This window comes from Anolis carolinensis, chromosome 4, assembly GCF_035594765.1.
Source record: "Anolis carolinensis isolate JA03-04 chromosome 4, rAnoCar3.1.pri, whole genome shotgun sequence".
In the NCBI taxonomy this organism is placed as follows: Eukaryota; Metazoa; Chordata; class Lepidosauria; order Squamata; family Dactyloidae; genus Anolis; species Anolis carolinensis.
In genome coordinates, this window is record NC_085844.1 from 45,004,866 (window position 1) to 45,529,044 (window position 524,179).

General features: G+C 39.2%; 1 protein-coding gene and 1 long non-coding RNA gene across 5 annotated transcripts; one reads left to right on the top strand and one right to left on the bottom strand.

Annotated features, from left to right (window-relative positions):
* Positions 1 to 183,403: 183,403 nt before the first annotated feature.
* Positions 183,404 to 187,454, bottom strand: LOC134298869 (uncharacterized). Its single transcript, XR_010005982.1, has 2 exons — positions 186,969 to 187,454; positions 183,404 to 183,608 (listed from the first exon to the last, which is right to left on the bottom strand). It is a non-coding gene; the product is annotated as an uncharacterized LOC134298869 (long non-coding RNA).
* Positions 187,455 to 205,314: 17,860 nt separating this feature from the next.
* tox (thymocyte selection associated high mobility group box) lies at positions 205,315 to 481,269 on the top strand. Of its 4 annotated transcripts, none has more exons than XM_008108489.3 (10): positions 205,315 to 206,056; positions 348,658 to 348,723; positions 367,376 to 367,618; positions 416,530 to 416,568; positions 421,052 to 421,330; positions 436,889 to 437,119; positions 453,360 to 453,440; positions 468,991 to 469,377; positions 475,503 to 475,654; positions 478,375 to 481,269. In XM_008108489.3, the coding sequence occupies exons 1-10, from the start codon at positions 205,904 to 205,906 to the stop codon at positions 478,409 to 478,411; spliced, it is 1,668 nt and encodes a 555-aa protein (XP_008106696.1). In that variant the 5' UTR covers positions 205,315 to 205,903; the 3' UTR covers positions 478,412 to 481,269. The 4 variants fall into 4 exon arrangements, with proteins under 4 accessions (XP_008106696.1, XP_008106697.1, XP_062836415.1 ...); XM_062980345.1 differs by lacking the exon at positions 205,315 to 206,056 and adding an exon at positions 206,203 to 206,397; XM_062980344.1 differs by lacking the exon at positions 205,315 to 206,056 and adding an exon at positions 238,125 to 239,105.
* Positions 481,270 to 524,179: the final 42,910 nt, after the last annotated feature.

Consider the following 524,179-nt stretch of genomic DNA (forward strand, 5'->3'; position numbering starts at 1 on the left):
ATCTTAGCATGATGCATTCTCATTGCCACTGAACTAGTTAAAGCCACTGAGGCATGACTAAATTGTTGTGACATTTTCCCAGCCCTACTATTACCTGTCAGATGGGGGGAAAAATCAAGGCGTCAGGACAAGCTTCCATATTGATGTGCTTGCTGTTGATATTAATTGATGTAAAAGTATAAGCTTGTCCATCAGCAATAATAAGCACATCTGCTTGTGATAAAAAAAAACTTCTTAACCTTCTGTTCCTTTTAGGCTTCTTTTTTAAAAAATAAAGTAAAATAAATTAAGTCGATTCTTGCCTTTGTCTGCCCCCTTCCAAATTTGCTGACAAAGTGAAATATGAAGGATTCTGTTATTCGTTCTTTCTGCTCACAATGGATGGAGTTATATAAAGTAGGGCATAGTATTATAGCAGCAAGAAAACGCAGAGTCTTTAATAGTATTATATAACTACAAACAGCATGCATCTACTCTAATCTGTCAAATTCTTTGCTGATCTTATTTTTAAAAAAACTGTTATTTTGCTCTTCTTATCTTCAGATTTTAATTATTTTTAAACAAAGTTTTCAGTAGCAACAAAGTCAAAATTGTTTACTGAAACTACAAGAAAGCATTTTATAGACAGAATGCAAAGAGGTATATTCCTGAGGTATATTCCAAGCTGTAATAAAATCAAATCTACCCCAGACCTCATCTTGTCTGCAAATGTGACAAAACTGCCTGAATATAAAAAGAAGCACCTTTTCAGAAATGTCACACCACATCCTCTCTATGCTCTTTTTCCCTTGTCTGCTGTAAGGAGGCTAAAGTGCAGTATAAATGCTCTTGCTAAGCTTGAATTTGTACAATTGGGATTTTGCTTTAATTAGGAATGTCATCTTTTAGACTGGCTATAGGGTACAATGAACTAAGCTTCATGTTTGCTCTTTTGTGTAATCATATTAATGAAGGGAACTCCTTTACAGCCTATAGTTAGCCTTTCTGCTGATGGAAACAGAGAAATAATTGGAAGATGTCATATTGTGTCTGAACATTCACTGCAAAACAAAACCTTTGTATATGGAAAGCTAGATGGATATATTTTCGTCACAAATAGCAGAGCCCATGTAACATATTACATGAGAAAAAACCTCCTTAAATGTCTAATTAGAAGTGTCATCTATTCAGACAAGTATTTTTTATGTATGGATGTGTCTGTTTTCAAACCTAATAGTCCCTTGATGTTGGCTGACAAGCCATAAAGAGGGCTGAAACAAGCATGAGTGGTGAGAAATGGTCCAGTGATGCTAAATTAAAACTTGACAGAAAACACATTTGTTCATATCCATGTCTCTATTAAGGGTAGATATCTGCCATGACCCTTAAATATATTTGAATCTTCTTCTTAAGAATCCTGTGATAGAAAGAGACTGCAGGTTTTATGAAAATGGGAAACAAAGAAGAGCTGATAAAATCTTCCAAACCAGTTTTGATTATATACTTGCACTTCTACAGATTCTGAAACTTCAGCCCCATGACATTATCTTACTGGATTGGTGGTGATAGGGGAACAGCTGCAAAAGAATGAAAATGCTATTCAGATGGATTATATATATTTAAAAATTCCTTGATAAGGCTAATGCAATTTAGTATTACATTTATTCTTTCCAGTACACACTGCACATGGACAGGTAATTAGTGATATGAAAAATCTTTTAGGTCTTTCAAAGTCTTTTAGAAAACATTGAACATGAAGTTGTTAACACACAAATCAAGATCTTAGATCTGTGTTAATGGGCTCAGGTCCCCCTCAAGGACACATTAATCAATGAAGGCAAAGTTCTGTGTTTGAAATAAATTCATTTCCACATTGTTTCCCCCAAGATACAACATGTGTGTTTATTTAACAAAGCATGTTGTTCCACAAACCAAGTAAGTAGAAATCACCAGAGGTGAGTCCAATCATACACATAAAAATTTGGTCTGCAGTCTTCTGGTTATTTTTTATTACTTATATGAAACAATAATACAAAACATAGTATGAAAGGGAAAAGTACTGTATATACTCGAGTATAAGCCTAGTTTTTCAGCCCTTTTTTAGGATCCAGGTGAGCAGGGCATGGGGCGCTGGATTCCACATGCCCCTATACAACCGGAGCACCGCCAACACCAGCCACTGGCCATTGGATGAAGTCATAAGTGAATGGAATAGTTTCCTCTCAATTTTCACCCTGGATAATTTTGCAGAGTAAAGGAGCAGTAGTGACAGTATGAACAAGGATATCTAGAAATGCATGGAAACAGGATTCCTTTACTTTTAATGATTGTGTTGTGTAAAAGAGGGGATTTCAGCAAACAGACTGAAAATATAACTTCATGTTCTGAAACCCCATCTTCTCACACAAGTTTCCTTTTGAATTTGGCCATCCTATTGATGAAACTCACCCTGCAAACCCCAGATTTTTGGCAGCTTGTATACTTTCAGGTAGGCATCAATTGCATCGTTTGTGTACACTGCCATGTAAAGATAATACCAAGATTTATTTTCATCCCTAGATTATTTTCAGATACTTGGAGGACTGGATCATATTGGACTGAGTTCTGAACCTCACATATCAACAAATAAAACTCAGACAATTCTACATTTTGATTGAATCTTTCAATAAATACCTTATACATGTTGTGATATGGGCAGACCCATCTGGGGTATCATTTTGAGTTTTGGAAAAGAACTCTAGGAAAACAGGGTTCAAAGCTCCCCCAGCCATAGAAACCCATGAAGGCAAGTCTCACTTTCAGAGGAGGACAACAATGGCAAACTGAATAAATCATGCCAAGAAAACTTGGAGTTGACCTAAAGGTACATAGTAAGATGGTGGTGATTTTGATCTGTTATGTATTTTCCCACAGGCCTATGGTTAGCAAGCTTTCCCTCTCCCATCTACAATAAAATTTGAGAATCACCCAGATTAAAAGAGTATATGAGTTCAACATTCTGCACAAGTATCTTGATGTTCCATCTTCCACAAAGTTACCTTCTAATTAATAATACTAACCAATTTGACCTTTATGTTCATACCAAATTTACTTTATGGAGGGATCCACATTAATTGGCAAGGACGCATGTTTATGGAAGGTGTGGGCTAATAATGAGGTTCCTACTTTAAATCTGATATTCAGTGTTGGTGATGAGTTTTTGCCTTTTCCAATTTTTGAATGAGCACTTTGAACTCCCTTTATCAGCTACATGGCAATATCTACAACCAAAACATTTGTTATAGTCCAGATTTGGTCCTGCAGTTTTAAATGCATCCTCAGCTCCTTGATTTTAGAGACATTGAGACCAATCAATGATCTAATCCAAAAATGTATATATGCATAAATTTCCATTGTCTGTGAATATGACAGAAATATATCAATCAAAGTTGTCTGAAAAACAATAGAGCTGTTTTCTTTTAGAGGAAAGGGTAAGCACAAAACTCCCTTAATTTCAAATTGAGGCATGCACTTTCATTGTTTATTATCTGCAGACTTGAAGATATTGAGCTGCCCAACACTCAGTCAGATGAGTAGTTTATCCAACCCAGCACTGTCCTCTCTGATTGACAACAGCTCTACAGAGTAACACAGTACAATCTTAAACATTTTTGCTCTCTTATGAAGTGTATTTAGGCTTCCAGCCTCTCTACCCAATATTATTCTGTAAGAGGTGCCAAAAATAGGTCTCAGACTTTGCAGCATTCAAAACATATGGCTCCTCCCCAACTGTGAAACCTCAAAAATATATTAGAAGACGCCAGTAGTCTCTGCTGCACTGGATAATGTTTTAATAGAGAAGCACTGGAAAGAGAAGCCAACAAAATTCATGAAGTCTTGTGAGCAGTGCAATCCAACCTGTTCTCTTGACAGAAATGAGATAACCTGCTGTGCTGACCTGGTCTTTGACTTTTCTCACGGAGAAACGCTATTCAGCAACTGTGTGTTTTAAAGCTAGACTTGATCTGAACTTCAAAAAAAGAGAGAGTTATCACAATCAGATCCCTGAAGATACATTGGTAAGCAAGAAAAATGGTGAATGGAATGTCAACTAGTTTCAAATTCTGAAGAAACACTGCCATTATATTCATTTTCTAATGATATATATGCTTATTTGTTTCTATGGTGGTGGTGAAGATGAGAAAGAGATCTTGGGGTTTTGGTGGATTTCTTAATGGGAATATCAATCCAAGATATGGATGCTGAGACAAAAGCAAATTTCATGTTGGGAGCACTAGGAAAGGAATTGAAACTCTGGGCCTATCCACACAGGCCCAAAAACCAGAACCTGTCTGTTTTAACTGGAGGCTTGGTTTGTTCTATATTAATTTGATAACTCATTAGATCTGGGCCTTCTTGAAAGGCCTGGGTCTAATGGGGTATTGGGCCTGTGGGAACACAGCCATCTCACTTCTTCAGGCTTCCAAAAGTCCAGAGGAGTGGGATGGTGGCCCCCTTCCAGTCCCCAATTCCCTCCCCAAACCATACCCCATGGGATTACCAGGCATGGAGGACCTCTCTGGAGAGCTGTGGAGTCACTTCAGAATGACGCTCTTCTCCAGTGTCATTCTGAAGTGACTCCACACAGCGCTCTGGAGAGGCCCTGTGGGATGAGTTTTTTTTGGGGGGGTGGGGGGGCTGGAGGGTGGCTGAATGCCAGTTTTCGCCTGCATTGTAGTCCCCACCCCCTCCCACAACCCCGGGATTTCCCTCCTGGGATGGCTATATGCCATCCCAGGTCAACCAAAGGTTTAACCACCCTCTAGGTACAAATACATGACAGTAGTCCCTCCACATTTGCATTTTTTACTTTTCACTTCACTTCACTTCACTTTATTTCTTAATTAGTCGCTCTCCACCAGAGTGCTCCGAGCGACTTACAATTTAAAATATCATTCCACAATATAAAAACATTCAACATAAAAACATTCAACCTAAAACATTCAACAGTGACTATTTGGCAAATTAGATCTGATTTACTTAAATGCACAATGGATTTGATTTAAATTGTTCTTTCTAGGAATCTCTAGGTTCTCTAATAGGCTTATGATCAACTTCCTCCAGTCATATTGGAGGACATGGGACCTATTCACATGCTCCGCCGGAATTCTCGAGTACACCGCGAATCGAAGTGATGGCAACACTGCCCACTCAGGGGCCATGGGGACTTGTCTCCCTGCACCCCGTATCATTCAGGCTTCCCCCTCATCCCCCTCATCACAGGGGGGGAAGCCTAAGCCTCAGTAAACTGACTGGATTCAGTTGGTTTTTTTTTAAAAGGAGAACCAGCTATTTCTCCCTTCTTTCCTCAACTGCTTCAAGCCTCAAGCCAGCTGGGTTCAGGTTTTCTCCCTTCACTCTCCCTTCTTTCCTAAGCTGCTTCAAGCCTCAAGTAGGCTGGGTTCAAGTTTGAAGGGAGACATGCCTATTTTTCCCTTCACTCTCCCTTCTTTTGTCAACCTGGGTTTCATATTGCCAGAGGTGAACAGCACCCTCCCAGCTTCCCCCTCATCACATGGGTGGAAGCCTGTTTAAGCCAGCTCAACCCATCTTTCCTTATGAAAAGATGAGAAGCCTCCTGTTGTGTGCTGCTGGTAATTTTTTTTGGCAGTAACGAAGAGTTTTTTGCACTTCCACTATGGAGCTGTCCCAGAAATACTTTTACTGTGTGTGATGAGAGCAGGTGGGCTCCATGAAGAAAGTGCAAAAAAACCATGGCTGCCACAGAATTTCAGCTCATGTGAAGATGTCCCTTAAGATTCCCCAAAATAGGAATACAATTCTATGGTCAGCTTCCAGCACAAGTTGATTATAGAGTTGTTCAGAAAGACTCTGAAATAGAGAAGTGTTTTTAAGGTAATTTTTTTTAACAATTTCTTTATTTGTGGTTTTTCACTCTCATGGGGGTCTTGTGCCCCCATGAGAGTGGGCAGACTGTAAAACCTTCATACAAATATATGGCACAAACACACTTGGGATACTTTGAACAGTGGTGGTCATCACACTTGGCAAAGTGCTACAAAAAGTACAGAAAGAACCAATCAAACCATGAAGTACCTAAAACAACATCCTTATCTGGAAAATTTATAGTATTTGGGTGCTTTCCTTTGGAAAGAAAAAGAAATGGATATTTGATGGATATGCATGAAAATTATACATAATGTAGAAAAACAAATAAAGTGATTAATCAAAGTTACCCTAAATTTGCTTCTAGAAGCTGGAGTCAAGCAATGAACCTGATTGGTGCAAAAGGGGTCAGATAAACGGGGGTACTTCTTCATAGAGTACATAATTGACAACCATTTGATGTGATGACATGCTGGTTAGTTCAGTATATATTTGGTTCATGCTACTGCCATAGTTAATTGTGCTAGAAGTTGTAGTTCAAAATCACAGAAAGGTGAGGCTGGATCTATGCTGCCATATAATCCAGTTTCTGAATCCAGATTATCTGCTTTGAACTGAATTATATAAATCTACACTAATCCAGTTCAAAGCAGATAATCTGGATTAGGAAACTAGATTATATGGCAATGTAGATGGGGCCTAAGACTGATCTACACTGCCATTTAACCCAGTTTAAAACAGTTAATCTGAATTCTGAAACTGGGTTATATGACAGTACAGATCCAGCCTAAGTCACTATCTCTTAACCAATCCTATCTCACTTGGTTGATGTGAGAATGAAATGATTCTTTGAAATGGATGGAAGAAATCTAAATAAATAAAGCTCATTCAGGATTGAAAAACAAGTCAAAAAAATCCCAAGTTATACATGTCAGTTTGGACACAGTACAGGCTCCAAAGATTGCACAAGCAGCCATTATGATGACATTTGCAAACCCCTCTTGATACACTGCTTTTTTGTTTTCACAATAATCCCCACCCACCCACAGCACATGCCAGAAGATATTAATCAGCTGAAAGGAATGAACAAGATTGTCTTTGCATAGTAATTTGACACAGGACATGCTGGGAAAAGCAAAAGTAAAAGTGAAACAGAACCTCATTGGTTTAAATCAGGGGTCCCCAAACTAAGGCCCGGGGGCCGGATGCGGCCCATCGAAGCCATTTATCCGGCCCCCACAGCACAAGGGCACAAGGGGGTTGGGATAAATGACCCAAGGGGTCTCTTCTTCTCTTACAACCATTATTATTATTATTATTATTATTATTATTATTATTATTATTATTATTATTATTATTATTATTATTAACAACATTGAGGCTGGGTGGCCATCTGACAGGGGTGCTTTGCTTGTGCTTTTGGTGCACAAAGGCAGAAGGGGATTGGACTAAATGGCCCAAGGGGTCTCTTCCAACCCTCTTTATTATTATTATTATTATTATTATTATTATTATTATTATTATTAGTATTAACATTGAGGCTGGGTGGCCATCTGTCAGGGGTGCTTTGCTTGTGCTTTTGGTGCACAAAGGCAGAAGGAGGTTGGACTCAATGGCCCAAAGGGTCTCTTCCAACCCTCTTTTTATTATTATTATTATTGTTATTGTTATTATTAATGATTATTGCTCGGTGGCCACCTATAGTCCGGCCCTCCAACGATCTGAAGGATCGTGAACTGGCCCCCTGTTTAAAAAGTTTGGGGACCTCTGGTTTAAATGAATGAAAGGCTAGTACTAACCTTCCCCTCAGTCCAAATACAAGGGAATGTTTCAAAGGACAAGTGGGGGCATACTCTGCATCAGTATGGCTGTTTGATCAATTTATCAAGGGCACAGCATTTATTCACCATGTGGACTGTGCCTGCTGAAAGAACATTCATTCTCTTAAACATATGGCTTAAGGCTATACAATCATCCATGTTTCCAGACACAGTTTTTCTCATCCTTTTATTCCCCGAGTGTCCACATCTCATGAAGGACATTATCCTAGAAAATTATGTGGAATAGCATCAGTCAGAGTGCCAAGAAGAGCTGTGAAAATGCATATAAATGCATTAGTCCCCTAGAAATAGAAAGTACTTTCTTTGATACTAATGGCCTTCTCTTGCCAGATATAATAGCTTTACTTGTTTAAGAAAATTTTAGCCAGATATATATGTCATGTTAAAAAAAAAATAAAAGCATCTATAGTTGTTTATATAGATCAAGCACTCAGCGACATTTACTTACTATATATTGGTTACGATGAAATGTTAAATAGTAAATTTGGACAGAATTTTATCACTATATGTTGCAGAATGTATTTTTGTAGCATATATTGTCAATTCTCCAAAAAGCATGTTCTGTGGAAACAAGGAACTACTAGGTAATTATGATTTGAACTTGAGATGTATGGTTTTAACAATTCCTGTTAGAGATATCCCAGCCTGCAGAGTTAATGTACAATAGTTTTTCTGGGTTTATGCTATCTTAAACAACTGACAGAATGTAGGATAGGAACCAACCTATTTCTCTAACAAATTCAACCCAATTATCTACTTGTATGCTAGTCACACTTGTGATACAGGAGTCACAAAGCTATTATGTATCCAGTATTATTCCATTTCTTTTTATTTAGTTTATTTTAATTTCCCTCATTATTCTTTTCTGCTGTTCTTTTTCTTTGCTGAATATTGAAAAGGCATATGGCAAAGATAGATAACAATATCGATAATGAAACAAACAACACTATAACTGCAAACCTAAACATTTTGCCAGAGGTAATGCTAGGCTTTAGATTTTCTTTCTCTCTCTCTCTTCTTTTGTTAGTTAGCTCAAATATCTTCATTTTAAAAGATAAGTTGGGAAGGGAGAAATGAAATGCTCTCATTGCCTTGAATAAATATAATTATTGACAGAAAGCAATTTACTCTAAAGTAACCAAATGCATGACCCTACAATCGAACCTTGCAGTTTTGTGGAGATTTTTTTACTATCTTTAGCTCATTTCATACCGATTTCATACAAGTGAAACACAATAAAGGAGAAAGCAATTTCTTCTTGGTGAAGGAGGAGAAATACGTTTTTTTTTTACCTTCCTGACATGATATCTGGTTACTTTATCCAAATTTTTCAAAATACTGTTAACACAAGTGCATGTTTCGCCCAAATTTTTGCACTGCAGCATCCAAACACTGATAAGTTGCAGTACATTTTATCACTGCTTTTAGACTTTCTCTTGACTTTTAAAAACACATGTTTTTTATGTGTATATGCATTGCAGCACATTAGGGATCTGCATTTTCTATCCATACCCTTCTGGATTTTACATGTGTAGATGGGGCCTAGATCATCTTTTTCTCCAGCCTGGACGCTGCAACTTAAATAATTTCTGGCCACTGTGTCCATTATATCTAGGAGCCCTTTCACACACCCATATAAACCAGAATATCTAGGCAGAAAATTTCACAATATCTGCTCTGATCTGAGTTATCTGAGTCCACACTGCCATATATTCCAATTCAAAGCAGATAATGTTTATTCAGCTGTGTGGAAGGGGCTCAGGGCAATGAGGTTGTAGTCACAACAGACTACAATGGAAAAGGATAGCCTAGAGTAAATAAAGGTAAACTTATAATTCTAATTATATTGCTTATAATTAAGCAGCAACTTACCATAGTGTGTACATAATAACTTGATGTGCTAATTAGCTAAAATGTGCTACTGCTGAATGATTAGGAAACCTTTATTTTTCCCTTGCACTTAGAAGGATATTACAGAAGAGCAGTTTACCTCCTGATTATCTCCACCATGATAACTCACTACTCTGTAAATAATTATCTTAACTGAGCACCGAAGAACTAGACTTCATCACTGACTCACATAGCTGGTGGACATATGTTAATTGTTTTTTTAATAATAATAATAATAATAATAATAATAATAATAATAATAATAATAATAATAATAATAATAATAATAAAACCCTCCCTTGCCTGGCGAAGCTACTACCACATGTTAGGCAATGTGGCACTCTCCTCCTTTCGTAGGATTTGAAAACCTGGATGTTTCAGCTAGCATTTGAGACAGCCTAGTCCTGAGTTATAAATGCTCAGTGTCTAGGTTTCCTGATAATATTTTGTTCTCCGAACATTACCTAATACCCCAGCACTATGGTACGCTGCTTGCACTATTCCATACCCGGCCCTTTTATAGCCTGATCACACCTATTGTATTACTGGCTATTGGTTTCGTTGAGTATTGTTTTGATTGCGTTCCAACACTGTTGTTTTATATTCATATGTTTAATTTAATTGTGCTTTGATCTGGATTGCTATATTTTACTATGCTCTTATTTTGGTTGTTTGTGTTTTAATGGATTGTTTTGTACTTATGCCTTTTGGGCACTTTGTCCCATATGTAAGCCGCCCGAGTCCCTTCAGGGAGATAGTGGCGGGTTATAAGAATGAAGTCATTATTATTATTATTTTATTATGACACAGCAAACAAGATAGATATGCTGGATTTCGTATCACAAAATCACAAGTCGAACACTTCCCAAGTGTCTAGGACTGTGTGATGTATTTTCAGATGATGCGTGCAGATCCCAGTAGGGTGGCCTTTTGCAGTTGACAGATCGTAATTTTGTCAATGCCTATTGTTTCCAAATGCCAGCTGAGATCTTTTGGCACGCCACCCAGTGTGCCCATCAACCTGCACTGGTTTTTGCCAGAGTCTATTATTATTATTTTATCAAACTCTGCTAGTTGGGCAAAGGCAGGCAAATATCTCTTAACACTTATAGAAGTTTTTGGAACCTGCTATACATAGAACAGTCCAATGAAGCAACTTCTTTTAGTCCTTATACAAATACTTGGGGAATAAAATAGAGAGGTAAAGAGTATCCCACATGTTATCACCAAATAAAAGTACTGTGATCTGAAGAGTAACAAATTGCTGTGATTGCTTTCAATATCAGATAGCTGCAAAGTCATGCCATAGGGGGTCTAAGTTATTCTAAAGCTGGATACTTCATCTATTTTATTTTTATAACAGATGGAAGCAGGTTTTCTCCTAATGTGCTAGGAGGTGTCTTGGGGTGTTTCAAGCAGATAAGGCCCTGCCTGTGGCTGAATTGTTATTTTGTTTGCCTGAGTATACAGTGGTCACCATTTTGCCGGAAGGATATACCAGGTGTTTTCTTTAAATAGAGTAAATATCTGTATGCCCATTTATTATTCATGCAGCTGTATAGCTGGACCAAATAGAACATTTTAATGTTGATTTTTTTATATTAGAGGGGAAATAAATAATATAGAAAATCCATCTGGTCCATGATATGTTCTTCTGCACAAACAAGAGTCTTACATAGCTTCTATACTGGGAACAGTGCATGGGGTTATTTGAGTGGGATGTTCTCATAATTTTCTCACTATTTCTACAGTTCATTTATTTTTAGTACCTTTTTAAAGAGGCAGCATTTTTAGAACTCTGTAACATCTTTTTGCTGACTTGAGCATTTCCATCAATATGCTCCAATTGAATATATTGATATTTCCCCCATTCTTTGATTAATGCAGAAATAAGCAAGTGCACATTTATTCTTCAGCTACAAGGGGTTTTTGCGGGTGGGTGGGTTAAAATGAGAATATGATAGAGAATAAGATAACTCAAGAATGCTTGTTTGTGCAAACTTTCTTGGTTATTCCTATTTGGATAGAAGCATTATGAAACAACTTTATGGTTTCTGAAACTTTTCTGGGGAGCTGGGCATACATATTTTGCAAATATAATTGGAGAATGGATGGGATCAAAGTGTACATACATACTAGAGGTGGAGACATTTGTGACATTTTCTTTCTTTTTACATTTCGTTTTTAAAACGTTCTTCATTATGTATGTAGAAAATGTTAGTTTGCTAAATTCAACAAATAATTATTCCCATCATAAGTGCCACTTATTATAAGGTATGTGCAATATTCAGATACTGAAGCTTTTCCTTTTAAATCAAATGCTCCTCACCAATTTCGACATTTTGAGCCATGGGCTCTTATTTGCTATTTTGAAAACAGAAATGAGTGTATCAGAACCTAAACTTGGAATCACTTCAGCAGCACATATACTAAAATTGGAATGATATAGAACCAGCTATTTCCTGTTTGTCAACTCTGCATGTCAAATATTTTGACTGTCTCTTATTGCTATTTTGAAAACCTGGCAACACTACCTGAAGCTAAGCTTAGCTGGACTAGCTTTGCAACTAGACATGTGTAATGGATAACAGCACTTGACTATAGAATTAAAAAAAATCAATGAACAGAATTTTGTTGGTCAATTACAACAGTGCAAACCAGACCCAGGGCACTGAATTCACTTTTTTGGTTGTTGTGGAGATTAGTATTATATACTGATCATGTAATGATCAAAATACCTCCTAGAACCTAGCTATCAAGTGATGCAGCCCCGTAGGCCACAGGCATTTCCACATTGGGTTGCTGTGAGTTTTCCGAGCCATATTCCAAAAGCATTCTCTCCTAACGTTTCACACACATCTATGGCAGGCATCCTCAGAAGTTGTGAGGTCTGTTGGAAATTAGGCAAGTGGGGTTTATATATCTGTGGAAAGTCCAGGTTGGGAGAAAGAACTCTTGTCTGTTTGAGGCAAATGTGAATGTTGCAATTGGCCAGCTTAATTAGCATTGAATGGCCTTGCAGATTCAAAGCCTGGTTGCTTCTTGCCTGAGAGAATCCTTTGTTGGGAGGTGTTAGCTGGCCCTGATTGTTCGGAAAACAGGGGAATTCCAGACAAGAAACAAGCATGGCCAGCTAACACCTTTGAATCTGCCAGGCCATTAAATGCTAATCAAGCTGGCCAATTGCAACATTCACACTTGCCTCAAACAGACAATAATTCTTTCTCCCAACCTGGACATTCCATAGATATATGAATCCCACTTGCCTAGTTTCCAGCAGTCATCACAACCTCTGAGGATGCCTGCCATAGATGTGGGCAAAACATCAGGAGAGAATGCTTCTGGAACATGGCATACAGCCTGGAAAACACAGAGCAACCCAGGGATTCTGGCCATGAAAGACTTTGACAACACATTACCTTATTGTTAGCAAGTGTGAGTGGCTCAATGTAGACATGTCCAACTATTTTGCTGTTTCTGGATGCACTCCAAGGACATCAACAGTGGAGACCTCCTGTTCCCCCCTCCCCATTATTGCAGATACCTGTTGCAGACTATCCAGTTACAGACAAATAGCTGGATATGTACATTTACCACACCATAAAGCCATGGAGGCGGGGTAAAGCAATTTTCTGGCATTCAAAAATGGCAGGAAACCATTTCTGTTGGTAACTATGGCGTAAGGGGGCATGGCTTGCGTAGGTTATTTAAGTCACACATACACCCTCACCCTCCTCTTGACGGAACATGTAAGCCGCTCCCATATCTAATTTCTCCCGTCTCTCCAAATATTTTTGATTTGCTATCCGCAAGAAACAGCAAAACGGTAACCAGTTAATTAAGTTGCCCTTATTTTATGTCTTTTGAAAATTAATTCATGCACTCCGTTTACGTTTATATATTGCTGCACAATTTGGAGCATTTTCAATCCAAAGAAAGGACCTTATGATAGTATTATCTTTCCTTTTTAAGATAACTAGAAATTAATTGACTAGCTTCCTTCCTGCATCCTAAAGTTGCCAAGCTGTCTGCCAAAGGAAAAGGGAGACAGGTTTAAGATCTACCTTACAGAGCTACATCAGAGATCCTTTAAGACCCCTCCACCTAATCCGTAATCCTTGTCAGTTGGAACAATCTATGCAATCAGTAAAGAGTTGGTAGCTGGCAAGATGGGTGTAGTTGTGAGTAAAGAAGACACTAAGGAGAATCTGACACTTGAAACGCCTCTGACAGCCAGTGTATCTGATTGCTGATAATGTCTGTTCTGCACACCAGTTTATTTTTTTCTTGTACTGATGTGAACAGAACATTTATTAAATTAGTGAAAAATAGAGAAAATAGACCTAGAAATCATGTTTAAAACCTGGCATGTTTTCTTTCTATGTTCTGTGCAAAATTCCACTGCTGTTAGTATTGGGTTGCAGATATTCTTTAAACCAAAGCTAATAAAAATCTGATTGAATGTTTGGGGTATGCGTCTGGGTATGCACACACACACACACACACACACACACAAACATATATATTTATGTGTGTGTATGTGTGTGTATATATATATTAAAAGGAGGAGGTTTATAAACGGAAGGAGAAAATACAAACATCTTTTTTTAAGCCTTCCTTTGTTTGCTCCTTTGCTAATATCTTGCTCTGCTAGGTTTACAAATCCTAAATAAATAGAAATTAGTGCTTCTTACTTTGCAGTCCATTTGCTTTAGATGTTTGCCTTGAGGGACATTTGTGTATTCTACTAATGGCTGCAGCAGAGTGCTGTCTCATTTTCATTCTGGCAAAAAAAGCCTGTTTCCATGGTTACAGTTTCATTTGCTAGGGAGAAACTGATGGTTGCTAGTGATCCCGTCATAAGCAACTTCTGTCAGATTTCTTATCAAGTAGACATATTTTGACAAAGTGAACGATAACACCATAATAAGAGAAGTAAGTTGCTTCTCAGTGTAATGAACCATTTAGCATTAAATGAAATGTGAAACCACTGTAAAGACAAAATGTGTGGAGAGGAAAAAAGTAATATTTATACATGTTTCTTTCCCCAACACACACACAATCAATATTGTAATGATGATAGTCTTGCTTACTTTCTGTTGTCAAGGTAGATCTACCACTACAAAATTGGTTTACATTTTAGGGTGCATATAAACCCACAGCTAGCATTCATGTTACAGAGAGCTTGGATAAAGCTATAATGATATCTCAGTTTCTCAGTGTTAACCCATTTAACTTGGTTTGGCCTAGGGCTAGCCTAAGGGCTAAGTGAGAGTATAAGGGGGGCATGATAAAAGGCTGGTCACAGTATTTTGCCCCGCACAGATTATATATTACTCTCGTTGTTGACAAAAAATGCTCCAGTCTTAGACCTGACAAGGAGGATTGGGTGAGTTCTTTGTTCCCATGATTGCTGCAATTGGTTTCTGTGATTAATCTGGACCATTGTCAATATGGAAAGGCAAGAGGAAGAAATACTTGAAAATGTTCTATATGGGTTATGGAGAGGCAAAATTAATCTGGTAGATGGATGTTGTATTGTTAAGTGGCTGGAAGCAATGGTTGTGAGGGGACTGTCTCAGGAAATGTTGAAATTGACTGGCAAAACGATGCATTCTGGACTGAGATATCTGACAGGACCTGTTATCAGGATGACACCTGATACCCGCCAGAAAAAAATGTCAAAAAGAGCAGAAAAAGAGGCAGAAAGATGACATTCCAAGAACAACAATGAGACCTCTGAATGCCATAATAAAAAATCAAAGAGACCATAGTAAAGGCAGGAGGCCAGACAACCACTACCACAACCACACATACAGAAATAAACATTACTGATACTATACTTCAGATTGGATTGATGTAGACTGGTGGTTCTCAACCTGTGGGTCCCCAGGTGTTTTGATCTATAACTCCCAGAAATCCCTACCAGCTGTTAGGATTTCTGGGAGTTGAAGGCCAAAACATCTGGGGATCCACAGGTTGAGAACCACTGATGTAGACCCTTCCATGAATAGATGGGCTCTGGGCTGTCTTAACAGCATTATAGGTACCCAGGGAAAGCAGTGCACTGGGCCCTGCCTACACAGCCACTCAAACAAGTAAAAATGTAAATGATTAATAACATTAACTTATATTTCTTGGCACCTCTAACAAAATCAGTGTTTTGACATTTAAAAATGCTGTGCAGCAAAGATTAATCAATACAAATGTTTGGACAATGTAACATGAGCCTTGAGCAATCTTTGCCCTACCTATTAATTGCCTCCCATGAATCCTTGACAATATTCTGCTTCCAAAATATTGCAATCAAATGCAGACATGTCAACTTCCTGTTTCAAGTTATAATTTTTCTTCCTCTGCAAAGATAGCAGGAGAATTGAATGTTAAGGTAGATGATCGAAAAACTCATGTTTACTTGTGGTTTGTGCATAGATAAGCATGGGGCCCCTGTGTTCATGGGGCCCGAGGGTAATTGCCCAGTGTGGCCATACATTCAGACCGCACTAGATGAGCTCCTCCTCTTTGCAAAGCTCATCCATTCAGAAGCCAGTGAGATTTTCTGAATGGATGAATACAAATTTCAGAGGTTCCCTTTTCAAACTTCATCAAATTCTTTATGAAAATATCAGAAGCCCCTGAAGCTTCCCATATCAGGTTTTCAGTAATTAGAAGAAGATCATGCAGATGGTATCATTACTCTTTTCCAATAGCATGTGCTAGAATGCCTTATTTAAACCTTAGTTGGTGTGGTTTTTAAACAAGAATCTGTGATTTTTATGTTCTTGGCAAGAAATCTTGAATTGTGTCCATCCACTGAGGAAACTTCTAAAGAGAAGAAACCTATCCCTAACAGTAAAATCAGCAACAAATTGTTTTAGTTTTTTCTTCTATTTTATTGCTCCATCTGCATCAGTTTCATTCAGAAAACCTTTCCATGTCTGATGTCTTACATTAGCTGTGCTACCTAACTGTACACATTTCAGTGAAAAAAAGGGAATATGCAGATGGTAGACTGAAATGCTACCAGAGATAACTTCAGAGAGAGAGAGAAAATGAGAGCAGAATTCCAAAACCCCTGAGAGACCATAGTATCGAGTAGCAGACAGTCCTGTTTCTGCAATGTTCATGACCACACTTGGCCAGCTCATATTTTAAAAGTGAGACAAATTTATTTTACGTTTTTTAGGTTCCCAAATATTCCATATTGGTTTGGCTTCTCACACCAGGATCAATACAAGATAATTAGACCAAATACCTCAATGCAGCACTACCTGAATCTCTGTAATTCACGAAGAACTGAATAGTTTTGTACTAAAAATCTAATTCTGTATCTGAAATTAATAGATGATAGATAGATTGTGACATGTCTGATATTGTTGGAATCACAGACGCCTTAAAGGGCCAGACTTAAAAGTGTCTTCAAAACAGAGTTTATTGAAACAAAAGGAAAAGGATGCAGGGATACTTAAATGCAGTTCCACTGGTCAAAAACCCAAACCAGACCTGGTTCAAAAGGGTAAACAGAAATGTAATCCAGATCAATTGCATGCAAAAAGCAACAAGTCAACCAAAGTGCTTTAAGGCAAAACAAAAAGGCACAGTACACAAATGGTTAACAGAGGGAGTTGCAAGAAGAGAAGCGTCATCAGCCGACATCCAAGGTCGAAGCACGAAGAATCCAAAGCAGCATTGCGTCAATGTCTGCAGAAGTAGCGTCTCCAGCCAAACCGATTCAGGTCCAAACTGCAGATCCGAACATGAAACAGGCAGCAGCAAGACTACAAGAAACGTTCCCAATACCCAGCACACGAACACACATCAACACCTTGCCTTCTGCAAAGATCCCTCCAGATAGATATGCTGGATCTCGTATCACAAAATCACAAGTCGAACACTTCCCAAGTGTCCAGGTTTGTGTGATGTATTTTCGGATGATGCGCGCAGATCCCAATAGGGTGGCCTTTTGCAGTTGGCAGATTGTAATTTCCAAATGCTAGCTAAGATCTTTTGGCATGGCACCCAATGTGCCCATCACCACTGGGACCACCTGCACTGGTTTCTGCCAGAGTCTTTGAAGTTCAATCTTGAGGTCCTGATAGCGGCTGAGTTTTTCCTGTTGTTTTTCATCAATGCAACTGTCACCTGAGATTGCAACATCAATGATCCAAACCTTTTTCTTTTCCACAACTGTGATGTCTGGTGTGTTGTGTTCCAGAACTTTGTCAGTCTAGATTCGGAAGTCCCACAGTATCTTTGCATGTTCATTTTCCAATACTTTTGCAGGTTTGTGATCCCACCAGTTCTTTACTGCTGGGAGGTGGTACCTGAGGCATAAGTTCCAATGAATCATTTGGGCCACATAGGTGTGCCTCTGTTTTTTTATTATTGGTGTTTAATAATTTAATATTATTATTATTATTATTATTATTATTATTATTGAATGTAGATAACAATATAGTATGCCCACATGTAGCATGCAAACATTCTGTACGTATCTCCCAGAAAAGTCAATAAAATTGTGGCTATGGAATTTTGATTTTATTGGACCTTGGGTAATAGCAATCTTTGCAAGAAATAACGGGAAATAAACATGGAGGTGGAATTGAATTCAAACACAGTGGGCACTACAGATTTGTATTCCATTAGCAAATATTCTCACCCCATGAAATTTATCCAAGTTTGTAGAGGTTTATCCACAAGACTTTGTACAATTACTCAGTGAACTTTACTCATGAGCCAGTAAAGGCAGTAAGTTTCCAAATACACTCATCTTTGTCCTCAGTGCTGTTATTAAATAAGACGTGCACTACATTTTTGTCATCTTTTTCTGTTTTATAGGCTTTTGAGGAGGATATACTATTTTTTTCACTCTCTTTGTACATACACAATTTTTGGGCTCTGTTCCAGGATCTTTTCATTTAACGCCATGATTGTGTGGCTTTTCATTTAATGCCATCGTTGTGTGCATTTCCATTTTAAATTTACTGATTATTAAGATAATTCTTAAATCGTGCCACACTACTACTCAGGGTGAAATGAAAGCCAGGCTTCCAAACTATTGTTCATCACTGTGATATTAAATGAAACCATATCAACCTACAAAATTATATCACCTCCTTTTCTGGAAAAAGTACAATTCATAAAGTGCAATGCTAATGATCACTGCATACCAGTTCAAAATTAAACACTGCTAACGTCATTGGAGAAGAAATGACTCAGATTTTGATTACACACACACATACACACATTATCCATCTATGCCTACTAATCAAGCCATGATTACAACTAAAAAAATAAAAAAATAAAGCCATATAGAGCAATTATATGGCAGTGCCTAATTTGTCCAAAAGAAGAAAAAGAAACCAAGACTGAATTTTTTTGTGAACAAAACCACCCATAATATACATGGTCTTGCTGCTAATCAGTATGGATATATATATATATATATATATATATATATATATATATATATATATTGCACATACTCAGGGGCACTTTCTAGTATTTTACAAGATCATGTTCTACAACTGAAGGTAGGTTGTAGAATATGCTGTGACACAAATGAATCTTTTGTGTAGACTAGACACCACACACAGTGAACATGTATTATTGAAATGAAAGCTTTTGGCATTGATTCATGCTTAATTCACTAATCCTGGAACATTACAGAATTATTCTAATAATGTTAACCATTAGAAATCAAGAAAATAATTCATTGCTATTAACACTAATAACAAAATGAATTTAATTAATTGGACTGTCAGTGGGTTACATGCTGTGAGAGCACTCACCTCCCATCAGACCATGAGATTGCAAAAGAATGGCTACAGAGATTGTCTCTGGGAACATCTACACTGATCCACTATCTCAAAGGCCGAGGGGGGGGGGGGGAGATTAGCTCCATGGTGGCTAAAATGATGTCAGCTGGGGTGCAAGGGCTATGGGAGAAAGGAGGGGATAAAGAGGGTGTGATTCCTCTTCTCCTGCTTCCCCTCTCCCATGAAAGTCCAGTGCCCCCGCCAACATGACTTCAGATGAGAAATGATGGACACTAACCATGTCACACCCACTACCACCACTGCAACGAGAATGGGAAGGGTATGGTAAGGGTGGGTATCTGGATAGTCAGGCATCTTTTCTATCACAACAGCTGGGAGATTGGCAGTCAAAATTATCACAAGCCTGATCTGGAATTTGAAACTCCATATTGGCCAAAGGATAAGGTGTCCATTTAGAGCTGTCCACTGTTGACCTCTGGGGGCACCTAGCAACTTTAAAAGTCTTCATTAAAAGGAAGGTGTGTTATTTTGTGACTGGACTTTCAACTGCACTTCTGCAGCTGGAATGAAGAAGAACTATTCTCCCTCCCTGGTGTCCTGAGAAAATACTGGAAATCTGTGAGGGAAATCATAAGGCCAGAAGCGGCACCATGGCAGAGAGTGTGTCTTTTAAATTCTTCTAAGTTGGGCTAAACTATCACTTTTGCCACTTTACTCAGAGAAGGAGATGGGTCCTTTTAGAGTTAAATATCATACTTATATTGACCCGTGGATATGTCAACCGAGTTTTTTGGGGTAGATTTTTGGACTAAAGTTCTAGACTTATGAGTATATAGTGTAGTACCTCTCTTCAGTAGTGCAATTGCACCAATTCACCAATCTGTGGCCCCACAATAATTCTTATGCACCGCCTCATAACCATGCCTTCCTGCCAATAGCCATGGACAGGAGATTCACAGGAGGAGGAGAGGCAAATCAGTAGTGAGATGCACACCATGCCATGTGATTGGGACTCTCTTTTCTCTCTTTTCTGTCTCATTTTGCTGTTCTTTCCAATTCTCCTTTGCTTTCTCTCTTTCTCTTCATAGGATCGTGTATTCCTGTCCCTTCATCCCCATCTTCCTGCTAGGCTCTCCTTGGTTCTACATCCTGTACTTTCTTCAACAATAACTGTAGTCCTTGTTGAATAGCAGAGTTGAAAGGAGCTCTTCACACAGGTCTCTGCTATCTCCAATACCCTTCCTACCACTTTAAGATTTCCATGAAACTGATATTGCCCATTCTTTATTGTTGTAGCAATAACAGGTATTCCATAGAAGTAGTGGAAGAAACACACCTCATCTTTACATACTTCCCAAAGACACATGTACCACCCGAAGATGACAAAGGCAAGTTGAGTCTTACCGTACTAATAAATGTTACAGCAGCCCCCAGATGGCGTAGTGGACTAAGTGACTTGAAGGTTGGGTTGCTGACCTGAAAGCTGCCAGGTTCGAATCCCACCCGGGGAGAGTGTGGATGAGCTCCCTCTATCAGCTCCAGCTCCATGCGGGGACATGAGAGAAACCTCCCACAAGGATGGTAAAAAAAAAAAACATCAAAACATCCGGGCGTCCCCTGGGCAACGTCCTTGCAGATGGCCAATTCTCTCACTCCAGAAGCAACTCCGGTTGCTCCTGACACGAAAAAAAAAAAAATTACATTCCCAACTGTAGGTATATATCACATTTCTTGCATTATTTTCCAATTACCCAGATAAATATACACTTTTTAAATATCTAACACAAATTATTTATTTTTATCTTTCAACATCTGGATGATATTATGCATTTGCTGCATCATGTGAATGTAACATGATCCTTGATCATATAGACCAGTGGCTCTCAACCTTGGGTCTCTAGATGTTTGTGGCCCACAACTCCCAGAAATCCCAGCCAGTTTACCAGCTGTTGGGATTTCTGGGAGCTGAAGGCCAAAAACATCTGGGGACTCCAGGTTGAAAACCATTGAAAAAGTTGGTGCCTACTCACTTTCTTTATTCATATGCATCCTTATGTTCAAATAGATTTCACCAATGTAGAAGAGCAGAGTTCAAAGACATGTTAAAGAGGAACGGGCACTACTCTTAAGCTAAATATCCTTCCTCGAGTAAAGCAATTTGCCAGTCATGTTGTGACGAAGAGTTTCCTGCCTTTTTGAATTGCTTTGCAAATAAATTTTTGGAAGTTTCTTAGTTTCCTCTTGTGACCTGGATTTTTATCACTTAATTGGACCCATTAATAAGAATTATTTTTCTGAGAAAACATCTCATTATTCCTGGCCCTGGCAATAAGATGCAATATCTGGTAAAAGCTGTCCTGTCTATGAGAAAAATGGATTTATTTCATAAAATGTCTCTTTTTAAGAATCTAAAACTTAATTTCACATGTTGGTTGGCAGTGATCAAACCACATTGAACTGGATTATATGTTTCTACACTGCCATATAATCCAGTCCAATGCAGTTAATCTGCATTCTGAAACTGGATTGTATGGAAGTGTAGATGGAGCCTCAGTGAAATGGTAGATAATTCCCATGACAACAGGGTAGAGTGAAAAGGTTACAGATGAAAAAATTAGGAAAGTGATGGTATAGTGAACTGTTGGGATTTAACCCAGTTCCTACTGTAGCTTCCCTGTAATGTCCCATTCTCCATTGTGTGTCTCCCCACTGATTGAGCTTTTTGGTCACTGAAGGAGAGTTTTTATAAAGCTACTTCTAGCTATCATCTCTATATTAGTGTGCGTGTGATTTGGGATATCCTACATTTTCTGGGTTGATTACACTACCGTACAATTTATGATTTGCCTTTGAGTAAGTTCTCACTTGGAGTTTGATCCATATGCCCACAATCTGTACCCCATTAGACATTGCTTAGGTGCAAGCAGGCCATTCGGTGTGAAAGGTGGCATAGCATTTCTTCAGAATGATGAACAATCTTGAAATAGAAGAAAACCAACAAAGAATTGATGATGGTTTATAACATCCCCAGTACAAAATGGTCCATAGTTCATGGGACAAGGCTTTGTGCATTACGTAGATACAGTCAAGTCCAGGTCTGTAGCGAGGGGGGGGGGGGGTTTAGGGGTTCAACCCCCCCCCCCCCCGAAATTTTTCAAGTTATAAAAAAAATCTCGTTTACTCATGAATTTTAACTGGTTAACCAAATCCCCATGCTAAATCTATGAGATGCAAAACATTAAGAGTCCCTCCAGGCACTATCTCAAGCAGATATTGACAGGTTTGTAGCGGGGAGGGGTATGTTCAAGCCCCCCCCCCCCGAAATTTTCAAAACCCCTCCCGAAATTTTTTTCTGGCTACGGCCCTGGTCAAGTCCATTTATCCCCGCTCTGCCTCATTTGGCTTGTGTAGATGGGCTTTCAGTTTCCCTGACAGTCAAAGCATTTGTACTATTTAAATAAGGTTTAAAGAGTTACAGTAACAACCACTTAATTTATTTGAATATGTAGTCATCTTCACCAATCAATAATATACATAATTCAGAGTGGTGTTTTCTTGATGTTGAAATGTCAGAGGCCTGTGTGAGCAACACTATTAAGTGCGTGCAATGGCAAATACTGGGTAAGCAAACTTTTGATAATAAATGATGTGATTGGGAGGGGCAGAATATCCTTGTTTTCAATGCAAATCCAGTGAGTCTACAGATATCTACACCAGATCTGGCCCTTTAAAACTCAGATCCCGTAGCTGCTTTTGAAGCAAGGTTAAAATATATATAACAGATAAGACTAGAGCTACAGCCAAAAGAGCACAGTATGCTTTATTTTCCAGATTGACCTTTACAGGTTTTTGAGCCCTGAGCCCTGCAGACTTCCCATCAGAATTGTTTTTCATAGCACTGCTCTGTTTCTGAGACCCATGGAAACTTTAGATAAATGTATACCATCATCTCTTCTGACACAGTATTTTCTTTCAGTCCCAAGGCTGAGAGAAATGTTCAAATGCTAAAGAAATGTGTAGACAAGAAGACACAAAACAAGGATTCTTTACTGACTGATGTGAGTGTTTCATTTCTTAAAGCAATGAACATTAAATACCAGGATCTAAATGCAATGTGGGTGCAATCAGATATTTTGGTAGAGAGAGGGATATCATTAAAACTTGTTATATGGCTTTTTGAGTTTTCAATTTAATTTCTATTGATGATCTCAGTATTTTTTTTACTGAGTAAAAATATTTGTTGTCCACGAAACAAAAGTTTAGTTATGTGAGAAGTGGTTGTAATACAAAAAGATGAGTCACTGAAAAGCTGTTGTTTAATGTTTACTCTGTCCTCTTCTTTTTGTCACTCACTAGTACTACTCTTTACCCTGAAGTAACAGTAAAGTGAAACATATTTTTTGCTTAGGACTCCTCCAGGGGCTTGTATACACATACTAAAAAAATCCTACTCACCCTCCTAGCTACTATGATCCAGACACACAACATTCTTTATGATTTGCTTTGAATGTGGTTCTTTGGGTTTTAATCTGGTTCAAAAACATTGCCTTTTACCACACAAATTTCCTTCCTCTGAAATATGGCCTACAGCATCTGGTATTCACTAACACTCTCCCCTTCAATCCTGCTTAGCTTTCAAGATCAAATGGGATGTAGTGCCTTTAGATTATTTATCCCTCTCTAAAACCCTTTTACAAAATAAATTTAAAAAATGGAAATAAAAAAGTTCAATTAATGTTACATAGATACACCCCAGTTATATGAAATAATGTGCAAGAATGTTGATACTAGGGGAGGAGGATATGGAGGAGTCCATTGGAAATCAGCCCCATAACTCAATTTAACCAGCACTCAAGCACGGAAGGAATGAGTAATGTGCAGATCATGTGTAGGACTAAAATCTGTTGCAACCAGTGAAAAACATGGGCCAAAAACCCAGTATATTTAGGGCACAAGGGCTTGCGGGAACAGGAACAATGTTACAGGGCATTAAATGTGTGAAATCCCATAACGGAATGCATTGAGATTTTCTGGACCTATTGGGCAATCTGTAGAAGCCCTTAGATTGCACTTTCCTATTCAAATTATTGGCAGCTTGTTTCAGATGAATATAAGTTCTTTTTGACAGTTTCCTGTGTTTTATAATAAGACTTCCATAAAACTCTGTTCAGACAAAAAACTGTGGTGTTGCCTGTCAAATGCTTTTAATCTTATTTTTGCTTTGGGTTAGTGCTATCGAAATGTAGACTTCATTTAACTGCTGGCTATAGGCTGCTAAAAGAAAACTGTGCACAAGAACTCAGAAATTCACCTAGCAAAGTTTCATCCGTTTGAGAGTAAGGGTCAAATAAGAGATTTCTCACATTTATATCCAATTGTACTATAGCAATTTATCATTAGAATAGCAGCGCAATTCCTTACTAGCCATGTAAAATGACACACTACCATTTTAAAAAACGACAGATCTAACTTGAGAAATGTTTATTTTATGACCTTGTTGATATCAGAGTATCTACAGATTATACATTTCCTCCATCAGAGGGAATGTCATCTCACTAAAGCATCATAACAATCCTTTTCTACATCAGATCTGTACATCTTTAGCAATTCATTTTGTCTGGTTCTAGATTCAGTTTGTTTGTCCCCATCCATCTCATGACAACTTCCAGAGTAAAACAGAATGGTTGGATGTGTGAAGGAAAAACAAAATTTGGTGTCATCTGCTTGGTGAACATCATCTGTCATCAGATCATGTGTGGTTGTTCTATGAAGACACTTTCCTCTGTATGATTCAAAATCTTACTATTTCACAAGACAATAAAACAGAGAGTAAAAAATAGCTGTGTCTTTCTGTGAAACAGTAATTCAGAGCTTTCCAAACTGTGTGTCATAACACACTGATATGTTGGCTTCAGTAAGTAGGTGTTTCATACAAATGTAATGACAAACATCTGAATCTATGTGAAATAAACAATAAATCATATATTTTAAAAAATATAAATGAAGGATTTTCATAGTATATGCTGAGCCGCCATACATTTCATTATTGGAATGTGTGTGTGTCTGTATCTTTTCTCAGGGGTTGATTTAACCTCCAACTTGCTAGTAAAAATGAATTACTGTGTTGCGAAATCATTCATATCTAAAGGATGTGTCATCAACATGAAATGTTTGAAAAACTCTGCAACAATTTAATTGTCTATCACTGCATGGTGAGTCTTATATGCAAAACAACAAGAATAAAACTTTATTTCTATTTCTATTCTTTATTTGTTTTTTATTGTATTGTTTAATGCGTTATGATTTGTTGTTTTATTTATATTTTGTTATATTGTATTGTTCTAGGCATGGCCCCATGTAAGCCGCCCCGAGTCCCCGTTAGGGAGATGGTGGCGGGGTATAAATAAAGTTTATTATATTATTATTATTATTCTATCCTGCCCTATCTCCTCTTGGTGACTCAGGGTGGTTGAGATGTCTTTTTAAAGATGCCTTTTTAAAATCATGTTTTATATGTTTAAGGAGAATGACTATTATTACTCTATAACAGTACTGCAATGAATAGTATTGTCTGTGAGTACATTGCTTGCTGAAGTATGGCAACCATGGATTTAAATGGGTTTTCCAGTTTTTTCTTCTGAAATATAGAGTATAGCCCCTGGTATTGGTTGGTGATCTCCCATCCAAATACTAATCAGGACTGACTCTGCTTAACTTTCAAGATCAGGCAGGCTCTGGTGCTATTAGTGTACTTAGGCTCTTGCTGAATAATATTATTCCTTTACAAATAATAGACTCCCTGAGTTCAAATACAGTACAGCCTTTTTGAAAAAAAAAAACACTGGAGAAATATATTGCTAGCAATAGGTTTATATTTCTCAATAGGGTTGTAATCTCTGATAACTCTTATAGAATGATATTTACTAAACACATTTTCATAGCGATCAGTAGCGTAGCTGTCATGACACCCCTTCCTCCCCTCCTTTTTGGCTATACAGTAGGTGCTATTCTTTTCTTTTTACAAAATTGTTATCCCCAAATGTCTTGAATAAGATAGCAACATTTCTCACTATCTGGTTTCTAGTCATGAATACTTCTCCTGGTATATTCAGAGAAACAGTAAATGTATCTGTAATGTTCTGGGGTAGCCTAACAGGAGAAATGAAGAAATTCAGACAATTTAACCTTGACAGAAACAAAAATTGAAGATATCACTGCTTAAAATGAGCAGTTTAAAGGAATTCAGACAGCCACACTACAGCTGAAGATTAAAGTACACCAGAAATAGCACTGGAGCAATTCCAGGCTAGCAAAAGTCTGGCTATATAAATGTTGTCATATTCTGAAATATATAAACTATTTTAGAAATTGATCTAAGAAACATGAAATGCTATGGTTGAATATATATTTTCTTCAGTCTTCAAGATACAATCCATCTTGAGAATTTGTGTTTGCTTTTACAAAGTATATGCCTTTCTTGCGCAAAATGTTTAATTTTTCTTAATTACAAATATTATTTTTTATAATCCCCTCAAGCGACAACATGTTCTAGGACAACTCTGCATATTTATTTACTCTGGATGCAATTGCTCATTATATTTCTGTGCAGGAAGCAGCACTTTGTTTACATAAACAGCATTTTCTTTACACAAAAATGTTGTCTCCTACTGTAAAAGATACTGTTTTGTGCCCAAAAATGCCACATGCAAATAAGTTCCAAACTGTAAATATAGTCAATCAAAAACTGAGCAATTTCTTGCAGCAGGAATAAAATGCTACCACTTGCAATCCAAACAGCAAAATAAACTATGGAGTAAGTTCTGGCTGGTGTGTAATGTTGTACTTTGACTTTCCTGGTTTGTTTTTCTCATAACAAGCTAGACAGAGAAAAAATCCATAGGGTATTTTAGAATTGATTCTCCTGGTTTTGGGGGGGGGGGGGGAGAGAGCAAAGGGCTCATGTTTAGATGATCACATAAATGAACTATAGAGTTATGTGTGGTTTGCTTGGCTATTTCAATTTGAAGTGCATGGAAACAGGCAGTATGTTCAACAGTCTACAGCTCATAAATGATAAGTAAGGGTTGTCAAAATCTTCTGGCTTAGCATGTCATGCAACAAGCGCTTTTGTGTTTGCTAACAAATGGACTCCCTGCCTATTGGACCATTACTGAAAAAGCTGAAATTGTGCATAAGCGAAAAAGAGACACACTTGAACCATAATGGAATTTTGGAACCATGCTGCAACTGACATTGAGAAAAAAAGCTGAAAAGAACATCCACTTTGGGATGACTTCTCTGTACTGAATAGTTGTAAAAATATTTTGGTCATCTAATTGGGCTTAGAAAGGAGCATAAGAATGAACATGCAAAAAGAAATGGCAGGCACTTAAAGAGAACAAACAAATTGCACATTCAAAGGACATTTAAAAAGGAAAAGAACAGGAAAATATATCAAAAGCCATGCTGGATCAGACATGAGCCCTATCTAGTCCAATATTCCATTCACATAGTATCTAAACAGATGCATTTCTGTAGCCCACCAGAGGACATGAGTCCAACTGCAACATTCTCCTTGCTTTCTTCAGTGATGGATGATCACCAGTGTTATCCTGGATAACCATCTTCACTAGTAGTCATCAACATAGACATAACCAGAAAACAATTTCGGGGGGGGGGGGGGGATGAAACTTTTTTTAGCGAAACATGAAGACTAGTTCCATAAAGCTAAATAATTTAGAAATCAGGCTCCACTGATAAACTTCAGTAGACACTCAAGGCAGATAAACTTCAGTGGACACTCATGAGGATTTGGTTAATCAGTTAAAATTCATGAGTAAACCAGTTTTTTTAATAAAAAAACTGAAAAAATTTGGAGGGGGGGGTTGAACCCCTAGTTCCCTCCCTTGGCTACAGCCCTGGTCATCAGTGGACCACATATGATGTATGAATCTTTCTAAATGAAGATTTTAAGTAAAAATTATGAATCTGGAAGACTTTGCACTGAAAGAGAACTTTGGCTGAGATTCTGAATTACTGATTATTATTATTATTATTATTATTATTATTATTATTATTATCAACAACAATTTTATTTCTTACCCACCTCTCTTATTGGCTTGAGGCAGGTTACAGCATCATTATAAACACACAATCGTTTAAAAACATTGTACAAATACACACATTAAAATATATTTCTACAAAATACATATTACAATACACAGAACAAAGATGATACATAATTTTAAAATTCGTAACAGAAATCTCTACATACAAAGTTTTTTGTTGCTGGTGTTTTTGTTTTTTTGGGTTTTGTTTTTTTTTTTTGAACAGCCGACTGCAGAACTGAATGGGCAACCAAACTGAATTCTACTACCAATTCCAGAAGGTATATACAGATATACATTGTCAAAAAAAAGTGATTCAGCATATGAAATGGCACCTCTGACCACCTGTTTCCACTAACTGAACATAGAGTTGCACATTGGACAAAAAATGTTCAACTGCTTCCATAAAGAAACTTACACAGGTTTGAGACACTTTAAGTATTCTGATCCTTAAATGTATTATGTGTTTATTTAAAATTATGATTTGAATCCTTTTAAAGTTCTAACTCTCCGGAAGTGGAGTACTTACAAAAACAATTTTTAAAAACTCTGTAAAACAGCAGTTAGAAATTAATTATAGAGTCCCAGACTACAAATTAAGGCCCATCAGGGAATGGACTGTGTGGCAGCCAGACAACACACACGCTCCGTTCACTATAGTGTGAGAAAAGGCATGGCTTTCACATTAAAAAAAGTTGTGGGATACTCTAGAGCTTTCTTGAAGCTCTGGAATTCCTCCACATTTTGGGCTAGTGTAAATAGTAGGGCCACTTCCTATTTGGGAAGTGCCATCCCACTTTCTCCAAGTTTTGTGGAGATAGCCTGGGGACAGGGGATGGTATTTACTCTGTCCCACTGATTTGGGCTTTACAGTGCCCATTGGGCTTGAAAATAATGGTATTTGTTGTTCTGTGTCAGCAGTGATGTTAGCTGGAGCAATGAGGTCACTGGACAAGGGAAAGGGAAAAGGTGGAAGCAATTCTTCCTTCCCACCTCCCTCTCTCTTGTCAGTTCATAATTAAAGACATTGAAGAGTGACCAGGGACATCATCATATTGATGAGCCACTCTCCTCTCTATTGTCCCATTTTGCTGGCAATCACCGGCAAAACGGAAGGTGAGCATGGCCCCTCCCTACTTCCCCATCACAAGGGGGCATTGAGACAAGGCGTGTTGGGGCCCTGTTGCTTCCCCCATCAAACAGGGGCAGCATGGAGAGGCAAACTGGCGCATTGCTGTTTCCCCTATCAGAAGCCTGAAAACCACAGGTAGCTCCATTGGAGCTACCCAAAAGATTAATCACTCACCATGGTGGCGAGAAAGCTAGAATGCAACACTTCCTCACCGCTTCATCCCCAGTTTGGGATGGAACATCGGCCTGCGTCATCTGATGGGGTGCATCTAGCTCTGTCACCAAAGAGGAGCTCCGGCATTTTAAGGGGACCCACCCCCCACCTGTGTGATGAGGTGGCAGCATCACTTTCATGCCTGGTGGGTATTATAAACATCAAAAGAACAGGGGCAAGGTAAGGGCAGTGGGCTGACAGGCTGAACTGATTTCAGTGCTGCTATGCCATACAGATGCCAATCCAGCCACGGGTCAGTTCAGGGCATGCAGTGCAGAAACCCACTAGTCCCCCAGCCAGCTCTGCAACTGGCCATGCAGACCAAAGCAATACTGGACTGGAGTACCTTGTTCCATAACAGCATTCCTGTTTGTAGCCTGTACAGTTGTACCCTTAGAATGGTAAAAGAGAATAAGTGGCTCTTTCAAGTTTTCTGGTACAGAATTGTGGGAAAAAAAAGGGCCCCACTGAAAGCCATTTTTCATATACTTATCAACTGTAACTGCCCTTGGGGAGTAGCCAAGGAAGAAGAGGCACAGTTGATGACATCATGGTGCAAGAAGAGTAGATGCTGGTCTTTCAAATCACTCATAGAATCATAGAATAGTAGAGTTGGAGGAGACTTCATGGGCCATCTAGTCCAACCCCCTGCTAAGAAGCAGGAAATCGCATTCAAAGCACCCCTGACATATGGCCATCCAGCCTCTGCTTAAAAGCCTCCAAAGAAGGAGCCTCCACCACAGCCCGGGGGAGAGAGTTCCACTGTCGAACAGCTCTCACAGTGAGGAAGTTCTTCCTGATGTTCAGGTGGAATCTCCTTTCCTGTAGTTTGAAGAAATTGTTCCGTGTCCTAGTCAGCAGGGCAGCAGAAAACAAGCTTGCTCCCTCCTCCCTATGACTACCCCTCACATATTTATACATGGCTATCATGTCTCCTCTCAGCCTTCTCTTTTGCAGGCTCAGACTCCAATTGTTCAAAATGATAAAGGTAGAATTTTAAAGTAGTGTTTCTAATTAGTCTTGGAAATAGAGCACACCTGGCACAATATTGGTATCACTTGATTCAGGCTCCTACCAATATCCAAGACTAGCTGAACTTCCATCTTTGAAAGCAGTGCCTGAAGTAGTCCAGCATGGATTTATTGAGTATGAATCAATGAAGCAAGATTCACCTCCAGACAGCTTCACAGCTGGTATACAAGCTTAAACTTGTAAAAATTACTGCTGATAACTGTTATCATACAGACCCTTCCTGTGTGCCATGGATATGCTATGAGAACACTAGGATAGCTCCTTTAAAATATAGAGTAAAACTCAGAATGGATTAATGACCCCATAGACATGAAAGTCATTGCCACCTAGATTAAGTCTTTATTTATTCATTGATTCCCAAATGGCTTTTGAATAGTAGTTTCTGAGTTCTACTGAGATCAGCCTTCCCAATGGGGCAGCGGGGAAACATCTAGCTTTAGCTGGACTACAGTAAATGAGAACCAGAGGTGTGTCCTGTAAATAAGCAGTAGAGAGATGGAGTTGCATCAGCTAAAAGGTGGGTTTACTCTACCTGGCTGAATATTATGGTATGTCTTCCCAGTGGAGGATCTGCTAACTATTAAAGACACACGAGTCCTGTATTCTCATATTCAACCTGGCAACACTACTCTCAGCCCACCTGGTCTCTCAAGGCAATGTGCAAAAGAAACCAAAATTTAAAATATTAAAAACAGTAAAAAAAAATTTAAAACAAATTTTAATAAATTACTTCTTAAAAATAATTTAATACCATGATACAAATGTTCACAAAAGTCCTTTAAAGGGCATTTTGCTCCGGCCTGTTCTTTTTCTCTTTTTGGAGGTGCGTGTGTAAAATGGAGAGAACAAAATGTGTAACCAAGAACACATGTTCCATAATGCTATAAAATATCTCTGAATAAAGAATCCTTTGGGGGATGTCACATGTGTTTAGATGACAGCTGTAGGCCCATGGCCATCAAATTTCATTATTTTTGCCTCAATATAGCAAAGATAAACGTTTTGCATAGAAACAGTATTCACGAGACGCTGGCCCAAAGTGACTGTGTCGGTACAATAGCTGAAGGCAATTCACACATCCCTTTGGAAAAGTGGAGAACTGAGTGGGGCATTCACACTCTACAACTATTCCACTTCAGCTGCCATGATTGCCTCCTGTGGAATCCAGGGATTTGTAGTTTGCTGAAGCACTACAGATTTCTGTCAAAGAATTCGAAATGCTTCTCCCCACACCAGAATTGCAAGAGTCCAGGAAGGCTGAAGGAAGGAAGATAGATGCTTTTGAACTGTGGTGTTGGAGGAACATTCAGAGAGTGCCTTGGACTGCAAGAAGATCAAACCAGTCCATACTCCAGGAAATAATGCCTGACAGCTCACTGGAGGGAAATATTAGAGGCAAAGATTAAATACTTTGGCCACATAATGAGAAGACAGGAAAACCTGGAGAAGATAATGATGCTGGGGAAAATGGTAGGAAAGAGGAAGAAAAGTTGCCCAAGGGCAAGATGGATGGATGTTATCCTTAAAGTGACTGGCTTGACCTTGAAGGAGCTGGGGGTGGTGACGGCTGAGAGGGAGCTCTGGCGTGGGCTGGTCCATGAAATCATGAAGAGTCGGAAGTGACTGAATGAATAAACAGCAACATGGGATCCTACCAGGACTGTTAAAATAGAATATAACACTATAATTGTGCAGTGTGAATGGGCCCTTGATCCCAGGTCTTTCTAGCTACTCTTCCCTGCATGAGGAGTTCTGTCAGAACAGTTCTGTCACTTGGACTTCATGTGGAGCACCATGCAGGAAACCCACAGTTATTCTCCCAAATGGCTGTATTAGGGCCATACTATCCAAATGCAGGAACAACCTAATGCAATGGATATTGAACTTACATCATGAAATCATAATTTAAGGCTCCTCACTATTGTAATTTGCCCCTCAGTGGCTGAGTTTCCAAATAATATAGAATATTACAATATATCTCACACAAAATAATGATACTTTTGAATTAATGAGCATTGATCACTTACTCTAATGAGCCATTGTTTACAACTGCAGACCATTAATTCAACTTAGGGTCTTCAGCCCGAAAGCACAGTTTTTGCAAAACACTTAAAACGATTGTAAGACCATAGAAGCCTTCTGTATAACCTATTTAACTGACAAACAATTACATTTTGGATTGAAGAGGTGAAATGATTAAGAATATTTGACTTAGTTGCCATGACAGCATGCATTTTTCATCAGGCAGAGTGTAATTACTACAATTTCAATGATGTAAAATCAAGAAAGATGATAACAAACAGCAGAACCATGGAGATATTGCTATTGCAACCAGGTTGCCATGGCAACAGTGATAATAATCTCAGTGATAGATGTTTTCTCTTGCTCTTTCCATTTTGTACGGTTATAACATTCAGAGCTAGTTTTTACCACAGCTTTTTATAGTTTATTAGACTGTCAAAATAGTTTATGAGATGTTGTTGCAAAGGAAATGACTGAGTTCCGCACCCTAATAAAAATGCCAAATACTCTGTTTACATACTGCTTGGGCATTTAACAAACATTAAAAAATGGTATGAAAAATGGTTGGATATTGTATCTATATTAATCAATTTGCAAGGCATAAGCTTTGCTACTGAAGGTCAAAGGAACACTGTCAAAGCATTACTTTTAAAAAGCCTTTTCAAGTTTGGTGTTATGACTTAAAACAGGCAAGGCTTTTTTTAAAACCTAAATATTAGCAAAGAAGCAAACTGCCTCCGGGAAAAAGACTTTATAGAAGTCTATGATCAACATTCCCAGTGATGGCTTACATTTGCAAGCATTTAAAAATATCATATCAGGGCATTTGTCAATGAATGTTGATGAAATATTCATTTATCCAATGAAATCCTGCCTCATCTGAAATCAGTAATAGCTGTGCTATTGATTTTGTATTTGTAAGACATGGATTCTGCCAAATATAATTATTACATGTATAAAAGAAAGATGTATTCACGAAGGCGTACACCACAATATTTAAATCATGTACCTATTACACTGTTTCCCCCAAAATAGGACCTACTCCAAAAATAAGACTGATCATGATTTTTCAGCATTTCTGAGGATGCTCAGAATATAAGCCCTGTTTCAAAAATAAGCCCTAGATATAGTTCATTTTAAAAAAAATCAATTTGGAAAAATAAGACTGCCCCTGAAAACAAGCTCTAAATCATCTTTTGGAGCAAAAATTAATATAAGACCCTGTCTTATTTTGGGAGAAACAAAGTATGATCTGTGTATCATTTTAAAATACAGTGTGTTCTGAGTCCTCCCCTTGTCGTTCACTAGACAACATACAAAATTACAGTTTACTCAGACCTTCAGAGACTTTCCTATGAACATACCCCATGTGTTTGTATTGGGTTTAAAAACTAAATATGGTTTTGGATTGTAATGACACTATTCTCTGTAATTGCGCAAAATGTAAAATATTTGCTATGAGAAATGCTAGGAATGCATAAATATATATCTCTTCTTGGAACATCAATAGTTTATCAAAGATTTCTCTTATATGATACAGGGATTTTCCTTCTCACTTTTCCTAAACAAAGTTCGTAAGTGATGTCACTCGTACACAGATTCCAATAACCTTAACTGAGTTTCCTAAATACTAAACAGATTTGAACTTTTAAAAATTTAGTTCAAGATTGCGTGAACTGAAATCTACTCCATGCATCATGCAGCCACCATGGAGCTCATCCTCCCCCCTTTTCAGGATAGAGGGTTAATTTAGATGTGCCTTTAGTTGTCATCTTTTGCCACTCTGCTCAGAGCAGAGATGGTTCCTGTTCTGATAAGAGTTAATAGTATACCTTAACTTATCAAAAAAAAGTTTTGAATCCTTGGGTAGGTAAATTTCTGTCAAGAAATTAGGGCTACATTAAACTAGGCTGAGGGTCCCTCACACACACCTCTTCTGCTATTGCTTACAAGCGGTTATGCTACTAACTTTGTTCTCTCAGTTAATCTCTAAGGACCCTTCTACACAGGACAAAAACCTGAGAAGAATTGGGTTTTTAAATCCCACTTCCTCTCAGGATGGAAGCCACACATCTGGCCAAACCCCAGGATTTTGCAGGAGAGAGTGGCTCCTTTACTGGTCTGAGATGAGCATGGGTGAGCAAGGGCACTGCCAGCCTCCCCCTCCCCGCCATTTCCTTCTCAACTTATCAGAGAGAGGCTCTATTTGAGGCCTGCAGTCTTCTTCCCTTGCTCCTCCTCCCTTGGAAGAGCCAAAAGAGGGCTTTGTTAGAGGAAAGGGGATTTCTCCTCCATGTCTCTTGTTGGCTGGCTGACAGAGAAGAAAAGGGGAAGAAGGCTCCAGGCTCACATCAGAACCTTCTTCCAGTAAGTTGAGAGGGAAATCAGGGCCATAGAGGGAGTCTATGGGGGTGGAGAGTAAAGCATGTGTTTTCCATGCTTGCAGGGATACACAGGCATGGAAGGTTTTCTCAGCAGGAATCAGGTTTAAAGGGCCTTTTTAAACATGTGTTTTCTAGTCCTTAATACAATTTTGCCTATTCTTCCAACATTTGGCTAAACGTCGTTTAACCACCCCTTTTTCAGCCGATTTAACCTGGGTGCATGTGTAGAAAAGCCTTAAGGTGCTGCAAGATCCCCTTGCATCCTGATATTTTAGACTAACACTGTTATGTTTTTAGGGAGGTCATTGGTGAGACACTTCAATCTGTCATAGCAAAACCAATGATTAACCCAAGCAAATGTGGTTACTTCTAGTATTGTAACCCATCGTAATGGTTTCTAGGGAAGAGATGGAGATTTCTAAAATAATTATAAGGCAAGAGAGTTATGCAGGATATGTAAGATACTCTAGAGGGCCAACACTCCCTGGGGGAGTGTTTTTAAGCTGTTTTTAAAGATGTTTTTAATATGTTTTTAAATTGTTAGATTTTAGCCTGTTCTTGTAAGCCGCCCCGAGCCCTAGGGGAGTGGCGGCATATAAGTTTGAATAATAAATAAATAAATAAATAAATATACTGACCATTTATGTCTATGTATAGATGCAGCAACTGTACACCCATGGGCCTGCTCTGGCTTAACCATGTTTGGCAAGGTGACTCAGGGAATCCCAACTGGGCCAACAATCAGAGCTGTTGCAGTGCTCAGGAAGTTGGATCAGCCCTGTTTCAGGAGCCAACATATAACCACCTTATGGCAGAACCTATTCTAGAGTCAATGCCTGCTTTCAGTCCAATCTAATTTTAGGTGTATTCTTGTTTAAACTCATCCTCAACAGCATGTGACTGACAATGCAATGTAAACTTGCATGACTCTCAATGAATCATCATTTAGTAAATGAGTAATGATCACTTGTTTCCCCCTTAGTAAGAGTTAGCAATGCTGTCTTAATGTCAGAATTTGGAAACAATCTGTTAAAATAAACTGATATTATTCATAACATGTCAATTTTTGTGATAACAAGGGGTAAATAACTTGTCTGTTATGCCTTGATCAATATATAAATATAGCAAAATATTGGCATAAGGACACTGTTAGTTACTCCAAAATATTAATTTCGGGAATATGATATGCTCTTTTTTCTTACATTTTTTTCCAAATTGATGATGGAAATAAGGATTTTCCTTATATTGCTTTATATGTGGAAAATAAGACTCAAAAATTAACATTCAAGATTTGTTAAGTGTTTTGATATGTTGGCCCCTGTGGACTTGTGGATTCCATATCAGTGTGATAGTGATTCTGGTCCAGTTTTTAGGCTGAACTTTAAAACCCTTAATCATGGTCCTTAATGATATCTCCAAAATGTTTCCACATCATCAATAGCTCCTTGAAAGTTCAGAGCAAAACTTAGAAGAGATTCACTGATGAACTTTCATGGACACCAGCAGCAGCCATTGCGGTTCATCCCATAGTTACATTTTCTGCTGTCAGTGTTGAGTAGAGTGCTGACTAAAAGTAACAACCACTGAAAAACTGCCATTGAATAAAAATACTGTTTCTTAAGTGTTTATTATGGAAATTTTCATCTTTCAAGAGAGAGTTCATCAATAATTAAAGTTACCACCTGTTCTTAATTTTAGAAGATTGTCCCTTTTTTAATTATACCTGATGCCTTCTGTCCCACTAAATGTTGATGCATGGAAGCTACACTTCTGCCTTAATTTGAAGATTAATTGCAGGTTCAGTTATTGTTATCATGAAGATTCTCATTAACAACATAATGGGAAATGCACATTTGAATTATGCATAGTTCGAACTCTGAACCATCATGGGCCAAATTCATTACTGATGTGTGCTTCATATCTGTTGCAACAGTATTTACTATGGGCTACAATCCACCCTGTCAGGAATCATACAATAAATCACCTTCTGAGACTTTCTTGTGTCTTTTATAACTGGCTATATTGATTTACAGACATTTAAAATCTTGGTTTGGTCAAATATATTTAAGGTCTCATTAGACACAGAATGTTGTGATAGTTTCTATATTTTCCCATTACATGTGTTACCAGCTCTCCCCATGAGTACTCATGTAGAAAAGCTTAAAAGAAAACTTTCTGCCTTCCCTTTGCTATGGCTATGGCTATCCAGTTCGCGCACACACATGCACAAGCAATTCCCTCTTAGGTCCCTTCCACACAGCTGTATAAAACTCCACATTATCTGCCTTAGGGCCTTTCCACACAGCCATATAACCCAGAATACCAAGGCAGATAATCCACAATAACTACTTTGAACTTGGTTATCTGAGTCCTCATTGCCATATAATCCAGTTCAATGTGGATTTTATACAGCTGTATGGAAGGAGCCTTAGAAAGGGAGACATGTGCAACCATGTTTGGACAATTAGCTATCTGCCTTGAGAGAGCAGAAAATATAGAGGCAGCTAATTGTGGTATGGTTCTTCACCTCCTGACCATACTATTGTATCCTTGACTGTAGACTGATATTCTCAGTTCCGGCTGACTTCTGCTAGTCCCTCTTCGTCAGCAGGTGCTCTTAGTCATGCAGCTGCAGTGAGAAGACTCCATCTATCAGGCATGTAATTTCCTTAATAAATACTTTCTCTTCGCTTAAGATGATTTTTGATACTGATTCCAAGCAGGCAGCTTCCAAACACAGCTAACATCCCCCTATTAGGTGATGCATCTTGCCAGCTGGTTGGAAAGAATACAACTGATTGGCCTTGCCTACATGGTTGTTACATTCAGACACTTTCCACAGAGATGTCATGCATAAATGGATTCTAAACTTTCATATATGTGCATACATCTTTATAATGTTCCAAACAGAATGATAAGAAGATGGTTTATAATACTAGTCCTCTGCATCTGGCGGAAAGCCGTGCGTGGTCAAGACTGTCCTAAATCTTTAGAGGAGGCCTTTCTCTTAGGTCCCCTCTACACTAACATATAAAATCCACATTATCTGCTTTGAAATGGATTATATCACAGTGTATATAATGTGGACTATCTGCTTTGATAATATGGCACTGGAGAAGGGGCCTTGGTCCACAACCATCATAGGTCCTTCTAGATTGCAGACATTCTGTTCTCCTTGCACTAGCATTTCCTCCTAAATACAGTAGAGTCTCACTTATCCAAGCCTCGCTTATCCAAGCTTCTGGATTATCCAAGCCATTTTTGTAGTCAATGTTTTCAATATATCGTAATATTTTGGTGCTAAATTCGTAAATACAATAATTACTACATAGCATTACTGCGTATGAAACTACTTTTTCTGTCAAATTTGTTGTCTAACATGATGTTTAGGTGCTTAATTTGTAAAATCATTTGATGTTTAATTGATTAAATTTGATGTTTAATTGGCTTTTCCTTAATCCCTCCTTATTATCCAAGATATTCGCTTATCCAAGCTTCCGCCAGCCCGTTTAGCTTGGATAAGTGAGACTCTACTGTAGACATTTTCTGAATAATTGTTTTCAGAAAAGTCTTTTTACTTGTTATGCTGTATTTTAATATTTATGTTAACATTTTGAAATTATTTTAATTTTTAAATACTTTTTAAAGTGTTCTTGTCAACAGCTCTTATCTTAACTCTATTGTAAGCGACCTTGGGTCCCAAGCTGGGAGAAAGGTGGAATATAAATCAAATCAAATCAATTCATTAAGAGAGAGAGAGATCCAAATAGATTTTAGTTAGTTTTAGCTAAATGAGCAACAACAGCCTGACACACGGAATAAATTAGTTAAACATTAGTTTAAATTAGTCAGATGCCATTGAAATTTACAGCTGTTTTCCTGGGGACTGCTCTGATTTTCTCTCTTATGTTCTTTATCCTGCAATTGTCTCTGTTACTATTATTTGTTTTGTTCTCATGTGAGTGGGCTACATTCTATCTGCTGCGTTCAGTTCCCTTCCTCGCTGCCATCCTCTTTTCCTTTTGTGTCACATTTTAATTAGATTGTAACCCTGAGGGCAGGGAGCTGTTCTTTTACTTGTTAAGTGCCATGTACAATGATGGTGCTGTAAAAATAAATTATAAAAATAACAATAATAATCCTATATAATCTTAATGCTAGGGAACCACTGACATTCCTTTTAGTACTTATTCCTGTTCATATTTTACATAGCTATTGGATTTTATAGGAATGTGGCTCAAATTTCTCTCTAACCTATATAGTCCACATTTGCTTTCCATCTAGTAGCCTCTTTAGAATTCAATTACCAAGCATCGTTTTCCAGATACTGTTTCATTTCAGTATTGCTTTTTCAGAACATTTATTCATGACAATATGTGTTTGTATTTGTGATTCATCCAACAGAAAGCTCCCAAGTTCAAGATTAAACATCTTTGTTTCCTCTCATATTCTTAAACCCATATGAGTATAATTATATCATTTCATAATCTACCAATTTTTGTACAGTGTAGGAAAAATGCTCTTAAAACTATGTCAAGCTTTTCAAAAATATAACAGAGGAATGTATAGATTCTATATCCATGAATTCCACCATCCATGGATTGAAAATATTTTTTTAAAATTCCCAAATGCAATTTCTGATATTGTAATCTCTCCCACCTTTTTGATCATCGCAATCCAAAATTTAGGATGCTTCTTCTGCCTATTCTCCTTAATTTTGTGTATGACTTTTTGTCTGTATTTTTATTCCCAAATCTTTCTGCTTAGTTGGTCTATTGTTCCTTCTCTATTTCTTCCTGTTTTTTTTATCAACTATTGAAATTTTTGTACTAATTGAGAAACTGGGGGGAGGTCATTGTAAAATCGTTCAGCATTAAAACCATAAAATATGGTAAATTTGTACCTAATACTTCACAATGTAGGGGTTTATTAAAAAACTGAGATATTTAACAGATAATGATTTAATTCGACATTAAACATTTCAGGGGTTGATAATTATGAAGAATTGCCATGTTCCATGTTTTTAGTAACATCCTTTATTTTCCTCTGTCCCCGTACCCCTACACACACTATTTCTGCCCAAAGTATAATAACAAATTAGAGATCAGGTAGGTTAATGTAAAATTTACAGTGTTTCTTTCAACAAATATACATTATAAATCAGTGCAGATTAGAGCTTGTCACATATGTTCTACCTAAAGTCTTGATTAAACAAACAGAAAAATCAAGGCAACATCTAGAACAGAAGTGTGAGTTGTTCAGTTCATATGGTGAATGTGTCTTACTAAGACTCCAGTAAGACTGCCCATGGCCCCTTTTATCACATATCACTTAAAATTTGGCCTGGTGAATCACTCTCCAGAAATCTCCATGAGGTGTACCACATCCCCCAGAAACTACTACAGTAGAGTCTCACTTATCCAACACTCGCTTATCCAACGTTCTGGATTATCCAATGCATTTTTGTAGTCAATGTTTTCAATACATCATGATATTTTGGTGCTAAATTCGTAAATACAGTAATTACTACATATCATTACTGTGTATTGAACTACTTTTCTGTCAAATTTGTTGTATAACATGATGTTTTGGTGCTTAATTTGTAAAATCATAACCTAATTTAATGTTTAATAGCATTTTCCTTAATCTCTCCTTATTATCCAACATATTCGCTTATCCAACATTCTGCCGGCCTGTTTACATTGGATAAGTGAGACTCTACTGTATTAAGATCTTTTGGGGCAAAGTATAGAAACCTCAACAACAACTTTTAGTAAAAAGTATATTCCTGTCTTGTTTGGAATTGAGAACAATCATAGTGGTCAGCAATTTCTTGACAGGTTGTCTCAGCTTGTCAAGACTGTCTTGTTGAAAATGAGAATTCCTCATATAGGGAAGAAGCCACCTCTGTCAGTATAGGGGAAGCTGCTGACAGGTTTCTGGTGTCAGTGGCTATCTCTGCCTGCTCTTGTATATCCTAGCTCCTGTGTGTTTCTCCTGCATAGATAAATCTTGAAAACATGAAAATGAAAACAGTGAATTTTGAAAATGGGGTGGGGTAGAGTGGGCTTTCTTTTATCCGAGATCTATTGAGTGATTTCCTTGCTTATCAAATCTCTCAAGCATCTAGGGCCCTTTCAGACTGTCAAGTCTTTTACACCTGAATGATGGGAACAGCTATGGACCTCTCTTCTTTGGAGGAGTGTTGGTGATGCTTCATCCCTTGATATGCATCTGCTTCGAGATTCTCAAAATCACAGCTTAAGAACTCTCCACTATTGTTTCTTTGACCAGTTTTTCTAGGTATCCCTTTATTGCTATACTTGTGATGGGTGAGTGCAATGTAACTTAAACAAATGGCTCCATATTATCCTTAAACAAATAAGGCATTGAAAAGTGAGTAACATATACAAGAGGAGTGGAAGTGGAAAGAAAGAGATGCAAGTGATAAGTTTTGAAGATGAGATCCTATACCTTCGGACAGCCTTTCCAGATATGTTGAACTTCTAACATTCACATGCAGCAATCATATAACACAATTTGTAATCCATTGAGAGAGAGAGAGAGAGAGAGAGAGAGAGAGAGAGAGAGAGAGAGAGAGAGAGAGAGAGAGAGAAACTAAGTTGGAGGAAGTCAACTTTAAAAAAAAATCAAAGAGAGATCTTTTAAATGAGCCAATAACAAAATATGCTCCTCTTAGGTGACAAACAGTAACAAGCTCCATCCCATTATCTGTATACCTCATGTTTTGGCCCAACACTAATAGCCAATTAAAAAGTTAATTAATAATAATATTACTCAGTAAAACATTTTGATTATTAGTGTTTGTGACTGAATCAATTTTTAATATCTAATAGTCTTATTAATCTAATTTTCAAACTTAACTTTCCCTGTTCTACATAGAACAAAAAGGGATTCACATTGATCATGCCTCACTGAAACCTGCCTGGGAGATGATAGTACTCCAACTTGGGCCCAGACCCTCCCAGCTGGGTAGTGCCAGTGAGCAGGTGAGGGAAAGTGGGTGGGTGGGAGGGGGTGGGGGTGTGGCTACGATCTATAAAGACCATCTTAACCTGACCAGGGAGCCCCGGTGGCAAAGTGTCTTAAAGCGCTGAGCTGCTGAATTTGCAGACCGAAAGGTCACAGGTTCAAATCCCAGGAGCGGCGGGAGTGGCCGCTGTTAGCTCCAGTTTCTGCCAACCTAGCAGTTCGAAAACATGCCAATGTGAGTAGATCTATAGGTACCACTCTGGCAGAAAGGTAACGGCGCTCCATGCAGTCATGCTGGCCACATGACTTTGAAGATGTCTACGGATAACGCCGGCTCTTCGGCTTAGAAATGGAGATGAGCACCAACCCCCAGAGTCGGTCACGACTGAACTTAACATCAGGGGAAACCTTTACCTTAACCTGACCAGATTATCTATTAGGAAGCTGAATCACACTGAGTGTGTGTACTCGAGTCTGAAAACCAGGGATAGACTGAGTATTCTGTCAGTGTACCATCGACCCCACTGCTTAACAGACTCCCTGGCTGGGCTTACGGAACTGGTATCGGAGGCATTGTTAGGAGTTGCCAGAACTTTTGCTTCTGGGTGACTTCCACATACTACTGAAGGCCAGTTTGTCAGGTGCATCTTGGAAGTTCATGATATCCTTGACAAACATAGACCTATCCCAATTGGTTTCTGAACCTACGCATTCAGCAGATCATACCCTTTATGTGATTTTCTGCTTGGAGAACACGGATTGGTGGGCAGAGGTGATTAATATCTCTGAGTTGTCATGCAAAGATCACTTTCTGGTCAGGGCTAGTATCACAGCTAAAATCCTGTTGAATCTCTAGTCAATAAGTGGAATCAAAATCTAACCAGGTCTATTGACACAATTGCTCCCAAATGTCTTCTCTGACCCGTGACAGAACAGGCTACATAGTATACTGAGACACTCAGGGAAATGAAGCAGGAAGCATGACACCTAGAGTGCAGATGGCGGAAAACAACTTTTATGTAACAAGACATGGTATAAAGGGCACCTTTGCTCCTATAAGATGGCAATACAGTAGAGTCTCGCTTATCCAACACTCACTTATCCAATGTTCTGGATTATCCAACACATTTTTGTAGTCAATGTTTTCAATGCATTGTGATATTTTGGTGCTAAATTCGTAAATACAGTAATTACTACATAGCATTAATGTGTAATGAACTACTTTTTCTGTCAAATTTGTTGTCTAACATGATGTTTTGGTGCTTAATTTGTAAAATCATAACCTATTTTGATGTTTAATAGGCTTTTTCTTAATCTCTCCTTATTATTCAACATATTCACTTATCCAACATTCTACCGGCCCATTTATGTTGGATAAGTGAGACTCTACTGTAAGTGCAGTGAAGAAAGTTTTCCTCTCTGCACACATTGCGTCTGTAGATTCACATTTAGCTGAGCTGTTCAGAGTGGTGAGAGGCTTAAGCCAGGTGCCCTCTCCTCAGAACCTATTGCTAGAACCTTCAATAGCTCACTGTGATGCTTTTAACAACAATTTTGCAGATAAAATCTCTCACATAAGAGCCAACTTAGATGTTGTTATTGGAGCAGAAGCCAACAATGAAATGTCCAGTAACTCTGTGAGTGAGATTATAAAGGAGTGCTCCTGGATCCATCCCTCCAAATGTCAGTCTAGGTAGATGCGACAATCAGGACAGCTTACTACCAGCTTCAGCTGATACGCCAGCTGCACCTCTTCCTAGATTTGGAAGACCTAAAGACTGTGAGATCTAGTGCATGCACTAGTAACCTTAAGATTGGACTTCCACAATGCACTTTATTTATTTATTTAGAATATTTGTACTCTGCCTTTCTCTGTGTGTATGTTTTTATGCTGTAAGCCGCCATGGCTTAAAACATAAAACATAAAAACATACAAATAAAACATAAAACAAAAAAACATACAAATTCCAACAGTTAAAATTTGTAAACAACAATAAAACATGGCAGAAACATACATCAATTAGAACAATAGCATTTTAATCTATCACTATCTCCACTGGAGACACATTGGGCTATCTTTGTACCAAGTTGGAAAACTTCAGTTGGTTCAAAATATGGCAGCCAGATTGGTTACAGGAACATCTAGGAGTGAGCAAATTGCACTTAATGTCACTCCACTGTCTGCCAATTAGTTTCCGCACAAAGCACAAGGTGTTGATTTTTACCTTTAAAGCCCTACATGACTTAGGTCCACCTTCCTGTACAATCCACCCCAAACACTTAGGCCCTCTTGGGGGCATCTGCTCCAGCCTCCTAGAATCCGACTGGCAGCCACCATCCAGAGGACTTTCTCATCGACCACCCCAAGACTCTACTGACCTGCCAGTAGAGCTCCGACAGATAGACACATCTCTCCCGGCAGGCGTACCCAGCCAGTTTTTAACTATGTATCTTAAACTCATGTCCTTTGTTTAATGCCTGTTTGATGTACTTTAATACATATTTTATAGAAATGCAGTTTTAATGTGGATCTTTTATAGAAATATGTATATTTGTTGAATTTTTACAGTGTTCGTGTTTTCAATTTTGTTGTAATCCGCCTCGAGCTACAGTCTATTTATTATTTTTGTTGTCCACCATTACATTACAGTATTTGTCTTTCACTGTATATGGACACTTTGTTTGCTTCTCTTGTTTTCTTTGCTTATTCCCCATGCTCAGCTAGGAGGAGCATCCACTGGACAGGTGGACCATTCTACCAGCATATCTGTCTATGGTCAAATCCCACTAGGCCAGTGGTTGCATTTTGTCTCAAGGTTTGCTCTGGGGATAACAAAAGGCAGAAAAAAATATGAAGTCTCTGAGGACCCCATTTCTCAAATGTCTTCCATCCTTCCTTGGCAACAGCTGTGCCCACAACCTTTTTCTTTCTGATTCCACCACCTACAATATAGTGGTTTAGGTATTTTTAACCATGGTTTCTTACAGAACCAGCCCACATCTCAAGTCACAGCATAGTATAGGTTTGTTGTATTAAGATGCAATCCTAAACACACTTAACAAGACATAATGCATAATTTAACACAGTGAGATCTGCTTCTTGGGAAACACTATGCAGTTACTAGATATCCTTAAACACATAGGCAGTTTAAATCCCACCAGTGGCATTCATGGAATCTCACTGTGAGCAGGATTGCCTTTATAGATACTAAGTAAATATATGACATGGAAGTTCTATTTATTTTAGGGTAATATTGTTAGAATTTGGATGGTAATGTATTTTTCTAAGCCAGGTTTTGTTTGTATGCTTTTTATTTGAATCAACATTCAATTATCCCTGAGAAGCTCTCACAGAGGAAGCTAATTAGAAGAAAGCTAAATAAACCAAGATATTTCTGTATAAGGAGTAGGAATTCACATGTGAAGTGACTTCAAAGCTGAGACTGAAAAGAACACTACATTAATGGATTTTACTAGGAAGAACAAACAAGAATTAGCTTTCGAGGACAAATGAAAGATTTTTTTGGAGTGCAAATAAGCCTTAAAAGCTTAATGTTGGTAGTAGCATCAAGTTATTTTGATCTTCTCAGACCTCAGAATTGCTATTTTGTTCCACATGTCATCCTTGCCTTCAATGATAAACTCACATGTTGAAGAACCTTTTTAATAATCTCTACAGAAAATAAATGCATACATCAAGTGTAATTCTGAAAGATACTTTGTAATCCTAAACCATGCCAAAAATAGAACTGCTTTTACCCCTGCATTCCAAACACACCATTTGTATAAATATGGAAAAAAAATAGCTAGATACACATTTGGAGTGGGATGTAATAACTGGTTTGTTGTCTATGATTTGCATGAAGACTATCATGACAGCACAATAGCAGAAGGCCTGTAATTATGATGCTCCGAGTCAAACCGGTGAAGATTATTTGATTGCATTTCATCCAACTATTTTAAGAAAGTGCCTTTTTTAACAAGGAAAGCTGCCAATTTCTTGTCAGCTAACAATAACTTGAGGTTTTCCATGTCTGAAGATTTCTTTCTTTTTTTACAAATGCTTCAGTAATTATGTCTGCCATTAGTCCTCTGCTATAAGCAATCAGATTTCATGTAAGCAATCAATGATATTGATTGCTTACATGAAAATATTGCTCTAGAAAGGGATTCTGCAGGTAAATGTTATAATCCTCTTTATGATCCTGTGGCAAGAGGTCTGCAAAAATTGAAAAATATATGTTTGCCTGAGCAGATGAGCAATTACTTCTTAGATCTAGGAATAAACATATTTGCAAATTGAGTCATTCCATTTTGTTGTGGTGGTGTGGCTTCAGGTTGCTTCTTATTAATATTAATAATCACAACTTTTCCAAAGGGTTTCCTAGCAAGTTTTATTCAGAGAAAGTTTGTCATCATTCTTCCTCTTTAGCTTAGATGAAATGGCTTACCAAAAGTCACCTAGTGGGTTTCTGTGGCTGATCAGGGACTTGACCCCTTGTCTTCTAGAATCCTATTTCACCAGTGCAATTAATACACCACACTGGGTTCATTCTGCAGGCTTTAAAATAAAATGTATTCAGTTACAATAAATATACAAATATGAAAATATACCTTTGTCCTATTTTTTAGGCATAGCAAGAGCAATAAACAAAGGGCAAGGTGCATTACAGTCATAGCTAAAGAAATACAGTGTTCCCTCACTTATCACAGGGGTTACGTTCCAGGACCACCCGCAATAAGTGAAAATCCGTGAAGTAGCACACTATATTTATTTTAATATTTATACATTATTTTAGTAGTTATACACTATTTTAAGTCTTTATCAATCAATCGTGTGTTGATAAATCACCTCCTTCTTCTCCTGTCGCCGCTTGGGCTCCTTTTCTCTCCCTTCAGCTTCTCCTTCCTCCCTTCCTTAGACTGTAAATTGTAATTTTTTATGATTTATAATATTCTTTTCGAGTTTATTGAAAAACTACAAAACAGCGAATCCGCGAAAAGTGAACCGCCAAGTAGTAAGGGAACAATCACTGCAGAAGCTGACTGCAGCCAGGAAATCAGAAGACGTTTACTTCTTGGGAGGAGAGCAATGGCCAACCTTGACAAAATAGTGAAGAGCAGAGACATCACACTGGCAACGAAGGTCCGCATAGTCAAAGCAATGGTATTCCCCATAGTAACCTATGGATGCGAGAGCTGGACCATAAGGAAGGCTGAGTGAAGGAAGATAGACACTTTTGAACTCTGGTGCTGGAGGAAAATTCTGAGAGTGCCTTAAAACAGCAAGAAGATCCAACCAGTCCATCCTCCAGGAAATAATGCCCGGCTACTCACTGAAGGGAAGGATATTAGAGGCAAAGCTGAAGTATTTTGACCACATCATGAGGAGACAGGAAAGCTTGGAAAAGATTGCGATGCTGGGGAAAATTGAAGGAAAAAGGAAGAGAGGCCGACCAAGGGCAAGATGGATGGACGGTCTCCTTGAAGTGACTGGGTTGACCTTGAAGGAACTGGAGGCAGTGACGGCCAACAGGGAGCTCTGGTGTGGACTAGTCCATGAGGTCATGAAGAGTCGGAGACAACTAAATGACTGAACAGCAGCAGTATAGCTACTGTTATCAACGACAAAAGCCATTGATGCCTGACACCCATCTGCAGCTCTAAGAACCTCCTCCAAGCGTTAGAGGTCTATGACATGGTTGAGTGGAATGCTTCAAGATGAGAGATTGCTAGCCTTCTCTCACTCCCCAAACTACAGTGCAACTAGTAAAATTGTTCTACAGATTACAGAAGGCTTTTATAGTCAATGTAATAATGCCACATTTATGAACATGTAACAAGGACAAATATGGAGCAGTTATGGGTCCCTAACTCTATGTTATGCAAAGCTGGATACCAACCAAAGATTTTAGGGACTATTTAATATTATAATTTGAGATATAAATTGTATGTCTTTTTTCCTTAAGTTACTCAAATGCTAGAAATTTTCTAGGAAAAACTCATTTAGAAGCCAATGCCTTTATCCCCTGCCCCCCATAGTTACACATATGGAATAGCCCCTTTGTGTGTGCATTCCCCAACTTTGTTTCTAGCTTCTGTATTCTTCATGTTGCTTGTGTAAAAAGAAATGTCTGCCAAATGGCTAGTTCTGGCAGTTTCTCTTCAGCATGCCAGGATCAGCTTAAACTAACACAGTCCCTAATCTATTAACTCCTTGAACAAAGACTTGTGTGGGACCTTGAAGACTAACAAGTTTGATTTGGCATAAGCTTACATGGGCTCCAACTCACTTCATCAGGTGCCAGTTCGCTGGCGCACATGCAACGATGTTTATTGGTGCACTAGACTTATTCCAAATAAAATTTGTTGGCCTTTACATGACACAACACTTTGTTATTTTTGTTTTTTCAGAGACGAAACACAATTATACACATTGCAGTCCTTACCATTGGTACCAAAGCAACCACTTCATGAAATAGTTGCCGTGAAGCATAGTTGCAGCACCTCAATTTCTCCTGAACCTCAATCTACCTTGGCCATTTCCCTTTTTTGTGTCACATGGAATGTCTTGCATCCCCTAAACCAGTCTCTTTCCTAGGGGATAATGCCACTAGGGAATGCTCTCTTGTCATCCCTTTTGAGGTGAGAATCAGTGGTCAGTCCAATAGTGTCACATGTGTAAGACATAAAGGGGAAATGTGCAAACACTTTATTAGCTTTAGAAAACAAGACCAGATTCCAGCTGGTGACATAAGAATATGTTGTGCTGCATACATAGGGTGATTTTCTTTGGATCATATGGAATGAATGTATTAAAGTGATGGTGGCAAGAGGAAAGTTCTGCATATGGAACCATTACAAAAGTGCAACAATTCACCAAAAATAGTATGCCAATGTGCATTGTGCAGTTTTTCACTTTTTAACATGTTGTGCACATTCAGTACAAGGTGATTCATTATAGATCCAGGAACAAGTACAATAAATATCTACACACATTCGGGGATCAGGATTTACATAATTTGCAGGAGATAAACCACAACTTCCTAGTTCTCTGCTTTAGAAAATAAAAGTATAAAAGTCTATTTTTTGGTATTTGTAAGGACAGGGTGTTTTTTCCTAGTTATTTTTTTTCTCATCCATATATTTGTTTATATCTATGCAATGCAAAGTGACAGGGTGACTAGTATTTGAGGGAAAATATGCTATTTTCAGATCAGATACCAGCTGTCAAGTTAGATAAAGAGTATGGCATCAGAAATTTTACAGCCCAGTTCACAAAATTTTTATGTGTCTGCAACTCACTATTTCGTGTGAAATAGTTGCTTGTATAGGCTGCATATGGTGGACTTGATAAGCCCTTGCATAAAGAGTAACCAAAGGTGGCCCTGGTTCAGACTGTTGTCAGTGCATTTCAACACAGAGATATGCAGAATTACTGACTGCCTTTTCATGCAGGAGAGACATTTAATTCAATCTTATCAATATTTATTCAATATTAATTCCCCATGTCCAATTGGACTTATTCCCCAATAGGTCCAGGTAGGAATATAGCCTAAAATTCCCACTGTGCTGAATTAAACACCACTAATAAATCAAATGGAAAGGTAGGGCATGGATTCCAGCTCTCTTTTCTTTAACTTTCCAGGCCAAGATAAATTACTCTTGGATATTTATTTCATGTCTGTCCTGTTGTAATTGCTAGTGACATGAAAGGAAATGTCCATGCTGCCTCCTATTCAAAAATAGCCCTAGAGCCTAAACTAGTAATTTTTGTAGTCTATATTTTATATCCAACACTTTATTTTGCAAGATTTTCTATAACAGGCAATATGCCAATAAGCTGTATGCATTATCTGTGTGGCCGGACGCCGGGCAAGAGATGCTTCCCATCTCTAATTCCGCTTCTGCACATGAATCTGCCTTAACAGAAACATTAATTGCCCAAAAGCTCAGCAGTGTCTCTGCTGATTTGCAAAATGTCTCCAAAGTGTTATGAAGTGAGTTTTTTTTTCCAGCCCTCCTCCTAGGATGTTTTAACTCATGGATGTGAACCCCTGGCCTTTGGGTTCACTTGGACACTATCAACACCTCCTTGTTGACACAGGAGACCTCAGTCTCCTCCCCATTGCTCCATGCCAAAGATTTTGGGAAAGACCCAACACAAGCTCGGCTGCACTTTCACCTTTCCTATGGAGAAACATAAACTACAAATGAAGCCTTCAGGAACTTCTGCTTCAGGGTGACTAGAGACTTTGAAGCTAGGAGAACTTTGAAGCAGCAATAATGAAGTATTATATTAATTGAAAAAAGGAATTCTCAGATGAAAGTCTTCTTACACACAGCATCTTGAGCTTGGCAATTCTAATAGTGTATTCAGCTTTAAAATCTTTTACACACACACGGTATATGTTTCCATTTTAATATTTTTTATGTAGGAAAAATATATTTCATATAAAGTATTCTGTATTTTTATATAAAATATTTTAAAATGGCTACTGGAATTGTTAAACACATGTTTGGTTTGGAGGTTTGTGAGCATAAATATCATATAGCTACATATAGAGTTATTTGGCATTCTGCAAGAACATAATAGTTTCATTGCAAGGATTTATACATTGCCATCCAACTACTGTTTTGTAATGGGTGCCACTGAGGTAATTAATTATTACCACTATCTGCATTTTCAGTGTTTTATTTCCGTCTAACTCCACTCACAGTGAAACTTGTCCCAAAGTGTTTTTTTGTATGTATACATATATCCTTGGCAACCAAAAAACATTTTGTGCATCTGATAAGTAAACTGGTTCAATGAAGATGTATGCTGTAATAAAGTAGATGGGATTTACCATTATGGAAACAAACTGCTATATAGATAGGCCTGCAGTTTGTTGCAGAAGGATTTTTATTCTGAAGTTTTCACATGGTGATTTTGAAAGTCATTAAAGAAACAAATCAGTAATGTTGGCTGAGCTTTGGATTTTGATTCATTCTTTTTCTTCAGATAGAAAACCCATGATGTCGACAAAAGGTTAGAGAAACAGGGCATCTCATTATGGTAACATAGAAATACCAGACTATGAGGAATCGTGTGTGTGTGTGTGTGTGTATGTGTGTGCCACACTTAAAACATGGTGGGATTCACTATTATGTACATCTTGTTCATAGTGGTGAATTCCATCTATGTACAAGATTTTATTTCTTTAGAAATACTCACAAGTCATGTAGACTTTTTGAAAATTAAATTACACTCTATATTATTCATTTACAACCATGTCCAATGCATGTGGTAATTTAAGGCTTGTCAAGGCTTAAGGCTTCTGAATCAGACATTATCATCATAGAAAAATATGTACAGAAGCAAAGTAACTTAGAACACAAAACTAAATTCTGAGTGAATAGTCTTTTCCCATCCAACTGTACATAAATCAACACCGATCTATTGAGACTCACTGGATTATCTTGCTTCATTGTTAAATCCAAGGCATCTAAAAAAAAACTGGATTAATTGCATGGAGCATCTTTTCTAACTCCTCCTTGGGTCCAAAGCTTCTTTTTATTCTGTTTCTTAATGTGAATAAGTATAATAAAGAGGGCAAGCAGAATGTAATAGAAATTGAGAGTCTAGTTGTGTATCTCTCATTTAGTCCATTAAAATCTTTCATGTAATTTACCTGATGCCACTCAGAGCAACAATGGGAAAACTGTACTTCTTTGTGGCATTGTCATTCAACCTATTTCAATGTAAGTCTTTTATTTGTCTGGAGAGGGCAGAGGGAAACAATGGTAACACAGGGATAGCAATTATTGCAGCTCCATTGTATGAGACATACAAAAAAGGTGAGCTCTATAATACTTAGCAACTAGCCAGTCTCACTATATTAAACAAAGTGTGAAGTCATTCCTTTCCTAACAATACTCATTCAATATTGCCTATACGTTTAACTGTATTATTCCAAAATATCTCCAGTGGTTTTTTGTGTGTGTAGATGAGTATGTAAAATTAGATATTCAAAGTTTCACAGAATGTGCTCAGTGAACTTATTAGGAAATGAACTCAATGGGATATGTGAAGTGATGTGCTGGAAGCCACTAAGCTTTCTAAGCACACTTCTAATGAGTTTATGATAGCCTTGCCCTACAACTGTTTTTTCTCCAGCCCTAGTAAATTACAGTATGGACAAATTAAAACAGTGAGATCTGATAGCAAGGTGTTCCTCACCAGATCTGCAGTTTCTTTGAAGACAAACTGAACAATTATAACTTATGTAGCAGCACCATATTTAATTCATGATCTGGGCTCCAAGTGCAGGGTACTTAGTTTGAGCCTATTGTTATTTGTGCAGCAGCTCATATTACAGACTCTTCAAGTTACTGCTACAGGGAGAACTTGAGCAAACTGTAAGCTTTAAAGAACTGTTCCATTTTCTGTGCCTCCCCTATTCAATAAATGAACAACAGTTACATTTATCCCTGATCTAGAATCTGCCCTATAGTCAGAATAACTGCTAGGGATGCATTACTTCTTTGAAATCCAAGTCTTCATTGCTGTAACAAAATCAAAATTCTCTAAAGTGTTCTTTATGGGAAATGGAGTAGTGAAGGTTGCTATTGTGGCAGAACACCTCTGGTTAATCTGACCAACGCTTGTGTTAATGTGAGATAATGTGCTCTTATAATGAGAAATAGACAAATGCTTCTTTTCCTTGCAGAAAAAAAGCCATTTCCTTCTGATATTCTGCTGTTAGACAAGGGTACTGTCCCTCTTTGACCCTCTCCTATGCGCGGCACTAATTGATGCTACAAAAATCCTCTTTATATACATCTTCAACATGATGATATGCAGTCTTCTTTTGTTCTTTCTCTCTCTCTTTCATTTAAAGCATGGAGTAAAGAGCTCTTTCTAAAAGCCAGCCTCATTTACTGTGCATACGTGAAACATCAGTGATGATTAGTAGAGACAGGAGATCGGAAAACCATGAAGCACTTTTGAAACCATGATAGGAAGTGACTCTCTCTGGCTGCTGATTTATTGATACTGACAACATTGTTTTTTCTTCATTTTTAAACAACGAAAAAGTACTTTCTATTTGAGAAAAATGCTGAAGCCAAATGAAGAACAAATAATCCCTTCCACTCAGGAGCAGTGGGTACCCTTGTGTCTTGAAGAAGCTGCATTAGGGAAGTGCTTTTACCAAACAAATAACCCCCCACCCTGCCCCCAAAAAGGAATGGTTAAAAATGAAAGACTTTCAGATAGGCTTTTTATAATTATTGAATACTTTTTGTAGCTAACTGCAAGGATACAAACCAAGGACATGTTTATTTCCAAAAAAGCAAGGACAAATTTCCTAATATCAATCAACCTCTTGCAATCCAAGAGTAATGGGACTAGAGTACCTCTTCAAATCATGCCTCCTAACAGATACACTGCAATACAATAGCTAATGAGGGCATTTGATTTTAAATCATCCCAGAAATTCTTGAGACATGATTTCAAAACTGAACATTTCCTAAGCATTTTTAAAGGGGGAAATGACAAAAGGATGCTTTTACTAGCCCTCAGACAAGAATAAATAGCTACCCGATAAAAGAGCCCTAAAACCAGCATGGGAATAACTTGTTCTGGTAGATTGCATCAAGGCAGATGTCTTTGCACCCACAGACTTGAGCACCATTGTATCCCTATAATGTTTTTACTGGCAAGGGCTCTCAAAGATGTTTAAGACATGAATCAAAACATAACTGAGAACCATTAACTAAGTTTTGTAGCAGTCCTTAGAGGAGGACCTGCAAGGTTGCTGAAAACTTCATTGGAGCAATCTTCGCTCCTGGATTTAAGAACTAAAATGGAAAGTATGAGCAAATAAAAAACCTGGTATTTTCATTAGCTAAAAGTATTGCAAGTTGAAGAAACCAGAATAACTCTAACGTCTTTTCAAAGAATTAGAAAACTGAATAATGACTAATGTGGATGTGTTTACCGATATATACCCCAGAAGCCAGCAGGTCAAGTTTTAGGTCAATCTATGAACCAAAAGCTGACTCAAACGGCTGAGGTGAGGCACAAGTGCATAGATGTGTGGACACACACAAACATTAGGAATTCCACATTAGGTAAGCCTGGTATAGACTTATTTCCCCCTTCATTTTCTATGCAGGACTATTTGCACTGCCTCTAAAACCACAAAACCAAATCTGTGATAAGAACCATTTCTCTGAAATTCACTGGAACCCACTCAGGAACAAGGTTAACATCCCTGTGCCTGCCTAGTTTTTGCCTCATAAAGCAAATATATTTCCTTGGGCCTCTGCAGTTTCTTGCTAGGATTATACTTGGTTTTACACTTTTTATTTATTTATTTACATTTATTTACAGCATTTATATTCCGCCCTTCTCACCCCGAAGGGGACTCAGGGCGGCTCACATTGCACACATAAAGGCAAACATTCAATGCCATGACATAGAACAGAGACAGAGACAAGACGCAGGCTGGCCTCGAACTCATGACCTCTTGGTCAGAGTGATTTGTTGATTTGTTGCAGCTGGCTTACTTTCTAGCCTGCACCACAGCCCAGTCCCATGTGAAAGGTTATTATCCTGAATATGAGTTGCACAAACACTGGAATAACCATAGTCTGAGTGTCTGCAGTGTAGAAGGGGCCTATGTTGCCCCAGACCTGAATGCCTTGTGGGCCACATAAAAAGACATGGGGGGCCGGATTCAGGCTGCAGGCCTTACATTTGTCACATGTGCTTTACTGTGTACACCCCATTTTTATCTTGGCCTTTTCTCAGACTCATATACCTCTGAACAACATGGCACTGAGCATTCTGTTCTCAGTGATTTTGACTTCTGAGGATCTTCCATCTCATCAAGTCCTCAAGCCACTATCTTCCAACTATCCTGATTTGGCAGGAACTGTGCCGATTCATCCTTGGTCATTCCTCCTTTTCAGCTGCTTTTAAAATGTTTCAGTTTCTCCTTCCTTCTCTCACTTTCTTTCTTTGTTCTCAGCTTCACTTGCTTCAAACCGAGTTTAAAGAGCAAAACTACTTTCAAAGTAGGGGAGGATGGGATTGAATTGTGTTCTTTCCAGTAGACTCATACGAAGCCAACTGCTGCTTCTCAATACCCATTGCAGTCTTGACCACACTATAATGTTGCTTTGTTGCATATTCCTTAGTTTGAATTTTTGAAATGTTGCAAGTTATGCTGTTTTAGAATTTGAAATTAAAACCAGCTCTGTAAATTGAAAATTACAATTCCTCCTTTACTGTCCATTCAATCTGGATCAGAGAAAATCCAGACCTGATCCACATAACCATAAGACTCAAATAGGCCAGAGGCTAAGCCAATATAACCTGGCTTTAGGCAAGCCAACCTTAAATGATAACAGCAGCCAATATGCAAAGGCAGGTTTCGGTATTAAAGGCAATTAGAGGAGATCAGTATATGATACAGGCAAACAAATTAAGGAGGCACATTTAATTAGAAAGGACAGGAAAGAAGGGATACTAATATACAGTATAAGCAAAATAACTCTTTGGAAAATGCAACACCATAGGGCAAAGTAATGAAGAATTGTCAAGCTAATTGTATTTACTAAAGATAACTCAATAGACAAGACTGAGGACTACAAGAACAAAAGCATGAAACATAAAGGCAAAGCTCATAAGAAAGATGCAAGACAAATGAGCAAAGGATGAAAAACTACGTTGACACCTAGAGTTCATGGCATTTTAGATGGTTTCCATTGACCAATTACAAGACTAAAGCCCCCAATAGTCCAGCAATGTGTAGACATGAAGTCTGCCAACAAATATTACCCCAACTTTTAGGCCCAGCTTTGACCAAAAAGATATTCCATGTATAAACAATAATGAAATCTGAATCCTCTGACAACCAGAAAATCATAAACTTCCAGACATTTGTAGAAATTTGTACTCACGATATTCTCATTCAGCTTTCCATTTCATTGTTATTCTACGCAACTTCTCCTCATATAAGACCTATGTGAATGTCATCTCCACAACTGGCCAAACTGAATAATATTCCTTCTCACATAAGATTATGTGAATATTCAATTGCTATCAACTTTATTTCTTGTGAAAAAGAAGCATTTTGAGAGTTCTATAACATCACCACAATTGGTATGAGATGACTAACTGCTACAAGCACAATACAATTTAGACAGATGGATGGATAGATAGACAGAGAGATAATTTGATGTAGACTTTTTATGTCTCAGTAACATAAGACATATTTAAGAAATATTTAACTCACTGGGATATGTTAGTTATAACTAATTTAAGCTCCACCAATTTCAGTGTGACATAAATGTGATTTGTGGCATTTAAAATGCATTGGAGACATAATGGAGTGCAGTACTCAAAATATATTTAGTGCTGTATAAAATGGTAAAAAAAATGCATCCAGCAATTCTAATTCTACATAAAGTAAAACTAGATACTGCAGAAAAAAGAGCAGAGGCTGTTAAGAGGGACCACAGAGAGGACATGATTTTCTTGCAGAAAAACTCAAATCCAATCCCAACCATTTCAAATAAAAAGATCACAGCCCCCATCTGCACTGCCAAACAATGCAGTTTCAGAATTCAGTTTAACTGCACCAAAATTGATTACATGGCAGTGTAGACTCATATACTCCAGTTCAATGCATTAACATTGTCACTTTTGTAACAATGTGAGCCGTTCCGAGTCCCCGCGGGGAGATGATGGCGGGGTATAAATAAAGTTTTATTTTTATTTTATTTTATTATTATTTAAAACTGCATTTTGAAACTGCATTATTTGGCAGTGCAGATTCAGACTCATATAGCAGAACTGACCAACTTATCACATTGAGAAATTTCCTACTCATAGGACTCTTTTCAAGCATGGCGAGGCATTGAGCTCATCACACAAGTTAAACTATTTATGGCTGTCATGCATAGTCCTCCGTGGCTGAAAAGCAGCAGAAGTGTCCTGAGAGGAGGGAACTCTGGCAATCGCCCTCATCACATTGAGAAATTTCCCCTTCATAGGAGACTTCAGCAAGGAGAGGCATGAAGCTCATCACTTGTTCCAGGGTTGAAAAGAGGCAGAAATGTCCTGAAAGGTGGGAACTCTGGACATGGGCCAGCAATTGTGTTCAGAGCTCCTACCCCTTATCACACTTTACTTACATGTTCAAAATTGAAAAACGGGTGGGATGGGAGCCATCAAAATTTTCTCATCCTGTTTCATTGCCCAAGCATCAGCAGTCTCCTGTATCCTATGGGGTTTGATGCAGACCCATATGATCCCATAGAAAGAAATGGTTTTAGCCTGGATCACTGTCTCTTGTATCGTATGAGTAATTCTGTCTAAAACAAGTATATTCAAGTTTTTCTTTGTTTGAATCCTGATTATAAGAAAGCAAATGATCCACAAATAAAGAAACTAAACAACATCAAGCCACCTGATTCAGCCAGTTTTCGTTAATGAGTGAGCTATGGCTCACAGTTACCCATCAGGCAGGTTGTTCTCAATAAAAGGTTTCTATGGCTTCAGGCCATTCTAAATATTTAGATATTTGAAAACACAGAATTCTACTCAGTGTAGCACAAAGCATGAACTCAGTAGTTAGACATTTATTCTAACTCTCTTGAACTTAAATTACACTAGTTTCTAACTTTGGCTGGTTCTGCCCTTGTTTTCATTGTCTCCTTGTTTTATTTTGTAATGGATATTATTTACTGTATTGCTTATTGTTTTGTGCTGTGCTGTTTTTTTATATGCTGTTTACATTGTATTGTTTTGGGCATGGCCCCATGTAAGCCGCCCCGAGTCCCCGTTGGGGAGATGGTGGCGGGATATAAATAAAGTATTATTATTATTATTATTATTATTATTATTATTATTATTATTATTATATTGCCTGTATGAAAATACCAGTTTGGAGATGCATTATGGCTATACAGGGTTGCTGTCACCTGCCTCAGAGGCAGGTTTCAGCAAAACTAGGAATGGGACAGGAACCCAACACCCTAGCACTCCAACTGCACCCCCCCCCAAAAAAAACCCCCAGAAAATAAACATTTACCAGTGATCTGTGCTATTTGTTTCCTGGTTTACTCCACATGCCTGAACAAAACAGCTTGGGAGGAGTGAGCTGCCAGGTTCAGTCACATGGTGAAAAATCAGGAGGAAGAGAGCACAGAGCTCTTGTAAGTGGTGGTTTCCTTTGGGGGGGGCTAAATTGGGGCACTGTTGGAGGGACACTATCCTACCACATTTCTATAACACTATTTAAAATGCAAATATAAAAAAGAGGAAGCAAAGGAAATACTTCCTGTTCTTTTTCCTAAATCATATTTCATTTAGTTTCATTGGGTGACCTTAGGGTTTTATTTTTATGAACTATAGAAAAAACATCTCCCTGTCCACTTTCTCAATATCATTAGCACATTTTCAAATAGTAGATTTGCTAAGGAAATAGAGGACATGGTTCCTCTACCTTTAATAACTGTGTAGAAGAGTTATTGGTTTTCAGCAGGTGTTATGCATGTGATAAGCAGCAAATGTTGAAATTTTCCCTTCTACACAACTTTTCTGCACAACTTTTCAAGTTGTTCCTCATTTCACTCGGCAACCCTAATAGTCATCAGCATAGAATTTGCCTTTTACAAAAGGCTAAGGTTTTCATTGACCTATCTACTATGATGTCAAGATAACTTTTCTTGCACTGTGTTTTCCCAATGATTTAAACATTGCCCTTTTGTGAGTAGAAAGCTCACATATTTTATATCACAGGAAATAATTTTTTCCCCAAAGTTTGTTCAGGTTTGTGTAGGCTATATATATAATTTTCAACTATGGGCCTATCAATTATAAATGCCTGGGGCATTGTAGTAGTGAATGTAAGTGGCATTTGAGTTTATAAACTATATTGCCTAAGCAGTAAGCACCAAAGTCAAACAACAACAGCAATGGCAATAATAAAACATTTTATTCAGAGTAAATAGTTTTAAAATGTTTAGTGGAGACATAATCTAAAAATGTCCTGCTTGTTGGGATTTGTTATGTAGGATATCAAGCTTTGGTTTTCTGGGCCATTATTTCAGATGTCATTATGCTTCTTTAGAAATAATATTGTTTTTCTCCTCAGCCACTTGTAATTAAATAATTGCTTGGCAGAAAACCTGTCCTTTTGTTATGGAACAGTATTTAAAAGCTATGCTCTCATATATCTTGCTTTTTGTACAACACATTTTAAAAAGAAACAATACAGAATTACAACACACATTTTCTGACCCTTAACATGTTTACAGAAGGATATGATTTCTTGGAAGCAATTCCACACTTTAATGGTGCTCACACGATTATATCCAGAGTATCTGGAAGACCATATATCCTGATATGAGCCTGCCCAAATTTTAAGATCCTCAGGGAAGGGCTTTTTTGGTCCTACCACCATCACAGGTCAATGAGGACACAAGGTACAGCCTTTTCATTAGCTGCCCTCAGGCTATGAATTACCCCCCACAAGAAGCCAGATTGTTCTCTTTTGGTTGCCAGCTGAAAACCTTCTAATTTACATTAGCCTTTGACTGTTTACTGGCCATGGCAGAACTTTTAATCAGAAGGCTTTATTGCACAGAGATTGAAACTATCACAGTAGCAGGACAGTCATCTTTGGTGATGATCCCTGTCTGCTACCTCCATGCAATGAAGCTTTGTCCATCAATAGCCCCGGATCATGCCATAGACTTACCTCACAGAGCGAGTCCAAGCACTTCTGCGATGACTTCTGCTCTCCTCTCACTGGAATTTTTATACTTTTTTTTAACCCAACACTTTGTAGTTGTAATCAGAGCCACGAATTGTGAAGTGCCTTTAAAAATAAAATGAAAAGAAATGAAAACAAAGAGGGAGGGAGCAGCACAGTAGGATGGAAGAGTTATGTCACCAATCTAAAAATGTGGCTTCAAAAGAGATTTTTGTCAGAGCTGACATAATGCCGCCCATGTCGCCTGAATGTCCGATCACTGTCTCCAAAAGCAGTTACTTTATTCTCAATTTAAGAATGGGAAATGGAATGTTGGTGGACAATAAAAAGGGATTTAAAGATGGCCTTAGGGCTAACCTTAAAAATGTGGTTGTTACCAATGGTGCTATGGATTTTGAGGAGGCAAGAACACAGGATGATAGGAAGAAACATGCCAAGAGGAAGGCGCATCAAACAAATCTTTGTCATGACCACCTTCTGCTTGGAAACCTATGTCCTTAATGTGTAAAACTGTGTGGATCCAGAATAGGTCTTCAGAGTCATTTACGGATCCACCGCCAAGACGCTCCCTGTAGAAAACAATTATACCTGGCCACGAGTGATTGCCCATGACATGAATGCTGGTAAGCAGCCATTGCGGAAATGCCACAGGATAGCAGCTTGCATGCAATGATGACCAGAGTGTGCTGTACTTTTATCATTATGTTATTAACTGCCTTTTGACCTTTTGATATAATCTTTTCCACATGGCTCTCTATTTCATTGCTTTGTAACTTTTGCATTATCCATGGTTTAAACTAATTAGTTTTCACTTATATTGTGAAACCCCACTGCAACAGTCTCACAGTGTAAAAAAATCATAAAGAGGAGACAAAGAATTCAAAGAAAGCAAGAAAAAATTGTTGAAAGAAAGGGTAAGACTACAACCTGATAAGCAAATTGACTCAAAAAGAAGTCTATTTAACTAAATTGAGATTCGTTGTCAAAACTGCTCAATCTAGTACATTTTTACTCTGCAATAAGCTTCCTATTGTCCTGTCATTTGTGTTTCACATGTCAGAAGAGAGTGAATATTACTACTTTCAAGGATATTTTTGTAGTGTCCAAACTTGGCTTTTTAACCTGTTTGAAATGTGGTTAGTAAGAACAACCTAGGATTAAACTATAATTTTGGATCTTGGATTGTTTTCAACAGATATAATTCTCGCATGAGAAGATATCACAGAAAACTGTAGTTTGTTTAAAACAGAATGTTCTTCCTCTTGTATGTAAAAAGATGAAGGGGAGCGTACAAACCCAAAATTCATATAGAGTTGTTAATAGAATAGATTGCGGTGAGATGCTTCTATACTATAGAATTATTGCAGTTTGACACCACTTTAACTGCCATGGCTCAATTGTATGGACTCCCTGGAGCTTTCGTTTGGTGAGGGATCAGTATTTTTTTGGCAGAGAAAGCTAAATACCATATTAAATTACAATTCTCATGGTTCTATAGCATTGAGCCATGTCATTTCAAGTGGTGTCAAACTGCATTAATTCTACAGTGTAGATGGTGCACCCATAGTTTCTTATTATATACAAATTGGTGTTGGTTGTCATGTTCTGTTTTTACATTCAATAATGGGATTGTTTGTTATCTTCTCTCAGGGACTTAGACAAGCCGTTGTGACCATTTATGAAACAAAATAAGCCAGTAGTCCAGAGCTTTCCAAACCGTGTGTCGTGACTTTAGTGTTTTGGCTGCAATAGTGTGTTATATGAACACAATGGAAAACCTCTGTATCTAAGTGAAATAAGCAATTAATCATATATTTCAGAAATATAAGTGAAAGGTTTTCATGAGGTATTTTGCATTGTTATACATCTTGTAATCTATTAAACAAAGCCTGTGGGACATTGCATTCTGTGAGTTGTGTTCTCGCTCATATGTTTCTTCATCCCCAAGCGCCCTGAGTGTACACCAGGCTGGGCCTCTCCATGAAGCAAATTATCTTAAGAACTTGACTGTGGTCTACTCTCCAAGGCAAGGTGCAATATGTTCCCATCTGAGGTGCTTCATGGTAGATTTGCAGGAGTCTCATACAATGCAAGACTTTGCCCATGTAATAACCAGGATGCTGAATGTATGTATCACATCTTATTGTCCTGCAATTTTTATAAGCAGACTCAGCTACATATTATTAATCCACTACCAAGAAACCTACCTGGTAGAGCAGCCTTATTCCATGTAGACGTTTTACTAGGTGATAATTTCCCCCATGTGACCTTGGCTGTTGCCACGTTTCTCTATGAAGTAGTCAGGACAAGACAAATTACTGTATTTGACCCAGACTGAAACTTGCCTTGTATCTATTTGCATTGTTCTTACGCTTATTCATATGCATCTTGCATTGCACATTGGCCTGTGTTTAATTGTTCTCATCAGTTTATTAATCTGTTTGCAGTTGTGCACCTTTTACCCCTAAGCAAATTGGATCTTTGGACTATAATAAAATTTCGACAAACCTCCAGTTTGCTAGTAAAACTGAATTACTGTGTTGTAAAAATGAGACATGTCTACAAAGCATGTCATCAACATGAAATGTTTGGAAAGCTCAGTCAGGCCCGGCCCAACACGGCACGCTGGCCACGCCCCCGCGTTGGGCGCCACCTTCCCAGGGGCGCTATTGAACCCCTGGGAGGCGGGGCCACACCCGGCAGAGGCGGGGCCATGTGACGTGGAGGCGTGGCCAGCTCTGGCCCCGCCTCCCGTGGGGTGCGCCATGGCGCAGCCAGGCAAGGGCGCACCCCGTGGGAGGCGGGACCGGCCACGCCTCCCATGGCGCGTGCCCGCTGCAGCGGGAGTCCTTTCAGGCTGCGGCCTGGAAGAAATCCTGCTGCAGCTTGGCTACGCCAGGGCGCACCCCGCGGGAGGCAGGACCAGCCACGCCTCCCACGGCGCGCGCCCACTGCAGCAGGAGTCCTTTCAGGCTGCGGCCTGGAAGAACTCCTGCCGCAGCTTGGCTGCGCCAGGGTGCACCCTGCAGGAGGCGGGGCCACATTTGGCCCTGCCTCCCGCGCCACGCACCCTGGCCCCGCCTCCCATGCCGCCCGCGCCGCGGGAGGCATGGCCGCCCGGCGTTGGAGGCGGGGTTAGGGCGCGAGGGGCGGGGTGAGTCCTGGCCACGCCTCCTGCGGCGCAGGGGAGGGGGCGCAAAAAAAAATTGCGTACCCCTTCGAATTTCCTCGGGCCGGTCCTGAGCTCAGTAGTAGTCAAAGCACCTCAGATAGCTTCAAGTCAGCAACTTGCTCCAACAAGGATTAGAATTGGTTTTAGGCTTCTTAGATTCCTTCTCCAGACCACTTATCATAAGCTCCAACACTTGCTCAACAGATTAAAAATCTGGAAGATTCAAAAGTCCCGTCTGCATACAATATTTCTTGTTGCTTGGTGGCTGGTATGTAATCTGTATTGACAGACAGGTACAGCAAGGTAGAACCTTTTACTTTTGCCAGTTTGGATTATGGCAGACATTGGTTTGGCATTGGAAGACATTCATTTTATCCAGCAATTCAGTATCTTGCTTTTTTCCTCCTTCTTTTCCTCCTCCTCTATACAGACTTATCTTTACTAATAATTCTCTTTCCTTCTCCCTATATTATATGCCTTCAGTTGGCTTGACTCCTACTAGTATTTGAAATTACTTGAACCACAATACAACTGCTATCAAAACTCTTGATTCTACAGAGTTGATGCTTATTCAGCTTCTAGGGTTAGAATTTAGGCCAAAAAAATGAAAACATGGGAATCGTAATATTCCAGTGGTTTAAAACAAAAAGGGTTAGAATAGGTTTTGTTTCACTTCTCATACTAAAGAGTGACCTTCAAACACTGGAATCAGCAGATTTATAAACAAACTGGGTGTCAGCATCTGAAATATTTTTAGTACTGGTGCTTGCTTTGACAACGAATCCAAACAAAATAGAAGAGGATTAACAGTGTCAGTTCTAGCTAAACAATTTGATTTTTTTTAAAGAAATTATTTATTTATTTACTCATTCATTTAAAAGTTTTATATGGTGTCATTCATTTTCCAGAGAGATTTACAAAAACAAGATAAGGTGCAAGAATATGAATAAATCAAAGGTAATAGAGTAAATATTAAACATACATTACAAACTCTGGGGGGAAAAAGTCTTTGCTTGCTGCTGAAAAATGATGGCAGGTAAACTTCATGTTGGAGTTAATTTCAAAAGTCGGCACAGCAACTTAGATATCTTCTTGATAGTCGTTTCATCATTCACCATACTTCAGGTGGCAGGTTTTATCAGGTTTCGATATATGAGGCAGGTTATGATACAGTATAGTCGTCTCTCCTCATTTGAAGTTTTGACTTTTGCAGATTTGATTATTCATAGATTTGATTAAAATGTTCTCTCTAGGACTCTCTATGCCGTCCAATGAGATTCTATAATCAGCTTCTAGTTGAAGTTGACCATAGAGTCATGCTGGAAGACCAAGACATTCCAGAATAGTTGTTTCTGAGGTAAAAAATATCAGTTTCTTTGTTTGCTTTTACGGGGGGTGCTGTGCCCCAAACTTCAGTGAATGTGCAGGGCTGACTATACAAGTAAGTGTGTGAACTTTCAAAGGATTCAAAATAATTGCACTTGGAAACAAACTCACAGCAAGTAAAGGATGTGGAAACAATCAATTTTTCATATTATCATTTTGAGAAGTATTTTTGGACGTGGAGTAAGCATTTCCTAATTTGGCGCACAAAATACGTATATATTATACAAACAAATGCACATACACTGAACTGCCCAACTGTCCTCTGTTTTCCACTTTTCAGCTGTTTTATAACCTCCCAGATTCTCCCTCTTCCATTTTCACTCTTTCTCCTCATCTTACTTCAACTGCTGAAAAGTGGTTCCCCTGAAGTTAAGCCAGCAAAGGGGAGAGGATAGCAAGGGAGGAAATCTTGCCCTTCCCAATAGGTTCAAACAAAAGCCAACTGCTGCAAACTCCTAGCTTGTCTGTTCTCTTTTATTACTGATAATATTTTTTTTCATATTTGACTACACTCTGATGTTGCTTATCCCAAGTCTCCCAGTTTTCATTGTGAAATGTTAGAAGATATATTATACACATATATGACTTGATATACCTAAATGCACACATGAACTGATGAAGCTGGGAAAATGTATTACAAAGAAAGACAGCAAATTTCAAACTGCAGTGTTTGCATTTTCCGATTACATGAAAGAGGGCTCTTTGTTATCTTAGTGCTTTATTTTAAGAATAATGCTCTTTGTGTGGTTTCACTGGGCAAATATTATTGTTCTTGACATTACACAGCAGCAAATTAGCTTTCTAATTTCAATTTATACCAATCAATATGGAATCATTTAGACAAGCCTATTGGAGTATTTTACATGCTGTCAGTAATGAGGTCATTTTCAACAGGATTACTTATGACCACAAAATTAGGAACAATTTTCTGACATTTATGTCTGCAGTAATTGTATGAGGTTAACAGATTAGACCCAGATTTGATGACAATATACATGTTCATCCATGCAGAGACAAATAGTTTGATGGGAAAGCAGAATTGTTCTTTCTGGGCAACTCCCCACCTTGTTATGCTCACAAATTACTGTGTTCAGATCATGTATGACAGGGGTATTGTAAGTTTGCCTCTCCATAGTAATGTTTCCTTAAAAGCAAAAAAATAAATAAAAATTGACGAAATGGTTTGCAGACACAGCATAGTATAGTGGTTTCAGTTTGGCCTTGGACTCCAGGAGCACAGGATTAAATTTATGCTTAGGCATGGAAAGCCACTTGGTGACCATGGGCATGCATTGTCTCTCAGCTACAGAGGAAGACAATGGCAGTCCCCTCTGAGCAAATCTTGCCCGTAAAACCCTCAAATAGGTTCATCTTCAAGTTGCTGTGAGTCAGAGACAACTTGAAGGCACTCCTCTTATTTTTTAAAAAATATTTTCTTCTTGGACTAAAATAGCTAGGGAGCTGAAAGTATGGCAAAACTGCCCCCCCCCCGCATCCATTAATCCATCTAAAGGGGGCATTTGGATCAGCCAATGCTGTCCACAGACTTGATAGTTGTCCATTCCTGCTATATGTACACAGATTTGGATAAGAGGATGGAAAACATAGTGAGCAGATACAATAATGGAAAACATAGTGAGTGAGCACAATCACATCTCACCCCCACGTGTTCATCTGAACAGCAATAAATATATGTAAATTCACCTACCTATAGAAAGAGTGTAAAGGGGTATTGCCGAAGGCTTTCATGACAGGAATCACTGAGTTGCTATGAGTCTTTCGGGCTGTACGGCAATGTTCTAGAAGCTTTTTCTCCTGATGTTTCACCCACATCTTTGGTAGACATCCTCACAACCTCTGAGGATGCCTGCCACAGATGTGGGCTAAAAGTCAGGAAAGAAAGCTTCTGGAACATGGCCGTACATCCTGAAAGTCTCACAGCAATCCAGTATAAAGCGGCTCAGAAATCCAGACACCATTCATGTCAATGAAATCAAATAAGAGCTTGTCTGTCCCATGATCTTTTGAGTAGTGGAAGCAAACCAAGTAGACTCTGTTTTCTTCATTTGGAAAAAAAGGTATTATAAAAAAAGGCAAATGTATGTTCCTACTTGGAACCCTGGTGGCGAAGTGGGTTAAAGCACTGAGCTGCTGAACTTGCAGACCAAAAGGTCCCAGGTTCAAACCCCGGGAGCGGCGTGAGCGGCCGCTGTTAGCTCCAGCTTCTGCCAACCTAGCAGTTCGAAAACATGCCAATGCGAATAGATAAATAGGTACCGCTCCGGCGGGAAGGTAACGGCGCTCCATGCAGTCATGCTGGCTACATGACCTTGGAAGTGTCTACGGACAACACCAGCTCTTCGGCTTAGAAATGGAGATGAGCACCAACCCCCAGAGTCAGACATGACTGGACTTAATATCAGGGGAAAACTTTACCTTTTTATGTTCCTACTAGAGATGAGAAGGCCTGGAAAAATCTGTTTTTTTTCCTCCATTTTGCTGTTTTTTTTCAGGTCTTCCCATTTCTAGTTCCTACCAACCTTCACTTTAATTTTTTGAGGATCTGAATAGCTGCTATAATCACTATATTCAACTTGCTTTGTCTCATTTATTACATATAGCCCATGCTGGATCAAATACTTAATTGGAGAGTGTTTATTTTTTAAAAAAATACATAGATCTACATGGCAGCCAAAACACTAAAATATGGCAGCAATGATTTCTCATCTGCTCATAGTTTATATGGTCAGGGAATGGAAACAACAAAACCCCAAGACCTAGGGATGGCCCCTTGTGGTTGTGTCATGGGAGCGGGCTGCAGTGACCATGATAAACATTAAGTATTAACCATAGTTCCATGAGGCATTCAAGGAAAACACCAAGGTCTTCATCACACGAGGCAAGCAAACTACCTTGGAGTAACGGGTCCCTTTTCACTTCTATGCCAGTGTCAAGACCCAGGCTATGGAGCACCAATAACCATGCGCAGAGGCCAGATTCTATCTAATATCTTTATTAAAGGAATGTATAAAGTCAATAAAAACAAGTGAAGAATAAAGTTCAGAAGTAGACCTTTCAGGAAAGGTCAAATATAGTCCAGGAAAACAATGTCCAATATGAGATATTAGAGTCCAAAGTTATAATCCAATAACTGAAACACACACTTTGCCAAGCAAAGTGTGGGGAAATGACAAGGTCCTTTAGTCCAATGGAGCTTGACAACAAGGCTGAGAAACAAACTAGATTCTTGGCAAACAAGGCTTGATACGAGGCAGCAAGAAGCAAGAAGCAAGAACGTGGTCCGTGACGAGGTCCGGGGAACAAGGCTGGCTTGGAACTGGTACAAGATCCGTGGCAAGGTCCTGGAAACAAAGGAACTGGAGTAGCGTAGTCTACACACGAACTCACTCCAGAAGCTGACGAATTGACTCCGCAAGGATCCCCCTTGCGGGAAATAGCTATATAGGATCTTGTTTTCCCGCCAAGGAACACTTTCCCTGGGGAACAAGAAGTGAAACCCAAACTGTGTCCAGATGCATGACTCCTTAAGATTTCCCAAGGGAAACAGGCTTAATCAGCTAATTGTCTGGCAGCGATCCTGGCGCTTCGGCGACTCGCCTCCCGAGCTCCTCTATCTCGATTATAATCATCCCGGCGAGAGAACGGGGGAGAATTCTGCCCAAGGCTTGTTTGGCTGACTTCTTGAGGGCAAACATCCTGCAGGTGCAGGGCCTCCGATTCTGGCTGAATCGGTGGGAAACCAAAGTTTTCCTCTTCATCTGTCACCATAGTACTAGGAACAGGACTACATGGCCCATGAGACATCACACTATCCCCCTCCTCAAGGCCCCTCTCAAAAATGGGCCCTTTTCCCGGGGTGCGGGGCCGCGGCTTGGCAGGGTAGGCCTGATGGAAGCGGCGGACTAAGTCGGGGGCATGGACTGTGGAAGCGTCTTCCCAAGAGCGTTCTTCGGGGCCAAAACCCACCCAGTCAATGAGATACTGAAGGCGGCGGCGATGAAAGCGAGAATCCAAAATGTCCTGAACCTCAAATTCCTCCTCCCCGTCCACCAAAACAGGGGCGGGGGCCGGCCGATCCCCATCGGGACATACCCCATCCGCCGGAAGGAGCAGGGAACGATGAAACACTGGATGAATGCGCATGGAGCGCGGAAGTTGAAGTTTGAAAGTCACGGGGTTAAGTTGCGCCACCACTGGGTAGGGACCAATGAAACGGGCATCTAGCTTCCGGCAGGGACGGTGGGAGGGCAAAAAGCGAGTGGACAATAGAACCCGATCTCCTACCTTGATCTCGGGGCCGGGCTGGCGATGGCCGTCAGCGTGGCGTTTATAGTCCTCCTTGGCTTGATCCAGTTGCTGGTGCAAGAGTTGCTGTACCGCTGTGAGTTCTTGCAGCCAGTCCTCCGCTGCAGGGACTTCTGAGGTTTCAATGACAGAAGGGAAGAAACGTGGATGAAAACCATAGTTTGCAAAGAACGGGGTTTCCTTAGTTGAAGCCTGGACACCATTGTTGTAAGCAAATTCTGATAGAGATAACAGGGAAGCCCAATTGTCCTGCTGGTAGTTTACATAACAGCGAAGGTATTGTTCCAAAGTGGCATTGGTACGCTCGGTTTGCCCATCCGTTTGGGGATGATGAGCTGAAGATAAACGAGAGTCTATGCCCAATAGTTTCTGTAGTGCCTTTCAAAAACGAGAGGTGAATTGGGATCCACGGTCCGTGACCAAACTCTTGGGCAATCCATGTAGTCTGAAAACATGCTGAAGGAATAAATCTGCAGTCTCTTTGGCCGTGGGGAGACCCTTGCAGGGAATGAAATGGGCCAACTTGGTAAAAAGGTCCACCACCACTAAGATCGTGGTGTATCCAAGGGAAGGTGGTAGGTCAGTGATAAAATCTGCAGAAATTATCTCCCATGGGCGAGATGGAGTAGGAAGGGGATGCAGTAGCCCTGAGGGCTTCTCCCTTCTTATCTTGGAGCGCTGGCATACCGGGCAGGTATTGACATATTTTTCTACATCCTTGCAGATTTTGGGCCACCAGAAATCTCGTAGGATCAAATGCATGGTTTTGAAAAGTCCAAAGTGCCCTGCTGGTTTGCTGTCATGGCACAGACGAAGTGCCTTTTCTCTGCCTGCTCCTGGAGGGATGTAGACATGATTTCTGTAGCATAATAGCCCATCTTTAAGTGAGAAAGGGAAACGTAGTCCTTGGCGAATTTGATCTTGAGCCCAGGCATCCGCCTGTTGACTGGCTCTAATCTCTTGAGCGCAAAGGGGTTCTGGGTTAGAAGGAGTTGGTTCAACTGGAGTGGATTTGGTGTTTCCCACTGTGAGCGTGGCAAAGTTCTCGGGTTGCAGCAATCGGGATTCAAAGGTCTCTCTGCGTCCTGCAGCATACTCTGGTTTTCGTGATAGAGCATCTGCTTGCTTGGTCTGAGCTGGGGTTACATAATGGATCTGGAAATCAAAACGCTCAAAGAATAAAGCCCAGCGCTGCTGACTCTGATTTAGTTTGCGGGCAGTTCTTAGATGTTCCAAATTACGATGATCAGTATGAACCTCAATGGGAAATTTGGCCCCTTCTAACCAATGTCTCCAATTTTCAAAGGCTGCCTTTATGGCCAAAAGTTCCTTCTCCCAAATGGTATAATTTCTCTCTGGGGCTGTTAGTTGACGGGAGTAAAAGGCACAAGGATAAAGATGTTCTCCAACAGGCTGCATGAGTACAGCCCCAATTGCCACATCGGAGGCGTCAGCTTGCACAACGAAAGGGGTTTTAGGATCAGGGTGCTGTAGAATTGGCTGGGACGTGAACAACCTCTTTAATTGTTGAAACACTTTCTCTGCTTGCTCCGTCCAGCGGAAAGGCTGTTTCCCACGGATGCAGCTGGTGATTGGGTCAGACCATCGGGCAAAGTCTGGGATGAATTTGCGGTAGTAGTTCGCGAACCCCAAGAAACGTTGTACTTCTTTCTTGTTGGTTGGCGCCCGCCATTCCAATACTGCTGAAACCTTTGCCGGATCCATGGAGAGCCCTTGTGGCGAGACACGGTATCCCAGGAAGTCTACCTCTTGTAGGTCAAAAGCGCATTTTTCCAACTTGGCATATAGTCCATGATCCCGCAATCGTTGTAGCACCATCCTGACGTGCTTCTCATGCTCCGATTGTGATCTAGAAAACACCAAAAAATCGTCCAAGTAGATGATCAAGAACCGATCTAGATAATCCTGGAAGATATCGTTGACAAAATGCTGGAACGTTGCGGGAGCTCTGGATAATCCGTAATTCATGACTAGGGACTCTAATAATCCGAATTTGGTCTGGAAGGCGGTTTTCCATTCGTCCCCCTCCCTGATGCGAACTAGGTTGTAAGCCCCCCGGAGGTCCAGCTTGGTGTAAACTTTGGCCCCTCGAAGTCGGTCTAATAGGTCCGAGATCAAAGGCAGGGGGTAGCGGTTCCGCTTCGTGATATTGTTCAATGCTCTATAGTTCACAACCAAGCGTAAATCCCCTGACTTCTTTTTCACAAACATCACTGGGGAGGCAGCTGGGGATTGAGAGGGTCTGATGAATCCCTTGCGAAGATTTGACTCTATGAACTCCCTGAGAGCTTCTTGCTCTGGTTCAGTCAGGGAGTAGAGATGTCCTCGCGGGATCGGGGCCCCCTCCTCCAGGTCAATGGCACAATCGTAGGGTCTATGCGGGGGTAGTTTCTCGGCTTCCTTTTCATTGAAAACATCCCAAAAGTCTGAGTATTTCTTGGGCAAGGTGATGATGGGTTCAGCGTCTGTGGCATGGCAGACCTTGGCTACAAGACAATGGTTTTGGCAATATTTAGAAGCAAAGTGCAGTTCTCTGTTGGTCCAGGAGATGTTTGGGTCGTGGAGTGTCAGCCATGGAATTCCCAAAATCACGAGGAAGTGGGGAACCTCGGTAACAAAGAAGGAAATCTCTTCCATGTGTTCCCTTATCCACATTCTGGTGGGCTCAGTCCATTGGCTTACTGGACCCGTCTTTAGGGGACGGCCATCTATAGCCTGCACCACCCGGGCGTTCTTGAAATCGTGATATTGTAATCCCAGAGAGTCGGCATACTCTCTGTCGATGAAATTGTTTGTTGCTCCTGAGTCTATCATGGCATGGATCATGACGGGTCCTTTTTTCGCTGACCACAATGTGACCACTAGGAGAAATAGGACTCCGGTTTGCGGCTCTTGAGAGGGGTTTTTGACCGGGTTGGCGAGCCTCTCTACGCCCGGTCGCTGGCTTCCCCCGCCGGCTTGGCTCCAGCCGCCTCGGCCGTCTCCGTCTCCGCGGAGGACGCCGCCGCCAGACGAGCGGCGGGCTTCCTCTTGGCTGGACATTCTCTGGCGAAGTGGCCCCCGTTCCCGCAGTACCAACAGAGGTTTAAACGTTGGCGGCGGGCCTTTTCGGCTACATCTATTCTGGGGCGCACATTGCCCAACTGCATCGGCTCATCCTCGCTTCCTCTGGGGTATGGGGCTGGTGGTGGGGGCCTCCATACTGGACGTGGCTGGATACTGGCGGAAACAGGGGGTTTCACTCCTGCTCTTCCACTCTGGCCACGGATCCACTGTTTTTTGTTGGCAAGCAGGACTTCAGCTCGCAGGCAATGATTGATAAGTCTCTCAAGAGAATTTGGAGGATTCACCTTGGAGATTTCTTCCTGCATCTCGATATTGAGACCCTCACGAAACTGTCCTCTGAGGGCTATATCGTTCCAGCCGGTGTTTTGGGCCAGCACCCGGAACTCGGCTATGTACTGGGACAACAGCCTGTCCCCTTGGAAGAGGCACCGGAGTTTATGGCCGGCCGCCTCCTCGTTGTCCTCGATCCCCCAGGTCGCCTTAAGGTGATTCAGGAAGTTTTGCGCGGAACTTAGGTGCGGGGAGCCCGCATCAAATAGCGCCGTCGCCCAATTGGCCGCTGGCCCTTCTAGAAGACTGTAAATCCATGCCACCTTGACATTTTCGTGGGGAAACTCGGCTTGACGGGCTTCTATGTACGCCTGGCATTGGCGACGGAAAACATGAACCTTGGAGGCTTCTCCAGAAAACTTGGTTGGAAGCGCCAGGCCAGGGAGCCAGATACCTCGTTCCTTCAAGCCCCGTATTTCTCCCTCCTGCGTATGGAGTGTATCATGGATTCTGTCTAATTCATCCTTGGAAATGGTGTAGCTGAGTGGTTGGGCTGAGTGGTAAGATTTCCCAAGGGAAACAGGCTTAATCAGCTAATTGTCTGGCAGCGATCCTGGCGCTTCGGCGACTCGCCTCCCGAGCGCCTCTATCTCGATTATAATCATCCCGGCAAGAGAACGGGGGAGAATTCTGCCCAAGGCTTGTTTGGCTGACTTCTTGAGGGCAAACATCCTGCAGGTGCAGGGCCTCCGATTCTGGCTGAATCAGTGGGAAACCAAAGTTTTCCTCTTCATCTGTCACCATAGTACTAGGAACAGGACTACATGGCCCATGAGACATCACAGCCAGTATGTTAGCATTAAAGTAAAATCAGGTGGCAGGATTCTCATCTTCTCCCTCTCAACCCCTTCCCTTAACTATTCCCAAGCTGGCTGTTTTCCATAGATTTTATATTTATATTTGTCTTTTTTGTTGTTTCTTTTTAATGCGGGAATTATACAATTGGGCTAAAAATAAAAATAATTTTAAAACAAAGGGATTGCATAGTGCAGGAAGGTGTGTTTATGACATATGACAGTGAGACTACAGATTGGCAAATCAGTGAAACTAATGAAGAGAGGTGCAACATCAAAGAAGCTCAGCACAATATGTATTAACTATATATGTTAATGAAACTATAGTGATATAGCGGGTTGGTATGATAAAATCCCAAGTCTAACACATGAGGAATATATTGTGCACACACACTTTTTACATTGCTGTCACCCTGAGATCTCTTCCATTTACCCTAAGGACAGGTTATGAGGGTCCTATGAATCTTAAAATGTATTTCTGCTGAAGTAAATGAGCAACTCTTGTGGGGAAGGCTATAGAGGTGCTGAATGCACAGAAGGCAAGGCACTGAGTTTTGAACTAATTGGATTTTAAATTTGGCTCAAGATTCTGCCTTAATCAGCCTGTATGAATGTTTTAGCTTTATAAAGCATTATAAGCTTCTTTTTATTTTACATAGCTTTACAGTGAATCTGTATCGGAGACTGTCTTGTGCCAAAAAGCATATAATTGAGGCCAACTAAAAGAAAGATTAGATATTTTGAGCAAATCTGAAGGGACAAACTTTTTTTCTCTTTTAAATTAATCTTTGGAAAGTTGAGAAAGAGTGAGAAAATAATACCAGCCAATATAAGTAGAAATAATTGAAATGTTTTAAGCATCTGATTTTGTTGAAAAAAGAGGAAAAGAATTAGAAATAGAACTGACTACAGTTATCTTATGGTAATTGTACAATCTGGGTAAGGAAAAAAGATGCTGAAGTCATCTTTTCAGGGAGCTTCAAACACATTATCATGAACGTCAGTTCTCCATCATGATTTGAGCCAAGAGAAAATTTAATAATTGAGTGTAAGACTCAATAATAAGACCAGTAATGGTGGTAGTAATAATTCCGAAGTATTTGCATCACATTGACAACTAATTGTTAGGTTTACCCTAAGGAGTTGAACACCAGAACCAAGTCTCTCCATGAATGGCAATCTGTGTCAAGAAAAAGTGGGCCCCTTCAGAATTACAGTGGAGTCTCACTTATCCAACATAAACGGGCTGGCAGAACGTTGGGTAAGCGAATATGTTGGATAATAAGGAGAGATTAAAGATAAGCCTATTAAACATCAAATTAAGTTATGATTTTACAAATTAAGCACCAAAACATCATGTTATACAACAAATCTGGTAGAAAAAGTAGTTCAATACGCAGTAATGCTATGTAATAATTACTGTATTTACGAATTTTGCACCAAAATATCATGATATATGATTGACTACAAAAATGCGTTGGATAATCCAGAACGTTGGATAAGCGAATATGTTGGATAATAAGGAGAGATTAAAGATAAGCCTATTAAACATCAAATTAAGTTATGATTTTACAAATTAAGCACCAAAACATCATGTTATACAACAAATCTGGTAGAAAAAGTAGTTCAATACGCAGTAATGCTATGTAATAATTACTGTATTTACGAATTTTGCACCAAAATATCATGATATATGCTTGACTACAAAAATGCGTTGGATAATCCAGAACATTGGATAAGCGAGTGTTGGATAAGTGAGACTTTACTGTATATGGATAGGCTCTCTTGTTCCCAGCCACCCCACAAACTATCCATGTCATTCTGAAATAACCAATTTGTTGGTGCTGCAGGTCTCAATTTCATGTTGTGGCTTCCTTGTGTTTCTCGGGAGCATACAATCATGGCAATAGTGCCATAATCCTAAATACATAGCACAAGTGAATATGGAGCAGGTATGAAACTCCAGTAATAGGTTGTGAATCTGTGACAGAAGTGCAGAATAACAGCCAATAACAACTACAACTAGAAATGAACAAATTCTATCTGGTCAATGAAATGTGTGCAAACTATTCTTTTGCATCCCACCATTCAATAGAATATATGCATAGATCACAGAGATGCCTGCAGAAAATCTAGGAAAAGGTGTATGTTACAACTGCGCTACTCAGTTCCAGTGAAATTTAAAGGAAAGATATGTTGGGTTTTTTTCTGATGGCAAGGATATATAGTTGTTATATTTTACCATATGTTCTTTCTGCAGAACATACTTTTTTGCTCTTCAGATATAGCAACATATAAATAGCAGCCATCTTGTCAGTAACCATCTACAGCAGCCACACCTTTAGAAGCCTACAACAGAAGAGATGGTATAGCTATTCTACTGTCATTACTGACCTGCATGAACATTATGGGACATTTTCAATAGGTTGCTGTAGAAACTGAGATTAACATATTTATCTGACTTAAATTCAAACATTTTTCCATGAACCAATACCATATAAAATGAATATAGCTAAAAACAAGCAAAATGTTATAGTACTGAAACACAACAAAACATTTTTTTTAAATTAAACCATACAAAATAAAAAAAATTAAATGTACAATGTATACAAAGTTCTCCCTGTCAACAGCTACCCTGTTCCCCAGAAATAAGACAGTGTCTTATATTAATTTTTGCTCCCAAAGATGTGCTAGGTCTTATTTTCAGGGGATGTCTTATTATCCATGAAGAAGAATTCACTTTTATTGTCGAACAAAAAAATGAACATTTATTATATACTGTACAGTAGTTGTCATCACAAACCAGCACAACCAGACAAACTGTGAATTCTATCAAGAATTTCTTATTACTACCATTATTTCCATGTATATGGTACGTACATTTACCCATCCTGCATGCTCTGGTGTTCTGTTCGATGGGCATGCTTCCAAACAAAAATTTTGCTAGGTCTTATTTTTGGGGGAGGCCTTATATTTAGCAATTCGGCAAAACCTCTACTAGGTCTTATTTTCTGGGGATGTCTTATTTTAGGGGAAACAGGGTACATAGTCAATTGTCCAAAGCCAGTCTGAGTATAAAGGGGGGCATTTCACACTACACAATTATGACTACACTTTAGCTGCCATGACTGCATCCTAAGGACTTTCAGGGTTTGTACTTGGGTGACACACTAAAGATCACTGGCTTAATATTCTGAATATAATCCCAAACTGCAAATTCTACAATTCCATGGAATGTTGCCCTCCAGTCTCACATATCCAAGCTAAACGGGCCAGCAGAAGCTTGGATAAGCGAATATCTTGGATAAAAATGAGAGATTAAGGAAAAGCCTATTAAACATCAAATTAGGTTATGATTTTACAAATTAAGCACCAAAACATCATGTTATACAACAAATTTGACAGAAAAAGCAGTTCAATACACAATAATGTTATGTTGTAATTACTGTATTTATGAATTTAGCACCAAAATATCATGATATATTGAAAACATTGACTACAAAAATGGCTTGGATAATCCAGAAGCTTGGATAAGCGAGGCATGGATAAGTGAGACTCTACTGTATGTAGATTTCAAGGGCTCTAAGTTTTTGCCCATTGGCAAAAGGATAGCAAAACTGATGTTCTGCCTTGGCAGGCAATTCAAAAACCTTAGTAGCCTTCCCTCCTGTTTCAGCTAAATGTGCCTGTGAAGGTAGTGGGACCAAGAGACAAAGTGCAAAACAGTTAGTTTGAAACTTAATTGAGCAATGATAAATGTTAGAAAATGGAAAGTTCATTCATTATTATTAACGCTAATAAGTGATATCATTTAATTAGTTTTTTTTATCAATAGCTATTTTGTTAGGTCAGGGAACTCAGTGGGGTTTATACAGAATGACACATAATGGAACCTAGAAGCACAATTTGTTGTGACTGGCTTTGAAGGAGCTCTTTTAATGTTGTCTTTTTAGATTTTTTTTAAAAATTGCATGGACTACAAAGTCTATTACATGATTGTTATTTCGAATGGTGTGAGTTCAACACTTCTGGGGACTGTCAGGTTGGTACGGCTGTTCCAAAGCCTGATGTCTCAGATACTTCACTCACTCTTCAAATGCCTTGTTTGTTAAAACTTAATATAGAAATATTTATTTCAGTTAGATGGCACCAATTCACCACAAATATAGCAATAAGTGGATAGCTTCAAAGATTGAATCAAGGGTGAAAAACTACATCCTACTACATCCTTTCTGTTTCTCCACTTCCAATCAAGAAATGTGCTTTACAAAGATCAATGGTAGATCATAAGTATAGCATGCCGATTTCAAGTTCAGTCCGTAGAATTTCCAGTGTCGTGACCAGGTACCTAAAAATCCTACTCTTCACTGAATTCATTCTATATGTATTGTATAATTAAAATGGTAGGATGAAAAGAAGAAAAGTTAAAAACATAGGTGGAGTGGAAAGAAAGAGAGAGGGAGAGGAAAAGGCTAAGAGATAAGGAAATTGGTGTCTATTTAGCACTTAATTCACTAAGTGCAATGTACTACACAAGCAATAAAAATACTTCATAGTGAAGTGAATATACAGCATGACTCCTGTACCCATAGGATCCGATGCAAGTGGTTTCACCTACTTGCACCTGACAAAATAGGTCCTATCTGGGAATTTTATAGGCCCTCCAGGTAATTGTATTGTTTCTCTCAGAGGTTACCATAGTATTGCCCTGGAGAATCTAGAAAATTCTTAGAGAGGTATCATCTCTAGGAATATTTCTAGGGCCCCCATAGTAACTTTACGGTAACATCTGACAAAAGTCATTCATTTCAATAGGATTTGCTCTTATCCATGGTTTTTTGTTTCCATGGAAGGTTCAGGAACATATCCCTATTCAGTGGGCCTTGGGGGGGAGGGGGTCAAATAAGCCTTGGCCATCTGATAAATCATATATAATCACTTTGATTGACCTAATCACATTACTATTTTGGCCCTCTGAAATATAGGTGCTGCTTGAAGCATCATGTCCCAAAATCTAATTCATAAATATAAGTGTAGAGCAGAGCCACTTAAGCAATGAAACTTGCTTAAGTGTTTATTTTCCAAGTATTAATTGAATCAAGAGGTTTACTTTCTTTGGGACTAACAATTCAACTTAACAGTTAGCAAATATTTTTCAAAGCAAGCAGATCTCATAAGGAAGCTGCTGCTAGAGAGAGAATAGGAAGAGCGAAAAAATAAATTCCAGGTTTATCTACACTACTGATTGTTATAGTTTCCATTCCATGAAATCTTGGGAAATGTAACTCAGGTCCCTTCTATACTGCCATATAAAATCCAGATTATCTGCTTTGATAACCTGGATTATATGGCCGTGTAGAAGAGTCCTCAGTGAGTCAATTAAAATTTTCTGCTAAAAGTTTTAGTCCTTTCCACCTGAACTACTACAACAACAACAATAATAATAATAATAATAATAATTATTATTATTATTATTTATACCCCGCCCCCTCTCCCCAAAGGAACTTGAGGTGCCTTACAACAAGCAATAATACAAAAAATATAAACCATACAAGATAAACAACAATAACAATAAACAGCTATTATTTAGTACAATTTAAAATGCCACATGTATTAATAAATAGCAATTTAAAAACTACATAACTAGGGCACCCTAAAAGAAAATTCTAAGTACCTAACCATATCAGAAATGCCACAATTCTGTAGAATGAAGCTACTAAAATGGCATAATCTCGATATTTGCCATTCCCTACCAAAGAAATGTATTGTTTTTGTCATATTATTGATAAAGACCAAATATATCTCTGTATATGAATGACAGAATGAATGAATAAATAAAATAATAAATAAATGGTCCTCTCTTTCTTGTATGCATGTGTGATATGAAGAGTAGAAAAAATTGGAAAAGCTTGTATATTAATGTAGATTTGGCCACTGATCAAATTATTATTTTCTGTTTGTTAATAAAATGAATGTGACTAATTTTTCATCCCACTGACAAATGAGGTAATAAACAAAAAAAAGTGAAACATGTAGAAGGAAAAGGGGTGAGGGATCTCTAGAATGTCTAAAAGTGCTCCTTCTGTGACTTTTTAATGTACAAGTAAGCCAAAATTAGCAAATCTACTAAGACAAGGTTTCCATGCTTGTCAAAACAAGATAGCAATTAAAGTGGCATGTATTCTGCACCTCAATTTTTGCAAATATATTTTTCATGGCTCTGACAGTCAAAAGCTATTTAGATTATTTATGACATTTCCAATGAGTTAGTAATGCTTTTTTATTGCATTGTATTTTGCATAATATAATTTGTCACTATTTCTTTATTAAGCTTGTTTTATATTCATAGTTGTCCCACCACACTATATTTTCCTCTTTGTCAGCTCAGAACTTCATTATGAAGGATGAGGTTTTATCGTTTCCTAGTGATGCAAATGTCTACAGTGAATAAGTGTCATTATGCAGGAACAGGAATTTAGTTTTCCTCCATTAAGCAAGCAGGCTAATGACTCAACAAGTTTATAGCCCACCACAAAATTTGATGGCTGACTGTGAGTTAAAACAAATGACTGTCGCACATACATGAGAATAAGGACTGCTCTTTTGGGATGGGTATTTCACTTCTGTCTTTTAAAGCCAGCTTTCTCTTGTAAATTGGAAGTAGATCCTGAGGAATTATCCTGATGGTGGCATCCTTTCTATATATCCCTTTGAGCTGTTTCATACTAGGGCTAAAGAGGAGCCCACAGCTGAGGTCTGAATTCAATCTAATTGCATTTTAAATCCACATTAGTGCAGTTACCCTAGATTGCATACATAGAAAAAATATACAATAATTTGTACAATATATTGTGTAGTCACTTATAAAACCAATTTGATGGCCTTCTGTGCAAAGAAGTGATGCCACTGGTTGCACAGCCTTGAACAACAAACATTGTATAGGATGTTATCTATGGACAAACTCTAAAATATACAGCCATTAGTACATTGAGACTTGTATTTGCAGAATTACATTTTTGGAATGAGTAGTATATTACACGTGCCATTTCTCTAAGATCCCAGGAATACCTCTAGTTTCTCTGGATTAAAAAGAAATGATAAAGGCTAAACCCTTAAATGACTGCAACAACTTTGTTTATAGCCACTAGAAAAGTTCATCGGAGCATGGAACCTGGAATTGCAGCGTGACTCAGACCACACAAAATAATCAGGCAAAATTGCTCAGCAAGGGTATATCCATAATGCAGAACTATAGTAGTTTCACACCACTACTTTTATCATGACTGGGTGGTATGAAATTCTGAGATTTGTAGTTTTGAGGGCTTTGGTGCCACATCAAATATGGCAGCAGACAATGTGGCAGGATTGCCACTCTATAAAGTCTCCTGAGTAGTTAATAAAACCTCCTAGAGCCACACAATTGCCCGTTCTGTCTTAGACCAATGGGACTATTTAGGAGTGAGGAATCCATTTTTCTTGGTCCCTAAGATGCCACTGATGAGACCTGTACAAGAACTGCTGTCATATGTTGGAACTCCCTACCACCTCTGCAGTGGCTGGGAGAGTCCATGTGTGACCCATACTGGGGTTGCGCCAGCATACAATACACCAAATCGGACGTGGATTATCTGTCAGTATAGGTCTGCCATCAACTCAATGCTATGGCATCATGGGCATTGTAGTTTTACAAAGTCTCTTCCAGAGTTCTGTTGCCTCATCAAACAGCAATTCTCTTGATTCAATAGCATTGAGCCATGGCAGTTAAAGTGGTTTCAAACTCCTTTAATTCTACAATGTAGGTGCACCCTACGACAGCAACCTGGCTTTTAATGGACCATCCACAATAGTTCTGGAATTGGGCAACAGCAGAAGTAGAAAGAGATGTGTGGGAGAATATCTCATTTTTTGCCTCTTATAAGTGTTGTTCCTGTTTTGGTGTAATAGGTTATGGCGATACTTTGGGATTGACAAGAGTATCAAAGCTTTCTAATCTAACACATTTGTTTGCCCCCAACATGCTTACATGGCTAAGTTTCTGGAAACTCTTTAACATTATATTTTACTATGGAGGCAGCTATAATCTATAGAGAGGAGTGGCAGAACACTTAAACAACATGCCAATTATCTGTAGCACAACAATGGACTGTGAAGTAAAATTTCAAAATATTACTACTATTTTCCCCAATGTGAGCCTTTCTTCCCTTGATTGTGTGATACACTGTAGGTTTCAATTGGCAGCTTTTCACTTTCTGCCACAAAAGAAAACAAGTTTCTCAAGTAGAATGTGTAATGCTAGGTTTTATAGGAAAAAAATAATACCTGTAGCAGTTCACAATCTGGCTTTCAGTAAGTTCTACATATTAACAGTCACCAAAAATGAGGTTTGTGCCCTCAGGCATTGAACTCAATCACTTCGTCTCTCCAAGAAGAAACCCTATTTTAGCTTCCCCACAGGCACACAGTCACAGGACAGTCATTTTGAATTTTAAATCCAAGAATGAATTGAGTGGTTAGCTGAGACTGGTGGTTAGCTCTAAACTGTCCCCTTGCAGATAATCCAGACCCCAGGTTTGCCATTCCTTCTCCTCCCTTAGACAAGAGAATATATGCTGGAGGCCTGAGCTAGGAGCTCTGCAGTGAACTATAAATAAATCAGTTACATTGATACACCTCTGTGGAAAGTGAATTTAATAGCTGATGTTTGATCAGACAGAGGATATGGTAAGCCTCCAAGCTTTCTATATTTACTGCTTGTTAGAACTCAAAATCAAATAAATGCACAGTAGATTCCTAATGGAATGAATTTAGCTTTATGAATCTAAAATTGTGCAAGCGTAGTTCAACTTGAATGTGCACTTCCAGTGTTGGATCTACTAAAGACTCTGCTAAGTCCAGTTCAATTTACTCATAAATGTTCCCATATATATACAAGAGGAGGCAGGTCTGTCAGAATGGGCCTTTTCTCAACGTTATATAGATTGCTTAATTTTGTCCTAAATTGTACATGCAGAGCAGATGACAAAATAAGGACCCCCATGCACATGCAGATGCTCATCACCTTTACAAGTCATCACTCAGTTTTTGGATCCCAATAGTGACAGATAGCCCAGGCACAATTTTTCTTTTGTATGTCAATGCCCTATATTGGGGCCTAGAACTTGGGTAGAACATCTAACCGCAGCATGTATAACAATGTCAACCCAGAACCGTGGTGGAAGTGGAGACTAAACATTTTTCAGCGACTGGTGAACAGCAGCAGCCACTGCCAACATTTCTCGTTTGCATCCTACCCGACCTTACCTACAGCACACGTGATATGTGGGGAGTTTGTCAACACCTCCATTCTGTGATGTTTGTTTTGTTTTGAGACTTCAGTTGTATAGTTATTTGAATTGTTTCTGTTGTTTTCTTCCTCTCTTTCCTTTTCTTAATCATTGTTGGCATCATAATGCTATTACCCTCCTCTCCGAGACAGGGTACAACACATAATCATCAGTATATATATATATATATATATATATATATATATATATATATATGTATGTATAAGCATTTTTATTTCATTTTCAAAATATCATACCAGCACTTTTGGTGGATGTAATGTTTTTGAAAAGACACTATACATTACAGATATAGCTTATATTTATAACATATATAAAAACAACTGGTAATCAGATATTAAATAAAATCCATGTTAGTTACATGGAGAGCCTTCATTGTGTAGGATTCATTGTGCAACATTGTGCAACATGTACATGGAAAAGCAACTGCCACCCAGGACTTGACTCTGGATGAGCATGCTGATTTGGTTTGCCTCACAGAGACCTGCCTGGATGAGATAGGTTAATCATTCTCAGTTCAGGCCACCTAGTTTTCCTGTACAGCAGCAGGCATAGCCTGGGGTAACATGGAATTGCAATTGCATTGGTCTATAGTGATTCCATCCTTCTGACTAGGTTCCCCAACCCACTGTCAATGGCATTCAAGTGTATTTACCTAATGATGGGTAGCTGGGACAGAATAGGGATTCTGTTGGTGTATCGCCCACCCCGCTGCTCAATAGTTTCCTTTCCTAAGCTAGTCAGGGTGGTGTTGGGCTTGGCATTGGAGTCTCAGTGGGTCATAGTGCTGGGAAACTTCAAAATCCATGCTCAGACTGTCCTCCATGACAATCAGGATCTATTCCTAGTGGTTTCTGGTCTTACTCATGCTGCTGGGCACACTTTGGGTCTTGTTTTCTGTGCAGGATGAGATGATAACGATTGTGGTGTGGAGGAACTTGTCACAGTTCTGTTGACATGGAGTAATCACTATCTGGTCAGGTTTAGGGTTGTTGGGATTTCAAACCTCCGCAGGGGTGGGGGGGATTGATTAAGATGGTTTGCCCCAAGAGGCTGATGGATCCAGATGGATGCCTGGGGGTTCTTGGGGTTTTTCCTGTCATCTTGGTAGGCAATTCTGTCGAAACTCTATATGACCTCTGGAATGGGGAAATGGCTATGGTGGTGGACACAATCACTCCTGAATGTCCCCTCTAATGGAACAGAGCCAAACCAGCCCCTTGGTTTTCAAAGATTTGGTGGTGATGAAGCAAGTGAGATTGAGACTAGATCAACGTTGGTGGAAATTTTATTTATTTATTTATTTATTTATTTATTTATTTTATGGCACTTCTACTCCACCTTTCTCAGCTCTGAAGGGGACTTAAGGCAGCTTTACACATCGGCAACTATTCAATGCCTTTAAAATCAGTGTACAATAAAATAACAGTTGAATAGAAAAATATGAGATGATTGAAAACCATTAAAAACATTTAAAAACAATACCATTACAATTAATCGCATGATCCACAAATAAAGAGAGAGATAGAAGAACAAATAGGACAAAAAGTAGAGCTGAATAAAAGGGATTTTTTTATTCAGAAAATTGATGGCAAGGGCAGCATTAACAAATGGGCAGATATTATAAAACATATGATAGCTTTGGACTGGAAAGAGGAGAAAAATTGGATTTTAAAAAATGGTTTGAATATTTAGCAGATTGTATGCTCCAGGATTATATTTTTGAAAGGAGGATGAAATACACAACAGTGTGCTGTAAGACGAAATGGGGCTCAAAACAGGGAACTTTGATAGGTAGAGTTAAAGGAAAAATTATTTATTTATTTACAGTATTTATATTCCACCCTTCTCACCCCGAAGGGGACTCAGGGCGGATCACATTGCACATATAAGGCAAACATTCAATGCCATAACATAGAACAGAGACAGAGACAGATGCAGGCACGGGCAGGCCTCAAACTCATGACCTCTTGGGCAGAGTGATTTGTTGCAACTGGCTGCTAACCAGCCTGCACCACTGCCCAGCCTATAAAGAACTGAATCATACTCTTTTCTCAATTGATCAAGTCAAATAATATTCGAATTAAAGATAAAACTGCTCCAAGCGGGTGGCAGGTGAAGGGGGATGGAGGGGAGGGAAAATAATTGCTGGACACAAGTGGCTGATAAGTGTGGAATTGGAACTGGCAAGGGGTAAGAAAATAAGACTATTATATTGAATGAAAATGTAAATTGGAATTTAGTTATTGAGATTTGTATTACTCTACTTGTGCTAACAATTAATCCATTAATAAAAAACATTTTAAAAGGGCTGCTGTGTATTTTAGTTTTTAATGTTTTTATGGATTTTAACTGACTTTTTAATACTAATAATATTTAATTCTGTTTTAATGTTTGTAGAGTTGTAGATTTTAAAATGTATTGAAATGCTTTTAATGTAAGATGCTTTGAGTCTCCTTGTGGAGAGAAAAAGTGGGATATAAAGGATAACAACAACAACAACAACAACAAGAAAGAGACAGCGGGGCTGGTGTGCTCCTCTCTTTGTGTGTTGATACAGCAGGTTTAAGTAATGAATGAATTGGGCTAATGTACATTCAGAAACCCTTATATGGCCATGGGCATGTTCCTTTACATATGAACAACATCACCAGTGTACAGATTAACAGGGAACACATGTCGAATATGAAAAAATGCCCCTGAAGTATTTATACAGCCAAAAATTATTCTGCTTGTGGTATTTTTTGTATAATATATGTGGATTTCCATTGGAAATTTTAATTTATTGGAACAGTAGTTGTGATTACAATAAAGGGCCGAATTGTCATTTGTTGAACAAAATTGTCATTTAGCAATTGTATTGGATAATGTGCAAATGAACCACATCACCCTCTTCAGGGTGTGAAGGCATTTTGACCATGCTTTTGGACTACCTAGGATCACTTTTAAGTTCACCACCTTTTTTAAAAAAATGTCTCCCTGGTCTGGAAAAACAAAATATAACCAAAACACTTCCATGCCTCCCAGAGACTGCTAGTATTTGGCAGCAAAATGTTTTTTAACCTGGGGGGGAGGGGATGATATGCAGCCAAATAGACCATTCTTTGTCTGCTAATTTTAAAAACATTCAAAAATTAAGAAAAATCTAGAGTAATTCTTAGACTTAGTGGGAGATTTTTCAACTCAGTTCCTATCCAAGGTTTACAATCTAGAAAGATATGACATGAAAGGAAAAATTGGGACTGGGAGGAAACTGGCAAGGAAAGGAAGTAGCATTTCAGCAGGATTGGTGGAATGGCTCTGCTCCTCTCCTCATTTTCCCATTTCTACAGTCTCCTGTTGAAACTACTGCCATTGGTGACATTTGAGCGGGGAGCCTCAGGGAGCTAGCCTTTCCTGAATTTTAGTGCTACTGATTTCACATTCTAATTGTTAGTGGAAAATAATCCCCTTATATTAATTAACAAAAGTATTATAAAGGATCAGGTGGAGAGAAATCAATCCATATATCTGTCACATATGTGGAAACATCATTTGAAAGGGAACATGTAGTTCATGTTCATTTAAATCATAAGACAAATGATTTAGGTCCGGAGTGGACTACAGGATCATTTTCAGTTTTGCCACTGTTGTACAGAATATACCCTTGTGCGTAACACAGCGTAGTAGCACTGTGTCTCTTTAAATCTCTGGAAAATGATAGAGTTGGGCTATGAAAAGGTCCTTAACTATGATTCTGTGACAAGGACTAGCACAGCCTGGAGCAGAAAGTCTCTTGGTAATAACAAGTGAACATGCAGCGTTTCTCACTGCAACAAAGGGATGTTTAAGGGATTGTATTACACATTTGTTTAAGAAAGAACATGTTAACTTCCATATGGATTGTCAAACAATGTGTTCGCTAGAACGGCACAAACAGGGGAAAGCATGTTTATCTTTTAAAAGAGCGCATTAAAGGTCAGGGATTTGAAGGGGCAAATATTTGTATTTTGAGTAATATGATCAGATCTGCAATCTCAAGTAGAAACATTTATGTCAGAGGAACAATGTAGACAAAGCGAGCTCATAGAGCAGTGCGGCCTGTATCAACTCCAAATAAGGGAGGCACATTTTCAGCTCAGAAAGGTTACCAGCCATCAGTCATAGGAACATTTTAAAAGTTTTAGTACATTCCTACTTGTTTCTCTTAAGGGCTTAGAGATGTGTAAACCTCAACCATGACGATAGAGGATGAAAATCAATTTAATATCATTGTGTTATTGTTGTTTTTTTTAAAATTGAAACAGAAGATGGGGACCATTCTGAATCTGGATAGCTGAAATAGGAGTGTTTCATTTGAAAATTTACTTGGTTGCACTATAACTTACAGAATTTCTCAGCCGGAATGGGCAAAAATGACTGGTCTCTGGTCTCATGGAATCAAAAAGAATTGCATGAAATTACTGTCCTCTTTGAATTGGGGCAGACAGTAGAATTCATCTCAAGCAAGTCTGCCAACTCAGTCATGTTTGGCCTCTTCTGCTCATACACTTTGCCATGGACAACTTTGCTTTCTGCCATTTTATGGAAGATAATAGAAACTGCCCAGAAAAGACCTCCCTTTGACTTACAGAGATACTTACTTTGTGCTACTTCAACATGGAGGAGCATTCTTCCATATGGAGCATCAGTAAATAAATTGAACACACAGTATTTCTGTCCTGTCATGAAGGGATGGGTTCATTAAAAAAAAAACAATGGTCTCTATAAGACATAATAGTGTATCTGTGACTCTGCTGACCAACTAATAATTGAATACTGTTAAAATATGCTTGCTGAACTGTTTTTGAGATTCAGACAGAATATTTGATGAAACGCAATTCACTTTCAGATGAAGATATGTGATGACAGTTTGTCCCTAGTCTAAATAGTTAATCCAGTATTGCTGCAGTAAATACAACTACAGTCACTGATGGATTCCACAGTCTGCACTGTATCTGATTTTTCTAAACACTCTTGGAACATAATTATTTTTAATTTAGCTGACAAAACTGTTACTCATCTGGACGTTTTTGGTGACCTTCTCTGTTCAAAATTGTGGATTTCAGTGATACCTTCAGCTACTGGGAAAGACTACAAAATCAAACATTGTTTTAGTGTGCCTGTATAACAATGCCAATAAGTATTACACCTAGCAATATAACAAAGCAGCCATTTGACTAATTCCCCACGTATTCAGCACACAAATGGAGAAAAATGACTCAGGCTCTCACTTAGAGAACAGCAATCAGAGCAGGTAACAGCCTAAGATCAGGGGTGAAGCCTTTCACATGACCTGCCAATGATATCTACCAGTTTTTGTCATCAGCGTATGCCAATGATAATTTCCAACAGCTCATAAACTCTGATAAAGAAGAAAATCCCAGCAAGTTCTTTCAAGTTTAGTAAATAACTACAAGGAGCCCCTAGTGGCGCAGCGGATTAAACTGCTGAGCTGCTGAACTTGCTGGCTGAAAGGTCAGCAGTTTGAATCCAGGGAGCAGGGTGAGCTCCTGCTGTTAGCCCCAGTTTCAGCCAACCTAGCAGTTCAAAAACATGTGAGTAGATCAATAGGTACCACTTCAGTGAAAAGGTAACAGTGCTCCATGCAGTCATGCCGGCCACATGACCTAGAAGGCATCTACGGACAACGCTGGCTTTTCGACTTAGAAGTGAAGATGAGCACCAACCCCCAGAGTCAGACTCGACTAGACTTAATGTCAAGAGGAAACCTTTAACTTTACCTTACAGTGTCTGAAGAACTAACTCTTTTACTAAGAGCTTTCAATAAGTACAAAGATACCAATCAAAATAATCAAATCACTAACATTAAAAATAATGCATAAAAGCCCAACACACTTTTGATATCATGATCAATAATGATAGAATGGAGCTGTGTGCATGTAGTTCTTTTCCCTCTAGCAAATAAAGAAAACTTTCCAACAGGACGCAAAATAAATGATGAATCATTGAATAAAACAATAGTTTTTTCTTCTTCTTTTGTTTCACGTATTAATTTCTTTCAACAACAGATTAAACTATTTTTGTTATAATCCCTTGTTATGAGGCCATTATCATACCATATCATCTTTTTGATGCAGTTTACCTGGGCATTTCTAAGTTTGAAAGTATTCTTTTCTAGTCCCAAATGACAGCATTTTTCATTAAATGGAAAGGCTTTCTGTGTGCGTCAGATTGGATTATCTAGTTTGTAGCATGATATATTTTGTACTCGTAGGGTTGGAACATGAGCATAATTGCTTTTAACATATCTTTTTTTAAAAGCCATATATATTTGTCAGTGTATCTAGAATTTATCTTTCATATATAGGAATATGGAGCCTACCCTTTTTCTTTTATTATGCTAGGCTAGATTTTGTAAGTTAACAGATGGACTCCATGAACACATTCTTTCGTTTGTCTATTTTCATTCACATGTACAGTTACACAAAGAGGAATGTCTGTATAAGAACTTTAATTATGAGTTTTGTTAATAATATTCCTTGGCATTTCTAAATAAAAGGGCTACTGACTTTACACACTTACATTTCACCCAAGAAATAGGCTTTGGATTGTACTACCATAACTAATAAATAAAACTTCACAACTTCAAAAACTGTTCTAAAGAAAGATTCTCCACTATTATTTCTTGATCATATATATAAGAGCCCTGTTGACTATGGAGAATTGTATAATGAAAACCAAAAATTACTAAATTAGATAAATGAAATTGAAATCACTAGCTTGCCAATTGGCCTCCCTGAAAATCTGCTTTGATCACAGCAAACTAATGCAGAGTATTATTGGCATTTGAACTTGGTCAGTTCATTGTCTGAACCACAAATGCTGTGCTGATTTCTTACCATATCTGTCAGAAAGTCCATCAATTTAATATATACTTGGTTTTCCTAGCCTGAAAGCACAAGCATTTCATCTGGCAATAACATAACAAAAACAATTCTTGTAATCAGTTTGACAGCTGAACCTAAGCAAACCATGGCCAAGCAAACAAAATGCTTTCTATTAACTAAAAGAAAAAAAAGATCAAGTTAACACATATACAGTGCAAATCTATGCACATTTACTCAAACATATTGTCTATTATTTGTAATAGGGATTCATGCCCATGTAAATGTTGGATCTATATTGGACTATTGAAAGAACTGAAAAAGTAACTATATTGAAAACAGCTATATGAGACATATATGTCTAGAAGTGTTGTTTTTATATTCCCTTCAGAGTTATCAAGATGTAGGGACTGGCTTATCTACATAATTTGCTCCTCACCATTGTTACTTTGTTTTTTTAAGTGATTCCAAAATTGCCACTTTTCTGTGATCTTTAGCTGTCTTATTTTATTTAAAGAATAAACTTTTCCAAGACTTTTCACAGATTATAGGTATATATTCACAGCTACCTTTGGCAGTTTATTCAATGATTTAATAGTGGTTGAAGTGGTTAGCCTCAAGCGAAAAAGTCTCTCGCTCAAATTAGATTTCAGCGATTCATTTGGTGGCCTTAGGCAAATAACTTACCCTCAGTGTCACCTCCCATTTCCCATGTTAATAGTACAAATTTACCTGACATAGTTTTAAAAATATTGTACAGTAAAGTTTCCTGTATGGATTTGCACAGAACACTGAACACCTAAAATTGAGAAAGGTTTAATCATACATTAAGAGACCAAAAGTGAGCATTTCCTTTCATGGAATTTCCCAATCTAAAATCCATTCGTAGTTGGAGGGAGGAATGTGTGTATCTGTGTGGAAGAAAAGTTGAAAGATAATTCTGAAAATTCAAAGAGAATTTTCTCAGTTTAAGACTTAACAGGGATCTTCTAAGCGACACCTCAGGTAAAAGCAAATTAATTTAGCACAGAGCAGGAAAACCCTGCTTTGTACTGAATTAATTAGGTACTAGATTATACTCAGATCTTCCTGAAAGACCTGGGTCTAATCCAGTACAACCACTATCTGGACTGCCCCCTCAGAAGTCCTGGGACTTCTGGAGGAGCAGTTTGCACAGCCCTCTCACATTCTCCATGAGCCCAGAAAACCCAGAGAGCTATAACCCCCTCCCCTAAACCCCCAGAAAAGCCTTAAAAACTACAAATTACTTACCCAGCCACCATTACCCTGCTTCCGGCCCTTTCCTGGTGAGTAGAAACTTCCTTCCTCAGGTGGGGGGACTGCCTGTTTGACCCATTTCTGTGGCCAATCCAGGCTCCAGTTTTGTGTAGATCCACCCTGAGACATTATATACAAAGCTTTTTAGCTTTGATCATAACTTGGACCTCATTCCAAGGTTGAAGATGTACTTTTGTGCTATGGGACTGAAAACTTACTAAGGCATTCTCCCTTGGATTATTATTAAATGGGAATATGCCCTTTCTCTGACATAAACAGATGGCAAATGAATTAAATACTATTAAATTACATTTGAGCAAATGATTTCATCTTACTATGATCATCCTCAAATATGTTTTGATATTGTATTCAGTGTGGTGAGAAAACAGGAAGGAAGCCATATTTTGAATTCACATTATTTTAAGACTAGTAATGGCTGAGTGCATCTTTCCATGTGTTCAACCTACACATCTGTAAGTTATTATACATGACACCATAATTCTCCACTGCTCTCTTTAACAAGAAAACTGACCCAGTAAAAGCCTCTTGTGAACTTCATACTACTCATAGATATGGGAGGGAAATAGTAGTGTTTTTATACATCTAATAAGTGGATTAATGGAGTACAGTGGCTTTAGGGGAAAATGAAGTCTTTCAGTGATTTTTTGCTCTCGATCTCATTTTTTTTATCTTGGCTGAGTAGGGTTTTAAAATGGTATCTCCTGCCAAAAGCAATCTGTGCCATTACAACGAGTTATGAAACTGCCTATTAGTTAATGACAAAAAACAACTTACCCATAAAAATTGTTCTATTTTTGCCTTCAAGGTCACTAGTATTCATATAGAGTGAAAAGCGTACAAATCAAATGTCTATGCAAGTTATGGTCCACACTGCTGAAATTCAGCCAATCAGAAATTCAGCTTCCTAGTTGTGCATTACTGAATGTGTTTTCTCCATATAAAAGGATGCTAGAGACACAGACATACAGTAAAGGGATTAAGGAGAGAAGGGTATTCAGAGCCCCAGCTGTTCAAAGATGCAAGAAATATTTAACTAAATAGACAACACTAAACACTAAAGCACATAATCAGTGCCCAAGGTGACAAGCAGTGGGTTCCCACTCTTTGGCAAAATAATACATTTCATACAGCCTGTACTAAAGTACTACACTCTGTACTACAGCAAGTTAAGGAAGATGGGAAAACCTATCCTTCATTGCCTCCCTATCCATGGAGAAAAATAGCACTTTAGTGGTTCGGCTAATCTTATGCTGAGTATATGTTAAATCAAACATACAGATTAGAAAACAATTTCTTTTTTCTTTTTCTTTTTAAAGGAAAATATTTGAAAATTCAACAATAAAAAGAAGGAGAAAATATTGAACAAAGTCACTACTGATAGCATGTATTATACATGCATGTTTGTATCTTTCTTTATACAAATGATGGATTAATTATATTTTCACCATCACACCCACCCACACAATGTTAATTTATTAGGAGGATGTTCGTAACTAAGGATTTTCCTCTATAACTGCTGTAAGCTCTAGTTTACAACCTGTGAGCAACATATTTACAATCAGTTTAGTTCATAAATTATGAAATGAGATTTATGAAATCTAAAAGGTCTCACCAGAACTTCTGTCCTTGTGATCTCCACCCACCCTTTGTTCAGCTGCAATTTTCCTTGTGTCATAAGTTCGCTCCAGAATCTAATAAGTCACAGTTAAACTTCTGTTGTTAACTAATTGCATCCCATGCTGGGTTTTTTTTTTGTTAGTAATATCTGTGTGTATGTGACTTAACGGTGTCATCAAATGTAAATTTTATATCTTGAGTAGTGTGGCTACTTATGCAATTCTAAAAAAAGATGATGAAAGAGGACACTCATTTGCATAAAAAGGAATATGTTAACATGTGAAGAGATGCAAAAATAGAAATGATGGTAATTTTTCCAGTGGAATGATAATATATTTCACAATGGATATACAGCTTCATAGTCTCTGATCTCTCTCCTGATACCTCTTTATCGTTAAATCAGATTTTAGTGGTGCTTCTTTATCTTTTAATCAGTACTTCAAAGAGAAGTCCTTCAAGCAAAAGAGTCTAAGGGCCCTTTTACACAAGCCCTAAATCCATGATAGGCAACATGTTTACCTGAGGCATCCAAACAACTCCTCAGGTAAACCCAGAGTAATCCAAAATAAATCCAAGAGTAATCCCTGTTTAATTCAGATTAATTAAACATCTCAACAGATCCAGACCTTACTGAAAGGTCCAGGTCTGTTGAAGTGCTTGGCCTGTGGGGCTTGACTTCCAGGCCACGTTCCATGATCCCAGGGGTCAATCCCTACTGCTCCTGGAGCCTGAATTGGGCTCCTGGAGCCTGAAGGAGCGAGAGGGCACCAACCACTCCTCCCAGTCCCTCATTCCTCCTTCAAAACCTACCAGAGGAGCCTGCAGGCAACGTAGACCTCTCTTGATGCTTGGAAATGATATGTCAGGAGATGGGAGGAGGGATTTCTCTCCTTGGATGAATTTTTAGGGAGGAATGGGTGGCTGGGAGGTGGCTAGATGCCATCCCGGGTCAACCTTTGTTTGACCAGAGATGGCATCTAACCACCCACCAAGGAAAAACCCAGGGTTGTGGGAGGAGATAGGGACTCAAACCCAGGAGGAAGCTAGTTATTTTAATCCACTTCCTTCTGGGTATTAGGTAAGTATAGAATCGCCCTAAGACCCCTTCTACACTGCCATAGTGATAGTACCAGTTAGATCAACCAAGAGTCTAAAAGTACATCAGATATATATGCTAAATGCTACTAGGAAAACAATAGAAGGGATTTTGCTATATATCTCATCAGATGAAACTGACACCCATCTACACCACCAGATAAAATCCAGATTGTCTGCACTGAACAGGATTATATGGCAGTGTAGACTCAGATAATCCAGTTCAAAACGGATAATGTGGATTATCTGTTTTGATAATCTGGATTTTATGGTAGTGTAGATCCAGCCTGAGGCCCCTTCTACACTGCTCTATAATCCAGATTATCAAATCAGATAATCCACATTATCTGCTTTGAACTGGATTATATAAGTCTACATTGCCATACAATCAACTTCAAAGCAGACAATCTAGATTTTATATGGCAGTGTAGAAGGGGCCCTAAACAATCATATATGGCCACCTTAATTCTAATTAACCTTTGACTAATACATGGGCTTTTTCTCTTTGGGGGCCCTTAGACCAAAATAGGGAGAGTGATTTAAGTTTGGAAAAGTTCATGATTATTTTCTCTTCCTTGCATAGCCCCTTACACCAGAACCAGAGGTTCCTCACTCCTCCACACCAGATTTTCAGGGCACACATGAAAGGGAAAGTGGGGAATCATGAAGATTATCTCCCCCCATTCATTTCAACAGTAGGAGTATCCCATGAATCAAATTGTGCTCACACGATTTCAGGATCCAGGCCATAATATTTATTTTGCTTGTCCTTTATGGAGCTTGATACAAGATATCCAATGTTTTTCTGACCAAGGCATTCCCATTGAAAATGAATGGGAATTAAGTTAGTTGTGTTCCTTTCATATTATTGGTCTATCATAGAAAGTGTTGAATGACTAATTTAGCCTACTGTTTCCTAATACAACTTTGAGCAACTCTGAATTTAATTAATGCAGATGGTTTCTATTTAGTCAATAGTGTGCCTGCATGGTAGAACACAACTTCTAAAGGCCCTTCTTCAATGTTTTAACATGGAGTACAACAACCAGTATTTACAAAAATCCACTAATTTTCAGATGTAAATTCCTATGGATTTACAGATTTGGACCTTCAAACTGTTTTTGCTGTTTCAATCTGTCTTTCATGTGCTCATATACAATTAAATATAACATAATATCTCAACAGTTTATATACAGGACACTATAAAAATAGCTAAATTACAAATATAAATACAACATAAAGCAAAATGAAAATAATAAAGCAATACATTTTACAAGACAGAAAAAGCTTGTAGAAACTGATTCCTTTTCAGAAGGCTTTTAATACTGACCATATTTTGGCTTCATGAACTTCATGTGGGTGTTATTCCATTGTGTTTGGTGCCACTATTTTCAGCACTCAGCAACCCAGGCAATGTTTTCTGAGTCATCCCCCGCCCCTTGATATAAAGCTTATGATAACTTTATTTTCATTTATCTACATGTTTACAGACTGCCTTTTAAAGCACAGCCCCCCAAAGGTAGCTAACAATATCGTCGTCGTCGTCATCACCAAGTGCATAAACTGGAATTAGGAGCAGTGATCTGACAGCAGCACAAAGTTATTTAACAAGACAGACATCAAACCCTAGTTGGGCCATCTTCAAAGGCAGCTCCACATAGAACACATCGCAGTCATCTAAACTTGATGTGAGTGATACATGTATAATTATGAAAAGTTTGTACCACTACTAATCTATTACCACCTATTGCTTGAAGTGCTTATCACCTGCAAGGAATGTTGACTTGCAGCAACTGTGGGCAAATATACATTTTCTTTTCTTTCTTTTTTATCATTTAAATTCTGTATCCATATATTCATAATGTGTCATCAATAAACTCATGATATCTCATCATAAATGTGCTTGGTTTCACTCTGGTCATCCTAAAATCTTGGATGAGACTTGAATAGATGAGGCTTTGAGAAAGCCTCTTCAAGGGAGCTGCTTGTGGCAAGCGACACATCCATGGGTCTGTTGGACATGTGGACAATGGAACAGGTTTGATCCAGCCCAATCCAGCTGTCCATACCTACAAGCACCTAGAAGCTCTGGAGTAAACCCCGTTTCCCCTGCACTGGATTAATGGCCAGATGCAGCACTTTTGCTACAAGACCAGCTGTACGACCTGTGGACTTCCTGTAGCAGTTGAAAGTTGAGTCCACTTTATTTGGCCTGTGATTTGGTACAGCATAAAATGTCTTTTTCCTAAGGAGATATTAGGTACCTCATCACGAAAAAATTAATAAGAAAGAATGGGTTACAAATTGGAGATGGTTGTTTTATGGCAATCTTTTTTATTTTGAACAGTTTTAAATGAAGAGAGATTATTCTTAAGGAAAGCAAAGACCTTAATTGGTTTGATTATATGCAACTTAAGGACAGATTTAATGAAGACAAGAAAATGCAGCCATAAAAGTTAGAGGAAAATATGTTTCGTTTAGAGTCGTATAAAGTTGACAACTAGATAATTTAAAAAGTATATAAATAGTTTTTGAAACCACAGTCTGTAAAAAAAACTAAATGATAACTTGTACCCAGGAGTTTGAACATAATGTCTACAAGGATGAAAATCATCTTCCACTTAAAGCTCCTCTGTCAGTTGCTTAGGCATCCATCAAGCACACACTTTACTGAACTTAAGGCTATCGTGGATCAGAGCATAGTCAGATGCAACACTCACATGCAGTTTTCCTGCAACCTCTTTGGCTGTAATTCTTCTGTTTTCATGAACCAGTTCCAGGGTTCTTCCTTCATTTCTTATGGTGGGGGTTCTAGTTAGACGTCCAGATCACTATGCATCCATCAGAGTAGTATGGCCATTTCAAATATTTCAATTCACTCATAGAATCCTCTATGAGAAAGAACTCTATCCTCATACTGAATTCACATGTGGAGATGAATTTGTGCTCCTTCTGCCCACAAAAAGTTTATGACAGGACACTGTTCCTCCTTGATGAAATTTATAACTTTTGCAGCCATCTTCAGCAAAAGGTCCTACATTGAACTGCAAAACTCCTATATTGAACTGCAAGGTCAGCCATCTTGCCAGACAGACTAGTCACATGACAGGACCAAATGCTATTACTCCTGCCCTCACCATTTCCAACAAAACTATAAAGTGCAGAAACATTTTGAAGACCCCTTGTATGTAGTGGACTCCTTAAATGACAAATACATGTTTTCTCCTCCAATAGTTTTAACAACTATGTGATCATATGTGTGTTTATTCAGAATTAAGTCCCATTAAATGTCTGTAATGTTATCTAAAGGAGACGTTTTCCGTACCTTTCAAGTTGAGCCCATTGAGTCCAACCATGTAATCGTTTTTTAAATGAACTTAACCTCCTATGGATACAATTGTGGCTCTTTTACCTTTGATTTCTTTGATCACCATTAATTTGGAACCAGAGAACAAAGCTTTATTTTCTATGCTACCTTCAAACTAATCCCACTCAACCAGTCTCATAGAAAAGATTAGCCTGAAATTCTGAGAAGCTGTATAGCCTTTGTGTGAGCTGTTAGTATGAGTCGGTTTTGATACAAAATTTTGGAGAATCATACTCACTTAGAGAATAAGGAGAAATTGCATATCCTTCTACAGGGTTCAGATAAAAACTCTATTTTAAAACTGGCCCTTTTTACACAAAAAGCGCTGGCCATTCGTGAGAAGATGGAAGCTGAGAGCTGATATATTATTGCCACTAACAAAATCCAAACTTAAAATTTACTACTGACAAGACACTTGTTTTACTTACCCCTGTCCTTGTTCAAACCTTTCCTTAGGAAATTACTAATTTTAACCTTTTTACTCTGTATTTGTCTAGGAGCGGGTTATTAGGCCGCAGGTTGGGATGTTTTGTATTTTTACATGGTTTTATTGTATGTATGCATAAGTGTGTACGTATTGTATGTTTTACATGTTTTGATATGGTCAAAAGTGACTAATCAATAAAGAATTGTTGTTGTTGTTGTTGATACAAAATTTGAAAACAACACATATTTGAAAAGTGTGTATATTCACTTTAATGATGAAATAGATTTTATGTGTGAGATACTGCTCTCAGATTTGTTTTTCCAGATCTGTATTATTGTTGTTCATACATGGGAATGGAGTAGCAGTACTGAGGAATCAGAGCTAGTTCTGTGTGTCCCTCCCCCCTTCCCTTCCTGCTATTTCCTAACCAAACTTTTTCCTCCAGACCCCTTTCAAACTGCAGTGAATGAAATATTTCTATACCAAACCACCACTTCCAATGTGCATGTTACATTTTTCATGGAATCTTTGCAACGTATGTGATAATTGATTTTTTTTGTAGGGCTGCTTTTCCCATGGAATTATTCATTTTGCATCTCCCAAGACAAGGGGGGGGGGGTGTCTTGACTCAGAAAGTCAAGCATTTCTGATGCTTCTAATTTCTTTTGGGAGGGAAGAAATACATATTTTCCTACTATCCTGATTTGGCAGGGACGGTCCCAATTAATTCTCTGTTGTAGTGTCAGACAGGATAATGGGAGTTGTAGCTCACCCACATATAAAGAGCTGAAGATTGGGTGGGAAGGTCCTAGCTGTACCTCAAAGAGGCCACTAGAGGGTTAACATGGAGATCTATATCTATAGCCTGGTGTGGTCAGTCCCTGAGAGGCAAAAGAAATCCTGCTTTGTGTTTCTGCAGCATTCCTATAATTGTAAAATTAACTATTACTTTTACTTATAAATACAATTACAAAATGCAAACCCAGGTACATATAACAATGACATGTACATGAATTTCATATTTAGACTTGGGTCCTGTCATCTCATTATGTATATTAAATAGAATTTTTCAAAAATGTGAAAAGGTCCAAAATACAGAACAATTCTAGTTCCAAGCATTTCAGATAAGTGAAGCTCAAACTGAACTGATATCTAAATAATACATCAATAGAAATGAAAATCTAAGGAAGAATAGGTATCTTCTAGTAGGTCATAAAGGTCTATGGAAAAAAACACACATGTAAACTTATAAGTTCATTAAATAACCCAGTGATTGATATTCCTACTTTAAATATCTTAACTAAACATTAAACAAATTGTGTTTTTCTTTCTGCTGATATCAGAAAGTTCAAGCTAGAAAAACATGCAAAAGCAAGATTATTTTAAATAGCTATTGCACAATAAAAGAATTAAATAGTTACGAATTTCTTCTGAATGAAATATACATCTCTTCATATCCATATTACAGAAATTCTATCTTTTCTTATTTTATTTATTATTCTGATTCAGCAAAGATGTCTTTGACATCATCTCTAGTTTTATCCGTAGTTTCTTCCTCTATACCCTTCCTCAATTTGGTAGTATTCATATGGGCACAGATAAATCTCAGTTGCAAAAGATTCAAATAAAGTGAACAGATGTCCAAGGGGCAGATTCAAGGTATCCATTCCCCCTTGACTTCTTCATATTATTCTACTTGACGCACAATGGCGGAAGAAAAATAATAGGCAATTTACATTAGGGTAAATCATTGACTAACCCTGCAATCAATCACTTAGATAAGAAAACTTTTACAACTGTTTGTGGAGATTAAGTCAATAATGAAAGAAACTTTGTTCCTTCTTTGTTGTTATGCCAGCAGGTTGTCTAAAACATCTGCTGTGGTAATATGTCACAAGCAATAGTCTGTGCAGGTTAGGCCAGTCTATAATAGAAGTAAATGCATTTTTAAATGCCAGGCCCTAAAAGAAGACAGATCTACTTGGTATCTCATTATAAAGGAAATAGCTTTTCATGACATCCTCATCACTGGCTGTGCAGCTTTGAGGAGAGCTTGAAAGGTCACGATCCATACCTTTTAACTCTTAACTAATTTACCTTTTTTCCCAAGAGAGGAAGATGGGACAAGAGGATGGGGAAACAGATAGAAAAAACCTAGGAAGATTTTAATTCTCTATAAGGAGAAAATGTACAACATTCTGCATTCTGAAAAATGAAAAATTCTGGTTCTATGACAGCAGGAGTTGGAACATCTGAGGCATCTGAAGGCAAGACTGTTAACTCATGGTGCCAGGGATTGCTTCTATGAACCTGCCAGAGAATTTCACCATATGTATCTAAACCCCTTCTTCCCATTCTGACTCAGACACATCCTCAGGCAAAAAAAAGAAAGAAAGAAATGAAATGCAAAGATACAGGATGGGTGATGCCTGGCTTGACAACAGTTCATGTGAGAAAGATTTTGGAGTCTTCATGGACAAGTTGAAAATGGTCTGGAGACCATGCCCTATGAGGACCATTTTAAAGAACTGGGTATGTTTAGCCTGCAGAAGAGAAGGTTGAGAGGAGACATGATAAATATGTGAAAGGGTGTCATAAGGAAAAGGGAACAGACTTGTTTTCTGCTGCCCTTGAAACTAGGACTTGGATAATGGGTTCAAATTACAGGAAAGGAGATTCCACCTTTCAGGAAATTTCAGGAAATTACAGGAAAGAAGAACTTCCTGTTCGTATGCGCTGTTCAACAGTGGAACTCTCTGCCCAGAGTGTGGTGGAAGCTCCTTCCTTGGAACAGAGGCTGGATGGCCATCTGTCAGGGATACCTTGATTGTGCTTTTCCTGCATGTCAAAGGGTTGGACTAGATGGCCTATGTGGCCTCTTCCAACTCTATTATTCTATTATTCTATGATTCTGTCCCTTTTCAGATAATCAAGTTCTGTACCAGACATTGCTCGGCAACTGACAGGACACTATCACTATAGCAAAGCCTACAGTATTGATGCTTGATCTGAATGTCTGCTTTAAAAAAACTTGTTTTTGGATAAAGGACTGCCAGAATCCTTGGCTGGAAGCTATGTACTCTAGAATTCTAGCACTTCAGGTGAAATCCAACTTGAAAAAATAATTAATCTGTATTTCAATTACAGCCAAGTTTGGACACACTACCATTTCAAAGTGAAAGTACTTATCTCAGACTTTAATGCAATTTAAAACAAAACAACAAAATATTTCACTCTGCTATTTCTTGGGAAAACTGCCTTTTAAAATATGTGTCCCACCATCTGAATTGGGATCAGGGTGGAATTGAGAGGGAACACAGTTTGGAATGGAACAATTTCTTATCATTCCTGCCAAAGATGACTATTCTCCTTGTTTGCTTCCATAGCTGAAAAGTGGAGTCTTTTTCTTTTAAGTTGAGTGTTTATGTAAATATTTGCATATTAAACTTAGCATGCGATCCCAAGCAAGGATTTAAAGCTGCTATATAGCTTTCCTTTGTAGAACACAGGTCTCCTTTTGAACTGAGGAATTATCCAAATGTTGGTAAATGAGTAAGCAGCATAGGGGAAAGGGGGAAGGGAAAAACAAATTTAAGTCTATTGAGTATGTTTCTCAGAGAAAAGGGGAAGAAGTGCACAGAGAAAAAGAGGGAAATAAAAGAACAATGCTATTTTAGGAATTTATAGAAATCTTGCAATTACAGTGCACACCTCTCAGCATTTCCCATAAAAATGGTGCACCAAATCCATATCCAAGCACACTTACTTAAAAACATTCTGCAGTTGTACAACTGACACCAAACTGGTGATTTGCAAGCCAATAAACACAATAGTTTGTGAGCATCTAAACAGTGAAAGTGATTTTTTTCCAAGGAGATAGTCTTCCTCATGATCGGGTCCTACTTCTGTATGATTGGAAGACATGCATCCAAGGTTGCAAAAAAGGTGTGTTGAGGCATACAGAAATTATCAACCCATTTCTCATTTGACTAGACCAAGACTAGATCTGGGGTCCCCAGATGTTTTTGGCCTACAACTCCCAGAAATCCCAGTCAGTTTACCAGCTGTTAGGATTTCTGGGAGTTGAAGGACCCCAGGTTGACAACCACTGGACTAGACCAATTTGACAAAAACCTGCCACCATTTTACACTGCATGAAAATATTGGGATCCCAAGGAATTGTCCCAATCTAGGTTATTGCTCGTCCCAAAACATATGTGAAGGTGTAGCATGTGATGATGTCTCTCATGCACTAGTTGCTTGCTAGTCACAAAAGTCTTTTGGAGTAAGCCAAGCAATACCAGTAACAATTCCAGTGTGACTTCCCTTTCAATTCCTCGTAAGTTGTGCGAAGGTAATCGAGATGAACACATCCACCATTAGAGGGGCTGCAGATAACATGTATGAGGGCTACGGTAATGGCCAGGGTAAGTATATACCTTCCCAGGTATATACACCACCCAATGGGAGTGCAGGTGGGTGGTACAAAAAAGCTATTGGTCTATAATTTTATGAAGGTATAAATTTGAAGACCAATTTAAAAAGTGGTTGTGATGTTAACATGGTCAAACTGGAACTGGATGTTGTGCTCTGGAGCTGGGATATAGCCCTTGTGTGGATTCAGTTCATCTTACACTGGGTGATTTTTTTTATCACAGTAATAGCTTTATAATATTCTAAAAATGAAGCATTTTTCAAATTGTCCATTTTCAAAATGGCCAATGTGCTGGCATCAAGATCATTACATCTGGGAGGCGGGAAAGGTGGATTTCATCCCTTCACAACACAGTATGGTCTCCATGTTTACTGCTTGATCTTCTATATATTTGGGGATAAGGCTTCTAGTTTGATTGGAAGATGCAACTGAAGAAATCCTAAAGTGATATGGAAGCATTTAGGACACCTTAGAGAAAGGAACACTCAACACACTGACTTTGTAATCCCGCCAAGCAAATAGGCATGAATGTTACTTTTAAACTGAAGAGACACTTATCACATCTCAGTTGTTTAAATTAAGAAGGAATTTGACTTATGGAAGACATAAATGGGGAAAGCAGCTGGCTGTTGGCTGGTAATTTAAAGGGTAATTTGGTTAAAACATTGAAAGATGTTTAGGCCAAGACGTTATTGTATGATCTCCATGCAAAGCAGATCTGTGCCCAGATAATCAGCTCTCATTTTTCTGAGACATATTTACACTGATAATCATTTATTTCCCCTTTCCTCACACTACTCTCTTGTAGATTTAAAATATTAAACATGTGTCTAATTTCTTTATGTCACAACAGTAGGCCAAATAGAAGTGATGGAGTCTGTGTGAGATAAACATTGTTTTAATTTACAAAGAGCCAGGATCTATAACAGTTCTGGAAAGAATGATGATGCTAAGCTTGATTCTTTTTCCTTTTCAAATCCTGTCTGGTATTAATCAAGCACTCCAATAATAAGGGCCTGCTATAATTCTTAGCATAGAACAAGCAATGAATTCCTCCTTTAGCAAGTAAAAGAATAGTTTAGAAAGGACACTCACTTAAGCAGTCCATTTCCCTTATTCTCCATTGTCCTGCCTTTGAGGATCATAAAACCTGTAAAACTTCCTTGAACATGTTGGGTGGGATCCTGCATCCTTACAACAACGATGTAGCAACATCTCCCAATGGTACCCTTTCTGCCAAAACCCTATACATCCAAATGCTTTTCAATGAAGTAGCATTACTAGAGTTATAGTGCTCAGACCTCTTTCCAAAGAGAGCTTATACAGCCCTTATGGTTGTTTCCCTCCTGCAAAGCCAACCTCTTCCTAATTTAGCCTCTACCCTCACCTAGCTGAGTTTGTGTCATAGTTGCTGCTTAGGTCTTGCAGTCTTTTCATTCTCCACTTCTATCCTTTCCACTGGTTCCTGTTGATCAGCAGAACTAAATCCAGTCTTCCTCGGCTGCTGCTATCTCTATTGACAATCCATGAAGACTCATCTAATGTATTCACCTTGTTTCTCATATTGCAATGTAACATGTAGTACAGTGACATTGCACTTCAAGAAGCCACTTCCTGACACAGTATGTACAACAGCTCACATTAATTTATTTTCCCACTATTTTAGGGTTCTTTGGATCTATGCCATTTAAGAGAAGTAACTGATAGATCCCTTATATTCAGTTCTGAAAATCCAAAAACCAATATACAGTCAGTCTCCGAGTTGCAAACATCTGACTTACATCTGACTCATAGTTAAGAATGGGTGTGGGTAGTGCTTGGCTTACTCCATCAGGAAGTGAAAGAAATCTGTCCCATGGAAAGGAAATTTAAAAAGTTATCCTTGTTTCCACAACAAGACACATTTTTCAAAAGGGACAAAAGGTGAGGCCAAATCTGAACAGGGGCACAGTCAGCAAAGGAAACGTCACAGGAATGTTTACCCTTCCTTATGCTATCCAAAGCTTGTGTCCAACACAAGGGGGGGGGGGGGGCTAAAGTTACACTTTAAAAATGTACCTGCTCCAACTTACATACAAATTCAATTTAAGAACCAACCTACATACAAATTCAGTTTAAGAACTAACTTGGGGACTGCCTATATATAGATCTTCTATATATGTATAAATAAACCTTAGGACTAAAATATGCTGTCAATCAGCTCTACAGAAAATAGAAAATACATTTGTAAAGAACATTGAGGGCCCAAAATGTGCGAACTCTCGCATTCAAACACACCTCCAGTAAAAGAAAAATTATTTGTGAGAAAGCAGGAAAATTTGTCACAAATTATTTAGATACATCATTAGAACCAAGTCTTCCTGAAAGACCCAGTTCTAATGGAGTATGGGCTCTGTGGGGACTGACCCCCGAGTTGTCCTGGGACTACAGAGGGGTCAGCCCACACGGCCTAATTTGTTTCTTTGGGCCCCGTGGGCCAGAAGAAGCGAAGAGGGAACCCACCCCTCCCCAAATCCTCCCTAAAATCCTTAAAATAAAATAAAAACTTAAAATAAAATCATAACTTCCGGGCACATACCAAAATTGCTCTAGGAGGTGGGGGGCAACATTGGTATGTGCTAAGAAGCCTCCAGAGAGGCATAATGAGAAAGTTTTTATTTAATTTTAAAGGTTTTAAGGGAGGATTTGGGTTGTCCCTATTCTATTACAGTAGTTACCACACTGCAATTGGGGACAAGCGATGGGAAAACCCACTTCTTTTGGGCGCCTGTGCAGACAGCAACGCAGATAAAAATGGTCTACTTTAACCCATTTTCACCCACAATAAATTGCTGTCTGGAAGTGCCCTGAGAGAAGGGGACAGAAATCAGGTTTTTAAAAAATATATTTTTAATTGAAGTTTTACATTATAAGATAGACTAAATTAACATCGAAGAGTGAGAACATTTGATTGTATAGAAAGTAGGAAAACTGAGATTTAAAAAGGATCAAAAAGGGAGAGAGAGAGAAAAAAAACCCCAAAAACCAAAAACAAAGCTAAAGTGTCCATATTTATATAAAAAAGAGAAAAAAAATCTGAACAAATGGCGATATAAAAATGCAAAAGTACTTGGCAAAGAAACACACCAAAAAGCAAAAGCAAAAAGCATTAGCACTTGCATTAAACACTTCGAATAAAATCGCTAGGTTAGAAGCAGCTGACATTGGTAATGTTCTAACAAAGAACTGCCAAAAACTGTTAAAGTTAAACTAAAACTAAACTAAACATGCTGCTTGGAAATCCTGACTATTATTATTATTATTATTATTATTATTATTATTATTATTATTATTATTATTATTATTTTCCAACTGTCATACTGGAACAACAATGATTGTTTAGAAATCAGGATTTTAAAACATTCTTTTATTAGCTACCAAAATATTTATTACAACATATGATCCAGTGGAGACCACATTATAAATGCAACCAAAACGTAGAAGAAGTACACTTTGCTTCACCATTCTGAAAATCTTCTTTGAACATGCTGACAATTATACTTTAGAAAAATACATAATTCTTCCAACTTCTAAATAGTATCCAAAATGTAATATGGTATCTATCACAAGCTATGTTATTGCAAATGTTTGTAATCAAGCTTTCATGTATACTTTCATGAAGTCAGTCTTCTCAAGTTTCTTTACATCTTCTGTTAATTTCCATTATTTAAAAACTAATGAGCTAGAGTGACCTGTGGATTCCCGAAGTTGTTATAACTGTGTGGGTTCTCCCCTTTGTGTTCCCCATCCATGAAATGTTTAATTTTACATGGACTACAGTACTTATAGAAAGTTGTATTGCACCCATGGAATGGTATATTTGTAAATTAACATGTTACCTGATTCTGTTTTACAGTTTATGACTATTTAAGAATAAGTTCTATACATATAACAAATTTGCAAATTACATACTACATTGTAGTTACAAGAATGGTTAATACAGTGTGTGTGCATTTATGTATAGCTTTTGTACTCTGTCTAGCAGTTCTAGTAATAGTAGATGATGATGATAATGATGATGATGATGATGATGATGATATAAAGTGTAATTCAGTATCACTAGGTTCAAATGAAAATACTAAGTAGCAGCTTTCAACAATGCATCTTAATCACAGAGAAATGAAAGTCATTATCTGTTATAGTCTTCTGCACATTATCATAAGTAGCAATAAATGATAATTTAATAGCAGATAGTACTTCACCCCACCAGAAGAGTAGCCAACGTGTGATGTAAAAATACTAACAAGTCAATGCATCTCTGACTTCTAGAGCCTGAATTATCTTAATTAGCTTTATTCCAAGATTTCTAGGTAAGAATTAAAATATATGTCTTAAAATGGAAACGCAATTATGATTCTATGATCTTTACATTTGCTCCCCCCTCCCCATTTCTACATCTACTACGTACTAAGAATATGTAATAAGTGCATTATTGGTGATCTGAAATTTTCCCCTTTGTTGACTTGTTTTTCTTTTCTTTTCTTTCTTTTCTTTCTTTCTTGTTTTGCACTACTGTTCTTTTGGGAATTTAGGGAAGGGGAAGGCTACGGGGTCATCAGAATGGCAACTATGCACACTTGCTGCTAGGTGCCATTTGTGATGTGGTTTTCAAGCCCTAGACACCAGAGTGAGGGAAGCAACCACTGAACATAACTTTGATATTCCTTCAGACATTATCACATAGTCAAGCCTCCCTGGCACCTTTTCATTGCCATGAAACCAAGTTAAAAAGGATTTCCTAATTCATGGTCATGAAGGACAACCAATGAAATTTGATTCCATGGAGACTTTTAAAGCTAAGTCTCATTAAGGGACTTGCCTTCTGTATCATATTGTGCATGGAAGGTCTCACAAAAGTGTTATGGTCCTGGAATCAAACGATACTCTGGTGGAGGTAGGGAAGGCAGTGTGACAGGTGAGAGAAGAGGCCGCATGCTGAAAAAAAGTCTGGGCAACAAGCCCTCCCCAGGAACACTAGCACATGAAGAGTCCATTCTGGGCCTTTTTGGGTAGGAGGATGTTGTTGCATTTGCTAGATAAACAAAAGAAATAACCAACATAAAATACTTAAAAGGGAGGAATTGATAGAGGATTATAGGGATTGTAACTCTCCAGTAGTACAGCAGGTAAATCCACTGAGCTGCTGAATTTGCTGACCGAAAGGTTGGCAGTTCAAATCCGGGGAGCGGGGTGAGCTCCTGCTGTCAACCCCAACTTCTGCCAACCTAGCAGTTCGAAAACATGCAAGTGTGAATAGATCAATAGGCACTGCTCTGGCAGGAAGGTAATGGTGCTCCATGCAGTCATGCTGGCCACATGACCTTAGAGGCGTCTAAGGACAATGCTGGTTCTTCGGCTTAGAAATAGAGATGAGCACCAACCCCCAGAGTTGGACACAACTAGACTTAATGTCAGGAGAAAACCTTTACATTTTTACTAGCTCACCCACAAACCAGAGAGCTGTACATATCACTTCCACAATGGATTTGCACGAAATTTCATACCCATACCCTTCATGATCCAACTTAAAATACTGATGGGGTTTGCTTACAGTATTTTCCAAAAACAGGATGATAGGCGTTGAAGTTAAGCCATATCTGGAGAACTGTGTCACTTCCACTAATGACTGAGGGATGAGTCATTCCAAAAGCAAAGTATAATGACTGCAACCATGTGAGGCAACTTAGAAATACCCAGTTTGTGTACCCAGGAAGCCACTAGAGAGTTGTCACGGAGACCTATATCAGCCAGGTGTAGTCAGTACCTGGGGGCAAAGAAAGTACTGTTGATAGAACTATCTCTAGAATCTTAAATTACTTTTACTAATAAATATTTAAAAAAATGCAAATCTGGGCAACACATGAAATGAAATGATAGCCTTATAGTTGTGGGTGGGCACCCTTTTCTCCTGGCAACCAAGAGTTTTAGACCCAGTCCACCACTGAGCAAAGGCTTACAATAAGCAAAAGAATGACAACGACCAGGTAAAACAAATTAAAGCAAGCAAGATATATATTTGGAAAAGGTTCTTATTTATTTTTATGTGTATCTTTCTTTTCCTAATCTTAGTTCATAGTGGCTAACAGGCTCACTACTGAAAATTAAATTTCAAACCCTAAAGCAAATAAGATAAAACATTATCCATAGAAGTAGCAATGACAAAACAGTAATTGCAACTGAGACCTCATGTCATAAATACAGAATCAAATCAATTAGTTATCAAATCCAGGTATTATAGGTTAAGATCTGTTCTAAAAAGAAAGAAATAGCATCTTACAATGTACCAAAAAGTTGAAATGGTTCTTGTGCCATTGGAGAATCCCATGGCTTTCAGCAACCTTGAGCATGAATATGCTCAGAGAAAGGTAAAAATCTCTGTTATCAACAAAATTCCACCTTCTGGGCCAAATATATGAAACATTCATCAGGTATTTAAGTAAACATACTTAACTGTTAAGTAGTCTTAACAGCTACTTTGAGGGGGGAAGCAGTCTCAACCCCCTGAAAATTTATCCTTTCTGTTTGCTACAAACAGCATATTCAGTAATTGCTAGGGAAAAGTAATCCCCTCCCTTTTAAAAAAAAGCCTTCCATGGAACATTAATCCAAATTGAGAGCATATTCTGGTATGGAGCCTTTGTGGGATCTCTCTAAAATAAGAGTGTCCAGATTTAGTGCACTAGTTTTAAAGCCCTATGTAGATGCCCCATGGAAGTAATTCTATATCCCAGGTTTTATTCTGCAGTTATTACAGAAATATATTTATCCTGTAACTGTTTATAGCCTTACAATCATTTTGGATGCTTTCGATTCTATGCTACTCATTATTTTGAGTTTATAAGTGCATTAATGCATCCTTAGAGCCAAACACCTCTATGCTAACTAAAGCAACATATATGGCCTTACAGAGTTTTAGGGAAATGGCAGACAGCAATATTGGGGGTAGTCATCAAGGAAAGTACTATTTTTCAGAAATATGGCGCAGTTCATTTGAGGCCTAACATACTAATTGGTACACAGTTGAACTTGTAGGAAAGAACAAGAAAATACATAGAATATTTGTCTTCAGAGGAGCAGTCACAAATACATAATGTAAGGAACCACATTAAAAATCTGATCTGTGTAAGATTGCAGCTGCTCCAATGATTGTTGCTAGTGATCTGCTTGCTGTATATGGCAAGTTAGAAATAGTGACACCCAGACCACAGAAATGTTTTCAAGTAAAATGGAAATGGAAACACAACTCCTTCCTGCTTGAAAAAAAAAACTGGCTTCATGGGAGAGGTAGAAGTATGATGCTAAGTATCTCTTCAAAACTTTATTTTGAAAAGGTAAAAATACCACACATTTCCATATGTTTTCTATGCAGGACGTATGTATCAATATGCTGATGATAATGTAGCCTGTGCTCACTCAGAAGACCTACAAGCCACTCTAAACACCTTTTCAGAAGCTTAGCCTCTCACTGAACACTGAGAAAACCAAAGTGCGCTTCCAGCAGGCACCAGCCAACCCCTCTGCATTGTCAGAAATACAACTTAATGGTGTGACATTAGAAAATGGTGACCATTTCTGCTACCTTGGCAGCCACCTCTCCACAAAAGTCAACATTGACACTGAAATACAACAACGTCTGAGCTCTATGAGTGACCCAGAGAATGTTAAAGCATTGGGACATTCATAGGTGTACCAAGGTGCTTGTTTATAAAGCTATTGCCCTCCCAGCCCTGTTAGCCTACGAAGTGTGGACCATCTACAGACATCACACTCAACTTCTTGAATGATTCCATCAGTGTTGCATCCGAAAAATCCTATAAATCTCTTGGGAGACAAAAGCCAATGTGCTGGAAGAAGCAAAGACCACCAGCATTGATCTTTCACCATCAACTTTGCTGAACAGGCCACGTTGTCCAAATGCCTGATCCATTTTCCAAAGCAGTTACTCTACTCCCAACTGAAGAATGGAAAATGGAATATTGGTGGACAGGAAAAGAGATTTAAAGATAGGCTTAAAGCTCACCTTAAAAACTGACACGGAGAACTGGGAAGCCCTGGCCCTTGAGCTTTCTGATTGGAGATCAGCTGTTGCCAACAGTGCTGTGGAATTCGAAGAGGAATTGAGGGCAAAAGAGAGAAATGTATCAAGAGGAAGGCACATCAAGCCAACTCTCATTGGAACTACCTTCCATCTGGAAATCAATGTCCTCACTGTGAAAGAACAGGGAGATCAAGAACAGATCTCTCTCTACAGTCACCTACGGACCCACCACCAAGACTCTATACTTGGAAGTCAATCATACCCGGCTACGAGGCAGAGTCTGTTTAATGCAGCTCTAATCCACATGAGCCACTAACCTGTTTTTTTCAGGCCAAATTAAATATCCAAATGTCATCAGTGGCAATTGTAAATTCAGGGTGTAACCTAACTTTCTTATGCATGGATCAAGGAGCTTGGGTATATAGTATACAGTGAATATTCTTCAATTTCTATTTCTCAAATCTGATAACAGAACAGCAAACAAGATGTTCAGTTGGTAGGAGTGTGTGTTAGAACTGGGCCACAATTTTTTATAAAGTGTATGTGATGCTGAATTTTAAGTGGGGCTAAGACAGGAAGGAGAAGCTAAGTCCATTCCCATTCTCTTTCTTTGTCATTGAAATTGCTTCTTACTGGCTAGTTTTAGCTCCAGAGATGCTCTGAGGCTAGAGGTAATCTTAGCAAGAGAAAAATGCCTGGGGCAAAAAGAAAAGTGGCAAGAGTTTACCACTTCCTTCTCAATCACTCATGTTGTGCTTTAATATGATTTTTATACCTAGAATGGGATGAGAGTAGTCTGAAAAGAAGGTACCAAAAAGAAAGAAAAAGCACTGACAAGGCTGACAGTTTTTTCCACACTAAAAAACAAAACTAGACAAAGGTGACAGCATTTTTGTGTGGACAACAAGAAGAGATCCACTGTGGAGTCATGACATCTTTCCTGGCTTGTTCTAGTTCACTGAGCAGCAGGACGCTTAGGTCTTACTCAGTGCTAGACTAACAGGAAAAGAGATCATGTTTAAAATATGAGTTCAAATTTCACAGGAGGAGAAAAAACTTATTAGCTTTACAAACAAAACCTGTAGCATTTTCTCTTTCTCCTGTTATATTTCCTCCCTCCCTCCAAGCTATTCTCAATAGGGAGTGAGAGGCACAATGGTCTAAAGAAAACTAAGAAACAGGTTTCTGGAACGGTATGTTCAATTTTGTTTACTTTTTTCTCCATATACCAAATACCAACTTTTGTGAGAAATTTTAATTGAAATTACAAGCTGTAGAAAAGAATTAACTTGTAACCTATCCATGTGCAATAAGAAAATTAATCTGATTAGTCTTCAGATCTGCTACTTATTTTTTATTTTGGAAAAGTTTTAAGTGACACTTTTGCATGATGTGTTTAACTATTTATTGTTGTTGGGTCTCTTCAAGTCGTAATTGATCTATAGTGAGCTTTTTGATGGACTTGCGACTGAGTGCTCTTGCCAAAATCTGTTCAAAAGAGATCAATGTGCCTTCTTCACCCAATGGGATTTATGGCTGAGTGAGGATTCGAGCTCTATATGTCTTTAGAGACATATTCATACAGTCAAACCATAACACCATAATGGCTCTAGTATGATGTGTGTGTGATGGAGCTAATTTGTGACCTCAGAAAACCTCTTAGTTTGAACTAGACTGTTATGTCATGATGTGTGCTTAAGGTATACTCATCTAGCTCAGTGGTTCTCAAAATGTGCTCTATGGAGCCCTTGGGGCTCTGTGAAGCATTCTGAGGGGCTCCACAGTGTCCTCCTGCATAGCAGAAGGGAGTTGAACTGGATGGCCCCTGGGGTTTCTGCTATTATTATTATTATTATTATTATTATTATTATTATTATTATTATTATTATTACAAAGGATGAGTGTCCATCTGTTGGGGGTGCTTTGATTGTGCTTTTCCTGCATGGTAGAAGGGAGTTGGACTGATTGGCCCCTGAGGTCTTCTTCTGAAATACTGTTAAGTTTATATTAGTTCAAATTGTTCTTCATTTTAAATATTGTATTGTTCTTTCTTTCCCTTTTTCGCACTACAAATGAGATATGTAACTGTGCTTTGGAATTTGTTCATGTTTCTTTCTATTAATTCTCGTGAGCCCTCTCCATCCATCTGCCATTGACCAGGTCCTTCTGTCAAAACACAATGCATCAATGCCCATGCCTTCTATACATACATTATATATAATACTAGCTGTGCCCAGCCACGCGTTGCTGTGGCGTTGTCTGGTGGTGTTGGTGAGAACTTGTTGAGGTAGTGGTGGTATTGAATGTCTGTTGTATGGTTGTCTTTATATTTAGTATGCATTTGGTTGTTTGTGTACTGTGAAAGTGGTGAGGGTAGAGGGGGTCTATGTCACAGGTAAGGGTCACAGTCCAGCCAGGCCAAATCAAGTTCGGCCCACTGGACAGTGAGAACTCTGCTCCCACCACTAAACCGATTGTCACGACCCAGGCTGCAGAGCACCAATAACCATACACAGAGGCCAGAATCTATCTAATATCTTTATTAAGGAAATATGTAAAGTTAATAAAAGCAAGTGTATGAAATAGTCCAGAAGTAGACCTTTCAGGAAAGGTCAAAATTAGTCCAAAGAAGCAATGTCCAATATGAAATATTAAGGTCCAAAGTTGTAATCCAATACCGAAACACTCACTTTGCCAGGCAAAGTGAGGGGAGATGACAATGTCCTTTAGTCCATGAAACTTGAGCGAGGCTAGGGAGTAACTTGAAACAAGGCTTGATACAAGGCAACAAGGAACGAGGAGCAAGAACAAGATCCGTGGAATTACTTGGCAAAATCCGGAAAACAAGGCAAGGCTGAGTCCTGGAAAACAAGGCAAGGTCCGTGGAGGTAACAAGGCTGGAAACGGGAACAAAGGCTTGGAAACGGAGCGAAGGCTTGGAATCAGGAACAAGGCTTGAAACAGGAACGAGGCTTGGAAACGGAGCGCGCTGTCCACACACAACTTACTCCAGTAGCTGACGAATTGACTCCGCAAGATCCCTTTGTGGGCAAAACACCTAAATAGGGTCTAGTTTTCCCACCAAAGAGCAGTTCTCTGGGGAACCAGAAACGAAAGCTAAACTCTGAGTCCAGATGCATGACTCCTTAAAGTTTCCCATGGAAAGCAGGCTTAATCAGCTGAATTCTTAGCAGCTATCCTAGCACTCCTGCGAGACGCTGCTGAAACTCCCCTCTGTTGTTTACAAAACTCGTGGCGAGAAAACACAGGAGATTTAGGCTCAGGGCTTGTTTGACAGACTTCTGGAAGACAAATCTCTTGCAGGTGCAAGGTTCCCAAATCTGGCTGGGAAGGTTCCAATTCTGACTGAGACGGTGAAAAACCCAAGTTCTCCTCTTCATCAGGTACTATAGTACCAGAAACGGGACTACATGGCCCATGACTCATCACACTATCCCCCTCCTCAAGCCCCCTCTCAAACTGGGACTCTCTCCCCGAGGCGCGAGGCCGCGGCTTGGCGGGATAGGTCTGATGGTAGCGGCGGGTTAGATCAGGAGCATGGACTGTGGAAGCGTCTTCCCAAGAGCGTTCCTCGGGGCCAAAACCCACCCAGTCAATGAGATATTGTAGGCGGCGGCGGTAAAAGCGAGAATCCAAAATGTCCTGAACCTCAAACTCCTCCTCCCCATTCATCAAAACAGGAGGGGGGGCCGGCCGGTCTGTATCAGGGCGCACACCATCCGCCGGAAGGAGCAGGGAGCGGTGGAACACTGGATGAATGCGCATTGAGCGCGGAAGTTGGAGTTTGAAAGTCACGGGGTTAAGTTGCGCCACCACTGGATAGGGGCCAATGAAACGGGCATCTAACTTCCGGCAAGGGCGATGGGAGGGCAAAAAGCGAGTGGACAGAAGAACCCGGTCTCCTACCTTGATTTCGGGGCCCGGCTGGCGATGTTTGTCCGCGTGACGTTTATAGTCCTCCTTGGCTTGGTCTAGTTGCTGGAGCAAGAGTTGTTGCACCGCTGTGAGTTCCTGCAGCCAGTCCTCTGCTGCGGGAACTTCTGAGGTTTCAATGACAGGGGGAAAGAAACGTGGATGGAAGCTGTAGTTTGCAAAGAACGGGGTTTCTTTAGTAGAAGCCTGGACCCCATTGTTGTAGGCAAACTCTGACAGCGATAACAGGGAAGCCCAATTGTCTTGCTGGTAGTTTACATAACAGCGAAGGTATTGTTCTAAAGTGGCATTGGTGCGCTCAGTTTGCCCATCCGTTTGGGGATGATGAGCCGAAGATAAACGAGAGTCTATGCCCAATAGTTTTTGTAGTGCTTTCCAGAAACGAGAGGTGAATTGGGACCCACGGTCTGTGACCAAACTCTTGGGCAATCCATGTAATCTGAAAACATGTTGGAGGAATAGATCTGCAGTCTCTTTGGCCGTGGGAAGGCCATCACAGGGAATGAAATGGGCTAACTTGGTGAAAAGGTCCACCACCACTAGAATCGTGGTGAATCCACAGGAAGGTGGTAGATCAGTGATAAAATCCGCAGAGATTATTTCCCATGGGTGGGATGGTGTAGGGAGGGGATGCAGAAGCCCTGAGGGCTTTTCTCTTCTTGTCTTGGAGCGCTGGCATACTGGGCAGGTGTTGACATATTTTTCCACATCCTTGCGGATCTTGGGCCACCAGAAATCTCTTAGGATCAAATGCATGGTTTTAAATAGCCCGAAATGCCCTGCTGGCTTGCAGTCATGACACAGACGAAGTGCTTTTTCCCTGCCCGGTCCTGGGGGGATGTAAACATGATTTCTATAGCAAAGTAGCCCATCCTTAAGTGAAAAGGGAAAATGTAATCCTTGGCGAAGTTGGTCCTGTGCCCAGGCATCTGCTTGCTGACTAGCCCTGATTTCCTGAGCAGAAAGGGGTCCTGGAGTAGGGGAAGTTGATTCAATGGGAGTGGATTTGGTGTTTCCCACTGTGAGCGTGGCAAAGTTCTCGGGTTGTAGCAGCTGGGACTCAAAGGTCTCCTTGCGCCCTGCAGCGTATTCCGGTTTCCGTGACAGAGCATCTGCTTGCTTGGTCTGGGCTGGGGTTACATAGTGAATTTGGAAGTTGAAACGTTCAAAGAATAAAGCCCAGCGTTGTTGCCTCTGATTTAGCTTGCGGGCAGTTCTTAGATGCTCTAGATTCCGATGATCAGTATGGACTTCAATGGGAAATTTGGCCCCTTCTAACCAATGTCTCCAAGTTTCAAAGGCTGCCTTTATGGCCAATAGTTCCTTTTCCCAAATGGTGTAATTTCTCTCTGGTGCGGTCAATTGACGGGAATAAAAGGCACAAGGATGAAGATGATCTCCCACTGGTTGTAGGAGTACAGCCCCAATTGCCACATCGGAGGCATCCGCCTGCACGATAAAAGGGGTTTCAGGGTCTGGATGCTGAAGGATTGGCTGGGACGTGAATAATTTCTTTAGTTGTTGGAACCCTTTCTCTGCTTGATCTGTCCAGCGGAAAGGCTGTTTCCCACGGATGCAGCTGGTCATTGGGTCAGACCAGCGGGCAAAGTCTGGAATGAACTTGCGGTAGTAGTTCGCGAACCCCAAGAATCGTTGCACCTCTTTCTTGTTGGTTGGCGCCCGCCATTCCAATACTGCTGAAACCTTTGCCGGGTCCATGGAGAGCCCTAGTGGTGAGACGCGGTACCCCAGAAAATCTACCTCTTGTAGATCAAAAGCGCATTTTTCCAGCTTGGCATAAAGTCCATGATCCCGCAATCGTTGTAACACCATTCTGACGTGGTTCTCATGTTCTGATTGTGATCTAGAAAACACCAAAAAATCATCCAGGTAGATGATCAAGAACCGATCTAGATAATCCTGAAAGATGTCATTGACAAAATGCTGGAACGTTGCGGGAGCTCCACATAAACCATAATTCATAACTCGGGACTCGAATAATCCGAATTTAGTCTGGAAGGCAGTCTTCCACTCGTCCCCTTCTCTGATGCGAACTAGATTATAAGCCCCCCGAAGATCCAGCTTGGTGTAGACCTTGGCTCCCCGAAGTCGGTCTAGTAGGTCCGAGATCAAGGGCAGGGGATAGCTGTTCCGCTTAGTGATATTGTTCAATGCTCTATAGTCCACCACCAAGCGTAAGTCCCCTGACTTCTTTTTTACAAACATCACTGGGGAAGCGGCTGGGGATTGAGAGGGTCTGATGAATCCCTTGCGAAGGTTTGACTCTATGAACTCCCTGAGAGCTTCTTGCTCCGGTTCAGTCAGGGAGTAGAGATGTCCTCGCGGGATCGGGGCCCCCTCCACCAAGTCAATGGCACAGTCATAAGGTCTATGTGGGGGTAATCTCTCGGCTTCTTTTTCATTGAATACATCCCAATATTCTGAGTACTTCTTGGGCAAGGTGATAATGGGTTCAGTGTCTGTGGCATGGCAGACCTTGGCTACAAGGCAATGGTTTTGGCAATATTTTGAAGCAAACTGCAGTTCTCTGTTGGACCAGGAGATGCTTGGGTCGTGAAGTGTCAGCCATGGAATTCCCAAAATCACAGGGAAATGGGGAACCTCGGTAACAAAGAAGGAAATCTCTTCCATATGTTCCCTTATCCACATTCTGGTGGGTTCCGACCACTGGCTTACGGGACCCGTCTTGAGGGGGCGGCCATCGATGGCTTGCACCACGCGGGCATTCTTGAAGTCATGGTATTGTAATCCCAGAGAGTCGGCATACTCTCTATCAATGAAATTGTTTGTGGCTCCTGAGTCTATCATGGCATGGACCATGACGGGCCCTTTTTTTGCTGACCACAAGGTGACCACTAGAAGAAATAGGACCCCGGTTGGCGGCTCTTGAGTGGGTTTTTTGACCGGGTTGGCGAGCCTCTCTACGCCCGGTCGCTGGCTTCCCCCGCCGGCTGTGCGCCAACCGCCTCAGACGTCTTCGTCTCCGTGGAGGACGCCGCCGCCAGACGGGCGGCGGGCTTCCCTTTGGCTGGGCACTCTCTGGCGAAGTGGCCCCCGTTTCCGCAGTACCAACAGAGATTTAGGCGTTGGTGGCGGGCCTTCTCGGCGGCATCTAGTCTGGGACGCACATTGCCCAACTGCATCGGCACCTCCTCGCTCCCTCTGGGGTATGGGGCTGGTGGCGGGGGTCTCCATACTGGACGCGGCTGGACGCCGGTGGGAGCGGGAGGTTTCACCCCAGCTCTACCGCTCTGGCCTCGGACCCATTGTTTTCTGTTGGCAAGCATGACTTCAGCTCGTAAACATTGATCAATGAGTGCTTCAAGAGAATGGGGAGGATCCACCTTGGAGATTTCTTCCAGCATCTCAATGTTAAGACCCTCCCGAAATTGTCCTCTGAGGGCTACATCATTCCAGCCGGTGTTGTGGGCCAGCACTCGGAACTCGGCTATGTACTGGGACATGGGTCTGTCCCCTTGGGAGAGGCGCCGGAGTTTGTGGCCGGCTGCCTCCAAATTGTCCTCGATTCCCCAGGTCGCCTTAAGGTGGTCCAAGAAATGTTGCGCCAACCTTAGATGTGGGGAGACTTGGTCGAACAGTGCCGTCGCCCAGTTGGCCGCTGGCCCGTCCAAGAGACTGTAAATCCACGCCACCTTGATGTCTTCTTGGGGAAACTCGGCAGCACGGGCCTCTAGATAAGCCTGGCATTGGCGACGGAAAACATGAACCTTAGAAGCTTCTCCAGAAAACTTGGTTGGCAATGCCAGGGCCGGGAGACGGATTCCGCGTTCCTTCAATCCCTTTATTTCTCCCTCCTGCGCATTGAGCTTATCGCGGATGCGGTCCACTTCGTCCTTGTCGATGGTGTAGCTAAGTGGCTGGCCACCCGGCACGGTTCCGGTAGACATTCTGGCCTAGGTTAATTGGTGCTTAGGGTGGCGGAGTCAAACTGTCACGACCCAGGCTGCAGAGCACCAATAACCATACACAGAGGCCAGAATCTATCTAATATCTTTATTAAGGAAATATGTAAAGTTAATAAAAGCAAGTGTATGAAATAGTCCAGAAGTAGACCTTTCAGGAAAGGTCAAAATTAGTCCAAAGAAGCAATGTCCAATATGAAATATTAAGGTCCAAAGTTGTAATCCAATACCGAAACACTCACTTTGCCAGGCAAAGTGAGGGGAGATGACAATGTCCTTTAGTCCATGAAACTTGAGCGAGGCTAGGGAGTAACTTGAAACAAGGCTTGATACAAGGCAACAAGGAACGAGGAGCAAGAACAAGATCCGTGGAATTACTTGGCAAAATCCAGAAAACAAGGCAAGGCTGAGTCCTGGAAAACAAGGCAAGGTCCGTGGAGGTAACAAGGCTGGAAACGGGAACAAAGGCTTGGAAACGGAGCGAAGGCTTGGAATCAGGAACAAGGCTTGAAACAGGAACGAGGCTTGGAAACGGAGCGCGCTGTCCACACACAACTTACTCCAGTAGCTGACGAATTGACTCCGCAAGATCCCTTTGTGGGCAAAACACCTAAATAGGGTCTAGTTTTCCCACCAAAGAGCAGTTCTCTGGGGAACCAGAAACGAAAGCTAAACTCTGAGTCCAGATGCATGACTCCTTAAAGTTTCCCATGGAAAGCAGGCTTAATCAGCTGAATTCTTAGCAGCTATCCTAGCACTCCTGCGAGACGCTGCTGAAACTCCCCTCTGTTGTTTACAAAACTCGTGGCGAGAAAACACAGGAGATTTAGGCTCAGGGCTTGTTTGACAGACTTCTGGAAGACAAATCTCTTGCAGGTGCAAGGTTCCCAAATCTGGCTGGGAAGGTTCCAATTCTGACTGAGACGGTGAAAAACCCAAGTTCTCCTCTTCATCAGGTACTATAGTACCAGAAACGGGACTACATGGCCCATGACTCATCACACCGATTCAGGAGCAGAGTGGTGTAAACACCAAGACAGAATCTGGACCTGGTTTAATGCAGCAATGCTTTGGACCAACCCTGGATTATATTGCTGTATAGATGTCCCTGCTCCACAGATTGCACTAGCAAAATACTGTATTTAAAGAAAGGAGCATGAATCCCTTAGAGATATTTTTAGAAACAAAATAGGGTATAGCTAGATTGAACACTGGATACTATTTGAACTGGCACATCACATGCTTGGGCTTGCACAATAGTAAGTGGCACGATAGAAATAGAATCTTGGTGCTACTTATTTTAGATCTGGAATGGAGTAGATAATGTATGAGTAACTGTGGGGTATCAAATATGCATTTGACTTTACTGCCATTTCTCCCACAACTGAACTGACTGGAATGAGAGCTCCTCAAGAAATAAACTTAGAAAAGAAAAGGAATGCTATGAGAAAAGCTACTGTGGGAGACGTGGGATAAAATGGGGTTTGGGACCATAAAGCCATTGGTGAAAATGACATTCGGTGAGAAATAACCATGCACCCCCTGTTTATCAGTTTTGTTTGACCAAATAGCTGAAATATATTTTATTTTATTGACAAAGTAAAGATAAAGAAAAGATCTGCATTAGTAAGCAAAATTATTTAGATCTAAGGTTCCGGTTACAATGTATTTTCTGCACTTATCATTGAATGTTTACTTTATGAATTTTCATCATTTTTATCATTAACTTTTTAAAGTAACTGTATCTTTGACATGAAATTTAATCTTCCATTTATTAAGTATTTAAGGAATGGAGGACAATGCATTAATTTTCTTTATCTCCATTATCGTTTTTTTCAAACCACACTATTAAAGCTGTGCTTTCTTTATTGCAACTCATCCATATATAATCCTCTGCAGTTTTTAAAAAACACTGCACCTAACATTTTGAGGCCCAACTTTATAAATTGGTTTGATTTATTTCTGTCTCTGAGGCCTAAAACCATTTATTAAAACAACAAAACATTCTCCTATTCTGGTGACGGAAGAACAAAGTCTCCCCATTTACTATGTGGTGAGAATTGACAGATGGCCAAATGGGGTGATAGATTTGATTTTAATGTGTCTTAAGAGAGTAAATGAACCAAAGGCAATCTTCATCTCATGTGAAAAGTTGGATTTTTGTGTGGCTTGTCTGCAACATTGAGGTGCAATTCTCACAGCACTTCATTGATTTTCCAATCAACCATGACCATTCAGATGGCAAAAAGCAGGGTCAAAGAATTTTTATAAAGACTCTCCTCTTTCCACCCATTCCACATTTGTCTAGAACAGCTTGCACAAGCTTTAGAGCAATATGCGTTTGATACCATTTACTCTGGTTTTCTACAACACAATATCCTTATGGCTTTTACCAGATTGTGGAATTTAAGTTTGCATAAAATGAAGCTATTTTGTCAGGAGAACTATTAGCATCCAAAAGACAATGAGAATAAAGCTTCCTTACACCTCAGCGCTTGATGTAATATAGGTGACAAAGTACATTGTGTTATTGTTTGAAGCTTGGCAAGGGAGCATATTGCAATAGTGGGACTTGAGCAACACATAATTATGCATGAATGTGAAATGCAAAAGGACACCATGGTGTGTTCACCATGAGTTCACTCCTCAACTTAATTAAAAGCATCTTTCTCCTCTTCTGGAAGCCCGGAATTTTTCTTCTGCCTTAGGGATAAAGGAACCCCAAAGAATTTGTATAACTCAAACATTGTATGCATGTGCAATCATGTGCACATGCCTGTAAGCTACTCTGCCCCTAGTTAGATGGGTGGACTATATTCCACCATGGTCACTAGCTGTAAACAGCGGCAAACATACTTATCGGAAACCTAAAAGTTGAAGTTGGGCTTATCTCTGGATGGAGTGCCAATTCAGTATTCTGATCATTTGTTCTACACAGAGCTTTCCCCTGTTAGACTTCTTCTGGTATGACTCTCTAGGAGCATCACAAAGAGCAAGCCATTTCCAGCTTATTAACTTGGTAACAAATGAGACCAGAAACAGGACAGAGAGTGAGACTCTCTTTTCTTCTTTACAAAATAAGTTTAGAAAAATTTTGGAGCAGAAAAACCAGGAATACAGTAAAAAGTTTCAAGTATTTAGAAGTGGTCAAATTTCAAAGAAATCTTGAAAATCTCAGTGTACCCAAGAACAATGCACAAAAGCTATGGAAGAAGAGGGGTGAGCTCATTCCAAATTAAGATGGAGATGGTTTGCTCTTTGTGGTGCTTTCATAAACTTTCACAGAGGTCCTAGTACTTCCATGTAATTCCATCACCTTTTGAGACATTCTTGCAATGCCTTCTGAATATGTATAAGATATAGTGGGTAGAGTTTACAAAATAGAGGAAAGGTCTTATAAATGAGGTAAAGGGGGGGGGGGGCTTCTCAATTTCTCTCCAGTTCTGCAAACTTGGCTTTACTTTTGGAGCATTCTTGTATAGGTTCTGATATGTTTATGTTTATATATTATCTGTATCCTGAAGAGTTTGTTAATTCACACTGCAGTCTGTCAAAGTTGCTATAGGGTTATTCCCATTTTTAGTATTCTCTTGCAACTGCAAAGATAGTTATGACAGTAGATCAACATGAAATCCAAATACTCACCAGCTACCATCCCAAAGAACATCTCACATCAAATTGACTCTGAAGGAACTGTCATGCGATCTGTGGATCGCATGAGAAAAATCTCAATACACCTCTAGAAAGGCTAACTTCATTAACAATCTATGGTGTCCACAAAAGAAACTGACACAATAAATCACTTCATGTGCCATACCTCTTCCAGCTCATCCCTGGGATTGTCAGGACCCAGGCTGCAGAGCACCAATAACTATACACAGAGGTCAGAATCTATCTAATATCTTTATTGTGGAAATATATAAAGTTAATAAAAACAAGTGTAGAAAATGGTCCAGAAGTAGACCTTTCAGGAAAGGTCAAAATTAGTCCAAAGAAACAATGTCCAATATGAAATATTAAGGTCCAAAGTTGTAATCCAGTAACCGAAACACTCACTTTGCCAAGCAAAGTGAGGGGAGATGACAAGGTCCTTTAGTCCATGAAACTTAAGCAAGGCTAGGAAGTAAACTTGATTCTTGGAACACTAGGCTTAATTCAAGGCAACAAGAAACGAGGAGCAAGAACAGGATCCGTGGTAAATTCGTGGCGAGGTCCGGGAAGCAAGGCAAGGTCCGTGGAGCAAGGCAAGGTCCTGGGAAGCAAGGCAAGGCTGGAAACGGGAGCAAGGACTTGGACGCGGGAGCAGCGTAGTCCACACACAACCTACTCCCGAAGCTGACGAATTGACTCCGCAAGATTCCTACGTGGGCAAAACACCTAAATAGGGTCTCGTTTTCCCGCCAAAGAACAATTCTCTGGGGAACCAGAACCGAAAGCCATTCTCTGTGTCCAGATGCATGACTCCCTAAAGTTTCCCATGGGAAGCAGGCTTAATCAGCTGAATGCCTGGCAGCAATCCTAGCGCTCCTGCGAGACGCCTCCTGAGCGCCTTTCTGTTGTTTATAATAATCACGGCGAGAAAATGGGGGAGATTTCTGCTCAAGGCTTGTTTGGCAGACTTCTGGAAGGCAAATCTCCTGCAGGTGCAAGGGCTCCAATTCTGGCTGAAAAAGCTCCATTTCTGGCTGAAACGGTGGGAAACCTAAGTTTTCCTCTTCATCTGTCACAACAGTGCTAGGAACGGGACTACATGGCCCATGGGTCATCACACTATCCCCCTCCTCAAGGCCCCTCTCCAAAATGGGCCCTCTTCCCAAGGTGCGGGGCCGTGGCTTGGCGGGGTAGGCCTGGTGGAAGCGGCGGACTAAGTCGGGGGCATGGACCGTGGAAGCGTCTTCCCAAGAGCGTTCTTCAGGGCCAAAACCCACCCAGTCAATGAGATACTGAAGGCGGCGGCGGTGGAAGCGAGAATCCAAAATGTCCTGAACCTCGAATTCCTCCTCCCCGTCCACCAAAACAGGAGTGGGGACCAGCCGGTCTGCATCAGGGCACACACCTTCCGCCGGAAGGAGCAGGGAGCGATGAAACACTGGATGAATGCGCATGGAGCGCGGAAGTTGAAGTTTGAAAGTCACGGGATTAAGTTGCGCCACCACTGGATAAGGACCAATGAAACGGGCATCTAGCTTCCGGCAGGGACGGTGGGAGGGCAAAAAGCGAGTGGACAAAAGAACCTGATCTCCTACCTTGATCTCGGGGCCCGGCTGGCAATGAGTGTCAGCATGGCGTTTATAGTCCTCCTTGGCTTGGTCTAGTTGCTGGAGCAAAAGTTGTTGCACCGCTGTGAGTTCCTGCAGCCAGTCCTCCGCTGCAGGGACTTCTGAGGTTTCAATGACAGGAGGAAAGAAACGTGGATGAAATCCGTAGTTTGCAAAGAACGGGATTTCCTTAGTAGAAGCCTGGACACCATTGTTGTAGGCAAACTCCGACAGCGGCAACAGGGAAGCCCAATTGTCCTGCTGATAGTTTACATAACAGCGAAGGTATTGTTCCAAGGTGGCATTGGTGCGCTCAGTTTGCCCATCCGTTTGGGGATGGTGAGCTGAAGATAAACGAGAGTCTATGCCCAATAGTTCCTGTAGTGCTTTCCAGAAACGAGAGGTGAATTGAGATCCACGGTCTGTGACCAAACTCTTGGGCAATCCATGTAACCGGAAAATATGCTGAAGGAATAAATCTGCAGTCTCTTTGGCCGTGGGGAGGCCATCGCAGGGAATGAAATGGGCCAGTTTGGTAAAAAGGTCCACCACCACTAGGATCGTGGTAAATCCAAGGGAAGGTGGTAGATCAGTGATGAAATCTGCGGAAATTATTTCCCATGGACGAGATGGTGTAGGAAGGGGATGCAGTAGCCCTGAGGGCTTCTCCCTTCTTGTCTTGGAACGCTGGCATACCGGGCAGGAGTTGACATATTTTTCTACATCCTTGCGGATCTTGGGCCACCAAAAATCTCGTAGGATTAAGTGCATGGTTTTAAATAATCCGAAATGCCCTGCTGGCTTGCAGTCATGACACAGACGAAGTGCCTTTTCCCTGCCCGGTCCTGGAGGGATGTAGACGTGATTTCTATAGCAAAGCAACCCATCCTTAAGCGAGAAGGGAAAATGTAGTCCTTGGCGAAGTTGGTCTTGAGCCCAGGCATCCGCCTGTTGACTGGCCCTGATTTCCTGAGCGCAAAGGGGCCCTGGAGTAGAGGGAGTAGATTCAATTGGAGTGGATTTGGTGTTCCCCACTGTGAGCGTGGCAAAGTTCTTGGGCTGCAGCAATTGGGATTCAAAGGTCTCTCTGCGCCCTGCAGCATATTCTGGTTTCCGTGATAGAGCATCTGCTTGCTTGGTCTGAGCTGGGGTTACATAATGGATCTGGAAGTCAAAACGCTCAAAGAATAAAGCCCAGCGCTGCTGCCTCTGATTTAACTTGCGGGCAGTTCTTAGATGTTCTAGATTCCGATGATCAGTATGGACCTCAATGGGAAATTTGGCCCCTTCTAACCAATGTCTCCAAGCTTCAAAGGCTGCCTTTATGGCCAAAAGTTCTTTTTCCCAAATAGTGTAATTTCTCTCTGGGGCTGTTAGTTGACGGGAGTAAAAAGCACAAGGGTGAAGATGATCTCCCACTGGTTGCAAGAGTACAGCCCCAATTGCCACATCGGAGGCGTCAGCCTGCACAACAAAAGGGGTTTTAGGATCTGGGTGCTGAAGGATTGGCTGGGACGTGAATAATTTCTTTAGTTGCTGGAACCCTTTCTCTGCTAGCTCCGTCCAGCGGAAAGGCTGTTTCCCACGGATGCAGCTGGTGATTGGATCAGACCAGCGGGCAAAGTCTGGAATGAACTTGCGGTAATAGTTCGCGAACCCCAAGAAACGCTGCACCTCTTTCTTGTTGGTTGGCGCCCGCCATTCCAATACTGCTGAAACCTTTGCCGGGTCCATGGAGAGCCCTAGTGGCGAGACACGGTATCCCAGGAAATCTACCTCTTGTAGATCAAAAGCGCATTTTTCCAGCTTGGCATAAAGTCCATGATCCCGCAATCGTTGTAACACCATTCTGACGTGGTTCTCATGTTCTGATTGTGATCTAGAAAACACCAAAAAATCATCCAAGTAGATGATCAAGAACCGATCTAGATAATCCTGAAAGATATCATTGACAAAATGCTGGAACGTTGCGGGAGCTCCACATAAACCGAAATTCATGACCAGGGACTCGAATAATCCGAATTTAGTCTGGAAGGCGGTTTTCCACTCGTCCCCCTCCCTGATGCGAACTAGATTGTAAGCCCCCCGAAGATCCAGCTTGGTGTAAACCTTGGCCCCTCGAAGCCGGTCTAATAGGTCCGAGATCAAAGGCAGGGGATAGCGGTTCCGCTTAGTGATATTGTTCAATGCTCTATAGTCCACCACCAAGCGTAGGTCCCCTGACTTCTTTTTCACAAACATCACTGGGGAAGCGGCTGGGGATTGAGAGGGTCTGATGAACCCCTTGCGGAGGTTTGACTCTATGAACTCCCTGAGAGCTTCTTGCTCTGGTTCAGTCAGGGAGTAGAGGTGTCCTCGCGGGATCGGGGCCCCCTCCACCAAGTCAATGGCACAATCACAAGGCCTATGCGGGGGCAGTTTCTCGGCTTCCTTCTCATTGAAAACATCCCAAAAGTCTGAGTATTTCTTGGGCAAGGTGATGATGGATTCAGCGTCTGTGGCATGGCAGACCTTGGCTACAAGACAATGGTTTTGGCAATATTTGGAAGCAAACTGCAGTTCTCTGTTGGTCCAAGAGATGCTGGGGTCGTGGAGTGTCAGCCATGGAATCCCTAGAATCACAGGGAAATGAGGAACCTCGGTAACAAAGAAGGAAATCTCTTCCATATGTTCCCTTATCCACATTCTGCTGGGTTCAGTCCATTGGCTTACTGGACCTGTCTTTAGGGGGCGGCCATCTATGGCTTGCACCACCCGGGCGTTCTTGAAATCGTGATATTGTAATCCCAGAGAGTCGGCATACTCTCTATCAATGAAATTGTTTGTTGCTCCTAAGTCTATCATGGCATGGATCATGACGGGTCCTTTTTTCGCTGACCACAAGGTGACCACTAGGAGAAATAGGACCCCGGTTGGCGGCTCTTGAGTGGGGTTTCTGATAATAATCATGGCGAGAAAATGGGGGAGATTTCTGCTCAAGGCTTGTTTGGCAGACTTCTGGAAGGCAAATCTCCTGCAGGTGCAAGGGCTCCAATTCTGGCTGAAAAAGCTCCAATTCTGGCTGAAATGGTGGGAAACCTAAGTTTTCCTCTTCATCTGTCACAACAGTGCTAGGAACGGGACTACATGGCCCATGGGTCATCACAGGGATGGACAAAATGTAATGCTGGACCTCGGGACTGTTTTTGCAGCCTTCAACCACTCCAGATACCTCAGATTGCTTTTTACTGGCATTAAAATGACCAGTAAAATGCCTTTCTTGGATACTTCCAGGAGTAGCAATTCATCCTTTCAATGGGTTGCGGAGAGGCCACTGTATTGTTTAACACTTTTAAAAAAAAAAAAAGATGTGATTTTGCTTTCCTATTAATTTTCTGCAAGGTAGAAAATTGGCCTCCGGACCTGCCACAATTGCCCCTGGTTTAAACATTGTCCTGACCGTCATGCACATTGCATTATAACAGCAGACGTTACAAATTTCAGAGATAGCTGGTGAGTCATGCAGTTCAATACAAAATGTGCGTAAGAATCATGTCTTCCAAGCTTTTGAAAATAGGCACATGGAGATATGAATTATGGTCAAACAGACATCTGTTCTGTCAGCTTTGCATAGAAAATGGAAATGATTAATTTCACATAATTACATTCTTGCCTTTCCAAATGTAATGTGTATGCACCACATGGAACTTTTCTCTGATGCTTTCAGCATTTGAATGGATTAGGACTTTTGGGACTATTAGTACAGCTCACTGCAACAAAAGTATAGAAGTCATCGATGTGTTAATTTCTTTCATCAATAAGTATATGATGGAACTTGGCATTTATTCCTAAAGGGAACTGAAGATCTATATATATAAAAGAGTGATGGCATCACGGCAGTGGACAAAACAACAAAAGTAAACACCCCACAACCTCGAAAATTGACAGCACAACCCCTCATCCATGCCTCTAGGTTGATACAACAAAAAGAAAAAAAATAAAGTCCTAATTAGAGGGAGAGCAATAATTGTTTTTATCCAATTGCTGCCAGTTAGAAGGCTAAGCTCTGTTCCCTTGGTCTCCTAGCAACCCACTCAGCCCAGGGGACCCTTTACCTTAACTACCACCAATTCCTCAATACTTTATCTCCCATACCACCATACTTCGCCACAGCAACGCGTGGCTGGGCACAGCTAGTATTTTTATATAGTGCTATTCACAGTTTTGGTTAGGACCTATAAAGTCCTATACGGCTTGGGTCAAGGTTATTTGAAGAGGCCACTTTTTGAGGCATATTTGATGGGAACAAAGGAGAGGGCCTTCCTTGGAGAAGCCAGGAGGACTCTACATTCCTTCCGCTAGTAGGTCACAACATTTTTATTCCATCAAGCTTTTAAAAACCCGGGCTGTAGCGCAGGCGGGAGAGCAAGCCAGTGCAATTAACTGCAATGAATCACTCTGACCAGGAGGTCATGAGTTCGAGCCCCGCTCGGAGCCTACGTTTGTTTGTCTTTGTTCTATGTTAAAAGGCATTGAATGTTTGCCTATATGTGTAATGTGATCCGCCCTGAGTCCCCTTCGGGGTGAGAAGGGCGGAATATAAATGCTGTAAATAAAATAAAGAAATAAAAAAACTAATTAGGGCTGGGCTTTTAATGTTGTTCTTTGATTTGTATATGGTTTTTGAATGTATTTTAATATTAATGTTTAATGTTTCAACTTGAAAATTATTTATTTGGTTTTTATTTTATATTTATATTTTTGTTCTGAGTTTTGTATTGTTTTTAATTTGTATTTTTTCAAAAATGTTGTTAGCCATCTTGAATCTCATTACTGGGAGAAAGGTAGGATATAACTGAATAAAATCATTATCATTATTAGATAGATTATACATCAATCATGACCTAAACCAAGCATAAGCCAGGATGAAAACACAGTGAAAATTAATAATAAAAACAAAAAAAGCTAAAAGATTGTAAACCATGAAAAAATGTGTGTTCACTTAAAAAGGAAACAATGTTTATGATTTCCCTTTGTTATCATGGAAGGGATATATAAATTATAACGTAGTCAAAGCCCTCTCTTTATCAGGATTTTTTTAGTAACGTAATAATAAATCTTTGAGGAATATTGCAATAATTCTATTTAAACATGTGGAAAGGGGGAGAAATATCAATATCAACCTGTATATCATCTATTTACCTATATCATATTATGTTTAAAGAACATGTTTACAATACTATACTTCCTTACATGGGAGTGAACTCCACTGAGATCTGCTGTGGTTTCTTTGAACTGATAGTTTAAAAGTGAGCAATGGGAGTCAGCATGGTGTAATGCAGGCACCCCCAAATTGCAGCCCTCCGGCTGTATGGGCCTCTAACTCCCAAAATTTCTGACCATTGAACAAGTTGGCTAGGGCTTCTGGGAGTTGGAGACCCCAACAACTGAAGGGCTGCAGTTTGAGGATGCCTGGTGTAATGGTTTGACCATTGATCTAGGGACCAAAGTTGGAATCACCACTCAGCTATGGAATGTACTGGGTGACCTTGAGCAAGTCATACTCTCTTAGCCTCAAAGGAAAGCAAAGCCAAATTCCCTCTGAAGAAATCTTGCTCAGTGATCAGTTCTGTTTATGGTCACCATACATCAGAATCAACCTGAAGGCCCACTATAAGAACCACTTAAAAATATCTATAGACTTCTAACTGCTTTTGTTTTTTCTTTGGGGCATTTTTGGCAGTCTACTTGCTCTCAATGGGTATCAGGAGCAGAGAATTAGCTCCCTTTTCTGCAGCAGTTGCCCCTCACTGACATCTGTTCACATTGTCAAATACATTGAACTTTAACAAAAGAGCATCAATTAGCTCAAATGCAAAGTTTAACTTTTAATTAGGAATCAAACTATTTGGCAATGAAATGATTTAAACTGCTTACATAGAAGAAAAACTCAATTGAAGGACAGGAAAGAAGTCATTTTTTTATGTTGTCAAAGGCTTTCATGGCCGGGAATACTTCTGGAACATGGCCACACAGCCCGAAAGACATACAACAACCCTCTAATTTTCTTTATTCATTGTTTGCTTCGACACTAAGTTACTAGAAACAACAGTGATATATGAACTCCCAGTTATCACTCAGAGCAAGGACTAAGGACCTTATCACATAGAGGTCCTTAAGCCGGGAGACAGCGGGGGCATCTGTGGGGTAGTGTGGCGAATCCATCGGCCAGTGAGGTAAATCGTCAGACATTGCCCTTTTGCCATCCCACAAAGAAATCTGTCTGTCCTCGGCTTGCTCCTGTACTATCCCTGGCTTGTCCATTGAGAACATGGGTGACAGGACTGGCGTTTAGCACGCTGCTGAGATGCAGCATGCACAGAGCGAGCATGGAGCCCCGCCAGAAGTAGCCCTGTATCATGTGATGGGCTCCGGTGGGCTCCGTCCAGACTGCGTCTCGGTAGCATCCTAGGACGAGGCTGAAAGCCCATATGATAGAGTCATAAGTCCTTTTGGTCTGGCAGATAGCCATCACTCTGGAAAAAAGAAATCCTAAAGCTTCATTCTCCTTTATGTTCCCTCGTAACACCACTGAAAGTTCCATTAATGTATACCATACTCATTGCCAATCCTGAATTTTCTAATTCATTAAAAAACATTTAACCGACTGGCCATTACTGCATCTTGTTGATGATAAAGACTTATATGATAAGACTCTTACTCACTGAACTCCACTGGGAAAATCTCCAACAGTAGAACATTCAGAAGTACATTAACTTTCTACTTATTTTGGCTTGACTCAAGCTGATGATATCCAGATATATACAGTGGGAGTTGTAGTCAACACATCTGGAAGGTAACAGGTTGCGGAAAACTGGCCTACATCATCACCCAGATGTTCCCAGTGCATTAAAGCAGATAAGATTTACATTGTGCATGCTTCAAGTTAGTACTCACATGGCTAAAACAAAGGATTTGTGTGTTGGAAAATCTGCAGGTTGTAATCTAATATGCTTTGTGGTTTTGCATTAATGCTGCTCTTCCAGTAGATGATGCGGAATGTAAAATGCTTGAAGCTGAACTGTATAGGTCAAAAATTTGTGATGCATCCCTCCTATGCCTGCATTTTCCTACGAAAGTGGTTAATGTGTTCATTTGTAAACATCTCTTTAACAAATTCTTTGTCAACTCTGCCTTATTCAACTTTGCCACTCCCAACTTCAAAACATGCAAATCTTATACTCTTCGGATAGCACAGCCAGAGAAAATATGAGATTAACCAATAAAGCAATTCAGATTCTCAAATGAATGTAAATGTATTCATCAATTCAAAGCAATGCATAGCCTGTTATATACACAATGCTCTAATAAATAGTCATGTATTAAAAAATAATGAGGTTTTCTACAAAACAACATCCTGTAGTGTATTTGGTCATAAAAAGATGCTAAAAGAGGGAGAAAAGATTATGGATAAAATCTGATTAAAATATGAAATCCCTGTTATATTTGTGAGATAAAATAAATGTTTTATTAGTTAATTGTAAACAAAAGCACAAGTGCAGTAAAAGGTAATTAAAAATGTAAAAGTGTAGGGAGTGATTTATATAACTACAATAATTTTAATATTACAAGTGGTATGTAAATTGGTACCAGGCCTGTCATACCGAAACCAATGAAACTGTTCTCTTTTTTGAAATGAGTTATAGTCTTTGTTCTCCCTTTTTGACTTTCATTTTAAATATTTCAAAATGGTTTATGAATAATGCTGCTTCTAGGCTTTGCAGATTTTAACAAAGAATCACGCATCTATGCTCCTTTATAAATTAGGATATTTTAAAATAGATCAGAGTTGGAAAGGACCTCATTTTTCATCTCATCCAAGCAGATGTGAGGTCAATAGTCATAAACAGAAATGGGATCTTTTAATAAAATATGTTTCAAAAGTCACTTAGATTTTCTTTGTGTTATTATGACATTTAAGGCCCAGTGGCTACTGTTATACACAATAACCTCTTTGCTGAATCCCATTTCCAAAAGGCATGTACAAAAGTACTTAGTGGTTCAACTAAGGACTGCACTATTTAAAATAAAAAGGGGAAACAGAGGTTTAAATACTCTGCTTCACAGGTATAGTATAACATGCACAGCTTGTTGACATGCATGTATGTTGTACATTTATTCTAAAAGATTCTGGACTTAACTACACTGACCCTTTATCCAAAAAGAGGAGAGGAATCAACTCCGTAGCATGGAGCTGATATGGGTTGATGTGTACCAACACTGTTTAATATGTCCCTAGGCTCATTTGGTCCAGGGACACATAATGGCACTTGCCTCCTGTTCTCATGGTAGTAGTGGCCACCGATTACGACATGTCTAGTTTTGTGTGCACATCACCTGGAGTGTGGTGAGCTGGGGGAAGGGCTATTGGGAAAGGAGGGACGGTTCCTCCTCTCCCCCCTCCAATGTCGCTCTGGCATCCTGGCCAACATCACTCCAGGCAACAAACAATGGACCCTAACCAGATCATGCCTGATGGTTGTCAATATGCTGAGAAGAGGAATGGGATGGTAAGTGTGATTGCCTGGTGGTGCCTAACTGAGTTAGGCGCTGTCAAATGATCAAGACTCCCTCCTGCCTCCACAGCAGGCTGGAAGCAAAAACCACCCCAGTGTTGATCCAAAATTCTACACCTCTCCTCACTGATTGACCCTGAGATAAAGTGCCCATGTATAAAAAGTAAAGGTTTTCCCCTGACATTAAGTCTAGCCATGTTCGACTCTGGGGGTTGATGCTCATCTCCAGTTCTAAGCTAAAGAGCTGGTGTTGTCTGTAGGTGTCTCCAAGATCATGTGGCAGGCATGACTACATCGAGTGCCATTGTATAATCACCCCATATATCCCTATAAGAATCTATCTGTGTCTTAAAATCTTTGGTTTTAATTTGTCATACCACCATCACAGGCACAATTAGTAAACCCCCAGGCTTCTCAGTGGTTGCTCCCAGGCTCTGCAATGCCTTTCCACAAGAGGTTTGGTTGACACCCTGCTCTCGCCTGCTATCCTGTTTCCCCTAAAATAAGACATCCTCAGAAAATAAGACCTAGTAGAAGTTTTGTTGAGTTGCTAAATATAAGGCCTCCCCCAAAAGTAAGACCTAGCAAAGGTTTTGTTTGGAAGCATGCCCGCCGAACAGAACACCAGAGCATACAGGATCAGTAAATGTACATACCATAGAGTGTTGTACATGAAAATAATGGTAGTAACAAGAAATTCTTGATAGGATTCACAGTTTGTCTGGTTATGCTGGTTTGTGATGACAACTACTATACAGTATATAATAAATGTTCTTTTTTTTCAACACTAAATGTGAATTCTTCTTCATGGAAAAATAAGACATCCGCTGAAAATAAGACCTAGAGCATCTTTGGGAGCAAAAATTAATATAAGACACTGTCTTATTTTCAGGAAAACACGGTAGGTATCTTTCCACAGGCAGATAAAGGCTTTTATTTATTTATTTAAAGCAAGGCTTTGTTCTTAAATAATGTCTCAGAAGATTGTTTTCATGTCATGTAGTGTACTTTAAAGCACATTTTAAAATGCTTTGAATTGTTTTAGTTATGTGCTTTTCAAACAGAATTTTTGTTTAAATGTGCTTTTTCTGCAAAATAGTATATTAGTTGATCTTTTTAAAAAAATGTTGTAAATCCCTCTGGCTCTCATATTGGGAGAAACATGGGATATAAATTAAACAAATTACTTGTGTGTGTGGAATGTCCATCACACACCAAACATGACACAGTGAGTTTTCAAGTCACATTGGATAGCTCCATAGGGAGGAGGGAGCAAGCTTGTTTTCTGCTGCCCTGCAGACTAGGACACGGAATAATGGCTTCAAACTACAGGAAAGGAGATTCCACCTGAACATCAGGAAGAACTTCCTCACTGTGAGAGCTGTTCGACAGTGGAACTCTCTCCCCGGGGCCGTGGTGGAGGCTCCTTCTTTGGAGGCTTTTAAGCAGAGGCTGGATGGCCATCTGTCGGGGGTGCTTTGAATGCGATTTCCTGCTTCTTAGCAGGGGGTTGGACTGGATGGCCCATGTGGTCTCTTTCAACTCTACTATTCTATGATTCTATGATTCTATAGGTATGCTATTTTATGACACAGTATGTTTATACAGTCTCTGCAAGTTAACACATGATATTGGTGATATAATAGTTAATCTAGAAGTTGGCTAGCCTTGGAGAATGTAGCATCTTATAGCATCTTGATCCTGAAGAATCTCCCATATTTTCCAGTCACTTATTTCCAACGAGTTTAGTGGCATTTAATTTCAAGTGTTTCAGCATTTACACGGACATGTCTTCCAGTCATCAGCATTTAGTACAAAAGATAAATAAAACTTATAGTAAAAGTTGATAACATTGTATGGCTTTCTTTAAAAAAAAAAACACCCTTCGTACTTGAATAGCTGATAAGCCTTTCTCCTGAACAGTGACAACCAAAAGCCCTGTTCCCATGAGAATGTGAAATTCTCCTTATGGAGTCATTTTGTCATGCTTTTATACACTTAACGTAGCTTGTATGTTGTAGGTCCTAATGTAAATGCTTTCAGTCTGTAAAGGTGTCACATATTACATTCAGGGTTCACATGATTATGGCATTAATGATACAATCCCATCCATGTTCTTTTCAGGATCAAACTAGACTTAATATGTTTTAGAAGATATACTCAAGTGAAAGACATCGATTTTTTTACAGCACCCTATATACCTCAATGATATATTTTGCATTTACAATGCTTCATTCTATGATTGGTGATTAGTTACAGATAAACATGGACTAAATTTTCAAGTGTGATTATTGAGGCATACATTGTAGGACAGGAAATAGTTTAATTGGAAGAAATGCACATTCCCTTTAATATCAAGACTTTTCATACATTCAGAATTAGTTATTCTTCAGTAAGTGAGTTTGGGATTGGAGCTGCTCAGCCTAGAGGGTTGGGGATAAAATGGCCTTAATCTTTGTAACCCATTCCATGTTAATCATGTTCATGATACTTTTCCATACTTAATCATGCTCATGATACTTTTCCATACTTAATCTATACTTTCTTTTCTCAGTGCAACACTTTGCTTCAATGTTCTTATAAGTGCCCCTTATAAGATAACAAACTGAAGGATGTCTTCACATGCTTTGATCAGGCAATGAACCAGTGAACAGCACAGTAGCAAATACTTATGTGCACCAAAATTATACATTCACATTGTCTAACTGAATATTTGGCAGATCAGGAAACCACAATCTAAAATGCCATATATAAAACATATTTCTTATGTTATATTACAGGGATCCGTCTCTGAAAGTAAAAGAGGAGAAAAGAACATTCATTTAAATTGGGCAAGGAAGCAAAACAAATAGAGTTACTCACTTAAAAAAAATCACAATTTATAAATAGAAAGCCAAACTGTCTTTCTGACTTAGTGGGCATATGAGGTTTAATTTAATTCTCAGTATGTCGATGAATTCCAGATGATTTTTGCAGCCATGTATGGGTACAATATATCTAAGTTCTGAGAGTTTTTAGAAGCCAAAATTGTAGATGTTGTATCTTTTATGAAATAGGGTATCTTTTTTAAATTTTGTATAAGCCCCTTTAAAAAAAATAGAATCCAATAGGTAGTGAAATGAAACATGGCAGAGAAAATGATTCTCTCCTCCTGGAAAAGCAAAAAGAATTAGGCAGAGGAAATGAAAACCTTAGATGTTTGCTTTCTTATGTATTGCTTGTATTGGACCTGATTCTGGAATTACTTATAAGTTTGTTTAAACTGAAACACCTGAGCAATCCCTAGGAGGTCTCAATCTACACACACACACACACACACACACACACACATCTGTTAGAGATTATTATTGTGATCAGGTTCATTTAAATGAGTGACAGAGACAACGTTATTTTAGGAACACACAAAATGAGTGTGGGGAGAGAAGTTTTCACGGGGTTATAAAAGAAATGAATCCTTTTGCATGAGAAGTGGGCCAGGATAGAATCAGACTGGAAGAATCAATAGCAGATTGCATCAAAGAAATGAATCATGAAATACCATATATAGAAAACTGAGGTGGTGAAGTAATCATGTTAGTGTTTTACCATAATGGGCAGCCCAACCATTAGACAGGATGACTCACCTCAACCAACCCATGTTGAAGTGCAATTAAGCGGCAGAAAACTATTGATAATTTGGTACACAGCGAGACAGCTGAAGTTTGGCATGGCCTTTAGATTTTATACATCAAGCACACTAAAATAACTTGGACTGTATCTGATGACAACCTCAATCCGTGGTTTACACATATAGCCATTTAAAAATGGTAATACTGTAATTGTTCACAGTAGGTTTCCCAAATATCAGTAATTATGGATAGAAATTACTGCATCATGTGGATCTGTATTGCAATAAATTAGAGCTTATTTAAATCTGATTTTACTCTGACTTATCAATGATAGAAACATACATATTTTTAAAATTGTTAAAGGCATATAATAGATAACACTGAATGTCTAATGTTTAAGCTGCACATTCTCAAAATATTATGATTCTGTTATTTGTCCCCTAATGCTTTTTTTTTAAAAAAAAAACCCAAGATATTGTCTCTAGGAATTTCTGGGCCCTCCAACACAATTGTCTGGAAGCAGACCACAGAATCACTGGAGGGCTTAGAGATTCCCAGTAAGAACATCTGCAAAAGTCAAAACCGTACACGTGGAGGGCCAACTATATTCATTGTATAGTATAGAATATTACTAACAGTGGATGAGGAAAGGGAGGAACAATGAGACTTAATCCAGACAAGACAGAGGTCCTCCTGGTCAGTTGTGAGGCTGATTGGGGTCTAGGGTGGCAACCTGTGCTCGATGGGGTCACACTCCCCAAGGACACTGGTCCGCAGTCTGTGAGTCCTTTTGGATTCGTCACTGTTGCTTGAAGCTCAGGTGTTGGCGGTGACGGGAGGGCCTTTGCACAATTAAAACTTGTGCGCCAGCTGTGATCATACCTCGAAATGCCTGACTTGGCCATGGTGGTCCACACCTTAGATACATCCAGAATGGATTACTGTAATGCACTTTACGTAGGGCTGCCTTTGAAGACGACTTTGAAACTGCAGTTAGTGCAAAGGTCAGCAGCCAGATTACTAACTGGGGCAAGCTTTAGAGAACATACCATGCCCCTCCTAAAGCAGCTCCATTGGCTCCTGACAAGTTTCCGGATCCAATTCAAAGTGCACACAATCTATATATATAAAAGGATAAAGTTGTTTGCACAGTGACTATAACAACAAAACTAAATGCCCCAGAAATACAAAACTTGGCAACACAATGCAAAAGCCTTGCCTCCCGGTTGTAACAACACAACCACACCACAAAACCACAATCTGGACCCACAAAACTCACAACAACGCATCGTGACTATAACAACACAACTAAATGCCCCAGAAATACGAAACTTGGCAACACAATGCAAAAGCCTTCCCTCCCGGTTGTAACAACACAACCACACCACAAAACCACAATCCGGACCCACAAAACTCACAACAACGCATCGTGACTATAACAACACAACTAAACGCCCCAGAAATATGAAACTTGGCATACAACTAAACGCCCCAGAAATACAAAACTTGACAACACAAAGCAAAAGCCTTGCCTCCCAGTTGTAACAACACAACCACACCACAAAACCACAATCCGGACCCACAAAACTCACAACAACGCATTGTGACTATAACAACACAACTAAACTAGATAGCCATCTGTCTGAGGGGTTTGGTGGGGTCTTCCTCCATAACAAAACAAAAGAAAGGGGTTGGACTGGATGCAAACTACAAATCCCAGCACCCCATGGCATGGAGTCCATGCATTTCAATTAGAGGCCTCTTCCTTCTCCCTTTCCCTGCCATCCAACCCACTGACCCAGTTCCATGGCTCCGCAGGCAGGAAAGGAAGGAACGAAGGAAGGACAGAGGGAAGGGAAGCGAAGGAACGCCAATGCTGTGAATGAGTCTTCCGAGGCTGTGAGTGATAATGGAGGGATCAAGGAGAGGAAGGAAGAACCCTAGCGAGGAGGGCTCGCTAGAAGATTTATACAGGAAGAGAATCAGGGAGATTGATGAGGAGTCTTCTGAGGAAGATTCATGTGGGGACTTGGGAGGGGATCTTGAACTGGAAATGGATGCTGAGGAACCAGTGGTGATGGAGGAAGTTGGCATAGATTTGACACGGGCTCCAGAGGATCTTGGGGAGAAATCTGTGTCCATGGATGCTGTAAATGCTGGAGAGGCTTGGGTATGTTCAGAAGCAGATCCCACATGGACTGTGCCTACCTTCAGTTCAGAGTAACATATCATTGAAACCAATCAAGTCCTGTAGGAGCATAGTAGAATGCAATTTGGTATAATTAGCAAATACAAATATGTAACAAAAAGCCCTGTCTGAAGAGGTTTTATCAACAGAAGGATCATTAACGAAATTCTCTTACATGAAAACATTTTTAGATGTTTAGGTATGCACACCTCTCTTCCGTATCACATAAAGTGGCCCTTAGTATTCAAGTGATACTAGAACAATCGCTTTCTGGATGCCCAGATCCTGGAGAACTGCCACCGGGATGTTACTCTCCTGGGTAGTTCTTGTTTCTGCCTTTAGTTATTTGAGTTCACCTTTCTATTCATCTTTAGATTTCATTGGCACTAATGATCTGACTAAATTCTGCTCCAATATCCTTTGATTAAACAGTGATTCTCAACCTGGGGTCCCCAGATGTTTTTGGCCTTCAACTCCCAGAAATCCTAACAGCTGGTAAACTGGCTGGGATTTCTGGGAGTTGTAGGCCAAAAACATCTAGGGACCCCAGCTTGAGAACCACTGGTACAGAAAGAGGCTGACTTACAGTTACAGTAGAGTCTCACTTATCCAAGCTAAACGGGCCAGCAGAAGCTTGGATAAGCGAATATCTTGGATAATAAGGAGGGATTAAGTTAAAGCTTATTAAACATCAAATTAGGTTATGATTTTACAAATTAAGCACCAAAACATCATGTTATACAACAAATTTGACAGAAAAAGTAGTTCAATATGCAGTAATGTTATGTTGTAATTACTGTATTTACTAATTTAGCACCAAAATATCACGGTATATTGAAAACATTGACTACAAAAATGGCTTGGATAATCCAGAAGCTTGGATAAGCGAAGCTTGGATAAGTGAGACTCTACTGTATATGCTCATTGTCCTATAGGTAAATGACCTATCAGATATAGACATGTTGAATCTATCAGTCTAAGAACCAGTATGTTCATAACAGATTCTCTCTACAACTGGTACAAGAGGCTACCCATAGGAAACAGAAAAGACCAAAAAGATTCAAAAAGTTCATACTATTGACAAATTCATATGGCCTTTAAATTTGCAGTTTTATTTTTATATTAACAATACATTTTAACATGTTGTCATATCTTGATTATTTCATGAAGATAGAGATCAAAGCTCTAACCCAAGATATAGAAAGGAAGTTAATCAGGGTGGCCCTGAATTATCACTTCTCACAACTTGGAAATAGGGAAAGCACAAACACACAATCAAATAAATCCAAAAACACATGTAAACGTAATCAATCGCATATTCTCTCTCCAGGTACATCTTCCCCTTCCTAGCACTGTGCCTGGAGAAACCCATAACAAGGAATGTAAAAGCAGCAGCAATATCACTTGTGATAAGTTGTGTGCTCCAGTTTTTGTCTTTCTTGAATTAACTGTAAAGATTGGCAAACATGGAACCTTATCCTTTTGTCTTCTGAACAATAGGATTTTCCTCTCTGTTACTTCTATCAGCAAAATTTAGATACCCACCCAAGTTGTTTCAATAATCTTTGGTGAAATATGATATACTTCCATTGCTGTTTTAATCAGATCTGTTATTTGAATATACAGTATTAACAGCCTTAGTCTAGAAACTGATTAAAAGAGAGGCCTTTGTATTTTTTTAAAAAAAAGGAAAGAAAGAAAAGAAACTTGAGACAACCATGGGGATTATATCACACAGCTGAAAGCTAGTGGCATCTATTGAACAGAGCACGAAAGTCCCATATGGGAGAATAAAAACCTGAGGAACTGTCAAATTGTTTGAACATGATTTTTGAAATGTAAAAGCCGTACCTCACATTCAGCTACCTGCAAGAAGATTCTGATAAAAAAGAGCCTAAAATTAGTACTTTTATCTGTTTTCCCTGGTAGGAATATGAACATTTCATAAAGAAAAGTAGACTTCAAAATTTCAGAATCGCCGTGTTGTTACTCCAAAGTTCTGATCCCATTTAAGTTTGCTTTCTCTTTATTGACGACCATTCATGATCACTGTACAATGTGACAGATGCATCACGATCATATTGCCGAGTACGTCAGATTTCTCTGTAATTTTCATACGGTCTTAATTATGAATCAATGCAATGTTATGAATAGGGGTATTCATTGCTAATGCTTTCAGCATGTAGCAAATAATAATTCTGTTACCGAAACACGTGGTCATATCCACAGGCACTTCATTTTAGATGGCCTTGTCTGTGAGTATCCCAACACATGCATTTTGCTTAATCTAATGGTCAAGGAAATGATATATTTCCCATAGAATTTAACTTTGAAAAGCAGAATGAATTTTCAAAATGGAGAAGTGTAAACCTCATGGGATTGTTTATGACTGACACAATATTTTATCTGCATACTGAAACAACACACTTATCAAATGAAAAGAGAAGAAAAATTACTGGAGATTTGATCTCCCTTACAGCTCTTAATAGTAAAATACGCTGTGTGATTAATCAACCTGTCAACTGTAATGGGAAGAATATGTAACAACTAACTGTGCATTACTTGTTTGTGATTTTTATCTTATATAAGCTCAGCCAAGTGTAATATGATAAGATTAACTCTTTACAGATATTAAGGTAACATTAAAATCATATATCTTTCTCTACTTTCCAGATCGTTTTAAAAACATATTAACTTCAACTGGTTATTATTTAAAATATGTTAAATCAGAACTATATACAATACATTTATACTCACTCTTCTCCAAGTGGTGAGTATTTCCAGGAGCACAGTCCTACCTAAGTTTGGTAAGAAGGTAGTTTGAATTTTTTTTAAAGTTTATTTAATTGTGCCAAACAAGTAGTGTATCACATAACCCCTTTTCCTCATGAGGATGTTTAGAATATAACATAGGTGATGTATACAGTATAAATATTTTTACAATTTATCAAAAAAAGAGAGAGAAATATCATAATTGCCCTTGTTCCCTACTTGTATCCACCTCTTTTCCAATGTTTTCCTACCCCCCTCCCTCTCCCATTCACTTCCTCCCTTTGGAAACAGTCATACATTTCCTTTCATTCTGTTTGTTGGATCCTAAGGATAGTCTGGTTTAGTTTCTTATATTTTCTGTTGCCCTTAGCCTTGGCTATCAGTTTTCCCCATTTCCCTTCCCATTTCCCCCTGGGGTATCCATTGGTATATTTATTTCTCCTATCCATGATGTAATGATGTAAAACATATAGTCTGCTAAATAGTCGTACCATTTTTGTATATCCCAATTTTTTTGTTCTTTCCTCCCAGAGCAACTGTAGCTTGGACCACAGCTAGCATACATTTAGTCATCTTGGCCCAATCATTATTGCCGCTTTTCCCTTTCAGGGTAAAAAACTGTTCCTTATTCCACCTTATTTTTTGCTCTAATAATTCCTCCATTTTTCCCTTTATTTTTCTGTAGAATTCTTGTACCTTAGCACAGTCCCATCACATATGGATAAATGTTCCAGTTTTCCCACCGTCATGCCAACAGCTTTTAGATGTTTTTTTTTTTTTGTAGTATGGGCTATTTGCTGGTGGTCCTATACCATTTCGTCAATATTTTCCATTGCATTTCTTTGATCTTTAAATGTTTAAGTTTTTTGAATGAGTTTATCCACAGTTCTAAGTCTTTCTGATTACAGTTTATTTCCTCCTTCCATACTTCTAACAGGGTGGATTTCAAATTAGATTGATTATCTATTAGTTTGTTATACATGAATCCCATATTTCCTTTCCCTTTCTCCATTTTCCATTGTAATATTTGATCTAAATCTGTCTCGGACCTTCCTTCTTCTTCCGCTCTGTAATCTTTTGTGGCGTTCTGTGCCATAACAACCAATTGCTTGACCTACATTAGTCTCTTAACTCTTCTCAGTCTTTCATTCTTCCATCCAAATTTAAAAGATCCCCTGTCTTTGTTATGCCATATTTATTTAAAGTTATTATCACTTTTCCTTATATCTGTTCTTTTTATTTTTGATACGGCCGATGGGCTAATCAATAAAACATGATTTCACTGTTCTTTTTATTATCTAATATTTCTATTAATAGTCTGTCTATTTTGTTCAGTGGGAGTTTGTTTTGCTATTTTTTCCAGCATTCTAACATTGAAGATAGTGGGCTTCTTTTATTTTCTTTACTTCTTGACACTTCATCCTTTCCTTTAGGCACGAACAGTGGTTCTACTCATTTACTGACTTTTCAGTTCTTACCCATCTTTTTACATTGTCAAATTCTAATTTTAATGGTTTCACTAGGTGGCATGCTTCAAAATAACTTTGCAGGGTTGGGAACTCCCCCTCCTCCATTTTCTTTTAAGGAGTAAAATGACAGATTGGATATTCTACTTTTATCAGCTCCTACCACCCAGATTTTTATGGAGGTATCCCATTTTTTTATTATTTTATTTGGTATATTGAATTGTATCAATTGGAAGAGGAATAAAATTTTGGAAGAATTAACTATTTTAACTATTTTATCTTAACTATTTTGATCCTATTTGTTAGGTCTTAGTTTCATTTATTCCAGGTTTGAATCTTATGAAACATTTTATTTATTACAATTTGCAGATTGATTGTAGGCACTGTGTTTGGCACATATATGTTTGTGCCTTGAAGTTGCAACCCATGGATTTCATAGGATTTTCTTAGCAAGGAATACTCATAAGTGGTTTTGCTAGTGTGATGGCATGCCTGAGCTTTTGGGAAAACTATAGTGTCTGGTTTTACTCGGGGGCTATCTGTATACCTTCTATTAAGATCAAGACCCTTAACATACAGAGGCACTCTAGGCAAGGTGAAAAGATAACCAAAAGGAGTTTACTGAAAACAGGATGAACAAAGGGTTAGCTCCACCCAGGACTATTGTAAAATAGCTTCAACAATAAATCATGAAAGGAGATTTTGCTGGTTGCAGTCATCGCTCTGGAATCTTTGAAAGTCTTTTGCCTCTGATGCAAAGTGATGGATTACAAGCTGGTGCTTATAAGCTGTCTTGATCTTCTAATTTGTGAAACTTTGGCTGACCACAAGCTTCTGTTGTCTCTGGGACTGGTGGTATGTAAATACAGCTAAATGCAGGTGCTTTGGATGCCTATTTTGGATTGCCTGGGCCTAGGGTACCAGACAATGTCCAGGCCTGTAGTCTCTGTAGCTCTGCTGCAGAAAGGAGGGGTCTAGCAAGAAATACAGGCAAATGGAATAGACATACTAAGGCTGGCCTCTAGGGGGATTTTATACTGTACCCAAAAACTAATACAAATGGAGGAATCTACATTATTGGGAAAACCTAAACAGAGGGAACTAAACCAGAGGAGAGAGAAAGGCAGAGTCAAGACTTCACAATTCCCTTCCTCTGAAATATCACCCACAGCACCTGACATTCCTTGGCAGTCTCCCAAACAAGTACAAGCCAAAGTAGGTCCTGCTTAATTTCTCAATTCAGAGGGAGAGGTGTATTGCTATTGTTAACTGCCATCAAGTCGATTTCTAACCCTATGAATGAGAAACCTTCAAGTTACCTTATCATCAACAGTTCCACTCAAGACCTGTAGTGTCAGGTATGTGGCTTTGTTGATTGAGAGCCCTTCCAGACAGGCCCTTTATCCTAGGATCATATCCCAGGTTTTCTATTTATCCCAGATTATCTGGCAGTGCAGACTCACATAAATCAATTTAAAGCAGAAAACCTGGGATCAGATTCTGGGTTATAGGGCCTATCTGGAAGGACCTAGAGTCTATCCATCTGTAGTGCAGTCTAAATCTTTTCCTACTGCCTTCTACCTTAACAAGCATTATTGTCCTCTCTAATGAATCATGATATTGTCAAAGTACAACATTTTCAGTTTAGTCCTCTTGGTTTCAAGAGGGAGTTCATGTTTGATTTGATCTAGAACCCATTAATTTATCTTTTTTAGCAGCCCATGGTATATCTAGAACTCCTCTCCAGCATATTTCAAATTAATTTTTCTTTTCAACTTTCTTCACTGTCCAGTTTTCAAAATCATGATAGAAAGTGGAAATGCAATGCATAGACAATCCTAGAATAATAGAGTTGAAACAGATCACAAGGGCCAGCCAGTCCAACCCCTTCCATGCAGGAACACACAATCAAAGTACAGAATTAAAAATCCAAGAAAGGCCCAAAACTTCACTGATTTTATTGAAATAAACCCAAGGAATCACCCCAACCATTTTTTCCAAACTGTCTCGATTTATTAAGGCACTAGAAAAGAGGCACTAAAGTCTAACAATTTCTAATTTACATTAAAGGCTACATCTTGCCATGGCCAGATTGTTGTTCTTCATCATCTTTCTACTGCTCATTTCTTTTTTAAAATTTAGATGTGGAAAATACTTGAGTATGGGCATTGTTGGTACAGTGCTGCTTCTAAAAATGAGCTGAAAGGTCTTGGTTCTATGGCTTCCTTGTTACATTCCCCTTTGAGCTAATCTCCAGCTCTTTCACCTGCCCTGCAATAGAGTCAAGAGTTGGAATTAGAAATGTTCCACCACTACCATCTAGGCTTCCTCCATCATTATTGTGATTCTGCATTGTTTATTTCAACAGCATGCCAGCAATATTTCATCCACATCCATAGGGTGCAGTCATATAGTGAAAGAACACACAGGATAAAAATGCATCTTAGTTCTGGAATTAGCTGATAGTCTGGAAGTTTTAGCATATGAAGAATGTTGCAGACCATCTCCTCTCAAGCATGGATCAAATTGATTACAGTGCAAAATACTGGAATGTTTTCTACACATCTGGAGTTCATTTCTGTGGTGTGACACATCAACCAACACATCTGAACAGCAAGACTATTCTTAGTGGTTTCTCCAGAACCAAAAAACTCTTTCCTGGGCTTCTATTAAAATTCAGGCGTCAGTATCTTGCAGGTATGGTACAATTTTCATTTCTAAGAGAGCATTAACCAGAGTTTAAGTAACCATGTTGTAATTTAATTATGACACAGCAAAACATGTGTGATGGATTAGAAATTACCCCAAGGTAGAAATTATGCAAAGGTTGTGATTTTCAGAGTGACATACTAAGAAATTTGCAAGCCAGACTGGTATAGATAATTGAATATTGCACTACAACTCTGGAGACAAGGAATTGAATCTCCGCTCAGGCATGAACGTCCACTAGATGACCCTGAGAAAATCACACATTCTCAGCTTCAGATGAAGGCAATCTCCTGATGAATAAAGCTTGTCAAGAAACCCCCTGATACGTTTACCTTAGGGTTATCATGTTGTAAGTGATTTGAAGGCACACAACAACAAGAAATTGGCAATGAGAAAAATACAGTAGGGCAATGCTAGGATTGTCCTTTGTCAGAGGGTAACAAATGGAACGTCCTAGAGAGCAATTTTTTTGTTTTCTCTGGAATCACCATATCAGTTAACCAAAAGTTTGAGGAAAATGTTAAGTAGACCCTTGATGTACCTACTGTATATAAGTATTTTTATTGACAATTCCATCTATCAGTGACTTATAACTTCAATGATAAATTCAGTGGCCCTGGCAGAGAAGCAATCCACTTAAAGATTGTCATTGTAATGCAAAAAGGATTTATCTGGGCAGATATTAAGGACATTATCTGGATTAAACTTTTAGATATTACCTTTTTATTCAAATCTCCCTTCATTATTATCCTCTCTGCCTCAGTCTAGTGTAGTCAGTCAGAATAGAGCATTAAACTAACTGTTTAAAAATATTCATTTATTGATGGTTTATAATAGAAGTAAGCAGAAATAGAAATATATTTTGTCATCATTTTTCTTCTACTTTTGGTCTTGCTCCATATATTAAATAACTATCATCAGCATTTAGAAACCATTAAGCAAATAGAAAGCTGTCACCCAGAGCAGCAACATTTTGAAGATCTAAATCCATCACACACTATTAAATAATGATTGTGAAATTGGTGGGAAATTGCAATCTGAGGGCTTCATAAGCCTCCCCATGATTTTATTTGCACCCCTCTACCCATGGGCAACCCCACCACTACCACCACGAAACCCAAAAAGTAATTTTTCAGCTCATGGAAACCTTCAGTAATAGTGGTTTCACACTCTCCAACTCTTCACAGATGAAAACTGGGACATATAAGGCCAAGGAACCAAAGAGTATATTCAAGATGGCAAAAGGTATTAATTAGAAACACACATTTACGCAGAATGCATGTGTGCAACAATTGGTTACTTTGATTAAGGAGCATTTGCACCAAAGTAATCTTTGAGTACAATAACTCCACCATTAGACATAGGGAAGCTCTCTAACCACCTTATCATACTTGTGGCGTTTGGCCCTTTTCTATTCTTTGGAGACAGAGCCAGCCAAGCACCATCACATGATGCTGGCTTGGCCCCACCCCATTCATGTCTGAAATGGCGAGGAAGCATCGCAAGATGTTTTTTCACCAACAACGGGAAGGTAAGTGGCTTTTGAGTAGTTCCAATTGAGCTACCTGCATTTTTAATTACTTTCATCCATTTGATGAACAATGGGAGACTTGTCCCAATGCCCCCATATCGTGGAGGAAGGAACATAGTGGAGTGGGGGGGGGGGGGGAGTTAATGCGATAAAGCGTAAGAGAGCTAGGCTAAGCTAAGCTAAGACAGGAAAATGACTAGGTTGCATCTACACTATAGAATTCATGATATTTGATACCTATTTAACTCTATGTCTCAATGAACTCATGTGAGTTGTGGTTTTAGTGAGGCACTAACACTCTTTGGCAGAGAAGGCTAAACACCTTGTAAAAGTACAATTCCCATGACTCCATAGTATTGAAATAAGGCAATTACAGTGGTATCAAATTACCTTAATTCTACAGTGTAGATGCAGCCTTGCGACCTCATCAGATGCGCTCTTTTCCCTGTTGTATGCCACTTCCTCTTCTCTTTCCCAGCAGAGCTCATTATATGACATACACCAACTTCCAGCCAGGCTCTGTCCAGAAAGGAGAAGGAGAAGAAGTGCCGTATGTCGCTGTTGCAACAATACAAGAAGTTACCCATGTTGCCTTCAGGACAATGGGGGGTAGCTGGATGATGACACTTCCCCCAATGTGATGGGGTCCTTGGTAAGTCATGTGATGTGAGGCTTGGAGTGACAGGTTCTCCATGCTGCTCCCCTCCCACCAGGACCCCATGGATTTGCCACGATGCATGGCGAATCCATGGACCATTGTGATAAGGTCAATAGTTAGCCTTACTTCTGGAGCAGTGAGTGAGCAAAAAAGAGGCAGAGAGAAAAGATGGAGCAATCCCTCCAAATATCAGTCTAAGAGTGGTTAGGATAGGTGGATAGGACATGAAGAGATTTTAGGACACTGAAACATTTATTAATCCTACTGTTCTCAAGACCAATTTAACTCTTCAAACCCTGAGCATTGTTGAATTTTCAACATGCACAAGCATGGAGGATCTGCAATAGTTTGCTTTTGCCTCATCCTACTGTACCTGTTGTACTTTTGCATTTTAAACAGTTTGCAACAACTGAAATAAAATGAAAAGGGAAATTGGAAGGAGGTATGAGAAACTGGGACATTTTTAAAGCAGCAGAAAGAACACACAAAATTGGGACTGTCTCTGCCAGATTAATTGAAAGGTATGCAGTTTTGACATTAAACAAGCTACAAACATTCCCATGTGGACAGTGGAGAACATTTCAAATCCCCAAGACTAAAATACAGATTTCTAGCCTTCTGAAATCTATGATGGGTTCTGGAGGAAATCTAGCTATTGGACCTTCTGAAATTGCCCAACCCTATTGTAAAAGTTACAAAACAAATGAGACAAAGAGTTAATTTCACAGACTCAAGTTATTTATTTATAGAAGACCACTACCTCAGTTATTTCTGAGTCTAGTAGCTGTTACTTGGAACTGGCAATTTAAAATAACAGAAAATAAACCATTCTTCAATAATAATGTTTGCATTCATACCATGATCAAACAACAATAGTTGAAAGGTCTCTGCATTTATGTGTATTTTAAATAAACTAACAGATGATTAAGCACTTCAGAGAGGGGGGGGGAGGGAGAGATCAAGCAATTTCAAGGCTTGTCTTCAGTGTTGGCAGGAAATGCCTTTTCTGGCTTGCTTTCCTACCACTGCCATATGAGCAGTCAGTTAATATGTTAACACATTAGGCATGCCAAAAGAAAAGTCCTTAAACCGCACCCACTGACATTAATGATAGACTTTGGAAAGGTTATTAATAATCTACATTCATGTTTTACTGCCAGATGCCAAGAAAAACACTCTGGTCCTTGCATTCATATCGTGAGGAGTGAGAAAATTCTGAGGAAGTATATTTTGAGTAACCATAATAATAGCATTCCATTTGTATTCATGTCAGACATTGAGAACTTAATATTTCACGTTTTATTCATTATTTACCATTAGAGTAGTGTTTTGTGATAATAATAGTAAAGGGGATGACAAGAAGTGTATCAGGAGCTTTGCTTCCTTCCTCCCCTTCTTCACTTTACCCGATAACACTATTTCTGGACATGCAGAGATGTACCAACCATAGGTTTAATGCTCCAGGTGCCCTTTGTTGCCTTGATCCAACAACAGCAGACCCTGGTAAGAAGCACACAATAGGAAAACATGGGCAGAAGTTTCCCTTACCTTGTTGTCATGCAACCTCCTCTATATGTTGAAATCATATATAAATCAAAGGCAGGGTTTAGTGCCAAAATTATGGATTTTGATATGAGCTGTGGATAAGTCAAGGATTATTTCACAGAGAAGGGAAAGTGCCAACACCATCTCAGTAGCCATTTGCACCCAACTACCTCCATTTGTTCACCCCGCCATTCAAAAGTGCCTTTTACCACTCTACTTGTTAAAAGTTAAGGTACAGTCTTATCAGAAAATAAGCCATACTCTTCTCTGAGTAGACTGACAAAATGTGAGTGCTTATTCTGTCCATCCCAGGAGTGACAAGCCCCTCTACTTTCTCGGTGCTCCTTTGAGGGAAAGTGCCAAAGAGGTGCCACCTCTGCCCGTTTCACACCAAGGCATTCAAAAAGATAAGAAGTAGGCAACACAGCAGAGAAATTAGAGAAGATCGGTGCTTCTTTTTAGGTTCACATGGGCTGGACTAGATTCTCACAGTTTACCACTGTACTCAAGAAAAGGGGGTAGTTCCTTTTTTGATGAGAGTTATGGTACAGTACTTACGTTGATCTATGGACAAGTTTTTTAAACTAAAATTTCTAGATATATGTATGATTATGTATAGTAATTCTTGAAAGCCAATTTCCACCTTAGAAATCCAAACTTTTCACCTTTGAGAAGTTTATATTTTTTACTATGAGATTCTAGGATTTTAGTCCCCAAAATTAACTTCCTCAAGATATAGAACCAGCTTTGTTTATCTTTATAACCGCCTTCTGAATCCTGACTCTTGATGACAACAGAGTGCAACAGATTATTAAGAATTGGCATATTTGGGCTTTTGGACTTCCAGTGAAGAAAATGGAGCTGTGAGCAGCATCTTAACATGCTGGCTTTAAAAATATTAGGGTGGCTCTAAGCCAAACTATCTTTCTTCTTTCCTTCTTTTCATATTATTTCCTCCTCTCTCTCCTTCGGAAAACACTTTCTAAAAGTTACCAATCAAGGAAACAAAGCCTCTAGGAACCAATCTATTCCCTTCTTCCTTTGACAATTTCGTTAAATTTTCTCAATTTATTATTTAATTTAATCAATAGGACAACTCTCTTTCATTCCTGCTGTAGTTTTTATTAGTCAAGAAAGTTTTTAAAATTCCTATAAAATGTATGATGTATGTGCAACTGTAAACCCTTCACAGTTTGGCACTTGGCAGGAATGGTGCCCTCCTGCTGCTCCTATCTGTAACTAGAGAAATACAGGGCGAGGCTGGTGTCAGATACCACTTTGGTTTTTTAAAATGAGATTTGCTTCTTGGCAGGGGGTTGGACTGGATGGCCCGTGAGGTCTCTTCCAACTCTATGAGTCTATGATTCTAGAATGTTTAAGAATTTCCTATAAATCAGGAGATAACCTTAATGTTATGAAACTTGGTGGGGGGGGCTGACAGTGGTAGATGTGTCCTTTATGCGTGGCCAATTTCATCTCGATAGCCTTCAAAATGACAGAAAAAGCTGGGTTGCCGGATCAAAAAATAGATTTTTTTCCTCAGCCGATTTTGGGAGGCTACCAAAAAACGTATCCAGGGGTCCATCGAAATCCGGACACAGAAAATGGAACAGGGTTTAACCGTTTAAGTGCATGCCTGATCCATTCTGGTTCTGGATTCCACACAGCTGTTCTGACACTTCACCCACGTGACACAAGGCACCAGTAGGAGTAGAGTCCAAAGCAACCAGTCATACCAAAACCAATTTTGTCCCCTGGTCAGGCTCACCTTGTCTGCTATCTCTGTCACTGTGGCAGCTCATTGGAGAGCTTGCTGGGCACCCGCGTGACAATGGAGAATGACAGTCAGCTGTGACTTTGAGCCTATCTCAGGGTTTGGGGCCAGTCTAGACAAGCTCAGAGTCCTTAAAGGAGAAATATGTCTGGATGAACATAACAAATGAGTAACTTGTCTGCATTCAATAACTGAAAAGCTGTTATTTGGAATGGCACTGGTTTAAATGTTTTGCAAAATAAAAGCACCTTGGTTCATATTTCTAGTTATTGGCAGCTCCTTTGCTTAGTTCAAATAAATTTATAAAAGTACTCTGTACTGCTTGCTTAATAAGTTTAAAAGATGGGTCTATGTTCTTTGTAGATTTCAAAGGTGTTTTGTTATGTAATATTATATTTTTTTAAAAATCAAAGCTGTACTACCATGAAAAAACCCTGAAAACATCTCTGTATTTAATTCAATTCCAATTTTCCTGAGGACAGTTTACAAGATGAAATATTTGGATGCTTAGTTCCTTGAATCCTTCCTATTTACAAGAAGAAGAGTAAGCTAGGAAATATTTTCTTCATCAGATATCTGCATTTTTATGTGGAAACTTCTCAAGTCACATAAAATAGGATAAATACATACACCTCTATGCCCACCTATATATAGAATGGGAATTTAGAACCTTTGGTCATCCAGTTGTTATTGAACTCCAGATCACATCACTGCTGATCACTGGCTATGCTGTTTGCAGCTGATGGGACCTGGAGCCCAACAGCATTTGGAGGAGCACTGGTTCCCCATCTGTATAGAAAAGGGATCATTTGGTGAGTATAAGAACAGCTCATTCACATGTTCAAATGTATGCAGAGTTAAAACAGATCTGAAAGGAAGGAATAAAGGTTGTATATTGGGGACAAGAAACAGGAAGGTTTTTGAGCTTGAAAAGGATGAAAAATCATGAGTGTCTGAGTTGAAGCACACAAAAAACATTTTTATGTTGTTGGCCATGACAAAAATGTTAACTTTTGGCAAGTTACCAATGCATGATATTTTTAATGTAATCATTACATGTTTATTTTCTCTGGGACATAAATTCTTATCCAGACGTAGTGACTGAATAGTATTTTAGATTTTAATACCATTCTATGCAATAAACCACCAAGCTGTCTCTGTTTCTTGAAGGGTAAGATTCTCTCAGTATGTTATTCACACTAACGGCATTAATGAAATACAAAGAATATAGTAAGATCTACACTGTTCATAATGTAGATGTTGTCTTTTCAAAGAAGGGCTGATTGTATTCTGAATAGGTCAGTCTGTGGGCCTGACATTTCTCTTCAGTTTTCCTATGACCTTTTAATAAGTGCCTTGTTCTTCCACTGTAGAAAATGGAACTGTCTGTTTTGAATCAGTAAATATGAGAGGCACCGTTTGAACACCAGATTTATAGCATTGCATTATTATAACTACATTAGCCTAATACAGAAAAATGTGTATATGAATGTGTTAAATGATAAACAGTGTATCAGTATTAAAGAAACATATAGAAGGAGTTAAGAAAATAATAGGCTAAGTGCTAATAAGTCTAAATAGTTGCTTAGCTGTATGACTATTTGAGCTGTTAGTGCTAAATACTTGATCAGCTTTACACAGCAGTAACTAATACTGAAATTAGTTATTGAACACTATATGGAATAACTGTTGGATAGTCAATAACATGGGTTTGCAGGTCTAGTTCTAAAGGGAAGGGTGTACAGCAGTGTAGGGAAGAAACAAGCATCAGACACAAGCTGTTTGCTAAAAAGAGCCACAGTCTTATTATTTACTATTGTAATAAGGCTTAGACTTATTACAACAAAATTATTGGTATTTTTAATCTGCATTTTATCTGTGTACATTTGTTAAATGTATTTTAATAAGCGTTCTATCTTACTGTTTTAACCATGTTGCACCCCACCTTGCACCGCGAGGAGAGCTGGGTAATAAATAAATTGTTGTTGTTGACTAGCATGAGGCATGGATCCAAGCAGCAAACAGTCCTCCTTTCCTACCCCTCAGTCATGGAATCCATGTTAGAACATTGGCCCAAAGCTAGGCCTGACCCTATTTTGCCCAGCATGACCAAGGTGTCTCAAAGGACCCACCAACAGTAACATCAACACCATTTTGGTATATTGAATCTGCATTTGTGACAAGAACAGGTATACGACCTTGTCCTCTAAAATGCCAAGACTCAATAGCCAACTCTTTAAAGGTCAGAGAGCCAGTGAGAAGGCAGGTTCCAGTTAAATGCTAGAGGAGTGCCAAGGGACAGAATATGTATCCCTGATGTACCTGAGTGAAGCCTACATCTTTAAAGTTATCCAAGAGATGGACTGGCCTCATTAGCATTTAACTGGTTAAATTGTTTGGATTCTATACAGAATATTATGTATACCCCTGGGAAGTAGTTCTCTTGCTAGACAGGTCATCCCAAGCAGACCACAAATGGGGTTTCTGGTGAATCTGGGAACCTTCCCTTAACATACCAAGTAGGCATTTCATCGCTACTTTAGGGACTAATGATTAGAAAGTATTTGTCAGCTGTGAAACAAAAGTTTTGTGACCTAGGAGAAGCTCAAGATTTACATTTTTTCACTTTACTATGCATAAATTAATGTATTTCACAGCACATATATATTTCCAGTTCAACATCACTGCTTATTCATAGGTACTATCATATATTTTATGGAGAATTTTTTCTTATAGAATAACAAATCACTCACAGCTTTATTTCATACATCTGTTTTTGAAATGGCTCTGTGAGGAATTACCAGTAGTAATATATATGTTACCAACTTATGAAAGAGAATTGAAAAAAAAGGGAAGCTTTGATCTAACTACTGCTATTTCATAATATTTCATAATAATGGGTAATTGTATTATTTTATTAGATTTCTGCAGAAAATGAATATGCATTCATTCAAAGGTGTAATAAGAAAGAGCAGTGTCAGCTGCAATGTATTAAGACAGATAAAGAATGATTACAACTCATATCTTCTTAAGAGATTAAAACAAAAGTATGCTGCTTTATTAGCTTTCCATAACACAGAATGGACTTTAAGTGTGGACTAACATTACTGGCACATTGAAAACCAAACAAACTAAAATGCAATATAATTTCATCCCATCATACATGGAGGTTATACAAACATGTTTTGTGGAACTCCATTTAGATTTGATAGAAACTACACTGTCAACGTATGCTACATATAAGCATGTCAGATCCTTAATAGTTTGTTGTTCGATTGGCAATAAAAAAACACATGAAAGAAAATGGGACTGATATGAATGAGATCTCCTGGTAGAACATACACTTAATTACAGAACTTACATGATTGAGAAGGATTGCTTAGTTGTTCTGAGTGATCTTCCCAAATTTTTTGATAGGAACCGAAGTCAAAACCAAACTATTTTATAAGCTACAGGGTCCTGGAATTTATGTTTAATTTCCAATACTGGGATAGACCCAAAACTAAGAACGCAAATAACCAAAAAAATTATTGCTATCACCAAAATGTATCTTAAACTGATTTAAAAGAATAATGGCTTGGCAAACTCAGGGAGAACAAGAGAAACTAGCATGGTCAAGAAGCTTATTCAATAGCAAACTAGAGGGAATCTGATAGTATAAATGGCTAGGGATGGACTGTGGCCAGTTTCAGATCTGAAAATCTATAATTTCATTTTACAAGGATCCTATGGCTTCAGTGGTCACTTTAGAAACAAGGGAACAGTGTCTACTGGAATGCTAATGACCAAAAGCGTACCTTAAATACTTTGTAAGTAGACCATACACCACTAAAATTCCATAAATCGCTAGTATCTCATTTCAAGAAATCACCACTTGGAGGACAGATGTGTGAGGTTTAGGTTAAGTGAGTTCTAAATGGGGATAGAAATATATGCTCTTATCCTTTGAGAGATGTAAGATGCAGAATGTTAATACAGACCATATAGTACCTAGTGAAGATGAAGAACAGACTGGCTTGTTTTAAATATATCCATTTATGTGGGAGATGAATCTTTAGGAGTGACTTTTAGTTTTATTGCAATAATCAGACAAGAGACATCCTAGCCAGAGAAACCTCTGTACTACGTACAAAATGTAAGTTGGGTGGGAATGATTGTTGGGGTATTGTATTTCTTAATTGTAAGCAAGCATATGCTCACCCCTTTGATTCATTATTCACTTCTGTTTTTCACTGGTAGATCTGAAGTTTCTAGTAGAAAAAAACAATGTAGGTCCTACAAACCTAGCTATTCGTGTCAAATGTGCTTCAATTTTTTTTATTCACAGAACCATTGGGACCAACCACATGATTCAGTTCAGAATTCAATAAGATGATATGAAAATAGGTCCAATTCAATTTGGAGGTATCTGGGGATGTGTAATTCAGCTTGGGGTTCCATCTAAATCTTTACACCCCCATGGACTATCATGGAAACAAATATAATAGGCCATAACCTGCCCAAGAAGGTCGAAGATCCTGCCTTGAGTAGAAGGGTGGACATGATGACTCATGTGCCCCCCCCCACACACACACACATGGGTTTGGTCAGAATTAGAAGACCTTTTCAGGGGAAGTAGTCCTTTTGAAGTGGACTATTATAATAAATTTGGGATATACCGATGCAGGAGTAAATGCATATTTAAATTTAGTTTTTTATTCTATTTAAAAGGAGGGAGATATTCTAATAATAGTTTCCTTTCTTGTTGGAATTGGATGAAATATGTCGAGGCAGTTGATTTTTAAGAGGACTAGATATATAGAAATTGATCAAGCTAAGAAGTCCTTTTCCAGAACCATAACTGCAATGATTGGGGGGAGGGTTATCTTCACACCTGGGGAGAGGGCCATTGATAGCTCTCAAAATTGTTAATGATAATTTTGAAAGCTTATCTCTCATCTGAGACTCTCATTTATACAGTTACCATCATTTGCAGCCAATTTGATGACAAATAGCAAGAAACAACAAATCTTTCTCCATGTGTTGCTGTTTTTGGCAAGGCCAGCTGAGGGCACCAGGCTTTGATCCTCCTGTGAGTATCAAAAAATGAAGGGGGGGGGGGGAATAACAGTATGTTCTTGTACAAATATGATGTATTCTTCTTTGTCAAGTATGCCTAAAAATCCTCTCTGATTAAATTTTAATGATGCATAAGGGTGTAGTGTGGAGAGTGAAAAAGATTATTTTTGAAGCGTAATTGATAGAATCATCAGAATCTGTGTGAACTTATTTTGGGAGAAGTAGGCTAAAAAACAAATACATTCTGCTTTAACATACACTGCAGACATAGGATTATATAATAAGTCAGACCATCTAACTTTGTCTATCTAACTCAAGACTTACTGTTTTGCAGTGGTTGTCCAAAATATTTCAAATTCCCTACTACTTGGTTTTTTAATTGGAGTTGTTCAATATTGAACCTGGGGATTTAGGCATGTAAAATATATTCATATATTTTTAGTCTTTCCTATAATCATTGTGCATAGCACAATTAAACAAGATCGTAATTTATATTTGAATATATTCTTCGAAATATTTGAAGGCTACAATGTTCAAAGAGAAGTACTCTATAGTGACAGAGGACCTCCTCAAACCACTTTACTGTGAGCTTGAAGTTTGTAGCATTTTGCAGACTGACTAAAGATTCAAGCAAAATTGGAAAATGGACACTCAAGCATTCAATATTTACAGTTTTAAGGCTAGCTTAAGATATTTGGAAATACAACCATATTTTGTTGTTGTTGTTGTTGTTGTTGTTCCAGGCAGTGAAGTTGGTAGGGCTTTTTAAAAAAAACAATTCAGATTCTGTGCATTACAAATATTACAACACATATACATATTCAGCATGGATACACATAAAAAGGAAACAAGCAAGGGATGTTGACATGCTAATATGCAAAGGCTAATTTTTAAATTTTTCCCTTGGGACAGTGTTGCACTGTTGCACTATTGTATTATTGTTGTTCAGTGACACAAGCATAAGCCATTCATCAATTTGCACACCCCCCCCCCCCATTTCTCTCTTACTTCTCTCTCTCCCTCTCTCTCTGCCTCGCCTTGTTAATAGTTCCCCAGAAATCCTATCACTTTGCTGGAGGATTGATGTAAGTCTCCAGCAATTAACATAATTACAAGCCTGATTATCTTCTAATTGCATTATGAGTATTTGGTTATTCACTACACAAATTAGGGGAAATTAAAGAGGAACAAGATCCTGTGGTGTGGGCGGCATGATTTTGAAAACTGTTATGAACATCCAAATGCTACAATATAACAAGACACTGAAAATATATGCTGCATTTCTTTCCATTTAATGTTGTTACAGCCATTGAGGAAGATATTGTTTTTCTTCCAACAGTGTTTGATACCATTCTATTTGTCAAATTCATCGAGAATGTACTAGGTACTAGCTGAATTGTAGATTCAAGGCACTCTCTTATTTTTCACATAGGTTATGTAGAAGAAGAAGAGACTAGGGTGGATCTACATTGACCACTTATCCAGAGGGCAATGCAGATTTGCAAATACTGGATCGGCTACAGGATGCTTTAGATTGCCATGCTTCTGGCCATTGCAGAGGTTGGGAGGGAGTTCTGACCATCTAATTGTGCCAACCCAGTTTGATGCCATCCGACAGTCCCCTTCCTGTTCTCATCATAGCAGCAGTCAGTGGGTGCATGGCTCATAGATTAAGTACATCTATATGCACCCTCACCTAGTTGCTAACACCTGTTGGGTCACTGCTATTTGCCATCTCCCTTCCAACTATTTTAGCCAAATTTTAGAGACTTTTTGTCAGACCCGAGGCAGCGGGGCACCAAGAACCATACACGGAGGTCAATTTCTATCTAATATCTTTATTAAGTAAATATGTAAAAGTAATAAAAACAAGTGAAGAATATAGTTCAGAAGCAGACCTTTCTAATGAGGTCAAATATAGTCCAAAAATGTATTGTCCAATAAATGATATTAGAGTTCAAAGTTTTAATCTAATAACCGAAACACACACTATTGCCAAGCAATAGTGTGGGGAAATGCCAGAGTCTTAGGAGTCCAAGGTAGCTTGACAACAAGGCTGGATACAATCTTGATTCTTTAAACAAGGTCCGTGACTAGGAACAAGGCAAACAGTGATTCTTTGAACAAGGTCCGTGGCTAAAAGACAAGGCAAGGCAAATCTTGAATACTCAATCCGGAAAGCAAGGAACTGGGGTTGCGAAGTCCAAACACGATCTTACTCCTGAAGCTGCTCTGTTGACTCCGCAAAGATTCTCCCGTGTCAGGCACCTATATTGGGGTCTCGTTTTCCCGCCAACAACCTCTTTCCCTAGAGAACGGGAAGCGAAACCCAACTTTGTCCAGATGCAAGACTCCTTAGAATTTCCCAAGGGAAGCAGGTCTAATCAGCCTGTTGTTTGGCTGCAATCCGTAAACTCCTGCGATTCTGTTCCCTCACTCCTCTGTCTGCAGAATAGGACTGTCTCCTAGGGAACGGGGGCGAGGAATGCCCAAGGTCTGTTTTACTGAGTTCTTGGGTACAAACATCAACATCCAGCAGGTGAAAAGATTCCGGCTCTTGCTGAACCGGCGAAACCCCATGTTTTCGTCTTCATCCGCCACAATGGCACTAGGAACAGGACTACAAGGCCCATGAGGCATCACACTTTTAAAGAAATTTTAAGAATTGTATATGTTTATAATTATGTAGCTTGTGCTATGTATTTTCTTGCTTATTTAAGTTGTTTATAATTTATTTATTTGTTTTTTATTTGTTTTATGTACTCCTGTTGGCATTGAATGTTTACCGTTGTTCATTTTGTTGTAAGCCATCCTGAGACCCTTTGGGGAGATGGGGAAGGGGCTATGAATAAAGTTTCATTTCACTTCACCATTTTGTGTTAGTCACTTGTCACCTGGAGTGCTGCTAGCCTGAGCAACAAGGTGTTCTGAGAAGGGAGTGGCAAAGGAGTAATCCCTACTCTTTCCCTCCCGTCTCCATCATCACTAAGGTACCCCAGCTGACCTCCAGGTGACAAGTGACCTACACAAGCCATGTTGCACCTGCTAGCAACTGTGACAAAGAGAAGGAGCTGGAGAGATGGTAACTGTCATTCCATGTCCCTGGGCTGCCCAAGCCAGGGGAATATGGGATGGCCATGTAAACAGTTGTAGCCAATTTAATCTCAGAACTAGTCCTACTGTTTACATGGACCCAAAGTTGCTGTTTACTATGGATTCTTGGGGGAAATTCAGAGCAACCTGAGACTTTGGCTAATGTGGTTCAAGGTTGTTTGAAGGTTGCCTTGTCCCGCATTAACCTGGATCAGTTTTGTGTGTTGTTAATTGCCAAGAAGCTGATTCATCTGCATTTTGAGATAACTAGTAATTGTAGATATGCCCTATGAAACAGAATACCAGATTCAAACTACATGAAAAAAGATTCCACCTACACATTAGGAAGAACTTCCTTACTGTAACAGTTGTTCAAGAGTGGAATATGTTACCCTAGTGTGGTGAAATTCTTTGGAAATTTTTAAACAGAGAATGGATAGCCATCTGTGAGAAATGCTTTAATTGTATGTTTCTGAATGGCAGAATAGGGTTGAACTGTATGATCTTTATGGTCTCTTCCAACTCTATGACAGACTGATTGACGAACAGACAGAAAGAGTGAATTGAATGTGCAGCTGTACTATTATGCAGCACTTTGTATCTTATGACTTGATCATACGGCGCTAGATTAAATCTAGCCCTGGTCACCATGGAGCCGGCTGGCTCCCATCAAAAGACATCATGCCAGCTCCATGTGTGGAAGCGGCATGTTGCTTCCCTGGCAACACGGGAGTGGAATCTGCAATCATGGGAGGCTTCCCGTGTTGCCCAATCTATGGGGGAAGCCATGTGCACCATGAGCACTTCATGCTTCCCCCATGTGATTGTCCTCCCGGCGAGGATGGGAATGTGGGCAATGCAAGGTGTGGGATGCTGCGACAAAGCAGAGCGCCACCTCCTTCTGCTGCCAGCCATTTGATGAGGTGGTAAATCTATTAATGTTTGTCCAGAGCTGTCTGTACTGAAGGTATAGCACTATAATGTGACTTAGCCTTTTAAGCATTAGAAGAATCTTCAGCAGAATATCTTCATAATACCTCTTAGTGAAACACAGCTTACTGCTTGGAGATTCCTTTTAATCTTGTCCAAGAATGCTTTAGTACTGTCAAGAGAGTAGGTGAACTATCACAGAAATTCTTGGAAAGGGGATTTTTTTTTCTTCCCGCTCAGACTTACCAATATGACATAGTTATTCTAGTACCATTACTTGAAATTTGTGTGAAGATATAACTTAAAGATTCTGCTTCAAAATTGCTATTGATAATACTTCCAGGTCCTCTACTCCGCCCATTTGCTCATAGAAATCTGGTAGTTATGTATTTAGCAACATACTCTTCAACTGTTCCATTTGGGGGGGGAAAGTCCCTTCTTTGTGAATTCAGTTTTTCAACTGCATTTCAAATATCTTACTTTTTTCTCTTCCTCCTGCTTTCCCTTCAGTCCTTGTAAACTGATTTCAAAGTGCAAAAAATAGTTTGCACTCAATTAACTCAGTGAGGAGGGACTTGCACTGAGGAGAAGAAAAGGCAAGTTCTTGCCAGTTCCTGGTAGACTCAAACAAAAGAAAACTGATGCCACCTCTCTTAGCTGGTGTGCTTTTCCTCATTGATAACTTCTACCATCATGACAATACTCTGATGCTTCTTTGCCCTGTATATCCTAGTATTCATCTATAAAATAGTGGGGGAGCAAATTATTGGTAAGACAAAATACAGAAGAAATGGGGAGGATTACAAGTGGTTAGAGAGGCAGTGTGGTGTAGCAGTATGAACATTGGGCTGGCACTTTGAAGACCAGAGTTCAAATTTATGTTCAATTGTAAAAATACACTGAATGACCTTGGGCAAGTCAATCCCTCTCAACCCTAAAGAAAGAAAAAGGCAACCATTCTCTGAACAAATCTTGCCCAGAAATCCCTATGATAGAATTGTCTTGAAGGCACATAACAACAATAAATGAGTGGTTGATGAAATTTTGTGTAAAAAGGCAAGGAGATGGTGTAACTAAAGCCTTGCTTAGCATTTATTTTACTGTTCTAAGATAGCCTTTTCTAAGAAAGTGAGTTTATTATTTATTAATTATAATGATAATAAGGTTTTCACTAAAACATGTGACATAAATTATCCATTTTATGGCTTCACCACTGTTCACACAGTCCCCGAGTTACAAACACCCCACTTACAAATGACTCATAGTTAAGAACGAGGTGAGACAACAGGAAGTAAGAGAAATCTACTCCTAAGAAGGGTAATGCACTCCTGAAAGAATTATTATCATGGGGGAAAGGTGTCTCCACTGAAGTTATATCACCAATCCTTGTTTCCACAAGCCAAATTTTTCAAAATCCAATTATTACAGGGACAGAAAGTGAGGTGAAATCTTCTGAACAGAGGCACAGACAGCAAAACAAACACCACAAGGATGTTAACCTTTCCGTATGCTATCCAAAGCATGTGTGTGTATGTGCGCGTGTGCACACATGTTTATATATATATATATGGAGTTGCATTCAAATTCAACTTAAGAATAAATCTACAGAATCTATCTTGTTTGTAACGTAGGGACTGCCTGCAGTGCCACCTTTATAATTTCCTACTTCTGCATTCAAATGAATAGCAAGAATCAAGTGTTTTGTCCACTGCTCCATTACTTCCGTAAGATGCTTGATGGCATGCTTAGCTAGAAGGAAGAATAATTTATTTCACCATCGTATTATTTGCTCACCTGCTGCAAGGCAAATAAGAGCTAAGTCACTTTTTATTTGTTTAGCTTCTGAGAGACGCCCAAACCAATAAAATGAACATAATCTATTAAGTGCAGCAACCTTGCTTTACTGACCAGAGGAAAAGTGTGAAAAACCAATAAAAACCCTTCATAACATATATATCTAACTTGTCCATTAGAAGTTAATAGTTTTACAAACAATGTTGTAGCCCCTGCATCTGAAAATATCCACTGAGGCTCTTTTCAGTTTTCTTTTTATATTCAGGATTTCTTTTGGCAACAATATTACAATTACAAAGTTTGGGGTCCCTCTCACTATACAAAACTGTAGTGCTATGATTCCACTGTCATGGCTGAATCCTACTGAATCCTGGGATTTACAGTTTGGTGAGACACTAGATATCCCTTCTTAGTGAGAATCCTGGGCTTTATGGTAGTAAATGTGGAATCATAGTACTATTTCCATGATGTGAAAGGGGATTTGGGATGACTTCTCTCCTTTGAGGGAAGTTAAATGTTGCAATGGAATGTAATGTAATGGTAGCTGTAGAAAAGGAGATGGAAAGACAAAAGAGGGTGTGGAATGGAATAGAATGAAGTGGGTGGTGGGGTTAGCCTTTTGATGACAAACCATAAAATAATGAGCCAGACACAAATATTTTAGTTTAAATTCTACTTTTAATCATATTTATCTTATACCCAGTTGAAATAAGGAGGGAGCAACCTAATGTGGATTTGACTGAAGCCAGGTATCACTCTATAGACAAGACACCTGTCCCTGACCAAAACTATGGTAATTTAGGATAACTCAGGACCCTCCCTTCCAAGCCACTGTACTTTACAAGAGAAAAGGGAGAACTTCCTACACCATCTTCAAAAGCAGGTACTTTCACGATTTCCTATGTCTCTGAACTAAAAGGCCATTCCAGAGAACCACCCTTCGCCAGAGCTCTGATATTCTAAAGGAGTCATATGTATGGACACCACCAGCAGCCAATGATCATGATTTATGGAATCATTCCAATAAAAATATTATAATATTTGCTTATTTATCTCTCCTTTCCACATTTGAAGGCCCCTGATGAGCAACTTTAAATTAATATTTGCTGAATTTTAGGGTTTTAAGTCTTGAATTAAGTCTTGGTGGTCTGTAGCAACAAAAGTTACTGTATTTAAAAATTTCTGGTGAAGGAAAGGCTAGGAAAGCTGAATTGGGCCATATTTCTGAACAGCAACACCTACAGGCATTAGTTCTGCTGATTATGCATTTCTTCTATAGTCGGAGAAGAGTGTGATACCAACCGACATTAAACTGAGCAAAAATTTTCTTTACATACTAGGAAAGCTAGATAGTTTCCCAGAGACATGAAAGTTGTTATAAATTCATTGCCCGGAACGAAACACAAAGGATGACTCATGCAAAAGCTTGCTCACTTTTGCTTCCTGTACTTTGACCTTATGGAATAATTGCAGGATAGAAGTTGCTGTGTAAAGAAAATGGGTGAAGCAAGAAAGGCTACCTTGGTAAGCTGACAAAAAGTCAATCAAGGGCTATACAGACACACACCATTTCAAGTCTCACTTTTATGTTATTAAAAGCAACTTGCATTAAAATTCAAATGAATGGTGAAAATGTATAGACTTCTATTACTTGACAAAAGATGGATTTCTCTAGGAATGTCAAGGCATATCAGTCACAATCTGGCATCCTCAGACACAACTACAGCAGCAAAACCCTGTTGTCTGACAATGCCAGTCCCTCCCAGAAGTTACCTCTTAAATCAGACAACATCCCAGTTGAAGAGTTTTCAAGATGCTACAAATTTGGACATTGGGATGTTATGATACCAGAACTTTCCTGGTTTAGGGCCATTGAGACTGGCAACTGAAAGGATCCCTAGGGGCTCTGTTCCAGCTCTTTCTCTCAATGCACACTGTAACTGGAAAAGCACTGGGACCATAATTTCTCAGCATCCCAATCTGAAGCAGTGCTTCAGAAACCCTTCAAATGGAGCACTGTCTGACTTATGAGATCGTTTTGAGGGTGAGGTTTGGTTATTAATAACCATACAAGTAAATTTCCAAAGTTACAAGATTGTAAGTCAACCCCATAAATATTGAACACGTTAGCAGCCAATATTTTCCTGGGGATAAGATATGGATATTCTCTCCCTCCCTCCCCCTCTCTCTCTCTATATATATATTCATTTTATCTCTTGGAAAATGATATAACACATTGAATCAATTTTGAAGGAAAGCAGGTAGCTTGTCATCAAAAAGGTAATTCCATAACTGTGGCACCACTTCCTAGAAGACTCTGTACTAGAGATTTCAGTTAATACAAGGCACAGAGACCAAACCCCCAAGGTTCAGGTAGATTAATATTGTAGGAAGAAGTCTTTAAGAGATTGTTGTCCCAGGTCATTTCAAGCTTTAATAGTTAATGCCAGATTTTTTTAAAGGAATTGGCTATTCTGGTTTGCTGAGGAAAGGAGTCCCAGTGTCAAAAAGGCTATATCTCACATACCTCTAGTCATGCCTGTAAAAATGATGGACCTGCAAAAGGGGTTTATATAAACAAAAAATCTGGAGCTAAGCTCTCCCACTGGTTTCATATACATGTTAAATAGCATGGGGGACAAAACAAAGCCAGCTGCCAATGAGACAAACTGGACACCTCCCCCCCAACAACACCACCTCTCTTACCTGTCTAGGAAGGAATAAAAGCACTATAAAACAGGGCCTCCTCATCCCCACATGGTGACCCAGCTTGATATCATGGTCAATGATCTTGAAAGTGCCTTACAACGCCAACAGAAAGGGAATACCCTCTCTGTCCACATGATTAGGCTTGTATTCTTTGAAAAGACTCCATTATTACTGAATGAACAAAAACCACAGTTATATCCATTGTGACTCTATCATTTATAACATCCAAGTTAGAACAGATCTGAACAATGTTATCTACAAAGAATCATGCAAATTCTTCAGAACAGATGGCTGAATGGTCTGTGTCATCTTCCCAGGAGCCACAATGTGATGGATCTTTGATCCTTTTAAAACAGTTCCACTGAACAGCTCTTTAGAGATACAGTAGAGTCTCACTTATCCAACATAAACGGGCCAGCAGAATGTTGGATAAGCGAATACGTTGGATAATAAGGAGAGATTAAGAAAAAGCCTATTAAACATCAAAATAGGTTATGATTTTACAAATTAAGCACCAAAATATCATGTTATACAACAAATTTGACAGAAAAAGTAGTTCATTACACATTAATGCTATGTAGTAATTACTGTATTTACGAATTTAGCACCAAAATATCACGTTATATTGAAAACATTGACTACAAAAATGCGTTGGATAATCCAGAACGTTGGATAAGCGAGTGTTGGATAAGTGAGACTCTACTGTACTGTGGTTTAACAAAATAATACTTTCTTTGCTGCTTGCATTGCTCCAGAGTACACCTTCAAATAGGATCTAGCCCATGTTTGGTTAGACTCACGCAGTCTTCTGCCTTCATCTCACTCCATCTCGCTCATTTCATTGCTGCCAACTTCTTGGAAATTTGAACCTAGAAATGTTCCAGTAACCAATACTGTTGGTGTCCAAATAGTATAAAATATTCATGCTGTACTCCTCCAAGCAATGTGGTATTTTAATGTAGTTACGATTGGAGCAATGATACCATGTACACCTCCTCCAACATTTTTCTTCCTGAATGGCATATTTGAATTCATGCAGGTCTTGAATTGCATCAGACTGCATTATCCTGCACAATGGATGAGCTTGACTATCCAAAGGCAGGAATCTTGCCTGCACACTTTTACCACCTTCCTACCACATGCCTTGACTAGGGATGTAAAGAATAGTTACCATTTTTCTCACTCTCAAGAAGAAAAAGTGTCTTGAGACACTCCACTGGAAAAAAAAATGTAATCAATAATATTTTTTCACCCTAATGTTCTTTTAATGTTCCAAGAATTGGGAAGAAGATGGAATAATAATAAGAATAATAAGAATATTTTTGTCAGCAGCAAAAGTGGTATCTATTATATATAAAGGTAAAGGTTTCCCCTGACGTTAAGTCCAGTCGTGACCAACTCTGGGGGTTGGTGCTCATCTCCATTTCTAGGCCAAAGAGCCGGCGTTGTCCGTAGACACCTCCAGGTCATGTGGCCAACATGACTGCATGGAGCGCCAATATCTTCCCGCCGTAGCGGTACTTATTGATCTACGCACATTTGCATGTTTTTGAACTGCTAGGTTGGCAGAAGCTGGAGCTAACAGTGGGTGATCACTCTGCTCCCCGGATTCGAACCTGTGACCTTTCGGTCTGCAAGTTCAGCAGCTCAGCGCTTTAACACACTGTGCCACCGGGGGCTCCATCTATTATATATGTGTGTGTATGTGTGTATATCTATTATATATACATACACACAAACATATTTATATATACTTACATACCCATTTGTAAAATATATATTATAGTGTATTATATTGTGCTCTTATTTATATAATCAATATATATTGTGTCTATATCAGGAGAAAGGTAAGACAAAATAAAGTAAACAAAAATAAATAAATAAATTTTGTGCACAAAAAAAATCCAAGCAAAAAACTTTTATAGAATGTTCACCAAATAAGTGCAGAAATATGAAAAAAAAACTTTCATAATTGCATAAAAACTCTTGTACTCCTGCCTAACAAAGAGAAAAATCTGGGGTTTTTTTTGTTTTGTTCTCATGCGTGGCAACAAAATAAGCAAAGATTTACATCTCTAACACAAGGCAGTTGTATTATAAAGCAACATGCCAACATTTCCCCTTTCCCATTTTGAACGAATCAGAATAGTAAAGGTTACATTCTTATTTCGATGTGTGATTAAAAATGAAATGTTTCTTTTCTTTTATGTGGCAGCTCTTCTCCAAAACAAATAACTTATTTAATTCCATCTTGATAGTGTGCTGTAGCAGAGCAGATAATTATTTTCTGATACATTTTTCCTGATGGGTCTGTCACTTGTGCTGACAAATCAGGATTCATTGTCATGTTTAAACCTAAATGATAATGTAAAGTCCTCACTGCCACGGCTACTGTCCTTGGGCAGCACTTCATAAAACAGATATTTTGTTTTTGCAACAAGACAGTTGCGCCACTGGCTTTCTTTTCTTTTTCTTTTCTTTTTTTGTTACTGTTATATTGCTTGAATTTTCATAAAGTGACAGATGACAATGGTCTGGGTGCCTGGAAAAGAAATATAATCGAGCTAGGTAACACTAAGCTTCCAGTAACGTTGTAACATTCCCATAATACTATTTATTTTTTTACTCATGTAGAAAAAATATATTTATTCTATACATTCATTACAGAAAACAGTACCTGTATTTCTAGATTGGAGAAATTATTTGATCATAGTGCTTATTTCCCTCTTATCACTTGATTAGCATTTTTTTCCACATAAAGTCCACCCTCCATGTATTTAGTACAGACATACACATAGATAATGTTGTTTATATCCCATTTTCCTTTTAAAATGCATATGTGCATTTATTTATATCCCCCAATTTGTTCTCACAACAACACTGCATAATAGGTTAGAATGGAGAATACTCGATGATTTATCTGTAGCAATATTTATAAACAGAATCCTATAACAGATTTCTCAGGGAGTATTAAATAATACAATATGACAGGATAAAAATGAATGGTCCTAAAATATAATAGTGAGTGACCCAGTGTCACCCAATCAACTTTACAGTCGAATACGGATCTTGATATGAGTCTCCTTAGTCCTTTTCTGCCACTCTAAGGGGGAAAATACAGTAGATACTCACTATGGGTGTACATGCCTTCAAGTTGCCTGTCAACTATTGGTGACCCCATGAATTTCATAGGGTTTTGATAGGCAATGAGTATAAGATGTTGGGCATTCTTTCCTCTAAAATAGAACCAACAGAACTTGCTATTTGTTGACAGTCTTCCATCCAAGTACTGATCAAGGCTGACCCTGCTTAGTTTCTAAGATCAGATGAGATCTGGGACTTTAAGAGGATTTAGGCTGTCTGGATACTCAATACAAAACATGTATACAATCATATATTGTTTAATATGTGATTACTGTTCCAAGATAACTTGTTACTGACTGTAATATGTTCATACAATCAAGGATCTATGGCCTGTAGGTGATGGACCTGTAGTCTTCTGTTTATGTACATATGCCAGTTCCTCTTCATTTTTGCCACGGAGCCTCACCAGAAATAGATGTATGATGTGGGATGGAAGTCGGTGGACTCCGTGGCAAAAGTAATGAGGAACCAGTGTATGCCACTGAATTTGGCATGTCTGAGGAGATCATAAGCTTGAATTCATTAAATATAGTAATTTGTCTTATAACTAGTGAGACCATGAATTTATCGAGAAGTGTCAATGTTGACTAGCTTTAATGATCCAGAAGTTCATGTAAACATCTTTCTTAGACCTAACTATGCATACTATGGATTGAATCTGTAAACTTCTTCCTACAAACCAAGTATATTATTATTATTATTATTATTATTATTATTATTATTATTATTATTATTAATAATAATAATAATAATAATATGTTTATTTATATCCCTCTTTTTTTCTTGATACGGAGACTCAATGCAGCTCACAATTAAAAGCATTACAATACAACTTAAAATATAAAAAATACAAATATTAAAACAGCATTAAACATCATTATTAAAAACAGGGCCTGGGCAGGTTCATACAAGGGGATGTAATCAACCAAATAGCCGCCTGGACCTGAACCGCCTAGGGCTTTAAAGGTCATAACCATCCCTTTTAATTTTTCCCAGAAATAGACTGGCAGTTAGTGGAGCTGCTTCAATAGAGAGGTTGTCTGGAATCCATCTATATCCATAAACCTCCAGGGGAAGACCATCTTAATCGGTCCTCCACCCTTGAGGAGGTTTGAAATCCCTGCAAGTCTAAACCTGATCAGGTAGTGATCTGTCCATGACAATGGGACTGTGACCAGTTCCTCCACACCACCACCATCATCCCATCCTGCACAGAAAACAAGATCCAAAGTATGTCCTGCAGCATGGGTAGGGCAAGACACTACCTGGGATGATTGTCATGGAGGCCATAAAGTCCTGAGCCACCCCAGACAGGGCAGTCTCAGCATGGATGTTGAAATCTCCCAGCACTATTAGTTGTTGAGACTCTAACGCCAACCCCGAGATCACCTTGGCTAGCTCAGGAAGGGAGACTGTTGAGCAGTGGGATGGGCGGTACACCAATAGAATCCCTATTCTGTACCGGTTACCCACCTTTAAGTAAATAATCTGAACTGAAACTCTTCTAACCAAATGTCTTTAATTGTATCTTTACTTCTATCTTCAATAGATCAAACAGAATGTTATTTGTTGGTTTGGTAGCAGTCTACATCTTTTGCATATCAACATTTTACTATTGTTAACGTGACTGCCATGTTTCAATGATATATTTAGTGGCTTTAGAATACAATCCTACAACCACTTATGTAGGACTAAGTTCCGCTATACCCATGAGGATATATTTCTGAGCAAACATGAATATGAGAGCACAGTTACCCCAGTTTTAAATTAGTGATGGGCACTTTATCTTCACATCGTCACCTCCCGATTAGCATAATCTGATCTGACTCTTTTTGTCTCCTCCGGACAACATGAATCACTACCAATGTCACACTGCATAACACAAAAGAGGGGGAGGGGAAGAGAAAATAAATTGCACAGGCTACATATGTTTGTTTCAATAAACAATTAGAACATTCTCTTTTGATTGAGCTGGCTTTGTCATTCTCTCTACATTAATTCATTCCCCCTCGCACAGAAAGAGAGCCAGCCCTATTTGATATCTGATTTCATCAGAAGATATCAACATGTATAACCGTCATTTTATCAACCTCCAAAATATCCACCTGTCTCTTTGATGTGAAAAACAATATTACTCTATCATTGTTGCTAGAATGTGATTCTCTGAGGAGCCATTCACAAGCAACCAATTATTGCTTCAGCTGATGAAAGAATGCGTCTTTCATCAGGGAGCTAGTTTTGATACATTCTCAGGACCAGCCTTTCTAATGCTCTTCCTCTATTCACACTCTTTTCATGTGCCTACATGTACGCAGTTTACCCAATTTACTACTTGACCCATAAAATCAAACATTAATTTTTGTTCAGAGCAGTCACCAGGGTTTTGTGTGCTCTTTTTTCTCACTGTTTCCCCTCCTCTTTTGGAATGTGAAATTAGTCATCTATTTCATGTAGGGACATACCACTTCAAATAAATGTTTTATGCAGAAATTGGGTCAGAGAAAAAAATTAAGATTCACTGAAAACATTACACTGTAATAGAATTACAAGGAACACAATACACTTCGGTTCAACACCTGCCAACCACAAGATAGATGCATCAAATCTTCCCAAGTCCCACACATTCAGGTGACAATGTAGGCCAAAAGATGCCTGAAGGGAAGTACTTCTATAGGTGAGAGAAAAAACCCCTCAAAACACAGCAGAAGGCCAATTCTGACCACCTTTAGATCTGTGGCACTACCAAAATTAGTACTGCAATGGAAACTGCTGAAGGATTGACCATATTTTAGTCCTTTCATTGCAAAGAAAAATTCAAGCCCACTCATCTAACCTAATACACACATGAATGTACATTATAATGTCTGTATGAATATAACATTGCAGTTTCACATCAGTGGAAATTTGACAGCACTTACTGGCATTCTTAATAGTGCAGAGGTTCTCCTTTTTATAAAACTAACTTTAACATGTAGAGAGTGATGGAAATGCACAAAAAGGCAAGGGACTAGCACTATGGCAGAGAAGGCTAAAGACCTTGTAGAACTCCCATGATTCCATAACATCGAGCCATGGCAATTAAAGTGGTGTCAAATTAATTCTGTACTGCAAATGCATCTTCAGAAAAGGGAAGTGCCCTGCTTATCGCATGAAATTATTCTGCTCACCTACATATAAAACAGGCCTGCACAAGGTGTTGCTCTCCAGGTGTTTTGGACTTCAGTTCCCAGAATTCCTGACCATTGGACAAGCTGGCTAGGGTTTCTGGGAGTTGGAGTCCCAAACACCTGGAGGACAATGGGTTGTGCAAGCCTGATGTAGAATTTAATTGAAACCACGAACTGTGGCATTGAGAAGTGTGAGCAACAATTGGGGGTAACAGTGAGGAGAGCTCCTCCGTGCCAAAACTGTGAGTAAATTTCCTGTCACCACTGATTAATTTATCCATTTTATATCTGAAACACGGCTCACCTTCTGCTTTGCAAAAGTGTCTAACCTAAAGTATAGTAATCCTTAAGAGTTCTAGTACTTCTTTTTACTGCCAACTCTATTGCGGTAGGGTTCTCATTCCCACAAGGCAATTCTCTCTTTCACAGGGGAGTCTGCAACAGTACTACTTCATTTCAGGAGACTGATGTATAAGCTGTTATTCCTAAATTGCTTATCCTTTCCCACAATCAAATAGACTACAAATTGGATAAAGTAACTGGCCCAACTACGAGGCAGAATTTTCACGCTCACTGAGTTTTGCAACTTTTCAAATCATTCATCCATGAAGACTGAGTATGGCTTTACTAAACTGCATATTCGGAGCTGTGTGTTTTCTACATTGTAAAAACGGCATCTGTGCTGTATTTCATGTACTGTTCCTTCTTGTCTACTAATTCAATCAATCCCTTAGAAACCTAAGCCATATCTTTTGCCATCAAGAATATAATATAATAATTATGCACAGCAAAAGCAAAAGAGGCTTAGATTTCAGTCACACCGCATAACTTAACACTGAAATGTACTTTTGTTTTCTTTTTGCTTTTTCTGCCATAGTATATCAATTTGTAGTTATTTTGGTCTGCAGACAGCATCCCAGGCCCCATCTACACTGCCAGAGAATATAGTTTCAAATGCAGTTTAAGTCATTTGGGGGGGGGGGAAACTTATTTCACAATGCTAAACACTACAAAAGGAAAGGAGTGAGGGAAGAATCTAACAGCACCTTTGAAACCAATTTAACTGAATGTTGGGTGTCTTGGCCCAAAGGCAAGCCCTCCTAAATTCAATGGTGTGCTTTCGTTGGCAGTTCAAAACAGTTTAGCAAATTATTTTTTATTCATTTTTTGAGATGGGCATGCTATGTTTCCCCTTAAAGTCTTGCAGAGTATGAGAAAACAAATTGGCTTCACTTTATGATTCTGAACTTATTGCAAGAATGCAGGAGGCTATAAATAATGTGAGGTAAAGCTGGTCATCAAGGGAATGAAATTACCATGTACATGCAAACATCCAAGCCATGAGACATTTGAGTCTGCTTGTAATGTGAATACTTTGGAAATATAAGAAAACAGCAGTAGATGTTAGTAACTTTTAGTATCTAGGTAGTACATCTTCTTGAAGCTCAATATTGATCTGATGTGGAACCAGATTTGTAACCAATTCTTTCCGCCACACTCAGAGGTAAAGATATGCCAATGAAATGTATAATAAATTTGCTTTAATCTCGTGAAAGAATAGAAAGCTACAATGACAGTGAATGTTCAAATGTATCTTCTCTTTGAACTGAAATGATACCATTCAAAGTTGCTAATTGGGTAGGAGTCATCATAATTCAAAGGAAAAAGCTACCTGAATTTGCAGCAGATGATTAAGTGATTCACTTAAATGGAATGTACAGGTGAAGGAAATCTTGTTTTAAAACTAAGGACTTTATTGTACAAGGGAGACAAACTGGCATTGCAACTGGGCCGTCACCACTGTGCAAAGTAGGGAAACTATATTTATTTTAATATTTATACCTTATTTTAGTAGTTATATACTATTATTTGCTGCCTGGCTGCCTCCCAACATGGAGGGGGCAGGGCCAGTGGTGACGTCCCTCCCGCCCTTCAGAGAAGGAGAAGAAGAAGAAGGTTGTGGGAAGAGGGGGGATTCCTTCCTTCCTTCCTTCTTTGCAGCCCCTCCTTGCCATCTGCTTTGAGGGAGGAGGAGGAGGAGGAGGAGGGGCTTGGGCAGTCTCAGCAGAGCATCTGCCTCCGCCATTTTTATGTAAGGGAGAAGGAGAACAGTGGGAGAAGCGGAAGCACACACACACACACACACAGGTACCGGTATGTGTATCTCCATTTGGGGGGGGGGAAGGGGAGAGGAAAAACTGCAAAACATCGAGGCCGCGAAAAGCAAACCGCAAAGTAGCAAGGGAACACTGTACTGAGAAAAGTGTGATACTGAAGGTGCTCAATGTGGTATATGTATATCATCAATGATAACACGACTTAAGTGGAATAGTGAGTTAATGCAATAAAGTCTTTGGTATTATAAAGGGTGTATAGTGTTATTGATCATATGGAAGAAATGTGACCCCACAGTGTTATATCCAAGAGCTGCCTTTGGTCCAGATTGTATGGAGACTGACAGCTTCTTGGTATGAAACAGCAGAGCTACAAAGGGAACCCTTCTGGATTTGGAAAGTTTGATGACTCTGAATGGAGTTCCAAGGAGCAGCATCTTGAAGTGAAAGATGCCCATCTGGTTCTGGTGCAATGATCAACTGACATACTGCCTAGCCAGGTGGTTTCTAGAACACCGCTGTGCCACCTCAGTAGGATCTGGTCCACCTCTAATATCAGAGAGTACATTATAGCCCCCATGGGACTAGTTTCTAAAATTAATTTAGCTGTTAAAAAAATCTTCCCTTTAGAGCCTGAAGAGAACAAATCTAATTTTAAAAAACTGATCTGATTAAGCAATGTATTCTAGGGTGGTATTTTTCTTTCAAAATAAAGTCCTGATTTCATCACTTTTGGAAAGTGAGGGTGGGTGTGCAACTTGCATTATTTTTTTATTTGTCTCCTGTTGTTGTTTTTTTGTATGTAGCCGGGGGGGGGGGTCTTGAGAGGCTTCAGGCCCCCTCCCCCAAATTTCTCAGGGTGGTCTGCGTTTATTCATATCATGATCTGATCACCATGCTCAATACATCCCAAATGCATGGAGGTATTGGGATAACGATACAAAAGGTTTACTAGGGTAGATCTTCTCTCACTCAGACTCAGCTCTCCCCCCCAAATCAAAATCCTCGCTACGGGCCTGGTTTGTACAAACTACTTAGTCTGAAGAGGGCCATCAGTAAACAACTGCTTCACACATCTGTAGACAAGGAACAAAATGGAGGAAATTTGAGGCAGTGTTATTGGATGATGTCCCTGGATGGAAGGAAATTGAATCAAATTTCAGAACGTAGCATGTTCTCCTGCCCAGGAGCAGTGATGCAAAGGGAGCTGACACTAAAGCACATGGAATTGTATTACTTCTGTTTATTTTATTTTATTTTATATTGAGTTATGTTCTGCCTTTTAGGCTTCCTGGAGTGTGCCTACACTGTAGAATTAATGCAGTTTGACTTTAACTACTATACCTCAATGCTATGGAATAATAACTATGTAGTTGTAGTTTTATGAAGTATTTAGGCTTCTCTGCCAAAGAGTGCAGGTGCCTCAAAAAACTAGAACTCGCAGAATTCCATAGCATTGTGCCATGGAAGTTAAAGTGATGTCAAACTGCATTAATCTTACAATGTATATGCACCCTTGAATCACTTTCCATAGGATAGTCAACTAAGCAGAAAAAAATCCCACTAGAAAAGACAGAGGCATTGAACTTCCCGTGCTCCCTCCTTCCCCAAAGCACTTGAGTTCAGAATTGTTGTGATGATATGTATTTCAAGGTTATGCTATGTAGATCTTTCTTTGTTCTTTAAAGGTGAAACTAAGGACCTTATCACAAAGGCCCATGGATTCAACCTGCATCAGGATGAATCCGTGGGCTCCCGGCGAGGGCCGTGGAGAAGCTGCTGCTCCACATTCCATATCACCCACCTTACCTTATTTTGCGTCCCATGAGGGGTGGGAGCTTCGCCACCTGGATTCCCCCCATTGAAGGCAAGGTAACATAGGAAGGCTCTCATGTTGCCGTGCCAGATGCGTGTGCTGTTTTACCTCCTTTTTCAGCATAGAGTCTGGCTGGAAGTCCCTTCACATCATATGAAGGGCTCCATGCCAACAAGGGAGGGGAAGCAGCATATGATGGGCAAAATGGCCCATCTGGTGAGGTAGCAAAACTGATAAAACACTGAAAATGAAAAGGATTAGATTTTGCATACCTCTAAGTATGATAATCACAAACATAAATGTGTGTGTGTGTGGGGGGGGGGGGGGGAGAGTTCTTAAAGCAATAGATTACAGAGGAAAAATTAACCATCCAGTACTCTATTCCATATTTGCCCATATAGTATGGTATCCCAAGGATTGAAACTTCAAAACTCAAGACATCCTTTTAAAGAGTAAAATGGGCCAGGAAATAAGCTGTATGTGGACCTCAGTATGATGAGCTGGAAAAAATCCAGCTCGCTAACAGATGACCAGTCCAATTATGTTTAAGAGCTTTAAGGAAAATCTAGCATAAAGAAAGTTATTTATGGTATTGCAACTGTCTCTCTAGATTCTTGCCCACATATAATTCTTTTTTCAATCTTCCCATAAGAAAATCAATTATTTCATATTCTGTTTTCAGTTTTGCTCTTCCTTGCCTCAGTTCTTTCACACTCAAGCTGCAAGCTCTCCCTACTGGCCCTGGCATATATTTTTTTGTATCATCTCACAGCTTTCATGGAAAAAGCTGTCTTTCTATATTCTATGTTCTTAGGCTTTAGTAATTTTCCATTTGACTTCTTCCTTGTTATACTTTTTCCATTTAATATTTGGGAGAAAATTTGTTCTGTTGAAAGTGAACGGGATACTGACAGAATGATTCAAGCCAAGAATGTTTAAGTAGATAGTTTATGCCCAGTTTCCTTTTAATTCCCCTCTATGCTTAGTAATTTATTTTAAGAGAAACTTCCAACAGAAGATATACACCTACATTGCAGACTTTTATATGCATGATTTTCTGTTGCCAGGTTTCCAGAATGGCCTCCCAACCCCCCTGGATTGTTACTCAGATGAGATGAATTTGATAGGTTTTCTTCATGCCACCTGAGGCAAATGCCTAACAGATACAGCTTTTTAGCAGACATGCTTGGGATGGGAGATCTGTTTTTTGTTTTGTTTATTTACTTTCTTGGTTGTTTATTTAGCAGCCATTTGGTGTGCCGTAGTAGTCAGTTCTGTCCTTTGCCTCCTCAATTTTCTAAGATAGAGTTTTTCCAAACAACTAAACAAGAATCACGATGAACAACTTCTTATACACCTCTGCACTCGTACTCTTCTATTTTTTTTTACATATCAGCTCAAGTACAGTTGATAATTTGTCCAACCATCAGTGACAACGTTTTTGAACAAATTGATAATTAACTGCTCAGGTTAGTTAATTCTGGTCTGGATCACACATTTCTTCACATCCCTTGTGTCATCTCCCTTAAACTGGGTACAAATACACTTTCAAAAAAGATTGGGTACCTATGATCATCCACTTACACATATAAGCCTTCACCTCATTTTGCAGTTATCAGGTGAACAGCATTCACAGTATATTTCAATACATGGTGTTTCTATATAGAGAGCTACATTTGGAGGCAGTAATGCATGATATATTACTTGATGGAATGCACAGTTTTTTAGACTTAGAGTGGCAGTCCAACCTATATATTCTGCATTTAGGCACAAAGTGCATTCATTAAAAATAGTAGAACAACCACTGGGAACAATCCAACAAGGACAGAATTTGCTGGGCATTTTAGTAGTTTTCAAATGTCTTTGAAATGAAGTCAGAAATTCTGATGACTTACTGTAACTTCTAGTTTGTTTGTTTTAGGTATGCAAACACTTCTGCCAGACAAAAGAAATATTAACAGTTTATATTATTTCACTCAAAATGGAAAAAAGACTGGTCATACCGTAGTACTCGGAATCTGAAGTTATGTCTGGAGGGCAAGATCGTCTGTATTCAGATTCAATTGCCTATTAATTAGAGTGTATAAACATTTCATTTTGGGCTGCTACGCCCAGAATCCGTTAGCAAATATAGCCTTTGCCTGTAGTTCAAAAAGTGACTTTCCAAAGCTTTAATCTGATCTGAAGATTTGTGAAAGTGAAAAGCAAACAAAGCTCTCAGCATGGTTTTGTCCATGGAACTATTCATCATGGCTTGTATTACAGTCATCAAGTGCTATTTTGAAAAATACTAATAAATTGAGCTGATGCTATACTGTAGAATTAATGCAGCTTGGCACTATTTTAACTACTGTGGCTCAAGTGCGCCTGAATCATGAGAGTTGTAGTTTCATGAGAATCTTCTTCGCCTTCTCTGCTAAAGAGTGTTGGTGCTTCAGCAAACCAAAAATCCCAAGATTCTGTAGCATTAATCCATTATTGTTAAAATTTATTATTTAGTATAGGTGCACCCTCTGTAGTGGACGCTTTATGGAAGATTTTCAATCAGGTAATTATTGCAGGCACTGTTTGCATGGTTTTATTTTTTTATATTTGTAGCTATTGAAAATGGAAATGTTGAACACCAAAACAATTCCATGGAGGAAGATTAACAAAAAAAAAATAACATTTTTATTTGTGGTCTTAGAATCATAGAGTTGGAAGAGACCATATGGGCCATCTAGTCCAACCTCTGCCATGCAGGAAAAGCACAATCTAAGTAGCCCTGACACATGGCTATCCAGCCTCTGTTTAAAAACCTCCAAGGAAGGAGCTTCCGCCACACTCTGAGGCAGAGAGTTCCACTGCTGAACAGCTCTTACAGTCAGGAAGTTCTTTCTAATGTTCAGATGGAATCTCCTTTACTGTAATTTGAGCCCATTGTTCCGGGTCCTAGTCTCCAGGGCAGCAGAAAACAAGCTTGTTCTCTCCTCCTTATGACATCCTTTCACATATTTATACATGGCTATCATGTCTCCTCTCAACTTTCTCTTCTGAAGGCTAAGCATTATGCATAGACTTTGCTGCCAGACATAGACCACACACATATAAGCCTTATACTTTTTCTGTCTGATTTTATCATGTTAAGGCTAATGAAGTTACTTTCTAATAGTGTTTTATAGTCTATGTTATGAATTGCAGGAATTCTACTCAAGCTTGCATTTTTGTTATCTACCTTAGTTTACCTGTTATCAGCACAAGACATGAGAATTAATATTGTTTGAAATGCTATACGTTGTTTCTATCATTTGATTGATCCAATATATTTATTTATTATTGTCTTGTTTGGTATGAGGTCTTATGTTTGAAACTCTCTTCTATTGGTTTTTGGTTGAGCAAAGCCATGAGAAGTGGGTGCCTAAAGTGCAAAGTGGGTCTTTAAAGAAAAGAAAAAAACCCTTTCTATTCCATGGTGTTGAACTAATATTGAGCAGTTGAAGCAATTAACATTTTTATAATCTCTTCCCTACACCCTGATATGACATCAGTCCAGAGAAATCCTATCACTGGGGCATGGTGGTAGTTGTGAAAAAATAAAATTATTTGCTGATTTCAGTCCATTGGCATTCTGTCAAGAATCTTCAAGCAACCAATGGCTGTATTTTATCAGCAGCAGCCAATGTCCCTGGCACTCTGATGAGCATCAAGCAGCAAGGGAAGGAAAGATATTGCAAGATCCTGCCTTTCAACATTCTTTCTCCTTGATGCTCAACACAAAGCAGAGCTTCAGGAGAGGTACCAAGGAGTGGAGCCATTTGCAGTAACAATATACCTTCATCCACTAGGGCAATGGTTCTCAATCTGTGGGTACCCAGATGTGTTGGACTTCAAGTCCCAGAATCCTAACAGCTGGTAAACTGGATGGGATTTCTGGGAGAGGTCATCCGGAGTTTTGGAGTACGGTGCCATCTCTACGCGGATGACACCCAACTCTACTACTCTTTTCCACCTAAATCCAAGGAAGCCCCTCGGATTCTGGACCAGTGCCTGGCCGCTATGTTGGCCTGGATGAGGGTGAACAAACTGAGACTTAATCCTGACAAGAAAGAGGTCCTCAAGGTCAGTCGTATGTCTGATCGGGGTATTGGGTGGCAACCTGTGCTTGACGGGGTCGCACTCCCCCTGAAGGCGCAGGTCCGCAGTTTGGGGGTCCTGCTGGATTCGGGTCTGACGCTTGAGGCCCAGGTGTCGACCGTGGCCGGGAGGGCCTTTGCACAATTAAAACTTGTGCGCCAGCTGTGACCATACCTCGAGAAGTCTGATCTGACCATGGTGGTCCATGCCTTAGTTACCTCTAGACTGGACTATTGCAATGCGCTCTACGTGGGGCTGCCTTTGAAGACGGCCCAGAAATTACAACTAGTACAACGTTCGGCAGCCAGGCTTTTAACTGGAGCGAATTACAGGACGCGTTCAACGCCTCTGTTTAAGGAGCTCCACTGGCTGCCATTTATCTTCCGAGCCCAATTCAAGGTGCAGGTTATCACCTACAAAGCCCTAAACGGTTTGGGACCCACCTACCTTAGAGACCGCATCTCCCCCATGAATCCGCACATTCTCTTCGCTCGTCGGGGGAGGCCCTTCTCTCACTCCCACCACCCTCTCAGTCACGGTTGGTGGGGATGAGAGAGAGGGCCTTCTTCGTCATGGCCCCCCGGCTTTGGAACTCGCTTCCTAGAGAGATCAGGCAGGCCCCTACCCTCCTCTCCTTCCGGGGGAGCTTAAAAACCTGGCTCTTCCAAAAGGCCTTTGACATTTAATTGTTGTTGGATCAATCTATCTGCCCATTCCATAATAGCCCCATTGTTGATGTGTTGCCATTATTATACCGCACTTTATTGTCCATTCAACTGTGCCATTACCTTTCCCCATTTTGGAACACTCTGTACCTTGCCCGGGATTTATGAATTAGTCTCCTGTTTTTGTCACTGTATGTTGCATGTTGATTTTAATGATTGTTTTTTATTGATGCTGATGTTTATATTGGGATAATTGTGTTTTGCTCTGTTATTGTTATTTGATTGCTGTATCAGGCAAGGCCCCATGTAAGCCGCCCCGAGTCCCTTCGGGGAGATGGGGCGGGGTATAAAAATAAAGTTATTATTATTATTATTATAATATAATAATAACTGGCTGGGAGTTGTAGGCTAAAACACTTGGGGAACCACAGGTTGAGAACCACTGAACTAGGGCCATCCAATTTAATCCTTACAGGAATACCCAACCAAAACACTCCTGACAGATGGCCATCCAAACACTATTAAAAACCTCCAGAGAAGGAGATTCCATCATACTCCAAGGCAGAATATTCCATCAGGAAGTTATTCCTAATGTTTAGGTAGAATATCTTTTCCTGTAGTTTGAATCTGTTGCTCTGCGTTTCAGGATAAAGCTATGCCAGAGAAATAATGACGTTTGACACCACTTTAAGTGCCATGGCTCAAACTCTAGAATAGTAGTTCTCAACCTGTAGGCCCTTGGGTGTGTTGGCCTACAACTCCCAGCCAGTTTACCAGCTGTTAGAATTTCTGGGAGTGGAAGGCCAAAACGTTTGGACCCACAGGTTGAGAAACACTGCTCTAGAATAATGGGAATTGTAGTTTAGTGAGACATCAGTACTGTTTAGCAGAGAACGCCAAAGACCTTTCAATATTTCCCCTCCCATGATTCTATAGGACTGAGCATTACTTCTACAGAGTAGATGCATCCTTAGTTTGTGGAGCAGTAAAAAAAACAAGCCTGCTCCCCTTTCAATATTACATCCAGTTACCCAGTTTTCTTGTCCTACCCCCTTACCACCACCCCGGTCCGGTATGCTTTATAGTTTTTATCATTTTTAAGATTTTACTTTATTTTTAGCACATTTTTCATGTCACTGTAGTACAAAATAAATAAGAACAAAATAGTAGTCAGCTTGGGAATAGTCAGGGGATGGGGAGAGGGAGAGAATAATGTCCACTTACACTTGATTGCCAGCACATTGGCACGGAAGTGGAAAGAACCCATAGCCCTAAGGTAAGTAATGGGAAGGCAACACCATCAGGAAGATGGGTTTATCCATCAGTAAAAAGGAGAACTACATTCATGGGGGAAAGGCAAATCAGCAGCAGGAGTCACATGATGTAATGTGATAGCTACTAAAACAATTAAGGTTATCCTGTTGCAATTCCAGTTTGCAAGCACCATGCAATAATGTCCTCACTGCTAAGTGCTAAGGGAATAGTGGCGAAGGGTCATCCTAATTGTGTTCTTTCAAAAAGTACTAGCAGGTCATCGAAAACTAGATCTGATGGATAGTTGCTTCAGTAACAGAGGGTTCATCCTGTGTCTAGAAAAGAACTAGGAATAATCTAGAGATTGGAAAAGTTACTCTCGATCTACTTACCAAACACTCTCAGTCAGCATGGCCAAAGCAATCCATTTCCCAAGCTCCTGAGCAATGTATATATGGCTGCATAGGAGGGGATAGTGATTGTCTGCATAACAGAAAATCTAATTTTTCTTGTGTTCAATTTTGCTTTCATATGAATGCTGAACATTACTAGAAGTATTCACACTGAAATTGTGGGAAAGATTGCAAATCTGGGGATGAGATAGAGATGCATTCAAATTTGAATGGTCTGTCTACTCAGCACATTCTAAACTTGCATGTCAGGAGTAAACAGGTATTTTGGGAGTTGATGGCAAGTCTTATTGTTAATCTGAGATGCATTCAAGCATGTGGTTCCCCTTTGCTAAATTCTGAAGCACTTTCACAAAGGCTGAACGTATAGATCAAACTGCACTGTCTCCTTATTTGCCATTCCCTGTAAAACTATTGAGCATAATATCAAGCTTTAACATTTTTTTCTAGTGGAACAGTAAAGGGAAGATGATGCATCACTGACATATCACCTTGTATTGTAAGAATGAAGGCCTGTGTGTCTCTGCCTAATACTTCATACTGTAAATGTTCAAGTATAGCTCAATTCTGTTAAAATTTATTTCCTTGTTGCTATCAAGGTTGTTGATGTACTCTGCAAATGCTGATTCAGGAACTTATGGTTTTCAAGGTCATCGTTTACAAGCTTAAAAATTGTAGATAACCCTCTCAGTTAAATTGGTCAAGTGCAGAACACATGCCAAATGCTAGATAATTATTCTAGATAATTATTGTGGTGGAACTTGACACTCTCCAACAACAGGGAAAGATGAATCCAAAAAGACAACTCTGTTTTGTATTTTGTTTGTACAATAAAAAAAGCCAAATTAGCTTTCGATTTAGGTGAGTTTGGGTAAGTTCAAACATTTTTTCAATAGTTTGTTAAAAATTAACATCAACATATATTGTACACAGAGTATTAGTGTGCAGAGGGATCTTAAAAACTAATTAAGAGAACCAAGCTGGTAGCATAAGCTTTCATAGGGAAAGTGTGCATCTAAACTATAAAATTAATGCTGTTTGATATCACTTTCACTGCCATGACTAAATAGTATGGAATCCTGGGAGCTTTAGTTTGGTGAGGCATGAGAGTTCTTTGGTAGATTAAAGACCATATAAAACTACAACTCCCATGTTTCCATAGCACTGAGTCATGGCTGATAAGGTGTTACCAAACTATATTAATTCTACAGTGTAGGTTCACCTTTGGTCTATTTCCTTTAATGTATTATGTGGTACTGTTCTATTATCCGGGCGGAAGCCATTAGGGGGTACTAGACAGAAAAGGCAAGTCCATTTTATGGGGGTGAAGGGTAAAACCATCTCCCTGTTTTCCTGTTATTCCCTCTACCCATGTCCCCATCATGGAAACAACCTTCGTTTATGATATGGGAAGGGGGGGGGGAGAATAACAGGCAAAAACAGGGAAATGGTTTTCCTCCTTCAACCCTCCCCCCCCCCCCCCCGTAAAATGGACTATCCTTTTCTCTCTAGTGCCCCCTAGTGGCCTCTGCCTGGATAATAGTATAGTTTTAGGTCACTCTTATAGAGTTTTTTGCGCTGAATTCAGATCTGTGTTTATTTTTTCTCTATCACATGTAGTTTTTGTGATGAGGCTAAAATTATATGTGATGAAAAATACTTGTTGGCTTGTGTTACACAAATATGATGCGAAATGTGCAGACTTTATAGTACTCCACTGTAATGTACCATCCATCATTATTTTTAAAAGTTGATGTGATGGAAAAAATTAAGACATATTTAATATCAGTATAAAAATTGATTTAAACTATGCTGCTCTCATTTCTGATGATTACAAAAAGTTTAATTTTGTTGGCTTCTGTTATGCTACCAATGTCAACCACTCAGGCTTTAAAGTGTTACAAGATTCCTTTGCATACTGATATCACATACTAAAACAGCTATGTTTTTGAATACTGATCATTCAAAGTTCATAATCACACATTTTAAAGGTGGGCTGCAAAGATCAATCATTTTTATTAGGTGTAGAGATGAGAGTACATGTTTAGGAAAATTAGGAAAAGAGCTTGTTTCTGCATAACATAGGAAAAGCACCTGCATGAACAGCTGTACTCTTATATCACAGGTCGGGGAGAAGGGGGGAAGCTGTGCTTGCTCTCTGGACCTCAGTTGCCACACCTGTCACTTAATTGAAAATGTGTGCCCTTTGATCAGTAACTTGTGCTCCAAATGCCTGCCAGTTACCTTTTCCCTCCCTCCTTCTGATGACTCAGAGGCAGCTGGCCAACAGTGAGCCACAAAACTTAGCTCCATTCAGCGCATGGAGCTCCCATTTTATGCCTTGCCTCTCTACTAATCACTTTGGCTTCATTGTATTACCTGGCATGGTGATTTTCATTAAGGTGACAAAAGTGGAATGCTGTCTTGTCCCAGGTACCATTCACACTGCAGAATGATAGCTCTTTTATTCCTCTTAAATTCCACCTCACTTTCCATGTCAGAAACAAGTGATGTTTTGACGATGGCTACATGGGTGGGGAGAATAACAGGAAAAGAGGGGGAATTTGTTTTACTCCTTCAACACCCCCCCCCCCCCCCCAATAAAATGGAGTATCCTTCTCTGTCTAGGTCCCATTTTGGCTCCACCAAGATAATGGAACAGTATCATATTTTATATCAATTGTTTTGAGCAACATTTCCCCCCCCACCCTTTTGTTTTGAATGTGTATTTGCAACTTTGGCTATTCTCTTGAAGATATATAGCTCTGTGTGCTATGTGTGTGTGTGCATAAATGAATATACATACAGTAGAGTCTCACTTATCCAACATAAACGGGCCGACAGAATGTTGGATAAGTGAATATGTTGGATAATAAGGAGAGATTAAGAAAAAGCCTATTAAACATCAAAATAGGTTATGATTTTACAAATTAAGCACCAAAACATCATGTTATACAACAAATTTGACAGAAAAAGTAGTTCATTACATATTAATGCTATGTAGTAATTACTGTATTTACGAATTTAGCACCAAACTATCATGATATATTGAAAACATTGACTACAAAAATGTGTTGGATAATCCAGAATGTTGGATAAGTGAGACTCTACTGTACATATTTTATTTATTTATTTATTTACAACATTTATATCCCGCCCTTCTCACCCGAAGGGACTCAGGGCGGCGTACAAATTGGCAACAATTCAATGCCTACACATAATTAAAACAGCAATGAAAATCCAATAAAACAATTAAAACAATATAAAAATATAAAACATATGATTAAAATCCATTCCTCCAAAATCCTCGTGCTGTAGCCGTATATGTATATACGTAACTGAGGTCAAGATTAAGCTACCTGCCATGCTGAGAGTTTGATGCCCAGTGCACCCTACTACCTTGAAGACCAGATCAACACACAGACTAGATTTGATAGCAACAGGACAGAGGGTTATTACTTTCAGGCCTGAAAGGATGTCTGATACAGTCTGCGCTCAAAAGGATCAGACATAAAGCATGCAGTACAGTAGAAGACACTTTATTCTCTTTGACAGCCATTCAAAATACCCTTGCCCTCCTGATTGGTCAGAAAGATGGCCAGGATCTGGGTCTTCATTGGCTGGGGAACCCTCTTGACGTCAAAGGTGGTTGTAGTTTCTTCCATGGCAGGAAAAATGAACTGCTGTCATTTTTTTGTTTGAAGCCAGAGTCGTTTGGAAGGTCTTCCCTGGAAAAGAGGCAGACAGGTGGAATGTGTTGAGGCAATATGTAAAACAGTCTATGATGAAATTATTTCCAAGTCTGATTTGTACAAATGGTGAGCTATGGCTATTATGTAAATATGAGTAGTTCATTGTAAAGCATCGATTTAATCTATACGCTGCTGATGTCTGGGGGTGACGACTCATCTCTGGATTCCTTTGGAAAATGGGAATATTTGATGAAACAAACTTCCCAGGTTGGCACTGTTTCCTCCTGATGGACCTACCTCACAGTAGGTGGGAAGACAGAAAAGCCCCGCAGGGATACACACACAAGCATGTTATATTATTTAAGTTTTCCCCAAGAAGCAAGCACTGGACTGACTGCATAAGTTCAGATATGATTCCCTGCTCCACCACATCTTAGTTATCTTTAACATACAACATATATGTGGGTGTCCAGTGTAAGTTTTAAAAATTACTTTTTAAAATGAAGACAGATATATAGCTTTGAGACAATAAGAGAAACCCTTAAGGGGATTTTAGATCTTCTTTTTCTGGTATTAGTAGGTATTAGCAGGCAGGCATGCATTTGTTCTTCAAGTTCCCCTTTGGTGTTTTGTTTGTGAAAGGTTAGCTAATTGCAGGAAGAGAGAATGCTATTATTTCAATATTGTGAAACTTCATAAAATGTAAAAAATATATAATAAAATTCAGATATGATTTCAGAATTCACATTGAGTCTCTCTTTTGGGAGTGGGAGTCAATTTTTCAATAACATAACCATTCTTTAAGGAAACAAATCATCTCTGGGATTTGAGAGTATAGCAGAGCTATTAGTATTCTTAAGCAGAAGGTGAGCAACATCCAGTCCTACAGCACCACAAGCAACATACAGGTTCCAACAGAGATATAGAGCAGGTGGAGGGCCCTTCCAGACAGACCCTGTCTCAGTTTCACCTGAGGCATCCAAATGACGCCTCAGGTAAAACCAAATTAATCCAGAGAAAACTGGGATTCTCAGGTTGCTCCGGATTAATTAAACACCTGGAAAAATCTGGACCTTATCTTAGCTTTACAAGTGAGGGTCCTGTGGGGATTAGGGTTTTTTTGGGGGGGGGGAATGGGGGCTGGGGGTGGCTGGATGCCCTTCTGGGTCAAGCTCAGGAGGTCATGTAGGCACCCCCCAGGGAAAGCCCAGGGTTTGGGTTGGGGGTAGGGATTAAATTCCTGGAGGAACTGGGATTTAATATTTACCTATATCTGGAAGGGCCCCTAGTCTTCTTAGAAATATATACAAAGTTGATTACTAACATCTGAAAATAATATAACATTTTATGGAGAAGAATTTTGCAGGAAAGAGAGAATTTCAGATTCTTCATTCAACCACTAATTTGTCCCTAGCAACTGGTTATGGAATTCAGAGATATATGGACTCTGATGCAGATGTTCAATTCAGCTCTCTTGCCATACATAGGAGTATCACCCATTAGTGTGTCTGGAGTACAGAAGACAACAAGAACTTAAAAGTGGTACTTCAGGAAGATATGACTTGGTATGGTAAATTGACTTTCTAATATCTCAGATAGTATGAGGTACCAGCTGACCGTATGGATATATCTCACCTAAACTGGTGGAAAAGTCAACTGGGAGGGGGGGAAAGCCAACTCATTATTAGTCAATGTCTTGCCTGTGGCTATCTTTTAAAAACTATGTCTAGTAATATTTCTCTATTGAGTTAACTGTTCTGTTGGTTATTGTCTTGATGTTTTACCAATTATCCACTTAATTTTAAATTCATTGATTTTTTTTGTGCTGGAGTTGCTATTGACAAATAGTAATCATCTTGGTGGGCTGTCAGTAAGGAAACCTTGCTAAGTTCATTTAGGGTTTCCTGATTTCAATTTCAGTATCTCTGTTTGCTCTTGAGAACTTGACCTTGGACTTTCTATTTCAAGAAAGGCATCATGTGCAAAGAGAAAAGTATAGAGCCAGACTTTATCTGGGGAAAGATACTAAATGGGTGAATTGTTTGATTAAGAAGATATAGTACAAGCAGAATAGAATTTACCATTCTCAAACATAACAGGTTCTCCTGTTTTAAAGAAAGCAGTTCACAACCAGCCAATGTAGGCCTTAAGCATAGGCATGGTTCCTTTAAAAATGTTGCTTAATTATAATTTAAATAGGTCTTTCTTCCATGTGAACATGTTTGGGGTCAGAAAGCCACCTCAGATATACATAAACTACAGTGTTTTTCTTCAAACGATTTAGAAAAAAATTGTATTTTTGTTGTAGCTATAACCAATGCTGTACATATTGAAACAGAAAGCAAGACCCATGTATGGTCAATAAAGTTATTGTATTGGATTATGACTCCTATAGTGCACTACGTAGCATGGCGTGAAGCAGAGCCAAGATGAATTAAGATGATGTTGTCTTTATTCTGCATTCACTTTGCCTCACTGAACTAGTAGGATGCAATTTTCTTACAGACCCGGTCCAGAGTCACCACTTGTTGAACACGACCTGTTGTATTCATGTAGTGCTTGGCTGTGGTGAAAATCCAAAAGATCAGATTGTCATAGCTTCTAAAAGAACAAATATACTACCAATGGGATATGTTGATTATCCTGATATCTGTCAAGAATGTAAACTACAAAAACATTTTTCACTTGCTTTGCTGACAAGTTCAACTTTCAGAAGGTTGGAGTGAGAAATTGATCAACTAACCTGGACTTGATTCTCACCAACAAAGAAGAACTAGTGAATGAAGTAGCGAGAACAAGAGCTTTGGATTAAAGTGGCCCTAACTTTTTTACACAGGTTCAATATCTCATATCTGGAAGTAAAAAATGTGCCAAAATTGTCCCTATGGGTGGCTGAGATAGTGACACCTTTGTTTTCTGATGGTCCACTGAAAACAAACATTGTTACATGCACAAAATTATTTATTTATTTATCTTTATAAAATTACCTTCAGGCTATAAAGTGTATAAGGTGCATATGGAAAACAAATGAATTACATGTTTCGGGTTTGGAATATTCCAAAATACTTCTGGTCTCAAGCATTTTGGATAAGGGATATTCAACCTGTAGTGAGAAAAAGGATTTCAGCTGTGTTTTGCAAGAATTGGCTTGGATGCCAAAGTGCTAACAACTTCAGGTCCATAAGCACTGATGGCTTAATTTTGATCACCTGGGCAATGGGCAGGTGTTTTCTCCGCCTGTTTTGATTTTCCATTTTGTCTGTGTAGTCCATACATTATTTAATTTTGCTTTGCCAGGATGTCCAAGCATATGTATCTGATATGCATGACAAGTAGGGAGTTTTACTTTCTTATTTTTTGCTCTGTTTTTCTAATTGCTTTGTTTGCTAGTTTTACCTTCAGATTATTCATTTTGTGCTGCATATTCAAATAGGAAAGGTTGGAGTCCATGTGGTTGTTGATACTGAATTCTGAAAATTGTTTAGGCTTTGCACCCTTCAGAACGGGACAGAATAATATTCCCCTTGTTGTCAGGAAACCTCAATGATGTCCTGTAAGGTCTAAGTTTTCTCTAGCTAAGTCTGGATCTACACTGTCCTATATCCCAGGATCTGATCCCAGATTACCTGCTTTGAACTGGGTTATATGAGTCTACATTGCCATATAAACTGGGATAAGCGGATAATCTGGGATCAGATTCTGGGATACAGGACAGTGTAGAAGGGGCCTAAATTGAACAAGATAGCAACAGGTGCATTGATGCCGATTAATTACAGGCGGGTGGGGTCTTGAATTCATGAGAGAAAGAGTTGAATGTGTTTAGCTTGGAGAAGAGTAAGAAATGATATGATAGCCATGTTTAAATATAAGAAAAGCTGTCACACTGACAATAGAGGAAATGTACTTTCTTCAGCAGGCTTCAGCACCTCATCTGGCTGTCCAAGTGTGGCCTGTTTTTAGGCCTCTACAGGCCTCGTTAATTAGCAGCAGGCCACATGTTCTGGCTATAAGCCTTTTCCAGTATATTTGGAGGTCTCCATTTTGTTTAGGCCTCATGTTAGGCTTTAGGCCATTGCTACATATTTGGAGGCTTCCATGTTGTTTCAGGCCTCACATTAGGTTTTAGGTCTTTTCTAGCATATTTGGAATCTTCAATTTTGTTCAGATTTCGCATTAGGCTTTAGGGCTTTGCTACCATAATTGGAGGCCTCACTTTTGTTTTAGGCCTCATGTTAGGCTTTAGGCCTTTGCTAGCATATTTGGAGGCCTCCATTTTGTTTCAGGCCTCACATTAGATTTTGGGCCTTTGCTTGCATATTTGGAAGCAGCCGTTTTGTTTCAGGTCTCATATTAGGCTTTAGATTTTTGCCAGTTATGTGTAGACAGCCATTTTGTTTCCTATTTCAGCCACTGTTTTGTTTTCTTCCCTTAGATGCCCTTTTCTTCTGTTATCTCAGCCACCATTTTGAATAGCCTGATTCACACGGCTTATTTCAAAACCTGCTGTGGCCTGGTATTGTTTTGAGGCTTACTATTTAACCTCTTTGATTGTTACTGTCTATCACATTGTGTCAGCCTATTTGGCTTGGGCTGTTTTGGCCTGTTAGGCACACTGTCTCAGCCTATTTACAGATGCTTTGGGACAACCCCCCCCCCCAAGCCATGTGTACTGCATGTGAACTGTGACTGGCAGTTAAAGATCAAATTGTTAAATTTATAGTGTCCGGCTCTCTTGGCCTTTGAGATAACAATTTTAAAAATATTCCAAATAACTTTGGGCAATTCTCTATCAATAGCATGGAGAACTGCTGTACTTAATGCCATGCCTTTTGTGCCGTCCGCCGGACAATAAAAAACTATAAAACTGAAACGTGCTGTCCTTTATCCGGGCGAACTGCAAATCCCTATAAGCTGTCCTATAGATATTGAACGACTGAGTCTGGATAACTTCAAAAAAGGATGTTTATTCATACAAGGTTGTAAACCTGGCACAGATCTTAAAGTTGCAGAAAATGAAACAAATTTCCATAGGTTTTAGTTGCAGAATTATCCCTGGTTCCAGAAGGCAAAGGTGATTATAAAACCACTATACCCTAATCACGCTGTCTATATTAGAAGGAGAAACTCTTTCCTTCCCTATCTTTACAGCAAAGATTAGTTCTAGAAGCGATGGAATAACCCTGCTCCTCTAACTAGAATTCCTATTCCAGATCAGTATAATTCAATACTTATCTAATTTGGATAGGCTTAGATTGGCCTGGTTTTGAGGATGATTTGTCCCAGTTAGCCTTGCACAGCTCCAGCACGTTGGAAGACTATAGCCAGAATGAAACTCTAAAATGGAGACTAGACCCTGGTAAAAAGGGCGGTCCTAAGATGTTGTACTCTTTGACCAATCATTGCAAAGAAAACTGCAGCCAGCTCTTGCAGACTTCAAGCCACCTTTCCTGGGCTTTTGCAAAGGAGGGAAAACAAACAAACGACCAATAAGTAAGGCAAACCATCGTCCTGGGGGACGGAACACTCCCCGCTAAATTCCCAGGATGTGGGAATTTACCAATCAAAAACATACAAACACCTTTGTATACACAACAATACAACAGTATAAAACTTTAAACATCTCCAATAAGCAACACGAGGTTGCTGGTTGGTCTGTCCAGGACAGACATTTTGTCCTTACTATGAGTCTTTACCTGAACTTTTGTAACCTTACCGTCAGGGCAAGGAAAGGTCTTTAGTATAATGCCCATAGGCCAGGCATGGCGGGGCAAGTCTTTGTCCTTTAGCAACACAAGGTTTCCCACCTTGAAATTGTCCTTTGGGGTTTGCCAGAGTCTTCTGGTTGGAAGCTGGCTTGAGTATTCGGCCTTCCACCTCTTCCAGAAGTGGTTGGCTAAGGTCTGCACATGCAAAATTGGTGCCACAGTCCGACCAAATTGACTTAATTGGCCCTCTGAGGGCTATGAACCTTTTCAATGCATTTAAAAATGATGAAGTGTCCATTCCCTCTACATCCTCAATATAGACAGCTCGTACTGACAAACAAGTAAACAAACCGCACATCTTTTGTTATTTACAACACCACCCCTGGTTTTCCTAGTGACAACCTCCCAAGGACCAAACACATCGATTCCCACATGGGAAAAGGGGGGGTCTGTCAAAGTCCTTGTTCTAACCTGGCTATTTCTAGACTAAACTCATGCCTCTGAACTGACCTGAGCATTACTCCCTTAGCCTTCAACATGTCCTGAACTTGCAAAGGCTGACTATCTTTGCAGACTAAGCGATGTATAAGCCTAGCAACTGCTCTAAGAAGACTGTGCCACTCCGAAAAACGTTCAAAACGGTGTGGTTCCAGGCAAGATCTTTGGCCCATCTTGATTTCTGTGGTTGATTTGCAGGCTTTCACCTCTGCACTTCGTGAGACTTGAGCATTCATAATGTCCGAAAACCTTTGCTCATCTTTCGAGAGCGCTGTGGCTTCGTCTCTCTCAGAGACTTTGAAGATGGAGGAATACTCTGGAGTTATTGCTTGGCAGTAGACTGAGATGTGACTTAGGCAACTGCGCACAAGTGTAGGACGTCCACCTTTAAGCACCTGTGCTTGATTGGAGTCCAACGACGATGGTGGGTGCATCTTGTTTATGCACACTGGGCCTGTAACTGTCCAGCCTAGTGGTAGCAGCTGAGCAATGGGCGCCCCTGGAGGTCCCTTAACTTGGTCGTTCACATAGAACAAGTTCGGACAGTCCGCACCAAGCAGAAGGGCAATGTCCACATCTGGACGGAAAGCAGGTATGGCATTCTTTAATCGTCGCAAATGTGGATGAGCCTCCACAACTTCTCTAGTTACAATTTGTTTTTTGTTCCGAGGGATGGAGGAACACTCAATCAGGTCTGGCAACTTGAACTGCCTCTTCTGGTCGCAAGAGGAGACAACAAAGCCAGATGCTATGCGACCCTGCAACTTCTTTTTTCCTGCACACGTAGTCATAGTGTAGTCAACCATCTTGGTTTTAAGGTCAAACATGCGGAAGAACTCTGGAGTAGCCAGGGAGGCGTCGCTCTGTGAATCCAGGGCCACATAGAGTCTCTTTCTAAGCCAAGGGCTCTTGGCTGGATATACATCCGCTAGGCAGATAGGATGACAAACTCTGTACTGGTGCGAGTCAGAACACAGCTCTGTACAGGCGACTGCTGAAACCTCCACCTGCATCTCTGGTACGACTGGCTTGTCGGTGTCTTCGACTGCTGACTTTTCTTTTGGTGAAACGTTCCCTTTGGGGTGGGAGATGACACTGGAGTTGTGCATTGCGGTGCAATGCTTGAGGCTGTTGCATTTCTCACACTTGACGTTTTCTTTGCAGTTGGACGCAAAGTGTGGAGTTGCTCCACAGCATCTAAAGCAGATTCCCTGCTTTTGAACTAGCTGTTGCCTTTCTTTGTATGACTTTCTACTAAACTCCCTGCAGTTGGCCAAGCTGTGAGGCTTTTGGTGGATAGGGCAAAGCAACTCTTTTACCTCCGACCTGGGTTCATCAGTCTTGTGTTGAGTTTCGACTGCCTTTACGCTGACAGGTCTATTGGCCTCTCTAGGTGGTTTCTTGTCCACTTCAGATGCCTTCCCTGGATGGGTCCCTTGGTATAAGGTGGGGAGGCCCGTCTGTGGATCATTCCTTTCTCTGGCTGCCCTGGTGATGAACTGGACCAAATGAGAAAATGGAGGGTATGCCTGGGAGTGGGCCTCCTTGTAGTTGAAGACCTCCTGTCCCCAGCGTTCTTGCAAAGTGAAGGGCAGCTTGGTCAAGATCTGCCTCTGGGACAGGTGCTGATCGAGGCACTTCAAACCGGGCAGTTCTGGATTCTCCTTGGCCGACTCTAATTCCGTAAGGAGATCGCTGAGGTCCCACAAGAGTTTGAAGTCTTTGAGTTTCAAAGCTGGGAACCTTTGGAGCTTGTCCATAAGAGATGCTTCAATCTCTGTGCTGGCCCCATACCTCTGCTGCAACCTGGCCCAGGCCTTTTCCAGGGCTTTGTCGGGATCGGCTACGTGGGCTGCGTAGATCTTCTTAACTTGTGAGGATGAGGCTGGGCCCAACCATGCAGCCAGAAGAGTCAGTTCTTCCTCAGGCAATAACTTTAAGTCTCTGATTGCTCTCTGGAAGGTGGCCTTCCAGAGAAGAAATTCCTCAGGCTTGTCCGAAAACTTTTCGACACCCTTGTCCTTAAGATCTCTTCTGGGGCTTCTGATGATGGAGACAAGCTGGGACTCTGGCGTCGAAGGGAACAATTGAGGAGTTTGCTGTTGTGGAGTGGACTCCCACCGTGCACCTTGCGTCAACCTTTGGCCTCTTGGAGGGATGACATCGACCACTGACGAATCGGTGGCTCCCTGTGCAGCTGTCTGTAAGGGCCAACTAGCACTTGGCCTTGAGGCCCTGATTGACTGACCTAGGGATTTAGCAGGAGGCACAGGTAGCTCGGGCAAGGGTGAGCTCCCCGCTATGACGCTCTGCTCTGCAGGAAACTCAAAAGTGACTTTGGGGCCCTGCTCTGGGTAAGGAGAGAAGTCTTCCTGTTCCTCATCCGAAAACTGGCTGTTTAAGCTATTAAGATGCACAAGCACCTTGGAAGAAGGGTCCTGCTTCGGCAACTGACTTACATTTTCTTCTGTGAGTGGCTCAATTAGGGCCTTGGCCAAAGTCTCAGCCCTTACCTTTTTGGCAGTAGCATCCATCCTTATTCTAAGCATTTCTATTTCACCTTGCCTTTGGGCCTGTTCCATTTGCATTTCACTTTGTCTACGGGCCTGTTCTATTTGCATTTCGCTTTGTCTACGGGCCTGTTCTATTTGCAGTTCGCTTTGTCTACGGGCCTGTTCTATTTGCAGTCGTTGCTCTTCTTCTTTAAAGGGAAGGGTGAGATCAGCTGCCTTAGCATCAGCTTCCGCCCCCGCTACCTTGCTCTTTAGCTCCAGACGTGCAGCCTCCTTAATGTGCAAGGCAGCTAGGGAAGAGATGGCACTCCCAGCAGCAGAAGACTTGCTAGAGTGGCTATGTTTAGATGATGCACACTCCCTTAGTTTAGATACCTGGCTAGAGCGGTTGGACTTAAGACTAAGTGCCACAGCAGGTGATTTTAAAAGATTGGTCTCATGGCTGCTTAAGGAAGACTGATTTCCTTTTGGCTCAGACCTTAGATTAACAGATGGAGAACTAAATTCCAAGGCATCTAGAATTGCCCTCACCTTATTTTCTTTCTCATTAGTGTCAGCTAAGACACTCACTATTTCTAACTCTGAATCCTTGGCGTTAATGCGCTCGAGGACCTGGACTATCTTAGACACCAAACCCCTCCAAATACCGAAGGTCTCTTCAAGGTCTGTCTGTAATATGGATGGCACCCTTGTAATACCCAAGCTCTCAATTCTGTCCATTAATGTTGTGATGCGCTCCCATGCCGAACCTAACCTCACATGGAGGAGCTCCTTTTCACCTATTAGATGGGCTAGCATCTTGGCTGAAGGGTGCTTTATCCTTTGGGGCCTTTCATTCCTACTTTCAGCCTCAGAAGGAGGTATACCATCTGTATCATCTTGAAATTGCATAGACATTATGTATTCTTAATAGCAAGTAAATTTACAACAAAGGCAAATGCAATATACCTGCAAGTAAATTTACAATAAAAGCAAATTCAATATATAATACAATTCACAGCACTTAACCATAGCAATATATATCACTAAGTAACTATACTTTACAAAGATTGTGACCTTTGGCGCCAGATTTTAGTGGGCAAGCTGCAAAATGCCAACTGACAGCAACTTGCCACTTGATACCTCCCTTGCCCGAGTGACGTAAACTGCCAAAATGGCGACTTCGCCAAATTTTCAAGCACCTCGTGCTCTGCGGCTCGAGGCCTGCCGCCGAAGGAGCACCGAGGCTGGCTTTGGAAAGGAGGAGAGAAAAGACGCCTCCTCCCCGCTGTGAAGGGAGGTCACCACCGCAGGACGATGAAGCAGGTCACCACCGCAGGACGATGAGGCAGGTCACCACCGCAGGACGATGAGGCAGGTCACCACCGCAGGACGATGAGGCAGGTCACCACCGCAGGACGATGAGGCAGGTCACCACCGCAGGACGATGAGGCAGGTCACCGCCGCAGGTCAATGAGGCAGGTCACCACCGCAGGACGATGAGGCAGGTCACCACCGCCGGACCATGAGGCAGGTCAAAGCCGGCCGAGTGCTCCGGCCGAACTCCTGATGAAGAGGCTGTCAAAGCCGGTTGAGTGCTCCGGCCGAACTCGCAGCAGCGTTGCCAGGCCTGTCCAGGTTCTAGCCTGGTTCTGGTGGGCTTCACGCCTCAGAGCCAGCCAAAGAACTGTCGCTGGTGCTCCGCGGCTCGAGGTCTACCGCCGAGGGAGCCCTGGACGTTGCTGGGAACTGCACAGCCTGTGCAAACCCAGAAAGCCACTGGGCCACGTGCGCACACGCGAGCCAAATAGCAAGGAAATAGAGCCCCACTATTTGACTCCTTCGGGTCTGAGAGCGGGCTCCACTGCCTCAGACGCTGGTAGAGTCTTTAGGTATGCAGACTGAGCTCAGGCGGAAAAGCCGCAGCCTATACTAAAACTTCCTAAACTATAAAAAACTATAAAGCCGTGCAAGCTAGCTCAAGCGGAAAAACCGCTGATCTACCTCAAAACTGTGCCGTCCGCCGGACAATAAAAAACTATAAAACTGAAACGTGCTGTCCTTTATCCGGGCGAACTGCAAATCCCTATAAGCTGTCCTATAGATATTGAACGACTGAGTCTGGATAACTTCAAAAAAGGATGTTTATTCATACAAGGTTGTAAACCTGGCACAGATCTTAAAGTTGCAGAAAATGAAACAAATTTCCATAGGTTTTAGTTGCAGAATTATCCCTGGTTCCAGAAGGCAAAGGTGATTATAAAACCACTATACCCTAATCACGCTGTCTATATTAGAAGGAGAAACTCTTTCCTTCCCTATCTTTACAGCAAAGATTAGTTCTAGAAGCGATGGAATAACCCTGCTCCTCTAACTAGAATTCCTATTCCAGATCAGTATAATTCAATACTTATCTAATTTGGATAGGCTTAGATTGGCCTGGTTTTGAGGATGATTTGTCCCAGTTAGCCTTGCACAGCTCCAGCACGTTGGAAGACTATAGCCAGAATGAAACTCTAAAATGGAGACTAGACCCTGGTAAAAAGGGCGGTCCTAAGATGTTGTACTCTTTGACCAATCATTGCAAAGAAAACTGCAGCCAGCTCTTGCAGACTTCAAGCCACCTTTCCTGGGCTTTTGCAAAGGAGGGAAAACAAACAAACGACCAATAAGTAAGGCAAACCATCGTCCTGGGGGACGGAACACCTTTCATTAGGCCAATGGGAGGGTGCCATTTTGTTTGTTCCTGCTAGGGATGCCATTATATGGTGTAGTTCTGCCTGCTCATGCCAGAGCAATTGATCTTCTTAAGACATGAGTTCTGAAGCTATGGTTTTCCTTAAGTTGTGACTGCCACGAATGCAAATGTTACAATTTTATTCAGTTACAGCAGAGTTTCTCAAACTGTGCTCCTCCAGATGTTTTGGACTTCAGCTCCCACAATTCCTAACAGCTGGTAAACTGGCAGGGATTTCTGGGAGCTGAAGGCCAAAACACCTGGAGGAGCACCGTTTGAGAACCACTGAGTTACATACAGCATTGCTTTTGGCAGGCTCTGGCTTATTTATTCTGTTCTGTCCCCGTTGTAACAGTTTCATTTCAGCGAGGGCATTGTTTTTAGCCTACAGCTATTGGAGTAAACATTTTAGGATTCCCCTTATATAATCAGCCACAGATCGGTTTTTTTCCTAAATGTTCTGGACTATGACCATTTGTCATACATTGAGTGGATGCTACAAATATGCTGGAATGATGATAGGCTTCATGCCAATTTCTCTGTAGTATGAGAAATATATTTAAGATCAGTGCTACCACTTTAGCACTCTTTAAGGTAAGAAGAAATTAAATGACTGCCTCATGTTTAGTTAGTTACCCTAGTTAGCTTTGCCCTAGCAAGTTGTGGCTCCTGTACACCATTACTAGGTGTGACAACCTTCCCGCCACGCTGACTCGTGGGAACAGTTATTAACCATATCCAGTTCCTGTTCTGATAATGATCAAACACCTCTAGTCAGTTTTAATTGACTGTACCTCTAGGTCAGACCCATTTACCTTCTGTGGCCTTGCCACCTGTAGTATTATTGCTACTTTTCCTTTGAGGGTGAATCAAATGCAGCCTGACATTGGAATGTCAGAGGAAGTAGCTTTTATAGCTCACTGCCAATGCTAAATTTCACATTGGTGCTATTTTTTAAAACTATCATTGGTCTATTTATTGTTTCCATTGAATATGCTCAAGTGGTGGGCTGTATTACATATAATTTGTTAGTGCTGAGATAAACAACTTCTTAGTCATTGCAGCTATGCACACTAATCTATCCTAGTTTTGAGACCCAGGCTGCAATTATAAGGAACACATTTCCCTTTTATTTACCAGGTTAGCAATATCATGATCCTGCCACAGATACTACATACAATCCCAAATAATGGTTTAATGAGGGGCTTGGCCACTTGGTCCACCCGAATGGTCTGATACATTGCTTTACTTGCATTTCAATATTTAGTATAGGGCTGCAATTCTATGTTATGGTTGGATTCTTGAAGGCTAAAATCCTGTGGTTTTAGGCAATCACTATACCCAAGTAAGTGTCTGACTGGTCTCTGTAGACATTGAGACAACTTACAGATTCCTTTCACTACTTATTTACAATGTTGTGTATGACAGTTGAAGCCTCAGGTTTTTATGTTGTATTGTTTGTACTCTGTTACCCTACAGCAGTGATGGTGAACTTTTTAGAGACCAAGTGCCCAAACTGGGGTGGGGGGTGGGCAAGTGGAGGGGGTGGCGACATAGGGCTTTGCTGCCTACATATGATGAACATAGCTGAATTATATCATATAAGGTGACACAGGAATACTAGTTGGCTTTCGGGAGCTTAATAAGCCTCTAGCGCTCCCAAGATTTTTACTTGACTGGTGAGTGCCATTGGTTTCTCCCATACACAAACTGGGCCAGGAAGCGTGCTAGCCTCAGCCACATGAACTAGACCAAAGTGGACTGAGAGTGTCATGGGCCTTCACCACATCCAATGATATTATGAATAACTTTTGAATAACTTTAAAGCATAGGTTATTTTCATTGCAATTTTCCAGTATGAGAAAGGGCATCAGAACTTTTACACTTTTACACAAAGTACGACATTAGAGATACAAACATACAGATTCTATATAACTACATTGGATACACAAACCTACAGTTATATTTGCTAACAAACAGAGGGGAATAACATTTTTACTCAACATTGGAACACATATAAACATTCGGTCATCATGCATCCATCCAGATATTACCATATCCTTTCTCCCTCCTTGGAGAAGCACCTGCTTAGGCCAGACCCTGCTTTCTCTGGAGCCTGCCATAGTTCAAAACACCAAAACACATCTTTTTTCTCTAAGAACAATGCCAAGGATCAGATCCCCGTTTTACCTAAAGCTGAAACAGACTCCCTACAAATGAATCATGACTCCAAAATTGCACTCCTTTCTCTTCCCTTGCGAAAAGGATGCAAGTGTCCTGAATCCTGCTTTCCCATAGGAGATCTGGCACTCCCAGGGTACACCATCTTTTTCAATAGAGTTTGGCGGGTGAATAGCACAGTTATCTGTCACACTTGAAACTTATCAGATTGAGTCTTTTATAAGAATATTCTGCTGATGTTGTTCCAAAGTTGTAAATGAATGATAGATGTTTTTCCAGCCTGAAACATCCTGGCTTCTCAGTTCCTGACAGATGTTGAGTCTCTTCAATTGGTGTTGGTAAATATAAGGAGCCTTGTTTGACTTCCTTCTTAGCAGATATTGGTTTCAATCAGTAAATGCTGATGGATGTAAACAGATGTAAACATTTCTCTTATCATTGTCACAGTTCTTATCAGTTTACTAGGGCAGGTCTACCATTTCAGTTCTCATTAGCAGGTTTTAATTACAATTCATCAAGCAGGTAGTTAATGGTTTAGTCATTGCAGGCCTTAAGCTTCAGAATGATATCTCCAAAATTATTAGCTATCATTAATTGATTCCTTTCATTCAGTTCATTCATACCCACACATATTAGATCCACATTTATCAAATCTACACACTATATTTTATGACAATGAATGAGAAGCCCAGTTGGTCTCCACCTGGTACACTTACATTGTGAGCAATCTATGGACATGGATTGCTCTTGAGGTTGGGTGTTTACCCAGGAGTGTGCTGATCACAGGTTAATCCCTGCCCCTCGGCCAATTATCCACATTAGATTGCTCCCTGAATTAATTTTTTGCCTAAAAAATTTCTAAGAAACATTTAAGTCAATAAATGTCCATTTATTTCATCCATATATCCATGTCTGGCTTTGTGATTTCATGGTGGGCATTCAACTAAGAAAAATGCTATCATGCTACAAGAGCAACAAACATACATTAAAGCCCAACAAAGAATCTTTTATTCGTTATCCAGAACATTTGCTAATGAATGATTTCAAATGTCATATTTACTCCCATGGGTTCAGAGATGAGTACCTTGACAATTGTCTGGATTTACTAATTTAGATTACTGCTCTGAGATCAAATACTTGAGTGCTCTGTCACATTTCTTTGTTCACAAAAAGATACTACTTATTTGTTCAGGGTATGGATGTCTTATTTTTCTTTTATCATATTCCTCACAGTAGTGCACAGTCTCCTAAACAGGCATGATTAGATTCAGATGTGCTTAGCTTCAGCAAGGTAGCTAAATGTTAAGTGAAATTTCTGTGAGGAAGAATTTTAAGAGGGATATACTGAAATGTCAAAAACATGGAATATCACATCTGAAATATGAGATGATTTCACTAAGGCAGTCGTTCTCAACCTGTGGGTTCCCCAGGTGTTTTGGCCTACAACTCCCAGAAATCCCAGCCAGTTTACCAGCTGTTAGGATTTCTGGGAGTTGAAGGCCAAAACCTCTGGGGACCCACAGGTAGAGAACCACTGCACGAAGTACCAGTTCTATGCATACATTCAGTGGTAAATTGCATCTGCAGGCCTAATTCTATCTTCTAATCCCAATTACAGTAGTAAATAAATGAGATTTATGTGTTTATTCCATGAATCTGTTCCAGTTAAGACTGACAACTGGATTTAGACATTAGTCATTAAAAGCAAGGAAATGAGATGAAGAACCTTCTAGACCATATAGATACTAAAACAGTAACTCCATGAATCAGAGAAGCAGAATAACAGTATCTCATGACTTTATTTCCATTCAATCATTTACTATGCTAAACTTTGAACTGAACCAACAAAATTTGGCAAATTTGTGTACTGCAGATATATATATATATATATATATAGAGAGAGAGAGAGAGAGAGAGAGAGAGAGAGAGAGAGAGAGGGAGAGAGTAAGATCTTTGTATCCACAGCAGACATAATCTTGGCTAGACTGCAGTTATGTGAAACTGAATCTGACTGAGCACCATTGAATTACTATCACTAGTATATCATAAAGTTGCATTGGAAGACCTAGAGATTCCTAGAGATGCATCTGTTTTTAGGAATTTACTGCATCCTCCAACATAACTTTATGGTAAGTTTATGGCGAAAGTATATTTTAAAATTGCCTGGATTCCTAGTAAATTCCTATGAAGACCATTTCTTGCCTTGATGCAGGTAAGTGAAACTATGTTTATTGGTTCTGCAATTACAGGGTCTTGTTGTACAATAATTTCTGTAAATTTGTACTCAAGCATCACAGTCTAGAATTTTTATCTCTATAATTTGTGGGTATTTTTCCCCAATATGAGGCACGAACATGCAATCCAAATCAAAACTCTCATTTCATTTCATTTTTTTAACTGTAAATGTTAAGAGAGGAATGCAGGTTAGGTTAAATGTTCCCAACTCAAAGCATCTTGGGAGACTTTACAAGAACAGTATTTAAAACTTTCTGAACAGCATGGGTAGCTTTAATTGGTTTTGTCTGGCATTTTCACTCATTTTATCATTATATCTTCCTCTTTTTATTATTATTAAATTATACTCCTATTGGGAAGACACAATATACCTAATATACCTTTGTCAGGAAAGAGGGCTACCAGGAGTTGGACCATAGTGTGTTCAGAGCACACACAAAACTTTAGTTTTTCACTGAACATGCATGGAAAAGTACACTTAATTAGGATTAGGCCTCATTTTCTTTTTGATATGTCCTCATTCAACCTGCTTGTTATCTTTTCCTTTGGTATATTAAACTTCAGTGGAACTTTCAATTAAATTTTCATTACTTTGTCCTGCAGAATTCAGGTAATATAGTTGCATCTTCTTATCCAGAAAGGAAACTGCTGAAATTCATTCACTTTCCAGAGACCTGATCATCAAGGCTGATTTGTCTGGTAAACATATTTATCTCTGTATATTTAAACATTTATTTAACCAGCTTTTAACATATAAGCAGAAGAGCTATCTCTTGGACATGTGTTACTTTTCTTTTAACTTTATGTACATTTTAAAATCAAAACACACAATCAGCTTTCCACTTTTGAAGGTTTAACTTTCATGAATTTGGTTATTTGTGGATTATTTGGGGCTGCCTCTGCTGCTACCCTACGTAGTGACTGGAAAGACTAAGGGCGACCATGAACATATGCTAAGGCCTTTATGCTCTTATTAAAAGTGGGAAGTCAGCAGTGGAGCTGCTCATATACCTTCCTCACCTGCTAACTGGGCTGCGGCGGTCGGCACCCACTGGGGCCTGTTTTGCGGGTGATGCCCAAGTCTGTCCTTTAGAGCTGTAGCTGTCCATCCTCCACTACCCCATTTTCTCCTTCCTCCTGTACACAAGTTGCAGCACCAGGTGGAAGCATCTCCACAAAGGTGGCAGCAGAGGGAGATAACTATAATGCCTTATGAGGACCCAGTAGCCAGAAAGAAGGGGCAAGGATTTCTTAGAATCATAGAATCATAGAATAGTAGAGTTGGAAGAGACCTCATGGGCCATCCAGTCCAACCCCCTGCCAAGAAGCAGGAAATCGCATTCAAAGCACCCCCGACAGATGGCCATCCAGCCTCTGCTTAAAAGCCTCCAAGGAAGGAGCCTCCACCACAGCCCGGGGGAGAGAGTTCCACTGTTGAACAGCCCTCACAGTGAGGAAGTTCTTCCTGATGTTCAGGTGGAATCTCCTTTCCTGTAGTTTGAAGCCATTGTTCCGTGTCCTAGTCTGCAGGGCAGCAGAAAACAAGCTTGCTCCCTCCTCCCTATGACTTCCCTTCACGTATTTGTACATAGCTATCATGTCTCCTCTCAGCCTTCTCTTCTGCAGGCTAAACATGCCCAGCTCTTTAAGCCGCTCCTCATAGGGCTTGTTCTCCAGACCCTTAATCATTTTAGTCGCCCTCCTCTGGACGCTTTCCAGCTTGTCAACATCTCCCTTCAACTGTGGTGCCCAGAATTGGACACAGTATTCCAGGTGTGGTCTGACCAAGGCAGAATAGAGGGGGAGCAGGACTTCCCTGGATCTAGACGCTATACCCCTATTGATGCAGGCCAGAATCCCGTTGGCTTTTTTAGCTGCTGCATCACATTGTTGGCTCATGTTTAACTTGTTGTCCACGAGGACTCCAAGGTCTTTTTCGCACACACTGCTGTCAAGCCAGGTGTCCCCCATTCTGTATCTTTGATTTCCACTTTTTCTGCCGAAATGAAGTATCTTGCATTTGTCCCTGTTGAACTTCATTTTGTTAGTTTCGGCCCATCTCTCTAGTCTGTCAAGATCGTTTTGAATTCTGCTCCTGTCTTCTGGAGTGTTAGCTATCCCTCCCAGTTTTGTGTCATTTGCAAACTTGATGATTGTGCCTTCTAACCCTTCGTCTAAGTCGTTAATAAAGATGTTGAACAGAACCGGGCCCAGGACGGAGCCCTGCGGCACTCCACTTGTCACTTCTTTCCATGATGAAGATGACGCATTAGTGAGCACCCTTTGGGTTCGTTCGCTTAGCCAATTGCAGATCCACCTAACTGTAGTTTTGTCTAGCCCACATTTTGCTAGTTTATTTGCCAGAAGGTCGTGGGGGACTTTGTCGAAGGCCTTACTGAAATCCAGGTAGGCTACATCCAGAGCATTCCCTGTATCGACCCAACTCGTAACTCTATCGAAAAAAGAGATCAGATTAGTCTGGCATGACTTGTTTTTGGTAAATCCGTGTTGACTATTAGCAATGACCGCATTTGTTTCTAAGTGTTCGCAGACCACTTCCTTGATGATCTTTTCCAGAATCTTGCCTGGTATCGATGTGAGGCTGACCGGACGGTAATTGTTTGGGTCGTTCTTTTTTCCCTTCTTGAAGATAGGGACCACATTCGCCCTCCTCCAATCTGCTGGGACTTCTCCCGTTCTCCAAGAACTCTCGAAGACAATTGCCAGCGGTTCTGAAATAACTTCCGCTAATTCCTTCAATACTCTTGGATGTAGCTGATCCGGCCCTGGGGACTTGAATTCGTTTAGAGAGGCCAGGTGTTCCTGGACAACTTGTTTCCCTATTTGGGGTTGGATTTCCCCCAATCCTTCGTCCATTCCATGTTGCTGAGGTAGAAGATGGCTTTCTTTTTGTGAGATGACCGAGGCAAAGAAGGCATTGAGCAGTTCTGCCTTTTCCCTGTCCCCTGTCGCCATCACCCCATCTTCTCCTTGCAGAGGCCCTATCGCCTCCTTTTTCTTCCTTTTTCTACCAACGTAAGCAAAAAAGCCTTTTTTGTTGTTTTTTATGTCCCTGGCAAGCCTGAGCTCATTTTGTGCTTTAGCCTTGCGAACCTTTTCCCTACAGGTGTTGGCTATACGTTTGAATTCTTCTTTGGTGATTTCTCCCCTTTTCCACTTCTTGTGCATGTCACTTTTGAGCTTTAGCTCAGTTAGAAGTTCTTTGGACATCCATTCTGGCTTCTTTGCACTTGTCTTATTTTTCTTCTTTGTTGGCACTGTTTGCATTTGCGCCTTGAGTATTTCACTTTTGAAAAACTCCCATCCATCCTTAACTCCCTTGTTTTTTAATATTGGTGTCCATGGAATGCCGCTCAGTAATTCCTTAATTTTTTGGAAGTCAGCTCTCTTAAAGTCGAGAATGCGTGTTTGACTTGTCTTAGTTTCAGCATTCCTTTGTATTGCAAACTCCAGGAGCACATGGTCACTTGCCCCTAAGGATCCAACCACTTCAACTGTATTGATCAGGTCTTCCACATTTGTTAAGATTAGATCAAGAGTTGCTGATCCTCTTGTTGCCTCTTCTACCTTCTGGACCATAAAATTGTCTGCAAGGCAAGTGAGGAATTTGTTGGACTTTGTACTCTTGGCTGAGTTTGTTTTCCAGCAGATATCGGAATAATTGAAATCGCCCATGACTACTATATCTCTTCTTTGTGCCTGTTTGGTCAGCTGTTGACAGAAGGCTTCATCAAGTCCTTCATCCTGACTCGGAGGTCTGTAGTAGACACCCACGACAAGATCTTTTTGAGTCCCGGTTCCCTTGATTCTTATCCAGATGCTTTCTAGCTGGTTTCCCGGATTACAGTCTTGCATTTCTTCTGCAACGTAACTGTTTTTGACATATAAAGCTACTCCCCCTCCTCTCCCTTTTGTTCTATTTCTGTGAAAGAGGTTATAGCCCTCAATGGCTACATTCCAGTGATGGGAGTCATCCCACCAGGTTTCAGTGATGCCTATGACATCGTATGTGTGGTGCTGTGCTAAGAGTTGGAGTTCCTCTTGCTTATTTCCCATGCTCTGAGCGTTGGTGTAAAGACATGTAAGCCCCTGTGACCTCCCCTTGAGCTTTTTATCAGGGATTATTGTGCTCTCCGTACTTGGTCCTTGCTGTGTTTGTGCAGCCCTCCGTTTAGCCTTTTGGCGGTTCCCTGTGGTCGTGGGTAATATAGTGTTCGCCAGGCTGTTGTTCCCCTCCCCCAGTAGATCTATTTTAAAGTGCGCCTGATGAGGTTTGTGAGTCTGTGTGCAAAAAGATCTTGTACCCTATACCTCTTAACACATTGGTTCTTAATCTGTGGGTCCCCAGATATTTTGGCCTTCAAATCCCAGACATCCTAACATCCTAAACTAGCTGGGATTTCTGGGAGTTGTAGGCCAAAACATCTGGGGACCCACAGGTTGAGAACCACTGCGTTAACGTGTTCAACCAGCCAAAACAATAATCCTTTTTGCCTCATGGAGGGTGAAATATGAAGGAAGGTTCTAGGTGCAGTTTCTGTGTATTCCAATTAATGTATCAGTGGTATTTATTTATTTATTTACAGTATTTATATTCCGTCCTTCTCACCCCGAAGGGGACTCAGGGCGGATCACATTATAACACACATAGGGCAAACATTCAATGCCCATAAACACATCAAACAGAGACTGAGAGACACACGCAGAGGCAAGTTAACCTTCTTCTGAGGGGATGTTCGATTCTGGCCACAGGGGGGAGCAGCTGCTTCATCATCCACACTGACGGCTCTTCCTCATTCCAGGTCGTAAATTAGTTAATCTTGCCTCCCCACTTTATAAGTGGTACCTTATCTCCTACTTGATAGATGCAACTATCTTTCGGGTTGCTAGGTCAGCAACGAGCAGGGGCTATTTTTTATTTTTAATTGACGGGTGCTCACCCCGCCACGGGCTGGCCTCGAACTCATGACCTCATGGTCAGAGTGATTTAAGGCAGCTGCTCAACAGCTGCGCCACAGCCCAGCCCCATGGTAGCATCCATGATGACTTTCAGGGTAGGGGGACAAAGGGAAATAAAGTCAAAATTAACAATAGAGGGATCCAGCTAATTTTAGTTTTTTCCTTCCTTTGCAATGACATTGGGATACAATTCTGTAATGCTTAAAATGTTAGTGACATGAGTATGTTGATTCTGTGTTGAGTGCCATGTCTACTTCTATTACCCTTTCTAGTCAATTGAGTCCTGCAATTAAGCAGGGGTTTTCCTAATTGTTGGGTGGAAAAATTAGTGGCGTCTCTCCTTCAAACCAGATGAATGGAGAACAGAGAACTAGAATATAACACACTGCAGAAAATAGAGGTCCAAACAGAAGTATTTATCCAGCAGGTCTAATCGAGAATTCTGACTTAATGAGGCAGGACTCTGGAGCTGTGTAGGTAGGTGAGAGAACACCTTTTATCTTGGGTGTTCTGCGTTTGTTAATTTTTCCTATGTGAGGAGATTTTTTGGGACGTCCAGTACTTTGCCACGGTTCAATGTAGTTTTCCAAAATCTTAGCCATCCTTGCTCAAGAGTACTGCTGGTGCTTCACCAAAACTACTGCTCCCTGCTTCCATACCTTTGAGCCAGAGAAGTTCAAGTGGTGCCAAACTCCGTTACTTCTGCGAGGAAGTCGTGGGGCCCCTGCAACTGCTTCAGCCCGTCCTCCTCCCTTGCTTCTGAATCCCCCTCCGCTTTCCTTCCCCCTCCGTCCATCCTTATTCTTATGGAAAACGCCGCGTTGAGGCGGTGCCATAGTAACTGGCAGGGGGTCGGGGCGGCTGGGGCGGGGAGGCCCCGGCTGGCGGGTGCCACAGCGCCCCCTGCCTGCGGTGGGCGGGACGGCGCGCTCCGCGGCCAGCAGCAAATGGCTCTGGAGTTCGAGGCTCCTTTGTGTGAAGCAGCGGCGGCACACTCGCGGCGGAGCCTCACGCCGAGTCCTTGCTCTCCACGCTGCCTCGCGGGGAAGCCCCACCGGAGCCGGAGCTTGCCCTCCATCCCCTCCTGGGGAGAGAAAGACGCAGAGAGTGAGAGAGAGAGAAAGAAAGAAAGAACAGACGGGGAAGGAGAAGAAGGAAAGAAGCGAACTCTCCCCAAGAAGTGCGCAAAGGCGTGGAAAAAGGAAGAAAACTCCGGGAAGTTACCTGCCCGGCTGGAGGAGACCTTGCCACCGCTTGGGTCCCTTTTTGGGCGGGGAGAGGGGCAGGTTTCGCTCCCTCTCTCTCTTTTTTACTACCAGGGAAGGGTTTTTTTTTTTGTCTCAAACTCAAATCCTCTGGGGCTATTTTCGGGTCCTTGTTGAGTTTTCTTGCATTGATTCCCCCAACTCCCCGTTTTATTTATTATTTATTTTTTCTGCTTCAAGAAAAATAGAAGAGGGAAGGAAGGCAGGCGAGGAGTTCGGCTTGATGTTCTAGTGTGCAATGGACGTACGGTTTTATTCGCCGCCGCCGCCTCCTCCTCCTCCGCCGCCGCCGCCGCCTCCTCCCGCTGCGCCCCCATCCCAGGCTGCCACCGCTCCCGAGGCGCCCTGCCTGGGACCTTCGCCCTGCCTGGACCCCTACTACTGCAACAAGGTGATCTGCCGGCCCCCTGGGGGCTTCTCCCTTTCTCGGGGCTCGGGGCTTGGCTGCGGGAGGAGACTTTCCAACGGAGCAGGTTGCACAGGGGAGGGGAGGGGAGGGGGTTGTGTGCCTTTGAAATCGCTTTGCCTTGTTGGGTGTTTATATTGTGGGAGCTGCAAGTGTCTGTTGTGTTGTGGGGAAGAGGCGGGTTCGCCACGGGGGAAGGGAGCCTGCCACCGATGTTGTGAGCCCCTTGCCTTCGATCCCTCTTTGGGAGCCTCTGGAAAAGCCAGTTCGGCTCCCCTGGCTGGGCTCCGGGTCCTGACTCGTGAGGAAGCCCCTTGGCAAGCCAGGTAGGCGCCTTTGCAAGAAGTGCTTCTCTATACTTGAGGCCGTCATTTGCGGGAGATTCAAAATCATAATCTCCATCCCCACCCCCTTAAAAAAAACCACCTTCCTTTTGTCGCTTTCGGGGTATGCATCCTGCCAGCACCAGGGTACATTGCTTTCCATGCCAGCTCTTCAGAAAAGCCCGCGCCTGGAATGTTTGGTGGGAGTGGGACTGTGGGAATTTCAAAATCTTATAGCAAGTTTGTATTGAAGAGCCCAAGGACTCAAGCTGGACTGCTTCACTCTGTAAACTCCATTCAGCATTTAGAGACCCTCCACACAGCCATATAAACCAGAATATCAAGGCAGAACAACCCACAATATGTGTTTTGAACTGGGTTATCTGAGTCCACACTGCCCTATATCCCAGTTCAAAGCAGATAAAGTGGGATGTGTTATTTAGCTGTGTGGAAGGGGCCTTAGAAACAGTATTATGGGTCATTTTTTCAAGTTTTCTCCAGACCAAGAGGGAAGGAGGAATGTCTAAAACTGGGTTGGGCGTATTGCCAGAAGAGGAGTAGTGCTCTAACCATGCCATTGCCGGGCCTTGTTGTTGTGCATCTTAAAGTTGTTTCCAACCCTTTCCTGGGTTTTCTTTGGTGATATTTGTTATAGGGGAACTTGCTGTTGCCTTCCTTTGGAGCTGAGAGAGTGTGACTTGCCCATTGTTTCCCAGTTGGGGAATTTGAACCCTGTTCTCAACACCGCTCCCTCACCCTTGCTTTCATTTATGTGTTGCTGTGTCCCTTCAGACGCATGTCCCACTAAACATAGTCAACTCACTAAGTTAAATGGGACCTTTTCCAAGGTGTGCCATAGGATGCCATCCAAAGGAGTCTATGTTTTTGTTTTGTTCCTTGATCCTTTACACTTCATGCTTTACTGTATGTGATGCACATTTTTCCCCATTTCCCTCTATTTGCTGTTGTGAAACAGGCACCATTGATCATGGTAAATGTTCAGGAAGTGCAGGTTTTCCAAAACACTGAAACATATGTACAGGCAATCCATGAGGGAAGCGTAAACAGAGTTGTGAGCCAGCCTTCATAGTAAGATTTGTTTAAACCCAGGTGCCTGCTAGGCTTTTGTTTAAGAGCTTACTCTGGAAGGCTGGCACTTTTTCAGGCAGCACCAGATGGGTTTGTGTATGTGAGTGTATGCCTGGCACAATATAAACTCTATCTTGTACAGACAACACTGTTTTTTTTTTGTGGCTTGGACGTGATTCTGTGCTTGCTTATTGCTTTACAAGGGAGAAGGAGTAATTGATGGCTAGAATGTCCTCTTGCAAAAAGGGGGTAGAAACCTTACTGTTGCATTTTATTCATTGCCATGGGTGTGTGTGTGTGTGTGTTTATGGATTATTTCAAGCACCCTGAAAAAATGCATCCAGATACAGGTGATGCGAGCAGAGAGGTCCGCTTTGCTATTTGCTTCAAGAACACAACTGGTGCACTGTCCGAAAACACCTTCCACTTTTCAGGAATTTTCTAGCACTACTGTATCTTGTTTGTCATTCTTAACATGTAGAACCCATTTCTGTCTGAGATTAATGGCACAAGAAACCCAACTTGTTATTGTAGCTTCATTAGTGTGGATGTTCCATAACTAGATTTGTGGACTGCAATCATGCCTATAAAAGTTTTCTCTAGGTACGCTGTAGTGAAAATAGGAAGAGAAGCTCCAAGTTTAGATGACAGAAATGTGCCCTCCCACTTCATGTGCTAAAGGCTCTTTAAGCACTCAGCAATGATGATTATATGAAACTCTCTTTGTCCTGTGACTTGCCACTATAAAATATAATCTCTGTTATCTTTTATTGTGAGTTGTAAGCCTGCCATGCTCAGAAGTAAAGAAGCACTGGGTAGAATTAATGACATAAGTGCCAAAGTGCCCCAAGAGCCATTTGGCAGTGAAAACTGGACAAACGGTTATTAAATCTATCAGTGATTTAAAGCTTTATAAAGAAGGTAATGACTTGAATATACATTTTGCTCATCACACTCAAGATGGTGGGCCAGATTTAATTTAAAAGTTAAATGCATTGGAAAATCAGGAAGTGCGTTAATATATTAAATCGTTTTCCATTTTAAGTATTCTAAATTATTTTGGGTGGATATCACTCTTGATTGAATAAATTAATTTAGAGGGCTTTCTTCCCACCCCTTGCTCCAGGCACTATTTTTTTAACAAGCTGGTTAAATCCCATCATAAAGAAGAAACAAACTTTTATCTGAGTATGCAAATGTGATACTCTATTTAACTTAGTAAGGATTAACAGTGGATTTTTGAAATGTACCTTTGAATTACTTTTTAAAAAAAAGCCAGCTCAGGAGTGACATACCAGGAATGTTTCTCACATTCTTCAAGCAGTGCATATCTCTGTCAAGCAGCCCTGCCAGTGACCATTGATTATAGTAAATGGACTTAGAGTAGCTTTGCTGGCTGGGTCCCTAGGAGGCGTGTGTTGAATGAATGTCTCATTTTCTTCAACCCCCTTAGCCCCATCCATCCAAACTCATTAAAATCGCTATGAAGCCTTAATTTCATAGCATCCTGCAAAAACACATTTCACTTTGTCTTTTCCATAAACTGATAGTGGGGAACTTTTTCCTTACTGCCTCATTGTTTTTCAGCAGATTTGTTAGGTGCAAATACAAAGGATACCTGATATCCTGGAGGCCTAATAGTAACATACCTATGCCAACCTCCCTCTCCCCCATATGAAATTAGTTTAACTTTTGCCAGTATTATAGTGCATGTGATCTGTTTCCTATGTACTTTCACTTTGATGAAAAATTGGAAGGTAAACTTGCCTGGTATATGTAATTTTCATAGAAACTGGGTAACAGATTGTATCTCCCTGTGAGTAATCCTGTTTAAGTTTTGTGTTGCTCCATAACAAGCTAAGTAAATGCACCATGGCCTTAAAATTTGTTGCACAAGTAAGCATTTCTAAATTTAGTTGATGGATTGCAACCTACATATTTTAATGATCAATGTTTGCATCTTTTCCAGTATGTAATGTCATAGTTTACATGCTGTGTAAGAATTGACAGTATTCAGATAAGAGAATGTACTCCCAGTTGCACTGAATCATTTTTAAATAACATGCAACAGTGTAAGTATTTTTTGTTTCATTGCTTTTTTGCTGAGTGCCTTTGTTTAAAAAAAAACGAGGGAGATTTTTCTTTATAAACTTAAAATAATGTCCTTAAACATTTTAGTTGGCTGTTGCTGTGTTTTCTCTTGCAGCATAGAGTGCTCTGTGTGTATTGCATTGGCTCATGTTTCTTTTTCAGCTAAACCTCAGAGGGAGAAAAGTGAAAGAACAATTCAAACAATGTTGGTTGTGGCAACTGTGTGAGGTATCTCTTATACAAACAGAGAGAATGGATGGTATGCTGCTGTATATAGGTCAGCCTTTGAAATAATATAGTGAAGCTCATGGGCAGGACAGACAGATTTAGACTTGTGGTAATATGGTCCATCTCTGAAATTTGTAAGAGAACTGTATTTCAAGCGATTTTTCGGTTGGCATCTTAGAAGATAAATGTATTTTAATCTTCCTGGAAACAGATCTGGATATACGCATTCTATAACCATGGTAGTAAAATAATATCCTAGTGTTGTCCTCTTTGGAGATATAATAACTTCAGTTTAAACTTGTATCCATATACTTACACTTACCCTCCTCAGGCACTGTTTTCATAAGAACTGTGAGCAGAGAGCTCAATTGCAATTTTTCCCAGTCCCACTGTTGAACTATTAAGTATATGTTTTAACATTATTTTGTTTTGACATTGATAATAATAGGAATGCTGACTTATGCCAAGAATGGGATGGACCATAATGGTCTTTATTGCTTCCAGTAGCCTTACAAAGTGATGTGCAGATACTTTTTCCCTGGGTTTTGCTGGTTGAAAATTGTAGAAGCACCAGTTGATTTGGCATTTACTTCCTTATACTTGTCAGGGCAGTGGAAAAATACAAGCTGCTTGGTGAGAATAAACTAGACTAAACAAATGGATGGAGAAACAAGACGATAGTAGGGGAAAAACTTACAGAGAGCAAATTGCGCTTTGAAACTTCCAAGTGAATTCTGTCAGAACAGAGTATTTACAACAGTCTTGTTAGTCATTAGAAGTTCCCATTGTTTTGTTAATAGATTAAAATGACTCCTTTCTGGAAAAAATAACACTGTGTCTTTATTATGCCAAATCAAAATTTGAATGCTGCATTTTACAAAATGTACCAAGATCATATCTCTTCTACAGAAGACTGCTTTGTTTCTGATGCAACATTATTTTCCCTCTGAAATAACTAAATTCTAGGATTCCATCCAGAAGACTCTAAAATGCTCACGTAGTAGTGTTATATGTGTGTGTGTTTTCTTTCTTTGAGAGTCCTATGGATTTTGGTACCAGTGGTATGTTTTTACACAGACCTTGTGAATTTCTATTTAGGAGAGAGAGTTCTTTGCATTTTTATTTGTTGTGTTAGCATTTTTAATAAGCTGTGACACCTTTTGTGATAAATTACTGAAATTAGAATTTGATTGCCTCTTTTGTTCAGTTTCCAGAATAACCAATGGGATTTCAATTTCCCCCCAAAAAGAGAAGTTACATATAACAACACTATTAAGAGACTTTCAGTTCATCAACTTGAAATCTTTTGATTGAAGACAGTGACAGCCCGCAAATCATCCAACAACACATTTAGAAAATATAGGTTTTTAATATGGCAAATTAACATGATAGGCATCATTTAAAAAACACATTTCCCTTTTGTTGTGTATGGGAAATTGTGAATATTTAGATGGTGTCTGTTGTGATATTATCTAAAAAGGGACTCCCCCCCCCCTCGGAACAGCTGTTTTCTTAATATAATTTGTAAATATACTGATAGATGTATTCACCAGTTAAGCCACACTTAGGATGTCATCCTGTACACATTTATCCTTTGAACATCATTGTAAGAATATATTGGGACTTACATTAGAGTTTATATGCATAGACTTTCTCTGGGGATCATGTGGTCTTCCAGATGTTGTATAATTTCACCTTTTAGTATTCTTTACTATTAGCCGAGATTGCTAGGGATAATAGATGTTACAATCCAAAAACATCTGGAGAATAGAATCATTCTCACTCCTGCCTAGATATTTGAGTGTTGTCTGCTCTTCTAATTGTAAATCCAGACGTGTAGTTCATTCAGGGTGCATCTACACTGTACAATTCATACAGTTTGACACCACACTGACTGCTATGGCATAGTGCTATGAAATCATGGGAGTTGTAGTTTTGCAAAGTTTTTAGCTTTCTCTACCAAGGAGTGCTGGTGCCTTACCAAACTACAACTCTCATGATTTCATGGCACTTAAAGTAGTGTCAAACTTCATTATATCTACAGTTTAGATTGGGCATGGGCAAACTTTGACCCTCAAGGTGTTTTGGAGTTCAACTTCCAGAAATCCCAGCCTGGTTACTGGCTGTTAGGAATTGTGGGAGTTGAAGTCCAAAACACCTGCTGGGCCAAAGTTTGCACATGCCTAGTATAGATGCATCCTTAGTGAGCTCTTATATTTTATTCGCAAATTGGCATTAAGGGATCCAAGTTTACTCAGGTTTAGAGTGATTGCTTGAAATCTTTTTAATGGCTGACATAAGTCCTAGTGGTTGCAGTTGGTTTACTTTTAAATATGATGAACCAGCATAGTATAGTGGTTTGAGCATTAGACTACAACTCTGGAGAACATTGGGCAAGTCACACTCTCCCAGCCATAGAGAAAGGAAATGGCAAACCCCCTCTGAAAGAATTTAGTCAAGAAAAGCCTACGGCAGGATTGCCATAAATCAGAAATGACTTAAAGGTGCACAACAATAACAAAACTGGATACAACCTACAATTTTCATGTTCCTGTTGGTTAAAGATAAGAAAGTTCAGACTTGAAATTCAAACATGAGTAATGCAAGATCACAAACATATGATATTGGTAGTGTTTTAAATAAATATTTAACAAAGCAGAGAGCAAAGCTTTGAATATTTCCCTATGTATAGCGAACTCTGGGGTATTATAGAATGGGGTCTAGTTTGTAGCAATTTAGATACAATTTAGTCCACTTATTTTTGTATAATGAGACCTTTGCTTTCTCTACAAATCATTGCTTTCTGCAGGCATGATAAAAGTGTGTAGTAGCTTGTCCTTATGAGTAGCTTTATCACATCAGTGGATTTCCTTTCACCACAGGTCTTGTGAGGATTCTTGACTCTGCTTGTGTACATAGTAAACTAGTAACTCAGCATAAATTACATGTTGCTCTCAACCAAAACATGACCAGCATGGTGGGAAAGTAGTTGTAAAGGTTGACCTGAAATACTTTGAAGCTTGTAGCCTTCAGAGTCTGGTCCTGAAAGTTTTATGTCAGTAAATATTGAAACATTTGCTGCATGGAAGTACTTCACAAACATCAGAGCATTTTAATCTTGATTATAAAAGAGATATAACATGAACATTGATAATATCCAGAACTTAATAAAATATACTTAGGCTCCTGAATGAAATGTCATTAATTAGAACAGATTTTGCTCAGAGGCATGTCTGTTTAGGATTAGAGTAAGAATACGTACATTAGACAAGAATTGCTGAAACTTTACAACCAAGGCCAACACTTGTGTATCCTAATCATCCTATTAAAAGATTGCTCATTCAGATCATGTTTGAACCACTTTTATCAGAATGTACATAGATCCATCCTTGGAACATTTTTATATTAAAAATATTAAGATGGTGTTTCTTCTGTGTGGATGTTTTGCCCAAGGAATCATTTCTCATCAAGAAGCCTGTTATAAACTGATCAGAAAATCTGACTGTTAATGCAAGTGCCAACAGACAGTTAATTATAGAAAGAGAAGAGACAGATTTTCTTTAACTTGAATGAGATTTTCTGGTCATAATGATTTTCCCCTACAGCATTAGGCTTGAAAATGGCAACCTTTTAATATGAAAACTGCATTCCAGTTTGGCAGTAGATTAAACAAAAAATTATGTTTGCATCTGTTCTTTTGTGGCTGCTGCAGTATCCATTTATATTATGACGCCGTAGTATAGTATTTGTTTGGTAATAAATATTTGGAAATCATTTTTTTCTACTTGTAATTTAAATGTCTGCTTGTTTTTACTACTGCGCTGTTCCTTCACAGTAAGTTTTATAGAGTTTACACCTAGTTTTTCTTTGAGCTCCTCTTGTTCTGTTTAGAGAGAATCTAAGTAGCTGACATGTCCATATGAGGGGATCAAAGTGAATTACTTACTTTTATCTTGAGAGTAGTAACCCAACACATCAAATTAGTTCCAACTAATATATAAATTAGTGTGTCACGTGTGTGGAAGACATATCAGTCTTACATTCTCTTAGTATTCTGGTCTGTTTCTTAACACAATTGGTTTTTGCTTTCAAAAGGAAGACAAAGTAAATCTTCCAGAAGACACTTTATAGGCTTTTGCTGTTGCCTAAAGATGCCTTATTTTTTGGTGGGAATTGTGTGTCCTTTGGAAAAGATGTTGCTGAACTACCACACCCAGCATTCTCTACTATTGTCTGCATTAGTTAAGATTGGTGAGAATTGTAGTTCAACATTATCTAGATGGTTACTCTTTCCCCACTCCTTAAAAGTCCTGAACAGCAATGAATAGTTTTTCCCTACATGAATGTTTCAGCCCTTCTTTGACATAGTACTCTGTTTATGAAAGTGAGGAGGGTGGTGACCAGTGATAAGGACCTTTTTGGTGCCCTCAGCCTGGGACACTTTACTTAAAGTTGAGATTAATACCTCTTCAGCACTGGGTGAAAATAATTTTATTTACTCATTTTTCTTAAATTTGTTTTTATTGTTTTCTACTTAGGCGGTTGTTAACTGCTTTGCACTGATAAATTTTTTAGGGTTTGCTACTCTTTGAAGTAGGTATTCAAATAAATACAGTATATTGAACCTCACCCACTTATTGCCTGGTTTGTCACATTAATGTTAATGATGCTTTTCATAATCTACTTGAAACTGTGGGAGAATTTGGGGGAAATATGCATAGAGGTGTTATCAATGTTTGAATGATGATCAAATCTAACTTTCCTTCTTAGCAAATACATGTGAGGTATCTGATGCTCTGAAACAGTGCTGAAATACTTCTTGGGCATGATAATGAATTGGATGAGGACTTAATCCCATAAAATAGAGATACTTAGTGTAGGTAGCTGAACTGTCCAGGTTAGTGTTCGGCAGCCTCTTTTGGAAGAGGTGCACTTCCTCTAGGATCAGATTTCACAATTTGGATTCATTATTGTTGCCAGGGGCACGTTTGTCTCAGCACTGGACCATAGTATCCAGTTCTCATATCACAGTTTGAAACAGATGTCAAGTTTATATGTGACTAGAGGATGTACAAAAAGTGACCATACTAGGAATTAAAGACACAGCTGTGTTAGTCTGGAATATTGATATGGAGAGATCATGCAGAACCTTAGCAATTAAGTGAGAGACAAAGTTGGTAGCAGAAGCTTTTGTAGATTGAATGAACTTGAGTGAAGTACTCTTAGGCCCCTTATACACTGCCATATAAAATCCAGAATGTGGATTATCTGATGGGAAAATCTGGATTATATGGCAATTTAGAAGGGGTCTTAGAGTGCATTTGCACTGTTGAACTGATGCACTTTGACACCACTTTCCGCTATGGCTCATGTAGTTTTACGATGTATTTTGCCGCCCTTACCAAAGAGCGCTGGTGCTTCACCAAACTACAAATCCCAGGATTGCATAGCATTGAGTCATGACAATTAAAATGGTGTCAAACTATACCAATTGTACAGTGTAGATGCAGCCCAAGTTTCTGAAAGCTTATGCTACCAACTTCATTTTTTCAGTTTCTAACAGTGCTATAAGATTCCTTTGCATAAAGATATAAAGGGTCTGGAAATCAAATAGTTATGAGGAACAGCTGAGGGAGATGAATATGCTTCTTTTTGAAAAAGAAGATTGAAAGGTGATAAGGGTAGCCATCAGCTATCTGAAGTACTGTCATGTGAATGAAGGAGGGAGCTTGTTTTCTTCTGCTCTAGGGGATAGAATCCTAAACAGTGGTTTCAAATTACAGTGAAGACAATTCTGATTAAACATGAAAAGGCCTTTGTTGATTGTAACAGCTGTTTCACAGTGGAATAGGTTATTTTGTGGGATGGTGAATTCTACTTCATTAGAGATTTTTAAACTGAGATTTGATGGGTACTTCTTCTCAAGGATGCTTTAACTGTGGATTCTTCTAGAGTGTAGATGTGTATGTGTGTTTGGGTGTGATATTTTTAAATTCCACATTTCTTGATTCCAGGAACCTTTCTGTAGCCTTGGGTAATATAGCCACAACACTTCTACTTGCATAGAGATAATGTTATGACATTTTTCATACCTGGTAACTTCCTGTTTGGATTGCTGTTAAATGTGGGGCTGACATTGAATGTAGGCAGGTAACCTAATTACATTGAGAACGTAAAGTCTTTTAATTGGGATTGACCAATACAGTAATACATGTCAGAATTTTGCCGTCTACACTGGTGGACAGTCCCATTCCATGCCCAGTCCAAAGTGCTGCTTAAACCTCTAAATGAATTCAGGCTAGGTTAACCAGATGAATATTTTCTTATACCAATATATAGCTTAATGTCGTCATTCAGAGTCTTCCCCCAGCTGCAATCATTTGGGAAAGTTCAGTAGGTGGATTGCCCGAGTGGTCACTCAGTGATTATTTGTGCAAGAGGAGATTTGAACTGTGCCCCCCTAATATTTAGTCTTCTAATTATAAGAATAAATACTTTCTTACTTATGGCTAATGTAAGTTTTGTGATCTTGAATATGCAGCCTACCTGAAAAACTTCAGCAGAAATAGTTTTTCCACCTATGATCTGTTTAGGGCAGGAGTTGATAACCTGTTGCCCTCCAGATTTTGCTACAGCCATTACAGACCTTGCATATTTTCTCCTTTGGGCTACTAAAAAAAATCCAGTGGCATCTAGAAGATTCCATGATCTCCACACTTAATCTGGCACAACATACAATAGAGAAATGCCAGCAGGAAGTATGCACTGGAATAGGGTAGGCAATCTAGCACCTCACAAATGATTTAGCTATAATTTCCATAAATTCCACCAAATATGGCCAGCTGTTGATGAATATGGGATGTTTACAATAAAACATCATATGCATACCAGGTTTCCTACTCCTGCATTAGGTTTTCCACCAAAAAACAGGTCAGTGACTCACTAGTTGGCCACAGTCTAACTTGTATGTGCCTCTCAGACATCGTTTTTGCCTTCTCTCTCCAATAATTTATTTTCCTAAAAGTCTACATCCAAAATAGCCATGTTGAATTTGCACCAATTCTGTGGATTCCCATTATAGCATAATGATTGTTACCACTCTGATATGGCATTTCTTTTGGGTTCTAATGCATTGTAATACTTTTGTTAATTTTGCTTTTATTTCTGAATCAGAAACAGATTGTGTTGTCTACAAGCCTTGCATTCCATGGAAGACATTTCCAGTCTAGCATTACACTTTTGGTAAAGAATAAAATTAAATGGATGCATATCAGTCTCAAATTGTAATGTTAAAATAAAAGAAAGTCCTTCTTAATTGAAAGCCATTTTAAAATAAAAGGTGTATTTTACATATGGCAAATGCAGTAATTACAATTAATAATAGACACCTACAGATAGTAGAGCTTAGTATTATGGTTAATGATTTATTTTATGTTAATGACTTTCTGCTAGGGCATAAAAGACTGCTCATAATGGACTCTCAATGCTGTATTCAGTTACTAAGGATAATGGGATAATCTTCCCCAAAATTAAGCTTTTTTTGAAGTAAATTATGCTGTTATTTTTCAAGTTAACTCTTGAAAATTTATTGCAGCATTAATCTTTCAAGGCCTACTTGTATCTGTAATGGAAACATGTTTTAGAAACATCAGGTTCCGTGCTCATTAACCAGGTCAGTTAATTATGTTGGAAATGTTCCCATTTATAGTTCATTTTATATTCTTGAGATTAATATTAATGACGAAGAAGCCTTAAATATGGTGTTAGACCTATAGATGTTCTAGTGGCTGTTTAAGTGGTGGAAGGGACAAGGCGAAGCAGTGAGTCTTACAGAAATTTCCATCCATAAACTGACCAGCAAGAAAACATTTTTTTAATTATTATTTTAGACTAGGCAGCTTGATTTAAAACAACAACAACAGCATTATGTTGATAATTGGTTATAACTAACATTATATTTTAATAACAGGTAATTTCCCTACTGAAGTTTGCATAATGTGCTAATCATGTCTAGTGGTTAATAAAGGCCTCCTATCTCACTCCCTTGATGGCTATAAAAGGCTATTATGTTTGTGGCAGGAGTTCAGGTACAGCTGCTGTGTGTTAATAATGCATAATTGTCCCGCTAATAAACACAGTAAAGGCCATCACCCCAAGCACCCAAAATACCTATTTTCTTTCCCAAATATTTATTAACACCTTAAAAGGATATCTATTCATTTTAGTTAACTGTGTATGAGTTAATGACACTCATAGCTTGTTGTGTATTAAGACTTTTGACACCTTAGTTGTATTGTGGGTAAATTAATGGATGCTGTGGCTAATCTTTTTGCTACTGTGTCCCTCGCTCCCTGCATTCAAAAGCAAGCTGTGGCATTATGTGAACGTTGGGCTTGCTGTGGTACAATTAACGTGATACGGTACTTAGAGGGAATGCTCAGTTTTGAGTGGGCTGGTTTTGAATCATAGGACAAAAGCTCTTCCTTACAGTACTCAGACTTGATGGTTTACGATAATCATGGTCAAAACATTGAGGTATGCATTTATGTTGGTGGACAAGCCTATATGGACAGTGTGTGGACGAATTGCTTGCATCTGTCTGTCTGCTACATGGCACTTATTTAGTAGGTTTTTTGTTTGTTTTGTTATTGTTTTACTATGCTCTGCTGTATGCCAGTAACCTAATATTGCTCACATATTCCCTTTTGGCAGGGATTGCTGTATTCATAAAGGCTTTATAAAATATATTTCTCCAGACAAAGAGGATTCACATGGGATTTCCATTTTGCCAAGGAAACATGCAAATCAATAGGCCAGCATTTATCTGCATTGAAATTAGGTATACTGTAATTTATGGGCATAGTGATATTCTACCTCCTCCATCCCTTGTTCCATAGCCTAACATTCTTTAAGGTAGCCTGGGTTATGTCTCCTTGGAGAGAAGCAACTGAACAAAATCTCATTTTCATATCATGTGCTATTGTCTTATGTTTTTTGCTTCTCATTTTGATAACCTTGCATTCTCCCCTCTTGTTTTGATTTGGAACCAAATGTTCAGAGAGCACAGAGATTCAGTTTTGTTTCGATCATCAAGAGAAATGAGAAAAGCCTGACTAACTGACAGAGTTTTATTTGTGCTGTACACAGCATACAACAGTTCATTTGTCATGCTTTAAATATATAATACAGATAATAAAATATGTGCAGGCATGGTTGTGATATATGTAGTGCCTTGGCCCCATTGCTATTGTTTGCAGGTCTATGGTTGTCATACATTGTTCTTTGCACATCATCTCCTTACAGCAGAATTTGACACAATTTCGAGCTTTGCCTGCTGCATTTTCATTGCACAATATACATGAGTTTGACAGGGTGTGTTGAGGACAACTCTGGCAAGCAATTGATATTTTGAAGTGGCAAGCGTTTCAGCAGCTGCTTGCTTGTGAAAAAAGAATGATAAGATATATTGTATTGTTAGTTTCAGGCAAAGCATTAGGGTTTAAGCTCTGTAAAAATGTACACATTATTCGTCAGTGGTGAAGCAAGCCTTTTATGTTTTTTAGAGCTTAGCTCCCTGGCTGATGTGAACTAGAATGACATTGGTTTAATGGTCACTAAATGAATAGGAGTACTTTGAATTTGAACTGCTGCCAATTTTGCACCAACAAAGAGACTAACAAAAGAGAGATTTTATGTGAAATGCAAAGCACAATAAATGTTTCAGGGGAAGGGAGAAGGGGGTGAGGGTAGGAAAACTCCAAAAAGGAATATTCTTTAAGGCAATGTTGCCATACAATTGATGTTAAAATAGTTAAAATTGTTATATCCATTCCACTAGTCTCAAAACCTTTGGATGTGAACTGTTATATGTAATGTTCTACAAAACATCTCTCCCTCTCTCTTTCTCTCCTCCACCTCTCTCTATTTGTATATACCCAGTCTTTCAGAATATAGTCATGTGGAACTTACAGTATGTTTTTCTAAATGCCACTCTGTGCCCTGAAGGCCTGTTGGCAGAACATTAGAGTTGTCCACTGCTGGGGTTTCCAGCTATCTCTCTCTCTGATAGTGTGAAATTGTAGTTTAATCAGTTGTGGCACTTTCAGTGTGTAACTTTCATTAGCAAGGCAATTTGTCATGACTGTTAATAGTCAGGATGCATCTGCTCTCCTCAGTCAGTGACCATGATAGGTAAGGAAGAAAATCTTTCCATTTCTCATTGTAAATTGCACAAATGTGTTATCTGTGGTCAACTGACACAAGAAACATGAATTGGCATCGGATTCATGAACAAAGATTTACTGAGTTCTTTTTATAGATTTCTTTCCCTAAAATATCCTAAAGGAATTAAATAACTTTTTTGATTTGCTGTTAAATGGGAAATGTAAATGATGAGTGTGGCATTATCTATATTCTGTGCATAATACTTTCTAGTGGGCATTGTGTTAAAATGTATACCCATCTATTATTTTAAGGTAATAGCAGTGAGTATGTAATCTGCCAACATTTATTCATTTGAATTGTATCGCTTTAGTGATTTTACTTCCAATTAGTGTTGGTACAAAAAAATCTTACTTTCGGAGCTCTTTCTAGCAAGTTTGATCAAAATCTAATTGGAAAATCTTTGTCCTTCCCTTTCTCTGCCCCCAACCAGTAAACTCTGGTAATCATTGTTCCAAAAGTGAAAGGTCAACTTATTTCTGTTAAAAGATTTTCACATATAACCCTTACTCCTGTGAAACAAATTCTTTATGACCCATTTTCTTTTTTAAAAAGTTCCCATTTTTTAAAAAAAGTTTTGTTTTTAGAATTCAACCCCTGGATAAAAATCTTCCTGCTGATAACAAAACTATTACTGTTTAAGTTCTTATTTGGCAGTTGGTACGCATGAGTGGTTGTCAAAAAGGCTTTTCTCTTGAATGACAGCCTTGTAAAAATGTGAATAGAGATTTTAATTGTATATCATGTGTGCATCTCCTTAGAACTCTATTTTTATGGGTCAGCTGTACCATAAATTCATTAAAAATCCCTTTCCTTAAAACCTTTGCTTAAAAACATAGGTGAGTACTAACCAAGTTGTTTAGCACATTTTTCAGCTTATTTACTTTGTCCAGAAGGTCTAAATGCATTAAGGCTGTGGTTATGTACCTTTGTGTTGTACCTTTCTGGCTAATGAATGCCATATTATATTATATTGACAGCATTTGCTCTGAAATCCCTGGCTGGCCATGCTCTACTTACAAAACTGGTTTAAAAATAAAGTGGAAATTTAACTAAAGCCAGTAACATATGTTTTGTACAGTCTACATGCTTTTTTTACAGTTGAATTGGTCAACAAATCAATTCAAGTACGTAGATTTAAGTAAATACCTATCCATCTGTTTGAATGTGCATTGACTAGGCTACCTCTTAAAGCTGAAATCTCATGCATAGTGCTTAGGTTAAACTCTGTTGAACTCAGTGGGGTTTACTTTCAAATAAACATGTCTAGCCTTCTAAAGTGGCTCCAGACATTGGGAGAAAAACTACAAGTAATTTTTATCTTCTGTTTTGTATGTTTTGATCAGAGCCAAGAAAAAATTACAAGAACCCTGCAGCTAAAATTAGAAATTGTACCTCGTTTTAACCCATTGAGTCTGAAACTTGGTGCTTTGAAATACAGACATGCCAAAAGTGTTTCTATAACAATTAAGATACTTTCCCACTGTAATGGGTTTCAGTCCTCCAACTGATTAAAATATTTGATGATATGATTTATTTGGAGGATCTGTCCTGTTTGCTTAAAATTAAATTCATTGAAATGACTCATTCTCAAAGGTTTGTGATCCCAATAACCTGTTTAACAGGATATTCAACTTCTTGTTGGAATTTAATTCCCATTAGCTCTAGCCTGAATAGTCAGTGGCAAGGGATTATGGTTGTAGCAGTGGGAAAAATAGAGGACCATGCACCTGAGACCTCCATAAATCCAACAGCATCCCTAACTTGAATAAAAATCCTTTCAAGTCCCTTAACTGTTCATATTCACAACGTATAGAAAGGTTCTGGATCCTCTTGCACATAACTACAGCAACGTTTTGGATGATTGCCGCCGTATTATACTTTTAAAACTCAAATTATCAACTGTCTCATTATTATGAAAAAAGTCTTAACTGGAAAAATGTATTCTTTGGGGTGATGTACACCTCCATGTCTGTGCTGGCTTCAGCATGGCACTCTATAATGTGTATAATGCACAAATTGAAAGAATCTAAAAATAGTTGGTCTTCAATTTCCAGTGGTTCTTGACAGACTTCTTATTTCACATGAAAATGGATTGTAGACAAATTCCAGAATGCCAGCATCTGATTTTACACTATTTTATGTTTATATTTTCCCTTATCACTAAACTAGCCTTCGGTGGCTCAGTGTGTTAAAGTGCTGAGCTGCTGAAATTGCAGACCAAAAGGTCCCAGGTTCAAACCCGGGGAGCAGAGTGATCGCCCGCTGTTAGCTCCAGCTTCTGCCAACCTAGCAGTTCGAAAACATGCAAATGTGAGATCAATAGGTACCGCTCCGGCGGGAAGGTAACGGCGTTCTACGCAGTCATGCCGGCCACATGACCTTGGAGGTGTCTATGGACAACAACGGCTCTTCGGCTTAAAAACGGAGATGAGCACCAACCCCCAGAGTCGGACACGACTGGACTTAACGTCAGGTGAAACCTTTACCTAAACTAGTATGCTTGATGTGTACATGACTATTAGAGTGGAAAGCCTTTTTTGTAGTATTCTCATTCCTGACTCTTGGCATCTTCCCAAGGATAGAGTTGCTTGTTTTACAATCAGCAAGTGGGCAAATAGCAGAAATGCCTTCATTGCCTAGAAAGCATGCTTCTTCAATATTCTGTGAAGCCTTGTTCTTTGGAGAAGGCAGGAAGATAAAGGAAAACAGTAATGTCTCTGCAGTCCAAGAAAGTAAGAGTTATATGTTTTATTGTATTCCTGTTTGAATGGAAGAGTAAAGCGGGCCTGTAATGTTCTTATGGGTCTTAATGTTAACTTCAGCTCATGATGACTCTGTCATAGATTTATTCACGGGGAAGTTTGCCATTGTTTTCATTTTCTGCTAAGAGAATGTGACCTGCTCACAGTCACCCAGTGGGTTTACATGACTGAGCAGGAATTCAAATCCTGGTTTCCTGGAGTCCTTGTCAACACCATTATATTATTACCTCTTCAAAGCAATTTGTCTGTGTAATTATAATCTAGAAAAAATATGTAGATGCTAAATGTTTTTGAAAACTTGTCTTCTCTGAGTTGTAGCTGGTTTCTGTTCTACATTTGGTGTTCTGAACAATGTGAAAGAACTAAAGAGGGAGGCATGGATGGGACCATGTATGCTGGTTTCTTATGTTTCTGCACATGGTAGACCTTGCCCTATCCCTGATTTTCCTGCATCAAATGATATCCTCGAATTGAGGTTTTTAACTGCTTTATACACGGTCCCTGACCATAAAAGGAGTTCTTTACATCTTCAGTTGAATGCAAAGTACAACATCCATTCAGATTTCCATGCTCATATAAGGGGCTCAAGAAAGAGATGGACAAAACTCAAGAGCACATTGGAGCATTGGAGCATATGTGCCTTCTTCACTGCCATCACTTTTAGTCTTCATGTGTTCTTCAGAAAGCCTGAAGAAGTCTTATATGAGTATTAAGTATGGAGACTGTGAACATGTTGTATGGCCTGGGCGGGGATGAGGGCAACTTTTCCAGATGATTTCATCATTTATCAATATCATACCACCATTATGCTTATTATTCTGTTTCAGCTGATGTCTAAGATGGTCATTGAAAAATACAATTTATTGTCATAGGTGGCCCCAAAATCTGATGTGATGTTGGCACTACATGAGGGAACTTTCCTTCTTCTCTGCACTTCTCTCCAGTCCTCAAAACTCCCAGAACTTGACCTTCTATTTTACCTTTTTAATAGCATGAATAGTCCATCACCTGTATTCACAAGGGATATATTTTCAGACTTTGTGTGGATACATGAATCCATGGAATAGCAAACCCCATTGAAATAAAGCCCTAGAATACTATAGAGTTGCACTGCAGGACATAGAGCGTGCTTAGAAAGGACGTGAGGATTGTACTATTAAAATATATAAATGTGCTTTTACAAATAATATTATGCAAAGTGTTTTGTCATATGTCTATGTGCCAAAACATGTCTGTATGTTGAAATCGCCTGGGTTCTACTTCATTTTTATATAATGCCTGAGTGGTTTTGATACAGCAGTGTGAAACAACCTGTATGTTAATAAGGTCACAGCAAGTTTTAGCAAAAGCACATAGTTTTTTTTGTTTTTAAAAAAGCAAAACAAAGCACAAACTCTTTTGAATTACCACATTTCTTCAGTTGTAAGACACAGCCTAATTTCAGTACCATCACCACCACCAACAAAAATCAACTACAAAAATGCATTGGATAATCCAGAATGTTGGATAAGCGAGTGTTGGATAAGTGAGACTCTACTGTATATCTTTATGCATCCTTTTGGTGGGAGGGGGTATTTTTGTAAAAGCAAATTGCAAGCCATACATTAACTTATTTGAGAATTCTTGTAGTGTGTACCCTTTTAATAACTGCTGTCTTCTTACTTGACCTTTTTCTGAAATTTATAAAAATGAGTTTGTATAAAGCATTGCCCTATGTTTTTACATACAACTACTTCCAGTTTCCTATGTTTCCATGCAATTATACTGTAACATTTTGACTGTGTCCCAGAATACTAAATCCCTAAAATAGCTTAGGACAGGTTGTTTGAAGGGCTGCTCCCACTCAAACAGGCCATTGATATTGGCATTTGGGGTCCTCCTGTAGAGCCTGGCAGCAAGATTTATTACGCTTTTAGGCACAAGAGGCAATACTTCTCAGTGGTGTCCCCACTGCTGTGTAATGTTTTGCCCTAGGAAATTAATTTATTTTCCCTACTGTATGAGTTTAAATTTATTTAAACATCTTGTTATCTACATTTGCTTTTACTGGTTAATTTGAGATTGGCACAAGCTTTTATGATGGATTTCTTTTTTAAAAAAACTTTCTGGTTGTATTAACATGGTTAGTATCAGAGTGTATGTTTTGTGATTGAATTGATACTCATTTGCTTTTATGCTCACATGCTTATTTCTGAATTATGTTACTGCTTCAGTTGCCTTGAGTTGACTGTATATAAATACTGAAAATAAGTAATTTACAACTGGGGGCCCCTGGTGGCACAGTGTATAAAAGCGCTGAGCTGCTGAACTTGCGGACCAAAAGGTCCCAGGTTCAAATCCCTGGAGCAGAATGAGCGCCTGCTGTTAGCCCCAGCTACTGCCAACCTAGCAGTTTGAAAACATGCAAATGTGAGTAGATCAATAGGTACCGCTCCGGCGGGAAGGTAACGGCGCTCCATGCAGTCATGCCGGCCACATGACCTTGGAGGTGTCTATGTACAACGCTGGCTCTTCGGCTTAGAAATGGAGATGAACACCAACCCCCAGAGTCGGTCACAAATGGATTTAACATCAGGGGAAACCTTTACCTTTACCTAATTTACAACTACAGTACTAATAACAATAGGACCAAACACAGTGCTATAAGGGAACAAGGTGAAGTACACAGCTTAGCAAACCATGCCATGTACTTTAGTTCTCTGTATATCACTGGTGGACACGTGCAGACTTGCTGCTGTTTGCCGTCCATTTCCTGCCCACTGCATGTCATTGGGCATAGGTTGCTGAAATTTTGTCCAGTTCTACCCCTTGAAATGAGTGACCTGAAAATTGTGATAGCTTTGCAATGGCAGACTCTGTTGAAGTGTAGACCTATAGGGGCTTATTGGGCTTGTGGAAGAGAGTGTTTTATAGCTGTCAGCCTGAACAATAGTACAGATTAATCTTACAAGTGAAGGTAGTTGACACTCATGGCTGTGGTGCAGAGCACTGCACTAATCTTAAGCACATCTTGATCATGTTTCCCACTGCCTAATGTTCCCTGCCTGTCAGTGAAGCTGAAATGCAATCTCCTCCTAGTTTATTTGCCCATTAGAAATACTTACGCTCCATTCCAGTTGGATCCTCATTTCTTCTTGCCTGTAAAATGGGTGGGCAACATGCTCATGGCTCATATGCGTACCGGCATCTTAGTTTTGTTCTCTCTGTACACTGCAATGCTGATTTTTGGTTTGACTGCTTTTTTCAGAAACCTCCAAGAGTGGTTACTCCTCTATCAAACATGCTGTCGCCATAACTTTTTCTTAGGAAGAAGAAGGATTTTGACAGAAATAGGGTTGTACTTCTGTTGATTTCCAGTTTTCATGAGGAGGATGGGGGTAGTCTAAAAGTTTCCAGGGGCTGCTGATCCCTGGTCCACAAACCCCAAAATAGACATTTTGTTCTGACAGGAAAGAATATTGTAAAACCTGTTACAGATAGATGGCGTTCTTCTCCCATTTACCTTTTTTTAAATTTAGAGAAATATGATGTCCACAGATGATTTGTTCACATTTTCGAATCTTCAGCAAGAACTGTAGCACCAAGATAAACATTTGTACACTACAAATATAAATACATCATCCTTTTCAACATCTGTTTCTCCAACATTCTTAATTTATACATTGTGTTGCTTTTTAATATTTGTTTTTGTGAAATATGCATTAATAGTTATGTTTATTTTTATTGTAGCCCACCCGTCTTGATTTTGCATCAACTGGATGTATTTTTTTAAATTACCTGACAGAACATGTTTGCAAGTAATTATGGGCTACCCTATGTACAATACTTAATCATGGATTCATAGAGTTGGAAAAGACCTCGCGGGCCATCCAGTCCAACTCCCTGCCAAGAAGCAGGAAAACCACATTCAAAGCACCCCCGACAGATGGCCATCCAGCCTCTATTCTAATCCGTTAAGATCATTTTGAATTCTGCTCCTGTCTTCTGGAGCATTAGTTATCCCTTCCAATTTAATGTTGTCTGCAAACTTGATAAGTTTTTAACCTTCATTTAAGTCATTAATAAAGATGTTGAACAGAACCGGGCCCAAAACAGAACCCTGCGGCACTCCACTTGTCATTTCTTTCCAGAATAGTGGGGAAGCATTGGTGAGCACCAGTTTGGTTCATTCCCTTAACCAATTGCAGATCCACCTAACCATAGTTTTGCTTAGGTCACATTTGACTAGTTTGTTTGCCAGGTGGTCATGAGGGACCTTGTCAAAGGCCTTACTGAAATCCAGATATGCTACATTCATGGCGTTTGCTGCATCTACCCAGCTTGTAACTCTATCAAAAAACTTCAGCAAATTCTAAACTTTATTGACATGACATACAATTAGGTTATGATTACAAGTTCACAATGTGTTATTGTGAAAAAGGCAAATGGATTTTGGAAGATCTTACTCTGTTCTAAATGCTTGGTTTGAATGAGCCCATTGATGGCTGTCAGCAGTTCTTAATACAACCTCATCTCTCAGTTTTACTATCATGTATTTTAAATAAATGTAGTGCCAGTGAAAGGTTTTTTCTTTCATAAAAAATTCTAGTTTCCCAGCATGTATTATAACTGAACAACACAATCCGAGCCACAACTTGTTTGTGAGATGTTAGATCAATAAAGAAATGAAACCCCTGATGAGTTCAGTAAAGTATACACCTTTTCCGTGTTTTTAATCTACTTCTCTGAATTAAGTATCACCTCTGTAACATCTTTCTTACTGCACTACTCTGAAATTGCCTTTCAGATTCAGAATAACTTATGAATGAGTCATTTTGAAATGCTGATAATGGTGGTAATGGTGTTTGTTCCTTATAACTACATTTAGCATAAAGCACTGTGTTCTGGTTTATGTCCATCTTGTTCTTTAGGTGGAACATTGTCTGTTGCTGAGATGGATAGAATAAAATAGCACTCACAAGGTGTGTACTTCATGTTTCTATAATAACCATTTTCTTGTTTTCATCATTGCTTTGGGATTTTAGAAAACTTGGCAGTAATAGCATTTTTTCATGTCACAGGTTTTGTGCTGTAGATCTTATTCATGAATGTCAAAAGGAATTACTCCTCTAAGCTCATTTTTTGCTCAGCGTTTTAATTTCAGTATTTTTATTCTGGAGCCAAACACTGTGCTTAGCTCGCATACTTTGTCACAAGACATTTCTAGATATATAAAAATTGGAGAATATAAATCTGCAACTGATGATATGTATATGTATGAGCAAATTTATTTAAATTGTTGTTGATAACTGTCATCACGTCAACTTTGACTTATAGCTTCCCTATGAAATCCCCATGTAACCTATCATCAACAGCCCAGTTCAAGTTTTGCACACTCAGGACCATGGGTCTCTTGATATAGTCAAAGTACAACAGTGTCAGTTTAGTCATCTTAGCTTCTAGGTAGGGCTCAGGTTTAATTGGAACTAGAATCCATTTATTTGTCTTTTTGGCAGTCCAAGGTATCTGCAGTACACTTTGCCTCTTTAAAATTATTGGTATTTATTTATATTGCATGGGAAATCATTTTTCCTCTTGTGCTCCTTCCACTATTCCTGGTATAGTAATTAAAGGAGGGATAAATTTCTATTTGCACCAGTGCAGTCTCTCTCCCAAATATTATTCTGAAAGGACAAGATAGAATTTTTTAAAAGTGGGAACAATTGCAGAAGGGGAATATTAATTCTTAACTTCTCAGCAGTTATCCATCTTTATGACAGATAAGCCTAGGGAAAAAATACTGTTCATTGTCACCAGTGGTCACTCAAGATTGGCCTACAAAACTGTGCCTTGTCAGAATTCAGCAAGTAATCTCATCTCAATTATTTGATATTTTCTTATTGGGAGGGGAGGGAGGATCATGGTAGTAGTTGTGTTTAAAATTTCAAGTCCTGAAAATGCTGGTCATTTTACTGGGCATGTTGTTGGATTTAAGCCATTATTGGACATTTACATTGTATATGATAGGATGTATGTGATCACACTATTTGAGCAGTTTGTTTCCCATTTAAATGTTTGCAGCATCTCTGTTTGTGGTTGGGATTGTTGCTTTTGGGCAAGACAAATCTTTCAGTTCAATCAAGGAAATCACTTCAGTCTGATGTGTGTGTCTCACAAAAAATGAAATGTCTTTCTATCAGGTGATGGTTTGTTCGTATCTGTTTGTAGGCATTTTTCAAGCAGATGACAGAAAAGTTTAAAAGGGGTTTTTCTTGCAATATATTCATAATTGTTTCATAGGGACAACAACAATATAGGCAGTTTCTGAGTTACAAACCTCCGTTCCAACTTATACATTGGAGACCACAGGCAGTCCCCAAGTTATGAACAAGATAGGTTCTGCAGGTTTGTTTTTAAGTCAGAACAGGCACATTTTAAAGTGTAACTCCACCCTATATGTGCCACTGTTCACATTTTCTCTTCATTTTCTGTCTCTGTGATAACTGGATTTTGAAATAATTGGCTTGTTGTAGAAACAAAGATTTGTGAGAAAGCTTCAGTTGAGACACCTTTCCCTCATGATAACTCTTTCAGGAGTGAGTTTCCGTTCCTATGGGTAAATTTCCCTCACTTGTTGTCTCATCCCTATTCTCAACTACAAGTTGTTTGTAAGTCGGGTGTTTGGAACCTGGGGATGGTACTGAGAGACCACAGCAACCTCATCAGCACCAGAAGATCTAGAGATCTTTTCTGTGGGATGCAGTTTGCCTAGCTGAGATTTTTCTCACTTTCTCTGATACTGAGTGGTGCAAATGTAGCTGAAGTATCATGCTCTGAAATAGAAGAAAACTCGTACAAGGATCTTAATTGGCCATACCTCCCCTATGAAATTTATGAAAATGCTTCTGTCAATCTCAGTTGCCAGTACATTAATCAGTGTTTACATTCATTATGAATGGTAATACAATTGTTTAATTGTCCCTGTACATAAGTAGTATCAATATTCATTGCTGCATAAGTTAATGCCAGTTTTAAAAGTATGTATGTGGCACATTTGTACTATTTAATTTGGGGTTAAAAGTGCTTGCCAGACAAATGTGCAGTCATGTAGTTGGGCAATTGCACAAAAATGTCGTTAAGTTGTTTATATCTCTAGGCAGTGATGTATGTGATAATGTGTCTGAATAGTCTTGCTTTGCATACATCAAAAACTTCCTCCTTAGCCAAATATGGTTGTGATTCTTTGTCTGTATTAATTGAAAATGGCATCCTTATTCATCATGTACAAATCCTTGTAACCATTAAAATACCATGCAAAGATGACCCAACTGAAGAAAACTGCAAAATAACGCACACCACTCAGTGCTCTTTTGTTGGAAGCCCTCAGTGAAATGAACAGGAAAAGAACGATAATATTTGAGCTGTTACAGAGCAGGAATTCCTTTTTTAGAATATATCAGTAATGTTTTGCTTAAAGCAATTTCATCAGCAGTGCTGTTTTTGTTGCCTTCTCTGACCTTCTGGGAAAAATCCTGAAAAATATATTAAGATAATTTACATTACTTGTCAGAAACTCTGTTTGTTTCTAGGATAATAAAGGTTTCATTCCCTTGATTAAATTTATGTTTATATTTGACATTTTCCTGGGGTACATAAATCCACATGACAGTTAAAGTCTATACACTCCCAGTACCGAGTGCCAGCTTGAGTTGAATTTGGACACATCACATAAATAAAAGTGGTTTTACATTTCACCTTCATATAGTAGGTAAGCACTCCACCTTTTCTTGTGAAACATAATCGCTTTTGACATGGCAAAATTAGATCCTGGCTATTTATTATCTGCTAAAATCAAAAACCATAACTGGAAAAGCATGTGGCAAGTTCATTGGAGCAGCTTGCATACAGAGAAGAAAAAGGGGAGGCTTTCCAATTTTTTCGCTCAAGGTGATTTTCTTCTAACACCCAAAGCATTTTAATTAATTACCCTGAAAGACTGAGTAAATTATTATTTGAATACTTTATGGCATTACATGTTAACATTTCAAGGACAAGAGTGCTTTACTTGCTGTTCAACAATACTTCACTTGTCAGAATATATCTTCTGAATTTATGCAGTATACTACAGTGTAAAAGATAGTGAAGTCTTAAGTACGATGAATTATTATTAGGTGCCTGAGTCAAATTTGATCTACTGGAGTAGGGATGAATATTTATATGTGTATGGTTTGGGTCTGAAAATTAGTAAAATTGCAGATCTCCCTTATTACTTTCAATTTGCCCTATCTTTGTGTTGTCGAAGGCTTTCATGGCCGGGATCACAGGTACCTCACAACCTCTGAGGATGCCTGCCATAGATTTGGGCGAAACGTCAGGAGAGAATACTTCTAGAACATGGCCATACAGCCCGGAAAACATACAACAACCCTGCCTTATCTTTGTTTCATTTGTTGTTGCCTCCCTTAGGGATTTTTCTGTATGTGGGTGCATACTGTTTCCCAAATGCCTTAAAGGCACCAGATCTTGAATTGGACGTTAAGCAAGGTCCCTTGGATAGAAGACCACCAACAGAATTCAGGTGTTGTAGGTGTGTTGCAGAGAACGGAACTTGTAAAACCATCTCAGACTATTTCCTGCCTAAGAAAGCTCTATGACAGTGGTTCCCAACCATTTTGATTCACTGAGCCCTTTTTAGAATTAGTTTCTGAAGGCACACACACATACATGCATTCTCAGAAGTGTGTTCTATACTGGAGCTTGTGCACCACATCTTTACAAACTCTGCCAAGAAAAGGATACTCAGCATACAGTAGTTGTGAAAGGGCCATATGTGGCTATTTCTACTCTGTTGTTGTGGTTATATTTGTTTAGCAACTTTAATGAGCTTAGTATTTTTTAAAAGAGGGATTCTGTTCTTAGACGCTTATCATGTAAATTCAACAAATAAACTGGAAAATAGAGATAGAGCAAAATTGGGGGGGGGGGGGCGCAACATTCATTTGTTATATTTGCTTAGAGGCAGGAATTTAACTCCGGGGGCAAAATGAAGGCTTTCATCTCTATGGAAGAATTTTGCACCTGACATGAAATTTTCCATTCGTCTTCAAATTTCTAGCATTACAAAGATTAAGACATTGGAAGTCATTCCCATGTAGAACTTGTATATTTGATGTGTACACATTCTTTTGATACTATTCCCTTCCTCTTTCTTTGGTTGTCAACTGAACTTTTAAGTGACTGCACTGCTAGATATTAGGGATTGAAGTAAAATTTTATTTGGGAACAGAATTCTTATTAGGTGATAATGCCTTCATTTTTGTCCCCCTCTGAAAAAACACACTTTGTGTCCTCCAATGAGCGAGAGAGGGCAGAATATAAAACAAAGTAAATAAAAATTGTTATAGGTTCAAAACTCTTTAACAAGTGGTGTTATTTTTGTTTTTGTGTTGCTGTTCCTACAACATTGTTTTAAAGCTCTGAACAGTATTTTCCTAATAGATAGCCTGTTTTCACCAAAATAAGACCTACCCCTAAAATAAGACATATCATGATGATGAGGATGCTTGGAATATAAGCCCTATTTCAAAAATAAGCCCTAGATATAGTTCATTTAAAAAGTCAATTTGGAAAAAATAAGACTTCCCCTGCCCTAACAGATCTTCTGGAGCAAAAATTAATATAAGACCCTATCTTATTTTGGGGAAAACAGGGTATCTTTTAGAATTCCCTCCCTCCTTTCGTGTTTTTGTCCTCTTAATTCTTAGCCTAAATGTGAGTGGGGTTTTTTTTTTGGGGGGGGGGGGGTATTTTGGGTTAGTTGTTTGTGTATGTGAGTGTGCCTCCTCTACTCACCCATGCCCTGTGTTCAGGAGTGAAACTCCTATCTTCAACAGCCACTTACAGTGCTTATATATATTTTTTAAATCCAACAACCTTAAAATATTGCAGGAAGGCTTTACTGAAAGCATCATCTTTACTTCAACTTTCATTTCATCTCAAACCAACCTCATTTTGAAGCCAGTCCTGCGGCTTCCACTACTGTTTAGTGGCTCTCGTGAGCAAGGAGGTCTTTCCCACATGGTAGCAGGGTTGGCTTCAAGAGGGGGCTCAATTCACCCCCCCCCCCCATTTTTTTTACTATTGTTTGAGGGAATGGTAATGAAGGAAAATGAAATATGTTGAAGGTGAAAGAATGTGTGTGTGTGTGCATGGGAGCGGGTTCACAAAAGGCAAGGTTGGTGTGGAGAAAAAAATTAAGTGTATCTACCCTGTATACTCATGTCTACAAATTTTAGTCAAAAAAATTGAATTGACTTATCTATGCATCAGTGTGTGTACTGTACCTGAAGCTTCTCAAAAAAGGGAACCATCCCCCTCTTTGAGAGGCAAAAAGGGAGAGAGTGTTCCATCCCAAGAGAACACAGAAAAGGCACTGACACTCTCTCCTCTCTCTTCCATGGTGCTGCTTCTGGTCTATTTGGATGCCTGGGAGGGGAAATGGCAGCCTCCCGAGTTGGCATTAGTGCTTTCCCCTCTCTGAGGAATGACCTTTGACTTATCTACGGATCACATCAAAATTTGTAATTGTGGTCTGAAAATCTGCCCTTGATTTATACATCATGTCAGCATAGACCCAGTACCATCCAAGAGAGCTAAAGAAGACCTTGCGATTATGATGGGGGTGTGTGTGTGTCTAAATGCTGGTTTAATATCTTAATGATAATGGTTTTAAATTGTATTTATATGTTGATTACTTCTATTGATTTTATGTTATTTTTTATTTGTTTTGTATAATGAGGCATTGAATGTTTGCCTAAATGTATGTTGTACGCTGCTCTGAGTCCCCTGCAGGGTGAGAAGAGTGGGATAGAAATGAAGTCAATAAATAATAATAATAATAATAATAATAATAATAATAATAATAATAAATATACATGAGTATATAACATGGTAATTATGTTGCCACAGCCCACATCACACCCACACTTGTAAATGTCTTAGATAATGTTTGAACTGAGAAATAGCAAGAAGCAAAAAAATTGCTGCCCACTTTGCTCTTGTCTGCTTGATTTTGTTTGCTTTTTATTCCTGGTATGTTTGGCTTCATGAAGAGAGAACGGGAGAGAGGGGGAGGGAGGCTGGAATTAATACAGTATGAAGAAAATGGTGTTCCTGCCTCTTTACTTTGTGCTTCCCTGCCACAACTTTGTGCCTCTACCATTTTAGAGTTGCTTTCTTTTTTATTGTTCCATGTGAATGTACATTTATACATTATTTGTTATTTATATAGTACATTTTCTTATTTAAAAACACGTAACAAAAATGGGGGTTGGTGGGATGTAGGGTGGCCTGAAAAGATTAATAGCATTTCAATGGGAAAATTTGCTTTGAGATAAAAGTGGGTTGAGTTAAGAGCTTGGTCACGGAATGAATTAAACTCTTAACTCAAGGCATCACTCTACCTTGGTAACTAGGACTGTTCCTGGGATCTATGTAGACAGTACCTTTCCATTCTATGCTGCACATTTGCAGTATTATGGAAAAAGTTTTCTGCATATTATTTCATGGGGATTCATGAACTCACTGAGAATAGTGTGTTCCACATACCCTTATATCTTCCAAATTGTTTTAATTCTACAGGCTACATGATATCAGCTGGGATGCATAATTGTAAACACGTTTTTGCAAAGTACCCTATATATTACAGTCAAGTGGTGTAATTATTTACAAAGCTCAGTGATTATTTCTGATTTTTCATCAATGGTTTTAAGCACATTTTACTTAAATTAATTTCTCCATGTTATGTGTTTCTGCATGATTATTAACAAAAAAGTTATCAGAATATAATAAAGCTGATACTTGTTCAATGAGCCTGTGTAGAGGTGGAAAGCACATAAAATATCTAAGCTGTTAACTGAACTTTCTAATCAATAATAACAAGCTGTTCTCAACAGATATAATATGTCTTTCACTGTAAAAGCACAGCAACCTTCTCCTGACCAGCCAACCATCAGTAGATTAGATTAAATTCCCATTTGCTGCATTATATTAATATTTTCAACCCAAGAAATAAATGTGTCAGTTTCTATGACTACACGATAATGGGCACAGCCATAAGAGAATGCCTTAAGGCTGCATCAAAGACTTAATGCACATATTGAATAGGTGCACATTGTTTATTACTAAACCAAGAATTTAGTTATCTTGTTTTTTCAGATTTGTTCTTTGAACCAAACTAATTTGTTTGGCTGATAATACTTAGTTTTTAAATTACAGTGAATTTAAAAAAGAAATAGCAGTGGTAAATTTGATTGAACCCCTTTTCATAATGTTACATCTCTATAAAATTTATCTGCAGTCGGTTTTGTAGGCCAGGTGCAAACTGACAATATATATGGGCTTTGTGTACTGGATGACATTTGTAATTTAGTTGGCAAGATTATACTTCAAACATGTACAGCATTCTTCAATCTCTCATGCATAGTCTTATTATTACGTAGATGTGTTTTCATGTTGTTTTGTACATCTGAAAGAACCCTTGGAGCTGTACCATGTCTGAGGGCTCCACTGTGTCAAAAACTACATCACATAGAAAATTATAAGACTGTGAATGTTGTCTACATTCCAACGTGTGTTTTCACTCAATAGGCATACAAGATAACAACGCTTACCTGTAAAAAAAATCTATGCCTCTCATTCTTTGATCTGTCTTATTAAAACTGTAGTTCCTAACATTGAGGAAAACACACCTTTCTACATGTTGAGATTATTCCCGCCCCCCCCCCCCCCAACCTCTTTTCTTAAACTGCATGGGAATTTAGTGGCATTTTTGAAAATTTGACTTGGGTTCAAGGCAGTTGCCCAGACCCTAGTAAAATCCACTCCTACTATATCTTGGTTTAGAAAATGATACCAGCTTGACATTCTTCATTATCAGTAATTTGAATGGTGCACAGAGGTCCTGCTCTTCAAAACTAGCTGTTCAGGATAGAGCTTACTGACATAGGAGATGGCTTGCATGAACAGTGCCACTCAAAATGGTAGTTCCCTGGACACTGCCAGTTCTGAGAGTAATCAGCTGCAGGTCCACATAAAGCTTCCAGCAAAGAAAGAAGCAGTTTTTCCAATGAGTCCTAGTGTATAGTAGTCACTGTTATAGTGTGGGGGGGGGATGGGAGCCAGTCCCCCACATCAGACAAAGCTATATAACTCATGTATAAGTCTAGCAATTTTAATTAAAAAATCTACCCAAATTATTCTGGGTTGACATATCCACAGGTCAGTGTGAATACTGTATTTTAACTCTTATAAAACAGAGGAGCCATCCCCTTCTCTGAGTAGACTCTGAAAGGCAAATCTTTGTCTGTCTCAGAGTTTCTTTACTCTTTCTGCTGTGGCAACCATGACTTCTGCCATGGCAATCATGACTCAGGGGGACAGTTGGCCCCCTGAGGCATCGCTAGTGCTTTCCCTTCTCTGCAGAATGACCCTCAACTTATCCACAGATCATATTACTTTGGCCCCCAAACCTGCCCTTGATTTATAGATGTGGTCAACTTGTATATTAACATGTGTATGGTATACATTAGAGGGAACTTTGTCGCGAAGCGTTGGAAAAGAACATAGTGGCTGAGAGATTATGGGATTTATAATCCAGTAATACTTCCAAATTCTGTTCTGTTCAGGAGCCCTTCAAACATGGAAGCACCTCTATTGGTTCATGAGTGAGTGTTGATTTTTTAAATGATCAAAATCAAAATTTGTGCAGTTTAAAACCGACCCTCTGAATCACAACCAGTGCCATATCATTTGTGAGTTGATTGTTAACAAGCACAGGTGTTTAGAGTGGAATTCAGTAATCTCCCACAAACTCTAAACTTTTTATGATAAACTACTTTTTGGAAACAGTGTAGATTATTCTGTGAACGTACCCTTTCTTGAAATGATTGGAGCAAGACAGAGCTGTTCTTATAAAACATTATTTTTCACTTCCTATGTGGACTGATACTGTATTTGATCTTGGTCTACTAATATGACAGTGGTAAGCTACAGTACTGCCAAGAGCTGACATTTTCAGAATTTCACATGTCAATAAAACTATTTAAAACATTGCAGAGAGACTGAGTGAAGACAAGAGAGACTTAGCAGAACATATTAGTGGTTTTAACAGAGGCCTCCCAATCTAGTTAAGCCTTAAAATTTATGTTGTGGAAAATCCCATGTCAAGTAAGTAGAAATAACCTTTGTGACAACTTTTATAAATAGAAAATGCTAAGGAAAATTGACAGTTATTTACAGAGTGTAGCTCATGTGGGGTGTGAACATTAAGTTATAACCTCTGGTTTTGTAACAAATAGAATAATATTCCAGTGATGTACTTTTGACTTGGGAAAACACAAAAGTGTAATGTCTTTGTCACCTCATAAGTAACTAACATTTATGGGCCCTTTGTGGGCATTTGCCATTATCAACACTATAGTAATCTTTTCCTTTTAAGTATCCTAGTGGATTAAATGCATCTTATTAAAACAACCAACTGATGATTAGATTGCAGAGAAAAATAATGTAGTTTTCCTGCTGTTGATGTAAATATGGAAGAAAGCATTTGTAGACTGTGCAATTAACTTTCTAATGCAACGAAAAAGAAATGCCTGCAAGTAATAGATTGTGAAATCACTCTGTAGTATTGTGTGAAATGAATATGTTGGCTCGTGGAAGGCAGCCTGTGGTTCTCTTGCATCAGCATGGTACATCCAAATTGGGTTTTACAGGAATTCCTTTAGGTTTTACGAGAGTTTTATAGAAGATATCTAAGGTGCTTAATACTATTGCCAGGTTTAGCATTTTGGATAGCTCTGGTAAAATGCTCCAATAAAACGAGGAGTCTCACCTTTGAAACCCAGTGTGAGTGCATTGCTCATGAAATAGCCAGTGGCTGTCTTTGCTGTTCAGATATGCTCATTTTGATCTTTAGACATAATTGTAGATCAGTAGGAATTGGAAACGTGTTACTTTTGCTGTATGAAATATTTAAAATCTTTGAAGTGGTTAAAAAATTGACCAATATAAAATATCCATCCTTATGTACTACACATGTTCCTTTTTCTTTGTAAAAAAAAATGCAAGGGCTAAATCAGCACCTCCTCAGTAACTTTTTGGTTTCCTGCATGACTACTACCTTTTCGGGTAGAAAAGGACAAACTAAACACAAATGAACCTTTTAGATGTACAGTCAGCCCACCATATTTCTTGGGGTTAGGAACACAGGATCCTCATGAAAGCTATTTTTTTACCTGAACGATCACTTCTCTAGGAATATTTAGGTTCTCCAGCATGATTCTATGGTCAAATTCCATTGGAAGCTGGCCATAGAATCGTGCTGGAGGACCTAAGGAGTCTTAGAATAATGTTCTCTACTAAGCTCTAGGTTCTCCAGTGTGACTTTGGAGGTACAGTAGAGTCTCACTTATTCAACATAAACGGGCCGGCAGAATGTTGGATAAGCAAATATGTTGGATAATAAGGAGGGATTATGAAAAAGCATATTAAACATCAAATTAGGTTATGATTTTACAAATAGAGCACCAAAACATCATGTTATACAACAAATTTGACAGAAAAAGTAGTTCAATACGGAATAATGCTATGTAGTAATTACTGTATTTACGAATTTAGCACCAAAATATCATGATTTATTGAAAAATCAACTACAGAAATGCGTTGGATAATCCAGAATGTTGGATAAGCAAGTGTTGGATAAGTGAGTCTCTACTGTAGTTGGTCATATAGAGCCATACTAGAGGACCTGGAGATTTCTGGAGAGAACAGTTTAATAAAATCTAAAAAATCAAATCTGCAAATATGGAGGGAAACTGTATAAAAACATCAAAGTTACACAGCTACATACTGTCTAATACAACCAAATAGAACTAACTATTTTTAAAAAGCATAAAAACAAACAACAGAACAAAGAAAATACACACAGAAAAAACAAAAAACACTTTCCACTTTCTTTCTTATCGCTTATTGGTCAATTCCATTATAATAATAAAACTTTATTTATAGACTGCTCTATTTCCCCAAAGGGACTCAATGACCACATTTCTATTTAGATAACACTCTTAATTCATGATTCCCACAGTTGATAATGCCCCATCATTGTGAAAAAGTGATGAACAGAATCCAATCTTTCTGAAAGTTAGTCAAAGATTTCTTCTTAATAATCAGCATAGTCAATTTGCCCATCTTGGCTAAATTCACAGATCTTCAGCCAGATTGTCTTCCTCTTTGGGCAGTATGAATATTGAAGATGAAAGCAAGTCTCTCAAAGATGATCAGGTATATGTTTTATAGTTTGTACACTTTTTGGACAAGCTGCCATTCTAAAATGCTTCGATCCATTGTGTATGTGTGCTTTGCAAAGCTGTGAAAGACTTAGTGCTTCTTATCACAATCGTAAGAAGCTGTAATGACTAAAACTCATGAGTAGTCCTTTAAAGTCTTTAATTTATTGCCTCTCAAGAGACATTTTGCTCATCTCTTGATCTCTTGACAGTAGGTATGCCAGTTTGGCAAATGAAGGACTTGATTCAGTGACAGCAGACTTCTTTCATGAGTTTCCCATTGTGACAGAATAGTTTGAAAGTCATCATAATATAAAACAGAATTGTTATTCTGGTATTGTGCTATTTGTCCTCATGCTTATGTGCACCTCATTTAATCATTCTCAATATATCAGCATGTCATGTCAACTTCAAAGTTTATTTTAAAGATAAATGGAATATAAAACTAATTATTAATATATACTTACAATGCTGCTAGGTTTCGTAATGTTAGTACTTATTTATTTATTTATTTATTCATTTATTTATTACAGCATTTCTACCCCGCCATTCTCACCCAATAAGGGGACTCAGGGCAGCTTACAATATAAAACACATATATAAACAATTACAATAACATTTCAATTCAATTAAAAATTGAATTTAATTTGTAGGATAGATTTGTAATATTTACATTTTATATTTCTCCTCCTTTTCTCAAGCAGTTGTAATAAGAAATTACTACAGCCAGGAGACTGCTGTTAGATTATAGTTAATTGCATATAATGCATATATATATTCTGTACTTATTTGCAGCATTTTAGTTTGCTTGTAAATGAAATGAAATCAAATGGGGTCACCAGTAAAAACTAGACTTCTGATTAAATTGTATACTGATGGTTGGCCTAATTTTATCAGGAGAAAAAGTATCCTTTTCAGTCCTTTCCTATCTCTAGGAACTTTACTGTTAATTACAGGTTGGTTGGGATGCTGTCTCTACTGCTTGAACTCTTCTGTTTTCTTTGGTACCAGTCAACTTTGCCATTAATATGAAACTATGAAAATCTGGAGTCCCCCCCCCCCCCCACACACACACACTAGTCCTGTAAAACAACGAATTGCCTTAATTGTTCAACCTTAATTAGAAGGTTTGGTGGCACACACAGGTATGCCAGTGACTGCAGTTCTCAAAAGTGACATTTGAAAGGGGTTACTTAAGCATTAGAGCTTGTGATTTGAAAACTTTTTGTGGCCTGCATAAAGAAGCTTAACACAACATAGAAACTCCGAGACCTAGTTTTCTAACATCAAAACTAATTTCAACTGACACAAAACTCTGTGTGTTCAGGGAATCTTCATATATAACAGCCCTACCTTGTGTTAGTTCTTAAGGAGCTAATTTTGCCCTCATACTCTGTTGGGGGCATTTGAGAACAAAAATTAGTTGGGCCCGAGGGCCATAAAACAATCCCCCAAACATCTGCCTACAGGCACAGGCACAGGCTATACACTTTTAGATTAGCATAAGTAGACACCAAGATAGTTATCCTGAATCTGTAATTGTGAAGTCATTTGCACAACAGAGCCCATGTCCTTAGGCTTATGTATGGGGAACACCACCTTCCCATCCACCAGAAGGGAGAGGACTGTGTTCTTGCAGAACAGGCTGTAGTCATGATTGCACTTGCACAGTCTTTGAGAAAGTGGAGTTGCTTGTAACACTCATTTATGACAGTGTGATATCTCACCAGGGTTTTGACCATTATATTACAGTATAATGGTAGGATGGGAGAGAAATTTGTTCAATGCACATTTTCATACAAAGCTATCTAATTTCATAATTTTGAACTAATTTGAAAATGCAAATGCAGTTATTCATGAAAGTGTGCACTTTTCTGAACTTTGCAGTAGAATTGCGAAATCAAAAACATGTATTTTAGAAAACAGCACACAAAAAGGCAAGTACTATTGGAAATAATAGAAAATGTATTCAAAAAATAATTTTCAAAAATCCTATGTTAGAGAAAAAATGCGTACTGTACATTTCTTGTAAATGTGCACACTTAGTAATGGAAACTTTGAGGCGGATCAAATTAAGGCTAGAAAAACTAGACATGAATAGCCAAAATTGGCTAGATTTGTCAAGATATTAAGGCTATTGAGAACTGTAGGAGGATATCCCACCATTATTGTTTATGTAAGTAAATTAGATTTCAGCTTCTTAAAAAGAACTCATTGTCTCTGTATCTTTCCTATATCTTTGTATCTTGCTTCTGTATACAGATATATACATACTTTTACATACTATATACACATGTGTAACCATTGTTGAATGCTGTAATTCAATGTGACAAACACTGTTCATTTGGCTCTGAAATTTAAACACAAGCCTGCTGTTCTACAAGTATTATGCTTGTTTATGTTCATGATGAGCCAAGAACAAATTGAAGATACATCTATTTTATCCAAATCTCTGCTAAATCCATTTTAATCCCTCCCCTCCAAAATCAGCACAGTCTGCAATGACAAATGTGGGGCAGTTTGTTGTTTTTTCAGGGTATTTGGAGCTGTACCACATGCATGGATTTGGATCATCTTGTAATTTCATTCACTTAAGGCTGGCAGGCAAGCTTATTTATGTTTATGTTATTGAGTTTATAATTGAATTCATTGTGAAATCCCAAGTATAAATAACTATATTTAAAAGTAGATGTAATAGATTCATCTGAAATTCTGTTATGTCAAGCTTCAGGTGAACAGGTATTGTCAATGTAACCAGTGTTAAAGCCCCTGATTCTCTAACCAGTCGAACCCTTAGTTTTGTAAGCACTGGAAATCTTAAAAGAATGCAAGGATGTGGCAAGGAATTGGAGCTATGACCTCTTCCTATTCTCCTTTTTATATGATTCTAATTACAAAAGCGGAGCCCCCAGTGGCACAGTGTGTTAAACTACTGAGCTGCTGAACTTTCTGACCAAATCCGGGGAGCGGATTAGCCCCAGCTTCTGCCAACTTAGCTTCTGCTGTTAGCCCCAGCTTCTGCCAACTTAGCAGTTTGAAAACATGCAAATGTCGGTACATCAATAGGTACTGCTCCAGTTGTAAGGTAATGGTGTTCCATGCAAGTCATGCTGGCCACATGATCTTGGAGCTGTCTACAAACAATGCCGGCTCTTCAGCTTCGGAATGGAGATGAGCACCAACCCCCAGAATCAGACACAACTAGACTTAATGTCAAGGTGAAACCTTTACCTTTACCTTAATTGCAAAATATGGCCATTTTTGAATGAGAACATTGCTCATCTTGTCTATTGTAACTTTGGGAGGGGGAAAAATTGAAGTGGATCAATTTAATTTTTCTTTCTTGGACTAATGTGAGGGTTGATTGCACACTTTCCTGCATTTTGCAGTGTAGTTTTGGCATAGAGACTGCATACTAAAATGTGCATATTAGGGAAAGTTCCACATGAAAATAAGTGTAAAAATTTCATGCATGAAAAAAATAATCTCAGATTGATGTAGAAATTAGACAGAACATCCTTAGGGTTGAATTATTGTGAACTTGACTTGAACCGGATGTAGACTGATCCATCTGTCCTTAATTGTAGTGTATGTAATACTGAGTATAGCATTACAACAAGCAAAAAAGATCTTTAATATGTTCCCTCTGTTTTGTTCTGATAAATAATTTTCCATGCCAAGGTTAAGCATATACTTTTATCCTTTGAGCCATCTTCTTTCCAAAGGCAAGGCATTAATGAAATATGTTTAAATAAGTAAATGTGAATGAGAAATTTTTACAAATTCTTAAGAGTGAGCTATTGCTCTTCTCTGCTATAGTCATTAATAATGACGGATGTATACAGTGCAGAGTTCATCCACATTATTGTCAGTACTAGGGAAAGAGAGAGAATATTTATTACAGGAGGGAGAGAGGGAAAAGACATGAAGACCTGAAAGAAAAGAGCAGAGTTGAATGTGTTCCTCTCAGATGTGTAATGAAGCAGCTTTGTAAGGATGTGGGTTGTAGCAGATATAAGTAAAAATATTTATGTAGCATCCATTTCCTACTTTCTGCTTTGGGTGCTTTACAAAACAATAATGACACACATTCAGTTCTTATCTAAAATAATACCATGCACTTAAAATAGTGAAGATCTCTCCTAAAATGTAAGGAAAGTAAGATAAAAACAGTCATCAGGAGTATTTCAGATTTTAGTGGTCCATGGAGGATATGGGGAGGTTCACAATAAGGGTCAAAGAGTGATGCTTGGATTTATTCAAGATTAAATTAACAAGAGGGTGAATTCTTTTAAAAGCATTTCTTGTGGATACTTTGTATACAACATTTTAATGCTGCTGTAGTTGCAGGGCAAACATTCTCCCTTCTCAATTTGCTAATGTATTTTTTGGTTTTGTCCATCAGTGGTCTGTAAAGGTGAGAATTAATGCGTTTTACACAATGGAAGCTACAATGATGGTGTGGTAGCCCACTGATTTAATATGTCTAAAAGAATTAGTATAGCCATCCACAGTCTCCATGGTACGATTCTGTTGGTAGGTCTTTTTAAAATCACCATCCCCACCACCACATCTTGTGTTTTCATCATACTGAATATCTGATAGCTGTTCACAAGGAGGGACTTGATGGCAGATCTGAATGCTCTGCCAATTTCATATGGGTTTAGGCCAGGAGTGTCCAACCTTTTGGCTTCCCTGGGCCACATTAGAAGAAGAATTATTATTTTGGGCCACACATATAATATGTAAACACTAAGAATAACTGATGAGCAAAGGAAAAAAAAATCCGTATATAATTTTTGTGATATCTGCCATCACAGATATGCAAAAAAGTCCTCACATAATAATCCTAAGTATGCACCACCCCATTTGGAGGTTCTTTTAAAATCATCAAGCAGGTCCTCTGGCTGAACGGTTTGCAATTATGATGTGTAGTATATTTGTATAATACTCCAATATTTCAGATTTTTTGGTGTCAGGAGCAACTTGAGAAACTGCAAGTTGCTTCTGGTGTGAGAGACTTGGCCATCTGCAAGGACATTGCCCATCCATTGACATTGGATGTTTGATGTTTTACCATCCTTGTGGGAGGCTTCTCTCATGTCCCCTCATGAGGAGCTGGAGCTGACAGGCAGTTCATCTGTGCTTTGTCTGGATTTGAACCAGCAACCTTCAGGTCAGCAACCCAATCTTCAAGTCAGCAGTCCTGCCTGCACAAGGGTTTAACCTATTGTGCCACCGGCTGCTCCTAATATTTGAGATGTAACATACTCTGATTATTCCATTCCGTTGTTGTCTTGCGCTCTAGAACCACACAATTGAATTTCCAAAAATAAATAAATAAATCTCATAATGTTTTAAGTAAACATTATGCAGGTTGGACAAGTCTGGTTTAGGCTGTCATTCAAGTAACTATTTAGGGTAGAGGTGTTGTTCATAGGTCTTTTTTGCAGCTTGCAGGCTTTCATAGTCTCTCTCCCCACAAACATACATTAAATTGGGAGGCCTTTTTGATATTAAGGTCTCCAGTGATAGAAAAATTTATCATATGTGTCTGGTGAACAGACGGATCAGATTTTGTTAGTAATGTAGAAGAAGTCATCTATTGATCACCCAAATTATCACATGGAGATACATTGCAGTGTTTGACTATAGGTCCCTTGTACATTTTGTATGCTGTAAATATAACACTATATTAACAGATTGATGTTTGTGAAGTATCTGAGAAAAGTACATTTTTCAAGATTCTAATCATAATGGATTTGCATTTTGTTATAGCAATATGTCCGATTGGCCTTAGGTGTTAACACATAACATCTATGTAGAAGTAGTGCAGTGATACTGAAACTATTTTTGGTGAATAATTAAATGTTAATCTTAAACTTGTTCAGAGTCAACAAAAATATGTAACAGAAATTAAATCATTTGTGGAGACAGTGTAATTTACAATTTAGTTACAGAACCATGTCTTTTTTTTAGTCTGTAGAATTAACACTGTAATTAGATTTTCCTTCTTGTTAGCTGGGAAAGAAACACTGACTTAAATCTAATTGTTAATCCCAACCATAATATACCCATATAATCAATTTATTTAAAGTTATGGCCTCAATGGTTCTCTTCTAATTTGAATAGCAAATGGATGTATGTAGGTGGCACACTGCAAATTTGACTTAATGGGTCCAAAGGTGATTATCCATTTTCCTATTCTTTGTAGATACTTCAAATGGTCTACTCTAATCCAAGTACAGTAGAGTCTCACTTATCCAACATAAATGGGCTGGCAGAACGTTGGATAAGCGAATATGTTGGATAATAAGGAGAGATTAAGAAAAAGCCTATTAAACATCAAAATAGGTTATGATTTTACAAATTAAGCACCAAAACATCATGTTATACAACAAATCTGGCAGAAAAAGTAGTTCAATACGCAGTAATGTTATGTTGTAATTACTGTATTTACGAATTTAGCACCAAAATATCATGATGTTTTGAAAACATTGACTACAAAAATGCGTTGGATAATCCAGAACATTGGATAAGCGAGTGTTGGATAAGTGAGACTCTACTGTATTAAAGAACCTTCTTGATAGGACTGTTTGACTCATTCTTATTTAGTAATAAGAATGATACTAGATTACATTTGTGTGTGTGTTTGTGTGTTCATATGTATGTGCATATGCACACACCTACACATATTAGGACATACAGCTGTGCACCATAGAACTCTGCTAGTGCAATATAGTAACAAAAATAATAATATAATATAATATAATAATAATAATAACTTTATTTTTATACCCTGCCCCATTTCCCCGAAGGGACTCGGGGCGGCTTACATGGGGCATGGCCCGATAAAACAAACAAATAACAGTAACAAAGCAATAAAACAATTATCCCAGTAAAAAACATCAACATCAATAAAAACAATCATTAAAATCAACAAGCAGGATACAGTGTTAAAAACAGGAGACTAATTTGTAGATCCCAGGCAAAGTGCAGAGTGTTACGAAATGGGAAAAGGAAATTTCACAGTTGAATGGACAATAAAGTGCGGTATAAAATGGCAAGACAACAACAATGGGACTATTATGGATAAAAACATTTGATAAAAGCATAATCATGAGAAATTACATCCATATCAATATCTGACTTAGGTTTTGCATGGTCCTAATTTTCAGTCATGTTGACACTGCCTTTGTGCGATTTGAGGAACTCTTGTCTTTCTGTATATGCGAAACATGTACAAAGTCCATATACACAAGTGGCAGAGCTTGGTATTATCTCATAGAATCATAGAATCATAGAATAGTAGAGTTGGAAGAGACCACATGGGCCATCTAGTCCAACCCCCTGCTAAGAAGCAGGAAATCGCATTCAAAGCAGCCCCGACAGATGGCCATCCAGCCTCTGCTTAAAAGCCTCCAAGGAAGGAGCGTCCACCACGGCCCCGGGGAGAGAGTTCCACTGTCGAACAGCTCTCAGTTCCTCTTGCTGCCATTTAGTAATGCTCTATTCCAGGCCTGTCTTGGATCTCAATTCAGACATGCAGTCTTTGCAGAGATACTGGTATAACAATTCAATATGAAATGGTCAATAGGTGAAATCTCAATCTCTCTCTCTCTCTCTCTCTCTCTCTCTCTCTCTCTCTCTGTGTGTGTGTGTGTGTGCATTGGCATTTACTAATCAGACACTTTAAGCTTACATATTTTGTATTTCGGCCTGAAAGTTTTCTAAAACAGTTTACAGATCAACAGAAACTAATTATTCCTGGCTTCCTCATACACTTTAACACCAAAGGAAGATGGGATAGGCAGGGGAGGCAAAATCAAGAACTCAAGACTCCAGTTCTTAATGTTGTATCTTCTTATAATGGTCAGCTTTAACGTTGCTACTAAGAATGGAAAGAATAGTTGAAAATATTTGAAAAATGATTGTAACCAAATTTCTTTAGTATTGTTAAATTATTATTAAATTATCAAACTTTATTTGTATCCTGCTCCCTCTCCCCTCAGGAACTTGGAGCAGCTAAATCCTGATAAGGAGAAATCTTATGAAGGTGTGAATCTTCACAGTTCATGATCTAGTATGCATAAAAATGTGCATGGTTTTCTTTGTGCAGAAAATTAGTTCCGTGTGTTGTTTTGTTGTGGAGGAAACTTGTCTTCTGTGAAGAAATGGCCTTTATGTATGGAAACTATGGTTTTCTCTGCAAGAAATTAAGGGGAGGTTGTGTGTGGGGGGGAAATGCTGTTTTCTGCACCAAAATTTGCATTTTTGGCACAGATTAAGTCACAAGCTATGAATAATTATCAAAAGCTCCAGTTTCCAATAATAGTGTTGGAGGGGGTGAGGAAATGGTAAAATTTACTGTGAAGATTACATTCCTAGCAGCTAGAAGTTGTTGATGTCCTTATCACAGCCAACAAAAATAGAAACCATTCAAAGTATGGAGGGTCAAAAGTCATTACTGTTTTAGCTGAGTTGCTGGAGTACTTCTGCATTCAGTCACTCATTTTTTTTTACAGCCTGAAGGAATGGTTGCTGAATGATGGATAAAAGAGAGGCAGAAGTTATCTGGCTTCTTGGGAGAGCAGGTGTGTTTATTGCATCTCTTCTCCACATAAGTCTGCATATATTTAAAACAAATAATAATATTGTTTTTATTTTGGTGTACAGACTATTAAAGAATGAAGGCATGTAGCAATTGATGGAGTTTCTACCTTTGCAGTATTTGAGGGAGGCCTTTGTATGAGAGCAGAGTGAAACGTGTCTTTATTTCCTCCAGTGCTGTCAATTTAGTATATAGAACTTGAGCTCATTTATTTTTTATTTGAAGCAGCCTATGCATGACGCCTAAAAAGTACAACTTCAAAGTTGTTTGGAACGCGCCCATTCCAAAGCATGGCTTTCTGACCTTTGTTTCTTTACATTGTAGACTACGCCTTTCTTATGCCTGCATTGCTTAATAATCAGGCAGTATTTAGTAGGTAGAACACAGAGAGAAAACTGCCCACTTCCCCTCACTAGTCAAAATTTTGTAGTGATTAATGTTGTCTTGTGTTCGCATGTCTGATACTTCTCTCCTCCCTTTGCACCCATAAAAGTTAATTGCTTAGGTTTCTGTCAACTAAGTGCAGAGACCAATATTCCTTATAACCAAGGTCATATGCTGAGTATTTTAAAATACAAACAGGAAATATATATAACAAATAAGTTAGCTACAGGATTTCCCCCGTTGAATCCTACTGTAAATTTCTTTATGGTACGCTATTCTCTTAGCTTTGTGTGAATGTGAAAAATGGCATTTATTTCCTAACAGATTTTAAAAGTATATTATTCCTAGGAGTATGAAAGGACTTCATATTTGCTGTTAAATTTCCCTACTAATATTTTGCCATGTTGAGTTTGAACCAGAGCTAATGGAAGTTTATTCTTCACCATTGCAGTTTTTGAAGGAAAGAGTTGAAATGAGAGTAGTAGAGCCCCAGGACTCTTTTTTATTCAGCATTTCAAGACCTCCTTCAAGTGGGCTTGAATCATGTATTCGTGACTTGATCCAAATTAACATCAGAATAGTTTCTTTCAACTTGTATATATCAATATCTGCAAATAATGTTGTTTAAAAGTGCTAAACTGACAGGGTTTGAAATCTCTCTGAATAAAGACAGTTAATTTTCCCTTTGGTGCAACAGGATTTTCTGAAATGCCTCTAAAAGTATGTTAAGGTGCTTGCAGAGTATAATAAAGTGTTATTACTGTCAAAGGGAGGGGAAAGGGTACATAATGAAGGTTTCTGCACAAAAGGTTCATATTAATGTCAATCACTTTCTTGTGGCTTCTATTTTTTAAGTGCAATACTTGAAGTTGATAATATTTCATGTTTGGACAATATTTCAGAAACTTCCATTTTTATCAAACATCAATCTGCCTTTATCTCACCATGGCAGAATACTTTTACACATTATAAATTGCTTAGTATTATTATTTGGGGAACTAAGTAATATTATAAGTTCCCCTGTGTCATTTTATGCATGCCTGCTTTTACAGATACAATAATGTTATATGCTTTCTTATTTAAAGACCTCCCCCACAAAAGGCTTTGACTTATATGAAGTTATATTTTGGCTACTACTTTGGAGACTAGAAATGTATTGATTGCTATTCTAAAAGTTTCATTCTTCCAAGAAGGAAGATGTAGGGAGTGTATCTTCTCTAACCAGGCTGTTACTCCAATGCTTTACCTCTTTCATGGCTATCGTGAACTACCTGTATTGGTGTTGTAACTCTGTATAGAGTACGGGCAGGTTTCTGGCTAAGATGGTCTCTGTTCCTTGGTTGGAAAAAGCAAATCCCCATTTTTTATCATCCTGAATGTAAGGTGTAGCTACAAGAATGATGATAAGTGGGGTCCTACTGTAACTATTTATATTACCACGACTTTCTAGCATGAGTTAGCTGGATGTGTCATCCACTAGCTCTATTTAATCCCTTTGGTTAATTTGGCTGCCTGACTTTTAAGGTGGGTTTTAGGGGGGATTTGCAGTCAAGGGGATTTGCGGTCATGGCAATAGTACCGTGATTGTAAAGGTAAATACCAAAATCATAAATACTGAATGCCTTCCAGTGTCAGTTAACTGGAAAGGAAATATGTGGCAAAATGCGATTCTAAAGATTTTGAATGTGAAATGATGGTGATGCATTTTATGTAGAACAATACACTTGGAGATGAGGGACTGGATTATATTAATATAAAATAGTAATGGTGAGAAAAGTGGCCAGAACTATTTGGAAGGAGAAATAAATTTTAGAAAGATGACTTCAGGATTAAGAAGGAAAAGGCCCAGAATCTCTGTCCTGATTTTGGGAGTTCCATCTTACTGTACGAACTTACCCATAAGTGTTCTGGTTCCATGGCTGAACATGAAAGCACTTTCTGAAGTTCAGTGTGGTACAAAGGGGAATGGGTTTTTGATCAAGATAAAGATGCTGGACTGTTGCAGATATCCTAATGAGGACATATTATCTATTAGCCTGGGTTTTTATGTGTCTTGCTTTCAGAGGGAGCTTGTTCAGCTCTGAATATTTAAAAATTCATTGTAGAGGTTGATGCTTCCAAGTGTACATATTAGGTCTGCATGATCAATGAAAAATATGTTTCAGTACTCATTACTAAATTAGGGTGGGGATGGTGAATTGTTTCTAAAGTGTTTCTAAAATATCATAAATGGTCCATATTGTAGCTATAATTTTATAACATTTTTTGTTGTTTTTTTCCATTAAATAATTGTGCCAATGGGGAAACTTCAGGGGCTCTTTCCTCATTGTTAGAGTTATTGGGATGAAACTTGCTACAATTGTAGAACATATTTACCACTGTTACTCCTCCATGTTTCAGAATGTTTCACCCATTCACTAATTTTGGGGGAATTTTAATTTTTTTATGAACAACTTTTTTTAAAAAAAACCTACAAGTACTATCTTCTTGATTTTGTTGCATATCTACTGATTTTGGGGGATTTTTTAAAAACATTTTGACCAAAACATTTTTCAAAAAAAAATGCCACAACAGCTATCCCCATGAATGTCTCTGTATAATACACAACACATACAATAGAACATCAACTTAGAGATTTTCCTCCCAGTCCAGATTTACTTACAGTCTTCTCTGATTCAATAATTTATTGGAATTCTAAACTGCGTGGCTGGCTGCTGTTGCGGATGGACAATAGCTCTCCCCAACCCCATTGAAGCTTTCTGATGTGAGCAGAATTCTGAGAAATGTAGTTTAGGGCAAGGCCTTTTGAATTCTCTGCCACAGGAGTCCTCACCTTCCCAAACTACATTTCCCAGAATTCTCAGGCTCCCTCCCAGCTTGCTTCCCCTCCCGCAATGGCTACAGGCAACCTGGCTCTCCTTAATTTAAAAAGGAATGGCCTTTTTGGCTTCGCATTACTGGTATAATTTGCTGTTTGTGCTGAAAATGAAACTGACTTTGGTAGACTTACGGGGTTTACTGAACTTTAACAAAAATTCATAGGTGAGTGTTTTTTGGGTGGGTACCCCTTGAGTTTCTTAATATTGTGTCATATGTACGAAGCACAGATGATTTTTTTTTTGCACAGCCTTAGTACATATATTATACACTGGCATCTCAATTTTCTCACTTCACACACATTCCTTCCTGTTTTCTGCAACATGCAGGTGAATCTGTTGTTTTGGCGCAGTTATTCTTCAAAACAGCAGTTTGAGATACTTGACACTGAAAGGAAATGACATACATGTACCAATTCAGAGTAAAGGCATGTTATTATTATTCAACAGAATGCAAATAACTAATGGTTTATCTTTTTCTTAGACAGTGTAAAACTAATGTATTTCTCCAGTCAAACCATTTCAAATGGAAAGTAAACTGGTGTGAAAATCTAGTTAGTGTTAAAATACTGAAAGAGAATTTGTATGCACAGCTTTTTGTTCATGTACCATATTGAGAAGTAAGTAGAAACCAGTTTCCCCATATTTCTATGATTGTTATTTATTAAGCTTAAGTTTTTGTAAAGATTGATGTTAACAGGTATGAATTTTAATAGCAGCTGTGGTTTTCCTCTCCCACCATACAAGTATGGTTTTTGAATTCCTTTACAAGCTCCACTACCAATAGTAAAGGTAAAGGTTTCCCCTGACGTTAAGTCCAGTCATGTCTGACTCTGGGGGTTGGTGCTCATCTCCATTTCTAAGCAGAAGAGCCGGCGTTGTCTGTAGACACCTCCAAGGTCATATGGCCAGCATGACTGCATGGAGCTCCATTACCTTCCTGCCGGAGCGGTACCTATTGATCTACTCACATTGGCATGTTTTTGAACTGCTAGGTTGGCAGAAGCTGGAGCTAACAGCGGGCACTCACTCCGCTCCCAGGGTTTGAACCTGGGACCTTTCGGTCTGCAAGTTCAGCAGCTCAGTGCTTTAACACACTGAGCCACCAGGGCTCCACTACCAATAGGTTTCACAAAATTCATAGAGATTTATTCACAGTTCCAAGGAAATACTTTCATTTCTGTCATGACTGTGGCTGCTTGTGGGTTTGGCTGTTCTCCCAACATGGGCAATCGGCTCCTCTTGTCATCTGTAGTTTTGGGAGCAACGAAGAAAATACTGAAATGAATTATTGGACAAAACAACAAACATCATTATAAATTAGGCTGTATCATTGACCATATCTAATGTTTAAATATGTTTGATTACAAGTGACTACATGGGCTGCATTTTCTATATTTATATTCTTTCTTTTTGGGAGAAAAGTTTTCAAAGTCAATTTACTTTAATGAATAACCACACTATATCAGACAGTAGCAAAACCATGAAGCGACATACAGCCATCAATAGAAAACCAAACAGAAAATGAAAATGTGCCAATGAGAGAACCATACACATCTCCTAGAGGAGATACAGAGTTACTATTGAAAAGTTCAGACCTATCAGTCTGGTAGTTGTCAGTGTTGGCCCAGAGAAATATCGACCCAAAAACTCCTGATTCAATTTATGCACAGGTCAGTGCTGGAGTAGGGACCCAGTGCAAAGTCTCCCACCCCATTACCTCTCCTTTAGAGCCCTCAGTGATGCAGCGTGTTAAAGCACTGAGTTGCTGAACTTGCAGACCGAAAGGTCGCAGGTTTGAATCCGGAGAGCGGAGTTAGCTCCAGCTTCTGCCAACCCAGCAGTTCAAAAACATGCAAATGCGAGTAGATCAATAGGTACCGCTCTGGTGGGAAGGTAACAGTGCTCCATGCAGTCATACCAGCCACATGACCTTGGAGGTGTCTACGGACAGTGCCGGCTCTTCGGCTTAGAAATGGAGATGAGCACCAACCGCCAGAGTCAGACATGACTAGACTTAACGTCAGGGGAAATCTTTATCTTTACCTTTTAGATATTTTAAGATCGGCAACCCCTCTCATTTTAACCAGTCAAATAAACAGATCACCTCATTCTCTATAGCTCTTTCTAAGTTGTTCCTCCTACACATTTTTAACTGGAGAAGAACAGATTCATTTGTTACATGCCCCTAAGATTTACTTTCAACTTATCCACGATCATAGCAAAAGTCATATTTCCCCCCCTAAACCTGCCCACAACTTATCCATTAGATCAGTTTATATGAGTGTATGGTGATACCCTGACTTAAGAATTTAATTTGTTCTGTGGCCATGTTGTTAAGTCAAAACATCTCAAAGCTAATTTTCCCATTAAAATGCATTGAAATGCTATGTGCTATGTTCTGCCCACCCCCCAAAAACCACCCCAATTTTTGTTATGTGTTTTTAAATAAGAAAATGTACTTTATAAATAACAAATAATGTATAAAATGTTCGGAGATAGGCAGTGCTTGGTTCCATACAGCCACTTTGTAAGGAAGCTCATCTGTCATACTGTAATCCCAGCCTGGTTCCCTCTCTTACTCTCCCTCTCCCTCTTCTTTAAGCACAATATACAGTACTTACTGTTTAGGATGAGGCTCTGCTGCACCAAAGTGAACTGCAATCTCTGGAGTGGAATTTCCAGATTGGACTCCTCCCAAAACGTTCAGGGGAAGCACTCACATAGAGCTGGAGTTTCTGCCTTATAGGAAGATCCGGAGCTGCTCTGGCTAGGATCCAGTCCAGGTTTTGTTTCTCTCTGCCTTGCTGTTAGAATTGGTTTAGGGGGCAAAGAGGTCTCTTTTGCACTGTTCGTAGGTCAAAACAGCATTTGGATGTCAAAATATCACACTAGGCTGAGTGAGGATTTGTAAGTTAAAACATACTTATGTTGGGACATTCTTATGTCGAGGTTCTACTGTGTGTAGTATAAGGTAAAGGTTTCCCCATGACGTTGAGTCCAGTCGTGACCGACTCTGGGGGTTGGTGTTCATCTCCATTTCTAAGCCGAAGAGCCGGCGTTGTCCGTAGACACCTCCAAGGTCATGTGGCCGGCATGACTGCATGGAGCGCTGTTACCTTTCCGCCGGAGCGGTACCTATTGATCTACTCACATTTGCATGTTTTCGAACTGCTAGGTTGGCAGGAGCTGGGGCTAACAGCGGGCTCTCATTCCGCCCCCTGGGATTTCAACCTGGGACTTTTCAGTCTGCAATTTCAGCAGCTTAGCGCTTTAACACACTTTAATATCCTAATGATATTATTCTGCAAGGTCAGTTTGCCTGTTGACGATTTTGGAAGCATATTTCTTTCCTAGCCATCCAACAAAGAAAACTTATACTGTGTTTTATCATAAAGAAAATCCTCATCTAGTTATAGTTTACTGAGGGAAGTCCAAATATTCAGCACTTTTGTGAAAAGTCTTCCTGTGGGTGTGTGATGTATAGAGAGGGAGTATAACTATGTTTTTTCATCTTTGTAGGAGAATAGAAATAGTGATGTCATTGCAAGTTAATAAAACTCAAATGAAATAATTAAAATGTGAACATTTAATTAAATGGGCCACCAGGGCCTAATTATGTTAGAATGGAGAGAAATCCTAATGCATACAAAAATGAAATATGTAGGACTTTCACATGATAAATTGAAGACTAGATCACATTGAAGTATTTATCTGATCACAGTCCTATCTAGCTCATTGGCATTAGCTCTCCAGATTTTCTGAGAAGAATTCCTCCCTGATCATATCTTGAGATACCAGCAATCTAGGACCTTCTACATGGAAATCATGAACCCTACTATTGAGCTTTAGTTATTAGTTGAAACCCCCAATTTGCTGCTTGATTGTAGCCCTGGGTAAGATCAAAGAAAAGGTACCCAATCAAGGAACAGGAGGGGAAACGAAGTAAAGTTGGAGCAAGTACTGTACTGTCATTTCCAGTGTTTCTTGCTGCTTGGACAGCCTTTGCAAGGAATTTCTGAGTTTTCTAAAGATTGCTATAGTGATATCTGATGACCAAAGCAGTAAAATTAGGCATCAACTGACTTATTTAGATATTTCATTGACATTGTCGTTGTCAGAGCCTAATAATACCGTACTTAAAAGTATATCATACAACAAACATAAGGCTTTCATCACTCCAGGATCCCCTGTGGGTTTTTACAATGTATCTATTTTTTAGGTAAATATAAATGAACTTTAAGAATCAGTGTGGTGTAGTGGTCTGTGTGCTGGTGGACAATGATGCTGAAAGATCAGGGTTCAAATTCCCACTCAGCCATGGAAAGCTACTGGGTGATCTTGGGCATGTCACACTTTCTTAGCCTCAGAGAAAGGATACCCTCTGAACAGATCTTGCCAATAAATCTGTTAAGTTCATGCATAAATCAGAAATGATTTGAAGGGACACAACAAATTAATATTTAGCAAAATGTCCTTCATGATCTTTCCTTTAATCAGAAAGGTATAAGTATATCCATATACAAAAGAACATATAAAGCTAAAGCATATTTGGGAGTTTTTTTCCGTGTCAGGAGTGACTTGAGAAAGTGCAAGTTGCTTCGGGGGTGAGCGAATTGGCCATCTGCAAGGATGTTGCCTAGGGGATGCCTGGATGTTGGATGTTTTACCATCCTTGTGGGAGACTTCTCTCATGTCCCTGCATGGGGAGCTGGAGCTGACAGAGGGAGCTTACCTGTTCTTGGATTCGAACCGCCAGTCCTGCTGGCACAAGGGTTTAACCCATTGCGCCAGTGGGGCTCCATATTTGGGAGTGATTTAAAAACAGCTGAAGTGCATACTAGGAAAATGTGTACAGCAGCCCTCCATAGATACAGATTTGGCACCCATGGATTCAACAATGGATGACAATAATGCCAAAAAGGGGGTAATCAAAAAAGCAAACCTTGATTTTGTCGTGCACTGACCACTATTCTGACACTGAAACAGCATGCTGTACCTCCCACCATTTCACAGATCCCAGCACTTATTTGAGTTGTTCACCATTGTATGTAAGGGACTGTCTTTTACTATGCTATTATATAATAGGACTTGAGCACCATGGGGGGCTACTGTATAAAGAACATATATTTATCATTGAATATTTATTTGTGGCCCTTTGCACCTCAGACACAGAACTATTTAAAGAGTTTCATACTACTTCTGTAACAGTAGAAATTCATGTTATCGGAAGTGATTTGTAGGTTACAGAATGTGATACTTGAATGAGTTCTATTGTGCTGTTATTTGCACTTAGACCTAGAATTGCCTGGCTCTAGATTTGTTCTGTTGGTTATCTTGCCCAGATAAAATATTTTTTCTATATCGAAAGGACACATCTTCAAATGTCCTTTATATATTTCCTAGAAACCTATCTTACGTCATGTGCATTACAAATGTAAAATGCCCTTTAACATATTTACTGTATCTGAAAAAGCAAACAGGTTTTAATCCTCTTTACTTCCAAAGTATAGGATGATTCAAAATGATGGACTCAATTTCAAGACAGAGTATTTCATGATGGCAACATGTCACAATTACATAAAAAGTTACAAACAGTTTGATGACTTATCAAGTTACCAAGTTTTACTAACCATTTTGAGCCACTGAACCAGAGACAAGTCTTAAAAAATAACGCCACAAATGGATTAGGGTCTTACATTAGGTCTTGTATTGATTGTATGACTGCTTTTCATGTTTGATTTTTACAATGTGTAATTTGACACTGTTTTTATTATTGCTGTGAGCCACCCCGAGTCCTCTCGGGGAGATGGGGCGGGATATAAGAATAAATATTATTATTATTATTATTATTATTATTATTATTATTATTATTATTATTATTATTATTATTACATTACGGAGTTGCCATCTTGCGAATGACTAAGGCCAGGGCTGGGAGAGGCATGTACAGTAGAGTCTCACTTATCCAACATAAACGGGCCAGCAGAACATTGGATAAGCAAAAATGTTGGATAATAAGGAGTAATTAAGGAAAAGCCTATTAAACATCAAATTATGTTATGATTTAACAAATTAAGCACCAAAACATCATGCTTTACAACAAATGGATAGAAAAAGCAGTTCAGTACATGATAACATTATGTAATAATTGCTGTATTTATGAATTTAGCACCAAAATTTTGCAATTTATTGAAAAATTGACTACAAAAATATTGACTACTAAAAGGCAAACTGCGTTGGATAATACAGAACCTTGGATAAGCAGAGCTTGAATAAGCAAGACTCTACTGTAACTGCAATCATTTAAAACCCTATGGCTCACCCTTTCAAAGGGTAAGAGTTTCATTCATGGACGGCTTGTGGTTACAGAGATATAGTGATTTCAAATCAGGGCCATCTTTTTGAAACACTATGTACTTAGCTTTAGGAATTAGATTAGCATTTTAATGCATTTACACTTTAACAAGTTGCTTTCATTGATCAGCTGCTTAATTAGCATTGATTCTCCATGTGAGTACATAATCTCACGGCACAGCTAGAGTAACCATTGTTAAGAGCTCAGTAATAATTTAAACATTTCAATACTTTGGAAGTTGATAAGCTAAGAGTAGCTGTCTGCAGAATTTGCATGGGTAGTCAATGGGCATTTTCTTTTAAATTATAAACATTCACTATACTTTAACATTGTGTTTTAAGTATGCAAAATTTATATTGTATATACAAACAATACATTGTCTTTTTATTTTGTCCATTTTGGAAGGCAAATTCATTTTCAGTAGTACAGTAGAGTCTCACTCATCCAAGCCTCGCTTATCCAAGCCTCTGGATAATCCAAGCCATTTTTGTAGTCAATGTTTTCAATATATCGTGTTATTTTGGTGCTAAATTCGTAAATACAGTAATTACTACATAGCATTACTGTGTACTGAACTACTTTTTCTGTCAAATGTGTTGTATAACATGATGTTTTGGTGCCTAATTTTTAAAATCATAACCTAATTTGATGTTTAATAGTCTTTTCCTTAATCCCTCCTTATTATCCAAGATATTCGCTTATCCAAGCTTCTGCCGGCCCGTTTAGCTTGGATAAGTGAGACTCTACTGTATTAAATACCAGTCTGTGGCGACGTTGGAAAATCAGTTCAAGACCATTAATGTTCTGAAATTGTGACAGGGTTTTTTTTTTTTTACATATCCATGGCATATCTAAGTAAGAGGAACATTGTGTTATGTCTAGAAAAAAGAAGACATTTTCATGTTCTAGTTTGACTATGCAAATATGCAAAATATCAAGAACACAATGAAATCATTTTATTACATGTGTTAATGTACATTTGGAGGTTTTAAGTCTTCCAAACTATTTTATCATTAAAAACTTCCAATTATTTTCTCTGGCCACCTTTCTAAGCAAATCTTTTGTCTGAAGATTTAATGTTAATGCCAGAGGGAGGAATATATTTTAGGCACAGAAAACTATATGAAACAGAAAGAAGACTGTTCAATATGGCAGAGTTGTTTTGAGGAATTTCTGCCAGCTTCTGGGAAACAAGAGATTAAAGAAATGGTCTTCCCATAATACAGTATACAACTAATAACAATGATTCTACTTTCTCTGCCATGGTTCCATACAGTTGGATACTAGGGTTTTCTATTTACTGAAGAACATTTAGAATTCTCAGCCAGAGAACCTGTGTTCTTCATCAGCTACAAACCTCAAGATTGTTTTGGGTGGGAGGGGAAAATAATGGAATGGCTGGAGGAAGACATGGAACAGGAACACTCCATATGGTATAATATCTCTATTATATTATTAGTATAATATTAGTATAATATTTATTTATATCCTGCTTCTCTTAAACAAGACTCAAAGTAACTCAGAACACTAAAGTTGTTCAAATTACAATTTAAAACCTACAACATATTAACATTAAGAGAATTAAACATACAAATAGTTAAAATTACTTAAAACCATTAAAAACTGTAAAAATAATTAAGAACTCTACACACCACTCCCTGGCTTGCTCTTAAATGTCTGCCTGAATAGAAAGGTTTTAGCCTGCCACCAGAAGGACAACAAGGAGGTCCATTATAGCCTCCAGAGGCAAGAGGCAGCCACCAAGGCCCTCTCTCGCCTTGCGATTGTGGTGGGACTGAGAGAAGGCCTTCTCCTGGTGACCTCAGAGACTGAGCCGATTCATACTGGGGAATACAATCTGCCAAGTAGCTTGACTTGAGCCATATAGGGCTTTGTAGATCATAACCAGCACTTTGAATTGTGCTGGAAGCAAACTGGCAGCCTGTAGAGCTGTTACAATAAATGAGCAATATTACAATAATCAATAAACTTCAGAATAGTAGAGATTGAGCAAGGAATAGTCTTGAATATACGAAGCATTTTAGCAGTTAAGATGATATTTTGAACCAAGGCTTTTAATATTAATTATTGTCCATTTTGCCAGGGGTGCATCTTGACAGGGCGGTTATCTGAAAGCTGAAAGATACCGAATGGGGGACGCCTGGCTCGACAGCAGTACATGTGAAAAAGATCTTGGAGTCCTTGTGGACAACAAGTTAAACATGAGCCAGCAATGTGATGCGGCTGCTAAGAAAGCCAATGGGATTCTGGCCTGCATCAATAGGGGTATAGTATCTAGATCCAGGGAAGTCATGCTACCCCTCTATTCTGCCTTGGTCAGACCACACCTGGAATACTGTGTCCAATTCTGGGCGCCGCAGTTGAAGGGAGATGTTGACAAGCTGGAAAGCGTCCAGAGGAGGGCAACTAAAATGATCAAGGGTCTGGAGAACAAGCCCTATGAGGAGCGGCTTAAAGAACTGGGCATGTTTAGCCTGCAGAAGAGAAGGCTGAGAGGAGACATGATAGCCATGTACAAATACGCGAAGGGAAGTCATAGGGAGGAGGGAGCAAGCTTGTTTTCTGCTGCCCTGCAGACTAGGACGTGGAACAATGGCTTCAAACTACAGGAAAGGAGATTCCACCTGAACATCAGGAAGAACTGAGAGAGCTGTTCGGCAGTGGAACTCTCTCCCCCAGACTGTGGTGGAGGCTCCTTCTTTGGAGGCTTTTAAGCAGAGGCTGGATGGCCATCTGTCGGGGGTGCTTTGAATGCGATTTCCTGCTTCTTGTCAGGGGGTTGGACTAGGTGGCCCATGGCTCTATTATTCTGCAACAGTTGATTAAGACAGGCCTGACACCTCTGGATAATCCAGATTATACAGTTATGCTGGACCAGCTCCATATGTCATATAATGACAATGGAGCAGATCCAGCTCCCCAGCTGATTTAATAGCATGTCAAGATGTGCCCTAGACACTGTCCACTGCAGTACTATCATTTTGTATCTAAAGCACAACAGCATTGTCTTTCCAATGTAAAACCCATGGGGGCACACTTCCTAAATTCCTAGTTTTAGTTACTGGGCTCATTTCATCAGGTCTCGGTAATTAGCATAGAAATAACACATTACTTGTTCATTCAATCTTAGGGAAGACAAATGCTGGTGGGTTCAGTAATGCTTTCCTGATATATCTGGAAGATAATTTAGTGAAACTGTTGTAAGTATGGATTGCCATATACCTGTCCTGGTTGTAGGTTGAAAGATTTGGAACTGTAGGATGCCAGGTAGGCAGACAGTCTTACATTTGAGTATGAATTTGGACTAGCTGGCTTTTTTATCCCATAGTTGACAAATCACCTTTGTCCTCCGATACAATTAAAGACAGACGAAAGCATTTTATTTGGCATGGGTGGATGGTTTCAATTATCTGAAGCTATAAAGAAAATGAAACTAGGTAATTCTGACCCTGAAGAGGTTTTTTTAAACCCACTTTTCTGTGATTCTTTTTATTAACAATAAAGAATACCGAATCAGAGCTAGCAGCAATATTTCATCCAATATGTGATCGTATTTTTGAAATATCTCGGAATTAAAACATTCAAAGATCCCTCATTTGTATCATGTATATTTCATGGTAAGATTTCTATATTGTATATTGTTATATATATGGTAATATTTCTATATTGTTATTCAGATGTTATTAAAAAGAAAAATACTTTTGAGCAGAGTTCATTTCCACTTCTACTACAACAGCTTCAGATTAAACAAAAGGCTTCTGCACTCTTACGTGGTTTTCTCTTACGTGGTTTTTGGACACGAATATCCTTACTGTGTGTTTGGGAGGTGAATTATCTTTATTGTTGCCCCCCCCCCCCCCCAAATAATAATTTCAGTCCAGAAGAGGGTTTTACTTACCCAGGAAGTGAACTCTAAATTCCTGTTTGCTTCCATGTAATTTAAAGGTCTCTCCCGAGCCTAAAACATCTTTTAACTGGGGCAAAAAAGTAACAAAATAGTGGTATGTAGGTACATTTTGGGAAGGAATTTGGGTGGAACCAAGAGCCACAAAAACAGCCCTGGAGTGTATGTTGCCTGCCAGTTGCAATTCTCCCATTGTGGCTTCATGGAATCAGTGTCATCTGCAGGCTATTGATTCATGCAAGTTTTATAAATGTCTAGTTTAGGTACCCGACAATGTCTGGGTTAGGTCTTTTGTAATGATAAGTTTTAAAAGTAGTCATTGTTTATTTTTAAAAGTCATTGTTTTTAGATTTCTACTTCCACATTTTAGGTCTAGGATGCATTTTTGTTATGCCTTTTGGGTTTGTTCCATAATTCCCTCCAAAACACAACCATATGATCCTTATAGGGAGTGAGGCCGGAGCGGTACCTATTGATCTACTCATATTTGCATGTTTTCGAACTGCTAGGTTGGCAGAAGCTGGAGCTTAACAGCGGGTGCTCACTCCGCTCCCCGGATTTGAACCTGGGACCTTTCAGTCTGCAAGTTCAGCAGCTCAGCGCTTTAACACACTGAGCCATTGGAGGCTCCCGACTTGAATATATCTCCCCCCAAAAAGAAATCCGAAATACAAACATTGATTTTATGATTTTACGTAAGGGACATAATTTTTTGATGTTATTGTATATAATGGGATTTGGTTTTGGTGTCCACCGGGAATCTTAAATCAAATTGCAACAGATATTTGTAGAACAATAACAAAGGCAATACTGCTTGAAATGTGCTACATAATCTGATTATATTTCATATATGTCTAAATTCTTGGCTGGAATCTGAAACATTTACAGTCCAGAGCTAGTAACATGTGGTAGACTGAAGCTAACATAATATTTGCCTGAATTATATCTTAATAATTATATGCTGTGCTTATCACAGGTTTATCTTACAAGTTGTCTATAACCCAACCTTTCCCCTCAATTACTATTTGTAAGACTTTGCCATTTTATCTTGTAGTGAATTAAACCCCCTGATGAGAATCTGTGCTTAGTAGTCACAGATATCAAAGATATAAAAAGGTTCCCATGTTTTGTCATTGTTTTCACTAGTAGACACATTTTTTGACTACAAAAGACTGTTATTTACTTTTAAAATGGTGTTGTGTGCCATCATTTTCTCTTCCTCATACTTATTGAGGTATGCTTGTATGCAGCTTTTCTTTGATCATTCTCACAATCGAAGATGCTATTTTTTGTAGATGCTAGACTATGAATATTACAAGCATTTTCTTAATAATCAATGTTACATATGTCACTGGGACAAGTTTATTGGAAAGGGAATAGCCACTAAACAGAATGTTGTAGATGCTGAACAGAAGGTGCATTTCTTGGCTGCCAAGTGAGAGTGATTGGCATAAATAGCTTATTTCAAATGTTAATTATTCACAGTTTCAGCAGAATTGTTTTGCTTCACACATGAGTGGTGACCATGATGAGTAGCTACTTATAATATTAGAGCATTTGTTGTTATTTATTTTATTCTATTTTATTTTATTTTGATGGGGAAGTGGACTCATCCTTCTAACAAAATGTTTTGACCATTGTTTACAAAGCCAAAAATGAAATAAATATTTACCAGGTCTACTTTGTAACTATAGGTACTCATAAATCTATGTTATAATGGGTAATGCATTGCTATAGTTCAGCCAAATAATATTATGCAAATTAGATTTCTGGACATAAGGAGTTTACAAATTAAACCATAATGGTGCTTTATAATCATCATCCAATATTTGCAATGTAATATACATCATTTATGCTTATGACTAAATAAAGATGATAGCAAAGCACAGGCATTCTATAATGGTTGTTTCTTATATATAGTTTGTCCATCTCTGTAGTGTTGTAATTATGTTCAGAGAGTTGATGTATCAGCTTTGGAAGCTGTACTAGATCTCTTTGTCCCAGGAAAGCTTCTATTTTTATCCACTGTTGTTTTTTTCATTCATTGTTGTGATAACTGGCAAGGCATATACTTTGGTGCATGGAATTAACAGGAGCTGAAGGATCTCTATTTTGTTTTTATAAATAGACAATGTTAATATTTATGGCAGTCAAAATGTAGAATCTGTTATTAAAGGATAACAGGAATTATTTAGATCCATTATTACGCACGGCATCTTTCTGGTCTTTGATAAGCTCTCATTTACGCTTGTATTTGAGAGGCCAGTACATAAGAGTTGCCACTGCTGAATTCACATGTAATATTATTCACAGAAGTGTAGTTCAGTTGAGATATTGTGCTTCTCCTGCTATCTCCTGCCATTGGTTATTCACCAATCCAAAGGGTATCTGTTCTACATTTACATACTATTTGACTTAAATTGACTGAAATTATCCCCTTCGGACCATTTTAGATTAGCAAGATAGTTGGAATATATCCTTTACCAGGTGTGCCATCTGCTGCCCGTAGCCATATATCCCTCTGGCAGAAAGACGAGAAACCAAGAGATCCCTGCAGCCACGTTATTCTTTTATCTGCTTGAAAGTCTGTGCTTCAGGAACTTGCGCAGTACATGATGAAAAAAGTTTTCTTTCTTCCTTTCTTAAAAAAAAACAACACCCTATCATATTGTCCTCTACTAAAAGCATCTTTGGACAGATGTTCTTTCTTTTAAAGTTACACATTCATAATCTAAATACAGGTTGCAGTCAGTAACAGAACATAACAGTAGAATTCTTTTAGAATACATCTATAATTTTATTAAAAGTGCTATCACTACTTTGTAAACCCTTGATCTTACTTTTGATCTTTTAAACAATTATCTTCAAATAGTGTGTAGTATTTCCACCAGACTTTGAGCTGGTGGATGCAGAATAGTTTCCCCCCTTGTTGGCTATATTCTGTTTTGATTTGTGTTTTTAACTATATTGGGGCTGTTACTAAAAAAATATGGGATATAACCACATACATGCTGCTGCTGCTGCTCAGTTGTTTAGTCGTCTCCGACTCTTCGTGACCTCATGGACCAGTCCACACCAGAGCTCCCTGTCAGCCGTCACCGCCCCCAGTTCCTTTAAGGTCAACCCAGTCACTTCAAGGATACTGTCCATCTATCTTGCTCTTGGTCGGCCTCTCTTCCTTTTTCCTTCCATTTTCCCCAGCATCGTGATCTTTTCCAAGCTTTCCTGTCTCCTCATGATGTGGCCAAAATACTTCAGCTTTGCCTCTAATATCCTTCCCTCCAGCGAGCAGCCGGGCATTATTTCCTGGAGGATGGATTGGTTGGATCTTCTTGTGGTCCAAGGCACTCTCAGGATTTTCCTCCAGCACCAGAGTTCAAAAGCGTCTATCTTCCTTCGCTCAGCCTTCCTTACGGTCCAGCTCTTGCATCCATAGGTTACCAAGGGGAATACCATTGCTTTGGCCATGCGGACCTTCGTTGCCAGTGTGATGTCTCCGCTCTTCACTATTTTGTCAAGGTTGGCCATTGCTCTCCTCCCAAGAAGTAAACGTCTTCTGATTTCCTGGCTGCAGTCTGCATCTGCAGTGATCTTCGCACCTAGAAATATAAAGTCTGTCACTGCCTTCACGTTTTCTCTCCCTATTTGCCAGTTATCAATAGTGTACTTGCCATGATCTTGGTTTTCTTGACGTTTAACTGCAACCCAGCTTTTGCACTTTCTTTTTTCACCTTGGTGATAAGGCTCCTCAGCTCTTCCTTGCTTTCGGCCATCAGAGTGGTATCATCTGCATACCTAAGGTTGTTAATGTTTCTTCCAGCAATTTTAACTCCGGCCTTGGATTCCTCAAGCCCCACATGTCGCATGATGTGTTCTGCGTACAAGTTGAATAGGGAGGGTGAAAGTATGAAGCCCTGCCGCACTCCTTTCCCAATCTTGAACCAGTCTGTTGTTCCGTGGTCTGTTCTTACTGTGGCTACTTGGTCTTTATACAGATTTCTCAGGAGACAGACAAGGTGACTTGGTATCCCCATACCACCAAGAACATGCCATAGTTTATTATGATCCACACAGTCGAAGGCTTTAGAATAGTCAATAAAGCAGAAGTAGATGTTTTTCTGAAACTCCCTGGCTTCCTCCATTATCCAGCGGATATTGGCAATTTGGTCTCTGGTTCCTCTGCCTTTTCTGAACCCAGCTTGGACATCTGGCAACTCTCGCTCCATGTATTGCTGGAGTCTGCCTTGCAGGATCTTGAGCATTACTTTATTGGCATGGGAAATAAGTGCCACTGTAAGGAAGTTTGAGCATTCTTTAGCATTTCCCTTTTTGGGTATGGGGATATAAATTGATTTTTTCCAATTTGATGGCCAATCTTGTGTTTTCCATATTTGCTGGCATATGGCATGCATCACCTTGAGAGCATCACCTTCCAAGATTTTAAACAGCTCAGCTGGGATCCCGTCGTCTCCTTCTGCCTTGTTGTTAGCAATGCTTCTTAAGGCCCATTCAACCTCACTCCTCAGGATGTCTGGTTCTAATTCACTCACCACACCATCAAAGCTATCCTCTATATTATTATCCTTCCTATATTCTATATTCCTATATTCTTGCCACCTATTCTTGATTTCTTCAGCTTCTGTTAGGTCCCTGCCATCTTTGTTTTTGATCATGCCCATTTTTGCCTGAAATTTGCCTCTGATGTTTCTGATTTTCTGGAAGTGATCTCTTGTCCTTCCTATCCTATTGTCTTCTTCCACTTCCATGCATTGCTTGTTCAAAAATAGTTCCTTGTCTCTCCTGGCTAACCTCTGGAATTGTGCATTTAATTGGGCGTATCTCCCCCTATCGCTGTTTCCTTTCACCTTCCTTCTTTCTTGGGCTACTTCCAGTGTCTCAACAGACAATCATCTTGCCTTCTTGGTTTCCTTTTTCTTTGGGATGTACTTTGTTGCTGCCTCCTGAACAATGTTGTGGACTTCTGTCCATAGTTCTTTTGGGACTCTATTTATTAAATCTAGTCCCTGAAATCTATTCTTCACCTCCACTGCATATTCACATACATGCATGGTATATAAATACACACACACTTCATCAAAGTTGCTTTGTGCTAAGCAAAACCTGTTACCTTGGTCCTAGATTATCTAGGAACATTAGATTGATTCTTACCACGAGATCACTGAACTTTGCCCTTCTTCATAGCAGATGGATCATTTAGTGAACAACCAGGCATGTGTAATGTTAACTTGTTTGCCTTTCTTACCAACTAACAAAGGGACAGCATATGGCCTGTTCTTTAGCTGTATGCAGGGTTAGTAAATATGTGCTGATAAAATAAGGTCTTCTAAGTATCATGCAGTTGTACTGTGAAATATTATGTTCATTAAAATGTGGCAAAATTTCCTTGTATAGCCTTTGGAGCAACAGCACAGCATGTTCTAAAAATGAACATTAACAGACATTACACAGAGCCACAGTTGTCAGTGTTTAATTAAGGAGGGTCTCTGCAATGTATAATGTCACTGTTTGTAAATGTGTTAGAAAAGGCTCAAATTAAAATCCTGTACAATTAGTTTGCATGACAAAATGACTTTGCAAGACACCTACAATAGACAATTTAGAGAAATAACTATTCTGTGTATAAAATACTAAAGGAGCAACAATTTAAGCAGATGGCAGTAGCTTTCCTCTTGATTATAACTTTGAGGCATGCTTTACTAAATGGAATCAGCGGGGTTCATTAAGGTCCCGTTTGATGTATCAGTATTATAAAAATACCATGTTAATTATCCTCAAACGTTGCAAGTTACCTCCATTTTCCTGCAATCAGAAGATGAGAGAAACCCTGTGAAGCAAATTAGTCCTAATTGAAAGAAGACTGATTAATATTTAAATAAGGCATTGTGTGAGGGATTCCGCCATGAGAAAAATAGACTGAACATCTGAATTAATTGCATAGCAGGTTAAATTAAATTTCATATAACGGGTTGGAAGATGAGTTGGCACAGTGCTTTAGTGAGGAGCACAAAGGCTGAAATACCAGTCTTTTCTTTCACTCTTGGCTGGATTCCATCAAGGTCCTTGTAGCCTTTACCTCTTTGTTGTCTCCCTTTCAGGGCAAACAAAGGTACTAACAGAAAATTGCAACTACATTTTTCTTTAAAAAGTTAATCCCTTTTTGAAAGGGGAGGGACGGGAGGTAACACCTGTCTACATTTTCTCTGTTTCTTTCTGATGTTGGCTGCAAAATAGGGGAGGAAAAAAAACACATCAGTATGTCTTCTCCTGCCCTTGTACATTTAATGAGGATTGATGACATAAAATGCTAATGGCTGGAATATAGTTAGAATTGTGCTATTAGTGGGTTATCACTGTCTGACATTTTCACTGTACAGGAGCATACATGTGGAGCCTGTTTAAAGTGATTGGGTTACTTAAGGGTCCCTGCTAGGGATATTTAATCCAACATAAATTACTTATGCACTTTGTTAGTGTTCAAAGGGAGAGTGTCACGTTGTACATGTTGGCAGTTTTCCAGTCAAGAGCTGTTAATTACTGTACAGTCCGCGAATACATTTTGTGGCAATCGAAGCCAGAGGGGGGAAGGGAGGGGAGGGGGGAGGGAGGGAGAAGAGGAGAAAACCTCTGTATCCATATTCTATCTAACTGAAAATGAATAGGTGAGAGTGCAGGGGGAGAAAATTATACTGAAGTCATTTTCACCCTTAGGAGTTACAGTGTCGTTTGTTTTCATGTTGAAAATAAAAACAAATGACAGTACAATTCCCCAGGGGAGAAAGTACTTTGGCTTGAAAGAATCCCTGCCAAAAACAAGCTATTATCTATTTGTTTAGCGATAAGAAGAAAGGATCGTCTCCAAAGCTTTATTTCAGAAACTCACATCTTTGTAAAGTTCAAGGTTTGCCGTGATACTGTTTGCTTATCAAATTGCACATGAACAGTAACTTGGGAAACTATGCATATAATGCAACTATCTTTTCTTTCAAGCGTGTGAGTCTATATGTATATCCAAGTTTTCTAACATACTGGTATTTACATAAGGAAATTCATTTTAATGCCAGGAACAAGGGGAGGGTTGCTGAAAATGATGGGAGAGAAAGAATAGTCCAGTGTAGATTGGTGTAGTTGCATGGCTTCACTTTGGCAGTTAGCCGAAATATCAGACATCAGTTAAATATATTTTGCATGCATCATGTAGATCAGGTTACTCTAGTAGCAAAATGAAATAAATTGTTATTTTAGTATGCTGTCCGAACAGTACACAGATAAAGGTCCCTTTCTGCCCTCAGTTTTTGTGAAATGGAAATAAAAGTAGCTAGCATTCGTTCTTAACTAGTATCTTTCTTTAGGATTTTACATTGCAGCCTAACTGTTCTCTTGCTTATACAGTTGTCTAGAGAAATTACTTGCCACAAAATCAGTTCTTTTGCTGTCTGTGTTTGTAAAATAGCTTTCGACACAGAATTGTGCATTATTATATTTATATAAAGAAATTAATTTTTGGATGTATTATTTATGAAGCTGGGGAGAATAGAAGTCTTGACTTTCCACCTTGCCCACTTAAACTCAAGACTGGGATATAGCAAATTTAACAGACTGACTAATGAGTTAACCTCCTTGAGTTGTGGGTCAGTTTAACTGTAAAGAGTTATTTTTCCTTTATTGGAATTTGCCACTGTCAGTATGAGGTCATTCTTAGGTTACAAAGTAAAATCCCTGTTGAATCGAACCAAAGGCTGGTTTGATCCAACAAACAGTTTCTAACCAAACATTTCTAAGAAGCCTTACAAGCAGGACATGAAGGCAAAAGCCTTCTAATAAATTTTGGTAATTCATTTGTCCCTACTTTCCTACTTTAGCTTCAGATAAGTTTCAGCTTCAAATAAGATTTTTAAGGTTTTGGAAGAAAGGCAGGAGATTAAGTTTTATAAACCTAATTACCTTACTGCAGAAATATCAAACTCATTTTAATTGAGGACCGCATCAGCTTTATGGTTGCTTTCAAAGGTTGCTTCATTTCGGCAGAAAAAAATGGAATGCAAATATACAGAATGGGGGACGCCTGGCTAGACAGCAGTACATGTGAAAAAGATCTTGGAGTCCTCGTGAACAACAAGTTAAACATGAGCCAGCAATGTGATGCGGCTGCTAAGAAAACCAATGGGATTCTGGCCTGCATCAATAGGGGTATAGCATCTAGATCCAGGGAAGTCATGCTACCCCTCTATTCTGCCTTGGTCAGACCACACCTGGAATACTGTGTCCAATTCTGGGCGCCGCAGTTGAAGGGAGATGTTGACAAGCTGGAATGTGTCCAGAGGAGGGCAACTAAAATGATCAAAGGTCTGGAGAACAAGCCCTATGAGGAGAGGCTTAAAGAACTGGGCATGTTTAGCCTGCAGAAGAGAAGGCTGAGAGGAGACATGATAGCCATGTACAAATATGTGAGGGGAAGTCATAGGGAGGAGGGAGCAAGCTTGTTTTCTGCTGCCCTGCAGACTAGGACGCGGAACAATGGCTTCAAACTACAGGAGAGGAGATTCCACCTGAACATCAGGAAGAACTTCCTCACTGTGAGGGCTGTTCGGCAGTGGAACTCTCTCCCCCAGACTGTGGTGGAGGCTCCTTTGGAAGCTTTTAAACAGAGGCTGGATGGCCATCTGTCAGGGGTGCTTTGAATGCGATTTCCTGCTTCTTGGCAGGGGGTTGGACTGGATGGCCCATGAGGTCTCTTCCAACTCTATTATTCTATGATTCTATGATTCTATAAATGTTATTGTATTATAACTTCCATCAACTCTAGTCATGATGTCTAATACAGGTGCTGTAGTCCAGCATCTGAAGGGCCATTATTTACCTACTCTTGTAATAAAGCTAATTGATGGGCAGTTACACCTTTTCAGATGTTTTTTGATTTCAACTCCTATTAACATGGGGATGTTGTTGTTTATTCGTTCAGCCACTTGTTGTTTATTCGTTCAGTCACTTCCAACTCTTTGTGACCTCATGGACCAGCCCACACCAGAGCTCTCTGTTGGCTGTCACCACCCCAGCTCCTTCAAGATTAAGCCAGTCACTTCAAGAATACCATCCATCCATCTTGCCCTTGGCTGCCCCCTCTTTCTTTTTCCTTCAATTTTTCCCAGCATCATTATCTTCTCTAAGGTTTCCTGTCTTCTCATTATGTGGCCAAAGTACTTCATCTTTGCCTCTAATATCCTTCCCTCCAGTGAGCAGTTGAGCATTATTTCCTGGAGTACAGACTAGTTTGATCTTCTTGTGGTCCAAGGCACTCTCAGAATTTTCCTCCAACACCACAGTTCACAAGTGGCTATCTTCCTTTGCTCAGCCTTCCTTACAGTCCAGCTCTCGCATCCATTACTACAGGGAATACCATTGCTTTAACCATGTGGACCTTCATTGCCAGTGTGATGTCTCTACTCTTCACTATTTTATCGAGATTGGTCATTGCTTTTCTCCCAAGAAGTAAACGTCTTCTGATTTCCTGGCTGCAGTCTGCTTCTGCAATAATCTCAGCGCCTAGAAATTCAAAGCCTGTCACTGCCTCCAAGTTTTCTCCCTCTATTTGCCAGTTATCAATCAGTCTGGTTGCCATAATCTTGTTTTTTTATGTTTAACTGCAAACCAACTTTTGCAGTTTCTTCTTTCACTTTGGTCAGAAGGCTTCACAGCTCTTCCTCGCTTTCAGCCATCAGAGTGGTATCATCTGCATATCTAAGGTTGTTAATGTTTCTTCCAGCAATTTTAACTCCAGCCGTGGATTCATCAAACCCCACACATTGCATGATGTGTTCTGCGTACATGTTGAATAGGTAGGGAGAGAATATACAGCCTGCCATACTCCTTTCCCAATCTTGAACCAGTATGTTGTTCTGTGGTCTGTTCTTACTTTTGCTACTTGGTCGTTATACAGATTTCTCAGGAGACAAACAAGGCGATTTGGTATCCCCATACCACCAAAACTTGCCACAATTTATTATGATCCACACAGTCAAAGGCTTTAGAATAGTCAATAAAACAGAAATGGTAGGGGACATAGGACCTCAAGGAGGGCTGCAATTTGTTTAACATTTGCAAATCCTTTCAGCCTCTGGGGGTCACTGTGGAGCACACAGTCCTTGTGTGCTGTATGTCAGCTGGTGCTAAGCTGCCGAAGTAGAAATTATCTGCAGCAATCAAACATACAGTTGGATAAATGTATCAGGACCTCATTAACCACATAAAATGACGTGGCGCAGCAGATTCGGCCCACAGGATTTGAGTTTGACACATGTTTGTTGCTGCTTGGACACAGTTAAAAACACTATGGGGGACTGAGTTGACTGTTGTGATTGGTTAGTGGACTAGATGTTTGATACTGGTATATTGGATATGTTTATAATTACTTTTCATTTTGGTATAGTGTCTTCTTTTACAAAAAAAATGTGTCCTTTTTGAGTGACTGTTTGAGTTTTCAGTTAGTGACTCCACTGTAAATTTCACTGAGCTCATTTGTGCAATTTTGCTTACCTTTAGAGACTTGACATGAATAATGTCTCTCAATGGAATGATGGCATCATTGTGAGGGAAAAGATACTGAGAGGGATGGCTTTCTATTGATAGATTCATATTATTGATTCTTTCAGGCTTGACTTGAGGAAACCAAAAGACATAGAGGATACATCAGTGAGCTGGTTAATCTGCTCTGGGTTTTAGTTTGAACTTTAAAGGAGCTATCCATGGTCCAAATTTACCTGCAGGTACCTTTTATATACCTGTTTGCTGGACATACTTTCTTCATGTCACTGGCCATGATGGGTAGGATTTGTGGAGTTTAGTAATGGAAAATAATGGCATTAGATATTCAGTGGGATGGAAATATCCACTTCACATCTTCTGAGCGTTGTTACAATACAAAACACATCAGGAATTTGTATATTAACAAAACTGGGGGAATTGTAGTTGAATCCTGAGAAATAAAAGTATGCAACGGAAAGTATGCCTAAACGTGACTTAGTAAGCAGAGAAATATATACACAAATATATAGTTAAAATTGTCTCATATCCATATATGAATTTCTATTAAAATGTAATAAAGCCAAGAATGAGATGTTTTACATCTCTTTTAATGATGGAACATAAGTTTTGGAATAAGAGGGTTAGGAAAGAATGCCTGAGAGGTAAAGAATTCCAAGATGTTTCTTTCAGTTTTGAGGTCAACTATGCAGTTCTACTTGGGTTTTTGCTCTCTGGACTTTGTTGAGAGCTTCAGAATGAAGCTGCAAACCACATGAGCCTTCCTCTTTTCTCTCCCATAGCACAGACTGAGTCAGGACTCACACACCCAGTAATAAATTATCAGATAGCTATTTTCATTTCAATGAAAATGAATTAAGCCATTGCTGTTAACAAACAAAAAACTCACTCTATTTAACCGTAAGGCTTCTAAAGGAGCCTGTTATAATGGCTAGTTACATCTTAACTCTGGTATTGTTGCAAACATTACATTGCAAAACACAGGAAATACACTACAAGGACCTTATAAGATGACATAAAAGGCAGCCTGTGCATCTGTCCAGACAAAGGTGATACTGCATGCAAACCCTAAACCACCTTTTAAAAAAGGTCGACACACTTCAGAACAGCAAAATCCCATTCAAAAACTCAAAAGAAAATTCACTTACAGGACTTTCAAAAGGGTCAGTGGGTGCAGCTTAATAATTCAAACACTACAGTGTTTCAGTTATTCTGCGGTTTTCACTTGAAAGCCATGGGGATTAATTATAATAGTACATATTATATTATAAATAATTAATTTAGATGTTTTCTTTGAGCATGTTGACTGGTGTTGCATGATTATCTTATATCATAGCTAGAATTTATTTTAGCTTTGCTTTTGGAAAGAAAGGGTGTAATATACCTATTCTTATATACTTTTGCAGTTAATTATAGCCTGAATTATTTTTATAAAGCATTTATTTCATAATGTAAGAGCTGAGTCACATAAGGCTATTCATAACTAAGTTACTTAACAGTTGGTGACTTACAGCTGAAAATGGAAGTAGCCTCCATTGGAAACTATTATATTTGAAATGATGTCACTTGATGGGAAAAATCTTTCTATGACACTTACCAGTAATCTCTGATGGCTATTTACACAGGCAAGACATAATTTGATGCTGTACCACTAAGTAATCGTCATGTATATATAAACTCCTCATGAAAAAGCACATTGCATGTTGAGGACGATTCTAAGGTACAGTACATTCAGGACTGTACTAATATTGTACATGGGGACTGCATGTATAGATATTCCCTATGTTAAAAGGATACTGTCACTCAGATCTGGAATATTATTGGACATGCTGACAAAATATACCTTTTTATTCTGGCAGACCTTTAAAGAAGGTTTTAAAGATCATCAGGGCCTGCTGTGATTTTATGTTTTTAATGATGTTTAATACTGTTTTAATACTTGTATATTTGTATATTTTCAGTTGTATTGCAATGCTTTTTGTTGTGAGCCTCTTTGAGTCTCCGTATGGAGAGAAAAAGCGAGATATAAATAAACATAATAATAATAATAATAATAATAATAATAATAATAATAATAGAGCTGACAATCACAATATATTGTTCAATTGTTCCATCTTTGGCTGCTTCTAGAGAAGATGTTTGTTGTGCAACTGGTAGCTTCCAGTCAAAAGGCATTATGCAGTTATTCTGTCTTTCCTTCATTAAATTATTTTGTCTTTCCTTTGAGTTGTAAGGATCACAGAATCATGGAATAATAGAGTTGAAAGAGACCACATGAGCTATCTAGTCCAATCTCCGGCCATGCAGGAAAAGCACAATCCCATGGTCATCCAGCCCCTGTTTAAAAGTTTCAAAGGAAGGAGATTCCACCACACTCCAGAACAGAGAACTCCACTGTTGAACAGCTCATATGGTCAGGAAGTTCTTCCTAATGTTCAGGTAGAATCCCCTTTCCTGTAATTTGAACCCATAGCTTTAAGTCATAGTTTCAAGGGGAGCAAAAGACAAGTCTGTTCCCTATTCCTTATGAGACCCTTTCAGATATTTCTACATGGCTATCATGTCACCTCTCAACCTTCTCTTCTGCAGGCTAAACATACCCAGTTCTTTAAGATGCTCTGCATAGGACATGATCCTAAGACCTTTGATCATTTTAGTCGCCCTCTTCTGGACACATTCCAGCTTGTCAATACAGTAGAACCCCGCTAATTTGAGCCTGCTAATCCAATCATCTGAATTATCCGAGGCAAATGTCCTTCCCCCTTCGCTCTCTCACTCACTCACCCCGCCAGGTCCTGGTTCTGCCAGGACCCGGCCTGGCGAACGAGCCGAGGGATGGAGGGCGGGCGAGTAAAGGAGACCAGCAAAGGCCCTCCCTCACTTGCTTGCTCTCTCACTCCTTCGCCGGGCCCCAGGGCCTCCCTGATCGGGGTGCTGGGCAGAGGAAAGAGTACCTCTTCCCTTCACCCGGCGCCCGTCCAGGGAGGCACCGGTGTGTATTGCTAGGCAGCAAGCACCCACTGGGGCCTCTCTGAACGGGGTGCTGGGTGGAGGAAAGATCGCCCCCACGTTTGCCCAGGCAAGAGCCTTAACCAGAGGGAAAACGCTTCCCTTCGGTAAAGGTGCTTGCCTGGGCAAACACGGGGGCGTTGTTCTGCATTTCCCCAGTCTCGGCCCTTTAATGAAGGGAAGATTTTTTCACTGCTTCATCACACTGTTGGCTCATGTTCAAATTGTCCAAGAATACTCCAAGATCTTTCTCACATCAACTATTGTCAGGCAAGCACCACCCATTTTATATCTTTGCATTTCATTTTTTCTTTCCAAGTGTAGTGTCTTCTATTTGTCCTTGTTGAAATTCATTTTTTTTTAGTTAAGGTCCTTTTGAATTCTGATCCTGTCCTCTGGAATATTAACTATCCATCCTCATTTGGTGTCATCTCTAATCTTGATAAAAACACCCTCTAAACTTTCATTCAAGTCCTTAATAAAGATGTTGAACAGTACTGAGCCTGGGACCAAACCCTGCAGCACTAGTCACTGATTTCCAGGATGAAGAGGAACCTGTCGCACCTCAGCCTTGATTCACTTTGCTCTAGCACACAAACTCCACAGCAGGTTTGAGTCTTTGTAGTTTATTAAAGAAAGATAGTAAAAAGTTCTTCAAAAGCAGAAGTAAAAGCATCAAAAATCAGTTACAAACATAGTCTTGAGATATACGTCCAGAGCTTACCAGGAATAAACAACATCCAAAGGAAACATGGCAAAATCCAAGAAACATAGATACATGGCCTGCAATATAATCCAAAGCATAGCAGGGAAACTAGAGCTTGCTTCTCTGGTCGCGAGGAAGTTGCTTTGACAACAGCTTTTCCCCAAAGCACCCATTTTATCACATCACTCTTTGCAACATAAAAGCATTTCTTTGCCCTCTCACCTCCCCCCCGTATCTGTGATCCTTACACTACTCCGCACTCTCAATTCCAAACGCTTAGCCCTATCTAAGGAGCCCATCCCATCAAGATCAGTTTGCTCATTAACTCACTGAGATTCATTAGGAAGCTGGGAATCTTCCAACCTCTCATCCTCCATTCTCAAGTCAGTGTGCACCTGGCTGGCTTCACTGGGTTCAGGGTCATCCAAACCTGCCTGTGGGAAATTGAACTTGTATTCTCTGTTCCTCATCTTCCAAAGCTACAGGCCTTTGGGGATATTTTGAACCTGAATCTCTCTTTCCTCATCAGAATCGATTCTAGATTCAAGCTGAGTCACAACAGAACCATTGGTAAGTGTGATGACCCATGGGCCTTGTAGTCCTGCTCATGACATTGTGATGCCTGATGAAGAAGAAAACTTGGGTTTTTTACCTTCCCAGTCAGAACTGGATTCTTCCCAGACAGATTCTTCCCAGCCAGATCTGGGAACCTTGCACCTGCAAGAGGGTTATGTTCCAGAAGTATGTCAAACAAACACTGAGGCTACATCTCCTGTGTTTTCTCGCCATGAGTTTTGTAAACAACAGAGAGGTTTGGAAGCGGCCTCGCGCAGGAGTGCTAGAATAATTGCTAAGAATTTAGCCAATTAAGCCTGCTTTCCATGAGAATCTTTAAGGAGTCAAACATCTGGTCTCAGAGATTAGCTTTCGTTTCTGGTTCCCAGAGAACTGCTCTCGGCGGGAAAGTTAGACTCTATATAGGTGTTTTACCCGCGGAGTAACTTTGCGGAGTCAATTCGTCAGCCTCCGGAGCGAGTTGTGTCTGGACAGCGCGCTCCGATCCAAGCCTCGTTCCTGTTCAAGCCTTGTTCTTGTTTTCAAGCCTTCGCTCCTGTTTCCCAGCCTTGTTTACCTACGGACCTTGCCTCGCCTTTCAGGACTAAACCTTGCCTTGTTTCACGGATTTTACCAAGTAATTCCACGGATCTTGTTCTTGTTCCTTGTTACCTTGTGCCACGATTCAAGCCTTGTTTTCAAGTATCAAGTTAATTCCTAGCCTTGCTCAAGTTCATGGACTAAAGGACCTTGTCATCTCCCCTCACTTTGCCTGGCAAAGTGAGTGTTTCGGTTATTGGATTACAACTTTGGACCTTAATATTTCATATTGGACATTGTTTCTTTGGACTAATTTTGACCTTTCCTGAAAGGTCTGCTTCTGGACTAACTTTTACATTTGCTTTTATTAACTTTATATATTTCCTTAATAAAGATATTAGATAGAATCTGGCCTCTGCGTATGGTTATTGGTGCTCTGTAGCCTGGGTCGTGACAGTAAGAACCCTTTGGGTTCTATCACTTAACCAATTACAAATCCACCTAATAGGAGCATTACCTGGTCCACATTTGACTAGTTTGCTTGCAAGAAGGTCATGGGGGACTTTGTCAAAGGCCTTACAGAAATCAAGATATGCTACATCCACAGCATTCCCCACATCTACCAAACTTGTAACTCTATCAAAAAGAGATAAAATTAGTCTGGCATGACTTGTTTTTGAGAAATCCATATTTATTTATTTATTTATTTATTTATTACAGCATTTCTATCCCACCCTTCTATCCCACCCTATTGATGCGACATTGTTTTATTGCCGATCTTGTTTTATTGTTTTATTGCTGTTATTGTATTGTTGTTGGGCATGGCCCCATGTAAGCCGCTCCGAGTCCCTCCGGGGAGACGGGATATAAAAATAAAGTTATTATTATTATTATTATTATTATTATTATTATTATTATTATTATTATTCTCACCCCCCGAGGGGGGATTCAGGGCGGCTTACAACAAGATATAAAACAAAATATATAAAAACAGTTACAATACAACAATAATAAAACATTAAATTAATTAAGTTAAAACATCCATATTAAACATTAAAAGGCGCATTCCAAGTCACAGCCCAAGTCTGTCAGTTCTTTATCATAAGTTCATAAATTATTAGTGCTGCATGTATCTCTCAAAAGCCTGGTCCCATAACCAAGTTTTCAGTTTATTTGTGAAAGGATAAGAGAGAGGAAGCCTGTATGATCTCATTAGGGAGGACGTTCCATAGATGGGGGGCCACCAGTGAAAAGGCCCTGTCTCTCATCCCCACCAATCGTGCCTGCAAAGGTGGTGGGATTGAAAGCCGGGCCTCCCCCGAAGATCTTAAATTGCTGTTGACCTTCTAGTAATCACAGCATTCCTTTCTAAGTGATTGCAGACTGCCTCCTTAATGATCTGCTTCAGAATCTTTCCTGGTATTGATATCAGGCTGACTGGACAGTAATTGATTGTTTAGATCCTCTTTTCCCCCTTCTTGAATATAAGGGACAACATTTGCCCTCCTCCAGTCTGCAGGGACTTCTCCCATTCTCCAAGAAGTAGAAGGGAAATAGGAAGGATAAAAATTGGAGATCGCATTCAACCCTTTCCCAATGCATTGTTTTCAGGCAGTATAATTTAGTAATTAAAGTATCACCTGGAAGTACCCAGGGAAGAAATAGTACAGATTTGGTAAAAAAAAAAAAAAAAAAAAGCTTGCAAAAGCATTATTGATAGATATGAGTGCAAAAATTCAAAAGGCATTTAATTGGCTAAGTATATGTGTGTCTATGCTTTGAACTCTAATAACATTGGATAAGTAAATTAAAATGAACTTCCAAATGTCCAGTGTTTCTCCATTAAAGGACTAAGGTTAGTGTTCCATGCCATGGTTACAACAGCTGTCTGACTGTGAGAATCCAATTTTCCTGTTTTCTTTGGAGTGTAGTGATTTGCTTATCTTCACAGTTGTTGAAAGACATAATTAACACATTTATATCAGACAGCTTAAAATGCACAAATCAATAGTATCTGTAATTATCTTAAAATGAAACACCTACTAAAAAGAGTTTTTTGATAAAATTAGAAGCTACTGATATAAATTGTATTATTTACCTCTTTCTCTCTAATATTCCTTCCCTAAAGAGTGCTGACATTGCAAACTTTTGAGTGCCAGGTTATGATTTTCCTATTTGACCTTCCATTTTAAAGAATTGTGTTGTCTGTTTATAATCTTTTTGCTGCCTTTTAGTTTGAAACTTATATGGATTATATAGCTTTATTTTATGATTATTTTGTTAAACTAGTTTCATATCTGGTATGTATTTTCTGGGAATCCAGTGGTGAAAATCAGTTTAACAGCATTTTAAAATGAACTAAATAAATAGGAGCATTTATTGTATTGGACATGTATTGGATCTCATTATTGGTTCATTTAGCTCAAAATTGCCAACTCTCTGACTAGCAGTGCTTCCAGGTTTGAGGCAAGACTTTCTTATCCCTGCTTGGAGATCTCTACTATACACTGTTGAGCTTCTATCCTAATACAAACCAAGTGTAATTTTACTTTGCTTCCAAAATACTGGATAAGATGTCTTGCTAGTGGTATGATGTTAATCACTCACTAATAATGTGGGACCTTTGTATATGCAAAGTCTGGACTTTTAAAGGCCCATATTTGTAATAGGTCTTTAACGACTCTACTGAATGAAATGTTTCAATACTCCTCACATTTCTCTAGGAAAAACTCTGGACTTGTTTCTAGGATTAATCTAATTATAATATTTAAACAGAATGAATTAAAAACAACTTGACTACACCCATTTTTACATCCTTGTTTCAGCAATCAATAAATTGGCTAAGCTTGCCTGCTGACATAAGGACAACATGATGAGTTTGCAATCCTTTCTTGGAAAGGAGTTTCACAGCATGGGAGCAGCCTCCAAGAAGCCCTTGGATTTAGTCGAACAAGCTTTTCAATGCTCATTCAAAAAATTCCAGGGAATATACTTCTGACCATGTAAGTGATCAAACCATAGGAAAATCTACAGAGGTGCCACAATATCATTATTTAATGTAGTTTGGTTTACTAATCTTTGCCTACGGAAATAATAAAAACCAGTGAGAAACCATTAAAGTTAATAGTGAGATACATTAACATCAGCAAATAAGGTTGCCCCTTGTGACTACAGATTCTCCCTCAGAAGTAATTTCTTTGGTCATCTGTAGCAGCATGATTTCTGTAACCTATTCTTTGTTATTTGGGCTTTTGGTTTAAATTACTGCAGTGCAGTTCACTTACAGCTATCTTGGAAGTACATATGATAAAATAGTCTCTAATCTTGTTAGGAAGTATTAGCCATAGGGAACGGGTTACACCAGTTCTTCAAAAACATCACTGACACTGTTACTTCCAGGTCAAATTCATGTTATTTATACTGATCCTTAAAGACATATGTTGGCCATTACCTATGGGGCCATTTCTTAGTCTTGTTTCCTAACCTCCAAGAAAGGCAGTGATCTCAAACACCCGTTCAGTATTTTTTTGTAATCCTTGCTTTGAATTGGAAGTGACCTTTAACCTTTAAATAAGGTGCAGTGGGGGAATCAGATCTTGGTCTCAGCTTTAAGGGAAATCTCTTGGTTTCTTTTCAAATAGGGAAAAGGAGCTTTGTGTTCATGAACTGGGGATGTGGTATAAATTGCATTTTCTTCTTAGGCTTTGAAAAGAGCCTGTGGGTAAACAAGGAATATAACAGAAGTGCACAAAATAATGAAAGTTCTGCAGAAGCAGTGAGCAACTTGTATTTATTCCTATTCATGACTTTAAATTACTACGTTGATTAACACAAGTACATCTCCAGTCCATTTCTGGAGTAGAAAGTGTTGGTTTCACAACGATTTATACTGACAACTGTTGATGAGATGGAAATAAACCAAGAAATATGTGGTGAGTGTAGTGTAGTGGTCAGACTGCTAGATAAGGGTCTGGATGTTCTTGATCCAAATCACCACTCAGCCATGATGCTTACTGGTTTATATTAAGGCTTATTTACCTCTCCAGTTGATATGAAAATCTAATGCAGTGGGGTGATGAGATGTAAACAGAAGCAAATTTGTCAACCTGGGCTCCTTGGAGGATTACAAAAAATACATAAAATAATGTCATAGAAATGTCACAGAATCTCCGGAAGAGATCAAAGAATGCACCACAAGAAAATAATAGGTGAAAGCCTTTTTATCTCCCCATGACTTGTTTTTTAAAAGAGTGTAGTACTTTCACTGTACAGTGTAGTGTTTTAACCCGGTGATGCAATGGGTTAAATCCTTGTGCCAGCAGGACTCCTGACTGATAGGTCGGTGGTTCGAAGAGCGAGTGAGCTCCTTCTGTCAGCTCCAGCTCCCCTTGCGGGGTCATGAGAGAAGCCTCCCACAAAGATAGATAAAACATCAAAACATCTGGGCGTCTCCTGGGCAATGTCCTTGCAGGTGGCCAATTCACTCACACCAGAAGCAACTTGCAGTTTCTCAAGTCACTCCTGACACACACACACACAAACGTTCAGGGGTTTTATTGGTGATATTTTAAAAACTTTTATTTATTTTCATTTTTAACATATGAAAGTCTTGAGTAGGTATTTTATTTGTTGTGCCAGCAACAATGCTTACGATGACAGTAGTTGCTTCTACTAGCAAGAGTGGATGTGACCTTTCCACACCATCCAGCTCCTCTCTGCAGCTAATCATCTTGCTCCAGAATGTTTTTCTAGTAACTAGATTAGGTTTTTTGTACACCAGAACGTTGTGTTAGGGAAAAATTGCCGAATCAACGGGGCATAATGTTGGATTTAGCCCATATTTCTATTGTGTGGTTTAACATTTTATTTTGTGGATTTCTCAACAAACTATGGTTGTTGGATGACATAGACATATCAAGCATCATTTTCATCATCACCATCATCATGAGATCAGAATTTTTAAACCTTAATATCTGGCCTTTATAATTACTGGAGCAGCGTATGATCCATTTCTGAGTAATTCAGTTGCCTGGCAAACTTTGGACTTGTCTACATGGACTATAACCATCCTCGTCTCATAGACAGCAAGATCTTGACTATTTGCTCTTTGAGCTTTAGTCTGGTTCAAAAAAAAAAACCTTTGCCTTTTACCTCTTAATTTTACAGAAATTCTAGATATTTTTGGTATGTGCCCAGCCTCCTGGCATTGAAGACAGAAGATAGTGGTGGACGGAACTTGTTAGTGGGAAGTGATCATTCCTTTCAAGAAGTGGTTCTTTCCCAGGTTGAATTGAACAAAAATAATACATGGTTTAATTTTTTATTTTGGGAACTTCCCCAAAAGCTTTGGTTGCTGGGTAACACAGAAATATCAAGCCTTTCCATCAGATTTTTTAAAAATCTGATTCCCAGTTATACTAATTCATATAGCATTCTGTACAGTTTTCATCTGTGTATGTTTAGGTTTTTGCACAAAATCACAAATATAAACCAAAGCGCCAAGTTGCTTGAGCATATCTTGCTAAATGTCACATGATCATTTTTAGAATGCCATGAGTTTAGATTGGTGAGAAAGCAGCAGTGTTGTGGCTGGCCTTCTCTCTTCAAGGTACATTTTGAAGTTGGCAGTTTGTTTTTAAGCTTTGGGTTTGATTTGTGTATAGGAATGAGCTACATCAAGGGGTTGGGGGTTGCATTGTCAGGCAGCCTTGGGAGACCTCAGAGGGCTGTAACTATCCTACCCCTTATTTTTTATTTCTTCTTAATTTTTTAAACTCACAATGTCAAACATTCCTCCAGATATTCTATGCAAAACCAGGGGACATGAGAAGCGATTTTGTCAGTTTTTTTGCTTCTATTTTAGGACCTGGGTAAGCCTTTTTAAAACCAGGAAGTAAAATAAAAATAAACTTTAGAAGCCTCTCCTTCATTCAAAACAGGGGGGGGGGGGCAGAGATATAGTAAAATTGCCTTCTTTGAAATCTTGGGACTTAGGGTGATCATTAATAACAAGAGTTTATTTTAAAAAAGGTGTGGGGGAAGTTTGGGAGACTAAAAATATGATCAAGAGTTGCATGCAATTGACATACCCTATGTGCTTTTGAAGATAGTAGTTTGAACCCTGAATGGCAAGACTCAAGTTCTCATATAGAGCGATGGAAAACATATATGATTAAAACAGAACTCTGGAGACCCTTGATTTGTGCCTTCAAAAATATTTGTAATTGTGTGTGAATGTCTATAGCAAGGGTCCTCAAACTTTTGAAGCAGAGGGCCGGTCCACAATCCTTCAGACTGTTGTGGGGCCAAATTATCATTTTTTAAAAAAATACAAATTCTTATGCATACGGCACATGTCTTATTTGTAGTGAAACAACAACAACAACAACGAAAGAACAATACAATATTTAAAAATGAAAACAATTTTAACCAGCATAAAATGATTTCAATGGAAAGTGTGGGCCTGCTGCTGGCCAATGAAATAGTCAAGTTAATTAGGATTGTTGTTGTTGTGTGACTTCAAGTCATTTCAGACTTTGGCCGAGCCTAAGTCTAAAATCAATTATTTATTTACTGCATTTATTTATTACATTTATATCCCACCCTTCTCACCCTGAAGGGGACTCAGAGCAGCTATATGTACATACAATATATTATATTATTAGCATAGCACAATATTAGCACTATATAATTCTATATTGAACTATACCACTATACTATTATATGTTATGTAATATATAACAAATAATTAATATTATTATACGGCATTATTATTAGTATTATATTGTACAACAATATTATTATTATATGTATATACAATATATTATTAAAACTAATACAAAAATATTATATTATAAAACTGAGGGCGGGGGCCAGGTAAATGACCTTGGAGGGCCTCATCTGGCCCCCGGGCCTTAGTTTGGGGACCCCTGGTCTATAGGCTGTAACATTTTTTTCTACAAATGCTTCCTTGCTTGGTGTGAGAATCTATTTGAGTTGCAAATTCTAAGTTTGCATCTATATATTTTTAAGATACTGCGTGATCATGGCCGGCCCTAAGTAAGTTTCAAGTGTAAGCGAACAGAATTTTGGCACCCCCACAACCAGTCACTAAAAAATAAAAGCGTTGGATAAGCAAAAATGTTGGATAATAAGGAGGGATTAAGGAAAAGCCTATTAAACATCAAATTACATTATAATTTTACAAATTAAGCACCAAAACATCATGTTTTACAACAAATTGACAGAAAAAGCAGTTCAATACATGGTAAAGTTATGTAGGAATTACTATATTTGCGAATTTGGCACCAAACATTGAACTTGGATATAGGGCAGTGTGGACTCAGATAATCCAGTTCAAAGCACATATTGTGGGTTATTCTGCTTTGTTATTCTGGGTTATATGGATGTGTTGAAGGGCACTGACAGTAAATAAAGAACAACACTCAGAAAACAGAGAAATTCCAGACAGGAAACAATCAGGGCCAGCTAACACATCCCAACAATGGATTCCCCCAGGCAGGAAGCAGACAGGCTTTGAAGTTGCAAAGCCATTAAATGCTAATCAAGGTGGCCACTTACAACATTCACACTTGCTTCAAGGACATTCCACAGATATATACACCCCAGTTGCCTAGTTTCCAACAGACATCACAACCCCTGGATGTGGGAGAAACAACAAGATGCAATGCTTCTGGAATATGGCCAGACAACCCAGAAAACTCACAGCAACCCAGTGATTCTGGCTATGAAAGCCTTTGACTACAAATAAAAGGACCATTTGGAAATAAAAGTGTTGAAAATCTTGTAACAGCCCTCCATTTTAAGAGAAAAGTACACCATCTTTTGTTTCTCTCTCATACACTCATTGGCCCATTTAAGCCCTGGAATCATTACAGCTTCCCAGCTCAGTCCTGGAGGAAGTATGGCCCATGCAGATCAATGGAAGGGATGCCCTGAACACCACTCAGAAAACAGAGGAATTACAGACAGGAAACAATCAGGGCCAGCTAACACATCCCAACAATGGATTCCCCCAGGCAGGAAGCAGACAGGCTTTGAAGTTCGAAAGCCATTCAATGCTAATCAAGGTGGCCACTTACAACATTCACACTTGCCTCAAGGACATTCCACATATATATAAACCCCACTTACCTAGTTTCCAACAGACCTCGCTGGAAGTGGCGGTGCGTGCATGCTCTCTCTCCAGCCGCTTCACCCAGTGGGAGGCTGCCTTGCCAGAAGCAGCGGCACGTGTGCTCTCTAGCTGCTTCATCCCGCAGGAGGCAGCCTCGCCGGAAGCAGTGGCGCGTGCGCTTGCCAGTCGCTTCACCTGGCAGGAGGCTGCCTCCCACCAGGTGAAGTGGCTGGAGAGCGCGCACACCGCAACTTCCAGTGAGGCTGCCTCCCGCCGGGTGAAGCAGCTAGAGAGCGCACTCACCAGTTGCTTCACCCAGCAGGAGGCAGCCTCGCCGGAAGCAGTGGCGTGCGTGCTCGCCAGCCGCTTCACCCAGCGGGAGGCAGCCTCATGGGGGAGGCCTACTCGCGCATTCACAGCCAGAGTTTTACTCGCGACCAGAGGGAAAACTCCGGCTGTGAGTACGCGAGTAGGCCTCCCCCTCCTACCTTCCTTCCCAGCCGTGAGCGAGTGTGCGCATGCAGGAGAGAGAAGGTGAGGCACGCCCAAAAAAGCTGCTCATTAGCCTTAGAACACTTGGAGGCGCCTCAACTGCGCCCCCAAGAGGATGGCGCCTTCTGCAACCGCGTAGTTCACCTATCGGTTGAACCCCCCCTGCATTTGATAGTGTATATAACAAATCACTTTTCCTGGGAGTTCATTGTAATTATACCTGCTTTTGGGAAGGGCGCAGGAGAGATAAATGCATATTTCTTTGTTGGGACTTTGTGCTAATTGAAGGTGACAAATTGAGACCAACTGAACAGCAGTAATCAACAATTATGGCAAGAATAATTGCTAATATGATATATTACAGTATATGAATAGTCCATATACATATATACAGTATAGATATTCAACATCCTCATAATTAACCCACATGTTTAATTCTGGCTCTGATTTCCATCAGAGTTGAATTTTCATATCATCCCAAAGAGTGCTTTTCACTAACTTCAGCTGATATGCCAGCTGTGCCCCTTCCAAGAATTGGTGGACCTAAAGATAGTGTACATGCTAGTAATCTCAAGGTTGAACTTCTGCAATGTGTTTTACATTAGGCTACTTTTGTACCAAGTTCGGAGACTCCAGCTAATTCAAAATATGGTAGCCAGATTGGTTAAGGGAACATCCAGAAGTTACTTACACCTATCCTAAGGCCACTTCACTGACTGCCAATTACTTTCCGGACAACATATAGGGTGTTAGTTTTGACCTTTAAAGCCCTACATGGTTTGGGTCCAGGTTATCTACAGGATCACCTTCTGTCATATAATCTGCCCCAAACATTTAGGTCCTCTGGGGGCAGCTACTCCAATCAGACAGAACCCAACTGGTGACTGTCACCCAGAGGACCTTTTCATAGGCCGCTCCAAGACTGTGGAATGATCTGCCAGAAGAACTCTGACTTATCTCTTCCAGCAGGCCTAGCCAGCCAGTTTTAAGCATGAATTTTAAACTCGTGTCCTGTGTTTTAAGCTCTGCCCTGTGTAATAATACATATTTTATAAAAATAGATTTTAAAATGTATTCTTTATACGACTACATTTTAATATGTGTCTTTATAGAATTTTTGCAATTTTTGTGTGTTTTGACCATCTTGAGCCACGAGGAGAGCCAGGTAAGAAATGAAATGATGATATCAACCAAATAATTGGTGTTTACAGAAACTACAGTTTGCAAGATTATGGTAAAAGCTAACTATATATAATACTCAATTTCAGTTGCTTTAGTATCCTTAGTTTCACCTGACTGGAAAATAAATGGTTTGGAATAGCCCAGGGATCATCTCCTTCCACATACACTCTTTCTGTTTAAACACATTTTGTTAACTATAGTACATCTAATTGTAAAATGAACACTCTAGAAGATGAATATGATAATTCATACTGAATCTGATGATTGTCTCCAAAGAGATAGGATTTGGGTCAATTCAGATTGAACTGGAAGAACCTGTAGAAAAATAAGAGGTTCAGATAATTCAGAATAATTTAGATGTGAAATTGATTATATAACTTGTATCTTTTATTTTAAATAAAAGGATAAGCCATAAAAGTCATGGGTTAGGATCTATAGTTATGCATGTACAATACTGCTAAGCCTTTTCCCAGCAGCCTTTCCAGTTTCCCCTACACATGGGGTTTTCGGAGGTGGATTGCACCTCTGCCACATGATTCCAGTGCCAATTTAGCCCCTTGGCGTTTTGTATAGCTTTGTCATGGGATCTGAAAGGGAGGAGAAACAAAAAAATGAAACATTTATGAAATCTATGTCCCTCGGTTTATTTTTAAAAAATGATTAACGTACCTTTAAAATATGTATAAGATAATATTACAAAATCTTTTAGTGAACATTGTTTTCCGCTTATGCTCTCACAAACACTCATACATTAAACAAAATGAAAGCGAGAGCTTAAATATTTTTAGCCAAGCAATCATTTTTAAATTTTCATACTTTTGACAGTGGCTTTTATGCACAAAGTAAAAGGTAGCATAAATGGCCTACTTCTGTCTGTTTCCATTACTACATTCTTTCTATGTACTGCTCCATGTTTTTTACTCTCTATGCCTAGTGGGAAGTTAAAGGTTTTGTAATTATTTCAATAGGATCATGGGTTATTGATTTTTGGTTCCATTTATTTGATGCCTAATAAAACCTGACTCTGTGCTGAAGGCCAACAAAGATGAGTGTTCTTAGGCAATGCTTTTTAGTGTGATATAAAATATTTCTCTAAAAAAAATAATTGTAGCATATAATTTTCACCTTTTACTTAAACATCTCATTTGTTCGCAACTTTGTAACATTTTAAATAATGGGTATTAAAGTGTTATGTAGTTAAAGGAAATGGCTCAAGTATTCATTTTATAGTAGTCTTAGAACCTCTTAATACATAACTAGCATTTAGTTTGTGCAACACTAAAAGTTTCTTATGTACTGTGATTACTTATTTATAAATATATTCGTTTGATTCGTTTAGTAAACTGTAAGGGCCAGAGTTTTACAGTGGTTTGAGTAGTGGACTAGCACTCTAAGAGATCAGGTTTTGAATCCCAACTTGGCCATGGAAACCTGCAAGGTGGCCTTGGGCAAGTCATGATTTTTCAGCCTCAGGGGAAGGCAATGGCAACTCCCATCTGAAAAAGCTTATTTAAAAAGTCAGTAATGGCTTGAAGAGACACGGCAACAGGAACAAGAACAACATTATAGTAACATAAAGGAGTGAGATCTCACTTTATGCCCACCAGCCATTGAACGCTTTAATTGGCAGGGTGTGCAAAGGATATTTAAAAATTTACTTGTGAAACAAAACAGTTTTAATTTTAAAAGTTTTGTATCCTAAAGCGTGAGAACAAAACAACTACTTTTTCTTGCTTTTTATTTTGTGGTAGCTTTAATTTAAAAAATGTTACAAATGTAAAGGAAACCAAGTCTTTTTCCATTCAGCTTTAATGTTGTGTTGTGGTTATGTGAACTTCCTTTTTCTGTTATCAAACTCTCTCAGCCAAAATGTCAGTTAAGTATGGTAAATAACCGAACTATCTTAGTGGTCCAGAAAGAAAGAGGAGAGAGAGGAGGAAAAAAACTCTCTAAAGCACCTGTGCTTCATTAGAGGAGGCCAAATGCTACTTTTTATTGTAGGCAGAGTGTTGCATTTGGTAAATGAACTTGACACTGTCCCTTTTCATAATTTAAAAAAGTTGTGGTTTTTTTTGCCAAGGATAAGTGTTTAAAAATGCTTTGTGCTTTAAATTACATTGCCATGTCAAATTGAAGTGTTTTTCGATGTTTCACCATGAAACTTGAATAAACACATCATTTGAAAGTTTTATCAAAAAGGTTTAGTGTGTATAGTTAAACTGCATGGCCATAAAACCTGTATGAATTAAACAAGAAGTTAAGTGTAAGTTTTATCCCATGATTCCCTCATGTCTCAGATGGAGATGGAAGGCAAGTGCCACAGGCTAGATGAACATAGCCAGCCACATAGTGTGATAATTGCCCTGAAATGTATTGCCTTGAGGTGTTTTGCTACAATGGCAGAAAATTTCTTCATAATCGGAAGGAAAGGGGAATTTACTGGGAAATGGAGACATGGATATGACATAATAAACAGATCATTGGAAATTCTGACTCATGCCTACATTTCTGAAGCTACATCAGAATGTCAAAGAACATTTAATTTGGCTGACTAGGCTAAAATCTTGCTCTGCAAGACTGTGCTACGAGTAAGCTTCAAAAGATTTTATTTCTGCTGGTAAATGTCAGGGTGACGCCTCTCCCAGTTAACCTAAATTAATTAAAATAATGCTTTAATGGGTTGACTCACAACATGTAATCTTGTCAAATCATGTTTTTATGTTCATTCCAATGAACAGGATCATTCAGTACAATATAGATTGTGAAGATTTTGCTAGGAAGTCACATTCTATGTGGTAATTTTGTAATTTCCCATATCTAACTAATCAACCTACAGAAGATTTGTAGTAAGTTGCCTATGGGAAAGGAAGTATATTTTAATCTTCCATTACAAGCCACGTTTCCCCCTTTTTTGAAAAATGAAATGAATGGTGGATAAGATAAAGAAGTAGTCTGGTACAGATTGAGAAGACTGCGATCTGTTCCAGAAGATTCACTTGTAAGTTGAAAAGGTGCAGAAAAGTACAACGCAGAATAAGGATTTGGAACAACTCTCCTGTAAGGAAGGGTATTTGGGGAGAAGTGGTTTTTTTCCCTTCATTTCCATAATAGTGGAATCCAGAATCCTCCCATAAGAGGGAATCAGGGTGGAGCAAAGGAAAAATGTGTCAAAACAGCATTAACTGGACCTCACTGCCACAACATATAATAATATCTGCCAATTCATGTAGCTTTAAAAGGTGGCAGGGCACATTCATGGAAAATAATGTTATCAATTGCAACTAGTAATGGTAGCTATATATTATTTCCAGTAAGAGAAGCTATGGAGCATGAACAGGATGTTTCTATAGATATCTTATTAAATAGTTTTGAACAGAATAGTAGACAAGATCCAGCATAGCTCTTTCTGTGTGGCTACACTTTGTATAACCTGTTCTTCTCCCAATATTGCTGGTCCTTTAAAGTAGTCTTTGCATTGGGTCTTTGCATTCACACTGACCTCTCTCACCCTAGACTTTCCACAGATATATATGTACCTCTTTGCTTAGTTTTCTCCATACCTCACAACCTCTAAGGATGCCTGCCATAGATGTGGGCGAAACGTCAGGAGAGAATACTTCTGGAACATGGCCATACAGCCCAAAAAAAAACATACAACAACCCTGTGATCCTGGCCATGAAAGCCGTTGACAACAGTCTTTGTATTTATAAAAATGGTATAATACTTCAGTGAACATTGCATGTAATTTAACTCTTAGATGGAGAATTGATTATTTTGTTTGAGTTTACTAGTTAATGCTACAGTAAACTTTCATATTACTGGGAAGAACAAGGAAAAAGTAGGGCCTCTGCATGGAGATGATGGTCAAATCCTGACAGGTGATAAGGAAAAGGCAGAACTATTCAACACCTTTGCCTCAGTCTTCTGCCAAATGGAAATCAGTATTTAAACCTGAGCAATATAGGGTGGACGAGGCAATAGCGGAAATGAAACCCAAAATAGGTAAAGAAGTAGTCAAGGAACACCTGGCTATTCTAAATGACTTCAAGTCTCCAGGGCCAGATGAACTACGTCCAAGTGTAGTGAAGGAACTAGCAGAAGTAATTTCAGAACCACTGGCAATAATATTTGAGAATTCTTGGAGAATGGGAGAAGTCCTAGCAAACTGGGTAAATCAAATATTGCCCCTATCTTCAAGTAGGGAAAAAAGGAGGACCCAAACAATTACTGTCCAGTCAGCCTGATACCAATACCAGGAAATATTCTGGAGCAGATCATTAAGGAGGTAGTCTGTAATCACTTAGAAAGGAATGCTGTGATTACTAGAAGTCAACATGGATTTCTCAAAAACAAGTTATGCCAGACTAATCTTATCTCTTTTTTCAATAGAGTTACAAGTTTGGTACATACAGGGAATGTTGTAGATGTAGCATATCTTGATTTTTGTAAGGTCTTTGACAAAGTCCCCCATGACCTTCTTGCAAGCAAACTAGTCAAATGTGGACTAGACAATGCTCCTATTAAGTGGACTTGTAATGGGTTAAGTGACTGAACCCAAAGGGTGCTCACCAATTCCTCTTCATCCTAGAAAGAAGTGACTAGTGGAATGCTTCAGGGTTTGGTCCTGGGCCCAGTACTGTTCAATATCTTTATTAATGACTTAGATTAAGTTTTAGAGGGCGTTTTTATCATGTTTAGAAATGACACCAAATTAAGAGGGATGGTTAATACTCCAGAAGACAGGATCAGAATTCAAATTCTAGAGAAGGTACACTGGCACTCCTTGATGTAATTCCAGCAGCAGGCCAATATGTCTTTTCAGTAGGCATTTAGGAAGTGCCTCCACATGGGACATGCTTTAAATTACTGTGTGCAGTTCGCCTGTCCACTTATGGTGACACTATTAATGCAAGAAATGCTTTCTCATGCAAGAAATGTTCAGAGGTGGTTTTGCCAGCGCCTTTCTCTGAAATATAACCCATGGCGCCAGGCATCCCTTGGTAGTCTTCCATTCAAATACTGCCATAATAAGGGCAGAAACTGCTTAGCTTCCAAGATCAAGGAGGATCTGGTCCCTTTAGAGCAGTGACTCTCAACCTGTGGTCCCCAGATGTTTTTGGCCTACAACTCCCAGAAATCCCAGCCAATTTACCAGCTGTTAAGATTTCTGGGAGTTGAAGGCCAAAAACATCAGGAGACCCCAGGTTGAGAGCCACTGCTTTAGAGTATATTTACAGTTTAGTTATATTTTCACTTTAGTATGTTTCTAGCCATAGGAACATATATCCATATATTTGTTCTAATATTTATTAGCTACCTGGAATCCCAGGGTCGGGGAAGAAGTAGGATGTAAACCATAGTAGGTTGTGGTGGTAGCAGTAGCTATCTTTCTAATAATCTCAGAATGAGCAAAAGTAAAATCCATTAAATGATTAGCCATCCACATAAATAACTAGAATGAAGGTAGTGAGAAGGAGCATTCAAATAATTAGAAAATATAGAGTACAACACTTTTGTTTATGGTTGTACACAGGCATTGCCATTCTCCCCTTTGTTACATTTGTTCCAACGGAGATTAACATGGAAATTTTCTAGAATATAGTTTAGTGGATCACCCATGTTTCTACATCTAACTTTTCTGAGCTTTTTAATAAAAAACCAAACATTGTAAACATGCTCCAATTTTATCTTTGAATTACTCTGATATCCCATCAGTATTATAGAGCAAAAATAAAAATCTGGCTCTAGCTTTAAAAAACCAACCACAACCACATGCACTTTCAATTTGATGTAGCTTTTTCTTTCCCTTTCTTCCTTTTTCTTTTTCTTCTTTTAAATCAATGAATTTGTTTTATAATGATGAAATTGCAAATGAAGTCAGGTCCAGAAAGATTAATTTAGTCCTGCTCGCAGCTGTGAAGACTGTGGAAATAAATATCCCCTGCAATAATGTGTTCTTGACAAAGGGCATAACAAAAGAATGATTTCTATTCAGAGACAGAGGGAATATTTATTTTGCATGCTGGGGGAGGGGAAGTGGTCTGTTTCTGCGACCCTGACCTACTTTTGTAGCTGCTTATTATTCAGCTATATGTTCAAGCTATTTCTGTAATTTAATTTGGCAACTTTTCTCAGCATGTCTGCCCATAGCTAATACTAGGAGAACCTAGTACAAGGTCCCATCTAGAATCATGTTTGTATGTCTGGGTTTTCTTTCTTTAAAAAAATCTTACACATTCATTACTCAAAAAAGAAACTCTTTAATTGTAACCAGAGAACTGCCTGATTACAGACTGGATGTCTCGTCCAGGCCCTGCCATAATTAGTAACCACTGTTGACATTTAGATTTAAATTGAATTTTCTTCTAATTAAACCCAGAGGGGGTTGATCCTCTCTGATGTACAGGTTAATAAAATTAGTCAGAAACTGTTAAACAGTAAGCTGAAATCTCAGAGTGCTGTGCCAGTGTATTGTTAGAAAATCTGTAATTAATAATAAAAGGATTCATTAGATTCTAGAATTGCCTTTTTGTTTGAGTTTGCATATGTTTTGTTGCCATTATTTCTTTAATTGGAAGAGGAAATAACTCTTGATAAGTATAGTAATACTAATTTCTGTAATACTTGTGAATATGTAATTGGAAACACTCTAGCACTATTCATTCATGCCTTGCAATATAATGTTTAATAACAGTCTTTTTTCCACAGACATGTAACAAATGTTAATGCAATATTTACAAAGACAAGAGTAGAATGGATTAAAATTTAACCAATATTCGTCTTGTCATTAAACCATGTAGAATAGATAAAGGTTTCATCCCGATTATGTATTTCACCATTTTTGCTCAGTTAATAATTTGAACCAATATTTGTTTGTAATTTGTTTGTTCAAATATGGTCAGTTGAATTGTGATTTTTTTTGTCTGGATGACAATCTGTTCTTCTGTTTTCTAATCCTACTTAGGAGAAGAAAATCTATTAGTAATATGATGATAATTAAAAGCTTAGATGTTGAAATAATACAAAACATAAACAATAGACATGCAGAGCTAGTATGACTTTGCTTTGATAGTTATGATAAAAAGAGACAAAACTAACTTTAACTAAGATAGTTTGAAAAATAGTCCAAATTTAAGGTAGATCTTAATAGATCTTAATTATCTACTATTACAGTTTGATTACATGGAAGATTCCAGTGGGATTATACATAATACACAATAGTGTTTACTTCATTGTGCTTGTTCCAAAAGGCAGAATATCCTTTTATCAAAGTAGAAAATGTTAGGTCTTTATCTAAAGCAAGATATAGTTCATTGAAACAAAAATAAGGTTATTGGGTTGTTGTGTGTTTTCCAGGCTGTAATAAGGTTATTATTCCTATCTTTATTATCCATATTATTGGATAAGAGAGATATGAATGTAAGTTCTACCTCTACTTTGAAGCTACTGTGGCATCTTTGTTCCTTGCAGTTCCATCCTATTTATTTTAATCCCACCAATTTTGGTAGGGTTTCCTTCCAGGCAAATCATATAGGATTGCAGACTTATAGATGCAGTTACCTGGAAGTAAATCTGATTTGAGAACCAGCATGGTGTAGTGGGCTGAGTGTTGTACTATAACTCTGGAAACTGGGGTTTGAATCCTGGGTGGACAAATCCTAGGTGTGCAAATTCTTGAGCAAGTCAAATTCTTTCAGCCTCAGAGGAAGGCAGTGGCAAACCCCCTCTAAACAAATCTTGCCAAGAAAACCTCAGATATCCCTTAGGGTTGTCATAAAAAAAAAACAATGTGAAGGCACACAACGAAAACCACAGCATCTAATTGAACTCATTAAGATTTGGCTTTGAATAGAAACAAGTAAAAAAAAAATGCCGGGCTGTTCTACATCTGTGAAATAGAAGGCGTTTTGTTTTTTTGACTTGTTTCTTGTAATGTAATATTATGGAAGGTGAACACCGTTCAGGTACCAACATCCAGACGTTAGCTGAAAGTGAGGAGAAGTTGCCTTAGATCTTTGTCATGGTATTTCCTCTTTGGTTGTCCCAGATATGGTTAGTTGGTGTTAAGCTTAGAGCATTAGAGTTACATTGATATGTGGTTCGCAAAGTTCTCTTCAAAGCTACATGATTTTGTAATGATTTTATATGTATTATTCTTAGAGGATAGGAAGCAGTCAACACAAGTTTCTCACTCAAATGATGGTGTGACATTCACCTTTATCTCATGTAGCTTCCAGCTACATATTTAAAGATGTCCTTGAGATAAACTGATCTCATGAAGTGACATTTTGTAAAAAGCAACTTCATTTGTATTTTCTTCTATTTCTCATTAGGGGTGAAAGATCAGGAAGAGAAAGGTATGGCTAAGTCCCTAAGGAAAAATGTGCAAACAATTCATAAGTGAAACATTTAGCCTGGTGCTAAATGGTGAGTGTATTTCAGTGGTAGATGTAAGTTTTAAATACCACATTAGGTTAAATTTTAGGTAAATGTACAATTTATAAGCTTAAGCAGCTTGTAAATAGGCTTGATTGTTCTTTCTCCCTTTTTGTACATAAGAAAAAGTTCTTGCACACCAAACTAATTAGCAGTGGATGTAATGTAATATTTCAAGATCTAAATGAAGCAATGGTGTAGTAAAATCTTGTCTTTTATATAAAATGGCAAAATTAAGATTTGTGGGTGGTTGAATCAGAGGATGCAGAATTTGTGGAGATGAAGGCCCAGCTGTAATCTGTTATTATTAGATAGGTAGTTTTCTGTTAAATCATAGCCTGCCTATCTATTGGCACTTTTTGACTATCATGGTGATAAAGACTCTAGAAAATTACTAAATAGCAAGCACAAATAGCAACATCCCATTAACATTAAAATAAGAGAAAGAAATGTCACAGAAATTTAAGGATATTTACCCAACTATTTACCCAACTAGTAGGATAACTTTGTTCACATCTGTGTTGGTACAGTTTAGATCTCTTTCTCTCTCTTACCCTGTATTTTATTTCTTGCTCTTATATTCTTAACTGAAATACTCTATTCATCTATTGATTATTGTACAATATTTTGTTTTTGCCATTAATATAAATTACTGTCACAAAGTTATATATAATGGCAACCCATCTTGCTGCTCCACTGCAGTGTGGAGCTCACAAAAGTTATGCTAGTGGGCTACATACTGTAGCCAGCTCTACCAAGTGTTGAGTGTTCTCATAGTGGTGAACTACATACCGTATTTGCCACCTAAGACTCATCCTAACTAAATAGATAAGATTTGTCAACAGAAGGTTGGTTGTCAGATGATAAATTGACAGGAATATCTATGAACATAATCATGTAGTTTAGAAAGACAGCTGTGTTAGTCTGGAATATCAATATGCAAAGGGGTTTGTAGCACTTTAGAGATTAAAAGAACAATGTTGATAATCTAAGCTTTCATAAACAGCATCTGACAGTCTACAAAAGCTTATGCTACCAACCTTGTTATCTTAGTCTTTAAGATTCTTCAAATCTCTTTGCATACTTAATATGATTTATTTATATTTTGATTTTTTTTTAGAATTTTAACAATAGGGGTTAAGCGATTGAAAGTGTGTATTACAGTGTTTAAATAAATAAAATAATGACACTTAACTGCTGTTTAGGAAAATTGAGATACTAGACAAAACAGTGAGAATAATTGATGCATTTTAATTTATATGACTTGTTCATTATATGTAACACAACACTGTGAGATATTAGAATTTAAATGGAACTTCTTCCATTCAGTTTTTTTTAATTAGTATTATGACTGCAATCTTTTTTTTAACAGACAGAACACCTGATATTCTTGCTGAAGTTGAATACTGTGTGTTGTGCATAGGGATTAAGTGCCATCACATATACTGAAATATAATGGATCTGGTCATGCACTAAGGTTTCAGAAATGTGATTTGATGACTGAGCTTCACAGTTGGCCCTATGTGTTGGGAACACCCATGCTGCCACCTACAGATAGCATGCAATAGTGCTAATACAATGGCCTGCTTTGCTCCTGGAGCATTTAGCCTTGCCAGTAGACTGAGACGGCCCGAAGTGTATCATCCTGTGCTAACAGCAGGATTTATCTTGCCCTGAATACTCCAGATTACGTATCTGGGCATGCACTGCCGCTCATATTGCACAGTTTTATGGGCATATTTCCAGCACTACTCTTGAAGTGAATAATCAATGAATATGTCTCTGTCAGTTCACATCTGTGGTTGTCTGACATGTAAATATTCTGTTTGGCAGTATTTGAATGACTTCCCTGTTCTTGGATAGATGTTGCAAACTCCTGTGTTGTGTTTAAAAGAACAGTGTTTATGTTTGGGAGAATGGGTCTTTGCTGTTGTGCTATAAAACCCGTGACCAAAATGGTAATGGGTATTTTTCAGTCCTTTCCTCTTCTCTCCTCCAGTCTGATGAAAAACAATGATACTTAAGTACTATAGTTGTTTTGGGTCTTTTATAGTCCTGGACATGTTTTTATTCCTTACATTTCCATTAACTACAAAGTTGAATCACGTCAGCAAAACATACAATTCCAAATAAGATCCTTAACATTTAGTAGCCTTTTCTGTTTACTTAAGAATGTAATCTGGGATTTAAAAGGCTGTTGATAATATAAAATGACTTGTATGGTAGTGATTTTTTCCATTTTGCAATTATCAGTTGTTTGTGACATATAAGTTTACCTTTTAATACCATCTAAGTAAAATGTAGAGTATTAGCTAAAGTGGGCTTGATTGGGAGATAACAATATATGATGGTTTGAGACTATGTAAACAAGCTTGGATATACTTTTTTCTCTCCATATGCTGTAATCCTTACATTTTCTTTTTTGTTTACTCGTAGCTTGCCATTAAACAGCAAAATTTGTAAACCAAGTTTGATAAACCAGGTTTGACACTGGTTTACAATTTTAGCTTGAAAAGCAAAAGAAAGTTATTACTTGCCTATTGACATTAATTGGAAACTGTTTTACCACAAACTTTTGAAATTGGAGCAAGAATGGGAGAAAGAAATTTGTTTAATCAATATCATTTATGCAGTGCCAAATGACCATTTATCTCTGTATCTGAAACTGGTTGATAATTGCTTTCAGAGAATATCAGCACAAAAATGGTAACTGCAGTTGATAACCAAGGCTTTTGTAAGTTTCTCATTCGTTAGAGTGCCAAAAGTTAAAGTTGACTTGATAGCAGATACCAAATATTAATGATGTCTCCTGCTATGGTTAGTTCCAGAACACTGTTGGACATAGCACAGATTTATTTGGTCATTTCCGTCTGTATGACTGACTGTAGTCCAACCAAAATTCCATTCCATATTAAAAGAGCATATTTGGCTTGAGTGAAAAATCTTAGTAGAAAATTAACTCAATTGCTTATTATTCTAATAAAAAACTGATTGCAAAAAAATGAGGGTTTTTTGACACCCTGCTGCCCACTGAAGATGATTACTGCTCTGGCTATAGGAAAGCATAGCCAAGGTCTGAACATTAAATATTCTCCCTGGCATAAAATCACTTTGTGTTTGGCATAGAAATACTTGTTTGCTTAGAAGCATTTTCCCTTTAAAATAATGCACTACAAACCATTCCATACAGATTTGTTAATGACTTTCTAAATGGTAATAATACTATTTTTTCCCCAGGATGTTTTTGTAGTTCAGATTTAAAACATTCACATCCCCCACACACCATTTTGGAGATGCTGCACATGCAAGGGTGTGCTCAGAGAGCTGTTAATGTTAGTGTTGTTAAAGAAAAGTGAGAAAACTGGAGAAAATTGCAGTTGTCTGAAATCAAACTTCACTTGTTGCTTGCAATTGATTGCATGTTCTTCAACCACAAAGATAAATTAGAACACAGATATACTGCAATAGGAAAGTGGTCTAGATGTCAGTAAGACTATTTTTATCTTTCTGTTGTAAACTATAGCTTATAGTGGCTGCAATGACATTGAACTGTTTTTCTCTTTTGATGATTTACAGCCTGTAGAGAGTGTTGGAAGGAGCAGGTGTCACATTTTATGTATTTGAAAGTATCAACACTGATGAGTTATATTTGAAGACTTTTTGCTCTTGAGTCAATATTACCTAGTGATTTCAATTTCTTAGAGGACCCTCACTCCAGGAAAGCACACCAGAACCTCTGTCACTACAGTACAGGCGCATGCACAACCACACACACACACACACACACACACACACACGTCTTTTACATCAGAGCATTATTTTGCGGTGTGTAAACCCCCTCACATTTCCATCTCAATGTTAAGAATGTTAAATATATGGTACTTTATCGAGCTGAATTATAAAATGAGAAAAGTGAGCAAAGTTATGCATCAAGTTATACAATTTTAAAAAGACTAAATAATGCACATAAAATTAATTCTTCTAATTCCCTCTTACATTTCAGATTGATTTTATCTGACCATTTTAGGTCAACTTACTGATGGCCCTTTTATTAAAAAATCAAATTTGCATTTAAATGAAAAATGCTTTGAGCTGAAACTTTTTATCCTGTAGATGTGTGCCAGTGAGAGAGCGAGAAAGATTTTCTATTACAATAGTCCATGCACCAGGAAAGGACCATTGGGAGTATAGACCACATATATACCACCTGTGAATGTATTTGGAAAATATTGCCCTACATGCGTAAATATAACAGTTACTACTGAAAGACTTGTCCTGGGGCACAAAATAAATAAACAATATGAAAACATGCATTCCTAAAGTGAGACAATAATGCAAAGTATTGCCATCTTTGTTTTCAGTAGGGAAGAGGGATGTTATTTGTCTCCCCTGCACGACTGAAACACATCTGGAACTATTTTTCTCTTATACAGGCTTAAATCAAATTGTTAGAGTAGACCCTATTGGATCAGTGAAACTTGCATAGTCATTGATTTACCAAGCTTACATCGATTCAGTGGACCTACTTTTCTTTGGGTTCACAGTTGGATTTAGACCACATTCATTTGATACATGATGCACTTTCATCTAGAAATTAAAGTTAGCAACCTACGAGTTAGCTCATCATTCATATGTCTGTTTGTTTTTTATTTTCTCCAGCTTCGTCTTCTGTGTTTCAGTTCCTGTTTGTCAGTTTTGTATCTTTTATTTCCATCTGGCATTTTCAATTGACATTGATTTTCCCACCTTACATCTATAGTTTTGGGCATCAGTAGAATCCCAGAGAAAGTAGGCCAGATCTCCACAAAGTTTCTGAACAGCTTATATGCAGTAGAAAAGGAGAACTTCTGAGCACATGGCATTCATTGTTAGTAATGGGCAAAATGTGACCCTCCAGATATTATTCAACTGCATCTCCCTGCAATCTCTGCTGTACTCTAGCCAGCACAACCAACTGTGAGGGATACTAGTAGGAGTGCCTTATCACATTGTAAAACAGGAGGTCTCGATTCCCTATCATGGGGCTGCCTCCTGCAAAATTCTGGGAAATGTAGTTTAGGGAAGCCGAGGACCTTTCTAGATGAAAATTCCAAAGACCCCACCCTAAACTACATTTCTCAGAATTTTGCAGGAGGCGGCCATATGAAAGGGAAATGGGAGCACCCACTTTATAACACTAATGTGATATAATCTGGTTTAGCCCCTTGACAGACACACATTGCCAATCCTTGCATTCCTTCTATACCCCTGCAAATCCAGAGAATTCAGTGAAGAAACATTGGGAAAAAGCTTGTCATGTTCACAGCTGACCCTTTGCAGTATTTCTGCATAGACCTCTGACTTCTGCAAAACGTACATTGGACTGCTTTGTTTCTTCGCCTTTGAGCTGCATGCACAAGGTTGGAGAATCTAACCACAAGTCTCTGACTGGAAAATACATTAAACAAAAATTACATTTAAGCAGAATAGTTGTTTGTAATCCTGGGCCTTGAGTAGACTACTTTAGCAATCTAGTTTTCTGTTAATTAATGCCGGTCTCCTTCAGTAGCATGCTCAGTTTTAGACTTTGAATGGTAGGACATTTGTTTATTTTCTCCCTTTTGTTTCAGGGGTATAAATGGAATATAATGGTTCAGTCTGTGGCAGTAGTCCACCAGGCTTGCCAAATCAAGATTTCCAAAAATAAAATAAACAGGTATATTGAACTATAGCAGACATATTATCTGGAAGCAAAGAAGTTTTATTTATTGAAGCTTGATTTAAATCATTAATGTCCATTCCTCAGCCAAAAGGGTTACAGGAATAGATTACAGAAAATCTGCAAGAACCAGACAGTCCCTAGCTACATCCCAAAAGACATAAATGCAAAAGAAGAAGAAAAGAGGGTGGGGAGAAAAACGGAGCTGAGATCCTGCTTGTCTTCTCGTCTGCCTGCCACAATCTGCATGAAACCTGTAGGAATGGCAGCGGCTGGTATCCACAGAGAGAAGAGCCTTTGTGGATGTAGTCTGGACAGGAGGAATGGCCCTGTTTTGTATCTCAATAATTTCTGTCTTCTACATTATGCCTTGAAAAATATGGGAGAGGAGTACACTAGGTAATGAAAGCTGTAGATTAAGAGTTGAATATTGAATGGTCAAAGCAAGACTAGTTGGTGTTTATTTAGGACAAATTTAAGTGGACATAAGGCACAAAATGTGGTCATCCAGTATGGAAGCATTGGATTGTTTCTAAACTTTATAACTAGAACTCCATGTCATGGAAATGTGACATTCAGGAGTAGTTTAGGAGAATGTCATATGGGAAAACCATAACTTGGTGACAACACCTGCTTTGCATCCAGAAATTCCTGACATCTCTACTTAAAATTACCACGTAGAAAACGATGGATTGCTGCTTGAGAATCCTGGACAGTCACTGCAAGTGTCAGTAGCCAATATTAAACAAAAAAAATTGAGCTGATGGAAGGCAACATTAAATTATTGCATATCTATAGCTGGAATGCAGCCACAACAGCAAAAACAAACAAACAAAAAAACAAACAAAAAAAAAAACGGTTATTCCCACCATCTCTGATCCAGAATTAATTTCCCAGTTCTGGACAAAAGGAAGTATTAATAGAGCATTGCTATCTGATGACCCCATCTGTTCTTCTGGAATTCTGAAAGTTTAGAAGGTTGATGGCCCATATTATGTAATAGTCACTGGGTAGTCTTGTTTTTCTATTAACTTTGATACAAGTTAGATTGTTTGCCATTATCACATCCCCATCATCTTGCTCTACAGATGAGGTTTGCAGCACATTCATTTCTGAAAAACCAAAAATAGCAACCCTGCATTTGGTGTAGTTAGCCCAAATATGTCATTGACATGTTTTGGATTTAGATGGCTTTTCTTCTGTGCTTATAATGCTGTTGTAACCCAAGCCTATGAAAACGGAAAGATGTGTTATCAAATGCAGAATCCTATAACAGTCTTCTTATCTGTTCAGTGATATAGATAAAAATAAGTGATTTAATACATTTGAAAGGTATGAAAGATCTGTTGTTCTCTTTCTGCATTAAACTGTGACGAGACATAAAATTTTACTGGAACATACCACCAGAAAGAGCAATAACAATGCAGTACTACACTAGATGCTATTTCAGCAGCATTGGTAGTGCTTTTGTATTAGACGTTGTGGTAGTATTTCTGCAGGATTGGGAACAATTATTTCCCTTATTAAATTAAAATGTAATAAATTGAAGTAATTGTAAAGTATAAATTGTACTTTATTTTTATATTTCGAATTCAGAAATTAAATCCACATTGAAGATTTTAGAATAGAGTACAGTCAGTTGAAACAGCAAAATAAAAATAATTAGAATTTTAAAAATGCATTAATAAAACTGGAATTTATTGATCCAGATATGCTTATCTAAAAAGAAACATCTGCAAGAAAGGCTAAAAGTGAAATTAATGAAGGTGCAAATCTATTCTCATTTGCAAGGGTTATGTTTACTTTACCATGCATTTGAAGGTTATACAGAGATAGGATTGCAGTTTTATGGGGAAATTATTCACAGATGCATAATCGATCTGACAGTATTGTGCAATATCTATCTACATGTGTTTTGTTCTTGCATGGGTATTTTGGATGAGGGTGTTGAGCAGATGCGAACTGCAAATAGCTGAATTAAAATCATGCTACTTGTAGGCTGAGACTGAAAAGTGTGTTACAGATTTCTGTTTGTTGTACCAGCTAGTTCAAACACAAGGGAGATTTTATTTTAACACATATAAATCAATTAAACTGGCATACTTAAATTCGAGTACTGTGAGTCAGCTAGCTGTGGATGGGGCTCCATAACCTGAGTTTATGCTTTTAAAATACGTTTTCTTATGTATAGGCATCACTTGGAGTGGGTGGGAATATGGGAAGAGATTGCAACATTAGCTTTCAAATAAAATCAGCATGCAGTGGTTTAATTTCTGTTAGCACCCGTATTCGCTTTAGAGTTGTAAATAAGTAATGGAGTTTTACGCATATTCTTGTCAGGTTTAGTGTTCTGAGTTGTAGTGAGTTTATCTTGTTAATTTATACACTGTGGATCAAAAAGCTGTGGAGAAACTCTGATCAAAGCAGTAATGGTTCCCAGTCCAGTGATGAAGTGTGAAAACCAAACAAATGAAGATTCATGTTCCTGATGATAAAGTGAAATATATAGTCCTCCATGGACACCAACTGTGTAAAACATGAGCCATATGTGAAGATCTAATTACATTAATTATATTAATATCTAAAATCTTAATCCAGAATTAAATGATTAACATGGTCTTTCCCTCCCTGTTTTCTCTCTTCCACCTTTATTTTTCATGTTTCATCTGAATGATCAACCAACTCAGAAACACTTAAGATGATAATTTGCTGAGTGTTTTAATTACTGTTTGATTGTCCATAGAACAAATGAATTCAGCAAGCATATCTGAGATACAATATGTTGACATATATCTTTAAGTTAGCAAATACATTATAATTTGTTTCTGTCTTTTATTTTAACTTTTCAAAATAAAAAATGGACATTATTTTTTAAAAGTATGCTGCAACATTGTTAATGTGATGTGTTAATGACAAATTAGTCTTGAGTTTGCACACTGTATGAATGTAGTGTTATTTTGACCTCCATAAACAGAATTAATTCGTCTCCGTAATTATGGTATTACGCATGTATTCTGGCATTTCTCCAGCAGCATAGTCTCTTACCTTCCAAATAATCCCAATATTTTCAAAGCTGTTTTTCTTGTGCAGCAAAATTGGGTTCTAAATCCAGATATACTGCATCCAGACAAAAGTCTGCATTTGGAGTGTGAAAAGTACAACCTTTGGCTGAAATAGGGACATGGTTGTGGTGCTCATACCCCCCCCCCCCCCGGTAATTCATTTTGGTCTCAGAATGTCCCCAAATGCTCTCTAGGAGCATGGGGGCCATTTCTACTATATTTTGTCCTTTCGATGATACTTTAGGTTCAGAAAAGAACCTAAATGTGAAGTAAACTGGGTTTGGTTTATTTTACACTTTGGAAAAAGGCCTCTTCTGGACCTAACGTAGTCCAGGGGAGCCAAGTATATAGCAGAAATGCCCCCTCCCCCATGGCCCCTCATGGATTTTGGGGGTGTTTTGTGTGTGCATGATGGGACTGATCAAACTTACAATAGAGCCTTCTTTGTGATCATACCATTGTAGAATAGTCTTTCGCTTGAAAGATAGGTTGGTGACAGTCTAGGTCAGCTTTGAGTTTCTGAGGAAAACAATTCTTAAACCGGGTTTTTGACAAAGGACAGGGAAAGTGTGATCCTCTGGAAGTTCTTGGACTGCCAGTTTCAAAGTCCATGCCTCAGTAACATGTCATGAAAAAATGTTATTTTAAGATAACTTTTAGTGAACATATATTTATGACAACATCATTGTGAAACTTTAACACTGAGAATTCTATTGTGTCAATGCATTCTAAAACATACATCATGTTTATTTGCCTCATTTAAAAATATTTAGGCTGTAAAATTTAGTCTGCATCTAAAATGTATACTAGAAAACAGAGTGTTCTAGCATCAATTTTTAAAAGTTGCAATGTTAAGTATAAGTGGAATATATATCTGAAATAACAAAATATTAAATATCACCTTGATATCTTGAGGTTGTTTCCCCATCTTCCAGGTTTCTGGTATCAATTTGTTGTTGTTGTAACTTGTGGCACTTGCATACCTGTCACATTCTGGCTTTTTATATTCTATCAAAAAACAACTCTTTCTAAATGAACCACAAGCTCTTTTCTTGAGTAGTCCGGACAGATTGCCTGAGGAGGTCCTGAGAGTTTTCTTTTTATCATTACACAGACATAGTAATGCCTTCCAGGTATAACTAGTGTAAAAGACTCTCCGGCATGTAATAACTGCTGCTAGTACAAAGATCCAATGCAGTGATAGGCTGGTTAAATTTGGTGAAAGGAATAGATGGTTCAAATCATGTTCCTTCCTTAATTATAATATCAAAGTGCCCTAACCCTCTTTAGACTCTGAGAACTACTTTAGTAAGTGTTAATGAGGGTTTTTTTGAAAATGTATCACAAATGTACAATAAACACACATACCCAAGAGAAAACAGAAAAAAATGAATGCAGATACACATATCTGAATACAAAAATAAATGTATATAAGACCCATTGATTATTTTGTGTGATACATCTTGTGGTTTTTTGTATTTGTATTTACTATGACAGAGATGTTATGGAGGAATTTTGAACCAATTTTGAGATATGCCATATTGAGGTAAGAGACCAAGTTGTCTTATTCTGTATGAAATATCAGGAATATGCTATATAGCATTATGTGAAGTATAGAAAGTGTAGCAAGTTGTCTTAGAATTTTAACACAATTGAACAATTGGAGGTTAATCTTTCAAGCAATTTCAAAAAAATTATATGTAACATTCGGGTTTTCCAGAGTTATTTCTCCCTCCCTCTCTGTGTTTGTGTGTCTGTGTGTGTGTGTAAAGGGTATTTCCTGTTTAGTTTTCATTAATGTACTTTCATGTCAGTCCTTTGGAAACTGGAACATTTGTATGGTTTATTCAGAAAAATTAGACTTTCTTTCTGCATGAGGAACTAAGTGATTTACTCTGTTTTTGAGCTTCAGGGCCAGTGCTTAATTTTCTGAAGCTATTGCCTTTAGGTTCACTGCACAGAAATTCTTTGAATTTCATAATAATTATAAAGTATATGTTATTTATTTTCTGCATTTGTTTCAGAGGATGGATTTTGAAACCTTAGTAGACTGAACAAAATTTTGCTTAGTGATGCACAGAAAATTGTAGAAAGTAGAATGAAGATTATAGAAACTAAGATCACTTCCAAATTATTTTTTAAAATCCAAAATACTACAGAATCCAAAGTGGTCAACATGGGTTACCGAGCTAGTGACTCTTTTGCTTTCTTATGGTTTGATATACACAAATGTTTCATGTACAACTAGAAATGTATTTATGATGTCATAGAAAATTATCTTCAGTCTTTTTATATAAGGTATATATGAAGCCTAACTGAATTTGGTGTCCTATCTCCCAAGATACCTCATTAAATATGTGTATGCGTACACAGGTATTCCGAAGTCTCCCTCCCCCCCCCCCCCAATCCAAAACACTTTTGGTCACAGGCATTTTAGATAAAGAATACTCAGATGGTAATGTAATTTTAAAACAATATGACAATGAGTTAAACATGATTAGTGTGACAAATGATTAGCAGCACAGAATTAAGCAACAGTATTCAAGAGGCAGAACTATAAATTTCCCAGAATAACATTTTTTAAATCAGGCTTTTGGCCTAGCATCCAAAGATCATAAGGGGGAGAGATGAATCTGATCTCTCAGTATACAAGTGGTCTGCTGCTCAATGCAAAACAGAGAAGGTATTCTCCTGCATCTCTGATAACCATACCTCTAAAAGTTTCAGAATATGCTACAGAGAGTGGTCTCCATATGTTACTGAAAATAACACTACTAAACATATTTTCTGTATAGAAGTCAAATAAGCAGAGAGTCCTTGTTTACAGTTTTCAGTGCTGTTATCTTTTTCTCATGTGTGTATCTGAACTTAATTCTACATTTGTTTTGAGGCAGTAGTATATATTTTTAAAAGATCAATGGAAAAGGGAGAAAATTAGAGATGATTTTTTCTGAGTCATTCCAATTTTAAGATGAAGTAATAATATGGTAGTAGAGTCTCACTTATCCAACATAAATGGGCCAGCAGAACATTGGATAAGCGAATATGTTGGATAATAAGAAGAGATTAAGGAAAAGCCTATTGAACGTCAAATTAGGTTATGATTTTACAAATTAAGCACCAAAACATCATGTTATACAACAAATTTGACAGAAAAAGTAGTTCAATACACAGTAATGCTATGTAGTAATTACTATATTTAGGAATTTAGCACCAAAATATCACGATATATTGAAAATATTGACTACAAAAATGTGTTGGATAATCCAGAACGTTGGATAAGCGAGTGTTGGATAAGTGAGACTCTACTGTAATTATTACTGTATTTACGAATTTAGCACCAAAACATCACAATGTATTGAAAACATTAACTATAAAAACATTGGCTACTAACAAATTGACTACAAATAAAGATAGAATTGCATAAAATGAATTCGCAGTAACAACATTGTTGGAAGTTAAATCCGTAAAAAGTTCAGTCCTTGCTCCCTAGAGAAACAACTATGGATCCGGGCAGGAGGCAAATTGCGTTGGATAATCCAAAACATTGGATAAGCAAATGTTGGATAAGCGAGACTCTACTGTACATGCAACAGCTATATGCACATTGTATTCATTGTATTCATTGTATAAACCAGTATAGTTGCGCAACTTTAATCTAAATTGCATATATTATGGCTTGCCATGAAAAGCCTTTCTGTGGTGACACTGAAGACCTCAAACTTGCTATTAGGGATGGGCGAATCTTCGGAAAACTTCGTTTATTATAATAAATTCATTATTCAAAATAGATCCAAAGGGGTTTTTGAGATGGTTTGGCGCTTTGGAATTTACCTTCCAATTCGAAGCGTTGGCGCCCATGCCTCTAAATACCTTCGGGTAACCTTCAGATATATGGGAAAGTGTTTTAATTCAACCAACCTTTGCTATTCAGGAGAGAAATCCCCCATCCTGTTTTGGAGTGGTTGCTCTTAAACCAGTTTCCAGAAGTGGAGAGAGCCTGGATCTTCATCTTAAACCCGGGTTTGCAAAAGTGGAGGGAGGATTTCCCTTGCAAACCACTTCGTCTTCCCGCTCTTAAACCCGGGCTTGCAGAAGGGAGAAAGCCTGATAATTGCAGGGCTTTGCCTCTGCAGGATCTCCCTTGTAAAACCTCTCCTGCCTTTGCAAGAAACTTTAAGTGAGGAAAGGGGGAAAAGAAAGGGGGATCAATCCCAATGTGCTGGCAAAACCCCAAACTAGAACTCTCCACCCAATGGGCAGGGAAAGCAAACTATCACCTTGCTAAGGATTTTCCACAATTCCTCCTTATTATTTTAAATTACCATGTTGTTGTTGTTGTTGTTGTTGTTGTTGTTGTTGGTACCCCACTTTTCTCTCTAGATTTGAGACAGAAAGGGACTCAGGTTGCGTGTGTGTGTATACACACACACACGTGAGTCCCTTTCCGTCTCAAATCGAGAGAGAAAAGTGGGGTGCTAATAATAATAATAATAATAATAATAATAATAATAATAATAATAATAATAATAATATCAGGTTAATTTAAAATAATATAATATATATCTAATAGTATCATTCTGGGAAGGGAAAAGGTTGCATTTTAAATCTAAGTTTTAGTAATGTTCCTGTGTATGTGACACGTGTAAGCCCCATTGTGATGTCCCATAGACCCCCGGGCCGTGAACCTGACTTCATTGTGGACAATAGCAATGAGGAAACAGGTTTAGTGCCAATTCAGCAAGACTCTGCCCCGTTCCAGATGTTCCCTATTGACAATTCCAGTTCAGTGCTCATTAAGAAGGACCTTGGGACGGAGTCTTCTCTTCCCAGCTCTCCCCCCTTTGATCGAAAAATGTTTGTGCAAACGGACAGACAGGAGAGAGCAGGACAAAGACGAAGTGCGAGATTAGCAGCAAGGGAATCTCTTGATTAGCCTATTTCCCCTGAGAACTCTCGGGGAGGATCGCATCTGGTGGAGATGTTTGCTTTAGCTCTTTTCCCTTGGGAAAAGAGTAGTTGGACACCTGCTCTGAGCAAAGATTTGGAGTTCCTTAAAAGTTCTGTGCGCTGGCTAGTCAGCGCGGAGTCAACAAGTCAGTTCGAAGGATTAGCTTCGGTTCCAGCCAAGTGTGGACTGCGTTTTAAGTCCGCTACCTTCCAGTCTCCTCGTGCCTTGCCTTGCCGTGTTTCTTGTCTTGTTTCGCCGTGATTCCAGCCTTGCATCATTGTGTCGAGTATCCAGTCTAGTCTTCAATTCCTTGCCTTGGACTTACTTGGAACTCTAGTAAAATCTTGGACGTTTTCCCCACTCAAACTGCTTGGAAGTTTGAGTGTGTTTCGGTTTGGATTATAACTTTGAACTCTAATATTATATACTGGACAATATTTTACTGGACTATATTTGACCTTCCCTGAAAGGTCTATTGCTGAACTATATATTCTGTTTATTTTTATTCTAATTTACTAATTCCTTAATAAAGATATTAGACTGTTATTGGCCTCTGTGTATTGGTTTCCAGTGCTCCCGCTGCCAGGGCGTGACACCCATCCACTCCTGAGCGCGGGAAGAAGCCCACTCCTAGATCATCTACTTATCCCAGATTATATGGTATTCTCCTCCTCCTCCTCCTCCTCCTCCGCCGCCGCCTCCTCCTCCTCCTCCTCCTCCTCCTCCTCGTTTGCAAGAGAAATCAGGCTGGATCTATACTGACCTATATCCCAGGATCTTATCCCAGGTTATATGGCTGCAGTGGGGACATATATTCTCCTTCTCCTCCTCCCCCTCCCCCTCCTCCTCATTTACAAGATCAGGCTGGATCTACACTGGCCTATATCCAAGTATCCTATCCCAGATAATATGGCTGCAGTGGGGACATATATTCTCCTCCTCCTCTTTCCCCTCCCCCTCCTCCTCATTTGCAAGATCAGGCTGGATCTACACTGGCCTTTATCCCAAGATCTTATCCCAGATTATCTGATTTAAACTGGATTATATGAGTCCCCACTGCCATATAATCCAGGATAAGAAGAAAAGTGACGGACCTTGGCACACAACTGTGAATCCTGGGGGAGATTTGGGAGGGTTGACCCAAGACTTTTGGGGATTGTAATTCACCCATACATTTTCTCATGGGAGCATTCATAAAAAAACAAGACTGAGGTTTTTACCTAAGACATAGTGTAACATCGGAAGAAACTCAGTCCTGACCGCTTCCCTTCTTAGATGTGGGCTAAGACCCATTATCTTCTTATCCCAGATTATCTGACAGTATAGATTTACATAATCCAATTCAAAGCAGATAATCTAGGATTAGATCCTGGGATATAGGGGGCAGTATGGAAGGGGCCTCATGGTCAATCTGTGCTGCCCTATATCCCAGGATCTGATTTCAGATTATCTGATTTAAACGGGATTATATGAGTCCCCACGGCCATATAATTTGGGATAAGAAGAAAAGTGGGATCTGAACCAAGCTTGGCACACAGACCCAATATGGCCAGCTGTGAATCCTGGGGGAGTTTTGGGAGGGTTGACCCAAGACTTTTGGGAATTGTAGTTCACCCATACATTTTCTCATGGGAGCATTAATAAAAAACAAAAGACTGAGGTTTTAAGACTCATGGGAAGAAACAGTGGCCCCTTGTTTGGACAGCATGATGTAGTGTAGTGGTTTGAGAATTGACTAGGATTGTGGCTTCATTCCCCACTCAGCCATGAAAACCCACTGGGTGATCTTGGGCAAGTCACACACTCTCAGCCCCAGAAAACCCAATGAAACAGTTTCAAACCAGGAACAGATTTTCTTATTCTGAGGCAGATGGCCATCTGTCAGGAGTGATTTGATGGTGTACTATGATTTCTGTTCCTGGATGATAAATGTCATTTCCTAATTGGTTCTGTCATAGAAACATGGCAAAAAAATTTATTACACTGCCAAAACTTTGTCTTTGTGCAAGGGACAGGGTGCTATGATAGCACATATGGTTTCCTGGGACATTGTCCACCAATTTAACAAAGTTTCAGCCACAAAATCATAGTTTCTGAAGTAGAACAATGCCTTTCATGAATCGCACATGCCTACTTGCTATGTCTGACAATACAAAGAAATTATGAAAGTGGACATGGTGGCTTGAAGAATGAGTCTTCCTAAATTGACTCACATCCAAGTCACTTTGTTAGGTCTTTCACAAAATATTGTTAATGTTGGCTTTCTTTAGAATACTGCCTGTAATGATAATAAATGCATAACCTTGTGTATCTCTTTCCTGTAGCATTCCTGGCCTTTCATGCCTCGCTTTTTCCTACTCTGTGGCGTGTTTGCTGTTTTATAAGTTAATAAGTTGTCTGACAAGATAGCCACTTTGTACCTAATTGCTCAGTTTATTTATGCATTATTGATGAACTCAAGTCTTGAACTCCACTATCCTTCGAGACTGCTTGATAAATCTGTCAGCTAATCCTGTGTAAGACATAGAATTTTCTACTATAGCATAATGCATGACATTGCTTTAGCTTTGTATTCCTAGAAGGAACCTGGTTGTGCATTTCCAACAGGCTGTGTCTAGCAGCATGAAATAAAATCAGATACATAATTCACACTGCTTTCTGCATTACCAGGAGTTATACTGGGACGCCCTGGGATGTGCTGAATACCTGTTTAGTTTTTAAATCAGTGCTCAGACTTCTGGCTTGTAAAAATTTTCACCCAGGTTAAAAGCTGTTTGAAAGGTCTGGCCTATATCTCATGAAAAAGATGGAGGGGGATGGCCATTTTTGTTTTTAGAAAGAGTTTATAATCATTGCTGACATGGATTGTAATGTTTAATACTGTTTTAAGACTTGTATATTTAAATATTTACAGTTGTATTGCAATGCTTTTAGTTGAGAGCTGCTTTGAGTCTCCGTATGGAGAGAAAAAGTGGGATGTAAATAAAAATAAAAATAATTATTATAATTATAATCTCAATGAATTCAAATTGAAGACGTATCAAGAAATGTGTAAGCATTTAGTCAGTGAGCATACAGAAGTAATATATGTTCTTAGTTTTCTGTAACTGCCCTTCCCACCTACCCCCCCCCCTTCCCATTTGATGGGTGAAATTATGGGAAATACCGTAAATACTTAATTGGTAGTAAACATGGAAGCTTTAGTCTTCTCAATTTTTAATCTTCTCAGTTCTCAAACATCTTGAAGGTATGAGCTGTGGATATTCTCATTAGAGGTTTTTAAGGAACCAGTTATAAGAAGTTCTGTAGTAGTGGATTTCCCTCATGGGCAGAAGTTCCTCTGGAATATCACAGGGAGCATTTGGATGTTGTCAATGTTTTGCAATGTTTAAATTGGCTTGTTGAAACCTTAAAGTGCATGTGTTTATAATGGCTTTAAAAATATGATAGAAATTACACCAAACTGTCAAATTAAGGAGCAGGAGCTAAGACTTTTTAGAGCTTAGTGGTTGACTTCTAAGTCTGATTTTCCTTGTTTTTATATATATCACATACTAATCAATGCATATAGCCAGGTTCCCCTTACACCTGCCCTTCCTTTCATTTAGTTTGCACACTTGCATGAAAACCACAGACAATAAAGTAGCAAGGTGCACTATGCAATGCTTTGTTCACATGAGTGGGGTGAGCACTGAGTGTTAAATTATTGTTGTTATAATATATATATATATATATATATATATATATATATATATATACACACACACACACACACACACACACACACACACACACACTGTATATCCCGCTATCCACTCTTAAACAAGACTTTATACCCTGCTTTCCTCTCTTAAAAATACTTTATATATAGAACTCTGTATATTTTACACAACAGGAGTTGGTCAGACTTCAGGCATGCTGAATTTACTTTATTTTGATCAGAAACTTTTCAAATGGATCCATCAACAAACTGGTGACAGGGAGGAAACATAGACTCAAACACAGGTTTTCCAGCTAAACCTGGAATAAATTGTGCCAGGGAGCTTCTCAGCTTATGCTAAGACCAGGAATTTCTTTTCAGCTGCAAAACTGAATTGAACATTTTGGCATATAGTAATTAATCCCAGCTATCCTCTACCACATCAACTAAGCATAGGCAGGCAGGCACTGAAAAACATTAGTGTTGGCTGGTGTCTCTGATATCAGTTATGTCATGACCACCTTCAGTCTGGAAATCTGTGTCCTCAGTGTGAAAATCCATGCAGATCCAGAATACATCTTCACAATAATTTATAGCCCGGCTGCCAAGACTCTGCTTCTGAAAAACAATCATACTTGGCCACAACTGATCACCCATGATATATATTTTATATTTCATAGCTTTCCTCATCAGAAAAATGATGCCAAGTGAAATCACAAGACAGTTCTTGAGGACATTCTCTTTTTCCTTTTTCCAGAATTGAACTGATACTACTAACTGTCACTAGTGGGCAGCTACATCAGCCACTTCATCACATAACTTAAATTCCACTGAGTTCTACACTTAAAATCTGGTATTCAGTGGGTCCACTACATTCGTTTTGGTTAAAGTGCAGTTTTTGAGTCTTTTAAATACGGAGGGTAGCATTTTTCCCCCAACGTATCAGGAAGAGGTGAGGAAATTGATTTTTCGCAAAACTCCGGATGTTTTGCCAAATTTTGAATAAAATAATAATAATAATAATAATAATAGTAATAATAAAACTTTATTTATACCACGTGGGGACTCGGGGCGGCTCACAATGTTACAAAAGTAGCCCTAGTTGCTCTCAGGTTAGCATCACCCAATTTGTGGGGAAAGAAGTTGTGGGAGGAGTCAAAATAAACTTTTTGGGGCTATTTCCAGCATTTCCTTTTGCTCCCCAAGCAGGAAGATTTGGTTGTAAGCTACCTCATAATGCTTCTACTTTACAAAAAAAATAAAATAGCCTTTTAGGGTACCTTTATTCCATCCTTCCATAATTTGTCTGTGTCCAGCGTTGGGAGGGCCAGTGCTGTTACCGTTGCAAAAGGGATTCCCTCCCACCCCTTTTCTCCCTCTCTCCCGCTCTGCTTTTGGGAATTTTGGGAGTTGTAGTCCAAAACACCAGCTGAGCCTCTGCTTCTGCCGTTCCAAATGGGATTCCCTCCCACTCCTTCTTGCTCTCTCCCTCTTGGCTGTTGGGAATTGTGGGAGTTGAAGTACCAAAAAGTACTGAGAGGGATGGTGGGCAGGGCCAAATGTCTTCAGTGGGGAAACCTCTTCATTGAAATATATATACGACAACTGAGTGCACTAAACAGTATGATCTCAAGGTAAGGAAAAACTCCTTTTTATTACGGAATGAAGCTAGACAGAACTCTCTTGTTGAACACTTCTGAACACTTCCCGGTGTAATCTGATGAAGTCCTTAGTGAAAATAGTGAAGGGCACTGTGTATTATTCTCAGTTTAAGATAAGGTTCAGAAACTTTGGTGGTTCTGGTGGGCAATTTTGGATCTCTAAAATTTGCTGATATCGCACACCATCATCACTTTCAGATATTGAAAATCAGTGGCAAATGCCCTCTGTGTAGCTTTCTACCAAATTCCAATAGTAAGCCTCAAGCTTCTCTTTAAAGCAAGAGTTTTGGAGTTTGTAAACCAAAAGGTAGGATACATGCTCCTCACTTTAAGACTAAAGATAGGATGTATTTTCCAGTAAAATATTATTTTTCTTGCTTCTTAAAGAAACAAAGTACTCTCTGAAGTATCTTTAAATGGAAATATGAGTTTGCTGTCAAAATTCAGTAGTAACCAAATTTCAGTTTTGGAGTTTGTAAACCAAAAGGTAGGATACATGCTCCTCACTTTAAGACTAAAGATAGGATGTATTTTCCAGTAAAATATTATTTTTCTTGCTTCTTAAAGAAACAAAGTACTCTCTGAAGTATCTTGTGCAAGGAAATCTTGTGGTTTGTTCTTGCATGAAACTGGCATGAAAGCAGATTTTATGATCTTGTTTTACTGTCAATTCCATTGAAGCCAGGGATAGGACACATGCACAAGTTGCCGCTTGTTCTATGAACAACCTCTCCTAAAAGCTGTAAAGATGGTTTGTTAAATTCCTTCCTGTTGGCTGAGATGAAAGGGGGGAAAACCTGGGGATGAAATAGGGCTCTGTAGGGTGTTTCCTCCACCAACCCCAGTTTGTAGTGTTGTTTCAGACTACTGCCATTAATTCTGATACACTGTTTTTCAATTTAAATTATATTACCTTCAATATTTTAAATATACATTTTTTTAAAAAAATATTTGAAATATTTATTGCTTTGAAATATTACAAAATTTTAATATTATAAAGAATTATAAGATTCCTTCAGGGCCAACCCAGTTTATGGTGATGCTATTATAGGTTTTGCTTTGGCAAGGCGCTCTGCTCTAAGATCAAAAGCGTGTGATTTGCCCAAGTGGGTTTACATGACTGAGTACGTATTTAAACTCTGGTTTCCAAGAGACTTATTCCAACACTCAAAACCCAAATACAAGAAAAGTTTTTCTATAACAAAGTTATACTGGGAGTCTGTGAAAAAGTGAATAGGCATCATTATAATTTGCACTGATAAGTTGAATTAGGAGGAAAGTGGTGCAAAGGGAGATAGTGTTATTGCTGTACTGTATACACATACACACACAGTTTGAGAAACCAGTCTGACATATAGTTCCATAAAGCATTATCTTCTCTGTATATTATTCTTACACAATTGCTTTATATAGTTTAAAGTTGCATTTAACCGTGTTTGTAATATGATATAAATGTATGATATTGAGTAATGTCTTGTATTAACTGCTAGATGATCTTTTTCACAAGATACCTTTCTTAACTTTTCCTAAGGTGGTATTATTAGACATTCAGTTAAAATTAGACATCAAGTCTGAAATGAGGCATTGACATAAATACCCAGCTGTTAACCATGTGTCTAATTTCTTTCTCCCTATCCGCAGTAGCTACTTAAATTAACCTTTGTCCTGGGCTCACAATGCTGAACATTTTTCTGCCCTTTTTTGCACTGTTGGCTACTGTTTATGGAAAATACAGACCAGGCATATCTAAACCAGTTAATAGCAGATAACCTATCCATGCCTAAGTGTCTGAAAAGCCTCTAACAGTGCAAACATGATTGCAACAAGCAGTGAAAAAACAATCACAGAAGAAGGTTGATGTCTCAAGGAACTTGTATGCAAAGAATACACAAAAATGCACAAAAGAAATAAAAGATCCAAACTAGAACAGTAAATTCAAAATCCCAGAATTGAAAGACTGTTGTCAATATACAGATATTTATGTCTATGGAGTCATGGAATCTATGGTGTGGGGTTATAGGACTGGATTCCTTGCTGACCAATTTAGTTCCTTAAAAAGAGGAGATTTTGAAAGGACACATATGGTAAAAATTTAAAAGAGCAACCATCATTACAAAACCGAGATATCTTAGTACAAAAGTAGGAAAAATCTGGGGTGCAGGCAGCCCCTCAGGCCACAGTCTGACAATGTCTATGGAATCAAAAGGAAAATGAGAACATAACTAAAGTTAAGGGAGGCCAAGACTGAAATTCCAACCATTCCAAATTTCTAAGATAAACAAAATTCAAATGAGTGTTAGAAGAATGAACAGTCAACTTTAATTTAACATTATTAGGTAAATTGTAATGTTCCTGTAATATTATAGCGATCAGAGTTTAAAATAAAGGTGTTTAAAAATAAAAGACCTTACGATTTAAGAGAGATCTAATGAGATGTAACTGTAAATTATACTATCAGTAGGTAAATGAATAATTCAGGTAAAGGGGACTTGAATATAAGTATTCATGTTTATTCAAAGAAAGGTAACTGCATATAGATGAGGGGGGGGGAATAGCTTGAGGCTGTAGCCCTTCAGGTTTTATAGCACAGGATAAAACAAAATAAACCTGTTTTTGATATGGCTAAGGCTTTGCACATGACACCTACATAATTAAAGTTTGAATAAAGGTCTTAAAACCAATATAAGGAAAGAAAAATACAGGCTAGACATAGGCCCCATCTACACTATAACTACCATATAATGCAGTTTCATAATGCATTATTAAATTGTATTATGGAACTGTATTATATGACAGTGTAGATGGGACCATAGAAGTACTAAAATTGTGTTTGAAAATGGCTACCAAGAGAGATATTAATACATTTAATGTTTAGATGAATGGAGGTCCTATTAAATGAAAATTGTTGTTTAAAATTATATAAAAGAATCAAATTCTAAAGTCAGTATGTATCATGAAATAAAACAAAAGATATTTGAAATACAAATATAATGGCCAATACTGTTCAGCATAGATAAACTCTTTTAAGTTTAGCAACAATATTATAAATAGCATTTCCGTTTCCAGAGATTTTGTAGAAGAGCAACATAGGAACAAAATAGTTACATTTGCCTCTGTGCATAAAAAACAACAACATTAATTTTAAAAAATAGTTGAATTGCAATGAAGAAGGGATATAATGTGGGAAATTTGAATTGATTCACATAACCTTTCTATATAAGAAGAGTTCTCTTAGAGAGGGAGAAGTAACATTCCAAAGTTATTAGAAGAATTTGGTTTTATATATGCCTTGAGAGTAAATAATTCACATTATTATTTTTATATATTCACACAAATACAATACTGTACAAATTCTTTATTTTAATGTTAGCTAATCTGTAACGGCGCTCCATGCAGTCATGCCGGCCACATGACCTTGGAGATGTCTACGGATAACACCGGCTCTTTGGCTTAGAAATGGAGATGAGCACCAACCCCCAGAGTCAGACATGACTGGACTTACCGTCAGGGGAAACCTTTACCTTTTTAATCTGTTGCAAAAAAAAATGAAATCAGATATGGGCATTGAAAAAACATCTAATCATGCTCTAGCTTGTGTAAATTTAAATATCCTTGGATAACAACAACCACTTAGACTTAGACTATTTTATTAACTAAACCAAAACCTAGAAAGTACAAGAGTTACAGAAATACTTAAAAGAAAGCATAATGGAAAGAATGCCAGTCGATATAAAATGAGCTGCATTAAAATCTGTTGTGCATAGCTATTGTATCCAAGAGATTGTTTGGCCAAAGACGAGCATTAATTATAAAATACCAAAGCTGTAAGCTGAAATAAAAGAATTTAAAATGAAACCTGTTTAACTCTTACACAGGCATACAATATTTTAAATAAATCATTTGACAGCAAAGAAATAACAATGCAATAAAAGAAAACCAGAGAATTGAAAATCCCCATGAATGGATGGATAGGTATGGTCCAGAACTGTGAAAATTTTGAGAGATTTTTTATTAACACATACAGTATGTTCCAAAAAAATAATCAGATAACAAGTGAAGGTACTGTTATCATGGGAAGAGATATTATAAAAGCAGTTATTATAAAATCAGTTAAGTAGATGGATCATCTAGATTTCTTTCAGCTGATAGCATGATTAAATCAAGATGTAGTGTGTGGACAGAAGTCCTCTCATCTTGACTGTGCATTAATAATAAATGAACATGTCTTCTTAAATCAGTCAGGATTTATATTCTAAAGGTAAGTAACAGATGTGAACAAGAATACGTTATGCCATTCTTATTGTATTGCTAAAATGAAAGCATAACCATTTACAATCCTGCTCATTGACGCACACAAATGGGGCTTTATATTTGCAATACTGTGGAAATCAAATATTGGACAGGATTTTATGAAAGTCAAGTTTTCCAAAATTCAAAAGCTATAATGAGAATAGTGAATTTTATAGATTTAAGAATTAAAGAGAAGATTAGAGCATTACCATAGAATCATAGAATCGTAGAGTTGGAAGAGACCTCACGGGCCATCCAGTCCAACCCCCTGCAAGAAGCAGGAAAATGTCAAAAAAGCCAAATTAGATCTTTTCAAATGCTTTCTCCAACAATTGATCTAAAAGATTTGGCACAATGGCCAAAGATAAAATTTTATCACCCAGAGTAAACAGTTTCAAAGATTCTGAGGCTAAAGAGATTGAATCAAAGGAGATGAGAAGGGCCAAGTAAACATAAATATTAGGGAAGCAGACCAGTTCAGGTCTGCTGTATATTTGGACATACTCTGAGAAATAAGTATGACAATCACAGGAAAACTAACTACAGTCCTATTGGGAAGGAGAAGTAAGAAATTTAAAATAGGTGGATTATCCTTTTCTTGTAGAAATTTCAAACATTGAGGAAAAAATGGGAACACAAATAAAAATATGACTTAATTCTAGATTTGGAAAAAATAAAAGTGATATATTTTAAATAAAAATATGACCTTGCTTACTGTAGCAAAATTAACTTTAAAAAAAACCACTGGTTTTATCAGTTACATTACCTAATAGTTTCATGACTTAGGGCCCATCTACACTGGCCAAATGAGTCAGCTTGGGAGGAATGGACTCCATTATGTCCACCCCATGCATTGCCCTGCAATAAAAAAATTGTGGGATGCTCTTAAGCTCCCCTGAAGTTTCAGAGCATGCTCATGTTTTGGGCCAGTGTAAACTATTAGGCCGCTTCTCATTCAGAAGTAACCATGGTTGTTCGCATTGCCATCTCACCTTTCCTGGGTTTGAGTGGCCTGGGGACAGGGATTGGCACATGCCTGCCCCTGTTGTTCTGGCCTTCCCAGCAACAGCATGAAAACGGCAGTGTTGAACGCTCTGTGCCTGTAGTAGCTGCCCATGCAGACTCCGACAGCATTCATCTGGTGTACCTCACTCCAGATCAGCATTGCGGTGTGTGTTATGTGTAAATGGCCCCAAGTCAAGGAAAAAAATTGTCAATATGTACATAAATTCATTTAAAAATATTACACTGACCACTGTATCTAATGTAGTTAAAAATACAGGTAGTGTAAAACACCTAAGATGTATTTAATTATTTCATTTATAATCTTTAGGCATGCTATTTATACATGATAGCCATGTATAAGTATGTGAAAGGATGTCACAAGGAAGAGGGGAGTTGGTTTGTTTTCTGCTGCTCTTGAAACTAGGACTCGGATACATGGGTTCAAAGTACAGGAAAGGAGATTCCACCTAAACATTAGGAAGAACTTCCTGACCGTACGAGCTGTTCAACCGTGGAACTGTTTGCATCGTAATATAGTGGAAGCTCCATCTTTGGCACAGGAAGCAAGTGACTGCAACCAGATATTCTTGTATTTCTTATATGGTAGCCATAATAGCATATTATATCAGTTTTACAAAAATTTATTTACAAAAACAGCAGATTATGCATCAGACTATTTATGCCACACCAGGATTACCCTTATGAATAACTCAGGAGGAATAGGTTAATAGAAAAATGTTGCAGAACTGCAGGATTTATAACATGAAATGTTTGATATACACAGCTCTGTCTATTAGCCATGGTAGAAAGATTAACACATCAGCTTAGATTTAAAGAAGAAGCTAAAAATCTTATTATATATAATATGGGGTGTCTTCATTATATATACAGATAGGAAACATATTTGGCATCAGTCTGGGTCCTCCTTAAGACTGCGGAAAAGAGATCAAATACAAATTTTGATATGCTGAATTACAAAGGAAATCACTAAGCCATTCTCAAATCAACTACATTCTGTAATTATAAAATGAAAAGGGAAGAAATGTATTAAATAACTACATTTAAGCTTTGTGCATCTTTTAATTTTTGTCTTTATTCACTTTGTTTTTATCCTAAAAAACTAAGATAATTTTTAAAGAAGGAAAATAAATAAAAGTCTAGTATGGGTGCAAGTATTTGACTATAATCCTATATATACTTGCCTGAAAGTAAAACTTCTTGAATACAGTGAGATTTTTTCTGAATAAATCTGTTGGATTGTACTTTTAAAACACATGCACCATCGAAATGGCTCAAGACATTTAGTAGCACACTTTGCTCCCAAAGAGTACGAGATGTGATAAAATCCACATTTTATATTACAGTACTTTAAACAGAATTAGCTATTAGAAGTTCATCATGGAAGATGTACCTATTTATGATTTTACTTAGCTATATATTTTGAGACCTTCTGTGTTTTCCATAAGCAGAAGACATTATAGCCTGAGAGGTTTTTAGTTTTAGTTGAATCTGTCTGTTTAATCAGGTGTGCATTTAAGAGTTGCCTATATCCAAAAGCCTGCAACTAATAGGAGCCTAAGGCAGATCGCAACCTGCACTTTTGTCATAGGTTCATTTCAGTTTTATTCCTCAATACTCAAGAACATTTTTGGGAGCATTTGGCGTGTTTACCTTGGTACTCCAGGTTTATCTATGCCTAATACTGTATACCTAACCCTATGTAAATTAATGTAGTCCTGGAGTCAATTAAGCAGTAGCATTTCAGTAAGCCATAACCATTTCTCTTTCCCCCAGTTGCACTAATCCATATCATCTAGAAGGCTATATACACACTAGTTCCTAGTGTTGTTTATAAATCAGCCACACCTTACCATAAGTGGGGAATATAATTTTCCACAGCAGAAAATAAAAGAGCCATGTTGTGCTGTGGATTCTTTCTACAGATTTTTCCCAAAAGGAAGGGAGAAGGTAGGAAGAAGTGGAGAGTATTACAGATGTTATTATTATTCAGACATCTGGCTTCTGGGGGCAGCTTAGGCCTGTGTCCTTCTCCTTCCATTGCATCTCTACCCAAATAACAAGAAAAATACCACTTACATCCCTGAACATAATGTGAGTAATGATTTTCTGTAGCATCCTAGCCATTATGTGTGAGTAAGAGAAAAGCTGTTAAATTGGCCAGAACATATCCCTGGAGTAGAGTAAATAAGGGCCACTGATAAGTCACACAATGTGAGAGTGTGCCCAGAAACTATATATATTCATTTTATGGGACATAGCAAAGCAGGGAGAGAGTGATAGTGGCCCGAGAAAGACATTTGGTTATTTGCAACATAGCTATCCTTTGGATGGGATCATTTTATCAGCACCATATACATCTCACTAATTCTGTTTGCTTAGAAAGAAATGACTGGCTTCATGTTTTTGACAATCATGAATTATAAGGGTCCTTTCTATTTTTAAACTGTGGGCTCCTAGTGGAAGTTCTGCTGATTCCCCGCCACCATTGCTATTAACATCTTTTTTTATTTGCTGTACTGTTTAGCTTACACTGTTATGGTAGACCGTGGTAGATCAAATGGAAACCAAAGTGCATCTTTACACACAAGCTAATGTTTAAATTTTCTACTCCAATCTGGAGTGCTCTGTGACTGCTTGATATGGATGAAAGCCCCATGGCACCGAAAAGGCCCACATTTGTCCTGTGCATCATGTGAACATCCTAGAGTGAAGACTCGTTCAACCTGTATTATTTGGCCAATGTAGACATGGTCCAGGTTGCAAACCTTCTCCACAGTCTATTCAGAATAGCATCTGCCTATTATCTGGAGTATGACCATGTTAAAATGTATTGATTAATCTTGTCATACTGCTTATATTTAATCCTGTTTTAATGTTCCCATATTTGTATATTTTAAATTGTTAATGCTGATGCTTTTATGTTAACCCACTTTATGTCACCTTTGGGGGAGATAAAGCAGGGAATAATAATAATAATAATAATAATAATAATAATAATAGAAATAAGGAACTAACTGTTGCTTAGGATTAAGAATCAACATACATTAGTAATATATGTGCAACATTTAACTATATATATGTAAATATTTATATAGATAATAGAAATGTGTTTTTGCTTCTCCCCCCAAACATACCAGTATGTGGGAAGTAGTTTGAAAAACAGAGATAACTCTGAAGTTTTTTAATAGGTCAATTTTAAGGTTAAAATAGACACAATAATTAAAATGTAGTTCTCCAAAAATTTCAACATTTAAAAAGGAATGTTTTTATGGCGCATGTTAAAATGAAGGGAAATTATTATTCCATCCCAGAAAAGATTTCTGATTCTGGTGGCATTTGTCCATATTATATTTAGATAGATACTACCTGAAGCACGGCATTGTTCCAGGAGTAAAGGTGGTGGAAGAACTCCTATCTTTTGTTTTCTTCAAATGTATTTTAATTTCTTACTGATAAGAAAAGGGTGATAAATAAAAGGCAGTTTTTTTCTCCCACTAAGGGATAGCTAATTATTGTTTTAAGATATTTACAGCCAGATGCTTGCAATTAAACAAAGTTTATCTATTGTTGAAAGGCTGTCCCTGTCCATCTGAACTCTGAAATAGCAGATGGTCCTCTTCAAATTGTTTGTGTGGATAGATTTTGTCTTTCTATTTAGTAAACATTTTTTCAGAGTTTTGGGCAGTGTTTCGCATTTAACCCTCAGGGTCAAAGGGAAATCAAATCCCACAGAGAGAGTGCATAGTTCACCTTTGCTTCCTCCCAGCCTTAAACAAAACAATATGGTAGCCCACCCTGTGAGGTCTTTGATATATTCACTGTGTCTCTGTCTGGACTCTTCTTCTCCTCCACTTAGTCTGGTCCAGCGTTTGCTAGCCTGCTGTGCTCAGTGTTGCATCTTCTTTCAGCCAGTACACTACACAGAGAGATGATAATAATTTTGAGACTCAGCCAAGCACTGACACACGCAGCTCAAGGCAGAAAGCTAAACAGACTTTACAACCCCTCTAAAGTGTTGCATTAACTTCTGTCAGTGGTACAAGAAATGAGAGAGACATGTGCAGCCATGGAGACTTGACCTCTGTTGTTTGGCTTCAAAATTCATTCTCGTGTTGCACATTTGACCAAATATTCAACTCATGCCAGGTTTCAACAGACAGACCCCCCCCCCCCCCCACACACACAAATAATAATAATAATAGAAACAAACATCTAAAGGACTGGCAATTTTAACTGTATTTATTTACTTACAGATATTAAAATGTTAATAAATTCCAACCCTAACCAGTGATGTACACAAGTAAGCACTTAACACAAAACTAAGATCCAAAGAGATTGGGCTAGATTTGAAAGTAAATCAGCAGGGAACAACTTCTCAAGTTCACAGAGTCCCATAGGCTTCTCATGGGATCGCATGCATTAAAAACATTTTGAGAGCCCAGGAGAGACATCATTCCAAAACAGGACTTTTAGTTTTCAGAGAACTTTCCCTCTCCTCGACCTGAAAACACCCAGCATGCATAGCAGATGACCCACACTCGCCACCCTATGGAGGATGCAAGGGTGATTTGAATTTTGACAAAATTAATAATCCAAAAAATTGGTAAGCCTTTGAGGGATGAAAAAATCCTCATTTTTCTCACTTTCATACTAAAGGGACATGGTGCGTTTGGCGGGGACGAGAGACAGGGCTTTTTCGGTGGGGGCTCCGCGGCTGTGGAACTCCTTGCCAAGAGAGATTAGGGGAGCCCCCTCACTCATGTCTTTTAGGAAGCAGCTGAAGACCTGGATGTGGGCCCAAGCTTTTGGCCCATTCTAGGATACGAGTTGATACAAGCTGATGTATTTGTTGGATTAATGTGAAGTTGAATACAGACTGGCTCTGACTTTTGGCCCAATGCTACTGGCCCTGTTGTAACGGTCACACAGTGTTTTACTGTTTTAATTGGATATGATATTGGTTTTTAAGTGTGTTTTTACGATTGTTGGTTGTTACTATATTTTGTATTATATGTAGCATTAATCTTGCCATTGTGTAAGACCGCTCTGGGTCCCCCTGGGGTAGAAGAGTGGCATATAAATTAAATAAATAAATCATAAGTCATCTTAATCATAAAACCTCAATGGAAGAATTTTTTTTTGTTTCAGTTTAACTTCTTTAACTGTACATTACGCATTTGTAATTTAGAGTATTTCCACAAAATAATCCTGTAATTTTGAGAAATACAAGAGGACCTGTTAGGAATATTATGAAAGTATACAAATGCTTTCAGTTAAAGAGCTGAGCTTTTACGTAATCTGCTGTTAAATCATTCAAAAAGCTCATCATCCTGTTCTTCTGCTCTAGTATGAACATCATGATTGACTGAAGGCATCAGATAAGGTGTCTTCTACGTGTCTGGTAAAGGCTCGCTTCAGGTCCTAGCTTGGATCCACTTTCTGTCTACCTTCCTTTATTGGAGGGGCTCTTTTAATCAAATGTAGTAAATCTGTAAGAAGAAAAAGATGAGAATGAAGAGGCAGTACATTCTTTGAGGAATGTTCTATCAGAGATGCTTCATAGTTCCACCAAAGTAATTTCAGAACTTCGGGCAGTGCATCTTTAGAGTTCAGACTGAAACATGAAGCAAACTCACTCCCCACTGACATCAGAGCCACTAGCTACCACTATAACTCAGAACTCCAAAACCAAAGTCAAGAAAATGTAATAATTATATTTATTGTTTCTTACTGATTGGAATATATGGGAGATTTTAATTATATGAGTACATCAGTGCATTTTGATTATTTTGAAGGATATATAATTTTTCTATTGTAAAAAGCTGTTCTTGCTTAGCTTAGTTTTCTTGTTCACGGAGCAAATTAGGCATCAAACCTGTAGCATTAAACCACAGATATGAATGAAATGACTGAATGTCATTGGATTAAGTTACTTTTGTTCCCAGCATATGATAGAGTTGCACTGGAGGACCTAGGCAACTCCTGGAGGAAGTATACTATAGAATCGCATGCAAAACCTAGCAAATTCCTAGAAACAATTTTCTCCCCACCAGTAGATAAGTGAAACCATGGATATGTGTTCCACAGTTACACAGTTACAGGGACCATATATGTTATGTTGCTGTAGAACAGTTGACCACGGGATTACATCCCTGGGATCATCACCAGATTCATGCAGGCCTACTTGCATTTTTGGACTTCAGGGGAAGAACCACAGAGATTCAGTACTTTGTTGAAGACAGGGCCACTGATACAGTTCTGCTTGCTTTTCTACTCTTGGAGCATTCTTCATGTTTGTAAGTTATAATGGGGACCCTAAAGTTGTGAAGTTTCTAAAAGAGGGGCATATTTTTTATATACAACATCATTTATATTTTGAAATGAAAGCTGTGGTGTTTTTTTTTAGCTCTGCCATTTTGAAGCAAGATCTATGCAGTCTTTCTTTTTCACCCTTGCTTGGAAATTTCATGCTATTGTGTAAATCATGCATAGCAGTTACAAAGTTATAGGATGAGACAGTCAGTTTTATAATGATGTTTTATTTCAGAGCTGTTCTGTTTTTAGCTGTAATGGTTTGTGTAACAAGATCAATTTCCCCCCTTTAGCCTAATCAGTAGATGATTTACTTCTGCAGTGTATCTTTGCTTTATCCATACTTTACCATTTCTGACTTGCATGCGTCACCCTTTGCTTTCATTAAGAATCCTAGATATTGTTCATTCTGCATCTGGATTTCATTTTTTAAGTGATTGCACTTTGAAAGCTTTTTTTCTGGATTAGTGTTTTACAGATAATACAGTCTTAGAACAATAGCTCTCAAAATCCTAGATACAAAAAACAAGTAAATCAGGAGGTTATTATGCACCATTGTTTGTTCTCTCCATGTCTCTTTAATTTTGTAATGTGGTACTTCGTTATAAACTGCACTATAGGTCTTAACCTCTCCCGTTATTTTCTTTTTAAAAAAAATAATGATTTGATGTAATCCATAAACCTTTGGCCTAAATGAATCAGTTGTAATTTTGAATGGAAAACCAACAATTATAGTTGCATATATGAAAGACAGAATGGGGTGTCCACTCTGGGGGTCTGGCTACTTTTACTTAAGTAATTAAAATTGCTCACTAATTAAGCATAATTAGTCTATTGGTGTAATTATATATATCACTGCTCATCACCATGCCAGAATCTCATTTTTTGTATAACTGTATTTCAATTTTAAATGTTACCCAGTTTGAGCAAGCAGAATTACCGTATTTTTCGCTTTATTGGACGCACCGGATGATAAGACGCATCCAGGAACTAAGGGCAAAATGGGGCGATGTGTGCCGTGCGAGCGCGCGCACGGCACACATCGCCCCATTCTCCCTGCCTGGACGCAGATCCAGATCTGCGTCCAGGCAGGGAGAATGGGCACATTCTCCCTTCCTGGATGTGTCGGCAGACGCATCCAGGAAGGGAGAATGGGGCGATGTGTGCCGTGCGCGCGCACCATTCTCTCTGCGCGCCTTATTCTCTCTGCGATGTGTGCGTGCGCGCGCCCCATGCCTTGGCTTCCCTTTTTCTGTGTCCGGGCGAAATGAATGAAGGTCCTTAAGTTCGGGGGAGTTCTTCCTCGCTTTGGGAGGAGCCGGAGAAAGAGAAAGAAGGGAAGGAGAGAGGGCAGCGCGGAGGAGATTGTCTGGCAGCCGAAAAGAAAGGAAGCAAGGAAGAGGGAAAGTTGAGGCGAAGGGAGAGGGAGGCTCAGGCTGGGGTTGTTTCCCTCTCCTCCTTCTTCTTCAAGGGTTAAGTTGAGGCTGAAGGAAAAGGACAGACACAGAGAGGCTTCCCTCTCCTCAGGAAGCGATGTGGGGCGATGTGTGCGTGCGCGCGCCCCATTCTCTCTGCCTGGATGCGTCTGCCGCATCCAGGAATGCGTCTGCCGACGCATCCAGGAAGGGAGAATGGGCACATTGCGTTTATAAGACGCACTGACTTTTCCCCTCTATTTTTTGGGGAAAAAAAGTGCGTCCTATAAAGCGAAAAATACGGTATAATGAGGAAATTTCCAAGAGCTACAACTTGGGAGTAATCACAAAATGTGTATTTTATTTTTAAAAGCATGTTAAAGGTTCTCTCAGAAAAATAAATTAATTTTAAAAATAGAATGTTTGATAAATTGCAACAGTTTGTTGTTCCAAAATCAAACGTACAATGAAATTGTATTATAATTCTACCTTAATGAGAGAGGACCTACTCATTAGGCAGTATAACAGAAATTTAATTACTTTCCTCCTATCAGTATTGATCTAGATCAGGAAAATACACCTATTGTGATGAACCATGGGCCTTGTAGTCCTGCTCAGGACATTGTAATCCCTGATGAAGATGAAAACTTGGGTTTTTTACCTTCCCAGTCTGAACTGGATTCCTCTCAGCCAGATCCTTCCCAGGCAGATCTGGAAACCTTGCACCTGCAAGAAAGTTGTGCCCCAGAAGTATGTCAAACAACCCCAGAGCCTACTTCTCCCGTGTTCTTGCGCCGGGAGTTTTGTAAACAACAGAGAAGTTTGGATTCAGCTTCGCGCAGGAGTGCGAGGATAGCAGCTAAGAATGTTGCCAATTAACATTGGTTCTCGTGAGAATCTTTAAGGAGTTTAACATCTGGTCTCAGAGTTTAGCTTTCGTTTCTGATTCCCAGAGAACCGCTTTGGTGAGAAAGTTGGACTCTATATAGGTGTTTTGCCCGCGTAGCAACTTCGCGGAGTCAATTCGTCAGCCTACGGAGCGAGTTGTGTCTGGACAGCGCGCTCCGATTCAAGCCTCGCTTCAGCTCAAGCCTTGCCTTGCTATCCAGCCTTCGCCTTGCTTCCCAGCCTTTGTTTACCGACGGACTTTGCCTTGTTTCCCAGGACTAATCCTTGCCTTGTTTCACGGATTTTACCAAGTTATTCCACGGACCTTGTTCTTGTTCTTAGTTACCTTGTTCCACGTTCAAGCCTTGTTTCAAGTATCAAGTTATTTCCTAGCCACGCTCAAGTTTTATGGACTAAGGACCTTGTCATCTCCCCTCACTTTGCTTGGCAAAGTGAGTGTTTCGGTTATTGGATTACAACTTTGGACCTTAATATTTCTTATTGGACATTGCTTTTTTGGACTAATTCTGACCTTTCCTGAAGGGTCTAATTCTGGACTATTTTCTATACTTGTTTTTATTAACTTTATATATTCCTTCAATAAAGATATTAGTTAGATTCTGGCCTCTGTGTATGGTTATTGGTGCCTCTGCCGCCTGGGTCGTGACAGTTTGACTCCGCCACCCATAAGCACCAACTAACCGAGGCCAGGATGTCTACCGGAGCCGCGCCGGCTGGACAGCCGCTCAGCTACACCATCAGCAAGGACGAAGTGGACCGCATCCGTGACAGACTCAACGCGCAGGATGGAGAAATAAAAGGGTTGAGGGAGCGCGGAGTTCGCCTCCCGGCCATGGCGTTGCCTACCAAGTTTTCTGGAGAAGCTGCTAAGGTTCATGTTTTCCGCCGCCAATGTCAAGCTTATCTAGAGGCCCGTGATGCCGAGTTTCCCCAAGAAGACATCAAGGTGGCGTGGGTCTACAGTCTTCTAGACGGACCAGCGGCTAGCTGGGCGACGGCCCTGTTTGATCAAGCCTCCCCCCACCTAAGTTCAGCACAACGCTTCTTGGATCACCTTAAGGAGACCTGGGGAATCGAGGACAATTTGGAGGCAGCCGGTCACAAACTCCGGCGCCTCCTTCAAGGAGACAGACCCATGTCTCAGTACATAGCCGAGTTCCGCGTGCTGGCCCACAACACCGGCTGGAACGATGTAGCCCTCAGAGGACAATTTCGGGAGGGTCTCAACATTGAAATGCTGGAAGAAATCTCCAAGGTGGATCCTCCCCAGACCCTCGAGGCACTCATTGATCAATGTTTACGGGCTGAAGTCATGATTGCCAACAGGAAACAATGGGTTCGAGGCCAGGGCGGTAGAGCCGGGGCAAAACCCCCCGCTCCCGCCAGTGTTCAGCCACGTCCGGTGTGGAGACCCCCGCCGCCAACCCCATACCCCAGAGGAGGCGAGGAGGTGCCGATGCAGTTGGGCAATGTGCGTCCCAGACTAGATGCCGCCGAGAAGGCCCGTCGTCAACGCTTGAACCTCTGCTGGTACTGCGGGAACGGGGGCCACTTCGCCAGAGAGTGCCCAGCCAAAGGGAAGCCTGCCGCCCGTCTTGCGGCGGCGTCCTCCACGGAGTCGAAGGCGTCTGAGCCGACTGGCACACAGCCGGCGGGGGAAGCCAACGACCGGGTGTAGAGAGGCTCGCCAACCCGGTCAAAAAATCCATCCAAGAGCCGCCAACCGGGGTCCTGTTCCTTCTCGTGGTCACATTATGGTCAGCAAAAAGGGGACCCGTCATGATCCACGCCATGATAGACTCTGGAGCTACCAACAATTTCATCGATAGAGAGTATGCCGACTCTCTGGGATTACAATATCATGATTTCAAGAATGCCCGTGTGGTGCAAGCCATAGACGGCCGTCCCCTCAAGACGGGCCCCGTAAGCCAGTGGTCGGAACCCACCAGGATGTGGATAAGGGAACATATGGAAGAGATTTCCTTCTTTGTTACCGAGGTTCCCCATTTCCCTGTGATTTTGGGAATTCCATGGCTGACACTCCACGACCCTAACATCTCCTGGTCCAACAGAGAACTGCAGTTTGCTTCACCGTACTGCCAAAACCATTGCCTCGTAGCCAAGGTATGCCATGCCACAGACTCCGAGCCCATCATCACCTTGCCAAAGAAGTACTCCGAGTATTGGGATGTATTCAATGAGAAAGAAGCCGAAAAATTACCCCCACATAGACCTTATGACTGTGCCATTGACTTGGTGGAGGGGGCCCCGATCCCGCGAGGGCATCTCTACTCCCTGACTGAACCAGAGCAAGAAGCTCTCAGGGAATTCTTAGAGACAAACCTTCGCAAGGGGTTCATCAGACCCTCTCAATCCCCAGCCGCCTCCCCAGTGATGTTTGTGAAGAAGAAGTCAGGGGAATTACGCTTGGTGGTGGACTACAGAGCATTGAACAATATCACCAAGCGGAACAGCTATCCCCTGCCCTTAATCTCGGATCTACTGGACCGACTTCGAGGAGCCAAGGTCTACACCAAGCTGGATCTTCGGGGGGCTTATAATCTAGTTCGCATCAGAGAAGGGGACGAGTGGAAGACCGCCTTCCAGACTAAATTCGGATTATTCGAGTCCCGAGTTATGAATTTCGGTTTATGCGGAGCTCCCGCAACGTTCCAGCATTTTGTCAACGATATTTTTCAGGACTATCTAGACAGATTCTTGATAATCTACCTGGACGATTTTTTGGTGTTTTCCAGATCACAATCAGAACATGAGAACCACGTCAAAATGGTGTTGCAACGACTGCGGGATCATGGACTTTATGCCAAGCTAGAAAAATGCGCTTTTGATCTACAAGAGGTAGATTTCCTTGGCTACCGCATCTCGCCTCTAGGGCTTTCCATGGATCCAGCCAAAGTTTCAGCAGTATTGGAATGGCGGGCGCCAACTAACAAGAAAGAGGTGCAGCGTTTCTTGGGGTTCGCGAACTACTACCGCAAGTTCATTCCAGATTTTGCCCGCTGGTCCGACCCCATCACTAGCTGCATCCGTGGAAAGCAGCCTTTCCGCTGGACTGATCAAGCAGAGAAAGGGTTCCAGCAACTGAAGAAACTATTCACCTCCCAGCCAATTCTACAGCACCCAAATCCTGGAACCCCTTTTGTGGTGCAAGCGGACGCCTCTGATGTGGCAATTGGGGCTGTACTCTTACAACCGGTGGGAGATCACCTCCACCCCTGTGCCTTTTATTCTCGTCAACTAACCACACCAGAGAGGAATTACACCATTTGGGAAAAAGAACTACTGGCCATAAAGGCAGCCTTTGAAACTTGGAGACATTGGCTAGAAGGGGCCAAATTCCCCATTGAAGTCCACACTGATCATCGTAATCTAGAACATCTAAGAACTGCCCGCAAACTAAATCAGAGGCAGCAACGTTGGGCTTTATTCTTTGAACGTTTCAACTTCCAGATCCATTATGTGACCCCAGCTCAAACCAAGCAAGCAGACGCCCTGTCACGTAAACCGGAATACGCTGCAGGACGCAAGGAGACCTTTGAATCCCAACTGCTACAACCTGAGAACTTTGCCACGCTCACAGTGGGGAACACCAAATCCAGTCCCATTGGTTCAACTTCCCCTACTCCAGGACCCATCTGTGCTCAAGAAATCAGGGCTAGTCAGCAAGCAGATGCCTGGGCGCAGGACCAACTTCGCCAAGGTCTGCATTTTCCCTTTTCGCTTAAAGATGGGCTGCTCTGCTATAGAAATCATGTTTATATCCCACCCGGACCGGGCAGGGAAAAAGCGCTTCGTCTGTGTCATGACTGCAAACCAGCAGGACACTTCGGACTATTTAAAACCATGCATTTGATCCTAAGAGATTTTTGGTGGCCCAAGATCCGCAAGGATGTGGAAAAATATGTCAACACCTGCCCAGTATGCCAGCGCTCCAAGATACGAAGGGAGAAGCCCTCAGGGCTTTTGCACCCCCTTCCTACCCCATCTCGCCCATGGGAAATAATTTCCGCGGATTTCATCACTGACCTACCACCTTCCTGTGGATTCACCACGATCTTAGTGGTGGTGGACCTATTCACCAAGTTAGCCCATTTCATTCCCTGCGAAGGCCTCCCCACGGCCAAAGAAACTGCGGATCTATTTCTTCAGCATGTTTTCAGACTACATGGATTGCCCAAGAGTTTAGTCACAGACCGTGGATCTCAATTCACCTCTCGTTTTTGGAAGGCACTACAAAAACTACTGGGCATAGACTCTCGCTTATCTTCAGCTCATCATCCCCAAACAGATGGGCAAACGGAGCGCACCAATGCCACTTTGGAGCAGTATCTTCGCTGTTATGTAAACTACCAACAGGACAATTGGGCTTCTCTGTTACCACTGTCTGAGTTTGCCTACAATAATGGAGTTCAAGCTTCTACAAAAGAAACGCCGTTCTTTGCAAACTACGGTTTCCATCCACGTTTCTTTCCCCCTGTCATTGAAACTTCAGAAGTTCCCGCAGCAGAGGATTGGCTGCAGGAACTCACAGCGGTGCAACAACTTTTGCTCCAGCAACTGGACCAAGCCAAGGAGGACTATAAACGCCACGCTGACAAACACCGCCAGCCGGGCCCCGAAATCAAGGTAGGAGATCGGGTTTTTCTGTCCACTCGCTTTCTGCCCTCCCACCGCCCATGCCGGAAGTTAGATGCCCGCTTCATTGGCCCCTATCCAGTGGTGGCGCAATTAAACCCCGTGACTTTCAAACTCCAACTTCCGCGTTCAATGCGCATTCACCCAGTGTTTCACCGTTCCCTGCTCCTTCCGGCGGATGGTGTGCGTCCTGATACAGACCAACCGGCCCCCCCTCCTGTTTTGATGAATGGGGAGGAGGAGTTCGAGGTTGAGGACATTTTGGATTCTCGCTTTCATCGCCGCCGCCTACAATATCTCATTGACTGGGTGGGTTTTGGGCCTGAGGAACGCTCTTGGGAAGACGCCTCCACAGTCCATGCTCCTGATCTAACCCGTCGCTTCCATCTGACCTATCCCACCAAACCGCGACCTCGCGCCTCGGGGAGAGGACCCCAGTTTGGGAGGGGCCCTGAGGAGGGGGATAGTGTGATGAACCATGGGCCTTGTAGTCCTGCTCAGGACATTGTAATCCCTGATGAAGATGAAAACTTGGGTTTTTTACCTTCCCAGTCTGAACTGGATTCCTCTCAGCCAGATCCTTCCCAGGCAGATCTGGAAACCTTGCACCTGCAAGAAAGTTGTGCCCCAGAAGTATGTCAAACAACCCCAGAGCCTACTTCTCCCGTGTTCTTGCGCCGGGAGTTTTGTAAACAACAGAGAAGTTTGGATTCAGCTTCGCGCAGGAGTGCGAGGATAGCAGCTAAGAATGTTGCCAATTAACATTGGTTCTCGTGAGAATCTTTAAGGAGTTTAACATCTGGTCTCAGAGTTTAGCTTTCGTTTCTGATTCCCAGAGAACCGCTTTGGTGAGAAAGTTGGACTCTATATAGGTGTTTTGCCCGCGTAGCAACTTCGCGGAGTCAATTCGTCAGCCTACGGAGCGAGTTGTGTCTGGACAGCGCGCTCCGATTCAAGCCTCGCTTCAGCTCAAGCCTTGCCTTGCTATCCAGCCTTCGCCTTGCTTCCCAGCCTTTGTTTACCGACGGACTTTGCCTTGTTTCCCAGGACTAATCCTTGCCTTGTTTCACGGATTTTACCAAGTTATTCCACGGACCTTGTTCTTGTTCTTAGTTACCTTGTTCCACGTTCAAGCCTTGTTTCAAGTATCAAGTTATTTCCTAGCCACGCTCAAGTTTTATGGACTAAGGACCTTGTCATCTCCCCTCACTTTGCTTGGCAAAGTGAGTGTTTCGGTTATTGGATTACAACTTTGGACCTTAATATTTCTTATTGGACATTGCTTTTTTGGACTAATTCTGACCTTTCCTGAAGGGTCTAATTCTGGACTATTTTCTATACTTGTTTTTATTAACTTTATATATTCCTTCAATAAAGATATTAGTTAGATTCTGGCCTCTGTGTATGGTTATTGGTGCCTCTGCCGCCTGGGTCGTGACACCTATAAGGAGATTAAATTCTATTATTGTGTGGATTGTGTTATAATCAATAAACTAATCATTTATATTGCTACTACTCCTATATGCAGGAAAATGGATTTCAGGTGTTTGCTGTCCATGAGTCCAATCAGTAATCCATTTCTCTTTACTCCTGAGAAAATAAGTATAAACTGGATTTTTGTACTGTACTGTACTGCTTTTTACAGTTTTTTTTTCTGAGCACAACAAAGAGTTCATCCTGGGAATACTTTATTGGTGTACTTTCTCTGAACAATGGCTTGCCTTGGAGTAACATGTATAGGATTTTTCTTGAAAGTGAATCTTAATGACATTTGCTTTGTCCGGGGTTTTTAAAAATTGTTGTTATATGTGTCTGTGTTTCTCAGTTTATTTTAAATGTTGTTTTGGACTAATTTGGTGAATTTTATACCATAGTCCAGTAGTTTGTAGCATCAAAATTAATTTAAAAGCTAGGATTGCCATCATATTTCCCATCTTTATGTATGGATGTGAAAACTGGACAGTGAAGCAAGTTGACAGGAAGAAAATAAACTCATTTGAAATGTGGTGCTGGAGAAGAGATCTCCAAATATCATGAACTGCTAAGAGAAGAGGAAGAGGAAGAGGAAGAAGACGACTAATATGAGACTATTATATCTTAGCTATATCATGAGAAGACATGACTCACTAGCAACGTCAATAATGCTTGGTTAAATAGAAGGCAGTAGGAAAAGAGGAAGGCCGTATCACAGATGGATAGACTTCGTTAGATAAACCACCTCTCTAAATCTTGAATACCTGAGCAGGCAGGTGACAGTCGGTTGTCTTCGAGATATTTTATTCCAAGGCTTCATCTACACTGCCATATAATCCAATTTCTGCTTTGAACTGGATTGTATGGCAGTGTAACCTCAAATAATTCAGTTCAAAGCAGATAATCTGGATTCAGAAACGGGATTAGTGTGGTAGTGTAGATCCAGCCCTAGGATCACTATAAGTCAAAGTCAACAATAATAAAAAGTAGCATTTCAGTCATTTGTAAGAAATATAAAACCAAGAAGTTACTTTTTCAAAATTGGAATTCAGTTCTTTAAGCCGCTCCTCATAGGGCTTGTTCTCCAGACCCTTGATCATTTTAGTTGCCCTCCTCTGGACGCTTTCCAGCTTGTCAACATCTCCCTTCAATTGCGGTACCCAGAATTGGACACAGTATTCCAGGTGTGGTCTGACCAAGGCAGAATAGAGGGGTAGCATGACTTCCCTGGATCTAGATGCTATTCCCCTATTTATACAGGCCAGAATCCAGTTGGCTTTTTTAGCAGCCGCATCACATTGTTGATCATGTTTAACTTGTTGTCCACGAGGAATCCAAGATCTTTTTCACACATACTGCTGTCGAGCCAGGCGTCCCCCATTCTGTATCTTTGCATTCCATTTTTTCTGCCAAAGTGAAGTATCTTGTATTTGTCCCTGTTGAACTTCATTTTGTTAGTTTCAGCCCATCTCTCTAGTCTGTCAAGATAGTTTTGAATTCTGCTCCTGTCTTCTGGAGTATTAGTTATCCCTCCTAGTTTGGTGTCATCTTCAAACTTGATGATTGTGCCTTCTAACCCTTTGTCTGAGTTTTTAATAAAGATGTTGAACAGAACCGGGCCCAGGACGGAACCCTGCGGCACTCCACTTGTGACTTTTTTCCAAGATGAAGATGACACATTGGTGAGCACCCTTTGGGTTCGTTTGCTTAGCCAATTACAGATCCACCTAACCATAGTTTTGCCTAGCCACATTTGACTAGCTTGTTTGCCAGAAGGTCGTGGGGGGCATTGTCGAAGGCCGTACTGAAATCCAGGTATGCTACATCCACAGCGTTCTCTGTATCAACCCACTCGTAACTCTATCGAAAAAAGAGATCAGATTAGTCTGTGTCACGCCCAAGGCAACGGAGCACTAAGAACCGAACACAGAGGCCAATAACTATCTAATATCTTTATTAAGGAAATATATAAGAATAATAAAAACAAGTAGAAAATATAGTCCAGAAGCAGACCTATCAGATGAGGTCAAATATAGTCCAGAAATGTTTTGTCCAATAAATGATATTAGAGTTCAAAGTAGAATCCAACAAACTGAAACACACACTATTGCCAAGCAATAGTGTGGGGAAATGTCCAGAGTCTTTCAAGACCCGAGGTAAATCCACAACAAGGCTGGAAACAAAACTTGATTCTATGAACAAGGTCCGTGGCTAGGAACAAGGCAAGGCAATTCTTGAATACTTGGTTAGGCAAAGCAAGGAGACTGGGGTTGCGGACTTTGCGAAGTCCACACTAGGCTGGAAACACGAAATCACTCCTGAAGCTGCTCTGTTGACTCCGCACGGAACCTACCGTGCCAGGCACATTTAACTGGGTCTCGTTTTCCTGCAAAGCAGGTGTCCAGCGTTTTCTTTCCCTAGAGAACAGGAAACGAAACACAGCTCTCTCCAGATGTGAGACTCCCTAGATTTTCCCAGGGGAACATGGCTAATCAGTGTCTTGTTTAGCTGCAAGTCTCAAACTCCTCCGAACCTGCTCCTTCTCTCCCCTGCCCGCAGTATAGGATTGTCTCCTAACAAAAGGGGGTGAGAACTGCTCAAGGTCTGTTTCAATGGGTTCTTGGGCAAAAACATCAACATCAGGCATCTGGAAAGATTCTGGCTCTTGCTGAGCCGGCGAAAACCCCATCTTTTCATCTTCATCAGCCACGGTGGCACTGGGAGCAGGACTACAAGGCCCATGAGGCATTACAGTCTGGCATGACTTGTTTTTGGTAAATCCGTGTTGGCTATTAGCAATGACCACATTTGTTTCTAAATGTTCGCAGACCACTTCCTTAATGATCTTGCCTGGTATCGACGTGAGACTGACGAGACCAGACGGTAATTGTTTGGGTCATCCTTTTTTCCCTTCTTGAAGATAGGGACCACATTCGCCCTCCTCCAATCTGCTGGGACTTCTCCTGTTCTCCATGAACTCTTGAAGATAATTGCCAGTGGTTCCAAAATAACTTCAGCTAGTTCCTTCAATACTCTTGGATGTAGCTGATCTGGCCCTGGGGACTTGTATTCGTTTAGAGAGGCCAGGTGTTCCTGGACAACTTGTTTCCCTATTTGGGGTTGGATTTCCTCTAATCCTTCATCCATTCCATGTTGCTGAGGTTGTAGATGACTTTCTTTTTGTGAGAAGACTGAGGCAAAGAAGGCATTAAGTAGTTCTGCCTTTTCCCTGTCCCTTGTCACCATCACCCAAAAACAGTGGGCCCAAAAACAGGCAGTATGTGTTCCCTTTATTGTAATTTTAAAAAAATAATGCAAAATGAGGTAGCATAGGTCAACCTTAGTAATATCTTTGCATAGGAAACTGTTGGGGAATTCCCCTGTCAAACTTTAATGCCTATCCACTAAGATATTTCTTCTTTCTGCAACCTGATAATCATCTTAGATCATCATCAAATCCACTTTTCCTATGCTTCCAAGATTCAGTGAGCCGTTACCCACAACTATCAACACTACTGTCTCCTCCCTAATTTTCCAACTTCTAGTTATAATGTCAACATGGGATTAATCTGTTGTATAGGGTTGCAGCTGTGACCCTATAATATAATATGTGTGCAGATATCTAGGCATAATTCTACTCTTCTTCCTCCCAAGAAAAGATTTGGGGCAACGGATAGATTGCCAATCTGAGGTTTAATGTAAAACATTTTCAAGAGTTCATTCTACATAACATATATTTGTTTCCCCAACTATATATATATGAATATGTTTTACAGCTGGGAAAAATGTGTTTTGTGGTGCTTTACTAATTGTTTTCTTTCTTTTTTTTATCTTACCCTCATCTCAGCTGTGTTGTAACAGTTTTATTTATACTGTTTTCCACAGGTAAAGGGTGGCACGCTTTCCCATTTTAATTATTCCTACAAGTAATCTTTTTCTTCATTGTCTTTGCCTTCTTTACCATATTCAGCTGTATGACTTTTTATGGGTTGTTCACACCTTACATTTTAACTTGACATTTGTTTTTATCATATCTCTGAGATGTAACATTCATTCAGTAATCATAAAGCAGACTGTGTGTACATTAAATTGGTCAATAAATATTAACACCATAGCTCAGCTTAGAGTTTATTGCTACAGAATTACTGCTTTTGAAATCAGAGGAGGATTCTTGACATTAGCAATGCTTTCCTCTCTGGTTTTAAACACTGTTTTTAATCTACTGCAGAATGTGTACATATAAATTGTATGCCAGCTGGACATTCTGGCTGTAATACATAGTCTAATCAAGCCACTGACTTGATTTTACTGTCTGTTGTATTTTTCCTAAGTTATTTTTTAGTTGTAAGATGATACCATTTGGAAAAGGAAAGGTTTTGACATTTGAATTCTCTTATCGATTTGGCAGATTTGTTGTTGGTACAGCTTTTTGTTGTTGGTACAGTAGGTTTTCTAGATCTTATCCGAGTCTCAGGGCCTGACTTCTCTTTTACAGATGTCAAGTAAGTAAAAGAGTTCCAGAAGACCCCCCCCCCCCCAAAGTCCCTTAAATTCCCAAAGGTGTTTGAATAAACAAATCTAGTTTTATGTGATTTTTCAACTTCAAATACTAGTTATTTCAAATACTAGTTATTTCAAACTACAGTAGAGTCTCACTTATCCAACATAAACAGGCCGGCAGAATGTTGGATAAGCGAATATGTTGGATAATAAGGAGGCATTAAGGAAAAGCCTATTAAACATCAAATTAGGTTATGATTTTACAAATGAAGCACCAAAAGATCATGTTAGACAACAAATTTGGCAGAAAAAGTAGTTCAATACGCAGTAATGCTATGTAGTAATTACTGTATTATGAATTTAGCACCAAAATATCACGATGTATTGAAAACATTGACTACAAAAATGTGTTGGCTAATCCAGAACATTGGATAAGCGAGTGTTGGATAAGTGAGACTCTACTGTACCTCAAATCTTTCACAAATGTTGTGATTTAGCTCCCCCCCCCAATCCTCTTCAAGGATTCTGAGACTTTTACTGTCAATCTGCAATGGAGACGTGAACTTAAAGGCAGGGGCTTAAGGCACCACTGATTGTAAGAGGTCTTCCTCTCAATCTGCGGAATAGACCTGGGCTTAAAGACAGGGGCTTCTCTCAATCTGTGGAGAAGACCTGAGCTTAAAGGCAGGGACTTACGGCACCACTGATTCTGAGAGGTTTCCCTCTCGATCTGCCTGCGGAGGAGATCTGAGGTTAAAGAATAAACAGGCTGCAAGGCAGGCACTGGGGCAGGCAAGGGGCAAGAAGTGGGGCAGGCCGAGGAACGAACAGCAGTAAAACAAATTATTTTGTGCTGCTTTCACTTTTGTTTCACTGCTTCATCCGTGTGGGGAGCAATCTGCCATACCATGCAATACAAATGAACAGTGTGGTACAAAAGCACAAATGAGACATATAAAACAATGCCAGGCCCTACTCTATTGCTCAGTTCTGTTCTCATCTTGAAACTAAAGTACATTTTCCCTTTGTCTGAGGCACATTTGAGTTCTACTGCTGCTAACAAAAGGAGTAGTAGAAATCCCTGCCTTTTTTCTTTTACCTAGACACTAGATTCTGGTTGTTTCAGTTTCGATTTCACTTCTTCCTCTGTCTTATGTCCTTCACAATTTCTTTTGTGTCATCTCCATCCCCTGAATCTGCATTCCCTTTCAACTTATACTAACATGCAAGCTATTGCTACATTCTCTCCCTTTTATCCCCATTCATTCACCCTAGTCTTTCTCATTTTCTTGTACTCCCCTTTTCCAGTGCTTGGCTGAGCATATTAGTTTTCCTATTTCTCTGTCCATCATCTAGTTGCATTCTCCCTGCTTTCCTATTCCTACTTCCTCCTCATCTTTTCTCTTTTCTTCCCTCGCTATTTCTCTACCTAGCGACATATTTCGCTTTCCCTGTCATACCTCCTAGCAATTGTCATCATTTTCTCTTTTTCTTCTGAATTTTTCCATGCCTTCTTTGCTCCTTTAAAGAAAACCATGTAACCATAAAATCAGAGAATAAAAAAAAAGATTAACTCAGAGTGACCTGGATGGTTTTCTGTCCCAACTCTTTTATTACTAGGATAGATTTTCAGTAGTTTAGTTTTATGTCCCTTTAAAATTCTGAGTAGGTTTGCTATCTTCATCTTTATTACACTACTGTAATACATCAGCAGCAGTTGTAGATATTAGTACATTAGTAGCATTCTGATTATTTGATATATGATTATGATTATTATGGTAATACAGTAGAGTCTCACTTATCCAACATAAACTGGCTGGCAGAACGTTGGATAAGTGAATATATTGGATAATAAGGAGAGATTAAGAAAAAGCCTATTAAACATCAAAATAGGTTATGATTTTACCAATTAAGCACCAAAACATCATGTTATACAACAAATTTGACAGAAAAAGTAGTTCATTACACATTAATGCTATGTAGTAATTACTGTATTTACGAATTTAGCACCAAAATATCATGATATATTGAAAACATTGACTACAAAAATGCCTTGGATCATCCAGAATGTTGGATAAGTAAGACTCTATTGTAACAGAAAATGTCAGTCAGATGCTAAGCAGACTAAGAAATCTTTTTTACTGCCCAAAGTTTATTTGGTTAGACTACATTCCTCATGTGTTGTTAAAAGTAGAGTTTGCAAGAGTGTTAAAAATAGAGTTTGTTTTTCCTTTTCAAAAGCCAGAGCTTGGAAGAATTTGTTTGGTTAGACTCCAACCCTTATGCATTGTTAAAAACATTGCTTAATTCCAGATGGATAAAAATAATCTCATTTGTTAGACTTTTTTAAAAAATTGAATGACATCTTCTGAGCAACTGTAGCTGATGCCAAATAACATCACTGCTAGCTTTGTCCCATAATCTCATCAGGGGGCATCCCTAAATCTCAGTTTTGTCCTTGAAATCTCTAGGTTTAGAACACTTCTGATAAGGCAACCCTAATTTGACTAGAATAATTTCTTTTGTATTCATGAAAAAATAGGTATAAATTTTTTATTCTGAAGTTTTCTGTATTTGATGTACAGTAAAACCCCGCTCGTTCGAGCCCCGCTCGTTCGAGCCTCCGTGCAATCCGAGCAGGTGAATGGGGAGGGCCGTAAAGGCCCTCCCCGTTCACCTGCTCGCTGGCGTGCGTGTTGCTTAGGTAGATAGCAAGCTACCTAGCAACATGCACCGGGCGCTCGCCCCTTGGGAGGCAGCCCCTGCGTGTTGCTAGGTAGATAGTAAGCTACCTAGCAACACGCAGGAGGCACCTCCCAAGGGGTGAGCGCCCTGTGCGTGTTGCTAGGTAGCTTGTTATCTACCTAGCAACACGCAGGTCCGACTCCTTCGCCTCGCCGGGCACCGGTGTTGCCGCCCCGGCGGGACGAAGGAGCCAAGGCACGGGCGGGGTGGGTGGGTGAGTGAACGGGAAGGGCTTTTGCGGCCCTCCCCGTTCACCCACCCACCGAACGAAGGGGCTTTCTTCCTTTGGCGAAGGCTTGGAGGCAGGGAAGCGAGAGTCACTTCCCTGGCTCCAGGCCTCCGCCAAAGGGAGGGAGAGCCCCTTCGTTGCGGGGGTGCTCCCAACCGCGGGGAGGCCTCTCCATGGGGACGAGGGCTGAACCGGGAGGCGCTGCAAACAGCGGCTCCCGATCCAGCCTTCGTCCCCGTGGAGAGGCCTCTCCATGGGGGCGAGGGCTGAACCGGGAGGCGCTGCAAACAGCGGCTCCCGATCCAGCCTTCGTCCCCGTGGAGAGGCCTCTCCATGGGGGCGAGGGCTGAACCGGGAGGCGCTGCAAACAGCGGCTCCCGATCCAGCCTTCCTCCCCGTGGAGAGGCCTCTCCATGGCGACGAGGACTGAACCGGGAGGCGTTTGCAGTGCCTCCCAGTCCAGCCTTCTTCCCGCCTGGTAATCCGAGTTATCCGGTTGACCGAGTTGCGGTCCGCCGGTTTAACTCGGAGTACCGGGGTTCTACTGTACTTACTTCCAGGTGACCATACATATTACCTGAAACTATACCTCTCTACTTGACTAAATGTTTTGTGATTTGATTAAGAAAGATTTACTACTTTCTCTCATTTAAAATTCCAGGTGAGATCTTACCATTATGTTAGGAGACAATGTTAATTATACATGACCTTTTTCCCCATTTACCGAGTATATAAAATTCTTTCATTTGCTTCAAGACACATTAGAAATCATGTCATAGAATTCTGTGACTTTTTTTTCTTTTTGGTTTCATCCTACTGCTCATGCAGTACCAATTTAATGTGAAAAGAAACTTTGTCAGAAGTAATTTATCATGAATGAAATACTTGATTAATTTTCAATAACAACAGTTTTCAGAACTTTGAGCTAGCATTAATACGACACTTGAAAACTCATGTGTATGAGCTAAGACAAAGTGTCATGCTGCTGTAAAGCATCAGTGAGCCAATATGAAATGCAAGCCAGTTAACCCAGAAGTCTTGGAAGTTAAGAAGTCTTGGAGTGACGTAAGTCAAAATGATGGCTCATCTCTAGTGAAATAGGTTCATTTTCCAATCCCTGTCTCTTTAGACTGACAATTTGTCAGCTAATCTGCATATTTTTAGAGATCCTTCTTGCTACATTTTGGTTACCTAATATCCTAATTTATGAAGACTGATATAGTTTAAACAGATAGATTGAATGTAAGTTCACTTGTGTACTCTTAGGTACTGGAATTTCAGGAGATTTTAATGGAAAAAATGAGAGGGCATCTTATAATTTTTACACTATATGATAATAATCACAGTATATATTTAGTAAATTACAGCCCCTGTCTCCTTGGGTGATACATTCCTGATCTTATTGTGGAAGCGGGGAAATAATGGATTATAGCAACGCCTATTGAAATGAACAAATTTCACTGGAAGTTACCATATAGTCACTCTGGAGGACCTAGAACATTCCTAGTGGGGTATCCTCGAGGAATTTGCTTGGTCCTCTAATGTGACGCTATGGTGATTTTGAATAGAAGCATACCATAGAATTGCCTCGAGTTCCAAGAAAATTCCTAGACAGGACATATTGGATGCAGATAGGTGAAACCATGGTACTGGAGCCATGGGTAGGTTTTTTTTTTTTTTTACAGTATAGCCTGTTTAATATTTAGAGCAAATGTTCTCTCTACCTCTCCCTTAACTAAGAATATTTTCCAATCAAAAACAGAATTTGCAGTAAAAGAGCTGTCAGAGAGACAGCTAGGCATAACTTCGTTAAAGATCATGACAGCAGCCTAACTTTAGTCTCTTTAATTTTCCAGACCTTCTTTATTCACATCTTCTGGTTTAGGAGTGATTGTTAACTGACCTTTTGTTCATGACCAGTAAGTAACCAATCACATAAGAGAGTAACTGAACATCTGTACAAGGCTAATAAGCAACCAGTCACCTGAGGATATAAGTAGTCTTTATTATTCTGGTTCTCTATCATCAGATGATTGCATCATGTATTATTCAGTATGATTAAAGACTTATTGTACATAAATCTTTTTTGGTCTTTTTGTTTTGTTTTGTCTATATCGGGACAGCATTTTCTAGCTGTGCAATCTGTTTGTTATTTTCTCCATCAGACATTTCTATCAACTCATTCGGGTTAAGTGACTGAATGCCCCAAACCAAGTAATTTCTGATATGAAAGTATTTGCTTGTAGTCATGTGAAAGCATCAGTCATACTTGCTTATTTTCTTTGCCTTTCCAATGTATAACCTTCAGGGAATTAAAATTTTCAGATGTAAACAAAATATACAAAACATAGAATACAGCCTGTAACGGGCAGATTACCTGTGTAATCTTCTGTGACTATTCAACATAAATTTCATTTAATTCAGTAGGTAGAATGGATGTAGGATTGCAGATTAAGTGGCCTGTTAATGTTAGCTATGTGAGTACTGTACCTTAACGCTTATATACAAAAAAGAAACTAACCCATTATCTGAGAAAAATGATAAAAAGCAAGAGTTAGGAGAAGTTAAAACAGACTCTATCTACTTCCCCATTTTGCTGCTACTTCTGGGTGGGGAAATACTAGCAGCACTGAAAACTTTTGTGGAATGATCTTTGACTTATCCTCAGATCATATCAAAATCAATAAGTACCTGCCCTCGACTTATATGTGAGTCGACTTATACATGAATATATGGTAGGTTCCACAAAATCCAGTAGGGGTTCTTTCTAGGTATATGTTTGTGGGAATTGCACAGTTAATATAGCTAATATTAACTGGATTAAAATAAAGAATGGTTTTTTGAAACCCTATTTTTCAAAGGGTTTTAGAATCAAATCGTGGCTGATCATAATCTGATCTCTAATGTCTTCATAACTTCTTCATTCTTAGTGTTACATTATAGTCACCTATGACGTAACTATTACCAGATGTACAAAAATAAAAAATAGTAATTTAGCAGCAGAGTGTAATTCACAGCATTCCACTTTTATAATACAGCTAACCGTGCTATGAAAAAATAATGAGAATGCTTTGTACTTCTAAAAGCAGATTTGGAGTGGAGCAATTAAGACAAATCAAGCAACTTCAGATAGCAACATCTTTCTTCATGTGACTATCAGTCAATAGTACTTGATCTCTTATTTAAAAGCAAAATATAATGCTAGAGGAAAAATGCTCAATGTCTAACTGGCTTTCAATGTTTTGAGAGCAATTGGCCTGATTAAAATGTCATTTTGGATATGATTTATGCATTCAAAGACTGCCATCTCAGCTGCTTCAAATGAAACCTCATGGAGGGTGCTTGATGAGGTATGGTGAAATGACTCAGCACATCGTCCCAGCTGTCTTTCTCACTGCCACTGTGAAATTTAATTTTTTAATTAAGTTTTTTGTCATATTAACTTTGGAAGGAACACAACTGAACCGAAAGCATAATAGTTTGCAAACTATCTCTTCTGTCCTAACTTGCATATCAAGTAACACCCGGCTTCCAAATCAGGAGCATCCTCAAAATGAAGCAGGTGATAAATATTTTTCCAGATACATTAATTCTCATGGTAATGCTTGTGATAGCAAATAGAAAGATTATTTCTACAGACCTATTTCAAAAATTTGGCATTTTTTGGTTATGTATCAGTTGACACACTTGATGAAATAGCAGGAGAATTGTGGTTACTTAACAAAAATCAAGGAAAAGACCTAGCTTTCGGGATGTGACAACAGAAGTGTTTGTCATTTCAATTTGGCATTTCTCACAGCATAGGCCAAAATAATCTAGATAAAGCCCATTCTCCATTGTTTTTTAAAAAACAAACTAAAAAACTCTATATAAGTCCAGACTTAAGGGCCCTGGTATTTTCTTCTGCTCTTTATGATCTTATCTCTTCTCAAGTGATTATAATGATTCCTGCAAGCAACCAATCTCTTGTGAAGGTTGAGACAGCAATAAAGCAGCAAAGTACTTGGGTGCTTGCTTGTAATATGGAAAGCAACTTTATACTGTCTAGCTAACACTGGCAATGTCCAGGGTTTGGGGCAAGTCATTACTCTCCTAGCCCCAGCTGGTAATCCCTGGTTTTACCTGGTAGTCCTCTATCAAAGTACAGTACTAACCAAACTTGACCTTGTGTCATAAATCGGTCATGATTGGATGAGTTCAGGGTTGTAAAGTAACTTTAATTGTAGCTATATGTTTTAAGCTTGATTATTGTATTTTATGGATAATTGTAAATTATTTTAGATGTGTTGCTGTTTTTTATTGATTGTTTGGCATTGAATTTTGCCAGTTGTTGTAATCCGCCCTGTGTCCCCTAGGGTGAGAAGGGCGGGGTAGAATTGTTGTAAATAAATTAATAAAATAATAAACTAATTACAGTTAAGATAAATTTCAAAGCCACAATTTTAGTATTTAGTCCCCTTCTATTTTATGTTATATTCATGTGAAGAAACAAACATGGCTGCCTGTCTAGTAGAAATCGCATTTAATTTGGCTGTCAGGGTTAGATTATTAGAACACACAGATACGAATTTGAGGAAAGAAGTGTTGTTGTTTTAGCTGAGCCCTCAAAACTAAGAACCAGTACTGGGCAGGGGTAAGGATATGTGTTGCAGGGCACAACTGAGAACAAAGATGGTATGAGCAAAAATTGAATGAACTCAGATGCAAATTTATGAATTTCAGTAGTTTACAGAAACATACAAATCACCTTTGTGCATATCTGCACTGGCATGAATCTCAGTTCCTGGGGAACAAACAAGGTATCCTAGCATTCCTAGCATGCTAAGCATAGGTTAAGGTAAGGTAAAGGTTTCCCCTGACATTAAGTCCAGTCGTGACCGACTCTGGGGGTTGGTGCTCATCTCCATTTCTAAGCCGAAGAGCTGGCGTTGTCCATAGACACTTCCAAGGTCATGTGGCTGGCATGACTGCATGGAGCGCCGTTACCTTCCCGCCGGAGCGGTACCTATTGATCTACCCACATTTGCATGTTTACGAACTGCTAGGTTGGCAGGAGCTGGGGCTAACAGCGGGCGCTCATGCCACTCCCGGGATTTGCATATCTAATCGGAAGTGCAGGCCTTCCTGCACATTATATCTCAGTTGTATGCAACAGGTTCCCAGCTCAGTTCAATGCAAGCTTTAACAGTTACATGCTTTAACTGACTTCCAGTTATTTGATTGGCAACATCTTGGAAATAACAGAGGTTTGCAGTCCTCATGGTGAACACTTGTGAACCACATCTAGATCCCAGGCAGAAATCTTCCCGTCCACAACCTTAAAAATCTCAGCTAATGCCAGAATAGAGTCAGGAAAGTTAGAAGATATAGCAAGGGGATTTTTAAAGTATACTTTACAAAGAATAATATTTAATGACTTCCTTGGTCAGGATCCTGCTAAGTATCATCTAAACCCAAACAATTCATTTAAGCAAGTCTTTTTTATATACAATTTACCATGGTTCTGAACAACAATCTCCAATAGAGATTTTATTGAGAGATAGCCATGGAGCAATCCACATACCCTTGTGAGATACATAATTTATTCAAGTCTTTTGGATCTCTTGGTTGCATTATATGGTTTCAATTTCTTTGCCTATTTGGTATTGATTTCACACTATAGTTATTATTGTTATCTAGCTTTATGCCATTAAGTTATGGTCACCAATTTGTATATAGGAGAGGAAAAGTTATGAATGATATTATTTTGCTGGAATTGTATTTTTAATTATGATAGCAGATTGATTTATTTGACCATCTTGGTTTAGCTACTAATACATTTGCCTTCTCAAACATACAATACTTATATTTTAATAGGGTGTTTAATTAAGGTAGTTCTTGATTTGTTCACCTCAAGGCTAAATAAAGTCACAGTATACACCTAATATATCAATGGACCTACTGAATTAAGAAGTTCTACTATTTCAGCAAGTCTTTTTTGGCTAAGCCAATGTAACCTAAAGGTTTGAATGTTGAAACTGAGGGCACAGCTGTGCTGACCACTTAATGGGAAAAGGCTCCAGATCAGCTCCATGGTGGCCAAATGCCACAAAGAGCTGTCCCGGGATAAAGCAGGGCAAGGCCACCTTAATTGTGTGTTCCCTGAGTTTTGGCCCATGTAAAAGGTTTGGCTGGTTCCAAGACAGAACCAGCTGCAGCTGTTTTTACTGCCATCTCATGTTTCCCAGACTCATGTTCTTCCCCCATTCTCTGCATCTCCAGATACTACATGGGTTTTTCTGGTCAGCTGTCATCTGCAGTGACGTTGGCTGGGGCAGCAACATGATCAAGAAAGGGAGCGAGAGAGGAAAGGGTTATTCATCCCCTCCCCCTCCCTCATAGCCCCATCACCTTGGCTGATATCACAGGAGACCACTGCAAAATAGAATGGAAGGGGATGGTAAGGGTGGTCATCCAGTGCCACTGAACCAGTTTCATCACTGCTGGAGAATTGGGATTTCCTCTCACCTCCAGTGGCCAGGGGGTGGGTGCCTGTGTAACCCAGCCCAGGGCCCATCTGGCATATACCATACCAAATCAGCACTGTGATTGCGAGTCAGTGTAAATCCACCCTAAGATAGGGATCCCACTCATGCATTTTCTTAGTCTAAGAAGGGTGCTGTGGCAAACCTCTGAATAAATCTGTGCAATGAAATCCTGTGATGGGTTCTCTATAAGTTGGAGTTGACTTTGAAGGCACAGAAGTACAACAACTGTGGTTAGAAATGAAAATTAGATTGAGCACACAATCTATATTCCATTAGTCACCTCTTCTTGTCAAAAAAAAAGATCAGTTCACTTACTACATCATTGCGTCTAACAGTGATATGAATATATGCTGCACAAAATGAGTCATTTTGTTTTAAAACAGATTGCAGATGAAAGGAAACCATTCATTGCTTGCTGTAATTACTAGAGCACTAATTACTTCTAATCATTGCCATCTTGGGTCAATAAGGATGACAACAGGAACATGAATGGTGAGATGCATAAGCACAGTCGTCCATCTTCCATTCCAGATTATGTTTTATGGATATTCTTTTGTTACTTGATACTATAAATATTAAAAGTTGCTGCTTTTGTTTAAAAATGACTTTTTTTTTAATTTGCAGTTTGACGGTGAAAACATGTATATGAGTATGACAGAGCCGAGCCAGGAGTATGTGCCAGCCAGCCAGGTGGGTTAATTAATCTTCTCTGCCTTGTTTCAAATTGTAATTAAACAAATTCAGAGAGTTGCATTGCAAATGAGTGGCACTATCAGTAACTGCTGCAATCAGAAATAATCATAATTTATAAACAAAGCATTTAAGCCTTGTTTCCAGCTAATGAGATAGCACTGATAAAACACCAGAGTTGGCAGTTGTTGGAGATACTACCTTGTTTGCTCTCCAGAATGCAAGCAGCTGTTTTGCCAGCATGATCATTCCCAAGCAGTTGTTTTACCTTTAGGAAATAGTCTTTACAGGTGCATACTATTTGTTTATCTGACTCTAGACAAGGTAATCATTAAAACCCACAGGTGCCACCGATTGTTTACTTATCACTTTCAAGCCTGTTTATGCTGAAGAATTGGTTCATTTGGGGCAGGGGAGACTAAGGTGAGGGAGAGAATTGTTATCTGAAAGATAATTTTATTATTTAAATACTTCCCAGCTCACCACAAGCCCTGTTTCAGCCTTCAGGGTTACAATTCAGAACAGATGATAAATTAACAATGAAAAGAAGCAAATACAAAACAGAGAAGTATAAGAAAACCCAAGGAGATTCTTGTTAAATTTTAGGAAGAACTAGTGGGAAGAGCTCTTTGAAGTTGTGGAATTGCGAGGTGGTGGACTTTCTAGGACTTGATGAAATTTGTCTTTTATTATAGATACCTGATTAGATGAAGCTGGAGAAAGAGGGCAGATTTCTCCCTCTATCCCTTGCGTTTTCTGTACAAAGGCATGAGGCAAGAGGATGTTCTTTAATATGAACACAACCCTGTCATTAAGTGTCCCAGCCTGCAGTCTCATGAGTTTGACTAGGGGTGCATCTACACTGTAGAATTAATGTAGTTTGACACCTCTTTAAGTGCAGCGACTAATGCTATGGAACCTTGGGTGTTGCAGTTTTGAGGTTTTTAGCCTTCCTTGCCAAATAGTACTGGTGTCTTACTAAACGACAACTCCCAGGACTCCGTAGCATCAAACCATGGCACTTAAAGTAGTATCACACTGCTTTAATTATGCAGTGTAGATGTCCCCTATGTCTATCTAACAATGGTGCTCTTAAGGATTCTGTTGGTTTACCACCAACCTGACTGTGTTGTTGGCTGGAGTCCTCTGAGTCTTATCAGCAGAGAATGTAAACAACCATATTTAAATGTCATGAGCAGTTTAAGACTTCATGTTGATCCTGACAGCCATGGGTTTTTCCCAAATGCTATAGTTACATTTCAGGTCACGTTCTTGATCTAGTCTTCAGGGTTAGATAGAACAAATGTAAGGGACCTTATCATGGACAGATTACCACCTGCTGCAGTTTGGATTTACTGAAACTTGTAGACGCAGACATGATGATTAAGGTGTTCTACTGCCACATCTATCAATTTAACTTTCAATTTAAAAGTTAATATAAAAAACTACTTAATTAATCTTAATCTTATTCACCAATGTAAATCATTTTTTTAAATAAAAGCCATCTTTGGAGAATGTTCTCTGCAGATTATTTCCTAGCCTTCTACAAATTTCATTTTAAGAATGCCTTTTTGAAGAATAAACCTGTATGATTGAACTAGCTTGGCTAGGTTCTGTAGGTAGCTTTGAGTAACAATGTTTGATTAAAAGTTGTGGGGTGGGAGAGGGCAGGGGAAATATTCTTTTTTAACCTCTGTATCCAAAAAACAGTCTTGACAGGTTTAGCAGTACTTTTAGATTAAAGCAACCAGGCATCATCTTGTTCATGCCTTGAGGGCTTTGAAGCACAAGGGCTAATTGAATTTGCTTGAAACTGTAGAACTACAAACTGTCTGAATGACTGCTGTTACAGAGCAGCTGCTACCTTTCAGAGAATCGTTATGTCTGTCTTAAATAGTTTTGAACAAAGAATCTACCTCTACATTTTCCAACAGAGCCATTTTCCTTATGATGATATGCTATACACAGTGCCATATATTTAAATCATTTCCTTTGGATTTTTAAAATGTAAGTGAAAAAGAAGGTTGCATGTTTAACTCAACTTCTGCACATAAGCACAGCACTGGAGAGATCATTCTTAAAAGCACACTAAAATGGTCCTATTTGCTTTAAAAATATGACAGTGCACATGGTGGTAACCTCAAGGCTTGGCTTCTGCAATGCTCTTTGTATTGGGCTCCCTTTGTATCAAGTTTGGAAACACCAATTAGTTCAAAATATGGCAGCCAGACTGATTAAAGGAACATCTAGGAGTGAGTATATTACACCCATATTAATGTCACTCAACTGGTTGCCATTTAGTTTCCAGGTGTTTTGGCCTACAACTCCCAGAAATCTCAGCCAGTTTACTAGCTCTTAGGATTTCTGGGATTTGAAGGCCAAAACATCTAGGGACCCACAGGTTGAGAACCCCTGACCTATAGAATCACCTTCTTCTGTACAGTCCATGGCCCTTTAGGACACTGTGATCCTCTGTGGGATGCTTACTCCAACCGGCCAGAACCTGACTGGTAGTCGTCATCCAGAGAACCTTTTCATCAGCCACCCTAAGACTTTGGAATTACCTGTCAGAAGATCTCTGACAACAAAATAAACAAATAAGCTGTCAGAATCTAAAACAGAATTGAAGACATATCTGATCCAGCAGACCTACCTGGTCAACTCTGAATCATAAATTTCGAATGTACCTTCTATTACTACTATAGGTTGATTTTGTACCCTGTGTTTGGTGTATGTCTTTATGTGTTTTTATTTATGTTGTACCCCACCTCGAGCTGTGAGGAAAGGTGGGTAAAAATTGTATTATTATTATTATTATTATTATTATTATTATTAGCTGCTAAGGTCAAAGGTCAATATATAGAATAATTATATTTTAGTAGTCAGGTTCTACTATTATCTATTATCTATTCAATATGACAAGAAAGAAAAAGGCCTACAGATGAAAAATATACATATTGCTTCTTGTGAATTTAACTTTCAGAATGAAAAATAAGATGAATGTGCTACAAATGCCAAACTCAAATTCCCTATGTTTGTAAGAATCTGTTTGTATGCAGGGAGGCACTGTTGTCTCTTATTTTAAGGCTTTTAAAATCAATTTATTACCTCTAGGCTAACATAAATAAAAACTCATCTGTCACTCATGAAAAGTAGAACATCAAACATCTGCATAGCTTGGTAATCCAAAACAACTTGCCTCACAGCATCACTTGACAATTATCATTTCTGTTCAATTTTCAAATCGGTACTTGCTTTGGGACTTATGTACTAAGTTGCTAAGTAGCAACATATGGCTCACTACTGTTCTTGTGATGTTGCTGCAAGCAAACAGCATAATTCTAGACTTGAAATGATTTCTACAGAAAGCCATTCTTGGAAATGAGCCAGAAGATAACTATACCATAAAAATTAATGATATTCTTTTAGCATGTCCCCAAAGACTTTCTGATGCTGGTAGGCTTGTGTATATTTTATATATGTAAATATTGTATCCTTGGTGACAAAACGTAGAGTAATCTTCAGTATTCCAGGCACATCTTAAAACATTTTATCCATCCACATTTTCATTATTTCATACCAATATACAACATTTCCATTTATAATTAAAAATTAGGGTGATGATATTTTAAAATAGCATGGACCTTATAGCACACACCAGATACTTTTAAAATCAATGTCTTCCTACCATTATCATATCTAATCTCTTGATAACATCTACTGTCTGAGATGGTGATAGGGCACATCGCAGAACATACCACTTCCAATGTGGAAGTCTATTCACATTCTAGCATCTTCTAGAAAGTAATCTTGATCAAATGTTAATGTTTACAGAATAAGATAACCCATCTAGGAGAACACACCAGTAATAGCGCTCTACTTGTCCATTTTCAAAAGAAATCCCTAAATACCTGGATTTGCTATATGCAAACAGAAAGATATAACTATTGCTAAAGAACTAGTGGTTTGAATGTTAGACTAGGATTTCTGGAGCTCTCCTTTCAGCTGTGGAAAATCACCAGATGACCATGGAAAAGACATATTCTGTCAACCTTAGAAGAAGGCAGTGGCAAAGCCCTTGCTGAAATTTTCTTAGTCTCCCTACAGTCTCTCCTCTAATACAGCTATAGATATTTGCTTATTTATTTATATCTGGCTGGGATCCCTTGATTTCACATATTTAGTCAACCCAGGCTAGTGCTAGTTGCATACATATTTAGTTTCAGATAAAGAAAGTGAGTTGTAACCAGTGGCTCTTGAAACATTAGCTGAGGAAATTGCTTGAACCTTAGGGCCCTTCTACACATGCTATAAATTCCGGAAGTAACCAGGTTAAAAAGGGGGTGCAGTGGCTAAACAATGTTTAGCTAAAGTACGAGAGGGATCAGGTTAAGAGCTAAAAAAACACATGTTAAAAAGGTATGCTTAAAACCCAGTTCTGCCTGAAAAAGTGAAACTTTGCATGACTATATCTCTGCAGTCATATGCATGCTTTTTTTCTCCCCCCCCCCCCCAGCATGCGTGTGCTTTTAAAAAGCCCGAAACAGCTATCAAATGGACACACTGGTGGTTCAAAGGAAGCACAAATGGAGAGCAATTAGAACTCTCTGAAACTTTATTTTATACTTTATAATCTTAAACAGAGGTTGAATCAAGAACTGGGAAAAAGAGAGATCCGATGGAAGTTTTTTTTTTTTTAAAAAAATCCCTGTTATGCACTGGATCACATATGCGCACATGCAAATCTGTTGGTGTTTATATTAAGATATTCACATGTGCGCATATACAGTCCAGTGCAAAAACATCTGCTGGATGTTCCTCGTCTGCCCTCCATCTTGATCTGCTACAGAGGAAGGATATGGGGACAGTGAGGACCATAGCCTGGGATTGACAGGTCTGTTCATGGACCTGCTGCCAGGTTCTGGGATTTTTTGACCCATGACGGGAAGCGCCCTAAAAAGCACCAGTTTAAAACATTAAATACACAAACATTTTAAATCAGATCAAAACAACTTCATAAAAATAGGTTTAAAAACCCATGACAGATAAAACAACCAGAGCAGAAACTTCTAGTTTTTAGGTTTGAAGACCATGAAAAACAACACTAACTGCTGGAAACTGATAAAGGATGGGAGGGAGTTCTACAGAATGCTGAAGCAGCAAAAGCCATGTCACATGTACCTGTCCTATTAGTTTTCTCTTCTAGTAATTTTGTTGATCAGTGGATTTTGTGGCCAAGAGGTACAGCTTTTGTTTCTCTGCGTCTTTCCCATAATTATGTATGGCTTACATTATAGCATATTTCCTACACTCTATAGTTGAATCAAAGCCTCAGAGCACAATCATTCATTGTTTTTGTCGTGAAAGGCTGTACCTCATTATAAAGATATATTAATTTAAAACACTGTATGTTGTCTATATGTTATAACAACTTTTTTCAGCTGCAACAAGAGCTGGTTTTTGTACTAGTCAATAATACAAAAATAACAAAAGCTATTAGTTTTTCACAAGGAAGGCAAACAGAAAATCAATCATCTGACGATAAACTCTCAGTTGCAGTGTAGGAGCTATTTCTCCCTGTTCCTAATGTCCATTCCATCTTTGCTGGAAGTGGAACATCATACCCTTGGATAATTAATGGCTATCTAGTGTAAAATGTCATTTCAAATATAGTATTGCCTCTTTTGTATTCTTGTACAAAATCACTTGTACAAATAGCTTTCAGGTTATAAAATGTAGGTTTCATTCAAGGAAACTTTCCAGAGCAATAGTTGTACGTAGGCAAACAATAACTATGGGAAATACTGAATGAACCCCCATCAGTAAGATGGCTGACTGAGTCTATTTGTGAGCATTACATACTTTTGGACCACTTATTAGGCAATCACTATGAACCTGTTCCCCATGGCAGAGGTTCCTGCTATAAAGACAGCTTGACCTATTGACCTCTCACCCAGTGAAACAATAATGATAGCATGCTATAGATTAATCTGGTTAGTCCCACAATGTCTGGCATCTCAACAAGCCCAAACTAGTTACTCAAGCCCGTCTTCAGCATAGCATTCAAATGAATACTTTGTGCAGTCCCAGAGGTATTCATTACAGACAAAATTGCTCATGCTGCCATGCATACAAGCTGAGTTTTCAATGGGAAATGAAAGGCTGCCTGGAAAAATAGGACACCTAATTAAGTTAAACTACAGTACCATTTGACTTGACATCTTCATTACTCAAAATTAAAAAGATGCTTCACTTGAGCACACAAGTAACTTATTGTTTATGTTGTTGCCTTAAATTGGCAGCTTATATAGCAGTCTGTTTTGCAGAATTATATCTTTTAATAGCTTGCATATTTCTTGCAGTTTATAAAAATGTCTGAAAAGCTACCAGAGGTACTCATAATCTATATATATATAAAAGAGTGGTGGCATCACGGCAATTCACAAAACAACAAAAGTACAGGCCCCCCAACCTCAAAATTTGACAACACAACCCATCATCCACGCCTCAAGGTTGATACAACAAAAAGAAAAGAAAAATAAAGTCCTAATTAGAGGGAGAGCAATAATTTTTTTTATCCAATTGCTGCCAGTTTAGAGGGCTAATCTCTGCCCACTTGGTTGCCTAGCAACCAAGGGACAGCCAGGTTTCAGTTAGGGGAGAGGCAGATTTAGGCCTCACTTAGGCTTCTTCCACAGATTATCAGATTTGCACTGGATTATATGGCAGTGTAGACTCAAGGCCCTTCCACACAGCTATATAACCCATTTATAATCTTATATTATCTGCTTTGCACTGGATTATCTTGACTCCACACTGCCATATAATCCACTTCAGTGTGCATTTTATACAGCTGTGAAGAAGGAGCCTCATATAATCCAGTTCTAAGCAGATAATATAAGATTAGAAATATACAGTAGAGTCTCACTTATCCAATGTAAACAGGCCGGCAGGATAAGTGAATATGTTGGATAATAAGAAGGGATTCAGGAAAAGCCAATTAAACATTAAATTAGGTAATCGTTATACAAATTAAGCACCAAAACATCATATTATACAACAAAGTTGACAGAAAAAGTAGTTCCATGCGCAGTAATGCTATGTAGTAATTACAGTAGAGTCTCTGTCAAAGACAGAACGCCACAAGATCAAAGATAACAGAGTTTATTGGATAACAGAACTCAAAATGCCCGTAAAATACAAGGGCCAGGCAGTATTAGCCTTTAAAAGCAAAAAGGGGCAAGGAAAAAACGTTCAAAAGATAAACCGGATTAAACCGGAGTTTAATCCGGGTAAAAACAAAGCAGCTTGCTTCAGCCTGGGGATAAACAAAACAGAAGCCGGGGAACAAAGTGTTCAAAAGAATGCAATTAATTGGCAGCAGATTCCTCTCTGCTGCCAGCACTGTGCTTTGAGTAACTTGAGTCACTCCTCCACACAGCAGGCAAGATTTCCAATACACACAGATCAGCCGAGGATTGAAGCAGTAGAGTAGACCCAGTTCCTTTCCGTAGTTCAAGCCAGAAGCAGACGTTTGTAGTTTCACCAAGTCCGAGTAGGGGGAAGTCAAGCCGTGGTCAGTTCAGTCCGAAATCCAAAGCAGGAGATGGCGTCCGTCAAGAAGACGACGGAAGGTCAAAGCTAATGAGATTAAGCACAAGTTTGCACAAACAAAAGCCCACACAATTCCTCCCGCCGTCTGACCCCAAATTCCAAAACAACTTACGTATCAGCACACGAAAACACACCAGTCTTCAGGAAAGCGTCCCACACAGATCCCAAGCGTTCGTCCAGATTACCTTGCCCAACGCAATTTGCAATTGCTCCCAAGCCTCATTTTATGCCAGTTACAAATCCTCATCACTATCAGCTGCCCTCCTTAACCCGGGCGTTTCCTCATCACTTTCCTCATCAGAGCTGGAACACCTCTGACTACGCCCCACAGCATCCCCAGCTGTGGATCCCGTCCCATCCCTCCAGCTTGTCCATGGGTCTAATCCTGAAGGTCCCCATTCATCTTCCATCCCATCATTGCCAGTGGCACCCAATTCCTCCCTCACCCGAGTCCAATCCATCTCATCCTCCTCCGAGCTAACCAGCCCCTCCTCCATTCTCTCCGTAAACCCCTCAAAAGACTCTTCGTCAGATGGTGCTGCAAAGATATCTCGCAGTCTCTTTCTTTCTCGCTCCTCGAGAGTATCTGACTCTCGAGGAGTCTTACGCCCACGTCTGCCAGTAACAGAGCCATGAGGCTCAATCATAACAGTCTCACTTATCCAACACTCGCTTATCCAATGTTCTGGATTATCCAACGCATTTTTGTAGTCAATGCTTTCAATATATCGTGATATTTTGGTGCTAAATTCATAAATACAGTAATTACTATATAGCATTACTGTGTACTGAACTACTTTTTCTGACAAATTTGTTGTCTAACATGATGTTTTGGTGTTTAATTTGTAAAATCATAACTTAATTTGATGTTTAATAGGGTTATCCTTAATTCCTCATTATCCAACATATTCGCTTATCCAACGTTCTGCCGGCCCGTTTATGTTGGATAAGTGAGACTCTACTGTACTGTATTTACAAATTTACCACTAAAATATCACAATAAATTTAAAACACTGACTACAAAAACATTGATTATGAAAAGGCAGACTGCGTTGGATAATCCAGAACATTGTATAAGCGAATGTTGGATAAGTGAGATTCTTCTTTAATATGAAATAATTACTGGGATAGAATAATGCAGAACAATATAATCTCTAAAACCAGGACAGTAAATAAACAGGGGAATTCCACACAGGAAACAATCAGGGCCAGCTAAGACCTCCCAACAAAGTATTCCAATCATCAAAGTCTGGAAAATCCTCTGTTTTCTCAGGGCCACAGACAGTAGAAGCACATAAAATATCGCAAACAACACCACTCTGAAAACAAGGGAATTCCAGACAGGAAACAATCAGGGCCAGCTAACACCTCCCAACAAAGTATTCCCATCATCAAAGTCTGGAAAATCCTCTGTTTTCAGGGCCACAGACAGTAGAAGCACATAAAATATCGCAAACAACACCACTCTGAAAACAAGGGAATTCCAGACAGGAAACAATCAGGGCCAGCTAACACCTCCCAACAAAAAATTCACTCAGGGAGGAAACAGCCAGGCTTTAAAGCTGCAAGGCCATTACATCCTAATCATTTTTCCTAATTGCAGCATTCATACTTGCCTCCAACAAACAAAAAAAACCAATCTGAAATATTGTATATTCACAACCTTTAGGAAATAATATCCCCTGATGGCGCAGCATGTTAAAGCGCTGAGCTGCTGAACTTCTGGACTGAAAGGCCACAGGTTTGAATTGGGGGAGCGGAGAGAGCCCCCACTGTTAGCCCCAGCTTCTGCCAACCCAGAAGTTCGAAAACATGCAAATGTGAGTGCATCAATAGGTACTGCTCCGGCGGGAAGGTAATGCCGCTCCATGTAGTCATTCCACATGACCTTGGAGGAGTCTACGGACAACGCCGGCTCTTCGGCTTAGAAATGGAGATGAGCACCAACCCCCAGAGTCAGACACGACTGGACTTAATGTCTGGGGAAAACCTTTACCCTTAACCTTAACTACCACCAATTCCTCAATACTTTATTTCCCAGACCACCAGACTTCGCCACAGCAACGCGTGGCCGGGCACAGCTAGTAGTCTATATAATTTAAGTACAGAAAGTCTCGTATCCAATTAAAACAGAGATGGGAAATATGTGATGTGCTATATGTTGTTGGATTGGTGCTCCCATTATACCTCAACATTGGTTCTGCTGGAATTTGCTAATGGGAGTTGTAGTACAAGAGCACATAGATTGTCCATCCAAACAAAAGACTCTAGCCTAAATTAATTTATTAGATCCATGTAGAATAGATCCATTAAATCAGAGGGAATTTTAAAAGTCAACAGTTACATACATTTCATTAATTCAGTTGTCTATTCTAATTCGGGTTAACAATTTGATTAAGATTTCAGTTTTGCATTAAACTTTGTACTTTTGGTTTAACATTATATTGTAGATTCAGGGCATATTTAAAGATTTAAACTTCAGTTTTGTGGAATTTCTGCAAATTTGCCTCTTACATTTTATTTACTTAAATATGCAAGCCCTGTCCTAAGCCAACATCCCAATAAATAAATAAATAAATAAATAAATAAATAAATAAATAAATAATGATTGTTTGAGGTTTTAGCAAATGTCTTCCAGAATATCTACCATCTCAGGATAGGATGCATTATAAAACAGATGTGTTGTTTTTTGTTATTTTGGTAATGGAAAATGGTTATGTAGCTCAGGCAGTCCCCAAGTTACGTAGGTTTGTTCTTAAGTTGAATTTGTATGTAAGTCGAAACAGGTACTTTTTAAGTACAACTCCAGCCATATATATGTAAGCTTTGGATAGCATAAGGAAAGGTGTTTGTTTTGCTGCCTTTGTCCCTGTTCAAAAGATTTCACCTCACTTTCTGTCCCTGTGATAATTGGGTTTTGAAAAATTTGGCTTGTTATGGAAACAAGGATTGGTGAGAAAGCTTCAGTGGAGGCACATTTTCCTCATGATAACTCTTCCACGAGTGAATTTCCCTTCCGGGGGGGTAGATTTCTCTCATTTACTGTTGTTTCACCCCCCACCCCGTTCTTAACTATGAGCCATTTGTGAATCAGATGTCTGTGACTCTGAGATTGCCAGTACTTAGAGAAAGGAAGTGGTAAAGCCATCTCTGAATTTTCCTTGCTTGAGAAAACACTATGAAATTCATGGGGTTACCATAAGTTAACAGACCGTTAACTTGTGGTGACCCCACAACAAAAACTGAAATGGAAGTGTATTTCTGTCAAAACAAATAATTTCCGCTTGGATGTACCTTTGGAACATAACTTATTAATAGGTTATATGCATATCCTGAAATAAGTAGAATTCTACTCATGAAAATGTTGATGCTGCTTTTCTTATGTTCATGATTTTCCACCTTATTATTTTTCTTATCTTTACAACAGTTCTTAGTATTTTAATTTTACTTTTTTGTCTCTGAAAAAAGCATTTGATCCAGTCTTACTATCTTGCATTTCTTTGGAAACAGTCTTTGGCTCAAGCCTCTCTCCCCCCCCCCCCCCACAAGTCTCAAGTCTAAGCATAAATGTCATAGTTATGATGCTCCTTTTAAAAAGTACCAACAAGGTTTATCCTTCAAACAATCCAAAAAGATAGGCAATTATCTCTAAGCTAACAGGTCACTGAGCTAGGCAAACTGGAATATTTGGGCTTCGATGTTTTTGCATGTAGACATTGTGCCATTCTATTGTGTTTTTAAATCACAGGTTCTTTGAGGAATATATGAGCATGTGGGTATTTACAATTGTGTTGAAAGAGTTCTGGCTATAAGCATCTGTGGGTGTGTAATGAATTTGACTTGGACAGAGAATTCATTTTTGCACTTGCTATTGCCTAGACAGTTCCCAGCTGTGAAATACAACAGGTTGCTTCATTTCAGCAATGAAGCAAGAGGCTAGAATGTATTGGAATTCAAATGAGGAAGCACTAGAAACAGCATATTACCCCAGAAACTAATAATTGTCATAGTATTTTGGAAGAATTGTATAATGGGATTGTATTGAAAGTACAGCCTATTCCCATTCTCAACTAATGTCTGGTTGGTTGCTGTGTATGAACGCAAGAGTGGTTTCTAAAAGTTCTACAGTGCCAAACTAAAATAACACATTACATAAAATATCACATTAAAAAACACTTTGTCATGTGTTGATGCTATTCTCTGTTCGTTTCTGCCTTGGATAAAGTATATAGGTATTTGCACTTCTAAAGTGTAATATTTAAAAATATTGCACTACATACTTATATTCCAATTCTACAATCCTATATATATTTAGTGGAGGTATGCATTAAATATAATTTACGCCAACATGAGTTTAGTATTGGAGTTGAAGAGTGGCTGAATGCTATGAACACAGAAAAATTAGCATTTTTGTTGCCACGTCAGAGTCAAAGATGTTAATGAGGCATCTGACAGGTTAAATGTGGTGCATAATATACATTGTTGTATAGAAGCATTGTTAATATTAACACATTTTAATGCTGTAGTTTGGTTACTACATTGTTTTTAATAGTGTGTCATTGATTAAAGCAGGTTCTGTGCTATGCAACTCAGACTTTTGACATCCTGATCTTTCAAGCAGTATTTGTAAGAAAGAGTCATTGAATCATAGAATCATAGAATAGTAGAGTTGGAAGAGACCACATGGGCCATCTAGTCCAACCCCCTGCTAAGAAGCAGGAAATCGCATTCAAAGCACCCCCGACAGATGGCCATTCAGCCTCTGCTTAAAAGCCTCCAAGGAAGGAGCCTCCACCACAGTCCGGGGGAGAGAGTTCCACTGCCGAACAGCTCTCACAGTGAGGAAGTTCTTCCTGATGTTCAGGTGGAATCTCCTTTCCTGTAGTTTGAAGCCCTTGTTCCGTGTCCTAGTCTGCAGGGCAGCAGAAAACAAGCTTGCTCCCTCTTCCCTATGACTTCCCTTCACGTATTTGTACATGGCTATCATGTCTCCTCTCAGCCTTCTCTTCTGCAGGCTAAACATGCCCAGCTCTTTAAGCCGCTCCTCATAGGGCTTGTTCTCCAGACTCTTAATCATTTTAGTCGCCCTCCTCTGGACGCTTTCCAGCTTGTCAACATCTCCCTTCAACTGTGGTGCCCAAAATTGGACACAGTATTCCAGGTGTGGTCTGACCAAGGCAGAATAGAGGGGGAGCATAACTTCCCTGGATCTAGACGCTATGCCCCTATTGATGCAGGCCAGAATCCCATTGGCTTTTTTAGCAGCCGCATCACATTGTTGGCTCATGTTTAACTTGTTGTCCACGAGGACTCCAAGGTCTTTTTCGCACACACTGCTGTCAAGCCAGGCGTCCCCCATTCTGTATCTTTGATTTCCATTTTTTCTGCCGAAGTGAAGTATCTTGCATTTGTCCCTGTTGAACTTCATTTTGTTAGTTTTGGCCCATCTCTCTAGTCTGTCAAGATCGTTTTGAATTCTGCTCCTGTCTTCTGGAGTGTTAGCTATCCCTCCCAGTTTTGTGTCGTCTGCAAACTTGATGATCACAATACATGGGCTCCCGACTGAAATATGAACATTGTTAGAAAATGTGTATTGATACATAAACTCTATGCTTCACAACTACAAAAATATACAAATAGAAATGACATGGTTAGTAAGTAGAAGGATGAATGGGGATAATTTAAAATATTTTTTCAGCTACTCATGTTTTTTTCCTAGAATATGTGATACAAATTCTAACCAGAAGTCGGAAGAAGGAAATAAATACTCATCTGTGACAAAGGTCATGATGGAACAGAGTGGATTTCTGACTTGCTGAGGACAGTCTTGCTGGTTGCTACAAGGCTTCCTTTTGGGTTTTCTGAATCTTTTTTGACATGGTGCCTGGGTTCAGTTAGAGCAGCAGTTCTCAACCTGTGGGTCCCCAGATGTTTTGGTCTTCAACTCCCAGAAATCCTAACTGGTAAACTAGCTGGGATTTCTGGGAGTTGTAGGCCCCAAACACCTGGGGACCCACAGGTTTAGAACCACTGAGTTTAAAAAAGGAAGATCTTCTCATAAGTAGTTGAGAGTTGTGTCCTTTTTCATTCCAACACGTCATTGTGTTTATTATAGGAACCCCCACTCAACACTGATCCCATAATGGTTATCTTTCATCAGGTGGAATTTTGATGCCTTCTAAATATATTGCAAGACATATGGAAGAAATGCAGTCATAGGAATTTAGAGAAAAAAGTATGCATTGTGTAGCCATTATTCTTGGAGAGTTTTCTAGATCAGTGTTTCTCAAACTGTGCTCCTCCAAGTGTTTTGGACTTCAGCTCCCAGAAATCCCATCCAGCTTACCTGCTGTTAGGAATTTTGGGAGCTGAAGTCCAAAACATCTGGGAGAACACAGTTTAAGAAACTCTGTTCTAGTAATGGCAAGAGTAATATAGTTATGTCCCTATTATGAGGCTGAATTGGATTATCCACATTTTGCCTTTACAAAATGAAATTAGATTGGGATTTGGGGGGGAGGGGGTCAACATTTTTTTAACTGAGCATAACATGATTTATCATGTTTATTTGTTTTATATCTACAAAACTAACCTTTTTCATGTCAAGCAGAACAAAGATATTTGAATGGAGATATCTTTTTAGAATAAAATGAAAGAACAGTCTGTAGATGAAAAATTAACTGCAAATCTAATTATGGAGATTATTTTTATCAGAATGCTAGTTTTTAAATGTTTACAACACACAATTCTCTTGTATCTTTTTTGGGCAAATTTCAAAGAGTGCAATTTTTCCAGCTGCTCATAACATTTGCCAGCAACTATTTTTTTGGTTTCAGGGTTTTGAAAATTGAGGTGCACATTACATTTGATGGCCCACAAAATTTTAGTGAATATGGTAATAATAATGCACATGGAAAAGTTCTTCTTCTTGTAACAATTGACACTTTTTTCTGAGGTATGAGAAAACTTGTTTTACATACCATTGCACTTGCCGTATGGAAATCGTAAAAATACTTAATTAACAAAAAAAACTTGTTTTCTTTTAGAAGGCTTGAAATCACTTCTTTTTTAAAAAATCTGTTATGCAGCAATCAATGTTCTCTTGTTTTTTTAGTGGAAAATTAATGTTTTGCTTCAAGCACTGTCCTTTATCTAAAGTAAATTAAAGAAATTGATGAACATTACAGGCACAAAATGTACCTTCTGCTGCAGTATGTTTTTGATGATTTCTGCTTGATAAATTAATATATTGTGTGTTTTTAAAATGAGTGTGATTTATTGCTGTTGTCTGCTCAATAAAGAAATACAAAACCCTATTTAAAAGAACATTGAATTGAACATAACAATGGGCTTTTTGACCATTCTTGCTGAGTGTTAGATGATTTATATTTTTGATTGAGGAGCTTTATGGACAATTTTAAAAAAAAGCGCCTTGTGAAAAACGCCAAGCAATAACTACACATTGGTATTTAAAATTAAGATCCTAACATCTACATGTTTTCATTTATTCCTGACCCCATAAAAATTAAATCATGCTAATATTCTTACTTCTGGTTGCATGTATTTTAACTCCATCTGAATCACTGTGAGAGTTGCATTTATAATTGACGTTACATTAAAATACTTGACTCTCCCAAGATACTCAGCATTTGAATATTCATTTTAAGGGGGCTTGAGTTATGTTATGTTCTTTCTGATTGTCATTATTTAACTGTAATACAAATAAAATCCTTGCTATCTAATAAAAATATAAGTGGATAACCATCTACAAAATGGAGTCAAATTCTAACAAGGTAGTATCAAGGTAATAACAGCAAAGTAAAAATGGATTATTTGCATGTAACATAGTCAGAAAGGTTGCGGTTGTAAGTCATGTGTTTGTGTTTTATGCACAAAGTGTAAACACTTATTTTATAGGCGAGGTAAAGACCATAGCTCAGACTGTATAAGCTGCCATTTAGTTGTTTAATGTCTGTCAATTCACTCACATTGCTGCAGTTAGATTCATACCGAAATCTGACTTTTATTAGAAACCAAATGGTGGATCTTCCTTAGGATATAATGCCTTGTGATATTTTAAAACTGTAGACAGAGACTGACACAAATGTCTTTTGAAATTATCCCCCCCCCCTAATTATTCTGGTTCGTTTATTTCCATTGGACACTGGACTGTAAAACCTGAGAATATTTTCTACATAGCAGTAAGTGAAGGTAACATGTAGTAATCATCATAACAGAGTATTATCCCACCCTTACGTATTTGGAAATGAAATGCTACCAGTTAAGTATATGCTCATGTAGTGTTTTTATTTTAATAGCTTTTTAATTGGCTTAAAATATTTTTTTTAATGAATCCATGTTTAATTCCATTTTAGTGTTTATGATTTGTAGGTTTTACATTGTGCATTGTATTGTTTTTAGCATTGTTAGCCACTTTGGAAGAAATAGTAAAGCTGGATACTAGTGATTAGGAGGAGGAGGATAATGATAATGCCCAACTAGAGGAAGTACTTGCACTCATGTGAGCTGCCCCACCTATAAATTCCACCAGTTCCTCTTTGCTACCACCCTCAACCAATGCCAGTCAGCTTTCACGTGCAGATTTCTTATTCATAGGTGGGTGCAATAGAGAAGAGAAGGCATCAAATTTTAATTTCATGAAGATAAATGTGCTTGCATGTTTTTGCATTCAGCCTTCTGTTCTGAATTCTCACTGCAGATAGAAGTTGTTCTAATTTGCTGGGGTGCATTAAGAATATACATTTGGTTTGGTTTGTTCCGTACTCCAAAGAACCCTTTTAAGACTCTTGTTCTACTCTATACACACAAGGATTGGCAGCAGAGACACGCATGAAGAGAACAATGGAAAGGCAGAAAGAAAAAGTCCTTCGCCAGTCCCCATAACCAAATAAAAGCAGCAATAAGCAAAATAGCAAGAGAAAGGTAGCCAGATCCCATACTGACGCTGCCCCCTATGCCAGATGCAAAGGTTTCTGGTCCCATTCCCACAAAGATAATCAATGGTGCCCCTCGAACACAGAGCTGGAGTTTGTGTGACCAAGATCTCCCTTATCATTCAGAAGAATTAAGAGTTATCATAGAATATAATTTAATAATTGAAAGAGACCACAAGAGCCATCCAACCCCCTGCCATGCAGGAACACAGAATCAAAGCACCCCCGACAGATGGCCATCCAGTCTCTGGTTAAAAATCTCTAGAGAATGAGACTTCACCATATTCTGAGGCAGTGTATTCTACTAATGAACAGCTTTTATAATCAGGAAGTTACTCCCAATGTTTAGATGGAATCTCTTTTCCTATAGTTTGAATCCATTTATCTACATCCTAATTTCTAGAGCAGCAGAAAATAAGCTTGTCGCCTCCTCAATATGATATCCTTTCAAATCTTTAAACATGGTTTTCATGTCATCTCTTAACCTTCTCTTCTCCAAGCTAAATATACTTTCCTTCCTAAGTCAATCTTTATAAGGCATGGCTTACAAAGCTTTGATTGTTTCTATTTTTAAAAAATCCACATAGTTAATCAGGAATGAATTTTGCATGGAAAAAATCAAGGTGTCCTGTATATTAAGATACTTATTTTTGTTCAAGGATGAGAAAATAGGTGATAATTCTTTGTATTCCCAGCATGTCACTAGATACTTTCAGAGCATAGTTTGGGTACAGTAAAATACTTTACCATTTTTTATTAAAGAACAGAGAACTGAAAGATGAAGAACTCATAGTAAAATGTGAAAATTTGAAGAAAAGAAGGGGATGGTAATGTTGAAAACACAAAATCAATTTTCTGTAGAAATTTCCATAATTTGTTTTGATGACACCCAACATATTTCAGATGGTTCATTGTTATTTAGAAAATCATTACTCTACTTCTGTTGGTCATTTACCATCTGCCTAATTAACATCAGCAGCCAGCAGAAAATGGAAAACAGAACAATCAAATTATCATTTAGAAGAATGACTTTACATTGATTTGTATGTAAAAATAATAATAGTCTATTGTTCGATTGTAATCTGCAAAGTATTTACAAGTTCATAACCTGATGCAGCTGAGCAAAGCCTACATTGAAACAGCACTCTGGAAACCCATCTGTTTTTCAGATTGTGACCTTTGAATGTAAATTCTGTGTGTATTGAATTCAAGCCATATCCATCTAGTGAACCTATATGCATTAGTCCTGCTTTTTGACTACAAAACCACAAAAGCTGCAGGTGCTGTGAAAGCTGTTCACAGGATTGGTTAATACTGTTTACTTTCTTCATTCAAATGGTGATAGCAACCGATTGTTTAACATGATATTAACCATTTGGGTATGTGCAGAACTTGGAAAAGTTCCCTTTTTTTGCCTTAAATTTCTCAGAGTTCCACAGGGGGATTCTTGGAGTTGTAGTACAAAAAAGGGACTTCTTCAAGTGCTGGTGGTACATGCATTTGACATGGCTACAGCTGAATCATGGCTCCCTGTGTATTGCATACAGTTCATTCTTTCTGGGTCAATTTGCTGCTACCAGTCTAGGAGAATGAATGTTTTTTATTCTTCCGTGCACCTTAGAGAAACATGCAAGAACAAGATTTCTTCCCTCTCCTCCATTACTTTTACTGCTGAGTGGCAGAAAGTCTTATGAGGTCTTTCTGATATACTATTAATTTTATAAATTATATTTCTTATTCCTATGGGAAAAAATATGCAATTCAGTGAAGACTCTTAGAAAAGAGTCCTTGAATTTAGTTGCTGTGGTGGAGAATTTCTAATGGAAGCTGTGAAAATATCAAAGTTTTTTTCCTTATTCCATACATCATAGTGCAATTGCATTATTACAGTATATGAGTGTTCAACATGTTCTTTCTTGTGCAAATCAGGAAATACTACTTGATGTTATTTATACCATTTGAAAACGGCATTTTTATTGAGTGCTCTTTGTGCATGTCTGTATTTGTTTGTTCATATCCTACTATCTCTTAAGATTCAAGTACAGGACATTTTGATTAAAGCTCTGCCTTTCATCTTTTCACAGTCTTTTCCTGGTCCAAGTCTTGAGAGTGAAGATTTTAACATACCTCCGATCACCCCACCTTCACTACCTGACCATTCACTTGTGCATTTGAATGACACAGAAACTGGTTATCCTTCACTTTGTCACCCTATCAACCATAATGGCCTACTCCCATTTCATCCACAAAACATGGACCTACCTGAAATCACAGTCTCGAATATGCTCGGCCAAGATGGAGCACTGCTTTCAAACTCACTTTCTGTGGTAAGCCTTTTAAAATGTATGCATATATGTATTTAGTGACTTATGTGCAGTACTTATTCCATATACACTCAGCTTCCATATTTGAGGGTTTGACTATTGCAGATTTCATTATTTGCAGATTTAATTTTAAAAATGTTCTCTCTAGGTCAACTTCTCTCTTCCAGAAGTTGACCATCAAGTTACACTAGAGGACCTAGAAATTCATGGAGAAATGTTATTGCAGGTAAAATACTGGGTTTTATTCACATTCTTTCCAATTTCACAGGGCCCTACACCCTTAATCCCATTGTATGTGGAGAACGGTTTATAATACATATCCTTCTATCACCAAATATGAAAATTTGGTGGGGCTTTGTCATTTTTTAAATAGCTATTTTAAAGGAAAAAAAATACCATAGGCCAGGTCTGATGCTGAATAGTTTAATGTCAGGTGAATGGTCCTTCCCTTAAAGAGGAATTGGTAAAGCAAACCAGACTGTGCTCCCCCTCTCCACAAATGAAAAAGCAGGCATTTTTGTTTTTGATATTGCTTTTGTTAGACCAGGAAATAATCATGGGCTTCATGGTAAGGTCCAAATTTCCCTTTTCCCTTCCTTCAAATGTTGGAAGCATAGTGATGGCAGCAGGAAAGAAATCTCACCTCTTCAAGCCCCCTCTTCCTATCATAAGAATCACAAGAAGAAAGAATTCTGGGATATTTAGTTTGTAGAGCATAGGCTGTATCTGTAGTTGACTTGGAAGCTAAAGAGTTGTTTCCCAGGCTGCTAGGAAAGGGGGATTGGCTAATTACAATCCAAGCTAGAGCAGAATCTTTTAAGGTAAACATCCTTTTATAAATAATAAAACCACAAATTTTGAGTTGAAAATACTTGTATCCTTCCAGATACAGTCTAGTTTGAATTGTGGTGATGAAAACCTATATTCATGTGCAAAGCACATACATTCAGATAGATAGGATGTGGTCCCAAGTGAACTTATCCCCAGTGTTCATAGAAGAAAATGGCAGTTCTCATTTGTATCCACAAGAGAAGAGTTGCCACCAGTACTTCCTTATTATTCTTGAACATGCTGTTCATTTCAGTCAAATTTGCACTGTTGGAAAATGTTTAAGGATCAGATGGTCCATTGAATTTTGTATTTCTCTTTAAGGGTCACATGCTTGACCACAGACATTTATGTTCTACTGGGATTAAAGGTTATTGAATTCTAGAAACTACTTGCTTAGATTTCAGTTTCAGGATGAAATAAATTATCTTAGCTTTACATAAAGGAGAGTGATCCAAAAGATGCAGAGGGTCTTAACAATCATTATAAAAGTACCTGAAGACGGTAATGGTAGCATTTCACACTTGAATAAAGCATTCCAGTGGTGCTTCATTGACTTGACCTCTTCTTGTACTGAGGTTAGAGTCTGGCAGCTGAGTATTCCCTTCAGTACTGAAGTTTCATATCTGCTTCTTAAAAAGAAATAGGGACAATAGAACTTTGAGTGGTTGTAGATTGTCATACTGAGCAGCTGGAGCAAGGTAAAGTAGATGAAGGCCAAGTGGTGTAACTAGTCAAGCTTCTTTGGGATCTTAATGTACATATAATGGGGAGAGAGAAACTCATTACTTCAAGTGAAGGGTGCAATAGCATTGAAAACATATTACTTGATTTTTTTTAAAATGTGAAGCTCGATCATTTTTTTTCTTCCTACAGTTCAGCATTTTTAAAATGGTGGTAACTCCATGTTTTTCATCAGTTTTATTCCAGGGAACTCACATTTCTGCATGTAAATATTTGTTGTCTGGAAGTGTGTCTTTTTTAAATTTTGAAATGGATTTAAAATCTCTGGCTGTGGGTTACTACAAATAAGTTTATTTTTCCCTATACCCACTCACAACATCACCTCTGTTTGTTTCTCCCTGTTTGGGGACAAATAGAGAAACAATGACCAACAGACCTGCAAATAAGAGTTTAGTGCATTCATAGCATGCTACTGCTGTCCTAACCCAAACTAGACTGCTTATAATAACATGGCTTCATTTCTCCTGATGTTTATGATGAGGGTTTATGTGCTACAAGCACAGTGGTGCACACAGATAAAATATATGTAAGCTAGAAATTAGCTTCTTGTTTTCATTAAGAGTAGACTGGTTGTGTCTTTATTACATATCAATTATGTTGTTTTCCCAGCAACTAATGTTCTGTTATTCAGAGAACATGGGGCTTCAGTCTTTAAAGAACAATGTTTCTATTCAATATATGCTGTTGTTCTATAGGCTTGTGTATCTATTGTCAGTGTGGGTTCGGATAAAAAATCACAACAATCCTGCCAGGTAGGCACATAATTTAGAACTTTGAATTACTGCTGCCTTTACGCTGCGCATGGGGGGAATGTTCAAGGCAAGCAGATCAACACAGCCAGACATCCGCAGAGTCCTTTATCAATAATAATAATAATAATAAAACTTTATTTATACCCCGCCACCATCTCCCCAATGGGGACTCGGGGCGGCTTACATGGGGCCACGCCCAAAACAATACAATGTAAACAGCATATAAAAGAACAGCACAACACAATACAATAAACAATACAGTAAATAATATCCATTACAAAATAAAACAAGGAGACAATAAAAACAAGGGCAGACCACATGAACATTAAGTTAAAACTCGGGGTGAGAAAGACATAAAAATAAAAACCACAGCGAACAGGGTCATAAGGGAGTGGGGCATTCTGGAGGATAGATATTAGGGGGAGCAACGGAAAAGAAATATAAAATGGTTACTCTCCAAAAGCGCAGCGAAAGAGCCATGTTTTCAAGTCTTTCTTGAAGGCTGCTAGTGTGGGGGCTTGCCTAATCTCCGTGGGCAGAGAATTCCACAATCGGGGGGCCACAGCAGAAAAGGCCCTCTCCCTTGTTCCCACAAGGCGGGTCTGGGATATCGGGAGTGGGGACAGGAGAGCTTCCCCTGATGAGCGAAGGGATCGTGTAGGCTTGTGGTAGGAGATACGGTCACGAAGGTAGGTGGGTCCCAAACCGTTTAGGGCTTTATATGTGATGGTATACACCTTGAATTGGGACCGGAAAATAAAAGGCAGCCAGTGGAGCTCCTTGAACAGGGGAGTAGATCTCTCCCTGTAACTCGCCCCTGTAATTAACCTGGCAGCCGAGCACTGGACCAATTGTAGTTTCCGGGCCGTCTTCAAGGGAAGCCCCACGTAGAGCGCATTACAGTAGTCCAGTCTAGAGGTAACTAAGGCATGCACCACCGTGGTCAAGTCAGACTTCACGAGGTATGGTCGCAGTTGGCGCACAAGCTTGAGTTGTGCGAAGGCCCTCCCGGCCACCGCCGACACCTGCGCCTCAAGTGTCAGCGCTGAGTCCAGGAGGGCCCCCAAACTGCGGACCTGTTATTTCAGGGGGAGTGCGACCCCGTCCAGCACAGGTTGCCACCCAATACCCCGATCCGACGCGCGACTGACCAGGAGGGCCTCTGTCTTGTCAGGATTGATCCTCAGCTTGTTCCTCCTTTATCAATGACTTAGCAATTAGCAGAGAAAAATATGGTGTAGCTCCTGAACCATATCTCTTAACGAAACACTGGAACTTTCGGTTTCATTCAGAAATACTTTGAAAGCTTTATTTCTGCTTGTTGCATTTTTAGTCTTCCAGGATACTCAGGAACACAGCATGAGCTCGTCCTCCTTAGAGGTCAACATAGCAACAGGTCCACTTACTTAACCCTTTGGTGGATTTCAGTGACCACATGTTCGGAAAGAGGAATTTTTCACACACAAAATAAAACACATGGAGTTGCATACAGAGCATTTCTAACTAATACAACATTATCTGACTGACATCTATACTACACAATACTATTTTATTTGGCTTTGTTCCATTTTACAGAATCATGGAGTATGTAATAGAGTAGAGCCTGATATTTGTTTCATATGTCTCATTCGTGCTTTTGTACCGTACCATTCATTCATATTTCACAGTATGGCAGACCCATTCCCACACACATGAAGCAGTGAAACAAAAGTGAAAGCAGCACAAAACTGTTTGTTTTGCTGCTGTTCATTCCTCTACTTGCTGGGCTTGTTGCCTCTTGCCTGCCTCAGTGCCTGCCTATTCTTCAGCCTCAGGTCTTAGGCCTTTAAGCTCAGGTCTCCTCCGCAGGCAGATTGAGAGGGAGACCTCTCAGAATAACTGGTATCTTAAGCCCCTGCCTTTAAGCTCAGGTCTCAACACCTTTGACTACGCCCCACAGCATCCCCAGCTGTGGATCCCGCTCCATCCCTCCAACCCGTCCATGGGTCTGATCCTGCAACCCGCCAATCGCCTCCCATGCTAACATTGCCGGTGGCACCCAAATCCTCCCTCACACGAGTCCATTCCATGTCATCCTCCTCTGAACTAACCATTTCTTCCTCCATTCCCTCGGTAATACCATCAAATGAGTCTTCGTCAGTTGGTTCTGCAAATAAGTCCCGGAGCCGTTTCCTTTCTCGCTCCTCAAAAGAGTCTGACTCTCGAGGAGTCTTACGACCCCGTCTCCCAGTACCGGAGCCAGAAGGCTCAACCATAACAGGTAGAGGAGGTGTGGAGTACTTCATACTTTATCTACAGTAGGCTAGGGGTAGGATTTTTTATTGCAAGCTACTATAGGCAATCGAGTTGGCTTTAAGGATACAGGAGCAGGTGAATCTACCGAGGAAGTAGAGATATAAAGATTAAGCTGGCAGTTGCTGAGACAGTGTAACAACTGTAGCCCATATTTCTGCTTCTGGTCTCATTTATTCTGCCCAAATTTGCAGTATAAAGGACATTTCAGTGTCTTATACACCACCTGGCTAGCTTGTTCCACAAATGGGTTCTTCATAGTTTCTGCAAATTCTTTCATTCTATCTAAGAGTAGCCCTCATTGCCCCAGCCAGTGCTCAGAATTCATCACCATTCACATCTTTGCTTTCTTCTGCAACAGTCTGAGTACCTTCTGTTTGAGAGACATGGGTAGCTCATCAGTCCAAAGCAATTCAGTACTGTACTTACTAGATTATACTGAGATAAGTCCGCCTTTACTGACAGTGGTTGTTTGGTAAAGTGTTGTTTTTTAAAAAAAGGTAAGAAATGGAAATATGCTCTTTTCCCCCTTTGCTGTAGAAATATTATTTGTGTTACTTTAAAGATCTGTTATCTGTATCACAGTTAAAATAGAGTACATCTTCTTAAACATTACATGATATAATATTTGTAAAATACATAAGAAAAAGATAAGGTGGAGTTCACTTTCTCTGAATGGTTCAAAGTTTTAAATTTGTGAAGCTTAAAATGGAAACAGACTTTAAAAGACAGTAAAAGAGATGGATCTATTCCCCAAGTGGGTTTTTTTAAGTGTCAGCAACAAAAGCTAAGATAATATGAGTTTATTATCTAACTTAGCGTATCTTCAAAGCACACTTTACATTCTAATGGCTGCCAAACAAGTGTTTTGACTATGATCACATCAGTAGGTAAAATGCAGGACACATGAAATGAAATCAGTAATATTTCTATTAGGCCTATAGGAAGTGCTGCACATCAGTGCACCTAGCATTTCTAATGTACTATTATGGAAAAGATTGGTGGCGTCTGGAATAATGCCACTTTCAAAGCTTAGCAGAAAATATGATTATATACTACTCTCAGTACTACTACTGAAATAATTTAATTATTTTGCATTTTACATAATACATTCAAGATGTCAATACTAAATATGAAGCATATGAAGAGTAGATCATGCTGCCTAATTTTTATTCTGATATATAATGATAGAATCATTTCTTTTAAATGAAATTGATTTTATATGGGGTTTATTTATTTCTTCAAAAATTGTCTTCAACTCACTAATACATATAAAGACTTTTCATGGTTAATTAAAATCACAAAAACACCTAGCGTAATAGTTTTCACATTAAAGTAAAGATAATAAAGTAAAAGAAAACAGTAAAAGAAAAAGAATGCATTATCATATTTCTGGTTTTGTGTCATATAACATAAAACTATTAGTTGTTTTTAACTGTTGATTTTAGTATTGTATACATTTGTATCTAATTTAACTTCATGTAGAAGTCAAGTCGAGGGGCCAAAGTTATGGATTTTATTTTGATAACTGAGGACGAAACATATAGCAAACACAATAGGAGGAGCTAAAGAGAAGAGCAGGAACTGTTTATTTGAAGGTTTGCGGTGTGTGTGTAAATTCCATTACTGATACTAAAATGTCTATGTCTATGCAAAACCAGATAGGGAAAGGAATGTAAATCAGGAAAAAAGAATGGGAACACAGGCTGGAAAAAGGAAGAGTTTAGGGAGCAAAGAAAGGAATAACAAAAGATAGAGTGACAAGAGGTAGAAGCCATTACCCCCTCCTTGTCAAACCTGGAGGAAGAAAGGCAGCCTGCCTTTCTCACCTTATTTGGTCCAAGCAGATGTCATGGAGGACCCATTTGAGGTGCTCAACATAGAGTGGATCAGTGGTGGCCATTTTAAAAAAGGGTTTATTGTATAACCTTTTTTTGCAGAGAGACTGTGGCAGCTATTTTTAATAGGGTCTTAGAGTATATTCCTATTTTGTACCCTGACCCTGGGTTCTTGTACAGCAGGGTTCACCAAACTAAGGCCCAGGGGCCGGATGTGGCCCTCCAAGGTCATTTACCTGGCCCCCGCCCTCAGTTTTATAATATAATATTTTATATCATTTTTAATAATATAATATATTGTATATACATATAACATTGATAATATTATAATGTTATACAATATAATACTTATAATACCATATAATAATATTAATTATATGTTATATATTACATATAATATTACAGTATAGTGGTATAGTTCAATATACAGTAGAGTCTCACTTATCCAACATAAACGGGCCGGCAGAACGTTGGATAAGTGAATATGTTGGATAATAAGGAGAGATTAAGAAAAGCCTATTAAACATCAAAATAGGTAATGATTTTACAAATTAAGCACCAAAACATGTTATACAACTTACTAATTTAGCACCAAAATATCATGATATATTGAAAACATTGACTACAAAAATGTGTTGGATAATCAAGAACGCTGGATAAGTGAGTGTTGGATAAGTGAGACTCTACTGTAGTAATATATAATGCTAATATTGTGCTATGCTAATAATATAATATATTGTATGTATATACAGCTGCTCTGAGTCCCCTTCGGGATGAGAAGGGCGGGATATAAATGTAATAAATAAATGTAGTAAATGAATAAATAAATAATTTTAGACTTAGGCTCGCCCAAAGTCTGAAATGACTTGAAGGCACACAACAACAATCCTAATTAACTTGACTATCTCATTGGCCAGAAGCAGGCCCACACTTCTGATAGGTTTATGTTGGTTACAATTGTTTTCATTTTTAAATATTGTATTGTTCTTTCATTGTTGTTGTTCTTTTGCACTACAAATAAGACATGTGCAGTGTGCGTAAGAATTTGTTCAGGTTTTTTTTTCAAATGATAATTCGGCCCCTCCACAGTTTGAAGGATTGTGGACCGGCCCTCTGCTTTAAAAGTTTGAGGACCCCTGTTGTAGAGTATAGGTAAGGTTATGCATTAGAACAAATAGGTCTTGTTACACCGCCATTTCTTTTTGAATGATACATAATTTCTTATCATCTACACATGTAGTCTTTGTTGTTGACAGGGAGCTAATAATATCAGACTAGTAACAAAGCTGTTTACTGTAAATGCTAAAAGATTTGACCATACTGCCATTATTCCTTAATACAGGGAAAAATTTATGACAAAATTGTCAATTTATTTTTATCACTTCAAAAAAATTATTTCTTTGGATTCTTGGAATAGTTATAACTCCTTTATCTGTGTCCTAAGCCAAAAGTAGTTGCAGATGATACAATTAAGCAAAATCCTTCAATTTCTAGGGAGATACACGTGAAAAGTGTGATTACAAGGCAATTTTGTATGCTGATAATCTTCCATTGTTTATTTCTACTAGAAAATTCTTTACCAACATTGATAACATTAATTAATATCTCCAGGATTTTTGACTAATTGTAAATCAAATTGTGTAAGGGAGATACACTGTTGCAGGTTTCTCCCATGCTTTGTGGTAGCTGGGCAGCCATCTTTTAGGGATGCTGTATCTGATTTCTGGGTTTAGATCAAGAATTGAACTAGCTGACCTTCCAGATTTCCTCAACTCTATGATTTTAATTAACAGGATTAAGAGTGATCTACAAATACAAAACTGTATGTTCACATTTGTTGACAAATGCATTTCTTTCTCATAGCTTGCCTAATATTAATTTTTAAAATGGCATTTTTGTTCCCCTGGTAAGATATATTTCATAGGAGTTGTAGGAAAATAGAAGCAAGCTATTTAGAAAATTGTTGCTACAGATATAATTAGATCCATTTTAGGACCAAAAGTTGTATGTAGCAACTGACAGAAGGATACACAATAATCATAGCTTGTTGACAAGTTGAAGAGAGTTTCCTTTTTAATCTTTCGGCTTTAGAAACCAAACTGTAAATAAATATGCTATATGACAGATTATAATTGCCACCAGCAGGGCATCTTTTCATTTAATCAGATAGTGTTATTAAAATGGGAGTTACAATTAAACATTTTATAATGTGATGTAAAGCTCCATTTAAATTCTCCAGCAAACAGTAATTTGCATTTGATGCTTCTCCAACTCTTTTCTATTTGTAGAAGTGTTATTGGCTATGACCTTCCATTGGTTGGGTCTCTGCTGCTCTTTTCATTCTTTGATAAATAGTATTGAGCATCCCCCACCCTCCCTTTCTCTCTCTGCCTCACAATGCACTTGAAAATATAGCATGCCTACATTAGATCTTTTTGACCTTTTTCCTGGAACATGCAAAACAAACAAAATGAAATGTTCACTTCTCTTGATACAGAATTAATGTTCTGGATTTATCTTGCAAGTGGTAGGTTCTATCCAATTTTCTATTAAGTCAGTTTCACTCAAGATCAATAGGATTTTTAAAAGGGAAAAATAGCAGTTTAACTTAGGACTCAGCTTCAAAAATAATTTAAAATCATTTAAAGAAGGACAATCCTGAATACATTTATGGGGAAGGCATTTCAAGAATTCTGAGAGCTTTATTTTCCCAACACATTTTTTCAAGACAATGTCACTATAGATTTTCATTCTTTTTCTCCTTGAATGCCTGTTTTCATTGATGTTCTTGATGGGAAAAGAAAGTGGATTAAGCTACAATTCTACCAGAGCAGGAACAAAACTCTATGGATATGTGTTGTAGAATAAGCAATGAAATGTTGATGTGTTCTATGCTGATTGATACATAGAGTGCTGACGGAGACATTTAATTTTTAAAAGACAGCATGTGTTTTCTAAAGAAACATTGGCATAACCGAGGGAAAGGCAAATGTCTAGCATAGCTTTTCCCAAGAGAAATAAGAAGAAAACCTGCACTCTTGATTTCAGTTCATGATGTCATCTTACAAAATTGTGACATATCAAAGAAAAAGAAAGAGAAACAGGAGAACCGAAAACTATTTTATGGAAATTAACTCAACTTCATATAGTATGCTGTATAATCCTCTTGGAATCACATGACTGATTCACTTGAATGGTAAAATCATGGATACTACAGAAAAAGTACTGTATATAGAAAAGTTTTTTTTTTATCTCCATCTCATCATACTAGAACAGCAGTTCTCAACCTGGGGTCCCCAGATATTTTTGGCCTACAACTCCCAGAAACCCCAGCCATTTTACCTGTTGTTAGCTGTTAGGATTTCTGGGAGTTGAAGGCCAAAAACACCCGGGGACCCCAGGTTGAGAACTACTGTACTAGAACCTGGGATCATCTAGAAGTGGGAGATATAAGGCAGATTAAAATAATTGCCTTTTTCTCCCCTCAGTGCATAAATTTTGGCATTTGCTACGTAAGACATTATGATGATCACCAACTTTGATAGATTTAATAGTGATTAAGCAAATTCATGGAGAATAAGATTATCAGTGGCTATTGATCATGACAGTTATACATTACCTTATGTCTCAGTGTATCAGTTGCTATTAGGGATGTAATTATTCACTAAGTTTCTTCTTGTATGAAACGACAAATAACTTTAGTAGTTGTCGAAGGCTTTCATGGCCGGGATCACAGGGTTGTTGTATGTCTTTCGGGCTGTGTGGCCATGTTCCAGAAGTATTCTCTCCTGACGTTTCGCCCACATCTATGGCAGGCATCCTCAGAGGTGTGAGGCATGGATAAACTAGGCAAGGAAAGGAAAAAATATGTATCTGTGGAAAGTCCAGGGTGTGGCAAGAGTCCTTTGTCACTGGGAAGCCAGCATTAATGTTTCAGTTAATCACCCTAATTAGCATTGGAAAGGTTTGTCTCTTGCCTGGGGGGCATCCTTTGTTCAGTCATTAGCCGTCCTCGGGGCTCCTCTGCCCTCAGAGTGTTGGTTCCCATCTACTGTTTTGATTTTAGAGTTTTTTAATACTGGTAGCCAGATTTTGTTCATTTTCATGGTTTCCTCCTTTCTGTTGAAGTTGTCCACATGCTTGTGGATTTCAGTGGCTTCTCTGGTAGTGTGACATGATAGTTGTTGGAGTGATCCATCATTTCTGTGTTCTCAAATAATATACTGTGTCCAGGCTGGTTCATCAAGTGCTCTGCTATGGCTGATTTCTCTGGTTGAATTAGTCTGCAGTGCCTTTCATGCTCTTTGACTCTTGTTTGGGCACTGCGTTTGGTGGTCCCTATGTATACTTGTCCACAGCTGCATGGTATCCGGTAGACTCCTGAAGAGGAGAGAGGATCCCTCTTGTCTTTCGCTGACCGTAGTATTTGTTGGATTTTCTTTGTTGGAATGACAACTTTAGTAGTTGTCATTCCACTGCAACTCTGCACAAAATTCATACATGTTTGTTTTGCACAGAAATAGTATTCTCTGCATTTTCTACACAGAAAAGGTTGTTTTCTATCAAAACAGTTACTTGTGAATTTTGTGCAGAATTAACATTTGTTCTCATCAGGGGTTTTCAACATTTGAAAAACATATTTTTGGTACTTTTCCAAATATTTTTGAATATTTTTTCATCCCAGATTCCATAGATTGTTGCCATGAAATCATCCACTGTATCAATGTGATATTCTGTATTCGGATTTTCTTCTGAATTGAACTGAAGATGATACTTTCTCAACCAACTTTCCTCCAGTATTCTGTATCATTAAAGTAATTATGTCCCTTCTCTGGCCTCAACTTTGCTAGTTTTATTTTCTTTCTCCCTGGACTAATTAGTTGAGGAACTGCTGTTCAACAAATGCCAGCCCAAAGCACTCCTCATTTTTTTCAGTTCTCTTTATCCTGGTTGCTCTTTTTGTTCCAATGACTTCAAAGAAGCATACTTAGATTCTCACTATACAGATGAGGAGCTGAGACTGAGAATAAAAGTGCCAACTATCCCACTCTGGGAGAATCATGATTTTAAGGCTTACATAAATCTAACATGAAAGCATAATGCACGATAAAATGAACGTCCTAATGCTTTTGCTTTTAAGAATATGATGCTTAAAACCACTATAGATATTTAATTTATGTGCTTTGATTTATTTAATTTTTTTTTGCTTTATTTATCACATAGCAATGAGCTATAACATAGCTTTTTCTTCGTGTACTCTGTGAATGCACACTAATGGAGAGGCTGCGCCTGCGCAGGTCCCAACGGAAACTCTTCCCAAGCTGAAGTTTAAATTTTGGCGGTAGCCACGCCCCTCCGTCCCCGGAGGGCATATAAGGCAGCCCTCGGCGTGTCCTCCTCAGTTCCTTTTTTTCCGCCGCAAGGTTCACTTCGGATTCTCATGTCTACGACTCGCTTCAAGCGCTGCACTCAGTGTGCCGCTAAAATTCCTGACTCCGACGGCCACGCCAAGTGCCTCTACTGCCTTGGAGAAGCACATGTCGTCGGTACCTGCCGTTTCTGCCTGGCCCTAACGGCCCAGGCTCGCAAAAATAGAGCCGCGAGGCTTAGAGCGGCGCTCTACGAAAAATCGCTCGCTCCTGAACCCGCTCCGTCGACTTCGGGCACGAAGTCGCCGCGTAACCCGGAACCGATGTCGTCTTCAGCAGCTAAAGCCCCTTCGGTCTCGTCTAAGGCGTCCAGAGCCTCCAGGTCGTCCAAGGTCGCTAAACCACCGTGCACTCTCACCACGACCACGGTGTCGACACGTTCTGGTCGGGTCGGCCCTTCCTCGACGTCGAGCTCGGTAGCTTCCGTTTCCTCGGCTCGATCCCAGCTCGGGGCTCCTCCATCGACCTCCGCGATGAAGATCGCCTTTAAAAGGGCTCATGAGGAAGCTCGTCGGACCCAGTCCGACTCAGCAATGATCCCTCCCACACCGGGTAAATCCCTGAGGGTTCCAACAAAACAACCGCTCGCTAAGAAGAGGGCAACCCAGCGCTCTTCCTCTTCTGCCTCCTCCAAGATGGATGCCCCTTCTTCGGCAACTTCTTCTAGAAGGTCTTCTCCGATCGCTCCCGCTCAGCGACCTCGCCAGCCTTCTCCTCACCAACTCTCGGACGGCGAGTTGCAGGACTCACCCCACCACTCCACTCAGACAGTGGTCAGGGTCCCATCTCCTCGACCTGCTGCTTCTCATCGTTCATCTCGTCAGCAGCTCTTTCCCCCGACCTCGACACCGGAACGGGGTAGACAAACCACTCGCCTGGCTCGAGCGGTCCAGGCTTCGGCCTCCAAACAAACTCGGCCGCAGATAGCTCCTGCTCTTGAGGCGGTGCCGCCACCAGAGACTGTGTTGTCATCTCCTCCCCAGTCCCCTCAAGGGGCTGGGGACGATGAGATAGATATTGATCGCCCGGATTCTGCTCTCTCGGCCTCGGTGGTATCCTTAGGCCTCGATCTCTCTCCTCCCCATGATGCCTATGAGGTGGATCCTCCTTCGCCTACCGACAACATTCGGGCTTTCTCCGAGCAAATGATTAGAATGGCTGATGCCCTGGGTTTAGAAATTAAACAGACTTCCAAAGCAGTAACTGACCCGGTTTTCAAACGGGTCCAAGCCCAGGCCCCTCCAGCCACGCTGTTGCCGTTCTTACCCTATCTCCTCGATGTTATCCAATCTTCGTGGAAAACCCCCTCCTCGATCCCTCCTACCTCGAAGAGAATCGAGTCCTGGTATCGTACGGATGACGACACCTTAGAATGGCTTAAACACCACCCCGACCCGAACTCCATGGTCGTGAAGGCCTCTCAGTCCTCCGGTCGTGAATCCACTACCCCTGCAGACAGAGAGGGTAAAAGGTTCGACGCGGTTGGCAGAAAACTCTACTCCGGAGCCCTTCTACTTTGTAGAATGGCGAACTATGGGGCCTGTATGGGGGCATACCAGCAGATCCTCTGGGAAAAAGCTCAGCCCTTCTTCGCGAAGTTGTCTGACGAAGACCGGTCGGTCATGTCCACCCTCCAGCAGGAGGCCGATTCCTTAGCGCATCATCAAATCCAGATGGCTAAGCATACTGGCGACACGGCCGGCAAGATGATCGCCCACGCCATTGCCATTCGCCGCCACGCCTGGCTGAGATCTTCCGGTTTATCTTCTTCTTCGAGGCAGGTCATCGAGGACCTCCCCTTCGACGCCATGGGCCTCTTTAATGCTGGCACCGATGACAAACTTAAAACCAACCATGACTTTAAAGTTCTGGCCACTAAATGCGGCGATCAACCCCAGGCTCACCGCACCAAGTGGTTTCCTCAACGCTTTCGACGCTTCCCGCCTCCTTCTTACCGCCAGCAATCTTTCAGACGTCCCTCGGTATCGAACAACCAAAATCGCCAACAGCCCCGTCGGGCTGCACAACCTCAAAGACAACGCGGCCGGGTCACCCCCACCGCTGGTCAACCTATCCGGCGTTCCTGACGCCATCTCTCCTTCCAGAGACTCTTTCTCCGGTACCGATGTCGTTCTCACTCCTCCGCACCCCTCTCCCCCACCAAATCAACCTCATGGTCTCTTTATAGACCGCCTGGCTCCTTTCTTTCACCGATGGAAATCTATTACTTCAGATGCCTGGGTTCTAAAAATTGTCCAAGAAGGCTATGCCTTAGAATTCGAGGAACTCCCTCCCACCGGTCAGGTCCTTCTCTCCAACCCCTCTCAAGAAATTCTCGCAGAGGTCGACACCCTCCTCGCCAAAGGGGCTATTCGGCCTTCTCCATCGGCACAGGACCCTCAAAGCTTCTTCTCCAGGTACTTTACGGTCCCGAAGAGGGGTGGGGGCCTCCGCCCAATTCTGGACTTACGCATGCTCAATGTCTTCATATGCCCAACCAAGTTCAGGATGGTCTCCATCGCCTCCATCCTCCCGATGCTTCACCGCGGAGACTACTTCGTGTCTATAGACCTCCGAGACGCCTATTTCCACGTGGCGATTCGAGAAAACCACAGGCGCTTCCTCTCTTTCAAGATCCTCGACCAAACCTACCAGTTCACCGTTTTACCCTTTGGCCTCGTTACCGCCCCAAGGGTCTTTACCAAAGTCGTCGCTGTCGTGGCTGCCCACCTCCGGCTCCAGGGGATCACAGTTTTTCCCTATCTAGACGACTGGCTTCTGGTCGAATCCGACCCTGTCCTACTCCGTCGTCACGTCGACTACACCCTCTCTCTTCTAGACTCTCTCGGTCTCCAGTTAAACCACGACAAATCTCACCTCAACCCGTCGAACAAAATCCGCTTCATCGGCGCCCTGTTCGACTCAATCGCTCAGTCTGTCTCGCTCCCGCTCGACAGGTTTCTAGCTCTCCGTCAACAAATCATCTTCTGCGAGACCCACCGAAGGGTTCGGGCCCGATCCATCCAAATACTGCTGGGCCACATGGCCTCCACAGTCCTCACGACCCCGTTCGCCAGGCTCCGTCTCCGGCCCCTGCAGAGGTGGTTCATAGATGTTTTCAAGCCATTTCGCCACCCCAACTCGAGGTTTCTCTCGGTCCCGCCTCATGTTCGTCGGTCGCTCCTTTGGTGGAAGTCCCTCTCCAACGTCTGCAGGGGTCTTCCGTTCCACTCGGTTCCTCCCTCGATCACCATAACCACAGACTCATCCAATTTCGGCTGGGGAGCCCACATGAAGGGCCTCACTGTTCGAGGCCTCTGGTCTCCTTCCGAAAAGGCCAATCACATAAACTTTCTCGAACTCCTTGCTATCTTCAAGGCTCTGAAAGCCTTCTCCCGCCTGATCTCCCAAAGATCTGTCCTCGTACAGTCAGACAACACAGTAGCAGTATTCTACATCAACAAGCAGGGCGGCACGGGCTCAAGGAAGCTGATGCTTCTCTCCTCCCAGCTGTGGCATTGGTGCATAGCCCGCAACATCCAAATCTCGGCGATTCACCTTCCCGGGATCCAAAACAACTTAGCAGACGCCCTCAGCAGAATGACGACGTCCTCCCACGAGTGGATGCTCGACCCCGAGACTCTTCTTTCTCTCTTTCTCAAATGGGGTTTCCCCACCCTAGACCTCTTCGCTTCTCCCCAGAACGCTCAGCTGCCTCGGTACGGGGCAAGACTTCTCCCGTCCTCCTCTCCAGGCTGCCTGGGAGACGCCTTCCTTCTGGACTGGTCGGCGGAACCGATCTATCTCTTTCCGCCCTTTCCTCTGATACCGAAGGTCCTCCAGAAGCTCCGGTCGGTACCGATGTCGGCGATCCTGATAGCGCCAGCCTGGCCTCGTCAACCGTGGTTCCCGGCTCTTCTTCGTCTTTCCAAGGCGACCTTCTTCACTCTGCCTCTTCTACCACACCTCTTATCCAGAGAGAACGGCCAGATTCTACACCCGGATCTCCCCTCTCTACATCTCACTGCTTGGAGGATTCTCGCCTGACCTCCCTCCCGCAGAACTTACAAGAGGTCCTCCGCGCAGCTCACAAGCCGGCTACAACCAGAGCCTACACTTATAAAGTCTCTCGCTTTCGTTCCTTTCTTCGCTCCCGAGGAATCACTGCTTTCCCAACCTCGGTACCGATTGTGCTGGACTTCCTTATGTCTCTAGCAGAGCAAAAACTTTCTCTTGCCTCTATAAAATCTTACCTGGCTGCTCTATCCTGGTGCTTTCAACAACATGGTAGACCATCATTGTTCTCCGACCACCTCGTCAAGACCTTCTTGAAAGGATACAACAACATCTGCCCACCGGCCCAACCTCCTACCCCAGGATGGAGCCTCGAGCTTGTCCTTTCCCAGCTCACTGCTTCTCCTTTCGAACCCTTGGCCTCGACCGACCTACGTCTCCTTTCCTGGAAAGTTGCCTTCTTGGTGGCCATAACCTCAGCGCGCAGACCCTCGGAGCTGGCGGCCCTTCGGGTTGATGAACCCTACCTCCGTTTTCATCACGACCGCGCCGTTCTCCGTCCGGACATCACCTTCCTCCCCAAGGTGGTCTCGGCCTTTCACCTTAACCAGGACATTGTCCTTCCCGCCTTCTTCCCGGACCCCTCGTCTTCCCTCGAGCGGAGACTGCACCTCCTTGATGTGCGTAGAGCACTTCTTTTCTACCGGGACCGTACTAAGGACATTCGAAAGACCCCAAAACTTTTTGTGGCCCATGCCCCAGATAAACTGGGCAATCCTATTTCTTCTCAAAGACTCTCACACTGGATTGCTCAGGCCATTGAACTGGCCTATGAACTAGCCAAACGGCCTCCCCCCCCCGTCGGTTCGCCCGCGTTCGACAAGAGGTCTCTCCACGTCGACTGCCTTTCTAAGGGGCATTCCACTAGACTCTATTTGCAGAGCAGCAATCTGGTCCAACCCCCTTACATTTGTGTCTCACTATAGGGTAGACCAAAGGACTTTAAAGGACTCAGCCTTTGCTAGAGCAGTTTTATCCTCATGCTTGTCCTAAACCTTCTGCTCTTACGACTTCTCTATGGCTACCCCTTCTTCTCAGGTGCCTCTCTTCATTGTTTTTTCTCCTGTTCAGTACATGTTTGCACTGTTCTCTGACAATTTGTGCCTTATTGTTACTACCTTCTCCCTTGGAGAATGATGTTCCTGCCTACACATGTGCTCTTACAAGGGTTATATCATGCCTTACCGGTCTGTTCTCGGTATTTGGTGTGTATTGATGCAATACCTTATTGGGTCCTCGGACCATGGTTTTTTCATGTTTTTTCATGTTTTTTCATGTTTTTCATGTCTAATAAACATATGTTTGGACAGCTTCTCGTTGTCAGGGTTTGCTTAGCCCGCCTCCGAGACTTAAGCTTGCTAGTCTCCATTAGTGTGCATTCACAGAGTACACGAAGAAAAAGGACAGGTTGCTTACCTGTAACCATGTTTCTTCGAGTGTACTCTGTGAATTCACACAAGCCCGCCCTTCCTTCCCCTCTGGCAAACCCTCTTCCTTTCTCGTTGCCTTAGCGGCGTAGGAACTGAGGAGGACACGCCGAGGGCTGCCTTATATGCCCTCCGGGGACGGAGGGGCGTGGCTACCGCCAAAATTTAAACTTCAGCTTGGGAAGAGTTTCCGTTGGGACCTGCGCAGGCGCAGCCTCTCCATTAGTGTGAATTCACAGAGTACACTCGAAGAAACATGGTTACAGGTAAGCAACCTGTCCTTCCCGATGATTAGCCACTTACCTCACTAAAAAGATATTTTGAATGAAGTCCTGTAGATATTTTGAATGAAGTCCCATAGTTCACAATTGATTATATATTTCACAGTACTGGATATATACTTTCCCATATTAGAGCTGAGCCATTGGCAGCTGGCGGAAGAAACCACAGGGAGCATTTGAGCATGGAAGTCAAGAAAGAAGAGGTGTCAGGAGGAAGAGCTGTATATATATATACAGTAGAGTCTCACTAATCCAAGCTAAACGGGCCGGCAGAAGCTTGGATAAGCGAATATCTTGGATTATAAGGACTGATCAAGGAAAAGCCTATTAAACATCAAATTAGGTTATGATTTTACAAATTAAGCACCAAAACTTCATGTTATACAACAAATTTGACAGAAAAAGTAGTTCAATACGCAGTAATGTTATGTTGTAATTACTGTATTTACGAATTTAGCACCAGAATATCACGATATATTGGAAACATTGACTACAAAAATGGCTTGGATTATCCAGAGGCTTGGACAAGCGAGGCTTGGATTAGTGAGACTCTACTGTATGTATGTATGTATGTGTGTGTGTGTGTGTGTGTGTGTGTGTATATATATATATATATATATAGACTGAATATGTAAATACTAGAAATACCGAACAGAACACATCTCTGCCCAAACAGGGAATCTTTCATACAGTTTTTCCTTTTGCTCTTAATGTCCAGAAGGAATCTATATATTTACATGCTTTAGATAGCATAGGGAAGTGTTAAACCTCTGTGTGTTTGTTTTGCTATCTGTGTCCCTGTTCAGAAGGTTTCACATCCCTTTCTGTCCCTATAATAATTGGATTTTGAAAAATTTGGCTTGTTGTGGAAACAAGGATTGGTGAGAAAGCTTTAGTGGAGACACCTTTCCCCCATGATAACTCTTCCAGGACTGTATTTCCCTTCTGAGGGGTAGATTTCTCTCACTTCCTGTTGTCTCAGCCCCGTTGTTACCGATGAGTCGTATGTAAGTTGGATGTTTGTAACTCAGGGACTGCCTGTACAGACCTTCCCCCCATAGTTTATTCAATGTCCTGACTATAAACTCTTTTTTATTAATAATTTTATTGAATTTTATTAACATCGAAAGAATGAGAACAATTGATCATATAGAAAGTAGGAAATTAAGACTGAGAGAGTTGAGAAAGAGAAAGACAAAAGAAAAAAGAGAAGAAAAAACCCTATATATGTATTTAAAAAACCACTATATTTATATATGTATATATGTGTGTGTAAAATATATATATATATATATTTTACACACACATATATATAAAGAATTGTTAACTTCCTTCTTTCTTTTGATAGTCAGAGAGTTCATTCTAGATTTTACTATTATTGTTTCTAGTCTTCTTCCCCTTTGTCATCCTCCTGACTTTGAGATTGGATAGCTTCAACAGATGAGGTCTATATTCATCTGTTTCAAATAACCTTTAATAGGATTCCAGTTTCTTTCTTAGGAAGACCTTGGTTAGGTGACAGCCAATATGTAAGTCTGTCCATGTTCATAATCTCTAACACTTTATGCAACCAGTCTTCTCTTTTCAGTTTCTTTTTGTTGCCAGATCCTGGCATACATTATTCTAGCTGCAGTAACCAAGAAGTTAAACAAAATCTTTTTATTTTTATCTTTTTCTATATCTAACATGCCTAATAAAAAGTATTCTGGTTCTCTTCAAATTTTAATTTTTAAAATCTTTTGGATGGATTCATTTATTTATTTCCAAAACTGTGGCACTTTCGGACAGGACCACCATGTATGAAAAAAAAGTTCCTATCTGTTGTTCACATTTCCAACACTTGTTGGATGCATTTTTGTAACATTTCAAAATTTTATATGGTGTGACATACCATCTATACTGACTATAAACTCTTAAGTTTGTGATATTGGTGGGTCTGATCAGGCCAGGAAATCAAAATGCTAATGAGAGCTGACATGGAAACCTTTGGTTCTCTGTGGTTTTGGTTCTGCCCATGAGGTACAGTAAGAAAAACTCAGAAAGTATTGATAGTGATGGATTCGAAGGCCTTGGGTGGATTCTGTGCACACAAGCTAACATACACACACACACACACACACACACACACACACACATATATAAATGGCTGGAGTTACATTTTTAAAATGTACATTTCTGACTTACAAACAAATTCAACTTAAGAACAAACCTACAGAAGCTATCTTGATCGTACTTAAGTGAGAATGCCCATTCAAATGGAAATTATTTTAGATTATGTTCCTAAAGTTTCCGGCCCAGCTTATCTATCCAAACGTGTCTCCCGCTATGACCCACCTCGAAGCTTAAGATCGTCGGATGAGGCCCTGCTCGCGGTCCCGTCAGCCTCACAGGTGCGGCTGGCGGGGACGAGAGACAGGGCCTTTTCAGTAGTGGCTCCCCGCCTATGGAACGCCCTCCCCATTGAAGTCAGGCAGGCTCCCTCCCTCCTATCCTTCCGTAGGAAGGTAAAAACTTGGTTGTGGGGCCAGGCTTTCGAATAAGAATCAGCAGCATTAATTACTATTATGTATACTGGAACTCAATTGACAGACCCAGTCTTTTAAACTTGTACACGCCTATCTATATTTTATAAATGCATTATATGAATGTTATATGTAAGTTAATTTTTTAACTAATTTATAGTGTATTGTACTGTTTTTATATGTCTGTTTTATTGTAAGCCGCCCTGAGTCCCCTGTTGGGTGAGAAGGGCGGGATATAAATATTGTAATAAATAAATAAAATAAATAAAGTTGCTCATTTGGAAAAAAAGGTTTGCTTACCAACCACAAAAATAAAGAGACAATCTAGAGATATTGGATGAAATAAGGACATTTTTAATTATCATTACCTATTTAAATTGTTCTTTGTACTATGTGATTGAACTAAAATATTTGGCCTGACATATCTACAGAACTGTTCTGGGCTTTAGAAGGATAATGTGTACTAGATTTTGAATTTCCTCACTAGCAATACTTCTCCCATTACCCAACATCTGCTGTGTCCAGCGGGGCAAAGTGAAGAGTGGGTAGACCTTTGGATTCTGACCATTATATTTAACAAATATCAAGGGGTTTAAACAAGCACAATGAAATAATTGTGTTGAAGGCTTTCATGGCCAGAATCACTGGGTTGCTTTGAGTTTTCCGGGCTGTTTAGCCATGTTCCATAAGCATTCCCTCCTGACATTTCGCCCACATCTAAGGCAGGCATCCTCAGAGGTTATGAAGTCTGTTGGAAACTATGCAAGTGGGTTTTATATACCCATGAAATGTCCAGGGTGGGCGAAAGAACTCTTGTCTGTTGGAGGCAAGTGTGAATGTTGCAATTGGCCACCTTGATTAGCATTCAATGGCCTTGCAACTTGAAATACCGTATATACTTGAGTATAAGCCGACCCGAATATAAGCCGAGGCACCTAATTTTACCACAAAACTGGGAAACTTATTGACACGAGTATAAGCCTAGGGTGGGAAATGCAGCAGCTCCTGGTAAATTTCAAAATAAAAATAGATACCAATAAAATGACATTAATTGAGGTATCAGTAGGTTAAATGCTTTTGAATATTTCAAAGAAAAACAGTAAATGATCTCTGTAAGTGGAAAGGTAGGGCCAACAAAAACAATATGGCATTAACAATAACTTAACAACAACAACAACAACAACAACAACAACAACAAACTTCATTTGTACCCCTCCCTATCTCCCCATGGGAACTAAGGCTAGCTTCCAACATAGTAAGAAGCAAACATTCAATGCCTATATAAACAATGCAGAGCTAGATAGAGATCTATAATTATATATACTAATTTCACGTATGCATTTCCCTCTGAAACGTTTGCAAATCCTCTCTCTATACATGTGCATTTTCCTCCTGTAATATTTGCAAGCCCTATATACCTATCTAGCCATCTTTATGTGTGTGCGTGTGTGTGTGATTTCCCCTGTAATATTTGCAAGCCCTATATGTTCTATATTCATAAATATCTACCTAGACATCTCTCTATATATAGATGTCTGCATAGGATTTGCCAAGACTTGCAAACATATGAGGTGAAAATTCATACATAAAAATAATGTATACACATAGATACAGATATACAGGTACATGGAAATCTCTAGATATCTATGTGTATATAGGATTTGCAAAGACCTGCAAACATATGAGGGGAAAATCCATATATAAAATTAATGTATATAGACAGATAGATACAAATATTTAGGTACATGGGGATTGCAAAGGCTTGCAGGGGGAAATGCCTATATATCTTTAGCAGAGATCAACAAATATTTCAGGGGAATATGATTTTTAAAGGTCAATGGGTATATATATTCTTCTTCCTGACTTGAAAGGGCTTCTTTCCCTTTTCAAAACATTCCCTTAGTTAAGAGCGAGAGAGGCTTTGGAAAATAAAACACACTGATAAGAGAAGAGAGAAATATATAGTATATTGCAAGCAATGGCCTCCATGCTCCGCTGCCCGGCTTGATCTTGACCCCATTATAAGCCGAGGGAGGCTTTTGCAGCTTATAAAAAGGGCTGAAAAACTCGGCTTATCTTCAAGTATATACAGTAATTGATTTCAGGGTCATCCATTACATTGAGTTATGCCACATTTCGTCAGGTACGGCCCCAACTATAACTACCATCAGTCCTTGCACTTTATCCCTGTGCTTTGTCCTATCGGTTTAGTGTTAAATGACATTGCTCCTTCAGTTCTATTTTATTATTCTTATTCCTTTTGTCCTCCAGTCCTATTTTAGAATGTATTGCACTAGTTCCTTCCCTCCGTATTTCAGTGCTTATTACGGGATAGATTGTTGGTTGATGACGGTGTTTTGTCTTATGTTATTGCCATTTCTAATGTTACTGATTTTATTGAGTTATGTTTTAATCTATAGTTGGTTTTAATAGTTGTTGGACTGGGCGTGTTCCTCATGTAAGCTGCCCCAAGTCCCTCTGGGAGATGAAGGCGGGTTATAAAAATAAAGTTGTTATTATTATAAAGTTATTAAAAGATACAAGAAAAGAGAATAAATAAAGTAATTAGGTTCTATAGTTCGCATGTTACATTTCATACTTTCTTGTATCCTGGTAATAAATCCTGAACCCATTTGATTGCTTCCAGTTTATACTATATAAGTCTTCCTGAAAGTCTGAAGACCTACTCTAGACCTATTCCTACTCTTCCCCCTCCCTCCTTTTGGGCTTATTTACTACCTTTAGCAGTAGAAAAAGTCCTATTTCAATCATGTTTGAAATAACTCATTTTAGACAAGTACGTGCTGCTCTGCTTACAAAACATATATGAGAGGAATATGCAATTACCACAACTCAGTTGCCTGCCACAGAAACATTTCAGCATTATAGCATTACAAAAATAGAATGACATGCATAATGAAAGATTTCAAGATTCACCCAAGGCATTTATTCTCTTCACCTTAATGTTCTCAGCAGAAGCAGAGTATCCATTAAAAGGTACTATGAATTATGGTTGCCTAGCAACTGGAAGGAGCTTGTAACAGCACCACAGAATGAAATGGCTGGTTGATAAAATGAATTTTCTCTGAGCATTAGCCTGTTGAAACTGCCTTTTCTTGTGGAACATAAAGTGCATTTATTTGTCTCATGCATTTTTTATTAGAAAATTATTTGAGTTCCAGAGACTTGAATCGTTTTGCTACAGGAGATATTTGATTTTAATGTGTTGTAGTAAAATAAGTGATAAAAGACATTTTCTTCAAAGTAAAGACACTGCACAATTCTAGGTAGTCCCTTTTGAAGTCAGAAATAAAATCTTATATCCGGCATGTCATTACCTACTTCTAATTAAGAGTGACAATGAGTAGCAACCAAAGTAAACTTCTTGGGTTTTCCTTTGAGGGACAAAGTTGAACATAGTAGGCAATGTGTAATCAATAAGGCAAAGATAGATTTGCCTAATAAAAATCTGATTTTCCTTTAAGTTATATGGTACATTAGTCTCTGTGAAAGCCTGGAATACAGTAATATTCATTAATCATTACCTGCTATTTCCATTAATGTTAAAAGCATGTTCATCTTAGGTTTTCATTCGCATTAGTGGTTTTGTGTGTGTTTGTGTATTCACTGACATCTGGTAGACAGCTTTGTTTCAGCTGCATCAAATAAGTCAGGCCATACAAAATATTTGCTCATAGACAGTTCTCTACTGTGCTGTATATAAATAGGCTTTAAAATGGTAGAAGCAAAATGTTGTGGCACAATGGTAATGGTAGGAGCACAAACTGAAGGGGCGGAAGCATCATTTTATTCATATTGTACTGTATAAAATCCACATTGAACTGGATTGTATGACAGTGTGGACTCAGATAACCCAGTTCAAAGCAGATATTCTGGGTTATTTGCCTTGATATTCTGGGTTATGTAATAATAATAATAATAATAATAATAATAATAGCAACAACAACAACTTTATTTTTCTATCCCGCCTCCATCTCCCCGCAGGGACTTGGTGCGGCTAACACAGGGCGAAGCCCAAAAGCAATAAAACAGAGTAAAACAGATAAAACAACATATTCAAATAGGTAAAACACAATAAAATCAGACATGAATACAAGTGCGCTACAATAACAGTAAAAACCAATTTGGAACATAAAATGATGAGATAAAAAGGACCACCAAATTGGAGAAAGGGGTGTGGAAGGGCCCTCTCTCTTCATGGAGCCAAACATACCAGGAATAAAAAGCACACAAAATCAACTAATCTAAATTTCCTCAGAACGGGCAAGAGCAAAGCAGACAGCAATCTCCCAAAGCGGACAAGAGCACATGGCACATAGGCGGCTCCCTTGAAGGCCTAGAGCCCTGTATTTTTGCACTACTGCTCCCCCTGGCATTACCTCTTAAATGTTGTTCTTATGTCAAAGTGCAACCAGGATCGAGTGACATCTCTTAACTCAAAAAACTCTTGGGGTACTCTTTAAGTAGAAATTCCCTTGTCCAAGGCTCCCAATGCTATTAAATACTGTACTGTTTTCTATGCTGTGTGTTGTGTGGGAATCACAGCATACCCCCCACCCCAAATATCTATCGAACTAGCATCCGCCATTTCATTTACTCACAACAAAATATGTCATTTCTAGGTATTTTTTAGGTATTTCAGCATGACTCCTTGATTTACTTCTATCAGAGGTCATTTGTTCAATCGGTTTCACTATTATCTGCTTTTTTGTTTTTGTTTTGTGTACTTAACTGCATTGGAGAGCCAGTGGTGTAATTGATGCTCCACAGGGCCAATACACAAGGGACTAAGGTACAGTGGGACACCAGTTAGGAAATACCAATGCACATCCAGAGACATTTTCCAGTGCCCTGATAGGCATCTCCAGAATTCACTGTCAGGATTTCTTAGCGATTCTGCTACATACCCTGTTTCCCCTAAAATAAGACATCCCCAGAAAGTAAGACCTAGTAGAGGTTTTGCTGAATTGCTAAATATAAGGCCTCCCCCGAAAGTAAGACCTAGCAAAGTTTTTGTTTGGAAGCATGCCCACCTAACAGAACACCAGAGCATGCAGGATCGGTAAATGAATGTACCATAGAGTGTTGTACATGGAAATAATGGTAGTAACAAGAAATTCTTGATAGGATTCACAGTTTGTCTGGTTATGCTGGTTTGTGATGACAACTACTGTACAGTATATAATAAACGTTCATTTTTTTGTTCGACAATAAATGTGAATTCTTCTTCATGGAAAAATAAGACATCCCCTGAAAATAAGACCTAGCACATCTTTGGGAGCAAAAATTAATATAAGACACTGTCTTATTTTCGGGGAAACACGGTAGCTAAGTATTAATCAAGTTATGTAACAGAGACCACAATAGAAAATTCTGGCCCAAATCTTTATATATTTGGAAGATCCGTGCAACAGACTGACAGTGAATGCAAAACAAAAAATTCCATTTAAACAGACAAGTTATTATATTATTAGTGTTTAAGGTGTTACAAGAAGATTATTCTGTCAGCTCTCATTTATTAATAAGACTGCTGCGAGATGAAGTTATTTCACAGTAATTGGCTGTTTCATTGTTTTTTCCTCTTACAAAAGACATATGTTCATAACATTTCTCCTGAAGATCCTAGTGCTTTGCTAACCATAAAATTATTTATTAGCTGCCTTGTTTCACTGTATTCTTGAATCTTATACTGAAAAGCATATGGTTTTGGAAAAAAGTGAATATTTAAAATTGAGCTCCAGTTTTAGTACCTCATTTTCAATGTCATGCCTTCTTTAATTTAACAGTTGGAATTTGTGATCCTACAGCACCTATGTGGATGTCTTTGTGTTTGTTTTTCGGAGGATTATCTAGTAGATGTCTTCTGGCTGCATGAATTTTTGATTTATGGATATAGGAAGACAGTCACTGGGTGCTTTCACATCAATGTGACCTACAAATCATTAATACAATGCAAGAAGTTGGAACTTTTTGTGTCCATGTTTGTTTATTGTTCTTGTAAACATCTCCACTAACTAAGCTATTTGGATGATCATATTCCAACCAAATGTTTAGATACCTTTTATCAAAGTCAGGTATTTTAAAGAATTGCCTTAGGAAGGCCATTCTGGAGTGTAGACAGAAGGAGGTTTACGGCAGATAAAATGCGTAAAGAAATAGCTAAATGTGGCTATACACATTTCTGTAATATTTATAATAATAATATTATAATAATAATTTTATTTTTATACCCCGCCCCATCTCCCCGAGAGGATTTGGGGCGGCTTACATGGGGCCAAGCCCAGGCAACAAACAATATAAAACTCAACAGTAAAAATAAATCATAAACAGATAAAATCACATATACCAATACACAATAAACATACTTTAATAAAATCCTGGGTTGGCTCCTAAAAGGGGAAGTGGGCCAGAAAAGTGCCAGTAGTTTTGTATGATGCAATTAGGAGAGAGGTAGGTACCAGGGACTATTATCCCATTAAAGTGCTGGAGAAGGCATACACCTAAAGACTATGTACGGCTAAAGAGTAAAAATACTATAAAAGTAGAATAAACAACAGGGTGATCCCAAACTAAGGAAATCAGTTGCCAAAAGCCTTTTGGAAGAGCCAAGTTTTCAGGCTCTTCCGAAAAATAAGGAGGGTAGGGGCCTGCCTAATCTCCCTGGGGAGAGAGTTCCATAGCTGGGGGGCCACTATGGAGAAGGCCCTCTCCCTCGTCCCCACCAACTGCGATTGCGAAGGTGGTGGGATCGAGAGGAGGGCCTCCCCCGATGAACGGAGAGACCATGCAGGTTCATAGGGGGAAATATGGTCACAAAGGTAGGTGGGTCCTGAACCGTTTAAGGCTTTGTAGGTGATAACCTGCACCTTGAATTGGGCTCGGAAAATAAACGGCAGCGAATGGAGCTCTTTAAACGGTGTTGGACCGCGCCCTGTCATTTGCTCCAGTTAGTAGCCTGGCTGGCGAGTGCTGGACTAGTTGTAGTTTCCAGGCTGTTTTCAAGGGCAACCCCATGAAGAGCGCATTACAATAATCCAATCTAGAGGTAACTAAGGCGTGGACCACCATGGCCAGATCCGACTTCTCGAGGTATGGTCGCAGCTGGTGCACAAATTTTAATTGTGCAAAGGCCCTCCCAGCCACCGCCGACACCTGAGCATCAAGTGTCAGCACTGAGTCCAGGAGGCCCCCAAGCTGCAGACCTGCGCCTTCAGGGGGTGTGCGACCCCGTCAAGCACAGGTTGCCACCCTATGCCCCAATCAGATGTACAACTGACCTGGAGGACCTCTGTCTTGTTAGGATTAAGCTTCAGCTTATTCATCCTCATCCAGGCCAACACAGCAGCCAGACACTGGTCCAGTATCCAAGGGGCTTCCTTGGATTTAGGTGGAAAAGAATAGTAGAGTTGGGTGTCATCTGCGTAGAGATGGCACTGAACTCCAAAACTCCAGATGACCTCGCCCAGCGGTTTCACTTAGATGTTAAAAAGCATGGGGGATAGAATAGAACCCTGCGGGACCCCACAGGTCAATGACCAGGGGTCCGAGCAGGTATCCCCCAGCTTCACCAACTGAGAGCGACCCTCCAGGAAGGACTGGAGCCACTGCGAAGCAGTACCCCCAAGGCCCATCCCGGAGAGCTGTCCCAGAAGGATACCATGGTTCATGGTATCGAAAGCCGCTGAGATGTCCAAGAGAACCAGAAGGGTCACACTCCCCCTGTCCAGTTCTCTGCGGAGGTCATCCACCAAGGCGACCAAAGCCATCTCAGTACTGTACCCAGGTCTGAAGCCAGACTGCGATTGTTCCAAAAAAAATCAATATCTTCCAAGAATCCCTGGAGCTGAGAGGCAATCACCCGCTCCAAGACCTTGCCCAAGAAAGGGAGGTTAGAGATTGGTCCGAAGTTACTTAAAATAGTGGAATCCAAGGAGGCCTTCTTCAAAGCTGGCCTCACTATGGCTTGTTTGAGGCAAGATGGAAATTTACCCTGCTCCAAAGAGGCATTAATTATCCTCACAAACCAATCTACTAACCCACCACTAGCCTGTTTTAAAAGCCAGGAAGGGCAAGGATCAAGGGCACAGGTGGGCGCCCTCACCGCTCCAAGGATCTTGTCCATGTCATCAGGTTGCACAAGCTGAAATGAATCCCATAAGCTCGAACAGACAGATGTCTCAGTTAACTCCCCTGGTATTGCATCAAGGCTGGCATCCATGTCGAAGCGAATCTGAGTGACTTTGTCTGCAAAATGGTGAGCGAACTCGCTACACCAAGTTGCCGAGTCGTCAGGTGCCCCCCCAACCTCAGGAGGGTGGAGGAGCTCCCCGATGACCCGAAACAACTCTGAAGGTCTATTCATTGCAGATGTTATGCAGTTCCTCCTCCCCCACACGACCTCGATAGGACCCCCCCAGGGAAACAGGCTCAATGGAAGTATCATTAAAAGGTCCTAGTCAGCTCTCTGGATCCAAGGAGCTACGAGGATTCCTATCATGACTCGTGTCTGGGGAAAGTGACAGGTGGAAACTATCAGGGGGAGGGGATCTCTCAAAGAAACTAGGTAGGGAAATGAAGGAAGATTGGGCAGGGGTACCTGAATGAAAATTTAAGGGGGTAACGGACCTATCCAAAGAATTAAACACCCCATTATCCTTGGGCTTAATAGGGGCTTGGGAATGTAAAGCCAGGCCAGCCATAAGAGGACGAATCCAGGGGTCCACCATTACTTTCCTAATGGTGATGCTCCATACATACAGCTGAGACCTGAGTGCCCATAGTTCTTTCGTTATGAAATTGTCCTCAAAGATAGTAATGAGGCGTATCGAGTGGTCATAAAATTGACAGTCCTTATATAGCCAAGTGATTGTCTTAATCTTGACTTCTGTCAGGCTCCTTGATAGAATTTGAGCCAAGGACCTCTGAATCACTCTTTTTGAAGTCCATCTGCCCCTGTTCAATCGAGAATCTCTAATTTCAAGCGCCAGTTGTTCCGATTGAAGAAGGTGTTGATGGCAGCGCACTGCGTACGAAGGACAAAAGTCTATATCTGACGGAAGATTCATAGTCTGCTTAGACGCTCCCAAATCTAACTCCATATTCCCCTCCCTTCCATACCCCTTTTGACCACAAGAGCCCCCAGATGGCGTAGTGGACTAAGTGACTTGAAGGTTGGGTTGCTGACCTGATAGCTGCCAAGTTCGAATCCCACCCGGGGAGAGCGCGGACGAGCTCCCTCTATCAGCTCCAGCTCCATGCGGGGACATGAGGGAAGCCTCCCACAAGGATGGTAAAAACATCAAAACATCCAGGCGTCCCCTGGGTAACGTCCTTGCAGACGGCCAATTCTCTCACTCCAGAAGCGACTCAAGTTGCTCCTGACACAAAAAAAAAACCACAAGAAAGCCTTCCCTCCCCATCACCGTCCCCGTTTTCCAACATTACTTCCTTGTTAAACTTTTGTTGCCCAGTCTGTCCCTCCCCATCCACATCTGACGGCCAAGTGACCTCCGTTGGGTTAATGACCATAGTATTCTTTTCCTTAAAGATATCATGCTGTATGGAATTATTTACCAGCAGTGAAACCTCTTTAAGGAGGTGATCTAATTTTTCGTTCAGTATAGCCAATTGTCAGAGAACGAGACTAAAGGGCGTGCCCATGAGATGACACAGCTGAGACAGTTCATAGTTCCCGTGCATATCCACCTTATTCATTCTCTAATACCTTCCTGAAACTCTCAAGTAGTACCACTCAAATCATTCCTAAGCTTGGACCTTCCTGATAACCTTCTCTTTCCCCTACTTAGAACTTCCCATCCAACTTTCTACTATTTATATACTTTCAACCAACATTCAAATTCACTTACTCTAACCCTCACACACCTTCCAAGAACCCATCAAATAAAATCATATAATCAATGCATAGGGAATTACGTATTGTCTCAGCTCCTTGCCAGGACTGCCTTCTACTGACCAAACTATCCTTCCTACTTCAAAATATCTGACGTCTAACACATAAACAACAAAACAAAAATGGCCCGGTACGATTAAAAACAATGTAAGAGCAATCTACATGCTCTACTCAACTTCCACTTACTAAAACCAAACAGAAATTTTACAGGGGATGGGAGAAAAACAAAATTTATCCTAATAAATGGAATCAAGGATGTATAAACACTATCCACGGCCCAATTTAAACGAGTCTCCCAAAACAAGTAATATAGTAACAGTATGACAGAATGCAGCATACAGTTTAATAAATCTTTATTTGTCTCTTGTGCTATTAATTATTATGTGCTATAAATAAATGGATTGCAACAGAATCCCCATTATTCAGATATATAGGAAGAACATGAGAGTTTTATGCCAAACAAAGCTGCAAAGAACAGATCTAGGAAATAAGATGTCTACATAATGTTGCAAAAATGATTGGTTGCATATTTACTAATCACATTACCAGATAAAAGTAGTCATAGTCGGCAGTGTGTGGTACCTGCACTCCTTCACTGAGTGAGACATTTGTGACTAAATTTGAGACTAAACTCTGTGCCTCAGAATCTAAGCATGTATTGATGAAGGTATATTTCATTAAAATCAGTGATTGCCAAGGTAATGGGTTGAAACTTCAGGCAAAAGGTAATTGTTTTTTCTGTTTTGGTGAACACTGATAATGTTAACAAAAAATCCTTCCTTTTAATGAATGAATAGCTCAAGGGCAGTGTGCACACGTTGCACTCAGAAATTGCTCTTCCACTTGTACCAATGATGCCAGACTGTTGATGTTATAAATCAGTGGTTCGCAACCTGTGGGTCCGCAGATGTTTTGGCTTTCAATTCCCAGAAATCCTAACAGCTACTAAACTGGCTGGGATTTCTGGGAGTTGTAGGCCAAAACACCTGGGGACCCACAAGTTGAAACCACTGCTTTAAATGGTCACAACTTAATCTTTAATTGGAATCTACAACATGGCAGCCTAATGGGACATAGAGACACTTTCTTCTCAAAGGTCTAGTTAAACTTGGCCTTCCTAGAGAACAGCTTCCCAGTTCTAAACTGTGAATGGAAGTTTCCACTATCCTTCATCACCTGTTCCCCTTGAAACATATTTGAGGATCCACTATCATTCGCAGTGGTGCTTTCTGAGAGCTTCAAACTTATCGCCTCAAGTTGGCCACTGATTAATGGCATCTGGTGCCTCAGGAAATCCCATAATATAATAATAATAAACTTTATTTGTATTCCGCCCTATTTCCCCATGGGGAATCACGGCAGTTAAGAGAAGTTAGTCGTCCGACCAACCACACCTCTGCCACACACAAATAATTACATATATTTGCTGCGACAAAGCCCATTCCATATATGTATCACGCTATATTGTTTGCCATAGACATCTGTGTTCTTCACTACAAAGCCCATTCCACCAGGCATCATGCGAAAAAACTATGTCTATGTCAGTGTTTCCCAACTTTTGGTCCTCCAGATGTTTTGGATTTCAGCTCCCACAATTCCTAACAGCTGGTAAGCTGACTGGGATTTCTGAGAGCTGAAGTACAAAACATTTGAAGGACCAAAAGTTAGGAACCTCTGGTCTAGGTTAAGCAGACCGCAAAGATAAATGGCAAAGGCAATTCTAAATTAGAAAGATGAGCGAGGAGCTACTTGACGGAAATGTTTTCTGAGCTGCATTATCAAGTACAGTTACACTGAACATACCAGTGACAGCATAATCAAGACATAATTGATGCTGCTCTCCAGCCAATAATGAAGGAAGTTAAAACAATTCCAGGCTAAATATTAGTGTTCAGTCCCTAACATCACTAGTTCAAATGATCAAATGACAGGTGGCTTTGCAGAACTGTAGGTGTCTTTTCTGTGTTTCCTCTGTTTATACAGATTCCTTTGTATTTAAGTACTGTTGGAAATGTATATATATGATCTTTTACTACATGATAATTAATATTTCAGTGCAAAAGGAGACACCTTATGAGTAACCACAGGGTTAGTGTCAGCCAAGAGTTAAGAAGCAGCATTAGTTAATGGTTACAGCATCACAAGATAATATCCCAGCATATTTGGATTGACCATGTAATGCTTCAATATATCAATTTTTAAAGAATTATTTCATGCCTTTCAGACAAATTCCTCCCAAATGGCATACATCAGAATAGTGAAATCTGCACTAAAATGCACAGTCCAGACATTATATGACTCTGCATTCTGGGAAGCAGGTGACATTGAGGTCAGTAAAACTTAGTTCTAAATAAATGTGTTTAGGATCCGGCTTTAAACACATAAACCAATTTATTCACTTATCTAACTGCATAAAAAAATACATGTTCAATATATTTATAATAACTTTGTTTCTCAAGGTGTAACCATAGTAACAGTATGTAGGGTGTTGTTGTTTGTTTTTTTGTTAAACTACAGATATAATCATGGGAATGGCATGAGCATCTGATCTCTGATATTTAACAATTTATTTAGACAATGACATATTTTCAGATGTTTGTAGAACTGTTATTTTTCCATTTTCGATCTGGGGTCATACTGGCTTTGCAGATCATATTAATATTTCAATCTTTGAAACACTTTCTTAAATAAAACTGAGCATAGTGTCCCACAGTGCAATCTGCAATGCTATAGGAAGGCGGGGTTTTTTTGGAAGTGACTGATGTATAAAATTGCTGATAAATTAATACAATTTTTAAAAATGTAGGACATTTAATTTTTTAAAATAATGTTTTAAAAGGGGAAAAGTGTGAAAAGAGTGGTTATAGGCAGTCCCTGGGTTACAAACATCTGACTTATGTCTGATTCCTAGTTACAAATGTGGGGATGGTGTGGCTGGGTAGGCCTGGGAGGGGGGGGTGCACCAGCTAGCAGCACACACAGGGTAGGATCTTGTGCAGTATTTGAAAATGTTTAATCACTTATATGTGCAGGTAGACATACATCAAAATTAAGACAAACATCTAAGTTGCATTTAAAGTAGAACTCCATACATTTAAAAAAATTGGTTAGTATGATATATGGTTAGAGCCACTGCGAGCTTTTTAATGCTGTCTGTATTCTCATTAGAAAAGTTTACTTGCCTTTCCTGCCGCTGAGACAACAGGAAGTGAGAAGAAATCTACCTCTAGGAAGGAAAATTCATTCCTCTAAGAGTTATCATGGGAAAAAGGTGTTTTCATAGAAGTTTTATTATCAATCCTTATTTCCCCAACAACCCAGTATTTTCAAAATCCAATTGTCACAGGAATAAAAAGTGAGGTGCAATCTTCTGAACAGGGGCACAGAGAGAGCAAAACAAATGCTATCCAAAGCTTTAAAAATTGGCTAGTTATACTTTTAAAATGTACTTGTTCTGACTTACATACAAATTCAGCTTAAGAACAAACCTACAGAACCTATCTTGTTCATAACTTGAGGGCTGCCTGCATTTATACTTCCATGTGTAGAGTGTGTGCATGCATATGTGTTTTTTATACTGGACGTCTATTGCAGCATCAGCACATAGTCCATAATGACCATATGTACCCATGTATAAAGTTGGGAACAGTAGCTATGGCTTGTGGATATGTCAGGCATCATTTCACAAAGAAAGCCACCCTTGACTCTGTTGCCTTTTTTTGCCCAGGCATTTAAGAAGGCCTGAAGCAGCACCATGGTGGAGAGAGTAGATGGGGTTGGCAATTTTTTTAGGGTCTTCCGAGATGGACTCTTGACTTTTGCCATTGTATTCAGAGATGGGGATGCTTCATAGAAAGGTAGTAATAAAAGAAACTTTATTTCTATACCGCCCTAGCTCACTGAGCGGATTCAGGGCAGTTTACAATAGAAAATTGGCAGACATTCCATGCCGACATAATATAACAAAACAGATCAAATCATAAACAATACACATCAGACGTACTTATAGGTAAAGGTTTCCCCTGACGTTAAGTCCAGTCATGTCTGACTCTGGGGGTTGGTGCTCATCTCCATTTCTAAGCTGAAGAGCTGGCATTGTCCGTAGACTCCTCCAAGGTCATGTGGCCGGCATGACTGCATGGAGCGCCGTTACCTTTCTGCCAGAGTGGTACCTATTGGCATGTTTTCGAACTGCTAGGTTGGCAGAAGCTGGAGCTAACAGTGGCCGCTCACGCCGCTCCCGGGGTTTGAACCTGGGGCCTTTCGGTCTGCAAGTTCAGTAGCTCAGGGCTTTAACACACTTCGCCACCAGAGCTTATAGAACAACTCAAAAATAACAATATTAGGAATTTAAATATATAAATCAAACATTTAGGACATGTGTACTAATAGATCTAATAATAGTAAACAGTTAAAACATTAAATGTAAAAAGGCAGTTTGTGAACTCACAATGACCTATGAATAAGTCAATTCAGATTTTTGGATATATAGAGTATATACTCTTTTTAAAAGACTTGTTTATTCAGTTACTTATACAGTACTTTCATTTCTATTTTTGTGGACTAGACCAGTTTGGTCAGGTTGATTATTGGATTTGTATGGTTCTGGGAGCAGCAACTTCAATTAAAGGCTAGAAGAACTGAATGAATGATTCCTGCATAGTTGACATACTAAGTTTGAATAGTTACAAAGCTACCAGTGGTTGATTTATTACTACTATAGTGAACTTCAGAAGCATCAACAGATTAGTATCCATTTTGACAAAAAGCCATTGTCAAAGCTTGTTGGACTGTCTGGTCAGTTTACTTTTGTTATTAACGACTCTGGCCATCATTCTTGATCTGTGAACAATATTGTTGGATGACAGAAAGGATTTCATCTGAGTACAAAATGTACTCAAAAATGCAGACACAGAAGCATTTAGTTTGGTTAGGATCTGTAATACTGTTCCTGATTATCATTACAAACAGAATCACTAAAATAGATACATCTAGAGTATAAAATTTTCCAGAGACCATACCACTGAACAAATAGAAACTTATCCCAGATATTTATTGTGACTTGGTTCATTTGGTTACATACATTTTATGTAGAGGCCGAATAGAGCGTCAAAATTTTCTTCTCGTTTCCCATAATGTTTGAAATACGTTTAATTTCTTCTTTTCCCCCCTCCAGGAATGTCACAAATAAACCTTAGTAACTCAACCAAAATACTTATTACCATGTTGCTAGTTTTCCAGTGTTCAGAAATGTCAGACATTTGACCTGTGTAGCTTTTAAACATGACCTCATTGCTGCTTTCCATTCATTAAGCTCTCCTGTTCTGCTCTCTTGTCATAAAAGATAAATGAAAATTCTCACAATCTTTGGGAGAGTGAAGATTTATTGTTTACATTAATGTAGATTAAGTAGAAACAAACCAATTATAAATCATGCCAATCTCATCATTTTGAAACTCCATCAGTTTTCTTATCCCCATGATTGCCATTACTGGCCCTTTATAGCACTTCAAAGATGAACAATTCAAAAAGTATTTTTAAACTTGCGGTTAAAAATTAGAGTGTGTTTTGCAATAGAGCTTCAAGATTTAATTATGTAAAATGCATGTTTTTCTCAAATAAATAAATAAATAAACGGCTTGTCTTTTGTACAGTAGATGAAATGTTTTGGATATGAATGCCGCCTCTGGAAGCAAATAAAAGCTTTTGCTCTGTCTGTGAGATTTACAGAATTGCCTACATCTTTGAGGGGAAAGATAAAATTCAGTCAGTGTTCTGGTTTGCTGTACATTTCCCTGAAGGAAACTGATTGGTAATCAACTGAAGAACAAAATACTGGCATTGAAACATTTTTGGGAAATTTTTTGTATGCTCAGTTTGATTCCTTATAGCAAAACAACTATTTTGAAAGTTTTGTACTTAATGCCAGATTAGAACTAGACAAGGTTTGTGGACACAGATGATTTCCCATGGATCTGAATCACACAGCCACCTGTGGCATGGTAATTCATGCGTGTGTTATCCACCAGTGCTCATATTACTGAGGTTGTACCCATAAAGGGTGTCATGAATCCCCTTTCCTTATTGTTACTTTTATACAATCCCATCTATGGATATGGTGCTTGACAAGTTTATTCCATTTGTTTTCTCTGTCACCTATCTTCCAGTTTAAGATACACCTTACAACATAAATTAAGCAACATACAACTATAAATAATAATGTTAAATAATATTTTTTTTAAAAAACATAACAAGAATGAAGGAGGAAATACAGTATGCTTCTTCAGAGAAAAATGCCTGCTGAAGTGGTCAGTTAGTAAGACTTTACCTACTTGGTGGAAGGTCAGTGCAGGAGATAACTTACGCCCCTTCTACACATCCCTGTATCCTAGGATCTGATCCCAGATTATCTGCTTCAAATTGGATTGTATGAGTCTATACTTCCATATAATCCAGTTTAAATCAGATAATCTGGATTTTATATGGCAATGTAGAAGGGGGCTTTGTCTTCCATGGAAGGGATTTCCGCAGTCTGGGAGAAGCTAATGAAAAAGGCCTCCCCTGTGATTCTGTTATAGATTTGGGATATATTTTGACAAATTTGGGACATTGAAGCATGAATAGCATTTTTGTAAAATATAAAGTATCAGTCATAAACAGAAATATGCATATTATTGAACAGGAATACTTGTGTGTGACAGGTTTGTTCTAGTCATGAAGACAACCTAACAAAAACAAAATAAGCAAGATTACATTAACAAATGAAGAGTTACTAGTGCTGCATTAAAGAATTACTGGCTGATGTAATCTGATCGAAATCAGCCAAGGATTACTAGTTTCCATTAAAGGGGTCAGACCAGTAAAGATCTCTGAGCCGATTGGACAGAGAAAGTCTAGAATTAAAATACAACTGGATCAGGAGAGATGGAAGTATCATTCTCCCACACAGGGAGACAACAGTGGTGTGGGAAATGAAGACAGGAGGAATAGGAAAATAGTGTGATTGTTTCAGGTATTTTGTCTGAACTATAGCAGGGCATTACAATTAGAAAGGGTCGGTGTGATGTGGTTTGTGTATTGACTAGGACTCTGTGATGCCTCATGGGCCTTGTAGTCCTGTTCCAAGTACTATCGTGGCAGATGAAGATGAAAACATGGGGTTTTCGCCGGTTCAACAAGAGCCGGAGTCCCTTCACCTGCCGGATGTTGATGTTTGTCCTCAAGAATACAGTAAAACAGGCCTTGGACAGTACTCCCCTCCGTTTCCCAGGAAGGAATCTTACTCTAGAGACAGAGGAGTTAGAGAAGCAAATCGGAGAAGTTTACGGATCGCTGCCAGACAACAGGCTGATTAGGACTGCTTCCCTTGGGAAATTCTAAGGAGTCATGCATCTGGACAGAGTTGGGTTTCGCTTCTCGTTCTCTAGGGAAAGAGATTGTTGGCGGGAAAACGAGACCCAATATAGGTGTTTGGCGCGGGAGATTCTTTGCGGAGTCAATTGATCAGCTTCAGGAGAGAGATCGTGTGTGGACTTCGTAACCCCAGTTCCTTGCTTCCCGGATCAAGCTTTCAAGCCTTTGCCTTGCCTTGCTGTTTAACCACGGACCCTGCTCCACGCTTCACGTTTTGCCTTGTTTCTAGTCACGGACCTAGCCAAGAACCGTTTATTTCCAGCCTTGTTGTCAAGCTTCATTGGACTCTAAGACTCTGTCATTTCCCCACACTATTGCTTGGCAAAAGTGTGTGTTTCGGTCAAGTGGATTAAAACTTTGAACTCTAATATCATTTATTGGACAATACATTTTTGGACTATATTTGGCCTCATTTGAAAGGTCTGCTTCTGAACTATATTCTTCACTTGTTTTTATTGCTTTTATATATTTCCTTAATAAAGATATTAGATAGAGATTGGCCTCCGTGTACGGTTATTGGTGCCCAGCAGCCAGGGGTCTGACAGACTCTGCAAGACCAAAGTTTGAATCCATACTTGGATGTGGAAACTGATTGGGTGAGCACTCTCAGCCTCAGAGAAAGGTAAAGGGAACTTCCGTCTGAGTATATTCTGCTAATAAAACTCTTGATAAATGATTTGAAGGTGTGCAGCAATTGGAATTAGAAGGATGTTTCAATCCTTTCCATAAAAGGGGGTGGGATTGTTTGGAAGGAATGAAGGTGTCAAGATGGTTCCAAATACAGTAGGCCTGCCTTATCTATTGAATCAGCCTACTTCAGATTCAAATGTACACAATACTGAACATTTGAATCTGTATTGTGGAGCCTGCTTTCGTCTTCGAAGTGGCTGGTTTCTTGTGCATGGCAGAAGTGGGCTGCTGATGGGGTTTGTGACAGCTATGCTGCTGACTTATAGTACATTAGTTTTAATAGCGGCTTTCTGTATAACCCTCACAAGGCTTTGTAGAGACTTGAGCATAAGACAAGGCTCATAAAGTTATCCCCTATAAAATAGCATAGAGAAGCAACCAAATCCTAAAGTTGGAAGAGACCATGAGGACCATTCAGTTCAACCCCTTACCAACGAGCTCTCAATCAAAGCAGAGATGGTGGCAAGATTCAACCACCAAATAGATTGCTTTATTTGGGCTCCCCTGCTTCCACGGGGCCTTTTAAAACAAATAAGGACTTGAGCATACACATTTCTGAGTATCCACTTAAGATCCTGGAACCATTTCCACCCTGGATACTGAAGGCCCGTTGTATATGGTGTGTGGCAAAGGGAAAAGTGTGGAATCACTTCAGCTTACAGGAGATGTTTAGATGGCAGGGAATAATAGAGCTGGATTAGCAATGGAAATAGGAAAAGAACTGTCAGACTAGAAGACTCTAGAGGTGTGACTGTTACTACATTTAAGAATAATATATCAGAGTAGCCAAAGGAAAAGCATTTCCCCCAGATATTTTGGGCATATGTTGGAAAGTCTGGAAGGATTTGATAGAAGCGGTGAAGAAGCCCCATGGAACATTATGCCTCCTCCCCTTCCTTGGTCCATGCCTAACTGTGCACAGGGAACGAGGTCCACAAGCTAGATCTCCCATGTCGCAGTCCTGAATTCTAACCACTGTATCACACAGGCTAGAACAAAACTGGATTTTTAATGTCTAAATGTTATTTATATTTTTTATTTTAGCGTAGGGACAAAGTGGATTTTATCATAATATTCCTACCCCACTTTAAACACATTAGTTTAAAAACTTCTAGATGTGAGCTTTCATTCGAGACTGAGAAGTGAAATCAATTATACATTATAAAAGGCACTCTAGAATAAAGTACTGTTTCTGAGTACATTGCCGTATTGTTTTTTTCCTTCATGGTTTTAACCAATATACAATACTCCATTCCAATCTTGTGAAATAGCTAGCCAAGGTTAAAAAGTAATGTTTTGTGTACTTCTCATTCTGAAATTCTAATATAATCCCAATGAACCATTTTAAAGAGAGATAAATACAGTGGTGACAATTTCACTGTGATGACATTTCACAGATTACTTAATAGTGACATGAATTTTTATCTCTTGATTTTTCTCTTTGCAGTGTATTTTTAAACTGACCTAATTGGTTTGTGCCTGTTAATGCTGCTGTTAAAGTTATTTAATTAATATACTCTATTTTTATTGTATGTTTGTGGTTTTAATTTAGAAATTGCCTGCAAGAGAAGGGAGTAAGAAAGACCAAAATGTGAAATGAATAAAAGTGGTTTCTCCCATCTCCTTTTACACAGTAGATTTGAATCTTCAGACTTTCTACAGCTGACCTTTCTTGATCATTTTTTGTATTTCTGCTAAAAAAAAGTTTAGAGATGGCAAGGGGAATAAACTAACATTTTCAGAGCAAAACTTACGCTTCAGTTTTGTGTGCAAGGATCCTAGCTTGAATAGGAGGGAATTTTAAAGGTGCAAAGAGCAGGGCTCCTGTAGGTAAAGGAGCAGATAGGAAGGTACATTATACAGTGTTTCCCTTGCTACTTCACGGTTCGCTTTTTGCCGATTTGCTGTTTTGGGTTTTTTTAATAAACACTAAAATAATAGTATAAATCATAAAATAATATTATAAATTCCTCTTTCTACTTCCTTTCTAAGGAGAAGGAAGGAAGGAAATGCTGAAGGGGGAGAAAAGGACCCTGAAGCAGTTTTATTTTGCCTCAAGTGCGCATGCGCGTGCTTGAGAGGCAAGGAGGGGACAGATACACTACTTGCCAGTGAGATTGTAAACAATACAAATATAATGTCCCTGCTTCGCGGATTTTCACTTATTGCAGGTGGTCCTGGAACGTAACCCCCACAGTAAGTAAGGGAACACTGTATATGCCAGAAAAAATACAGATCAAAGACACCTAAAACAGCATCAGGCATAACCATTACTGCACAGACCATTAGTAACTCTGCTGTTCTACTGTTTTGGTCTATCTAATGTACTAATGTGAAGAGAAGACTATTGGTTGCATTTTTATCGTTGAAGCTTTATATTTCAGAGGAGGCCATTGTGAACCATTTTCTCAAAGATTTGTCTTCAGAAGATGGTAACATGGTATATGAAGATTTATGATACTGTACTTCAGATAGTTGCAGTTTGAACTGGCCATCAAAAGCCTATGCTCTGAAACAGAAATCCCTATAATGTTTTTGATTATGATCATTTGCCTCAGTGTTGGTCTTTGTGGTGTGTTTTCTGTTGATTTCAAGTCAGTGTGGTGTAGGTATTAGTATAGGGGTTAACATCTGTGATTTTTGAAAAATTTGTAGACCACAAGTCCTGTAATCCCTACTACTAACTATGCTGCTACAAGCTGATGGGAGATATGAGCTGGAACCACCTGAAACATGATAGATCCTTCTCCTCATAATTTAGAGTGTTGGATTACGTTTGTAGAGACCTGGATTAAAATCCCCATTCAGATATGGAGCTCAGTGTACAGCCACAACCCTGTGATTTGTCTCTCAGCCCAACTTGCCACCCATGGTGGTTGTGAGGATAAGGTGGAAGCAAAGAATGTGCCTTGAAGGTTTTGGTGGAAAGAAAGGATATCAATAGATCAGTTTAATTTTTCTTGTCATGTCTTTCTAAAACCAACTTTGCTCTGTCCTTCTAACCTGGCATGGGGGTTGACTTCACTTGAACAATTAATTGTGAATAAACACTTGCATCCCCCCTTGCACAAAACTGACTCAAGGAATTGCTGAATTCCTTTGCTACATGTATTCCCACATTTTCTGGGATTTGGAGTCTCTTTGGAAAATCTACTTGCACATTATTAATGAGTAGTGAGTATGTGTCCAACACTTTTTCAGTCATTTCTCAACCAACAGATTTTTTTTAGAGTAAACCAGAACGCTGATTTATTCTGTAAGCAATTCTTCTCACCTTGGTTTACTCTTGTCCCCCAAACCACATGTCTTTTTGCATTTTTCCCATTTAGTTGTGCATTGTTCTATTGTTTGGGCACCTTCTTTTTTCAAATTATATTAGAGAGTTTACTAGCAGTGCCTTAGTCTTACATTAAAAGTGGAAGTTATGGATTTCCACTACGTTTGTTTTAGTTCCCCTGACTTGTAATTAATAGTAGGAGTAGACTACGGCAACTGATGTAAAACAGAATTTTATTTTATAAGTGTTAATTATATAGGATGCAAGCCAAATGTAGGAAGTGCTACAAAACAGTCAGTTAATTGCAAATATTACTCAGTGGGTTATCTGGGAGCACTCTTCATGATGTGTTTTATCTTCATTCGTTTTTAAAATGTCATTGTGATATAGTGTTAATAAAAGTTGCTGTTTGCCTCATATTTATTTTTAACAATAAATATTAATTAGTCTCATATCCTCTTGTGTAATGAATATTTGCCATTATATATTGACTTTTCTTCCTTCTTTAACAATTTTCAGTCCATTCTTTTCTGAATAATACAAAATCAAATGATTAAGATTTTTCTTGTTTTTAAAATATAGAATACATGAATTAGTTTGCTGCAGCCTCATAATTATCTTGCAGATATTAAATAGGCAATGTTGTAAATAATACAGTGCAGGAGAAAGAGGTACTTATTACCATATCATTAAACCACTTTTGTCCCCAGAGCAAAACCCATTTTTCATCACTTACTAGAAGTCTTGCCTTATAATTATACATAGATGAAATTGACAAAGGCACATTGGTCTGTGATATTGGGGATCTTATTCATATTGCTAAGATGCAGTCAGAAAATTGCTTTGTCTCACATCAGCAAGGTTATGTTATTGCTTTGATTTAGGTATTGTTTTCAATCAATAATTTATTAGGAAGTAGGATTTACTGATGTTGGTGTGCATTTTTTTCATCCTAAATACACTGGATTTAAATGTTGTGAGTTTTGGGGTTACAATTTATTTCTTTTCATCCCAATCAGTTAACAATGTCCTTGGAATGTAGAATTCATAAAAACAATCAACAAGAATCCATGTTCTTGATCAGAATAAAAATGACACCGAGTAAATAAATAAATAAAGCAATTTTAAATATCTTTAAATAAATAATCTAAAAATACTGAGGAAAGTTAAAAAATATTCATCTGCCATCCTATAGAAAGATCATGGACACATTTTTGTATGATGAGCAATACAGGCATATCTCACTTAATAAAGCTTCGGACAAAGAAGCTATTTTTATCATTGTTCACCCACCCAGCCCTCGGTGTCTTCCTTGTTCTCTCCTAGCTGGCTGGGTTTTGTTTTTTTTTTTTTACCAGCAACCACATTGGGAGAATGGTGGAGCACTAGAGAAACACATGACTTTGGGTGTCAAATTGCAGGAGGACCTCGGTGGGCAGGGTGGATTATACAGGAGAAGGCGATCTTGTAGGTAACCCAAACCATATAGGGCTTTCAAGGTCAAAACCAACACTTTGTACTTTGCCCAAAAACTAATTCACATTCAGTGGATCAGGCATGGGCAAACCCAGGCCCACAGGACTGACACAGCCCTTTGGGCTCTTTTCCCTGACCCATGTCTATTTTGGCCTCCCCTTCAATATGTGGACGTAGTGGTCTGCTATGTCCCCAAGCTGAGAGGAGGGCTGAGAAGATCCAGGAAGAGAAACGCTCTGCTGCCCCTTGGCAGCAATGTATTTGTCTCCCTCTTCTTGGCCTGAGGAATGTGGGCCTCTGCCTTCCTGGGACTCAGAGAAGAGCTGGGGAGACAAATTTGCCTCTTCCTTCTCCCAGCCCTAACCCCTCCAAGGCTCCAGCCCCACCCCTTCCAGCCCCAGCCCCAGCCAATATTGCATCCGCAAAGAACCAACTGGTAGAGCTGTTCCGTGTTGTCAGAGGGTTGTTAAATCCCGTAACACAAGGCGGGATCCCTGACAACTCAGCAGCCTGCTGTGAAGCATTTGCTCGGTTCTTCACGGACAGAGTTGCTCTGATACACTCCGGCTTTGATGCCATATTAATGGCAATCTCTGAGGATATAACATGAGCAACTGCTTGTCCAGTTTTGATGGATTCATTTCAATTGGTTGAGCACGAGGACATGGACAAGATTCTTGGAGAGGTAAGACCAACCACATACATCCCAGACCCCTGCCCATCCTGGCTAGTAAAAGAAGCCAGAGGGGGTTTGGCAGAGTGGGTGAAGGTGGTGGTGAATTTCCAGCGAGCCTCAAAATGGCTGTGATCAAACCACTGTTGAAGAAGCCATAACTGACCCCACTCAATTCGTCAACTTCCGGCCAATTTCCAATCTCCCTTATTTGGCAAGTTCATGGAACATGTGGTTGCCTCACATCTCCAGGGATTCTTGGAAGACACTGATTTTCTAGATCTGGCACAGTCTGGCTTTAGGCCGGGATATGGTACCGAGACAGCCCTGATCACCTTAGTAGATTATCTGTGCTGGGAACTGGACAGGGGAAGTGTGTCCCTGCTGGTTTTACTGGGCCTCTCAGCAGCCTTCGATACCGTTGACCACGGTATCCTTCTAGGACGACTTACGAGGAAGGGGCTTGGAGGTACTGTTTTGCAGTGGCTCCACTCTTTCCTGGAGGGTCAGTCCCAGAGGGTGATGATGATGATGATGATGATGATGATGATGATGATAATAATAATAATAATAATAATAATAATAACAACAACAACTTTATTTTTGTATTCCGCCTCCATCTCCCCAACGGGGACTCGGAGCAGCTGGAGGACACCTGCTCGGCCCCGCAACAATTGTCTTGTGGGGTCCCGCAGGGGTCAGTACTGTCCACCATGTTATTTAACATTTACATGAAGCCGCTGGGAGAGATCATCATGAGTTTTGGAGTACAGTGTCATCTGTACGCAGAAAATGTCCAACTCTGTCACTCCTTCCCACCTATCACTAAAGAGGCTGGCCAGGTACAGAACCGGTGCTTGGCAGCTGTGTCGGACTGGATGAGGATGAACAAATTGAAATTGAATCCAGACAAGACAGAGGTCCTCCTGGTCAGTCGCAAGGCTGAACAGCATATGGGGTTACAGCCTGTGCTGGATGGGGTCACACACCCCCTGAAGGTACAGATTCACAACTTTGGGGTGATCCTAGTTTCATTGTTGAGCCTGAAACCCCAGGTCTCAGCAGTGGCTAGGGGAGCCTTTGCACAGTTAAAACTTGTGCACTGGTTGCACCCATACCTTGGGAAGCCTGACTTGGCCACGGTGGTCCATGCTCTTGTTACATCCTAAATAGATTACTGCAATGCACTCTACGTGGGGCTGCCTTTGAAGACTGTTCGGAAGTTCCAACTAGTCCAATGAGCGGCAGCCAGGTTGCTAACCAGAGCGGCATACAAGGAGCACACCACTCCTCTGTTACGTCAGCTCCGCTGGCTGCCGATCTGCTAACAAGCACAATTCAAAGTGCTGGCTTTAGCATATAGAGTGCTAAATGGTTCCAGCCCAGCTTACTTGTCCAAACATATCTCCTGCTATGACCCACCTCATAATTTAAGATCTTCGGGGGGAGGCCCTGCTCTCAATCCCACCACCCTCACAAGCGTTATTGGTGGGGACAAGAGACAGGGCCTTTTCAGTGGTGGCCCCTCATCTATGGAACGCCCACCCTAATGAGATCAGGCAGGCTCCCTCTCTCTTGTCCTTTCGCAAAAAACCCCCTGAAAACTTGGTTATGGGACCAGGTTTTCAAGTGATAGATGCAGCATTAACTATAATGAATTCATGAAAAAGAACTGACAGACCTGGATTGTGACTTGGAACGCGCACCTGAATGTGGATGTTTTAATTTAATTACAGTAGAGTCTCACTTATCCAACATAAACAGGCCGGCAGAATGTTGGATAAGTGAATATGTTGGATAATAAGGAGGGATTAAGGAAAAGCCTATTAAATGTCAAATTTCATTATGATTTTACAAATTAAGCACCAAAACACCAGGTTTTGCAACAAATTCACAGAAAAAGCAGTTCAATACATGTTAACGTTATGAAGTAATTACTGTATTTATTAATTTAGCATCAAAACATCATGCTTTATAACAAATCCACAGAAAAAGCAGATCAATAAATGGTAATGTTACATAGTAATTACTGTATGAATTTAGCACCAAAACATTGACTGCAAAAACATTGACTGCTAAAATTTACTACAAATAAAGATAGAATTGCATAAAATGAACTTACAGTAACAACATTGTTGGAAGTAAAAAGTTCAGTTCTGTGAAGATTTTTAAAAAATCTCCAGGCAGCAATGCACAACAGGGCTCTTGCCTGTTGAGCTCATGGTGAACAGAGCAGCTAACTGAGTTGCTAGGCAGCAACATGCAGAAGGCCCCTGCGCCCTTCTGGGGCAAGTGAAGAAGCCGATGGAGAGTTGCAGCAACATGCAGAAGGCCCCGCGCCCTTCCTGGTGAGCGGAGAAGGCCTCTGCATTTGCTGGGAGGGGAGAGACGCGGCAGTGCAGGCCAGACGCTTCGAGGGAGAAGCCTGCTGTGCTGGAGCAACAGCTGAGCCGACTGCCTCGGATAATCCAGAGCCTCGGATAAGCGGAGCTCGGATAAGCGGGGCTCTACTGTAATTTTAATTATTATCATTGTTGAATTGTAATTGTTTTTATATACTCTGTTTTATACTTGGTTGTAAGCTGTCCTGAGTCTCCCCTTGGGGGTGAGAAGGGCAGGATAGAAATGTTGTAATAAATAAACCCTTCCAGCCCAAAACCTCACCTCTTCTGGCCCCACCCACACTCCCTCCTGGCCCAGCCCTTGCAGCTGGGCCCACAAGGCGGTCTCAGGACAAAAAAGTTTGCTGACGCTTGCAGTGAAGTGACTTTAGGATAAGTATGATATGTTTACTCCTGGATGTTCCCAAAACCAATCTGGCTGCTATAGTTTGAACCATATGGACTTTTTGAACTTGGTACAAAGGTAGCCCAATGTAAAGAGCATTGCAGAAGACCAACCTTGGAGTTACCAGTGCATGCACTACCATCTTAAGATCTAGGAAGGGGGGTGGATCAGCTGAAGCTGATAGTGAGCACTCTTGACCGTCGTATGTACCTGGGCTAACATTTGAAGAGACAGATCCAGGAGCACTCCCAATCTACGAACACAGTCTTTTAGGGGGAGTGTAGCCCCCCCCCCATCCAGAACTGGTTGACACACCTCCATCTAAAATGGGCAAGGGGACAGCAACTGCCTCTGTAATCACTTACTGAGCATGCAACTGCAAAATAGGAAGAAAAGAGGAAAAGCCAATAAGCCTGCCTCACCAGCTTTACCTAATATGATGAAAACCCATAGTTTGGCCACCAAAATGAAAATCATAAGAAAAGTAGAGGCTGGAGTTAGAAAAAATAATAATTCCTGGAAGCGTTTGGAAGAAGTTTTCCAATGTTATCTACAAAATATAGGAACCTATCCCTACTATTTTCATCTTATTTCTTCCTTTGGAACACATCTATCTTGTATATTGAGGTATATTTGTGCATCTAAACTAAATACTTTAGAATACAAGTTTCAATAAGCTTGGACTAATTAGGCTTGATTTTTCAAATTTTTATTAAGATTAGTATGAATATACTTTACCTAAAAAGAAGGTACTGTGTTCCAGTCTGCATCTTTCCCCCTCTCTATTAAAATACATTAGAGTTTTGCAACAAGCACTTTCAGGACCATTTATCTGTAGCTTTGGTCTATGTTGTTATAACATTTAAAGACTTGGCACTGGAATGATCTTGTGTCTTGAATATTATAGGAAGCTGAGCTTGCATGATTGGTCTTCCCATGTCTTGCCAGGTCTTTTAAATGTTTTGATAACAGAGTAGTGCAAAGTCTCATCCACATGGTTACTGTATTGTATGAAGACCATATGATGTGGCAGCATAATGCACGGCAAAATACCATTGTTTCAAAATTTCCAAATTGTTTAACAAATGGTAGGAATCATAGTTCTTTTTCTTCTTTACTTAAATTAGACGTTAAATAATTAGTGTTTAAATTATAATTAAATGTAAAATATCGATAAAGACAAGTGTGCTGGGATGTAAGATCACATATCCCAGTTCTCCTGTTAACCTGTACCTACTAAAAGCCCTGTGAGGATTAGGTGCATTGAAAATGATGTTTAAAATTGATTCACTATTAATTCTTCAAAATGAATCACCGTTAAAAGCTTTATTGTTTGCTGTGAAGGACCAAATTAGTGGATTCTGCAAGATCAAACTAAATTGAAGACATTTGTCCATATTAAAATAGAAACATGCATGGAAAGTATACTAAATGAACATGCATGCTTTTATAATAATAGTTTTATTATCTTCAGCTTGCAGGCCAGACTTTTAATTATGACCCCTTTTTATATCAAGGAAAGTCATGTATTTGGGATTAAAAACCTATTTCTTTAACTACTCAAGTTAAAGGCTGTGGTTTGATACATTCCAGGCTACAACTTTTATAAAAACCAGAGAACACTTCTAATAACACTTTTCTAATTTAATGGTTCAGTGCACAGTCAGTAAAGATTTAAATAATTCAGTAAGAAAGCCCATTCTCTTCCTTTATTGGAAGTTTGAGTCAGGAAAATTCTTTGACATTTAATAGGTTTTAACCCTTTTAATAACTTCTTATAATGAAATTTATTGGAGGTTGTTTTAAATAAAGGGTTATTATATTAGAGTGAATAGCAGTCAGTAGGTTTTTTAATGATTAGTTTTGAGACCTTGGCCCTATGTGACTCAGAGGTTATTAACACATCAAGTAGAAGAGAATGCTAATATACACATAAATGAAGTGTATACCAAGAAATGTAACGCTAGTACCTTTATGTCATGATCATGCTAAAAAAAACTCTGCCATTAACATTTGAATATTTAATTGTTTTAAAGGAGCTTAAGGTCAGTTACAAGCGCTGATATAATGAAGACAACTTAAAATGCTTCTGTTATGAAATAGCATCCAAAGTTAATAGTAGAAAACAATAAATAAAGGTTATTTTGTTGTTTTTATCTCTTATGATTTCAGACTTTAACTATTAAAATTCCAGTTCCTCAATTTAATTGAGTAATCCTTATCTGAAATACTTGGGACCAGAAGCATTTATTATTTTGTTACTAAACACTGTGTGCTGCCAGCATCCATCTGTGGAACAGAGCTACACATATAAGCCGTTTTGTTTTCAATGTTAACTAGAATTAGTTAAATGTTTGATTGAATAGATATCTGTGTATTTATTTATTTGTTTGTTTGTTTGTTTATACAAGTGGATACCTATCTGAAGCTAATGACTGAGCCAGTTTTTCATTCACTGACATTCATATCTTCTATTTCAGTTGCAAAACTGGACTCACATGGCAGCTGAAGAATTTGCTGTGAGCTTTGTTTTTATATTATATCTGTCTTCTCCCATGACCATAGGAAAATGTTAATTTTATTCTCACTTAACATCTGCATTTCAAATATGTAAACATGGGCTTAATTCAATGAAAAATAATCTTTAGCAGCACTTGTTCAAATCAGTGTTCTGCCAGATTTTAAGTAGAATGATCTTTTGCTAGATTAGTGCCCTAGGCTTGGGTCCAAGGGTGCCCTTGTGCAAGAGGAAAGATACATCAGCTCATGCCACTTGCATGCCTAATTTTCACTTATTTCCTTTTCTGCTATAGCCGCAAACTATATTCTTTATAATTCTTGATGGTTTCCTAACATCTAAAGCACTGAAAGAGCCCTTTGATTTTAAACTACTGCAGTTCATATAAAAAAGATCTGACGTGATTATTAGAACCTAAATGCGTAAAACAACTTTTATGCATTGTAACACATTGGTGCTGCTAAAACGTTCATTATCCATAATTCATGTTCTCTGAAAGTGTTAGTTGTATAGCTCTATGTCTTTTTTATCTTCTCCTTTCTCCTAATTCTATCAGTTTAGCCAACTGGAACAACTGATTGAGTAGCTCAGTGGTAGCTCTTGTCCTATATATGTTCAGGTAGCACTGAGACCCCTTGGAAAGCCGGAGCTTACAAATAATAGTGAGCTATAACCAGGGCTGTAGCCAGAAAAAAAATTCGGGGGGGGGGGGGGGGAGTGAAACCTTTTTTTAGTGAATCATGAAGAGTAGTTCCATAACGCAGAATAATTTAGAAAACAGGCTTCATCAATAAACTTCAGTGGACACTCATGGGGATTTGGTTAACCAGTAAAAATGCATGAGTAAACCAGGTTTTTTTAAAAACCTGAAAATTTTCAGCAGGGGTTGAACCTCTACCCCCCTCCCCTTGGCAAGAAGGAAGCAGAGAAAAGTGGGGAGAAAGCATCCTTAATAGTGGGGAAGGGACTTATCCTGGCAAGATACGCCTTCAGGGATGGCTACAGTCTGAAAGAAAGTGCTCCCATAAAAAGTTGCATTAGTGTACAGTCAGTACTCCATACAGTCAGTTCTCTGGGAAGATTGGGTCAATATAAAAATTCCCAGATGTTCAAGCCCCATATATAAAATGCTTAGAACTGAGGATTATACATCAGAGAGTAACGAAAACAATTCCTCTTGCAACTACAGGTTGACAAACCAAGCATGAGCACTTACCAAAGAACCATGAATGACACCCTGCTGATTGCTCTGATAATGATAAAAGTGCCCCTCTCAATCCGCACAGGATTATGATTATTTTTGAGTATTTTCAAGCAGCAGTTGGTTGAATCTATAGATGCAGAATTCACGAGATATGAAGGACTGACTAAATATTTATTTCTAAACTTTAGTAGGAACATACTTTCTCTTAACTTCATCTTCCCAGTTGTTGTTATCATAGGTATGAAAGGATTTTTGTAACTGTGAATTTCCTATTGAAAAACATTATGCTTATACCCAGTGCAGATATAATATTAGTTTGAAAGCACAGTATGACTGTATATTTTCTTCCTAGCCACACTTCACCCATGTTAATTGTGGCAAACTTCCTTATGTACAGATGCTATTCATTTGATTTTAAATAAAGGCTTGCAAACTAGCTTGTAGGCCTGAAAATATCAGGTAACATACAAATTTTGACTGCATATTTTCATACTCTATTGCAGAGGTGAAAACTGTGCATACTTAGATGTTGGACTACACTTCATGGCAGTCCTACTTCGCATATCTGATTTTGGGGGATGCTGATAGTTGCAGTTTTAACAACAGCTGAGTTGTCACACAATTCTGCCACCTGCACTCTTGTCACTGGTCTACAACAGCAGTAAAAACAAGACATGCTTGTGCCAATTGACAGATCAGTTATTTTAAGAAAACTCAACTTTAATTTGTCCTTGCAGCGTCTTTTTTAAAATTACAAAGGCAATGTGATAGTGTGGTTGGCATTTATCAAAAGGGTCTTGTAGATGAAATAAAGGATAAATGTTTTGTGGAATTACTGTCTGAGCTCTCACAGTCAAACATTCAACTCAAGCCATGTATTTTAGTAGCCTTGAGGAGAGGATCCTCCAGTGTTCAGGGTCAAATGGTAACAGGCAGGCTAAATAGAAGGGCTTTGGAGATGCCCGGCTTCTTCGTGTTCTTGCTGCATCTGGCATATTTCCAAGCCTCTACTGCTAACACCACAAAAAGCAGCAGCTGGTGACTAACATTAGCAAATAAGGCCTCAGGGCTGCCCATATTCAAGTTCTTTATTCACCAACTGCTATTCACTGAAACAGCTGGATCAGAAGCGATACAGCCAAGAAGTAGTTAGAGTTTTATGTGTACAACTGTTCAGATATAGATTGTCTGCTAGAGGCAGAGATAATGATAGCTTTCAAGGCTAATATGTTTGATTAGGATGAAGCTGGTGTTTGAAAGGAGAGAATAAAGAGCTAGCAATAATCTTGAAATGTTTTTTTAAGATTCAGATGTAAGCCAGGAACTGACAGTGTATATTGATCTTTCCCCCTTCTATTGTGTTTTCTCTGTCCCCACTCAGGTATTGATTATATATATGTCATAAATTCTATTATTGGAACCTGCAGAAAGCCCCTTAAAAACAATAATTCATATTGAAATATGCCACTTCAAAATTTTGGTTGCAAAAATAAATCAGTTTGTGAAGATGTGTATAGCCAGGTCTTCTAGACACATACAGCCATAAATGTGTCTCAATCTGTATATGCACCGCACAATAAATCAAAAACTGATTGTGTAGGTTGTTGATGAATTTTAACTACTTGGTGTATGCACACACCAATAGCTTCAGCTTTCAGTTTTACATGATCATACGTTTTCCATGATGTTTGAACTTGGAAACTGTGGTGTGTGGGGCCTTTTTTTTCAGGCCTAGCACTGAAAGTTACAGCCTCATCGACTAAGGCAGCACATTTGCATTGTCCAAGAGGCAACCATTTTTTAGTCATTAATGTGTGACCATTGTACTTTTGCCATAAGAGAAGGACCCACGTTTGGCCATTATGGGAAATTGTATTTAGTTTAAAATCCAAAGAAGGTGTTTGTCTTCAGTCACCTCCATTTCTGGAATGAGGTATGGGAGGAGAGGTGCATGAATCCAAAATTCCCAAAATTTCATCCTGATATGGTTTACAGTTGTGATTGGCCAGGTGTCAATGCTCACAACCAGGGATATAAAAATTCTGGGAATGCCTGCTAATAACAGAGTTAGTTCATCAAATAGCTGAAAGTATATTATAACATCAAGTTTCAGTGACTTATTACTTTAATACAGTTTAACATAGTAGCTATATTATCGTCACATCACTTTTTTAAAAATCTTGATCTAAGAGATTTCCTATAGTGTGAATTGGTTGGGAAGCAATGTTATTTTAATACATGGCTTTAAAAAATATTTCACTCAATATACTGACTGATGAGATATTCCATAAGATCTTTTATTTCATTCCTTTCAAGGTGTCCAATTTTCAGACTGGGGAAGGGGGGGCGGACAAATGTATATATCTCTACCTATGTATTTTTTTTAAATGCATAGAGGGTTGGAGGAAGAGAGACAGTTGAAAGCTTGAGAACAGTGTAAAATAAATGGACGTGATTATTTTACATTAAAACAGTATTTTAGCTTGATTGGTATGTTGTTAATTTGTGCCAGGTTCTTCCAGGAATGTAATCTATGCTATTCATTATTAAGATTGTATTAATGCTGCTTCTGCTTGGGAATCCTAAATAGCCAACTAATTTCAGACCCCTCTCGGTATTCACACCTTACAGGATATTTGGTACAGGATACATACATGTATCTCCTGGAGAAGTAAATCTATCTTCTAGTCTTAGCCCTCAAAATAATAAAAATCAAAATGCATTAAGGCTCATATAACACAGAGGAATCATTTGTTAAATTCACAACTTTAGAGCCTTTCCACATTTCATTTATTGTGGTTTTTGGTAAATGAGTTCTATAGCCACTTAATCAGTTCATCTGCATTTTACAGCTTTCTCCATATGGAGAATTCCAGTATCCCTCTAGGCATTTTTTTTGTTATACTAAAGTTGCAGTCTCGTCTACTAAAGCATTCCACATGTCTTATTTAAAACTACATTGATCTGGAGAATGTTAAATATTATACCCAATTATGCAGTCACAGCTCATAATATTTCCACTTTTGGATAGTTTTGATGGTGTGATAAATGGAAGGGATGGCCTTCCTAGAAATCATGATTTCTTAAATATGAAGCTATTAGGCATAATTCTTTGTGAATACTTAAATGTTACTTTAAGGTCAAATGAAACATTTGCAAACTTGCTAATGTAGGTTTTAAATTTTGTTTATTTCATAAAAGTATTTCAAACCACGGCAGGATAAATGATCTTCTCAAGAGTGTTATAATAATGATTTCTTTGCAATTTTCCTTCTTTTAGATGCAAGAGTTACGGAATACAGAAGGAGCTCAGTATAGTTCCCATCCCCAGATAGCTGCCATGAGACCAAGGGTTCAGCCTGGAGAAATGAGGCAGCCAGGAATGATGCCACATGGTCAGCTGACGACCATTAACCAGTCACAACTTAGTGCCCAGCTTGGCTTGAATATGGGAGGAAACAACGTCCCCCACAATTCTCCATCTCCTCCCGGAAGCAAGTCTGCAACTCCTTCACCATCCAGTTCTGTTCATGAAGATGAAGGGGATGATACTTCAAAGGTATGGTTAAAACTTTGCCTTCTGTTTTATATGGCTTCTATTAATGTGTGTTTAGTCATACATATAATATTCCTATCCTTTACAAATAATTGCTGTGTATGATTCTTAATATATGGAATTGAAAGATACAAGGGAACCCTGTGAGACCTGTGTCACTGAGGAAAAAGACATTTCCAGCATTTGTAGAGTTCAGCTTACATGATTTCCTACGTGATGCTTCTGATGAGGTGAACTGGAATGCACAGCACCTCATACTAGACATATTGTTTCTTCATCTCAAAAATGTTACAGGATTCTCTTATTTCATTGCATTCATTTCTGCAGAATTAATGCAGTTTGACACTGTGCCGTCGCGCCTGGGGCTGTACTCTTAGTGAAAGAGGCATGGACGTGACATCTTTCCCCAGGGGATTGCTTCTTGCCCTCCTTTAGGGAAACTGGAACTCCCAAGGACCAAAACACTGTAGATAACTCAAAAACTGGGTTTATTGTTCACAAAGGGGGTAAAAGAAAATATACATTACAGTCTTTGATTGTTTAAGTCCATGAAGCTTGTCCAGATCCCTCTTTCTCTGGCTGTGAATGCCGGAGCAAACTCAGCCTCAGTCCAATGACCTATATCTGAAGACAAGAGTCTTCCTCTGTTGCCAAAGGACTGATGTGAAGGCGCTTGAGACTCCTCAACGTTGTTCAGGTTGGCCCTGAACATGAAGTGTGAGTCCCAAGGGTAAGAACCTCAGAATTGGTGCTGAGAGGTAACTTTTGAAGGGCTTTTTGAGCCAAGCCTCTCTTTCACGTCCATCCGATAGAGAACTTGCTGATGGAATGAAAAGGAGGAAACACAGTCCTACTCCAGGAAGAGGTGGAGCCAAACAGTTTAGCTGAGTAAGCAATATAACAGGTACAAACAACATTGATTGACAGATATAAATAACCAATCCAACTACATTTACAGGGTAAGGGCAAAATCAGACATGATACAACAATTCAAATCTTGAAACTTATAGTTTGACATATAGATGGCGCCACTCGCGCTGTCACAGACACCACTTTAACTGCCAGGCCACAGTGCTATGGAATCATGGCAGTTGAAGTTTTATGGCATCTTTAGCTTTCTTTGCTAGAGTGCTGGTGCCTCAACAAATTATAAATCCAAGGATTCCCTAGTTTTGAGCCATGGTGGTTAAAATGGTATGAAATTGCCTTAATGTTACAGTGTAAATGCAGTGTAGCTGTGCACAGGCTGATTGCTGAATTATGTGTTTTAGCATCTCTTTTGGTATTGTTTACTCAATTAATATTAATTTTTCAGTATTTGCTTGGGTCCTCTTTTTCTGTTTTATGCTGAAACATTGCAATATCTTTAAATACTATTACATATTAAATTAGTATGTATATGTTTTCATGACTGCTGTTTACATCTCAAAGGAAAATTAAATATTGTAAGTGATTCTATGTAAATATTTCCTTTAGTGACATGATAGTGTTTATAAATAAAAATAGCGTATTTTTATCTTGCTTGTATTAGCTAGAATACCAGAGAGACTTCAGATTTGTGAAAACTGTTAGCTTCTTCCCAATTATTAATTTAGTACTATTCTTCCTCTTTCCCCCCCCCCCCCTCTCTCTCTCTCTCTCTCTGTGTGTGTGTGTGTGTGTGTGTGTATATATATATATATATATATATATATATATATATATATATATATTCCTATCCTTTGAGTGTTCTCTTCTTAATCACTACATATGATTCTTATACAAAATTAGAATATCGCATAATAGGGCCAGATCATTGAGTTTAGAGAAAGCCTTTATTAAGCAAAATTAGCTTGTGCTAAATGTGTACTTTAAGCAAAGGTTAGAAATATGAGTTCTTAGAGCCTGTCAATTCTTTTCATGCCTGAAGTTGCAAAATAATCAGGTATTTAAGGAAACTCATTATACTATACTCTGGATAAATTCTGCCTAAAAAGAACTGTATTCACAAAATACACATTCTTCAAAAATCATTTTTACTTGCATAGTTAAACCTTTGAACATTTTCAGTTTTCATTTTTACATGGAGAAATAATTTGCATATGGAATGCATAAACATAAACCAGCTCGGTATTTTCTTTCAACTACTGTTAATTTTTCACAATGTTTGCATATTGGCCAGATTTTATGTGGTGCTGTTCTGTCTTTCCTTTCCTTGGAAATTTCTTATAGCTGCTCAGTGTTATAATGATTCAGTAAATGAAGCATCTTCACCCATTTTTTCTTTCAGTGTGATGGATTTCATATCCTACAATGATCATTTCTTTCCAGTAATTTAATAGATGTGATTCACTGGCTCAAATATTCAAAATTTATGGTTTATAAATAATTTCCTCTATATCTTCATGGAACTTGAAGTGGTTTGCTTACAGAAAATTCATTAAAATAATACACATCAAAGTAAAAAATCAATAAACTGAAAGACAAATAAAAACAAAACCAGAATACCCAAATAAAATAATGCGAGCAAAATGAACATAGTAGTAATAAGAATAAAAAGCACTGCAACCTTCTGATTTGAAATATTTTTAAGTCCTTTTTTGCAGATGCCTGAAGTCAAATGCTGTTGGAGTCATACCGTAAGAAGGATAAAAAGGAATTATGTAGAACTTTTGGGGCTAATTGGGAGAATGAAATCTCTACCATACGTAACCTCTGGTCCACTTCATCAGATGCATCAGGAGTAGAGTGAAGCTCATAAAACTTATGCTAAAATGTTATTCTTCTTAGGACCTCATCACACTACCCACTTTAAATCTAGTTCCTTTGTCCTGCAGAATTCTGGGGTTTGTAGTTTAGGGATGGGCCTTTAAACTGCCCAGTCATAGAGGTCCTGGGCATCACTAAACTACGAACCTCAAAATTCTGCATGAGACAGCAACTGGATTTATGCTCTAACATAGTGGTTCTCAACCTGTGGGTCCCAAGATTTTTTGCCCTTCATCCCCAGAAATCCCAACAGCTGGTAAACTGGCTGGGATTTCTGGGAGTTGTAGGCCAAAACATCTGGGGACCCACGGGTTGAGAACCACTGCTCTAGTGTGAAGAGGTCCTTAGTCTCAAATGATTCTTTTGTACCTTTTTCACTGCAGATACTACACTAAAGCAGGACCACAGGTGTTGAATTGAGTGTATAGGAATTAAGAGTTCATTTTGTCAAGTCATATGGCTAATCACTATTGTTCATGTGATAGAGCTATTTTCCCACTTATTGGCTCATTTTAGTTTTATCTAGCTGTGTATGAGTAGTTCATGAGAAGGTACAGCAATATATGTCTACTTCTTCAGCTCTACTACACCTGGGATTTTTTTTTAAGAAATAATTCTTCAAAAAGATAGGGAAGGGATTTCAAGCTACCCAGCAACTGGGGATCATAGCAATTATGCTACTTATGTGTTAAATAATTATAAAACTCTGAATACTATGAAGTCATCATCTGGACTTGTTTTAATATTTTACCATCATCCTTAGATAAACTAAAATAAAAGGGACAGTAGGGTGAGGTGATTTCTCAGACAGCAGCCATGAAAAGACAGCAAATTGTTATTTACTTAATTGGCAATGTTGTGTATTTTTTTCCACTTCCAAGGCACTTGTGGGACCCCCCCCCTTCATATACTAAAAATGCCTTGCATAAAGTACAGCATGTCGAATTCTGAAATTGCTCTCTCATCAAAAGTCTCTTGACCACACTTTTCCTTGATAACCATCCCCATGACCACTCTGAGGCTGGTGGAGAGTGAGAGGGATTGGAAAAAATCTGTCCTTAATGAGATGTAGACAGATTATATCTTCCACCAAGATCTGCTAAGTCCCCAAGAGATCTCAGCAGGTAGCATCATTTGTTTGCTTCTGATTATAGTAACAGAGCCAGATTCTTTTCTGATCCCCTAAATTCTCCACCAACAATGGAATGGCTGTTGGTGGTGACTATAAGAGCAGTAGGCTTTGATTGCTGAAGGAGGAAGGGACTACCAAACTCACAATGCAAAACAGTGCATATGCAAGTTTAATGTGAAATAACATAATGTTGATATACAGTAGAGTCTCACTTATCCAACATAAACGGGCCGGCAGAACATTGGATAAGCAAATATGTTGGATAATAAGGAGGAATTAAGGAAAAGCCTATTAAACATCAAATTAGATTATGATATTACAAATTAAGCACCAAAACATCATGTTATACAACAAATTTGACAGAAAAAGTAGTTCAATACGAAATAATGCTATGTAGTAATTACTGTATTTACAAATTTAGCACCAAAATATCATGATTTATTGAAAACATCGACTACAAAAATGTGTTGGATAATCCAGAACATTGGATAAGCGAGTGTTGGATAAGTGAGACTCTACTGTACATCCTCCAGAATCTCATACCACTTCATCACGTTCGTTAAATTCTACTGAGCCATCCACTTCAGAAATGGCAACCTACTGTGTTCATCAGATGACATTGGTTTCAAATGTAGAGTGTTGGAAACAACTATCAATTCCTCCTCTCCTTTTTATTTCCTTTCTCTTTTTCCATTCTTACCTCCCTCCTTCCTCTTTTCCACCCTCCCTCCCCTTTCTCTTCCTCTCTTTCCTTCCTTCCTTCCTTCCTTCCTTCCTTCCTTCCTTCCTTCCTTCCTTCCTTCCTTCCCTAAGGCTGCCTCTTCCCTCCTCAAGAAGGAAAATGTGCACATGCAAAGCTCACAGCCCATCCAGAAGGAAAAAAAGAAAAAGAGAGAAAGGAAGGAGATGTGACCATGGCTGATCTCCTCCTCCTTTGGGGCTCAGCTGTGAATTAACCGTGTCTGCACTGCCTTTCTGCCCCACTCCATCTTTCTCTCTTTTCCTCTTTCTCATTCACTGACTCAGAGCTTCCCTCTCTGATGAGGAAAAGGGGAATGAGAGGAAGGGAAGGATGGGGTTGAGGCTTGGGAGAAGGGGAGACTCTGCCCCCCTTTTTCCTTTCCTTCCTTCCCTCCTTCCTTTTTTCTTTCAACACGGGGAAGGAGAGAGAGAAATAGGGAATCAGTGGCAAAGGGAGAGCCCCAAACGCCTCATTCCTTCCTTCCTCCTCCCCCTTCAGTTGACCCCAAGGGCCATCCAGTCCAACCCATTTCTTTCTGCCATTTAGCAAAAGCACAATAAAAGTAACCCTGACAGATCGCCATCCTACCTCTGAATAATAAGAACAACAATAAAGAAAATACGTTCCTAGTTTGCAAGTGTTATTTCCTTTTTATTTTTATTTTTTGTGTCAGGAGTGACTTGAGAAACTGCAAGTCACTTCTGGTGTGAGAGAACTGGCTGTCTGCAAGGACGTTGTGGATGTTTTACCATCCTGTGGAGAGGCTTCTCACATGTCCCCGCATGGGGAGCTAGAGCTGACAGATGGGAGCTCACCCCGCTCCCTGGATTCAAACTGCTGACCTTTCAGTTAGTAGTTCAGCTGGCAGAAGGGTTTAACCCATTGCACCACCAGGGGCTCCATTTCCTGTTTAATTGTGTAGTCCTTACTTTGAAAGTAGTTGTTTTGTGCCAAAACCTATATTAAATTGGTGGAGATTCTACAAGATATTCAATAATTGTGAAACTAGAGCAAAATGTGTTATAGAAGGATGTCCCTCTTGCAAAGACGAAGTTTTTTCAGTTTAACAAACTTTCCCCATGTGTTTATGATAGAGCCAATTAGGAAATGACATTTATAACCCAGGAACAAAAATTATAATCCAGGAGAGAAGGTGTTTCTTTTCACAAAGAAAACGGGGAGGGACAGTGGGTGGGAACAACTCTCGGTAAAGTTGTTTTCAATAAGTTCAAGAATGCCTCCTGAATCTTTCCCCTTCAGGCATAAATTGCACAAAGTAAAGAATAGGCTGTTGTGGACTTTATAAATTAAACATGTACCCTTGAATAAATCTGAGACAAAAACACAGATTAGTGAATGTCAATCAGTCTAAATCTGAAACAGAGAGGAGTAATATTTTCAACATTAACAAAGTTGCAAAAGCACTCGTGGACTCTGATTCTATTTCCAGAATTCTTCATCCCCAGGACTGCAGATCTAGGTAACAATAACAACACCACTTGTTTCTGTTTTATCTCCTTGGTAAGAAAACCATGTAATTCTAAACCATCCCACTTTTATCCAAGTTCAGGTTTTTTTCCTCTATATATTTTTATTGCAAATATATGAGAAATGGGTAGGGGTACAAGAGTGGATATAGAACGAGGGCATTTTTAACATCTTACATTTTTGTCTTTTCATTGCTGTCTAATACTAAAAAGATTTCTATGATGTTAAAAATAGATTTTTTAAAAAATAATATTTTTTCTAATCTAAAACAGAGGGCTAGAAAAGTGGGCATACAGAGTTTTGAAACAGACAGAAAAGTTAAGAAATGGAAAATAGAAAACCTTAACTAATCTTAACTAACTTTCGCCCCTGTTATTTAACATCTACGTCCGACCGCTTGCTGGACTAGTGCGGAGCTTTGGCATAGAGTGCTACCAGTATGCAGATGATACCCAGCTACTCTTGCGTCTCGAACCTGGGACAACCACGATTCCTGAGAACTTTAAGCTGTGTTTGGAAGCAGCAGCTTCGAGCGAGTAGACTAAAAGTGAATCCCGCAAAAACTGAGATACTCTGGCCTGGCCAGCCACCAGAGTTAATCCAGTCACTGCCTGATTTTGATGGGGAAGTACTGGTTCCGTCTGCTACTGTTAAAAGCCTTGGGGTTGTGTTGGACTCATCACTGACAATGGAGGCCCAGATAACTGCCATAAGTAAGCAGGCCTTTTTTCATCTTCGTCAGGCAAGGAAATTGGCATCCTACCTTTCAACAGAAGCATTGGCAACAGTAATCCATGCAACAGTCACCACTAGGTTGGATTATTGTAATGCCTTATACGCCGGCCTTCCGAAGACAAAAACCCAGAAGATCTGAATGGTCGGCCAGGCTGCTAACGGGATCATCTATAAGATCCCATATTACACCGATTCTGAAACAACTGCATTGGCTACCAATAGAACATCAGATCTCTTACAAGATACTGATCCTGACATTTAGAGCTCGAAATGGCCAAGGACCATTATATCTTAGGGACTGCCTCATTCCTTTTTTCCATCAGTGGTCATGTCGATCCTCCCAGGAAAATCTCCTATACGTACCGGGCCCTAGGGAGGTACACCTGGAAGCTACAAAGCGTAGAGCCTTTTCGATCTATGCTCCAATTCTGTGGAACTCATTGCCTCCATATATTAGAGCAATGTCGGAGTTGCGACCTTTTGTAAAAGCGCTCAAGACTTGGCTGTTTGGTTGTGCATTTAAGTAAATCAGCCACTGTTGAATGTTTTTAGGTTGAATATTTTTATGTTGAATGTTTTTATGTTGAATGTTTTTATATTGTGGAATGATATTTTAAATTGTAAGTCGCTCGAAGCACTCTGGTGGAGAGCGACTAATTAAGAAATAAAGTGAAGTGAAGTGAAGTGAACTAATGCCTCTTATCCTGTCTCTGCTGTTTTCATCATAATAAAAAAATCTCATTTTTGTAATCCATAAATCATGAGTGGTGATTTCTCATTGTTTCCAGTAATTGCAAATAATGAAAAGTGATGAAAAGCTCTTCTCCCCTTGTTTGGATATTTAGTTCATTTATATTTAAAGAAAGTATCCTCAGGATCCCAGTTCTTGAAATAGTAGATGATCCTCCAGTTCTTCTTCATCATGTGGACTGGCCTTCCACTCTAGTTGGAACATCTTCTTTATCCAAGATCTATTAAAGTTGCCATCTCCTCCTGCCCTCCCAAATGTTCTTTTTCTCCTATTTCAATCAGATCTTTGGCGGATCGTTGGATCTTTTGCAAAATTTAGATTTGTGCTTTTTCTTGTAAACAACACAATCACATCTCTTGGAAGCTTATTCTTATTTCATGTTGGGATTGGACCCTACAGGTCCTGTCAATTTGAGTCTTGATCACTTCCTCCGATCTACCAAGGATTTCAGCTACAACTTCTGTTATTGCCATATCAGGTTCCTGTACAGATTCCGGTATCCCTCTCAATCTCAAAGTTGTTTTCCTGCTTTCTGTATGTCAAGCTGTATATCAAGCTCTATAGTTTTCTCTATGGTTCATCTCTATGGCCACTTTTTGTCTTATTTGCTGTTTGGACTCAGTCCATAAACTCCATGTGGTCCCAAGATGTTATGGCTATTGAGCTCTTAGGTTAAACAATTTTAATTCCCATGGTTCTGATAGCATAATCTTTTAACAAATGAATTCAGTTTCACCCTTTGTATTTAGTCTCATATGATAGTTTCATCAGGCAGACTTTAAAAATTATTGAAGAATAGTTCCTCTAATTAGATTTTAAAATTCATTTTTTATCTCTGCGATTTCTGACGGAGGAAAAGAAAATGCGATTTACCTCTCAGATATGTTTTTATCGACAAATTTGGTAGACGTACAGCAGATTTGATGGCATCTTTCTGTTTTTTCAACCTTGTTTTAAATATAGTATTTTAAGAAGTGAATCAAAGCTGCTTTTGTCTGCGTCTGTTTGCATGACATGGCTGGGGTGTGCAATGCCTCCACCTCTTCTTTCCTCTTCTGTTTTAGTGGGGAAGGTGAGATCCTTTGAGTCTTGAGGGGTTTGTGTCTGTCCTTTTTCTTTCTGAAAAAGTATTTCTTAACTCTATACAGTTGATAAACCCCCAATGATGTCCCAGTGTTTCAGCCCGCTTGCTAATACACTGTTCACAGCTGCATTTTTTCACTGGAAGTCACCAGTGAAGGGACTTCCAAATTCAGTTTTACTTGAGTGTAAATCAGAAAAAATTGACAAAAATTTGACCCAAAAGCCTGGGTTATGTAACAGATTAACCTACCTTGCAGGGTTGGTATATAAAGGCAGTTCAAGGCCTTGATTGGAAAAGCAAAGCCAGACAAAGCAAGACGGGGGGAGGAGTCATTAGGCGGCTTCATGTGTGGAAGTGCAGTTGATAAAATTGGAGGGTGTTGCTTAGCAACAGGAGGTGGGCGGCGCCAGAGAGACAGTAAGAGCTATTTATCTAGAAAGTCAGTCAGATAGGGCTTGGTGTTTGAAGAAATAGAGATTGGTGTTTGTAGAGTTAGGTAGTGGAATTTGGAGAAGGAAGGAAGAGTTTAGGAACTGTTAGTGGGAAAGGGAAAGTTTAGCCTTTAGGGAGAAGTGCTAAGAATTGTAGTGAGCCTCTAAGGGTTTAGAGAGCTTGGGTTTAGAGCCTCTGGGAGAGAGGTCCCAAAGGTTTAAAAAGCCTGTTTTTATTCCTTGTAAGGGAATATATATATTCTAAGGGACTCAAGTTAAAGTACCATTCTCTGTTAAAGCAAATCCTGTTATTTCATTGAAACCAATACTGTTCAAGTACTAATAAACATATTTTCTGTTTTACTTCACCTCAAGTGTTTTCCTCCTAATCATATAATAGAGGTGGCTTGTCTGCTTATTTAACCATCACTCTATAAGACAGAGTTTCCCTCCATCTTTGGGACTTTCTCTGTACTGGCTGTGGTGAGCGGTGGCACATATATGTTCTAAATGGTGGCAGCAAATGTAAAAAAATATTAATTGGTGGCAGCAAATAAATAAATAATATAATTTGGTGGCAGCAAACGGCCGCATCCTCCACAGTTGACCTTATCTATAGGTCAGTGTTGGAAATAGATGATGATGTTGGTGCAAAGAGTTTTGTGTGGCATGAATTTGGAAAAAAGGAGGGGACCGGGAGATGGGTAAGGAAAGCAATTTATCTCTGTTAGGATCCAGCATGAAGGTAGTGACAAAAGGCAGATGTGAGAAGCCTGTCTTGGCCCTGCAGGACACAGAAACAACGCTCCCACCCCATTACCTTGCTTTAGCTCAAACCAGAAAAAAATAGCCCTGTTTCCTTCCTTGTCTTCTTTTTTTACCTGAGCAGTGTTTCAACAGCATGGGGGAGCCCAAAGAATGCAGCGTGCATGAAGTGGAGCAGAGGAGCAGCAGCAGCCATTTTTAATAGGGGCTTGCTGTATATGTTTTGCAAGTCTGAGTGGTCTTTCTGCAGACAGGAAGTAAAAAAGAATACTTGAGAAGAGATAGGAAAATGAAAAGAACATTAACATTGTATCTATTTATATTTAAGATCTTTTTATACTCCCTCCCAACCATTAGACTAGAGCAAATGCGGCCCCACTACCTGTGGGAGGATTGCTCACAGTTGCTGCTATCCCCAAAGCTATCTAAAATAACCAAGAAACTCCCGGGGAAAATCACCTGGAGGTTAATATGAGCTTACCATGTTCTCTGCATTTATTTTCATTGGTTAAGTACTCTGAATAAGTACTGCATTTATGTGAAAATTCATTCTGTTGGTTCATTAAACATGTGTGTTTCTGTATTACTATTCATAATTGTGGCATGTTAGATGTTAGATTTTCAAAATATGTATTCCTAACTAGATGGATGACTGTTTGTTTCATGGTCGTTTGAATTTCACTTATGAAAGGATTTCATGGAATTTAGAGAACAGAGAGAAATGAGAGGACTGTAAACAGCAAATGTTAACTAACTGAAACATGATCACTAAAGCATTGCTGTAGCCTATTCTGTTTATATGGCAAAGAGAGTCTTTAACCATTTTTACTTTATATGGTAAGTTATAAGTAGAATTTTATGCTATTTGTTCAGTCTTCTATGCAGATGGTACTTGATTAAAATCTATTTTAAACTATGGTAATTATTGTGAGAGAGTGTGAATGAAACAGCTCTCCTAGCACCATTAAAGGCCTTGGAACGATTTCAGTTTATTTTAAATATGCTTATAGGCGTTTCTTAACTTCTCATGGGACATTTAGATATCAACAACATGCTTTATTTGATAGCCCTAAATCTTCTACTATATATCCTTGTGATCTATTATTTGTGGAACATAGTTAATAACACATATTTTTACAGTGAGAGACTATTGCTTTCTTGTGATAAATAAGTTAAATACATCACTATAATTAAGCAATAAGGCCTGACAGGAGGTGGATTACCATGAGCTAACTACACCTCTAGGGATTTTGAAACACAAGTCCATGCTTAACTGAATAAGTATGAGGATTTTTTTAATTATTTCCCATCTGTCTCTGTTTTGGTGTTAGCAGCAATGTCTGTGTAACTGCTAGGCAGTTGTAAGCATAAGGTAGAACATAATCCCCATTATTTTCAAGGTTATTAGTTGTGAAATTCTATGTAATTTCCTTATTTCTTAAAAAATGAACAAAATTTTCCCTCGTGAATCCTTCGTGTGCAATAAAGTGGAGGAATAGTCCAGAGCCAGTGGATCATTTAGATTCCTTCAGAGATGTTCAATTTACTAGATAGTAGTTTTGCTACTTAACCTTTTGTGAATATTAAAATTACACAAAGGGCTAAGCAAATGGGCTATGGGAAAGTTTATCCGGATGATTTTAAGAAGTGAGACTTGTTCCTTTGTGTTATTATTCATGCTGTTCTGATCCCACAAAACTAGGATGATATCATCTGCAAAGACTATCATTTGCTTTGAAGATATAATCAGCAAGCATTTTAGTGGTCAGAGAGAGGTTTACATGAATGCCTACCAAATAGAGTATTTCTATTTGTTTGTTTGTTTATTTATATTTATTTACTATGATTAAGATGCTATTTTTCCACCAGTTTAGTTATACTTGAGACAATATGCTAGGTTCAATGCCGCCCTGCAAGACATTACTTGAATAGGTTGCTCGGAACCACTTACATACGTCTCCCAACTCCACTGGTCCTCTTCCATGTTTATTCTCAATACTTGTGAAAGTATTAATGGAACATCCTTTATATGAGCAGTTTGCCCCCAATAGGATCCTGGCCCTAATGTGTATCCCACTTTTCTGCCAAAAATACATCCATAATAACCATATCTGTGTTATGAAGGCATAGATTAATAGCTATGTGAATACTTCCATAGATTAGTAATACAGCAGTGGTAATAATGTTAAGATGTTTGTGAAATGGAGAACATTTTACATCTGTGAGGGAAAAGTCACTCTTAGTAACATTAATACCACAATTAATGGCATTATATAAATCAACAGCAGCAGCAAGAATAATATTTTTTTAAAATGTTGGGTAGTTAATCCCAACATGACACTTACAGGAACAAGAGAAGCAATCATAGAGTTGGGATCACAAATGTCATTCAGTCCAACCTTCTGCCGTGCTGGAACAAATAATCAAACTACTCCAAACAAATGACCATCCAGTCTCTATTTTAAAAACTCCAAAGAAGAAGATGCCCCCACAATCCAATGCAGTGTATTTCACCATTGAACAGCTCTTACTGTAAAGACATTCTTCCTGATATCCAGGTAGAATCTCTTTTCATGCAGTTTGAATCCAGTGCTCTATGTTCCCGTCTCTAGAGAGGCAGAAAATAGGCCTGCTCCATCTTCAACATGACATCCATTAAACTATGTATTTAAACATGACTATCAGGGGGCCGGGCTGTGGCGCAGCTGTTGAGCAGCTGCCTTAAATCACTCTGACCATGAGGTCATGAGTTCGAGGCCAGCCCGTGGCGGGGTGAGCACCCGTCAATTAAAAATAAAAATAAAAAAATAGCCCCTGCTCGTTGCTGACCTAGCAACCCGAAAGATAGTTGCATCTATCAAGTAGGAGATAAGGTACCACTAATAAAAAAAGTGGGGAGGCAAGATTAACTAATTTACGACCTGGTATGAGGAAGTGCCGTCAGTGTGGATGATGAAGCAGCTGCTCCCCCCTGTGGCCAGAATCGAACATCCCCTCAGAAGAAAGTTAACTTGCCTCTGCGTGTGTGTCTCTCAGTCTCTGTTTGATGTGTTTATGGGCATTGAATGTTTGCCCTATGTGTGTTATAATGTGATCCGCCCTGAGTCCCCTTCGGGGTGAGAAGGGCGGAATATAAATACTGTAAATAAATAAATAAATGTCACCTCTTAACCTTCTCTTCTTCAGGCTAAATATACCTAGCTCCCTAAGACACTCTTCATAGGGCATGCCTCCCAACCTTGAAATTAAATTTCATTTTCCTAGTGACAATTTGAATACTGGGAAAACATTACATTTGTCACCATAAAAGTGTAAATGGTCTCCATTGCCAAACTTCTACTTTTTCCATTCTGAGTTTTTTTATAAAAAAAAATGATGTGAAGATCAGATGTTCCAGCATTTGTTTTTACTATTTTAGATGGTTCAGGATTTGATATGAGTGTGGTTTATATTCTGTTTTGAAATTTTACTTGTAAACAGACTTTTGAGTCAAAGCTAGCATTTTTTTAAGTAATCAATCCATGAATTTCTTTTCAATCTGGAAAAATCAGATTAGCAGAAAACGTCAGTGGTTTATATGAAATTAAGACACTTTTGGATGCAGCCCAAATCTGATACAGTTGAATTGTGTTTTTTTATAGTAAGCCTTTCAGAGTATGTAATTTGAGTTATATGTAGAGATTATTTTATTCCATCACTACCTAGATTATAAGGAGATGTGATAACTAAGAAGGTCAGTGCTTAGTATTCATTTGTTTTATTGTAGTCTCTTTTCAGCTAATCAGACAAATAAATCTGTGAAAATCTTTTCATGTGATTCCCAAAGTTGCCTTTTACACATTTAGCAGAATTTCTGGACAAACTGAAATCCCTTTCTCCCTTTTTTTCCATTACTAAAATGGAGTCTGCCATATCCATTCACATTTCTTTTCTCCTTTGGTTTGAGTGACAAGAAGATACTCGTAGATCAGGCACGGGCAAACAAAGGCCTGGGGGCCGAATGCGACCCCCTGGGCACTTACCTCAAGCTCTCCTTATTTTCCCTGTTCTCTTTGCATAATGACATGGTGGCCTGCTGCATCCTTATCCCAAAAAGATGGGGGAGGAAAGCACGTAGCAGCAGAGAGCCCTATGGAGTGCTCTCAGCCATCGTGTGTTTCACCCTCCTCCTGGCATAAGGACGGTGTGAGTGACCCCTTCCTTATGCCGGGAGAACAGCTCAAGGAAGGCAAGCTGTGGCTGAGAGCCCTTTGGAGCACAGTCAGCCACCTGTCTCACCCTCCTCCCGGCATAATGCCAAGAGAACAGCCTGATGATCGGGGGAGGATGATGGGAAGGAGGATTGGGGCAGTTGCCGTGTGTCTCGCCTTCATCCCAGCATAAGGATGGGATGAGCAGCCCCGTCCTTATGCTGGGAAGACAACCTGAGGATTAGCCGGTCCTGCCCTGCCCCTCCTGGCCCCGTGCATTCCCCTGCCCTCCCCCCCCCCAGCATGTGCCCGGCCCTCCTCCATCATGGACCGGCCCTCCCAGCCGTGCCACAATGTGTTCCCAAGGCAAAAATGTTTGCCCATGTATGTCATAGATGGATGCTTTCCTTCACCTCACCTCTTGAGAAAGCTATTTTAGAAGTGAGAACTGTAGTTTGGTGAGGCTCTAGCATCCACTGACAAAGAAGGATAAAGACTTTGTAAAACTATAGCTCCCAGGATTCCATAGCATTAGCCCATGGCAGTTAAAGTGGTCTCAAACTCCATTAATTCTACAGTGTAAATGCAGCCTTGGCCATTCATCATCAAAGGCACACACACCATAACAGTAGCCATTTCTGAACAAATAGTAGGCTGCAATTCTGATAATTTTGTTAAGAGTAAATCCCAGCATTATCACTGGGACTTGGAAAATCATTCACAGATTAATCATGTAATCAGGTAACATATAGCTTTATAAAACCTACTAAAAATAATGACTGTAATCATACGGATGTTTTAAAATGCAGCATCTAAATGAAGATAGCTCCTTTTCCTAGCATTTTCAACATATTTTATAATACTGACTACTATAGGCATATGAAGGCTAAAGAAGATTTTTTTTTAAATGAAAGAATTGATATCCCAGTCACCAGCACTGCTTGCTCCCTGTCTGTGTCTTCTTGATCACTTTGCATTTTTGTGATTGCTGGAAATTCATAGGAAATTCTGTAGCCCAAATCTAAGTCTCTTAATAATACATTTACTTGTTCCTTTATCTGACAACTCAACTTCTAGGGAAAAACACTATAGAAACTTCACTCAGTTGTTGAACTAGTGAATGGCATACAGTGTATTATGAAAGACTTTTGAGTGACACAATACCATTAGTGGTAAGACTTGAAAAAGATAAACCAATAAACCAACAACTTAGATAAAACAATTAAATAAAAGTAAAATGTAAATGTGTAATAAAATTAGATTATATAACCTTAAAATACCCAAAATGCATTTTATAGATGAAATCATTTAAGAGGCCAACAATTTGGATTATAAAAAGTTATAACTGAAATGCTCCTTTAAGCTACAAAATGCTAGATGCATGTGGACTGAGAAATTGAGTTTTAATTTGCCTAAAAGTAATGGTACTGTGTGTGTGTGTGTGTGTGTGTGTGTGTGGGTGTGTTTTGTAATGCAATCTCTTCTTTATTTGCAGGTCAATGGGGGAGAAAAAAGACCTGCCTCTGATATGGGAAAGAAACCCAAAACTCCCAAGAAGAAGAAGAAGAAAGACCCTAATGAGCCGCAGAAACCTGTGTCTGCCTATGCATTATTTTTCCGAGACACACAAGCTGCCATCAAGGGCCAAAACCCAAATGCTACTTTTGGAGAAGTTTCTAAAATTGTAGCTTCCATGTGGGATGGCTTGGGAGAAGAACAAAAGCAGGTATGATGATATGGCTGTGTCTTGCTCTTATGCCCTCGCATTCTCTTGTCACATTCAATCAATTTCACTTTGGTTTAGAAACGTTTTATGTACCATATTTTTTTAAAAAAACCTTTTACTACAGATCCTAGTTATATGTCTTCTCAGAACTCTTATTTAATGTCCATAGAGAAGCACATCTGCTTTGTTAACTGAGGAATTCCTGTATTACCATTTTCAATCTGAGAAGAATAGAATGAGATTCTTAGTCAGGGATCTGTCATAACCCAGTAAGTATTCTGATACACTGGAGTTCTATGCTGTGTTCTTTACAAATTATTTTTCTCCAAGGCAAAAACCCCAGTGATTTACTCATTTTTCCACATGGCCCAGTGGCGTCAAACCCAGTTTTTCACTGCCAGACCACCACCTTTACTGTCTGCCTCATGTCCTCAGCTTAGCAATGACCACTGGACACACAATTGTTAGTGGCCATCACTCCTTGCATCTACTGACACTGATCAGTCAGCCAGAGTATTGCAAGAGGGGGGGGGGAGGAAAAGAAGGAACCACCTCCTCCTCCTCCTTCTCCAGTCACTCTGGTGCTCTGACCAGCATCAGTAGATGCATTGCGTGATGACAATGAACAATATCACTTCTGGTAGTCACCACTAAGCCGAGGACATACAGAGGATGGTAAGTGCAATCCCCTGTCCCCTGGGGAAAGTGTGGTGGCTGTGTGAACAGCCATGGCCAGTTCAAAACCAGAACTGGCACAACTGTTTACACTGCCACAAAGTGTGGGTGAGCTCCAGATCTTCAGGAAGCTGCAGAGCATCCCTCCGACTCTTTTGAATGTGGGACAAGGCTGCATTAAGCAGCTTTGGCAAGCATTAGGGCAAATGGACCAGTTAGGGAGTTAGTATAGGAGCAATTACAGCTGATGAAGAAGTCCGGTTTTAGGATTGAGAGGACAATAACATATTTTGGTATTACAATGATTAATGTGAATTAGATATTTTGTCAAAATAATTAGGTAAACATTTGGAATGATATTAAGAAGGACCTGCAAAGATTGAAGAAAGTAAATGTTTCCTCATTGGGGAGGATTTCAGTAGTAAAAATTAATGTCCTGTCCATAATGCCTTTCATGTTTCAGTCTATACTGAATTTAGTTAATGATGTTTGATTTAAACAGTGACAGAAGGACCTAAATTTATATGGCAGGGGAAGAAATCAAGAACTAGGATCAAAATTATACAAGATGCAAAACATGGAGTATATTAGACATCCTAGCTCTCAAATTAAGGCCTGCTGACAAGCATCAAATTCGAAAGAAGCAAGGAGTGATTTTAGTAATTTTCTTCCTGCTGTAAAAAAATTTATTCAAAGCCTATTTTTGTATGCATTGTCTGTGTAGAAAATAATATTTATGTGGGCTATTTTCTATGCTCAAATTTTGTTTAGAATTTTGTGTAAATGCTCAACAAAGCAAATTTTTCTCGTGACATTCAAAAACATGTTTTTCACAGCCCTGTAGTTCTCTCCCATTACCCAGCTTTGTAAATTCCTACAAAAAGCCCTCAAGAATGCTCACAACACAAAATATGCTTATGTACAGAAGAATTAAACTTCTTAATGTTCTTCAGTAGATGCCATTGAGTATTTGTAATTTTTGAGATCTTATATGAACTATAATTGTCCAGTGGAGACTGTAAAAACCTTGTTAGATTATTCTTCCATATGAATTTTTCTTTGTTCTAATAATTCGTCATGAATGGGGACAAGCGTTATTCCCTTTGTTCTCTTGCAATAGTTAAACGAAAATTATTTGCTTCATTGGATGGCAGGGTTTGCTCTTGCTTTTTTATTTTTGTTTCATTAAGTTGTTTGCATATTGCAATTGGGAAAACATTTAAAGAATAACAATATAAAAGTAAAGGAAAAAAGGATCAAAAATATGAATATAACTAATGCTGTGGATGTTGGCGTATGTGAATATCTCAGTGTTGCAGCAAGGAATAACATAACCTAAAATGTTAGTTTTTGGTTGTCTTCTTAATAATTAATAATAAAATATTCAAACTGGCACAAATGCAACAACAGTTTTATCACTACCGATGTCATGGACCCTATCAAATGATGACCATAGTGCAGAGGGGGGGCTGTTGCAACTCAGTTCAGTGTTGTTATTTGTGGAGGAAAACCCACATTTTTCCATGTGAAAATGCACTGTCCTTTTAGAAATGTAACAGAATTTGGTTTCTTCATCACATATACACAGAAATTTTATGGAAGGACATCTAGCATCTTAGGAACAACTGTGAAATGACTGTATCCATTTTTAAAATGAGTTCAAACTAGGGCTCTGCTCTGGTAATACAGAATTATTGGCTTCCTTTGTAATATGAACTTTCTGCGGGAAATATGTTCTCTCTTCTGTACATGAAATACATTTTATGTTGTTTTTTAAGAAACACATATTAAGGATATGAGAAATGCTCCAATTTTTGGCATTTGATAGCATGGACATTATTGATAGGCAATCCTACTGCTTCTCTCACCACTTAATTTAAAGAGAGCCTTACAGTGATTGTAAGAAATAGTCAAGTGGAGAGTGAAGAAGTGCTGAGAGTTCCTTTTGGTATACACATTAAAGTGATAATTCTCTCCACAACTGCAGTACTTCATTTCTCTTTACAGTCCCATTATTGCCTCTCTTGTTCAGATATACAGACAATCTGATTTTAATAGTTCCCCTTCTATCTTCTATATTTTATGTAAACCTACTTCAGCAGTGTATGATTAAACATCGCCTTACTTAGGGCATGTTGTAATGCACAGTTTTATATAAGAGACACCACCATTTGAATTTGAATAGGTTGTACAGTGAGTTGGGCTGTCAAACAGGCTCATAATTCTCACATTCATTGCAAGGTTGTAATTGCAAATCATGCAGTTCCAGATTTGTGAGCTTTAATGCAGTTTAACTGTGCAGAACAAACTAGAAAGTTATCTTGGGGCACTATTTACTGTCCAGCCATCAGACAAAACATAGTGTGGGGCACATTGACAAAAATCTACCTGTTCTGAACTAGCATCTTCCCAGAACAGCATGCACATGGGGTATTTTGTCCCATACGAATTATATGAAAGGAACTTTTCTGCACTAGCAGACCCTAAAGCAGTTTTAAAAAGTAACACACTGTTCAGTTTATCCTTGCCTTGTCATAATCCATCTCCCCTCAACAACATCAAAAGCATGTTCTCAACCTTCCTAATGTCATGACCCCTTAATATAGTTCCTTATGTTGTGGTGACCCCCAACCACAAAACTATTTTTGTTGCTACTTCATAACTGTAATTTTGCTACAGTTATGAATTGTAATGTAAATATCTGATATTCAGGATGTATTTTCATTCACTGGACCAAATTTGGGACCAATACCCGATACTCCCAAATTAGAATACTGGTGGGGTTATGGGGGGGATTGATTTTGTCATTTGGGAGTTGTAGTTGCTGGGAATTATAGCAACTAAAGAGCAATATGAACTAAACTAATGATGGAATTGAGCCAAACTTGGCACACAGAACTCCCATGATCAACAGAAAATACTGGAAGGGTTTGGTGGGCACTGAACTTGAGTTTTGGAGTTGTAGTTCACCTAGATCCAAAGAACACTGCGGATGTAGGTGAATACTGGTGGGATCTGGGAAGGATTGACCCACGATTTTGGGAGTTGTAGTTAACCCACATCCTTATGCATTTTCTAATTGAAACATTAATAAAAATAATAATAAATAGCATTATAAATTACCTAAGCTGCTTCTGCAGCTGCTTCTCCTCTTGATACTGCTGGGCCACTCTCAGTCCCAAGTCACACGGGCACTTTCCCCTCTTCCTTGAAGGGACTCGCTGGCGCAAGCCTCTCTCCAGTCTCGCACGCCCTCCCTCGCCCATGCATACATACCATGTTAGTAAATTATGGTCAGAACTGAACATCCCCTCAGTGTAGCATAAATATCCATGTGTGGAGGTACTTTGCACAGACATTACACAAACCCCCCCACCCATGGAGAATAACAATTTTGCACAACTGATGTCAATGACTGAGAGTTGTTGTGAAATGCACAATCACAATAATCAGTTGCAGTGTGCAACAAACAATGTCCAGCCACAGTGCTGAGACACAATGTGCAACATAGCTATATGTCCAATTTCACTTCTACTAGTGTCAACAGAGTACATCTATATAGTGCTATGATGAGTAATTCGTCCTGCATACATATAGCAACTTACATATCTATGTTTTGGTAATAGAATGCTACTCAATGTGTGTTTAATATTTTAAGTATTCTTGTTCATACATTCCATAGCCTAAATTTAGTGGCAAATAAGGCAATATTTAGAACTAGTTGTTGACCATGATCGTAAAAGGAATCGTAAAAAGATGCTTCATTATATTAGCGTTACGTGGTAGAGATGTTATCTGAGGCAATGAACAGGCAAAATCTTATACATAGAATAATATAATAAAAATATCAAGACAACACAAAGCCCAAGAAATGCATCCTGTCCCTTTCCAGGGAGTTCACAACAAATAAACAATCCCCAGAGATGAAATAATTTGTCCCTTGTTCTTAGAATTTACACAGAAATTATGCAGGCAATTCTTTTCTTTCAAGTATTTGCCTGACAAGTTATGCTAATTGACAGAAACATCCAGGGGTTTCTCATTTTCCAGCTGTGTTTATTTGACTAGCATGCAAATTATTAAAGGAAAGCTGTGTTAATCACTTGTATTTGGCAGTTTCTCTTTGTAAATTATAGTGGACCCAATGTGTAATCCATTAAGGAATGCAAAGTAAAGCAAAATAATCTTCAAGGTTTTAACTTACTGTCTTCAAAGTCCTAAACCTATTAACCAAGTTCAAGCCAGTGACCACTTACACATTATTTTCAAGAAAACAGTGTCGCCTTGGTGGTCTGCCAGGAAAAGTTGTTCTATTTAGCAGTTATTATTTGTTGTGTGAGTTATAAGGACAAATAATAGCTACTAGACCAGACACTGGGGTAATAGATTGCCCTGTATTAAAGAGATTTTCTTTTCTTTCTGCACACTAATATATACAGCAGCTTCCATTGCTAGAAGTAATGATTTGCTGTATAAATTATTCATCAATTTCAGTACAGGATTATTTTCTGTAAGATGTGAATGTACTAAACTTCTGTATCAAAAAGTGGTCACTTGCTTCAAACATCTGAAGAATACATTGTTTTTAGACTAAAGTACAGGTCAAAATGTTTGGTCTCCCTAGCCTGACATGACTAGAGTTACAAATGAGGGGCACATCTATGTTGATACTATAATGTGGCTCCAAACCAATTTGAAGCTGCAGTGGTCAAAAACGCATGCTGCCAATGCATGCTGCTGCTCAGATTTAATGGTCATAGCACATTTTAAAAAGTCACAGGAAAGTCTGAGTTCAGTCCTTTAATGTGCTGCAGCAGATCCCAGAGTGAAATCAGCTCCTCAGAATGTGGACCATATTGTAATTGACCACCTAGGCGGGGTTACTGATCACTTCTACTCCTCTATCTGTCACTTTCCCCCTTTTATTCTTCTATTCCTCCAGAGTGCTGAAGCACATCTTTCCTGGGAAAGGGGGGGGGAGGCTGTCCCTGCAGAATGGGTTAATGTAATCACCCATCTGGCATCACACCAGTTCCAGACATGTCAATTTAATCACTCATGCAGCAAAACCGCTTCCTCCCAAACTGTTTCCACGTTGTATTATACTATAGTGTCAGGTGGGTCCATAGAAGCAAAAGTATTAAAAATAAAATTGTGTTTAGAGATCCCAAACACAGCAGAAAAACAAACTGTCTAACTAAATTATTAGTAGCCCTTGTCCAACTCCCATGGCTATGGGTTCTGGCTACTATTATATGCCCTTTACTTATGGAAATTATACTTCGTGCCTTAGGACTAATTTCTGCATTGCCTAATAGTCCAACCTAGAGACAATGCATTTTCCTTAGATGCATCTTCATATGGGCAAAAATAAAAACATCAGCCTTTTGTTCAAGGTAGAAGAAATATTGCTACGAACCTTTATGATTTCTGTTTCTGATACTTTACATTTCTGAATAAAGTACATTTTGGATTAGCAAAAAGCATTTAGCTCCTGCCTTATCCCTCCCTATCGTTTTTGACCAGTTGTACCTTGAAATATTTCCTACATAAATAATCAAGTCTTTTTGATTAAGCATGTTTCATTTGCGTTTTCCTCCACCCCAACCTGTTTACTAACATGGTTTGATGTCTTTTTTCATTGACTTTGTAAAGAACTTCCCATAGATCATTTTTCTTTGCACGTGCTTTTACTATAATGGGAAGATACACACTTGGCAGTTAAGAGTTAAATATCTTTCAGTAAATGGAGCCTTCTTTGGCTTTCAGACAGAAGTCTGGGTTAAAAGGGAGGGTAGGGTATTTTTTTCAGGTTCTGTGTTTTTCTTTTTTTTAAAAAAAAACCCCCCACATAATTTAAAATCAGAACCAGATGTAAATGTACTAAATGAACCTTAAGTCCCTAATTGGAGATCCAGTGAAGCAATAATAGAATGAACAAATTACAAACAAAATGTTCTTGTTTAGATTAGTGTAACTGACTTCAGCCAAAGACCTCAGTAAAACATGCTATTATACTAAAAATGGAACAGCATGCCCACTCAAAAATGTACTATACAAAGTTCACCTCTATTTGTAACACCACTGATGTCAGTGGGTTAAGTCAGAGCAAAAGCGAGCTGTTTCCAATATGTGTGAATTTGGGCATGTATGTTTGCTTAAACCTTGTACTTGCTCCTTGTAGCAGAAATACAGGTCTGTGTACCTAAGGAGCCGCTGCATAATGATCAGATAAGCCGTGCCAGGGAGTGGTTGGAGTGCTGTAACATATGCTTTCTTCCAGGCTGCATAATTTGTTCTCAGCAATATTAGCGGCAACAGTTCAGCTCAATAGCAACACCTCATTATTTTATCCCTCAGTATTTATTCCTATGTTTGACGCCTCATGAAATTACTGTTAATGTGTTTATATAAGGGCAGATCTGACACAAGTGGGAAGGATTTAATTTCCCACTCAGTCTTTCCTGCTGATACGTCCTCTTTCCCCTGGTAGAAGTGGCAAGTGTAAATAGTTAATTTGCTTCAATTATGAGCCTGTCCTGCTAAATTAGAAGCAGCAGGGATATGAAGAGCTAGAATTATACTTCTGAGGCAACTGACAAATCCTCTGAGCCCACAAAATCAAATCATTTACTCCTCACTGGTGCTCAAACACGCACTAGACAAATGCGGCAGCTTATTGTGTATCATCAAATGAAACTGAGATTGTATCTTTCTCATGCTTAAGGAAACCAAGTCTCTTAAAGATACTTATATATTTGTGGCTGGCTCCTTTTTATTTACCAACAGCTGCCTAGGGTTTAAAACATGGCCACTACTTATGCCCATAGGTAATATAGAGGAGTGGAAACTGCAAGAATTGGCAGTACTGTTCCATCATCACATATTCTCAATTTACTGGAATTATGATAGAAATGTAGGTTGCTGTTTCTTCTCGTTTTGTGAAGGCAGAGTGACTGTATGGTGGACCTGCACCTGCATATTCAATCCACTTGAATCGGGGGGAAATATAATAAAAAACAAAATACAAGAAAATCTTCCTGCAGCCAATGAATTCACAGTTCTACACAGCCATGCACTTGCCTACAAAAGAGGTGGAGAGTCCAACAGCCTATGCAAGTCTTTCTGGGGGTTCCAAATTTACAGAATATGTTTTTATGTTGCCACCGATAAATAACGTGGGACTCAATCATTCATGTTTTTTCATAGCCACATGGGGATACGGAACCAAACCCTCCCAGACAGCAAGGCCCAGTTTATTGAATGCATTACAGAACAAGAACTATTTCAATTCTTTCCTGTACAACACATTATCTATTTTGGGATCAAATGTGTCATTTTTCAGATAGCAGATTCCAGGAAGAGCTATAGGAGGCATCACACCTATCAGAATCACAATGGTCCCTAAGATCCACACATGTCTCTGGCAATAAGCCTACCTAAGGCCATTGCAGAAACCTATATTTTCACGTCACCTTCCTACTTATAATGACCCCATTAATTTCATAAGGTTTCCTGGGCAAGGAATACTCAGAGGTAATTTTCTCTTAAATATAGCCTACAGCACTTGTTACTCATTGGAAGTCTTCTATCAAAATATTAACCATGGCTGACCCTACTTAGCTTCCAAGATGAGACAGCATCTAATGCTTTTGGGGGTTATTTAGACCCCAAATCTATACTATGAGAAAATGAGGAGAAAGATTTAACAATTTATATTCCCTTTTATCCTATGTTAATAATCTAGGGATTAATAAAATCAAGAGGTACAACATAAAGTTTTCCAAAACTTGGCTGCTACAGTAGGGAAGACCCTCTGCTACATCCTCACCCCCCTCAATGTTTTACACTCTATCAGAACTTTAATTTTGGGCAAGTGTATGTAGGAAAAAGATATTCATTACTTTTCTAGCAGCCCCCTTCTCCCTGGGATGCTCAGGACAAGTGATAAAGTGGACTACAGCATCAAGAAGAGATTACTGAAAGTTCATCATAGGATTATCCTCATTCTCATTCCTTTATATGTCTTGCAAAAATTGTTAATTTTATTTTGATTTATTTTTCAAAAGCAAATACCATATGAAAAACACATTTAGTTTGATTTACATACTTGGTACTCTGTAGCTTTCTATACTTTTGACAGCAATTGTGCTTAAAGTATTGTAATCCAAATAGGTTCATGAAAGTGGCATCAACTATCTAGTCAGAAGGCTTCTCACAGAGAAAGTATTGTTCCTACTGCAAGTTTTCAGGCAATTCATAGACTGAAAATAATCCCATTTTGTACAATGTATATCTTCAGATTCGTTTCAAATATCTTTCGACTATTTCTGACAAAAATACAGTTACACCATTTTCCATTGGATGATACATTTAAGAATTCTACGACTTGGCTATTTTGCAGCTTACTTCTCCCTAACACTGACTGTTGAAAATGTAACCATTTTCAGAGCTCTTAGGCAAGATTCTGTGAAATAGCAGTGTAAAGACTTGCTTTGTCTCATCCCAATGATCCAAATTAACCTGCTTGTTTTAGCTCCACTTGTTCTTTAAATCCAACTCTGAATTAGCATATATATTAAAAATCACATTCACTTTGTTAGCGGTATATCTTGTGTCTTAATCAGAGCTTGGAAAATTTCCTTTTAGGACATTTTGGCTAGGGATTCTTGAAGGTATTGTCCAAAACTGCCCCAGCTCTTATTTTTGTACTTTTTATGATTAAAAAAAACCTCTTTGGTCTGAATACAGCTAATCACTCCCATGTGTTGATTTATCAGATTACCGTGTTTTGATTTATCAGATGTATCTTTGATAGAAATATGATGAGAAATAAAATATAGATAAAGCACCCTGAAGAGCACTATTGTGGAATAGAATCTGGGTTCCAGAAGGATTCCATAAAATAATTAAAAAATAATAAAATATGGCATTTTACATGACATTTCTTGATGATGATGTACATTGGAATGGTAGTGGTAAACAGCACCTAGTAACAATTATGGAATTCACCTGATTAGAGCATACAGAGCATAATAACAGAGGCTAAATTAAAACCATACCATGTCAAGGTATTGAATCTACAGTTGCAGAAGTTATCTCTGTTTTCAAGCAAGGGTTAACCAGAGTTCTTTTCTGTTGGAAACAGCCATGTCTAAAAGATTGTGTCCCGAAGAATTGAAAGGGTTTGCAGCAGATTGTTCAAACCTTTTGATTGTATAGATTACTGTATGTACTGACATATACATTTAGAAACTTTAGTAAAAAAAATCAACCCAAAAAGCCTGGTTCAACGTATCTACAGGTCATTCTAAGTACCTTGACTCTTATTAAAAAAGGAACATACCCTTTCTCTGAGTAGAGTGGCAAAGGGTGAAATCTTAGTCATCTCAGAAAAACCTAAAAGAAGTATAGACTTCTTTTACTCTGTCTGCCATACCATCATTTCTGGTCCTTTTGCATGCCTGGGTAGGAAACTAATGGTGGCAGTGGCTGCTCATTGGTGCTTCCTCTCAAAGGAAAGTCATCTTTCCCCTTCACCTTTTTACACTTTATTCAAAGAAGGGGATGATTCCTTTTTTCATAAAAGTTAAACTATTCACCTGAGCATGGAAATAGCAGTCTTGGTGGCCTGGGACAGCTTGCTCTCTGAGTGATGTATGGAATGTATGGAATGATCATTGGCTTATCCACAGGTCATATCAAAATCCTTAAATTTGGCTCCCAAACATCCCCTTGAAGTCAACTTACAGTATATACAGTAGCTTTTTAATTCAATATAACTCTAATAAATTAAAAACTATAATTGTGCTTAGAAGAACGGAGCTTTTGTATTAAGCATTTGTGGATTGTCAATTATGCTTTTGTTGCAGTGATATAATAATACAGAGAGAACAGTAAAGCTCTAGTAATTTTTTTCATAGCATAAATTATGATATCATCAACCCCAGTACCAAGTCATTTACAATCCTTCCTTAAGGTGAACATAAAGATTTTTTTAAGTTTTACTTTTGTTAGATATCAACATACTGGAAGCCAAGGGACAAAAGAAGAAAACAAGGAGAAGTTGTACTGTTTTCTTTGGCATGTAGCCAGTGATGCCATTGTGCTAGCAAACATACTAGAGGTTTTGCATTTTTGGAGTAATTGGAGGTGTGGTATTCAATACAAAATGGTTCTACAGAGGTGGAGTCCTATTCAATTGTACTAGTTTTCACTCTGCTGCTTGTTGACATTGGATTAGTGTGTTTTACAAGCTGCACCTGAGCAATTAGAAGTAAATGCCAGTGGCTGAGGAAGTCAAGGGTAGGCTCCCACTAAATAAACCTTTCCAAGAAACCCCTGTAATCATTTTGCCTAGGGGTCACCATAAGTTGGAAAAGACTTGAAGGCACATAACAGAGTTATACATGGGATTGCCATTTTGCCCCATAAAATAAATTAAATTAGCTGGCTTGTATTCAGTATCTGTATTTTAGTGATGGAGTAAAACTAGATGAATAGCTACTGTAAATAATAATAAACTAGATATATACAATGATGAATACTACTCAGAAACATACTGATAGCTACCATAGTTAGCTTTTGCTCTTGACTACCACTTGTTGCTGTTTTGTTGGGGCTTGCAGCTCACTTTATTACTGACAGAAACATTACCAATTTCAGGATACTTGCATAATGGACTATAGGCATTTGGTACATATAGTCCAGCATGCCCTGATTTCAAGAAGTGTCTAAAAACGAACACTTCCATCTCTCTCCCGGATGTTAAGGTCTGCTTCATAACTGTAGCCAGCTGTCCAGTGCTGAATAAACATAAAGCACAGAAAAAGAGAGTACTGGGAAGTAGGACTTCCAGATCAGCCTCACATCGGAAGCTGTTTGGTCATGTCCAAGAACGTCTCCTAAAATGTGTTAACACGTCATGTATTTGTACTTTAGTAATGTATTTTCCATATTTTAGGAGCTTTTCTATTCGAGGGAAACAGATTAAACTAGCAATTATGAATCTGTACTGCCAGCCAGGAATGTGTATATGCTTGCAAAATGAATGCACCACCACTCTCATTTGCAGGACTAAAGTGTGTTACCTGGTAGACTTGTCTTTCTTCTCCTCCTCTTTATCAATTCTGCAGAGTGCGGCAGAGTGAAATTATCACTGTTTTCCATTTCACTTATTCTGTTTCTATGAATGAGAAAAAAGTCCTTTCACTTATGCATAAGAGCGTATCTCCTCTTTTAAAAGAGATTGTATGTCGATAGACCACAATGGGTACAGCTATTATAGAAACACTAATGTAATGCCTAATTGTATAACTTATAATACTTGAAGCCAAATGCTTGAAAGCTCTAGTGCCTGAAGTTGTATTTAGTCTGGGACATTAATGTGCCAGCAGACATAGCCTTTCTTTTCCAGTTAGAAGGTATAGTTCTGTACTCAGTGTAATTCTGTGCATAATTGTCTCTTGAGCTCAAAACTATCTCTAGGCCTCTTTTAAGTATCTGCCTAGATATCTTGGGAATGTGAGTTCAATATCCATTCTTAAAATGTGGAATGGGAAATTCGAGTGTATTCCAATCATTCCTTCCTGTTGACAAAATAGCTTTTATAAGTGAAATGAACAAGGATAATTTCCTTCTCTCCTACTGCACCCTGATCATGATATCAATACTATGCTAGTGCATTTTGGAGTGTAATTTGAAGTGCTGTTTTTTCTAGTTTTTCTAAAATACACATCTCTCCTGCCACCTCATAGGTCTATTTGGCTCTTTGAGGGTGGGGGGATGAGCTGAGGTGTTTTCACCAAAACTATAAATCACTTCTTCTGCACTTAAAATCATAGTGTTGGAAGAAGGGCCATCCATTTCAACCCCCTGCCATGCTGAAACACACAATCAAAGTACTCCCTGAAGATGGCAATCCAGCCTGTTTAAAAACCTCCAAAAAAGACTCCACCACAGTCCAAGGCAGTCTATTCCTCTGTCAATTAGCTCTTAAAACACTCCATATGGGTGAGGGAACGTCCTTGGAAAGGGTTTTATCCCAAATATGACTGGCTGAAAACCTTGGATTTGTAAGGGCTCCCCACCTTCCTCTTTGTTTTCCCCGTTTGCAACCTACAGAAAGACTATGAGCGGCTTTTATTGACACAGACTGAACTAAGTTTTTGAGTATCTAAAATGTGTGCCTGAGGACCATAATATCTGGCATTTGTAGAAAGAAAATAGGTTGGACATCCAGTCTCTTGTAAGTATTATATGTAGTATCAAGCATCCAATTCCCGCCAATCTCGTTTCTCCAGATGCCTGCAAGTCTTTGGTCAAGTTGATGCTGGCACCAGAAATTATCTGGCTTTCACTGCCAGCACATTAATATTCTTAATCAGAGATAATGTTCTTGTATTCTAATCAATATTGGTAATACTTTCTCTTTGCTGTGTCAAACCCACATCTTACATACTCGTACCATATCGCATCCTATGTCCATGCTTCATCCAGATATTTACTCTTAGCCAGCTTCTAGCCAATGGCCATAGTGAAACATAACTGCAGATGACATCATTGTAGACAACCATCGCTTATCTCGCACAGAACAACTTATTTTCTTGAAAGGTCATGTTTAATGAGGACTGGATTAAACTGGTTGTGATGGAGCACTTAAATCATAATTTAAACTGAACAGAAAAGGCTGGTCTTATACATCATAATTTAAAACTTCCAAACTCACTAAACTGAAAGTGGATTGGTTGTTATGCCAGCTAAAACAATCTGGTTCTTAATTGTAAGGAGGCTGTTTAGAATATAATCCAAAACTTTGAATTGTAAAGTCTGCATGCATTTTGCACTACAAATGTTATATATGCTTAAAGATGCAGGTCCAGTTGTGAAATTACATATATTGTCTCCAAATACAAACAAGAATACCAGCCAGTGTAGACTAAGATAAGATAGTTTCCAATTAAATAATGTCACTATGATTAAAAGAGAAAATACCTGTACAATATATGACTCCATTTTAATGTAAAATGTATTTCATCGGTTCCTACTGTGTCAGATAAAATCAATTAGGGAATGTATAATTTTCTATGTAAGGATTTGTGAGGAGAAGAGCTTGTCAGACCTGAGTAGAGCCAGCCAATTACAACTTGTGGAGTGAGTGTGCTGTAATGGTGGACCTATAAGGGAAAGATGATAAAACTAGCAGCTTCTTTGTCAATCTGTCAGATAGGGTCAGTCAGTAACAGAGGATTGGTTGGGGCTTGGAATAAACAGGGAAAGTGAGTGACGAAGTTTTGGTTTGATGAGAGCTGAAAGCATGGAAAGAGTTTCTTTGATCTTACTAAAGTGTTATTCTGTATTGTGTATGGAGCTGGAGTAATTCTGGAAGCTTAACTGTTGTGTTACATAATGAATTTTTACTGCTTTGTTGTTTACCTCTGTGCAAGCAAGATTTTCATTTAAAAATTAACAAGGAGAATTGGTTATGCATTACCTACTTGAACCCATCACGAGTGGATTTACTTGTCTAGCATAAATAAGCATTATTCATTCCAAGCACCAGGAATGGACTTTTTAGAGCATAGGGTGAGAGATAGGAGGTCAAAGATTGGGGTCACAAGGATAACATAAAGAGGTGGATCCTTCTCTCAGCTGTTGTCAGTTTTTCTTCACCTCAAGTCTCCTGGAAGTGCAGTCTTTTGTGACAACTGATCAATACTTCATTTTTATTTTATTTATTTTTGCAAATGCCTTGTAAAAAGCTCTTGTGTGGTGAAGTGTAATTATTTGGGTCCTGGGATTTGAACTTAGGTTTTGCTTGCAAGATTTTTCCATTTTACATCTAATATTTCCCTTTTGTTAAGATCTGTTGCCATATTTCAGTTACAAAACTAACAGTGGTTCCCAGTCTAAAAGGTAGGCTAGAAAATGCCTAGAAGTGCTTAGAACTGAAAACTCTGTATGACCGGTTGGAAATAATGGCATGATGTCTATATGATAAGGTACCGTAATAGTACTTGCGTACAAAGCAATATAGAACTATCATTAATTGGACTTATGAAATTAGAAATGTCAGGAATAAATCTGTGATCTTTTATTTTTGTTCAGTGCTATTTTTTGTTTTGAAAATGAAATAACAAAATTATGCAGATGTATTCAAACAGAGAATGCAATTTGCATTCTTGCCTGTTCTTTCAGGTCAGGCAAATTTAATTTTAGCTGCTACAGGGAGAAAAACTGTCAACTAAAGGGTGTTTCATTTCCTTGAAACAAACAATACATTTTAGCAATAACCACAAACAATCAACTCTGAGGCAACTTGTTATAAATCCTTTCTGAAACAAAATGATCTCAAGCTTTGTAATCTGAAGAAATTGCAAAAGAATGCACACACGCTGCTGCACAGCTAGAATCAATCTATTATTTTTATTCTCCTCTCGATATTTACAGCTTTAGTATCCTAGGATGCCTGTTTCTCCATTATAATCTTATGTTTCCCTGGGATGCAAAATCTTTAATCCTTTTAAGCAACCTCTGGGCTTTACCAGCAGAGATCAGAGGGACCTGCATGCTCTTGAAAACACAGCTTTGGTGGACTAAAATAAAGCATGTTTCATAAGAATAATGTGGCAGCACTTCACAAATAATGCTGCAGTTCGGAAATATACTTGGAAGTGTTGTGCTGGCTCTAGATTAAAGTAATGTGGAATAAGAGGATGAAAATAAATCAGCTTAAAGTTACATGAAGACTACCTTACTGTAATACACAGAGAATAGCTATATACAAGGTAGAGTACCATTTTTCACATGCTTCTCATATTCCAACTTAACTTGAGTTGGACAAAACTAAACGATCCAGTTCTCCATAACGTCTCAGATTTTCTGCCTTAGTCTTTCCAAAAGTGAGTTTATTTGAAGGTCATTGGCTTGAAAATATATGCTGTAATGACTATGATTTGAGAGAGTGGTTCTAGAGGTAAATCACCTGTCACTGACTTGAGACAAGCTGCAGCTTTATGTCATTTGTAGCGCTATATCAAATATCCATGTTTGTTACTTTAAAATCTATTCTCACACCTTGTGTCTAATTCAACACAGCCAACAGTAATTGTTTATTGACAGCGTTGCAGTGGTCTATTATAATTCCATCCTTCTGACCATGAATTCATCCTGCTGGATTTGGGTGTGTATTCGAAGGTGAATGGCCAGGACAGAATGGGACTGTTGTTTGCTACCCATGCTCATGCTCAACCAGTTCCTTTCCTGAGCTGTTTGGGGACTGATGCTTGTTGTGCTGAACTACATGCAGGGAGACATTTCAAGGCAGGGTTCTTACCTTGAAATCCTGAGAACTGGAGAAAGAAGGCCAGGTCCTGATACTTGCAGCACAAGATGAGGCGCACCAGACATTGCCAAATTGATACTTCCATGATGCTCCCTCACCATTGGTTTACTGGATGGGGCTGAAAGAAATTTTGCATTGCTCAATATGTACTAGAAAGCATGATTTTATTCTAAATCAGAACAGACTCATTTGCTGATATGCTGTTCCTCATTATTTTTTCAGGTATATAAAAAGAAAACTGAAGCTGCTAAGAAGGAATATCTGAAGCAGCTAGCTGCTTACAGAGCAAGTCTTGTATCCAAGGTAATACTTGATCTATGCTGCATTTTATTTAATAGTTTGATTTAAGCCATCCAGTGAAAATGTTTGTAAGACTAGACATAAATATATTTTTTTTAAAAAAAAGACAGATGGAGAAGGCAGGGAAGAGTACATTATAGCTGTTGCAGACACTTACATGTTATTCAGATCTGCAACATGTTATTTCTTTCATATTTTTAGGTTAATTTTGTGAATTGCTTTTCAATATAAATGATATGCTGTGTAATTAGAGTAGCATGCCCTATCCCTTTCTTCTGATCAAGTTTCTACAGAGTTTGGATCATGGACCACATGCAGGATAGTTTTTGTGGCCTCTAAGGCTCCTGAGGGGATAGAAATGGTATTTCTACCCATGTCCGGACACCCAGTTGTCTTGAAAGATAAAGCATCCTCCCTGCCCTTCCACAGGTTGGAATGATGAACAGTACTACAAATGAAAGAAGGGTGATTCAATATAGAAAGCTATGTTTGCTGATGCATAGTTGTACTGTTGATCCTGTACAGGTGATCCTGTACAGGTGATCCTGTTGATGCTCTGGTCTCTCTCTGGAATGGAGAGATGACTAGGGCAATAGACATGATCACTCCGGAGCGTCCCCTCTCGAGTACCCGAGCTAAACCATCTCCTTGGTTCACTGAGGAGCTGGCAGCGATGAAGCGAAAGAAGAGGGGACTAGAGTGTGTGTGGCGTTCGGAGCCGAGCGAGCCAAACCGAACACGGCTATGTTCCTATCTTAGGACATATGCCGCTGCAATAGATGCTGCAAAGAACGTTTTCTTTGCAGCTAATATTGCGTCTGCAAAGAACTGTCCGGCGGAGCTGTTCCGAGTTGTCAGAGGTTTGTTATATCCCGTCCCTCAAGACGGGATCCCTGACAATTTGGCAGCCTGCTGTGAAGCATTTGCTCGGTTCTTTGCGGACAAAGTCGCTTCGATCCGTTCTGACTTTGACGCCATATTAACGGCAGTCTCTGAGGATGTAGCAAGAACACCTGCTTGTCCCGTTTTGATGGATTCATTTCAATTGGTTGAGCTCGAGGATGTGGACAAGATCCTTGGAGAAGCGAGACCAACCACATGCATCCTAGACCCCTGCCCATCCTGGCTGGTGAGAGAAGCCAGAGGGGGTTTGGCCGAGTGGGTGAAGGTGGTGGTGAATGCCGTGCTCAAGGGCAAGTTCTGAAGCTGTTATCTTATTGTTTTTATATTATCTTAAACTCTCAATTTTAATTGAAGACTGTTGCCCTTGAACTTCTTGCTTTTACTAAAGACTGTTCATATGAAGCTAATGCAGTTTTAAAGATTTTATCGGCAACTGTTTGGAAAACACCTAAGCCTAAGCCTCCCTTGAAGGAGGGAAGGTAAGAAGAGGATCACATTGCTGAATCTCTGCTTGCCTCAAATTGCTTTCTTCCCGGCTGGCTGGATGGCTTGCAGTGTTCCAGTTTTCCAAAGATTTTTTATAATTTTTTTACTTTTTACTTTTTTTTCCTGGTCTCCTTTTGTTTGCTGGCTGCTACCCTGGAGTACATACTAGGAAGCAGAGAGCCCTCTACTACTCAAGGCTGCTAACTCAAGGAACACTCCATGAGCTGTTTTACTTCAGAGCTCTTTCAAAGCACTAATCTCTGCTAAATAGGTACAAACTGCAAGGAACATAACAGTAGATGATATAAGGACTGCAGATAAAGGCCAAGTATTAAAACATATCAAGATATATTGGCGTGCTTTATCAAAGTCATTGCAGCAATCTCTATCAAATACCAACTAACAGTTATTAACTAGTACCTAAAACTCTTGGTTGCTTAAAGACTCTGTGACTTCATTTTAAAAGAACCATGGTAATCAGAACAAGACAGACCTACAGAAACAGTGACAAGTCCCTGTCTCCACTAATCTCATCTCCCCCGTTTGGGAAAAGAAAGAAAACAAAACAAACAGAGATAAAAACTTACTTCTCTCCCATAGTCAAAATACAGGAGCTGGAGCAGGAACAGAACACCCCCTCAGCTTCGCCTCTCAACTGGACCCTAGATCACTGTCGGGTAATTTTTAATCCTTATGAGAACTCAGGCATAAGTATTGCTGAGGAGTTTGCCTTCGCTACTGACAATTTGGATAATCTGGATAGTAGGAGAGGGCACAGGAGGCATGTTTTAACATCCCCCAATGAAGACGTGGTGGAGGTCCCTATGAATATAACAGAGGGCGATCTAGAGACAAATCTAACATCAGAGGCCTTCAAAAAACCACTCATTGCAGAGGATCTGGTCAATCAATTAACCAGTTTGAATGCTGATATTCAGGCTATCAAGATTTACCTTGCAGAAACCAATGCTCTCCTGATTACAATAACACAATTTATGGTCAAACAGGAAGCAAGCAAGGAGAAAACCTTCCCAACTTTAAATCAAGACACGGAGGTCAACGACTCCAGCATAAAAGGGCATCTTGGAAAAAAGGCAAGGAACAAAAACAACAACACAATAAGTTCCCCCAAACACAGCAAGGCTCACAAAAGGATAAAGTACAAATGCAGAAGTCTTCAAAAAGATCAAGAAAGGAAGAAAGTGTCCACATCCACAGTAAAACAATCGAATTTAAACTCTCAAAAGATACTCAAGTATAAACACACAGATAAGAAGAAAGTTCGAGGTACTACTGCGAAGCCCCCTAAAGATAAGATAGACAAAATAAATTTTAAACCGGAATCTAAAAACGAGACATCAATAAATCAGATCAAGCCAAGAACAGTTCTTGATGTCCTGGAAGTCAATCAAGCGACACCCCTCCTGTGTGACCCAGCAATACTAGCAGACCCACAAGTCACACAGGATCCCTGGAAAACCGTCTTTGATAAAGGAAAGGAAAACAAGGACAACAACGAAAAGAAATGGGTAAAGAACTTTGATGTTCCAGATGTGGGGGATTGGGAGATGATACTTGTGCCAAACAAGTTGGTGATCTCTAACCTACTCTAAGCCCCTGGGCCTCCTCTCACCAGCAGAACGGAAAGGCCACCTTCTAAGGGTTTTAGAAGTTGTGGGGTGCAATGTCATTAGTCTAGCTGAAATAACCCAGATAGAATACCTCTTTTACAACTACTCACATGCCCGGGCAGTTATAACATGTACAAACAAGCAAGTAACTAACAAACTGTATCGCCTTAAGGAAAAACTTATGGAGCTCGGGATGTCCATCTCTCGGTACTTTATTAACAGCTCCCCTCCCTTCCCACTATTCAAACAGGAACCTAAACAACTCTCCAGGTCTAACCAAATCCATTGCAATGAAGCCAATCTCATAGATCTAACAGATAGCCCTAAACCTCTAAAACAGTTCCCTCTAGCAAAGCAGCTGGAATCAGTGCCCAATTGGCTCATAACTGAAACACCCTTTAGTGAGCTATACATAGATGAGGAAAGTGACCTGCTGGAAACATTCCAATGCTTGCCACAATTAAGTCAAAGGGAAATAATAGACAGACTGACTTTGCTACGGGTAGAGCTTCTCAGCAGGATGACCAAGGGGGATAAAATTCAACCTGAGCCAGGACATTGCATAGGGGATCTAGCAGAGACGGACATGACTTATGGAAGGGCTAGAGGAGGGCGACAAACAGAACCAGTGAGCCATTCTAAGGGTGATCACTGACTAGTCAGGAATATACTAAAAAATGAAACACGTCCCACCCAGTCCATCATTCCGCAACCTCCAACAGTCCCAAAAGTGAAAACATTGCAAACAAAATCATCTAACCTGAACTGTCTATCTTGGAACATAGCAGGATGGCAGACCAGAAATAAAGAGGAAGGGGTAAGCAAATTTTTGAGGAAGTTTGATGTGATCTCGCTTCAGGAGACATGGAGTAAAGGGCCTATAGATTTCAATGGATACACTATAATTGACTCCCCGGCTAAAATGGAAAAAGATAGAGGGCGACCGAAAGCAGGCCTGGCCATTCTGCTGTCCACATCCCTTGGGGCAAAAATCAAATCAGTTGACAATTGCAGCCATATAGCTATGGCTTGTCACATAGAATATGGACCTACACAGATACTCCTGGTCAACGTATATATTCCCCCCAGCCCCAAAAAGCTAGAGCTAACCCACACTTGGGAGGAACTGGAAGATTACATAGTAATGTTGGAATCACACTTCCCAAAATCTAAACTAATTGTTACAGGAGATTTTAATGCTCGTCTGGGCCCTGATAATACAACCTTATTTGCCTCTAAGTTATGGCACCTGGAAGAGTTGGAAGACCACTTAAACAAGATTGACAGGAAATCTAAGGATAACAAGATCAACTTAGCTGGGATATGCTTAGCGCAGTTGACATCAAGACTAGCCCTAAACATAATAAATGGAGACCCTAAATTTGAGAGATGTGCCGAATTTACCTATATATCAGGAAGTGGCAGCAGTGTGATAGATTATGTTCTGGTAGCAAATCACACGTATAAACATATAGAGAATTTCACCACAGTACCCAGAACAGAAAGTGACCATCTCCCGATTTCTTATATAGTAAGTCTTCCTAATGCGCAACACTTAAGTCCACAACACTATCTAGATAATTCCACCCTAGACATAAGACGAAACAGACTTAGATGGGATACAAAAAAGCAAAACAAGCCTCCAGCAACTTCAGACCCCTTCTTGCTGGAGGAGTTGGGAAAGATCATAGCAGAAACAGAAAGTGCGGAGGAAGCAATATCAAAATACTCACATCTCACAGAAGAATTAATAGTCTCAGGGAAAAAATTAGTAGGCAGATTTAGGACCCAAAGCCAAGGAGAGGGGACAACAGATACACAGAAGGAATGTGCAATACTAAAAAAGAAGCTAAACCAGATTTATCAGTCCTATAGAGCAGAAAACTCCCAGAATCTCCCCAAAATGTACTATACAATCAAAAAACATTACAAAGCCATGTTAGTGAGAAACAAGAGGGAGAAAATGAACAGAAGATGGGATGCCCTGGTAGATGCTTCCTTAAACAACAACTCCAAGCAATTCTGGACCCTGGTCACGGGAATGCTGGGAACTGAGAAAACCTCTCCCAAATGCCATATACCAGTTCAGGTGTGGGAAAAGTATTTTACTATACTATATGGGTCAAATGAAGAGATACCCAGAAGGGAGTGGGAAGAAAATCCAGTGATCTCCTTCGGTAGCACAGATGCACCACAATGGTCCCCGGTGACCGGTAGGGAGATTAAAAGTTTGATTTCATCACTGAAAAACGGTAAAGCCCCAGGCCCAGATCAAATAGCCCCCGAACATCTAAAAAACAACATCTCACGGTGGACAGCCTTTCTGGCCCCCCTCTTCACACACATTAACCGCACAGCCCTAATTCCTGCCCCGTGGTCAAAATCTATTATAATCCAAATTTATAAAAAAAGGGGACAAAAACAACCCAGCAAACTACCGTCCCATCAGCCTGCTCTCGGTGGTGGGAAAACTTTATTCTCGCCACTTATATAACAGGCTCCTAGACTGGTTGGACTCCAAAAAAATAATAGGCGAGGAACAGGCAGGCTTTAGAAAAGGGAGGTCTACCATAGACCACTGTATTGTGCTAAACCACCTAGCTGAAAAATACCAAAAACGTCCCTACAAGGGACTATATACTGCTTTCATCGATCTAAAAGCCGCGTATGACTCTGTCCCAAGAAATTTGCTGTGGCAAAAACTGCAGGAGACCACAATCGACAAAAGATTGCTCTGGCTGATCAAGAGCTTATACTCAGACACTACAACACAAGTAAGATGTGGTGTACAAGGCAACCTCTCAAAACCAATAGCTGTCAACAGGGGGGTGCGCCAGGGCTGTATCCTGGCCCCTATTTTGTTTAATTTATACCTGAATGACTTGGCCGTCCATGTTTCACTACCAAATGGACATCCCCCTAAAATTTCATCCACCAATATACCCCTATTGCTGTATGCAGATGATGCTGCCCTCATATCCTACACCATGGTAGGACTCAAGCGAGTGCTGAGGGCATTCTACGAATATTGTGAGAAAAATCAGCTAAAGATAAACTACAGTAAAACCAAAATCATGATTTTCTCAAAAAAGCGAGCCAGACACAACTGGTATATAGGAGAAAACTTAATACAACAAGTTTCTTCCTTTAAATACCTGAGGGTGACCTTTCAGGCCTCAGGCTCCTGGGGTTGTCATCAAAAAATGGCAATACAAAATGCTTTATCCAGTAGTAAAGCTATAATACGCTTTTTCTACACAAAAGGTGGTCAATATATCCCCGCTGCAATAAAGGTTTTCCAAGCAAAGGTAACAGCCCAGCTACTTTACGCAATTCCTGTTTGGATCACAGGCTTCTCATCTAAAGCTGAACAAGTTCAATCAGGGTTCCTTAGAAAACTGTTCGCTGTCCCCAATTGTGTTCCATCTGCTGTTTTAAGACTTGAATCAGGAACAGCCTCATTGGAATCAACAGCTTGGAGAAGGGCCCTAGGATATTGGATTGAGAGGATATATAAAGGACCTGAAGCAGGATATATATATTTGATTCAAAAAGACCTCTTCAAATCCCACCAAATCAAAGCATTAAATGAGAAGTTTAGGCAATTGGGGCTTTCAGAGAATATACTGAGGGGTTTTGAGTATAAAAAGACTGTGAAGATCTTAGCAGAGCGAATTAGTGACATAGACAAACAAACCTCAATGACTCAGGTGCGCTCCACATGCTCCCCATTGACTCTAGGCCTAACATTTAATTCTATGGGAGGTGCTAAATATCTAGAAAACTTAAATATACCAAAGTTTCGCCTTGCTTTTAGCTGGGCCAGATTCAATGCACTCAAATCAGCCATACTAGAGGGCAGATACAAAGGCATTAAATACGAACACAGAGCATGCCCTTGCGGGGAGGGAAATGTCGAAACTGTTATACATGTACTTTTTATTTGTACAATTTACAAAGATGATAGATTAAGGTTAATATCACCTCTACTCACTAAATGGCCAGGAAGAACCCTAAATTGGTACCGCAGTTATTTACTGTCTGACTTTGACAAAAGGATAACGGAGCAGGTGGCTAAATTTCTCTTTTCAGCGGCAAAAAGCCGTAAGTGCTTCATGAAAAATCTGTAAGTGTTGAGAGTATAACAAAGAATATCTAGGGGACAGTTTACTAATCTGCAAACAGTTTTTGTTTTAGATTATAAAGTCAGTCAAATAGCCAATAGAGATTGTACATACCTGTTATTAACCATAAGTCAAATGCAATTGTCACAAACTACTCAAATGCTGTATTCCATCTGTACTTGATCTGTACTACATCTGTACTATAACTTGATCCTAGCCAATGGTTTGTTGACCGAAATAAAGGCTACTGACTGACTGACTGACTGACTGACTATAAATAAGACTTGTAAATGACATAGATTTTTGGATTCCCAGTTCTTAAATCAAGAAAATCTCTCCTTATCAATAACTAGTGCATGGCGTAAGAATGAAAAAGTAGTGATAATACTAGAATAGCATACAGGTACCAAAGCATTTCTATTATATCAGTTTCAAATCCAGTGCTTTTAGCATTGTTTTGTTTTGTTTTTTTATATATATTTCCAGCGAGCCTAAAGACGGCTGTGATCAAACCGCTGCTGAAAAAGCCATCACTGGACCCCACTCAATTCGGAAACTTTCGGCCTATCTCCAATCTCCCCTACTTGGGCAAAGTTATAGAACGTGTGGTTGCCTCGCAACTCCAGGGATTCTTGGTTGACACTGATTTTCTAGATCCAGCACAGTCTGGTTTTAGGCCGGGGCATGGTACCGAGACAGCCTTGGTCGCCTTAGTGGATGATCTACGCTGGGAACTGGACAGGGGGAGTGTGTCCCTGCTGGTTCTGCTAGACCTCACAGCGGCCTTCGATACCGTCGATCACGGTATCCTTCTGGGACGCCTCGCGGGAATGGGACTTGGAGGTACTGTTCTGCAGTGGCTCCACTCATTCCTGGAGGGTCAGTCCCAGATGGTGTCACTGGGGGACACCTGCTCGGCCCCACAACCTTTGTTTTGTGGGGTCCCGCAGGGGTCTGTATTGTCCCCCATGTTGTTCAACATATACATGAAGCCGCTGGGAGAGATCATCAGGAGTTTCGGGGTGCGGTGTCATCTCTATGCAGATGATGTCCAACTCTGTCACTCCTTCCCACCTGTCACTAAGGAGGCTGTTCAGGTCCTGAACCGGTGTCTAGCCGCTGTGTTGGACTGGATGAGGGCCAACAAATTGAAATTGAATCCAGACAAGACAGAGGTCCTCCTGGTCAGTCGGAAGGCCGAACAGGGTATAGGGTTACAACCTGTGCTGGATGGGGTCACACTCCCCCGGAAGGCGCAGGTTCGCAGTCTGGGGGTGATCCTAGACTCATCGTTGAGCCTGGAGCCCCAGGTCTCGGCGGTGGCTAGGGGAGCCTTTGCACAATTAAAACTTGTGCGCCAGCTGTGACCGTACCTTGGGAAGCCGGACCTGGCCACGGTGGTCCATGCTCTTGTTACATCCCGACTAGATTACTGCAACGCACTCTACATGGGGCTGCCTTTGAAGACTGTTCGGAAGCTTCAACTAGTCCAACCGGAGGCTGCCAGGCTGTTAACTGGAGCAACGTATAGGGAGCGTACTACTCCTCTGTTACGTCAGCTCCACTGGCTGCCGATTTGCTACCGAGCACAATTTAAAGTGCTGGTTTTAGCCTATAAAGCGCTAAACGGTTCCGGCCCAGCTTACCTGTCCAAACGTATCTCCCGCTATGTCCCATCACGGAATTTGAGATCCTCCGGGGAGGCCCTGCTCTCGGTCCCGCCAGCCTCACAGGTGCGGCTGGCGGGGACGAGGGGCAGGGCCTTTTCAGTGGTGGCCCCCCGCCTATGGAACGCCCTCCCAAACGAAATTAGGGAGGCTCCCTCCCTCCTGTCCTTCCGAAAAAGAACAAAAACGTGGTTATGGGAGCAGGCATTTGAGCATGAGTAACAGCAGAATTGCAATATGAATATATGACTCATTGACAGACCCCCACCTGGACATGAAAAATGCGCCTGAAATGTATATTTAGATGTATAATTATGCTGGTTTTTAATTTATATTTTAATTTTTATTGTAATTTTTAATCTTGGATGATTTTTAACTGTGTTTCCGATGTATATTGTAAGCCGCCCTGAGTCCCCTGATGGGTGAGAAGGGCGGGGTAGAAATGATGTAATAATAATACTGTGATTGCTAACTAGATATATATCTTGGGATTGAGAATTATTCTGAATGACTTTTAAACTTGTTCATGTTCATGTACGGGATATTGATTATCTAAAGAGGATGCCATCAGATTGGAATTTGCAAACATCTGAGAAAATGTTACTTAGAAATGTTCAAAGGTCATGCCTCATCTGAGTAAGGAAGTATTTATGTTGGTTTGAATACATTGCCATTGAGTCATGACTAATGGCACATGCTGTATATTTTGGTATATAACCTACTTGGATAGTCTCTATTAGAGTATCGCAGATTATATTAGAATTACAACTCCCTGCAACCTCTACATAGTGAGCAGTAGGAATTCTGGAAGTTGCAGTCACACAACCTGTGAAAGGCCTTATGGTTTCCAATCTTGCTCTATAGCAAATCAGTATAATTAGTTAATTAATAATCCCATATAGCCAACTAGAATTCTGAATATTGGCTTGCTGTAAAATTTGGTCTTATATAGTTTAAAATATAATTTGTGTGGACAATCCCGTTAAGACTGATGCACTCTTGAATAAAATAGTATGTATAGGTTGAAATCACAGGTGTCAGAAAGTCATTAATGTATGTTTAAGGTGCCCCCTCACATTTTAATTGCTTGTGCCACATCCTACATGAGGCTGACCTCGAAAGCATTCACTTTCAAGATTGATGTGATGTGTTTTCTGAGATGGCATTGGTTGTAACTATTACTGTGATGTGTTGCAAGCATTAACATGTTGATGCATCAAGACATTCATGCTTATGAAAGACATACATATCCAACTAAAACATCTTAGAATGAGAGACATTTCGGGACATTTCTACAATTTGCCATTTCAGTGCTGTAGACTTTTTCTTCCCTGTTGCTGTTGATAGGATTACTGGTAATGACAAAGTAACCACTGTTTTTCTGAACTGTTGATACCAGTGTGCAGTAGTTGACATCTTATAAGGTTTCTAGAGCTTTTCTCAAAAGCCTTTTCTCCATTGGCATTATGGAAATTAATGGTGCTATGGCTAAGCTGTTTGATGTCTGTGGAAATAAATATATAAAAAGAAAATATCACATTACAAAGCATTTTATATAATGCTATTCATATTATGATATTATTTATAATACTGACTAAGCTTTTCAGTTGCCCTCAGTTGCAACTTTTATTACTTTTGCAAGTAGTTTGTAAAGCAAATTGTACAGCAGTATTTAAAAATGCTGTGAATTGCATTTTTAGCTTTGAAAAACAAGCAGTTTTATTGCTTACCATGGCTTTTTTGTATGTGCAATTGAAGCTGACAGTAGGATTTGTTACTTTACCTGTTCAGTAGGAAGTTCCAGCAGCTTTTGATCTAAAAATTAATATCAAGCTCTTTCCAAAAATTATGTCCTATTCTGACCAAGTTATCTTCAACACACAATAAAGATCATGTCTAGGTGTCATCTTGGAATTCCAATACCTGAAGGAATATTACTCCCTTTATCAGTCTGCCCAGGTTGTACATTAAGTATTCTAGAAGGCAATTTTCTCAATTGCTTCTGCTTGTTTGTTGTTGTGTGCCTCTCAAGTACTTCTGATTAATTGTGCAAAGGGTTTTAGTTTTTGTTAAAAAAAAAAAAAAAAAAGCTCAGTTCAAAAATGTTCTCTGAGGTTGAGTGTGTGTAACTTGTCCAGGATCACCCAGTGGGTTTGCATGGCCAAACAAGGATTCAAAACTGGTCCCCTGGGTTTTAGCCCAATGCTTAGGCCCCTACAGTATGCAAGCTTGTATGGAATGATGCAGTTGCAATGGTGTAATTGTCCCAAATCCATCTGTGACTAACAACTACAGAATGCTATACATGCATTCCTTCAATTGTAATGTTAAGAAAGAAAGAATACTGAAAAAAGGCAGACTGTAGGTGTTTCCCCCTACAGATTTGGTAGCATCTATTGTTCCTTTCCCTGTGGCAGTGTAAGTCAAGGCAAGCAATGTGTTGGTGTTGGACCCCAGTCTTGGACCCCTTCTACACAGCCCTATATATATCCCAGGGTCTGATCCCAGATTATCTGCTTTAAACTGGATTATATGAGTCTCCAATAATCTGGGATAAAAAGAAAATCTGGGATCAGATCCTGGGATATAGGGGTACTGTGGAAAGGGCCATAGTCGTGCCAACCGTAATGCAGCTCAGAGCTGTCTCTTGCTCACACTTGAAAGACCGTAATATAATAGTAATAATAGTAATAATAATTTTATTATTTATTATCTGTCTCTCCTTTTGGTTAAATACATCTATAAAATCACATATCCAAACATAGTTAAATTCAACCACAAAAGCATACATTAAAATATTCACATATTAAAATACATAAAAGTTAAATCACAATAAACCAATAAACATAAATGTGATTTTGAAAGTCATATTTTTTGAAAGAGACTGGCTCTAGCCCCCAAAAGAACTGCTCCTGGCCTGGCACTACCAAACTTGAAATGATGTAGGTTAGTCATAGCAGAAAAGCTCACAATGAAGGGGGTGTTTTTAGAACTACTTATAAGGCTTCAGTTTTGCTTGGTACATTATGTGATAACAGGGGGAAAACATTTCTGTTGAGGTTCTTCAGTTGTTGTTTTTTTAAAGAAACAAAAAACAGTGGGTGCCCTGCTAGCATCAACAAAGCCAGATTATGGGATTTCATGACCCAAAACTTGAAAAGAATTAGGTTACCTTCTCCATTAAAGTTCCCCCTGTCCTCCAAATAGTAATAATATAAAATATGACACTTTTTGAATCAATTCAGCTTTGTCTTAAAGCTGCTAAAAGCTAACTAGGCTTTGATTCAACATCTTCATTTCATCTCTGCCAAAGTCCCACCTTTCTCACCCTTTCAGTTCTCAGCTCTAGGTCTCTTAGTCCATATCCTTATGCCCAAATCTTACTTTGCTCTGTTGCTATGCATTATTTGAAGACCAAGATGTCTAGAGTACAGCAGACTGGGGAAATCTGGTTTATTGAGCAGGGGTACAATTCAGAGATTTGGCTCTTGAATTTTTTTTCTCCTTCACACTGCAGGGAAACGTTAACCCAAGCTGTTACGTATTTGTTTGAACTAATGGTATACGTTGAATTCGAGTATGGCTTGTATCAAGAGTTGCTTTGCTTCTCAAGTATAGTACTAGAATACCTGGCGTGTTCAGGCTGCAATGCTGTATACACTTAAGAATAAATCACATTGAATTTAGTCAGAGTTAAATTTTATGTGAGATTATGCGCATTACTACATTTTCTCCCTGGCATTTATCCTCTGGTGTCAAAATAGTCAAAAGGCTTTCTGTAACTTGTCAGAGTCATAAACCAAAATAGAGATAATAGTCAAGAAAAAAGACTAGGGCTTAGAAGGGCAGCTATGGAGGGACCACAAATAAACCCATAATTGAATCCCAAAGTCAGGATCATCCATATCATTATACAGTGCAATCCCTGCATCATTGAGGTGTATGTTCTTAGACTATGTGTGGATGTGCATAACTATAGATAACAATGAATTCAATTAAAATAAAGGACTTCTGGCCCAATAATATCATAGAGCCATGCTGGAGGACTTAGAAAATGCCCAGAAAAGCCATATATTTCAGTAATGGGTAAATAAAACGGCGGGTACTGGTCCCAAAGATACAGGGCCTTACAGTATTTCCGATTTCTGTGTATATTTGTGAAAGGGGACAATGAAGGAAGCTGACAGGAAGAGAATCATGTGGAACATGGTGTTGGAGGAGTTCTGTAGATACCATGGATTGGCAAAATAACCAATAAATGAATCCTGGATCAAATCAAGCCTGATTACTCCCTAGAAGTCATCATGACCAAACCAAGGTGATTGTACTTTGAACACATCATGAGACAACATGACTCACTATAAATGACAATGCTTCATACAGTGAAAGCCAGTAGGAAGACTACATTACAAATGAATAGACTCAGGCCCCTTCTACACTGCCATATAAAATCCAGATTATCTGCTTTGAACTGGATTATATGGCAGTGTAGACTCATATAATCTAGTTCAAAGCAGATAATGTGGATCATCTGCTTTGATAATCTGGATTATATAGCAGTGCAGAATAGGACTCAGCCAAGGAGGCCATAACCCTGATTTTTCAAAGCTTGAAAGGGCTATTGATGACATGGTTTCTTGGAGGTCTCTCACTCATAGGGTTGCCATAAGTCTAAGACAGCTTGACACTCTCGGTAGACTGTGTTGAATTCCTTATTCTTAGACAGCATGAAAACCCTGTTTGCCATCACTTTCTTTTATCCCACTATACTAGAAGGGAGAAGCATTTTATATGTCTTGTCGTGCTAACATTTCAAGGGTCATTTTTCAATGTGTGAGCAATAGGTCACTGTTTCCTGTGACTGGAACACATATTCTTCTTACCTGTGCACAGAGAACTGAACTCTTTACCATTTCCACTTAATTTTGTTCAGTTTACCAGAGAAAATACATTTTTGTTGCCATCATTACTACAGCTTGACTCGGGTAGATGAAGTTATCATCTTTTCCACTGTATATCATTGTGCATAATGAACCAATTTCTGTAATGTGCATATTGGCTGATTGGTGGTGATGGTGCATATATCAGGAGGAATACAAATGGTTTCTTCACAGGCTCCAGTGACCCCAAAGTGCCTGGAGTAATGTTAAACTTATTTTGACTTGTAAACGGAGCAATTGTGACATGGAGGTTATAGAATAAGGGCATACATGCATCTTTCAGCCCTTGTTTTGACATAGTATAGTTTCCTTTCAAAGGAACATTTTGTCTTTTTTGTGGCATGTTTCACCTTTCACTAGTTTATTCATTCAACTTCTCCCTAAGAGATGAATTATTATTCAGGTACATATCCACTGGCAAGCCCTTGGGAGTTAATCTCTTACTCTTTGCTGAATTTATGTGAACACATCTAGTTTATAAGTCAGCCAGGATGGAAGCGAGTGTGAGAGAAAATGAGCAAAATGTAAATGTTATATAAAAGTTATTAGTGAAATCAGTTTTCCACTATTAAAAAAACAAAAATGTTTGCCTATTTAACATAATGTTTTGTTTTTTGCTCATTTTAAATATCTGTTGGCATAATGCTCTATAAATTGGTAAATTGCTTAACTTCCTGCTAGTTTCTGATACCTTGCAGTGACCTAACCTGTAGGACCACAGCTCCTTAGTCACTGCCATAACCCGGGGAGAGAGCTGTATAGCAATACCCTTGACTTCTAGTGGGATAAAGAGAATGACCTCATAGGTAGCTAGCTGTCACTGTGATCCATGCACTTGAAGTTGGGTTACTACAATATGTTATACATTGGTTTCAAGACTGTTTGTTTGTTGAATTTATATCATGCCTTTCTCCCAAAATGGGATTCAAGGTGGCTCATAATAATTTTTGAAATACCACTAAAACAATGTCTACAAAAGTTAAAATGAATTAAAGACCTCCATAATTTAAAACATGCTTAAAATAGGTAAACTTCTTTAAACACATTTAAAAGATATGTTCAATAAAATATTAAAACATAGAAAGTTCAATGAATAGGGAATCTGGCTGTTTGAATTCAAATTGGTACAGTCAAGTGGATAGCAATTTTTAAAGAATTGCACTTTTTGCCTGTTTCTGGGACCATTGTAAGGTGCTAGAATTATGAGTTCCTCAACACCCTCAGTATTTTAGAACTGTAATTGAACAGGTTTCCCCCTCATCCCCCTTTGAAGAAGAGGCTTAGCGTGTCCCCCATCCTTACTCCCAGTTATACCATACAAGTAAGTTAGTTGCTGGGAATGCCCACAACTGGCAAATGTCTAATTTCTAGCTTACCTTTCAGTGCCATGTACAACTATTTGTTGGGACTACCTGCAAGTATGCAGGCATAAGCAAAACATCCATTTTACTTTTCTTTTAAAAAGAATTTAACATTCATCTTACTGTGAGACTTCATATTTGTGTTAATCAGATGGAGTGTTTTGTAAACAGCTTCAAAACAAGATTACAGCTCAAAATTCAAAAGAAGTAAGTGATGAACTTAGAAAAAGTACATGTAGATGTTCATATACATTTTTTTCTATAGATGTAACAAGAGAACATTAGAGGCTTCTACTGCAATGTCTTTTGGGTTTTTTGTCATTGGTAAAGTAGGACAAGCTTAAAGCCAATATATTCAGTCTGACTGTCAGGATAACCACACATATCAGTGTCTAAGCGTTATTTGGTTGTTGTGTTTTTCCTATTTTCTTTCCTGAACAGAGCTACAATGAACCTGTGGATGTGAAGGTATCCCAGCAACCTCAGATGATGAATGCAAAGCAATCGGTGTTCCATGGATCTACACAGCCTCATTCAGCACTGTATCTAAGCTCCCATTACCACCAACAAGCAGGAATGAATCCTCACATAACAGCCATACATCCCAATATTCCTAGGAATATAGCACCTAAGCCTAACAACCAAATGCCTGTGACTGTTTCTATAGCCAACATGGCAGTATCTCCTCCTCCATCTCTTCAGATGAGTCCTCCAATCCACCCGCATCTCAGTATACAACAACACCAGCCACTTACAATGCAGCAGTCCATTGGGAACCAGCTACCAATGCAAGTCCAGTCTGCTTTACATTCACCTACAATGCAACAAGTAAGTCCTATTTAATGTTTTAATCCTTTATAATCCTGTTCAGTTGGATACATCATGGATACCTATGTAGCTTCCCTTGTCTCTTTGTTCCTGATTTCATACTGTAGCTAGCTACAGTTATACTGCTTAAAGTTAGGTCCTTCCCATGGAGAAAAACCCTGTGGTTGCTTTACTACGTAGACATAACTGCAGTGTGTGCCTGTGATCTGTGTCCACAACTTTGATGACAAGCAAAATCATCTGTCAGTTTCTGAGGTATCCTCCAATTAATTTTGGCTGTCGCTTATATGTACAGACATTCCAGTCCTCCCTCGATTTACGTCCCACCTTTCTCTCACAACTTGGGATTCAAGGATCGTTGGGACTGTGATCGGCAATGAGGGGGGGTTTTTTGGCCCTTAGATGGAAGTTTTTACCACTAGATTGAAGAACCTAGTACCTTCTGCATATGCCCACCCACTTACTTTCTGTCTCAAAGCAGACTCCACAGAAATATTTCCATCATCTGTGATGTCTACAAACTAAAAACTGGTTCATTCCACAGAATGAGGGGACAGACGATCCAGAGCTGTTGCTTTTTTCTACTTTGATTATATAGACAATGGAGGAGGAAAGTAATAGCAATTAGAGTCACAGTGTTTAAAACCATAGCTCCATTAATCATTCTGAAATGCACTGTTTTGTTCTTGTGCTCATCAAAAACACCTAAGATGACAATTATTCTATTGTATGTAGTTTAAAATAGCACATCAGATTACTTTCTCCTCATCCCTAAAGAATCCCATTCACTTGGATCTTTGATATGTTCTTTGTTTCTGAAACAGCTAGTCTGCATTAGACAGAGACTAAGGGCATTCCATCCATTTATATCACAACCTGCAATCAGGATTTTCTTCTCAGCTGTATTCTTTTTGTGACCCTGGCCAGACACTGTGTATTATTCAGATGTTTTTGTTTAGCATACACTAAGTGATGACAGCTAATTTAGGACTCCAATCTATGTAACTTTCCCCAATTATTTTTTCAATGTGCTTTAACTTATGTATGGTATAATGAATCTATTATGCTGTTCCTTCATCTACACCAGTTGCCTCTCTCTTAAGTTTCTCAGAGGTCACGTGTCAGATGCTACCTTCTAAATCATGGGGTTCATTAGTAAAAGGCAATGTAGAAGAGGTCTAGTTAATTAAGCCAAGTGTCTTGTAATGGTGAGAGGATTATTTGATAACATTGCAGTCAATGAAAACAAAACATACTGTAAAAACACTAGTATCTTTTTTTAAAAAAATCTGAAAACCAAGTATATTTCATCATGCCTTCAAGAGAACACAACTATGGTGCGAGTGTTTGTATTGTTGTGTGGCTCGATAATGTAGATATTAATGTACTATTATATGATGATGCCATGTACTGTTAATATGTGTGAAGACCCTCATGTTAAATACCAAGAGAACTGCTATTAAAATGAAACAAAAATGTTGATAGAGATAATCATATCTTACACATAATCGTACATTACAACAAAATACCCAGTAAGGATTACTGGATGATTACTGTAGGCTTTTTGTCAGACCCATTCCACCTCTGAAATATTTAGAGCATCATGATAACAGAAAAATGAAGGAAATGGCAATTCAATACAGCTGGAGGGAACCAGGTTTAGGCTGTTCTAGAGTGCTGAAGTTCTCTGTTTTCCCTGAACCAAATTGTGTTTTGAAGTAGTATTTATATAATTGCTAACAAGTATATCCTGGTTATAAATCCAACCCCTTACAAACACTACTGTTCTTTGACTTTTGTCTCTCCATACACTCTTTTCTTGCTGGCCTTTCCCTCCACTGTGGACCTTGCCTCCCTCCTTGCCTTTGGGCCTCTCTCATCCGCTTCCACCATAGTGTCACCTTGCCTAGGGCCTCCTTGCCTATGTACATATGGGGCCTCCTTGTCTAGGGGCCTTTCTGGTCAAGTTCTCCTTGCCTAGAGCTTCCTTGTCCATGTGGCAATGTACCTATAGTCAACTTTATCTTCAAAAAGAACAATCAGCCTGTTTAGCAATCCTTGCATATGCTGATTTATTATCAATAAATGTTTGATTTTTATACCTATTTTATATACCTTCCAACAGGTACCTGGATTGGGTATTTTTGTTATGTTAAATATTAGAAGTAGTCATTGTTTTGGATTTTATTCATAGTCCTATTAGAAAATGTATAACCATATAATGAAACAATTTATAAAATCACACAGGTAATGGGGTGCAACTCCCATAAATTGAACAGCTGGCCAGCTGCAACTCCTATTACCTCTGGATATGGTGGGATGCAATTCCTATCACTCCAGATCATCACCAGTGACAATGATCCAGATCCATCTTTGGTGGGATTCACCAGATCTCTCTGGATATTGATGTACTGCAACTCCCATCATGCTCTGCCAATCCCACTGAAACCTTGCCAGTATTTCAAGTTGGGCTATGATGAATTTGAGTACCAAGTTTGGTCTGAATCCATCAAGCTATCTAGGCGCCATCCTGAAGTATACAGACAGACATATTTTGACTTTTATTTATAGATATGGAGCAAAAGGGGGTCACAAGCAGAAAAAGTTTAAGCAGCCCTGCTCTAAAATAGAGCTTCTTAATTTCTTTCTTCTTGTGACCCCTTTTCACCCAAGAAAAGGTGTATAGATGTATAAAATAGGTATACAAATCAAGCATTTACTGATAATAAATCATAAAGAAAATTATTTTAAAACAATTCTTTGGTATACATATAATCTTACAGTTAAGCAAATTTGTATTCTAATGAGACAGATGTGCTTGTTTATTTTTACAGCAAGAATTAAATCTTAGCTGAACATTTGATACTGCAGGATGTAAAGCATCTTCAACATTTTTCATGCAAATCTGGCATGCTTGGTTTGCAGCATTGTGGGAAAGTTGAAGCATTTGCTGCATGTATTTGCTAACAGATTAAAACAACCAGTGGGCGTCAGGCTCCACGAATTTTCATAACCCCCAAATTCAGTTAGGGATTCACAATTTTAGATGATGTGCTCTAGAACAGTGATTCCCAACATGCTGGTCCTCCGAAGTGTTTTGCACTCCAGACCCCAGAATCTCTGACCATTGGCCAAAGTGAGTGAGGCTGCTGGGAGCTGAAGTCCAAAACACCTGAAGTACCAGAGTTGGGAATCACTGTTCTAGAAGGAAGAGGAAAAAGCACTTCATGGAGCTGACTGCAAACTCTGGAGAAAGATTATCCTTGTCTCATCTGAAGCTTCATCTCTGGGCAATATTTCACTTTTTTCACTCCATTTTTTATTTTTCATTGCATCCTTTTAGTCTTTCTCTCTATCTGGTTATAATCCAACTTTACCATTACTGGTTACTAGCAGTACTCTAAGAAACATCAACTTCATTGATTCTGGTGTCTTTTTTATTCAATAATGTCTTGGGCATCCTCTGTATTTTTCCAGCACACACACACACTCCTTCCCATACACATATACACTATCTTCACCCCCACCCCATGTTTCAGAAAGTGGTTAAGAGCAGGAGAGAAAAATCATTAATATCTGTCAACTGTCCTTATAACCTTAAGGGAAAATCTTTGTATGATATCACACAGACAGATTTTCAATTTCCGTATGTAATAAACAGATGCTTTAGGATTTGGATGTAATTTAAAGGTTTAAAAAACATCACATTGAGATTGATGAATAAATCAGTTGTTAAGACAAAAACATTGATGCCTGTTGAAAATTCCTCTCCAGACAGGCAGGAAATGAAATTAGTTCCTGGTAAATGTAGAGATGAGGATCGCAGTTTAGGTTCTGCTGCAGGCTTTTTAGTACTTGCCTACAGTTGCACACAAAACCCCCAGCTAGGGATACAGAAATCTAATTAAAGAGCAAATGTCCCGCCTGACATCAAATTAATCTTTATCAAGTCCCCTGTTTTTATTTCAATCTGACACAAGAAAATGAAACTTAAAATTCAAGCCATGTTCCAAAACAGTTACTGATTGTATCTTGGACGTTACAATGCAAAACATTGGGCACTGTCTCATTAGCCCAGAGAGCACCCATTTTCTTTCTTTGTGTTTTCTTTTTTATTTTAATTGCATCACTGTTTGTAAAGCCCTTTATGTACAATACTGTTCACATATTTCTGCATCCGAGTGACACATGGCAGCCAGAACATTTCATGAACTGCTTGAGATGACTACTAAAATTGGAATTTAAGCACCTTTTGTTGTCTTTTACATTTCTGAAATTCTTAGGCTGGCTTTGGCATGTACATGTTCTGCAAGCATTATTACAATAACCTGATTTCTGAACCAAATTTGATAAATGGCAGAGCACAGGAGAGCTATCACAGCTATTTTATTGTCTTGTTCTTCTCGAAAGAGGGATTCTTCACTAATGAGAACCTTGATAAAAATGATAAGATATTTTATTGCTTTCTGTCTATATCAATAACTGACTAGGTTTGTACACAGAACAAGAAACAAACAGAAAAAAACAAATTAGTAGACATTCCAAAATCAGCACTAATTAGAACTGACAATTCCAATATAAGCATCAAATTAGACAGTTCCAATACCATTCAAATGTAAATATGAAATTATCAACTTGACAACTGGAACAACACAAAATACACAAAATATTTGCTTTGCTGCCATTGTCTGCTCCAACATATGCTAATTGAAAAACACTTAGTGAAGTGCCTTCAAATAAGGTATGACTGTATATTGATTTAGGCTGCAATCTTCTGGGTGTAAGCCAAATCAATCTTGGCTCATTTCAGAGTAAAGAAACATGTTAAGTCTCTTTGACTTCATTATTACTTTGGGCAAACCCACTGAATGCAATCATGCTCATTTGGATGGGTTCATTGGAGAAAATATAAAGACTCCTACAGTAGGCATTCAATTAACTGTTACTCATCCAGCTACATGTAGTTTTTACTTGACAATTACTGTTAAAATAGACCTAATACTATTGGCTTTGAGTATGACACATGTGACCTCGAACAATCAAATTGTAGGTTGTTTACTCAATACATTTCGTAGAAATACAGGTACCAAAGGCAGTATTTATTTTCCACTTATTGGATCTCTTGAGTGACAGTAGTAAAAATTATAGCTAACACTGTTTATTCCTTGTGCCTGTTATTCAGAAAACTCTCAATTTAAATATTTACTGTATTTGCCAGATGTGAATTGTAGGTTACAAGTTACAAGAAAATAGGCTTCGTTCAGCCATATGTTACCTTTGCTTTAGATAGTGTACATTCTTCCAATGTCCTTGGGAAAATTATCTCTTTAGAGCAATCTAGTGTGTTCTCTTAGAGAAGGCGTTAGTTGGTGGTTTATTATGATGCACTATAAAGCTCTCCTAGCCTTTCAGCAACACTCTGTTTATTTAAGCTAACTGCTTCATGGAAAAATCAATGCATACCATTCTTGAAAATCTGATCAGGTCTGCTGATTTTGGAAAACATCATTTAGGCATGCTACCTCCTCAGTGAAAACAACAGCAAGTTGAGCTTTTCTTTTCCTTTGCTTTTTTGGGCTGCTTTTTGCTACATTAGTCCAACAACTGTTAAAAAGCTTGAGTTTATTTTTTGTGTAGTTGAGAAAGAAGTGCAAATAAAAGAAGCAGCAGATGGTCCTTTTGTGACTGAACCATATAAAAGGGGCTTGAGAACAATAATCGTGAATAGGTGTAGTCTAATAAAACACTCAGCCACCTGCTGCCAGCATCCTTCAAAAAGATTCTGTTGCATATTCTTGGAATTAACTAATAGTGCATCCTTTGGTTGAATCGAAATATGAGAAGCACACAAACCTTTCTTTTATTTTCCTGTGTTGAATGAGTTGTTTTTCATGGCTTTAAAATGTCTCTGTTGTTTCTTTCTGAGTTTCACAATATTACAGTGTGTTACCTAGCATTCCTTCTCAACCAATTAAAAAATGACTGTTTGAAAAGGTATTAAGAATTCTATTTTCCTTTGGCTTCATATCTGAGAATGCAGAAATAAAACTTGATTCTTGGTCAATGCACATAAGAAGTTAGGTTGGATGACCAAAACATATTTTTTTACTTTTGTTTTATTGTAGGGTTTTACTCTCCAGCCAGACTACCAGAATATTATCAACCCAACATCTACAGCTGCACAAGTTGTTACCCAAGCAATGGAGTATGTTCGTTCAGGGTGCAGAAATCCCCCAGCACAGACTGTGGACTGGAATAATGATTACTGCAGTAATGGGTGAGCAGCCAGTGGATGCCATCTTGTGTTGACTAATATTTATAACAAACACTGGGCAACAAGTAGAGTCATGTCTTATTCTTCACTATCTAGATAACAATACAAGATTTTAGTACCTTTCCTTATTCTAGGGAAATAATTAACAAACAAGCTGCTGCTTGCTTGCTTTTAATAAAAGAACTATATTTTATTTTTCTTCGTGGTCTCAGTGAAATCGCACGTATGGTAGTTCCATGTGCCTGCGCAGTAAGAAGCTTGAAAGCTTCTGATTCTTATGGTTATACTTTATGTTGATCTACAGACTGTTTGACTACTCTTGGGATACTCCTACTTGATTACAATTTTTTAACTTGGACTGTGAACGACTCAGGCCAGTAATGTCTACTCCTTGTTTCAAAAAATGTGCAACTTGTGACACTAAACTGAGAGTTCTCTACAAATCAGCTTATTTACACTAAGGGGGAAATCATTTGTATAATACAGGGGTGGGACTCATGCAGCCTTCCAGATGTTGACAACTCCCAGTAGCCCTAACCAGCATCAGTACTGAGGAATTCTGGGAACTGCCATCTGACAATGTCTGAACAATGAAGCGAATGTGGTGCAGTTGTTTGAGTAGTGGGCTACAACTCCAGAGACACATCCACACTCAGCCATGAAAGCCCAATGGCTGACTATGCAAATCATATTAGCTCAGCTCCAAAGGAAGCCAAACACAAATCCCCTCTGAATGAATCTTGCCAAGAAAACCCCTTGGTAGCTTCTTCTTAGGGTCACCATAAGTAAGAAAATGGCATGATGGCACACTGCATCATCATCTGGACAATTGTATTATTCCCACCCATTACTAGGAGATGGGTAAATCTCATAGTAAATTAAACCCATGTACCATAATCAAGGGTGCTTTGATTAAAACAGTGTGTATTTTTGAAGTTAACAAAAGCATTTAAGGGGAGCAGAGGAGTCACAGGAATGCTTACATAAAAACAATTCCAACTAACTTGCATTACATTGAGCTGGGCAAGTTCCCTGAATCTTGACTGGCATTTCTTACTCTCTTTGATCTCAAGTTAGGAAAACTCTCAACACTTCTTTTTAGATGATACAGCTATACCATCACCTGTCTGCTATACCCCACTACTTGTATTTTTGTGCTAAGGTGTAAACATTCTGTCTAGATTGAAAGAACATTGGCCAAGCATTTGACTTACTGGCCCAAACATGGCTGTGCAGCATCATACATGACCTATGGTTTTACCACACTGCCAATATCCATCATAGTATAGGTGTGTTGAAATCAAGTAAATAAAATTTAAATACATAAAATTATTTTATACCACAGTTAAAATAATCTAAAGCATAACACATGAGCAAACAGGATGGCATGCAGTTAGGCCCTTAAGGCTTTACCTTTTTTAAAATCACACACACATTTTGACTTTGCTGCTGAATAACACTAGCATTGTCACCAATTAGGGCTCTTATGAATGAGGAGATTTCACTGGTGGGACACAATGCTTCTACACTGAAAAGTTAGTGCAGCTCAACACCATTTTAGCAATCATGGCTCAATGCTGTATCGTAATTAGGTGATGCACCAGCACCCTTTGAAAGAGAAGTCTAGAGACCCTATTCCATGGCATTGGGCCATGCTAGCCCAAGTGCTGTCAAACTGCATTTAATTCTACAGTGTATATTAATACCCACAGAGCAGGCTTCTCCAATACGTCTCAGTTCTTGGGTTGGTGAGTATAGGGTGAGAAAGGTATCCTTAAAAGTATTTTTTGATATGTAGGTTTGAACATACAAACACAAATAGATGTGGGGAAAACATAGGTTCTCAGGAGTAAGCGCATCTCCAGGAGAACATCATTTCTTTGTGGCAAGCAGTGTGTGAAATCCAGAAGATCTCTTGATGTATGAACTAGAGTCCTGCTTATTTTAGTAACTGCCCAGTCCATTAGACCATATCCTACTGTAGCCAGAGATGAATACTTGAAGTACAAGGGACTACAGTTAGATTTCCCCAATGAATGAATGGGGTGAAACTCCCATATATCTAGCCAACCTTAAGTTCTTGTCTTGTGATAAAATGCACACAGTTTAGTTGGTTTGAGTGCCATCCATGCAGGCATGTTTTATGTATCATTGCCAGATGGAGTAACTAACACATTCTTAGCAATAAACCGTTGCAACCTGAGTGACACTAAAATATATATTTCCCTTGTCTCTGTCCAAATGATAACTGCTTATTATGGAAAGAACCAAATGATTTCAGCTGCTTCAAATTATTAACATTCCATCATATCAGATCCTAAAACTATGAGATCCTTGGTCTCAACCGCAGATGAAAGCAAAGACAAACCTCCTTGTTAAAAAAACAACCCATAATAGATTCCTGTTAGGGTCGCCATGGGTTAGAAATAACTTGAAAGCAAGCAACATACATACATACATACATAACAATACCTTTCTCGTGGACCTGTACAACATACATACATACATACATACATACATACATACATACATACATACCAATACATTTCTCATGGACAGATATGAAATTCCACCAAAATTCGGTGATAATCTCAACTGGGCATATATTAAATGAGATATTCTTGGGGTACCAAAACACTGATATCAAGGGACTATGAAACTTTTGATGTTGAGTGTTATCACTAAGCCGCCTTCTCTTGTTTCCTCCTTCTCTTTTTCAACAGGGCCATGCAGAGGGACAAAGCATTGTACCTTACCTGAAAATGTTATAATGAAGCACCTCTTCTTTCCAGTGAGGAATGCAGGGAAGTCTTTCCATCACAGATTGCATCATGCAGTCAAGGCAGTTCTGCATTTACTTAGAAAATATAAGTTGCTAAGCACTTAGGACTATTTGAGCTGGTGGGTCATTCACTCTGGGAAACGAAATAGTCTTGCTCCTTCTTCCACCCCTTCCCGCCTTCCTCCACCCCTTCCTTCCTTTCTCTCCCCTTTCTCCTTCAACATCCTTTAATGGACATTGCTTTTCTTCTTTAAGGAAGGAGGCTTGGACCATTCTGATATTCTGTTGGTTTTTATTTTTGCTGTGAAGTGCTGCGCTAGTAACTGCCTTAGCAACTGTAGATGTCTTGGATAAAAAGTCCTGGATTTTCCATTGGTTTTCATAATGGGTGTGTTTATATGAAACTACTAAAGACTTTTTAAATGGCTTGATGTAGCAGTCATAGCAAGTTTGTAAATAGCATCTATGTTACACTCTCCTAGAGTATAAAATGTGAATGTTTTTGTAGCTAATTGTAATTTGAAACTGGCTCATTCCAGTTTATTGATTTCACAAAGGGGGTTAAATTGGCAAACATTCATATTTTTACTTCATTTTTAAGCAACTGACTAATAGTTCTATATTTTCAAACTCTTTGAAAGAAAAAAAGGAAAGTTATTCCCAAATGAATTTAATTAAACAGAAATTGGCACTGTGTCCTTAGTTATACAAAAAAGAAAAAGAAAAGAAGTCTAGTGTTGGGAAAAGAGCAAACACATTTATTTTGTACTGCCTAAAACTGCTTTTTTATCACTTTATGTGTAACAGTTAGTAAACGTCATTTACGTCCTCTTATGTATAAAACTGCCAAATGCTTTCTTGGTATTTTATTAGATGCAGAAACAGATTGGAGACAGCTAAATTATAACCTTTACATATGGCTATGTATTATTGTTTCTTCATACTGTGTCTGTATTTAATCTTTTTTTATGGAAGCTGTTGCGCCTATTTATGAAATAATAAATATAGGTGTTTGTAAGTAAATTTGTTAGCATCTTAAAGAGGATTTTTTAAAACTACTTTTGTTGGCATCAATGTATTTGCTGCTGGTGTGGACACTTTTAGTTTTTACAAGTAAAATGAATAAAGCCAAATTAGCTTTTTTTTCCTCTCAGAAAAATGGAGATAATCAGCATTTATTCTGCACTTCATATACTGTTGTGAGACCAAAAAAAGAAAATTAGGCAGCGGCAGTGGAATCTTTTAGAAACCTCCCCATGTTTCTCTTGTCACAGAAAAGCATTTTTCTTAAAGGATTTGCATATATTAGATAGGGAAACTTACTTAGAAACCATCAAAAATAGGAATGTGCACAGAGACTTCCCCATTGTCGTCTATGGGAAAACCATTCTGCATATGCACAGGTAAATTACCTTGCCTTCAAGTGACAACAGAGAGGATGCACTGCTCCTTTCAGTCTACAGGAGGTACTGGAACGTAGCCACAGTCATAAGTAGATGCCTTAGACATTCAAATATCATCCTCCCCCAAAGTGAATTAGGATTATTACAGAGAAAGACAACCAAAATCTCAAGTTACCAAAAAAAATGCTTCAGCTATGATAGTAAGAAATGGCAATATTAGGAAGTAGTGGAAACGCCAGTTCCTTGGTAACCACTGGATGGCCCAGAGTAGAATAATGACAAGAAAGGACAAAAACTGAGTAATTTTTTTTTAAGGTTTAGGTCATTGATAGCTAGGAGCAAACCATTTTAAGGTGAGTCCATCCTGGATGCTGCTACCTCCATAATTCTCCAAAAGGAAGTGGGCATCCATGTCCTCCCTAGAAAATCTTTAAAATTATTTTTTTTACATGATAACTCCCCAAATCTCCCAGTCAGCACATGCACTGACCTACCATGCTGGTGCAGGCAGGCAGATTCAGAAGGTTGCAGTCGAAAAAAGTAACTTTTCCAAGTACTGGAAGGGAGGCCATTGTGTTTTTCTTATCTGTAAAACAGCACAGGAAAGAGTTAACCTGTTCCCAATTTATGTTGCACTCCTCTCTTTTTTGGAGCCCTTCTTTCCCCTTTGAGTCCTCCCTCTCTTCATCCCAAGCAAGTATCAGATTATGTTTGGGGTGAGCTGGTTCTTATCATTCCCTTTCTCTCCATTGGCTTGTCCCACACTGTGAGCACAGCCAGACAAGGCATCTCTCAATTTTTGGGGATGTTTACAAGAATAGTTGCTTTATCATAAGAGATGCTTACTGTGGAAAGGTTTTAGAACCCATATGCTGATCACATTGGTAGCCATTTGGCTTCTGTTTCCGATGCGAAATACAGACGTTGTATTTATCCAATCTCTCTAACTTATCTCCATGTAAAATGCCCCAAAGGTACATACAGTATGTTTGCTTTCAAATAAAATCAGGCAATGTACAAACTTGAATCACTTGCGCATGTAATAATAAATAATGCAGATCGGATGTGATTATTCAAATGACTGTAGCTGAGTTCTAATTTTCTTGTCTAGAATCCATGTAGGAATTCAAGATTAGATTCATAGTTTATTGTCTTTATGTTCAGTACTTTAGTGATGTACCAGCATTAACAATTTGGTTTTCTTTTTATTTTAATTCTGTTATGGTAAATTTAATTTCCCGCTCTGATTAATTCCACAAAAAGAGCAGACAATTTGTGATCATGGGAATCAACTTTGACAGAATTTTCTGGGGGAGTGTTGTATTATCAGCATCTTTTCTGGAGAGGCTGTTCTGTCACCATTTATTCAATAGCCAACCAAGGTTCAAACTAGAGGCAAATATTAATGTCAATAAAAAGTATGTCATAAACTATCTGTATGTGTAGGCGTTTCTCTTTATGTATTTGTTACCAGGGATGACGAACTCATTTTCATCAAGGGCCACATCAGCCTTATGGTGGCTTTCAAAGGGCTGTTTGTAATTGTAAGATGGTATAAATGGAACTACTCCTTAACATATTTTTAAATAACCTGAAACATAATACCATGCACCATCCTCACCCATTTATCACATTTTAAAAATAACAAACACAAAACAAAATGCAAGCACAAGCATTGAAATGTATTCAAATTCAAGTATTTAAAAATGCTTACCATTTTCCCATGTTAAGATGCATACAAAACACAAATAAATTGAGTGTTTACACCTGGGTCCCATCTCCAAAATATCTCACCATGTTCTGATATACAAATACGGTGTTCCCTCAACTACTTCGCGGTTCACTTTTCGCAGATTTGTTGTTTCGCAGTTTTTCAATAAACTCTAAAAGACTATTATAAATCATAGAAATTACAATTTACAACCTAAGGAAGGGAGGAGGGAGAAACCAATGGGAGAGAAAAGGAGCCCAAGTGGCAAAGGGAGGAGAAGGAAGCGATTTATCAACACACGATTGGTTGATAAAGACTTAAAATAGTGTATAACTACTAAAATAATGTATAAATATTAAAATAAATATAGTGTCCCTACTTTGTGGATTTTCACTTATTGCTGGTGGTCCTGGAACCTAACCCCAGTGATAAGTGAGAGAACACTCTACAGGTATTCCAAAATCTAAACAAATCTGAAATCTGGGGCCAATCATTTTGGATAAGAGATACTCAACTAAGTGTGACTGATGGCCAACAACTGAAAAAAGATTGACAGACAGACAGACAGACAGGGGTTCTCGGTTGCCTTTTGGAGTCACCTAAAGTGGCCCTTCATCTTATTTTTCAATGTCAAGGAAAAGCCAGAGATATCAGCAAGGTTCATACACAGAGTCTGTAAAACCTGCAGAGGTCCCTCAGTGCCCTCTAAACAAGGGGCAGCAGGCAAAACACCACAAACACATTACACAGAGGCAATGCAAAAAAAAAAAACCAACAACAACAACAACCAAAACAGCCAATGGCCCAGTGCTACTGTTCTTGCAGCCCTTCTGCTTATGGAGCCAGTTTCCTCCAGCTGCACAGAGATACTGGTCACCCTCCAGGCATTAATGACTGAGAAGGAGCGGGGTTTGGCAGGGCGAGGGCAGGGCAAGGCAAGTGACCAGTTGGAGGGGTCAGTGTCTCTTTCCCAAGCTGTGCTGTGCCCTGCTTCTTTGACTGAGTGGCTGGCAGGGTAGGCAAACACATAAGTGTATTACACCCAGAGGGGGGGAGGGAGTCACCAAACAGCTACTTTGAGGTGGCAATTTTCACACCCATCTGGGCTGAGGCACTGGCAGGACAAGATAACCTTCCCTCAAACTGCAGACAAGTTACAGTCCCATAAAGTTTTTCAAATGAGGTTTCTCCCTCACAACAAAGTGGCATCTTTTGCCAAGACGTGGGGAGGAAGCACCAGTCCTGTCCAAAAGCAAAGAGAGTGCCTGTTGCTTTAATAACTCTTGCAGAAAGAACGGGGAATTTCTGCTGGTTCGGCTTACCTGGCTCCATCTGTTGAAACTCTTCCCCACCCAATTTTTAAAGACACCAGATCTTGTAGACCAGATAAGATGATGTGGTGGGCCAGATCCAGCCCGCAGGCCTTGAGTTTGATACATGTGTGCTAAGGTTTAAAAGGTCCACACCTAGAATACACTTCCACTAAATAGGTATTACAGAGATTCTTTTGATTTTTTTGTGTCGGGAGTGACTTGAGAAACTGCAAGAGAATTGGCTGTCTGCAAGGATGTTGCCTAGGGAATGCCCGGATGTTTTACCATCCTGTGGGAGGCTTCTCTCATGTCCCCACATGGGAAGCTGGAGCTGACAGATGGGAGCTCACCCCACTCCCCAGATTTGAGCCACCGACCTTTTGGTCAGCAGTCCTGCCAGCATAAGGGTTTAATCCACTGTGCTACTGGAGGCTCCTTTTATTCTTTTGATGATATGCACAGGAACCAAAATGTGTTTCTTAAATGTTGCACAAGGAGGTATCGTATACTATCGCAAACAATTCTGTTTGCCTAGACGTGCAACAACTTGTCACTACAGCTCCATCTTCCCATTTGCCAATCAGCATATGGACACATTCTGACTCTCCTCACCTCAGCTGCTCCTCTTTCCCCAGTACAAAAAGCAAATTGAAACATGCCTGGGTGTATGCTCGTACCACACAATGGGAGTGGGGCTCCACCCAAATGCATTTGAGCACCCATGGAGAAGATGGAGGAAAAGAATAACCTCCTGCTTCCTATGGTTTCCAGCATACCTTGCCTTATTTAACTGCATCATGGAGATCAAAATGGCAGCCTAGCCTAGGAAAAAAAGAGTGGCTCTCCATTTATCAAAGAGCTCTCCAGATGTTGATGATAACTGCAATTCCCAGTGGTGATGAATGAGAGTCACTGCAGTGTACAGTTGCACTTAACAGTATTATCCATGTTGAGACAATATCTTCCAGTAAACATACCAGCAGCCAAAGACTTGATTGTTTTGTGGTAATCCTATGATGAACGTATCACAGGACTTTTTTGCAAGATTTGTTCAGAGGAAACATTGTCATTATTACTGCCTTCCACTGAGACCGAGAGAATGTGCCTTGCTCAAGGTCACCCCACGAGTGTCTATGATTCAGTGGTCTCTTGGACATCCAATCCAACCCTGATATTCTAGAATTGTGGTCCAACACTCAAACCACTACACTGGCTCACAAATCAGATTGCCTGTGTATAGAAAGGTGTAAATGTATTCTTTTATGTGGAAGCCGTGAAACAGGCAGTTATTAAGCAGACAATCATGAAAAGACAAGAGAAGCCAGCATGATATTTACGTGTCCATTGGGTTTATCACAAAAGGTCTAGAAAAATGTAATTACTATCCCCCAGAAGTTAAGATCTCTGCAGTCTGGGAATTCAGTACATCTTGCTCAGGAAACACATAAAACTGTAATTTCAATCTCTGATCGTAGCCTGCATCATTATCACCTATTCTTCCAAGCAAGAGATTCAAGTCTGGCCAGAGAGGAAATGCCTGCAAGTTTATTAGCTAAGGCTGTGTAAGATTAAGGAACAAGCAATAACTTAGCACGACCATTTTCTTCCTTTTATATATATTCCAGTATAGTGCTGCTTGCTGAATTTATGTGGTCTTCCTAAAGTAATGACATTGGAGGAAAACATTTGTAAAGCAGCTGTTAAGATAAAGTCAAAATGTTCAGGCTCTATCAAACTGGTATTCACGCTGTATCCTGCCAGATGGGTAACAGCATATACGGTTAATTTTGCCACTGATAGAAACAAGCATAAACCAGCAAGACATTTTTCAGTTTGGGCAAAGCAAGTGATCACTTATTTTACAGCAGTGCTTTAATATTGCAAGATTTCTTGCATATACATCTATTAACATTTCATCCTTATATGTGACTTGAGGGTATTCTTCATGGCAGATTAATTTCTTTTTCAAGTATATGAAATACAGTGCTTCATAAAAACACAACAAAAAACCCACACACTTGCTGGTGACATTTTAGATTCTGTTAGGGATGTCCCCTAATTAAAGAAACTTACAGCTTTTTGTAAACTTAAGCAAACATGATTGGCAGTCACATTGTACTACACATTTCCCACTTGATTGCCAATTCATCCACATTTTTAAGTGGATCTTGATGATATAAGCCGAGAAAAAGCAAAGCTGAAACAGTAAAGGGCAGCTTGCATGCAGCTCCATTCTATTGCAAAACAACCGTGTTTTTACTTGACAGAAGCTTACCTTAAGCCTGAACATAATTGCCCATGTAAACTATCGAGAGAAAGATTAAATTTAGCTAAGATCAGTATTGACTTGCTGTTTGTAAAGACTCAAACTGCTGTATCTGGCAACATCCCTGTATGTGCTTTATATCAGAGATAAAGCCTGTACCTGGGTGCTTACCAGCTTTTACTTAAAGCATCCGTATACCATTCGGAGTATTTCTCCAGGCCAAACAGTTAAGTGTTACCAAGTGAAAGCCTTTTCTTCTCTACCAAACATTATCCTTTCAGTTCATGGCAGAGTTGATCACAAGGACAAAAAGGAACGTTCTTGAAAACTCAAGGTTCCCTGCAGTAACTTAAAACATCAGAAAACCACCATTTGTGTTTCTCCAATACTTGCAGGCAAACATAGCCTAGGATGTAAAAAGATAGCTAAATTCATACAATGCGCTTCTGATAGCCAGGGTGGACGTTCAGATAGTCTTTCAATATGGATTAGGATGGAACATTTCTCTCTTCCAGAGCTATATTTTGTTATAGATCCAACAGCTCTATAACACAATGAACGTATTATTTGACATCATGATCTGCACAACTGTAAAGCAACAGCTGGCAAACAACATCCTAAGTTAGATTTTCTAGCCTGTAATTGTCTCCTGTTCACAATTGCAACCATGGTACCATTTTCATGATTGTAAATATGCTTTGAATCTCTCCTTAACATTCATCCAGCTGCAATGAATTCTGTAGAGCTGGTTAGTGGGGTGCTGAAAGATGACATACCCAGGCCCCTCCTGCCAGCAATAGGTTACGCACTGGCAACATGTGACTGGTACTGCCCTTCCCTGCCCACAAGCAGGATCCTTGCTTGTGCCACTTGTTAGCATGAGGGGATGGATATGCCATCTTTCAGTGCCATGTTTGCCAGCACTGCAGATCTGTCCTTAAGTGCTGGCTGGCTGTTAAGATAGATCATATTGCATCAATGACATGGTAGCTTGCTATCTAACACAGGATCTTGGCATATGTCTTCAAATTTCAGTCACTTGCGACATACAGAATTTCACCCAAAACAAGCAGCAATTAAGAGATACAAATAAAGCTGTTTTATTTTCATTTTGCATTTAGTACTTCTATATTGCTACTTTTTTATTCCAACATTGTAATCTACTTGGAGAGCAAGAAAATAAAAGCCCCACATCTGAGCAAAGCAAAAGCCACATGTTCTGGTCACCAGTAGGTTAGCCTCATTCAGATTAAATGGAAATACAGACATGAAGGATATCCCCTGGGGCCAAAAAATGCCACACAATACAAAAATGTGAACCTTTACATTTTTATTCTTCTTTCTTTTTCTGCACTTATGTGTCTGGTTATGTGTCTGATTGAAACAAATGTGATTCAACACACAACCTACATACTTGGTAGAAGGATATTATATAAGGCTACGGTCCTGATTGGTCCCACAGGTATAGAGGTCGTATTGTCATACTGTTATTGTTATTGTTTTTATTTGGGCTTGATCCCATGTAAGCCACTCCAAGTCCCTTCGGGGAGATGGAGGCGGGGTATAAAAATAAAGTTGTTGTTGTTATTATTTGGGGCGTGTAATAACCTTCAATACAGTGGAAATCAATTTGGGGCCCATAAGTTACATTATTTTGTTTATTTATTTCAGACATTTCTACCCCACCTTTCTCCAATGGATTCAAGGCTTCAAGATCATTAAACCCACACCCTAACATCAACCATATACTGTAGATAAGACATAAAAGTAGGAAAGCCTTAAAGTAGTAGAACTATCAAAATGGTAAAATTGGATTCAATAGAATACCTCTAAAATTCCCAGATAACCATAATAGCAGGACTCAGTAAAATCAATTTGTTAAACAGGAAGGTCTTCACACCTTTTCTGAAGAACATCAAGGAAGGGCTTGCTCCAATTTCTTCTGGCAGCTCATTCCATAATTTAGGAGCTGCTCTGGAGAACGTACCATCTCTAGAGAGTTTTAGATGTAGGTTGTCCCCTGGCTGATTGGAGAGGAGCGTCTCCTTACTGGATCTAAGTCAGTGGTTCTCAGTCTGGGGTCCCCAGATGTTTTTCACCTTCAGCTCCCAGAAATCCTAACAGCTGGTAAACTGGCTGGGATTTCTGGGAGTTGTAGACCCAAAACATCTGGGACCCCAGGTTGAGAAGCACTGATCTAAGTGAACCACTGATCTATAATGCCAGACCAGTTGTCTAAAGTCTGCGTTCATCCATGTGCCTATAAACTAAATAACATGACGCATACATCATCTTACAAACTATTTTTCAAACTTAAGCCGCAGAGTCTTATGCATCCTTCCTGAGAATTAAGGCTCTATTTTCAATGTTTTTCCTCTCGCTTGACATGACAGATCATACGTATTCATTAGGATAATCCATCAAAAAATTGTCATCTATAACCATTTCCAACCAAGCTAAAATCAAAACATTCTAAGTTTTTTGTTTTAATTTTGATTTTTGCAACAAATGAAAACCTTTCATCATGCAAAAGAGCCACCAAAGTGTGGGATGGGGAGAATTTTATCTAGCAGAGGGAAAAATCTGAATGGTCAGTTCTAGTAGGAAAAATGAATTATGCCAAGATTTACATCTATATCTGGAACTAGGCCTCTCTAAATATTGTGAAACGTGCTTTCCAAGAAAAGAAACATGAAATTATACTGCTTCCAAATTTGCTAGAGTAGATTGGCAAAAGACAAGGGGGGAAATCACTAGTCTATATTCTCCTGGAGCTCATGAACCATTTTATAGGTCTCTGAGTCTTGCTTATAAGAAATGTTAAATTCCCAACTACATCTTTGGCTTTCTAATAATATGCCCATTTGAAGCACACCTACTGGTTAAGTTAAACATTATTAGGTAATGGCAATACAATAACAGCAGTATGTCCTGGGTCAGTGAAATTAACATTACAATATATAAGCCATGCAAGTTATGCAACATAAATCACAGTTGAGTATCAAGTAAGAACCATTATGGAAATTCCAGAATCAAACAAACATTAGCCATAAAAAGAATAATGCTCCACTGCCGCTAAATGTCAATATAAATAGCATGTGCTACAATTAAAGATGATTTGGCCTTTCCAATAGAACTCTGATATATATTTTTCTGGGATTAATCTCGACCTTTTCAAGTTGCATCAGGCTGAAATAAATTGTCAGAACAGATGCGATTTCTATTTGTTGAGAACCATTGTAACACTGTAACCCTTAAAGGGTCCAATGTTTTCCAGATTGCCTGGCAGATATATGTCTAGAACAGGAGCGTTTAGATGACATGGTCACGAAACAAAGCCCTTCAATGTCAGATGATAACTATTTTCATTAAAGTTGTACACAGGAAACATTTATCCCAGATGTCTGTTTTTTTCTTGATCAACATGGTCAGAGATTATAACACTGGAGATCTTTATAATACTAGAAAGAATCAAACAAAAACAGGTCTCTACTACACCTTCATACATATTATGGAAAGAAGGGAGAAGGTTATTCTTTTAGCAGCAGCAACTGGATATATGGTATGAGAGCATGAAATATATCTGAGAAGAACAAGGACTGGGAATTAAGTTGCCCCGACAACATCAAAGCACTATTTCTATGTGCAACAGTCACCATGATACAAAGTGTCCTCAAAAAAAAAACTGCACTTTTATATTTTTTGTTGGAAATGTTGAGGGCAAGAAAAGTAATAATTGGTAGAGTCTGAAAGTGTCATGTATATAGTCTGTTTGATAAGCTGGCTGATCTTGCAATTTGGTATAAGAGTTGTCACACTGTAGTGAAGATGGCTGTAAAACTCATACATTGCACCAAAGAGGAACAGCGTTCTGTCATACACTTTTTGCAGGCAGAAGGTGTGCCAGGAGCATCAATTCATCTCCACGTGTGCGCTCAGTATGGGGATGAAGTTCCCTCTTGTAGAGTCTATGAGTATATTGAAATGTTCAAAAATGACCATACTAGTGTGACAAATGCAGAGTGATCAGGACATCCAGATACAGCCACAAACACAAGGAAGAAAGAACCCTGGGTCTGATTCATGAAAATGAAGAACAACAGTTGAAGAGATTGCAGCAAAGCTGAATGTGAGTGATGGATCTGCCTATGCCCTGATTCATGACAGCCTTAAAGTCAGTAAAGTGTGGTGGGTGCTTAAGCAACTGTCACAGAAGCTTTAGAGAGAAGATTTTCATGTGATGATGATGTGAAAGCAGCGGTACATCAGTGGCTACACACTCAGCCAAAACCATTTTTTGCTGATGGCACCTCTGGGAAAAATGCATCACAAAGAAAGGTGACTATGTAGGAAAGTTATGTAATTTGTTTTTGAAATTTAATAAACAGAATTTTAAAAAGGGCAGAAACTTTTTGTAGACCCTTGAACATTGTCACAAATGCCAGGGCTCTGCCAGTACGCAGGCAAAGATGGACCAAAACAAACACACAGCTTGTGTCAAACTGTTCAATTAAAGCAGTGCTTACTGTCTGGATGTTTTCATAGTCCAAATGTAAAACATAAAGATAACACTCAGCCACAGAATATAAAACAAAACTGATAGCAAACACCAATGCAGTTTCGAGAAAACACCATAGTCAAAAAGATCCAGTCCAATAGTCAAATGCCAAGAGTTCAATGAGCAAAGTCCAAGGATCAAAAGTCTATGCCATAGTCAATGATCAGTCCAGAGATTCAAGGTTCCAAAAGTTCAGGAGACAGGTCAAAATACTGAAAAACCAGCAGCATCCACAACCAAAGTAGGACAAATAGTTTTCACCCAAAGATCAATCTCCAAGCTAGCTCCTTAGATCTAGTAAAACCCAGCTGCAACCTATCTCTTGCATGCCTATACCCTTAATTGCTTTCACCTGTTACTCTTACTTACAGATTACTCAGCCCTTTAGAACCAAGACTTACATTAATCCCTTCCATCACCAACTACTAAGCCTGACACAACCAACCATCAACTGCAGAACATGATACATGACAAACATAGACATTTTGTTTCTCAAGCCCTTTAAGCAGAAGGGCCTACTCAGGAATATAAAGAGAAGAGAAACATTAGCTTATCAGAAGATGACAATACCTCCAGTTGCAAGCTATGGACAATTTTTTTGCTACAAAACAGGGCTTGACATCCAATGTGCACTTACTTTGGGAAAAGACCCATTGGCTACAGTGGAACATTATTCTAAGGAAACATATGTAGAATTGTATTACAAGGACACTAATTTCAATATAATTTATCACACATGAGTCTAGACTCCAAAGCTACTGTAAACATGCCTTAAATTTAAATTACATTGACATCGAAAGGACCTGCATTGGTGTAAACCTAATAATAATACTGCACACTATACACACTATAGGCTTTATTTCTATGCAAAAGATTATATTATTACAAAGTATTATGTGAGTATTCTCCTTGCTTAATATCACAGCCCTAAAAACTACATGCCAGCAGCAGATTGGAGAAAACTCTAATGCTTACACTACACAGGATGGCATATTCCAGTCTGAGCCCTCTCCAAGTATAACAAAGGTTACTTGGCAGTGCAGAAGCAATTCATCCTGAGTTACAGCACCTAGACGTATTTGCTCATGCTCACACACTCTCACACACATAATACATTAGCATTTTAAATATTTACATTTTTGAAACACGAAATAAGAATTGAACAAGAAACAATATAAACTTCTATTGTTGTTGCTCATTATTATGGGAGCTTATATTTTACTGCCCAGCCTCTACTATGTTGTAGTTATGGATTTCCTATTGTTTTCAATGGGAAGCAGTTATTTAATACATAAGCGACATAGAATTCCATTCAATAATGTTACTCTACTATGAGCCCACATTGATTCCTAAGGTTTGCTCACCTTAAGTGTGGAAACTGTGACGTCAATTTCCAAAATTAACAAAATGATTATGCAGAATTGTGCATGAATATCCTTTATTGCATTTCACATTCAACAAGGGCTTACTCTCTGTTTTTTCAGTCTGAATTCTGAGAATCTGACTGGTCTGGAATGTGCAGATTCTGAAGAACCTAGATCCACATTCAGTTTCAGATTGACCTAATCTCTTAATGCTGAATATCAATCTACAAAATTTGTATGCAATGTGGGCATAACTGGAACCCAAGGAAATGCAGCTACTAGTCCTCTCTTTCAAAGCTTTGCTTCTAGTTGGTCTTCAACTATTTACTCAATTTGGATTGAACATATTTAAGAGAGTAAACACAATTCCCAGTGGAGTTTTTCAGAGAGGAAATAACCTCTCTGGATCAAATCCTCCTAACCAAGCCCACAAGACTGAATCTTAAAAGTAGTGTTTATTGCGATTTTGTCTTTCTGTGACTTTAACCTCCTTGTATAGAAAATTCTGGAAACTAGAGTATCTCTGTGGGCAAAAGCAAGTTAATTGGCCTGAATTGGCTCCCTGGTGAGCCAGACCTCTCCACAGAGCGTTCTTTCTATTTATTTTCTGTATAACAGTCACCAACGGACCTCTGAGGGCTCCTATATGTGACATCCCATGTTAATGCTTTTTCTGCAACAGATGGTTTAGCTATAGGTTAGATTTATTTGTGAAAGTATTTTTTACAAAGAAAACTGCCTGACATGTATTTCATGAATTTTAGTTTAAAGTGTTTTTAAAACCTATTTTTATTTATTTTTCTAATTTATTCAAAGCACGTTTTTCACTTCTCATTCTGTTTAGGCTTCCGAGATGATGCACAACAAATAGAAGGAATAACTGGGCATTTCTGAAAAAGTGGGATAATAGAGAATTAATTGGAGCTGTTCCTACCAAACTAGAAGTGAAAATGTGAAAAACTGCAGTCGCAATGGTAGCCCAAAGCATAAACTGCAATGCTACATATTTCAGCTTGAAATTTCTATCCAGCTTCACAATGTTTATTTCCAAGGAAACATGGATAGAAACCTTTCCCAACTAGGTGCCATTCAAATGTTTTGTACCACAAATCCGATCATCCCCAGATTCGATAACAATATTACTGTCATTAGTGTTAATATCCTGATTTCTTCACAAAATTAGGATTCATAGTGGCTCAAAATTTAAAATGATATCATTAAAAAGATACAAAAAGTGAATATTTGCAAAGATTTAACTACAGTAGAAACAGTAAACTGGAACTCAAGCAACCAGGAAGAAAATTAGGGGGGGGGGGGGGGGGAAACTTCCAATAAAAATAAAATCATTGTTTTAATACAGTAAAATCAGTTTTTATAATACACTAAAATTGTGTTATATTAAGTTTGTCTTTATTTGCTTTTAATTACTGTATTTCAATAAGTTAATACAGAGTTTAACTTATAGGATTTGTATTGTGTCAGCAAATCCAAATCGTATTTTCATACACAGGTAGGTAAAAGGTAAAGGTGTCCGACTCTGGGGGTTGGTGCTCATCTCCATTTCTAAGCCAAAGAACCGGCGCTGTCCATAGACACCTCCAAGGACATTTGGCTGGCATGAGTGCATGGAGCACCGGTACCTTCCCGCCGGAGCAGTACCTATTGATCTACTCACATTTGAATGTTTTCGAACTGCTAGGTTGGCAGAAGCTGAGGCTAACAGCAGGAGTTCACTTTGCTCCACAGATTCGAACCACTGACCTTTCGGTCAGCAAATTCAGCAGCTCACCGGTTTAATCCACTGTGCCACCGGGGACTCCAATACATAGGTATGATATGATATTTCCCACCTTTTACTATACTCTGAATTTATCATTATATGTGACTGCATATAAGCCCTGGTCGTAGTTCTTTGGTTATGAAGGTCTATGAATATTTTGTTTTATTGCTTTGATGCCAAATAAATAGAGCCAAACTTTGCTAAAATAAACTGAAGCACTGGGTAGGAAAATGTAACAGATCTGCGCCAAGGCAGCCTGCTGCTGCTGCACATTATTATTGCTATCAATATCACTTATGTTCAACCATGTGGATTGTCTTCATATTAGTTATGCTTCATTTTCTATTATGAAAAAGAATATCTATATGGAAACTGATCAACATAAATTATGCAGCTCCTAGGTAATTGCTAATTTACGCTGTGCTTCATGCACTGAATTAGTGCTGTTGATATCTTGATTTCCATGCGTCAAAGACAGTGTTAGACTTAAAACAGGAGACAGTGCATTTATTCCATTAAATAGGAATGTTGTTACTACACTGAGCAAATGATATGATCTGTTGTTTTACTGATGTTAGTCACTGCTACCTACCATTCAAAGACAAGGTCCTGTCAGTATGGAATATCAGTAGGCAAAGGGATTTTGTAGCATCTTAGAGACAACTGAGGGAATAAGGTTGGCAGCATATGCTTTCACAGAACAAGTCTACTTCATCAGAAGCTACCTACAAGTATGGGGATAAGTGGTCACCACAAAGTCCCACTTTAAGTAAGATCAATAGAAATTTTAAAAATTCAAATGCAGAAAAACCACAAGAATGGTGGTAGTTTGGTTGCAATGACGTGGGATGTATGGTCAAATAAATAATAGTGCAATTAACATAAAATCTGCTGTATCACAATATGGGGGTTATGTCATAGATAAAGAGCTCCACTTCAGCTCTTTATCCATGACATGAAATATCAGCCCTTGATTCATATGCTCTTCACACAGAGTCTAAAATCCTGCTATGGTTGTATGGGTTGACCATTCCTATGTGCACTAAATATACATGCTTTACCCAATTGCAAAAATGGAAACTTCACATATACTTCAATTGGGAACTTTTTATGTTTCCAATCTCCTCTGTTTACCTGGAAGGGTTTTTAAAAAAGAAACAGTGTTGGCATTGGGAAGATGGTGAAAGAGTGCTGGAAAAATTCAGACTTTCAGCATCATGTTTTAGCAACATGGCTACAAACATTACTACAAAGAACCCAATAAAGATCTGAGTCTGGAAACATGGGGTTCTATTTTTATTTGTGTGCAAAAGGCAAGGAAACCTCAGGTGTCTCCTGAATGCCTTCTAATCATATGCTGCAACAACAAAACAGAGCCTGCCTTGCAAACCCTAACCCTAACCCTAACCCAATACGTCAAAAAGCATAGACCAAAATGAAATTCATAAGGAAAATGGGGACTTGAGAAAGGGAAAAAATAATCTCTGGATGCATTTTCAAAGAAACTTTCAAGTGCAATGCTAAACTGACCTTATTATTCTATTTTACATGTGTACATTGTCCATTTTGAATATAAAGTTTGCAGAAACACGTTGAATTGCTGTATTTGGTGCAGGAACCAGTTCCTATTCTTTTCATATTATTTCTGCCTATGGTGCCAAACTTTTGATTAAAGAATTATCTACTGAGATATACCTGCAACCATATACAATAGTTAGCAATGAGCTATTGATTACCAGGCACTGGCTGGTGAGATTTTATATACAGTAGAGTTTCACTTATCCAAGCTAAACGGGCTGGCAGAAGCTTGAATAAGCGAATATCTTGGATAATAAGGAGGGAGTTCTATTGTGCTGTAGTCATTTGTTGTAAGACTGAAAAGAAGCCACATGTCCATTTTGATTTATGTTTTCTCAAGGGAGTGTGTGGTGGGGTTGCTCAGTTAAACAGAATAAACAAACAACTCACAAAAGGTAAAAACGAAGAACAGACGATAACCAGATGGGAAACTGTCAAGGTAGGTTGTCTTTTTTTATCTCTCAGCTTAATGGTAAACTCTTAACACTGAAAATCTTGAAGCCAGCTTATGCTTGGTATGAAAAATCATTTGTTCAAGGGAAGCATCTGTTCATTATCATTCATGGATTTAATTGTCTGCTCTTTATAACCTGAAGGTGTTTATACACTAACTACATCCATTTCCGTATGTCCAACTTCCAAGTGGCAACAGTTTCTTTCTATGGTGTCTTTTTGTCTTATAAAAGGTAGCATCAAACAGTGTTCGTTCATTTTTTAAAGGAATGAGACAAATAATGAAGAAACTCAAGTTTTCAAGAACTTCCAATAATTTTTCAGAAAATTATACAGTGGGGGGGGGGCGCTTCCTATAAGCATAAAATGAGTTAAGGAAGATAGAAATGTTGATTCAGATATTCAAATACCATTTATCAATTCTAGAAAAGATAAGTCAGTGTTTCCTGACAGTCTGCTTGAACTAGACATGTTCTCCATTATTTTTGAATAGGAAGGGTATGAGTAAGAAGCAAGGACCAATATTTGCCAACAAGTCGTTACAATAATTGTATACATTTGACTACTTGAGGAGGCACTGAGCCATATATAACAATTTTAACTTTCAATGAGGGTTAATGTCACTCCTTTTGCAATTTACTTTTATTAGTAATGAATTTGTATCTTAAAAAGAAGAAAAATTATATGGTTCAAATACTGACTCACAGTAATTCTGATGCTGCTCCTTGTTTCTTGTTGTGGGTATGAGATGACAAAATAGGTGGAGGACAATGTATTTTACATTGCAGCACAGAAGATTGCAACACTCATTTTTAAATAATCATCAAAAATCCACTTCTAATTTCTTTTGAGAAATGGAAAGTCGACATGTGTATTTGGGGAAAACCTTGTCCCATTTTGTATCCCAGCTTATGTTGAGGGCCCCGATCCATTTTTTGTAAGCCTCCCAAAATTGGGAGGGTTGTTGTTGTTTTTTTAAATTTCGGGGACCAAAAATTGGAGCATAGGCTTCCCTTCCCTGCGTTTGTTCTTACCTGGTACCTGCTGTTTCTACTCTAGAGTAAGAAATGCTCAGCCACAGGCGTGGTCTGGACCTGCCTGCCTGCACGCCCCACCACACAAGCTTCACCACACTCTCCGAGAGTGCATTTGTGGCAGGGTGTGCAGGCAGGCATGGAGTGAGCCAGCAACTGAGCTTTGGGCCTGTCTGCTCCACCACACGCCCCACTGCCACACTCTCCGAGAGTGCATGTGTGGTGAGGCATGCAGGTAGGCCTGGCGCATGCATGCAGCCAAACTCAGGGCCTGCCTGCCTGCCCTGCCCTGCCACACAAGCTTCACCACACTCTCCGAGAGTGCATTTGTGGCAGGGTATGCAGGCAGGCATGGAGTGAGCCAGCAGCTGAGCTTTGGGCCTGTCTGCTCCACCACACGCCCTGCCACCACACTCTCCGAGTGTGTGCATGTGGCAGGGTATGCAGGCAGGCCCAGTGTGTGCATGCAGCTGAGCTCCAGGCCTACCTGCCTGCCTGCCCCGCCACACATGCCCTGCTGCCACTCTTTTTGAGAGTGGAGTGTGCCTGCAGCCAAGCTCAGGGCCTGCCTGCCTGCCTGCCTGCACACCCCCACCACACATGCACTATCTTTCCAAAGCAAGGAGGCAAGTTCAGACGCACAGAAAAGCAGGCTTTCGTGTTGAGCAGATTTACATGTGGGGAGGGGGCTTCCCATTTCGAGCTTCCAAAGAAATGGAAAATAGACAAAAAACAGTAGGAATGGATTTTGCGCACATGTCTAATGGAAAGCTCCAAAATGGAGTTTTAAAACATAATCTATAGCACTAATTAACTTCTTTTCATTTTTCAATGATAATTATTTTTAAAGAAAGTAATCCTCATTGTAAGTCCTGTACTTCTTCAAAAGCGGCTCCAGAGGTGTAGGGGATCTAATAGAAGAAAGCTGAGAAGAACCACCTTAGTTCCTTCCTTCATGGGCATCTTATGCTGGATTTCCAGAAGCAGGCCTTTCATTCACAAAATAGACAAAACCTTCAATATTAATCAGAGATGATAGGGCTTAGGCCAGGCATGGGCAAACTTTGGCCCTCCAGGTGTTTCGGACATCAACTCCCACAATTCCTAACAGCTAGTAGGCTGTTAGGAATTGTGGGAGTTGAAGCCCAAAACACCTGGAGGGCCAAAGTTTACCCATGCCTGGCTTAGGCAATAAACTTTGGTATGAGAATAACCATAATCATAAGCACTGTATCACAAAAGTGATGTGATTTGGCTGTGCAATTCAAAGAGATGACAGTTCCTATTTTATCTGAACTTTGTTGCAGTTGTATGCTTCCAAGCTGGTTCTGATTTATGGTGACCCTAAATCAGGGATGTCAAACTCATTTTCATTGAGGGCCACATTAGCCTTATGGTTGCCTTCAAAGGGCTGTTGCATTCACAGACAGAGAATCCATCGATACAGAGTAACTGAACAACAACTCCTATCACTTTTTATTCTCTTCCATGTGAGCTGGGGATGATGGCAATTGCAACCCAACAGCTCAGTTAAGGCTCTGGGGTTGGGGAAAGTTAAATGACATGTTGAAGTCAGGCATCATATCCCCAAGCCTTGCATCTAAATTCAACCCCACTATCCTAACTAAATAGACAAACTACAGCCTCCCGGATGTTACTGTATCACAACTCCCATCAGCTCTAGTCATTATGTCTAATGATGAGGAATACAGCAGTTGTAGTCCAGCATCTGGAGGGCCACATAAAATGACATGGCAGGTTGGATTTGGACTGAGGGCCTTGAGTTTAACACATGTGCCTTCAATGAACATATTGTGAAGGGTTTCATGGCAACATTGGCCTGGGGAGGCCTTCCTCAAGCTGAGACAATGTGACTTGCTGAGGATCGCCCAGTGGGTTTCTACAGCCAAGCAAAGACCTGAATCCTGTCGGCCTGAACCAATATTCCAACCACTACACCACTGGAACTAGATATTCTAGAAAGGAAGCATCTCAGCTATAGCATTTTCATATGTTTAAATAAAAATTCATGAAGTATATTAGCAGTAGCGGCTTGGGAATGTAAACCCAGCGCTTATCAAGAGGAAGAGACTAAGGAGTTACAGTACATAAATCCCCCAAAGCCCTCTGCCTAATTAGTGAAGATAAACTGGTTGACAGATTGCACCGCTCAAAAAACATACAGCAAGGGAGGATATAATATTTATTATTGCGGTATAAAGACACCGATCAGGGCACCCCACCCTTTGCCCAACAACAACATGAACAGCACACAGATTTAATTGATAGTCCTCCCACAAAGGAAAATCGCTTGCTCTGTCTGCATGGTTTGACAAATTAATCCAGATTTGGACCAAATAAAGGAATTTGCATTCTTCAGAGATTAATGGACTTCATGCTTGGAGAGGAGTATCACCACCAAGTGAGTTAATAGCATGGATGATCACTAAAGGAAATGTAGATCCACACCAGCTCATAAGTCACAGCAGTGTCTTGGATTACAGTTCCTCTCAGCATAAATATACTTCTACAAAAGGAAATTTGCACATTCACATGCATGGGAGCTGATGCCAGCATAGGCTTCTTATTTTGTGCATCTATAACAGGCATGGGCAAATTTGGGCCGTCCGGGTGTTTTGGACTTCGACTCCCACAATTCCTAATAGCCAACCGGCTGTTAGGAATTGTGGGAGTTGAAGTCCAAAACACCCGGAAGGTCCAAGTTTGCCTATGCCTGATCTATAAGCTCTTAGAAATCAGGCAGCTGATATTTTTAAGGACAAACCAGGCAATTTAATTGTCATGTATTTAGAAAAAGTGTTTTGTTTGTCATAGCACTTGCAAGTCTGATTGCTGAGGCATGTAAATCTTCGGGACTATATATTCTCTTTAACCATATCTTGAAGCCTTACTTTTAGATTTTATTCTAGTTACTGATTGTATTGTTAAGAAAGTATCCCGTTGCTTTTATTCACTTGCAATGCTGAAGAACTCGTTGTTGTTGTTGGTTTCATTTATGTTCTGCTTTCCCTCTCAGGATTGGGACCCAAAGCAGCTCAAAACTTTAAAATCAATACAACTAAAACCACACCTAAGGTAAATATTAAAATATAATTAAACTAATTAACCATTACTAAAGCAATTCAATTAAAATACAATTTTAGTAAATAAAAATACATAAATAAGCTGTTAAAATACAGGTAGTTTACTGTAAAGATATTCTGTTGCTTGTTATATTTCTGCTACTTTTGTAAAGTAAAATGACATAAACCTTGCAAAATTCCTTCAGAATCTGTCATAAAATGGTTTCAAAAGTAACTGGTCACCATTGTTTGTTACACTAGGAAATTATGTCACTTTTATTTACAGTAGAGTCTCACTTATCCAACATAAACGGGCCGGTAGAAGCTTGGATAAGCGAATATCTTGGATAATAAGGAGGGATTGAGGAAAAGCCTATTAAACATCAAATTAGCTTATGATTTTACAAATTAAGCACCAAAACATCATGTTATACAATAAATTTGGCAGAAAAAGTAGTTCAATACGCAGTAATGTTATGTTGTAATTACTGTATTTACGAATTTAGCACCAAAATATCACGATATATTGAAAACATTGACTACAAAAATGGCGTGGATAATCCAGAGGCTTGGATAAGTGAGGCATGGATAAGTGAGACTCTACTGTACTACATTTTTAAATGTACCTGTTTATTGTGATCTAAATCGCTGCAAATCACTGTTACTTTCCAATTCTTTTCTTAACATCTACTTTGATCCTTGGGCTCTCGATCACACAAATCTCCTCCAGATGCTAAAGTACACTGTTGGCCCTCTGTATCCACAGATTCCACCATCCATAGCTTCAAAATATCCCAATATTTTTTTCCAAAACGCAAACCATGGCAATCTATATACATGTATATAATCAAAATGAATGGATGTTCCAGGATGGCTCCAACATGGCTTGATGGATCTAGACCTAAACATCATGTTCCAATAAAATGGCATGGGTTTGGGGGGGGGGGACTGATAGAGGAGGATAGGAGTTGTACTCCACCCACATCTGGAAGCTGTCTAAATCCCGACAGTTGACCTGGATCTAACTCAGCATACATATGCATCATGACAAGCTTAAAATACTGGTGGGGTTTGGAGGGGGAATGATGGGAATGATGAGAGTTGCAGTCCACCCACATCCAGAGAGCTGTGTTTCTACTCACGTTTGATCTGGACCAATTTGTTACACATACCCATCATGATCCAACTTAAAATATTGGTGGGATTTAAGGGCACTGATAGTGAATTATGGGAGTTGTAGTCCACCCACATCCAGAACATCATGTGAATCTCACCAATGATTGATCTAGACCAAACATAGCACACATACACATCATGATCCACTTAGAATATCGGGGGTGATGGTGTCTGTGCATTTATAGAAGATGTTGAGAGTTATAATCCACCCATATCCAGGGAGTGGTTGTTAGACACCAATGATAGAGCTGGATCAAACTTGGTACACAGGGCCTTCATGACCAAATTTAAATTATTGGTGGTGTTTGTGGGGATTAGAAGATAATTGTAGTCCAGCCACATCTGTGTGAATCCCATCCATGATGGATCTGGACCAAACATGATACAAATATGCTGCATGATCCATCTAAAATACTGACAAGGTTAAGAGGGCATGATAGAGGATGATGGGAATTGAAATCTAGCCACAGCATCATAGAAGTTCTATCTCTGACCAATCAGACAGCTCAGCCTAATTGCCAGCTTGCATTTCCTAACATCTTTATCCCTTCACTACATAGCCTGGGGATGATGGTAATTGCATTCCACCAAAAAGACTAACATGCCTGAATAGTTAAGAGCCGACCTTTGATTTTCTCCCACCCAGAGCTGGGGGAATGGGAGTTACAGCTGGTCAGATCTGGACCTGATGAGAGTTGTTCTCCATCAGCTGTACAATTTTCTAAATGATCCTATTGTACTAATGGGTCTATGAACAAACTCTACAACCAAACAATGACAATTTCTAATAAACTGTGTTAGATAATACATAACCCAGGCATTACTGAATATATAAACTATTTTTATACAAAGGAAACCATTTCACTATACCACTGCATATGGGAATTGAGCATCCATGGAATTTGGTTTCCACAGGAGGCCCTGAAACCAAACCCTAGCAGATATCAAAGGCTCATTTTATATTACCTCACATTTCCAAGTATGGTAAAAACCAGCCTTTTTGTTTTTGGGAATCTGTCTTCTCTCAAAAGGGGCTGTGTACAAATGACCCCAACTAGCTCAGGCAGCTAGTGGCTTCCATATCAGTTGGGTGATGAATCCAAAATACATTCTGAATTTTGATAAACATTTACTGATTGGTCTTAACCCTGGAGAAGATTTATCGTCCAACTGTCACAGAAGCCATCAGTGGCCACTCTTGACTCCTAGCCTCGTCATACTAGCATGGATCCATTTTAAATCCGAATTCCTGCAGGATTCTGGGGTTTGTAGTTTAGTGAGGCCCAGAACATGTCTAGCTGAGCAGTTTAAAGGTCTCTCCCTAAATTATAAGTCCCAGAATTCTGCAGGAGGCAGAAATTGGATTTAAAGTGGGACATGCTTGAGTGCAGTGGTTCTCAACCTGTGGATCCCCAGGTGTTTTGGCCTACAACTCCCAGAAATCCCAGCCAGTTTACCAGTTGTTAGGATTTTTGGAAGTTGAAGGCCCAAACATCTGGGGACCCAAGAGTTCTAGTGTGATGAGGTCTCTAGCTCTTTAGCCACACATTTATCCTGAAGGAGGTTACAATGGGTTCCTACAACATGGTTATTCTGTTTAAGGACATTAAGGACAAGTTAGGAAGCAACCCATGATTATGAGTAAATGTATGAATCACAACGTACTAATAATAGGATTCACATGAAGATGACTAATTGTTAACATCAGATAAAGAGTGGTATGTATACACATAATTCCTTACACTAAACCACAAAATGTTGCCAATGGTTGGGTGAGGGAATGCTGATGAAATGCACAATAGTACAGACAGGAGGAAGATATAACTTCATAAGATTTATGTCAAGAATAGTTCTCACATTTTCAGATTTCCCTGACAATTTACCAAAACGGAATCTACTCACTTCTGCCTGCATTTGGCAGGCTTCATTATAAAGATAGTAACCTTCCAAAAGATATATTGCAAGCTGCTTGCAGGAGAGAAAAGATTTTGATGTTTGCCTCACAAGCCTTCTTTTTCTGTAGGATGGGATCTTAACAACGTTTTCTGGTGCCAGTATAACAGCTGATATGCAAAGCCTGCAGCAGGTCCTCCAGACTTGGTTTTCTTGGATAAATATGTTACGGAATTTGGCAAATGGCACCATTTAACCCATTTGTTCAACATACAGATGTGTGAAAGAGTCATATGTGTGTGTGTGTGTGTGTGTGTATACATACATACATATAATCATGGGTAACTGAAGATACTCTCCACATTGTTACTGCTGTTTGATGCCTCCCAGTCATGACAGTTGGGGGGTAGGAAGGAAACCCTGTCAAAACTAGGCATAAATATCAGTAACTCTTTATCCAAAGTTGTTTCATAAAGCATTTCCTCCATGGATTGAAAATCTAAGAAACTGAATTTGGATAGTATCCCTGAGAATTTTTGTAGCCAAGAATTGTCTAAGTAACATGATGTCTGTTCTTCAAGACAACATCTAGGCGTCTGTTTCCCATCAGCTGGTTTACTCTTCCCCAGTAGTTTACCATCCTGACATAAATTTGACTGGTGATTGTTTCCATACCATCCCTGCTCTATCTAAACAAGTGAGCTGAATTTTTCCACCCCTAATACAATGCACAGGAAAGGGGTTTGAACTCCTTAAATTTATGACAAAATCTCTGTGGTACCAAATTTCTGCACTAAGCATTAATATAAAAATCACATATGCTTTGAAAATATTTAAATATATTGATCCTGGATTTTTGAGATTCAGTAGTTTCATTAAGGAGCATGTCCAATGCATACAATTTAATTCTAGTTTTTGTTAGAAAAGCAATGTCTGAAAATCCATTTTTTCTATTATTATTAAAGGTACAGGAATCCCCTTCAGTTTTTGCACTGGAAACTTTGTATTTTTCTTTGTTTGTTACTGCTAAGACCCTGAAAATGAAATGGTTACCATCAGATAAGGACTTACCCTGTTCTAGCTATTATATTAATAAACCATTTGTTGAATTTTCAAAAAAATTTTGCCAAAAAATAGACTTCCGAACTGATGATAACCAGATCATTTCCTGTACAAAAGGAATTGAACTATCTAATTCTTCTCAGACCAGTTTGTGATGTTGAAAATACTATGCCAGGGACAAAAGGTAGAATGTTTTTTGCTCTTTTTAGGAATATAGTAACTCTGATCATAAAGTATTCAACAATAGCATTAAAATGGGAAAGAATTAGGCTGACATTCAGCCTTTCTATACACCTTTATGAGCTAAAATCAAAATTGTATAGCCAGGTTTGAATCAGTATGAACCTTAAAACATGTTTCTCAGCAAGCAGCTTTCATTAAGAACAAAAGTCTTAGTTTTATACTGGTGTTTAATTGTGTCACTCACAGACAATGCCTATATATGAAATCGAAGGCATCCCTTAAATGGATAACAGCAAGAAATGGACCACCTTTTCTTGAGTATTTAATTATCAGATACAAGGTAAAGCAAATCACAATGATCAAGATCTGTGACGACTCATGGGCCATGTAGTCCCGTTCCTAACTCTGTTGTGACAGATGAAGAGGAAAACTTTGGTTTCCCACCGTTTCAGCCAGAATTGGAGCTTTTTCAGCCAGAATTGGAGCCCTTGCACCTGCAGGAGATTTGCCTTCCAGAAGTCTGCCAAACAAGCCTTGAGCCAAAATCTCCCCCATTTTCTCGCCACGAGTTTTATAAACAACAGAGAGGCGCTCAGGAGGCTTCTCGCAGGAGTGCTAGGATCGCTGCCAGGCATTCAGCTGATTAAGCCTGCTTCCCATGGGAATCTTTAGGGAGTCATGCATCTGGACACAGAGAATGGCTTTCGGTTCTGGTTCCCCAGAGAATTGCTCTCTGGCGGGAAAACAAGACCCTATTTAGGTGTTTTTGCCCACGTTAGAATCTTGCGGAGTCAATTCGTCAGCTTCGGGAGTAGGTTGTGTGTGGACTACGCTACTCCCGCTTCCAAGCCCTCGTTCCCGTTTCCAGCCCTGCTTTGCTTTCCAGGACCTTGCCTAGCTCCACGGACATTGCCTTGCTTCCCGGACCTCGCCACGAATTTACCACGGATCCTGTTCTTGCTCCTCGTTCCTTGTTGCCTTGAATTAAGCCTAGTGTTCCAAGAATCAAGTTTACTTCCCAACCTTGCTTAAGTTTCGTGGACTAAAGGACCTTGTCATCTCCCCTCACTTTGCTTGGCAAAGTGAGTGTTTCGGTTATTGGATTACAACTTTGGACCTTAATATTTCATATTGGACATTGTTTCTTTGGACTAATTTTGACCTTTCCTGAAAGGTCTACTCCTGGACTATCTTCTACATTTGTTTTTATTAACTTTATATACTCCTACAATAAAGATATTAGATAGATTCTGGCCTCTGTGTATGGTTATTGGTGCTCTGCAGCCTGGGTCTTGACAAGATCCTACAATTGGCTTAATGTAGCATAAATATCTTTCAGCAAATTTACATTATATAACTGCTCTACTGAATACCAACATAGCATAATGTATGTGGATTACTGAGAACCTATTGTGTAATTGTAATGCATTATGTGCAAAAGGCAATGCATAGAGACAATGTGCATTCACATCCTTCGCTGTTTACTTCAATATATTTCTTCATCCATGATGGTCATGCATGATGGTGCCATAAACATAACTCCACTTATGTCCCCATCCATTGGATGATGTTTTTAATCTCAAATAAATCACTCCATGTGTATCTGTGATGCAACTTATGCCTGTGTACATTACTAATAGGATGCAAGCTGATATGCAATTAAATAGTCAAAATATTATTAATGGCAGAAAAAGAACTTGCTCCCCTGCCCCCAACTGACTTGAAAGTTAATTTAGTTCTGATTTAAGTAAAACTTTGTAAAATGACATCCCTCCTTACCAGCACTCTAGGATTATCAACACATCCTTGTCAACTCCTTATTTTGCTTGAGACACAAGGATTTACTTGGCTGGACAGTGGTGACAGAAGAAAGCAATAAGGTGTTTTTCCACATATGTTGACTTGGTGCCCTGGCAAGGCCCAACGACCAATGAAAGATGTGCTTTCATTAGAAGTGGATTTTTAAGAGCCTTCAACGTCCATTTCCAAGCCAAACTTAGAAAGGAACTTTGCCAACAGCGCTAATCAACCCCAGTTATATGCATACTTCTTAAAACCTCTTCCCTGTTATGGCACTCAGTCAACCTGAAGTAACATCTAAAACATTTAGTGCTGGCATGGCCTATCAGCAGGACTGGAACAGCATGTGTTCACCCAAATTATACATCGTAAGAAGCCTTTAGATGTTATCACTACAAGGTAAAGTGTTACTACAGGAGAAAGCTTTTCATTGGCACTTACAAGGGGTAACTCGTGTCTCAACTTGCCTTGAGACAAATGAAGTTCTAACAATTGGCAGACTAAAAATGTTTCAAGCTATACAGAGTATTTCTTCTTAGAAATCTGGTTAGATTTGTGTTTCATTTTAATGTCAGATGTGTAATGGTAGTTTATGAGAATGCCTGCCATAGATGTGGGTAAAACATCAGGAGAGAATGCTGCTGGAACACGGCTATACAGCCTGGAAAACTCGCAACAACACAGTGATTCTGGCCATGAAGGCCTTCAACAACAAACTATCATTTCATTGTATGCTGCCCTTCATATAACTATTTTTCCTTTTCAACTTTTCACATTTTATTAGACCACATCTTGCCCAAATATTACCACCAGATTGTTCATTTATTCTTGGATAGCACTCATGCAAGGAATTTTTGCATGCGATTAAGAAAAACAGATCCATATAGGATTTTTTTTTAAAAAAAAGAACAGCTTGCTAGTATTGCCAAGTTTATTCTATTCTTCTGCCATTATTAGTCATCACTAACATTCCTTTGATGTACTGTAAACTCATTCTTGGCAGTCCTGTTGGTTATAAGTTGCCTTAACCATTTTCTTTAAAATACAGTTTCCTTGACTTCTCTGTGAAAATCCTATGGACAGCTTCTGGCTGAGTGAGATAAGAAGAAGCTTATCCCAGATTGTCATTCTAATAATGGGAAACTGTTTTTCTGCCTTAATTTCCATATAAACTCTCTTTTGCTCCAGACCCAGCATGGCGCATGGGTTGAGCACTGGGCTACAACTGGGAACCAGGATTTATTTCCCCATTTGGCCACAGAAACCCACTGTGTGACCCAAAAAACCCATGATAGGTTCACCTTAGGGTCCTCATAGTTGGAAACAACTTGAAGACACGCAACAGCAACAACAATCACAAAGCTACATTTTTCACAGCAAATATTTATTACCAGTTTCATCAAGAGGATCAGGGCCACCGTAGAAACCAGATGATATATTACTGTGATAGTTGTTACTTATTCATTTATTGAATTTATATCCTGTTTATTTCCCAAAAGAGATCATTTTTAAAGATGTTGCTAAAACATTATTTTGCAGAGATTAACAATGAATTAAATGCTCAAACACAATTAAAAACATACATATATAAAACACAGTTTTAAAATAGGTTACATTTTGTTATTAGTTGTTAAGAAGAGTTGTTAATTTATGCTATTTTGTTCTATGTGTTCATAATAGGTCACAATGCATTAAAATATAATTAAAGAGTCACAAGACGCAGTTAATATTACAACACAGATGTGCTCATTTTCACATAAAGTATGTGGTGCCAAGTTCAATGTACAGAATTTGCAACCCACACCACAGCTGTCCAATAATACCTGAGGCCTGGGTATTAAAACAACTCAAAAATAGGAATGGCGAAAGAGGCTCATGCCTAAATGTGGGCATAATTTGTCAACTGAGACACAGTCCCAAAGGCTGACATTTTGTACAGTATTAAAATAACTTTCTGTCTTTTACAGGTTAAAGAGGGAACCTGTTAATACCAAATGGAGTAGAAACATCAAATCAATAGGATTTGCATCACTGTTCATGCAATGGGCTGACTCTTATTGGGACAGGGATATGCAACTGTTGAGGCTTATGGGGCTTCACTGGTCTTCCCTAGGAGCCTCAGATACCGCAGCCTCTTCTGCCTTATACTCTGAATTTTTAAAAGTTTTCCCATTAAAAAGGCACCCACCTAACCCTGATAACCATGAAGCAATTCTGCCATGTTTTTCTCTTCCTCAAGTTGTTATAGGTCCAGAAGATGTCATTTTATGTCAGTCAAGAATTCAACTAGAAGTGAACCAGAAGTTCACTTCCTCATTGGAAAAAATAGTACTCTAGGAATTTGAACAGCCAACTGGGCCCCCCAAATTGGTAAAATTACCTCTCTATACCACCACCAGCCATTTAGGATATTTTAAATTTTATTTTTAAATTGTGGAGGTAAGAACTCTGAGGGTCCCAAAATGACTGTGAGAGCTACACGAGGTCTGGAATGAACTTTTCCACTCCCCATTTAGCCAATTCTAGATGGATGTTGTGATCTTCCACTAGTGAGGCATCCTTGGAGAGAAACCTCACAATCCTTTATTTGCAGGTCTGGAAGAGTCCTAGCCACTGCTTTTACATTGTTGCAATTTTAACATCTGAGAGGACAAAAAGAGGGTGGGTTTGGGAGGCATTTATGGACCTGTTCTATTCATTTAATATCTCCCAAAGATGGGATGAAAACAATGTATTTCTTCTGGGAGTTATGAGGAGGGGGCTATCAAAGAAAATCAGACAAAAATTCCCCACTCCCACTATCTATCCCGCATGTATAGGCTGCAGATACAGGCAGCTTTCATTGCAGTTGGGGGCTTCATTTTCTCTAGAATGACTAGACATTTTGTTGGAATGAAAAAGGTCACAATGTTTTTGGCTACAGCTAAACATACCTGGCACATAGCATGGATCAAGACCCACTCATCCAACACATCTGTTTGGTTGGGTTGGAAGGACATATGTTGGCATTTACTCCTACTGTATGTTTTCCTTGCCTTCTGCAAGTGAGGCAGAGCCATCCGTTCCTGTGCTGTGTGTATAACCTGGGCATCACCAAGATTTCCTAGGGGGAACCCATACAAGATATAGTGGAGACACCCAAACTGGATCCCATGCCAAAAGTACCCAATGTTGAGACCATCAACATTAGGAGTACGATGTCACTAACAAAACAATAGTCTTTAAAAAAAACCTCCCAAACACCAAGGGGTGGGTAATAGTGACTGAAACCATCTGACCGTTGTTCTAGTGGTGGAGGTACTTCATATAGGCCAAGAAGAGACCCGAGTGCAGCCTTCATTTGCTCTTGAGCCTAATCTCCTGTCAGCCAAATCAGGCTACTTCTGTTTGGCTGTACTTTCCAATCCATACCAGAGACATGAAAATCTACAGGGGCTTCTGGGGAAGGGAAGCAGTCCTTGAAATATGGCACAGATTTTCATTTCTCTTACAGGTTGCCACTCCTGGTGAATCTGTAAACATACTTGTTACAGGAGAGTAAAATTAAATACATGGAAGTTGTTAGGCTATTTGTCTTTGCACAGCAATCGTATATATCACTTGGTCAGATAAAAGGCCACAAAATGACCAAGATAATGTCACTTGTAAGATGAGCCTCATTTACCAAACACCTGAAGACAGGCTTTGTTTAGGTGTGAGAGTATTAAACATTATTTCCCTCCCGTTTCCATGTTGTATAGGCTTGAAGGCATTACTCTGGAAGACAGCACAGTAGTGTCTCTAGAGATCAATTACATAATGTTTCAAAATTCTCAGTTTTGTTACTTTGCCTGCAGACATACTCATGATTAAGGCAGAAAGGAGAGAGAAAAAGCATAGCATCAGAATGTTGCCACTACTACACCAAAACCAAATATATTATTAGCCTGAATCATATTTGCTAGTCCTAAGTAGAGTATCAACTGCTGAATACATAATCAACAGAAAGGTAAATCTCATCAATTCAACGAGGTTACTCCAACTGGGATTAACAGGATTTAGCCATTTGTCATCAGTCAGAAAAACAAAGCTTATTGAGACTTCACTAGAAAGAATAGTTTGGCAAAAGGACCATTCACCAGGTAACAGAAGTGTTTTATAATGCTTTGCATATATCAAGGTGGGAGATCTCATTGCTCAATTGAGATCTGTGGAGCGCATATATATATATATATATATATATATATATATATATATAAATATAAATAAATGTAATGTTTGTTTTACTATGGAGTAAACAACAAAACCACTGAACCAAATCACACCAAATTTGGCCACAAAAGATAAAGTCATCCAAAATATGTCTTTCAATTAAAAAAAACAAACCCTAGAAAAATAGTCTAAATTACAGAGGATGAGGAAGAGCCTTTCTCTCCCTAACTGCCAGTTAGAAAGGTAGGCTCTGCTGCCTTTAGGCCCCCCCTGCTGCCTTTAGGCCCCGCCCCCTTCATATCCTAGCAACTCCCTCTGCCAAAATGGCACCCAGGGCACAGGCAAAGTGCACTTAGGCCTGATCCACACTGCCTATAAAATACAGATTATCTGTTTTGAACTGGATTTTATGGCAGTGTAGACTCAAGGCCCTTCCACACAGCTATATTACCCATCTATAATCTTATATTATCTGCTTTGAACTGGATTATCTTGAGTCCACACTGCCATATAACCACTTCAGTGTGGATTTTATACAGCTGTGTAGAAGGGGCCTCATATAATCCTCTTCTAAGCAGATAATATAAGATTATAAATATAATATGTAATAATTACTGTGGTATAATGATACAGAACAATATGATCTCTAAAATCAAGACAGTAAATAAAGAGCAACACTTTGAAAGCAGGGAAATTGGGAATTCCAGAAAGGAAACAATCAGGGCCAGCTAACACCTCCCAACCAAGGATTTACCCAGGCAGGAAGCAGCCAGGCTTTGAAGCTGCAAGGCCATTAAATACTAATCAAGGTGGCTAATTGCAGCATTCATACCTGCCACACCAAGACTATTAATTGCTATTCAAACTGGCCAACCAAGGATTCCGCAAGGTAGAAAGCGGCCAGGCTTGCAAGCAGCAAGGCTATTCAGTGCTATTCAACCTGGCCAACCAAGATTTCCCCTAGATGGAAAACTCTCAGGCTTTGAAGCCATGAGGCTACTCCATCCCATTCAACCAGGCTTAGCAAGGATGTCCTATGTAGAAAGCGGACAGGCTTTCAAGCTGTAAGACTATTCAGTGCAATTCAAGATGGCCAAACAATGATTCCCCTACAAAGGAAGTAGCTAGGCTTCACAGCGGTTCTTTGACTGAGGGTGCTACTCCAGCTACTCCAGAAAACAGGCAGGCTTTGAGGCTCTTTCACCTGGCCAACAAATGATTCCCATAAGCCACAGCAATGCGTGTCCGGGCAAAGCTAGTAAATTAATAAAATGAATTTCAATAATGGCAAATCTATTCTATATTTATGTCACAAAGAGCAAGTGCAGCTGTATGGGATGGGGGATACATGGTTCAGCAATACTTCATGCAAAAAGAAACTTGAGGTGAATGTTGATCATAGGTTGAATATGAGCCAGAAGTGTAATGCTGGAGCAAAGAAGTCAAATGCTATTGTAGTTTGCATTAAAAGAAACATAATTTCCAAGTCAAGGGAAATGATAGTCCCATATAGTCTGTGACTATTTTAAGAAGAATATAGACAAGTGGGAGTAGGTTCAAAGAAGGGCAGTAAAGATTATGAGAGGTATGGAGAGCAAAACATATGAGGAAAGATTGCTAGGCATGCTCAGTTTGGCAAAGAGAAGACTGAGGGGTGATGTGACTGCACTCTTTAAATACCTCAAATACTGTCATACACTGTGTCATAGGATGGGACCGGGTCTAGTGGTCTTAAGTAACAAAAGGACAAATTTTAATTGAAAATAGAAGAAGGTTCTTGACAATAGAGCATTTTGGTAATGAAACCAATTACTGGGGTATGCGATGAACATTTTCTATTGACATTTTCAGAAAGAAGTTAGATACCTACTGGCCATGGTTTAGCTTAAACACTGAATTGATGGTTGCATTTGATGGACCCATAAGGCCACTTCCAACCCTATGATTCTATGATTTTCCCTCTCAACATGACTAGAAATGTGCTACTACACCAACATCCTTCTGATGGATTTCCCATGGGCACCTGCTGGCCACTGTAGCAAAAGAAGTTTGAATGAGGCAAACTTATGTTGATCTAATAATTTTATTCTCATAGAAAGGGTGTCCCAGGAAAGACAGTAATAAAATTTAATCTAAAACCATCGAATGATAAAATGCACGGAGGTTTGTTTGAAGCTGGTCTTAGTCCTAGTTATTCTATGTGAAATAACAATGACAAATATGTCAATATGCATCTGAAGTATGTCATTGCTTCATCACAAAGTAACCGCTGCTGACCTTACCCTGGCACCCCTCTTATTTTGCAAATTGCAGACTTGTAAACATTAAACACCGTTCTTGCCAAACTCTCTTTCTTGATAGAAGTCCAAGTTACAAGAAAGTAAAGAAACATACAAATCTTGAAAGCTTTGTTTCTTGCTAAGCTCTCTCAGCTAGTGCATGTTGCCAGCAGAGTTGTCCCAGCTTGGTTTATATATTTCAATCACTTTTCCTAACCCCACTTCCACCGAATTGTAGATTATCCTTTTCTTAAAAATTACAGACTCTTCTGTGTGAAGGTGAACCTTGGCTTAGCAGTGGGGAAGGTGTTGACATGATCACATTGTGAGAATTAAACATTATCACAAATAGCACGTGTGACATCAAGACATTCTCTGGATTTAATGTCTAAAGACATTTCGATAGAGTGTTGTTAGAGTGGGTCGATTAGTTATTTTTGTCTTCTGGGCAAGAGTCATAACTCAGCTAGCTTTAAAAAATGCCATGGAATTGGACTGGAAAAAACCTCTGTTTAGAACTACTTCAACATTGTTTGAAACAAAGAGTGGTCACCCAGTTGAACTCAGAATCTTATAATACTTCAATTGGTCCAAAATTCTACCACTGTAATTGTGACAAAGGTCTAAATACATCCTAAAATACACCCAGATCCTATCTGATCTTGGCAGGTAAGTAGGGTCATCCCTGGTTAATAGTTGGATGGGAGAATGCTAATTAATTCCAGGTGCTGTAACCTACATTTCAAAGGGAGGAGCTTCTAAGTATTTCTTGCATAAAGAGTATATTGTCTAGATCAGTGGTTCTCAATTTGTGGGCCCCCAGATGTTTTGGTCTTCAACTACCAGAAATCCTAACAGCTGGTTATCTGGCTGGGATTTCTAGGAGTTGTAGGCCAAAACACCTAAGGACCCACAAGTTGAGAACCACTGATCAAGGGAAGTCACGATGCCTCTCTATTCTGCTTCGGTTAGACCTCACCTGGAATACTGTATCCAATTCTGGACACCACAATTTAAGCCAGATTTTGAGAAGCTGGACCAGAGCCCACACCTCTTCTCAGTTCATCCAACAGGATTTAGGGAAATGTTGTGATGGGCTTAAGCCAGTGATTCTCAACATCTCAACAGATGCTTTGACCTTCAACTCCCAGAAATCCTAACAGCTGGTAAACTGGCCAAAACAGTTGAAGGCCAAAACAGGTTGGGGACAGGTTGAGAACAACTGGCTTAAGCAATAAAACTGCAACAATATGTTGAAAATAATGGGAAGGAAAGGGGATTGCCAGTTAGAATCAGCAGGTTTAGCCAGCAGAGAGGTCAGGGAAAGACCAAGAACCAATACAAGCACATCTGAAAAAAACTGTTAAGCCGACCTGGCATTACTAAGTGTCTAAAGAGAGGCTTTGAAATGAAAAGAATTTCTGTTCTTTGTTGAAGCACTGCATCAACCTGTTTTGAATGATGGACTGTTGTAATGATGGTGTAATGGCTTCAGACAATGCATAGTGGTATTTGAGGAAGAGCTAAAGTGGAATAATTGCATTGGGTGGCATCGACACTATAGAATGGATTCAGTTTGGCACCACATCATGTTTTGTTCTCATTTAAATCTAGATGCTGCTCTTGAAACTATTTTTAAGCAAGTATTTGATAACCAGTACAAAAGAAGGCTCCCCATGGTTGATGGAGCAGATCGATTGGATAAGGAAAATATGAAGTATAAAGTGTTGTGAGAGTTGGCATGCTGTAATGGTGTATGTTTTGGAGAAGGAAACCAATGTTCAAATCCCTGTTTGATCATAGAAAAACTACTGGATGACCTTAAACAAGTCATGCTCTCTCAGCCTCAGAGATAGATAAGGAAAACCCTTTCTGAAAGAATTGTACCACAAAAACTCTGTGATAGCGTCACCTTGAGTTAGAGAGATGATCTGCACTGAAATACTTTCTATATATTTTTCTATACTCAACAAAGAAACACAGGTTGCATACGCTGATTTTATCTCTGGTTCCATTCACTTCTCACAGCAACAGTGAAAATTGTCTTATACATAAAGAGATATTTATTGTTGACCTTATTGATGATCAGCGACTCAGAAGTTTGGGTATTTGCACTCCTTGCAAATGACTACTGGAGGTTCGGATGCCTAGATGTGAAGTTGAAAGAATAAAATACTGCCAAAAGAAGATCTCTAGCAGTTCTAAAATGCATTTAAGTACACTGAGTGGAAAAGTGAAGAGTTAACTCGTTTATCCAATAAGGATTCAATAAATTAACTCTTAAAACTAAACAAATAAATACGTTTATTAAATGGGCCAAAAAATCAAGAAGTTGTTAGAGCTTTTGAGACCTCTTTATTATTTAGGTCTTGCCAGCTGTGTTTTGATGGATTTTTAAAGATCTTTTTTATTGCTGAAATCTGGCCACACAGAACATGGAATGCAAATGTAAACAATACTAGTTCGTATTACTTGCAGAACACCTTTCATTGCTTTTGTAAAAATGCATGGTGCAGTGCTATGTCTTTTATGTCAGCTGAGTGCCACCAAGTGACCAGAAATGAGAAGAGACGCTGCATGTTTCCTTCTATATAATGAAAATGGATTCTGTGGGTGCAATCCTGTAGCTGCATTTGGCAAATGTTTCAGGCCCAAATCAACAAACTTATGTTGCCAGTTTGAGAAGTATTCTAGGAGAATAACACAGCCCAATAAATATTTCTTTGTGGTTTGGTTTTTAGGCCTTTCCCTGGGGTTATTTGAAGCACTGGTTCAGAAAATTGCATTGGATAGACTGCATCAGCTCTAGTTTCTTAGAGACAGTTAGAATGATTTTCTATGGGTGAGCAAATAGCAACTGGTACATATTATGCATCTGAGAAACTAGAGGTGATAGGGGAATTTTTTTGGAATCAGAAGTCGAATATATCAAGAAACAAGGCTAACATTTGTGTCAATAAACTGTGTGTTGGCCAGTGTAATATTTGAGAAAATGGACTTTGTCTGAATACTGTGGCCATTTTCTGATATGCTGTGGGTATTTTGTTCTGTCTTACTGATGCTTTTGTATTTTCTAATTGACAGTTTTCCTCCTTCCTCTCCTGGCCAAGCAGGCATTCGATCTGGCACATTCCACTGCAAAGGTGGCTGTGTGTCTCCCATCCAACACAAATCTGAATATTTACCCTGCCAATATTGTCAAAATGAATTCACAACTACATAGAAATCAATGTCAAAGATAACCGGCCAACTTAAAAGACAAACAGTTGCATTACTTATATCTATCCTTAATACTTCTCAATTTCATCTACTTAATAGGTTCAACTTGCTATAGGAATCAGCACTGAAGTATTTCTTATTTTGCACTTGGAATAGGTACATGCCACAGGCCTAGATTGTATACTTACCAGGTTTTTTTTTATTTCTGACAATTAATAAAATATTGCATACACACACAGGCTAGAACCATCACAACTGAAGCATGCACAATTATCCTTTCTGAGGATTACATATTCTTTCCAAATGCATGCTCATGCAAACCTGTTTAAGCCCAGATCGGTTGTGGATATACAAATATGTGTATGTACTTGATGATGTGATTTCACTGGATGCATTCAGCCACAATGGGACTCTAGACATGTGTTTGCAGAGCCGTTTCAGCATTTCAAATAGAGACACAGCCTAACAACAGAATTGTTTCCTTGTAACCAGTGTTGATACAGCAGATAGTGAACACAGGTGCAGATTGCATATAGTAACTGAAAAAAACAAGCACCAGCTGTCCATTCTAGTGCAAAAACTCCAAAACATGTTTACTCTGAGGTAAGTGCGGTCTGTTTTCAATATATATCTTCTAACGAGACTCAACAAAGACCTAACCTTATATTTCTGGTTACACAGATTGGTATAATTACCTTCTTCAATGAAAGCACTTATTCTGCCATATATAGTCTCAAATTGAATAGCATGTTCAGCAACAGTAACAAAGAATCACAATGGTTCTTAAATCAATATGTTTTTATTCTACGTCAGTAAAATACTTAAATCTAAAATAACACTCAACTTGCTTTTTCTACAATATCTATCAGTGGTGGTGGTGGTGGGGGGGGGGGGGGGGATCCAACTAATCCAAAAGGGCCAAAATACTGATTAATATATATCTCCAGATTCAAGGAACATCGCTTGGTGAAATTTGCGGGTCGTTTAAAGGAATCTGAACAGCTTGTGTGGTGCAATAAAAGCTAAAAGTAGCCCTATTCCATGAGGCCTGAAAGATGTTTCGAGAACAGGGCTGAGTAATCTGTTTTTAAAGAATCAAAATTCAAAAGAGAATGATCAAACTTACAGTTAAATTGGCTAGGACAGGTCATTCTTCATACTGCAAACTGGGGGGTGGGATTAATGATGCAATTTACATTTATGATATCCCATAAATCACATAGTTTGCAACATTTTTGCAACATGCACCTTGAGCATCCCTTATCCAAAATTCCCAAATCCACAATATGCAAAAATTCAAAATTGTCTAGTAGGTGGCTGAGATAGTGACAGCTTTGTTTCTTGCACAAACTTATTTAAAATGTTGTATAAAATTACCTTCAGGCTGTGTATAAATTGTATATGAAAATAAGTGAATTTCATGTTTACACTTGGGTCCCATCTCCATTATATCATATTATATACACAATTTTTGTGTGTGTCAGGAGCGACTTGAGAAACTGCAAGTCACTTCTGGTGTATATGCAAATGCTATCTGTCTCAATCAAGAGATAAAAGCGGGTTATAAATAATGCAAGAATGCTATGCAAATATAAGTATTATAAAATTTAAAAAAACTGAAATCCAAAATACTTTTGGATCCAAGCATTTTGAATAAGGGAAACCCAACCTGTGTTAGAAAACATTTGGGACTTTTTAATTAATATATGTCCTAATCTTTAAGACAGGGCATCCTGTCTTAAAGATCCATTTACCTAATCAGTAGGGTTCAAAACTTATTTCTTCTAAACTTGCAACTTGTAGTATTTCCACATTTGACCTTTTATATTTACGTACTAGCTACAGTAATTGTATGGCAGGCAAAATTTTGACACTGAAAACTAAATCAAGGAAAAACACTGTCCCACTAAAGCTACAGTCCAAATTTCATTGAAGACCCTATCAAAAAGAAATACTTGGTTTTCATTCCCTTTTGAAAACAATTCCCTGAAGACACAGCTATAGGAATAGGAAGGCTCCTGCTGGATAATATCAAAGGCCTATCTGTTTATACAATGAAAAGCGACTAGAAGGTATGTAGAGAAGAGACAAAGGGTGCATCTACACTGCAGAATCAATGCTCTTTGATCCCACTTTAACTGCCATGGCTCAATGTTATGGAATCGCGGGAGTTGTCATTTGTCAATTAAAGTGACAAGACATGTCCATGTCCTGCTTAGAAAGAAGAGGTAAGTGCCACACAACTTCAACCAGGACTTGCTTGGTGGCCTACTCCTTCCCTTTTACTACAAATAAAATATGTAGGAACTCACCTTTTGCTTCCTCTTTACTGTTGTGCTCTTCACTTCTCAGAGTTAGATATATGCACTGCATATCATGCTCCAATGTTTCACAGAAATGGGAATATTGCTCTCCAGATGCAAGGTCCAGAGCATCCTCTGTAACCAGTCTCAGTCTGAGAGAGCCCATGCAGATGTTGATTCCTACAAGCAGCTCCAGTGAAATGTGGAGTTCAGCACCAATATCCCTGCAAGGGACTACAGCAGGAGGCCTTCCACCTGGACTAAAGAGTCTAGATTCTGTTCCATCTCTTCTGAAACTCATCTACATACAAGAAAAGCAATTAATTAAAAATAAAGTAACTTTATTGAACTGACTTCCTAACTATCGTAACTCTAAGATGAAGTATCTACTGCATGTTTAATTTGAAAGATGCTACATGTTATAACTATTTATGACCACAATGGGGAGCCCTGAATGCAGCCTGTTGAGTTTTTTACCCAGATCAGATGTGTCTTTATATGCTTTTAAGTTGCTTGTCCTCTTGCATATAACTGGAGAAAACATCAAAGGAAGTGCAAGTGTCCCTATTAAAAAAAATAAAATGTAAGTGCACAGCGAACTTGGTCACTGTCCAAACTAAAACTGCAGTTTCAACAAGCTAACAAAATGTTTCCTTGTTTCAGAAACTGAAATCTACAGAAGGCAAAACCTCTCTTCTCAAACATCTCCATCTGAAATCTTTCTAAGACTAATTGCCCAGTGGGGTCTGGCAGATTGTGATTGTGGCAAATTGACTCAGGTGATAAAGATGAATTAGAAATTAATTTAAATACTTTTATAAAATAAACATATAAGATGTTAAAAACAATGCAGTATCCTATACTCCATTTCTGTTTTTAAAAAAACCTGAATAGAATGGTTTTTGCCTGCCTTCAGAAATGAGTTCCAGAGCCCAGGAACAGCCACCAAGGAGGCCCTCTCTCATGTCCACACCGATTGTGCTTGTAACAATGATGAGACAGAATAAAGGACCAGAATAAAGCCCAGGACAGATCATCCAAGGAGATATGACCTTAGCTCGGACCTGAGCCATGTATCTACATGGCTTCTACTTTTGCTTCCATCTGGAGTCCTTTTAACATTACGTAATTATACCACTACAATTCTACTTTAACAGCCATAGTTCCAGCCAATGGGATGCTAAGAATTGCAGTTTAGAGGGAAATGTTTATAATTCCTAGCCAGAGAGGTTTAGTGCTTGGCAAAACTACAATTCCAGACCTCCACAGTAGTACCGGGGTACTATCATTGTGTGGGATAAAAGGGCCATTGCAGAGGGGGGCACACGACAACTACAGTGCATGAACACTGTTGAATTAACACAGTATGACTTTAGCTGTCATGGCTCAATGCTTTGGAATCCTTTGGAATTTGGTGAGGCACCAGAACACTTTGGCAGAGAAGGCTAAAGACCTTGTACAACTACAACTCCCATGGCTCCATAGCATTGAGCCAAGACAGTTAAAGTGGGGCCAAACAGCATTAATTCTATAGTGCAGCTAAACCTCAGGAATTCCAAGACAGTTTGCTACTTAAAGTGAAAGATAAGGCAGTGTCTTTCTCATGTAAAAAGCTGACCTCAGCAATAGTTGTGATACTTCATGACAGACAAGACTATGGTTTTTACTACACCTGAGAACAGCAAGGATGCAGATTAGACTGTTTTACACCCAGTAAAACTGGCTGGTGCCACTTTCACTCCTCATTACCTTCCACATTAGGACCAAACTTGGAGAGCCAGCATAACGTAGAGGGCTAAGTGCTGCAGTAGAACCCTGAGTGATCAGGGCTGCATCTACACTGCAAAATTAATGTGGTTTGACATCACTTTAACTGCCATGGCTCAACGCTAGGAAATTACCGGAGTTGTAGTTTGGCGAGGTGCCAGCACACTTTGGCAAAGAAAACTAAAAACCTTGTAAAACTACAACTCCATAGCATTGAGCCAGATCATTTAAAGTGATGTGATAGGTGATAGGTCCTACTTAACAAGAAGAGGTAAATTCCGCACAACTGCAGCAAGGACCTGATTGGCCTGGTTCTGCAACAGATAGAGGCTACCAATCTCTTCCCATTTCACATTAAAAGAATTGCATTCATTGCTTCCTCTTCACTGTTGTGCTCTTCAATTCTTAAGAATTTGAGAGATGCGCTCCACCTCATACACCAATTTCTCATAAAAATGGGAATATTGCTCTCCAGATGCAAAGTCCATTTTCCACTGAGCATCCTCCATAACCAGTTGCCCAAGGGACACCTTCTCAATAAGAAAGAGCCCATGCAGACATAATGATTCCTATAACCAGCTCCAATGAAATATGGAGTTTAGCACTAATAACCCTCCGTGGACTGCAGCAGGAGGACACGGCCACCTGGACTAAAGAGCCTGGAATCTGCTCCACGGATATAGATATATCCACTTTCTACTTTATGGCACTTATGTACAGTAAAAGCAACTAATTAAAATAATTTTATTGAACCGACTCCCTAACTATTGTAACTTTAAGATGAAGTTACATTTTACATGTTTCATTTAACTGAAAGATGCTACATGTTATAACTATTTCTGACCACAACGGGGAGCCCTAAATACAGGCTTTTGCTAGCCAAATCAAATGTGTGTTTGTGTGCCTGTTGACTTGTGGTTTGTTCATAATGGGAGGAAATAGCAAAGGAACACTAAGTCTCTCCGTTTAAGTGTGCAGCATATTTGGGCATTGTGTTATCCTTAATTGTCCTATCATCCAAGTAGCGCACCTTGAAGGTAATTTCAACATGCTAACAAAATGCTCTTCCCTTTCCTTTTAATGACATTCACCTGCCTGCAACTGACATCTGGAACCCCCTGCAGAAGACACAACTTCTCTCCTTAAAACACCTCCAGCTGAAATCTTTCTAAGACTAATTGGCAAGTGGGGCCTGGCTGACTGAAGCTTGCAGACTGACTCAGATGAAAATGATGAATTAAGAGGTCAAATATGGTTATATACTAATACATTTGTTTCAGCTGCATCTCTCAGCCCTGTTCACATACAATTGTTCTTTGCATTTTCTCCAGCCTTTCAATGCAACAGTCTAATCTTGGGTTTTAAAGTCTTTTTTCCTCTCGTTATCATAACAACAACAACAACAATTTATTTCTTATAACCCGCCTCTATCTCCCCAAAGGGACTCAGGGGCGGCTCACATGGGGACAAGCCCTAAAAATCATCAGTTGATGTACAATTACAACATAATACAGATTACAAAATTAAACATTGTAAAACAATTATTAAAACATCTTAAAATGAAACACAACCGCAACATTAAAACAGCTAGGATTTTGAAACCATTTCTTATCTGCTAATCGTTTTTGCTATACCTTCTGACTACTACTCTCACTTACCTTTGTTCTTATTGTTGTGTTTTCAAGTCATTTCTGACCTACGGTGATATTAATTGTTGCTTGTTAATATATTGCATATCGAGGACATTTCTGTTGAAGTGCAGAATAATCAGTCCTCCTTATCCACTCATTTATCCATTGATCAAAAATATTCCCTCCACAAAAATTCCAACAAAAAGTTGCTACTTTGCAGCTGCCATTTCAAGAGACTACAGGCATTTCCCAAGTTATGAACAAGTTCAGTTCTGTAGGTTTGTTCTTAAGTTGAATTTGTATGTAAATTGGAACAGGTTAGAAGTGTAAGGTAAAGGTAAAAGTTTTCCCCTGATATTAAGTCTAGCTGTGTCCGATTCGGGGAGTTGGTGCTCATCTCCATTTCTAAACCGAAGAGTCGGCATTGTCTGTAGACACCTCCAAGGTCCGTTGACTGGCATGATTGCATGGAGCGACATTGCTTTCCCACCAGAGCGGTACCTATTGATCTATTCCCATTTGCATGTTTTCAAACTGCTAGGCTGGCAGAAGTTGGGGCTAACAGCGGGAGCTCACCCCGCACCTTGGATTCGAACTGCCAACCTTTCGATCAGGAAGTTCAGCAGCTCAACAGTTTAACCTGCTGCACCATGGGGGCTCCTTTAAAAAAGGGGAATTCCAGCCAAATCCATATCTTTTTAAGCTTTGGATAGCATAGGGAAGTATTAACACCCTTGTGGTGTTTGTTTGGCTGCCTGTGTCCCTGTTCAGAAGATTTCATCTCACTTTCCGTCCCTGTGATAACAGCATTTTGAAAAAAAAAATAATGCTTTTTTTTCAGACATCACAACCTCTGAGAATGTCTGCCATAGATATGGGCAAAGCGTCAGCAGAGAATGCTTCTGGAACATGGCCAGAAAACTCACAGCAACCCAAAAAAATGGCTTGTTGTAGAAACAAGGATTAGTGAGGAAACTTCATTGGAGACACCTTTCCCCCATGATCACTCTTTCAGGAGTGAATATCCCTTCCTATGGGGTAGATTCCTCTCATTTTCTGTTGTCTCATCATCATTCTTAACTATGGTTTGTAAGTCAGATGTTCATAACTTGGGGACTGCCTGTATACAAACATATCATTTTCCATTTCTCTGAGAGAATACTTTAAAGTGAAGATGCTACTTTTTTTAATCAGAAAGGGTAAAAATGAAATTATTTCTTCACTATTAGTACTCCTCCAATGCAATCCTATAAATGTTTGCATACCAAACTATTATATTTCATGATGGGGATTTTCCTCCAGGCTAGTGCTCTCTAGATACGTGGGATCACAGATCCCATATTCCCTCAGCCCAGGTGTTTTGGTGCAATTAGCCATATCCAGCACAACCCATGGAAAGGAATGGTGGGTTCCCTTAGCTCAGTGTTGGGATACGCCAACACAGAAAAGTTATTGTAACCTAGTGGTTTAAATGCTGCACTTGGACCCTGATGTCCAACTTTTTAATCCCAATTCAACCCTAGAAACCCACTGGGTTTCCTTTCTGCCTAAAAGGAAGGCAATGGTAAAGCTTCTCAAATCTTGCCAAGAAATGCCAATATTGGGTTGTCAGAAATTAGAGTCAACTGAGAGCCCAAAACAATGCCTGTTGGCCTGCCTCTCACTAAAGAGATACAGAAACAAACAAGGGGGGGGGGGCAGATGCAAAAAATAACAGGCTTCTCAATTTTTCATAATTCTACCAGGACAAAAAGGCCCAGCAGGTGTTGCTTGCCATAAAGCTGCATTTGCAGGAATCCTCTCCTTTTGCATTCCTTTTAAAGGGGTAGGCAGGCACCTTTTACCTCTTGCTTGCTCAGCTGCATCCATTAGATGTGAATGGATAATGTGCCACTTTGCGGTGGCGCAGGCGGGAGAGCAAGCCAGCTGCAATGAATCACTCTGACCAGGAGGTCATGAGTTCGAGGCCCGCTCGGAGCCTATGTTTGTCTTGTCTTTGTTCTATGTTAAAAGGCATTGAATGTTTGCCTATATGTGTAATGTGATCTGCCCTGAGTCCCCTTCGGGGTGAGAAGGGTGGAATATAAATGCTGTAAATAAATAAATAATAATAAATATTGGATAAACTCCCAGCATTCCCCACCATCAGTAATGCTGGAAAGGCTAATGGAAGTTGAAGTACAGTCACATTTTGCTCATTCTTGTCCGAGAGCACAGTGACTTGGCACCACCAGTTAGTAAAATGGACAATCATATGGCAATTAAACTTGTCTCCATCTGCCACTGTTCCTTGTTTGCCTGACTGGCTTGCACTCAACTCTCTTTATTATGGTCAGCAAAGTGGGTGGGAGTCAGGGCAGCTGAACAAAAATTCCCCATGTATGCCATGCCACCCAAGAGATGTGTCCAAGTGGAAAGAGGAAAAGGAACCCACAGAGACCTCTTCCTGCAAGGGACACCACCTTCAGCTGCATCTCCACTGTAGAATTAATACAGTTTAGTATCACTTTAACTGCCATGGCTCATTGCTATGAAATCTTGAGAGTTGTAGTTTAGTGAGGCAAAAGTAATAAGGCATGTATGCTGTGCCACCCAAGAGACCTTGTAAAAAATGTCTAGCTCTCACAATTCCATAACACTGAGCCATAAAAGTGGTGTCAAACTGCATTCATTCCATAGTATAGATCAGGCACTGGCAAACTAAAGCCCGGGGGCCAGATACGGCCCCATTGGCGCTTACCTCAGGCCCTCCTCATTTTCCCTGTCCTCTTGGCATAAGGACACAGCGGCCCGCCACATCTATGGTTGCCACAGTGAAAAAATCTTGCAGGCTCTTGTGCCTTTAAATAGATTTATAGCAGGAACTTCAGCAGGCATTGCTTGTTACCTTGTTGTTGACATGTAACTCCTGTGGAAACTCTCTCTTCTATACAAGCATTAAGGGTACAGTTGTTCTTACCAATTTTCCCTCTGGCAGATGGCTCTGGGGCATGTGCAGGACTCATGTGGCTATCAGACGATGATGGGCTTTTTACTCTCAGAAGCCCTAGCAAGCATAGCCATTCCTGGGGAATTATGGGAGCTGTAGTCCAACAACATCTGGAGGACATCATCACTCATTTTGCTACACTCAACAGTCTCCAAAACACCAACGTCATTAATTGCCATACTAAACGGATGACAGCTAAATGACTGGTTATAACTTTTTGTGATGTTTCGGCAGAAATCTTTCATTTTAAAAATAATAAATATACCTGTAGTTAGCTATAACCACAAAAGTTATTCCATGCGTTCAGTTTACATATACTCTATCAATATATTTACAAGGCTAAAACTCTATACTAATTCAAAACTCTCTATTGCATGCAATACAGAGCTGTCACCATTGCCCAATTACAATGATGTGGTGAATCATGTGGTTGCATCTCTCTGTGCTACAAGAACATGCTTTTAAAACAAATGGTTACTGATTTTGTCATTAAACCCAGTAATTAACATTTGTACAAAAATACATTGCAGATTGAGCATCCCTTATCTAAAATGCGTGGGACCAGAATTGCAATGCTAATAACTGCATTAATTTTACAACGTAGATGTGCCCCAGGAAGGCCCCATCTATATTTTATATATTTTAGATTTAGATTTTAATGCATTTGCATTTATTTTAATTGGCATTGTGCCATATTTGTTTGCTACCTT

Excerpts from the sequence above, each read along its gene's own strand:
- tox (XM_008108489.3), top strand. The coding sequence starts at position 205,904 with ATGGACGTACGGTTTTATTCGCCGCCGCCGCCTCCTCCTCCTCCGCCG. Across the intron at positions 367,619-416,529 it reads TTTCAAACTCACTTTCTGTG|TTGCAAAACTGGACTCACAT; the intron begins GTAAGCCTTTTA and ends CTTCTATTTCAG. Across the intron at positions 453,441-468,990 it reads GAGCAAGTCTTGTATCCAAG|AGCTACAATGAACCTGTGGA; the intron begins GTAATACTTGAT and ends TTTCCTGAACAG.